The sequence below is a fragment of the Lepidochelys kempii genome, chromosome 2 (assembly GCF_965140285.1).
Source record: "Lepidochelys kempii isolate rLepKem1 chromosome 2, rLepKem1.hap1, whole genome shotgun sequence".
Taxonomy (NCBI): domain Eukaryota; kingdom Metazoa; phylum Chordata; order Testudines; family Cheloniidae; genus Lepidochelys; species Lepidochelys kempii.
This window is the reverse complement of record NC_136381.1, coordinates 184,219,236-184,795,951: the sequence shown is the minus strand read 5'-3', so window position 1 is coordinate 184,795,951 and position 576,716 is coordinate 184,219,236. Positions and strand designations below refer to the sequence as shown.

Below are 576,716 nucleotides of genomic sequence, written 5' to 3'. Positions count from 1 at the left end.
TGGGGCAGGAAGAATAAATTGTTATTACCCTGATTATGGGAACTGTACATGGCCTTTTGTTATGATGGAGGGATTCACCATCAACTAAGTAGCACTCGCTAGGCAAGGGCCATGGGTTCCAAAACTGTGTGAATGGAGAGAGGCTGGGGACAAGTATTAATACTTGGTGGCATGGGCCCCTTGGTGAGGGCCTTACATGCTGATTGCACTTCCTCCTCTCTCCACTGTGGAATATCAGAGCTAATTTTGATTTCATTAGAAGTCTAGTTATAGGCTGCTGAGCTCACTTTGGGCTGACAGTGCACCAGCACTGGGGCTCCCCTACTATAAGCTGAATTCACCTAAGAGCTGAAATCACTGAGTGTTGTGTTAAGTAGTGGGGGAGCCTGAAGATATATTGTGGAGCAGTTTGCGGGACGGCTGGTGAAGCAGTTCGACGCGGAGCAGTGTGTGGATGGCAGGAGCTGCTTGTGGGCCATGGAGCTGAGCGAAGGAGTTCGTGGGGCGGCTGGCGGAGCGGAGCGCAGCTGAGCGGAGGAGTTCGTGGGGCGGCTGGCGGAGCGGAGCGCCGCTGAGCGGAGGAGTTCGTGGGGCGGCTGGCGGAGCGGAGCGCCGCTGAGCGGAGGAGTTCGTGGGGCGGCTGGCGGAGCGGAGCGCCGCTGAGCGGAGGAGTTCGTGGGGCGGCTGGCGGAGCGGAGCGCAGCTGAGCGAAGGAGTTTTGTGGGGCGGCTGGCGGAGCGGAGCGCCGCTATGGAGCGGTCAGCTTCAGATCACGTAAGGTGCCTCTTACCCCCGTCCCATTTCCACCCAGGTTGGGAGGTAAAGCTCTGCAGATAAACTTTCGAACTCTGGGGCTGCCCTGACCAGGGACAGAGACTTTTGGGGCATTGGACTTTTGGGACTTTGGGTGATTTGGGGTTGCTGGACTCAAGAACCAAAGGGAAAAGGGCATGCCCCAATTTGCCTGGGGTGGGGTTGTTTTGCTCATGGGTTGTGTTATGAATCCTGTTGGTGGTGTTTCCCCAACATAATGCCACATTGTTTCTCTCTGTTATTAAAAGACTTTTTGCTACACTCAGACTATGTGCTTGCGAGAGGGGAAGTATTGCCTCTTGGAGGCGCCCAGCGGGGGTGGTATATATTTGTCCCAGGTCACTGGGTGGGGGCTCGTGCCGGTTTGCATTGTGTTATTGGAATGGAACCCCTAGATATTGAACCCGGCCCTTGTTGCTGCCAACTCTGACGGGCAGAAGGGTTACACTTACATATGAAATCACTGGTCCTACGAAAGCTACAGTTGGTTCATGACTCAGCCGCCTATCTGCTCCGTTCATACAAAGCACTGAGAACACATCAGTCCAGTGCTCCATTCTCTTCACTAGTCCCCTATCAAATACTGGGTTAAATTCAAGACTTCAGGCCTGATTTTCAAAGCTCACCATTGGACTTACCTAAGGGACTCCCACACCTTCCAGGTTAGTGACATCCAGTGAAGACCTTGGTCGTATTCCTGCCTCTGCCACTGACTCACTTTGAGTCATTCACTTAAACCAGGGGTCTCAAACACATGGCCCGTGGGCCAGTTATTTTCTGTGGCCCACCAGCTCCCCAGGGCCCCCCCACATTTACCTAGAGTGGCTCCGGCCCGGCGCGCACCGGGGGCAGGGTAGACTCCCTGCCTGCCTGCCCTGCCCCCACGCCGTTCCGGGAAGCAGCTGGGACCTGGGAGGGTGAGGCACAGAGGTCTGTGTGTTGGCCTGGCCGCTCTTCCAGATACCTCCCCCAAAGCTCCCATTGGCCAGAAAAATGTGGCCCTCGTGGTCATTTGAGTTTGAGACCCCTGACTTAAACCATGCCTCAGTTTTCTCATCTCTAATATGGGAACAATGATGGCACCTTTGTAACACACTATATAAAAGATAAAGTGCTGCAGAAGAGCTGTATTTCCATAATTTTTGACTTAGGGTTTTTTAAAGTTAGTTACTGAGCAATTCTGATTTTCAAACATAACTTATAGCCTTAACTTTGAATTTCACTTCTTTCAAGTGTTTTCTCTTACAATGATGTAGAATGTTAAATGTTGCTTACAGTTAATAGATCTCTATTTATAAAGTTAGCTCTGCTTTAAGTGTGTGTGTTAATTCTGTTATTCTATACACACGCATACATATATCCTGCACATATATCAGTGTATGTGTATGAATAATTGATTTTTCCCCAAATATATTGTCTTTCAATAGTATACTGAAAAGGTGGATATTAAAAAGTAGTGGATGGTCTGAATTTAAATTCATAGAAGAAAAGGGCTTGATAATGGAGTTTCAGAACACAGAAATCGCACAGATATCCTTTCAGAAGAACAAGGTTTGCTAATCTGGTCTTACTTCTCTTTTAATCAAGTACAGCATTACTCTTTTTACACCAAAATAGCCACCAGGGAACAAACAAGCCTTCCGACACACAATAATGCAACCAAAAAATGGATTAAAATATACTGCTTTCCATTCATGTGTTTTCTTAGCTATGCAGGCGACATGCAGAGAAGCATTTCTGTTCTACCATGCCAGAGCCTTTGTTTCCCCAAGGTCAAAGCTAAGTTACTGAATTGCGTCTCAGAAATGACCTGAAGAATTTGTGTGCCTACGAAAGGCACTTTTGTATTGGCCCACCTCCGCCTCCTCCCACTTGGTACATAGCGTTCATTAAAGCAGAACCACATCAAAGCTGAGCATAAAGGCCACTGCTTTATTTATACAGACTTAAACAGAACCCAGGCATTGATCACCAACATCACCAATGAAACAGATGGGAACATAACAATACTGGCAGGAGGTTGTTTGCTCAGGATATACTGCAAAATTTCAACTAAATATATATATACACACAAACAAATAAGATTCAACATTTTATGAATTATTTCCCCAATTATGCAATTAGCTGCACATGGACAGAGTCCGAATGAAATCAGTGGAGCTCTGTGGGGGCAGAGGGGTCCTCCTACACAGAGCTTACTGGAGGGTCAGGGCCTTGCTGTATAGGCCCTGATCCAGCTCTAGTTAAAATCAATTGAAAAGTTCCCATTGTGAAGAGAATCAGGCCTACAATACATGGAGTCAATAAAACAGAGTCCAAAAAAAGAATTAAGGAAAGGGCAAAGCAACATGAATTAGGAAGAAAGAAAGGATGGGGTGGAAGAGAGATTGAACTGAACGGAAGAGAATCTGACAACATCTGGAGACTTATGGGAGAAATTCCTGGACAGAAACCATTTAAAGTTAGGGGAAAATTTTAAAATTTAGTGCCTATATGAATAGTACAAAAGAAAGAACTATATCACAGGAACACTGACATTTCTACTAGCATCTTTCTTGACTTCAATCTATAGCAGCAGTAAGATTTGGCCCATGACCTCCCCAACCACAACTATTTCCAAGCCTACTCCAGTAGATACTTTGCTGATAGGATGAGGATGGAGATATTGTAGTAAAGTAATCATCCAGGGCTTAACTGGGTGACTTGGAGTATTATGGGTTGGAGCCATTCTCCACCCATCCCTAACTCAATGTTTACTTAGTGGGGGGTTCCCCCACTCTGTTATGTAGTTGAATAAAACACCATGTTCCCTGCCTGCTGTACAGTAACAAGAGTGTTCTTGTGAACGGACCAGTCCCTTTACAAATGATGCATGGCCTGGGAGTGGTGGAAGGGAGCTGAATTTGAGAAGTGGAGGGCAGATGAGATGGAGAATGATGGGCATAAAGGGCCTAATCTGAAGATCATCAATATCAATGGGCTCTGGAGCAGACCTTAGCTGCTTGTTTCCTTGCTTTTTACAATTTGTGTTGAGTGAAAGCTGCATTCTAGGAGCGTTATGTCGAAGACAAAGTTATTTAGGAGTTTTAAACACACACACACTTATACATTTTCTTTCCTCAGCAAGTTATTCAAGGCTCTTCCCCAGCCCAGTTACTCAAATAAAAGATCCAAAATGATAAAGGCTACGGGGCGTCCTTCTGAGTACCCTTCACATATGAAAGTTAAACCCTTACTGAAAATCATTGCTATTAACTTGAAAAATAAAAATCATTGAAAACTCTTTGGGCAACCTCTCATTACAAGTACCTATGTACTAACGTTACTGAGCATACAGACAAACAAAAGGGAACAATTGTGCTATCCAGGAACAAGGGGCGGAAATGTTTCCTAGCTACAGAAGCGGCATTTATTTTTTTGAAAAAACAAAGCCAGAGTGTTTGCAGTGTTAGTTATGGTTTTCAATTGTCTAAACAAAGTTAAACCTAACCTTGAAACCCATTATTGGTCAGCCAGAGTAGGGGGGCCAGATTCTGAGCTCACGGTGATGTAAATCATGAGTCACTCCTCTAAAATCAGTGGAATTCCCCTGAGACACCAGGTCATCCTGTGCCGCTGACACATCGGGCCGTCCAGTTCCCCCATTGATTATGGTCACTTGCTCGTTCTGCTACTTCTTCCCACATGATGCAGCACATTCAAAATCCTGTGCAGCTGGCTGCTATCAGTTCTTCTTTGGCCTTCCTTACTTTCTCTTTCCCTTCTCATGTACCCAATTTGATGTTTGCTTAGCATGTCTGCCATCTTCCATACAGGGTACATGTCCCAACCAGCTGAGCCTTCTTGCTTTTATAATATTTTCTAACACATGCTGTTCTCTCAGTGCCCTCCCTCTTGCGTTTATTATTTCGTCTTTTCATAGTATCTTCCTAAGCCATTTTTGAGGGCAGCCTCCAGTTTCTTTTTGTTAGCCACAGTTCCTGGCCAAAGTAGAATTACACTAGTGTAAAAAGCCTGCAAAAGCAGAATCAGCCCCCTGGGAATCAAACCAGTGTCAATGTGCCGGGCAGAAAAGGAAAGCTTGTGGGAAAACATAATCCCATGGAAATTTTGGATCAAAAATGAGATGGGGGGGATGACTGTGCATCAGCCTACGCAAAGGGATGCTCAGCAGCACACTTAGAGATTTTGCACACCAGCAAGGGTGTATGAAATCAGAAAGAAAGGTGTGGCTGCCAGGGGGTAACAAATCCTGCCACTGTCTGTGTCCCTGAGCAACCTCAGTTTTCATCTTTGCCCAAAAGGGAAGAACTGGTGTGATGTGGGAGAAAACAGCTGTGAACATGAGCAAACTTCCTGATATCGAATCCTGGGGCTAAACTCTGATCCACAGCCACCATTTTCATAAAAAAACAAAACATTATGTATGCATGATGACAAGGGTAGCTGTTAATATGGACCTGAGGTAACACATGCCAAGCAGGATGGGGAGTAAAAATTACACTAATTATCATAGGTGTCTCTCCTACTCCCATTCTTTGGGGACTTCAGGATTAGGCCCTGGATGGCTATGACAGACAGGGAGAATGGCACAATATTGTCAATTTATTTCCCTCATAATTTTCTCTCATTGAAAATGAAGGAAGTTTTTTTTAAAATAGTGCCTGTAACTGTATAATTCAAAAGAAAGTGTATACAGGGCCACCAACACTCCTATTAGCACCTTCAATGACTTTGATTCATTTCCCTCATAATTTTCCTCTTCCTTCTGGGGAACTGCAGCACTAACCACCTAGCCCAGATGGGGGGCTGAGCTATATACTACTAAGGCAGCTATTGACATGTCTCAAGTGAGTGCATCATAGAAGGCACCTTTGTTGTCTGCTGGAAATGATCCATAACTTTCCAGATCAGTGTCTAATGAATGGTGTTTCCACTTCCCTAGGTAACTATATCATCTTCTACAGTTATCCTGCAAATTGCTTTTTTCTAGCACCCCCTTGACTTCATTGTTGATGTAATGGAAAAAACCTTTTCCGTTGTTTACAAAAGCATTCTTTTGTTTAGAGCTTACCATTTCTTATCAGATATGGGTCTGAATAATTATGCCAAATTAATACCAAAGTCAGTCAACTAATAGGGCACAGGCGCCAAACAAATAATAGGATGGAAGATCAAAGGATGGGCAGGGGCAGGCTGTTTGCCTTTGCAAGGGCTGGAAAATTATAGAACTGGCCAGGCTTCAAAACCATGAAATCATAAGAACATGCTAGGTCTCTGGCACGCAGAGCTTTTACATGGGTGAGCTCTGTTGACTCTAGAGGTATTAGTCCCGATCTACTACACTGGCACATGCAAGAGGGAATCAGGCCCTGTATATTTTATAGATTTTTATTTTAAAGGCTATACTTTGAATTTTCCTGGTTCATTGTAACCTCCATGTATTCTTGCCGTCATGATCCTACCTTGTTAAAGATATTGAAAAGAAAGCTCTTTACTTTAAACCCCATCTTATTGCACAGTGCCTCTGAAAAGTGACTGACAATTTCAGCAGGGGCTTCCATAATTATTGCTTCTCCAAGACTCCAGATCAGATTTCAATTAAAAAATGTAGCAGGGCTAATTTTCCACTGTCTTGCAGTATACGTTTTCATTTACACCTGTGCTAATGGGTTATACATCATTGTCCTTCTGATGTGGTGGCATTTTACAGCCTCTTATAACTGATGTAAAGCATGATACACACGGAAGAAGCCCTGGAGAACCAGCCCCACTTCTCCTACCATCATCACTGCATAGTCAACCTAGATGTTGAAAGTTAAATTGCATCTTTTCTAAATTGCATCATCATCAGTAGTAAAGAGTCTATAAACCAGATTATGCTCTCAGTCACCCTGATGTAAATCAGGTGTAGCTTCATTTAAGCCAGTGGAGTCTCTGTGGCAACAAACAGAACCTCTGAAAACCAGAAAAATGGCCTGAGTTTGTGCTCACACAACTATAAATGTGCAAATCATTTGTGTGCAGTGTCACTTGTGCATGCAAAAACTTGAGGACAAATTGGTTTTGCACAGGTATGTTCTATTATTTATATGCACGAATATAACACCTTTAGGGTTTATTGAGCATGTCCTCTTTCAATTTTTTTTTTTTTTTTAGGGGGAGGGGAGAGCAGTGAGAGAAAGGAGGGAAACTCCTTTGTGTGTCTTTGGAGCTCAGGGGGAGAGACGGGCTGCAGCCTGCAGGCCCTGACAAAGCGAAGCAGTAGAGAACCTGCCTGAAGCCTGGGAAGGCCAGAGCGACCTATCGGGGACACCCCAGGACAGGAGCCAGGAGGAGCACCATGCCAGGGAAGAATTGCCCAAGAAGGACAGGCCGGAACTGGACCCAGGATCACTGCTGCCCAGAGCTGCATGGGGCTGTGAGTACTGGGGCTTGTGACTTTGCACTGAGAATAAGGAGGGAGGCTATTAGCTAGTTAAATGGGGAGGTGATTGCTCTGTGTGGCTTTGCAGAGAGCGGCAGAAGAGGGCACCAGAGGGGTTTGTTGGGAAAAGTTTACTGCGGCTGAAGACGACCAGGAGGAGCACCCAAGACTTACCACTGGACTGGAACTTTGATTAGGACTCCTAAATTTTGTGTGCAGATACATTGCTTGGTGTCTGCCCTGTCAGACTGTGCTACCACTGGGCCTGTGGGGCCTTGGTTTGGATGCAACCCTGTTCTACTGCTCCCCCTATATTTCCCCTTCTTGTTGGGGTTATTTTTTATTCCTTTGCAAATAAATATTTTTTTAACTGAGATGAAAGTCACTGCGGAGTTTCTTTGCTCTGTGAAGGAGAGCCCAGGGTACGTAACGTACGGGTGCGCGAGTGTGTACTGCAAAGTCCCCATACGAGCCACCGAGTGTAACTTTAGCGCCCTTGTGGCCAAGATGGAGTCTGCTCTGCAGGCAGCTCTGGTCAAGAGACAGCGCGTGCAGGAATACAGCAGGAAAAATTCCTTCCACCCCAGGAACACCTGTTCCAAACCCAAAGTAAACACACACACCCACAAAAAAGTACAATGAATATAACAAAGGAAAATATTTATTTACAAAGAAATAAAAGAAAAAAACAAGGGGAAAATATAGGTTGCGCAGTAGAACAGGGTTGCATCCAAACCAAGGCCCCACAGGCCCAGTGGTAGCACAGTCTGACAGGGCAGACACCAAGCAATGTATCTGCACACAAAGTTCAGGAGTCCTAAGCAAAGTTCCAGTCCAGTGGTAAGTCTTGGGTGCTCCTCCTGGTCGTCTTCAGCCCCAGGAAACTTTTCCCAACAAACCCCTCAGGTGCCCTCTTCTGCTGCTCTCTGCAAAGCCACACAGAGCGACCACCTCCCCACTTAACTAGCTAACAACCTTGCTCCTTATTCCCAATGTAAAGTCACGAGCCCCCATACTTACAGCCCCATGCAGCAGTGATACTGGGTCCAGCTCCGGACTGTCCTTCTCGGGCGATTCCTCCCTGGCACAGTGCTCCTCCTGGCTCCTGTCCTGGGGTGTCCCAGATAGGTTGCTCTGTCCTTCCCAGGCTTCAGGCAGGATCTCTGCTGCTTCACTTTGTCAGGGCCTGCAGGCTGCAGCCCTTCTCTTCCCCAAAGCTCCAAAGCCACACTCCTGAGTTTCCCTCCTTTCTCTCACTGCTCCCCCTTCCCACTAGAAAAAAAACTGAAAGGTGCCATGCTCTCTAAACCCCAAAGGGGTTACATGAACATAACATATACAAATGATTTGCATGCAGGAAAATGGTGGCTCGATGTTGAAAATATGGCCTTAAATATAAAGAGCATTTTTATGACCTTGTTTATGCTGATGGTTAAATTTTCAGTTTTAGAAAACATTTGTGCCTCCCATCGACTCCTAAAATGCACTTGAGTTTTCCACATACTCATAGGACAACATAGCAAGATCTCCTCACCGCTCCAGCACTGTGTATTCTCAATGCCCCGTTTCCCATTCTCACTGACCTACCATGAGTAAACACTGCCTTTTGTTCCCCGAAGTCTCATATTCAAACACCTGTCATTGTGATCCACAGCACAGCACTAAAGAAATGGAAGCTGAACACAGCCCTTTTTCATTGTGATAAGCAATTGCAGCCCTGAATGTTTAAGTGTCTTGGCAGCCTCAAATAATAATCAGAGCTACAGCCTATTGAAATTCATAAACGAAACCATCCAAGGGTTAAGGTCATGTGAAATACAAGACATTCCTTGATTTGAAAACTTAATTTTCATCTTTCAGCAGTAAACAGAATGCAAGTATACAGTATGCATCTGTTCTGAAAATAAAGATTATTAGCAACATGACATCTTGGTACGTACTCATGATAGCAAGCCAGGCATGACAGAAATCGGTCATTTCAGATTCAGCTATTGAAAAGCAAGGATATCTTCCCCCTTTTCTAATTTTCAAATATTTCCAAACAGAATGGTCAATTAGTAGAAGTCTTTTGTTGCTTTGTCACTAATCCAATCCACCTCATGGAAAACATGAGTCAGGCCTTTTTGTGACCTTTTCTTTGGGCTCCTTTATGCAAAAGAAAGAGAAAGAGATACAGAGGGAAATGAAAAATTAATGCAGCTAAAATGAGATCTCAAATGACCAAAATATCCACAACATTCAAAGCCAGCAACTCAGTTGAAAGTCCCAAGTGTCTGAGTCAGTGGATCCTTTTGGAGAACCAAACTCAAGTTTCTTATTATTTAGTACAACAATATTGTCTTCTACTGCTTAGTGGCAAGATTCATACTGTGAAGCACATTTTCAATTGTTTCAAATTATGATGGAGGCATAAATATTTGATCTTGACACACAAGATCTCAGGGAAGAAACGCTCTAGGGCTGGCGATTTTTAGGCATTTTGCACAAACATTGAATAGTTTTAATTGATCATTTTAAATCATTCAACTATAATCGAGCTATAAAGCACATTAAGTGCTTGCACCCTTTAAAATCTTTGAAGTGAATGGGATTGCAGAGTAAATCAGTGCAGAATTGGTTTGTGTATACACACACAAGAAGAGAAAAGAGAATTTGGCCTATATATACATATATATCTATCTGTATGCAGTATATAGGCCAAATTCTCTTTCCAGTTATGCGAGTACAGATCTATTGAAATCAATGGGTGTAACTGAGCAAAAAAATGGTTTTATATAAAATGTATTTGCTACATCATATTTTATGTACAATTCTACATAGAATTCTATGCAATATAATTGACTTCAATTGAGTTGCACAGGCATAACTGCATTGTTAGTACACATACATCGCACACATTTATGATTTAAAATACATTCTCAACCTGTGTCATTCAAAAATATTTTTGATTAAAAAGCAATCTTTGGCATAGGATGAATCCATCCTAGAGTGTAACTGCTGCTAATAACTGTCATTAACTATCACTCCTATCTGTAATTGCCATAGACTCTATCAATTACCTGGTCTCTTTTGGTTTCCATTGGTCATTTTTGAGTCCCCATTCTCCCCTACTACAAGATAAAAGTAACTCCCCTTCGCTTTGACAGAAATTACTCATAACCTGATGCAGGAGAGTAAGTTACTTGGCTTCTATTGATCTTTCTTAGTTTCTGTTGGCTTCCAATTAAGGCCCAGTGGCTCCTGGGACATGCAGACCAATAGACCCATGCAATGTTCTAAATCTAGTAAACAGGAATTAAATGAAAAAATTGACCTGGAATTTCCACACAGCCAGAGAAGCCAAGATCTGAATGAGATGAAGACAGAACTCACCCACTAAAATTCATCTTTCTAGGTCAGTATGGTACATCAGGAGGGCAAGTTTATACTGCCACTGCCCATACTGAACCCATCCGATAGATAAATTAAGAATGTCAGTCTGCAGGGCTGTCCGGTTCATATTTTTCACCAGCAGTAGATTTCTTTAAATGGTGTTTAAAATAATAATATCTAAAATGGAAAATTTCCCCACTGCTACTTTTCACAAGGATTTGCCCCTTTATTGGATAAATAACAGGGCAAAATAACCCTTACTGAAATTAGTGGAATTACACCAGGTATGAGTTTGGTCCAGCACGACTTGAAATATTTGAGAACCATCTTTTTATGAAAAACTGAAGAAGCTGTTCTTCAGGGCCTGATTCAGCAGCCTATCACTGTTTGCTTCCAAAAGAATTTGGCCCAAGAAAGGGACTGCAGAATTGGACTCCATACCAAAAAGGCTCTGTGACATTAAAGGCGATGCTGGCAACTTGTCAGGGCCCGGAGGTCAGCACCCTATTTGCATATATATTTACAGATTTTTAAACATCAAAAGTAAATGCACAATATCATACAAGATGCTTGTAGTTGTACCATACCTTCTATGTCAGAATAATCTAAATTGCTTGTAGGCACAGGATAGCTGAACAGCTGGGAGAGGAGGGTTGCAGGATATATTTTAGGACCACCTGACTTCATGAGATCCCTGACTAATTGTTTTAAATAGTATCAATTGGATGACTATCCAGCATTCTCTCTTCACTATCTTCTCCAAATTCACCTTGCTTACTAAAACTGAATGTTGTCATAATTTAGGTTCACTACCCTGTACATTAAGGCCCAATTCTGAAATGCTTCTAAGAGAAATCCTCTCTCACATGAGTTCCCCTTATTGGCTTCAATGGGACTGTTTGTATGTGTATTATGAACATAATTTATGGTTGCTTTACAGGATTGGGAGCTTACTTAGCGATATATTCTGCATATTTATTAAAAAATTAATGTGTGTATATATACACAACAGCCCTCGCTACTTCACTGCCTTGGAATAAATATTAAGAGAAAGCATATCACTACATTTCTAGAAGTTAATACAACCACAAGAATGTGTTTATAAAGAAAATTCCTTGCCAGACAAACATGGGGTGGGGGTAAATAGAATTTAAAAATGGGTGGACAAAGTGGGGGGGGGAGAGTAACTCTAATATAGTAGGATTTCGTAAAGCATTTATTACCACATCACAAAGTCTTACTCTCAAAGTTGATTCCAATTGCTTTGGATGTGAACACTGTCACATAGACTAAAACCTGGTCGGTGAGCCATCAACAAAGGGTAATGACAAAAGGCAGTATATGAAGTTGGGACGGGAAGAGTCTAGGAAGGTACCACAGTGATCCATGTTGGGTGAAGTGTTAGGAACTCAGATACTGGGCTGTACCAATGGGAGCCATGTAAGTAGATTGAAAAGTTTGGTTGGACAAGTAGATAGTTATTGATTTAGGAGGGAGTAAATGACATACGATAGCAAATGATGCTAAATCAGGAGGAGTTGCAGAAACCAGCCAGGACAGAAAAAGAATACCAAGAAACCACTTCACAATACCCAGTTACATACATAAACCGGGGCACATCCTAGCATTGCATCAGGATCTGTCAATGGTCCCCAGACAGAAGAACGGATGCAATTCCACTTTACAAGGAGAATGTGGAACTGGGGGTGTGCACCGAGTGAGGTGTCTGCATAACAACTCACAGGGGGCAGTGCAGGGCACAGGATCAGCTGCTGTGCTAATCCTCTGGTCCTCTTATACAGGAGGTGCAGAGCTATTCCTGCTATTGGACAACAAGTAGCCTCCACACACAAGCTATCTGATAGCTTGGTGGGAGGATTCCTTTCCTGTCTCATAATTGCCCAGTCAGTGCCTGGCTACTTGAGGTGGGCACCAACCAAGCTCAGGATATGTTCCACTGAGCACAAATAGGTTTTAGGCACATAGAACTTGAGTCTTCTCATTTAGACCTGTGTAAACCAGGAGTAACTCCACTGAAATCAACCGTACTGGTGTAAAACTGGTGTAAGTGAGGAAAATCAGACCCATTGGTACTGTCTGTTCATTTTGGTCATTCACTAAAATGGCAGACAAGCAATTTGAGCAGTCATAAATGGGGGCTAGAGGTTAGGGGATTTTTGAAAATTTGACCCATCAAGTTCAAGAAAGTGGCCACCAGTCAGGCCATTTAAGATAGACAGTTTGCATATATCTGCTGTTTTATAGCCCTGATTTAACTGAAATCCAAGACACGGGTGTAAAAAGCAAAAATCTCTCATGAAAGTGACAGCTTTTGGGCATAACCCACAACACTCACACACAGCCAGAATACATTTCCTGGTGGGAATTTTTCCTAATTTGGAGAGGAATAATCCATTCATACACAGTACTGTTCATATGCACCAGACATTACATACACACCACATTTTGTAAAATACTGGAAAAAAATTCAGGATCCATATGTGGTTGAGTCCCTTAGTATGGTCCTCTCTGAAAGTTACAGGTTACATAAAGAGGTGCATCCCTCACCTCTTATCTTCCTAGAATTCTCCTGCAGGTGGTTGCCATTTTGCATTCAGTTTCAGTGTAGCCTGCAAGAGAAGACACACACACAGTGCTCTCACCTAGAGCCTTTACTTCTGTTCTCCCATATTTTGTTGATTTCCACTAAATCAAAAGACAAGTAATTCATCCTGAGAGGATATGACTGCTCTTTGTCTACAGCCATGCATAATAAATAGAAAGAAACATTATGGCTCTTCTCAAACTGATCAAAGAGAGAATGTGGCAGTGTGGGAGAGAAAACTATAACAGGAATTCTGCTTTTAGCAATGTTAATAATTTAATAGGTTTATTTTAAAAATGTCTCAAGCTAGCTGGAGTTTGCACTAAACACGAGACTGCAGCTTTGTCATCTGTGACCTTTAACATTTGTTACCAGAGTCATAATTCAGGTGGTATCCAGACCCGACAATGTCACAGCATGACAAGTTGTCTCCTTTCCTTCCCATCTTCCCTATTAATGTGCTCGTCAACTAAGGAGTGATGTCATAGACTCAAGCCCACTTATACTAATGGGTTTGGATTGCTATTGCGGCTTTGAGCATGCATGGACCACCTCTGATTCAAAACACTATCCTAGAGCTGCTGCTCCCTCCACAGTCCAGCCTGTAGAGGTGGTTTGGCTGCAACCTTTTGCTTACTGAGATGACAGCAGGTAATGCACAGCAGGAAATAATCTCTCCCAAGTGCGCTTTCATTTGTGAAAAAAAAAATGAAAATTACTTTTCAGGGACACTCTCCCAGGCATTCTGATCAATTTGACTTCAATGCACTTGCTTACCACACTTCACGCCTGCCAAGTAAAATACTCCATGGTAACAAGAACAAGCAAGTTGATGAATGAGAAAACCCTGTTTTCACAGACTGCAACTGTGGGCACAAAGGACTGAAAGCCCAACCAAGGGGGAGTCTCGCACAAAGTCGGATGCAGGAGATATGGCTCAAAGGAGAATAGAGCCGCACGGCTCATTTGCAACTCCAGATAAGAATGTAAGATGCACAGTTATGCCGTGGGAAGCAAGTCTACTGCCTTCACAGTCTCCCCCGGCCCCGAGCAACAGCAAAAAAACAAAGCTAAAGCAGACAAAAATGCAAAATCAGAGTAACATTCAAGGACTCAAAAGTCTCCATGTTTTGATATCAGTGAGCTGGCACGATGGTATTTCCACTACCTGGCCCCAAAATCCTGCCTTTGTTAGTGCTAGACCCTTGTTGCAGGAACCTTTGGGGTAAAATTAAAATGACTGCACAGTGAAGTGGCTCTCTTGATTTACCGAGCATGAAAATACAATGTTCCTCTAACAGGAAGGTGAATGTATATTCCCCATACAAATGTGTACTTCTTTTTCCTACTGCTAGCTTCTGACTCAACAGTAACACATGCAAATTTCTCAGAAGAGAGGATTTTTTGTTTCCAGGAAAATACAATTACATGGACTAACAATCCTTATAATCAGAACATAAATTGACCTCCATCCATGGATCAGAAAGGAACTTTCCCTGTCTATAATATATTTAAAGTTCACATCAATTAAATCCTCGTGAGGTTTTATACCTTCCTCTGATGCATGCAGCAGTGGTCACTTCCAGAGCCAGGAAACTGGATTATGTGGACCATTGGTCTGTTCTGGGATGCAAATTCCTAATTGAGTTAAAATTATCTTCCTTCCCTGGTGAGAAATGAAATTGCAGAAAGTTTTCGATTGGAGCGGGGGGAGGGAGGATTATTATAAGCAAACAGTGGGAGGCTGCAACCATAGAAATTGACTTGACACAATCTTTTTCTGTTAATGAATGTGATTACATAGACATAAAATGACAGTTTTGTTTCAGGGCATTTACAAAAAAGTTAAAACTATGAATCTATAACAACTTCAAGCAGGTCAGAGGAATCAGTGACAAGAGGGTTACAAGTTATTAATTATTATGATTATTTATTTGTTTTGCAATAGCATCTGGGGATCTCAGTCATAGACCAGGTCCCCTGAGAATCAAAATCTTATACAGTTTGGAGGTTGTTTCTCATTTTGTACACCACTTCTTCATTGACTTAATATCACAAGGCCTCCATAATGCATTCTTGTATTGTTCCTCAAGTGATCTCCAGCATGCATTTATGAAAGCTTTGGCAACTGAGAAGGGTTCTTGCACATGTGCCAACATTGAGCCTCTCTCTGGTGGAAAGCCTAAAAGACTCAGGAGGACACAACCAGTCTTCTACAGACCTTGTAATGGTCACCTATGTAACTTCCAGGCTTTACTATTGCAATATGTTCTGCTTTAAGGCTGCATCTGGAGCCTACTCAAACACCTCCACTCTCTGCGAAATCCAACTCCTGCATTGTGCCAGCCACTGTGAGCATATAACACCTATGCTCAGATCTCTAGACTAATTGTCCAAGCATTCAAGGTGTTTAAGACCTGAATAGCCTGAGACCTAGTTATGTGAAAGACCACATCTAGTTCTGTTCCTTAGGATAGTAGTTAAGAGCAGCTGTGAAGCTCAGTCTGCTAATACCTAGGGCTGGATGTTCCATTAATGGCAGCAGGCATTCAGTTGAGGGCCCTGAGCTTTAGAATTCAAACAATTTAGTTAGTAATATTGCACTTTAGACTATAAGATCCGGGACAGAGTCTCTACATTCACATTTTTAAAAGATACCTAGCGCAATGTTGATGCTACATAAAATCATAATTTCCCCTTATTAAGGCACAATGTAGGAATCATTTATTTTGCTTGTGCTTATTTTTAGTTTTTGTTTTTGAGTGACACCGAAAATTCGTGCTTTAATCTTTGTATCTAAAGCACCAAAATGACAGGCACCATAGAAATGAGCATCATAAATAAATACAAGATAAAAAGAGCATGTGATCAAGGAAATTTCTCTGTTGCCTGCATGCAAATAGATGGGGGGGGGAGTTCTCTGTGTAGAAGGGGCTCACGACTGTATACAGATGCCATCATACCTGACTACTAATTTGCCCAGTGAAAACTTCAGAGGCAGGTTTATCAAGAGAGACTACAAAATTGACAAAGCAACAGAAGAAAGGACAATAAAACATAATGAATAATACTCCAATTTTACGCATCATCACGTGCAAGAACACCCTTATTCTTCATACTACTAAATGAATTAAATGTCTGCCTCATAGTTCACATCAAGAAAACACATTGCAGGTTTTCCTCCCACTCCACGAGCACACACCACCCTATCCAGCATCTGAGTGTCCAATTGAGATGCCAGGCAGAAGAGAGGCAGGAGTGAGCTGTCAGCAGTGACAATGTTTCTCTCTTTCCCTTGCTTCGTTAGTGACCTTTGCAGAACCGCAGCTAACAAATTGGAAAGTAAATATCTGCCAGAGGACTGGTGGCATCAGCACAGCACAGCTGTGAGGCTGCTGAGCAGCAGACAGAAATGCAACTTGATGAATGAGAGATGGGGTCAAAGGAACAGCTTAGCAGCTGGCAGCTCAACCTGCTCCTGGAATGGGGAAAGAAGAGAAAACTCAGGGCCAGTGTAGCACATTACACATATAGACTTTGCCAGGCTGTTGCCACCATGGAGATAAGCACCAGTATAAAGACAAGACAGATGGATGTGAAGTAGATGCCATCAATCCATGGCTGGGAAAAGAAGGAAAGCAGCAAAAGAACTATTTTTAATATGGAGAGAATTACATGTGACCTTAGGAAGAAGTTGCTTCTTCTTATTGCTACTGTAGTAATATCATTTGTTAACTCATGTGCTTTGCTTGCAAGATTTAGGCCACAAACCTATTCCAGTCAATGGAAAGACTCCTTCCCCAAAGATTGATTCTCTGCTGCCTTGCACAAGTGACACCCATGCAAAGTGGGCGCACAACACTGCTACTTTGCACAGGCCCAAGTGATTACCTGCATGCAAGGCAGCAGAAACTCAAGCCCTCAGTCTCACCCAGGAGCAGCTGATCCTTCCTTTTGTTTCACTACCAATTGTTAGATCTCCTCAGCTGCATGTCTACAGTACTGTGACTACAGCATGAGTTCATATCCAAACTCCCACCCCTACCCTCCTCCCCCCACACACACCCCCCCCTACACCTCTTCCTGGGGTTTGGCTCTGTACGTAACTCAAACACAGCACTCAGTGCAAGCTTCCTCCCCAAGCTTAACTGTCCCCCTAGGGTTTCCCTCCTCTGTCCTAACTTCCTAGTATCCTTTCTCTATGGAGAATCTAACTCCCAGGTGGAGTTAGTCATCCATGCCTGACATAAGAGGGCGGCATAAATCAGCTTTCTGCAGGGTTCTAATCCCTGTTGACAGGGTGGACCAGAAGAACAGCACTTCTACCCTGTCATAGCCACCAAGGTTCAGGTGCATGTGTGTTTCTCTGCTTCTATAAGCATTCACTGAGATATCTTTAATTCTTCATTTCACAGCAATATCCATCAGGGAGCTCAGTTTTGACCACAACTCTGTGTCACATCTTCATGCCTGGTATCTCAAATTGAACAGCCCCTCAAATGGCCAGTATAGGTCATATGAGAAACTTTGAGGCCACAGACCTTAGTGGTATGCAGTAACCCTTTCATAAACACTATTGGCCTGATCATTACAGGTGGTCAGCACTTCTGTAAGAAGTCAGCACTCCTGAAAGTGAAGCCATGCGCTCCCAAGATCTTTGGATACTCAGGTCTCTGCTGGATAGATTAAGCATTTTGCAAACATTTTAAGGTGGCTGTGTCCTTCTGCTTAGGAACTGTACAATGTAATCCCAAAAAATGACAAGTAGATTACATTAGCAGTGGGTGGGAGACATCACACAGCTACAGAAAGAACATGTTTTCTGTGTGAGCCACCAAAACAAATGAAGCTGTACAAAAAATATGCCCTAAATTTAGTAACTGTCAGCCCACTGCCTGAGGCAACATCCAGCTGATGGACTGATGACAGACCAATTCTCATTGCCACTCTGAATCCTGTCTACTGAACAAACCACTAAATATCATCAGCATCGTCCGTGCACTCACCTCCTGCAGCCGCGGCACCATGGCCGATCCTCTGCTCTGTTTATGGCAAAGCCAAGTTTCAGCATCAGCAGCTGACTGGAGGAGGTAAGAGATACAGTAGACCCTCAGAGTTACGAGCGCCTCCGGAATGGAGGTTGACTGTAACTCTGAAATGTTTGCAACTCTGAACAAAGCACAGTTTGGGCTCCAGATCCAGCAGTTGACACTGCAGGCCAGGCTTCAGCAACATCCTGCTGTAAGTGGCTGCTCTACACTTGAGGATGGGCATGGGGACAGGCAGCCCAGATGTGCCTACCTTTAAGATGCAATACAGGTGCAGTACAGTATTTGCTTCTTTTTTCTTTTTTGGGGGGTCCCTGCTGCTGTCTGATTTGTTACTTCTGGTTTCACTTGGTGTCCCGTTGACCAGTCAGTCAATCTGTAACTGGTGTTCATATCTTTGAGGTTCTACTCTAGTGAAAACTGATGGCCCTATTGCCTGAAGCCAGAACTCAAATCTCACATAAGCCTGAGAGGATCCAAAGACTGCAAACAGGTTGTGAAAGGAAATACAGTCTGCTCTGCACCTGCTTTATTTTTCCTTCTTTTAGATCTCCCAATCCAAAGCCTGTTGCAGTCAGTGAAACTATGCCCATTGACTTCATTGGGGTTACATCAGGGCACAACACAGGAAATGCTGAGAGCTTTCTTACTTCCTCATCTTTTATTCCCCCACTCTTCCTTTGCCTGCCAGTCTTGTTGACCTCTTGGGGCACATCTACACTGCACCTGGGAGCAAGCCTCCCGTTCTGGGTCCACAGCTTTGTGCTAGTGGGGCTCATGCTAGCGCTGTAATGATAACGGTGTAGGAAGAAGAAATGCTAGAAGCAATAACAAGTATGGAAAGTGTTAAAACTCTGGGGCCTGATGGCTTTTGAGATTAATTTTACAAAGTATTTAAGACGGTATTAGTAGGTCTGTTGAGAGGTACTTTCAATGCATCCTAGCTAGGGGAGGAACTTCCACAACCTATGAAACCTAAGTTACTGTGGTTGTTCTCTCTAAGAATGGATGAGACCTGACCTTATGCAGTTCCTATAGGCCCATATCACTGTGGAATCATGACAAAGATTTTAGCAAAACTACTAGCTAGCCGATTATAACCAATGCTCTCAGCTTATACAAATTCAGATCAATCTGAATTCATTAAATACCGACAAATGTCAGACAATATTCAAAGAATACTTGGAATCATCCATAATGCCAGATCAAAAATAAAGATCCGTTTATCCTGGTATCACTAGATGCAGAGAAAGCCTTTGATAGTATCGAGTGGAACTTCCTGTTTCAAGTCCAGTCTCATATGGACTTGGGTCCCCAGTTCCTTAGATGGAAAACTGATTTCTGCACCAGCCCAAAAGCAGCTGTGCAAGTTAATGGGGTAAAAATCTCCACTGTTTGAATTACACAGAGGGACTAGGCAGGAATGTCCATAGTCTCCTTGACTTTATGCACTGGCCATGGACCCATCTGCAGAGAGGATAAGGAACAAAAGACCCATGAGAAGAATAAATCCTGCGGGAACACATCAGAAAATAGCATTGCATACAGATAATGTAATATTATTTTCATCTAAACCAAATATTTCCCTAAAATTAGTTTCTCAAGAAATCCAGAATTTTGGGAAAGCATCTGGATTTAAAGTAAATGATGCCAAATCCTAGAATATCAGGGTTGGAAGGGACCTCAGGAGGTCATCTAGTCCAACCCCCTGCTCAAAGCAGGACCAATCCCCAACTAAATCATCCCATAAATAAATCTGAAATGCTACCTATAAATTTGACAGACTTTGAAAAGTCACTCTTTCGGAAAACATTTGGGTACAAGTGGGCAACAAATTCTACAAGATACCTGGAAATTCTAATCTCAAACAACCTAGAAGAGCTCTATGATTTAAAAGTCAAACCACTACTTCAGCAAATGAAAAAAAGACCTGGAATGCTGGGGGAAGCGTGCGAAGTATTGGCTGGGAAGAATAGGCACAGTCAAAATGAATATTCTGCCAAGGTTATCTTTCTTGTTTCAAAATCTTTCTGTCAGCATCCCAGATAAAGCCCTAGCAGGAATACAGAGGATGTTAGAATGTTAGAGAAGACCAAAAGTGAGAGCAGATACCCTGTAAAGGCCCATTAAACAGGTGAATTAGCTGTTCCAAATATTCTATGGTACTCTCAAGCCAGCTCAAAGCAGTAATGGATTGGCCGTGCTCTAACCCAGGCACAAACCCTGGGTCTTTATTGAACAAAAAAATCTGTTTTATACAGAAAGCTAACTTTAATAGAAGTGATGGCATCTTCTCAATTAGGAAACAAAACATTTATAACGAATTTTTATCAATCTTTGCTAACAAAAAATTGTCCATATAGGACATGCTGGGAAAAAGAAGTGGATAGACCAGTTACCCCAGAACAATGGGGCTTGATCTGGAAAAGAGGACCCTCAGTCAGTAGCACAATAAAAGGACATTTCTTTAAGATACTGTTTCAATGGTACCTCATACAAGTCAGGTTAAAGCGTTTAAGGAGACTGAATGGGGATAAATGTTGGAGAAATTGTGGCAAAAAAGGAGATTTTGTGTGTATATAATGGACATGTCCAGCTATTAGAGAGTGTTAGGATTTAATCTGTAATCAAATATCATAAATTGTTGGATATTTATTTCCAAATGATCCTTTGGTAATCCTCCTGGGACTTCCTAGTGGACATGATCCCACAAAAGGAAATGAAAAATTAATCTGTCATAGGCGAGTAGCTACTCAGCTACTGGTAGCCTTTTACTGGAAAAATAAAAATAGCCCAAGCCCAGAGAAGTGGTTAAAAAAATATGGGAGGTTGTGGTTATGGAAAAATTAACACACCAATTACATACTGTGGCAGGGTCGGGCCAGATGGCTGTAGGAGAGTGGTAGAGGGCAGATGTATTGGCCGCAGGCTGGGTAGGTTCCTTTTCCCTGGGTGGGGTGACAAGGAGGGTTCCAGGGCAGTCGGGAACTTTCTGGAGACAATTAAGGTGGGCTGATTGGAGCACCTGCAGTCGGTTGGGAGGCTGCTGGAGTCGGTTGGGCGAGCTGGTCAGGGCACCTGGGTTTTAAAAAAGAGCTCCCGTCAGTTTGTGGAGTGCGTGTGAGTGAGGAGCTGGGAGCAAGAGGCACTAGGAGCTGAGAGGGAGAATGCGGACTGCTGGAGGACTGAAGAGTACAAGCATCATCAGACACCAGGAGGAAGGTCCTACGGCGAGGATAAAGACGGTGTTGGGAGGAGGCCATGGGGAAGTAGCCCAGGGAGTTGTAGCTGTTGCACAGCTGTTCCAGGAGGCACTCTAGACAGCTAGAGTTACAACTTGTCAAAGCTGCAAGACCAGACAATACAAAACCAGACAAGACTACACAGACATGTTAGGCTGTGGGTAACTAATAAAGCAGACATGAAGCAATAGGGAAGGAGGGGCTGGGGTATAGAGGGATGGAAGCAGAAGAGAGGTAGGTGAATGGAGGTCGGTCATTCTTTGAGTCATCTTGACATTTTTATCAATGTCTAAACCGCCCTTATGCGGAGAAGTTCCATTGAAGACACGGGGGTTACAAGCCACAGTAAGGATTATTCCTGTAAGGGTTGGCAGAAGCAGTCATTGTCTGCCTCTCTGTTTAGAATTGTCCATCTCTGTTTTCATATTACATAATTGTTTTCCTGCCTGCAAACTGACTTTCATATTCATTGAAGTTTTTTTTTCCCTGCCTCTCCCTAGGAGGCCAGCCCATCTAAGATATTAATACAAAACATTTTTAATATCTTCACCTATGATCCTCTATTTTCCCCCATACCTATTATGACCGGTTCCCCTTGGGGTGCCATCTGGAACTGGAGTACCACTGAGCCCACCAGCCTGCACTCCCTTTACACTGTACTGCTGTGACAGGCCCATAAGCCCCCAGCAGCACACACACAGGTAGGGACACACCCAACTGCACACACACACTCTGAGATCAGCTCTGCATGGAAGGGTCAGCGAAGGCACCTCCCAGTTCCTAAGGCACACACCCCCCTCTGGAGTGTAAACGCAACATTATATGTTCTTGCACTGCATAGAGAACTGTACAGTGTAAGCACATGAAATTTGCCCCCTTCCTCACGTGAAGAGGAATATACACAGCTTTCTGCTCCAAGTTATGATTTCAACACACTGGTTTTAAACTACAAAAGAGATTTTTTTTAAGTGACAGCAAACAGATCAAAGCAGATTACTTAGCAAATAAAATCGCAAACTGAGCTTAACACATGAAATAGGATATTGTAGCAAGGCATCTCTTTGCTCTTGCCAGCCTTAGCGCTTCCCCAACAGGCGATGGTGGGCCGGAGGTAATGAGCCCCATTCAGGTAGGGTTTGCCTTTCCTCTTTTGTGCTCCCTTGGTTGTATTTTCAGGGTCGGCCTAATGGTGATCCTCCACCAAACAAACAAGCAAAAAAAGGAAACAGTCTCAAACAAAAACTCAGGGGTACCTTTCCCTGCCTTCTCACTGGGACAAGGTGTCATCCTGTTAGTTGCCCTGGGGTGTCAGTCCTTCCCCTAGCAGGCACTCAGTTTTGGCTGTCTCCCCTATGGGAAGGGACACAGCTTCTCACCCTAGAGCAGCTTGTCTGTCTCTCTCTCTCTCTCTTCCCAGAGGAGGGGTTTTTAAAGATCTCAGGCAGCTCTTAATTGGATTCAGGTGTCCGTAATTGACCTGAGGTAATCACTTCTCAGCTTGTAGGAAAAAGGGTCTTTAACATTCTAGGGCTAATATGTCGGCCTTCTAGGACCATCTTGCAGCCGTCCGGCCTGACTTGTCACAATATGAATTAGCAAATTCTCACCCTGAGTGATAAACAGGTTGGTAGATTTTTAAGGCACAAGTTGCCTTGGCTTTTCAGCTTGGGTTTCCCAGGTTTTCATACACAGAAATCCCTTTAGCCTGGGACCATCACTTCCCACACTTCAGTCTTTGTTCCTCAGGTGTTTCCAGGTGTGTTATTAAAGGGGGAGTGAGGTTCCATCATGATGTCATTTCCCCCCTTTTATATCTTCTTTCCACTTGCTGGAAAGCTCTTTTGCTGTGACCTGGATCAAACAGTTCCCATTGTGTAGAGCTATCTGAGAGGTTTCTATTGTACACAGTTCCTGGGCTAATCCTGGTGCTTGTGTGCATTTCCTCAATTAGCCATTAACATTTTGGCCTTTTTACTGTTATACCTGAAAGGCTGCTTGCGGGTGGTTTTCAACCATGCAACATGTTGCAGTAACACATACATAGCCAAACTTTACATACTATGATAGCACATACAATCCAATGGGAAATAATGTCTAGCAGATCAAGACTTTTAGAATGATACCTCACAAGGCATACTTTGTACAAAACATATCCTACTTGCATGATGGTGAACACTGGGGTGCCAGGGTGTCACACCTATGATCCTATGTATCACTCAAACCAAGGTCTCAGCATGATGGGTAATTTTTTCTTGTCTTTATCAGGCATACTTTCCTGTTAAGATCATTTCTCAACGCCCACTACTGTGCTGTTTTCAGTCAGAATGGCAAGAGACCACCACAATGCCACTTAAGCTTGTGAATGATGTTTTGACAAAGCTTGCAATTTCTGCTCTACTTCAGCATACTAGTGTGGGTGAAATCCACCTCTATGGACAGGGCCTTTATAAAACTTATTTGATGCATCTGGTAAGCAGCAGACTATAATTCCCATCAGCCCCTGTAGCACATCTCTTTCCTCCTGACCAGGTAAGGGGAAAGTTCCTGAACCATGAAGTGACTGGGCTCTGTTTGGGAAGTAGCAGCTGCATGGCAAGCCAGGAGCTGCAGGGGAACTGAAGCAGCAGCTGCATGGCAAGCAGGGAGCTGGAGAGAAGCTGAATTCAGAGTGGATTCCGCAGCAGCCGTATGCAGAGACACTATAGCCAGGTGCTAGTCTATGTGGGACTTCAGCATGGCTGGTCGGGGATCCAGTGCAGTGGGGCCCCAATGAGGGACACCAACTGAGCCTGGCCTGGAAACCTGCAAGCACCTATTTTGGTTGGAATAGAGACTGGATTGGAAAGGGTACCCCAGGCACTAGGCCTGAAGAGCCCTGACTCTCAATTGGACCACACTGGAGACATAGGCGCCGACTTCCCCACTTTTCCCCTAGATGCTCTGCCCCTGGCCCTACCCCTGCCCCGCCCCCATTCCAACCCCTTCCCCAAAGTCCCCACCCCAGCTCCGCCCCCTCCCTGTTGCTATTCCAACCCCTTCCCCAAACCCCCACCTCCTCCCCTGAGTGTGCCACATTCCCACTCCTCCCCCTCCTTCCCAGCACACCACCAAACAGCTGTTTGGTGGCAGCCAGGGGGGAAGAGATGGGAGGTAGGCAGAGGAGTGGGGATGCAGCATGCTGGGCGGGGGGGAAGGAGAAGGAGGAGGAGGAGGAGCGGTGGGGGAAGCTTGGCTGCCAGTGGATGCAGAGCACCTACTAGTTTTTCCCCATGGGTGCTGCACCCACAGAGTCGGCACCTATGACTGGAGATGCAAACAAGAACTGCTGTTGCTCACATTGAAATGTAACCATTTAAGCCTCTGTACCTAGGATATCTGCAACCTTTTTCTTCCCTGCTGCCCCAGTAAAATACCCTTTTACTGAGCCATGTGTCTGATTATTGGTACCCATCAGGGCTAGTGCCTGCAAGGCCTAACTGATGAAGCAACCTACAGTGCTTGCCTCCAAGCCGTGGTATACCTGGCTCAGTAGTGGCACCTTAAGAGGTTGGCATATACTGGTCAGCCTCATTAATTACACTAAGGTAGTCCCTTACCAGAATGTTTAAATGGGAGTTAAATGGTGCACAGGGCCTCGTGCAGGCTTTGCACAGGAGATAAGTTTCACCCTCCGGAAATGAAACAAAAGAAAAAGCTGCATACACGTCAATGGAAATGTCACTGTATTGGCTCTGACTGACAGGCTGAACTACTGCCACAGCTGGTCCCTGAAGGGGCTCGGGAATATTTCATCATCATAAAACTTCAACCGTTGTTTAAATGTACTCCTGGGAGCTTGTTGTTTGAAATAGAGAGGCTCTAGAGCAGGGGTAGGCAACCTATGGCATGAGTGCCAAAGGCGGCACGCGAGCTGATTTTCAGTGGCACTCACTGCCCGGGTCCTGGCCACCGGTCCGGGGGGCTCTGCATTTTAATTTAATTTTAAATGAAGCTTCTTAAACATTTTAAAAACCTTATTTACTTTAAATACAACAATCATTTAGTTCTATATTATAGACTTATAGAAAGAGACCTTCTAAAAACATTAAAATGTAGTACTGGCAAGCGAAACCTTACATTAGAGTGAATAAATGAAGACTCGGCACACCACTTCTGAAAGGTTGCCGACCCCTGCTCTAGAGTATGTGCTGTCTTAGGCAAATTGGAAAATATTTGCCCCTACAGTCACTTTTTTGCATTAAATAGCCTCTGAGCATCTTGATGCCCTTTCCTGGTGCTAGGTAATAGCTACTTCTTCCTAAATGGAGGAGCCAGCCCTGGTTTGAGAACGGTGCTATGTGGATGTAATTGACTTAAGGCTGGTGTAGGATAAGATGCTCAAATTATGGTTACAACCAATGCAAGTTTGAGAGCACCCCATATAAGAACCTCCTGCACAAAGTAAGTATGACTGTTGCCAAGAGATTTAAACACATACAACAAAGCTATATCTCTGTAGATTCAAAGAACTTGTATGCCCTGCAATGAACGTCGCTGAGAGATCAATATTGTTTATTACACTTTGGGAAATTGCTTGGGCTAATTTATGTTGGTAGATTTGCTAGCTGAATAAACATGGCCCTGTCACTTGCAGGAAGCCTCAGATTGTTCACATGGGAAAAAAAAAAGCATGAATGGACTGCTTCATCAGCCTTGACAAAGCACCCTTTCAAACGCCTGGGCAGTTAAACCAAATATCCCTCTTTCTGATGTGCATTACCCATTTGCTCTTCTGTGACTTGGGTTTTTAGCAGCATGTAGGTGACAGCTGAGATCCAGGAATCAGGAGGGAATATTGATAATGTCCAGCACATATTATTTCAGAAGGATGAAAAGCATTGCTTAGCCACAAGCTGGAGACAGACCAATAAATAATGGGAGGCCTCCTTGTCTGTTGTGTGTGAGGGGGAGAACCTCCAGCCCAAGTCTGATAAAAAGAGAAGGTACCAACTTTGACTCTGTTTTGGTTTTTTATTTATTCCTGACAAAGTTGATTTGAGCACTTTTTTCCCCATTATAGAAAGGATCTATCTGCTCCATGCCCTGCCACAATGATTTGCTCCTAAGCTGTTCTGTCTACTGTTATAGATTTCCTAGCCACATTTCTATACCAACTTGTCAGTTCCATAAATCATTACAAATAAGTAAATTCTTCTCTTAACCTTTTGGAATGGTAGTGTCACTAATATTTTCTGAACATAACACTCCCAGCCTTACCTGACGAGAGGGATGTGTTAGGTCCAACTACTGCATTGGTGTATAACAGAATAAAATACAAGACCAGAGGCTTGCTCATTTTATCAGTCTCCACTCTAGAACTTTAACCCTCTCCTTTGCTTATGCGGAAGCTCTGGATTTTTGAAGTGCAGCTGTCATTCTTGTTCTCGGTATTTAGTCACTAAATATGAGTTCTGCAAAGCTTCTTATCCATTTCACCTAATGTAAAATACTGTTAGCATTTGTACCTCTGCTGAGCTTGCCTTTACGAGCAAAGTCTGATAGACCATTTGAGTCCCATGCTGCTGTTTATGTCATAGGCATGTCCTTTTTCCATATTCAAGAGGAGCTACAACTGCCCATCACAGATCAATGGAGTAAATGTTGGGTTCAGAATAAGAAAGTGATGACTGTTCTCCTTAATAATAATATATGTGTGTGTGTGTGTATATATATATATATATATATATATATATGCATATATATACACATAATATAGTTAATATAATATCTAGCTTTTATATAGTGCTGTCCGTCAGTAGATATCAAAACATTTTACAAAAGAGTTCTGTATCATTTCCATATTATGGGGAAACTGAGGCACAGAGCTGAAGTGACTTCCCTGAGGTAAGAGAGCCAGGAATAGAACTCAGGTCTCCTGAGTCCCAGTGCTCTGGGCACTAGGCAATACTGCCTCCCTCAATTCACTTCTCAAGATCCACTTCTTCTGTAATGCCTACAAATAGCCAGCCAATTACACTCCTAGTAGCTCATAGTTTATGTGCATTTGTTCATGAATGGAAAACAAACATGGATAGAAATCTGGGTATAACATATATAAAGCTACTAGGGCTGTCAAACAATTCAAAAATAATCACAATCATAAGATAAAAAAAAGTCACAATTAATCGCAGTTTTAATCGCACCTTTAAATAATAGAATATCAATTTAAATTAATATTTTGGATGTTTTCTATATTTTCAATTATACTGACTTCAGTTACAACATAGAATAAAAAGTGTACAGTGCTCACTATCTCTTTTACAATGAAAATATTTGTAACCAAAATAATATAAACAAAAGAAATAGTATTTTTCAATTCACTTCATACAAGTCCTATAGTGCATTCTCATTATCATGAAAGTGCAATTTACAAATGTAGAATTTTTTTGTGTAACTACACTCAAATACAAAATAATGTAAAACTTTAGAGCCTGTAAGTCCACTCAGTCCTATTTCTTGTTCAGCCAATTGCTAAGAAAAATAAGTTTGTTTACATTCACGGGAGACAATGATGCTCGCTTATTTACAATGTCACCTGAAAGTGAGAACAGGTGTTCATATGGCACTGTTATAGCCGCATTGGAAGTTGTGACACTGGCAGACCAGCCAACCTGTGATTTACCCATAACAACTTAAGAACAACAAGGAGTCTGATGGCACCTTAAAGACTAACAGATTTATTTGGGCATAAGCTTTCATGGGTAAAAAAACCACTTCTTATGCCCAAATAAATTTATTAGTCTTTAAGGTGCCACCAGACTCCTTGTTGTTCTTGTGGATACAGACTAACATAGCTACCTCCTGAAACTTAACAAGAGGCATTTCAATTTTATAAAGACAATTCACTTGTATGTGAATTTCAAAGAGATGTACTAGTCTAGCAATCCACTTATTCACTGGGAGTAATAGAAATCAAGTGTATTTGTCTGTGTTTACCTATATCTTGTTAGAAGTTTAACAATGTAACCAGATTAATTTGTAGATGTTAATTTCCTTTCATATCTTAATTGCCTTACATTATGTAATCAAATGGTTCAAAGATGTGAGATACTGCAGGAACGAATAATATTGATCTACCATTGTCTTCAACTTAACTATCTCTGTTATAATGAATGACCGGCTGTTATAGGGTAACTGGATTACCAGTGTGTGCTTAGTAAATAGGATGTTAACTTTAAATTGATGAGACAGTGTGTGCTTATAGTGAGGTCAAGAATCACCAGCACAGTACCTCCTGCTGGTTGTCTCGGGAATTAGCTCTTCCAGCCTGGAGTGCTCTCTGCATGCCGGTGTCTCACCTGCCGCTACCCCCTTGCAGTGCCCCCACACTCTGGGTCTCCCCACCTGGGGGAACCCCCAACCCTCTCTCCCCACCTTGCCTCAGTGGCTACTGCCAGTCACTATCTAGCCCTCGCTCACTGAGGCAGACTGCAGTCTGTAAACCACTCATCATTGGCAAAGGGGGTTTGGACCTGCTGCCTTTGCCTAACGCTGGGCTGCACCTCTGCAACCCCAGTACCTTTCCCGGCCTTCCCCAGCCCTACTCCGCTCTAGGTACCCTGCTCACTCCCAGGCAGCAAGGTCCTTCTCTCACTACAGCTAGTTCCTGGCTCACAGCCCTTTTATAGGGCCAGCTGTAGCCTGATTGGGGCATGGCCCCAGCTGCGGCTGCTTCTCCAATCAGCCTAGCCTATTGGCTCCCAGGGGCAGCCCTTTCCCAGGGCTGTTTTAACCCCGTCAGGGCTGGAGTGGGTGACCACCCGCCCCACTGCTCAACAAAGAAGAATTCTCAATCACATGCTGTGCTCAAAACACTCAACAGCCCACTTCAGCTATAAAAGTGAAACCTTGGGCCGCATCCTTTCATCTCAAGTCTGCTGAACTTTGAACAGGGAAAGTTTATGCTGTGGGACTGAGATCTTCCACACAGAATATTTGGAATACCCTGGAAAATACATGGAAAGACTATCAGATTTTACATCTAAGCTGAATTTGATTTCTGACCCGTTGTCATGATACCAGAGAGACTTTTACAAGCCAGCATATTATTCCATCACTGATCCTGAACTATGAACACTGAAAATCACTTGTATGTGTACAATCTTTTAACTATTTGATAACTCTCTTCCTTTCTTTCTTTTTTATATTATTAAACCTTTAGTTTTTGTTACTAAAGCATTGGCATCAGTGTGATTATTGGGTAAGAGCTGAGACTCTCATACACCTGGGGCTAATCCTTTGGGATTGGTGAACCTCACATACGGTGACTTGGGTTTTCAGTAGCCTCTCACTATATTAGACCTGTTTGCCTAGATAGGAGCCAAGGGCTGGAGTGCTTAAAGGGAACTGTATTTGGGTCCTTGTTACCCAGTGTTGTACTACAGAAGCTATTTTATTACTGGCCTGGTGAATTTACTTATAGAATAAACCACCAGTTTGGGGGATTGTTAACCCTATTTCTTGCAGTCTTCCATGAGTGTGGCATTCTCAGTGTGGCCCATCCAGACACCTGGTCACACAAGGTATTTATGGGCCAGATATGCTAAACATTTTTATGCCCCTTCATGCTTCAACTTGTAGGCTCTAAAGTTTTACATTGTTTTGTTTTTGAGTGCCGTTATGTAACAAAAAGGAAAGAATTCTACATTTGTAAATTGTACTGTCCTGATAAAGAGAATGCAGTACAGTACTTGTATGAGGTGAATTGAAAAATACAATTTATTTTGTCTTTTTACAGTGCAAATATTTGTAACCAAAAATAATAATATAAAGTGAGCACTGTACACTTTGTAGTCTGTGTTTTAATTGAAATCAAAATGTTTGAAAATGTAGAAAAACATCCAAAATATTTATACTAAATTTAAATTGGTATTCTACTGTTTAATAGTGTGATTTAAAACTTCAATTCATTGTGACTATTGTTTTGATCCAGTTAATTGTTTTGCGTTAATCACTTGCGCGAAATGTAATTAATTGACATCCCTAAAAATGACACATCTTTTGATTGTTTCTCCCAATTTATGATGAGTGTCCTTAGATGCACAACAAGTTTTAGGATTGGGGCAAGGCCGCAGTAGTCTGCTTATGCACAGCTGTGTTGAAATCATACAGCCCTTATGCTCTCAGTAGTAGTAGTGGGGCCTTAACTCTTTGGCCCATGTCTTAATTATATGTGCAGTTAAAAAGGGCCAGATTCTGCTTCCCTGACAGTAAGCGGTACCTTATGCCATGACTAGTTTAATTACCCCTGTGGGAATTCTGAGCCAAAAATGAAAAAATTCTGCACACAATATTTCAAAATTCTGCATATTTTATTTGACAAAATAACCTAATATAGTCACATCAGTTTCAATTATTTTGGTAATTAATTTCAAAATACCCATCAACAATACAGACAACAAAAAAGATTCAGAAAATATTTTTGACAAATAGATTTCTTACTAGGCATATTAATACTGAACATTGAGTAATTCATTTAAACAGAAATGTATTTCCTGCACCCCTCAGAAACAGTGTAAAGGCTTGAGGGAGTCAGGGGTAAGGGAGGAGCTGAGGGAGAGGCAAGTAATTGCTGGGAAGGAGCCTGGGAGTGAACCTGGAGGGTTTTTGGGTGTGGGTGGGAGAAGTATGGAACATATTTGGGGAGGGGGAGGGATTGTTAGGGAGTTGGGCAGACTCCCCCATGCAGACCCTGGCTGACCCCTAGCCTCTCCCATTCAGTTAGACGCATCTACCTCTCTCCACATGTGTCCCTACACTCCCACTCAGCCATCCCACCTCCCCCTATCCCCATGTGTCCCTGCATCACCCACCCCATCCCCATGTGTCCCTGCACCCCACACTCAGCCATCCCCCACCCCCATCCTTATGTGGCCCTGCACCCACCAACCCTCCAGTATCCCTGCACTGCCATTCCCACTCAGCCCCAGCCCGTCCCCCCACTAGCCCTTCTGAACCCCACTCTATGTGATTTCTGCAGCTGCTCTGTGTGCCCTGTTCTGTCCACCTCCCCCAACATCCCATCTGCCATCCCCCCTCACTTGGCCCCACAGTTAGAAAAGCAGCCTCTGCTCTCATCCCACTGGCTGTTTTGGTGAGTCAGCTGCCATCTGTTCAGGCACCACAGCAGCCCCTGGAGGATGAAAGGCATAACTGCAGCACCTCACCAGCAGAATGTATTTTCTGCGGAGGAAAAAAAATCTGTGGGTGTATGCAGTGGCACAGAATTCCCCCAGGAATATTTAATTCCTTTCAATGGGACTGCTTGAGGAATAGGTGCTATTTGTTGTGAATAAGGGTAGCTCTTAACTATAGCAGTTGCCTTTAAGAGATTGCTATAATTAGTGGTATTATTTTGAAATGGCAGGAACTTAAAAAAAGCACTCCGATTATTATTATTATATTACTATTATTTTTAAAATTCTTTCTGGGGCTTGCAGGTCTTGCCACAAATCTGTCAAAGGACTGTCAAACTGTATTTTGTAAGGACTTCTACTGTACTGTGCTATATCTTCTTTTATAACTGTAAATCTTTTAACCTAGTGTGTTTATAGCATAACTCATGGTCTGTATGTTCTCTTCCATAATACTGGATCTATATTTACATTTCCCTCATAGTTTCAATTGGATGCAATTTCTTCTCCACTTTCTGGCCCAAAGAGTTGTCAACAGCTACAGTTGCTCTGCACTATTATACAGCTTCCACGTGCTTTTCAGTGGTGAGGCCTTTCCTATATCTAGGGACAAATCCTGCCCTAGCTAGGGCACTCTAGAAGGAGCAGGGATGCTGGTAGATACATCCTCTGCTCCATTAATCTTGCTGGTCAGGGTTGAACGATGCAGGATGGAATGTGTTGGAGTTGTCCTTTGCAGATAATTTTGAGAAGGATATACTCTTGGTTAGCATATGTGATGCACTATAGCACCTGTGCCAGTCAGCTGGGGGGCTTATCACACTTCCTAACATGCAGACCAGTGATATGTGGCTCTTCTTTCTCCCTCCCTTCCTCCTCCATGCATGTAACAGGTGTGGGAGCTGCTGAACTGTCATAGAACAACTCTAGACTGCAGCCCACAGAGCAACAGCATGGGGGAGAATTCCTATTCTGGAGCTACCCAGCGCTCAGGCTCTAAGTTGCCATGATAGATTTAGTCCTGAGGCTGGATATTGCAGATCCATGTCCATCAGATAAGGCCTAACTGGAACAATGAAGATATCTGGCTATAAGAAGAATGCCCTTGAACAATATCTGTAGATTTTACTTCATGTTTATAGAATCATATAGTCATAGACTTTAAGGTCAGAAGGGACAATTATGCACAACACAGGCCACAGAATCTCACCCACTCGCTCCTGTAACAAACTCCTAAACTATGTCTAAGCTATTGAAGTCCTCAAATCATGGTTTAAAGACTATGAGGTTCAGCGAATCCTCCAGCAAGTGACCCGTGCCACACACTGCAGAGGAAGGCGAAAAATGTCCAGGCCCTCTGCCACTCTGCCCTGGAGGAAAATTCCTTCCTAACCCCAAATATGGTGATCAGCTAAACCCTGAGCATGTGGGCAAGACTCACCAGCCAGACACCCAGGAAAGAATTCTCTGTAGTAACTCAGATCCCACCCCATCTAACATCCCATCACAGGCCATTGGGCGTATCTACCGCAAATAGTTGAAAACTGATTAATTGCCAAAATTAGGCTATCCCATCATATCATCCCTTCCATAAACTTATCAAGCTTAGTCTTGAAGCCAGATATGTCTTTTGCCCCCACTGCTTCCCTTGGAAGGCTGTTCCAGAACTTCAGTCCTCTGATGGTTAGAAACCTTCATCTAATTTCAAGTCTAAACTTCCTGATGGCTAGTTTATAATTAATGAGATTCAAGTTGATTTGAAAATATAAATATTGCTCATCTAAATAAACTGCATACGATAAAAGGCTGAATACAGCACAAGATGAGCTATCCAGTGGGAACAATAATCACACCAAATCTTTAGGTCTCTAGGAGTTAAATTAAGTTCCCACCTGTACCTCATTTGTAATGCATGTGCAGCATAATCATATCTATCAACAATGGTGCAGTCTGGACATGAGAAAACTACACTCCTAGCAGAAGAGAAGAGTTTATTACCTTGAAAGTAGAGCGTAGCTGATGAGTGTTACTCAACTTGTCAAACTTCTTGGTGTCTGCAGGGGCCTCTGTTAGAGCAAAGGTATTTGCTCTGATTGGTTACTGCTCACGTGGCTGCATGACCATTGTCATTCCAAGGACTGTACCATCCCTGAGGATACTGCTTTCTAGAACTTCCCAAGTAATGCTGAAGAAGAATGGTTGCCCTCCAGCGTCCAGCATGTCAATGGGCAATGTGTTTTTTGGGAAATACCATTGTAGGCTGGTGGGCATCTCTGATATTTTAGTGTCAGTTTTCTTATAAAATGCTGCATCAAGACTCCAAGGGAACCATTCATGCATAAGTGTTTACATGAGCAGACCCTATGGTGCTTCTTTTCATTTTTAACTTTAACAAGAATTCACGTGGAACATAACAGATAAAGAATGCACAAAGTTTTGTGAATAACCGATCTGTTGAACTAAATATATGATAAAGATGAATATTTCCATTATTATTGTTCTTTTCTTATTCTCATGTTGAACAAAATAACTAACACTAATAGACATATAAGTGGTGAGTCTATTACAGTGTTAGTATTATGCTATTAGTAGTATAATAGTTAAATACAGGCATTATATTATTTGTATTTGATTAGTTTGTACACACTCAGTATAAGGATTATGATGACGACACAGGTAGCTGCAAGTATAGGCACAAAATTCTTAAAGCTACTGAGTTCTAATAATGAAGTTAAAGAATATTTATGTCACTCTCCTTAGATATTTTGTACACATAACAGAAGAATTTCCTGATGAGGTATGAAGGCTTCTGCTAAACACAGCATGATGTTCATAGTTCTGACATAGTTCTTAAACTCCTTGCTCCCCAGACTAGATATCACATTGTATTAAAGACATTTCTGTAATCTGTATAGCATTTGTAGTGACTAATACTGTAGCAGGAAAGTTTTTGCATTCTCTAGTGTTCTCCTAAGAGAGCCTTCCAGTGCTTCTGTCACCTTGTTTCATATTTCTTTCTTTCACAAATTTTTGTTGAGTGAATGTATTGGGCATTAACAGTACCTGACTGAGACTTCAGTGTCCAGGACTGAGCATTGTACATCAGAAGACATATGACCATGCAATCTGCTCAGGCTATTCTACCCATCTGCCTTAGCCCTGTACTGGAGTGACTTAGCAAGGAGTGTTCACGCTCCCTGCTCATTCGTTCAGTTCTGTCGCTGTTGAGACAGACAACAGGGCTGCTTGTTAGAGCCAATTCTGAGGGTGATTTTATTCAAGTTGTCTGGCAGTGTCAGCACATTTTATACAGCTCCCTTTTGGACTCCGTATTCTCAATTTCTTCCCAGCTCGGATCCAAATCCAGCTACATTTTGTCCTACAAAGAACTATGGGACTTTGATCATAGCAAGGAACTATTTCTGCTGCTAAATGGGGTGTGGGGGTTCTGGGTTGAGGTAGATGGGGTTGCTTGTGTAAACATCAGAGAAACTTCTTATGTTTTCTTCTAATGGGTGATAGATGTGGGCTCATGGAAACACAACATCAATCGTCTCATTTAAATGCTCCTCTCCCCAGTCCTTTAAGGCCCTTGTATCAAAATGAGTATCCAGTCCTGCTGCTGGTTGACTGGCGAGTGATACAGACCCCTAATAGTCAGCACAGTGTGCCTGACTTGTCAAAAGAAGCTCTCACTCAGTAAAGTTGCCCTGGGAGCTGAGTTCCAAATCCATTACTTTGCAGGCAAGGGATCAAAAGACAGAATTGAATTCATGAGGGCAGATGGCCTACGTGGTATCACATTTTTGTGCCGTCACTTAAACTGCGCTGATGCTGCCAGTGCATAGGAATGATGCATTCTATAGCAGCCATGAATGGAAACAGGTTGATCTGATTTCAGAGTAACAGCCGTGTTAGTCTGTATTCGCAAAAAGAAAAGGAGTACTTGTGGCACCTTAGAGACTAACCAATTTATTTGAGCATGCTCAAATAAATTGGTTAGTCTCTAAGGTTGATCTGAGTTCATGATGCTGCAAAAACTGGAACGGAATTGCACCATGGAATCAACAGTGTTCCTTGTCTCAAACAGAGACAGGCTAGAGGAAGGGGGCCGGAGAGGGAAGACGTCATGCGGATGTTGGGAGTTAAGTAAAGAATTACTGATTTTTGCCACAAATAACGGAAACGAGCCAAGTTGTGTGTTTTAAAATGATATGAACTGATTTTCAGGAGGTCTTACCCGACAGGATAAAATACTTTTATTGTAGGGTGGAGAGGAGAGGAAGAAAGACCAAGGGCACGTCTATGCTGCTTCTGGGAGAGAGCCTCCCAGCTCAGGTCCCCAGACCGGCATTGGTGCGACTTGCACTAGTGCTCTAAAAATAGCTGTGCAGACATTGCGGCTCAGGCTCTGAAGTCTGGGGAAGTGGGGAGGCTTGAGAGCTGAGCTGCAATGTCTACATAGCTCATGGTGGTTGGGTTTTTTTTTTTAAAAAAAAGCTATGTATTTATTTATTAATTGAGGAAGCGTTTACAAGTGGAAAATCCTTGCCATGTAAATATCAGAAACAAAACAATCATGACAAGTTAGCGTTTGTTTACAGAGACATTCTACAGGAATGGCCTCATCAGATCTTCCTGTTTAACAGGGCATTACCGTATTACAGAGTGAGCATCTCTATGTTATTTCCAGTGACTTTATTAAATTGAGTAAAATCTCATACACATATTTAACAGACAGGGCATGTTTCTATCAAATATTGATATTCCAAAAAATTGGACAGGTGTACTTTCTTATTTTTTGCAAGTGAATATACTTTGAGTATTGAATAAAAGGTAACCAAATATTTAAGCGTCTAAGTCCTCTCTATTTTTCTGGGTATTGTGAGAAAGTTCCTGCTCTACATTGGTGGGTCTTGCGCTTATTGGCAGATTTGCTCGCCTTGGAGCTTCACAGCAGCCCTCAGTTTGGCCATTTTCATGAATCCACAGTCCGGACAACTCCTCCTGTGTCTGACCAGGAGTTGGGAGGTTTGTGGGGAACCTAGGCCCGCCCTCTACTCCGGGTTCCAGCCCAGGGCCCTTTATGTCTGCTTTATTAGTTATCCACAGCCTAACATGTTATGTCTGTGTAGTCTTCTCTGGTTTTGTATTGTCTGGTCTTGCAGCTTTGACAAGTTGTAAAACTACATAATTCTACCAGAGATCCCATTAAGCATGTGGTATTTGGAGACCTACACAAGCTGTAAGGCTTTTACTTTTTCTACTTCTCATTTTGTTGCTTTATGAATTTTTTTAAAGCGGTAAGGGCTGCTTAGGAGAGGAAAGTTTGCAGGATTGGGCCGATAATTCATATATCCTTGCCTAAGAAAAAATAGATAAGGGACACTTGGGACCTGACCACAGCCCACTGAAGTCAGTGGAAAAACTATTCTTGACTTCCCTTGAGCTTTGGATGAGGTCCATGATTGGAGTCCAGACCATAACCTGAGCAATCCATTTTCTGCCTTAGATTTAGCATGGGCTCAGTGTTCTATTGAAGGGCTGGCTTTGCACAGTGCATGAATTTGGAAAGCAAGGGCACATGGCTTATTGGAAGCCAGATATAGCAGCAAAACAGGATGAATGGACTGAGGACTGGCACTTTTACAGGTCAGTCATTGCCAGACTGAAGAGAAGGATTCTCTCTCCATGAAGGTGGTAGCATCCTTTTCACCTAGGGAAAGGACCATTTCAGTGGTTCTTCACAAATAAAAAGTCTGTCTGCATGCTGTTAGTTTGCTTTTTTAGCAAGGGGTAGCTCACAGTTCAGACCCCCTTGTGATGTTGACAATGGATGATTTACTGGGCTGTTGGCATAGTATACCAAAACTCACATTAGACTTGTCACTGTGGAACAAGAGGAGTCCTAATCTAAGGCAAGATCTAACATCCTTGTGCCTGGCACAGAGCCTGTATTAAATGTCTGTGATGAGCAAATGCTGAAAGCAGAGCCCTCATTCCTACTTTTTCTGAAAAGCCATCCGTAAATATGTAGTTAGCAAAGTATATGAACAATGACAAGCACTAATGCTGGGGAAGCTGAAGTGCTTTTAGTAGACAGTGTGCTGGGATATTTATACAGAGTCCTGTCACACAAGTGTCACTTTTGCTTTTTTTTCCAGCTGAAAGCTAATGAGCTGAAACTTTTCAACCATTCTAATAAACTTTCCTTTTCCCAGATTGACAGACCACACACAGATCTACATTATGCATCACTCATTTGCTTTCCACTGATCACAGCTCTTACTCTAAAGAGTAGAGGCCAGATCCTCAGCTCATGTAAGACCGTATTATGCTCAGCTGATTTATACCAGCTGAGGATCTGGCCCCAGGTGAAAAATTGCCATGGCAGCTGTGAATTTACTTTGCATTTCAGTGCAAACTCTAAGTTGCTTTGAAAAATAAAGTGTTGCGAATCCCTGAGTACAATGTCAACTATTTGAGTTTAGGTACTCTAGCTTGAAAAACAGTTCTTTGCACAGCTATAACACCTCGCTTCTGAGAACCTCAAACTGCCAAGCAAACATTAATGATTTAACCCCAGACTTTACTGTGAAAGAAATACCATTCTTTCCCTATTTTAAAGACGGAGGAACTTGAGGCACAAAGAGGTCAAATTAGTTCTCCCAAATTTACACCAGAAGTTTATGGCAGAGCTGGAAATAGAATTGGGTTCTTCTGAGTCCTAGACTGTAACTACTAAACAATACTACTTATTGAGAGACTAGTTTAAACACATTCGATTCATTAATCAGGCCAGATTGCGACTAGAACTTACAGGTATGCATGGAGGCTGCAGCAAGAAGAATCTGTCTCCACATCTTACTTAAGCATATAAGGGACAGACCTAATTATAGTCTCTGGTATCAGGAAAGTATGGATTCACCAGCGTGCAGCGTACTCCGAAAGGGACAGGGAAGAGGTACCGGTCAGGTCAAAAATACTGTGCAAATGGCCAGTCACTATATTTATCTAACTTCCTTCACATCCAAAAGCAGAAAAAGGAAGAAGCATGAACAAAAGTTAAACAAAACAATTAACACTTTTTGAACCTTAAACTAGAGACTTAAAAAAAATTTAGTTCCGGTTTACAGTTAGGGTTGCCACCTTTCTAATTGCTGGTAACCAGACCACCATCCCCCCATCCCACCACCCCGAGGGCGCATCCCCATCCCGCCTCTCTTCCCCTGAGGCCCTGCCCCATCACTTGCTCCTCTTCCCCTCCCCCCACCCATGTCGCTCGCTGGATTGTCTCTACCTCCCTCTCCGCCAGCTAGACTTCTGGGAACTGCTGCAGCCTGACAAGGAGCCTGCCTGCAGGTAGGAGGTGGCCTGGCCTGAGCTGAGCAGGGGCAGGCATGGGTTAACGACCTGGTGCCTCCTCTCATCCTTTGGTAACGGGTTTTGGTGTCCAGTCAGTACATCTGACCAGACACTGCCAGGTCCCCCTTTTGACAAGCATTCCAGTCAAAAACCAGGCACCTGGCAACCCTAAATGACACCTGGACACAGAAGCCAAAAACCAGACTGTCCAGGTAAACCCCGACAGGTGGCAACCCTATTCACAGTTTAAATTGGCTCTTACTTTATGCCAAGAGGTTCACCCATTCCTAATCACCTCACCCACATCAGCTAGCAGCTGAATTAGATGGGTTTCCATTAACTAAGAGGCAGGGTTGCAAATAGTAATAGATTTACAACTTAATGCATGTCTAAAACTACACAAAGCACAAAAATAAATAATTGCAAGCCTGTGTTACAGGATTTTAGTCAGTTTCTGTACATAAGCATCTTGGCCAAAGCAAGTGTAGTCCTAACAACAGACAAACCTTGTCCTTTTTTGTCATTAACTTTGTAACTCTGCACTTCCTTATCCTTGCACATAAAGTCATGTCCTGTTAAGCTGGATCTCATCAAGTTATGGAGAGGCACAACGACAATTAGCACTTTTCTGGTGAGCTACATGTTAAAGTTTGTCTTTTTAATCAGGTACCTGCTGCTAGCCTAATCAGACGCAATGCAGGGGCATGCTTCCATTAGATTCGGTACTGCAAACCAAAGCAGATCGTGCCAAAACCACAAAGAATGCAAATGACTCTCAAGCGTTTGAAACTAGATGAAGGACTTCACTTCCCTTGCAGTGCTTTTGACAGGGGGAATGGGCATGTTTCAGGATTCAGAGCCTGATTTGCAGTGGTGCCTTAACCCAGATTCAGCTACTGGTACAGGTCAATGCTTGCATGTACTTTTTCCAGTGTACTGTGTATTCCACAGCCTCAGAAATTGGCACAGAGATTTCCACCTTGCAACAGAATTTTGCTCCAAAATCTTAGCTTACTTTTTTTAAAGTTACATTCTAGCCCTATGGCTGTGCCCAAAAAAAGCCTCAAAAATATGAACAATGTGTCGTGGATACAGTCTGTGCCCCCAGAAAGACCAGTACAATAGTTCTGGGAGGAGCAATTTGCGCTGTTCACCTCAATCAGAGCCCCATGCTCTCTGCAACTGCGTAATTTGGCATTTCTGCAAGATGTCAGGGAATTCTGCATTTCTGCAATGGAATTTACCATTTTGCTACAGCCAGGTGCCTGGCCTTTTGATCTTGCTCTCCCTGCCCTACTAGGACTTACCTGCAGCTGTGTCTTTCTCTGCAGATTTTCTCACAGGGGGAATTAATTGGATTACCAGGCTTGCTCCCCGCACTATTCCATGGAGCTAGGCAGCAGGAGGTTGGGGACTGAGAACTGGAATCCAGTTTGTAGCCAGGAAACAAAAGACACAGACAGGCTGGCAAACTAGGCCCTCTGGAGAACAGAGCAGCAGCTGAGGACTAGAGAGACTCTGGCCCTAACATCCATGTTCATAAGTGATAGGATTTGAAAAGGCACAAAACATCTGGAGTCCATCACCTGGAAGTGCAGGTGTCAGTAGGGCACAAAAATCGCTCTCTTTAAAAACTGAATCAATCACATTCTGAAGGACAGGCTACAATAAAGCCTAATTTTTTCAATCGCCTGTTGAGCAATGTTAAGCCTCTCTTGTGAGAGCTCACTGGATGATATATCTATTGTAAAAGTTCAAAACATAATTTAAAAAGACCTTCTACTTAATTTAGGGGTAGACTGGGCAGTAGTCAAATAAGCTGTACCTTTAAAATAAAAGTTGGAGGGATTTTCATTCAGTGAATAGATAGGGCCAGATTATGTCTGGCCACTGCACATGTGGCCACAAGGAGGGAGTCCCAATTATCCACTACACCTGCCTGTCCCCATGGACAGGGCTTTGGAGCAGAGCCCAGAGCAGCTCCGAAGCAGTGGAGCTGCAGGTTTTTGCCTGAAGCTGGAGCACAGCTCCAAAGCCCTGCCCATGGACACATGGAAGTAGAGGCTAATTGTGCCAGAACAATTGCGGTCTATTGTGTTAGGCAGAAGTTAATATAGAACGAGATTAATGCATTTTTGCCCCTAAGAAACTACAGTAATGGTGGTGATGACTGTAATCCAAATAAGGAAACAGTCCTAGGTAATGGCTTCTGTACTCTCCTCAAGGTGCATAGTGTTTTTTAGAGTTCTATCACTAAGAAAACATTCCTCTGAAAACACAACTTTCAATGGGAGTTGGCCGTCTACATGCCCTCTGTCCCTTTGAAAATCTCCCTGAATAGTCCTGGAGCCTACACTACTGCCTCACTCCTCAAGTTGGTCTAGCACACTGGTGGGGTAGCATGGGAAAGGTTACACTGCAGCTGTTGCCACCTGCTATACCATTTCTGGTGCTATCATGAAGACAACATTCTCCAGGTTGTGAATCTTCACCTCTTAAATTCACTTTAAGAAGCACCCTGGCATTAGATAAATAAACAATACATGAATTTGCCTTACATTTTCCTGTGTTAAATAAATTTCCTTCCTACCCCATTTCAGACATGTCTTCCTCTTCTCCTAGCTTGTTTGGGAAGAATGTCAAAGAAATAGAAAGGAAAAGAGCACATTAAAAAAACCAGGGTTTGAACTAAATTTTCCAAACAGTATTATTCTGCTTATTATTGTATATGTATTATAATGCACATTATTCCCAGAGCTGATCCAGGAGCTCAGCCCTGCAGAACAGAAAGCATGGCTGAACCTGAGCAGAAGGAAGATTAAACACACCATGCTCAGAGGAATGCAAATGTCTTGAACATGGAGAAAAATACAGCTACCTTGGACAGCTGCCCTGGAACACGAGCGGCAACAAAAAGAAAATCCATTTGGTCTGAGGATCATGAAAGGAAATAAAATTATAATGATGGGCAATCTCCCACAGTCAGATGAGGGATGTCTGTCCCTCACTGTCTAGTCTCATTTAGCCAATGGCTATGAATAATTATCTAGCACTGGTCATCAATATTCCTAAGCTGAGTGAAATGTTGTGGGCTGATTCAAGCATAGTGTCTGGCGATTGTGCATAGATCATTAATTCCCTAAAAGTTTCTTCTTACATACCAAATTGAACTGCAATACCTATATAAAAATGCATACCTGTGTCAGGGATTGTTTGCCATCTTCATCTTATTATAGAAATAGGCATGGTGGGGTTCTGGGATCTCGTTAGTTATTGGTATTATTGGCTGCAATTCAGGCCACCAACTCCTCCTACCTAGCCAATAAAGTGCCTTAATCTTTCTTGTTTAAGGAGAAGTACTGTGCTTTTAATCCATTGACTACTTAGGGAGCTCCAGATCAGAAGAGGCTATTCATCAGCAGCTACAGCTTTTTGGAATTTTTTTCTTGCAAAAAAAGTTGTCAAAGAAAAAAATAGTTTTCAAAGCTTTTTCCAAAGAAAAGTTATAGGTTTTGATAAAAAAAATTGAAGACTGAAATTTCAGCCAAAATTTATATTTTTTTCAGTTCTGACATGCCACCAAGGTACTGCATGGGCGTTGTAGTTTTGGTGCCTCGTGCCCCTCTGCTTCCCTATAGGCTGGGTTCCCTGGTCAAACTACAGCTCCCTTGTTGCACTACAATCTCCATTCTTGGTGAGGAGTGGCTTGGTATCATGGCAGTTACATGGCCATAATGCTTCATGGGAGAAACTAGCCCACAGAGGGCAATGGGAGTATGACTTTGACAAAGTTTTCAACCAGCCCAACCAGCAGCCTCTCTCTCAGAGGCACTGAGCCAGAGTCAGGAGCAAGCCACTGGGGTTGCTGGAGGTTACGGGTCTGAGCAGCTTTGCTACAGAGTGCAGTAGGCCCTCCCACCTGCAGTGGCACAGCACTGCTGGTCAAGTGGAAGGGTTTGGCTCTACTCCTTCCCACTCTCCCTAGAGAATCAACAGCCACTCTTGGGGATTGGAATCTCTCAGCTCTTGTGCACCAGATGCTGAAGAGTTAGGACTGGGTCCAGCCCCTTCAGGTGCACAAAGGTGGAAGGAAACGTTTTTTATATCTTCCTCCCCCTTGCATACCCGCAACATCCAGTGCCTAACATATGGTGCTTCCCATAACACCATAGCTAGCAGTGTGCATCGTGTAAGTGCAACAATAACTTGCCAGTACCTTAACCACTTAAGTCCCTACAGACATTCAGGAGAACAGTGTCTGAATGTCCTGCTTGACAGATGATGCAATAGGTCCCCCTTCCCTCCCCTTCACTAATTTCTACTGTATAGTACGAAGATTCTACTAGGATTTCCTGTGGGGCACTACCAAATGGCACTTGAGCGAGCGCTGAATCTAGTTTTCCCAGGAAACGTTACTCTCAGCTATGAAATTTTGCATTGGAAAGACATCAAAAGTTCTTCAAAATTCTGTTTACGTTTTGGGTCTTTATTGATGCTGGTTAGCAGATCCAGTCCAGATTCAGCAGGTAGCCCCTCACACCACTGGAATCAATGGTATCCTAGAAGTAAGTTATTACTCAACTTGAGTAAGGGTGGCAACATTGGGACTATAACCATTACTGATACATCGAGTGAGCACCTAGTTTAAAGTCCCACAGCGAATCATCGGCAGAGCTGGGATTAAAACCCAGGAGCCCTGATGCTTGGTCGCCAGTCATGTGCAGTAACCACACATTCCCTGATAGAAAAATAAACTATTAAAATGTAGCAAAATTCTTTTTATAACTTTAATGTTATGCAGTTTATGAGACTAGGGTCACACTTTATATTAAGGTTCCATTTATAAATAATTAGTAGATGATATAAACATGTTACAGCAATAACTAGTTTATTTTAGAGACGGCTTTAAGCACATCAGTAGAAGGTGTTTTGTATTTGTTACAAGAAGAAAAAGACACTCCTGCCTGCATGGACATCCTCAAGATCAAATTGTTAAAATTAAGAAACAACTGCTGAGATAGTTTGGCAAAGATCCACCATTTATAGGAAAACCGTGGGGGTTTCTTGATGCTGAAATACTCTAAAAGAATATTCTCGTGGAATAAATCATTTAAACTGAGGTCAGATAGATTATCTAATGAATCCTTTTGGCCTGAAAATCTATGAATAAAAAAAAAGCCAGTGAATCTGAACTGATGTTAAATAAATAGTGCATTAGAACTCAAGAGGAAACAATATAAATGAATGGAATTGTACAGTGGATTAGAAAGAGTATTCTCAATTAAGGTTTTGAACAGTGATGCTGTCATCTCATATTTTTCTAAAAGGCTAAGATGTTAACATTTCAATTCATTTCTAACAGTATACAATAGCACCAATTAAAAATGAACTGGCAGATAATACTCAGGATGCTGGAGGTAACATTCTGTGTGAACTCAGTGGTTGCATTGACTCATTACATGGATTCCTGTGAAAAAGCAGAAGCCATCAGACAAAACAAGGACTAGAAATAAAAGATCTAACTTAAATTAAACACACAAAAGAAGGTTATTTTCTGTTGAACTCAGGCAGTCCATTCAGCGCATAAGGCCATCCCTTTAGAGTAACATGGTCTCTCACTTTCTAATCCACAACTATGATAATTGCAGTGTTGTTGTAGCCATGTTGGTCCCAAGATATGAGAGACAAGGTGGATCAGGTACTATCATTTATTGGACCAATTTCTGTTGGTGGAAGGGACAAATATTCAAGCTTCACAGAGCTCTTCCTCAGGTCTGGGAAAGGCAATCAGGTAACAAATTTTGCCATCTGAACTGGAAACTCCATAACATGAAAAAAAAGGAAGCCAGACTTAACAGCAACCGCTATTCTAGGCCCACATGCTCCGGGTCTAACTGACTGCTGTATTTGGGGTTGGGAAGGAATTTTCCCCCACAGAAGGCTGGCAGGGGCCCTGGGAGGTTTCACCTTTCTCTGTAGCATGGGACATAGGACACTTGCTGGTTTGAACTAGAGTAAATGGTGGATTCTCTGTAACATGAAATCTTTAAATCAAGATGCAAGCACTTCAGTCACACAGCCAGAGGTTATGGGGCTATTACAGAAGTGGCTGAGTGAGGTTCTGTGAACTGCAATGTGCAGAAGGTCAGACTAGATCATGGTGGTCCCTTCTGGCCTTAAGTTTATGAATTTATAAATCTACTTCCTGAGCAAATGCAAGAAACAAAGCATTATCCCCAAAGGACTTGCCATATACAACCCTCTGACCACTACCTACAACTCTAAATATTCTGAACAGCTCTGCAGAAGGACTTCAGAAAAACCGAGGAACCGCCTCCTGCACCATAACTCTGTAAGACACTAAAAATCATGGACTCAACCGAAATACTGGTTTTATGGCTCATTACAACAATATGTAACCTTCTAGCCCTCCTTTGTCTTAGGACTGAAAAGAGGTTAATTGCCCACTTCATTTTAAGTGGTAGCCTGCAACATGTCTGAACCCTTTATGCGTAACAATCTGTTCCACCTTGTATTTAATTATGATAATATCATTTCACATCACGTATGTATAAGTGCCTTGCACCGTAAAGGGCTTTGGAACCACATACACTGCACTATGGAAATGCAGCCACCTTTCTGGTGGAGGCAATTTGCACCATTGAGACAGAGTGTGTGAAAGGAAAGTTAGGGCAAACTATTACTCTTGTGAAAAGCACCATAGGACCGAGGACCTTACTTTCTCAAAACCCAAACCCAGGCATTCACTTTAGCTGCCTCAGGAGAATGAAGGGCTGAAGCAACTCTGCCAAGGTTTAAAGCTCTAAATCCAGTTGTAGTTATTCATTCAGTCTTTCATCTCCTCCCCATCTAGTGCCCATCCCTCGTTCTTTCATCTGACTCAGTCTGAGCTACCAGGAGCTTTAGACTTGAGGGGGAAATCCCAACATCTTCCCTCCTTCACCTTTGGGTCCACCCCTGCTTCATCACTCCCTCCCACAGGCCTGAAGGGAGGAATTTGCACCAAAATCTTCACTCTGATCTCGCAGCCCTTTGGTCTGGGCTCCCCCACGCTCCCTGCACTGTTGCCAACTTTCAATTTCTTTTTGCAAGTGACATGAATTTGGCTGGGCTGGAGACAGTCTGGTGAGGACATGACAAGCTCCAGCTGTAGTTATTTGAGCCCTCTGATAAGCTTCCTGCTCCATTTGCTTGCCTTCTGGGGCAGAATGACTAAGCAGGGCTGCCACAGGCAGAGCTCTCCCATCTCTGCAACCCAAAGCCATTCTTACAGGGGAGGGAGGGGACTACAGATCTCAGTAGCTCAGAGCGGCTCTATTCCCTCATCCCCTCCTGTGAGCAACAGGAAGAGGCTGGTGCCTCTGCTCCTCCTACCCACCATTGCCACTGCAGTACCCAGCCTGGGAAGGGGCAGAGAAGGGTGAAGAGCCCCTGGAGCCCCATAATCCCTTTCCCATTAAATCTGGGCGAATGGGCAACACTAGCTGTCACACTGACAGGGGATTGGGCAGAGAGCATTCAAAAGCAAACCAAAAATACCCACGATTTTTTTTAATACCATGTTTTTGGGACAATATCATGAGTTTTGGGGGAATCAGCCTTGTGGTTTGTTTGTTTGTTTTAACTTCTTGACAATACTGCGACACCGCAGGGAGCAGAGCAAGGCACACACCTTAGAGGAAACCCTGGGGGATAAATGCTGACTTTTTAAAGCACAAGAATGGCAGTGTGTGTAAACTACCCTAGCCACCCCACCATTAATTTTCTAGTCCAACATGGTCTCTACCGAGCAGAGACCAAAGTGGAATTATTAGTTATGGAAAAACAAGAGCTGACTAAGCACTAGCTAGGAAACAATGACTAAAGAACTTTTCTTGTTAACAAAGTATGCAATGAGCTTTAAGATAGACATTTTAAGGAGACTTTGTTGCTACAAGTACAGCGTTAGTGTTTCAAATACATGATTGCTTGCCAAGTACAGTATGTCCTTTGTTAGGCATGAATTGGGTCCTTTTATATTTTTGCTTTGTATTTTTTCTGTTTGTTCAGATAATGAACAAGGTTATAGTCCTTATAATAATCTCAAACAGAAACACTGAATCATTCCCCAAATGAAAGAGATTAAGTATTATATACAAAGCTTTTGCAAACTTGCCGTCATTCCAATAATTTAGCAGCTGCCTCGTCTACACACAAACACACACACAGAGAGAGAGAGAGAGAGAGAGAGAGAGAAATTACAACAACAGAGTAATCTGTCTTAAAGTTATTAAGACTGAAGGTCATAGAGAAAAATTTTCAGAACAGACAAAGGGTACATCTACACAGCAAGCAGAAACTTGCAGCTGCAAGTCTCAGTCTGGGTATTGTGACAGGGCAAGGCCAGATAGCTATAGAAAAATAGTGGGAGATAGATATATTAGGTCCAGGCTAAACAAATCCCTGGTACCAGGATAAGTGAAATGGCAGCTGCTCCTGGTCAATTAAGACACCTGGGGCCAATTAAGAACTTTCCAGAAGGCAGGGAGAATGCTAGGTTGATTGGGACACCTGAAGCCAATCAGGGGCTGGCTGAAACTAGTTAAAGCCTCCCAGTTAGTCAGGTGGGTGTGCGTGTCAGGAGCTGTGGGAGGAAGTTGTGCTGTTGGAGAGACTGAGTAGTACACACCATATCAGGCACCAGGAAGGAGACCCTGAGGTAAGGGTGAAGTGGAGCTTGAGGAAGTGAGGGCTGCTGTGGGGGAAGTAGCCCAGGGAATTGTACATGTCATGTTTCTAAAAGGTCAGCTACCATAGCTGATACTATTAGGGTCCCTGGGCTGGAGTCTGGAGTAGAGGATGGGCCCAGGCTCCCCCTCCCCTGCCACCTTTGGCCCCTGATTAATCACTGAGACAGGGAGACAGAGACTGTGCAAGAAAGGATAACTTCTCCTCACCTCCCTCGCTGGCTTATTATGAAAATGGCTCAGTAGACTATGACCCTTGTCTCTAGAGAGAGAAGGGTTATGTGGAGGGTCACAGTGAGCCTCTGAGGCTAGTGAAATCCACCAGGAAACGTGGGACCCTCGGAGGCAAGGACAGAGCTTTGTCACAGTATACATGCCTTAGCAGTATAGATGTTCAGGCTCTGAAGCCCGGGCTCTGAAGCCCGGGCTCTGAAGCCTGGGCTCTGAAGCCCACCCGACTCTCCAGGTTTCAGACCCTGAGCTCAGAGCCCAAACATCTACACAGCTATTCTGAGCACTGTAGCACAAGCCCAAGTCTGTAGATCCAGGCTCTGAGACTTGCTGATGCAGATTTTTGCCTACTGTTCAGATGTACCCTAAATGATGTAGAAGCCTACAGCCCATTTTCAAGTCTCCCAAGAGTCTACGTTTCACTAACTTTCAATGAGACCTAGGGACCTAAGTCACTTAGGCACTTTTGAAAACGTTACCCATAGGCTCTAGATCCTGCAGCTCATAACAACTAGTGTTCTATTTCCATTGCTGCTTCAATGCAGCCACATTCCTACCTAAGAACTCAACAGCAGGGCACAAATGTTTGTGCTGGGACTTAAGCAGTGTTGTGTTCCTTCATTACTCAGCTGGAGAAGAGCATGTTCCAGTGGTAGCGAATGACTGAAAGGCAGGGGACCAGAAAACAGCAAAGAGGAAGGTCTGAGCTGAAAGTAACCCCATTTACTTAAAAGGTTATGTCAGCAACGCTTGTGTCATCCCTCTGCCCCTCCAATCTTCTGCTATATGGAACTTCAGCACCTATTTCAACACCGGTCATCCAGACAAAGTCCTGCAGTTACGTGTCTGTCCCATGTCAGATGCTGGAAATCTGCCTGTAAAATACGTTGACTTCCAGGAATTAACCTGAGCTTTTATAATGCTGTCTTGGACTAAGTCATTCCTAACCCAGGTCTGAGCCTTGGTATGCACAGATACTGTATGTGCAGCCCTGCCTAACCTGCACAATGCTGCTTTGAAAAAATGTATTTTTTTTAAACTACCCTTTCAATTATTTGGAACCATCAGGCTGTACAGCAGCTAACCTACAACATGGAATCACTTGAACTTGTTGCTCCTCCCCCTCCTTCAAACCCTTTGCTGGTCACACACCTCTTGTTTTACATCAGTGTGTAAGCTCTTCAGAGCAGGGACCCTATCTACTTATCTGTTTGTGTAGCACCCAGCACAATGGAGGTCCTGATCTTGACCATGGCCTTTGGGCACTACCACAATACGAATAATAGGCTCACCCTTAGCATCTTCTTTAAAGCTAGGTACCACATTTGTCACCCTTCAGTATAGTACCTTCAACCTGAGTTTCCATTCAAAACAAACCTGGGGAATAATGTCAACCCAGACCGAGCAACTCTTTGGGAAAGGCCTTTCTCCCAGGCACAGCCTCTTAAAGAGCACACCTGCTAACCTGTAGCACGTTATTTTGATGGGACATACCACAGTGCTGGGCTGCCAATTTTTTAAACAAGGGGTCCTACTAAAGTTTCTCTCTTCAGCAAGTTACCTGCGTTCCTCGCTAAGAGGAGGGGAAGGACACAGGGGTTCAATTCACAAAACTCCACAACCATTGAGGGAGGAGAAAACAGCAGCTGGCAAACAAGCAGACATCAAGTTTTACTTTTAATAAAAAGTATTTAGGGCCAAATTTGCAAAGGAAGATGCAAATAGGTGCCTGGTGGGATTTACAATCATGCCCAAACATGTTCAATGCCTAACTCACCAAGGCACTTTTGAAAATCCCACTAGGCACCTAGTTGCATCTTTAGGTGCCTAAATACCTTTGAACCCACAGCAAAGTCAATACACTTCAATAGAAATTTCAGTACCCTGTGCAAGGGCAAAGCAGTTCTTTCAAGCAGCCTTCATGGGCCTCTGTTCTTGAAAAATATGCTGAACATGGGGATAGACCAGCGCAGTGGTCAGCCTGCATCACTTGAAATGAGCGGAGGGGGCCTTTGGGCCTAATCCACCATTGCCTTGAACAAATGCGACCATTCTGACCCAAGTGCATTTTGCACCCACTGTGCAGTGATTTAGATTATCCTAGGTGCAGGACAGTGGTGAATCGGGCCCTTAAAAATGCTTGTGCCATTGACTAAGTACCTGACATCCGATACATGCCAGTGGCAAAACCAATTGCTTGAAAATACTTTTATGAGCCCTAAGGTAGGCCATCTCTGGCCAGGAGGATTTAACAGTATCTGCCGATGAGCCATAAGAGACTCTATCAGGCTCCTTCTTGCCAGAGCTGACAAGTGCCATATGAAGGAGAATTTCAGATTTCATATATTTAAAAACATTTTTCTTGTACTTATCCTTGCAAAAAAAAAAAAGTCAGCTTTGAAAATGTAAGCCGAACACTAAGGACCAAGAGGCTAGACAGGCTCCAATTCTGACTCCGGAAGCTTAATGATCAACACATGGGTCTTTTTTTTTGTATAAAATGGGTCCGTTAAGTGTAGGGTGTACCTCAAAGAAATCATCTCCCAGCCATCCCCAAAATCCTAAGGCCTGACCTCAGCACAGCAGTGTAATAACAATGGTCAGGAAACTGTAATGTGGTAGCAGGGAATTGCTTGATAGGTCTGCCCAAAAGTTCTGAGGTTACCACTGCTTGTTAAAAGTTTCCACCCCCTCTGAGGCTGGCACTCAGCCATGGCTGCTGGCTCAGGCAGATGCTGCACTGTGGGTGTTCTCACTATTACTACAGCTGGTCAAGAAATCATTTTGATGGAAAATGATGTTTAGTTGGGAAGTGTTGACAAAAAATAAAACAACCCCCCCACACACACACACACACAACTCAAACCAAACCAAATCCAGAAACATCATTTTTTTCAAAGATTCCCATGAAAAATAATCGGTATTTTCTGTCCAGCTCTAGCTTCACCACATTTATACTCACTGCTGTGAGGAGCACTCACCTCCTGCATCACCCACCAGCTCTCGTAGGGGGATCCACCACATAAATCCCCCAACTACACACAGTATCAGAGGGGTAGCTGTGTTAGTCTGTATCCACAAAAACAACAAAGAGTCCAGTGGCACCTTAAAGACTTACCAATTTATTTGGGCATAAGCTTTCATGGGTAAAAAACCCACTTCTTCAGATGCGTGGAGTGAAAATTACAGATGCAGGCATAAATATACTGACACATGAAGAGAAGAGAGTTACCTCACAAGTGGAGAACCAGTGTTGACAGGGCCAATTCGATCAGGGTGGATGTGGTCCACTCCCAATAATTGATGAGGAGGTGTCAATACCAAGAGAGGGAAAGTTGCTTTCGTAGTGAGCCAGCCACTCCCAGTCCCCATTCAAGCCCAAATTAATGGTGTTAAATTTGCAAATGAATTGTAGCTCTGCAGTTTCTTTTTGAAGTCTGTTTTTGAAGTTTTTTTTGTTGAAGGATGGCTACTTTCAAATCTGTTATAGAATGTCCAGGGAGATTGAAGTGTTCTCCTACTGGCTTTTGTATGTTACCATTCCTGATGTTGGATTTGTGTCCATTTATTCTTTTACATAGAGACTGTCCACTTTGGCCAATGTACATGGCAGAGGGGCGTTGCTGGCACATGATGGCATATATCACATTAGTAGACGTGCAGGTGAATGAGCCCCTGGTGGTGTGGCTCATGTGGTTGGGCCCTCTGATAGCGTTGCTAGAGTAGATATGGGGACAGAGTAGGCAACTAGGTTTGTTACAGGGATTGGTTCCTGAGTTAGTGTTTCTGTGGTGTGGGGGCTGTCTGTAAGCAAGGACTGGCCTGTCTCCCGAGGTCTGTGAGAGTGAGGGATCGTTTTCCAGGATAAGTTGTAGATCATTGATGATGTGCTGGAGAAGTTTTAGCTCGGGGCTGTACATGATGGCCAGTGATGTTCTGTTATTTTCCTTGTTGAGTCTGTCCTGTAGTAGGCTTCTGGATACGCATCTCGCTCTGTAAGTCTGTTTCCTCACTTCCCCAGGTGGGTATTTTAAGAATACTCGTTAAAGATCATGTGGGTGTTTCTCTTTGTCTGAGGGATTGGAGCAAATTCGGTTGTATCTTAGGGCTTGGCTGTAGGCAATGGATTGTGTGATGTGTCTTGGATGGAAGCTGGAGGCATGCAGGTAAGTATAGCAGTCAGTAGGTTTTATTATTGGGAATGGACCACATCCACCCTGATTGAATTGGCCCTGTCAACATTGGTTCTCCACTTGTGAGGTAACTCCCTTCTCTTCGTGTGCCATTATCTATATACCTGCATCTGAAGAAGTGGGTTTTTTACCCATGAAAGCTTATGCCCAAATAAATTGGTTAGTTTTTAAGGTGCCACAAGATTCCTCATTGTTTTTGCCACTACACACAGCCTCCCACCTCCAGCAGCTCATGAGGAGACTAAGCCAAACTGGCGTTACACTGAGTGAAAAAGTCCTGCACGTTCTGGAGCTCACTGCTCACCCTGCCAGTCCCTGTCCAGCTCCAGCCTGCAGTCTGAAGAGTTGGTAGTGAGAGGAATCCCCAAAATCTATGCTAATCCCACAGCCAGGAGAGACCCATTCACTAAACCAATGCCTACATCCATCTTGAGGAAACCCACTCCCCCATGCTAGCTAGAGGAGACTGCCAGAAGTTAAGGTGGGAATGGATCCCCTAGGAACCTCAATGAACCTATTCCCATACCCTGCTTCCCATCACATAGCCAGAGACAACAGGGGAATCTGCTTGCTACCGCTGCTGCTGCGAGAAAAGGTAAGGTGAGGTACATTGCAGAGGAGGGATGGGTGATGGTTTGAGAGGTATGTGGTGGCCGGGTGTGGAGGCATTGATCAATTTAGTGTCGAGGGGATGATTATGGAATTGATAGATTCTCTGAGGTGGGAAGGAAAAGGGAGTTTTCCTCTGAGAATATCACACTGATCGATCACCAGCTGAGGCAAGAAAGTTGAGAAATCTCCTTAACATTTTTTCAGCACATTAAGGACAGTATCAGAAAGGGGACAAGCCACACCAGAGGCAGAGATGTCAGCCCAACCCTCCCTTCCTTCAACTTGGGGCAAAAGTATAAGGGGCCCACATAAGACCCCAACCCTATACCCTGGTGTCTCTGTAGCAGAGCGCTGGCTCACACTGCTTCAGTAGACTCTCCCTGGTAGCACCATCTTAAGAATCCAAGCAGCACAGCTTTAGAAAGTCTAATAATCCAAGTATATACTTTATAGGTACTACAATAAACTGACCCCCACCAAAAACAGAGGGAAATGGCCCAAAGGACATCAAACATGCCTCAGGTAGTCAGTTCTGCAAAGGAGATGGTACACACAGGACCAGTCATGGTTTCCAAATGGTTCTAGGAGCCACTACACTAAGATGCACATTACAAGAGCAGGGATCAGCAGTGAAGACAATCCTTGAAGGAGGAAATGAGCCTTGCTAGAACAACAAGACTCCTGTCTAAGTTATACAGCTTCTCCTATCAGAGTGAGAGGGGTTTCTTTGGCAAACTCTTCAGATGCACTGAAGTTGAAGTGCTCCTCCTGCCACAGGGCTAAACCTGTCCACTTGTACAATCTCTCATCTGCCTCACTATGGCATGCACTTTACCTTCAGCTGCAGAGACAGATGTCACTAGTGGCTTTGGGGACTACTCCTTTTTTCCCCCTAAGCAGGCTGGGATGTTTTTTAATAAACAGACAAGCCAGACTCTATGAAAGGCCAGATTTTGTTACAACTTAGAGGGAACAACTTTTACCTCTCACCCTTCAACCCACTCCACACCACATAAATGTGTTTGGCTTCTGGTAACACAAGGCAAACTGGCAGCTCCCAAAGGAGTATCCCAAGGGTGTACTATGAAATAATTCCAGATTCAACCACTTGTGGCGGGGAACATTCCAAACAAAGGGATAAAGGTGATGGCTAGTCACCCCCTAGTGGCATAGTGCCCACTCTCACTATACAGTGAGATCTCAAAGTTAGTCTGGCCCATTGAAAGTAACAAAGGAGGATCTTTCAAGGTAAATTAACTATCCCTTTCCTGGAGGTCTCATGCTAAATGTAGCCTCTACCCAGAATGAGACTCCCTCATTTCTTGTTTTTCTAACAGTTGTGCTGAGGAAGGCCAGTTGCCTCACTGCCTGCTAATTTAGGAACTACTGCATTGTTTACATGAATCATTATACTACTGCAGACCTCTCCCTCCCATCCGACTGAAGTATTTGTCATCCATGTTTTTACTAACTGAATTTAGTTTTTCTGACATCCCTGAAACAGAGTCACAGGCAGTAACAATGTTTCACCTATGTGCCTCTGCTTTGAACTGGATAGCATACCTCATTGATGAAGAGGTTAACTCAAGCCTGGTTTATATCAGAAAAGTTGCACACTGATAAGACAAAAATGATTTTAAATCTGGTCCAGTCACACTAGCACAATCTCATAATGTAATCACACTTAAATCACCTTCAGAGCAGTTTAAGTTAGTTATGTAATCTAAACCAAAATAAGTGCTTCTTGAAATAATTTAAGTGAGTCTGCATTAGGGATTTGCACCTGTGTAACTAAACATATTTAAAATCAATTTTAGTCACAGTAGTGCATCCTTCCTAAAATAGACCATCCTTCAGTTTCCACTCCCTCTGGTGGTGGGTTTTGTGTTCTACTCGAGGCCTGATTCTCCACTGCCCTGCACCTATACCTAGGCAAAGTGGGTATGAAATGCTACAACCTGAGAAAAGCAATGTCTTATACCCAGGTGTAAATAACTACAGAAAAATGCAATGCTAAGAATTAAAGCCTAGAAATCCGTTCAAGGCCACAAGCTCAGTTCAGATACATAACTGAAGAGCCATCTGATGATAATCACTTTTGATGGCTACAGTACTGGATGGATTTGTACTGGTGACCTAGAGGTGAAAAACTCCATAGATCATCAGCAATTTCCAAACCACCCAGTCACACCTGTCAGGGTTATTATTAAATGATTTCCTCCAGACACTTGTTTAAACACCACATTGTGTGACACTTAGAGGTTTTTCATCTCCACAGCCCATTTTCTCCTGCTGCTTGAACCTATATTTAAATAATAAAGGTGAGTTTATGACATCAGAATCATTTCCTGGGCAAGTGTGACCGTACAAGCAAAGTCCATGGCCTGACTGCAGGACTAAGCAGAAAGATTAAATAAATAATAATAATAATACAGTAGTGCCCAAGATGCTAGCATGGGCACAGAGGTAAAAAAGGCCTTATTCTATTTACACACATTTGTAATACCTAAAGAAACCCCCACAACATGACTTGTTACGTCTAAAAGCTCCTCTCCACCCCACACTTAGCTTCTTTGAGAGACTTTCATACTGAGAAAATCTCTTTTTTCTGACTGCCGCTGCCTATAAAACATAGGCCAGATCAGCAGCTGGTATAAAATGACATAGCTCCATTACAGAGCTATATTGATTTATACCAGGTAATGATTTGGCTCATAATATGTAATGTTTTAGTATTTTTGTATTAGTACTTAGATTTTTATAATAGGGTCATCCAGAATTATCTCTATGCGTGTGATCTACCACATTAGAGGCAGATTTCACAATGGAAACAGAAAATAACCGCAAATTCATTCCCTTTCACAAAATTCAATGATAAGACATTCTTTTTTTTCCTTGTGGCAATGCAAAAAACAGACGCACTTTGCAAAATACCTCTAAACGTTTCCATGAGGTCACTGAGGGTCAGATCCTACAAACACTTACACACCCAAGTAACCTTGGCCAGGAATATGCTCCATTTGAAGTCAGTGAGTCTACTCATCTAGTAAAGTTACTCATGTGAGCAAGTGTTTACTGGTTCTGGCCAAAATGAGGATGTTCCAATCAGCCATAAAGAGCTTTTTGCCCAACTTTTTCCTTACTTGGCTTTAGCAAACCTTTTGCCTCAATCACGAAAGAATTAGCAATTTCAAAATAAATCATAAGTCAACACACACAACTCATGTCATTACTGAACAATGACTACAAACTCAGAGAGATTAGAAAGGGGCACAATGCAATTATGTAGAGATCACACCACTGAACTGAACCCTATCTGTCATTAAGTCCTTAAGTTCTGTCAGTCACTGCTAATGAGATGCTCATCTGCTGTTGATGACTCACTCATGAGAGTCCCTGACTGGAATTGTAGAGTCTCACTAGATGTGCATGGTAATACACTTTGGCTTCTAACCTAATTATCCCAAATCTGAAGCAATGCCAACTGCAGAATTAGAGCCTATTAAACCTTCCTGCTCTTTTATTTTACTTTTTTTTTTATTTCCCCCCTTCCTTTCACCATTTCGCCACCTGGGTGATTTTATTTATTTAGAATCTGATCTGATGATTCTGCAAATATCTCAACTGTTCTAAGTTTTAATATTTCACCTCTAATTGGATACAGAGATATTCAAAGCAGTGGAGTTACTTGAACCTACTGGGGTGGCAAACTGTTTCTCTGGAGAACTGAAGAATTTCACCAGTCACTCCCCTTGCTGACTAGTGAGAGTTCTGAAATAGCTACAAGACATCACTTTTAGTTATTTCTTACCATTATATTCTTAATCACTATACTCTAGATAGCAGCTAATTGGCCAATTCAGGAAAGCATCCCTGTTCAGAAAAGCACTTAAGCAAATTCTGAAGTCAGTGGAACTTGACTGCATAACTGGGCAATGTTATGCAGACATGTGGCAACAGAAGTTCCAGGTGAGCATAAACTGACTTTGATTCACATTTAATAATTTACTGGCTTCTCCAGAAGAGATAGTTAATGCATATTTCGCAGCAGCCTGTCTCTTCCGAGACAGACAGTGTTATTCTTCATCTAACTGTGCAGGTTATATAGAACTTAAGGCAGTAAATGCCCAAAACTGTGGGAGGCAAGTACTGTCAACTCCCATTCACAGCAATGGGAGCTGAGGGTGCTCAGCATCTTCCCGGATTGGGCTTCAAGGGCCCGATCCAAAGCATATTGCCGTCACTGAGAGCCTTTCCATTGACTTCAGTGGGTTTTGGATCATGCCCCAAACAAGTTATTGTGGATCTAATACTGCAAGGTTCAGAGATGGCCTCAATTATTATTAATGTCAAATGGGAATTGAGGGCACTGAGAACCTTGCAAGATTATACCCAGTATGAGCATAGATATAGTCATGAAGATGGGCAACCTAGAAATTCCATCAGCTCGACAAACTAGTTTAGAGACTGTAGACAGATAAATAAGAGACAACAGACAAACAGTGCAATTCCTACTATACTGTCATTTTCATGTTAAGAATCCTAAAATGAGTGTAGTGATGTCAGACAATGAGCTACCGCAACTTGATCCTGCAGATTTATTGGAGGAAGGGGTTGAGAGGGCCTTCACATCTCTTTAGGTAACTCCTTGTGAACAAAGTTACTAGTATTTACAAATCTATCTAGTTATTTCCCTGAAATGAAATGAGAGCCCTGAACAATGGTTTAGCTGCTATAGGGAAAGTTCTTACTATTAGAAACCCAGTTAAGAGTATTACATACCTGCACTGCAGAAGTCCCCCTGAAAACAACCGCAGGAGAAAAAGCAATTCAGGTGACAGGATATACAAAGAGATACAAGATGCTGTTCTGCAGATGACAATTGGTTAGAGACATCATCCTGGCCTTCAAAACCTTCAGCAACTTCCCCAAAAGAGATCTGATGTTTTTAAATGATTCTCACACTAGAAAGTGTGTAGTTCATATAATTCACAAAGACATATCATTGCATTCATGTTGAGATCCAAACCGCCAGCTGGGGGGCCCTTTTATCATTGTTTCTGGGTTAAATGATTAGGTAAACACATTGGCTGTCTCATTTCTGAGATGAGGCTAAATTACAAACCTTAGTAATTAATCACCTCAATAGTATATTGACTTCAATATAAAACATGCTGAAGATCCCGCTAGCCATCAGGGGGATTTTGTTTAGTGGACTTCAGAGCACTCCCCTCCTTGATGCTGCATGATTAGAATATAATATATCAAGGGACACACTAATGAATTGGAATTTATAGCAAGGTCAAAATTCAACCAGTTGTATAAACTGTGAGCATTTACTTTAACTGATGAAACAAACTACCCACAAAATAGAGATGTTTCTGATTGTAAAGTCCCTCTTACCTACCAGTACAAAGCTACCCTCCCAACAGGCAGGAGTGCTCACTAATAACTAGCAATGGGTGGATGTAGGAGGGCTCCCTTGGCTTCTGCTTGGCTCAGAAAGTCATTCTGAGACCCATGGTTTTGTAAGCCCTGGCACACTTTATTCTCAGGCTTGTTCCCACAACCGTTTCACCACATACAAGTAATCCTTCACTGTCTGCAAGCAGGAGGGAGGGGAGAACTAACTCCCTGCTTTCATTCCCTGCCTCTTCCCTTTCCTCCTGCTCTCTTCTGAGGCTTTTATGCAGCCCCAGGCTAATTAGGTAGCAGCTGTCTCTGCCTCCCCAATTAGGGCCAGGTTACCCCAAGCCCACTCTAATTTGTTCCCCTAATGATGAGCAGATGTGACAGAGGGCTGAATCTGAAACCCTTTGCCCAGCACCCTGTCACAGTGGACCTCAAGAGTCAGAGATTCAGCCAGGCTTAGCAAATCATCCCAGAATTATAGATGTTTAGCTGAACTAGTTGCCTCAATTCACCACGGGGAGTCAAGAACTCCTTGGTTTTAGCACAGGTTCTGTCACTGACTTCATTGGTGACCTTGGTCAAATCACTCAACCTCTCTGTGCTTTGGTTTTTCCCCAGGTAAGACAAGGTTCATATGGCACTCGCCTACCTACATCACAGGACTGTTGTAAGGCATAATTAGTTGAAGAGCTAAACTCATCTCTACTGCCACCTTAGACTCATAAAAGATTAGGGTTGGAAGAGTCCTCAGGAGGTCATCTAGTCCAACCCCCTCTTCAAAGCAGGACCAACACCAACTAAATCATTCCAGCCAGGGCTTTGTCAAGCTAGGCCTTAAAAACTGTTAAGGATGGAGATTCCACAACCTCCCTAGGTAATGCATTCCAGTGCTTCACTACCCTCCTAGTGAAATAGTTTTTCCTAATATCCAACCTAGATCTCCCCCACTGCAACTTGAGACCATTGCTCCTTGTTCTGTTATCTGCCACCACTGAGAAGAGTTGAGCTCCATCCTTTTTGGAACTCCCCTTCAGGTAGTTGAAGGCTGCTATCAAATCCCCCCTCACTCTTCTCTTCTGCAGATGAAACAAGCCCAGTTACCTCAGCCTCTCCTCATAAGTCATGTGCCCCAGCCCCCTGATCATTTTCGTTGCCTTCCGCTGGACTATCTCCAATTTGTCCACATCCTTTCTGTTGTGGGGGGCCCAAAACTGGACGCAATACTCCAGATGTGGTCTCACCAGTGCCGAATATAGGGGAATAATCACTTCCCTCAATCTGCTGGCAATGCTCCTACTAATGTAGCCCAATATGCCACTAGCCTTCTTGGCAATAAGTGCACACTGTTGACTCATATCCAGCTTCTCGTCCACTGTAATCCCCAGGTCCTTTTCTACAGAACTGATGCTTAGCCAGTCAGTCCCCAGCCTGTAGCAGTGCATGGGATTCTTCCGTCCTAAGTGCAGGACTCTGCACTTGTCCTTGTTGAACCTCATCAGATTTCTTTTGGCCCAATCCTCCAATTTGTCTAGGTCACTCTGGACCCTATCCCTATACTCCAGTGTATCTACTCCTCCTGCCACCTTAGTGTCATCTGCGAACTTGCTGAGGGTGCAATTCATCCCATCGTCCAGATCATTAATAAAGATGTTGAACAAAACCAGCCCCAGGACTGACCCCTGGGGCACTTCATTTGATACCGGCTGCCAACTAGACATCGAGCCATTGATCACTACCCATTGAGCCCGACAATCTAGCCAGCTTTCTATCCACCTTATAGTCCATTCATCCAATCCATACTTTTTTAACTTGCTGGCAAGAATACTGTGAAAGACCATATCAAAAGCTTTGCTAAAGTCAAGATATATCACATCCACTACTTTCCACATATCCACAGAGCCAGTTATCTCATCATAGAAGGCAGTCAGGTTGGTCAGGCATGACTTGCCCTTGGTGAATCCATGTTGACTTTTCCTGATCACCTTCCTCTCCTCCAAGTGCTTCAAAATGGTTTCCTTGAGGACCTGCTCCATGATTTTTCCGGGGACTGAGGTGAGGCTGACCGGTCTGTAGTTCCCTGCATTCTCCTCCTTCCCTTTTTTAAATATGGGCACTATATTTGCCTTTTTCCAGTCATCCAGAACCTCCCCCAACCACCATGAGTTTTCAAATATAACGGCCAATGGCTCTGCAATCACATCAGCCAATTCCCTCAGCACCCATGGGTACATTAGATCTGGACCCATGGACCTTAAGAATAAATGTGCTTGCTTAGAAAAGCTTTGTGGTAACTTATTTGTAGCACTCAGACTGTGTGCTGTCTCTGAGAAGAGAAGCAAACCAGGCCTGCTTAGGCAGAATGTCTTGTTCTAAGGATATCACAGTGCAGGCAGTGAACTGTGCATATTTCAACCTGGAAATATGCCGGTCGGAAGGGAGAGAGATGTGGGTCTTTGCCCAAGAGAGGTGACAGCTGAGGAGCCATGAGTCTAGTGTGAGTGCCCTTGCTGGACCATAGGGGGGAATACAGATGCCATTGCCCTGAATTGTGACAAATAACGCTTCCCTTGTTACAGGAGTGTTGTGGGGAGTAATACATTAAAGACTGTGAGGTGCTCCGATACACCAGTGATGGGGCCATAGGAATATCCAAGATAAATGTGCAGTCTATAAATTGTCTACTTAACACAAACTTAAAAACAGACAAAATTTCTTTAGAAGATTTTTTTTTAATTTACAAGTTATGGCTCATGTCACCCATTCTTCAGTGCTATACATATTAATTGCTGCCATGTTTTCTCTTTGGAAGAGATTTCTGCAATAGGAATAGCAGTTATGGAAGAGGAACAACACTGATAGATGCCTTATATTATATTTCTTCCCTAAACCCATATTTAATTTTAGCATGGACCACTAACAACTGTCTACAGTTAGCAGTTCAGCTAATGTTACTTAGCAGTTCAGCATTATTACAGTATCGAACTTCAATTGGGCAGATCAGCTCTCTGGTGGAAACCCAGAGAGATTATTCCATTTCCAGGAAGTCCTAGTACGTACCCAGGTTTTCTTCCCTGCCTCAATTGTTTTAAGCCACCAAGGAGCATAATAAGCACTTGCCCAATTTGTTCTCTTCTTCCTTCTCTTCTGGGTCCTATTCCTAGCTCTGCCACTGACTCGGTCTGCAGTCTTGGACAAATCACTTAACACTGTGCCTCAGTTTTCACAACTGTAACAGAATACTCCTACTCCCCTACTTTTGGAAAGAGCTTTGAGATCTACAGCTGAGAAGTACTACATAAATTTTAAGTATTATGTTAACACTCTTCCATGGTAGACAGACCATGGCACAAAATTACCTAAGTTCTCCCCCCTACACCTTCAGATTTGACCCAGTGTGATCACTACTACAGTGGATACAGTTAGACACAGATCCAGCAGTGTGCTGATTGAGCACCAAATGTTGCACAAGACACAACTGCCTTTGCCCATGGAAGCATGTTATTACAAGCAGGAGGAAGATTGCACACCATAGTGTCTGTATGCCTACATCCACGGAGGCACCAGTGCTTCTTGGTTTCCCAAATCTTAGCCTGTGCAATAACGAATCAGTACGGAAAAGGAAAGCCGCACCAGCCACAAGGGAGCACCACAAAATAAGGACTGGTCAAAGAGAACTGTGGGATTTTAGAGGTTCTTCCATTCACTCCAAGTTCTGTTAAAGTTCTGAACTAACATTGTGAGAAGTCATCATTTGACAGCGCTTTACCTTTCATAACCATTGAATAGTTATTAAAATCAGCCTGTTGAGGATAAATATGCCTTTGTTACACAGCTGTCTAGGGATTTGTGGGAGACCAGGGGAGATAATGATAATAAGGAAGCACATCACTATCTCAAAAGCACTGAATTTCAATGAAGGATTCGCTCAGATGGACAAAAATCCAAGAGAGGCTCCCCATGTAAAACAATTTAGAAAAACTTGCCTTTAGTGCAGTAATTAAACATCTGGATGCATACTTATTCCTGGAGCATGTGCTCCTGTGAGCACAGGCTGCAATTGGGTTGTTAAATGAGCGCCTGTGTCTAAAGGTTTCAGAGTAGCAGCCGTGTTAGTCTGTATTCGCAAAAAGAAAAGGAGTACTTGTGGCACCTTAGAGACTAACCAATTTATTTGAGCGTAAGCTTTCGTGAGCTACAGCTCACTTCATCGGATGCATCAAGTACTCCTTTTCTTTTTGTGTCTAAAGAGTATGGTTATGTTAATAATGTATGTGTTTAATAAGTATCCCTTTATGAACTTTCTAGACCTGAAACATTTAGACTTCCAGGTGCACACTAAAGAAAATCAGATATACACAGGCAACAATTTTGTATTGCTAGCTGATGTGCCCTACAATTTGCATTTGAAAGGAAATTGGGTCTTTTACTATGTTCATTTTGTTTATTTTCATATTCCTCTGAAGTCAAAAACTAAAATACCTTCACAGTAAGATCTCCTGCAGCTTTTAGAAAGAGGGGTTCCCAGAATCTCACTTAAATCCACACACAAGAGTGGTTTGCTTAAGTGTTAACTCCTCTTTTTAAAGCACACTAGAAGTGGGAAATTATACAGGGAGCCACTTTACTAAATCTGTCTCCATGGTTCAGTAATGTCAATGTGCTTAAGGCATGTGGTTTCTTGAGGAAGCTATCCAACTAGCACATCCTCAGCTGCATCAGAGTCAATGTGAGGAATCTATCCCGTCTGGGAATTTAACCAAGAACCCTCATGTCCAAAAGCAGCAGCTATTCCACTTGAAATGAGAGAAGAATATCCATTAGCTGTCACTTGTAGTAATACAATATCCTCTTTCCAATTCTCCAACTCCATAGTGGTGTGTGTGTGTGTATATGTATATGTATATATATAGACACCACAGTTGTTTGCTAGCCACGGACATGTTTCACTGGGAATAGAACACCTGACCTTTGGCTGCAGAAACACTAGCTACTGCCCAGCAATAAAAGGAATGGCTCCATTAGATCATTTCCTTCTGCTGGATGAGCAGCAACCAGAAGGGATGGTTTGGGAGATTTAAACATTAGGTTTGAAGTAACTTCAGTGACTAAAGCCAGAGGTTTGTGTCCTGGCTGGCCTCACTCCTGAGCCAAATAGAGTTCCTTGCATTGACCTGCATGGGGGTGTTTCAGATAAAGCCAGGATTGTGTCTGCTCCCTGTGTACATTGAAATTCTCATGGCACTTTTCATTAGAGCTTTTGCCCTGGTGTCTTAGGAAAAATATCTCCTCTCCCTGTAGTGTTGCTCAGACTACTAGTTGGTTGCTCTCCTCAACCCCATAAGTGGACATATTGCAGTACTGTAATAAGTATTTGAGTAAAATTTTCTAAAGCACCCAAGTGATTGAGGTGCCAAAGTCCCATTTCAAAGTGACAGCCATTGACTTTTACCATGTACCTAAGTCACATGGGAGCTTTTGAAATGGTTACTTCTTGCTCTGCTCTCCTTCGTATCTATATAAATCTGCTCATGAATTATTAGGTTGAAGTCAGTGGAGTTTCTGATGTAAATGAGAGGAAAATCTGGCCCATAGGTCCAAATTCTGAAGCCCTTACTCACCCAAGTGTCAGAGCATTGGTTCCATGATTTGCTGAACATTTGAGAGTAAAGATGCTACGTAAAACTATTTTATGTTTCACACTTCAGCAGGTGTGACATTCCATCTGGTAGAGGATAATTAGAGTTATACACAGAATAGCACATTACAACTGTGTCTTACTGAGTCAGCCACAAAGAGGTCGAGTCCTTATCCAGCAAGTCAGACAGACAGAAGAAAAACAGATAGCAGCCAAAGGATTTTTAAATGTTATATTTGACTCTTTTAAACTTTTTTTTAATAGAACAACAAAAAATAAAAGAAACCAGATGAGGGGTTTAACTTCAGGTGCTTTTCCAAACAGGAACAAATAACCTCAGAGCTCAGCATTTAAAATCTACATAAACCTCAGGGGGTTTTATAACTTCAAGGTGAACCAAACTGTCACTTTTTTGTTCCATTCAAGGCAAGATGGATGCAAGCCTGAATCCAAATAGGTAGATAATAAAGATTGCTGTAGCCAAGTGTTTTCTGAACCAGTGCAATAGGTTGATTTACTGGTAGCACTGAGGTGTCCTACCAACCTTTTTCAAGCCAGTTTATAAATACAAATTAAAGTCTTAATCCTGCAGTCCTTACTGAGTAGTCCTTATTTCTGTGAGCACTGTCTTCTCAACCTGTGTCCCCAAATGCTCTTCTGATATTTGTATTTCATCTTTGTAGAGGGAAATTATTTACCTACTGGCCAAAGAGTAAAGATATATTTTCAGCAGAGACCTGAAATGAGATAGGAGTTCTCCATGTAGAAAGCACAACACGGAGAAGACAGTGCTCAGACTGTATGGATGGCCAGAGATGAAGCCAGTGTTAGATGAGCAGAAGGTTTGGTATTATGTTTGCCAAGGCTTCTTTATGTACTATAGAATGTAATGCAACCATAGTAAAGAAGCTCGGAAAGATTTATTTTCTTCTAGCAGAGCACTTTATTACAACTGTTTTTATTACATCGGCCTTGTGCCAATGTTGCCACATAGAGCAGAAACTCATCCCTTCATTCCTCTCCATCATTTGCTGCTTAAGGTTTCTTCTGGGCACCCTCCTTTCCTCACACTACTTAACAGTTGCACGTGGGAGTCTGTATGTTGGCATCCAGAGTACATGCCCCAAATATGTCCAGCGCCTTCTTCCGATTCTGGTGGGAAACAAGCTGCTGGTTGTTAATTTCTCGGACCTCTTCGTTGGTGATGAAGTCTTTCCAACCAATGACTGGAATCTTTCATAAGTGCCTAGTTTTCTGGCTAATGTTTCAGTAGCTCTCCAGCCCTCACAGCCCTATGTTAGCACTGAGAGTATGTTTGAGTTGAAAATTCTGTTATGTTCTCTTTTTGACTTCCACATATGCTATAGTAAGGAAAGCAGTATTATCCCTAAAGTTCCTCTGCCCTCTCTTCACTGCAGAGCTTATGCCTGCCTTCCCACCTATGGGGTTTCCTGTTATGGTTTAAAGGAACCGTGCATATATCTTCACAGAAGATGCAGTCGGAGAGCTGCTCAATGTTTTGAACTCCTAACAGAACTAACTGCCCACTTCCTGTCTCTAGGAAACTGCCTGCTCAGCCCTCTTAAACAGACTTGTCTAAATACTGTCAACTATCAACTAATTTTCAGGTACTGCAATGACCTTTTTCTCCGTTACTTTTCTGAAAGGTCTCCTAATCTAATCCTGGCCATTATCAAGGCCTATGAGAATATACATGCCAGGTGGAAATGGCCTGCAGCTGAGAACTCAAGCATTTTCTTCATGATTTTAAAGAGTTCTGGCCACCTTCTCCCTTAGGCTTGCAAAGTGAATTAAATTTCACACATTGCTTCTTTCCCTATTATGTATTTGAGCAGGCTTCTGTTAAACTCTCAAATGCATTCACAGGGATATTGCCTTGCATAGATACTGTAGTCTAGATGGAACATTCATTTTAAAGTCAACTACTTTCCAACAATCTAACTCAGCCCATTGGTTTCCAAGATATACAGGTAATAGGCTACACTGGAATACTTGAATACAACCCTCTTTTAAAAATATTTACCTCCACAACTAGTTCAAAAGGTTTCTTAAGAAAAGAAACTTCCTAGTTCTTTCCCCTCTCAACTCCATTCAAAAACAGACATTTTTCCCCTCTCAACTCCAGTCTCAACTCAACTTTTCCCTCTCAACTCCATTCAAAAACAGACCTTTTTTTTAAGTATCTGAAAGAATTTGTATATGGGCCAAGACTTTATAAGTGAAAGGAGAATCAGGCCCTTATACCAGTTTTATGCAGGCATATCTCCCTTGATTCCACCCGCCTACCCCATCTCCAATATAGTGTCCCACCACAAAACTCCTCAGGAGCTAACCAGGCCCCAGCATATTAAACAGCTAGGCCCAAAGCCTGCAATTCTTACTTAATAGTAGCCAGTCGTTCCACTGACAAAACTCCCACAGATGGGGATCTGAGACACAGAGAAACTGAAGGCTTGATCCTAAACTCATTGAAGTCAATGGCAAACAAAACAAAAGTCAGAGATATATAGCAGAATGAATTTCTCAGAACGAATGAGAATTTTCAACTCAGACTTACCTTCAGTGCTAGTGTGCGGCTGCGAGAGCTGAAAATCTATTGAAACGTTAGACAGTGGCTTCAAGGCAATGCATGATTTAGTTATGATCAGTTTACACCAGTGCAATTTCACCAAAGAGCAAAATTATGGAGCCAAAACAGGAGTTTAGAATAGAAATGGAAACAGACACTTACCTGCTGTCGTACAAATACAGTCAAGCAACAAAAAATGCTTCATCTATCTTAGGTAGCTTTATAGGCCCTACTACCATAGTATCCGACCTCCTCACTGTTTGTGAGGTAGGAAGTACTGCCATCCCCATTTTATAGATGGGGATCTGAGGGACATAGAAACTAAAGGCTTGATCCTATGTTGATTGAAGGCAATGGCAAAGCTCCCTTTTACTTAATGGTGCAAGGGATGAGGGCCTAAGTGACTTGTCTATACAGAAAGTTTGAGGCGGAGAAGGAAAATGAACACAGGTCTCCTGAAAGTGCCAAGCTAGCACCCTAGCCATGGACTATCCCGGACAGTTCCTGAGTGTCTTCAACTACTATGGACTTCAATGAGCAAAACAGTTAGCAGTAGGTGACCAGCCCCTCTCACAATTTCAGACCTATTGGCAGCAATGGGTGTCTGGTTGTCAAATCATCAAGTTCTGAGTTTGGACTCAACCAGTTGTGTTCTCAGACCAGTGATTTTTAACCTATGGCTTTGGAGTTGTATGTGACTCTTCAGAGGATCAATGTGAGACTTGCCTTGGTTTCATACATCATTCCACATTCCACTTGAGGAGAAAGTGAAAAATAGGTAGGAAAAGGAGAGGGAATAAATCTGTCATCTGCTCTGAGAGGAATGGGGTTCCTGGTAGATAGTTAAACAGGACTCATTCTAAGCAAAAATCCTGCCCTGCTGCTTTTACTAAACATTTGTAGGTATCACCACAGATGTTAAGGGCACTTTCTATACAGTAGATATGTGAAGAAATAGCCCCATCTTGAAGAGTTTACAATCTAAATTGAGAACAAAGACAGGATTGGGGAAATAACATCTGGCAAGAGGACGGGTACTGATTCCCAGGAGCCAGGAATACATTCTCCTTTCAGCATAGTGCTAGTCTCCAGTATGTGATACACTTAAGCCCAACTCCTGCAGTTCTTACGTTGCTCTGGGAAAGCGTCCATAGACTTCAGAAAACTGTATGATTTAATCCCTAAGGATGAGCCAGTGCCTGAAGGATTGAAAAACTGCCAATCCCTAATGGGCAGTTTTAAAAAAAATACCCTATTTTACTTACAGTAGTAATAGCATTTTCACCACCGCCACCACTTGCTCTCTCCCCTTCCTTGTGCCATTTTGCTCAAAACATTTGCTTAAGAACAGGATCTTAGTTTGCGTAGAGGTCATCAGCTCCTGTAGCTTGTTGCCCACTTGACAGCATAATCCTCTGCCTGTGATAATCACTTCCACAGCAACCCAGTGTGATGCTTGTCACCACAATGAAGGGGCCAACTGATTGTTCAGAGACAAAGATCCTGTTTTCATGCAAGTGTCCTTAGTAGCAAAGAATTAAAAAAGACAAATACAGAAAATATTAGGCCTATAAGCAAAATTGTTTACAAATAGAATTAGGCTGTGTCTACACTATGGGGATTATACCAGCGTAGCTATGCTGGCATAGCCATGGATGCATAACCCCATAGTTTAGACACACCCTACACCAATGAAAGGGGTTTTTCCATCTGTGTAGTAACACCATGTCCCCAAACTACAGTAGCTATATCGATGGAAGCATTCTTTCGTTGCCATAGCTCCATCTACATTGAGGGATAGGTCAACATAGTTATGTTGGTATGAGGTGTTTTTTCACATCCCTGACTGATGTAGCTACATTGACCTAACCTTTAAATGTACACCAGGGCTTAGTTTCACCACTTCAGAGAGGCCAGCAGCATTCTGACTCAGGTTTCTGTCCTGTCTAAGACAGAGTGTTATTGCTAAATTCTTCAGTTGCAAGTCAACCCTTCATGCAATCACAGAAACTAGAAAAGACTGTATAGATCACATTGTCCATTCCCTGGCAATATAGGATTATTCTCTACTTTACACATTTTAGTCCATTGTCCAGTCTACTTTCAAACCTTAGAATCCTAAAGACAAATATATTTATCCTGAGATTTCTTGGATGAGGGGCAGGTGTTGTCATGATGTATAGAATCACAGCCCATCTTAAATTGGAGGTATTTTTATTAACTATAAACACAAACTAACAGGCTTCCACATAACCAGAGTTCAGGTTTGTCTCCCTTCTTTACTAGGAACTACAGCCTGACTGGAACCCTATACAGCACACACAGACATCTAATAAATGAGTAATTTACTCCAAGTAAACATAACAATTACAGGAGCCAGTCTGGAGAGTGCTGAGTTGAAGGACTCTTCTCCTTGACTCTTTCCCTTTCTGTCCACCCAGATTTTTCCACCTCCTTTAACTCTCCCTCCAAGCCACAAAAGCTCCCCTTTCCTGTTCCTTACCCACCTCTCCTCAGCCACTGGAGCAGTGGTGACAAGGAGGCATTGAGAGTCCCAGAGCTAATGGACAGGACTTCCACACAGATGACCTTGTGCCTTTGGGACATCCCTGACGTTTGGGGGGCCTTACCCATGGGCTTCTTCTATAGGAGGTCCCATCTTGCTCAACTGACAGACAAATCTGAAGAAAGCACTGCAAGAGGAATCTCAGTTGTCCTTCCCTAGTCCCCTCCTGTAACATATCTCATGGGAGGAAACAATCTGAATCAACAACAACAAATACTTGGAGCCTGGTTCCAAAGCCCATTGGAGTCAAAGGAAAGACTCCCATTAACTTCAAATATTTACTAATTAATTGTTTTTGTGAGTGCACTGAATTTCTTCCCACAACAAATGTCCATGGAGGAAGAGAATGAAAGAACACAGAAGTAGGGGACTGAGAGGTAAAGATAAAATAGACTGACAAAGAAACACCCAGCAAAAGACAGAAGAAAAATATACACTGATACAAAGCAGAAGGAAATAAATGTGGGGGCAAGAAACAGAACATGGAAAGAGATGCAAGAACAAAAAAGAAGGCCATTCTATATAATTGAACCACTGTACTGTAAACACTTAAGTATGTATTTAACATTTCTCATGCTAGCAGCTTCTTTGTACACTTTGCGTGAGTAAAGTGATGCACATTGATTTTGTGTCTGCACAATCAGGGCCACAATCGGTTTATGTTTTTTATAATATTGTACATTCTGGCATTATTGAAGGTTGATTTTATGGACAAGCAATAACTTTTGACCAGCTCTAAAAAAAAGTCTAACTCCTCTCAGAGATACATATACAAGTGATTCTGGTAAATTGAGTGACATGGTAGAGTTAGGTGAGCTGTCTAAACAATATCACCCATGCTCCTTACACACACTAGCCCAGCACTCATTATTACTTCAGAGTAATCAGTCCCTTATTCAGAAGAAAGTGTTTCTGTACAACATAGGACCAGTTTCAGAAATTCTGCAAAAAGGGGCAATTCCTTTGAGTTCAGTGATGCTATGCCCGTTTACATAGTTCAAAAATTCAGCCCCTTAAATTCAGCAACAGGTTTGGACCAGGCATCCTAAAATTCTTGGGATAGATTCTCTTCTGCTGTGCACTTTGTGACATCATTTATACCTGAGTGAAGGTGGATTTTAAACATTTCCAGAACAGAATTCTCCACTCGCACCAGTTGTAGCGTTTTATACCCACTTTGCACAGGCAACAGACGATGTAAGGCAGGGAGAATCAGGCCCCTAGTTTCATATGAACTTCTTAATACTGGCTGTAATCCATACAAAACAAGAGAAGGTTGCTGCCATGAAAAATGGGGATTAGCAACACAAGTTCTTTGTGAGAAAGAAAGCCAATAATCTATTTAAATTGGTGCAATTATCCAGTCAGGTCAAGACAACAGAAAATTTCTTATCTAGGAGAATAGTGGTGGGTACTCCAAGCTACACATTTTAAGGGGCCATCTAGACAAAGAAATATTATTTTGGGGGTGATTATACCCCTCTTGCCATAATTATATTCATAATTTAGATCAGGTACATCCAATCAGTGCCTAGATATTGACCTAATGCATTCAGCATCAGAGAGACATGACTGTGTTCTAACTGAGGCAGCAGGACAGCGTAAGTCCACGGCTTAGAAATCAATTGTAGAAGCTTGGGACAATTAGTCAGCAAAGTACCCAACAGATAATTGCAGAAGCTACATGCAGGATGTGGGGCACAATTATTTCATTAGTCATTAAAATGAAAATAAAAATAGCAGAAGTCCTAGTATTAACCTGCAAGGAGAATTGATCAGCATTCAAGCACTGATTGCTATGCCATGCAGCTGAAGAAGTGGGCTTTTTACCCCCGAAAGCTTATGCCCAGATAAATTTGTTAGGTGCCACCGGACTCTTCGTTGTGATTGCTATAGTGGCTAAAAAGAATAAAGAGTGATTTAAAGGCTAATTCTGTAGGATAGTGTATGTGCAGGGGTTGTTTTGTTTTGGAGTTTTGGGGCAGGGGTTAAAGTGTAATGGGTTAGTTCAGTGCTTCTCAACCTCTTCTCAACCTGTGACCACCCTTATTTAGTAACATGGAAAGGGCAGGGTGGTCACAACCCCAACACCCCTTTATGACCCTGGATTGAGAACTCATGAGCTCTTTAGGTTGCATTGTACCACTGCCCTTCACAGGGTAGAGTCAGAACTGTTCAGCTGTGTGTCATAGACCTGTCAGTGGTAGGAGCTAACGAAGAGTCTCTTCTTGCTGAAGTGGTAGAGGCCAGTGCTTTCAGAGCAGGGGGCGGTGAGTTCTGTTCCTTCTGCTACAGTGAAGTTCTGATTATGCTGCACATCATAGCCAAGGACAGCTGTGACACTCCTAGGGAGCCACCGATTTGTTACAACAGGAAATAGTGTAATGTTCATAGATGCTTTTTTCTATGCTGTAGTACAGTTGTTCTGAAAGCTACAGTAGGTGTGATCCAGAAGTCGAAATGATCCTAGTTACTTACCATGCTTTCCTCCCTGCTTGATTTGCTTGGCATACTGTGCTTCTCACTCCACAGCTCTTTATATGCCCTGAATTGTAGCATTTTTTCCATGCTCAAACAAAGCAGTGCTGTAGCCCAGCAATGGGAAAGTCCAGTTTGAAGTAAAAGCACAGAGGCTGGGATCCTCAACGGCCCTTAGCGCCCATTGATTTCTGGGCCAAAGAGACCCCCTTCCCACACACACACACGTGATTGTCTATGTAGCAGGTAGCAAGCTAAAATAAGCAAAAACATCTAACATTGTAACATGTATTTAGTTATTTTGAATGCTTAACTTTTATGTTGCAATTCATTTGTTGCAGGCGTTGTCGTGAGCCAAACAAGTTTCCATTCACTTACGGCTTTCTGCAGATCCATCCAATGACAAAGCAGCTCTTCTATGTAACTCCTCTACAGGTGCAATTGAGACTTTACATTCCTGCCTCTGAAGGAAAGCAGCATCCATCACCTGGGAACATTTGCGCATTGTCTGATGTCAAATTATCCACCTTGGTTTCCTCAAATATTTAGCATCTCAAACTATGGCCACAATTCTCAGAAGCTTACGCAGCCAGCATGGGAAACTTGGGTGACTACAAATAGGCACTTATGGAGTGTTTTACAGGTTCCCTTCTGTGCCCAATTTCAGAGGATATGAATCTGTTAGCAAATGATACATTTAGATCTTCTGGGTGAAAATATTTTTAAAAGGGAGGGGAGGGTGTAAATGCCCAGATGGGAGTAGATGAAAGAGGGGTGTTGTTCAGGGTATAGCTACTCAGCTGGGATTCTCGTAAGCCCCACCAGGGCTCTCATGGACTCATTTTAGACATGTTCAAGCACGACTAACTCAGCATGCACCAGCTAATAATCTGAACTCCCAAGCACTCATTGGCTGAGGCAAATGCGGTACGCTGTTGGTCCTAGTGCTCAGGATTAAAAGACTGCCAAACACACAGCACAGATTAGAGAGGCAGAGCATACTAGAATCTAGTCTTTGTTTGTGGGTTTGGCCTTGGCAGAAGGAGGCTGGCAGAAAGAGAAGTGAAGAGAGGCAGGCATGGGGATCTATCTAATTGAAGGCTGCTGCCCAGCTATACATGCTGTTGTCAGTAGCTAGCAGTGAGGTGCTCTGCTCTGTTTCGACGATGATAACAGTCGACTGCGTGCGTGTTCCCTCTGTGTGCTGCCTCAGCTCTGCGCAGATAGCTGACACAGCAGACCCCAAGAGACCCCCCAAAGACCACAGACTCTAGTAAGGTACAAAGGCACCCGACCAAGTTTATTGTCAAACAAAGCACAGTAATAGTTCCCTATAGACTCTACAGGACATACTACGAATGTGTGCCCCCTGGCAATGGGCTCAGCTCAGTCAGTAGCGGGACACTCCACTGCCCCCTAGGCTGGACAAAGGTATGCGCTCCGGGACCTATTTTTACACAGTTGCAGGACAGATCACTCATCCCTACTGAAGTATTGAGGTACAGCCCCTTGACTCATTAGGGTACTGTCTCCCCCTTTGATCATGTTGGTTCAAACAAACACATCTGTCCATCGTGCTGTCCTTTTGACCCTGTCTTTGGGATGCACCTGGCTGTTCCTTGTTATCTCTGTGAAGTGTCCTCGTATCGGGATGTCCAGGTGCCATCTTGCCACCCGTTCCTCTTATTACTACTTATGTCATTAGCGCGTGCTTTCTAGGAGCCCTTTTCTTGCCAAGTTCTGCAGTTAGGGCCTGCCTCTGGCTCACAGCCCAGCTTTACTTAGCAATGCCTGGAAGTACTTTGGTTCAGGCTTTAGGCCTCAGACCAGGCCTCTGATACGAGGGTTTATGCTTCAGGGCCTCTTACTACATGTGGTTCCAGATACAATTCCTTTCTACATTCAGAGACAGGTGAGGGAGAGGGGGGAGACCAGGCTGGCACAGCCATGGAGGAGGCAGTAGTAGCAACACTATCTGGATAATCAAGTGTTTGAGCACTGCAGAATCTTCTTCAACCTCATGGAGACATGTCATCTGGCGGTACTCCTGAAGCCATCATCAGAGGTGACCTGGACAGGCAGACACAGAGGAGACCGATTGGAGGTGGGTTTTAGCCTTCATTTGAGAAGCCAGGCTTGCTACCACTCAAAACAGGAAAACAGTAACATGTTCTACTGAAACTGCCGGGTTACGCAAAATACAATTGCCTGATTTGGCACTGGGCTGGGACAGCAGGTTTAATGCACCCTTAACTCTTCCAAAATCACTAGAAAAGTTCACTTGGTCACCCCCCAGAAGCCAGCAACAGTGCTGGCATGAAGTACTGAGTCAGTTCTTACTCAGAGGAAAGTGTGCCACCTACTGATTCACAGTAGGGAACAGAAATGGGGACCATAGTTAAATCCATACATATTTTAGCAGCAGAATCTCTATCAACTCAAATTATTTGTTTTATACAAACATGACTTACAAGAACCTGAGCTGCTTACCTCTGATGTGGACCCACTATCCTTAGTGTCTGAAGGCTCCTGCTGGCAAATTGCTAACAACTGTGCTGTTTACCTTTGTAAGCAAGACAGATCTTTTAGTTTTCCTCTGAACTAGACAACATTCTAGCAAGCTAAAAGCAAAACAAGACCAAAAAAATGCTAAAGCCTTTTCAATGCAAAAAGAGTGGTACTATTTTATATGAATCATTTATGTGGCTTGGGTTCTGTTATAGGTTCCAGGTGTGCTCCTGCACCCCAGGAGAAGGAATTTAAAGAATATGCACTTGATCTGGTCACATTTAAACCAATGGGAATTTTGCTCTTGATTTCTATGGGAGCAGAATCAGAGACGAAATCTACAACTAAGTTCAAGCACTAGCTGTTGTTGTTGAATCTCTAAAGACCAGATACATTGGTGACATAGGTATGTACAACTCCATTGACATCAGTTTTGATTGGAATGGAACTGTGCTCAATTTCACCAATGGAAGAACGCTACTCTGATCTAACAAGAGGAAAAAATAAACTCCCCTTTGCAGTCTATCTGGAGTAAGTAGAAGAAAAGAAAATACCCCTAGTAGAAGAGGACAGAGAGAAGATATATTTGACATTTCTTCCCCCATGAAAATCCAGAAACAAGCCATTACTTTTATTTTATTTTTTTTAACTCCTTCACTCTGTTAGTGTTTTTAAAGCAATGATATCACCATCCAAGGGTCGGTATGGGTCAAGTATGGACACTGCCATGATAGTCCTATATACCAATCATGCTCTAAACCTGAGGTCAGCAATAGTTCTATGTAAAACTGCTCTATTTCCTGTGGAAGCACTTTAAATAGAGAAATTTTGTATAACTGCTTCATCTGGATTAGTTTCAAAGCAAAGGGACTTTTATGCATTCTGAATAAAAATAACTGTTTGTGGCAGACTCCATCTAAAAATTAATGTTGTTCCAGTAAAAACAAAAACTTTAAACAAAACAGAGGAAGTACATACTGTGATCGTCAAGATTTTACTATCATTTCTGTGCCAAGATCACCATCTGGTGGTCATTACTTGAAAATGATGTTTTCCCAGTGCATTAGAAAGTCAAGGGATGAAAATATTTTAAGGAGAGGACAAGTCAGAAACTCGGGCTCTGTGAGAATTGGGTTGGCGTTAAGACTTTATTGGATTGGCTTCATTTAGAGCAATTATTATTAAGTTAGAAGTGAATGAAAGCCATTGTTGTGTGACAACAGTTCAGTGCCCATATGAAAGGAGCTGGTAATCTCTATACTTCACTGGTTTTTGTTTTGATCTACTAAATGCTCAGTAAAATGTTACTGCAGTGGCTGCTTGAAGCAGCATCACCCATGAAAAGGAGTAACAATCATCCTCCCTTCTCCTTGACAATTGTTCTCAGATAAGGAAATTATTGGTGTTCCAGAATCTTTAGGTTTTCCAGAGTAACATTGTCATTCATCAGATTTCAGCACTTACCATCTTAAAGATTAACCAATTTATTTAAGCATAAGCTTTCGTGAGCTACAGCTGACTTCATTGGATGCATACTGTGGAAAGTGTATATAAAAAGATCTTCCGCACTTTCCACAGTATGCATCCGATGAAGTGAGCTGTAGCTCACGAAAGCTTATGCTCAAATAAATTGGTTAGTCTCTAAGGTGCCACAAGTCCTCCTTTTCTTTTTGCGAATACAGACTAACACAGCTGTTACTCTGAAACCCATCTTAAAGATAACACAGGAGAAGTGGCTTGTTTGTTTAATCTCATATGATAGAGTTATGCTCCTTCATAAGTCATCAAGTTTCAGGAATTCTTATTGGTTTCTGCGCAGTGAAGCAGCTTTCTGTGGTGTAACTCCCGAGGTGCACACACTGCCAAGCCACTTAGTGCGCAGAAACTGCGCAGTTGCAGCGCTGTAAAAAAACCACCCCGACGAGAGGCGTACGGCTTTCTGCGCCGGGGCTTCAGCGCCACGGTGCCAGTGTAGACACCCTGGTCGATTACAGTGCTGTGATTGGCCTCCAGAAGGTGTCCCACAATGCCTGTTCTCACCTCTCTGGTCATCAGTTTGAACTCTATTGCTCTGCCCTCAGGTAACCAACCATGAACCCCACCCCTTAGATTCCTTGGGAATTTTGAAAGTCCCCTTCCTGTTTGCTCGGTGACGCATGCAGTGGTCTCAGCGCATCTTTCCAGGTGGCCATGCCTGTTCCACGCACCAGGCGATCCCCCTCTTGGAGCAATGTCAAGCTGCTGGACCTCATCAGCATTTGGGGAGAGGAGGCTGTCCAGTCCCAGCTGCGCCTCAGCCATAGAACTGATGATACCTATGGACTGATTTCACGGTGCATGACAGAAAGGGGCTGTGACCAGGACACACTGCAGTGCAGGGTTAAAGTGAAGGGGCTGCAGAATGCCTACCACAAGGCAGGAGAGGCAAACTGCCACTCCGGTGCTGCACACACGAGCTGCCGGTTCTACAAAGAGCTGGATGCGATACTCAGTGGCGACCCCACCTCCACTGTGGAGGCCACTGTGGATACTTCGGTGGCTCACATGCCAGTCGAGAATGGACTGAGCCAGGAGGAGGAAATCTTGGACAAGGATGTGGAGGGAGAGGGGGACCCAGAGGCAGAGGACAACTTGGAGACCAGAGATGCATGCAGCCAGGAGCTCCTCTCTGCCCCGGAGGAGCCTAGCTAGTCACAGCTGTCAGAACTTGGCGAAGCGCAAACAGGAGAGGAGGCCCCTGGTAAGTGGCTTTGATTTTGGGAATCACTGAAGCGAGTTGTTGGGGGCAGGAGGGTTGCAGAAAGCAGGCAGAGGATGATGCACGTACCACCATATGCCTACTTTGAGTGGCAGAACAGAGTGTTGATTGACTCCCTCACTTCACGGGAATCTGCCTCAGAGATCTCCACAAAACTCTCATGGAGATACTGAGCAATCTGCTGCCACAGGTTCTTTGGCAGAGCTGCTTTGTTTCTTGCCCCATTAAGGGTAACTTTCCCACGCCACTCTGCCGTCACTGGGATGGGCGGAGGGGAAGACCAATGCTGCACACAGACGAGCCGCATAAGGGCCAGGGCAGAAGCTGCAGTCTTGGAGAAGACCCTTCCTCGAGTCCCTGCTCACCCTCAGCAGCAAGATATCTTCCATAACGAACACAGCCTGTGGAAAATGTGGAGACAGGAATGATTATAAGACCCCACCCTACAGTGCTGGTTCTCCCCAAAAGCAACGTCCCCAGCGTAGAGTTCGGTCCTGGAACTCTGATTTCCCCTGCCCCTGCAGTTACTCACCATTTTGGGGGTCTTGTGGCTCATGTGTGTTTGCCTGGGGTCAGCCAGTTAATGACAGGTATGTGAATAGTGACTGTGTTTTAAATCAGTGGTCTGTGTGTAGCAAACAATACTGCTTCTGTAAAATGTTGCGTTTTGGCTTCACAGAGATGACCTTGGGAGCCCAGCCTCCCTCTTTGTTATCGCCGGCTGAATGGCTGCGTAGAATTAGAAAGTGTCTAAGAAGAACTAAGGAGGACTCTCTCAGTGAGATTATGATGCACTCCGTAGCCGAAAAACAAGAATCGAGGGAGAGGCGTGACAGAGAGAAGAGGGACCGAAAGGAGAACGCGGCACGCCAGAATGAAGCCACGGAGCGGCTCTTAAAGGTTATGGCACGCCAAGCGGACATGCTCCAGGTGCTACTAGCACTGCAAACCGAGCACCCATCCCTCTGCGGTCTGGCCCTACTGAAGTACAGTACCCACTGCATTGTACTCCAAAGGACAAGGTTGCATATGATACACAATTCTTTAGCCGTCCCGGGACCCCACCTTCTCCTGGGACCCTCCCTTCCCCCATCCCCCACAGTGCTGATGTGTTTTTTTGTTTTCTCTCTCCTCCGGTTGTTGTTTTTTAATAAAAGAATTGTGTTGGTTTGCAAGAAATCTTTATTCCATTAATTGAAAGCAAACAGAGCCCTGCAAAGCAACAGGCAATTTTCTTACACCTTCATAGTGCATCCTCTTTGCCAGTCACAATCACCTCCTAGCATTACAAGCACTGCGCTCCTGAGCATAGCAACAAATAATAGTGGCTTTCAGATTGCTGCCTCAAGGCATCCCTGATCCTTATGGCCCCATACTGCACCCCACTAATAGCCCTGGTCTCTGGCTGTTCAAATTCAGCCTCCAGGCACTGCACCTCAGCGGTCCAGCCCTGAGTGAAGCTTTCACCCTTCCCTTCATAAATATGGAGTGTACAGCACGTGGCTATAAGCATAGGAATATTGTCATCGGCCAGGTCCAGTCTCCCATAGAGGCAGTGCCAGCAGGCCTTTAAATGGTCAAAAGCACACTCAAAAGTCATTCTGCACTTGCTCAGCCTGTTCATAGAATATCAGGGTTGGAAAGGACCTCAGGAGGTCATGTAGTCCAGCCTGCTGCTCAAAGCAGGACCAGATCCTTGAATGGCTCCCTTCAAGGATTGAACTCACAACCCTCAGTTTAGCAGGCCAATGCACAAACCACTGAGCTATCCTTCCCCCACATTGCTGAACCACTCCTTCCTGCTGTCAAGGTTCCCTGTGTATGGCTTCATAAGCCAAGGCATTAAGGGGTAGGCAAGGTCTCCCAGGATGATAATGGGCATTTCAACTTCCCCTATGGTGATCTTCTGGTCCGTGAAGAAAGTCCCTGCTTGCAGCTTCCTGAACAGGCCAGTGTTCCGAAAGATTCATGCGTCATGCACCTTTCAGGACCAGCCTGCGTTAATGTCCATGAAATGCCCACGGTGATCCACAAGCTCCTGGAGAAATACCCCTTCTGATTAATGTACTCGGTGGCTAGGTGGTCTGGTGCCAGAATCAGAATACGCGTGCGATCTGTTGCCCCTTCGCAGTTAGGGAAGCCCATTTGTGCAAAGCCATTCACAATGTCACGCACGTTGCCCAGAGTTAGTCTTTCGGAGGAGGATGCAATTAACAGTCCTGCACGCTTCCATCAACATGCATCCAGTGGTTGACTTTCCCACTCCGAACTGGTTAGCGACTGATCGGTAGCAGTCTGAAGTAGCTAACTCCCACAGTGCAATCGCCACGTGCTTCTCCAGCGACAGGACAGCTCTTATTCTCGTGTCCTTGCACCACAGGGCTGGGGTGAGCTCATCACACAGTCCCATGAATGTGGCTTTCCTCATCCAAAAATTCTGCAGCCACTGCTCACCATCCCAGATGTGCATGATGATGTGATCCCACCACTCAGTGCTTGTTTCCCGAGCCCACAAGCAGCGTTCCACTGTGGTCAGCACCTCCGTGAATGACAAGCTATCTCGGGTCGTAGCTACTACACATGGCAAGATCAATGTCGAACTCCTCTTGCCTTTGTAGTTTAAGGAATAACTCCACTGCCCCTTATGACGTGTTAGTCAGAGCGAGCAGCATACTGGTCAACAGTGTGGGATCCATTCCTGCAGACCAAAGAGGCAGAATGCACAGTACATAAACTGTTGAAAGATGACGCCAAATGCAGATGGAAGCACAGGGATTGTTGGGATGAGAAACAGTGCATCACGGGGCATTGGGACAGGACCCATGATGTCCCGCGACCCCCTCTGCCTTCCCACAACTCTTAGTGGCGGAAGAGATGCTCTGTGGGATAGCTACCCAGAGTGCACTGCTCCAAATACCTCTACAAGTGCTGCAAGTATGAACACGCTATTGTGCAGGCAGCTGACAGTGTAAACACACAACAGAGGTTTCCCTTCAGCGCTCTCCGAGTGGCGATGTAACTGCTGGCGATGTAACTCTGCCAGTGTAGCCATACCCTGAGTCACAGCTATATTGCAGCACTGCCTACAGGACCTATGTTGGGCTAGGTATTGTATAAACCCATTAAAGTCAATGGTCCCCTGCCCCCAAAGAGCTCACATCTAAAATCCCAATCCTGCAACCAGATCTACACCCACAGAACCCTCTGGAATCCCACTGAAGACCTCCTGTGGATCTAATTGCAGGATCGGGCCTAACAGACAAAAACAAAGGGGAGGGGAGAAAGAAGGGTTAAAACATTCCAAGCCAGTCACCAGCGTGATGACTGATAGATGCACATCTTATTTACCACATTCTTAAAGAAATCTTAAATACAATTTTTTACTCCAAACTTTCTTTTTAAGTTTACATATTTACCCTTATCCCCACTCAATGTTTTATTTAACCCTGGCCTTATACAGTGTTAAAGTTTTAAAACACTGTATATTTAACTCTTTTTCCTCCTTCTTTCAGTGACAATCAATCTTTACCTGCTTTAAAGTATTTTTCATTTATTTTAACCTTGGGAACCATAGTTCGGCTGCAATGTTACTTCCCTTTTTCACTCTTTTCCCCCAGAGGCCAGCTCTTCCCATTCTCCACCTGATCAGTGTTAGTGTTAACACGCACCCTTCACTTTGCAACAGGGATCATTCCATTGATGGCATCAACATCCTGCACCTACCTGCTTCTCCCAGCATAGCAGGGAGGAAGAACTCCCTGGAGCTCCTGTTGCACCTATCTGGGAAATTGAGGGAAGGTGTGCCAGTCTCTGCTCCCTCCTGGTTTCTAGGGAGTGCAGCAGGTGAAAGAAGCTTGGAATACTCAGTTGCTACCCTGCCTTTGAGCTTCTCTTTTACTCCTCTCAAGGGGAAGGAGCATTTAAAGTTCATTGTGGGAGGAGGAAGTTATCATCATTCATTGTGGACATTACCGTAGTGGTTAGAGATACTAACTGAGACTGGGCCTCTGCAGTGCTAGCATTGTACATACACGCTGTCCCTGCCACAACGTTCATCATCTCAATGGACCAGCCAGACTAAGGGTGGGAAGGAAAACAGAAGCACAGAGAATTGACTTAACTAGGGTCACACAGCAGGTCTGTAGCAGAGCCAGGAATAGAACTGCAGTCTCTTTCTTCTACAGTGCTATCTTAGCTACTAGACCACACTACTCCTCTGAGGCCCTATGCTTCCTGCTCACTGTGACCAGGGACTCGTGCCTTCCTCTTCATTTGCAATTATTTGTGTGCTGCACTCAGGCTTCAGCCAGTGTTTCACAGTCATCCGTCTCCCTTGGATACAATAAATAAAGAACTTGGTCCTGTAGGGTCTATCTGTGTGTTCTTAAGCTATCTGCTGCAGAAATACATTAAATAATTCAAAGTGAGCTAAGGGAGACATCCTTATGGGAAATCATTTATCTAAGTATATGACTGTTTAATGGAAATCTTAACAGGGAAAAATGTCTATAAAAAAAAGAATATGTCTCTAACAGAAAACTCCCACTGGCTCTGCCTGGTAGACTGATAAGCAAAGAAAACGAAAACTGTGCCGTGTTTAATATAAAACACAACTTTGGGATATTTCCTAGAAATTGAATGAGTCTGAAGGGGAATCCCAATCGCTGTATGAAAGGCTGCTCCACTGAGTGGTGTGATCACGGTCGGAGAGGAAGACCTGGAAAAAAAATTCAAACAGAAGTCCTGTGGGGAGCCAGAAATCTCCCAGGAACCTGGTCCACCCTGTCCTTTAAACCCTTTTCCATCTCGGAAGCCAGAAAACTCACTCCTCCGCAGGCTCAGGGCCTCTTTTAGCTGGTAAGTTACCCTCAATGGAGCAAATCCAGAAACATAATCATTAAAGAGAAAAATCCAGAAACAACCATTAAAGAGAAAAAAGCCCACACAGAGATAATTTGGGAGCAAATTACCTACATTTAATTTCCTCAGAGATCCAAGAAACAATCACAGATCACTGGGACCAGCACATGCAGACTGACAATACAATATAACCCTAGGTGAGCAGCATAGGGTCGTATGATGCTTTGGTATGTAATGCTGGATTCACAGATTGGTAGAAACATAACATCAGAGGTCAAATAGCCCCTTTAATTCTCCTTCTCTCTTCCTCATCTCCATTCTCATTTTCTTCCCTTAGGGCTTGTATCCTCTGTAAATGGAATAACTGGCAGGATGTGCAATCATAAGCATAATATATTATGTGGATGTGTGATAAACACATGTATCACATACCAGTGCAGTTTATCACATGCCTATCCAGTTTATCACCTGGCTATCACCTTTATGTAAATACATTGCAATCTTTTAGCTAAGAGGAACATAATGTTAAGGTTCCAGAGAGAGGATCTTTTTCATTTATAACATTAACACTTGCTGAAAGAGCCTTAAATTGAAGAAATGATGTTTACTGGTGGTATGGGCTGACCCTTTGAATTATATGGATCTTTGACAGATCAGACATCAAGTTTCAGCCACAGTTATCAAGCGGGACTGAATCTGGGCATTTTCGCCTCAAAAGCCTCCACCATTTGAGCTAAAGGATAATGCCTTCACATATGAATTAAATTGCAGGCTGCATAGTTGCTGGGACCAGCCACTAGAGGAACATACACCTATACAGTGTATATTATATTCACATTCATGTCAGTATCTCGTTGCAATCTCATGTTTTCATTTCCAAAAACACTTCAAAAGCCCAATTTTACACAATGCAATTAAAAAGATAAACACATTCCATTTCAATGGTTACATCACTATTATTCCAACAGATGTTTTTTCCAGCTGTCAACCACAATAGAGCCTGTCTTACAAATTTTACCAGGTAGATGCAAAATGAGGGAGACCCTAAAGCAGGGGTAGGCAACCTATGGCACACATGCCAAAGGCAGCACGCGAGCTGATTTTCAGTGGAACTCACACTGCCTGGGTCCTGGCCACCAGTCCGGGGGGCTCTGCATTTTAATTTAATTTTAAATGAAGTTTCTTAAACATTTTAAAAACCTTATTTACTTTACATACAACAATCGTTTAGTTCTATATTATAGACTTATAGAAAGAGACCTTCTAAAAACATTAAAATGTAGTACTGGCAAGCGAAACCTTACATTAGAGTGAATAAATGAAGACTCGGCACACCACTTCTGAAAGGTTGCCGACCCCTGCCCTAAAACTATCTATCTCATTTTAAAGTTCTTCTGAGAAGTTGATTGGTTTGTTTAGAAATCCTGTGTGCGTCATTTATATGAGTATAAGAAATTAGTCATCTCTAAAGTGATATGTGTTTTAAAAACATGATACTATTACTTGTCTTTTTGTTGACATAAATTATATTAATATCACAATATATAAGCAGTAATTTTCTTTTATGCTACCATGGCTTTCCTAATAGCAGTCCTTCCTAAACATATTCTTTCATTATGTCATGTTTTCAAGATGCACTTGGCAATGTGAAACTTGTCAGATTGAATGTACAGCCCTATCTATTTTTAATGGCATGTTTACAGGTTCTAGCATGAAAAAACAGTTTACCTGTAGCAACAGAATGGATATCATATGCTGCTCACTTTCAGTATGAATTTTCAAATCATAAACATGCCTTGCAATTTTCAGTACTTATGTCTCTGGAGAAGAAATTAGTAGTCTTCAGTTTGTAAGATGTCATTTACTATGTTTGTATACCTGCAAGCAATCGGAGTCCAATCTGACTGGCATCTAGGTGCTATCATAGTATTAACACTGAATAAATAATAATGTTCATTTTTTTAAAAGACCTGACAACCAATTTCCCTGACTTTTTCCTGCACTATTAGACTAGGAGCTAGGGACCAGGCTTCAACTCCCAGCTCTAGCACAGACTTGCTTTGGAATTTGGGCAAGTCACTTAATCTCTCTATGCCTCATTTTCCCAGTCTCTAGCATTAGAATTATCACACTTATTCACCTAAGAAAAGCACTCCTCAGATAACATTGCCATAAAAGCACTAATACCAGAGAGCATTATTCCCCAATACAGATGCCTCAAGCCGCTTTTTAGAATGCCCCATGCTGCTTCACAGTGTGACGTAGGATAGGAGCGGCACAAAGAAAAGATCCATTCAGGTCAGACAATAAGCTTCAACCTGGAAATTACATCCACCTTAACTCTGGTGATGTAACAGGAAACATATTTGGGCACAAATGTCAATCCTGTTGCGCGGCTGATTCCATAATGCCCTGGAAAACTCCCATAATCCCCTGGTGCTTGCTTACCCATCTGAGGAAGTAACCAGGACACCTGATTGCAGTGTAGCTGTAGCCATGTCAGGCTCAGGATATTAGAGACAAGGTGGATGAGGTAATCCATGGTCCAATAAAAGATTGTCATTTGTAATACTGTAGTGTACAGAGTTCAGCCGACCATGGATCTCCACATCTCCCCAGATGGCCACCAGTGCCTGCATATTGTTAAGAGCTGTGGCAAAGCACAACACTACATACTCTGAGTGCTATCTACTGGCCCTTTAGCTATTAACTAATGATTTACATCTATAGAGAGCTCTCAGCCTCAAGCCAGCTGATAGTACACTTGTATGATGGCATTCTTCTGTGATACATAAATGTAAGCATCTATTTTTTTCTTATAATGTAGGCCCAAATGACCAGTACAGAATCTCTGGGCCTTCACTTTCAGACAGTGCACCCTCTCGCCATCCCTTTCCCTTGGTAACAGCTCTCTCTAGCTCTCCTTGCTACAGGCAAGTGTAAAAGTATAATTAGCCAGGCCAAAAAAGAATGTGAAGACCAACTAGTAAAAGACACAAAAACTAACAGCAAACAAAAAAAAAAAATTAAATCATCAGAAGCCAGACAACCAGTGCGGCCACTAGATGATCAAGGTGCTAAAGGAGCATTCAAGGCAGAGAAGATCATTGCTACTCCTGGGGGAATTCTGCACCGAAAATTAAAAATTCTGCACACTATTGTAAAATTCTGCAAAATTCTGCATATTTTATTAGTCAAAATAACACAATATAATCATGCCAGTGTCAATTATATTGGTAATTTATTGTCAACAAGTATGACTGTAACAATACAGAGAATAAAAAAGATTCAGGAAATGTTTTTTGACAAATAGGTTCCTTACTAGGCATATTAATATAGAACTTTGAGTAATAATTTATTTAAACTACAATACAGAAATGTATTTCCTCCACTCCTCAGAAGCAGTGCAAACGCTTGGGGGAGTCAGGGTAACGGAGAAGCTGAGGGAGAGGGAAGCAATTACTAGGAAGAAGCATGGGAGTGAACCTGGAGGGTTAGTGGGGAAAGTATGAAACAGATTTTTTTGGGGGGAAGGGATTGTTAGGGAGTTGGGGAGCCTCACCCATGCAGACCCTGGCTGATCCCTAGCCTCTTTCATTCAGTCAGTCACATCTGCCCCGTCCCCATGTGTGCCTGAACATCCATTCTCCATTCAACCAAGCACATCTGTACATGTTGCCATGTGGCCTTGCACCTCCACTCTCCCCTGTCCCTCATGTGCCCCTGTATCCTCACTCAGCCAGGCATAGCAGCCCCTGTCTCCATGTATCTGTGCACCCTCCTCCCCCATCCCTATGTATCCCTACACCCCCATTCTCCCCATGTGGCCCTGCACCCCTATTCCCATTCAGCCCCTGGCTCAATACTATCACCCCACTAGCTCCTGTGCCCCCATCCCAATCTGTTCCCCCCACTAGCCCTTCTGAACCCCAGCCTGTGTGACCCCCCCCCAGCAGCCCTGTGTGCCCCACTCTGTTTATCCCCTGCCCCTCCCATAGCCTGTACCTCCTCACCTGTCCCTGCAGACATGGGGCTGTGAGAAAAATAACCTCTCCCTCTCCGCTGTTGGCTGCTCCAGGCCATGATGCCACTGCCCTCTCTTCTGACACAACCTGGTGGGCGAAAAGTGTAATTACACTTCCCTTTGCCTCCCCATCAGAAGCAATTATGCTGGAGGGAGAGGCCGAGCGAATCTGTGAGGACCATTAATGCTGTGCTTGTGCACGTGCAGAATTCCCACAGGAATACACTGTGGAGAAGCTAAATGAATTCTCTGCATCAGTCTTCACTGCTGAAGATGTAAAGGAGATTCCCACACCTGAGCCGTTCTTTTTATGTGACAAATCTGAGGAACTGTCCCAGACTGAGTGTCAAGGTTCCTTCCCCTCTCTGAACTCTAGGTAGGGTACAGATGTAGGGACCTGCATGAAAGACCTCCAAAGCTTATTCTGACCAGCTTAGGTTAAAAACTTCCTCAAGGTACAAACTTTGCCTTGTCCTTGAACCCTATGCTGCCACCACCAAGCATGTTAAACAAAAGAACAGGGAAAGAGCCCACTTGGAGACGTCTTCCCCCAAATATCCCCCCAAGCCCTACACCCCCTTTCCTGGGGAAGGCTTGATAAAAATCCTCACCAATTTGCATAGGTGAACACAGACCCAAACCCTTGGATCTTAAGAACAATGAAAAAGAAATCAGGTTTTTAAAAGAAGCATTTAAATTAAAGAAAAAGTAAAAGAATTGCCTCTGTAAAATCAGGGTGGTAAATACCTTACAGGGTAATCAGATTCAAAACACAGAGAATCCCTCTAGGCAAAACCTTAAGTTACAAAAAACACAAAAACAGGAATATACATTCCATTCAGCACAGCTTACTTACCAGCCATTTAAACAAAAGAAAATCTAATGCATTTCTAGCTAGATAGCTTACTAACTTTTTACAGGAGTTCTGAAGAGCATTCCTGATCTGGTCCCGGCAAAAGCATCACACAGAGAGACAGACCCTTTGTTTCTCCCCCCGGCGCCCCCACCCCTGCCCTCCAGCTTTTAAAGTATCTTGTATCCTCATTCGTCATTTTGGTCAGGTGCCAGTGAGGTTATCTTAGCTTCTTAATCTTTTACAGGTGAAGGGGTTTTGCCTCTGGCCAGGAGGGATTTTATAGTTCTGTATACAGAAAGGTGGTTACCCTTCCCTTTATATTTATGACACTGAGGTTTTGGAACAAACTGATAAATTAAGCAGTAATAAGTCTCCAGGACCAGATGGCATTCACCCAATAATACTGAAGGAACTCCAATATGAAACTGCAGAACTACTTAACTGTGGCATGTAACCTATTGCTTACATCGTCCTCTGTACCAGATGACTGCAGGATAGCGAATATAACACCAATTTTTTAAAAAAGCTCCAGAGAAGATCCTGGCAATTACAGGCCCTTAACTCTAACATCAGTACCAGGCAAATTGGTTGAAACTATAGTAAAGAACAGAACTATCAGACATATAGACGAACACGATATGTTGGAGAAGAGTCAACATGACTTTTGTAAAGGGAAATCCTCACAGACCTATTATAATTCTTTGAGGGTGTCATCAAGCATGTGGACAAGGGTGATCCAGTTGGTATAATGTATTTGGACTTTCAGAAAGTCTTTGACAAGGTCCAACACCAAAGGCTCTTAAACAAAGTAAGCAGTCATGGAAGAGGAGGGAAGGTCCTCTCATTGATCAGTATATGGTTAAAACATAGGAAACAAAGTGTAGGAATAAATGGTCTGTTTTCACCATGGAAAGCAGTAAATAGCAGGGTCCCCCCAAGGATATGAACCAGGACCAGTGCTGTTCAATATATTCATAAATGACATGGAAAAGGGGATAAATACGAGGTGACCCAGTTTGTAGCTGATAATAAAGTATTAAGATAGTTAAGACTAGAGCAGACTGTGAAGAGTTACAAAGGAATTTCATAACACTGGGTGACCAGGCAACAAAATGGCAATTGAAATTCAATGTTGATAAATGCAAAGTAATGCATATTGGGAAGCATAATCCAAACTATACATACAAAATGATGGGTTCTAAATTAGCTCTTACTACTCAAGAAAGAGATCTTGGCGGCATCGTGAATAGTTCTCTGAAAACATTTGCTCAGTGTGCAGCGGCAGTCAAAAAAGCTAACAGACTGTTCTGAACCATTAAGAAAGGGACAGATAATAAGACAGAAAATATTGTAATGCCACTATATAAATCATGTGTGTGCCCACACCTTGAATATTACATGCAGTTCTGGTCACCCCATCTCTATAAAGATAAACTAGAACTGGAAAAGGCACAGAGAAGGGCAACAAAAATGAATAGGGGCATGGAACAGCTTCCATAAGAGAGATTAAAAGACTAGGACTGTTCATCTTAGAGAAGAGATGACTAAGGGGAGATATGATAGAGGACTATAAAATCATGAATGGTGAGGAGAAAGGGAGTAAGTGTTATTTAGCCCTTCACATAACACAAGAATCTGGGTCACCCATTCAAATTAATAGGCAGCAGGTTTAAAACAAACATAAGGAAGTACTTGAGTGATCCATCCTATCGTCCAGTCCCAGCTTCTGGCGGTCAGAGATTGCGGAACACCCAGAACATGAGGTTGCATCGAAGGTTCCTCTAAGGTGCGTGCCTGTGCGGCCATGCAGAAGGCCACCAAGAACTGTGCACTTAATGAGCAGAGCCACGCAGGTGTTCACACTGCACTCAGGGGTGTGGCCACAGGTGGGCCTGGAAGATGAGGTGAGGTGAGGAATAGGGAGGAGGTGGGTGCAGTGGGGTGAGGTGGGGATGTTGATGGGGGAGCTTGGAGCATGCAGGGCTGCGGCAACTCCCCCAGCCCCAGGGCTGTAGCAGGGTGAGATGCCTCTCCCTCCCAACCCTGGAGCTGCTGTGGGGAGAGACACCTCTTCTCCAACCCCAGCCCCAGAGCTGCTGTGGAAGGGAGGGATGCTTTTCCCCCTGGCCCCAGCCCCAGAGCTGCTGCAGTGGGAAGAGATGCTCTCCCCCAGCCCAGGTGCTGCTACAGGGAGAGAGGGCTGAGGGGAGTTCTCTATCCTCACCGCAGCCCTAGGGCAGCCTGCACCCCAAACCCTTCATCCCTGGCCCCACCCCAGAGCCCGCACCCCCAGCCGGGGCCCTCACCCCCTGCAGACCAACCCTGACACCACTCCCACACTCCAAATTCCTCAGCCCCACCCCCACCACACATCACCTTCATATTGGTTCACATAACAAAATTAATTTTGCACATGGATGGGAAAAATTAGAGGGAACATTGGTTACATCCCTGACCATTTTGGTTTAAACCACTGATGGGCCTATCCTCCAGAAAGTTATTTAATCCTTTTTTGAATCCAATTATACTTTTGGTTTTCATAACATCCCATGGCAATGAGTTCCATGGGTTGACTGTACATTGTGTGAAGCACTTCCTTTTGTTTGTTTCAAAACTTTGCCACCTCACCGTGTACCCCTCTTTCCAGACATTTTTGAATATGTTGAACACCACTGGTTGCAGTACAGATCCTTGGCATGCAAACTCCTCAGCTGACCTAAAAGATGCCATCCTAAATGTTTAAGGAGCGTCATTGCATAAAACTAGGGTCAGCTATATAGCGGTGTGACCATTAAAAAAATAATTAGAAATCTCAGATTCATTCTCCTGCCTTCAGTGGTTTTGTGTGTAGAGCTTTGTTCACCATTTCCTGCATCCCTTCTAAAGTTCAGCATGGTATCTGGACGCAAGGTTCAGCACATTTTTGTTTAACAACCTTCCCACCCCTTTTCCATAAACTTGTGTTTTTTTGTCTTTTTAAGGGGTTGTTATTACATTTTAGTATCCTTGAGTATTGCCTGAGAGAGTTATGAAGCCATTTAAAATTAAATTCCAATGAAATCCTTACTTGGTTGAATCATTATTCAGACTTATTTACATGGTGGAGAGGTTTCAGCTTTATTTCTTTCTTTAGGACTCCCTCCAACCCCCAATTCTGTTGTCCGGGAGTGATGACCCAGATGGGAGAACATTAGGGTTGCTATGGTACATACTCAAAACCACTTTTCCACAGACACATGTAGAAATAACTGGGGAACAAACACTGGAAAGTTACACACAAGGAAACACATTTTTTATTTTACTCATTAAAGATTCGTTCGCCTCCTTTACAGCATTGATTTACTTCAAGAAAATAAAGACATCTTGGAAAAAGTAAAGAGTTTCTTTGCATTTTCATCCCCTGTGCTTGCCTGTCTTCATGTTCTCCTTTTCTTTTGTTTAGCTGTTACTTCACAAGGGCCACCATTTTAAAAATAGGTGTAAGGTGCACACCAACAGAGTTACTGCATATTTGGTGAGTTTCTATATGTGCAACATGCATGCATGTGTTTTTGCAGGCTACCACTGGTTCTGTGTTTGAAAGTTGGCCCACAATGTATCCTACACTTATGAGTATGTAGACATTAGCATATCCTATTTGGTTCTGCTTCCAATATTGGCCAATATCAGATGATAGGGAAGACAATAAACAAAAACAACGAACCTGGCCAGTTCAGTGCCGTACATAAAGTGGGTGCAAGGGTGGATTTTATCTAAGCCCAGCAGGTGATAAACTTATGCTCTGTAGTTAAAGTTGTCAACATCTCAACCCCTATATCTACAAACGTTTACGGTCACAAAATTATACCTTCCTTTTAACAATTCAGTAACAGAATTTGCTTGGTAATGGGCTGCTGTAATGAATTCCACAGACTGCTGATCCACTCTGTAATTACAAGTCTCTCTAGAAAAACTGTCTTCATTACTGAAACCTTTGAGATTAAATATTTTTCAGAAAGTTTTGTGCTGAAATCTTTCCAGAGACAGGCCTTCTGAAGGGACACCAACAATCGTATTCTAAGAGGCATCATTGCCTCACAGCAATAATAAAAGGACCATCTTTCATTTAAGACATGACACTCCTCCAGCAATCAAACCTAGCATCCAATAAACCTTATTCAGTACAGCTATCCACAAAGGACTTAGGAAATAGTTTGTAATAGATCCTAAACGTTTCTCCCAATCAATATAGTCCGGTTGAATTTTTCCATTGGGCAGATATTCCCACTACTTTACTGCAGAAGCCCTTTTTTTTCTAAATTAAGCTGCACTGATCTAATTTAGTACTTAGAGATAACCTTAATGCTCCAGAAATTAGTTCTTTACTTACATCCCTATTTATCACAATCAGCCCCGACGGCAGCACACAATGTCCTTTTTTTCCTGTTCTGAACCATTTCCTTTTTAATGATTAACACTAACTTTCTGCACTACCCAAGCAGTTTCTGAAGTGCGAGTGCAGGTTTTATTTGCATGTAAATAAAATCTCTGTTTTGGAATGCAAGGCTGACACAATGAACCAGTAGACAGAATGTTACACAGAATCACCTCTTCCCATCCCAACGAATAGCATCTGGTTGTGACCACTTTAAAAGCCTACTTCAGTAAAATATTGCCAGACTGGGACTTTATTAGCAACGCAGGAAACATCACTATATTCAGCTGTTAAGATCAAAGCATTAAGCCACAGTTGTAATTAGCCCTCTGTAGACACCACTAAAATGCAATACTGCACTGTTATAAATTAGAGTGATTGCTATAAAAAGGCCACTGTTTGATAACAGATACCACACAGCTATTCCTAGTTGAATAGTAGGGAAGCTGTGGTATCGCAGGTATCATGTTACAGTAAATGTGGACACATGCTGATTTTAAATGGCAACCACTTTATCACAGGCATTCACTGGCTATAGGGAAAGCCTTCGACTTCTGTAACTTCTTAATATACCATCAATATATTATATACATTTCTATTTATGCTGTTTCAGGTACAGGAGTACTGATGCTGAAGACCTGTAGGAAAACAGTACTTTTCAATGTCAGAATTGAAATATACATGAACGGCTGAAAAAATGAGTCCTTTTAGAATCATAGAATATCAGGGTTGGAAGGGACCTCAGGAGGTCATCTAGTCCAACCCCCTGCTCAAAAGCAGGACCAATCCCCAATTAAATCATCCCAGCCAGGGCTTTGTCAAGCCTGACCTTAAAAACTTCTAAGGAAGGAGATTCCACCACCTCCCTAGGCAACGCATTCCAGCGTTTCACCACCCTCCTAGTGAAAAAGTTTTTCCTAATATCCAACCTAAACCTCCCCCACTGCAACTTGAGACCATTACTCCTTGTCCTGTCCTCTTCCACCACTGAGAATAGTCTAGAACCATCCTCTCTGGAACCACCTCTCAGATAGAGGAGATGGTATGATGGGATAACATGGTTTTGGTAATTAAATATTCATGGTAAATAGGCCCAATGGCCTGTGATGGGTTTTTAGATGGGGTAAGATCCAAGTTACCCGGGAAAGAATTTTCTGTAGTATCTGGCTGATGAATCTTGCCCATATGCTCAGGGTTTAGCTGATCGCCATATTTGGGGTCGGGAAGGAATTTTCCTCCAGGGCAGATTGGAAGGCCCTGGAGGTTTTTCGCCTTCCTCTGTAGCATGGGGCACGGGTCACTTGCTGGAGGATTCTCTGCTCCTTGAGGTCTTCAAACTACAATTTGAGGACTTCAATAGCACAGATATAGGTGTGAGGTCTTTTTTAGGAGTGGTGGGTGAAATTCTGTGGCCTGCATTGTGCAGGAGGTCAGACTAGATGATCATAATGGTCCCTTCTGACCTAAATATCTATGAATCTATAGTTGAAAGCAGCTATCAAACCCCCCCTCATTCTTCTCTTCTGCAGACTAAACAATCCCAGTTCCCTCAGTCTCTCCTCATAAGTTATGTGTTCCAGACCCCTAATCATTTTTGTTGCCCTTCGCTGGACTCTTTCCAATTTATCCACATCCTTCTTGTAGTGTGGGGCCCAAAACTGGACACAATACTCCAGATGAGGCCTCACCAATGTTGAATAGAGGGGGACGATCACGTCCCTCGATCTGCTCGCTATGCCCCTACTTATACATCCCAAAATGCCATTGGCCTTCTTGGCAACAAGTGCACACTGCTGACTCATATCCAGCTTCTCGTCCACTGTCACCCCTAGGTCCTTTTCCGCAGAACTGCTGCCTAGCCATTCGGTCCCTAGTCTGTAGCTGTGCATTGGGTTCTTCCGTCCTAAGTGCAGGACCCTGCACTTATCCTTACTGAAGCTCATCAGATTTCTTTTGGCCCAATCCTCCAATTTGTCTAGGTCCCTCTGTATCCTATCCCTGCCCTCCAGCGTATCTACCACTCCTCCCAGTTTAGTATCATCCGCAAATTTGCTGAGAGTGCAATCCACACCATCCTCCAGATCATTTATGAAGATATTGAACAAAACCGGCCCCAGGACCGACCCCTGGGGCACTCCACTTGACACCGGCTGCCAACTAGACATGGAGCCATTGATCACTACCCGTTGAGCCAGACAATCTAGCCAACTTTCTACCCACCTTATAGTGCATTCATCCAGCCAGTACTTCTTTAACTTGCTGACAAGAATACTGTGGGAGACCGTGTCAAAAGCTTTGCTAAAGTCAAGAAACAATACATCCACTGCTTTCCCTTCATCCACAGAACCAGTAATCTCATCATAGAAAGCGATTAGATTAGTCTGGCATGACCTTCCCTTGGTGAATCCATGCTGACTGTTCCTGATCACTTTCCTCTCATGTAAGTGCTTCAGGATTGATTCTTTGAGGACCTGCTCCATGATTTTTCCAGGGACTGAAGTGAGGCTGACTGGCCTGTAGTTCCCAGGATCCTCCTTCTTCCCTTTTTTAAAGATTGGCACTACATTAGCCTTTTTCCAGTCATCCGGGACTTCCCCCGTTCACCACGAGTTTTCAAAGATAATGGCCAATGGCTCTGCAATCACAGCCGCCAGTTCCTTTAGCACTCTCCTTTCCTTTAACAGTTCCTTTAACACTCTTTTGAAGAAGTAGTTTCTGTAATAATTGTCAATCTTACTTATAATTGCTTGTTTCCTGAAGCAAAGTAAATACATTTTTAAATAAATAAATTAGAATTTTAAGAAATGAATATATGACATTTCAGTGAATTGCTATGTACATGCGGTTTTAATGGAAATAGCTTCAGTTGTCATGCTTGCTTGCAGGAACAAAATGTTCAATGGACATGATTAGTTGTGGCACTGAAATAAGGACACTATTGGAACTAATTTATGCCCCTATACTGAAAATATGTACATATCTGCTTTGCTTTACTACTGTGAGTAGCCTCCATTGAAATCAATGAAGTGATTGTAGTTTGAAGTTAGGCATGTGTGTGTTTGTATGACCAGGGCCTTAGAATGGGTCTTTCCCAGTAAAAATGAAGACACACATTACACCTGGACAGTGCCAGCATCAGACTTTTTAAACATATGTTTCCAAAACTGATAAAAAAAATATTGTTAGAAAACCCATACACTTACAGCCAGCACTCGTAATATAGTAAATTAGAAAACGTGATATACAGTGTTCTCATGCTAAAGTTTATATCCCAATGTCAGTTGGAATAATGGTACAATTTCATCCTACCTGTAAATTGGTCTTATTATAGGACCAACAGTACTGATACAGATGCCAAAACATTGTAATAGCCCACACTCCTCTGAGAAGCCCATGACACAACCCTGTAGAATTCTACTGCTGGATTTGCATAGGACAGAAAATTGACACCAAAAGAAGTTTCAGGAGAAATCTAGGAGGCAAGAGAAAGGAAATCTAGGAAGGAAGGATGTACACTGGTGGATTCATGCCTTTGAGAAGATCAATTTACAGACAGAAAAAACTTGTCACATTCCCAGGCAGACTGCATCTACCAATCTGAATTCTGGACACTGGGGAAAGGCAAGCAGTAGGCAATTTTTCCTTCTCAGTGGAACCACCAGTCAGACCGGAGTTTGAGGGTGATTCTCCATAAGTCCTTACATTACCTTGCAACCAAGGCTACCTCAGTAGAGGGGTGGAAAACCTACCTCATAATGTCTGATGAAGGAGTATACCAAAGACCAGCTGGTGGCTTTCAAGGTTTCTGATTATGACTCTGTTCTGAGGCACCCATAAAGTAGCTATATAACAAATAGCACTCACATGAGGAAAGATAACCCAGTGGTGAAGGCATTAGCCTAGGATTTAGGAAAGCTAGGTTCAAGTCCCTGTTGTGCTGCAGACTTCCGGTGGGGCCTTGTACAAACCAGTTAGGATTAGATTTTAAAGTTATGTAGGTGCCTAACTCCCTTGATTTCAAGGAAGTTAGGTGCCTAAGCACGTTCCTGATAGGTTCCTATCTGCATCTTTAGTCTCTCTGGGCCTCAGTTACCCATCTGTAAATACAGATAACAATACTTCCCTACCTCAGAAGGTTGTTGTGAGGATAAATACATTAAAGATTGTGAGATAATGAGATAGTACAGTAATGGAGACATGTAAATATCTAAGGTAGATAAATGAGAGACTTAGGACCCAAGTAAGGCAATGCTATGTTTTTGTTCAGGTGGAAGTGGGACTTGCCCTTTGTGGACAAAAAGAGGAGGTTTTCTGGGGAAAACTTAATTAAGTAAGAATTTAATCAGCAAAGAGAATTGTACCAATGGAAAGAGTTGCAAGCTCACTGCGTCTATGAGTCATGGTAACTGCCACCAAAAGTAAAGTTTGGATTTAGCCTTCAACATTATAGCATATGAGGTGAGAAAAATGCAATATTAACCACATCAGCTTAAAGGAAAGAAACATACTTTTGCTTGTCACCCTCCTGAATTTGATAAAAGTATCTAGCAAACCCCATTACTAGAATTCTTCCCCACCCCCACCCCTTTTTCGGGAGATGCCATTGATTTCCACAGCATCTGGAATACAGAATCCTATTTCATCCTTAACTTTTCTTTTTAAAAGGGTCTTTCCTGGATTTTTCCTGTTCAGTATTCAGAATCATAAGGACACTGGTAATTAATTTTAATATTTATTCTAATAGAATAGTCTGGCAGTATGAGCAGATGAAGACAAGGAGGAAAGAGAAATTTCACTCTCTCAGGAGGATGAAGAGGAAAAGTGAGAACGAGATCTCAATGCGGGCTTTAGTCTTCTATTGCTTTTGGCTATTTTCCAGTGTGGTTTGGGGTTTGCTTGTTTTTTGTTTGGTTGGTTTAGGTTTTTTTGCTTTGCTTTGCTGAGGCAAAGAAACTGGCTCACGATGGGCCAAATCTAAGGGAAAGGTGACTCAATCTCAGGGAACCAAAGGAGCGAGAAGGGGTGATCAGAGGAGATTGCTGAATGGTGGGAGGGAAAGGTAAAAAAAAAAAAAAAAAAAAAGACATGCAAGTGGGGAAAAGCTCCCTCCAATGAACATATCCATATAGAAGAACATTTGGGTTCTATGCACCATAAAGACTGGGTCTGGATTGGAAGGTCTTGGAATAGGAAGGGGAATGCTTGAGAAGAGATAGTATTAGATGGGGGGAGGGTTGCAAGCCCTCAAGACTGAGGGGCTTTCACAGATTGCCTGCCTTTGCTAGCTTTCTTTGCTAGCTGAATCCTCCTCCACTTGTTAAATGTCAGCATGAGCAGGGGATCCTTGGTGGTACTGGGCAAGTGAAACACTCTGGCCCCCTGCAGAGTCATTGCTTCAAGCTCTTGGATTAGACCACTCTAGGCCTCTGAATCCACAGAACTGGCGATTGTAGAGCTGCAGAGACTGGGCCCTGGAAGCAGGGGAAGAAAAGAAAAGAAAAGAAAACAAAAAAAGAGAATAGCTAAAAGGGAAGGGAAAGGACAAGGTGAAATCCCCGAGGAGCACCAAAATGCTTCCTAAACATCTCAATTGAGGCAGACGATTGGAATCCATGGCCGAGCGTCTCCTTTGGTCCTGTGCAAGACCAATGGTAAAACTCTTCAGTGCTTCCTTCATAGTGTTGTGTATTAGCATTCCCTTCCATAACTGCATAGTCCAGAGCCAGGACTGAAGGAGACCTTGCAATGACATTAGGCAGTACAGGCTGTGTTTAGTCAGTCTGGTATCTAGAGAGCCAGAGAGAATGACAAGAACCTGTCCTTGTAGCAGCAGAAATAAGAATCTCTTTTATATTAATCACTAGTGCGTCCTGCCTCTTCAGTACCATAAAGCTGTTACACACAATTTCTTAAAGGTGATCAGACAACCCGGTAGTCTGAAATCCAGACTGGTAGATTCACTGCACCTAAAAAGGTCACTTCAAGCTTATTCTTATATTAAAATATCAAGTAAATTAAGAGAATTGCAATATTTGATATTGCAAGTTAAAAGTTGTGTTTTCCAATAGCTTCCTGTCAAAGAATTAATAAGTTTACAGAGGGAAAATTATTACTTACACACAATTACCACACAAGGCCTCCGGAATACCGGGGCTCTTTATGGGCCTGACTCAGGAAGGCACTTACACACATGCTTAAATCCATCCGTGTTCAGGAAAGCACTTGAGCCCATGCTTTACTTCTTTCCCAAAAAGAGATGCTTTCCTTAATCAGAGCCTAGACACAAATGTACAGCATATCAATTAAATATAATTACTGGCATAGTTTAAAGGTCTGAGAGTTCTGATTAGTAGTTGAATTCCACAGAAACCTTTAATTCAGTAAGTATTAAACATAAGCCAGTTCAACTTGATCGTAAGTACTGAAGGTGCAATTCTTCTCTCTGGCCACTTACCAGATCTCAACTCTGACATCTTGCTGCAGAATGCTTTGTTAGAATGGACACGTGATGCAACACCTTTCATTTTCCTGGCAGTCCCATCAGTTTAAACTTTCAGCTTAAAAAAATATTCTAGTCCTTATGGTTACTAAAATATCCTTCTGATTAATAAACAATACAACATTGTTTTACTGTATCTACAGACAAAAATAGTGAAACAATAGCTCCGAGGGTGTGCCCCCTTCATCTCAATGAGCTATTAACTCAAAGCTAATATTAATAAACATTTTAAATGTCAATATTGTTAACTGTGAGCTGTTGGACAATTTTACCAGAAACAGACAACAAATGTGCTTGTTGATTTTGGTTGGATAACAAATAACTCAGGAATACAAAAGATATATTAGGTCAGACTCACTCCATGGACCAGATTTTTCCTGACAGAATTTTTTTTTCCACTTTGTCCAGTCTTAAATAACTCATGAAATGAAGATTTTTCCACTTCCCTTGGGAGACATTCCCATAGAATAATAGCAACTATTTTCCTGAGTTTAGTTTTTATTTAATTTCATCCCATTATTCATACTTATAGACTAGCCGAGTAAAACACCAAGGAAGGGGGGCATAAGCCACCAGGGGAAGGTGGCAAGAGGAAGGAGGGCAGCAACAGACACCAGAAAAGTCAAAAGACAATTAAGCAGCCACCAAGTTGAGAGGAGGGAAATGATCAGGGAAGGGGCTAAGGAGAGTTTAAAAGAGTCCCACAACTTTTTCCCCTCTTTAAGCACATGAGAATACTGGAATCCACCAGCGTGGATCTGAGAGGAGAAATCTGATCTTGAAAAAATACTGAGTAACTGTTCTCCACACTCCACCTCATAAAAGAGAGCCAGAGTTCCCACAGAAATTGCTCATGTTCCTGGACTTTTTGTTCCCAGAGAAGGAAAAAAGAGACTCCTCAGCAGCATATAGCAAAATGTTACAACAGTCTTGCAAAGCTGCCATGAAAAATTACCAGCCATGACATCCTTCCTCTCTCTCAAGAGCCAATGTAGAAACATAGGAATTGCATACCATAACAGACCAATGGTCCACTACTTCTCTGTCTCTGAGAATGACCAAGGAAGGATGTTTCCTAATACCTAATACAATAAAATAGCTAATTGGGTAACTAATTTTGTAAGACTGCAAGGATTTTTATTCCCTTATACATACTTAGGTGTTCACACGATAAGACAAATCACAGAGGTTTGAGTTGACCTCATAATATAGCACCCCACTGCTGAAAGAAGAGGGGTTCAAATTTTTCTCTACCTGGATCAACTCACCACTATTTATACTGAATACAAGTAGCTTGCATCATATTTAATGTAACCTATAGCGAAAGGATATATTCCTTTATATTTTGTTTACTTATCATTTGTGTCACTAGCAGTAACTGGTATAAAGGCTCAGTCTAGAAGTTAAGTGCAGGGTGTGTACATACACATACATATTACCATAACAAGATGCCATAAACACAAAACTTTTGGCAGCTTCCATACAAAATGAGTACAGAAAACACTCTGTAATCATTACTGATGTTAACTGCAAAAGCAAATACTTTTAATCTATAAAAGAGAAACAGTTTGTAACATAAAGGCCCAGTTCAGTGTTTTAAAAAAAGGACACCTGTAGACCTATCCAGTGCCCACTGAAGTCAGTGGAAAGACTCAGTCACTTCAGTGGGAGCTGGACCAGGCCCTGGAAATCCAGTACTTCCCCAGATTCTCAAAATCTAAAAAAGGTCAAGTAACAATAACAACAAGCTATGGGCCCAATTCATTTAGGAAAGGAAAAAACAAAGAGGACTAAATTAACAAGAAAGGGTTTCATGTATTGTCATCTACAACTCCCTTCCTGCGCTGGCTCCGAAAGTGGCGCTCGATATTTATTGTCACTTCCCTCTGCAGGTTTCTGCTGTTGGTTTTTCCAGCTGTTCTGATCCAGGGATGCTGAAGAACTTGTTGAGCCGTGTAACGCTTTAGAGGATCTATCACCAATAGCCTGGTTATCAGATCTTTCGCTGCTATTTCATGCCAAAAAAAATAGGAGAAGGGGGAAAAAAGTACAGTGTGATTATGTGGATGGCCTGATGTCCAGTTACAACCAAATAAAACATTATCTTCATTTTCTTACTACTTTTGTCATAACAATATGTATGACTATCACTGAGTCAGTGCAGTGACTGGAATCAGAATTTAATGCCATGAGGTGACATATCCCTAATATGACTTTTGGCATCACCACTGTCCCCCAGGAGAAGCCAGGAGGGCAGAGACAAAGGGCAAATTTCCAAACTAGGGGATTTAATCTGCAAGGCACTAGAAGAGGACAAGCGACTGAGGGAGCTTCTGGCTGCTGGGTCTGGTTACTTGGTGCCGGGCCTGTAGAAGAACAGAGTTCTATGTGCATGCTTAAGACTAAAGGCACTGCTGAACAAAGGTTTTCAAAAGAGATACTGCAGACAGATAAAGTATTAAACTGGATAAGGAATCCCATTGACTTCAATGGGGCCATGGTGTCACCCTTGGACATTATCCTTGTGTGTCTTCTTGCACAGACCTTCAGACTCTAACATCACCAAATGCACTGCTTTGATGCCTTATTTGTGGACACATTTATAGCCAAACTGCAGAAAAACCCCTTGCTCTTCAGAAAGGGAAGTATATCCAATTTAAATGTATCAGATCTGATTTTCATACACACAGCTGTTGATATGAACTGAGGACTAAAGTCATGTTTTAAAAAATACTGCGACAGAGTCCGTAAGATCCTGAAGTAGGTTATAAGTAATGAATCTTACCACCCGAAATACTGTCCCAATACGGTGAAAGGAATTCATAATGACCCAGCTGTATGATTTGAAACAGTTCTTCCTGATCTCGCTCCTGACTTCGGAAAGGAGGGAAGCCACACAGCAGAATATAGAGTATCACACCAGTAGCCCACATATCTACTTCCAGTCCATAGCCTAGGGAAAAGAAAGGAAAATACCATTTTTCATACCACAGGTTAAATGCCTCTTAACAAAAATACCTTTTAGAGATGAAACTCATACTTGCAAGAAACTGCCGGCTTCATATTACATTCTTTAAGAAACACAGCTTTGCCCGCTGTTCAGAAAGCCAATTTACTGATCAAGAGTGGTGAACGGAAGAAGAAGTGACCAAGGCACCTCTTGATAAACTGTGTACTACACTACACTATCCTTTTATAATAATAGTCCTTCCATAGCATCTTTCCTCTTCAAACATTGTCAGTGTCACGAGTGTCATTTATAGCTTAAATGAAAAAATGCAGCATACATTTAAAAATACCCTTGTAAACTAGTTCTTTTTAGATTCACATTCCCTTCCACAAGCAGTAAACGGATCCCAAATTTCCTTTGTAATTCTGTATGATTAGAGATGCGTGAGTCTGCTCTACAAAAACAAGAACCATAAAAGGCACACTCATGCCCTGAGCAAAATTGAACCCCAAACCTTTTCCAGGTTTGAATCTATTTGGATAAGAAACTCATCAAATCTTCCTTCTCTCTCTTGATCTTCCAATATGTTGGGTTGTTGCTTAGTGTGACCATTCAGGTTCACTGCCTTCTCTTGCACTGATGGGACTGAAAGGTTGTAGGGGCTTCGACCATGGGGTAGAAGAAAACAGGAATCTTCAGTGAGTAACACCAAAACAATTCTTCTTTCTTTATATAATTTTAACAAACATAATCTATGCTAGTTTGACTCTTGTCAACTGAGAAGAATATACATTTTAGTATTAATACATTAATAATAGAAAGGTTAGTGAGGTTTCTTTAGTGACAAGCAATGCACAGAAATATTTTATGAATAGAAAAGGCAGAGTAATTGTTTGATTTTTTAAAAACAGATATTATATTCACCCTTCTCAGCAAGTATTTCAGGGGCAACATATGTTGGTGTTCCACACACAGTAAATATGGGTTTTGTAACCTTCTTTGCAAGGCCAAAATCTGCTAGTTTCAACGTAGTAGATTTATCTGCATTATGCTGAACCTGTACCAAAACAAAACCAAAACAGATCTTTAATCCAATGGCGTTTGAGGGACAGAAGCAAATGAACAGATTAAATTCAGAATGGGGATAAACAGAGAGGATAAAATCTTTAGCCCAACAGTAACAAATTCAAGTTAGCCACAATGAAGTAAAATCAACATACCAATAAACAAGAGCAGTCTGTACATTCAGAAAGTCAAAAAGACAATGAACATTTTCAGAAGGAAAGGCTATAAATGAAACAGAAAACTCACTCTTCTATAAATTGTGTTACTCAGCAATTTCCAAGGAAAAAACAGGTGGTGTGGCAGGTATGAATAAAGATGAAATTTTTCTTGTTCCAGACAGAGATTTCAATGTTAATTTATCCACCATCACCACCTTTGGAAACTAAATGCTTCACAAAGAAAAAAAACTGCGGGGTTATTTCACACTTGTAACACTTCTGGTCACATCAATGTTGCACAGGTATTTCAGATAAGATATCAACTTTGTCGTAGCACTGCAAACTGATTCCCCTCAACTTGATTCATTTATATGGCACTATTAAGGGTTTTCAAAACCCTGAAATTTGCACATTATTCTGCCCAAATCTGTACTCTACATCCTGTTATGCAAATGGGTATTGGTGAGGTTGAACACAGGAATAATATAGAAAGGATAGAAGGGAAGGACCCTGATTCTGGAGCATTCTTCTCATCGCTATAGATCATTGGCAGATTACATCTCTGATATCCCTCTGGAAAATATTCAAAATGTACCTTCCATTCTAGTTTTGTTAGTACAGATATTTAATATTAATTTTTTTAAAACCATAATTAAAGAAATATTACATTTGAGAAACCAAAGTACTAGAAAGTCCAGCAACAGAAAAATGCTATTGAGTATATAAATATTCTTAATATTAGTACTTAGTATTCATATTAAATTTTTAAAAGAAAACTAATCATGTCTTTGCTTTGAAAGAGAAAATGTTAGCCTCTATCAAAATAGGAAACAAAGAAATGTGGCTAACTTTTCTGCAAAAAATCCAGCAAAATCTGGACTTCACAGGTTTTAAAGGGATAAGTTAGAATGTGAGATGCCAAGCACACCTCACACCCCGTAATCACAGCTTGAGATGGCCAAAAATTTAAGATGGTCCTTGTAACAAAGCAACTGAGGGCACAGATGGGATGAGGTCGGCTATCCCAGACGCACTACCCAGTCAAAGTACATTTGTATTCATTGCAAAAATTATAAACATAACAATGCTCCCGGAATCCATTAAAGCAAAACTTTTTTTAGAAAAAGACATTTTCAATTCAAAAAAGAAAATAAGGTCTGTATTAATAATATAGTTAAGAAAAAAGCCATAGTACTCTTTAGTAATGCATATTCAAACCTGCTGGGATTTTTTAAGAATTAGTCAACTTCCCTGATGACATTTTGTATTCTAATTTCTCAGCAGCACAGCTGACAAAATGCAAAAAACATTATTATTTATACAAAGGTAGCAACCACAGTTTTCTAGAGCATTGTCTATACATAGAACAGTGGTGGGCAACCTGCAGCCTGCATCCACTGGTGGGCCACCAGACTGTTTGTTTATATTTTCACGGCTGCCCGCAGCTCCCAGGGGCCGCAGTTCACCGTTCCCGGCCAACGGGAGCTGCAGGAAGCGGCACGAGCCTGGCCACCACTTCCTGCAGCTCCTGTTGGCCGGGAACAGCGAACCGCAGCCACTGGGAGCTGCAGGCAGCCACACAAATGTAAACAAACGGTCTGGCAGCCTGCCAGCAGATTACCCTGATGGGCGGAAGGTTGCCCACCACTGACATAGAGGGAAACTCAGTCCAGGTTACCTAACAGAGCTCACACTCTAAGAATACAAGCAACACATCAAGATGGATACAAGGATACAATAGAAATACATAAAGTCTTTATGTACACTGTGTATGTATGTGTCACCTGTATCTGGATATCTATCTATACCTATGTACATATACGCAGAACATTTTGCAAATATTTAATAAATGCATATCAAATATACCCAACTACCACTCAAACCCTGCAAATTATCTTATTAAGAAATAAATAAAAGTGAAATTCTCACATCCTCATTTACAAACTTGGGGACATTGGCCCCAGTCTGCAATGAGTTCCATGCAGGCAGACTGCCGCTCCTGTGCAGAACCCCACTCAACTCAATGAGGAGTGCATGGGTACCACTCATGCTGAATGCGATACTGTATTTTCTCTTTTATCAACCAATCTTCAACTCTACTCTCTCATTACAACACAAGGTGGCGATGGTGCACCACCTGTTATTTCAGAACACCACCAATTTGTTTTCCTTTCACATAGCAGCGAAATAAGTAGGAATACTAAACATCTTTGACATATTTTATGGCTGTGTAACAAACACACCTTTCAAAGAAAGTGCTGTAAATTGTTGGGCTGCTTGGAGGCCCCAACCACATAGTGATATACTAGCTCATTGTGCCTAGAAACAATTTAAAAGCCAGCCCAGGTGGGGTGGCTACCATTGCTCCACACAGTCCTTTTATCCCTGTCCTTATCATCTCTCTCTCTCTCTGCTATAGAGCCTTTCATCAGGCAGCAGAAAAGCAAGTAGACTTCCCCTACACAAATGTTTATGCACTCCGGTAGAATAAATTACTTGTCCATCTCTTTTTCCTTCTGAGGTCAAAGTATATTTAGTGATGTGACAGAGATCCACAGCCTACTTGAGCTGAAAACCGACTGCCTCTCCCAAACCGACAGCGTATGTTCCACAGAACAGAGTACAATCTTGCCAACAAAACAAGGTGGTTAGTGCTGCCACCATCATAGTTAGGGGTTTCTAATGCATCCATCACTGTGCACCCATATGCTTTCTATTATCAAGCCACTATTTGACTTGGAAGGAACATTGCAGCAGCAGATCCTCTTTTCCCCCTCTCCATTACCCTGACCACGGCTACTCCTGCTCCTTTTCTCTGGCCATGTCTACACTATGAAGCTGAGCCATGTTTAACAGGAGGTGTCAAATACTGCTCCTCCTACACCCCTTCAACTGGAATTAAACAGGTGTCCTGTTTTTGTGGGACAGAGTCAACCACACTCAACAATCCATGGTAGTGAAGTTTGCTTGCTCAACATCGAAGTTTAGCTCAGCTGACTGAGTTAGTTGCTCAGAGAGAGACAGAGCAGCTGCATTCACCTGTTGTTGAGCATATTTGGTTTCTGTAGTGCAGCCACAGCCCTTACGCCTCCCAGTGCTGCTGCACTGAGTGTGGAAGGAGCTGGCAGACAGAGGAGTAAAAAAACCAAAAAGAATGAGAGCAAATGACTGCTGTAAAATTTGCCACTGGTAGGTGGAGGGCAACACTAAATGGGGAAAAAAATAGTTTTCCTCATCATAGAATCATAGAAGATTAGAGGTGGAAGAGACCTCGGGAGGTCATCTAGTCCAACCCCCTTCTCAAAACAGGACCAACTCCAACTAAGTCATCCCAGCCAGGGCTTTGTCAAGCCAGGCCTTAAAAACCTCTAAGGATGGAGATTCCACCCCCTCCCTAGGTAACCCATTCCAGTGCTTCACTATGCTCCTAGTGAAATAGTTTTTCCTAATATCCAACCTAGACCTCCCCCACTGCAACTTGCAACCATTGCTCCTTGTTCTGTCATCTGCCACCACTGAGAACAGTCTTGCTCCATCCTCTTTGGAACCCCCTTCAGATAGCTGAAGGCTGCTATCAAATCCCCCCTCACTCTTCTCTTCTGCAGACTAAATAAACCCAGTTCCCTCAGCCTCTCCTCATAAGTCATGTGCCCCAGCCCCCTAATCATTTTCGTTGCCCTCCGGTGGATTCTCTCTAATTTGTCCATATCCTTTCTGTAGTGGTGGGCCCAAAACTAGATGCAATACTCCACATGTGGCCTCACCAGTGCCAAATAAAGGGGAATAATCACTTCCCTCCATGTGCTGGCAATGCTCCTACTAATGCAGCCCAATATGCCCTTAGCCTTCTTGGCAATAAGGGCACACTGTTGACTCATATCCAGCTTCTCGTCCACTGTAATCCCCAGGTCCTTTTCTGCAGAACTGCCGCTTAGCCAGTCAGTCCCCAAACTATAGCAGTGCATGGGATTCTTCTGTTCTAAGTGCACTTGTCCTTGTTAAACCTCATCAGATTTCTTTTGGCCCAATCCTCCGATTTGTCTAGGTCACTCTGGATCCTATCCCTACCCTCCAGCATATCTACCTCTCCCCCAAACTTAGTGTCATCCACAAACTTGCTGAGGGTACAATCCATCCCGTCATCCAGATCATTAATGAAGATGTTGAACAAAAACGGACCCAGGACCGACCCCTGGGGCACTCCGCTTGGTACCGGCTGCCAACTAGACATCGAGCCGTTGATCACTACCCGTTGAGCCCGACAACCTAGTGAGCTTTCTATCCATCTTATAGTCCATTCATCCAACCCATACTTTTTCAACTTGCTGGCAAAAATACCGTGGGAGACCGTATCAAAACCTTTGCTAAAGTATATCACGTCCACCACTTTCCCCATATCCACAGAACCAGTTATCTCATCATAGAAGGCAATCAGGTTGGTCAGGCATGACTTGCCCTTGGTGAATCCGTGTTGACTCTTCCTGATCACCTTCCTCTCCTCCAAGTGCTTCAAAATGGTTTCCTTGAGGACCTGCTCCATGGGGACTGAGGTGAGGCTGACTGGTCTGTAGTTCCCCAGATTCTCCTTCTTCCCTTTTTAAAAGATGGACACTATATTTGCCTTTTTTCCAATCATCCAGGATCTCCCCAGAGCACCACAAGTTTTCAAAGATAATGGCCAATCGCTCTGCAATCGCATCAGCGGAGTCCCTCAGCACCCTCGGATGCATTATATCCGGCCCCATGGACTTGTGCATGTCCAGCTTTTCTAAATAGTTCTTAACCTGTTCTTTCACCACTGAGGGCTGCTCACCTCCTCCCCATACTGTGCTGCCCAGTGCAGCTGTCTGGGAGCTGACCTTGTCTGTGAAGACTGAGGCAAAAAATGTGTTGAGTACTTCAGCTTTTTCCACATCATCAGTCACTAGGTTGCCTCCCCCATTCAGTAAGGGTCCCACACTTTCCCTGACCTTCTTCTTGTTGCTCACGTGCCTGTAGAAACCCTTCTTGTTACCCTTCACATCCCTTGCTAGCTGCAACTCCAATTGTGCTTTGGCCTTCCTGATTACACCCCTGCATGCTCAAACAATATTTTTATACTCCTCCCTAGTCATCTGTCCAAGTTTCCACTTCTTGTAGGCTTCTTTTGTGTGTTTAAGCTCACTGAAGATTTCCCTGTTAAGCCAAGCTGGTCATCTGCCATATTTGATATTCTTTCTGTACATTGGGATGGTTTGTTCCTGTGCACTCAATAAGGCTTTTTTAAAATACTGCCAGGTCTCCTGGATGCCTTTCCCCTTCATATTAGCCTCCCAGGGGATCCTGCCCATCCCTGAGGGAATCAAAGTCTGCTTTTCTGAGGTCTAGGGTCTGTATTCTGCTGCTCTCCTTTCTTCCTTTTGTCAGGATCCTGAACTCGACCATCTCATGGTCACTGCTGCCCAGGTTGCCACCCACTTCTACTTCCCCTACAAATTATTCCCTGTTTGCAAGCAGCAGGTCAAGAGGAGCACAGTCCCTAGTTAATTCCTCCAACACTTGCACCAGGAAGTTGTTCCCAACACGCTACAAAAACTTCCTGGATTGTCCGTGCACTGCTGTACTGCTCTCCCAGCAGATGTCAGGGTGATTGAAGTCCCCCATGAGAACCAGGGCCTATGATCTGGAAACTTCTGTTAGTGGTCCAAAGAAAGCCTCATCTAGAAAGAAGAAAGCCTCCTGGTCTGGTGGTCTATAGCAGATGCCCACCACGACATCACCCTTGTTGCTCTCGCCTCTAAACTTAACCCGAAGACTCTCAACAGGCTTCTTCTCCAGCTTCATACTGGAGCTCTGAGCAATCATACTGCTCTCTTACGTACAGTGCAACTCCTCCACCTTTTCTCTCCCGCCTGTCCTTCCTGAACAGTTTATACCCATCCACGACAGTGATCCAGTCACGTGAGTTACCCCACCAAGTCTCTGTTATTCCAATCACATCATCGTTCCTTGACTGTACCAGGACTTCCAATTCTTCCTGCTTCTTTCCCAGGCTTCTTGCGTTCCTGTACAGGCACCTAAGATAACTAGCCGATTGCCCTACTTTCTCAGTATGAATCAGGAGGCCTCCCCTCTTGCACTCTCCTCCTTGAGATTCCTCCCGGTATCTCACTGCCCCGCTTACCTCAGGGCTTAGGTCTCCATCCCCCAGCAAACCTAGTTTAAAGCCCTCCTCACTAGGTTAGCAAGCCTGCCTGTGAAGATGCTCTTCCCTCTCTTTGTTAGCTGGATCCCATCTCTTCCTAGCAATCCTTCTTCCTGGAACAACATCCCATGGTCAAAGAATCTCTGACACCACCTGTGCAACCATACGTTTACTTCCACAATTCGATGGTCCCTACCTGGACTTTTTCCTTCAGCCGGGAGGATGGATGAAAACACGACTTACACCTCAAACTCCTTTATCCTTCTTCTCAGAGCCACATACTCTGCAGTGACCTGCTCAAGGTCATTCTTGGCAGTATCATTCATGCCCACATGGAGAAGTAGGAAGGGGTAGCAGTCCGAGGGTATGATCAGTCTTGGCAAAAAGGCACTCCATCACATCCTGAATTCTAGCTCCAAGCAAACAGCACACTTCTCAAGTTTCCTAGTCTGGACAGCAGATGGATAACTCTGTCCCTCCGCTTGGGAGCGGTGGTCATGGAACCCCCATCCCTAGGACAATGCATCGCATTCCAGTCGATGGGGTCTCCCCTTCTGATCCCTTCCCTTAGATGACTCTTCCAAACCATTCTCCGTCATAGTACCTGTGCAGACAGCCTGAAAACAGTTTCTTACTTCTATCTGCACTGGGGGTTCATGGGTTCTCCTCTTTCTTCTTCTGGAGGTCACATGCTGCCAATTTTCTTCCCCGGGCTGCACTGCCCTCTCGGATTCTTCAGCATGCCGTGCCTGCAGTACCAAACGCTGACTTCTACCCAGAAAGTCTTCCTTTTCTCTGCAACGCAGGGTTGATACTTGGGTCTCTCGTCCTTTAATCTTCTCTTCCAATATGGAGACCAGCTTGCACTTTGTACAGATGAAGTAACTTCTATCCTCTGGGAGAAAGACAAACATGACACATCCTATGCAGGTTCCAAAAGCTGATTGCTCATTATCCATATTGTCTTCCTTCTAAGAGCCTCTTCAGATATTATATTTACTGCTCATAGAAGCCTGAAAAGGCAAAAACTCTGTGGGAACTCCCCTAGGCAAACTCCCTCTCTTTGCTTCTCCTCGGTTCACAGCTCACTCCGTTTGTAGTTGGCTCGTTTTGTATAAGGCTGCTGGCTCGAAGCAGTTGCCCCGGCTCAAAGCCTTCCCTCCAATCAACGACTCAAGGCCCACCTGGAAAAAAGCACTCCCAATTCACACTTTTCAAACAAACAACCACATGGTCAAACAATCACACTTTTCAAACAAACAACCACACCTCCCATTCCCCAAGTCCTGGAAGTTGTCAGGGAATCCAGTATGAGGACAGGCTCTGATAGTCAAGGAGAAAACAGAAACACTGTAGGGTTCCAACACCCGCAGCAGCACTCTTTGTTTAAACTGAAGAGACTCCCCTCCCCAGGACCCATTCCACACCCCATTACCTGCCAAATGCATATGACAATGGGATGAGACCATTAGCATGGGTTTGACATCTGTCATTGCTAGTCTTCAATTAACAGCACTTTAAGATTACTGGGAGCAGTCCCTCCTATGCCATTTTTTCAGTCTGTCTGAACACTCAGGGAAACAGTACTACAATTGGTCACATTAAAAGGTCAGAAAGTTAAAAACTATTTCTTGAATGTATTGTGTTTATAAAGGTGCTTATTGGACAGCACATAAGTGCCTTACAAAAACCACCCCCACAAAGCATTATAATTAGAAATAAAGATCAATCGGCCCAAATAGCATATCAATCAAAAACTAAGGTTCTACCATAAGGACAAATGCAAGACCCAAGAGACAAGCAAGTTCCTGGTTAACATGAAGAATGGGAAAAGAAAAGGGCTTGGCAACTACAGAAAAAGGAAAGCAAAAACACCAAATGACAACTGACATTCTGCAGAACCTGACAAATTAATAACAAAAGTTTAAGCTCAACAATAGCACAGTTCAAGACATTTATGCATGAAAGGACAGGTCAGCCTCTATGCTTCATTCAGACTTTGTCCTCTCTGCCAAGACTGCCAAGGGAACTAATTAGTGCCAGTTGTGGTTGCAGTTTTTGAGATGTGGAGCATAAATTCATTTCCTACAGACTGACAAGCAACCATCACTGTAACTGTAAAAGTTTAAGAACTATATATTTAAAAAATAGCCATGACCTCAATTTCAGCTCCTTCCATAATACCCCTATATGTAATACTTCTTTTAACATTGAGTTTTAAAATATTGTGGCCACTATGGATTGATTTGTTTGTTTAAAAGGAATTTTTCCTTTTTCCTTGCAAGGCTCTCATAAATATGAGAATTTCAAACAGCCTTTTACAGCAGTATCTACAAATACACAAAACAATATTGGAGGTTCCTAAACTCATTTGTATTAATAGCCCATTCAACCTCTTGAATGTGATATGATTGATATACCCAGTTACAACCAGCTGAGGTGGTTTTCCATCTGTGGTTTTCCATCTGGTCAGAATTTTGGAATATTGGTGAGTTCCAATTGGTGAAGAGTACAAAATGCATGACCAGCAAGACAGTATCTATTATAGGTATTCAGCCACATAACAGTAGAAGGCCTCTAAAACACAATTTTGTAAACAGCTATTTCTCATTAGCTTTAAATATCCATGCTCTAATCCGAACAAATATCTGCCGAACATTAGGCAAGTTTCTCTTCATAAAATCTTCTGTATTCCATTGTACCTTATCTGTATGCAACAGGGTGGCCAACATGAACATGTTAATCCTGTAAATGTTCACTAGGAGACAGATTCTCCATTACTTTGCACCTTGTGTAGTAATTTATACCAGTACAAAGTGGGTGTAAAGTGCCAGAAAATCTTTGCACTGGGATAAGTACCTACACACACGCAGGGAAATGAAGTATCAAGCCCCAAGTATTTTACCAGCATTGATGTAATTCTGGTAAAGTTTGGAGGAAGGGTCAAAACCTGGTTCATAATGGAAAACTAGCTTCAGAAAGAGTGCACTTGAATTCTGTAAGTGAAAAGAGAGGGCATTTCATGATGCGACACATTTCATGATGTGACGGGTTGGATCACAGAAACCCCCTTGGGGCTGCCAACTGATGTGCCAACACTACTTCTGCCCATGCTTTCCCTGCCAGCTTGGGACTCCAGCACCCTGTCTTGCTGAGCCAGACACACCAGTCTGCTCCAACACAGACCCAGGGTCTGAACCACATGCTCCAAAGCTGCAGACTTAGCTGAAAACAATTTAAGAAGTGTTCCCGTCTTTAACACTCAGATGCCCAACTCCCAATGGGGTCCAAACCTCAAATAAATCCATTTTACCCTGTATAAAGCTTATACAGGGTAAACTCATAAATTGTTCACCCTCTATAACACTGATAGAGAGATATGCACAGCTGTCTTCCCCCCCCCCAGGTACTAATACATACTCTGGGTTAATTAATAAGTAAAAAGTGATTTTATTAAATACACAAAGTAGGATTTAAGTGGTTCCAGTAGTAACAGACAGAACAAAGTGAATTACCAAGCAAAATAAAATAGAACACGCAAGTCTATGTCTAATACAATAAGAACTCTGAATGCAGATAAAAACCTCACCCTTAGAGGAATTCCAGTAAGCTTCCTTTTACAGACTACTCTTTCTAGTCTGGATCCAGCAATCACTCACACCCCCTGTAGTTACTGTTCTTTGTTCCAGTTTCTTTCAGGTTTCCTTGGCGGTGAGAGGCTATCTCCTTAGCCAGCTGAAGATAAAATGGAGGGGTCTCCCAGGGGTTTAAATACACTTTCTCTTGTGGGTGGATACCTCTCCCTCCCCCTGTGTAGAAGTCCAGCTACAAGATGGAGTTTTGGAGTCACATGGGCAAGTCACATGTCCAGGCCTGACTCAGAACTTACAGGTAGCAGCCATGGTTCATATGCTTCCTTGAACGTCCTCAGGTAGACTTCTTATGTGCATTGGAGCCTTACAAGATTCATTGTAATCTTGTAATTTAAGTGTTTCTTGATTGGGCACCTAATTTGCACATTCCTTTCTCAAGGAACTGACCAACTGCTCTACTAAGGTTACTTGGAAATCAAGCCAGTACACAGCCAATATTCATAACTTTGAATACAAAAATGATACATGCATACAAATAGGATGAATAGATTCAGTAGATCATAACCTTTACAGAGATATGCTACATGGCATAGGTAGCATAGAACATATTCCAGTTATGTCATATATATATATATATATATATATATATATACACACATACACACACACACACAAACATTTTTCCATAAAGCCTTATGGGGTGCACCATCACACATGCCAAAATAATAGGGTGTGCAGGCCCTGCTCAAGGCAGAGCATAGAAATACACTTCTCCACACACCCAGCTGCTTCAATCCACATCATGTCCTCCATCTTTTCTCATGCAGACCAGATCCCAAGACTGAGACTGACCAGTACTCCTGAGACTGACCAGTACTCACCAGAAGCCAGTCCCCACATTGTCAGACACATCCATCTGGGTTCCAAAGCAAGCCCTTCATATCTATCCCATTCTGTCTGCCCACAGGCTACTTCCTTCTTTGTCACACTGGACATACTTTCATGAGACGCATATGTTCCTTTAGGGATTTGGCTTGTAAGGAGTCCAGTTTTTTTCCTATGTTCCTTTTCTACCAGATAGAATTAGAGTTGTTCAAGACATGCAAATACAGCCATCTGTGGTTTTCCATCTGGTCAGAATTTTGGAATATTGGTGAAGAGTACAAAATGCATGACCAGCAAGACAGAATAACTCACTTTTACCACCTTGTACAGGGCATAACCCAAAGCTCCAGTCATGCAAACACTTACGCACGTGCGTACATGTAATCACGAGTCATCCCATCGACTTCAGTGGGACTGCTCACATGCTTGAAGTTAAGAACGTGTGTAAATGTTTTTGGCTTTGGGTGCCAAGTTAGAATTTTGCTCTTTGGGAGGAGCTTAATACTTCAGCTGACTTCAGTACCATACTTCACAGGACATATATGTTTTCATTTCAGGAGACTTGTCAATCAGTGAGTAAATTCCAGGTGCATGAAGTAAACAATTGCATCATGCACTTATCAATAACAGGCATAATCCTTACAACGTTAGAAATAACCATACAATTTCCAATAGAGGACTGGAGTGCTGGACTGAATGATATAGCTGCAATGGAGAAAGTGACCTTCAATGGTTGAATGGGCATTATTTAATAATTTTTGGTTCACATGTGAAATGTTTTATGATTCAGAGTACACTTCAGGCAAAATGTTTGAGCTTCTGTGCCTAAAAATATGTCCCTAAATAAGAGGCCTGATTTTCAGAAAAACTGCAAACATTCAGCATCCCTGAAAGTCAGGGCACAATTAGTTAGGTGCACAATTGCAGGCATCTACACTATACGGTAGGCCTCTCTGTATTTGTGCTAAGGAAACTATAATACTGATTGCTCTTCACCTTTGTACATGTATTTCTTTGAAAATGATAACAGTACAGTGTGTATCTTTTCCTTACTACTAGATTTTTTTCTGTACTGTACTTGTTTAAAAGTTAAAAAAAATTACATATCTACAACTCTCCACCCACACACAAAAAAAACAACAACAAAAAACAAAAAAAAAACCCACAATAATTTCTGGACAGATGCAACATACTAAACTTCAGTACTTACCAGAAGATTTTCTGGTTTCAGATCTCTGTGGACAATGTTCTTGCCATGAATATAAACTAGAGCCTCACACAGATCAGTTATCATGAGAGCAGCATCGTGCTCAGTGAACTTTATGCTCTCTATGATTGCATCAAATAGGTCCCCTCCTGGGACATACTCCAGGATTAGGTAGATCTCAGCCTCAGTTTCATACACCTCAATCAAGCTCACTATGTTGGGATGAGAAAGGCTCTTAATGATCAAAATCTCATTTTCCATCATGTCCTCCTTCCCCTTCAGCTTGGACTTATCAACAATTTTCATGGCATAGTTCTCATTGGTGTTGCAGCACCGGCACTCTTTCACAATAGCAAAGTTCCCATCCCCAATGGTTCTGCCTATCTCATAATAGCTCTCCACATCAGCTCTAGTATGGACATTTCGCCTCAGCCTCGTGCTTTCAAATGCTTGTGGCTTTTTTTCATCTTTGTTAGCTTTATGTTCTCCCATCTTTTTCATCCTTGTCAATTCATTCTCTCCATGCACTACATTCTCTTCCCCTCCAGCACCTTCCTCTTTTGCCTTCCGCATCTCTTTGCCCTCTCCCTTTGCTTTTATAGGCTTCCCTGCATCTCCTTGACAGTCCTTCATTAACCAACAACTTTGATTACTTCTGGAACTGCTTCTATTCTCTTTCTTTGCTTCAGGAGCCACCTGCAGAGCTTCCATAGTATTTTTCTTTATCTTTACTAACTCTTTGTCATGATTCTCATGCCTTTCTGGATTCCTTTCCTTCTCCAAACTCCTTTTTTGGTTTTCTAGCTCTTCATTAACACTCCTTTGTAAGGGTTTCCAGCTTTTTCTACAGCCAGTATCCTTCCGTTCAACTTCCTCACCTTCTAAGGAGTTTTCTGAAGACTTCCTACAATTCCTTATTTTTACATTCCTTTCTAAATTATATCTCTGACACATTCCCACATTCAGGTCTCTGCTCTCAAATGAAACATCAGCCTGCCTTTCCCTTTGTAGTTTTTGCCTGAGCTGTCTCTCTCTGTGACACTTCTCACATCTCATTATCTCATCTGAACTCTTTTCTGTTTCATTCTCAAGACTTTTCTCTTGATTAAAGTACCTTTCTCCTTCTCTGGCTTGTCTAGATGGCTTCACATCTTGCTCTCTGCCCCAACTCTCTCTGCCCCATTTTTTTTTGGCCCTCACCTTTTCTTCTTGCCTGGTCTTAGGTTGAATTTCTCCTTCATGCCTGGCTACTAGTTGGGAAGATATGGCATCATTGCCATTCTTGGCAATCTCTGTCTCAAAGCCACTATCCACAGCTTTGTCACACAGCCTGCTCTTAAGTTTTTGGGACTGTTCCAAGTTTTGTTGAATTATACCAAGAGCATATGGGCTACTGGGATAAAGTTCTTGCATTACCACTTCAAGGTTCTTCAAAGTCAGCTGTTCCCTTCCCATAGCAATGAATGCATCACCGTCTCTGAAGAAATCAGAAACACTTCTTATTTCTCTGCCTTTCAGGTTGTAAAGTTTTCTCACACGATCGTTTTTCCAACGTGGAAATCCCAGAGCTTCTGAAATATCAGCCATCAGCTGTTCAAAAGTCTGGACAGATCGCCTGTTCAGAAGCAATGTGATCTTCCTGAGTGTGTGTCCACTTGGTTTCACCACTGTAACAATCCTCGGCTTTACAGGGCTATTCTCTGAATGGATAGTGTGAAAACCATTCCGGGGGTTTAAAAATGGGGAACTATAACTGTTTGCACCAAAGAAAGGTTTTCCAAAATTTCCACGACCGATGGGTGGACAAGTCCCTTGTAGTCTCCTTTGTGTTATCCTTGAGCTTATGCTGTTTAAAGTGTGGTCAAACAAGCCTCGGTGTCCTGCAACAAATATAGAGAATGCAGATTATTCATTTTCCATCAGAGGAAATTTCCAGTTAACAATTTTCTACACATCAGTATATATAACTTCTGGAAGTAAAGCTAAATTCATTAAATATTGTTGAAGTGCTTTGAAATCCTTTGATAGAAGGCAGTATATACTTGCATCTCCAACAGTATTTTCATTTTTGTGGTAAGGGTTTCACCACAAACACACACTCTCTCACACTTCATTCTAACAAGAATGGCAAACTGGAATTTTCCTATGTAATATATTGAAACAAATGAAATTTGCATTCTACTCTTCTATAAACAGAGTTTTGCACTAATTGCTTGTAAAACTACAGTAGTATAAAATTATTACTTTGTGGTTCTAAATAACATCAAATGATAATAAAAATAGTTACATTTTATCATTTGAAGCAACATACCATTTAACATGTATACTCCATCATGATATATCGCTGAGAAATATATCAAAATTCATAAAAATATATCTTTAAGAACTCAGAATAATCACTTACAACCTGGTATTTGGTATGGTTCTGAAGGCCTCTTCCAGACAAGGGTATACTCACTCTGTACTGAAATCCTACGTGGAAACCTTTCAAGTGTGGTCGCAGTGTTTTCAGTAAACAAGATCTTTCATGAATTTGAGAGAGAAAAAAACCTCCCAAACCAAATATTAGAAACCAAGGAAATAGTGAGTTATGGTTGCTTGTCTTTTAAAAAAAGATCATTTTCTGAAATGTTTGTCTGTGTTTCATATTTGTCTGTCTCAACTGGAATGTAAACTTTTCAGAGCAAAGATCTTATTTTTATGTGGTTGTAAAGTGCTACGTACACTCATTCAGATACCATAGTAGTGGCGACCCTATAAATACCTACATAGGTTCGGTGTAGGGGACTCCATAAAAAATAAAATCCCCATAACAAGCCCCTTTAAGGGCTGAGGCCTAGATGTGGATGGAGAACAAAAGATTCCTGGCATAGGGTCAGAAACGGGCACCTCTACCACCCTGACAGAGAGAGGCCAGAAGCTGGGTGCGCCACCCAGCCCTCTGAGCACCCTATCGCATGGCCTATTCAACATATTTGTAGCCAAAAGGATCAGACGTTAAATGGGAGCTATAACAATTACTGGACAGTGAAGATAGAAAGTCCAGTATCCAATCTTTTCAGTCGTCCAGATGGTTCCATCCTTTAGACACAATGTTTCAAACATCCTTCTTTACCTTTCTCTCAAATCTCCGTTTTTTTCTGCAGCATTCAGGGCTCCAGTCTTCAAGTGCTGAGCATTGTGACCCCAGCCAGCAAGGCACTTCAACCTTTGTCTAACTGCAGAGGAATAGTCCCATTGACTTCAATGGGTCAAGGTCAGAGTGTTTAGCACCTTGCAGGTTTCAAACCTATAGTACAGGGGTGGCCAAACTGTGGCTGGCGAGCCACATGCAGCTCTTTTACCATTAAAGTGCGGCTCGTGGAGCCCCCCCGCACACACACACATTCTCCACCTACCAGACTCGGGGGGAAGCTCAAAACCTCTGCCTTGAAGTGGGGTGGGGTGATAGGGGCTTCTGCCCAGTGGGGAGGGGGGCCTCAGGGCTTCAGTCCTGCAGGGAACACCTGCCAGGGGTCGGGACTTCTGCTATAGTGTTTTGCTTTTCATCTTTGGGACCATCATCTTCAATGTGTTAAACTATGTATCTTTATTTGTTCCTTGCATTAACTCAGAGTAAGTGAAGGAGAACATGACCCCTTTCCTAAACCTTGGGTAAAAGGGAGAGCCATTCTTAAATGGACAGTATTTCAGCATCCTCCGTTTTCCCTAAAACGGCCCACCCGAGAGGCAATGTGAAAAGAAAAGAAAAAAAGAAGTTTCTCAGCTGTAATTGTGGCTCAGCAATGATGGTTTCAGCAAGTCACTTAGCTTTCTGTCTCATCATCTTCTCCATCTGTAAAATGAGAGGCTATTTCTCCTCGGCAGGAGTGTTGTGAAGAAGTATTAATGTCTTTCAGGCTGCTGTAAAGCGTTATGTAAGTGCTATGCACTACTAATGCCCAATGGTGTACTGGAGAGAGTTATTTTTGTCTTCATTTTATAAGCATGATGATGTCCTGGTTATTGAAAGGTCAATGTGCTCTACAAACTCTTCAGCCGTATGTATTTATATTTTATCCAGAACGGAAGCCTACTATGAATGTATGTAACTCAGATAATATATTAGTTCTCTGAAATAAGAGACAGAAAAAGAACTGATGCTCTCCTATAAATGAAGTCTAAACCATGCTGGTTTCTAGGAAGTGATAAAGTTCTGAATTTCATGCACATCTGTATGTCCACACTTCCTGTGCGCACAGGCATCTGCCACTGTCAAATTGTTACCTCACTATATGGAAACAATGCAAGACAAAGTGATACAGCACATTATCCTCTTGCAGTATGAACACAATGCTGCAGTGAGAATTAACTTCTCTACAGATCATCATTCTCTGGCTTCCCACCTGTACTGCTATAAGTGTCTGCAAAAATACCCATTTATTAAAATCCCTTGGTTAGGTTGTTGACTGATTGTTATTTTAACAAAGACTTTCCAGTTTGAACTCCCACCAAGCTGAAGCCAGGCATTTAGGAGATAATTAGATATGATATTTTTAAATGGAAGTTTCCAAGTTATGCCAAATATATTTGCTAACATTAATGTTACATATCAACATCAGGACAACTCCATAGAGGGCTCTTATCCTCTTCCTCCGTCTCTGTTGGTAACTCCACCATCTTTACTTGTCCCTCAGACTGCAACTTCAGTGCTGGTTTTTACTCCTCTCTTCCTCTTCAATTGATATTATTCCTAAATCCTGCTGTTTTTTCCCTTTGCAACATCCATCCATTCATTATGGCAAAACTCTTGTGCAGACCTGGTTCCACCTCCCTTGACTACTGTAAACTCCCCTTTTTTGGCCTCCCTGATTCTTTTCTTCCTCCCCCACATTCCAACCAGAATGCAGCTGTGAAGCTTTTCTAACATCCCCACCGCTGGGATGATGCCCAGCCCCTCTTCAGATACTTTCATTGTCTTCTGCTCACATTCTATATCAAATTCAACTCCTTGTTCTCACTTGCAAGGCCCTGCACAAATCAGCTCTCTCCTACCCTTTTTTTCCCCCACTACCTCCCTCACCACCCTTCATTCCTTCCCTGCAGCTTGCCTGACCACAACCACCCCTTTATCTTTTCCCACTCTCTAGACCTTCTTCGAGGCAATCACCCATGTCTGTAACCCTCTTCTTGACTCTGCCTAGCATGCTTCCACCCTGTCCTCCATTATGTCTCTCCTTCAAGCATGCTTCTTACCCTAATCTTCCCTCAAAGTCAATGTATTTAAAATAATAACAATAAAACCTTCAAGCATGCATCACTAACCTAAAATACCCATAAGGTGTGTTCCCTCATCCCTCTACCCTCCCGCCATATATTCTTGCAAGTTCCTCAAGTCAAGGACACTGAAATTTTGTCTGTAGAGTGCTATGCACATTTATGGCATCGTATAAATAATACTAATGATAGGGCTGGAATGAATGGTTCATCTGTGCTGGGAATTCTGTCAAACAAAACCATCAAAAGCTGAAGAGTCTACATGTGCTATTCCAGTTTGTGATTAAAACAACAAATAAAAGCATGTAACTAGGAAAATAAAAAATGTAAGCAGCTTCCAGCTTGGAAGTTCCTGAAACTGGTAACACTAAAAGAAATGTTCTGAGCAACGTCATAGCATAGTATATATGCACTCTAGTGTGAATGTGCAGAAGAGAACAGAGAGCCAAACAATATGCAAAGTGCAAAAATCATGAAATCCAGAATTTAAACTCATTCTTGTCCCTATACTTGTACTAGATGCAAAGAAATAAAGTATGGATTAATCACCCAAACCGTTTTTGTGGGAGATATGTTGAAGTCATGGAAAGCCAACGGAGAGAAAATGCATTTCTTCTTTCCATATTTATTGTGACCCATAAGTGGGTTGGGGGGGGGGGGGCGGCGGGAGCTACAAGGTCCTTAGAATCATAGAACATCAGGGTTGGAAGGGACCTCAGGAGGTCATCTAGTCCAACCCCCTGCTCAAAGCAGGACCGATCCCCAACTAAATCATCCCAGCCAGGGCTTTGTCAAGCCTGACCTTAAAAACCTCAAAGGAAGGAGATTCCACCACGGCCCTAGGTAACGCATTCCAGTGCTTCACCACCCTCCTAGTGAAAATTTTTTTCCTAATATCCAACCTAAACCTCCCCCACTACAACTTGAGACCATTACTCCTTGTAAATGCTGATATGAATCTATCTTTATATGTATCACCATGGACATATACAAATGTCAATACATATCCACATGTAAAATCTGAATGTGACAGAAGGATGTTGAGGATTGATGCTGTTGGCAAACATGGGAAGGGAGCAAAGCTGGGGAGAATCAGTATTGGGGTAAGCCAAGCTGAGCACAGGGGGCCATGAAGTTCTGCAAAAAGACATGTAAAAGGTATGCAGTTCGGGGGGGTTGGGAGATGTAGACACATGTAGGAAGAAAAATATATATAAACAGTGGTGACTATCCAAATAAATAAATAACTATCTACAAGGAGACAGGATGGATGGATTGATTAAAATCGAAGTGATTTAAATCACCAATTTTAATCATGATTTAAATTAGCAAACAGGAAACCTTAATTTATATTTTGGTTTCCATTTGTACTTTTTAGTTATTTTCTTAAAGAAAAGTTTATTCTTATAGGTTGGTAATCATTAAACCATGTTGATTTGCAACTAAATATAGGATTTACACTGTATTTGGTACTACTTTTTGCTAAGCAGGAGGCCACTATATCTGTTCACATGTATTTAAGCAATTATATAACTTAACATACAGATTTTTAATTTTTTACATTTTTAGGTTAGAAAATGGTGTTTTTCTTGTTTACAAGATGGCTAATTTTTTACTTAAGATTTGTGTTGAATTCTATTTGGATGGAAATTGACATTCAAGTGAAAAAGCACAAAAATATTGTTTCAGTATTCCCCCCCTCAGCCAACTGATTCCCAGTCTCCTCACCAGTTTTCCCCACCAGCCCCTTGTCCCAGTCACCATGCCCAACTAGTTCCTGCCCCCTAGCTGCCAGTGTCAGCCTCCCCACCAAATCCACCCGCAGCCGCCACCCAGCTCCCCCTCTCTTCCAGTCCCAACCTGTAATCAATATCTGGCTTTTAAGAATAATCTTTGCAACGGACATGCTATACATTTGAACAAAACTTTTCCAAGACGAATAGGCTAGTGTTTCCAGTTGTAGTGACTGCGTAAACAATACCTATGTAAAATTTACTTACTGTAAAAGGATGCCTGTGATCACATTGTATTTACATCTGACTAATTTAATACGTTCAGGAAACTTGTTATATTGTGCCTTCCCTCTTTGTGCCCCTTTCCTACTCTCTCGTACACACACTCTCTCGTATATATTAGCCTTGCAAGTTGCAAGAGTTAATAATTTACAATAAGGAACAGGAGATCAAGGCAGTATAGTTCTGCAAGATTCAGATTACATCCTACAGATAACAGCTGATGCACATTGGTAACCTGTGTGAATTACCTAAGGAAACCATGACATTTAAAGGACTGCTCTGAACTGAGTGCAGATCAAGTATGCATACTTAAGAGATAATCTCTGCCATCAGTTGCTTTCAGATAACCATATATGCAGTGATCTGTGTCATCCCTGGAACAATGTAGCTCTTCAAATACTATAGTTCTAGTACTGTTGGGACCATTGATCTACTATCTTTAGAAATAAAAGAATTGAAGTCATTTATTTTTAGAGTCCTCTTCGGATATATAAACTGACCATAAATCTCTCATCTGACCATGTAGCGGGGCCACTGATCATTTGCATTCAGATATCATTTTGTAGCTCTGCTTTAAATAAGAGTTGAACAACAACATAATCTTTCTCCTTGTTGAGATTCAGTCAGTAAAGGAAGTGGATACTCAAATTCCTAGCTCCTTTATTTGATCCAGCAGGAAAAAGCTTACATTCTGATGCCACCGTCCCCATCACCAGAAACTGAAAGGACAAAGAATGTTGAGAACGAGTGGATTTCACTCTTTTTAAAACTTATTTGATTAAATGTTTTGGATTCAAGTTAAGATTATTTTTACCCTAATGTTCTCCATTGTTTCACCTGCTTTGAAATAGGAATTGTGGGTGCTTAGATAAATGAAGCAAAAGATTGCCGAGCTTTAGCTTGCCTCCACAGGTCCCTCGCTATCCTTTGCTGAAGAGATTTTATTATCTAACAGGAATGCTCTTTGTATGAGATACTTCTTCTGCTCCTACAATAAAATTGTTGTGTTTGTGCTGTGACGAAAGCAAATCAATATCTCATAAAATGCCAGTTCCGCAAAGGCTTAAGCACGTGTGTAACTTTACTTTGTGCGAGTAGTTCGACTAACTTTAAGGAGACTTCTTGTATGCATGTGTGTGTGTGTGTAGGATCAGGGCCTTAGATTGTACTATGTTATGACTATTCTTCTTTATAATTATTCCAAGGGGTTCTGTACTTAAAGTGTCGACCTAATAAAAATGATATTCACAGTGAAGCCACGGCTAACTATTATATGGCTTCTTACTATTTAAAGTCGCTTTGTAATTCTGCTTTTAAAATATTCATCCCAGTGAAACTGTGACATGATACCTCATTTCGCTGCAGGGAAAAGCACTGCAAAGGCATAAATACTGAAACCACGATCTTGCAAGGAAGAGCCAAGAAGGAATGCAAGACATTGAGCGGAAGCATTTTTGCATTGTTTTTGACAACCCCCTCTGCACTTGCTCAGCTAAGGTGGCCCTGCGAAAACTCTGACAAGTCGCCTCCTATGTCATCCACTTCAGGCCATACTCATCGACAACAGACCGCATGAGCAATGTTAAGAAAGGAAGGGGTCCGTGCCACATCCCAGGCAATACTTGCTCCCTGGCCCAGTCCCAGAGCCTATGCAACTCAGTGCAGCCCACTGCCATGTGACTCCCAAGGAAAGAGAATGCCATCACTGCCACGATTTTTGTTCCTACTGTGGGGAACTGGCCACACAGTTAGTTGCCAGTTACCTGTCAAGGACCACAGTCAGGCAAAATTCAGGGAACGACCAAACCCTGGCCCACTAAAGGGGGCTGGTCTGCATGGGCCCCGAGCCACTCATCCCCTTACTGAAACATGCCCAAGGCACGTCAAGCCCTCATTACACCTCCAAGTTCAGATCCGCTTCTACATCCCAAGCAGGTCTCAATAAGTTCCCCTGCAATGGGTACTCACAGACTCCAGGATTGTGGACAACTTCATAGATGCCAGTGCAGCCAATGGCAATGCCCAACCTTGTAGACAGAACAGATGGCTCACTCCTGACCTTGGGCCCAGTGACATAGGACACTGTGCCATTGGAAGTTGTTATCCAGAACCACTGAGACACCATAAGGTCTGCTTATCACACTTTCCCATAATCCTCAGCATCTCATGTTTGTTGATCCATGATCCACATATCCTGTGGCAGGAAAGGAAAAATCAGCTTCCACTCTGAATTCTGCCAGCAAGGCTGCCTGCGTGCACTGCCTGATGGAGCCCGGCCAGAGACCAGATCACTGCTGAGGAATCCCCAGATCCGGGATCAGCAATCTCTGGCATGCGGCCCACCAGGGTAAGCCCCTTGGCGGGCTGGGCCAGTTTGTTTACCTGCCGCGTCTGCAGGTTCAGTCGACAACAGCTCCCACTAGCCGCAGTTCGCCGCTCCAGGCCAATGGGTTTTGCATGACCTCACAGTCTCTTAATTGTAGCATTTATTGGTGGGTTAGCACAAGCAGGTATGCTCCCCAAAATGATGACACAGGCGAGAGTTCAACAAACAAAAGAACATCTCTTTATTACTAGAAGGGGTTACAGAGAAATCTCCTCTCCTGCTGCTGGCGCTGCAGTCTCAAAAGCATGCACACCTTCTACTTCTCGAAACATGGGTCCTTTCCGTCTGGGAGGGGCACACCCTCGAGGGGCTGTGATATGTTACACATGTTTGAGGCTCAGCCAGCACAGTAACTGCAAAGGTACCATAACCCCATTTATTAGTCAGGCTTTTGCCCCAATGGTGCTGAGACAATTGGTGGGAGGGAGTCTCTTTAGTTTCACAGTGTTTGGTTTCCTGTTTTGTTTTTTGAACTCAAGGTTTTTATTGAGTTTAGGTAGGTAGAGAATTATTCAAACAGTCCATTAGGCAACTCCACTCCCCACTTATTTAAAAAAAACAATGAACAATGCCAGACCACAGATGCACTTAGAGCTTGCCAGGCAACTGCATCATTATGAGTAAAATATACAAGCTACCATTTAAAATAAAAACACAAAAATAAGTGAGCAGTTGCAGAATTTTCTTTTTAATTTTTTATGCAAAGTCATAACTTAATAGCTTTGAACTACACTCCAAATGACTGTTTTATTTATGTGTACAGTGCATCACATCTTTACAAAATGTAAGTCAGTAAAATGTTTAAAGAGATTTCCTAATGCCTCTTTTTTAAGTTACTACACCTCAAAATGTCAAAAATAAATTAAAGTTCTACACCAAAACAAGGTTTAAAGAATGGCACTTCTGACTCATCAGATCTGCTCCCCAAATGTATTTTTCTGGATTCCATTTCATCCACACAGAGAATGATTCAGTTACTCTTGAGCAAATTCAGTGAAAACAAAGAGTATGCACAGGTGTCAACTAAGGGCATAATCAGGCCTGCAGAACCTTTATTACTTGTGATGATGTTGCATAAGGAAATAAAGGCCCCACTTGACTGTCAGATGCCATGTTTAGTTTGCAGAATTGGCAATTAGATAAACGATCATTTTACTTGTAAACTAAGCAAACCTGATACAGAGTCACTCAGAGCTAATGTATACTACACAGGCTTTGCTGATACAGCTATACCAGTATAGTAACACCAGCAGAGCCACCTAGTGTAGATGCAACATATGCCAACAAAAGCAATTTTTTTGCGGACATTAGCTAAGTCAGTAAAAGCACTCTTCTGACAGCATAGTTGCACCTACACAGAATAGTTATCTTGGTGAGGATGGGTGGTTTTTTTCAAACCCTGACCAATATAGCTATGCCAACAAAGTTCTGTGGTGGATACCTGGCCTCAGACACAAACATGGGATGCCCTTAAAGTCAGTATTACACAATCTCTTTTTAAGAGTAGAACCACACCAATAGCGACATGACCATTTAAAAAATAGACAGTTGCTTTGGAACAGTTGTGAAAGAACGTGTCTTCTGCAAAGCGAACTGTCAGCCAGTGCTAATTATATTTAAAAGTATAACGACAGCCATTAATTGCTAAACATTTCTATTAACTTCATTGTTTAGAATGGGACAAAAATGACAAATTTCAATTTTTTTTCAAGCAGGCAAATACTAATTGAGTGGGAGATCGTGTTTTCAACATGATTACTGGAAGCTTCCTCTAGGACTACTTAACACAGGTAATTGTTTTGCATTCTTGTAATAATTAGACTGAGTAAATTACATTAGGAATGGAGAGAAGCAGGGAAATGTATCTGATTTTCATTTGCAATGAAAGCAAATTACTTCTAGGTAACTTAACAACTTCCAAGTGTTATGGAAACTTCAAGTGCATACTAGAATCAATTAAGAAAATATAAAAAAGGAAAATTACTTATTCAAGTGTGTATAGCATATTTTCCAGCCCACCCATCTATTTTTCTGGGAGCAATACACTTTGAAGAGCAGCAGTGGCAGACTTGCATCTTGCCCTCGCTAAATCTTCAGCTCTTCAATAGGCTGATCCAACTCACTTTGCCTACAGAAGGAGCACAATAATATCCTAAATGAGATGCTAATTTCACAGTAGTGCCCAGACGCTACATACATTTTTGAGAATATAAAAATAGACGTCAAAAGTTGTCAAATATTTTAGTTACAATCAAGGCAAAGCCTGAGGGTGGTAACAGTAGTAGAATCCCATCTGATTACACCTAAAACTGCTGGAAGATAAGGAAAGGGAACCACTGAAATATCATTATTCACCTTTTTCCATATGTATGCTTGTCCCTGTGGCAAGCCAGACAGCAAGGGCTCACAGTGTTGGACTAATCAGAATGAGGACAGAACCAGGGAATTTGCCCATCAGCCTTGCCTAACAATCAAATGTGGAAATTCCCAAGGATTCCTTGGAGCAGATGAAGAAGCAGTGGTAGAACACAGCTCAAGGAAGCAATACTGAAGGAAAGGAACAGTCCCCTGACGACACAGGGAGACTGCAAGAATATCCTAACCCTCCATACCGTTTTTTTCCCTCAGGAAACCTATGCCTCTTACCCCATCAGCAGATCCAAACACTGCCCCACCCAGTCTACTACAAGGGACATCAGTCAGGAATTTGTCAGAGTTTTCTGTCAAGAAAAGGAAAAGACAGCTTCAACTGATAAGAAATGCAGGGGTTGAGAAGGGAATGATGGAACAGCTGTTGAGTAGATGACAGATGCATCCGACAAGTTAGACCAGGAAGATTTCGTGCGCATTTTACATCACTTGAAGGCTATTCTTATATATTCTCATAAGTGTATTGCTCCCAATATTTCAAGGAATTAAACTGCATTCTGAGTGGGAGAGAAGGGAAATAACTGAAAAATGGAAAGGAGGCCTAGAGGAACTGCGGGGGGTAGGGTGGGGGGGACATTGTACTTTGATGTCCAGGTCATTGACTTCAGAAAGGGAATATTACCCTAATATTTTAAATTTGTTCTAGGAAATTCACTGTTCATGTTTAAATTTTTTCCAACTGAGCCTTCCTTTTTTTCCCCTCGCCCCTTTCCTTTGCTGCCAGGAAGTATTTCCTTGGAAACCATCAAACCAAAGGAATTTTTTAATTTGTAAATGCTTCTCCCTGGTTCCCACTTTTTCAGCTCCAGAAATATTTTAGGTTTTTCTCTGACTTACCTGCTTCTCAATTCCTTCGTTTTTATTTATTTTATGAATAATTTAATTCCTTTGATTTTTTTCCAGACTAGTCTCCATGGAAAAAGAATGCATGAAACATACAATCAAAAATTGCAGCCAGGCAGACAGAAAAGCAAGTCAGAGCAGAAGCTGTAGTACAGCAAAACAGTCATGAATTGGACAAACTTCTAAGTAGGTTTTTAAAATATTTTATATGTTAGTGGCAAAAATACTCCAAATAAACAATTAGTTTATGATTCTAAACCATATTGCAAACTCTGAGATAACCCACAATATAGTTTACGCATTAGAAAGAAAAGATCTTTTCCTAAGAGAAGGTTTTATTGTTTTGGTTTTTAAGAAACTTTTTAGTATATTATGTGGCAAAAATATCATTAGCATCTGGGGAGTCTTCCATGTGTTGTGACCAGAGAAGCAGAAAATTGCCCTACCAGAACAGACCAATGATCCATCTATTCTCTCTCTCTCAGTGGTTATTGCCACGTTTTCTTGAGGAAATCTCAAGAAACCCCATAATGGAAAATTACGGAATACCTTATCCATAAATATCTATTCCATTTGTTTATAATATACAAATTTAACTCCTGTTTTCTAAAGCTGAAATAATCGGTGAAGTCAGAGGGTTCAATGCTAGAGTAGAATCTTGAACTCTGTCCACGTGTTTACTCATGTAGCTCCACTCCCTATGCCCAAGAATCTGCTTTTGACATGCAAGGCATGTGACAATCTTCCCCACCCTTTGAAATGAGGATACGCATGTACAACTACAAGTTGCAGTTTTAGTTACTTCCAAGACAACTTAAAACTGAAGGCTAATACACAATCCTTAAACTTTTAACACACAGTTGTGCAATACCTAAATCTCTGTACAACAAGAGCTATTAATTTCACAAAGCTTGTTTGCTCTTTATCGGTCCACTGGATTGCATTCATCTTATGTATATAGTGCAAATACTACAAGAGGTTGAATGTTTCCAGAACCGCAAGTAACTTCTACTCTTTGGCTCTTATTGTAATATAAAGGAACCCTGCCCATGCCTGTTTGAACAATAAACCATGAATTTTACTTTGTGAATTTAAAACCATGATTTATTACTTCTATTAAATGGTCTTACAGCCTGGGAAAAGGTAAATTTACCTGACCTCTAATACTTCTGCAAGAAACAGCAAAAAATTACTCAAGTTTTAGTAGCCTTTTTCACCATTTTCCCACAGGCCTTGCAGTTAAACCCCTCACTGGCTTTTACTGTTTATCACATCACATGAGGGCACTTCTCCTTCCTTAAAAAAATGAATAAAAAAATCCCATGTTCAAGATACTTCAGTAATGAGCATAGTATAAATGGGAAGATGAAAAGAGATACCAACTTCAGACAACCTGCAAATGTTTTAAAAAAAACAAACTATAATCATAGTTTGATCAGCTGGGTATATATAGGTTTACCTCAATGTGAGAAGTCATTTATCTTTAATATAATTTGCTATTACATAGTTCCAAGTTTAAAATGTAACGAATATTTCTCTTCTTTCCCCCTTGACACACCAAAAGTGAATACCATACCCCCACCCCAAGTTTGTACTAGGAGAACAATACTGTAACTGTTCTTGTAAAACATGATGTATCGAGCTGCTTACCTCACCATACATGGTACAACTGCTACCTTAATAGCATACAACAAAACTTTCATGAGCAACAACACTGGCTTTACAGCTACTCTGAGACATCATCCAGTTATAAATCTGAGACACACTTTTTTTATCCCAACCCTCACAACCATAAGAGAGACTCATAGAGAAAGTACTATGTGTATTAAGGGGAAAGCATCCATAAAATATTTTTCAAGATTCGGGGAGCGGGAAGCAGCTACAGAAATAACTAGGACAATAGTCATGGAGTGTGGGGAGGGGACGAACATAAGAATGGCCATAATGGGCCAGACAACCGTCCATCTAGCCCAGTGACCAATGCAAGGTGCTTCAGAGGAAATGAACAGAACAGGTTGATTATCAAGTGATCCATCCCCTGTCGCCCATTCCCAGCTTCTGGCAGTCAGAGGCTTAGGGACACCTAGAGCCTGGGTTGTGTCCCTGACCAAACTAAATACAATTACATCCTCTCCAAGGCAGACTCTCCCCAGAAACTGCCCTGCAGGGCTTGGCTTCCCTGTCATAGCAGGGCAGGCATCAGGCTCAACATGCATTTTCACAAAGCAACATAGGAACTGCTGCCCATAAACTGCTCCGTGGTTCATCCAGTCCAGTAGCCTTTCTCTGAAGGTGGAGAGTCCCAACTGTTTCAGAGGAGAAAACTCTGCCATAGGCACTGATGGCTGGGGAAAGTTTCCTCCTAAAGCCCCAATAATCAGAGCTTGGCTTCTGCCCCAAATCTGGGGGGGGGGGTTGTTTACATCCCTTCCAAAGCTCTTATTTCACTGTAATATTTACTCTGATATGGATAACAAAAATATCCAGTTATCAAAGTCCAATCTCTTTTGAAACCTGGCTAACTAAAGCCCTGGGCCTCAATGCTACACACCTGCCACCACCACACCCACTCACCCCCTTCCCCCAATGCAGTCACACTGATAAACATCAAAGCTTCCCCCACGTGGGCTGGGGCAGATGCAAATGGCTCGACAGCCTGGTGGTCAGCGCCCTGAGCCAGGATGGGGGTGATCCAGGACCCAGTCCCCCGGTTCCAATGGGCGGGGGGGGGGGAGGAATGATATTTTGTTCCGCTTTTGCGAAACAGAAGCCCACAGATCCCGAAGGACCAGCTGGGGGCTGCTGCACCAGAGAGGGGGCAAGGGGGCAGCGATGGGGGGCAGGACCCCGGGCCCCAGAGCCGGCAGGGCGGGAGGCGTGGGGAGGTCACTGCCCGGGGGCTGGAAGGGGAATGGCGCTGGCGGGGTCACTTACCCGGGTGGTGGGCGCAGGGGCAGCAGGAGCCCGCGGGCCCCGCTGGGGGGTGCAGCGGGGGAGGCGCCGCGGCGGGCATCGTCCCGCGGGTCGCTCCGGCAGCTGCTGCGGCCGCGGCAGCTCTCGCTGTCCGGGCGCTCGGCAGCAGCGGCGGCGGCGCCGCCCCCTGCTCGGGGCGGGGCCGGGGCTGGCCCCGGGGGAGGCGGCGCGAGAGGCGCAGCCCCTGAGCCCGGGCGGGAGGGGCGCGGGCGAGGCCCCACTCCCGGGGCGCTGCCCCCGCCCCTCTCCCCCCACTACCCTCCGCCCCCTAAGCTTCTGCCTCTTCCCCAGCTCGGCATCCCCTAGTCACCTCTCGCATCCCGCCTTCGTCCCTCCCCAGCCCGGCCAGTTTATCAGAGTGGATTCCTCGGATTCTTAACCAGCGCCCAGCACATAAACCTGCAGGGGGTCTCATCAAATCCTTTTACTCCCCGACTTCCCCCAGTCTCCCCACCTCAGCCCAGGCCCTACCCCACTTACCACCCCCCCGCCCCCAGACGCACACACACACCCCCCTCATCCTGGAACACACTAGCGAGAGAAATGGGAGGTACTCCATCACTTGATGTCTTCAAATCAAGACTGCATAGCCCCTATGCCTTAGCCAAACTCAAGTTATCTGGTCTCAGTACGGGGTAAAGGGATGAAACTTAATTGTGTTTGATATACAGGAGGTCAGACTAGATGATCTAATCGTTCCTTCTGGTGTTAAACCGTCTTTAAATCTATGGATCAAAGCAAGGGGTTAAAATGTGCTAGATTGATGCTCCACCAGCCTAACATTAACATCAAAAACTTTCAATTACATAAATTGTGTTCTTCAAACACTTTCTCACCCACCTATGGCTGACATAGGAGTTAAAAATAGGGGAAGAACTTAGAAAAAATTATTACGTTGGTTGAGCCTCTTAAATTAAAAACCCATTCTTTTTCATAACGTCACCCCAAATCTTCTAACCCTTTCCTCCTCCCTCTTCAAACCCGTTAAGTCCACTTCTCAAACCATCATCCTTTTCTCTCTTTATCCTTCCCGCCTAATCTGTTTTGCAAGGGCTGGGATTTCGTACCACACCACCATTTGAATTTAAGGACCCACTGATTCTTCTCATAAAGCATTCTATTTAGATATCATTGGGTGTGATACTGCATTTTCTTAATTTCTCATCTCACATTGTTATTGCTTAGGGACGGCTGCATGAAAATAAAATCTACATTTTAACTTTTAACCATTCCTGCTCCACTCCTGTTGCTATAATCCTTTGTTTGTGATATTACAATTGATTGTTGGGAAAAATTATTTCAGAACAGGTTTATTACTGCAGACCAGGAATAAGTAACAGGAGCAGATGAAGTCCTAAATCAAATGTAGTTACCCCCATTTGTCTTTATGTACTTTGCTTAAAATATTCTACAACTGTCCATTGATACAAAATGCTGCTTTAAAGTTAATCTATTTATTTCCAGCATCTGCTGGGAATTGCCATCTGTCTTCCTGATGCCCAGAAATCTGGCCCATAGCACTGTACAAATAAAGCTAGGAATGGGGGTTCCATAACATGACAGTGTTAAAATTAAACTCATCTGAGAAAGTATTGGTTACTTGATTTGTATACATGTAGTAGTATTATTCATGCAAGGCTATTTCACAACTTGCTAGTAGCCCTTGTTATGTCACATTAGGTTTCATGTTTTAACACTAGTGCTATAATACAGTCTAAGGCCCTGAGGGAAAATTTGCCAATATTTTTATTACTATTAGTTCATCACCAATAGTGGGAGTCCTAGTGCAAATAAGCTACTGGTTGCCACAGACATTTTAAGAATAATGTCATATAAGCCTGTTCGGAGCAGATATAATCAATGTGATCCTTAAAACATAGGCATCTATATTAAGGATAGGTTTCAGAATAGCAGTCGTGTTAGTCTGTATCCGCAAAAAGAAAAGGAGGACTTGTGGCACCCTAGAGACTAACCAATTTATTTGAGCATAAGCTTTTGTGAGCTACATCTCACTTCATCAGATACTATACTGCTATCACTGGATCTGTGGTAGCAACTGTGGGAAATGTTTCCAAACTATCCCTCTTGTAGATAGAACTGCATTTAATATAGCATGGCTCAAAAAAAGTATCTCAAAACACTTTACATAAAATAACCAAAAGCCAGAAAGTTAACCTTTACTGAAGGCTAAAAAAAAGAGACTAAAATAACAAATCTTAACTGAATCCCCCAAATCCACATATTTAAAGTTCAGTGAAAGTGTACTCTACAGCTTCATTGCAATTGCTATAAAGCTGAAGAATTGTAATCTGACTGAAGCTTTTAGAACTCAGAGGCAAAATCTTAAAGCCTGTACAGTAAGATACCAACAGCCTGTGTTAAAGTCTCCAAGATTACACATATTGCTCAGATCTGACTTATAGAGGAAGCCATATTAATGTATTGAGTAGATTACATTAAATTTGAAGTTTCTGAATAGATTTTAACACAAATAATGAAAGGAGGAGCATTTAATAATATCATAGAGCCAAATACACACATCTTGCAACAGATTAAGTTTAACATTAGAAAATTCTTTGTCATCCCTTTATTTATGTCAGAGAAGGATTTCGGTTGCAAATCATAGGTGCTGAGTCAATGAAAAGGCAAAACAGACGTGGTTATCTTATACAGAACAGAGGTAACACAAATTGTAACAAACACGCATCAAACCAAATGGGAGCAACAGAGATTGTCAAAATCGAGGTACCAACAAATTCAGATACAGTGAATGGAACAATTTCCAAAGGGAACGAAGTGGGCATGCTGAGTGTACTCTGACCTGAACTAAGCAAAAGTAGTTTTGTCCCAGAATAACCCTAATACAATCCTGTAGGTAACAATATTGAGTAAATTAAAAAGATCAAAGAAAAAACAGTAAAGGAAACTACCATGACCATAGTCAGCAATATGACTCAAATTGAGAGGCAAGCTTTTAAAAAATCATTACCACCCAGGGAGTAATAATGATATCATTCTGTACCTCTTGCCAGCACTAACTTGTATTTCAAGTATGTGTTTGAAAAAACATATACATTGTTTCTTTTTTAAATAGATTTTTAAAATCTAAAATTTTTGATACCAGGATAAAAAGGGTTTATATTATTACAGAGGGCCAGGGAGGCCATGTTCAGGTCTGGATCCAGATACCTGCACTTGTAGGGTTGAGTTGGACTTCTGTTTTATACTGAACCAGAGCTATAGCTTCTGTATCAACAGTGCCAAAAACTCATGAGCACATAGTCTCCTCAGATTTCAGCACCCACTGGCAGAAATCTTGAGAGATCATCTGTTCTGCATTCTCCTCCCCTTAAATCCTGGCTGCTGGGAGGATGGGAGTTGTTTTTATTCATTCTTCCTAGAGCAAGATTAGCCCCCATGAAACCTGTGGACTCCTAGGAAATCAGAAAAAAAAAAGCCAAAGAAGTCCTAATGTAGACAGGGCTCCAGCAGCTTCCTGAATTGTCAACTCTATATTTATAAACCTAGTAGGGTTCCTACTGGCACTAACAACAATTCAGCTGAACAAGTGGGAATATTTTGATAATATTCCCCAGTAACAACAATGCTTATGGGTGCCATACCTACAGTCCTGCAAAGCTGCATGAGGCTCCAGAATCACAGGTTGAGTTTCAGTTTAAAGTAATTGTTAAATTTCAACTATTATTATAATGTGTGGAGAAACTTGTAGTGTGTAGATATACTGTAAAGTTTCTGAACCTACAACTCTGGCTGCTTCCATTTTTGTTCTGGAATGGCAAGTCGTTGCATTAGCAATGTCATTCACCTGGAATTTTTATTTATGGGGAGGAAATACAAAGCACTGATGTTTGGAAAAAATAAGTAATGTTAGTTTCAAGTATCTTCCTCTTAACAAATTGCCTTGTTTCAGTTTTTCAGTATCTGAGATAATTAATCAATGTCAAATCAGGATAATTAGAAGTTAAAATGTAGTGGGGCTCTTGATCATAGGAATATTATAAATGGCAACATTTTGATGAGGCTGGAGAATTCTCTATAATTAAGCTTTTAGAAATGACTAATACATGATTTTAGCAAAGCCTCGTCAGAATAAAATGAACAGAAATTGTGACCGCTTGACATTCTCTGCTCTTCCAGATTGTGCCTTGCATCATGTGGCTTGTGTGTTGTACTGAAACATACTGGTTTAGGACTGCTATCTCCCTGGGAAACTCACAGAATGGGACATCTCCCTCAGGACAGATATCTCAGTGAGCAACATTTTATAATAAAATAATAATAAATTTCATGCAGTAATACCTTCCATTCAAGGATGTCAAAACTCATTATAAACATTCATTATTTAAGCCACACAACAACTCTGAGATGCTCAGATAACTCAGTGATGGGTGACCTTAAAAAAAAAACTCTAGATAAATATTATCTCAGTTTTACAAACAATAAACTGAAGCATGAAGGGATTAAATAACTCAATCAAGGTCACACAGCAAGTTACTGGCAGAATTGGGACTAGAACTCAGGATTTCGACTCTCAGTCTCTTTTAGCTGTGAGACTCTACTTTGTTCCTAAGAGAAAGGTGTAATCCAATAAGCCATGCACAGGCTTGGCACTCAGGAAGCCTTGAGTTCTAATCCTAGCTCTGAGAGAAGCTTTGACTATGATTTGGAACAAGTAGCCCAATTGCTCTGTCTCTGTTTCCCCAGCTTTAAGAAGTGGGGGATGATGATACCTACCATCACAGTGCTGTTGGGCGACTACTTCTTAGCGTATGCACAGCACACCTCAGGTGGCACGTGACCAGCCTTCATTACCAAATTTGGTCCACTGTTTGGATCATGAGCTTCCCTGGCTTGGGCCGGGGAGTGCGACGTGAACGCTGATCCATGCCCCCGTGTTGGGACACTTGATATTGTCAAAGCATTTGAAGATGAAAAGTGCTATATCAGTGCTTTTATTACATAAATCAAGACAAATTCTCAGCAGCATATATTGCCTTTATTTATAGGGCAATCATGCACAGGTTCAGGGCTCTAGGCAACCATATATGACAACGTAGTCAGTGGCCAACAACGTTTTCCGATATCAGAGAAACTGATGCTGGATACGTTTCCAAAAGTGTTGGGCTAGATTTTTAAAGGTGTGTGAAAATTTTACCTGCTGTGCCTTCATCTAATTTTGCTTTGTTTACTTCATGTGCTGATGTAAATTATAAAGGCGCCTTCGGGGAACTCCTTATGGGAGACAATGTTTTTCATTGGTACTAATGGCCATGGCAATAGAAAATTTACTTGCGATGAGCACAGAAGTGATGTTGGCAGGATCACAGTTTTTAAAATGGCCATTTGTAGCATGTGCAGGAAGCCAGTCTGGAGTTACTGATCGCACGTAGGGTTTCTTGTTGTGGACCCAGAGTATGATTTAAAAAAAACAAGAGAGAGAGGGATGAAAATTGCAATGGAAGAGCTACAGAGCCTTTCATCTCTACATCATTTAATCGATTGCAGTTCAATACTGATGAAGGGCTCCGGCTCCTGCCAGCTGGTGCCTGAGGAGGTAGTTAGGTACCAGCAACAGGCTGGGGTTGGGGGGGGGAACACTTTCCTGGTTTCCGGGGCGTCTCTTCAGCAGCAGCTTTTTTCTATTGCCTCAGGTCTGCCTTGTAGCTGCCATTGTCCTTCCCATCCCCCGTTACATAAGGTGTTCTCACTTGCCTCATGCACAGAAGTCAGACACTGTGGGAAATCCAATTCCCTGTCTCCCCCAAAGTAGGCTCCCGAAGGGAAGGAGTAGGGGTATGGAGTGCGTTTTTATTTATATAGGCAAGTGGGCTGCGATCCTACTTGCCAACCCTCTGATGTTGCTCTGACTACGTCTGCCACAGATTGTGATCAGAATAATGCCTCCAGCCACATCTCCAACCAGGAAGTAGAGATAGGACTACAAAGTTGCAGATTTGATCCCAGAAACACTCCAACTATTAAAATCATTTTTATTGTAACAAATAAGCCCTGGTTGGGTATTTTCTATACCTTCTCTATCAACATTTGAATTGTGTGTTCTGGGGCAAGATCTACTCTCATTAATACTACTTATGTCATATTTAGTGTCTTTTATCTGTAGATCTCAAAGCACTTTATAAAAGATGGGTAAGCAACACTATCCTCATTTTCCTCCCCTCTCCTGACACCCCTTGCCCCATCGTCCACCCCTTTACCACCAAAATCTTGGAACTAATGTGACATTTGCCGCCATCACATTGTTCATTCTCGGTGTTATCTTCTTTTGTCTTGTTTGCTTAGATCACAAGCTGTTCATAGAATCATAGAATATCAGGGTTGGAAGGGACCTCAGGAGGTTATCTAGTCCAACCCCCTGCTGAAAGCAGGACCAATCCCCAGTTTTTGCCCCATATCCCTAAATGGCCCCCTCAAGGATTGAACTCACAACCCTGTGTTTAGCAGCCAAAGCTCAGACCACTGAGCTATCCCTCTCTGTTCAGGGCAGAGACTATTATTCTATGTTTGTATAATGCCTAGCACAAGTAGGGCCCCATTTTTTGTAGGCCTACTAATTACTAACATAATAAATGTGACTAATAATTTTACACATAGGGAAGCTGAGGAACACAGAGATTGTGGGTCTAATTGCCCCTCCCACAGGAAAATCTACGGGATATGACAAAGGGGGTAGAATTTCCCTGGATGCAAGCCTTGCAGAGTTTTCTCCCAGTCACAATAAAAGGCAAGTGCAACACAAAGAGCAAGCTTTGCCCCTATAAACATTTAGAGTTTGTTTAGGTTAGAAAAAGAGGTTGAGGTTAGGCCAGGGTTATCTCATACGTGTTAGCTAACCTGGACCTTTACCTTAATGTAGACCCAAATTACTGCTTAGATTCCATATGGACCAGCTAAACCAAGGTAACTTGCATCTACACTACAGAAAAGACTGTGGTTAGGTCAGTGTTTAGCTAACCCCAGCCTAACATGGACCTCTTTCCCTAATTTAGACAAACCCTTAGGAACCCCTTTGATAAATGTATATTATATTATTTTTTCTATGTGCTATACTGTGTTATCTAAGGCCTGGTCTACACTGGGGCAGGAGGGAATCGATCTAAGATACTCAATTTCAGCTTTGAGAATAGCATAGCTGAAGTCGACGTATCTTAGATCGACTTAGAATCACTTACTTCACGTCCTCGCGGTGCTCCCCCGTCGACTCCGGAACTCCACCATGGTGAGAGGCGGAAGCGGAGTGGACGGCAGAGTGATCTGGGATCGATTTATCGTGTCTACACTAGACGCAATAAATCGATCCCCGATTGATCTATCACTACCCGCCGATCCAGCGGGTAGTGTAGACGTGACCTAAGAAAATATACTGTAGGCTTTTGCCTTTGTCTCAGCCTCAGGCATGTGAACTGGAAATATGTGGGCTGTTTCTGTTTGAATCCATTACAGTATGGAAGATTAGGTTTCATTTCATTGCTGTGTGGAGGAGAAAAAGCTGCTTTTAAAAACAGATCTTCTCTAACAAATTACAATTAGCACAAAGGGAAAGTTTTTTTTTTTTTGATTGTGTCATTGACAGCATCATTCCATAGCCAAAGTAACTTGTACTCAGCTGTATACTTAGGAAGAAATTGGGTGTGGAGGGGGCGGGTATGAATTTGCAATTTATATCATATGACAAAGAAAGACAAGTCCTCCAATAAAGAAAATTACAGTGTAGTGAAGAATGTGACAGAATCAAAGATATTTGTACTATACTGACCAGGGCCAGAAACCCAGAATTTGCATATCATTAAGTGTTGTAATATTTTTTTTAAAAGATAACTGGAGTATAATTCTTTAGAGAGGTCATATTAGCAAGATAACTCATGAGAGCTTAAGAAGAATCATGTGATGACATAGACTACTTGAGAAGTAACTACATTTTTCTTTTTTGCCTTGACAAAGATTTAAACTCACACACACACACAAAATTGGACAAATGCTGCCCTCAGTTATACCCTGGGGTACACTATATTTAGAATATTTCAGATTTTTTTATATTTCAGATATATATTACCTCTGAAATGCTACATCAATAACATTTTATTCATTAAAGAAACCAAATCATTCCAGTCTGTGGTGAGAGGCAGCAGGGCCGGGGGGAAGGGGTTCTGGATTCAGAAAGTATGTCTACACTTATGGTAGGGTGTGGAGTACATAGTTTGCATGTCCTAGCATGGGTATAAATAGCAGTGTAACTAGTGAGGCACTGCTTAGGCAGGTATAATACATACATGCCAGAACCCTAGGGCGTACACCCTCCTTGGCTCTCTTAGTGCCCAAGCAGTGTAATGTCCTGCTGCCAGAGCCTTTCCCAGCTGCCTCCCCCCCACCAGAGCCTTTCACCGATGCATGTAGCTACACACCACAGTATGGACACAGCCTGCTTTTCAGTGTGGCATGTAGCTACACATACCCTACAGGCATCCACAAGTGTAGACAAGGCCCCAGTCAGGAGCGGAGACTATGTTCTATTCCTGGCTCAGGCACTGATCTGTTACGTAACGACGCAGAAGTCACTTCTTCGCTCTGCATCTCCACATCACCTTCCACACTTGGTCTGTCTTGTCTCATTCGACAGTAAAATCTTGGAGGGAGGGACTGTCTCCTGGCATGCGTATCTACAAAGCCTCGCACAATAGGGCCTCTCTCTCTCCATGGGGATTATATTATATGACAAAGTTCCTCCAAGTGTTACAGGGAAGATGGAGCCACACATCCACCAGCAGTTGTTTTTCTACAGGATTCAGATGATGCTGCCATTCCATGACTGTTAAAGAACACTGCTACAGTGGACCATTAAGGTTGAATATTTATACTATACTGTGATGAATACTGTCGTGGGTTGGGTTAAACCTTATTTGTACTCTTGGGTGTGATGCCAACCCTCATTTCAGGTAGCTGTAGGAGACCTTTAAGCAGCTCCCATCTAAAACAAAGGCATATGTGAGTCCCCCTAGGAATTTGAACCAAGCGGGCAAAGTGCTTTTGCTAGGAATTTTTTGGGTAGCAGTGTGTGCATGAGTGAGAAGCAGGAGAGAAAGAGAAGCAGCCAGAAAGTCAAACAGACCGTAATACCTGGGCTGGTAACACAGCCTTGAGAGAAAGTTAAGGGAAGACGCTCTTTTTGGCATTGAGTGCTAACTGGAAATTCAGGTTTGAAACAGCAAGCAAAGATGCTGCTTCCTGCTTTCCTGCTATATTCAGAGAAACAGGACTTTAAATATAATCTTTGGAACTAAACAAGAAAATACCTCACTGTATAATTAATTTCTCCTCCTAACTGGAACAACCCAAAACACCCCAAACTTGGCTAAATGCTCACGTCCAAATACTTAATAAGGGACAAGCCATCCTGTCAGTCTTTTTTTTCCAAAATGAGATGACCCAATTTTACCAACTCTCTCACGTCGATCATGAATCTTGTGATATTTGGTGCTTTTCTTGAAGTCTCAGCTCCTGGAGTCTTGTGATTACATAAGAATCTCAGTTTTCATTGAAAAAATAAAGTTTTTAGCCCTCTTGGTTATGGCGAATAGCTGAAAAATAGGAAGCCCAAGGGCTCAAAAATAAAAATAAAAGGAATCCAACATTTATTGTTTTTTAAAATCTCATGATTGTTAAGCTAATGTCATGGCATTTGACGGCCTGACTGAAGCTTTTTGAATGCTTGGGGCAGGCAATACTGGAAGTATATACACTGTGGAAAGTATACTGCACATGTTACATTTGGCATTAATTTTGACCCCTCAGAAAAACATTTTACAAATATCTTGCTACTTCCTTTTTCTTGATAGTATTAGCACTTTCCTTTGCTTCTGGTGCTGATCTAGTGTGTTTACAATTTTATATTATTTATAGGCGTTTTTTTTAAAACTCTTTGTGCATTAACCTCTTTACTCCCCAATCTTTTCACTCTTCATCTTGCACAGCATGAATACTGGGTTGCACACAACACCACAAGGTGAAAAGTGGTGAGGAAATAGGGCCTGATGCAAAGCCCATGGAAATCACTGGCGGTCTTTCCATTGACTCCAGTGAGTTTGGATCAGGTCTGGAGAGCAGAGGGGGCCCTGGAGTAATGAAAGCACTGCTGTATGGCTGCCAAGTTACGCACACCTAGTTGAAGGAGAAAAGCCTAAGAGGACAGCATGTAGCTAGGTACTTCATTAATTTGATTGGGGTTGTGCTTTAACAGGTGGCTCCTCAAATATGCCTATTTATCTGTTCATGCTAGGCCCCGTTTTTACCCAGAGTGATTGCAAGTAAGAGAACCTGTACACTTAGGTAGGGTTGGGGGGGAAAAGTCTGGGGACTGTGACAAATATGACTTTCAATGGGAAGAAATATGCTTAGAATGGAACCATGCGTGTGCCTACTTGTGTCCTCCACAAACATCACACTGGAGCATGCAAGGTCAAACGCTTGTTACTCTGTCAATTTCCTTCTCCCCCTGCTCCTCCATCTCACCAGTGCAAGTGTGTTCTCCACAGCATATTCTCCAAAGCTCTGTCTAGTCTAATTTTAAGTTTAGGCACAAACTCACATGCCTGCTTTATATGCACACTTTCAGGGGTGAATTAGCTATTCTCCTGCAGTGGATGTGCAATTTCCCTGCACATGATCTTTATTCATGCTTCTTTCCCACACTGGCAGCATTTTAATCTTCTTTTGGGCATTCCAGATTTGGTCAAGAACTGTACTCAGTTACCCCTCTGCGAAATGGGAATAATAATACTTACCGTCTTCATATGTTAAGTGGTGAGCCTTGACTTGACATGTATAAAGTTCTTCAATATCCTTAGATGCCAATACTTGATACTTCATCACACCTTGCATTACAAACCTGTGCTTTTATTGCTATGGTTTCAGTAGCCTCCAGAGGGCTACAAACTTTTGCTTCTGATGTTTGTCCCATTTTCCTGTACCCCTCTCTGTTTCCTCCATCAATAGAACCAGCCAAGACTAGACTTGACACTTCTACGGTTAAAAAAAAAGAAAAAAGACAAATTTCCTTCCCTTATAAAAGTTCAGACCTTCTCTTTAAATCATAGAGGAGCAGTAAAAGGGCACAATTCCAGCCGTTTCTTTTAAATCCACTGCAGGTCACCTTAAAAAAATTCCATGGACCTCTACATTATGTAAAGGAACCAAAAGATGCTGGGTCAGATCTTTGGCTAGAGTTGATTGGCCTTTCTCCACTGATATTTTCTTTGAAAAAATGTACTCGCTTTCCATGCCAACTCTCACCAAAGTTTCAGATCACTTCATAGTTTTCCAGTGTAACAAAGCAACAATTTCCACTCCCTTACAGGGAGAGGAGGGACCGACAAAACCCTCTTGAATAAGGACACATTAGTGAAACTGTGAAAAAAATGTTTTGCCAAACTGAGTAAGCAAACAGCTTCTAATCCCTCTTCACTTGTTAGGAATAGGCCTACCCCGGAGTATTTGCCTTTAGACTGGGAGCCTGGGGACTATGTTTTGCTACCCAGGCAACTTATCTGCATCATCCGTAAAGAAGTAAGGATAGCCCCGGAGACCTAAGCTGAATGAAAAAGACTGGGTCCGTACCTTCAAGTCATGTCATGTGGTATTTGTCGTCTTATAACAGAATGTGAATACATTCTGTATTTGACTTTTAAGAAAAGGAGGGGAGGGGTTTAAAATGAAAGAAGAATGACTGAACACATTACTGCCTGTAACTAACTTTATAGAAATCACAGCTGGAAAAAACATGATTAGATCAGTCAATCCAGGGTTGTCTCCTACAGAATATTTTGGAAAAATCCAAAGCAAGGGGTTCCCATCATTTTCCTTGGAAACTTTAAAGAGGGATGCTTCACCTATTTCGCTCTCCACAGCAGTATCACTATGGGGTGAATGTGAGCTTTACCTGAAAATCATGTTTGGAGCTAAAATTGGCTTCTCTGATAACTTGACATTCATGAGAGCAACCCTATGGGAATCAGAGCTCACACATCAATTTCCAGCCTGCTGTTTGAAGAGTCAACAAAAACAAATGGTTTATTTTAAAATATCTTGAAGCCAAATTTCTCTGTAGCAACATTCAGGACACCCTAATTGTAAGGGCTTTCTCAATATTTAGAGAGAAACTTACAGCTTCTGCAGTTCCCTTATACCGTATGTCTAAGTCTGTGTAGTCTACATTAGGCATAAGGCTTTGAAATTATTACTACTCTGAGTTCCTTTCGGTTTTCAATAAGTGCTTTTATGGAGGACAATTTAGAGAGATTTTGCTGCTGCAAATTACTAAAAGCTTCCAGTAAGAAAAGAGCTTTATCCTGATTGGATTGCCATTTGAGCTTGGGCATTCCTACCCCCAATTTTAGGGCAAGAATTAGAGGGAAAAATCAGAATGGCTTATTTGAAAGACAATGGGTGGCTGCATATATAGTCAGTCTTTTTGTGGCATCAAGGTTAAAGACAAGAATCCAAGTATGTTGTGGCTGATTGCACTCTAATTGCAACCCCCTTTAAACTGCCCTCTACACACTTTCAAAGTGACACTTCATAAATCCAAAAGGAAATAAGTATCATAAATGCTCTGACAAACAAAGTAGTAACACAGCCCTTTCAGCTCTAGGTTCCATTGGAATGGCTAAATCCCTACCACGTGTCTTCTTTGAATAGAAAATATGAGAAAAACTGGTTCAAGGCTACAAGGAGTCGCCTATTCGCTTTTAATTATCAGAAATCAACCCAGGCAGCTAAATTCAACAATACTGATATCAGACAATGCACACAAAGATGAGCCAAGATAGAGAGTAAACCATGGCAAATGAGCAATTTAGCAAGACCAAGCAATCCTACCACAATGGCATTAGTATCCAGGTCATGACCTGTAACCCCACCTTGCAGGAAATATTAATAAGCCAAAAAGTGGTCCAGGCTCTGACCTACTAAAGGCAACAATGTTTTGTTTACTTTCCTCCACTGAGATTTGGGGAGGAGGGGCTAAGTAGCATGAAATTTATGCCAATAATTTACTTAATGTATTAATCCGCTCCTTCACTCTGGCAGCGAAGCATGTCAGGCTCTGACTAACACTTTTCTACAGCTTGGTTTGATGTAGCAGAGCACATGTCTTTCCGTCCTTTAAAAAGGGCCCAAAACCTTCTGTCTTTGCTTAGAAAACTATTTTCGCTCAAGGCTCTTCAAGTCTTCCTGTCAATCAGTTAAGACTCAAATGTGGGATAGAAAGTAGGTCACAGAGATCCCCAAAGAGGAATTAAAAAAAAAAAATTACATCGGAAGCCTGAGTATATAGGGGCATCTTCCTTTTAGCATAAATGCTTTTGGCATAAGAACTCTCTTTTATGAGTCAGCATTCAGGACGTAAATAATTTACAACAATAAAAAGTGAGATAAAGCCCAGCACTTTATAGAACATCTTTTAGTTACAGCTACCTCTTTTTACAGTGAAGAGAAATGGGCATAGAGAGGTGAAATGATTTTCCCTTGGTCACAAAACCAATCAATGAACGAACAAGGAATAGAACACACAAAAGTTTCCTGACTCCCGATCAGAGTCCTAGCCAGTGGATCACGCTACCTTTCTGTAGCATCATGTTTGTGTGGTGCAGGTATATGTGGGTCCAAACTGAGCAACAAAGAGAGACAGCTAAGAGGTATATAATTCCAGTAACACATACAACTAAGAGAGACCCCCACCACATTCCACTCTTTTCACCTAAAGAAATAAGCACTTCTTAGAATGTCACAAAGGAAGAAACAGGCTCGTTGGCCCAAACTTCTCAACAGCATGGGCATTTTCACTGAAGTCAACAGAGCTGAGGTTTGCAGTATCCAGGGAACCTCTTTCAGATCCCTGACCAAGACTTTGGGACAACCAAAGAAAAGACTGCTTCCAGAAAATCCATCTCATGGTATGTACAGCAACCAGTATGTGCTAGGTCAGGACTTAAGAGCCAAATTCTGTTCTTGTCTGCCCTGCTTTTATTCTACATAACTCCATTGATTTCAGTGGATTTCCTTTGCTTTTACACTAGTGTGAGCTCAGAACCTAGCCTAGGAAGTTTATAAGGTGTGTGTCTTTGTGTAGCTCATAGCATTTGAGTCTCAGTGTTTTAATTTAAGGATTTCCAAAAGGTCTGGAACATGAACAACTGTGTAATGTCAGTAGGGAAGTTGGCCCCAGGTCTTTAAAATAGTAGCTCTTTGTGAAGGAAGTGTGGAAAATTACTTAATCTGCACTGCAATAAATGATCAGAGACATTTTTTGTCCCTGAAGGCAAGTGCTGAGGGGGGAGAATCATCATTTTAGACATGCACCCACTCAGTTTCATTTTGGATTGAAAAGTTAAATAGCAGCCTGATCTGAACTGTGCCCTGTGCTGATGTGAATAGTATTTTCCATCGCTCGGTGAATCTCCCACTGAAAACTAAGCCCCAGTCTTCCCCTATCCCGAGGCAGGAATTTCTATAGTTTCACTTTCAGGAATACTTTAAAGTAGGGCTGTCAATTAATCGCAGTTAACTCACAAAAATTAATCACAATTTTAATCGCACTGTTAAAAAATAGAATACCAGTTGAAATTTATTAAATATTTTGGATGTTCTTCTACATTTTCATATATATTGTGTTCTGTGTTGTAACTGAAATCAAAGTGTATATTATTTCTTATTACAAATATTTGCACTGTAAAAATGATAAAAGAAATAGTATTTTTCAATTCACCTCGTACAAGTACTGTAGTGCAATCTCTTTGTTGTGAACGTGCAATTTACAAATGTAGATTTTTTTTGTTACGTAACTGCACTCAAAAACAAAACAATGTAAAATTTCAGAGCCTACAAGTCCAATCAGTCCTACTTCTTGTTCAGCCAATCACGAAGACAAACAAGTTTGTTTACATTTACAGGAGATAATGCTGCCCTTTTCTTGTTTACAATGTCACCTGAAAATGAGAACAGGCATTTGCATGTCACTTTTGTAGCTGACATTGCAAAGTATTTACGTGCCAGATATGCTAAACATTTGTATGCCCCTTCATGCTTTGGCCACCATTCAAGAGGACATGCTTCCATGCTGATGACGCTCATTAAAAAACAATATGTCAATTAAATTTGTGACTGAACTCCTTGGGGAAGAATTGTATGTCCCCTGCTCTGTTTCACCCACATTCTGCCATATATTTCATGTTGTAGCAGTCTCGGATGATGACCCAGCACATGTTCATTTTAACAACACTTTCACTGCAGGGTTGACAAAACACAAAGAAGGTACCAATGTGAAATATCTAAAGATACCTACAGCACTCGAGCCAAAGTTTAAGAATCTGAAGTGCCTTTCAAAATCTGAGAGGGACAAGGTGTGGAGCATGCTTTCAGAAGTTTTAAAAGAGCAACACTACAGAACCCGAGCCACCAAAACGAAAATGAACCTTCTGCTGGTGACATCTGGACTCAGATGATGAAAATGAACATGCTTCAGTCTGCACTGCTTTGGATCATTATCAAGCAGAGCCCATCAGCAGCATGGACGCATGTCCCCAGGAATGGTGGTTGAAGCAGGAAGGGACATATGAATCTTTAGCGCATCTGGCACGTAAATATCTTGCGATGCTGGCTACAATGGTGCCATGCAAATGCCAGTTCTCACTTTCAGGTGACATGGTAAACAAGATGTGGGCAGCATTAGCTCCTGCAAAAGTAAACAAACTTGTTTGTCTGAGCAATTGCCTGAACAAGAAGTGGAACTGAGTGGACTTGCAGGTTCTAAAATTTTACATTGTTTTATTTTTGAATGAGGGTTTTTTTACATAATTCTACATTTGTAAGTTCAACTTTCACAATAAAGAGATTTCACTACAGTACTTGTATTAGGGGAATTGAAAAATACTATTTCTTTTGTTTTTTTACAGTGCAAATACTTGTAATCAGAAGTAAATATAAAGTGAGCACTGTACACTTTGTATTCTGTGCTGTAATTGAAATCAATATTTGAAAATGTAGAAAACATCCAAAAATATTTATATAAATGGTATTCTAACAGCGTGATTAATCGTGCGATTAGTTTTTTTTAACCATTTGACAATCCTACTTTAAAGCCTTCATTTGTAATAAAAGGGCCAAGTGATCTGCTCACAAACTGGAAATTTTAGAGACTGCTCCTGCCAGAGAAGTCTAACTAAGGAGCATAAAGATTAATTGATGTTAAGAATAGGGAGCCAATTTGAGTGTGAGCAATCACACAGGTGGAGTATGGTCCAGTAGTTAGAGAACTTACAATAGGGCCTTGGGCTCTATTCCTTGGTTTGTCATTGAATAGCCCTGTGTGATCCTAGAGCATATCGCAGTCTTTCTGTTCCTGAGTTTCTCCATCTGTAAATTGGGGATAATCAACACCTTCCCACTTTTAGTTGACTACTGTTTGCAGAGCACTTTGAGATCCATGGAGGAAAGCCTCTATGTAAGTATGGAGAGTTACATTTCCGTTCTTGACCTGGTTGGACTGAAACTCACTGTTATTGACTATATCATAAACCCTCTCTTGCAGCAGAAGGCATGAACAAAGAGAAGTTATGAGCTATACATTTCAACTCATCCACCCACCCACCCCCACCTCTCCTCCATCTGTTGAAGACAGAGGTTTTATTTCCTGCAAAAATGTTGTCTGGCAAAAAATGAGAGTGCTCTTTACGGGAGGATCCTACTCCCTCCTCCACGCACACCCACTTTCCAAGTGCCTAATTTAAAATCATAAAATGCGACATCACATTTGCTTCTTGGTTAATACACATGTAAGACAAAGGGGCCTACCATAGATTCTATTAGATGATGAGTAAGGTCTGCTGGAAAATCCAGATGGCATTCATTACCAGTCACCCTCCTTCCTTAGAGAGATGGAGGAGAGCAGGGGACAGCCCATAGCTCAGAATTTTTTTTCTCCCCTTTTCCTCACCTCTTACAAGTAGTCCAGAATAGACAGGCTAAATGTTGCCAAATTTCGAGGTTTAATCACAAGTCTTGCAATACCTGGTGGGTGTTTTTCTTTTTAAGTAAAACGGAAATTCTCAAGCAATTGCATGTCTTCAGGAGCTGAGCCTAAAAAAAAAAAAAAAGTTTCATTCCAACCCTAATGGCTGTGCAGAAAAGTTTAGAAAAATGTGACCAAAGTGTATCCCTAAAAACTCAAACAAGAAGGAAAATAAAAAGACCTAACACTTCTTTTTTTTAAACTCATGATTTTTAATCCAAGGTTATGATTTTGGGGACCCTCACTCAGCTCATGGTTTTTGAACCCTTAGGTTGACATTACTAGGCCCAGGGAAACTTGCAGCCAGAAATGACTAAAACAGAACCACAAGAGTCTGACTCCAACCACTGTTCAGATCCACATCTGAAGGTTGTATTTCAGAATCATCTTTAAAGGGAAAGGGAAGGCACAAAGCTAGTCAGAATAAAAGGAGAGAAGATGAAGGAGTTCTATTGCTGAAAAAAATTTCTAACTTCTCCCTCCCCTCTGAATATTGAGTGGAGAGATCTTCCAAAACACTGGAAGTTTTGTAAAATTTGGAGTTGTATCAATTTGACTAGTCCCTCATCTACTAGTCCCTCTTATCTCCCATTGTGGCTGTATTTATAATGCAGCAAAGACTCATGTTAGAAGAAACATTAATTAATAACAGATCTTTACCTAGAGAATCGCATTTTATTGGTCTGTGTAGGAAGAAAAAAGTGGGAAACAAAACTCTAGCTCTGATTAATGGACAAGGGAAGTGGTGTTTTTCCCCCAGGAAAACCGTTGTGTGTTATTGTTAACTTGTATTTAATTCAAACTCTTGACAAACAACTGGGAGAATGTACTCCCCCGACTGATCTCTCTTCAACCTAGATTAAATGGGCTCTGCTTGTCTCTCTGCTGTTGTGCCAGGACTGTGGGGATTGGCATTCCTTTTCCTCCACCAGTCAGAAGGTACAACTTATGTTATATACCAAAGCTTACTACTACTAGGAATTCAGTATGTTCTACAGCTTTGGAAGTGTTTTCTGGTGGGCAAGTGGAAGGCCAGCTCTGGAGCTAGGGTCAAGTCTGAGCTGGCTCTGATATTTGTACAGAGAGGCACAATCCGACTAGTCTGTATGGTGAGCAAATGTCAGGATGCAGAAAAGCCCTTTTCGTTAAAGAATAAACTCCCACCCTTTCAGGCTGAGGGCTAAGAGTTCCCAACCCATGTCTCTGGGTTCTCCAAGGGGGCTCCCCTGCAAAACAGGAAAGAGTTAATATTTCTAAGCTAACACACACACACACACACACACACACACACACACCACCTCTCTCCACCCCCAAAAAAGAACTTACAAAAAATAAAAAGCAACTTTTGACAAAAGCAGCAAAAGGGGGGTGGGCACAAAAAAAAATCTTTTTTTACTCTCTTCGTATCACCTTCAAGAACATGTAACTGTTTTTAGTTCCCAAAGCTAAGAATATCTCACATAAAGAACATACAATATCTTCTTCCCCATTACAGCAAGACTCCTACAGAACACAATTTATGAATTGCTGTTACAGCTTTCCTGCATTTGTGGGGATGATGCCCGTTATGTAATCTTGTCATCACACCACACTTTTATTCTGGTTTTTAAATGTAAAACACTTCCTGTACGCAAGCTAGCAACAAGGCGCTAGCAATCTGGGGACCCAGCATACTGGGAAATTCCTTCCTATTGTCCTGTATTTAATCTTGTGGCTATCATCTTGAACAGCAGAGACAGATCCAGAGTGACAGGGTCAAAATAAACTAATAAGATTTGCCAAGGGAAGTTATTTACAGAAACAGGCCGAATGGATGAAAGGCTAAGTCTTTTTTTTCCACTTATGAATTCACTTCTGCTTTGTTCCCTCAGTTCCTTATGCAGGCTTCCAGCCAAGGGATTCTGGTAATTACTCAGAGTGGATCTTTCTGAAATGTCACTATGTTTAATCCTGGAACCATGGAAGACAGATTCCATTCTGAATGAATCACTAACACAAGCAGTTAAATGTTTTGTCTTTGCATGGTAAACACAATACAAGTCAATACAACCTTGCAGCTAACATATTATATTGATTTATACACAAATGCTTTAGTTTTTACTTGCATGGCACCAATCATCCTGGAATTTCAACATCTTCGAAAAAATTGAGTTGCACCCTCTCCTCTGAAGTCAGTATTTATATCTTCCTTTTATGGAAAGGAAAAGTAAGCTACAGGCAGGCATGGTAGTAAGATCTAGTAGCTAGAGCACTGGACTGGGAGTTAGTAGAGCTGGGTTCTATTCCTGGCTCTGCGAGTAACTTATGGGCAAGTAGCTTCACCCCTCCATGTCTCATGCACTGGCTTTCTTGTCTGTTTAGATTCTAAACTCTTTGGGACAATGTGTGTTTGAACGGGACCTGACACTGGCTGGGCCTTCTAGGCACTGTTATTAATATGTTAAACAATTACCTAAACTGACAAAGTGAATCAGGAATAAAACTCCCCCTCTTCCTCTGAAGTCCTCCTGCCTAGACCCCAGCTCTAACCACATGACCACAATCCCACCCACATAAAAGCATAGAGATGTGTTATAGTCTAACAACATTTAGAACAACATTTCTCAAATGTGGCCATCAGAGGCTTTTCGTGCAGCCACAGCAGTCTCCTAGGCGGTGATAAGGGAAAAAGCATCGGCCCCTCCTCGTCCCTCCTTGTTGCTCTTAGATGCACCGCCCTGCACCGCTTCTGGAGAGAGGTGGGGCACAATGCTGCAGGAGCAAGGTGAGTTTTTCCCTTAGGGGGAGGGGTTTGGGCAGCAGGCTCCAGGGACGGGACTTCAGGAGACCGGTCATGTGCCAAAGAATAACCAAATTAAGCTAAACCAATTAAATCATTGCTACTTTGTGGACATGCTTTAACGAAATCATTTTAACCTTTAGTTAAACCAGTGCAACTGTGTGTGTAGACCAAGTTTAAGATTGTTAGTAGTGTGGCTTGGAGCTAGTCACTTTTGCTTTTAGATTCTCCCCCCAACTTAGTCTGTTACTGCTTCAGAGATAAAGAAATCACAAGATATAGATATACAGATATTTAAGTCCCATCATTTCAAACACGGGTGCCTAAAGTCAGGCACCCAAGTTAATGGCATGACTATTAAAGGGGCTGAGTATTTCTTTGTAATCAGAGATGCAGGTGCTCAGCCTGTCTGAAAAATCAGGCCAGTTGTATTGGGCCATGCCTTACTTTAGACACCCACTTTTGACAATGTTGGCCTGAGTATAGTTACAGAGTAAAAGCAAACCAGACTTTCAAAAGTAAATAGAATAGCATATCGAAGAAACAGTCCTTGGAAATAAATACAGGGAAGGCTTTAAATGAAGTGTAGAAAAGGCAGAACAATTTAATTTCTAGCAAGTTAATGCCTACTTCCCTAACTAGTGTCCTAATTTAAGTGTCTTTAAGGTCTTATATTCAACTATTCTTGCAGTCTGCAACAGGACAGACATGGATCCTTTGTGTCTTACCCTCAGAGTTAAGATAAACAGATCTACTATCCTTACATCCAGCTAATCAACCCTGAGATCTAGGAGCAGGACATTTCCTTTCAAGGGTTGCTGAATTTGAGACTCGTTAAACCTGAGCAAACCACCTCTCTGCTGCTGATCCAAGCCACCCATGCTCACCTCACCAAAGAGTGCATTCTGTATCTGCCATCCTTATTTATGTGAAGCCAGCCAAATATTCAGTAGTACTTGCTGGAGTTAACCTCAAAAGCTAGCACTTCTGGAAGATCTTTCAGCCACTCATATTGTCCCTTAGCTGGCATGTGGAAGATGCTTAAACTGTATTTCTCAAGCCCATAAGAAAAATAGATAAACCCTCCCCCCCCCACAAGTGAAAGATGTAAATCCCATTTTTTTATTTGCAAATCCATGTTGATCACAGGGGTACTATTTATCCAGCCTCAAATGCAGTATCCACGAGGATCCATGGTACCAAAAACAATCAACCAAGTAGAGACGTGTAGGTGCTGTGCAACATTGTATTAAGGGATTTTCCAAAAATTTTATAAATGAAATTAAAGCCTGAACATATGAGATGCTGTAGATCCATTACAGTGCCAGACAGTGATGTATTTTGTGAAGTCCAAGTGCAGATGTGTAGGTACTAACGGAAAAGGTAAGGGGTCAGATTATACCTCAGGTTCCACGTACACAGAGAGTGTCTTTGCAGGAGAGCTTTGTAGTGCTCTTCCTTAAGAAAAATGTGCTTCAAAATGCTTTTGAATAAGTAACATCAAAGATCAAAGGGAGGAGTGGTAGATACGCTGGAGGGGAGGGATAGGATACAGAAGGACCTAGACCAATTGGAAGATTGGGCCAAAAGGAATCTGATGAGGTTCAATAAGGATAAGTGCAGGGTCCTGCACTTAGGACGGAAGAACCCAATGCACAGCTACAGACTAGGGACCGAATGGCTAGGCAGCAGTTCTGCGGAAAAGGACCTAGGGGTGACAGTGGACGAGAAGCTGGATATGAGTCAGCAGTGTGCCCTTGTTGCCAAGAAGGCCAATGGCATTTTGGGATGTATAAGTAGGGGCATAGCGAGCAGATCGAGGGACGTGATCGTTCCCCTCTATTCGACATTGGTGAGGCCTCATCTGGAGTACTGTGTCCAGTTTTGGGCCCCACACTTCAAGAAGGATGTGAATAAATTGGAGAGAGTCCAGCGAAGGGCAACAAAAATGATTAGGGGACTGGAACACATGAGTTATGAGGAGAGGCTGAGGGAGCTGGGATTGTTTAGCCTGCAGAAGAGAAGAATGAGGGGGGATTTGATAGCTGCTTTCAACTACCTGAAAGGGGGTTCCAAAGAGGATGGCTCTAGACTGTTCTCAATGGTAGCAGATGACAGAACGAGGAGTAATGGTCTCAAGTTGCAGTGGGGGAGGTTTAGATTGGATATTAGGAAAAACTTTTTCACTAAGAGGGTGGTGAAACACTGGAATGCGTTACCTAGGGAGGTGGTAGAATCTCCTTCCTTAGAGGTTTTTAAGGTCAGGCTTGACAAAGCCCTGGCTGGGATGATTTAACTGGGAATTGGTCCTGCTTTGAGCAGGGGGTTGGACTAGATGACCTTCTGGGGTCCCTTCCAACCCTGATATTCTATGATTCTATGATTTACTAGTAGGGGGGAATCTTTTATGATATATGGAAATAAAATCTGTTTTATTGCCATTTCCTCCCACTGACATTTTCAGTGAGAAGTAAAAAAAAACCCTTCTTTTCACCTTGATAATGATGCAGTCAGATATTACAACATAGGCTTCTGTTGGATACAGTCTGTTTTTCTGAGTGTAGCTAAAGCATTCATCTCTTAGATGGAGAATTAGATCTTTGAAAAAGCGTGAACTTGAGAGATCCATTAGTAGCTCTCCCACAGAATCACTGTGACCTTGGGCAAGCCACTTAACTTCTTGTGGCCTCAGTTCTTCATAATATGGAGATAATATTTGATGAAAATGAAAAGCACTGAATAAGACAACTCAAATGCTTAAAATTAAGCACCTGCTGAAACTTTATGCTAGTTTAGGGCCTATAAAAGCAAATTAGTAGTAGTAATATAGTTTTGAACAGAACCCGAGGGCTTGTCCACATGGAGACTTTGTGTGCGGCAAGCCAAGGTATTAATGTAGCCTGCTGCGTGCATCCTGCTACCATGCACTGAAAGTTTCACAGTGCGCTTCGAAGCACTGCTTTTTGAAACTGCAGTAGCAGGGTCCACAAGGCGACTTATTGCGTGGCAGCACTGCAGATTTATACCCCAGCTTGCTGTGCACTAACTAACCCGTAGACAAGCCCTTACAAAATATTTTAAAAGATATTTTCCAGAGAGGAGGGTAGAAGACCAGAATAAAGTGAAAAAGGATGGGAAGGATGGGCACAACCTGCACCCAGACGTATGGAACTGCTGTAAGAGGATAAGGTTTTCTTCTCTCTTTGGGGAGCTTGAATTTTGGAGAGGCAGTTACTTTACATCTTTCATATAGTTGGACCAGGGATCTTTCTTCCAACAGCAGGAATTGTCTCTTCTTCCTTTTCAGTCAGATGTAGCTTTATATCACTAAGGAGATGAAGTCAAGTTTGGGGGTTTTGGGAAGTCTTTTAAGGCAGAGGTGAGTGGATCAGTGTGACAGCTTGTATCCAGTATTGAGGCACAATATATATAACTGAAGAGACGGTCTTTGAGACATGTTACTTGTGTATAGCAAAGCCCTCGTTTTACAGTTTACTCATTCCTTTGAGTCAAAGGCATTACTCAACACCATAAGCACTGTAGATTTCTAATGTAATGCAGCACAGTGGCCGCATTCCAGCACAGAGCAGGTTAAACTCACCCTGTTGGGCTCAGCTAATCCAACTCCTTCCCCCTGGCAGGAAGGGTGGGGGCAGAGCAGGGCAAGAAGCATAAGCACAGGGCCCCGCAGCTCAGTTGGAGCCAGATCAGGGAAGGAGTTAGTCGTCCTTCTTAGGGAGCCAAACTACCAGAAGAGCCCACGAGCAGCTATGGAGGGTGACAACCCCATCCTCCTGTCAACCTGGTGATGAGATAACCTGTCATTTCTAGGGCCCTGGATTGGGACCCAGTAGAGCAGGATGGACCCAAGTCCCCATACCCGCACTCAGGGCTGGATGAGCGCTAACCCTTAACCCAGAAGGCCTGAACCACTGACTGTTGATTTGCTCAGCCAGGCCTGAGCTACAGATGGTTGATCTGCTCAGTTGTACAGCCTCAAGCCAGAACCTCCGAGAAACTAACCAGCCGTGAGGCTGATTCTCCACTGCCAAAGGGGACGCCCCGGGCCCTGAGATGCAGGAACATTACACTAAATAATCAAATAAATCGAGAGAGATTTGGATGAACTGTAACTTCAATGCATTAATCACACATTAGGATAGGGTTCATGAACAGAGGGTTTTTTTATTCAAAGAGAATGGCGGTGGGAGGGGAAGAATTTATGCACACCAAACATAGGCTCAAGCCAAGCACCGAGATTTGATCTTCGGACCCAGATTTCCTGTCTCTATTTGAGTGGAGCCAAACTCTGGATCCAGACACTCCTGAATTTGTAGGCAGGGTTGTGTGGGAGTGTGAGTGGGGGTTTTGAAATCTGAATGTGTACTTCAGAGACTTTAAGGAGCGGTTTGAATTCAGCTCACTGCGGAGACAGGTTCCATCCAGCAACTCTGACCCAAAACTGGAGTCAGACTTTTTGTGTGGATTCATTAGCATTTACTGGTAATTTCTTTTGCATAGATGGATCTACACAAGGAATCTGAAGTCCCTGCACAAGGGGACTATGGATGAAGTTCTAAATTTGGCTTTGAAGCTTAAGTTTTTGCTTTTGTTATATTTGTGTCAACTTTTTGGTCTCTTACAGTAATTTCACTTGTTTTTCAATGCTTTTTATGGGAAAAAACACCTAAATGAATGACTTTTTCACTAAAGTGAAGGCCACTATATATGTAATAACTTAATATCAATGTGAAGGGCTTTTCAAATATGAAATGTAACTAAAATACAAAAAAACTGTTTAGCTAACATTAAAGTCAAGAATTTAAACACAAGTCAAGAAATTCAACAGTTAAGGTTCTTGGAGTAATGTTTGCATGACCCTCCTGTATATTTATAGTTTACAATTAACAACAAAAACCAAAATCTTAAAGTACACATTTCAAAAAAATTCACTGACTGAAATTTCAACATGCAGTATGTGCAAAATAGCCAAGAAAGGCTGAGAATTTACTGAGTATTTTACCTTTTTTATTCTTTGACTCAAGAGTATTTAAACACTTGACTTCAATGTTTCAGGAATATAGGCTTTAAAATGTTAATATTCCTGTTTGTTTGGCAGGGATGGGGGAGCGAAGAAGAAAACAAAACACCCTTTAAGGTTACTAGCTGTGCACTTGCACTAACCAGATTTACAGCCCTGGAAGCTAAAGAAGGAGCACGCAGGGTACAGGCAATGACAGATTTTCTCCCAACTCCACCACTACGGCACCTTCACCTGGATGTACCACGCTTAGAACAGAGCGAGTAGATCAGTTTTCATGACCATACCCAAGTTGCCAACTATGATACTGTCTGATGGGATGTGGACACCACCTGGGAAAAATCAAAATGAGACCGATCCACTCATTTAATAGAGCACGTTGAAAATGCCATTGGATAATCATTTTTTCTTCTTGTGATGGATGGGTGGTTGGTACTTGACAGATGGATATTATTGCTGCCCATACTGCACAGGTCCACACTGATGTTTTGCTTTTAGCAATGCAGTGCATCCAATTTCCAAAACAATGGGACCAGGGGCCCAGAGAAAAATGTGTGGGTAGCTACCAGGGTGGGTGATGGGAAAAAACAGAGGGACAACTGTATCAGGGCCCCCAAGGTCAGTGCCCACCCTGCAAAAAACTCTAATGTCTCTGTAAACAAAGTGGAATGGGAGAGGGTTCATGAACACTGTGCATCAGGGCCCCAAATTTCTCTTGACGGGTCTGGTAATGACTAAAACAATTTGATATGTGAAAACAAAATAGCTACCTTTTCAAAACTAAGTATCTCAGCCACATAGTAACACATTCATTAAAAATACAAAAACATCCTAAAATAATATAATGGAGATGTGACCTGCCAGAAACTGCAGTGGTGGTGAGCAGCACTACACATTCTGCATGTCGGCCCAAATCCTGCAGCTCTTTTGCATGTGAGCAGTCCTATATGGCCCTTGCACAGCAATTTAAAAAAATGAGACATCAGGCTACAACATCAATCTTGTTGGTTTTATAAAATGTACTACACGTAAAGATTTTTTTTTGGCAAGTCAAGCCTATAAAATAAGTAAAATGTATAAACAATCTTTAACTTTAAAGAATCATCATATGTTTTTATATGTACAGAGCATAATCAAACCAAGAACAAATAGAAAAAAGACTTCTTGTCCATATCTAATTAGAGATGTATACAATGGTGACAGAATACACACACACACACAAATGTGTTTAGAACTCTCTGTACTTACCATTCCTGACTCTGGAATTAAGTAGAAGAGATATTGCAAGTTCCCCCAAGAAGATTTAAGTTCCTCCAAACATGGGAGCGCTCAGTGGCTGGCTAGTTCACAATGGCTGTTTGAAACCATGTCCTCCAGGGACAAGTGGTCTTTGACAGTCCAAAAAAAGATATTAAAATCCTCCGCAGGGTGGGGGTGGGGGGGAGAGGACAAAAAAGGAGCTTAGCAGGATGGTAAAGATGCAAATTAAAAGCAGGAAAAGGAATAAGTGGGGAAATACCCCTGCGTAGAGGCAGAAAAGTGCTATTCTTTCCACTGGCTCATTTCTAATTCATAAGGCTATGTCTACACTAGCACTTTTGTCGGTTTAACTTATGTCACTCAGGAATGTAAAAAACCCATCCCTCTGAGCAACGTAAGTTACACTGACAAACACCGGTACAGACAGCTGTATGTCGGTGGGAGACACTTTCCCGCCAACATAGCTGCTGCTGATCGGCAGTGGTTCAATTATGCTGACAGGAGAGCTCTAGCCCATCGGCATAAAGCAGCCACACGAGCGATTTTACAGCTGCATCGGTGCCACTGTAAGCTTGCTAGTGTAGACATGACCTAAGTTACATGCTGGCGTTTGTCACTTTTGAGTTGCCCATTTGGTTCTGCCTAAAGTTTGTCCTGTCACAGTTTAATTTTTAAAACAGTACATAAATATATAAAATAACTACAAGCAGATAGGTCACTGTTCCCCCACAAAGGATTAAAAACAATCAGAAGTAAAAATCTTTGCTGGTATTTTTCACATTTTCCCCCTTGCTGTCCCTATCCCGTTATATTTTATCTTTTAAAGCCTTTAACAATTTTATTCCGAAATTACAGTGGTTCAGGGTGAAAAGCTATCTGCATACTTTAAAAATTATTATTTTCTACGTTTTCCCTTTTTTCTTGAAGACTTCTTAGGGAATAGTTCTTCAAAGGCTGCCATTTCATCCTGTCCTTCATTTTCAAAGTCTTTATCATCTGCAAAACCTATTTTAAAAGAAAAAACAATAAATTGTTCAAAAGGATATAAGATTGAAACTTTCTTTTCCTAAAGGCATGACAAAAAAACACACTATGGCCATTTCCTATTCAGGCCCCAATTCAACAAAGCACTTAAGCACAAGGTGGTATGGAACTTGTACTTAAGACCAACTGACTTCAATAAGACATAAGTATGTGCTAAAGTGTGTTGCTAAATAAGGATGAACTGGTGAACCAATCTTATGTAATAAAAACATTTACAACCAAATAAATAAAATCAAGTTAATGAAATACCACTATTAAAGCTAAACATGGGGGGAGAGGCAAAGTTTCTCTGAAAACTCTCCTAGCAGCAATAGTTTCTTAGCAGGTTCCTCTTGCATATTTACATTTATGATAGCAAAATTAAGAACAAAAGCATCGTAACCTAAGCGTTAAAATAATCACCTTTCTTGAGTAGACTCATAGCTTCAACCAATGAACCAGTCACAAGTCTTTTTTTTGTATGAACATTACAGTCTCTGTTGCTTTGATATACCTCTTGCACTGAAGACTTAATTTTATTACTGATCATGACTTCTTTTTAATAAAGTATTTTTCCTCTTAAGTTTTTACGTGAACAGAAGATCATGTCTTAATGGCTAATCTGTGTGTCAGAGTACTTATTTCTCCCTTGGATTCCTCCTGTTAATGGTGGACATTCAGGACCCGATTCTGCTACTCCTGCAGTCAGTAAGCCTTTCCCCACTGACTTCAAAAGAGAGCAAGAATAAGGCTTTAATGCTGTTTGTAGAACTAAGAGCTCACTCATACTATGTTTTAATTATCTCTTTCTTTGTATTGTCAGAGGATAATATGATATGCAATTGTGACCAAAATCAATGGTCTAAAACCACAGCTTTAGACTAGAAAAACATGAGATTCAAGAAGCTTTATTACTGGATATTGCCTTCTTTCTCGACATAATTATTATTGCTCTAATCCAACACTTAGGTACATGCTTAATTTTAAGCACCAAAGTACTCCCAAGGAAGTTAGTAGAACTACTTCCATGATTAACATTAAGCTTATGCTTAAGTGTTGTGATGGATTAAGGTACATGTGCAAATCATGATGTCTTATAGAAAGAATATTTTACATGTAGGGGTCTTTTTGTTTTCCTTTGACTTGTCTTTCTTCTGTCCTGTACCCAGATGAAAACAGAACATGTAAAAAAAAAAATGGTTAATCAGTCCTATTAGAAACCACTGACCTAAGAACTTGGGGTTATACAGATACCAGTCCAAAAAACATACTGATGCTGTAAAGTTCTGAGAAACAAATGTCCTAGTCTTTGGTGAAGAAGGTTCCATTTCCCTTCCCTTTTCCACAGTTATTTGTTATATTCTGAACAGTGCACCTGAACCACCACTACCTGCATACACAGCCTACTCAGTCCTCTTTGGCTATGCAATAATGGTTGTGGCCTTGATAAAACCTAGAAGGTGAGTATCTTCAAATTAAAATATAACCACACATTTTCTGTGGATATGGAGACTTGTATAATTTGATGACATACCTTCCTCCTTTACCATATGTGACTCAGTGTTCTTCAGCCACTTACGAGCATCACCAAGATTAACGGATAAACTGCTGACAGGCTTGGTCATTATTTCTTCAGCTGAAATAGATAAATTGTTAAAAGATCATGCTTATTATCTGAGGGCTGGACAGTGACTTGGAGAGGTGGATAGTGACTAAAGGAAAGGTGTTATAGGACTATCCAACCCTGATATTCTATGATTCTATGACTACGTTGCACTGAAAACTCTAGGAAGGATTTTGTCTGAATCAACAAGAATTCTTCCTGGGGACTTCCAGAAGTACATGATGTAGGGGAGAGATACCACCATGGAAGAGGATAGAGCATGCACTCCTCTCCCCATCAATCAATTCTGCCAGACAGAGGGGGAGGGTCACAGCCACACCCTCTCCCTGTCCCTTTTAGAAAGGCCATGCAGAGCCTGAACTCCCCATCAACATTATGGCTAGCTCTGCGCAGAGGGCAAACGAGAAGATTCCTTGAATTCCCTCCTCAATCCCCTAAAACTCTACAGGTTCAGGCACAATACACTACAAATGTATTGTTGCACTTGTTTAATGAACTGTAATATTACAGACTTAACAAGAACACCTTCAAAGAAAAAACAAAACTTCAGACGCAAAATATAAACTTGTTTGTAAAGTTTCCTCCAGGATGGAAAAACAGATAACAGGTACCGAGATCATGCAGCTAAATCTACCATTAACAATTAGGTATGTGAATAATTAGCATAATAATAATAATAATAATCAGGATTTTCACTGAACAGAAGTACTCTAGTTGGCAGATGACTTTAGACAAATAATCGATGACAGCTGTTTCTTTGGGAACAGTAGCAAACCTGTGTTGACTTCAGTGGAGCTATGCTTACTTATGCTAGCTGACGATGTGGCCTACTACTTAATTATGTTAAAACAGAAGTCAAAACATGTCAGGGTCCATTAACTAACCAAGACTTGAAATAAAGGACTCCCAAATTAAAGTGAAATCTTCAGCTTTTCTCTGGTTCTGTATGATGCTTTCCCACAGAGGAAAAATGTTGACATTGGTCAGCCAAAATCTGCAGCAATAAGAGATGTTTGTATTTCCAGTGCACATAGCAATACATCTCTCTGCTACTGCAAAGATTGTGTATATTAATTTTATATTTGTTTATTTTATTATCTAGTAAGTGTAAAAAAGCTCAGTGAAATTTGAGTATGGTTTGTTCTAAATAAAAATCAGCAACTTTCTCCAATGTAAGGTGACAGAGAGGCAAGCCCACAGCATGTGTAATAAACTGACTTTATGCACTTTATATCTTTGTATGTGTTGTCGGTAGCTACCAGTGAGGTGCTCTGCTCTGGTTCGACGATGACAACAGTCGGCTGCGTGCATGTTCCCTCTGTGTGCTGCCCCAGTTCTGCGCAGATAGCTGACACAGCAGACCCCAAGAGACCCCCCAAAGACCACAGACTAGTAAGGTACGAAGGCACCCGACCAGGTTTATTGTCAAACGAAGCACAGTAATAGTTCCCTGTAGACTCTACAGGACATACTACGAATGTGTGCCCCCTGGCAATGGGCTCAGCTCAGTCAGTAGCGGGACACTCCACTGCCTCCTAGGCTGGACAAAGATATGCGCTCCGGGACCTATTTTTACACAGTTGCAGGACAGATCACTCATCCCTACTGACATATTGAGGTACAGCCCCTTGACTCATTAGGGTGCTGTCTCCCCCTTTGATCATGTTGGTTCAAATAAACACATCTGTCCATCATGCTGTCCTTTTGACTCTGTCTTTGGGATGCACCTGGCTGTTCCTTGTTATCTTTGTGAAGTGTCCTCATATCGGGATGTCCAGGTGCCATCTTGCCACCCGTTCCTCTTATTACTACTTATATTATTAGCGTGTGCTTTCTAGGAGCCTTTTTCTTGCCAAGTTCTGCAGTTAGGGCCTGCCTCTGGCTCATAGCCCAGCTTTGCTTAGCAATGCCTGGAAGTACTTTGGTTCAGGCTTTAGGCCTCAGACCAGGCCTCTGATACAGGGGTTTATGTTTCAGGGCCTCTTACTACAGTCTGTATATAGAAATTTTCCAAACTGTATAACATTCCCATGAGAGGAGTAACATAAGACTTACGTAACACACTGGTGAACACAGGCTTATGACAGCCTTGCAAAATTCTATTCATCACAGCAAGTAGGGTTTTTTTGATGGGTGAGTGAAATATCGTTTGTTTTTTCATTATAAGTCACCTTAGACAAGTGGATGTTATGCCATGGTTGATGAACTGTCATGACACTTTTGAAGGCTGGTCTAGAGTTAATGGCACAGTTTTGGTTTAAGGTGCTAGTTTTTTCCTAGGAGCAATTAGTCCATTCTATTCTGTTCCTAGATCATCCACCCACTCATTACTAATTTTATTTTTCCTTGCCAGAAACAGTGCAAAACATCAAATATATGGTAAACAAATGTGAAATAATATTTGTAACATATTTATTTCCTAAGACATAAAACTTAATGCAACTCCTGTTCAGTCACTGTTAGCATTACTTTTTTGCCTTGTCCACACTGAGGATCTTTAGTAATGCTCCCAACATCGGTCTAGCATCAGTGTAGCTAGCACTCTGGGGGTGCAAGTGTAGACTAACTGCAGGTGTTCTTACTCAAAGCACAGTCTAACCTGGACACTACCCTAACACCAGTGCTCCCATCTTGCTAGCACCAGTAGAGCTGCTATACCAAGAGCTGAAGAGTTCCTAAAACTTCTCAGTATAGACATAACCTTAGAGGTGTTTCTAGGAGTACACTTCAGACAAGTTAGAAACTGCCACAGAAGCATGACAGCAGCACCTGATCATGTATCTAAACTATAAAAAAAGACTTTAACAAAGAGCTGAACTTGAGACCCTATTAGACTACTCATTTTATGTGCTGATTGTACTATTTAAATACTCTCTGTTCATTAAATATAAAATTTAAATAAATAAAATATGAATGTCAATAGCATCCTTAATTTTAACTCGCTTTGTTTGGCAAAAACTGAGAGGCACTGTAGATCTTTCTTTACAAGCAGACTAACAATATGGGCCTGATTCTCCATTCACTTGCACTAGAATAAATCAGGAGTACTTCCACTGAAAATCAGAATAAGTAAAAGAAGAAATCAGGGCCTATATTACTGCTGCACAAAAATATGTATAGATACTCGCATACTTAGCTCATATTGTTGAGCAACACATTTTCCTCAGTTATGTGTCACATCATTCAAGTGTTGGAGGAACCTAAAATACAAGACCATTCAAGCTACAAGCAATGATGAGATGGCATCATAGGCAACACAACAAAAAGAAGTCTTACCATCAGCCCAAGCCTTTCTCTTATAGATGTCCTCTACTATATCAGAAATCTTCTTTATGTTCTCTTGAATTTTTCTTTGCACCACATTGGAATGTTCTTTAAATATCAAGTGACTTGTGATCCAGGTATTTTGTTCAATTGTGTCCACTATATCTAACCCTTCACGTAATTTTGGATCCACATTTCTTTTGAAAAATTCAAAATAATTCTGGTAGGCAGTGTATTTATTTCTGTGCTCATCCAGGTGTCTGTGCTTTACATAAGTCTCACTCGCCACAACAGTTTCACTCCTTTCTATGCTCTCCTTTTCTCCTGGATCAGTCTCTGTTGGTGTCACAGCTTCAGAAGTTTCTCTCTCTAAGTCTTCTTTCTGGATAAAGTAGTTTTCAGGACCCTGAATAAATTTGACTCCACAGAGGTCACATTGTGTTCGGTCGATATCTGCTTTTTTAAAGATTCCTGACACCAATTCTTTCATTTCCATCCCAATGGGATCTGTTTTTGAACACGAGTTCCTCCTCCATTTTATGCAATAATAGGCTAAAAGAAACAAACGCCACAATTTCCGCTTAGCATGAGCTTTCTGCTGTTGTTTCTGTTGCTTTATGGATGCTATGGCTGTTAGTGGATCCTCTCTCTCTTCCACATAGAGATCCCTTTCAAGTTCCGTTTCTGGCTCCTCAAAATATTCCAAAGGATCCAAATGTGATTCAATTCTGTCTAGGTTAACTTGCTCATAAAAGATGCCCCGTATACTTGCTCCTTTGGCATACATAGTGTCCCACTTCCAGTGGCAGTCAGCTAAGTACTCCTCATCTCGTTCAATCAGCAGCTCCTGCAGGCCTTCTGCTATTTTCCTCACATCTACAGCGTCATTCACGCGTTCCACAATCTTAACCAATCTTTCAGGCACTTTGGATGGACAATCTTTTTTCATATTTATTAACTTTGACTTGATTTCAGGAAAGTGTTCATGTAAAAGGGATTTACATCTAGGACTAAGCACTTGATCAGCATTCACTAACATCACTAAGCATAACACCATTGTACGCTCTGCTTCCCCTGACGTAATGCAATCAGGATCCCTGAAAGCATCAAGAAGAACATTGAAATTACTGTTTTTAGCGCCGCACAAAACTTTTGCAACATAAAGGAGATGAAATTTGAACTCCTTCACAGCCTCATTTGTGTCCTTTGGTTTGTACTCCTGTATAATGGAAAACATGTCTCTAATCTCTTTCTTCTGGTCTTTTTTTCTGAACAAAAACTCCCAGTAATGAAAGAGAGCGATGTAACTTTTTGGAAGACACAGAGTAATGTTCTTGCAGAGGCGCATCAGGACAGCACAACAGAGAATATACTGGAATTCCAGCAACATCACTGTATTTCCTATGCTAGGAATCAGAGGTTCAATGCATTTCTTCACCAGGACATTCATAAAACGGAAAAACATCCATTTACAGTCTTCTGGGTTTCTGTAAACATAGAGCTGCTCTAGCGAATTTTCAAGAAGTCGAATGAAACATAAGTGTGTGTTTTCTGCATTTCCAGAATATTTATCAGGTATCAACATGCCATATCTGCCATCTACCCCTTTGGGTCTTCCTCCTCTGCCTCTTTCCTCCTTTTTATATTTTTTAGCTTCTAATAACTTCAGTTCTTTATTATAATCATCTTCCTCCTTAGCAAGGAGCTTCTCAAATTCTTCAGGATAACTGGAAGACAAGATGAAAACTTGCATTGCCCTGAGCCACAAGTCGGTTGATTCTCTTCTGTTTATGGCATTTTCACTTTTAAACTGAAATATGATGTACTCCTTCAACACCATCCTACAGGGTTTAGAAAACTGATGGAGTCCCAAGATATCTTTGCATGCCTTTGGGTTTTCAGACACCACTCTCAGATGGAAATGTTTCGGGAAAACAAAATCTAATAGGGATTTGCATAATATATATTTATCCGCAGTCAAAATTTCATCAATGTCATTAAATTCATGCAACAGCTCTTTTGGGAATACTCTCTTGGCCTGTAACAACAGTCCATTTATTGCTGCCAGATGCATTTTACACTGAAGTATAGACTTTGCCTCATGACGCAACAAAGGTCTATGGAAATCTTTGCAGGTTTTATCCTCACACTTCAAGCCAGCAATGAACTTCATGCAAATATCAGGGTAACTCTGCTCAAGTATACTGCATGTAATTGAACACAGCCTGCTTAAGAAGTGCTTATTCAGTGCAGACTTTACCTCTTCCATGCCTACAATGAAGTGATCTTTAGTTTTCTTCTCTTTCAGAATAGGATTATCTGGCAAGAACTGAAGAATATGTCCAGCTTCATTTTGAGACACCTGGCAAACATTGCCATCTATGGGCAAAATCCCAAAATAATCAAAACATGACTTGACCATTTCTTTCTCAGCATTGGTGGCTGCTTTTTGGAGAGCTCTGAACAGATTTAGAAGGGCCTCTAAACCACAAGGTGCCAGAAAAAAGATGCCCTGGCTTTTTGGTTCACAGTGGGTTGATTCAAAGAGGGCTTCCACCACACCAGCACAATGATTCAAAGGCAAGAACTTGTAGAAGGCCTCTTCAAGCTTTCTAAAATCTTTCTTTAGAACTCCCTGCAGAAAAGTTGCCTCAGCAATGCTGGATTTTTGATTTGTTTGCTTACAAAGCTCTAAGGCTTCTTCCAGGATGGTGTCTCTGTTCTCCAATTCTGAACAGCCAGTTATGCTGAAACGGACTGCAGCAAGCAGACATGATGCTCGAAATTCCTTTTTGGTAGTGAGCTTGGCTGCTTCCAGCACAAACCCATGCTGTTTCATCAGCATAGCAGCCTCTTCCTGTCGACCCTCCCTCCTCAACAAGTCTGCTGCTTGGGCCAAGCACTTGCGTGATTTCAAGAATACAAGCTGGTCCTCGGTGTCAAGTCTGGAGAGGACTGCCATCATTTCCTTGGTTTTGTTTTCACGCAAGTATTTTGCAGATGCTTCCAAATAAAACTGGTTTGCAGAGTATGAGAGTTTGGAAACTGGTTGTCTTTTCGCCCTTAGTATTTCTTCATATCTGGAATAAAGATACATCAATGTCACATTACTACCATATATAAATAAATCAGACAGACACAATCTAGCATTTTTTAAAAAGATCACACAATGTCGAGCAAGGTAATAACTCTGTGCTAGTCAGGTCCTCTCCAGGGGCACTTCAAATATTGTGCATAATGATGAGAGGTCTCAAAGATATGAAAAATTATCACAGTACTTTAAAAAAAAAATCTACAGATCATTTCATTACCAATTTAAAGCTGTCTGAATTAAGACCACTAAAATTTCAATCAGGAATCAGATTAGAAGCTCAGAATGTCAGTGGGTCTTGCTACATACTACTTTAAAATGATGATGAAAGTAAGATTAAAGTCATTCAAAACACAGCGGGTATGAACTCCTATTAAGATACATATGATAATTATGAATCTGCTACATGAACAGTCAGAATTTTGAGACTAAGACCCTCACATTATCAAATATTCTTCAGGGGTCAAACTTGGTAAATCCAAACAAAAGCTTACATCAATCACTGATCACTTTATGATTAACAGAATACATGTGCGCCATAGTACGGTACATAAATCTCTCCCCCATTTCTTGCTTCTGAGTGGCAGATCAAGGTACCTTTTTCAAAATTAGTTCTGACATTCAGCTAATGGTCAATTACTGTTATATGATGTCAATAAATTAATAAACTTGTTTCATAGCCAAACTTCAACCTTGCAATAGTCTTTTCAAGCCCACTCACCGAGGGCAAAGTAATGTTTTTTGACAGGTGAGTAAGTCATCATTAGCTTTTCATTATCATTTTTTTCATGGTAAGAGTGGAGGAGTAGATTTTGTGCCTGGGATGGTAAATTTGCATAAATGATTTTGCAAGGTTGATTTCAAATAAAGCATTAGATATTAAAAATAATTTTAAGAATTCCAATTTTGAATCAAACTATTTCTATACATTTGGTAAATGCTATTCTTTAAAAAAAAAAAAAAAACTTCCCACGTACAGTGGTAATAAGAGTTATTTTCCAAATTACCACATTATATAAACATAAGATTTCATGCTGTGTCATACAGAATATGACCATTTACTATGCTGTTTGAGGAACATATATACTTTACTCTGAAGTTTTAAATTGTTGAATTAAACTGTGGAAGCTCCTTCACTGGAGGATTTCAAAAGGAGGCTGGATAGCCATCTTGGATGGTTTAGACAACAAATCCTGCATCTTGGTAGGGGGCTAAATTAGATGACCCTGAGGTCCCTTCTAACCCTATGGTTCTAGGTGGAGCTAGTTCTAGGCAGCACTGCCTATTAAGGTCCATCACTAGCACATTTTAGATGGGATTTTCTTCTAAAAGATATGCTCTAATAACTATTTTGGGGGAGTTCTATGGTCTGTGTTATATAAGAGGTCAGATTAAATAATCTCAATAGTACCTTCTGGCCTTGCTATCTACGTATCCATGAAGGTTGCCCAATACTTCCCATCGTAAGACCCTGTTTTCAGTTGCTCATAATTCTGCCAAACTTTAAGCATTTGGGCTGAAATTTTTCATGCTGGGTATCTGATTCAGGTTGAATTTTATTTGAAAATTTCAGCCAAAAAGGTTCAATCATTTCCAAGAGCAAAGCTGGGGAAAAATATGTTTTGTCCATGCTAAAACATCCCGGAAAACCTTTTATTTTGAAAAGGTCTAGTGTCCCCACCATCAGTGTTCCCTCTAATTTTTTACATCCATATGCGGAATTAATTTTGTTATGTGCACCAATATGGAGATGATGTGTGGCGGGGGTGGGACTGAGGGGTTCAGAGCGTGGGAGGAAGCTCGGGGCTGGGGTGGATGAGGGCTCTGGCTGAAGGTGAAGGCTCTTGGGTAGGGCTGGGGATGAGAGGTTTGGGGTACAGGAAGGGGCTCAAACTGGGGCATAGTTCCGAGAGGACAGTTATAAACCAAGTTATGAAAAATTGCAGTTCAGACATGCATAGAGGATTTCATCAAGTTTAGCTGCTAAATTCCCCAAAGATTCTGTCCACATTGGGCATGCTCCTGCCCAGGGCTGAGCAGGACTTTCCCTGCAATTGCAGTTAGGGGCCTGGGCACCTAAACTGACAGCAGATAACCCATCTTCCCTGAGCTCTCAGTAACTCTTCCATGTTGTCTGAGCCCAGCAGGAGGAGAAAACTGCCTTACTCAGATGCACCGGAAAGAAGAACTGGACCTGCCGAGGAGTGGGTGGTAGGGACAAGGTCCCTGGTAAAGGGGAGAGACTAGTCTAGAGGTTGGGAGGTGAGGGGAGAGGAATATTGGGACTGGGAGTCCCAATATATGAGGTGGGAGGAGGGGCTGTGACAGGTTGGGCAAAGAGACTGGGACTGGGAGCTGGGAAGAGAAATGGTAAAAAAGGACTCTGAGATAGCAGATGTGTGTGGGGTGGGGGTGGGAGGAAAGACTGGTCAAATAAGGAGCCCGGGGGAGTGAGGGAGAACACTGGGACTGGCTGAGGAAAGAGACTGGGAATGAGAACCAGTGGGGTGAGGAGAGGTGAAGGGGAGTCATATCTGTTGAGGAGCCAGGGAAAGAGGTGGAATCTGAGATAACAAGGAGACCACGGAGAGAGTTTGGGAGTGGGAGACAGTGGGGATGGGTAAGTAGAGGCCAAGGTGGTGGAGAGAGACAGACTGGATGAGGAGCCAAGAGAAGGGGGAACTGGATGGGCAAGGAGACGGGGAGTTGTGGGAAGCTGGGACTGGTAATATGAAGGGGTAAGACTAGAAGTTGCTTGGCAAGGAGGTGGGGACCGGGATGAGAAGCCTGAGTGGCGGCGACTGGGCATGGCTAGATGAGAAAAATGGACTGTGACGAAAGGCAGGCTGGGGAAAAGACAGGACTATGACAAGGGCAGGTTAGAGGGATGGGACAGGAAGGTCTGTGCCAAGTAGAGCATACTCCCCTCCAGAGCCTTCATACATCTCACCATTCCTCTGCTATCAGCAAATATCTGTGAAACCCATCAGCAAAGTGCTCCCTTTCTCTCTAGTCTTTATAGAGGATAACAATCTCCTATTGCTATCAGTTACTCTGTTAGCTTAACAGACAGAAGTCTGTGTGGTGGATCTAAAGATTCTATGTGGTATCAATATGATGCCACATGATAGAATTTGTTTTTTCGGTTTGCTTTTAAAAAAAAAAGCTAGAAATTTTAACATAGGTTTTTGTGTTCAATTTATGTCATCAATGTTGCAAAGTCAATCACTAAAAGTAAGGAAAAGCAAGAATTAAGCTTACCTGTGCAAGCTTAATTTGGCACTCAATAACATGACTGTATATTGTGTTTTCCACAAGACCCCTATGTCATTCAGTGCACAGTCCTGCTCTGGGAATTAATCAGGGTTGTATAGTGAAGGAGGTTGTTGTCTTTAGGACCCCTGATTCATAACTTGCAAAGCTGGAATGTGTGTAGTGAATGACGCAAGAGATTGCAGGAAGAGAAAGGATGATCCCACAGTTGAATCTACCCTGGAGAATTGGATTTTTTCCCTGCCTCAGCTAAACCGTTTCTACATGATGCTAGCAAGTCACTTAAACCAAACTTCAGAGGTGGTAGCTATGTACTCCTCATTTTCTGGGTGCCTGACTTGAGACCCTGGTGTCTGACTCGCAGAAGTGCTAAGAGAACTCACAGCAGCAATTGAAGTCTTTGGGAGTTGAGCTTTGAACATATGAAGTGCTACAGAATGATAAATACTCTGAAAAATAAAGGTCCAAATCATCTCAGATTTGGAACTCAAAACGAATGGATGCTTTTGACCGTAATCTCCATGCCTCAGTTTCCCATCTGTAAAAATGGGAAAAATACCACTTCCTGGTCTTACAGGAATGTTGTGACGATAAATTCCCTAATATTTCTGAAGCACTCAGACATTTATAGAGATGAGCAGCATAAAAAAATCCCATGAAGAAATTAATTCTGTCTTCAGAGCAGAGTTTGAATTGTGTGCCGTAAAAAAGGCCTGGACATTGAGGAGAAAACAAAACATTGAATTTTCTCATTAAGGCTATGTCTACACAGGGATAAGAAACCTGCAACTGACCTGGTCAGCTGACTTGGACTCACAGGGCTCGCTGTCTCCGGGGCTGAAAAATTGCTGTGTAGAAATTCAGGCTCAGGCTGCAGCCCAAATTCTGGGACCCTGCAAGAGTGGAGGGTCTTTTATCCCTGTTTAGACATACCCGTTGTGAGCAATCTATCATAATGTATGCTCACAAGGGGACCACATTAAGGTTAATGAATCTGTTGTTTTCTTGAATCTTTGGGATATCGGCCTTAGGGATCTAGTTGAGGAGACCAGTCCAGATGGAGAACTGAAGACTTGACATGGCTGACGTTAAGGGAGTGAACTAAGTCCTGGGAAAAAATCAAGTTCTCTCTCACAGTTCAAGCTGGTGGGAGTTCTCATAAACCAAATGAATTTAATCTTGATGCAAAAGTAATGTCACCAATTAAAAACCTTGTCAAAATCTGTGGAGAACCTACTTTAATATGCTCAAGCAGCACAAGGAAGAAAGGAGACTTTTTCCTCTGCAGCATCCTCTTTACAAACATACCTTTCCACCAAAATAGCTGCTTCCTCATACAGTTCCTCATGGCAACACATCTTAAGCGCAAGATCAAACTCCTGGATTTGTTCATAACATCTGGATGCATCTCGGTAGCATTGGCTTCTCTTATAGAAATACGCAGCATCTTTTATCTGCACCATAATAACTCTTATTAATATTGCAGTCTAAATATATGAACAATTCCAACAGAAAAAAACATGGTATTTTTATCCATACAAGGGAGAGAGAAATGGATGCAGCCAGTTCCTATGATCTTCTATGAATAACCATTCCCATCCAGATAATAATTGTTAAAGTAGATTTATGTTTGTAAATATAAATGTATTAATTTAAAACCATAATTAGAATGGTGAATTGTTTTAAAAACTCAAAACATTTTAAAGTCAAGAAATTGGAAATTAAGGTAAAAAAATATATACTGGGACTGGATTTTCAAAAGTGCTCTACACTGGCAGAACTTAGTGGTGGGCAACCTGCAGCCCATCAGGGTAATCTGATTGCGAGCTGATACATTTTGCTGATGTTGACCGTCCACAGGCACGGCCCCCTGCAGCTCCCAGTGGCTGTGGTTCGCCATTCCCAGCCAACGGGAGCTGCGGGAAGCAGCAGCCAGCGCGTCCCTGCGGCCTAACGCTTCCCCCAGCTCCCACTGGCCGCGAACAGTGAACTGGAGCTACTGGGAGCTGTGGGGAGCCGTGCCTGCGGACGGTCAACGTCAGCGAAACATCTCACGGCTCAGAGATTAATTACCCTGATAGGTCAGTGGTGGGCAACCTGCGGCCTAACTGCTCCTACAGAAGTCAATGGGAATTTTATCATTGACTGCAATGAGAGCAAAGTTAGGCTAATGCTAAGTGTGTTTGAAAACTCTTATTTTGAACCACAATTTTTTTTTTTTTTAAATTACTGAGATATCGGAGTTGCAATCTGGTTTATATTTGGGGTGCATTACTCCATCACACAATTTGAGTTGTTTCTGCATTTTTTTAGCAAATGGATGATTATAGAGTTCAGAGGCAATGGTTTAAACCGTAAAGTTATAATCATTTGTATAACTCTGCGTTATAGATTGTTATTCATGTTAGACCAGTTCAGGCAGAAATTGTCCACTTGGCACATACACTGCTGAAGCCAGCATCACCTGAATAGTTCTATCGAGTAATAATTTCAGTCTTAGTCAATTATCAAACAAAAATAATTTTTCCTCCTTTCCCCACCCACTTGACTGTATGGAGATAAAGGTTTCCAAGTTAGAAACACCAACAAAGGCAAAGCAAGAATGACTACTGTTTGGCGTTGTGGGAAACGGTAAAGAAACCTAATCTATTAATGCAGAGTCCCTGCTATCGCCTCTTCGCTCTTATTTCTCTTCTGTGATGCATGTTGCTCTTGGACATACAATCCACCTGAAAAACACAGTATTTTACGTATGACTCTACCAGTATGTGGTGGAAGAACATTTATCTAATCTCACCAATACTAAAATGAGGTAAAGAACACAAATTTTAAAGTGTCCTGTCTAGGACCATGATGTTTAAAAATCCCTAAATAGATCTAAAAACCCCATAAGAAGACAGACTCTGTTAAACATTGGGTTGGGGAGCGGGAAGAGGATTTTTGTACCTTGCCTAATTTTTCATATAGTTCTGCACAAAGCTGAAATTCTTTTGCGTAAATCAGACATTTCAGGGATAGTTTTGGCTCTCCACATTCCAAATAGGTCTTAGCCAGGTACATATAGTCCATCTGTTTTTCCCTATTTAAAACAAAAAAGGTCACATATGCACAACCAATTCAATTTTACATTATTTTTCACAATTCTGGTATATCAGCAGTTCCATCAACAAGAACACTTTGTTCCCTATATTTTCCAAGAAACACTACTAACAAATACAGTTGTATTTCAGCACTTACTTGGGGCTGCTTTTCTTTGACTGCACATTAAGTACAGCATCATGCGCTAAAGCCAGTTTTTCCTTCTCAATTGCTCCTCCTTTTTGGTAACATTTGGCTGCCACCTGAAATTAGATAAATTACATGCACATATATGTATGCATGCTTGCATGCATGCGTCCCTTAAAGCTTATCACACATTCATACAATTTTCTTGGTGAAACAACCTGTTTCCCTAAAAAAGTGTCACATTTCATTTTACAGTGACATCAAGGGAAACATTAAGAACAGCAAAGCACCTGGAGGAAGGGGAGGGACAGCATTTGAGTACATTTTTAATATAAAGAGAAGCTTCAAAATAAGTTCACGCACAATTTTAACTAGGAATGTTTTTACAATTAACCTGAAAGCAGGGAAAGAAGCATTTCTGGTGGATTAGCAACACAAACAATACATTCCTATTATATCAGACTCTAAAAAGTTAATTGATGTGTCACAGGGAACTAGCCCCATTAGTGGAAGTCAGTAAATCCTTCCTTGCATATTTCCCTGCATCATCATGGGCCCCGGGCTAAACTCAGATGTTCCGTATTCACTACCATATAGTTAAAAAATATTCAACACATGAAGTAATGGATTTTTCAAAACATACATGGGCAATATGCACTGCCTGAGATTAGAAGCTGATTCTCCAACGTTTAAACTGTGCACAAAGCAATTCACACAAAGTTAGGGAGGTATTGCCTAAAAAGCACTTATTCAGTTAGATCACTGTAGGATGAAAAAAGATCTGTTCAACCTAGAGCAAAAATCACAGAACAGGGACTATTTGTTTACATACACTGTTAATATACCAGTACTGTCCTATGACAACAACAGGGGACTTTGAGAGGGAGAGCCCCTGCTGAAGAAGCAGCGAGCACTAGTTCTTGGCATGAGTGGGCAAGCTTGTCTGGTTTTTTTTCAGTTTGCTTAAAATTTACAGTGGTGGTCTGTTGGTGACTATCTGTTCGGGATTGTGAGAGAGTGTGGGCCAGAGGCCTGCTAGTTGAATGACCACTAGCAAGGCACTAACCTTCTGCCCTTTGAACTTTGATCATCCTTGTGATCACCATTCCAGTTTGTTAACAAGGAGGAAAGGCTGACTTAGGAGGGAAGGGCTTAATTGCCAGATGCTAAGTGACCAAGGGGAGCTAGCCAACAGAAGAGTTTGAGAGGGAGCTTGTAGGAGGGAGAAAAATCAAATCAGCACGTCTTGGAAAGGCTGCATCACCAATGCTTCTGGCTCCTCCACCTGCACCTGTGTCCAGACAGAGAACCCAACCATGGATGTCTCTACCCAGGTCTTGGTATGGATTTGCAGAGACTGTGACCTGCATTTCCTCCTCACAGACAGCCAGGCTGGGAAGACCATCCAATGTGAAAAGGTGTCTACTGGCAGAACCTCCCAGGAAGCATATGGGAAAGCCACAGGAGGAGGTGGCTAGGCTGAGGAGCATGTGTGCACAGGCGGAAGAAGACCTCTACGATGAAGGAAGCAACGGGCTGGAGAGGACTGCAGTACTATCACAAGGAAAGGAGGAAATGGCTCCTTCACTGGGAGGAACCTGGCTGCTGGTTACTTCGGCAACAGGCAGTGCTCCAGCCCTGCTCCCAACCTTCTATTCATAGAGATTTAAACAAATGGTATGCTGCCCTGGCAACAAGGGATGAGGAATCTCCCCCAGACCATTGGGGGAGGAGGAGAAGCCATGAATTTCCAAGGCTGGGAGGATCATGGCCACCACTCCCAAGAGGAAACGGAGGGTGATGATGGTTGGTGACTTGCTTCTAAGAAGGATGGAGGCATCAGACTACCTGTACCTGTCAATAATCGGGGGACAGAGTGAGGGCACTAGTTTCAGCAGATGTTACTGAGCATGCTCACTACAAGCCAAGCAGCAACCTGGGGGAGATGTGACCCTGCGTGCCCCTGCATGCATCGCCTCTAGGAGGCATCCACCTGTTGGCCTGACCTGGCATCCTGGGAGGTGTCAGAGTGCCTCAGCTGGAGATGCTTGTCAAAAGGGGGAAGAGGATTATAAAAAGTAAAAGATAATCAACCCAAGGCACCCCGCCTCCTCACGCTCTCTGTCCATCAATTCACTGCACCAGAGGGAACAAAGGAAGCAGCCATTCAGTAGAAGAAATTTGGCCAGTAAGACCGCTGAGAGCATATGGTGAGAAAAAACTTACACTACGTTAATATTCAGTGTAAAGTTAAGCATAAGTTCCATTTTATCTTCATTTTTCTTGTAACTATTTCTGACTTTTATGTCTCAATACCTGTATTCACTTAAAATCTCTCCCTTTGTAGTTAATAATCCTGTTTTGTTGTTTTATCTCATTCAGTTTGTTTGAACTGAAGTGTTTGGGAAACTCCATTTGGGATAACAAGGTTTGGTGCATATCATTTCTATTAATGAAATGATGGACTTTATATAAGCTTGTATTGTCCAGGAGAGGGCTGGGCAGTACAGAACACACCTTTCAGGAGGAAAAAAATCTGTGACTGGGACTGTGGTGGGGCTGCTAAGAGCCTAGGTGTGACTGGCAGGCCGCAGGTGCACACAGACATAGCTGGGAGTGACTTGCATGCTAGAGGGTGTTTGTGAGCAGTCCAAACTGGAAGCTACAGCAGCAAAGCAGCGTAAAGAGCACCCGAGATTAAAGGGCAGGCGTGACAGCTACTCACTAGTCTGGACTGTGCCCTGAGTATGTTACAGTGATTAGCTCAACTTTTGTAAGGCTTTTGATACAGTCTCACATGACCTTCTCAAACAACCTGGAAAAATGTGGCCTAGATGAACCTACTAAAAGGTGGGTGCACAACTACATTCTGAGTACACTTTTCCAACCAATTATCAGTGGTTCACAACTGAGTTGGAAGGGTGTATTTAGTGGGGTCCTGCAGGAATCTGTCCCGGGGCCAGTTCTATTCAACATGTTCATAAATGATTTGGAGAACGGCATAGAGAGTTCACTAATAAAGTTTGAGGATGATACCAAGCTAGGAGGGATAGCAAGTGCTTTGGAGGACAAGATCATTTTGAAATTTAATCCTGACAACCTGGAGAAATGGTCTGAAATAAACAGGAGGAAATTCAATAAAGATAAATGCAAAGTATTACACTTCGGAAGGAATAATCAGTCGCACAAATACCAAATGGGAATACTGCAGAATAGGGCCTGGAGGGTTACAGTGGACCACAAACCAAATGAGTCAACAATGTAATACTGATGCGAAAAAGTAAACGTCATTGGGGGATGTATTAGCAGGAGTGTTGTGAGCAAGACAGGAGAAGTAATTCTTCCACTCTACTCAGCACTGATAAGTAAGGCTGTGATTCTCTCATGGGTATTTTTAGTAAAAATCATGGACAGGTCATGGGCAATAAACAAAAATTCATGGAAGCCTGCAACCTGTCCGTGACCTTTACTAAAAATACCCAGGGAGACGGGACACAAAGAGCATTGCCAGGGCTTGCAGCTGCTCCAGCCCTGCTGCTGCTCCTGCAGGAGCTGACTAGTGCTACTCTAGGCCCAGGGGAGCTGACCCAACCCCAGCTACTGCTCCCGCCCTGGGAATGGCTGACTGGTGGCCCCCCGGGCTGGCTTCCAGTCAGCTATTCCGCAGCCCCCGAGCTGGCCGCTGGTCAGCTGTTCTGACAGCCACTGCTTCAGTAGCCCCTGGGCTGAGAGCTGCTCCAGCCCTGCCCCAGAAGTACTCATGGAGGTCCCAGAAAGTCAGGGACTCCGTGACCTCTGTGATAGAATTGTAGCCTTACTGATAAGGCCTCAACTAGAGTTACTGTGTCCAGTTCTGGGCACCACTTCAAGAAGGATATGGAGAAAGTCCAGAGGAGAGCTACAAAAATTATTAAAGGTCTATGACCTATGAAGAAAGACTGAAAAAACCCTGTTTATTTCATCTGGAGAAAAACTATGGGGGCACATGATAAAAGATTGTCATAAAGAGGAAGGTGATAAATTGTTCTCCTTAACCACTAAGGACAGAACAAGTAGTAATGGACTTAAACTGAAGCAAGAATGATCGGAAGTTTTTCCTAATATCTAACCTAAGTGTAAGGGCAGTTGTGCACTAGAAAAAATTACCTAGGGAGGCTGTGGAATCTCCGTCATTGAAGGTGTTTAAGAACAGGTTAGACAAACACCAGTCTGGGATGGTCTAGAGATAATACCTAGTCCTGCCTCAGTGCAGGCAACTGAACTAGATGACCTATTGAGTCACTTCCAGGCCTACATTTCTATGATTCTATCATACTCTAGTGTCAGAGCGACAGAGAAAAAAAAACAGGCTTTACCAGGATTTTAGTGAGATTTACTTTATAGTCACTCTGCAATAGTGTGTCTGTCTTATCCCACCAATGCCTTTGTTGTTTATCATGTTCCATTCTGAGATACAACGTCACTTATAGCACAAAGCAAACCACTCTTGGCATTTGAAAATCCTTTACAGGATTTTTTAACAAAGATTAGCAGAGAACAGACTTATAAAGAAAGGAGTATAGCAGCTAAAAACACATGGGTACATATACATGCTTGTAGTGTTTTGTTATAGGTTACAAAACTACATATTACTGATCCAAATACTTCTCAAATATGCACTATACTAAAACATGCATTATTTTTGTTTCCAGCAGTTTACTGTAGATTAAAATAATAATTCATTGCCCAAAGATTAGTGAAAGAGACACGTTAAGAGTACAGCCAAAAATATGAAGGGAGTATGGTGTATTAAAAAACTAAATTTGTTTCATGTTCAAAAATTGAATTTGATTTCTGTTTTTCTTGTGACAGGAAAAGGCAGAGTTGAAGACATTTTCTGTTAGTTAATCCTAGTTACTATTTGGATAAGTCCTACACATGCTTGTGGGAGCTCCAAGGATCTCTGTAACGTGGTTGGCACCCAGGTCTTGCGGGTGCCCCCTTTCTGGTTGGCTGTGAGCCTGCTTTTCTGTTTGTTCTGACAATGGGGTGGCACCCACCTCTTGCAGGCTTGCTTCCCTCCCTCCCTCTCGGCCAACGGTTGTTCAGCGGGTCTTCAGTGACTCAGCCCTTTGGCTGAGTCACACACACTGTCCCCCATCCAGGATATAGAGTCTCTAGTTCTTTTTCACGGCCCTGTTATGGAGCCATAGCACCAAGGCTTCCTTCCCGGAGGCACTGTCTTCTTTAACAGTCCAATAGGGGCCCACCTTGGTACCCTCAGTTGGTGTCCTTTTTGGCAGCCCTCCCTGTCCTCTGTCTTCAACCAAACCCAGCAGGGCTCATCACGGTACCCTCGCCTGGTCTGGCTAGGCCCTGAGCTCAGTTCTCCCTGCAGTGAGCTGTCCACGGTCCTGCCGCTCTTTCAGCTGGCCAGGCACCCTGCCTTCCCTGAGCTCAATCCTTCCTGCAGTGAGCTCTCCACGGTCCTGGTGCTCTTCTATACAGCCAGGCACTGGTTCTACCTCTTCAAGCTCCAGACAGCAACTGACTGCTCTGTGTCTGCTGCTTTCTTTTATATGGCTCTTCTGGCCCGATTGGTCACTCCAGCAACTCATCTGATTGGCTGCTCCCCTTCAGCCACTCTAGGCTGCGTAGAGGTCTTATCCTGCTCTTGTCTGGGGCAGGGTGAGGCAGGGCTGTGAGGCCTGCAGCAGGAGACCTCCGGACCTAGTCCACCCTATCACAGTCTCCCACATTTTCCTTTGCTTTAAGTCAATCCCCTTTGTTACAGCCCACCATAGTAGCCAGAGATATGGATGGACCTTCACACTAACGTCCTCACTGGTCTAAGGAATCACTGTTGGATACAGATAATCCCATTTCTTCCAGAACACTCAGTCTATCAGATTAGGAAGCCCTTTTTTTTGGGGCCTGTATGACAGGAGAATTGAACACAGTCTGTGCTTCCATAGAATTTTTTTTACCTGAGAAATAGTCAGAACATTTCCACACTATCAACGGACCAGACACACACAATTTGGATGATATTAGCTAGTAATCTCGCAAATAATAGACTTTAAAAGTCAAGAGTTCTAACAAGCCTCTTTAATAATACTGTGCACACTTTAAAATGATGGTTTCATTTTTTATTACTTAATATTTTATATGGACTTTTGTATTGCAGCAAAATCCTTTGGTTCTCAGATATTACTGCTAGAAAGAGATTAATTAGATACAGACATAAATCACACTGTGACCTTAAAAGGCTCTGGGCTCATCACCCAGATCATTATGCTTCCAAGAAATTGAGTGACTTGCCTATAAGAATGTTTACTGAAATAGAATTTTAAATGGTTCAAAGTCACAACTTCCAACTGACTCATATTTTTGTTACTGTAAAACAGCCAAACGATTCTAAAGTGACTTTTATAGGTACAACGAAAACAGGGTCTCAGAACTGAGATAACATAACTTATCTCAGACAAACATATGCCTTTACCTTCCAACACTGATGCTTAGCATAGTATTCTCCTTGTGCAATCCATTCTTCTGGGGTTGAAGTTTTAACAAACATACTATCATCAAGATCTGGGTAGTGGAGAAGAGCGAAGATAGTTATTTTATGTTAGTGGTGTGGTATAAGAGAAGACACTTAATATATGTCAAAGCTAAGGATTATCATAATTTTACAGTATTCCAAAATCCCCATGATTTATGCTCAAATAAACTGATCATGCCCAGGGGGTAAAAGTAGATTTTTCCTTTTTTTTAAACTTACATTTAAAATGGACAATTCAAGTTTTATTTTAAAAGGCCTCCTCTAAAAATTTTAAATTACTACACAGGCAACGAAGATTAGAATCACCTTATTGTCCCTTAATAATAAATAGGTTCTTTCATTTGCTAAGAACAACAAGATTGATTTAACTGAGACGGTTTTTCATAATCAATATTCATAGTGTTTATGGGTTGGTTGCATACCTTCCTCACTTGTACAGGAAAGATGATAACAATGAGATGTCTCACAAACATTGTAGATCTTTTAGAGCACTAAAAGATCTACAATGTTTGTGAGACATCTCATTGTCTCAGTTTAGCAAGCAAAACTCTCACTAAAATCAAATGGAATTTGCTTGAGCAAGGACTGAGTAAAAAATATAGTATTTTACTCTTCAATGTACAACAGCAGAGACAAGCAAACACACACTCACACCCCATTCTTCATATTATTTGAATATTATGATAATTCAAAAGCTAGAAATATTTGCTAAAACAACAAACATTTAGTGGATTATCTTGTTTTCAGAGTTTTTATAGGAAGTTTTGATGTAGCTTTTACCTTTGTTTTCATCTATTTTGACAACCTGAACAAATTCCCTTTTGATGAAATATTTAAAAGCCGGGGCCCGCTTGTCACTGTTTTCATCAAAGATCCAAAGATTGACCCTGGCTCTTGTAATGGCAGTGTACAGTTGCTTCAGCTCTCCATTGAGCATCTAGGATAGAGTGATTAAAAAGACAAATGACATATGCGCAGGAAATTATATGAGTGCATGGTAAAAGAAATGCTATGAGTACATACAGAATTAACTATTTAAAGTAAAGTTCTTAAAATAAGCCACTTTAAATATTAAGGGCCTGATTTTGAAGTATGCCTGCAAAAATGCTTGTGCAATTTTGAATCTAATTTGTGTGCAATTACTTGTATTGCAAATTAGATATTTCCATATATAAAGAGTCAGTTTTATTTCTAAAAAACATTTACAAATGAAGTCATTTATTTTTTGCACACAATTATGACATTTCAAGTACAAACTAAACATGCAATTTCGAAAAATCTGGTATTAAAGAGTCTGGTTCACTACTGCATTCCTCATGTAACTTGTTTGCTTTTTTAATAGTTACAACAGTATAAGACTGGAACAACACAGAGGTCAATTAGTCCCTAATTCTTAATTCATTTTTTAACCATAACTACAACTAAGAGCTAACTATATAAAAAGATCTTTGCTGTCCCACCTGCTATATGTTCAAAAACATATGAACTTCTAAATCATCCCAAGAACAAAGCAAATCAAAATCACGTGTTCAGTAAAAGCCAGAAAAAAAGAAAAAATATTGATAGATCAGGGATTAATTAATTACAATATGTAATATTGCTATATTGACTGGAAGAACTGTTATACATGAAAATGCTAAATAAGATTTACTAGGAGTCTTCCTTGAATTTTGAGATTTTTCTTATATAGTTTAATGTGGGCTTGCTGTTTCTAAGCAATGTGTTATTAAAAAAACCAGACAGTGTATCACCTTGTACATTTCTGGATTAAGCACAGGAGATCTGCTTTGAGTAGCAATATTTTTCTCTAAAGGTGTTTCAATCACCAGCTTGCTTTCTCCTAGTGAATCAGAGGAAGAGGTAAAAGAAGAAATGATCTTCCACTCTTTGTAAGCCTGTAATTTGAGAAACATACAAAGATTTCAGGTTAGCCGAATCTACTGCATACCAGTGCCTACATATACGTACAGACGTAATATATATTTTAAAAACACATGCACACACACAAGATTTTGCATGCGGCAATCTACCTATATCCTAAAAGTTGTGGATTGGGGCCTTAATTTGTAGAAATACCATACATCATTCTCAATTAAAAGGTTAGATCTTTACTAACTATCTTTTCTGCGGCTTTTAAATTATTGCATCTTTTATTTATTATTATTGCATCTTTTCTATTTTTCTGCTGCTTTATTAAATGAAACACTTCCAATAATGTCAAATTTGTGGCACAAAACTGAAAAAGTCAAGAAAACAAAAGTTAAGACTGGTGTAGTCATGAACTCATGCTTGTTGCAATCACAACCTTGAGTAATCAAATTAAAAAGTCTTTATGAAAAAAAGATAGGTATTATTGCATCTCTTGCTAATTGTAATTTTTTAAGTCAAAATCATTTTATGTTCGAGTGCAAAAAAAAAATGATAGAACAATTAACTTTTAAGATTTTTTTTATATTCATACCTCAAAACATGAGGCCTACATGGCAAAGTCAATTAACAAAATAGTTTCTCACTCTGAAGACTTGTATCCAAATTCTGCCTCATTAAAGAGGACTCATCCTAACTTTTTACCAGACTTCTGTGAACAGTGCAAAACCATCATACAGATGGCTCTCTCTTTAAGAGAAACCAGAGATTTGACTTATGGATGCTAAAGATTCAGGGGCTGATTCTCCTCTCACTTATGCTGTTTTAACTGCTAGTCAATGGCATTACTCCTGATTCAAAACAGCATAAAAATGACAGGAGGATCACTCTTCAGGAGGGAGGTATATTAGCAGAGCTATGTTAAAAAGCTCAAGAAGTGCAGAGTATACCTAGCACTAGCCCAGTGGTTCGCAACCTTTTCAGACTACTGTATCCCTTTCAGGAGCCTGATTTGTCTTCTGTACCCCAAGTTACATCTCACTTAAAAACTACTTGCTTACAAAATCAGATATAAATACAAATACAATACAAAAATGTCACAGCATACTATTACTGAAAAATTGTTTATTTTCTCATTTTTACCATATAATTATGAAATTAATCAATTTTTTACTTGATACAAATATTTTACTTACATTTCAGTGTATAGTCTATAAAGCAGTATAAACAAGGCATTGTATGTATGAAATTTTCATTTGTACTGATCTGGCTAGTGCTTTTTATGTAGCCTATTGTAAAACTAGGCAAATCTTTAGATGAGTTGATGTACCCTCTGGAAGACCTTTTTGTACCCCCTGGGGTATGTGTACTCCTAGTTAAGAACCAGGAGTTCTAGCCTATACTGCTCTGGCCTATACTGCTCTGGCCTATACTGCTGGTCCGTCACTTTCCTGAACCCAGCTCATATCACAGAAAACTTTTAAAATTAGAAAAATAAATACCAGAAATAAGCCAGGATAACAGAAGATGCAGCAACCCATGTAGGGATGGGCGAGCAGCAGCTCAATTTGCTTACCAGTGAGCCCTGAGTCCTATTCTGTAGTGGAACTGACTGTCTCTAGAGAGAACTGTATATTTCCTCAGCTAGGACAGTTAGACCAACTTTAGACCAACAGGGAAGAAGAAAAAGTGGAAAATAAAGTGCAATTAAATACCTCAGAATCTGTGAAAAAGTTGTAAAGGAGGACATCATCAAATTCCAAGCCCTTTGCTTCATAAATTGTTAGCACAAGTGCTAAACTAAGTTCCTCAGGAATCTTATCCTTCACCATTTCATTCGCTACTAATATCACCTGCCAAAACATAAATGCATTAGTGACACATGAATCAAAATGACAACATATTTCATTTAGAGGGTGGAGAATGAGCAATTAGTTATTGCAATGCAAAGTCATCTAAGAAGTAGACTACAGTTGGTATCAATGTAGTATTAAAACTCTGTTAACTCTGTGGATACTTCAGCACGTTCCAGAAAAGGGGATGCTAAGCTGCTTTCTAGCTGCCAGAACAGTGACACACTACCTATTATTATGAGACAGATGGAGAATTGATGGAAGAGAAAAATCTGAAAAGTGGGTCAGGATTTTGCAGAAATTACAATGAAAGAAAGTCAAATATACTGTTTAAAAAGGTTCTGAAGCAGAAATGAGAAAGGTAAGTCTTGAATTTGTACATTATAATTTATCAGGGAGCAATATGGACACCAAAAGAATGTTGCAAGCAGTCAGGGGATTGGTCCTTAAGAAAAAAGTGGATTGTGCCATTACATTTGGCCACAAACCAAAAAACTCTACATAAAACACCATATAAAAAAGTAAAACAAACCTGATGTGCTCCAAATTCAATTGGTTGTGTTTTTCTTTTGTTGCCTCTCAGTAAAATTGCCAAGTCACTAACACTGCAAGACTCTAAGACAGTAGGTTTAGGTCCGTCAAAGAGGCCAGTATCCCTAGGAAGACGATCAAAAGATTCTGGGAAATAGTGCTGAAGTAAATCAACCACCCCCGAGGCCAGATGTAGAATTCCTGTGATGATCAAAAATACATATTACAAACGTAATATATATCTCACACAAACTATAATAAAAATGAACATTATTCAGATTGCACAGAATCTGGAAAAGCCAGAATTAAGATTGTGATTAGGAGGAGACAGCAGCTGTAGGATACAATTTGAGCATCTCTGATTTGCAGGGCCACCACAAATCAAAACACAGGCTACGAGACTAAGCAAAGACTTATGTAAGAAGCGAAAGTTAGAAATGTGAAAAAAAAAAACGTCAAGAGCAGAAGTAGACCACTTGTCCTCAAAATTGTGAATTTCGGGAGGTGTGGAAACAGCAATTTAAGACAAAAACATTTTTAAAAAATTCATCCTAAATGGGTCATATACGAACAAAACATTCAGGGAGGGAAAGACTTTCAAGAGTGACTGGTGATTTTAGGAGACTCCATTTTTGGGTGCCCAACTCAGGATACCTTAAAGGGATCTGATTTTCCGAAAGCGCTGAGCACCTGCCGTCTGAAAATCAGTTCCCTTTAAAAAGTATCTCATGGTTGAGCACCGAAATATTAAGACATCCACAATCACGACTGCCTTTTGAAGATCTTGTCCCCAAAACATAATATGGTAATTTCTCTACCTGAATGAGATCTGTAGTTCTGATACAGCTGATATATCCTTTTAGGTTTTCTAACAACACATTGCTTCTTGTCAACTGAGTTCTTGCTGGCATAGTGGAACAGTGACCTCAAATCACTAAAACGAAAAGCAACTCCCTTCATTATGCTTTGTGCAGTGTCACCAGTAAGGAACATTGCGTTAGGGTCATTGATGCATTTCATTAACAGCGCTAGCTCAGCTTGAGTGAAGTCTTGAATCTCATCACCATAAAGCTCATGGACAGACCATGGTAGATCCTCAAGCTTAGAGAGTCTTTGAGATAAATTGTATAGGACATCTTCTTCATCAAAGTAACCTCTTTGTGACCTTATTTGCTGATAAAGACAAAAGAGACGATAGATTTCACTCCGGTCTTCCTTGAAGTTTGGTGATCTCTTCCGCCCTAGTTTTTTGTACTCTTCTTCTGTAAGTTTACCCTGGGGACAACTTAGCGCTTCAAAAGACCCTTTCAAAAAAGATTTTATTTCTTTCCAAACCAATGCAGGGTTATAGGAGTTTTTGCCTTTCATCATTTTTGGCCACATTTCATTAGCAAACACATCATAAGTCACGAAAACTCGAGGATCATTTTCTCTTGAGTGAGCTTCGGCAGCCTTTTCATCCTCACCATATTCTACTTCAGCGTTACTTTCTTCCTCCTCCTCTTGCCAATTTGGTATGACCAAATCTTCTTGAGTGGACCAACCAACAATGGTTCTTTTAAGACTTCCATCTTCATTCCTAAGAAAAAATGGATCAGGCATGGATGCATCAAGTAAAAGTAACAACTGTTTTGAGGTGACATACAATGGGAAATTTTCATCTTTAACATCTTGTAGCTTGTAAACATTTGACTCAAGTGGCTGGAAATGACTTGTTGACTTAGAAGACTTACTGAGCTCGATAAAATTCCTCTGAACCTCTTGGCACAGAACATGATTTTTAGTAACGAAGATTTGATGCAAGTGTTCCAAGTTGTCCGATTCTTCTGTGCTATGCTCTTCCTCCTCTTCACAGTCACCTAATAAATTCAATTCAGTGTCATCTGCACTTGAATATTGTTCACCTTCATCATCTTGTTCATCATCTATGCTTTCCAACTCAATTGACTCACTGGAGTCATTGTTGTGTTGCTTTTCATTATCTTCTTCCTCCCCTGCACTTTTTTCAGATTCAATTTCAAACTTTCTTCTCTGCCACATTTGTCTAACCAGCAAAGGGGCTCCTGCCAGCTGTGCTTTCTCCCAGTAAGAATGGAATTTCTTCCATAGTCTATATAAGCAACAAGTAGTCTTTCCTGTTCCACTCCGTCCAATTAAGATTATTGGCTCCATGGGTTTGGGACTGAGGTCAATCACTGCATACTCTAACTCACCAACTCTGAAGGGGTATTCAACAGCAGAATTCATATCATTTATGATGTTAAGTGCCATGTTAGTACTGAAGCTGTGAAATTTCATTACATTATATTCCGTTTCCACTGCACTGGCTGGAGGGAAGTATTCAGGTATGATGTGTTCTTTTGTTTTTTCTGCCTCTGTGTCTTCAACATAACAACGAGGAATGCGCTTTTGCGTTTTCAAGTTAGAAGATTGCTTGATTTTACTTATACCCTTGAGTTTTTTCCTCAAGATGCACGACAAGCCACGGTTGTATGCAGTACATATAGTGCTGATAGCACGGTCGAGTTTGCAATGATCAAGAACAATGTCCCATATTCTAATGATTTCAGTGTAAACTCTCCCAGATTTCTCTAGAGGATGTATAGACTGTTCTGTCTCTATAATCTTTTCTGCAGCCTCACTGCAACGGGGAGAAAAGTCTATTGCAAGCTCCCATAACATCCTTGCTCCTTTGTCCAGCTTAGCTTCATACAGCTGAATATCAGCTTTCAAATGTTTTAGCCGCTTTTGGAGGCCCTGGGTCCATTCTCCATTTCCAAGCTGCTGAATTGCCAGTATAATTTTCTTTTTCATATAATGAGGTACAGCTTTGCTGCCTAGCTTCTTCAGCATTTCAGAAGTGCACTCTATTTCCCATGTCATGTTATCAAAGTCCTGAATATATGCCTCAATGTCCTGAATCTGCCCATTAACTTCCACTGTTTCTTCACCTATGCCATTAGGCATAGGCATGTCAGATTCATCACACTCCTTCTCAGTATCCTCCACTTTCTCAGAGTCAGCACCCTCTCCTTTACTGTGAGCCAAACTCTCATATCCACAGGTTTGCTGGGGCTCGCTCTTTTTACCTTCAACACTGGTTAGTGCTGAAGATGGGTTTGGTACCTGAGAATTATCCTCTATCGGGTTGTCACCCAACTGAAGATGCTGGATTAAATCTGTGATTGCTTTCACTAGGCTTTCCCGCAAAGTTAAGGGCTTATTTACTTCTCCAGTTTCTTGCTTTGTCAACTGAGCATCGTCTGCTTCTTCCCAGGTATCAGGAACTGGATCTGTATTAGCAGGTGCTGAGTTGCCAGGTGATGCTCTCCAGACAGATGCAGATGATGAATGAGCTGTGCTTTTTGGCTGTGATGTGTTACAGACTGGAATGGATTTAGGCAGCTTAACTAGTTGCCCTACTGTATCTTGCCGGTACTTCCTTTTCTCTGACACAGCTGTATTCCAGGTGAGTAGCCGAGGGTCATTTTTTTTTATTCTGTGCCTCACATCTTTTCCTAATTTATTTTTCAAGTTAAAGTTAATGTCAAACTTTGCTAACAAATCCATTATTTTCTTAACCTGCTTTGTCTGTGCTTTCTGAAATATAATATGCATCACTGTATTTCCATTCTTATCTTGGCTGTTTGGATTAAGGTGTGGGAAAACGGATGGGTTTGAACCATAGAGATCCAGTAGATAGTTCAGAAAGCGTAAACCAATGTCATCTGAAAGAAATATAACAACAAATCACAAACTTAAATATACTTTCTCCTGAGAACCAGAAAAATCTATATTACTAATCTCTTTGCTGCTATTAACTGAAAATAAGTGTCCTTTCAAATAATAAAGTGAATTTACTGCTTCTAAAACACCTCGTTTTGATAGAAAACATCGTTTTTTAGGGCTATTTCAGAAAAAGAGACAATAGCAGCAAAGGCAACAGAAGATTTGCCACATTCCCCCCACCATTGTGCTGAATTTCTCTTTTAATCTTCTCGGGTGAAAGACTTGTTTAGTCTCCATGTCTGCTCAATTAACAGCTTCTCCCCATGCAACTGCCAACAAAAGTGCCAGCTCTTTTGATGTTTCTGACGTTGGACATTTGTCAGCTTGGTAAGGAACTATGTTCGTTTCAATAGGTCACCCAACAACATCTGATGTTGGTAGCATTTGGTCACTATAAACCGGGTCCAACTTCAAACCACATTCACAAAGCTGAACTTTCCTGAGCCATCTATATGCCCTCCAGAAGATTAGAGACATCAGATATTCTACAGCGTTTTTAGTCTTAGTCATGTGGCAATTTGAGTATACATGAAAAAAAAAATTCTACATTGTAAACCCTGGCTATAGCATGACAGCCAAATTATTGATAATTTTCATCTTAAAAAAATGTACACAATTGTAAGAAAAACTTCAATAAAGACATTGCTTTAATCCTTTGGATTTACAAAACCATTTTTATACAAAACCTGAATTTTGAACCCAACTTGACAGTTTATCTGAACATAAGAAGGGCCATACTGGGTCAGACCAATGGTCCATCTAGCCCAGTATCCTGCCTTCCAACAATGGCCAATGCCAAATGCTTCAGAGGGAATGAACAGAACAGGGCAATTTATTGAGTGGTCGATCCCTGGTCATCCAGTCCCATCTTCTGGCAGTCAAAGATTTAGGGACGCCTAGAGCATGGTGTTGTGTCCCTGAGCATCTTGGCTAATAGCTACTGATAGACTTATCCTCCATGAACTTATTTAGTTCTTTTTTGAACCCTGTTATAGTTTTGGCCTTCACACACACACACACAGTGGAACTTGTTGTCAGGGAATGGTGTGAAGTAATATTTCCTTTTGTTCATTTTAAACCTGCTGCCTATTATTTCAGTGGGTGACCCCTGGTTCTTGCATTATGTGAAGGAGTAAACAACAACACTTCCTTATTCACTTTCTCCACACCAACCAAGATTTTATAGACCTCTATCATATCCCATCGTAGTTGTCTCTTTTCCAAGCTGAAAAGTCCCCGTCTTTTTAATTTCTTCTCATTTGGAAGCTGTTCCATACCCCTAATAATTTTTGTTGCCCTTCTCTGTACCTTTTCCCAATCCTAATATATCTTTATAGAGATGGGGTGACCAGAACCGCATGCAGTATTCAAGGTGTGGGCGCATGGATTTATATAGTGACATTATGATATTTTCTGTTTTATTATCTATCCTTTTCCTAATGATTCCTAACACTCTGCTAGGGTGTCTTTTGTTTTGGGGTTTTTTTTGTTTTGTTTTGGTTTTTTTGGACAGCCGCTACACACTGATCAGATGTTTTCAGAGAACTATTCACAATGACTCCAAGATCTCCTTCTTGAATAGCAGCTAATTTAGACACCATCATTTTGTATGTATAACAGGGATATTTTCTAATGCACGTTACTTTGCATTTTCATCTGCCCTTTTGTTGCCCCATCACCCAGTTTTGTGAGATCTCTGTAACTCTTTTTGGACTTAACTATCTTCAGTAACTTTGCATCGTCTGCAAATTTTGCCACCTCACTGTTTACCCCTTTTTCCCCAGATCATTTATGAATATGTTGAACAGCACTGGTCCCAGTACAGATCCTTGGGGAACAGCATTATTTACCTCTCTCCATTTGAGAATGACCAGTTATTCGTACCCTTTGTTTTCTGTCTTTTAACCAGTTACCGATCCACGAGAGGACCTTCCCTCTTATCCACTGACAGTTTACTTTGCTTAAAAGCCTTTGGTGAGGAACCCTGTCAAAGGCTTTCTGAAAATCAATATATAAACACAATATAAAATAATATTAAATAATCTGTATTATTTAATTTATACTAATTTCTTTTGGACCAAGCTCTAAAGTGTTTTACTCAGTTTTTATTCTGTCCCTATTCAGGCAAAGCTCCCACTGAAGTCAATGAATGCTTAGCTTGGGTAAGGACTGAATAAAAATAGAGTAAAGAACTTAAGGAAATTATGGGGCAAATTCTGGAGACTCAACAGTTGTAACTCAGTTTTCAACATTTCTCTTCCTTCTCTGACCCTTCACTTTTTTTGGTTCCTATACAATATTACTCATTATGCAGGTGTAGAAGTAGAAATAATAAAGCTTCCTTCCTAAAAATAAATCAGAATAAAATAAACGTTTAGGTGGACCTGCGCACCAAAAGAAAGACTCACCACTTTTATCTAAGCAGATGGAGACTGCAGCATGCAAAGGAGTATCACCTTCAACAATAGAAACACTCCGAGTATCTGCACCATGGCTCAGCAGCAAATAAGCCAATTCAAAATCATTATTTTTCAAGCATATCTGCAGTGGTTTTTCAGGGATGTCTCCAGTCCCCTCAGGTGAAGCTAGTGAAATAGATTAGAATACTTAAGATTAAATTTGATACACTAGATCTGTAAACTCAAAGAGAGCATCAAATGTAAGACTTCAGTTTCAGTCGTTGAGAAAGTAGATGTTAAAAAAGAATATATGCATTGTTTAACCAGCTGATCACATTTATACATTTAACAGAATATTAAGGAAATTCAAATATTAAGCCAACCTCATATGAGCGCTCCCAAAACTGAATCAAGTTAAAAACAATTTTTCTCTTTAAATATGAAGGCCAGGATTTCCCTCAACATACCCGTTTCAATAAATCAGTGTAGAAGTCACATACTAAAAGAAAAGAATGTGAGTTCTTCTGGCTTCAGACCTACACAAAGCTATAGTGCTGCTTGTACACATTAGTGGCACACTTTAAGACTACTTCCCCCCACCACTTTTAAAAATATTAATTTATCCCCATTGCATTGGTCGAGGGGGGAAAAAAACGTGTCAGAGTAGTCCTGATTGCCAGACCTAGCAGGGGCAAAGGACTAAAACAGAACAGACACAGTCACAACTAGTAACTGCTCCTCTTCTCCAAAAGCCGTCATATATGGTGAGCCACAATGGCTATTTCATTTTTTTTCTCTCTCCCTCTCTTTTTAAAACTTCAGCTACTTGCACTGAACACCCTTTGGAGGATGGAGCTTGTCTTCATGCTTATTGTAAAGCACCTAGAATACTATATAGAAAGAGGTGTGTGTGTGTGTGTGTGTGTGTGTGTGTGTGAATACATTTTTGCCATGAAAAACCTTAAGGAAAATAATATGGGGGTCCTAAGTGAGGCTAACAGTGCCTACTTACATTCAGAACAAAGAACACAAGCTTTTTACAGTTCTCCTCACCCAAAATGAGAACCTGTAATTTCCCATTCAGATTTAAAGTGGAAACTTCAAAATGGATAAGCATGGTAGTCTCTTTACGAAGAGTCTCCCAAGAAGCGAATAGCTAAAGCAACTGTGACACACCAAGGCAATGATGTCAATTCTGCTCTTTTAACCAGGAAGAAATTGAGGAAAGGGAATGAGGAAGTAAAATAAACAAAACGAACAAACTAACTACAATTAAAAAAAATCAAGCAAAGCTTAAGGCAAAAATAATGCTTGACCATTTCCTCCTCAAATACAATCCTATATCCATTTCAGATCAGATTCTGCCACACTTACTCAAGATGAGTAGTAGCTTACTCCACAATCAATATAGGGGACAGAATCAAGCCTTTAATAAAACAGCTATTGCATTTACACTGGGCCAAAAGAGTCAGGTTGTGATATTTCTAAAATAATCTGTTTCAGTCAGCAAACAGAAGTTCAAAATCTTCTAGGACATTTTAATATCTGAGTTTTCACCTCCTCTTTCTAGCAAGCATCTTACGAGATGCACCCGTCGCTTATCCCGTCTGTCAACCTGTTTGATAACACTGCCAATGTTGAGGTCTGAAAGTCTGCAGTTTCTGATGAGTCCACCACATGATGGCATTTCCCCGTTCGCTTTCCGTGTTAGCAATAGCAAAACTTCATGCCACATTTGCTTCTCCAACAAAAGCTTTATGAAGCTGCTAGCACAGGTATCATAAATGTCACAAACCATTTCTTCAGGAATTTCTGCAAGGAAGCAAAGCAAAAGATAATTAAATAGAAGCAGAATAGCAATAAAATAATGACCAATGCAAACTGATTCCAGAATCACTGACTGGAAAAAAAAATACAAATCCCCATTAAAATACAGTATATGTAATATGTATAAGGTACAATATGTAAAATACAGTATATGTAACTGGCAGTCTTGCATTAGTACTCTATATCCAGCATCATGGGGGGAAAAACAAACAAACAAAATCAATGCTACCTTAGGCAAGCAAGAAGGTTCTGTTCCGAGATCTGCTTAGGAGGCTTAGATTCATAGATTTTAAGGCCAGAAGGGGCTATTATGAACATCTGGTCTGAGGTCCTGATAACAAAGGCCACCAACTACATAATAAAGCTGCAGTTTGACCATACTTTTTCAAGACAGAAGATTTAGGACTCCATAAAGGACTTCACAAACTAGTGGTAAATGAGTTGCTACTTTAGTACCTCAAGGAAACAAGAAATCACTGGATAACTCAAAAAGTATTCAATCAGACACTTCCCATTCTTGGAAAATGGCAAAGCAATAACTCGGGTTGTTATACCCTGAATGGGAGGTGAGTTGTAAACCACAATGACGCTCCAGATACCTCAAACCTTCTCACAAAGAATGAGAGGACTGACTGGATGTGGTACAGACAGAGAATGCAAAATCAGACAGCACTGCATCTAATTGCCCCAATAGTGCAAGTTCTTAACACCTGAAGAAAAAACCTTCAGTTTCAGAACAACTCCCAGTGTCAGGAAAGGAATCTTTATCAGGCACCAAATACGCAACTGTGAAATCTTGACCGTTAAATATTAATTAGTTAATGCAGGAGCCTTTGGAGGAGAATCCAAAGGGTTAAGAGTAAAGCACCTTTGCTATTAAAGACAGGTTTCAGAGTAGCAGCCGTGTTAGTCTGTATTCGCAAAAAGAAAAGGAGCACTTGTGGCACCTTAGAGGCTAACAAATTTATTTGAGCATAAGCTTTCGTGAAGTGACCTGTAGCTCACAAAAGCTTATGCTCAAATAAATTTGTTAGTCTCTAAAGTGCCACAAGTACTCCTTTTCTTTTGGCTATTAAACTGTCTCAAGCTAAATACAACAGTACTGAATATAGAGGAGGCCTCCTATATGGAGATCAGATAACAAGTAAAGCCAGATAGAATTGGACAAATTAGACTGGATTTAAATAACCCTCCAAAAAGGGAGGGAGACCTGAACACTGATCAACATAACAATCAAGAAAAACAAAAAAACACAAACAAAAACTGAAAGCAGACACGGACTTTCTGTTTCCAGGTCAGAAGAGCGTTCTAATTATTGCTTTACAGAAAGAATTCTACTTTGCTTAACAACATGTATCACCAGAAGCTGCTTGGTTCCCTATGAGAAGCGAGTTGGCCTCTGTCCACTTCTTAATAGACAGGGGTGTGCACATGACAAAATATATCACCACACCACACTAACTCACAACCAGCAGAGGCCAAGGATTCATAAGGCGTGAAAAGTGAACTACACTTTTAGTCCTAAAGGTGATGGTCTCCTGGAAAGGGCTTAGGCACTTAGGTGAGGCTGTACTGAGAAATTTGCAGTGCTGCTGCCTCTGCTGTATCTGTTAAAGGACCTCCACCTCTGGGGCTCTCAGTCTGGCACCTTTATCAAAAGGACTAAATTCATGGGAATTAAAAAAAAAAAAAAAAGAGCTTTATTCTCCTGCTCTCATCCCTCATTTTCTGAAACGAACCTCAACTGCTGCACTCTTCTGGACCCTTTTTATCCCCTCCTGTCGTTAAGGCATCATTTCTCTTCCTGGCTTCTAAGCTTCTCCCAGCAGAAAGTGTGACTATGCTAATAAACTTCAACTTTTCTTAGGCAGGCTCAGCACACCTATGGCTAGAGGGACTACCTTTGTCTCTGAAGCCTGGTCTACACTGCGGGGTTAGGTGGAATTAGCCGCATTAGGTCAATTTAAAAATGACTGCGTCCACACAACCAACTCCATTCCGTCGACCCAAAGGGCTCTTAAAATAGACTTCTGTACTCCTCTCCGATGAGGGGAGTAGCGCTAAAATCGACCATGCTGGGTAAAATTTGGGGTAGTGTGGACCAAATCAACGGTATTGGCCTCCAGGAGCTATCCCAGAATGCTCCATTGTGACCACTCTGAACAGCGCTTTGAACTCCGATGCACTAGCCAGGTACAAAGGAAAAGCCCTGGGAACTTTTGAATTTCATTTCCTGTTTGGTCAGCGTGGTGAACTCAGCAGCACAGGTGACCATGCAGTCCCCCCAGAATTGTAGAGCGTAGAATGTTTCTACGCTCCCCCTATCATCTCCGTCTCTGAAGTTATTACAGATTAGAAGGCGAAAAAAAACGCACTCACGATGACGTTTGCTGAGCTCATGCGGTCCTCCTGCACTGATAGGGCACAGCTTAATGCATGAAGGCATTCAGTGGCAGAGGCCACGAAAGAATTAAGTGAGAGCAAAGAGCAGAGGCAGGACGCAATGCTGAGGCTAATGGGGAGCAAACAGACTTGATGAAACGTCTGTTGGAGCTGCAGGAAAGCCAACAAGGACACAGACTCCCCACTGCATCCACTGTATAACCACATGCCCTCCCTTCCCATGTCCCATAGCCTCCTCACCCAGATGCCCAAGAATGCGGAGGAGGCGGCTCCAGGCACCCAGCCACTCCACTCCAGATGATGGCCCAGGCAACAGAAGGCAGTTTGATTTTTAGTGTGGCTACAATAAGTAATGTAGCCTTGTCCTTCCCTCCTCCCCCACCCCACCCGGGCTACCTTGTCAGTCATCTCATTTTTTTTTTATTAATAAAGAAAGAGTGCATGGTTACAAAACAATAGTTACTTTATTTCGAAGGGGGGAGTGTGGTTGACTTACAGGGAATTAAAAATCAACAAAAAACGGGGCGGGTTTGCATCAAGGAGAAACACACACAACTGTCACACCGTAGCCTGGCCAGTCGTGAAACTGGTTTTCAAAGCCTCTCCGATGCACAGCGCGCCTTGGTGTGCTCTTCTAATCGCCCTGGTGTCTGGCTGCTCAAAATCAGCCGCCAGGCGATTTGCCTCAACCTCCCACCCCGCCATAAACGTCTCCCCCTTACTCTCACAGATATTATGGAGCACACAGCAAGCAGCAATATCAATGGGAATGTTGGTTGCGCTGAGGTCTGACCTAGTCAGCAAACAGCGCTGGCGAGCTTTTAAATGTCCAAAGGCACATTCTACCACCAGCCCTCTGTGGAGAAAGAAGTGGTTTGGGACTATTTAGAAAAGCTGGACGAGCACAAGTCCATGGGGCTGGATGCGCTGCATCTGAGAGTGCTAAAGGAGTTGGCGGATGTGATTGCAGAGCCACTGGCCATTATCTTTGAAAACTCATGGCGATCGGGGGGGCCGGATGACTGGAAAAAGGCTAATGTAGTGCCCATCTTTCAAAAAGGGAAGGATGATCCTGGGAACTACAGGCCAGTCAGCCTCACCTCAGTCCCTGGAAAAATCATGGAGCAGGTCCTCAAGGAATCAATTCTGAAGCACTTAGAGGAGAGGAAAGTGATCAGGAACAGTCAGCTGACTAATCTAATTGCCTTCTATGATGAGATAACTGGCTCTGTGGATGAGGGGAAAGCAGTGGACATGTTGTTCCTTGACTTTAGCAAAACTTTTGACACTGTTTCCCACAGTATTCTTGCCAGCAAGTTAAGGATGGTGTGGATTGCACTCTCAGCAAGTTTGCAGATGACATTAAACTGGGAGGAAAGGTAGATACGCTGGAGGGTAGGGATAGGATACAGAGGGACCTAGACAAATTGGAGGATTCGGCCAAAAGAAATCTGATGAGGTTCACAAGGACAAGTGCAGAGTCCTGCACTTAGGACGGAAGAAGCCCATGCACCGCTACAGACTAGGGACGGACTGGCTAGGCAGCAGTTCTGCAGAAAAGGACCTAGGGGTGACAGTGGATGAGAAGCTGGATATGAGTCAACAGCGTGCCCTTGTTGCCAAGAGGGCCAATGGCATTTTGGGATTATACGTAGGGGTATTGCCAGCAGATCCAGGGACATGATCGTTCCCCTATATTCGACATTGGTGAGGCGTCCTCTCGAGTACTGTGTCCAGTTTCAGGCCCCACAAGAAGGATGTGGAAGAATTGGAAAACGTCCAGCAGAGAGCAACAAAAATTATTAGGGGACTGGAACGTATGACTTATGAGGAGAGGCTGAAGGAACTGGGATTGTTTAGTCTGCAGAAGAGAAGAATGAGGGGGGCGATTTGATAGCTGCTTTCAACTACCTGAAAGGGAGTTCCAAAGAGGATGATCTAGACTGTTCTCAGTGGTAGCAGATGACAGAACGAGGAGTAATGGTCTCAAGTTGCAGTGGGGGAGGTTTAGATTGGATATTAGGAAAAAAACTTTTTCACTAGGAGGGTGGTGAAACACTGGAATGCGTTACCTTGGGAGGTGATGGAATCTCCTTCCTTAGAAGTTTTTAAGGTCAGGCTTGACAAAGCCCTGGCTGGGATGATTTAGTTGGGGATTGGTCCTGCTTTGAGCAGGGGGTTGGACTAGATGATCTCCTGAGGTCCCTTCCAACCCTGATATTCTATGATTCTGCACTTGCTCCGCCTACAGTTGAACTGCTCCTTACTACTGTCCAGGCTTCATGAGCCATGGGAGCAAGGGGTAGGCTGGGGTAGGTGCGACCACACGGTGCTGCCAGCTGGGAGAGCAGCCTGAGGCAGAAGCCTCCAACTCGCATGATATTCCAGGCAAGACTGAATCTCCATGAGACGAAACTTAAAGAAGAGAATGACCTGGAGTGTCTGGCTCCCATTCGGTGCTCTAAGAGGAGAATAGACCTCACTGAGGTCTGCCAGGAGCACCCAGGAGACATACGATGGCTATCAGTCCTACTGCACCGTCTGCCGCGAAGGCAAGGAGCTGCTGCTGTGTAGCAATGCAGTACTGCATCTGCCAGCAGCACCCAGGAGCCGTACGGTGATGGTGAGCTGAGCGGGCTCCATGCTTGCTGTGCTAAGGCGTCTGCATGGGTAACCCAGGAAAAAAGGTATGAAACGATTGTCTGCCATTGCTTTCATGGAGGGAGGGAGGGGGGCCTGAAGACATGTACCCAAAACCACCCGCGACAATGTTTTTGCCCCATCAGGCATTGGGAGCTTAACCCAGAATTCCAATGGGCAGCGGAGACTGCGGGAACTGTGGGATAGCCATGGTAGTAAGGACGCACTCTGCCAACTTAATGAGCTTAGAGCGCACATACCCAATTGACTGTATAAAATCGATTTCTAAAAATCAACTTCTATAAAATCGACCTAATTTCGTAGTGTAGACATACCCTAACAGAGAGATCAATTTACTAGAGTCCAGACAGACACAGACACTTAGGGCAAAACCCAGTCCCTTAGCAGTGGAACTGGTGTGGTTCTGCTGTACAGAGGATGTGACACACATGGTACGCACTCCAAAGCAAGACAAAGCCCCAAACCACACAAACTCCCTGTGCAGCAATGAGCAAACAAAGGGCACAGGTGAGTCAGGAAGCAAGGCTGCTGCAGCAAACACGTTCCTGTCCTCTCTATTCCCATAGGGGCCAGGAAGGCTGCTTCATCCCCCTCTTCCATATCTCTGTCAGCCCAGGACCCAAACTCTGGGTTTGGATCTTAACACAGTTCTATTTGAAGAGTGACTCTAAGCAAAACAGTAACATGGGATTCCGTGTTTGCCATCTACTAATTATTTCCAGATCAAAAAATTTGCTCAGTTTATACAAGTACATATATGAGTTTTCTGACTGCCAGCTCAGAAAGATCTGAATAAAAGATTCTGCAGACTAAATTCTGCTCTCAGTTTCAACTGTGCAACTCAGTTGTCTTCAAGTTCTTTCATTGAATTGCTCTGGTGTAATGGAGGGCAAAATCTGTCCCTATGCTAGGAACTAATTTAAATAGTTCTGCTGTAAGCCAGAACAAAACACAGTTTCTTTTCGCTCTGTTGGCTTTACAATTCTAACATTTATTTTTGTCACTAAAGGCAGCATACAGAACTCTGACACAGGGTGCAGCTCTGTTGAATAAGAAAATGCCATCATTTTTATGCTCCCTCTTTTCTGAGAAAAATTTCACTTGAACATGTTCACAGATCTTGAAAGCCTTGGACTCTTTGGAATTTAGGAAAAAAGGGGGGGGAGGGTTGGGAAAGAACCTACTCAGAAAGAGACTAGGCACAATGGAAAGAATCTATTTAATAGCTATAAAAATGAAAGGGTTAGTATCCTGAAAATCTGGGTGAAGAAGAGTAGAGTAGAGACTCAGTGGCATGGTCATGAGTGAAGCATAAAAGGCTAGAGGGATAGAATAGACCAGGGATTACTCACCTTTCTCTGATTACAACGGATTACCTTTTTTAAATGCCCATTTAATCACAACTCCCTTACAGGCTTTCATATTTGTAACAGTACATTTCAAAACATGCTGGGGGTTACACAGTTAGGGATTTGCAGAGCCTTTGTAGCGTTTCCCATCACCAAAATCCCTTTCTGGTCTGACCGACTGCTTGCCAAGCGGTGTTCTCTCTCTCTCACACATCCAGCATGCAACCATAGCATGTGCACAGCTTTCTAAGATCAAGATAGAAAACGGTTTCATCAAATGTTAAGTTTTAGTTTTTGTAAAGATGAAACATTTCCCATTTTTAAATTCCAATATCCTCATGCTGAAAAACTACCATGATCCACCACCTCTCACTCCTATGGTATCCCAGCATACCACCTCCCCGGCCCAGAGTTCCAAAGTTTGGGAAATGCTGCAGAAGGGAAGAAAAATTAAAAATGTTTTTTTTATCTTTTAGAAAGCAGCTGTTAGCCAAGTGTTGAGTTTTAGGGGGACATGTGATAGCCCTTCCAGGAACAACAGATCTGTATTTTGCTTTGCCCCTCAACGGGCATTCAGAGACAGGTGGCAAGAAGCTATTGGCAGCATCAGAAATAAACTTGGTACCTACCATCTTAGAGCTGGGCTAAAAGGTACCTCGAAGCCTGCCATAAAGCTATTACTTTGGGGACCCGTAAAACAGGGGTCTGTCAAGGATGCCTCAGGGAACCTTGAGTGGTTTGTGAACCCAACCTCTGCCAGGATAGACATAGCTGATGCAGAGGCACTGCAGTGAAGACAGCATGCAGAGACTAGCACTTGTTGCAAGCCCAGAACTATGTGGGCTGAGCTACCAGCCGTGGTCAGTCCAACTCTTGAGCCATGCCTCAGGGTTGGTCTGATCTGGTACCATGACCTTGCAGGGGGCTGAGGCCTGGCAGGCTGTGAACTCCCCACATCCAGGGGGTCAGCAGACAACAAAGCCGTGAGAAACTCAAGTTCAACTAGAACATCTGTCTGCCTGTGAGCTGAAGTGCTGGCTCCCCTTAGCAGCTGTGGTGGAAGGGGACTGAGGAGAAAAGTCCCTCAGAGCACACACTTCCACTCATCCCTTCTAGACCCAGCATGTGGTTTATAGCAACCTAGGCTGCCTGGAGAGGGCCAACAGGAGCTGCAAGAGCTAAAAGGAAGCACACCACCATTCAGACAACAACACTGTTTGATAAGCAGGTGACACAGCCAACACTCTGTTCTATTCAAAGCAGGAGCCCAGCCAGAACTCTCTAGCATGAATAATCCAGATTTCTAAAAGCAGAATCCAGGGTATTTCTCTTAAGTGTCACTGGGGAGGAAAGGTGAGGTAGGGCAGCACCTGAGAGCAAGTCAGCAGCTTCTGAGGACAGAGGGTTGTTGGTCCTGAGGAAAGTCCGGCAGTTGCATGTGTGGTGGGGTAGAGCTCATATAACTGGGGCAGATGGAAAAAGGAGACCATACGGAAGGGGTGCCTTGCTGCCCCCCATCCACCACCACATGAAAGACAAGATGGGGGAGGTGCACTGAGCCAGCAGGGGAGAAGAGCAACTCTATGTTCCCTGCCATGAGGATAGTGACAGGTTTTGCTCGCTTTTAGGAGAGCAGCTAACAGTGGAAGCTCCATCTCCTGTCAGCCCTCACCAACTTTTGTGATCCTCCCTGGCACCTTTGGCCCTCTCTGCTATGGCTAAGCAGGTGGAGATGAGCAGAAAGTGGCTTCCTAGCACCATGACACCTTCCCCCCCCTTAAGCCTTCAAACTGCATCCTAGGCTCACTCTCCTCCACAGGTTTCAGAGTAGCAGCAGTGTTAGTCTGTATTCGCAAAAAGAAAAGGAGGACTTGTGGCACCTTAGAGACTAACAAATTTATTTGAGCATAAGCTTTCGTGAGCTACAGCTCACTTCATCGGATGCATTCTGTGGAAAATACAGTGGGGAGATTTATATACATAGAGAACATGAAACAATGGGTGTTACCATACACACTGTAACGAGAGGGATCACTTAAGGTGAGCTTTTACCAGCAGGAGGGGAAAAAACCTTTTGCCGTGATCCAATCAAGGTGGACCATTTCCAGCAGTTGACAAGAACATCTGAGGAACAGTGAGGGTTGGGGGGGGGGGGAATAAACAAGGGGAAATTGTTTTACTTTGTGTAATGACCCATTCACTCCCAGTCTCTATTCAAGCCTAAGTTAATTGTATCCAGTTTGCAAATTAATTCCAATTCAGCAGTCTCTCATTGGAGTCTGTTTTTGAAGTTTTTTTTGTTGAAGAATTGCAACTTTTAGGTTTGCAATCGAATGACCAAAGAGATTGAAGTGTTCTCCAACTGGTTTTTGAATGTTATAATTCTTGACGTCTGATTTGTGTCCATTTATTCTTTTACGTAGAGATTGTCCAGTTTGACCAATGTACATGGTAGAGGGGCATTGCTGGCACATAATGGCATATATCACATTGGTAGATGTGCAGGTGAACGAGCCTCTGATGGTGTGGCTGACGTGATTAGGCCCTATGATGGTGTCCCCTGAATAGATATGTGGACACAGTTGGCAACGGGCTTTGTTGCAAGGATATGTTCCTGGGTTAGGGGTTCTGTTGTGTGGTGTTTGGTTGCTGGGGAGTATTTGCTTCAGGTTGCTACAGGCTGTCTGTAAGCAAGGACTGGCTGTCTCCCAAGATCTGTCCTTGCCCAAAATATGTCTTCTCTATTCCACTGCTTTATTCTCAAGAGTCCCCGCTACCTCCCTTAAATCCTAGTAATTTTGGGCTTGATCCAAAGTCCACTGAAATCAATGGGAGTCTTTCCATTGACTTCAATGTGCTTTGGGTCAGGTACTTGGAGAAAGGGAGTCAATGCAACTCCCCTTCTGTTCCAGACATAATCAACAAGGCTTGGCCACCGCTCCCATTGCATTGTTTTTTATGTTTCAGTAGGAAAATACTCAAGCTCTAAGTTCGGTCTTCACAGTGGTAATGCTGAAAAGCATGCAAATTTTACCTGTAGATAGGTTTCAATATGTATGCAAAATACTTTCTGTGGGTAAATGATCTTTGGGTTTACAGCTCTGAGACTTCATCTGCACGCCAGATAAACAAAAGCAAGTTCATTTAAACCAGACTGATAATATGTACCTCACTCAAACATCCATGGGGAAAGCTTTTATCATTCTTCAGGGGAGGGTGTTAAGACAGGTTTCCCTCCACAAAGAGCTTCTCTTTCTTTACCCTAAACGAAGTTAACAGTTTTCTCAAGCAAGGAAGCACCCTGAAAATATGATAACTTGTATTCAAAATTATGTAGGAATCCTAAGTTTTTTTCAGTTCTTCTCTCTGCTCAAGAAATCCCTTTTACAGCAATGGCTAGCCACATAAAATGACTGTTGACCTGTATCTCAACTGGTAGAAAAGATTTTGTAATACTATCAAACCAGCTTTCCAGGATCAGGCATTGCAACGGAGTTATTTCTCCTTAGAGGCTGCTACTTCTGACGCTCATATCGACACTCTAAGGGTATACATCTACACTTTGAGCTGGGGGGTGTAAATCCCAGCTCAAGGAGATATACCCATGTCAGCTCCGATCAAGCTGGCGTACCTCAAGTACATTATGCACTAGGCACATACTTGGGCAGCTAGCCCCTCCTGCTGTGGCTACCATACTATTTTTAGCGCACTAGTTCAATCAGAGTAGTGTGGGTATGCCCCCTTGAGCTGGTAATCGCACATCCAGCTCAAAGTGTGGACATTTTCTCAGTGTCACAACAAAATGCCAAAGGGCACACACTTCTTCCTTATTGAGGTTGAGAAATTTATAAATGTTTAAAGAAAAAAGAAAAAAAAAGATGCGCCTCTTAAACAGGGCTCATACCAGAATGTCGAACATTACGCAAGTTTAGTTAAACCACAGAAAATGCTGGAGATGCTACCAACCATCAGCTAACTTGTCCTATGTAATTTTTTCTTGCCAGAAACTGCCATAAAAAGCAGAATATATGCATAAGTCTTTGTGCAGTTCTGAATACAAAGATCTGCCCCCTCTCCAAACTCGGTATATTGAAATTAGTAGAATAAAATTAAATCTCCCGGCAAACACCATGGAATAGGTACTAACAGGTCATTAATAGCACAATGTTTAATCGGCAGAAAATGGAACACTAACACACCTCTAGTTTATTCAGTAGGATTGAAAAAATTGTTAAATGCAGCTTTGATTAAGGTAATTTACATTGGTGACAAAGTGGTGGAAAATATAGTAATATTCGTTGCACATAGATGCATTAATGCAGTTATGATGTAACATGGCACAGACATGACAATTATTTAAACACCACCTTTTAGATCAGAGGTTGGTAAACGACGGCCCATGGACCACATCCGCCCTGCGGGACCGTCCTGGCCAGCCCTTGAGCTCCTGGCCCCGGAGGCTACCCCTGGCCCCTCCCCTCCTGCCTCAGCATGCCGCCAGTGCTCTGCTGCTCCTGCTGGGCAGCGCGGGCGGCAGGGCTGCGAGCTCCTGCTGCTCTGAGCAGCATGGTAAGGGGGCAGGGGGTTGGATAAGGGATGGGGGTCCTGGGTGGCAGTCACGGGACCGGGGGGCAGGGGACCTGAGGCCAGGCTGTTTGGGGAGGCACAGCCTTCCCTACCAGGCCCTCCATACAGTTTCACAACCCCGATGTGGCCCTCAGGCCAAAAAGTTTGCCCGCCCCCGTTTTAGATTATATTTGAAACTAGTATACACAGGTTCATGCACTGGTCCTTTCCCCATGTCAAAATTAAAAAACAAAACAACCACCACCACAGGAGTTAAAAGCATAAAAGAACAGACTTGGTATGTTTACAGTCTTTTGCTATGGCGTTAATAATTACTGTATAAATTTAAGTATTTTTTCATTGTAGTGACTTTTTTTGTTTCTGTATTCTTCTTCAAAAAGTTTAAATCAAAAAAATGCAAAACCCACCAACAAGAATAGGAAGTAATATTTTTTCTGCAACTATTTCTGTTACAGATACTTGTGGAAAACATGCTACATGTTAACATCAAATCTATTGTACTATTAAGTTTGTGAAGGGGAGAGATGGGAATTCACTTTACCTTTTACAGTAGACAAAAGCTTCAGAAATCTCTGAACCGTCTCGTGCATCAACAAATTTTTATGCTGTGCTTGGTTTTCAGGACTGCAAAACATCAAGAACTGCTCAAAAGCATCCACAAAAGAGTTGGTTTCATCAACTGAGGCTTTGCTTTTGCTCTTTCCTGAAAAAAAAAAAAAAAAAAGGGTGGGGGGTGTTGGTTAAAAATATAATTATATATACACATTTTATCGGCAGCTTATATGGATAAAGACACATTTTTAAAATAAAAACATAGTAATGTAATATCTCCCAATTTGTCCCATACTCAGGATAATGTACAATGACAGTGTGGTTTACATTAGTTAACAAATGCCCTAAAAACAAGAAGTCCAGCCTCAGCATGAGTTTGCCAGCAGCTTTGCGGAATGTAACTTTATCCAAGTGACAGACCACATAAGAATGACAACTGGAGACAGCCCAAGTAGTTTTGCAACTATTTATGCACCTGTGTAACTTTAAGCAGATGAGTAGTCTCACTGATACTTAAAGCTAAGCACATAAGCAAGCGTTTACAGGACTGGGGTCTGTTTCTTGCACAGAAAGCAATGGGAGGGGCTGACGAACGTTAGAGAGGGGAAGGAAAGTGAAAGGACAACAATTGCAGCAATAATTCAGTTTGGACGTGAACAACTTGGTGGTAGATTTTTATTTTTTTTTTTTTAATTAAAAACAATTATGTTAGGATTCATCACAGAAGCAGCAAGACTTCAGGAGGAATCTATACACAGCCAAAGTAGTAATTCAGCAGGTCAAGGCTAAGAGGGCATTCTGTGCATCAAAGGCAGTTTGAAAAAAACCAGAGGTGGCTATGGGAGAAGCAGACAACAGGGCATTGAAAAGGCATCACTGGCAGAGCAGAGAGGCTTCAGGACGGTGCAGTACGAAGTTAGAAATGTCAGCGGGGTGTTATGTAGGCCTTTGGAGACAAGGGGAGGTAGGGTGGCAACAATAGCACACTTTGATACACTTCTCATAGGCTGTAGTAGGTAAGTTTTTATAGCGTTCTTCTCTAGTGGAAGTGTAACATTTCTGTACATGAAGAATGTCATTTAAAACAGGAAAAGCAATCAGTACCTGGTGATTCCTTAGAGGAAGGAGCATGTCTTGCTAAGTGATTGTTGATTATATCTACTGCCTTGAAGTTTTTGGTTTTTTTCAAGATATCTGCGGCACACCTTGCTTGTGCGTCTGGAATAGTGGGGTCCACCCCAGTATTTAGGAGCATCTGCACATTTTCTGTCTGACCTGAAACATAAAATAAATACAGTAGAGAGTTAGCACAATCTTCTTGTCCAGAATGAAAGAAAAATCACTGCCATGGTTTCAAATGCTTTTTTAATCAAAAAAAGAACAGCTCAATTTTATAGACGCTGTTACAGGAAACAAGGCATTTTATCAATTTGTTTTGGAGATTTTGTGTGTTGGGAGGGCGGGAGAGGAGAGGTTGATTTTTGTTTTTGTTTTGGTTAGTGGGTTGGTTGGTGAAAGAGGAAAGCATGTTCAAAAGTATCGAAGATTAGCGTGAAACCATAGCTGGTCACTAGGTTTTTTTCATATCAGGACTGGCATAAAAATATGATTACCTAATAAGTCTTGTTGCATATGTTATCTCCATTTTGATAAATGACATTACTACCATTCTCTTCAAAGGAAGCTAGTATCCGAATATAACTGCCTCTAAAACATTGCAGAACAAACATTATAGGCCAAACCCCAAAATATAAATTCTGATTCAAAGCTTGACACAATATCTTTAATATACCACAAGAATCTATACTCCTGTCACACTTTGACACATTCCATGATGATGGGCATTGTGTACCCTGAGAGAAGGAGATGTACTCGCTGCCTCAAACAGCTGAACATGTGCTATAAATCACAGCCAAAGCACAGCAAAGAGCAGCATCAGAGAATCAAAGGATCAGCCAGGCAAGTGAAAGGAGCATAAATGATTGCTAGGAAAACTGCATCAGATTATTTCCACTTTCCTCAGACACAACTGCAAGGTTAACAACTTCAATCACTGTATGTGTCCCACTTACTAGAATACCAGGCAAAACTTGGAGAAGAAAAGATTGGGAAGAAGTGAGACACCTTTGCACACTAACACAGTTCTCTTGCTTTTGTACATGTATGCCTTGCCATTCATGTTATTTTAACTAAGTTTTGTCAACAAGATGGCTCTGAAATTTCTTCCATTATCTGTTTTGCAGGAACTGCACTCGCTGTGCAATCAATGGGATAGCTGTGAGAGAAGAAATGCGACTCCTCTACAGCAAACTAAATTAAAGAGTATGAATGAGACTCACACAGATGATCAAAGGGAGGCACCAGAATGCCATTGTGTTTAATGAACAAAGAGCCTAGGGTAACTTCAGGACTGATGCTTACTTCCTGTTGCCACCCAGTGGATTTATTAAGAAATGCAAATAAAAAGCAAAATTAGGTTTCTATAGTTATAAGATAAAAGCATCCACAGAGATGGCGGGGCTATTTGATCCCCAAAAGACAGCTAAAGAAAAGCAGCTCTCAAAGTTTACACGTTTAAGCCAAGACACACTACAAATGACATCAAGAGAAGTTTTTATTTGGTTCTCCCCTACAAGTGGAAAAAATAAAACACAGACTAGTTTGAGGCCTAAATTTTCTTTTAAATTTCTGAGAGCATCAATACAGAAATGGACCAAGAAAGATGTAAATAAATTGCAGCAAGCTGTGGCTAAATCTTAATCAACCAACCAACCAAAATAAAAGACCTTACACAGAATAACTATGCAAAATGACAAAGAAATTGGCCACCAAAGCAGTGCCCTATAATTTTTTAAGTTCTGCTATATTTGCTAGAGTTATAAATGTACACTGAGCCTGCAAGCCTTTTGTCATTCTCCTTGGCATGAAATCAAGAATATCAATGTCTGGAGTTTTTTTCTTTTGCCATAACAAACAAAAGCCTGAGCTAATGAAAAAGTCCATTTTTAATTACATACGTTTCATAGGATATCCACTGGAATGAGAGGCCACGACATGCAAGACTGTGCAACCATCTTGGTCTTGCTGGTTGATACTACCCTTCAAGTCTGGTATCTCATCCAGTAGCCATCTGAAAAGATGGTTCCCTTCTGAAATGATTATAAATTAAAACCACATGTTATTAAACAGCATACTTTGTCCTGTTAGGACAGGATATGGGAAAGTATTATTGCTCCCCTCCCCCTGAGGTGGGCAGACAAGCTATCAAAGACTCTCTTTAAAAGGTAAGGGTGACAGAGAGGGAATTATAGTGTAAAATACCAAGCAACAAATGGTGTCAAGTTGCTTTGTTGGAGATAAAAAAACACACAATTTTTTCCCCTAACATGTGCAACTCTGAATTTGGTCCTGCAAATTTTAAACGTACCCTGATCCTCAGACAAGTTTTTCAGAGTTAACACATTCAGGGTCTGAGATGGTCACATCAGTTACACTTCAGGTTTGAATCAGAGAAGAGAGGGTCACTATTAGGCTCCCAGGACTCCCAGGTACACATGAACTGGACACGTAGTTCAAGTAATTTTTTTTTTTAAAAGAGTAATGACTAGAGCTATGGAAGATTGAATATTTTGGATTTGAGCTTACTATAGATTATAAAATATGAACTTTATCTGCAAATTCTCTGTAGGTTGACTATGGTTGCTTTTGTTTTATACTGACATGGGATGTCACTCACTTGCTTTGATACAGAGGTTGATGATTGCATGAAGTGGGTATGCTCCAATGCTCCCAACATTTGCTCCAATGGTGATCAACCACTCCACCAATTCTGGTACCCTTTCCATTCTCTCATAATGGCCAAACAGGACATATTTCTGATAAAGAAATAGGGAGATATATTACAGTTATATTATTTTACATATGTGAAAGAAATCATCTTTTTAGTCCTGTTTCCTTTTCAGCCCAGGCAAAGTTTGACTACTTAGGAATTCAGTGTTACAAAGGCAAAGCAAATGAATAAATATTGGCCACTTGCCTTATCCAATATTAAATTTAATTACATATATGTATTATTTATAATAGCAACTAGAGCCCCAGACCAGGTTCAGGGATCTGTTCTGTTCCATCCCTGCCCCCAAAGAGCTCTCAATCCAAAGGGTTTATTTTATTTTATTTTTATAGATCTCTCTCTCTCTCACGCACGCACACACAGAATCTCTCTGAGAATTCGGATTTGCAAAAGTTACTGTTTGTGCACAATCCAAAGTGAAAATACTATATACACCCACAAAAACAAAAGCAGCACTGAAAACTCCGCAGAAAGGCATTTTTTCTCTTATTTCCTCAAAAGGGGGAACAACATTTGGGAATTTTCCCTCTTGAATTTTTTACACTCTTCCACATATACAAAAATTCCATGGGAAAAATTTCAGGAGCAAAAACTGGTAGTATTAGAGTTAGATTAACCTAAACACTGTGTACTATTCTGTCCTCTGGTGTACGTGCCTTGTCATGGTGGGACAGCTTGCGTGCTCTAAAGATCCCCAGAGTCTGTGTTGGCAGGGGATTTTTGTTCCTGGTAGGTTCAGCCATGCTGGATTGGTCTGTGGGGGAGGGACCAGACAAAACAGACACCCTGGTCCTCCTGGTTGAGGATTAGGCACAGGGCTAACAACCCTGTCCCGTAAAAAACAAAATATGTTATGGAAACAGTGACAGAAAAATCGACAATTACTGTGTGAGACGGTCTTCAGGAGTCAATGACCCATATGACTGCCAGTGGTGAAAGCTGAAAGAAAGCAACTGGCATGAAGACTGAAGTGCTCAACACCAAGACGAAAATCAAATTTGGTTTTTGGAAGGTACGGACAATGTACGAAGCAGGGAAGCTAGCTCAGGTCACAGCAGAGATTAGACGCTACAGCTTACGCATCGTGGGTGTCAGTAAGAGCAGATGGACGGGATCAGGAAGATTAACAGCAGCCTTGGGAGAAACTTTGCTGTTTTCTACACAGGGTGATGGACAACACCATGAGGGTGTTGCCATCCTTTTGAAGAAGGGAGTGGAGCATTCCCTGCTTGAATGGAAATCCATCAGCAGCAGATTTAGGAGAGCCAGACTGAAAGGGAAACATAATAATATCACCCTGATTCAGTGTTATGCTCCAACAAACGACAGTGATGAAGAAGTAAAGGACAAATTCTACCTTGCACTACAGGTGTAGTTAGAGAGAGTACCACATCACGGCCTAACTATCATCATGGGAGACCTGAATGCCAAGGTCGGTAAGGACAACACAAACAACAACAGAGTAATGGGAAGACATGGGCGTGGCACTATGAATGAAAACGGAGAAAGGTTTGTTGATTTCTGTAATATGAATGACTTAGTCATCGGCGTAACCCTATCTGAACATCGTGAAATTCACAAGCTGACATGGTGTTCTCCAAATAGCAGCGATAAGAACCAGATTGACGATATCAGGATCAATGGCAAATGGTGACGCTCACTGACAGATGTGAAAGTGAAAAGGGGTGCAGATGTAGGCAGTGACCACCATCAGGTGACAGCCTCCATCAAGTAAAACTGAGAAGCGTGGGTCCACCAAACGTTATGATAGTGACAAGCTAAAGTCCCTTGAAATACAGAAAGCCTTCATTCTGCAGTTAAATAACAGGTTTCAAGCACTTGCAGACCTTGATGAAGAGGAGAGGAATGCAGATGAGGAGATCAACAAGAAATGGGACAAAGTAACAGCAATTTATAAACACAGCAGTGAAGCCTGTCTACGCTACAGGCAGAAGAGAAGGAAGGAAGTAGATTACACCCAGCACATGGAATGCCATAGAAACAGATGAGCCCTGAAGAAAAAAAGTTTTAGACATTAAATCCCAGAAGCTAAAGGACAAATACCACAAGCAGTATAGCAAGGCACAGCGGGAGGTCAAATGCCTTGTGAGAGCGGACTAACGGCATATTATTGATAATCTGGCAACACAAGCAGAGGATACAGCTGCTCGTGGTGAACAAGGAACTGTCTACAAAATGACACAGCTTATCAGTGGTAAACAGCAGACACTAACAAACGCTCTAATCAGGAACAAACGAGGATACTTACTAACAGCCGAAAGAGAACAAGAAATGCATTAGACAGAGCATTTCAAAGAATTGCTGAACAGGGAGCCACCTAAAGAGGAAGAAAACATCCAGGAGGCAAAAGAAGATCTTGATATCAACACAGACACCCCAACTAAGGAAGAGCTCATTCAAGCCATCAAATCCTTAAAAAATGGGAAAGCTCCTGGCACGGATAATTTGAATGCAGAATTGTCCAAGGTAAATCCTAAATTAGCAGCATCTATCCTGGACCCTCTATTTACATCAGTCTGGGAAAAGGAAAAAGTGCCGGATGAGTGGACCAATGGGGTTATAGTGAAGATACCAAAGAAAGGAATTCTTAGTGATTGTAATAACTGGTGTGACACCACACTTTCATCTGTGCCAAGCAAGGTACTGTGTAAGATTATGGTCCATCGTGTACCAGAGGCAGTTGATAGCATTCCCAGAAAAGAGCAAACTGGTTTTCGGAAAGGACGTGGATGCACAGACCAGATAGTCACTCTACGAAACATAACAGAACAGTGCTTAGAATGGCAATGGCAACTCTACATAAATTTCACAGATTTTGAGAAGGCTTTGGATAGCATTCACAGGACCAGCCCTACGGCACACTCTGCGGGAATATGGAATTCCTCTCCATGTAATCAATGTCATCAAAAGCTTCTATTTCAACTTTACATGCAGTGTTAATCACAGTGAGCTCAGTTTTGAAGTCAAACCAGGAGTATGTCAGGGGTGTGTCAGGTCTGCAATCCTCTTCAACGTTGCCATCGACTAGGTAATGCGGCGTACAACAGAACACATGCCAAGAGGCATTAAATGGACACTCTTCTCATCCCTTGAAGACCTGGACTTCGCAGATGATGTCGCTCTCCTATCACATACCCAACACCATATACCCAAAAAAACAACTTGACTCAACCCATTCAGCCAGCAAATTGGACTGAAAATCAACCGCAATAAGACAGATATCATGATCTTTAATATTGTCTCACCATCATCAGTACAGATAGAGGATTATGTTCTCACCAGTGTGGAAACATTCACACACTTGGGCAGCACCATCAGCCAGGATGGTGGAACAAGCCAGGACGGTGGAACAAGCCAGGACATCCGGAACAAAATCAATAAAGCCAAGAACACCTTCAGGAGCTTAAATACAGTCTGGAAATCATCAAAACACAACACCAAAATCAAACGCAAGATTTATCAGAACTGTGTATTTTCAACACTACTTTATAGTGCAGAATGCTGGGGAATGAGAAAGTATGACATGTCCAAACTGTCTTCATTTCATACAACCTGCCTCAGAAAAATCTTTTGGCCCACAACAATCTCAAACCAAGATCTATTGACACAATGTAGCCCAGAGGATCTGAGCACCATCATTGCCAAGAGGCGTTGGAGATGGATTTGCCATGTGCTTCAGATGGAAACTGATTCCATCACCAGACTAGCAATAGTAAGATGGACACCTGAAGGCAAGCGAAAACAAGGCCGCCCGAAAACAACATGGTGCAGAGCTGTCGAAGCTGAGCTGAAAAACCTGGGGCACAGCTGGGGAATCATTGAAAGACTTGTCAGAAACAGACAGGAGTGGAGGAGCTTCGTCATTGCCCTAAACGCCAGAGGCTTAATAGGAACGATGATGATGATGTGTACTATTATTGCATAATGGCAATCATGCTAGTAAGGAACACAGTCTTATAAGGTTTACCAGCATCTCTCTCTATCTCTAGGCTTCAGTTCGGCCATCTGAGAAGTATGGCTCCTAGATCGTGGGCCTTTTATAAAAGCCCTCTACACTATGCACATTAATTAAATATAGACAAATTTTTCTGTGGCAATTAGAAGCTATGATCAGCTAATGTGGTTAAATGTCTTTACATTTCGTTTTGCCTTCCCTTCCTTCTCAGGGCTTCTCCTCTTCCCTGCACCATCCATGGAACAGTTTTCCACCAATATGAGTAAAAAACCGCCCCAGTTTCAAAGATGTACAGTAAAAATACTAATTGTGCTGCAACCCACCACATCCCATCATATATGCCCTAGTACAGTGTTAAACTTTTAGCCAGTAAATGTAGCTGTACAGAGCTTACTTTATAGTCCCCTAATTTATATATTTTCTTATACTTTCCAATATCTGATTTCAAACCACTGAAGATGAGGCATTTAACAGCAGTACAAAGAGAACCTTAAGCATAAGCTCACTGTAAAGACTCACATCAACAGCAGGTTCAGTACAATTCCACAACAGAAGGTTTTTAATCCTTTCTGTTAACATATTGCACAATTTGCACACAACAGCAATATGAGACATAAAAGTATCGGATTTAGGTTAAAAAAAACAAACAAACAGAAAGCCTATGGATGGCTAGTTTCATAATTCAAAACAGATTCTGTAGCCCCTGCTTTGACGTTGGAATTGCAACTCATTGATTAGTACCTGTCATATGACAGGGGATGTTAAATTATGCCCTCCTGTGGGAATATTATGGGTTAAATTGTGAGTTAAATTATGCCCTCTTTGAATCTGAGATAACCTATTGACAGGGCTTGATCCTGCACTGCTGAAGACCATGGGAAAGTTGTCATTAAAATCAATGAAAGCAGGATCAGGATTGCAGTGTTTATATAGGCAGAAATGCTCCCTGCTGAGATAAAGCTTTGAAAGGCCCCAAATGCAGCAGAAGCTGTGGGATTTCACAAGAAAAGAAAGAGCAAGTCTATGGAGATGTCATATGAGGGTGAAGGCTTCAAACCCACTGACTGGCACAGAGCAGTTATCTCAGATGAAGGGATTAGGGTTCATGGCCAGTGGATCTATAAATATACCGATCCAGCTTGCCAAATCCCCTTCACACAGGGACCAACAGCCATGGCTGCATCTTATTAGCTATAGCAGTTGCTGTGGAATAGCCATGCTGGTGTTCAGCACCCTACCACTAGATGGGGGAAGAGAAGGGAGTATTCTATCCCCAAATCCTACATATATCCCTCGAGTAAGGCCCTTTACTTGGATTTTGTAGAGCGGGCCAGGAATTACCCACCCACAGTGCATAAAAATGCACTCTGTCTAAGCATGGCAGAATTCGATTTCTATTTGTTTATAACTTTGCCAGATAATATCCATGTTTCTTTTTAGGCATATTTTTCATTTTTATTTATTTAAATTTTCACGGCCGTGGGAAAGGAGGTCAGACAACTATTTAATTAGAGTGGATTTTGCGATTCAAAAAGTTAAAGCTTCAGAACCATTAAAAACACAAATTGTCAACATCACATTTCAAAATATGTAAAGAAAACATCCTTAAATCAAACTCCAATAAGCTCTCAAACAACATTTTTCTTACTTTGCGTATCTGTAAATTTTGATTATCCGCAGAAATATTTTTTCATTCGTTTGTGTGTGTGTATAGTGAAATCAGCATTTACCAATAAAAATCTAATCCTTCTAAACCTATGTCCAATGCAGATTATAAGTAACCTCAGGCATGAAATGCTGTCAATTTAACACAGCTGCCACACTCTCACAATTGATTTATCAACTTGATTTTATAGTGCTGGTTACCAAAGCTGACACAAACAAGCTGCCTATTTTTTGTTACAGAATTAGTGTATTATACAGCTCATTGAAAAATTTCTAAAATTTTTGACAAAAAAGGGGACAATTTCAGACAAAATGTTTTGACCAGCACTAATGACATATGTTTTTCAAACTGATGTTTGTTTAATCTGTGCTCACTCTTATTCACAGAATATTAAGTTATTTAGTAAAACAACTGTGGAAAAAAAAAGAAAAAAGACAGTCAGTCATCTTGTTAAATAAAATACATGCGACAGCACTGTACCTCAAAAAGATCCTTCAGTGATAAATGAGTGACTCTCAGATTTCTCGGCAACGTGTCTCTCTCAGTGGCCACCAACATCAAGGACTAGGAAAAACAAATATTTATGAGCCTACAAGCATTCAGAAATTAATTTTAAAGTTTGTTTAAATGCATCAACAAATGTTAAAGGGAAAAATCTGACCGGTCCTCTCTACAGATATAAATGTTTATTACTGCCTATCGTTTGTAATAACCTATCAGATTCTCAAAACACTAAAGCTTCCTTTTCCTTCTAACTCATTAAATCCTTTAATTTGGCAAACACATTTTCCCCACCTGAGCTTCTCATCAGGCTAAGTCACTACAGCGCTGCAGCATTTGCCATCGTGTTTATGCTCCAGCATCATCAGTGACAAAAGCATCTCTCTGGCAACATGTGTTTGCTTAAGATTCAACTGGTGCTCTGAAGCAGGAAACACTATAGACCAGTGCTACAGATCTCAGTGGTTCAGAAGCCAAATTAGCGATCAACATTACCCAAAAGAGCCACTGTAGTGTGACTTCATTGTTTCATTTACTATAGTGTTATATATTCATATTTAAGCAGTATGACAGGGGAAATATTTAGTTTATATAGATCATTCTCACAGAAAAATGACTGATCAAGTATTACTCTTTCATCAACTACAAATGGTTAACATCATGGCAAGAGCATCCTGATTGGTTAATAATTAAATCACACAGTGTTTTAATATTATGCTGCCAAGAGCCACAGGACACACATTAAAGAGCCACTTGCAGCTCACGAGCTTCAGTCCAAGTATCACTGCATTACATGATCTGTCTAGATGGTTACTACATCATTCAGAATTTAAAGAAGTACCATCAACTTCAAATCTGGTCTGTAAAAAAAAAAAGTGAGAATTAAATTAAATTGCAGACACTATACCCACTAGTGAGTTTTCTAGCTAGTTTTTGTGGTTTAGCAATCATATATTCCTATTTTTGTTCTCCACTTCTCTGTTGCTGTGTTAAAGACCCATACTAATCAGAAGACTGACTGGTCATACCAAAGAAACAGTAAAACAGACCATAAATGCAAATTAAGACAAATATTTTTTTCTCTAACCTCTTTCAGTTACAATCATTTGAAGTGTCTTGTAACCACAATAAACAAAAAGAAACACAAATAAGTTTTTGAAGTTGACTGTGTCCCTTTAAAAAGGGAAAGAGAATTTTAGAAACCATTTTCTACTCAAACTCTAAAAATCAAGACATTTGCACAGGGGAACAATAATTTTAGATTTAAAAAGCAATTAAAGAAAATTAAAGCTTATTTTTGAAAAAAATAAAATAATAAACAAAACAGATTTACTAATATTCCTGGCAAAGAGATAAACTTACCTGCCACATTCCTTTCTTGGCTAGTTTTTCTATTACCACCTGCCAAACTAATGGATCGAATCTTTCATTCAAAATGTTCTTAAAAATGGGAAGAAAATATGGTGCTATATATTTTTCATCTAAGAAAATAAGAAAAGAAGCTTAAGTGTTTAGCATATGCAACTTTTACAAGCTGTGCTCTCCAAGTACATCAATTCATTTCAGATCGTCAATTCTTCAGTAGTGATTAACCCATTGAAACATTTCAAATTAGAACATACAATTCACATAACTAATACTGGTGAGATGTCTGCTCAATAATTAGTAAGTGTGCATTATTTTCAGAGGCCACAGATTTAATTAACAATGTGAAATTAACCATTTGCTTTTGAAAAATCTCTGAAGCCCATGAAAAATCTAAAACCTTCCACCAGTTTTTCTATTTATTGTGTATGAACAGAGAAGTTGATGTAAGTAACCAAAAACTCATTTAAAACAGGAATGAGAGTGCATGAAGCAATTGAGAGAGAGGCATTGTTGGAAGCCAGATGGCATGTCCTTGGGCTCTCTCTGGCAAAGCTTGTAAACCAGACCATTGAGCAACAATGGAGGAGGGAACATAGGAGCTTAGGAGAGAAGGGTCTGACTCTGCCACAGAAATAAGTAGTTGGTGGGATGGGAAAAGCCAAGTATCCTTTCGCATGTGTTCTTTTCCCTCTTCCCACTGCTACCATCACAGGCCTTTCTATAATTTGCTCTGGGAGAATATTCCACAACTTAATACATCTCACTGTAAGTTTTTCCTGATGTTAAGCCTAAAATTTTCCTCTTTCTTCATTACTCTTAGCTATTCCCTGATCTGCCTCACTGACAAGGAAAGCTGCGTGGGCTGGAAGAAACCAGTACAGCAGTGTGATTCAGCCCATCCTTAGTTCTAGTCTTGGCTCTTCCCTGACTCTTTGTGGCCTTGGGCAAGTCACTTCACCTTTCTGTCTCACCTTCCCCATCTGTAAAATCCTGGGGGGATAGGGATGTTGTGTAAATTAATCAGTTGATGTATGGTGCTTTGAAAATACCAGAAAAATGCTAAGGATTATTAACTGACTACTCGGCTTCTCTGGTGCTTACATCATTCATATATGTGGAGAACTTATATCCCCACAAGTCTTGCTTGACCAAGATATACATGTTCACTTCTTTTTATTGTTCTGTTATACCTCCATGTCACCTCCGCTTCATAATCATTTGTAATGTTCATTTCTAAATTCTCTTCAGTTTGTCACAATTTGTTTGTGCTTGTCACACCAGTACTGTAGAGGACTATTCTCCGGTTCTGTGGTATGACTTGGAGTATGCAGCCCAAAATGGCACCGGTGCTTTGCTACCACATAACATTGCAAACTCAAGTCTAATTGGCCGCTCACTCCCACTGCAGGTCTCTTTCAGCATTAATGCTTCCCACCAAGTGAGCATTTCTGATTATCTTTCCCTGGACGTGTTGACTTACATGTATTCTAGATTAATCTCATTTTGAGATTTTCTGCTCATATTTCCTTTATTTTACAGGTCCACTTTCTCTGTCCTAACTGTATTTGCAACTCAGCCCATTTTTGTATCAACTGCACATTTCACTGACTTGCTGTCATTCCTTCCCCCAGACACTAATAGAGATGTTAGCTAAGACTGTACCACACAACAATCCCCATTATAACTGTTGAGCATCCATAACTCCAGCTGATGTCAGTGGGAGCTGTGGGTACTCACAACCTCAGAAAAATTAGGCCCTAAACCTCCAGACTGCACTCAGTTAAATTCATTGCATTATTGTTAAGCCCTAAGGTCCGTTAAATTAATGGAAAGATTCCCTTTCAATGGGCTTTGGATCTAGGTCTTTTGGTCAGTTTTTAATAAACACGGCAGTATTTCTTTCCAAGTCATTCTGAATTAAACTTACTGCATTCTTTACATCCACCAATTTTGTCCAAAAGAGCAAGCAAGTTTGCCTGGGAAGATTCATACTGCTCTTGGTTTGGTTTCCTTTTTAAAATTTTTGTGATTGTTCATCTTGATATCTGTTCTATTGTTTTACTAGGGATGGTAGTTAAAGTTAAAAAGTGGCAATTGCCAAGATCAATCTTCTTTCTTTTATTGCAAAATCAGTACTACATTTGCTTTTTCTCCAGCCTTGTGCTGTCTCCCAGGTTATCCACGTTTTCTGAGGCCCAGACAAACCATATTATAATTAGCGCTAACTAAAACTCACTACTGCTTCTCCTCCTTTACCCTCCCACTAATATAATGGGAATTTCAAACCATTTGTAAACATTTTCCTTCCAATAGTGTTCTAAATGGACTGATTTAAAAAAAAAAATCTGCAGAATTATTTTCAGCAAATGATTTTTCCATTTTTTTAATCTAACTTTTTTTAAAAGGAAGTTTTTATATTTTGAATAAATCCCTCAACATGGCTAAGGTGACCAATCAAGATCCGCAACAAACTAAAAAAAAACAAAAAACAAACAATTGACTAAACTTGGCAAAGGAACAAATTGAACTGTTTTTGTATACATTTTCAGTCAAAATTTTTCAATTAGCAGGAATTTTTAAAAAAATGTAAAATGGTTTCATGAAATTTTTCCTCTTCCACACAACTTTATTTTTTAATGAAAAATTTCAACCAGTTCTAACTGTAACACAACTGGGGCACTTGTGTGTGACAACTTATTCATCTACGTGGCAGTGGTGGTGTTTTGGGAATGTGGCTACTCCTCATCTATAAACAGAATTACGACTATCCACCCCATTTACAGTGGCCACTGTACAGCTATCAGATGTTAATAATCTTCAAATCTGATCCTAGTCAGGAGTGAGCAAATTAACTATTCCAGGAAGAATGGCTCCAAATCCCATACACAAGCCCCTCAGCAGTCTGGTCCCTTCTAAATAAAATACAAGCCTCCATTCCAATTTACCGTTAACACTTGTGAAGATTCCAACTATAAAATCAGCAATTTGAGATTGATCGACAGAACCACACAGAAGAGTCAAACCACGAGAAAACATAATAACTGCATCATGAGTTCTCGACAACCGCAGCAGCGAGTAGCCAGATCTATAGTAGCCCTAGTGGGGAAGAAAAAAAAAACAAAAACTAACAACAAAGATTGTCATCAAATCTTGTTATTTCTAATTTTGGGCAATTAGGAGCCCATTTCTGAAAGCCCTACAGAAAACTATTAGTAACTTTACAATGGGTAAAGGCCATTTTTCCTGAACAAGACGTACAGGATGTCTAACTACATACAAAGTTATCAACATTTTAAATAGTTGAGAGAATTACTTATGTATCAACAGAACAAAGCTGTGAAATATTGTGGGCATCTGAATACGACAATGTTTTAGTCTCCTGAAGACGCAATATCTTTGGGAAATTAATTTAAATATTTTTGTAAACAAAAATATTCAGAGATCCTCGTTATTAAGCTAAACATCATTTTCTAGTCCCAAATTACTAATCACGCCCCAAAATGTACCTCACGTGTGGTTTGTAACACTACTCTCTTGTTAAACTCAAACTCAAAGAATTCTGTAAGAATAAATATGGATGTTGGCACTCACTGGTAGGGCCCTGAGAAAAATCACAGATTTTTTTTTTTTTTAAATAAAATTCACAGCAGCGTCATAGGCAAAGTAGTTGAATTTCACAAAATATGCATGGGATGCAGTCAGCGAAAGATCACTGTTGCATTCCTTCGCATAAAAATCGGCTGCCAAGTTCACATATTTTCAATGTCATTAAAGTGTCTAGAAAGAAAGCAGACAACCCTCAAATCAAAACTTTGAAAAATAACCAAAGAACAAACTATTAAATATATTTTAACTCTCATAGTGCAGAAAAACACTTGAACACGTGTTATGTCAAAAATCTAATACCACTTTTCATTATTTGTTGCAGTATTTATATGGCTTAGACAATAGGGCTTTAAGCATAAATTTAACTGCTTCACTGAATCGGGGTCACAGTGAAACCACTTTTCACAAGACAGCTTGCATAGTGCAATGAAACAACACGGGAATTTCATTCTACAACACTTAATTATGGTTTCATTATACCTGGATTCACAGTAAGCTAGTTCCGTGTCATTCAAAATACAATTGCAATTGTAATTTTTTTATGTCAAAACATATATTCAGCTCTGATTAGGGACCCTGAAGTTACTATTCTCTTATTCTTCTTATAAGGCATTGTATTTGTGTACAAATCTTTTTAAAACTAATTTTGAATCTTGTTTAGAATAATAAAGCTGGCAAGCATTGCTGATCTGTTGGATTAAATGTGCAGTACCTTAACATACGACAAATCCCACTGGAGGCTCTCCTTGGCACAGTGATATGCTTCTTCCCACTTACCAAGGCTGTAAAAGGCATTTGATTTGTTGCACAATAACACAGCCACGTCCCTATGAGAAACCCTATGACATTAACAATATTAATGTTTAAATCAGTTTTAAAAAGATAAATGGTACTTCACAGTGAACAAAAATTTGACAAAACTCAATTTATTCCACCAAACAGAATTATGGTACAAAAAGATATCCTCTAGAAAGAAAATAAAGATCCTGCAAATTCAGTTAACATAATTCCAATCACTTATAGCAATATTACATAGGAAAAAACCCTACTTTAATACAACATTCATGTTACAAGGTGAAGTCAAGAAATACAGTTATGATCATGCATGCCACCTAAATTCTACCCCACCCTTTTCAGGATATGCGTTAAATACAGTCTATTTCATCTCTGAAGGAAAATATTAAAAGTACAATGGTTCAATTAAACAATTTGGATGGGTTCATGATCAGGTCCAAGGCCTGAGTGAAACACTGGGCCTTGGACCTGCAGGTGGTAAGGAGGAAGTGTGCTTCAGCAACCATGAAACACTAACTAAAAATACATGGTTAAATCTTTGGCTGATGTGAGCTAGCATAACACCAGGGAAGCCAAATTTATACCAGTGAGGCTCTGGAAGAACATTAATCTAATTCTTACTTGGTTATTGAATATTGATCATTTGAATGCTGGGGATCTGTCGCAACCCCACAAACCAGTGGATCCAAGCAGTGTCTTGAAAAATTTATACTAAAGATCCTGAACCTAGACACCAAGGCATTGGATTGGGACTGAGGAGGAGCCCATTGGACTGAGATACAATCCTGGCTTTGTCACAAAATCTCCATGCCTCCATTCTTTACCTCAGAGTGATAGTGTGATGATAAATTCATTAGTTTGTGTGAAGGGCTGAGATACGACAGCATTTGGGGGCTGAGATGAGCGTAAGTATATCAGATAGACTCATAGACTTTAAGAAAGAAGGGACCATCATGATCATCTAGTCTGACCTCCTGCACATGGCAAGCCACAGAACCTCCTCCACCCACTCCTATAGTAACTTCTGCTTTAAATCAAGATTTAAGGACTTTAGTAACTCAGCCAGGAGTTCCCAAAGTGGGTCACGACACCATTGTAACACCAGGGTGGGTGTTGACTTGCTGAGGCACGGGGCTGAAGCTGAAGCCCAAGCCCAACTGCCTGGGGCTGAAGTCGAAACCCGAGGGCTTCAGCTCTAGGTGATGGGGCTCAAGTTACAGGCCCCTACCGGGAGGAGTAAAGCCCTTGGGCTTTGGCCATCCTGCCCAGGACAGCGGGGCTCAGGTGGGCTCAGGCTTCAGTTCCCCCCCTAGAGTAGAGTAGTCATTCTTATCAGAAGGGGGTCACAGTGTGATGAAGTTCGAGAACTGCTGGTCTAGCCCAAAGCCAGCAGAAAGAGTCAGAGCGAAAGAAAAAAAGAAAAACAAGTCAGTCACAGTAAATAGTTTAATTCAAGCTTGAATTAAGCTTATTTTAATTTATAATCATTCTCACTTATTTTGGGCTGTTCAAGTAATTTGATTAGTATCATGCCCATTTTACAGATGGAGAAAACAATGAATCAGGGATGTTAAGTGGCTTCCCAAAAAACAAAGTCAAGTCAGTATCAGGGCTTGAAAATAGAACTCAGGGGTTCCTGATTCCTGCTATCCACAGATAGCTGGACCACTTATCTTTAAAATTCTCTTATCATTTACTCTGTCATACATTAGATGAATACTTACATCCCCCACTGGAATAACTGAAAGAGCACACGTATGGCTTCATCGTAGTTTCTGATGGCCATGAAATAATTTCCATTTTTAAAATTCTCATTTCCAGCTTTTTTCATAAACTCTGCATAATTCATGAGATCCATGCTAGTTGAGAGGGAAAAAAACAAACAAACAAATGAAAATGCTATGCTATGGTGCTCCTCCTTCCCCAAAATCACAAGAATAAACCTGTTTCCTTCATAAAGGACCTAATCCTGAGACGTGATAACCAGCTTGTAAGGACTTCAGTGAAAATTATGGATGTTCTTTGGATCAGACTCAAATTCTCTTTTGCAACAGTAATTCACTTTGGTTCTGAAGCCAATTCAATCTTCAGCTCAAATTTGAAGTGGCAACTTCTCCTTCCACCAGATATTAGGAGCAGGCCAGATAAAAACCATCTTTCCTATTCCAGCAGCTGAAGATGGTGAGCTGAACTTGGACCACAGCACTGACCTGAAATTTACCCTCTCATATTTTTTCGTCTCAACCCTTGGCTGGTAGGTGCTTAGTACATTTCTCAAATCTTGTTGGAATCTTATTTTTAAAAATGGCATTTAATCTAAGTATTTAAATGGACACACATCTATATACACTGGAAAAAAACAGAATTGGTTAAAAAAATTAAAATTAAAATTTTAATTTTAGTTGGTTGAAAAAACAGGAAACATTGGAGGGGGGACACAGGACTTTTAGTTGTCCTGGGGTTTGACCAGCTTTTCTGATTATACAGTTAGACAGACAATTACAAAGCAAAACTGCATTACGGTTGGATTACAGCCTGAATCATACAACGTTGTCATCCAAACAGAAGAGATATACCGAGCCCAGAAGAGCTCAAAATCTAATTTAAGACAAGATACAAGAAAAGGGTGTAACAAACACTCCAAGGGAACATAAAGGGGACAATGACAGGAACCAGAATCATTTTTGCAATTTAAATAGCAAAACAAAAATTACTGACACAAAGAAATGAAAGTAGTCACAACATCCAACATGTTTGGGGAGAAGGGATTCAAATACATTAAAACCAAAAACATGTACTTAGAGAAATGTTACTTCAACAAAACAAAAAAATCTCAAAAGCAAGTTTTGAAGCTTCAAGTAAAATACTTTTCAAGAATGAACTACCAATAAACAAAAGTGTTGCTAAACATTCCCATCAATTTGGAAATCTTGCATTAGACTCAAAAATTTGAGTACTGACAGAACAAGACTTAGACCTGGTCTACACAGGAGTTAGGCTGACGTAGCTACGATGCTCAGGAGTGTGAAAAATCTACACCCCTTTGTGCTGTAGCTATGTCAACCTAGCCCCCAGCATAGACACAGCTAGGTTTACAGAAGAATGCTTCTGTTGACCTAGCTACCATCACTCAAGGAGGTGGTGTTCCTACCGCAATGAAAAAACCTCTTCCATTGGTGTAGATTGTCTATACGAAGGGGTTATGCTCAGTACTTGTCTTTACCATGGATGCTACAGCGGCACAGCTACGCAGCTGTAGCTCCTCTGCACAGGTGCTTCCTACGGTGATGGAAGGCATTTTGCTATCATTGTAGGTAATCCACCTCCCTGAGCAGCGATAGCAACAGAAGCTTTCTTCCATCAGCCTAGCCACATCTACACTGGGCATTAGGTTGGCACAGCTACAGCGTGCAGGGATGTTAATTGTAAGGCCTGGTCGACACTTAAAACTTAGGTCGACCTAGCTACATCTCTCAGGGCCGTCACCCTAGCTACCACCTGTCAGAGAAATGGATTTACTGTAGGTCTTGTAGTATAGATCAGGCCTCGGACTGGGTAGCACCTTGCTACAGGAGAAATCCCACAGATTTAAACAGGAGTACTTGAGAAGCATGCTACTGCTCAGCCTGAGTAAAGATATTAACAAGTGTTTAAGTCTAGGTTGCTCCATACTGTCTGTGTACAGAGAAGCAATGATGCAGGACAATCCCACATTGGAGGGAGCTCATAGGAACAGTTATGTTTTATTCGTTTAAATAAACATTCTCTGATGCTGTTTACAACCCAAACTTTACATCATCCTGCTAGTGCCAGAGAACAATAGAGGAGAATTGATCAGAAATTGGCTATAATGAAAAACTGGCTAATATTATGTTCTAGCTACACTAGAAAGCTTTAGGAGATGCAGTAAATAACTTACAACACGGTCACCCCAAAACAGTTAAAGCATAATTTTATTTTTCAGTCTGGATAGGACCTAACCAAGTTTTTAGAATTATGCTAAAGCCTTAGACACAAATCAGAGAGAAAGCTACATTCATAGTGAAGATGGAACCTTCATTTCATTCCCCAAACTGAAAGGGGGGGGGAGCAAACTGTATAAATAATAAAAACTAGTAATATTTTAAAAAACAAATTCTTACCTACGTTACAAAAAAGAAACCTTAGATTTTTTCAATTCTTTCTGTTTTAATCTATGATTTTTAATTCACGTGTCCCTTTAACGTCAGGAGCAAGTAAAAAATGATTACAGGAAGAAAAAAAAATATCCTGAAACAGGTTCATCTAGCGAGATGTTTTCTTAATATGCATTGTGCATGTGTGTTTGCTTCTGTGTAGATCAGAGTACATATAATCCTTGATATAACTCATCTTATCAAGGGTGAACTTTGACTGTTTTTTCAAAAATTAAGGTGGAGAATGTAGTGAGGGTGGGGTCTCTGGCTTTTGCCCAGAATTACATTTGTTTATTGTAATATTAAGCATTATTTTTTGGTCCATTTAAAATAAAAATCAACATTACAAAGATATTTGACAGACATGTTATAGAACAATATAGTGAGAGAGCTTTGGTTACAACATTTGTTTGCTTTTTGTTACTGATTTTCTAATAAAATACAAATAGAAAGAAGGGGGGGGGGAAGAGAGGGGCGGAGGGGTAGGGAGAAAAACAAAAAACAACCAAACATGAGTATAATGGTTACAGCAGTTGTCACAAGATCAAATTTAGAGACCTCCAGAAATTTTAATCTCTTCTCACAAGACAAGAAAATGAAAGAGAAAGTATGCTGGTCCATAGGACCCAATTCTGATCTCACTTGCACCATTTTACACTAGTGTAAATTACTCCTAACTGACCCCAGCGTAAGCAAAATAAGATGAATTCATGTCTTCCCCCAGAAAGAAAAACAATAAATGTAAGGAATGGGAGACTGACCAGTTAAAGTCAAGAGACTGAGAGGAACACAACTGTCCTTCCTGTGCAAAAAGCAAAGTGAGACTTCTCCTACTGGACTGGTGAGAGTGATCAAAGCTCGGCCTCTGGTTTCAATCTACCCGGTAGAGCTGACCCAGAACATATTCCCCAACATTAACCAAACCTTGTTTAGCATTTGCAAAAATTTGACCAACTTCTTCTGGCCAGTTTTTAATTTTTGTCATCTCCTTCATTTCTTGATTCTGTCCAGAAGCAGTAGTGAGGAAATACAGAAAAAGAGTCTCTTTATGCAGTACTCTAGCACAACCAGAAGCAGAACTAAAAATCTTGTGGTAAAGCCTATTCTTTTGAGCTTGCCAGCCAAGGGCCTAGAACAGACACTAATGAAGTCCATGGGATGATTGCTGTTGACTTCATTGGGAGCAAGGCTGGGCACAAGAGCCAAGGTTTGGATATCCAAATAACTTCCTCCAAAATCCAGGCAGCCAGGCTACAAGTTGTTGGGTTTTTTTTGTTTTTGTTTTTTTTAAATGAAAGATGGGGTGGGGGGAGGAGGAGTTGCGTTATTAACATCTGGATGGTAATGTTATCAGCAATGGTGTGAAATGAGAAGCCTCTCTCCCGGCCTGAGGAAATTCATCCTCTGGAAGTTTTTGTGGTCACCCTTCCTGTCATGCAAAAAGAATGCAACTTCTTACCCCGTCCTCAAAGACAGACATTGCCAAGTCAGCAGAAAACACAATCAACCAAGCTGTAGAAGAGTGACTGCCAAACACCCCCAGTAGCATTCAGAGAGAAAGCAAACAAACACATTCCAACAGGCAACAAGAACATTTGCCAAAGAAGCAGCCTCTCTTACTTCCTTCTGAAAGCAAACACCGCAGCTGTCAGGCAGAAAGATGGAGTCCTCTCCCAGCCTCTAACCACCACAGACAGATGGAATGCACTCACGAGGCCCACTGAATGTTATTGTTGCACTGAAAGGTCCCAAAAGCCACACAAAGGAGGCTGCAACACTTTACACTTTGTTCCCTTGATGCTGCACAAAAGTTTTCAGCCTGCATTGAAATAGTTGTTGTGTGCAAAGAGTAGGGAAACAAAATAGAATTTTTTAAAAAATGTGATTTGGCTCTCCATCAAATGGTAAAGATGGCACAAATCTTAAAATTGCAGAATATGCTGTTAGTTTTGCACCTGTGATGTTCCAACATTTTGGCTCATAATGTTGGCACTTAGGCCTGGTCTACACTTAAAAATTAAGCCGCCCTACCTGTGTCGCTCAGGGTTGTGGAAAATTCCATGCCCTGAGTGCTATGGTTAGGTCGCCCTTACCCCAAGGGTAGGCACAGCAAGATCAACAGAAGAATTCTTCGGTTGACCCAGCTACTGTCCCTCAGAGAGATGCATTAACTACATCAATATAGGAAGCGTCTGCACTGCAGTGGCGTAGCTGCAATGCTCTAGCTATGCTATTGTAGTGCCTGTAACGTTTAATGTAGACATAGTCTAAGTGTGACTATCTAGTTGTGGCTTAAACAAATAAAAATTTCAGGCACAGGAAAAATAGACTTGTCAAGTTTGGACAGGGCCTTCTAGCCTGTTTAGGCTAGGAAAAAATTTTAGGGAGCACATTTTAATTGCTATTTAAAGTTCTGTTAGCACCTAGCTTAGACACGTTTTAATACCTTTAAAAATGTGTTAGCTGGTGTTTATCATCCCAAAACTCACCCATAATCGAGACAAGGTCTAAATTTTGCCAGATTCTGTGCAAAGTAACATGCAGGGCCCCTGGGTGGCTTCTGGAAGTCCTTGACTATTCTTTGACTGGCTTTGCCTGCCCAGCCTCCCACTTCCACATCACACAATACAGTAGAACCTCAAAGTTATAAACACCAGAGGTCAACCACACACCTCATTTGGAACCAGAAGTATGCAATCAGGCAACAGCAGAGACAAAAATAAATAAATAAATAAAGCAAATACAAGACAGTTCTGTGTCAAATGTAATCTACTAAAAAAGGGCAAGTTTTAATAAAAAGATTTGACAAGGTAAGGAAACTTTCTGTGCTTGTTTCATTTAAATTTAAGATAATTAAAAGCAGCATTTTCTTCTGCATAGTAAAGTTTCAAGGCTGTATTAAGTCAATGTTCAGTTGTAAACTTTTGAAAGACCCATAATATTTTGTTCAGAGTTACAAACAACCTCCATTCCCCTGAGGCGATACGGTAATTCAAAAATCAACCCAGACATCGAAGCTAAAATGTAAAGGAATATCAAGACCTGGGGGTAGGAGGAAAGCATGTGCCTGCAGGGAAACTGTGTTATCCCATGTGTGTTGACAGAGCTATCCACCTGAAAAAAGTGTTAGGCCACGGGCAGCCCAATCCCAAATACATAGTCCCTGATCCTGTGCATGACAGCGAGTGGGGCTTTGCCCATGCACGACAGTCCACGCTCACACTATTAACTGCAGTATCAGACAATACGTTAGTGCTCATTTTCAAGTGGATGTACAGACACCGCAACTTAAGTGCCAAGTATTATTTTTCCTCTGTCTAGGGATGACTGTGACTTTAGGATCCTACAACAATAACGAAGCTAACTTTTTTTGCCCTGAAAAGGAAGCAACAATTCTAGTCCTTTCACAGCTAAATTAACTATCTACATCCAGTTCAGCATCGTGTTGCATTCTTTAAGGTGACTTGCAAAGATTCTATTAAAAATTAGGCTTGTGCTCTTTTGTTTTATCGTGTATGAAAGTGCATGACCCACAAGACTCTGGTCTCTCCAACTCTAGACATACCTCTTCTCCCAGCCAAAATAATAATAATCAAGTTAATTTCTGCTTGTTTATTATCTTAGAAATATCAAGATTATCCAGTCTGATCTTCCCCAGTATTGTGGGAAGAACTGCTGTATGTCTCAAAGCATGCATCTCACTAGTTCATATTTTAATCAAAAGAATAAGGGTACTGAATCTTTATTAAAGGCATACTCTATCCAAAGTCTTAGCCATTTACTAAGTTATTTAATCTGTTAAATAAGTGGGCTTTTTCAATAAGTGGTTGAGATTTTTTTAAATAAAAATAAAAATTAAGGCTGTCAATCGCAGTTAACTCACGCAATTAACTCAAAAAAATTAACTGATTAAAAAAATTAATCGTGATTAATCGCACTGTAAAACCAACTGAAATTTATTAAATATTTTTGGATATTTTCTACATTTTCAAATATATGGATTTCTAATGCAACACAGAATACAAAGTGTACAGTGATCGCTTTATATTATTTATTACCAATATTTGCACTGTAAAAATGATAAAAATAGTATTTTCAATTCACCTCATACAAGTACTGTACTGCAATCTCTATCATGAAAGTGAAACTTACAAATGTAGAATTTTTTTTTTGTTACATAACTGCACCAAAACAATGTAAAACTTTAGAGCCAACAAGTCCACTCAGTGTGCTAAGACACACAGCTAAGCTGCTAAGCACACTTACGCTTCAAGTCCACTCAGTCCTACGTCTTGTGTTTCAAGTGGACTTGAAAGTGAGAACAGGCATTCGGCATGGCACTGTTGTAGCCAGCATCACAAGATATTTAAGCGCCAGATGCATTAAAGATTCATATGCCCCTTCATGCTTTGACCACCATTCCAGAGGATATGCTTCCATGCTGATGATGCTTGTTAAAAAAATGTGTTTATTAAATTTGTGACTGAACTCCTTGGGGGAGAACTGTATGTCTCCTGTTCGTTTTACCCACATTCTGCCATATATTTCATGTTATAGCAGTCTCGGGTGATCAACCAGCACATTGTTCATTTTAAGAACACTTTCAGAGCAGATTTGACAAAATGCAAAGGTACCAATGTGAGATATCCAAAAATAGCTACAGCACTCAACCCAGGCTTTAAGTATCTGAAGTGTCTTCCAAAATCTGAGAGGGACGATGCGGAGCATGCTTTCAGAAGTCTTAAAAGAGCAACACTACAATGCAGAAACTACAGAACCCGAACCACCAAAAAAGAAAATCAACCTTCGGTTGGTGGCATCTGACTCAGATGATGAAAAGGAACATCGTCGGTCTGCTCTGCTTTGGATCGTTATTGAGCAGAACTTATCATCAATATGGACGCATGTCCTCTGGAACGGTGGTTTACAGTGCAATTAATCGCACGATTAATTTTTTTTAATCGCTAGACAGCCCTACTAAAAATCCTTTCCCCGCTCAACTATTCAGCATTTAGACTCCTGCAATATCATTTTACTAGTTCTCCAGTCACCATAGATTCTTCCAAGTCAGACAAAACTTGAATTCCTAATGTAAAAAAAAAAATAAAAAAAAAAGATCAGAAATTGTTTAAAAAGCACAAAAAAGCAAGCCTTCTTTCTACAACATAGAAAAAGAAAAATAGCAGCATAACTATAGGTGCTGGAACTAGGGGTGCTACCGCACCCCCTGGCTTGAAGTGGATTCTAGCATATACAGGGTTTACAGTTTGGTTCAATGGCTCTCAGCACCCCCACTATACAAATGGTTCCAGTACCCTGAGCATAATCCTACTTTTTGCCCCGCCCATTTTCTTTCCAGATCAATCTTTGTTTAAAGCTGAACTGCAAAGAGATATATCATTTGGACATTTCTCATACCACAATACAACCTATTAGCTGTCCTTACTTAATGACTCTGAACTTGCAATAAGCTCTGCATGCAGAGACCTTGGTACCCACATGGAGTCCATTGCAGGATCACTCTCTTTAAAGGTATGAGTACACTGCAGCGGGGAGCATGACTCCCAGATGAGGTAGACAGACTCAAGCTAGCATGCTAAGAATAGCAATGTGGACATTGCAGTATGGACGGCAGCTCAGGCTAGCCACCTAAGAGCAGACCCAAGGGGTCAGGCATGCTTGAACTCTCCCAGCTGCAGTGTAGACATACACTAAGTATTCATAGCAGCATCTGGGCCTAAGATACTTTAAGTGTCCTCATATAGGCTAGGTTCTTTTGCTCATGTTCTGAAATGCACACAAGGTTATACCCCAACTAAGGTTGCCAATTTTGGTTGGGTGCATTCCTGGAGGTTTCCTCACGACAATCCTAAAGGGTTGGCAACCTTAACTCCAACCCATGATAACTTTTTGTTTTGGGATATGGTTATCAGCAATTTTAAATAACCCTCACAATTATCACCCATTGGCATCTGCAAATATGTGAAAGGATTAAAAAAAAAGTTGCAAGGTTTAATACATTAAGATACATGATAAATGACATTTTAGAGATTGTCTCTTCAGGGCTTGAAGAGAGAGAGCAAAGTATGAGGAGGAAGTACAATTGCCTTACATGCACAGCTCCTAAAGGTGGGGCTGGGAAAGGAAGGAGAAAGGAGATTTCTGATAATACCAGCAGTTGATGTTGGAAAATTTTTGCCACTCTCTGGTACAGATAGTAATCCTTGGTCAGTGGTGGGCAACCTGTGGCCCATCAGGGTATCATAGAATCATAGAATATCAGGGTTGGAAAGGACCTCAGGAGGTCATCTAGTCCAACCCCCTGCTCACAAGCAGGACCCATCCCCAATTAAATCATCCCAGCCAGGGCTTTGTCAAGCCTGACCTTAAAAACTTCTAAGGAAGGAGATTCCACCACCTCCCTAGGCAACGCCTAGGGTAATGTGATTGCAGGCCATGAGACATTTTGCTGACATTGACCGTCGGCACGGCCCCCCGCAGCTCCCAGTGGCTGCGGTTCACTGTTCCCGGGCAACGGGGTGGCCCACCACTTCCTGCAGCTCCCATTGGCCGGGAACAGTGAACCACGGCCACAGCGGGGGGCTGTGCCTGTGGACCGTCAACGTCAGCAAAATGTCTCCCTGCCCACAATCAGATTATCCTAATGGGCCGCATGTGGCCTGCAGGCCTCAGGTTGCCCACCACTGTCCTAGGAGATATCTGGAAAATTAACAATGGGAGGGATAGTTGGGTCACAGAAATCAGAGTGATGGGGGCATAAGGGATTTTGAGATGAAAAACGGCCTGGAGGTTAAGGCACTGGACTGGGACTCAAGAACATCTGGGCTCAATGTCCAGCTTTGACACAGCCATCATGTGTGACTCTGGGCAAATCACCTAGTCTCTCTTTTCCATTTTTACAACTGGGATAATAATTCTTCCTGTCTCCCACCTTTTATCTGTTGTGTCTGTTTAGATTGCCAGCTCTTCAGTGCAGGTCACGTCTCTTACTCTGTGTATTTACAGTGCTTACTGCAACCGGGCCTCAATCTCTGGCAGGGCTCCAGGCACAACTAAAATGCAAAAAATAAATAAGATAGGTATTTAGTTGATTTTCAGGCAGGGAAGCCAATGGGTGATGTGGAAGCAAAACAATAAGGAAAGATGAAAGAAAAAGTAGTTAGTGGCAGACAGATGTCCTCAGATCCCCTGTTAAAACACAAATCATCTTTGTTACTAGTTCTCAAAGGAAGGGTAGGATGGTTTAGTGATTAGGGCTATAGCATAGAATTTGGGAGACCCAGATTAAATTCCCTGCTTCGCCACTGACTTTCTGTGTGACCTTGGGCAAATCACTTACCTCTGTGTCTTAGGTCCCCATCTGTAACATAGGGATAACAGCACTTCCCAGTCTCACAGGGGTTTTGGGAATTGCGGAGAGATCTACTGATGAAAAACTAGCTTGTGATATCTCTATATATGCTAAGTAGCACCTATGACTGATTTGGAGCTGCTCTGCAGTAAATTAGGAATACTGTGTGTTGACCTGCTTATTGGGATGTTTACTGCATAAATACCGGTTTAATTCAATATGGGTGCTGTAAGGAAAACAAGCAGGAAGGACTCAAAATGGCTGAAGATAAGCCACTTCTCAGTAAACACTTAAGAGCTGTTAAAAGAAGACAATGCCCCAACTATTAATTCAATTCAACCTCCTAACTGCAGCCAATTTACAAAACCGGTTTTATTGAGTAGAGCCAAGGCCTGGAAACCTGAAGATCAAAAAGCACTATAACAGCTGAAAAATGGACTCCCTCGAGAGAGACAGCTATTCAGAGTAACCCTCAGGACCTGCTGGGGCGTCTACTGAAGTTAGGTCTGTAAGATACCATGGGGGGTGGTAAGTCTTTAGGTAAGATAAACGTTTATGTAGACTGTTTCAAAATTCTTCTCCTCTAAATGCTTTGTTCCTACTGTTAAACAACAGTTTGGTTTTCAGAGTGCTGTCTGGCGACTGTACGTACACACACACACTCCTGAAGGGAAGCACTGCAGGTGCTGGACCTGTCATACCTGCTGTGTAAGCACAGTCAATACACAGCGTACTGTAGCTCAGAGCCTGGTGCACGAATGGGAGAAATGTGGAATTCCACCCCGTGATAGAGAAGTAAAGGCTTGACACTTGCCAGGTTGCACTCAGAGAGACAGCAAAGGAACAGAGGTGCAGGTAACATTGAAACCGTGCCAGGACCTCACACCACGTAAGAACCTGTCAAAAATCACAGATTTATTTTTTAAATTCCAAGGCAGCAGCACAAGTAAAGTATCCATGTTCACAGAATACGCACAGCCACCAAGCCCCTCCTGAACGGCTAAGATTTTTCCTACAGCAGGGAAGTGGAAGCGGGTATCCGTGCACATTGATCTTATGCTGGGTACAGCTTGTAGTGCACAGCAGCGTTAGTTGGAGCAGTAGTTTGGGGCGGGGGAGAGAAGAACTGGGAGCTGGGCACAGTAACCAGTGCCGCAGCTGCCGCTTGGAACGCAAGCTACAAGCTGCATGGAGTTTGAGACCAACGAGCACAGATGCCCACTTCCAACTCCCACAATTTTGCCAACAGCACGTCTTGGGCTAAGTTCACTATTTCCACACAGTCCGTGAAACTGTGATTTTCACAGGGCTCTAACTGTGAAATCAAGGAAACTAGTCACAGAGTAAGATACTACTCAGTATGAGTGAAGTGATCACATCTGTCTCTTTGAGATCGATCACTGGATAAATGTGGCTTTAGATGTGGGAATCCCTGATCCACCACAGATCAGTTACGACTCTATGCTCCTACCCTGTCTTTTAATTATTTAAGTTATATTCATCCCATTTAGACTGTAAACTCCACAGGGCAAGTACTTGTCTAACAACTTGTCTTGTGAAGCCCCATTAAAATTTATAGCACTTTACAACTAAAAGATAATACTAGTAAAATGCACAGTATTGCAGCTCCACCACTTAAATACAAGAATTAAATGTGAATCTGATTAATTTAATGGTGTAGTTCTTTCTCACAGAACAAGCCAAGAGCCATTGTGGGTTTATTTAAAAAGATATCTCTATGCTTGACGTTCTTCCTCCTCCCCTTCCGAGCCAAACTTACCACTAGCATATGTGGCATGGACCTCCCTGAAGTTAATAATTACTCTGTTTACACCTGTGGTGAATTTGGTCCTATTATTCAAAGTAGTGTTATCCTATCATTGTAACAGAATAGGATTTTGTGTTTTAATTTCCAAGTTATTGCCTCTTGCTCCCTGTAAGAAGGGCAATAGCATGTCTTATCTCCAGGAGGTTAGCTGTTTACATAAACCAGAGTTACACTCTCATAAGCAATTTTGTATGTATCTAGCATTTCCATTCTCCATTAGGGAAATAGAGCAAATTGTTAACTCTGGTTTACATCCAGGAGGGGAGAGGGAAGGGGGACAGCAACTTTGAGAATCCTAGTGTAGATCAGCCACCACTCCCCATCACACTTTGAGCAACACAAGATGTGATCCAGCCCAGAAAAGATCTAGTCAACAGGGTACTTGAAACTCGGGTAGCTGTTTATACAAGGTTTCCCAGTACTGCTGATGGAGATGAACCAGTATAAGCGACAGTGAGAAATCTCTGCAAGATTTCCCTGGTGTAGACAAGACCAGTGAGTCAATATCTGAGCTAGGAATAAAACGCTACAAATCCTGGCTCCCTCGCCTATGCTTAGACTATATTCAGCTCTGAAGAGCCCAATAGATCTATTTTCACAGATGCATGGGAAAACCACTGGACTCCTACTAACATATTTTCCAGGAGATTTGGAATCTTTTTACCGCTAGCAATAAACCTCAATTATCTATTTTTGCAATATTTCAAAACTGCTGGTTTGTTTTGGAACAAACAGCTAAAAAAAGGATTAAAAGAAAAACAAACATTACAAGGATAAGCTATTACCAAAGTGCAGAGACCATTCACCCTGCTTTTTAACCAGAAAACTTTTTTAGTTTGCAGAGAGATCAAAAAGCAGCTTTGTGGTACAACAGTACAAGACTTAATCCCAGTGGGGAAAGGGTCCAACTCCATTAGAAAATGTGCTCATTACCATCTGCACAAAACAAGTCCCCCCACTTTGAAACACAGATCCACACATCCACTCCCTCTTTTTTAAAGTACGCTGTACCTGAGCGCACCACAAACCACACAGTCCGCCCCGCAGGTGAAAGAGCAAAGATGGCCTCATAATTCACCCACATACAGGCAAGCCTCTAAAATATTTATGTAGTCGTTATTTTGCACATGTAGAATATAACACCTCTTCCCTGAAAAGAGATATGGGCCCTCTCCTGCATTCCTTGAGCACGCCCACTAGCTTCCTGGGGGTTTTGGGTGCCCAAGGAAGTGGGATTGGGGGCCCCTAACGAAACACATCCTCCAATGCGACGCAGCCCTGCCGAATGCGGGAGCGGCTATGGGAAGGCGGTCTCTGGGCTCTCGCTCTCTACCTTTTAGTCTTCGGGAATAAGTGGGGGGCGGGAAGGCGGTGGGTTCATGCATTAGTCCTGAGTGCCCCCTGCCTAAAGCAGAGGTGCAAGCTGTTTTCCTCCATGGGAAGTTCCCCGGCTTGCTGCACTGCCTAAGGATACAATGGCGACACGCTCCCACCTACCGGAATCCTGAAGGGGCGGCAGGACGCCAGCACACAGAGACATTTGCCGCTGCGGCTGCTCTGTGCTCCTCCATCGCGCGCAGCTCTACCCAGCGGCCTGGCGCGGCTCAGCTGCTGGCCCGAGACAAAACCCAGCCTCGCGGGCGCGCTCGGCTCGCTCCGCACCCCAGGCCCGGGCGGGCCACGTTCTAACCCCTCCCTCCCGTCGACGTCATTTCAGGGAAACGGGCGGCTCGCGCCGGGGATGGAACCTTGAGCCGCTGAGGCTTCGAAAACCGAAACCGGCCTGTTCTGAAAGCCGCCGCCGCCCGGAGCTGAAGGCGGGGCGGGGCGGGGCGGGGGGAGAGCAGGGTCTTGTCGCCCACCCGCGCCGCTTGCACGTTGGGAGGCATCCCCTGGACCGCTCACTAGGGATTTCGCCCCCCGTGTTAACCTACCTGTAAGGTGCTTAATGATGTCTTTATTAGGTGCTAGGAAGGGCAACGTGAGGAGTGACAGCCCAAGCCTTGGGTGACCAATCTGAACTTCCCCCCTCAGTTTTGGAATCCAGATCCTAGGGGTTGTTTCTGACCATGAAGATGCTTACAGGGCCGCTGCAACGTTTAAAATTGTGATTTCAAACTTCCCCAAACTTTGGGTCCTGTGTTTTAGTCCTCGCTCTGAAAACCTTTGGGTGCAAAAGGGATTTCGCTGTAGGGTTCCCTGGGACATTTACCTTTCATATCATTTTAAAGTGAAAACGAAAAACGAAACACAAAAGCTTATGCCCAAATAAATCTGTTAGTCTTTAAGGTGCCACCGGACTCCTTGTTTTTGTGGATACAGACTCACACACGGCTACCCCCGCTACTTGATTTTAAAGTGCATGATTCAAAATTATGCTTCTGAACAATACATTATTAGTAGGGCTGTTGATTAATCGCAGTTAACTCATGCGATTAACTCAAAAAAATTGATTGTGATTGATCGCACTGTAAAATAATAGAATGCCAACTGAAATTTATTGAATATTTTGTATGTTTTTCTACATTTTCAAATATATTGATTTCAATTACAACACAGAATACGAAGTGTACAGTGCTCACTTTATATTATTTTTATTACAAATATTTGCACTATAAAAATGAAAAACAAAAGAAATAGTATTTTTCAATTCACGTCATACAATCTCTTTATCGTGAAAGTTTGTAGTGGAATCTCTTTATCATGAAAGTTTAACATACAAATGTCGAATTTTTTTTTGTAAATTAACTTTGCACTCGGAAACAAAACAATGTAAAACCTAAAAGTCCACTCAGTCCTACGTCCTGTTCAGCCAATTGCTAAGACCAACAAGTTTGTTTTATATTTACAGGAGATACTGCTGACTGCTGCTTATTTACAATGTCACCTGAAAGTAAGAACAGGCGTTCACATGGCCCTTTTGTAACCAGCATTGCAAGGTATTTATGTGCCAGATATGCTAAATGTTCATGTGCCCCTTCATGCTTCAGCCACCATTCCAGAGGATATATTTCCATGCTGATGATTCTCGTAAAAAAATAATGCATTAATTCAATTTGTGACTGAACTTCTTTGGGAGAATTGTATGTCTCCTGTTCTGTTTTACCTGCATATATTTCATGTTATAGTAGTCTTGAATGATGACCCAGCACATGTTGTTCATTTTAAGAACACTTTCACGGCAGATCTGACAAAATGCAAAGAAGGTACCAATGTGAGATTTCTAAGGATAGATTCAGCACTCGAGCCAAGGTTTAAGAATCTGAAGTGCCTTCCAAAATCTGAGAGTGATGAGGTATGGAGAATGCTTTCAGAAGTCTTAAAAGAGCAACGCTCAGATACAGAAACTACAGATCCCAAACCACCAAAAAAGAAAATCAACCTTCTGCTGGTGGCATCTGATTCAGATGATGAAAATGAACGTGTGTTGGTTGGCTCTGTTCTGGATCCTTATCGAGCAGAACCTGTCATCAGCATGGACACGTGTTCTGGAATGGTGGTTGAAGATGAAGGGCTATATGAATCTTTACCGCATCTGGCATGTAAATATCTTGCGATGCCAGCTACAACAGTGCCATGCAAAAAACTCCTGTTCTGACTTTCAGGTGACATTGTAAACAAGACGTGGCAGCACTATCTCTTGCAAATTGTAACCAAAGATTTTTGTCTGAGTGATTGGCTAAAGTAGGACTGAGTAGACTTGTAGGTTCTAAAGTCTGACATTGTTTTATTTTTGAATACAGTTATTTTTTGTACATAGTTCTACATTTGTAAGCTAAACTTTCATTATAAAGAGATTGCACTACAGTATTTGTATGAGGCGAATTGAAATATACTATTTTTTTCTCCAGTGCAAATATTTGTAATAAAAATAAATATTAAGTGAGCACTGTACACTTTGTATTCTGTGTTGTAATTGAAATCAATATATTTGAAAATGTAGAAAACACCCAAAAATATTTTAAAAAATGGTATTCTATTATTAACAGTTAAACACACGATTAATCGCAATTAATTTTTTAATCACGAGATTAATCGTGATTATTTTTTTTAATTGCTTGACAGCTCTAATTATTACTAATTATTGGGAGACAGCACGGGGTCAGTGAATAAAGAAAAAGACTGAAACAGCAGAGATTCTGTCTTAGCTTTAAGGACCAAGTTAAGGACCATTAACTTGCTGCGTGACCGGGTGTAAGTCTGTTAAGACCTAGTGTTCAGTGGTAGGTGTGAACGGTCAACGTGTATGCAAATCATGCTTTCTGTTTTCCCATCTATTACGTAGGGATGATATTATGTACCCCATCTTCAGAAAGTACTGTCGGATTCTTGGATAATGTGTTCTAGAAGTATTATTATTAGTACTTCGCAAAGTATTGCTAATTGGAGGATTTTAAAAAAAAGGTGTAATATTTTCAATGCCTCAGTGACTTACTTAACATATAAGTATGTAGAGTATTCATATATATTAAGTTTCAGTAGCATCTTTCATCACAAAACACTTTACAATAATTAATTAACGATGCCTCACAACACCTCAGTGAGGTAGGTAATTATTTCTGAACTCATTTTAGTGTGAGACAACCCTTGTGTATAAAGAAACCTCACATTTTTAAGCAATTTGAAACTTTCACATGCCACTTTCTACCTTTTTTTTAATTAAAGAAAGCAAATTGATAGCCTACAGCAAAGATGAATAACTTGCCAATGTATCTTTCAGTAACTGTTTTTGTTCTAAACAAAACTTTTAAAATGAGGCATTTCAATAGAGTGAAAGCTGCTACAATCAACTGATCTCTTAATATACACAAGGTCTTACAGGCTGACAAGTCTGTCTTCTACACAGAACATTTTCAGAATTTCTACTGCTGTCGCACCACATGTGCGGTACTAGCAACTGTGCTGTCACGAGAGATTTTTACAACCACATAATGTAACTTTGATCAGAGAAAGTCTAGACAACACATTGGCAAAAACACCTTATGCATGGTCCACACTAGTGCTCCCGCAGTTGCTAGGATCCGTGCAGCTGTATCAGTGCTAGAACAAGAGGAGAACTTTAGAAACTGTGTAATTTTATTTATATATATTAAGTGAGCTGAAGAAGACAAAGTCCCTGGGTGAGATGCAGCAGTTCTTACTCCAGCAAAACTCGCACTAACTGGACAAAACGTATATAAGCCTGTTGCCGGGGCTGAGTAATGGAAGGCTGGCTCATAGAGGTGAAGGCCGGCTCATAGAGGTGAAGGCCAGTTCACCTGAAGTTCGGTGCAAACTTGAAACTAGACATCCATTCTGGGTCATCACACTTAAATGCGGGCACACAGTTTCACTTTACCCGTCCCACATTAATTCTGATAAAACTTCTTGCAAAATTCTGCTACAGAATTCAGCAGGAACTATGACCTGAAACACTCTCACAGCAAACATGCATTATGGTATCTCCAAGAGAACAGTCATACATTTGAAATGAGTCACAATATAGCAACTGAAACTTTGTTTGTTTCTTTTTCTTCTGCACCCAGCTTTACAAATGAAACTTGGCAGTAAGCAGAACAATAGCCCATGTGAAATCTTTCCCTCCCATCGAAAGTGAAAGCAACAATGCCAAATGCTGCAGCCCTACTCCACACAAGTATGCGAGGCTTCTGGGAACTGCTAAGTTTCACCTTTAAAGTTGAGTGTGGAAGAAATAGAAACTGAATGGAGATGGACCCTTTTATGGAGCAGTACTGAGTGGCCAGAGGAACAAGCATGCTTGCTAGCAAGAATGGTGGTAGTAGTGGCAATATTTTGCCAATATAGCTTATGCCAGCTTCCCTGAGCAAAATGAACTATACCAGCAAAAGCATAATTTCGCCAATATAACTGTCTGCACTAGGGGTTTTTGCCAGTACAGCTATGTCAGTCACAGATAATACCTCATCACACCCCTAACCAACATAGTTATGTCAGCAAAAATTTGTCATGTAAACCTGGCTACAAGGCACCTAAATACCCATATAAATGCATCCACAATAGAAGTTATACCAGCATAACTATTTCAATAAAAAAAATCATAACCCCAACTGAAATAGTACAAAAACTATGTGTAAACCAGACCTACGTGCCTTTATAATTTGCACCCTTTGCTGAGGAGGGGGCTTTCACTTCTGATGGGGCTTCCCTTAGCTTCCCTAAAACCAGTCACACTTCCCTCCCCAGCAGTGCAGGCAGGTCAGTTTGGGCACCCGGAGCAGCCAGTAGAGACATAAATCACTACCGGGACAGGAGGGCTGGCAGTCATGCGTGTGAGAGAGAGACATTCAGTCCCTCTCGCTCACTATTACAGCATGCTTGGAGAGGCAGGGTTTTTGGGTGTGTCTGAGGAGGTAGGCATGGGGCAGGCTCTGTCCCCTCAGGCAGAACATAATGTAACAGCCTCCCTGCTTAGTGAATTGTTCCCATTGTTCTTAGTGAATTCCCCCAGGAGTATAAAACAGGTGTAAACATTTTAAGGCTCCCTTGAATTTCCAGAGTGGTGTAAAAGAGCCTTATTGTAAAGGACAGTGTGCCTTATAAATGCTTACCGTGCTTTAGTCATTAGAACTGGTCTAAATTTTTAGACTGAAAAACTGAACTCCTGTAAAGAGTTAATAAGTAATCTAGTTAGACATGCGTTAGATTCTGGTTTTGTTTAAACTGCTAATAAAATAAGTTGTGCGAATGGAATGTATATTCCTGTTTTTGTGTCTTTTTGTAACTTAAGGTTTAGCCTAGAGGGATTCTCTATGTTTTGAATCTGACTACCCTGTAAGGTATTTACGATCCTGATTTTACAGAGGTGATTCTTTTACTTTTTCTTTAATTAAAATTCTTCTTTTAAGAACCTGATTGCTTTTTCATTGTTCTTAAAATCCAAGGGTTTGGGTCTGTGTTCACCTACGCAAATTGATGAGGATTTTTATCAAGCCTTCCCCAGGAAAGGGGGTGTAGAGCTTGGAGGGGAAAGACGTTTCCAAGTGGGCTCTTTCCCTGTTATATTTGTTAGATGCTTGGCGGCGGCAGCATCTAGGTCCAGGGACAAAAGGTAAAATAGTTTGTACCTTGTGGAAGTTTTAACCTAAGCTGGTAAAAATAAGCTTAGGGTTTTTTTCATGCAGGTCCCCACATCTGTACCCTAGAGTTCAGAGTGGGGAAGGAACCTTGACAAGCCCTAAGGATGCATTGTGCACCAGGGCCCAGGGAACCTGACTGTAGGGGCTTCAATCAACCCGGCCAGAGCGGTGGCTCAGCAGGGAAGAGTGACTAGGGGATGAAGCAGCCCTGGGCTCCCTGGGGGTAGGGCGCAGGGGTGGGAGGTGAAGAGGGTGCTAAGCACTTGCCCCAGGAGCTGCTGTGGAGCCTGCAGGTTTGGGGCATGAATAGGCTGGAAATCGCTCCCCCCCAGTCCCCTCTCCAGAGCATAGCTGAGGGGAAGAGAGCCTTCCCCGTGCCAGTGCTGTGTGAGACTTTGACACATGCAGGGCTCAGCTCCTCCTGGCCAGCATCCCAGGTTGGAGGGTCTTGGGCTTTCCCAGGGCACTAGCCCAGCCAGAGGCAGTGGGTGAAGGAAGGAGCCTGCCGGTCAGGCTGCTGGTGAGCTGAGCACTCTGACCAGGGCAGGGGTTCTCTGCACAGTGCTGGGAACGGGACATGCCCCACCCGTGGGAATATGGAGGAGCAGCAGGGCTAGAGGGGGAGTGAAGAGGCAAAGCAGGGAGAGGACAGCAAGATGGGGAGCACATAAAGGGCCAATGGGTGGGCAACAGAGGTGACACATAACTGGCTGCCACCTGGCACCTGCCTGCACTCACCAGCCACCGCAGTTCACAGCACACAACGAGTGCCAGCCTGAAGCAGGACAGGGTGGGGGTAGGCCGCAGTAGGGACTGTGCTAATGGACCAGCAGGGGGAGCGGCTGGCCCTGCACACTGCATCTTCATCCCACCACAAGCCTTGCACACCCACCCCCATCGTCGGCCACTGGACTCTCCCCCCCTACTCACCGCTGGTGGGACTGTCGCTAGTGAGCGAGTATCTGGCCAGTACTGATGTGAGGGAGACAGAAAATATGGGACAATATGGGACAAAGTCAGGACACCTGCAGGAGGGCTTAAATACAGGACTGTTCCTTTAAAAATGGGACAACTGGTCACCCTAATCTGAGGGCTTGTGAGCGAGGAGGTGAATTTAAAGTGCACTAGCTACTATGAACCAACTCCCCTTATGAACACTCTTACTGCACACTAATAGTGCCCTCAGGTGGTTTAGCTTAATACAGTTCCAAGGTGAGTGCACAGTAAGAGTGTCCACATGGGGAGTTTGGGCAGAGAACTAGTGCACACCAGCTACTGTAGGCTTCTTCCCCTGCAAAGACAAGCCCTGAGTTTCTATTTAGATAGAATCCTGTTCAAGATTAATGCAAGGCAGTTTTGGTGTGTGTAGAACCTTCATTTTCATGCACTGTCTGTGGAAGTGACTTGAACTGGGAAGAGTTGGTATAAACACGTGGCCTTCTATAACTGGTGTTACTATTTGTAACGTTACACTCCATATGCTTATGATAAACTTTTTGCAAGATGGCTCATGTAAGATATCATTGGAAAGGTTATGATTTATTGAATGTGATTATCCAATTTGTATGCCTGTATCATTTCTGGTTTCAGAGTAGCAGCCCTGTTAGTCTGTATCCGCAAAAAGAAAAGGAGTACTTGTAGCACATTAGAGACTAACAAATTTATTTGAGCATAAGCTTTCTGTATCTGAAGTTAGGAATATTAATCATGTATCTGTATTTCAAATGTGCTACTTTGGGTGTCACCCACAACTCATCCTTCAGATACAACAATGAAAAAGCCAGACAGGGCTGATGGCCCATTAGCAAAGACAATGGACTGTGAAAGAGCTTAGTCTTCCTGTGGATGCCCAAGACAGCCTATGAGTAATGGCTGCTAAAACCCTGCAGAGACATGGGTCTGAGTCACCTGGTTTTGGGCCTCCCCCCTGTTGGGATGCCAGTGTTTTTCCACTGGAAGACAAAGGGTTCCCTTCATACACAAAAGCTATATAAGGCAGGGGAGTGATATCATCGTGGTTCTCCTCTGCTTCCCCACCCAAAGAGACACTGAAAAACACTTTGAAGCAAGAACTGAAGTGAGGGGAGAAGGGTTGAGCCCAGGCTGGAAGGGCGTCCAGTCTGAGTGGAAATACCTGAAGTTTCAAGCTGCAGGCCACTGCTGTTGGCTTTCAAGACTCTCTGTAATCTGCCTGTGACAATATTTAGGGGAGAAATTACTATTTGTAGCCAATTTCTTTAGTGAATCAAGCTTAGTTTGCATGTTTTGTTTTATTTGCTTAGTAATCTGCTTTGTTCGGTTTGCTATCCCTTTAACCACTTAAAATCTGCCTTTCATAGTTAATAAAATTTGTTTTGGGTATTATTAAACCCAGCTTATGCAATTTCTAATTGGGGCGGGGCAAGGAGCTGTGCATCTCTCTCTTCACACTGAGGAACAGGGCGAATTTTTATGAGCTTGTGTGTGCAGATTTTTCTATACAGTGCAAGACAGTATTATTTTGGGTTTATCTCCCAAAAGGGGCGGGCACATGACTGCTGGGTGAGTCATCTCATACAGAGCTGACTTCAGTCTGTCTGCAGCTGTGTGTGGCCCTACCTCTGTGTGTGTGTGCTGCAAGAAGCTGGAGAGCCTAATTCAGCAAAACAGGGAGACGGAATCCAGGCTGGTGGAGCAGGAGAGGCTCAGTGAAACCCCAGTACATCAGGTGGCATCCTGGACAGGGGGGGTCCAACCCGTCACACTATGGATATGTAATGGGCTCTGAAGACTAACAAAAAGTTAATGATCCTGCATACCAAGTAAAACTGGAAGTGCTAAAAGCAGATATGCCAAACCCTATACCAAAGTAACTGACTGGAGATGAGTTATTGACAATCCTCAGCAGGCAATAGAAGTGGGGAGCAATAGTAAATGCCCCAAATAGAATGGAAGAAGAAAAACTAAGTGATGTGTAATTCTATAACTTTCAACCCTCTGGAGACTGGCCAAGCTTACCAGAGGGAGAGAACAAAGAAACCTGGTTGCTATAAGAAACACAGTGCATATCTACATAGGGAAATTTACCAGCCTGATTATACAGGTATAATTTTACCACTATAATTATACTGGTATAACTCTTTGTTTGGAAACTCTTATTCCAGAATAAGGAGTCTTTTTCCACTTTAGTTTATACCGTTTTGGTATCTCTCGGCTTTTGGACTCACACACTTCTGTGGGTCCAGGGCATAAGGACCATACGGATGGTCCAGCCATACCATCCCTGGTACCGCCAGTTGCATCACAACCACCACTCATTGTCCTGCTTTGCCAGTACCAATTAGATTTCTTTTGCAAGAGGATCTTTGAGTGTTGGAAGAACTTGAATCCCCTCTACTAAATATCAAGAGGGATCTTCTGCAGATACTGCCATACCTCCCAGGTGCTACCGCACCCACAGGTGAAGGCATGGCAGCCAGTACCAACACAACTTCTGGTACGAACACAGCCACCGGTGCAGACATCTTTAGCCCCCACAACTCCTCCTGCCTCTATAGGAACAGGAGAAGATACCTCCTCAGACTCAGATGTCCATCCAAAATTTCTCTACCTCCCTGCCTGAGATGTCTCCCAAGGAAGAGACCCCATGAACCAGACAATGACCGATTTAACCACCTCTCTGGCAGGAGCACTCTTGGGGTCCCTCCCCCTTCCCTTATGCCTTTCTGGAATCCTTGGATCCTACACAGAGGCCAGTTCTATAGGATACCCTCATGCAAAAGGATCCACCAACGGGCAACCCCTGGTACCACAGGACTCACTCCCCTCCTCAAGAAGACCCTCTAGAACAGTGGTTCTTAACTTGGGGTGCTCGCACCCCCTGGGGTGTAAGACGCCCTTTCTGGGGGTGCAAGACATGCCAGATTTTTTTAGAAAGTAAATCATCAAAAATACAAATTAGGCACAGGCACATAAGTACAACTACTTTGTTTCATCAAACCTATGTATTTATTAACATTATACATTTAACAATTACTGTAATATACAAACAAAATATATCTAGGTTTAAAGAACTGACCTACTTCAATGATTTTTGATAAGGGGTACGAGAACATATTTTGAGAGCCAAAAGGGGTGCAGGCTGCAGTAAAGGTTAAGAACCACTGCTCTAGAAGAACAAGAGCTGAGAGTTGAGGAAGTAGCAGTGCCATCTAACAAGTTGTCCTCCTCACCAAATGAGGCTGTTATGCCTCTTCTCCCTCCCTACGCGGATAACTTCAAAGTCTTCCAAGAGGATAGCTAAGTCGTTGCAGGTCCCCTTGGAAGAAGTGCAGGAACCACAGCATGCCCTAGTAGATATCCTACATACCTCTCTGCATGGCAAAATAGCCTAACCTAAATATGTCACCAGCTTGAACAGTATGGCAAACACCAGTCACTATCTCATCTATTTGCAAGAGGGTGGACAAAAAAAATACTGCATACCTGCAACAAGCTTGGAATACCTCTTCTCCCAGCCCACCACAAATTCACTGGGGCTCAATGCCATAAAGGAAAGAAACAGAAAACATCACTCCAGATCTGCTCCTCAGGACAAGGAGCTTAAGCATCTGGTCCTTCTTGGCCACATTACAGTTCAGGATAGTTAACTACCATGGCCAAGTATGACTACACAAATTATCTCATTTTATTATGTGCCACAAGACCAGAAGGACCAGTTCCAGGCCTTCATCACTGAAGGTCAGAGGATTTCCAAAGCCTCTTTGCAGGGCTCACTGGATGCAGTGAACACAACTTTTTGCTCTATGGCAGCTGCCATAATTATGAACCGCACTTCCTGGCTGCAGTTCTCTGGACTCCTAAAGGAGGTCCAGAATACAATGGAGGATCTTTGAGGGCCCCAAGCTCTTCAGCAGGGCCACAGATGAATTCCTTCACTTATTAAAGGATTCTAGAGAGATCCTCCAATCCCTAGGCATCTACATCTCTGCAACCAAGAGAAAATTCGGACAGTCACAGACAGCACAATGGTGTCATCCTGTCCAGCACCAAACCTTCCAAAGAATCATGCAAGAAGAGGCCCAGATTCCTCAAGAAGGGCCCATCGTGCACTGTCACCTCCCAGTCAGCAACTTCTTCTAACCAGCCATTTTGACCCTTCAGTCAAGGGTCATTCTGCAATCTGCCTCTTATGCTCCACCACCCTCTCACCTTCCCCTCCATCAGACAGGGATCATCTTTCTCATTTCAAACCTTCGAGAGTACATCACATCAGACAGCTAGATACTAGAAGTCATTACATCAGGCTATGCCATTCACTTCAGCTCCATCCCTTCCACGCCCCCTTCCCCTTTCAGGGGTTCTTCTCATGAGGGTCTCTCAAGGCAGGTCATACAATCCCTCCTGCTCCTGGCGGTGATTGAACCAGTTCTCCTCTCTTTCATTGGGAAACAGTTCTACTGCAGGTACTTCTCGATACCCAAGACGAAAGGAAGATAGAGACCAATCATGAACCTAAGGAATCAGAACACATTCAGGATGGGAACCTTAGTAGCAATAATATTGTCATTTGATTCAGGTGACTGGTTTGTGGTCCTCAACCTTCAGGATGCATATTCTCATATAGCAATGCATCCAGCTCACAGATGCTTCCTGCAGTTTGTCATTGACAATGGCCATGGTTAGCACTGGGTTCTTCCCTTTTGCCTTTCCATTACAGAGGTCCTCTTTGTTGTTGCGGCCTACCTGTGGCTGTAATAGAGAGAGAGAGCCTAGAGCACTGGGCCTGCTGCAAGACTTGAGGCCCGAACCACAGTCAGAAAAGCCAGGCTGTGCTATGAGCCAAAGTCAGGCTCTGTCATAAAGCAGACGCTTGCTTACAAGTTCACTGTCTGGTACATGAACTTGGCAAAGGTACAACAAGCCTTGCTAAAACACAGGCACTCCTAAGTACAGGACATTTATGTAAACACATTCCTGGGAGATGGTACAGGAACACACTGACCCTGAGTAAGAGAAGGATGGGAGGACAGAATAATGAATGAATAATGAATGTTTTGTTCAAACCAGGAGGTACAAGGTGTAGAGTTGGTAACTAACCATATCAGGAGTATAATACGTAACTTGTTCATATCCATGTATCAAAGAGAAATAATGAGAGGGGTACCTTTGTCCAGCCTAGAGGGCAGCATATATTCCTGCTGTTGACTCAGCTGGTCCATTGTCGTGAGCATACATGTGTTAGTGTACTTTTAACCATGGAGCCAGGGCACTAGGATCGTGCTTCATCAATAATAAACCTGGCCAAGTGCCTTCACCACCGAACCGAGTCTGTGGTCTTTCTGAGTAGTGCTATCAAGGTCTGCTGAACCAGTTATCTGTGCGGGGCTGGGACTGTATACCGAGAGAACACACACACACACCCACCCACCCAACAGACAACATTGGTGACCCCAACTGTTGATTTGGTAAGTGGCGAGCTGTCTGCTGTAGGGGTTGCAACCTAACATGACAGAAAACTCCGAGCTAGGGAACCACCTAATTCCCTCCCTAGATATCTTCACAGATTTTAATAAGGTTTGGACACACTGGGTAACAAAAAAAAAAAAAAGCAGTCCATATGAGTTTAAAAAACAAAGTGGGGAAGAAACATGGAATAGAATCTGTAAGGCTAGGGCAGAGACTGTAGCCCTGAAAAATAATAATAAGAGTAAGAAATGTATAATATTGCAAACTATGAACAGGACTGTTAAATGGTTAAGACAACACACCACAAAATTGATGGGGCAAGTAACAGAAACAAAGAAAAAGTGAGAAGAAACAACAGAAGCAAAAAAACACTGGAAAGCACAGGAACAGAATAGAAAATTAGAAACAGCTGTAGAGAATCTGCAAAGAAGAGAAGTGCCATCCCCCATTATAAATCTTGTTGGGCAACAACAGACTTTGGGTACTTATATAGTGCCTAAAGAATAGGGATGGAAATGGAAAAAGATGGCCCTAGCAAAATTAAAACATGGAACATGGGATGATTGGAATGGGTGTTGCAATGGGGACATGTGGAATGACCTAGACCAGCCACCTAACAACCCATTGGCAGGGACCACCACACTGCAACCACCACTGTAGGATAAGAGCCAGGTTCTGGTAAATCCTAAACTGAGATCTAGACTGGGTCCTGTTAGAACAGGAGAAATAAGTGCACAGGAGCGAGAAGAAGCAAACAATACTGTCACTGGATTGGTAAATCATATGAAGGACAAAACGGAACAGTTCACAGAGCATATTAGGAGACAGGAGGTGCAACATGATTGCAGGGGAGTGGATAAAAAAGAATTTCAAAGTGAAAAATCAAGAGAGTGAGCAGTTTAACACCTAGAATTGATGCAGTATCACACAGAGTTACCCAGAAACAGTTAACTGCAGCAGGCAAGGACACTCCTGCAATCCATTTGGCATACAGACAAAAACAACAGACACAAGGGGAACAAATTCAGGTTTTGGAAGAGCTGATAATCACCCCCCACTCTCCTCTCAGAGCCAGGATAAAAACCAGGGGTTATGGATTCCCAACTGCTTTAGCCCATGGAGCCCCACTCCTCCCGCAGAGCTAATAATATAACCTTCTTACTCAAATATTTATACATACCAGTTAAGTTTTCCTTTATATCTTCTCTCAGTTTGCTAAACTTGCTGCTGCTGCCTGTCCTTTAAGATAACTTGATAAAGGTAAAAACAATCTCTCTTGGCTGAGGTCTCCCTCCCCATCCTAGATTGCTCTTCCTTCCCCTCCCCCCCCCACTTCTGCCCTCTCTTTGTTTTAAAAACTAAATGTAAAATTGTTACAGTTATTACAGAAATCTCCACTGCTAAAAAAAGTGAACCAACTGAAGACAAAGCAACACAACAAACAGAGAAAACAAGGTAAAAACTTCACTTTAATTAAGTCAGGCGAATTAATTATTTTAAGCCTTCAGGAATGCAACAGCTGAAAATACTCCTAACTTTCTTGAAGATATGGTTGCCAAGCAACAGAAATTCAGGTTTCTAATCCTAACCACTGACTAATATTTGAAACATGAGTTTTCCTTGTTTCCATATAGCAGTTTTTAAAATAAAGTAATGGAAAATTCCTTCAGTTACTAAATTAATATAGCAAAGTGGGCACTTAATTTTTATTAATTCTTATTAAAAAGAATTAAATGAAAAGGTAAATACTTGCTTATTTACATGTTTAACTTTTTTGTTTACCTGTCTGTTTTCTAAATAATAATAATTTTGAGCTCTTAATGCCTTATCTTGTATAGTTATGAATACAATTCTGACACCATTCATCTTTAATTGTAAGCTGTCACGTATGTTGTCCTGTGTCCTTGTATTGTGTGTGTGTGTGTCACGAGTTGTTTGTTTGTTTTAATTCTGTTGCAACAAAAATCTATTTTATACTTTTTTTTAAATGTAAGTGGTACCACATTATTTTAATATTACAGTTGGGGTATAACCATCATACTATTATTAATAACCAACTAATTTTTGCAAACCTCAAAAATGCCTCATTTATAAATACATACGTATACATATATTTTTGCCTCAACAAATAATGCAACTGCAAACAAAAACAATTTCCCTTTTATTAATCATGGCTTTTTATTCAAAGAGAAAATTGTAAGGGGAAACTTCAACATTAATGCAAAGGTAACATTAACAAAGTGAAAAGGAGTACTTGTGGCACCTTAGAGACTAACCAATTTATTTGAGCATGAGCTTTCGTGAGCTACAGCTCACTTCATCGGATGCATGCCGTGGAAACTGCAGCAGACTTTATTTATACACAGAGAATATGAAAAAATACCTCTTCCCACCCCACTGTCCTGCTGGTAATAGCTTAAGTGTCAATTTCTTGTTTGGGTTCTTATAAAAGTTGTTTATGCATTAAATAATAAGATATAGTTATTAGAATGTTATAACAAAAATGGTTTAAAATATATTACAATATATACTATGTCTGGTTATGTTGCAAAATGTTAAAGCTAACCAAACAATTTCAACAGGTTTCCAGCTTTGCCTCCCAAATACAACCAAGTGTCATAAAAGTTTAATACTCTCAATGTGTTTATATAGACCTGCATTTAAAATTAAGTTTGGTTTACTTTTTATACTCTTTTCTTTTATGTTATGTTAAAAGGACATACTGGTTGTTAAAGTTTGTGCTTCTAAACAGTTAAAAGTGGAATTGGTATCACAAGCAAATTAACTCTGAAAAACTTGGATAAAAATTCTGTTACTAACTCTTTTGCTAAAACAGAGTGCTCAGCAGGAGAGAGCAGTACACTTCTCAGAAGATTGTGAGCACCTATTTTAGCAGTCAAGAAGTATATTTATTATGAAAAATTAGTAATGCACATGTTAAGTGAAAAGGAACATCTATGCAACAACTGCAAAAGTATCTAAAACAGGTTTATTTGTGCTAAAGAATTGGGAAAATCAGAACAAAAGTATAGCTTGTGTTATAAAAGACTTGGTCCCTATTACACTGTAAACAAACTAAATTAAATTAATCTGTATATTAAATTTGGGTTACCAAAGAAATGTAAAACAAACAAGCAAAAATCTTTATTATGTGAACCAAGATAAGTTGTTTAAGGATGCATCCCACAGACCGAAGACAGAAGAAGTTATCAGTGCACAGTGAAGAAACGCCTGGGCATCGAGAAAAGAAAAATGAAGTTCTTTATAACTAACAGACTGGTCAACTACACCTCAGTCTACCATATATGGACAATTAAGTAGGCAATCAGCTAGAAACCACTGGACTAGGCCTAACTGTCATTTAAACTGTATATTATTGAGCAAGTGAATTCACGTGCCTGTGGTTTTAAATCCTTATCACTGAAGTATGGATGAATTTGGCTACTATGTAAAAAGCAACTGTATTATTGCTGTATACTTGTTAATTAATATACTAGCATCTTATCAGGAATGTGCACAAGACTCGAGGGCTGGGCAAAAGACTATTTGCAGTTTGGTATTTCTCAAAATAGGAGACTCCAAAATCTAAGCAGAATTATGGGTTACATTTCAAGATTATCTGAATCTGGAATATCCATTTGGAATGAGGGTAATATGAAATATATAGATATAGATATATATAACTATTTCGACCACCAGGCAACGGAACTGTCTCTGAACCTGTACTTCATGGTATGAAGAGCCTGGCTACCGAAGACAGTATCTCACTGATATTGTGCATGACATTGCTGAACTGTTTAACCAAATACAAGTACAATATCAAGGAACTAACTGCAGCAAACAATATGAAGGCAAGGAAAAAACAAATTGGTCAAGAAATTATTTGTAATGCTTACGCATAAGCCTCTACGCAGGGACCCCCTGGCCTGCAGCGTCAGATGGAACAACCCAGGCCCCCCCGCGTGCAGTTGTTCGGGGCCCCCGGCAGCTCCCACAACTCTATGCGCCACGCAGAACCACTTGCAGAGCGGCCTGCCGGCCCCCTAAATGTCAAGTCGTGACAGGGGGATCAGCCAATAGGAACGAGCGCGTTCGCGAACACAAGTAACCACCTCCCTACCCCCCCACCATTCCCCGCCCCCAGGGTGCGGGCAGGGAACGATGGGAGTTGTAGTTCTGCGCCACACAGCTGCCGGACCAGCCCCGCCGATTGACACCCGCGCCTTCCAATCGGCAGCTGCCAAGGCTCTCGCCCGCAACGGTTTGGCGCGAGTCTGCTGGGTTCGCGACCCTACTTTGCCGCGCGCCCGCAGGAGCGAGGAGGGGAAGGGCGGGGATCGTAGCGCGAGCCCCTCCTCGCTCCTCCCACTTGGGTCTGGTGGTCTCCCTTTCCCCGCTCAGAGATCCCGGCCCCTCAGCATCTCCCGCCCGGGCGCGCCTCATGGCGCTGATGGCTGGCGTGATCCGGCGGCTGGACGAGGTCGTGGTGAACCGCATCGCGGCCGGCGAGGTCATCCAGAGGCCGGCCAACGCCATCAAGGAGATGCTGGAGAACTGGTAACGCGGCCGGGGGGGAGGGCACCTGCCCGATACACCCCCGGGCCGCGCACGCGGGCAGGGGGGCTGGGCGGTTGGTGCGCGTGGCGGGGGCAAGCGGCAGTTACGCTCAACGCAGCCCGACCGGCTTCGGTCCTGGCGCCCGCCGGCGGCGCTCCGGTGCCCCCGGGCGCATCGCTGGGCTGCCCCCATCTCGCCACGGAAGCTGGGGGTGGCTGGAAGTGGCCGCGAACGTGCCCTGCGGCTGCCCTGAAGGCGAAGGGCAAAGGCCGCTCCTGGGGGCGGGAAACGCCACCCTTGGGGTTCTCCTTGGCGGGCGCTGCCCTTTAGTTAGGCGAGGGTTGCCAACCTCCTACTCACACAAACCCCAGCACCGAGGCCCCGCCCCTTCCCCGAGGCCCCGCCTCTTGCTCACTCCACCCCCCCCCCCCGGTCCACCCTCACTCGCTCATTTTCACCGGCCTGGGCGCGGGGTTGGGGTGCAGGAGGGGGCTCTGGGATGGGGGGGGCTGAGGGATTCGGAGTGGGCTGCGGGTTGGGATATGGGCTCTGGGCTGGAGGTGTGGGCTCTGGGTGGGGCTGGGGAGGAGAGGTTCAGGATCCGCTGGTGGGAATACAGGCTGGGGAAGGGGATTGGGCTGGGAGGGGTTGCAGGCTCCGGGCTGCGGGGGTGGAGCTGAGGGGTTTGGAGTGTGGGAGGGGATATGGGCTCTGGGCTCCGGGTGTGAGGTTTCAGGTGTGAAGCCAGAAATGAGGGGTTCATGGTGTGGGAGGAGGCTCTGGGCTGGGGTAGGGAATGGGAGGGAGCTATGAGGGCTCCAGCTGGGGGGTGTGGGGTCTGGTGGCGGTCTGGGGATCAGGGATTTGGGGTGCACAAGGGTGCTCCAGGCTGGAACTGAGGGGTTTGGAGGGTGGGAGGGGGATCAGCGCTGGGGTAGGAGATGGGGGTGTGGGGTGGATGAGGGCTCTGGCTGGGGGTGCAAGTTCTGGAGTGGGGCTGGGGATGAGGGGTTCAGGGTGGGGGAGGGTGCTCTGGGCTCTTTTGTAGGGCAGGGGGTTGGGGCATGGGAGGGGGTTGGGTGCCGGCTCTGGGCAGAGCTTACCTCAAACAGCTCCCAGAAGCAGCAGCATATCCCCCCTCTGGCTCCTACACAATGGCATGGCCAGGCAGCTCTGTGCACTGCCCTGTCTGCTGGTGCTGCCCCTGCAGCTCCAATTGGCTGAGGTTCCCGGCCAGTGGGAGCTGCAGAGCCAGTGCTTGGGGTGGGGGCAATGTGCAGAGGCCCCTGGCTGCCCCTGTGTGTAGGAGCCAGAGGGAGGACATGCTGCTGCTTCTGGGAGCCGTGTGGAGCCAGGGTAGGCAGGGAGCCTACATTAACCCCGCTGTGCCGCCAACCAGACTCTTAACGGCTTGGTCAGTAGTGCTGACCGGAGCTGCCAGGGTCCCTTTTCGACAGGGCAAACTGGACCCCTGGCAACCCTAATTTAACCCCTTGGTGCCTGTAGGCATCACACCCCCAGTGTGCTGCTGGGATTGGAGAAAATGGGCTAACAGTCCTTGACAGCATTAAACTGCATAACTCTTTCCCCCCCTTACTGGCAGCTTTGGGCTACAAGGTTTATTGCATGATGATATCAGTCAGAAAAGAAGGGACTGGCTCCCGGTGTCTTTGCCTTTTGGTGGCCTGGCTCCAGAATGGGGGGCGGGGAGAGGAACATAGGGGAGACTGATGCCATGACCCCAAAAACCCTCACAGCAGCCATGCTGAAAGGTTAGACTCATTGCTGTTAGCTGTTTAGTAATTGTTATGAGAAGAGGGAGGGAGGGGGCATAATATAAATTGCAGTATAATTGCAGACTAGATTTCTTTGAAAGAAAATGTCACTTAACTGGACACTGAGAGATGCTTTGCTTTTTGCAGTTTGGATGCCAAATCTACCAGCATCCAGGTGATCGTTAAGGAAGGAGGTCTGAAACTCATTCAAATCCAAGATAATGGGTGTGGAATCAGGGTAGGTAAACCTACTGGACAGGTACAGGTTGGTGTAGTGCTTACTTGTGGACTTCGTTTTCACACATTCATCAGAAATTTTTCCCTGCCTTAAGAAATTGTGGAAATAGAAATGAAATGTTAATGCGTGTCTGTCTGTCTTATATAGAAAGAAGATTTGAATATTGTGTGTGAGAGATTCACTACAAGCAAATTGCAAAAATTTGAAGATCTGGCTAGTATTTCTACATATGGGTTTAGGGGAGAGGTAAGTTTATGATTAACAGCTTTTTCATTGCTACTATGTGTTGTAAAGGGATGTAGTTGGTTTCTGATTCCTGAAGTCATTTTTAAAAGATCGAGTTTCTTATGAGACTCCATCTTGGCGCTGAGTATGGTTGGTGTGCATGTGGGGGAGTGTTTAGGGTGGAGGTAGAGTGCAAGGAAAAGATGAGTGATGTGGAAGCCAGGAAGTGTGTGTTAACTGCGGGGGATGGGTAGACAAATCTATTTAAGTGATCTGGCGAAGATTAGTTTTTGGGGTCACTTTGGTCCTCTTCCCCCATTGATATTTGAGCACTAGGGAGCATGTTGGTTCTCCCCCAGAAGAGATGGAGCAGTTTGGGTTGGGGAGAGTAAAGAGGAGGAGATTGTTGGAATAAGACCCAAGCTGTGGAGCCTCTAGAACTGCTGACTGAGATCCCAGGGTTGGCGGTAGTGAAACTGACTGGTTTGCAGAGGTGTTTGGCCTCCTGGCAGAAGATTACAGTGCCACCAGCAGGATAATTGTGTCTGGGGTGGAAGAATTTTACATGTGGATCTGTAGGGGGACCAAGTTGGAGATAGAAGGATTAAGTACTGTCAACTCAGAATCACCTCCCCTCCCCTTTTGTGCCTATGAACCTATAAGTTCCCCTGCCACTTTTGTGAAGGATGTGCTGTGGCAATGTGCCTTTAGAAAGAACAAGAAGTAGTTACATCCTTAAAAATTGCCATCATAGGATCTGTAGTGTGTATTTTATACTCAGTATAAGACTAAAACAAAACTGAGGAAATATGCAAAATAAAAGCAGGTTATACAGAAAATGCATTAATAAAAAGAGGTACTATGATTTTGTTAATGCAGCTAAAAGCTTCTATGCAAAGGAAGGAATAATAATTACAGTTTATACCCTGTTATGTCTGAGATCTTAGAGCTCTGATTGCTGTGCAAACTGGGAGGGAAGGAGACAGCCTCATGCCCTGCTTTTTCTATCCATTGACCCACACTGTGAAGTTGCAAGCAAGTTAGGCTTCTCCTGTTGGCTTAATTTAAAACTGGCTCCCTTTGAGATCCACTCCCCTGAGCAGTGTGTGTTTAAATGGATTCACAGGGAGTTCTTCCCCTTTGACGACTGGCTGCAAAACTTAATAGTTATCTCTTTAACAAAAGTGATAGCCCTTCTTATCACCACTTAATTTTAATTAGCTCTTCCTAGTTCCTTGATCATCCCAGTTCTTTGGAAGATCTAGGGTTTAGCCTTGTCTTTCAATCTCACACAAAATAATAAAATAAAATTAGAAGTTTTGAAAGCAATAAAAGAAAAAGCATATTGTGTCATAATGCAAATATATAAATATGTTGTAAATATATTTGTTTCAAAACACATTCCTTGGTAATTTTCAACCTGAAAAGGGAGAGGGATGGGAATGAATTTATGCCCTTTTTGCTTTATGATGTATTGAGAAGACTAGAAATAACTTTTAAAATTTTAAATAATGTGAATTTTTAGGCCTGTCTTTTCTTTTTGGGTGGAGATCTCCTGTCAAGAACCCAGAGATGTAGGCTGGGAGCTCTTCAGCCCTTAATTTTTGTTTTTTTTTTTTAAATATTTCAGTTTCTATTTAAAAAGGAAATCAAGAAGGTAAAAAGCTACTTCTGAGTAGAATCCTTTAAAGGAAAATAGTGCATTGATTAAGAACTGTCAAGCCTTTAATTATACCAGTGTCACTGGTTCTGTGTTAATACTTAGTCTATCCTGTATTTGCTATTAAAATGTTGACATATACCACTTACAAGTAATTAACAAATAGGGAATATCGCAGTAACATGAATTACTTGCAAATGGTAAATGTCTACATTTTAATCGCTACCACTGTAGAAGTATTAATTCCAAAATTAATATTTTCTTGAGTGAGGTTTGTAAAAGTTCATTTTTTCCCCCTATAGGCATTGGCTAGCATAAGTCATGTTGCCCATGTTACTGTCACAACTAAAACTGCTGATGCAAAGTGTGCATACAGGTATGCTGTGTATTCACTCTCTTAAAAAGTTTATGTTGTGTGTAATAAACATTTATTCTCTTTTCAAAGTTGTTAATAATATGGATGGTATCTTGGATACAAATAAAGTCATGGAAGGGATGATTTTAAGAGGAGGGCATGGTCATTCAGGACAGAGGAAAAGGGGAGTTTCAGGCATATGGGTGGCTACAAAAACAATGCAAATATCAAATGGAAGAAGAATAAAATGGAGCATTGTGGAGGAAGCTTGTAATAGGACTAGAGATGACAAGCACGGGGGTGGTAGAAGGAAGTGAGAGCAAAGATATAGGCAGAAGCACAGTTGTGGATTGAGTGCTCTTTATTCAGACCAGAGGCTCTCAAACTGGGAGGCGAGAGAAGTTTTAGAGGGGCGGGGGGAAATATGCTGCGCACATTTTACCCACAGCAATGAATAATGAGCAAAGCTGATTCCTCCAAACATATCAGGTCCTCAGATGGCGCTGTGCATTTGTCTCTAGATGGCGCTATGCATTTTTACAGATTTCTCTTAAGCTTGCATCGCATTACACAAAGTCATTGCCATCCATACGTTAATCCGTTTGCTATGATGCAGTGTGCACATTTAATGATAAGCATTGATCACAGTTTTGCTTTTGCTCTTATTGCAATGGATTGTTGGTTCTGTTTGTATCGTTACTGTTTCTAATATTTAGTGAGTTGTGTGTCGATTTTTTTTTTTAATCGGTAAAAAATTGTGTGGTGAGGCAGGGGCGTAACCTACTACAGACAACAGAGGGTTGCAGTCAAATAAGTTTGAGAACCACTGGTTCAAACTATAGAGGTAAGTAACGTTGCTGGGTTTAGCTAATTTAACGTAATTTTAAACCTTCATATAAGATGAACAATTCCTTTAAAGTAGGGCTGTGAAGCGATTAAAAAAATTAATCGCGCAATTGATCGCGCTGTTAAACAACAATAGAATACCATTTATTTTAAATATTTTTATATGTTTTCTACATTTTTAAATATATTAATTTCAATTACAACACAGACTACAAAGTGTACAGTGCTCATTTTATATTTATTTTTGATGACAAATATATGCTCTGTAAAAAACAAAAAAATTGTATTTTTCAATTAACCTCATACAAGTACGTTAGTGCAATCTCTTTATCATAAAAGTTGAACTTACAAATGTAGAATTACGTACAAAAAACCCTGCATTCAAAAATAAAATGTACACCTTCAGAGCCTACAAGTCCACTCAGTCCTCCTCCTTGGTCCGTCAATCACTCAGACAAACAAGGTTGATCACAATTTGCAGGAGATACTGTTCCCTGCTTCTTGTTTACAATGTCACCTGAAAGTGAGAACAGGTATTCGCATGGCACTGTTGTAACTGGCATTGCAAAATATTTACGTGCCAGATGCGCCAAACATTCATATGTCCCTTCGTGCTTTAACCACCATTCCAGAGGACATGTGTCCATGCTGATGATGGGTTCTACCTGATAACGATCCAAAGCGATGAGGACTGCCGCATGTTCATTTTCATCATCTGAGTCAGATGCCACCAGCAGACGGTTGATTTTCTTTTTTGGTGGTTTGGGTTCTATAGTTTCTGCATCAGAGTGTTGCTCTTTTAAGACTTCTGAAAGCATGCGCCACACCTCGTCCATGTCAGATTTTGGACGGCACTTCAGATTCTTAAAGCTTGGGTCAAGTGCTATATTTTTACAAATCTCACATCGGTACCTTCTTTGCGTTTTGGCAAATCTGCAGTGAGAATGTTTTTAAAACGAACACGTGCTGGGTCATCATCAAAGACTGCTATGAAATATATGCAGTATGCAGGTAAAACAGAGCAGGAGACATACAATTGTCCCTCCACGGAGTTCAGTCACAAATTTAATTGAAGCATTATTTTTTTAATGAGCATCATCAGCATGGAAGCATGTCCTTTGGAATGGTGTCCAAAGCATGAAGGGGCATACGAATGTTTAGCATATCTGGCACGTAAATACTTTGCAGCGCCGGCTACAACAGTGCCATGTGGACACCTGTTCTCAATTTCAGGTGACGTAAGTAAGAAGCAGGCAGCAGTATCTCCCGTCAATGTAAACAAACTTATATGTTTTAGTGATTGGCAGAATAAGAAGTAGGACTGTGTGAATTTGTAGGCTCTAAAGTTTTACACTGTTTTGTTTTTGAGTGCAGTTATGTAACAAAAAAAAAACTACATTTGTAAGTTACACTTTCATGATAGAGATTGCACTTCAGTACTTTTATGAGATAAACTGAAAAATACTATTTCTTTTGTTTATCGTTTTTACAGTACATATATTTGTAATAAAAAATAATAATATAAAGTGAGCACTGTGCACTTTGTATTTTAAGTCAATATTGAAAATGTAGAAAAACATCCAAAATATTTGTCAATGGGTATTCTGTTGTTATAAGTGCAATTAATCGCGATTAATTTTTTTGAGTTAATCATGTGAGTTAACTGTGATTAATTGATAGCCCTACTTTAAAGGAATTCTATTTTAGAGACCAATCTAGTGCAAACTTTCTTGTCCATTTTTCACTTTCAGATAAAATTATATAGGTAGAACTGGTTACTTGATATTTCCCATTATAAGACCATGTTTTCAGTTGCTTATGATTTTGCCAAACTCTTAACCACTGAAAATTTTCTTTGCTGGGTATATACCTCAGACTAAATTACTTGGGGAAATTTTACCCAAATTGGTTCAGCTGTTCCGAGAATGAGGCTAGGAAAAAATACATTGTTTTGTCCATGTTAAAAAAAAATTCTGGCAACCTTTTCTTTGATGAGCTTTAGTGACCCCATGCTTTGGAGCAGGGAGTTAAAATTTGGCAAGGAAGTGGCCTTTGTGATGAGCCTTTTGCCATTCTGATGAAAACCTACCCAAATTTGGCCAAGTTATAAGCCTTTGAAAATTTACAGTTTGCATATGCTCACTAGAGAGTTCTTAGATTTTTGTCAGATAAATTTCCTGAAGATTCTGTCCACATTGGGCATGTTCCCCTTGGGCATATCAGTTATGATGCAATCTCTAATTACAACATTATATTTGAGGATACTCAGAGAACCTCATGGCTTAAGACACTCCAAATACGGGTGGTTTTTTGTTCAGATTTGTTTTTTTTCCCCTTTCTAGGTTATGTCTTGCTTTATCTTATACAAACTGACTTACCTTGTCTCTCTAAGAAAAGGGTAGGTGAGATAATATCTTTTATTGGGCCAACTTCTGTTGGTGAGAGACAAGCTTTCCAGTTTACACAAAGCTCTTCAAGTTTGGAAAACTAGAAGACCTGAAGAAAAGCTCTATGTAAGATCGAAAGCTAGTCTCTCACCAACAACAGAAGTTGGTCCAATAAAATATATTACATCATCCGCCTTGTCTCTCTAATATCATGGGATAAACATGGTTATAACATTGCAGCATTAAACCCTTTTGTTAACGTATTTGTTTTTAATGATTATGACATCTTCAAATAGCTAACTGTTCTCTTTCTAATTTATTTTGTCTTCAACTAAAAAAAAAAAGTCCTATAGGTATCCATCCGGTACTTTGACCCACTGCCCCATAAATTAAAAACCAAAGGACTGTCCATAAATATGTACACCTTAGCCCCCACCATCCTCAGCAACCTTAATCAAGAGGGGAAAAAGATGGGCTTTGCAACACATTTGGGAGGTTCATAAATCTGGTTTCTGGCAAACCAAAAGGGAGCAGACTCTACAACTGAGGACTCCTTACAGAGAATGCCCTGCCACCAGTCCCCTTTTGTTTATGTTGAAAGAGCTTCTGCTCAAATCTCTTACCTGGTCTTAACTGTGGGGCTGGGGACGCAGGAAGAGGTGAATTCTCAGGTAACCTGGTCCCAAGCCATTTAGGATACCTTGAATTCCACCCTGAAGCTTATTGGAAGCCAGTGTATGTCACAGAGCACTGGTCTGATGTTGTACCCAAGTTGAATGCCATTTAATAAGAATGCTGCAATATTTTGCATTGGGCTGAGCCTCCAAGGTGTAGATTACAGTAATGTAATTTCAAGTTAACAAAGGCATTTTTACATGCAAAATGTTTAGAATTAGGTAGTTTTTAAATAAAGTGATAATAGTTATCTAAATTCTGTACCTGGAAAGAGATGTATATTGGCTGTCCCCGGTATCTTAAAGTTTGTTAAAATTTATGTGAATTTTGAAGAAAAATATTTGGCCACTAGAGGGCAGTCATGGTTTTTTAAAAAATGTTCTGTTTTACAGTAATGAAAATGTAGCAGTTTTTCATCTTTTTTGTTTTTGCAAACAGTGTTGTGAATATTGTTCCAGAAATACAAAAATGGGACAGTTAAGGAAAACCAGTTAGCTTAAGTGAGAATCTCTCCTTCCATTAGAGATAAAGTTTTTGTTATAACTTAGAACTACTGTATTTCCTCTTAACAGGAAATAACTTTGTCTTATACTAACTATACAATACATAGGTAGGGACTAGAAACGTGTACTACATAAACTGATTAACCTGTATAACTCACTAAAGCAATTACATCCTTCAAAGATCCTAACTATAATACTCCAATAGTGAAAATAATAAAGTGCACGTGTAGGTTTGTAAGATACTATATTTACAAGGCAGGTCTGCTAATCTAACTTGTCCCTTGCTGAAGCACTGTCCTATGGTCCTTAACAAGGAAATAGCTGAACCTCAAACAAAAAAGAAAGAGTTATAACCCCATCCTACAGCAGAGGATATTGTAAGATTCTGTTTTATTACCTGAGCAGGTGGGAGTGATTGCAAATAGATAAGAGAATAGAATACAATTGTGGCTCTTACTTGTCCACAAGACAAGGGAAAAAAATTGCAACCAGTAAAAATAAAAATAAATTAAATCACATATAAGCTTGATTAATCATGAAGATTAGTAATTCCTTTCACATTGTCCATTTTATTTCCTCTTCAAGCTTTAAGAATACTTAAAGTTCTCACTCAGACTGATATTAGAGCCCAATGTTTCTTGTATCAAAAAAATCTCAAATATTTGTTTTATATTCCTGTAAATATGTTAGTGACATAGAAGTTCAAAAAATGAAAAGTAAAACTTGGATAAACCTGGAAAAAAACAAAAACCCCAACACTGACTGGAATGGCTTATTTCCTGAAACCCCCTCGCCCCTACCTGATTTTTCACAATATTCATGTCTGATCCCCCCTCCCCCCCAGCTACTTCAGTGTCTGACAACTATTTTTTTTTTTTTTTTTCTGATTAGAGCTAGCTATTGTGATGGAAAACTGAAAGCGCCTCCCAAACCTTGTGCTGGAAACCAGGGGACTCAGATCACGGTAGGTGGTGGTGGTGGTGATTTGTTTCTTGTATTACCATAGTCCTAGCCCAGTTCATGGATCAGTACCCTACTGTGCTAGGTAAACACAGAACAAGATGATGATCCATGCCCCCAAAGGATTTAGGTTATTGTCTGTCTTTCTGGCCTGCACATCTACAGCCTCATCAACTAAAAACGTATTTTATAATTGCCATGTAGTTTTTGTGACCTTGTAGAGGATTTTACAACAACATAAGTGCTTTGTGAAATCTGTCCAAAGACTGTAGGGCAAATTGCACAGGCTTCTCTTCCTCTCTAGATGGTGGCAGTGTATAGTGACATGGGAGAAATATTTAATTTTGTTATGTTTGGACTTGACATGTTAGCATTGGGAGAGTTAGGTGTACATCATATTTAAAACCATGCAATATTGAATTGCATCATAAACTTAATGGGACACTGGCTTCCAAATCCAGTGTTAGGTCTAGTGTGTTAGTTGACCTAGTCACCTAAATAAAGAATCGGTACATAAAACACAGATTAATATTGTGCAGTAGATATAGCCGTATGGGAAGAGAAGAGTTAGTGTTTTTTCCCATGCTGCTCACACTTGGGAGGAGCTCTCCATGAACATATGTAAAGCTACCTTATTATCTTCCTCCAAAACCCACTTCAGAGCTCTTTTTCTGTGATGCCTACAAAATACTTTACAACAATTAAAGTGCTAGTGTGCTGAGACCACTGCCTATCATGCTGACTAATAATGTCTCATTTTTAACTTGTACTCCGCCAACTGTCTATCCATCTTTTGTCTCTTGTTTTACACTTAGATTTTAAATTCTTTGAGGCAGAGGGAGTATGTTCTGTGTTTGTAAAGTGCCTTGTGCAAAGGTGTCTGGTCCATGACAAGGGCTCGGAAGTGCTATGTTAATACAAATAATTAATAACAATAATAGTGGTAGCAACTCTTATAACAAAAACAGGAAACTGAACTTCCCCTAATATTTATGCCTCTAGGAGTCCAACAATATGTTTAATGTTAATTTGCTAATTTCATTATTTCAGTTGGTCCTAAATTCACAGAAGGGACTGTAGCGATGGATCTTGTTACTTAATTTGTATTGCACTAAAATACACTGAGGGGGAGTACTGTGTCTATAATTATCAACTGCAATGTACAATGTACTGCAATGTAGGGATTTTTACCTCAGAACTCTTCTTTGAGTGTTGTTTGATCTGAGGACCAAACACTGGTGAAATTTGTGCCTTCTTGTGAAACATACAGTTATCAAAAATTTTGTGATACTTCACTATCTTTCTCTAGAATGGCATTTTGTTAGGTGAAACTAAGCAGCTAGAGTACAGCTAGAACATAGAATTTGAGTGTTGTTCATAAATTAAAAGATGCCCAGACCATTTAGGTGATTTTATATCAAGAAGATTGGTTCAAATCAAATATGTTTTTTAAGTCTTGTTTCAAATATGTGAATTTTTTTTTTTTTTTTTTTTTTTTTTTAAAATAGTGACACTTCTTTTTAATGCAGGTTGAGGATCTTTTTTACAATGTAACTACAAGGAGGAAAGCCTTAAAAAATCCAAGTGAAGAGTATGCAAAAATATTAGAAGTCGTTGGCAGGTAAAGTACTGAAATAAATAGCTCCAACTTATTTTATCTGTTGGGTTGCCTTTTTGTGTTGGTTAATGTAAGACAATCCCAGTTTATATCCAAATATTTGTTTGATAACTTAGAAACCCAAAATAACAATAGAAACCGTGGACATTACTTCCATGGTGGTGTCAGGCTGTCATTAGATTGACAAAAATGCCACTGGATCAAATTGTGAAATCCTTACAAGAGTAAACTCCCATTAAAGCCAGATCAGAGTGAAAACTAAGCAAGGACCTTATGATTTGGTCAATTTTGAATGAATGCGTTGGGATTCTCACCTTCCCAGGGATAACTGAACAAGTCGGCCAATTTCCTTCTCCCTTTCCCAAAAACTGAGAGTTTATTCCATTTTATTGAAAAAATCACTAAGGGTGAGATGGAAATTTTGCTGTTCCTCGTAATGCTGGTCTGTCTGACATTGGAATGCTTTAGCTTTTGCCTAGAAGTGGTAAACTGATGGGTTCTTTTTAGAAATTATCATAATTTCCTATACTTGGAGTAAACTAGGTTGATCTTTAAATTTCATGTGGTTTGAGTGGGTCAGCAAACTGTTATACTCTCATGTGGCAGCTCGTTTGAACTGAATTTCTTTTAAACTAAAGAAACTGTTGCTGTATCACAAGAAATGTAGTTATTTGTTCACATGGACTTGCTTGTTAACTACTTTAGTAGAGTATGGAGGGACAGCTTGTCATTTATTCTTTCATGTACTGCAGTTTTGTTTTGTACTTGTTTTTCAGGTATGCCATCCACAACTCAGGTACCAGTTTTTCAGTTAAAAAGGTATGTAGAACCTTTGTAACTTCACATACTTACATCAATTAAATAAAGGGCCTGGTCTTTTGCCATGGATTTTGTAATGGGAATAGTCTGTGAGGTCGTTTTCTTTGCATGTAAAATAATTTGTTTTTCTGTAATCTGGATAAACTAAACATCAGTTTAAAATAATAAATCCAAATAAAAACTGAGCATCAACAGTTCAGATTTTTCCTTGAGCTCACAAAGCTAACTCTTAACCATTTTGTTTTCTGAGGTGCTTCAGGATGTAAACCAATCTCTAAGGAGTTAGGATGAAACATGAGGTGGGGATAGGTTGTCCCACATCTGCCTACTACGGGGTCTCTTGAATCTCCCTGTGGAATGGTGTTGGCCTCTTTAGGAGACAGGATACTGGACTAAGTGGACTGTGGGTCTGATCCAGTCTTGCAGTTCTATGTCACCCCCTTGTTTGACTGCTTTCCCTATTCCTGGGATTTGCATCGTTTTTTTGCAGTTATTTCTTTAGGAATTTTCATATGTTGTTACAAATCCCTAAAACAAGAAGTCTTAAATCTTACCGCTTCTGAAATTTAGAATAAGAGAGTATCATATAACTGCTAGAAACTAGGTGTCTTTTTATCCAAATTGGAGTCAGGTTTGGTAGCGAACTTTTCCCAAACAAGCATTGTTTATACTATGAAACTTACTTTTTGCTGAAAGTTGTTATCAGTAACTGGTACAGCTGAACTGATGCTGACTGTGGTTTAGCTAGAAGTGTAGTCAAAGACAAACCATGTTGATATGATGGTGAAAGTAGCTGCCATTTATAGTAGAGCTTCCAACATTGCTACCACTGGTGGTGGTGTAAATTTTTTGTTTAAAAAATAAAAATCTCTACTGTAGATAAGATCCTTTTCTTTCAAATAGTGATGCAAAGGAGAAAGGCAGCCTATTATGTGACTTGGAAAATCAGTCTATAATGAACACTAACAGAAATTTTATAACATTGAGGTCCTGCCCAATACTTCTTTATTAACAAATTCTTAATTTTCAATTGACAAACACTTACTAGCTGCTTCTAAAATATCTTTGTTCTTGCATGATTTTTAATGATCAGCCAGCAGATTTCTCAGGATTTACTTACAAATATAGCTTTCCTTTGGCTTATTTTTATTTCATTATATTTAAATAATGAAAAAGACCCTTGAATAAAGACTGTAGTTACCCTGACCATTAATGTTACAACATAGCATCAACAGTGTTTAAAAAGCAAACATTCAGATAAGAGCAAAACTCATTTTGGTTAGCCTAACTTAGTTAGTTAGCCAGCCAATGACAAAAAAGCTCCTTTCTAGATCTGCGTTGTTTTGGAAACATGTTCTCGCTTTTCTCTAAAAATCCTGTCAAATAGATGACTTTTATAGCATGCTCAGAGGGTCATCGAATTCAGGCTATTTTGGACCAAGAACTTATGCTTCTCTCTCTATCATTTTAAAACAAAATAAAAGGTAACCAAAAGCACCTAAGTGACTTAAGAGCCCCAAACCCTTTTTTAAAAAGTCACATAGGCACTTAGGAGCCTAACTCCCATCACTTTCAATAAGGCTTGACTTTTGGTGGAATTTAAGCAAGTACCTAGGTCACTTTTCAAAGTAGAACTTTGGTTCTTAAGTCACTTAGGTGCTTTTGAAAATGTTCCCTATTTGAAAATGTTACCTAAAGACTTTAATGGTATTAAAATATTGTTTATTTGGCAAATGAATAAACCACATTTCTTGCATTCAATAGAAGTTTTCTCATGAATAGACCACTCATGTCACTCTTCAAACTTGCACCTGGAGCAGTTGCCCACTGTCCCCATATCTTGCCATAATGCATTCAAGCACTTAAATGTTGCTGTTACAGCTATACCTGCAATACTCTCCTAGTATAGATGCAGTTTATACTGACAAAGTGCTTTTGTACTGGTTAGGCAAGTGAAATAAGCTATGCTCACAAAGCACTTTCTTGCTGGTATATCTGTGTATACCCTAAGGGTTTTCCCAGCATATCCCTATCCAGTAGTGCTAAGCCAGCAAAAGTTTCTACTGTACACCTGACTTAATCTCCTCTTTGCATAAATATCTACAGACTTTTAGAAAAAGCAAAAAATCACACACACACACACACACACACACACACACACACACACACACACACACACACACACACAAAACCTTCAGGCAAAACAAAAATTGAGTTTGTGTCCCATATGTTTTTGCAAACTCAGTAGAAAATGTCTTGCAGTTATTGAATAGATTTCTAAAACTTCAATAATAATTGTATTTGTAAACATAGTAACACTAATTTCTTTTCTCTTTAGCAAGGTGATACGGTGGCAGATGTTAGAACCCTATCAAATGCCACAACAGTGGACAATATTAGGTCCATTTTTGGAAATGCTGTTAGCCGGTATGTTGACCATAAAGTTGTTTTTAAATGAAATCTTATTTTTTAGCTCTACTTAAAATAAATAATTAAAAAGACCCAAAATCTCTGTGATGATCAGAGTATTTCATAGTAGTATGGTGCAAATGAATGTAGCTATTGAGTTAGCATACTACACTATTTAAGTTAAGATAAAATAACATAGGGTATTACTACCCAGCAGAGGAAGAAGCTGCAGCTGGCCTGTGACAGCTGACTCGGGTTCATGGGGCTCTGGCTGTGGGGCTGTTTCATTGCTGTGTAGGCCACTGGCCTCGGGCTGGGGCCCGGGCTCTGGGACCCTGAAAGGTGGGAGGATCCTAGAGTCCAGACTCCAGCCTGAGCCCGGTAATCTAGACAGCAATGAAGCAGCCCTGCAGCCCAAGATCCGCTAGCCTGAGTTGCCTGCAGGGCCAGCTCCAGGTACCAGTTTTCCAAGCAGGTGCTTGGAGCGGCACTGAGAATGGAGTGGCAGTCCGTGTCCCGCAGCTGCAATTCGGCGGCAATAAAGTAATAATATTCAGTTATGGACCCAGTGACAATTTAAAACTCTCTCTTGGTCTCTCAATGCTAGTAACATGTGCCTTAAACCTTGCAAGTACTAAACTTCATGCTTGCCAGTGATAATGTAACAGTCATTCCTGTTCCTAGGTAGCCACAGGATATTGGACAATGTGGCATGTTAATTTATTGAAAAGCTATGAAAATCTAGATAATTTATAGAGGCTTTTGAAATTTTTCTTTCTAATTTTACTATCAATTTGAAGGTACATGGTAAATAAGACTACTTGGCTTCATTATTTGTGTGAGTAACAATTTTATGTACCAACAAAGAATGTTAAGACTCCCTAAAAGGATTCTGATATTGGGTAACTATCACATAAACAAAACATCTGCACTGTTGTCATAGCAGTGTTGTTGTAGCCATGTTGGTCCTAGGATATTAGACAAGGTGAGTGAGGTAACATCTGTTATTGGACCAACTTCTGTTGGTGTGAGACAAGCTTTTGAGCTTACACATAGCTCTTCTTCAGGCCTTTGAAAGGCACTCAGAGGGTCACAGCTAAATACAAGTTGGAACAGATTGATTAGTTTAAGGAGTTAACACGTATTTCAAAGGACCATTCAAGGTCAGGGCACTGGCTCATGGGAGCTCTGCTTTCGCCACTGCGGTTCCTGGTAGAGCTCTGCAGATACTGATTTATATCCACATGGATGTAAATTTTGTATCCGCGAGGGGCTCTAGCTATCGGGGCATTTAGTGCATTGGATGAGATACCACATGCTGCGATAGGAATGTGCAGGACCCATGGATCTTGAAAGGTATATCGTGGAAGGTGTTGATCATTACAGCATTGGATATATGTCTACAGGTTTTGCATCTATTGTTCTGGCAGGATCTGGTGCTGCTTTGAGTTTGTGTGTCATGGTCTGTGTGGAACTTGCTTCTGATGATGAGGTTGAGGAGTTGTTCGAAGGCCAGAAGAGGGATTTCAGGAAAGATTTACGTGGTCCCCATAGAATATGGGTTGTGATTGTTTGATACCCTGTATGGGTTCCAGAGTGAGGTGACAACTAGGGATGTGCAGTCAGAGTGGGGTTTATTTCTGTAATGAAGCAGGTTCTCTTGGGCTATTTGGCCCATTCCGTGATGCAATTTATTTCTCTGTTGGAGTGTCCTTGTTTGGTGAAGGCGGTTTTAAGTGTGTCAAGGTGTATATTTTGTGGTATCTGAGTGCCTGGCTGCAGATAACAACAGATTTTTGGTGTGTTTGGAGTGCTTACTGGATCTGTGAAGGTGGGTGTGGTGATCTGTGTGTTTCTTCTAGATATTTTTCTGTAGTGTTCCATTGTTGAAGTGGATCATGGTTTCCACGAAATTGATGCCAGTGTGAGAGTTTAATGGATGGGTAGTAGTTGTGGTGGAAATCTATGAGGGAGTTTAGGTCATCTGTCCTGATGATGAAAATATCATCAATGTATCTCAGATGTATCATTAGATTCATGGTGCATTTGTCCAGAAATTTTTCTTAAGGTGGTCCATGAAGAGGTTAGCATATTAGGTAGACATCCTAGTACCTGTGGCTGTTCCCATGGTTTGGACAAAGTGTATGGTGTTGAATGTAATATTGTTATGGGTGGGGATAAAATGGAGCAAGAGTTTGGTGGTGTGTTGGGGTAGCTATCTGACTGCATTTCCTAAACAATCTGCACCGCCTTATACTTAGCTTTGACACTCAGAGTACACTTCCCGGACTTGAAGAGCTCTGTGTAAGCTCAAAAGGTCTCTCTCACCAAGAGAAGTTGATCCAATAAAAGATCTTACCTCACCACCTTGTCTCTCTGTATAACCAAATTCATAATGGTGTATTTCTACTTGCTAGTAATGTAACTATCTTAAACTCATGTCAATAAAACCTTTGCACAGCACCGCATATTTTCATGTATTCTTTTTCAAAATAAAAACTGTCTACAGAGAACTGATAGAAGTGGGCTGTGAAGATGGAAAGCTGGCCTTTAAAATGAAAGGTTACATAACAAATGCAAATTATTCAGTGAAGAAATGCATGTTTTTACTCTTCATAAATCGTAAGTGTAAAGAAATTTGTACAGTTTGTAAATACTTTGTTTCTTTTTGCATAATTTTGAGCAGAGTGTACATCCATTTCTTTCTAAAGAACAGCAGCATCAAGGCTTTGAACGTGCACCTTTTTGAAAATCACATTAAGGGCTAAATTCTGCCATTGGTGAGATCTTGTAGTAAGCAGGGATGTCGAAAGTCAAACCAAATGTTTACCTGTCTGCAGTGTTTTGTGGTCTGGAGAGTTATAGAGTGGCTGGAGCCAGGTTCAGCCTACAGCAATCCATGCGTACCATGACACAGAGTTCTCTGTGGCTCTCCCTACCCCCACTTGCCATAGCCTTCTCCACCCAAACAGGTAGAGGCATGGGGCCACCTCCTTATCCCAGGAGTGGGAGCAGGGGCCTTCCTTCCTTAGGGGTCTCTTGTGCCCCCCATCCCCTCGCCCCCCACAGCAGCAGGGAGGTTTCCCCAAATACTTACTCCTGAACTGGAGTTTATCCGCTGGAGTGGGCGGGCAGATTGGTCTGCTGCACTTTTTTCTCCTGTCATACATAGAATCCTCTTCTGGGATAATGTTGGCAGGGCCACCTAGGGTAATGGGATTGTGGAGTTAACACTGCATTAAGATGCATGGGGCAGTTCTGAATTATTGTTTCTATCATTGCGTCAGTTGCTCAAATCATGTTTTCAGGCTTTACTTCTAGCCATAAATTTACTTAAAAAAAAAAAAAGAGAGAGAGAGATTCTGACATAATCGTGTGACTCTAGGAACAGGTGCCTTAAACACAGACCTTCAGTGCCTATATCATAATCCAGCCCTTGCCAGAGCAGGGGGATAGGTTTTATTCCTGTCTCACACAAGGATTTAAACTGTTCCCTGTTCTGGTCACTAAGGGAAGACAGCTTTCTTATCTCCTTCCACCTGAATATGCACAGAATGTCATCCAGGCTAAGTGACAACTGCTTTATCGGAGTACCCTCTTTGTGCTGCAGGCTAGAGACACAGCTTAAAAGATAGTTGCACAAAAGATTAGCTCTGGCAGTGTTCTCCAAAAACATCACATTGCAAAAAGGTCAGAACACTTGTAACTCTTGTGTTGATCCTCTCATAAAGTCATGTGTATGGTCACCAAGAAAATTGCTTTCCGAGGAAAGCTTTAGGGACCTCGTAGCATTCGATGGCCTGCTGCATGAAGGTCACTGAAGTGAAAAGTATGTCATGTGTTTGCCTTTAACTTGTGGGATCCCATTTAGGCTCTCCCAGCACACAGTTGAATATGCTACTGCATGAGAATTGGAAAGTGAAACTTAAACCCTGACTACATTGAATGACAAAAAGGAAGTCTGATTATTAAAACTGAAATAATTTTGAAAATTTTACTGTTGTTTGTAACGCAAGTTAAAAAAAATTATATGAAGGGGGAAAAAAAAAAGAAAAGAAAGGGAAACTGACCATATCCTAAGAGGACTAGGGAAGAGCAAGGATGGAATAGTAAATGGAAAGTGAGCAAAATACCTTATGGAGCAATTTTTAACTACCATAGATTTATATCAGTGCTTAGACACTATGGAATAGATGCTACTGGAAAAAAAAAACTCAGACTCTTGTACAGCATGAAGTTTTGGGTATAAGGGGGTACTTACGCACTATGTAGTGTGTTTAAATGTGCTGTTTGGACAAGGTGTCACAGAATGCTTTCCCATGATTTTCCCCCTTTTATTATTCATTCCAGATCGACTGGTGGAGTCAACTGCTTTGCGGAAAGCCATAGAAACTGTATATGCTGCTTATTTGCCGAAAAGTACACATCCATTCCTGTACTTAAGGTAAAGTAATAAAAAGTCTTAGGGCTTGTCTTTATTCTCCTGCTACACTGGCAATGCGGGATGTCTGGTGAAGATGTGCTATGTCGACAGGACAGCGTCTCCCGCTGACCAAGCACAATATAGACAGTGCTTTAAGTCTGTTTAACTTACATCACTCGGGGATGTGTGTTTTTCACACTCCTGAGCGACGTAAGTTACATTGACTTAAGCAGTAGTGTAGACAAGCTCTTAACCTCTAATGCCTGTCTTTGTAGAGCTAGCCAGAGTCCGTCATCAATAGCTAGATAAAGGTAAGGTGGGCTTCAAGCTACAGCATGGGGCAGTTTATTCCCAAGCATGTGGTAACTGAAAGTGTGTTTCTTTCATCTTTTATAGACTAGCAAGTCCAAAACACTAAAGAAAAGGCTTGATTTTTCCAGAAGTGTTGAGCACACACAACTCCAGCTGCAGTCTGTTGGATTTGTGGGTTTTCAGCACTAAAAATCAGGCTCCCTGATCTTTTTCACAGCAAGAACAAAACTCCATCTGTCTGCCTCTCTTCTTGCTAAGAGATAGCAGGGAGCAAGAAGGCTCTTGCAGGGCTCTTAGTAAGCAGTGAGGAAAGCTCTCCAAGAAGGCAGGCCTGGGAGAGACTTTGGAGAACCAAAGACTGATTGAAGAGTTGCAGAGAGGGTGGAAATTTTTTGTTGTTGTTGAAAGATAGTTTTGAACTTTAGTTGGGACAAGTGTGACCCTGGAAGGGATGGACTAAGGACTGTGATCTGGGTAGCTGAGTTACCCGACAGAGAAACCACCAAAGTGCTGGAATGACCTTCAGCAACGGCGCTAGCCCAGTGCGGGGTTTCTATATACTATGCCTTGTGACAAAGGGGTGGCTAGTGGTGAGTAGACTGTGTTACATGTGTTCACTGAAAAGGTGACAGTTAGCTTCAAAACAGCTTTTAGAAATATCATATAACAAAATTAGTTCATTAATGGGCTGATCCAAAGTAAATGGAAAGAAACGGGTTTTGAATCAAGCCTCTTAGTATTTAGTAGATATCTAAGTATCAAAACAAGTAAGACTCCACTGCAATATCATTAGTTTTGCAGGCCCATTTTAGCTGCCTGTGGTAGGCTTATAGCCTCAATTGACATATCTTGTGCTGAGCATATTCACACACACTCTTCCATCAGTGGGATATTTTTCGGTCAGTTTTCCTTTAAAATGTTTTGCAGCCTGGAAATAGCCCCTCAGAATGTAGATGTGAATGTGCATCCTACAAAGCACGAAGTCCATTTTCTTCATGAAGACAGTATCCTAGAGTGTGTGCAGCAACATATAGAGAGCAAATTACTGGGCTCTAACTCTTCAAGGATGTACTTCACCCAGGTGAGAATATAACTATTAAGAGATGACACGTCTTCACTGTGTTAATAGCCTGTAGTAGCTAGTATTCTAAATTCAAGATTAGAATCTAGTCTGGGCCAGATACTCGTGTTGTACTGTGGATAGTCTCCTGAGAGCTGTGCTGTCCATTTATGAAGTGTGTTTGCCAACATTTATATTTTAAAGTGACACTGTCAACTTCAAATCTACAGAAATAAGACAGAGAAAAAAACAGTGGCAAGGAGACTTAAAGTCAGTGTACCTGAAATTACTTCCTCCCCCAAACTGATTAGATTTGAAGTTGACAGTATCACTTTAAATATAAATGTTCTTATTTATATAGGACTTTAAGTCTCCTTGCCATTGTTTTTTCTCTGTCTTGTTTCTGCGTGAAAGACCTATATAAACAATGGAAATGATTATACACAAAGTGCTGTCAAATGCACAATGAAAACAGACTGAAAAAAATATAAGGAAAAACATTTTTCTTTATCTTTCAGTCAGTCATCTTGGGTTTTCAAATAACGAGAAGATATTTTCAGACAGAAGGGTGAATTTTAAATGGACTCTTATTAATGTTTAATCTTTTACAGTGTATTAAATTAATAGATTTACTGTTATACATTTATTGAATTTAATATTTAGGTTTATACTTAAATACTAACTTACTTACTTAAGTAGAATCATGTATTTATTTAACACTACCAATTTTTGTTTTTGCATAATTTTGTTAATTTCAAAATATTGTATTTTACATACATACAAAGTAACTATCTAACCTAATAAACACACACATATAGGTTAGGTTTTTTTACACTTCTGACACTAGGCAGGACGAATACCAAATATAGTATAGCATTGCTAGGGATAAAACTCTTGTTTATTATAATAAACAAGCACATAAAAACGTGTTTAAAAAGTGATTGGATTATATTTCTAAGATTAGAATTCTTTTGTAAGTAGACTATTGTAAAATAGTATCTAAAGAATAATAATTTTAATTAAATCTCTTTTAAAACAATTTTTAATGTGCTTATTTGTTAGGGGATTGCATCTTCAGAACATTTAAAGATTAACAATTTCTTAACAATAAAGATGATTTCATTCGGGTGAAATTCACCCTGGGCAGAGGGCCCGCAAGCACTTAAATTGGTCTTAAATGAGATTTAAGGGGCCAATCATACAAGGGTAAATGTCACCTTTAGAGAGATACATAGGCATGTACAGTCTCCTGATGACGCTGAATTTCTCCTCTCCTCTCCCCTCCCTTATTTTTGCAATGAAGACTTTGATCCCAGGAGCTGAATGCTCTTCCACTGAGGTTGTTAAATCAGTAGCAAGCTCCTCTTTCACAGCTAAAGGAACAGGTGATAAAGTCTATGCCCACCAGATGGTCCGCACCGATTCCCGAGACCAGAAGCTGGATGCTTTCCTTCAGCCTACAAACAAACCCTTGAGTACAGGGCATACAGCGGTGACCCTAGATGATGGTATAGGACTTTCTGATGGCAGATCCAGACAGCGGGATACGGAAATGGAAGATCTCAATGACTTTGATACAATAGTTGCTGCACAGGGGGATTCAGTGATGGCACCAGAGGGGCAGAAGGAAAGTGGAAGGCTGACTCCTGAAACAGTCCCTACTAGGTAAAAATCTATGCTGGATAGTTGTATTGTTGTCTTTATATCAGAGTGGATAAAAATTGATGTTTTTAAATTTAAAAAAATATTTTTAATTTAAATCAGATATTTTAAATTTATATTAAATATGTTTTAATTTTAAGAAGTAAACCCATTGAAAATTAAATTTTAAATTGACAATGTATGTTAAGGCCTAAAATTATAATGTTTAAATTTTTAAATAAAAAAAATATTTAGCAGTACCTACTTGCTGCCAAGTTTTTAAAGAAAGTCAGACCACTTAACTGGTAGTAGTCACTTGCTAAGCACCTGTAATCAGAGTTGTTGAAGTGCTAAACCAGCTTTTGACAACAGTAAACTTTTCTGCAGGTGTAAACAATATTTTCTCAATCTTGGTTTATTCAACTAGTAGAGCTCAATGAGTAGTTCATTCAAAGCTAAGAAACTAGTTGCATTTGAAAAATCAGGAAAGCTCTTTTCCCCCTTCCAATCTATGAATAAAAACTAGATGTGGGAGGATGAGATCTGCTAGTTCTAAAATCTTGATGGATATGGTGATGAGAAGCAGTCGGTTCAGTTCACTGGCTATAGTTGATACTTCTTTTGTTTAGTAAATCTATTAATTTTAAATGCAAAATATGTTTTTATAAGAAACAAACTTTTTTATCCAGAACATTTAAGAAAAATTAAATGCTGTTTTTGTGCATTTTATAATTGAATTTCCATCCAAATAGAGTTTGATACAAATGGCAAGTAAAGCAAATTAATATCTAGTAAATAAGAGTAGTATCACTCATTATAAAAAATAATAAAATTTAGAATCTGAATAAATGTAAGTTAAGTTTTATAGTTGCTTAAATAAATGTAATAGGTATAGTGCATCCTTCTGGTTAGCAAAAAGAAGCACCAAATTTAGTGTAATTAGTTGGATATCAACATGTTTTAATAGTTACCAACCAATGAGAATCAGCTTTTCTTTGTGACAATAACTAAAATGTACAAATACAAAACAATTAATATTGATTATTCAAATCAGGGTTTTCTGGTTGTTGATTTGAATCATGGTTAAAATAGGTGATTTAAATCAGTTCACCCTGCTGTTTATGCAGGTGTGCAGTCAAGTTTGGGTGCTTTTTTAAGAAAAAGGGATCAGGAAAGCTATAAAACAAAATATGAACAAATATTGTCTTGAACTTTCATGAGGAATTAAACTCTTTTTTAAACCATAACACACAAGCCTTGAGCTGCTGCTGGAGAATCAGAAAGTGAAAATGACCATTTTCCAAGGTGAGAGATGAATATAAAGGAAACAAACAGCATAAATGGTGAAAAGTAAATAGGGTATGTTTTATTTAAGGTGATCATGTATGAATCACAATCCCTTATGTTCATGTAGGGAGGATTAAGTACAGGAGGAAACTCAATGTGCAGGGAGGTTACACAGTGTTCCTTCTCCAGTCTTGCAGATATTCTCTATAAAAGATAATCTGACCTGGGGCTATTTAACTATATGCAAAACTCTTAAAAGAGGATTCCCAGAGCAGCCAGTCAGGGGAGGCCCTGGTAATAGGCCTTGTCCACTAGAGCTGCTCTTACAGTTTGTCCAGAGCTATCAGGGAGAGAGCTTATTTTTCATTATACTGAAGAAAATCAAATGTAGTTAAGGAACACACAGGAGCTTTTGTGGTATCTTCTTTAGGGACTGGTCTAACTCCTGTTGAATTTGATGGGTGTTGAGTTGGGCCTTTAAACGGTTAATTTGTCCAATGTGATTAGTAAGATGGATCCCTAAATAGCCTTGACAGTTGCCCTGTTTTGTCAAATAGTGCCTTGGAAATTAACCAAAACAATCTTTCTTTCTTTGAAAGCTAGATGGGTTTCCTGATTGCGGTTTAATGTAGGGTTACCACACTTCACTGCTGCGTATATACTTGTATATCATCCTAATGAGCTTTGTCTCTGTATTGCAGAAAGAGACAGTGGACAGGCTCGGATGTGGAAATGGAGGAAGATGATACCAGAAAGGGAATGACTGCTGCCTGCACCCCTAAGAGAAGGATTATTAACCTAACCAGTGTGTTGACTCTGCAAGAGGAAATTAGTAGCCAAGCACATGCAAGTATGCAAGTCAATTGTTCCTCAAGATGGTTATTTTTCTGACAGTTAAACACATGATTGCTTGGACTACTTAAGATAATTCTATAGAAGTGGTACAAGAAGTCTGTTTGTTACAAAAGAAAGCTTGCTGGGGCTTTTGTACATGTTTCTTTAGCTTGCAGATTGACCTGCTAAACCGGAACCGTGTTCAATTAATCCAACTGTCAGAGCAAAATTTGTATTAAGTTTTTTAAACCATGATGATCTGCTTCTGCACGGACATTTTCCACGTAGAAAGGGAGAGGTGCACACTTTGTCTAAGGGCTGGTTTACCCTTTAGTGAGCCTGCATATTAAACCACATTACTAAACAAAATGCGCTAATTTAATGTAAGGCTTTTTTCCATTCCAGATACAGGTATTAACTCACCCCATAGATGAACAGCCTGCAAAATTGCAGGCTAAATGGCAAGGTTCTGTGTTTATTTGCTCTGGATACAGGGACAAAGTGAGATTTCTTAAACAATGGAACTTTTGTAAAACAAAAAGATACATTTTTTTTTTCTTTTTTGTTCTCTAATTTGCATGCAGAGATGTTCAAGGGTAAGCCATGTTCACAGGAATTTTTTATTGCCTAGTTGCAAGTCTCTGAAAATAGATTTATAGTGGAAACAATGATGGGACAGATTAATTAAACTGCTGTAGTTTGTGCATGCCATTTTTACTTGAATGAGGAAAAGGGAACCACTTTCATTGTGACAGGTAAAATACTATTCCCATCTTGCAGATGCTTAGGGCAGTTTCCTCTCAGGTGGTGTTTCACTTTACATCTGCTGCACAGCACAATCCTTGTTTGTTAGTGAGATTTAAATGCAATAGGAGTGGCATCCATTCAAACATTCCAGCCCTATTAAGCTGGTCTAGGTATTGGAAATCATATGGCATGACAGTTTTTGTCTAGTTAATTTTAATTGGTTGGTAACAAGGTTCAGGGAAATTCCACAGCTAAGAAGGCCAGCATCTGTAGATAACTGCGTTAGCTGCTAAGGCTAAGAAATCTTGACTCCTAGCAATCAAAGGGTTTAATAATCATCTCCTGAAACTCCTCAATGCTGGCTGCTAGTACTGAGTGCAAAATGTCATATCCTGGTGTATCTAGTTCACCCATTCAGTGCTTAAATATTAAGGCATTGTAGTTGCAGCTATTTTGTAGCCACCAAAAAACTTCCCAGAATGATAGCAGTCAGAATTTGAGTAACTGTTCCATTTTGTGTTACCTCCATTAAGTCTCTGAAATACATACCAGAAAGGCTTGTAAAAGTGAAATACATCGGTGTTACTTTCACCCCTGATGAGTTATAAAAGTGTCAGAAGACTTACCGGTACGGGGGCTGGCTCCAGCCCCTGAAGCGACAGGGCTGGGAGCGGGGGTCAGCGTCTCCCCAGCCAGCCCCTCTACACTGCCTGGCCTGTGCTGCCCAGGGCTCCAGTGGCGATTTAAAGGGCCCGGGGCTCCGGTAGCGGCCCTTTTAAATCCCCGGACTTGAGGCAGCTACTCCTTTTGCGGCCCCCCCCCTCGCCCCCCGTTGGCCAGGGGTGGGGCAAAAGAGGCAGCGGCGTTAAAGTGGAACAGAGCTTCATTTGAAGAGTCTCACTTTTTATTATAAGCTCACTTTTTCTAAACAATGAGGACAGAAATTTCTTCTGGGAAAGCAAATAAAAAGCTAAGAACCCTGATCTGCGTATATACTTGGTATCAGTGGTGAGTATAGCCCGAGTAGGCACAACAGCAGGGTCAATTTTTAAATTGGATTTTATTGTGGAGGGGTTTTTTGCATTACCAGCTTTCTTTTAGGCATGTTTGGTATTTATTATTCTTTTCCAACCAGGAACTTCTCCAGTAAAATGTGATAAAATTCAAGTAAAATATTCAAGATTTTAATTTAATTTCGAATTTAATAGAACCTTTCTCATTCATACATTGTGTTTATCTATTTTAGGATTAAACTATTGGAGTGTTTAGAATTTCCTTGGTAGTTTTTAGTTTATTATTTATTTTGGACTGAAGTGTATAGTAGTATTCAAGTAGTAGTTTGAGATTTTCACAACTTGAATAATCAAGATACTTTGCAGACTATAGCAGATCTGGGCTGGGGGGAATTTATACGACCTCATGTTGTTAGATGTATTATTCCAGGTCTTCAGGAGATGCTACGTGATCACTCGTTTGTTGGTTGTGTTAGCCCACAGTGGGCACTGGCACAATACCAGACAAAGCTGTATCTTCTCAATACCACCCAACTCAGGTAAACGTACTGATTCATGCTGTTAGATGTGTTAACAACTGAAATAACTGGTGAACACAACTGAGTAGTAAAAATAAGAAAGAGGTACAAAGGTACTGTGAATGCTGCCTTTGAAATCTAGCCAAATTGTGATTTGATGAACACTCAAGTGTGAAAGACCTCAAATTTTTAATCATCTTATTTTTTTGTATTGATCCTGCAAAATGTATGGGCTACTGCTACATCATTAAAATGCACTTTACTGTGTTGTGTCCCACTGACTAAAAACCCAGAGGATGAAAGGAATTTGATTGTACATCACACTTACCGATACCGTTCATTTGAATAGCTATGTTATTGAAACATCAAGAAACCTAATTCTTTTAAAATCAGTTCTGTGCCTGATTACAGAGCCTGCAGAATATAAGGACAATGCAAATTGTATGTGTAAACCTACAAAAAAAAACCCTGCCAAACCTAGGCCCTGCTGCCTTGAGGTATCAAGTTATGTACGGTCTTTTATCAGCACAGAATCGGAGTCCTTTTCTCCCAGGCTAACACCACACAGTTCGGAGATTAAGGGTTTGTCTCCACAAACATTTAGTTCTCGGCAAGATAGGCTGTGAATCTACCCTGCAGTATGCAGATCTGATGATATGTGTTGGTTGTTACAGTGCTTTGGTCTACCCCTCTTTGAAATGGGATTAATCAGAGTGCATTAATGAACTGTTAACCTGCACCAGCAAGATCCACACAGGTAGTTAGAGCACCACAGGCTTGAACTAAATGTTTTTATAGACAGGCCATGAGATCCTAACACATCAGTATATAGAGCTCTAACAGGCTGTAATAAGGTTCATTCTGTAGCTAAGGCCTTGTCTACACTGGCAAGTTTCTGCACAGTAAAGCAGCTTTCTGCGGTTTAACTCCCAAGGTGCACACACTGCCAGGCCATTTAGTGGTTTGTTAGGTGTATTGCTTTTTTCTACGATTCTGCCATTGCAAAGGAGAGAATATGCATATGACAAAAAATTAGACAGAAATGGTTGTTTCAATAACAAATTAACTCTTTTCCTCCAATTCAGCCAAGAACTCTTCTACCAGATTCTTCTTTATGACTTTGCAAACTTTGGAGTTCTGAGGTTGTCAGTAAGTGTAACTTCCCTTCAAATCTTATATGCAGGTTTTGGAGAGAATGATCTGATACAAAAGTTTTAACCTCACATATATGGGTCTGGTAGCTCACATAATTAATGACCACCTGTAAAAAACTGGTCTAAGTGAATTGTCTAGCATCACATAAGAACTCTTGGGCAGAGACAGAGCTGGAATTCTCTTGGTCAGGATTCAGCTACCTTAATCATCCTTTCTCTTCCTGCAACCCTCTGCCTTATTCTGGTAGTGGTTGCTTTATTATTAGAGTCAGATTCTGTTCCTTAAACAGCGTCAGTGTTTGTTAATGTACTAGATTGTGTAAAAACATTCCTTCTGTTTTGCTCTAGCTTCATCAGAAATGTATTAGGAAGTGTTAACATTTGGCGTTTAATATGCCACTGTATTTTGCAGTGGTCTTTAGAGAAGGGAGTGTTTGTAAAGATACTTCTGTATTCTCCGGGGGAAAAAATAATTGACTGCTTCATGAGGAACATCTGGATTTTGAAGGGGTGAAGTGTATGGGTGGTAGTGATGATTGTATCGTACCTCATGGTCACTTACAGGAGCCAGCTCCGCTGTATGATCTGGCTATGCTAGCCTTGGAGAACACTGAAAGTGGCTGGACAGAAGAAGATGGCCCAAAGGAAGGACTTGCTGAATACATTGTCGAGTTTCTAAAAAAGAAGACTGAAATGCTGAAAGACTATTTCTCTTTTGAAATTGATGAGGTGACTACTGCTATTGCTTTTATGTCATAAGGTTATTTGTCTAACTCTTAGGTGTTGGTAATGCACAATAGGAATCTATATTTAATATTTTTGATTTGCTTTAAGGCTAGTACCCACCTGATAAATACAATCACTTACTGTCCAGCAAACAGCAGTGTGTTGATATGGCTAGCAGGTAAATCATAGATATTTCAACATGTAAAGGAAATGTTATGCTTACAGGATGGAAACCTTACTGGATTACCCCTCCTGATAGACAACTATGTTCCACCATTGGAGGGACTACCTATGTTTATCCTTCGCTTAGCCACAGAGGTATGGTGCTGTTCAGCAGTTAGTTAATGGGGAAGCTAACGAGTCTGCAAATGTTACCTTTTTTCTTCGTCGTTTTTAGATGTTCTCTAAAATGAAATTACTAATAGGCAGGCATGCAATAATTCAACCACTAAGAAATTCACCAGAAATTGATGTGGGGAGAAGAGTTCATACAGAATGGCATAGGCCCAGTTCTGACAGAAGCAGTTGGTGCAAAAGTACAACTGCCAACATTCCTGCCTCAAATGACCATACACAGCATTTTTAAATATCTGCCAAAGTCGTAATTATCATAATGGTAATACAGATGCTGACATAGGGGCTATGCTCTAAACTTTCTCTTCTAAAAGGAAAACTGCACTGATTGCTTAAGTCCATTCATTGCTAAATACTCACTATATAAGAATACATTAAAATGAATGTTCAGAAACTTTAAAAAAGATTTTACTTTCAAAGATAGGCAGACTTTTAGGCTATGCTTTGCTTTCTCTGTATCCTAACCTTACACCACCAAATGGCCAAGACAGTAGCCTATTTTGACTTTTAATTAACCAGGCATTAAGTTGACTGACTAGTAATTAGCAGTAATGTTCCTTCAAAATTATTTCAGATTCTGAAACAAAATGTCTGCTCTTATCAAATTTCTGCTTTGACAGGTAAACTGGGATGAAGAAAAAGAATGTTTTGAAAGCCTCAGTAAAGAATGTGCCATGTTTTACTCCATTAGAAAGCAGTATATAGTGGAGGAATCTGACTTGACTAACCAGCAGGTACAGTAACTGCATATGCTGCTGCAGTCACCTGGGTAAATCACTTGTGTTGAATTGTAAAAACAGCTTTCATGACTAGTCTCCCACTCTGTGGAATCGGGTGAACTGAATAACAGTGCAACAGGGTTCTGAAAGAATACACAGGCTTATCCTTTGAAGAGGGCTGCTTTTACAGGGCAAAAAGAACGTGTATTTAGAAAAGTCATTAAATAAGGAATTCCCATGTGCTTAGAAAGAAAACACTGAGAATAAGCTCTAAAAACATTGCCCCACAGCTTCGATACAGGGTAACTTCTCCCAAAGACTAACTGGTTCATGTACCTCCAAAAAGTGTATGTTTGGGCTGAATCTCTTAAATGCCTAATTACTCTTTCAGGGTGCCCAAATCAGTATCAACTAAGCACTTTCCAAAAATTGATTAGTCATGTTGTGTGGAATTTGAGTTTCTTCTTAATAATGCAAAAGCAATAATACTACTACCTGTAATTTCACAGTTTCTCAAACCAGAAAACTAAGGCATCTCCCCCTGTTAGGACATTGAGCTGAGCTACAAGAGATCCTAATCCAATTTGAGCCAAGAATTTGTGGAAAAACTGATGCACATTCTTGCTCCTCTTCTCCCCCCTGCCCTCTGTGTATTTTTTTTATAGCATTACAATGTCATTCTAGGGTGTATTAACAAGTGTTTTATATAAAACAGGATATAATTGTTCTGTTCCACTTGGCAGTGGGGAGGCATCAGCTGGAGTATTGTATCCAGTTTTGGTTCCATACTTAAGGATGTGGACTAATTGGAGCATCCAGAGGCGAGAAACCCAGAAAAGCTTAGAAAACATGCCCTATGAGGAAAGGTTAAATTGGACTTGTTTAAACTAGAAGAGAAGGCTGAGTTGGGGACGATAAATCTTCAAGCATGTGAAGGACTATTATAAGGATGGGGATGAGTCCTCCATGTGCAGGGCGGGTAGGACAAGTAGTAATGCGCTTAGGTTTGATATTAGGAAAAACATTCTAAGGCAAGGTTAAGCAGTGAAACAGGTTACGTGAGGTGGCTGTCAAATCCCACTTTTTAGAACAGGGTAGGCAAACACCTCTCTACTTCTCCTCAATCCTGTCTCAGCAGAGGGGTGGACTAAATCAGTGTTTCTCAAGCTATCTGATGTGGGGGACTGGCAATTTTCTTTTTTTCCAGTGTGTGCGCAGACCAGCAGCTTGTGGACTGGCACTGGACTAGATGACCGCTTGAGGTCCCTTCTAGCCCATTTCTAAGATTGTTTCAGTAAAATCTCCACAAAAATTAGACCCTTTAAGTGATTAAAATGGCAGAAGATGACTCAATGGTGGCAGTTGTGTTTGCTGATTGTAGGGGAAAATATTTTCTACCTACAATCCCCTGCAAACTCAGCTTGAGCTGAAAAGGTATATCTCACGAACAATCCACAGCCCAAATTATGCTGACATTTGTCAACCCAGTCCCTTGCAAGTGAGTTGCATGACTGGACTTGCATAAACTATTGTTGTGCCAGAAAACAGTCCAGTTCATAGTTATTTTTTGTGTGTTAGCTATGCAAAGCTAAGTACTTCTACTACTAGCCTAAGCAGAACATTTGCAGAAGGAGCCGCTGTTCTCCTTTCAAGAGGAGCACTTCATATAAAGTGCTAGACTAGTTTGATTTTTACACCCAAACTCTGCACTGGAAATGTTTGAAAGGTATTTTGACTCAAACCTTTTCTCTAGCTTAATTTAGAGCTAGCACAGTTTGCTTTATGGTAGTGAGGGGCTGTGGTTATCTGGAGGCTGACAAGTGGCTTCTTTTATTTATCAAGATAGTGAACTAATCCGCAAACACTAAAGTAAATGATTTAGCACTTCCAGCTGTAGCTGTTTTAGTAGGGAAAAAGTCAAGGTTTTGAAAAATGTATCAAATCTAAATTTCTATAAAATTAAAAGAGCTACATTTCTATAAAACTAGAGTAGTTGTGTTTTAAAACCAAACTTTTGTTTCAGAGTGAAGAGCTTGGATCTGGTTCAACATCTTGGAAATGGACTGTGGAACATGTTATTTACAAAGCTTTTAGGACCCACCTTTTGCCTCCTAAACACTTCACAGAAGATGGCAACATTTTGCAGCTTGCTAATCTGCCAGACCTGTATAAAGTTTTTGAGAGGTGTTGAATACTTCAGTTGGATGGACTCACTGGTGTATCCCATTGTTTCATACAAGGGGGATAAAACTGGATGACTAATGGAAGAAAGGAGTTTGTCATACTGCCTTTCAGGAAAGAGTATTTCAGAAGTAAAACTGTCTATATTCAACTACTGTAACTTATAGTGAAATACAGCAGCAAAGAGCTACATTAGAGACTGATGTACTGAAATGTTCCAGCCATGTTAAAAGCATCCCTCTCTCAGGATGCAGCTGAGGTGCCTCAAAAGGGAGCAGATTTCCTGATAGAGAGCTGTGAAGATCTGTATGCAAGACTTTACTTCAGAAATTTTTTTTTGATAAACATCCACTTTAGCTCTGATCTCTAAAAGTTAAACCCACCTTTTATCTGTACTTATAACTCAAATAGCAAATGTAAGAACATTTAATGCCCTCCCAAATGTTTACTAGAGCACCTTACAGAATGTCACAGGTAAAGCGAGCAGTTTGGTTTAAATGTCTATATAGATTATAGCTCTGTAAGATTGTATATAAAAAAGCCACTCATTTCTAGCCAGTACAGTGTCCATTTAATGAACTCCTCAGACATTTCCTCACCTCTCCTTCCACCCTAAAGTTTCATTCCACACATAAGCAGCAGTTGCTATACAAGTTTACAAAGTACAATAAACCATCTTCTGTGATTAAAGTCCCTGTTTTTATATTAAGAGTAGCTGAGCTAGTACTTCCTTGGCAAAATAAGCTAGAACTCAGATGTGCTATCACCCATGCAAAAAAGCAAGTTTTATAATAGTCCCTATTTTTTATTTTTATATAAATTTAAATATTACAAAAATGCACCTTTCCATCAAAATTTATAAACTTTAATGAACATAGACCCCAAAACTGTATCTTAAAATAAATGTTATCTGCTTTCAAAGGTTAGTTCTAACATATTTGAAGTCTAAATTGCACCATATAGAAGGCACTTGTGCTGTGTGATGTCTTGAGCAAGTACATTTGTTATTTTTTAAAAGACTGTGTCCTCTTGAACTCATGCAGTTGTCTTCAAGCATCATTAAAGCAGCTGAAAAAAAGTTTAAGTAAACCTGATTCCACAGTTGTGAAAACAAATGTTTTCTAGTAATAAGTCAATCATACAGCATGGTGCTTCAGCTCTGACTCTACAATTAAACTGCTAAATAAAAATCACCATCATTCACATAGGAATTCAAATTTTTCATTCTCTCATAAGTTACAAAAGGTATGCCATTTAATTCTGCAACTAAAATATTACTGAACAGCTCAGTGTTCAAATAGTTTGTGCCAATTAAAGTCTGTATTAAAACAAGCTAAGGGCTAGTTATTTCAAGGAGCAGTGCACAACTTGTTCCATTTTCTAATACTTTCTTCTATTGTTGAGCTAGAAGCGCAGTCCTGTTTGCCTTCATCTTCTCCAGCCTTTTCATCAAGTGGCTGTTGGTCATCTCCATCTCTTCTATCCTGTCCAATGCTGTTCTTAACTAAAATGAAAACAAAAAGTTATTCAATTTCAGAATAATTGCAACTGGGTTTCTGTTTTTTTTAATGTCCTGGTGTGAGTAGCACAAATTAAAACTCTACAATGAGCTTTATGGTTAGGATCACAACCCAATTTTCTCTGTGGAAAGTCTTGATTATGTTCTTTATAAGACTGTCAGGTCAAGAAAAATGGAACTTGACTGACTGCTACTCATGCAGTTATTATATGGTATCCAAAGGAAGCAGAACTCACTCAATTGCTGACATTAGCATAATCTAGAAACAATTTAAAAATAAAGGCATATACTCATTTCTGAGTAGTTGGGTACCCAGAGCTTCATATTACAATTACTCCCTTGGGGCAAAGTCTTCGGTCATCCTCTATAACTGAGCCAGCTGACAGGCAGATGTCTGAGATGGCAGAGGTAGGAATCCTCATGCCTTGTACAGCAGCTCCCATTCCAGCCCCTTGGCTAGCATAGTTTAAAGCAATTCCTTATTTGGCTCCCTAGGCAGTAGGCATTGGAGATTTGCATAGTGGTACATCTCTACACTCTGTACTGGCATGTAGGAGCCCCCACACCCTTGAACACTACACAGTGAGAGTTTGCTCCCCTGAAATTTTGACAGAACGATCAGCTCAGTACGGTAGAACTCTGTACTCCCTCCTGACAAAGAAAGCTTTGCACTGAGTAGTAATTAGCAGGACTCCCACTGCCTACAGTCGTCTGTTTGGGAGGAGATTGGATTTAGGGTAGTTTATCTTGAACACTAAAGGTTCTACCATACCCATGTTGGCACAGACTGAATCTTTGATTCCTGGCAGAGCACAGTTCTTGATCACCCAACTGGTCCAAGTTAAGTGAACACTTCCACTTTATGTAAAAATTTCTGGAATATATGCAGTGCAGACATCAGAATAAAAGCAATACCCAAAATTTGTCTCTGTCATCTTCCTCTTAAAACTCAGATAAAGCACAGGATAGTTCTCAGTCTCCCCATGGGTATACAGTAGGTAATTGTCAGGTCAGAGCATGTAGCCAGACACTTTGAAAGAGGCATGATTCCTAGAGACACCGTTCCTAACTCTGAAAACACACATTGAGAAATTTGACATCTAACAGGAGGGCTCAAACCCATGCATTTTAAACATAATGAAATACCTGAATACAGTCCTCCTATCACTTTTCTTTTGTAGCTGGGAGGGGGGTTTGGATTTCCTGTAACATTTCTTTCTGGTGGTATTAGATTCATGGGCATTCTGAGTTGCAGTCCTGCTGAGGAACCGTGTGTCTGAGGGAACCCAGGGTGTTAGGAGTAAAAAGTCTTCCTCGCATTGGAACATCCTTCAAGGATGAGATTGGCAGGCTGACTACAGGCTCAGGCGCTTCTAAAAAATTTGGAGGTTTTCATTGCTCATGGTAAGTAAGTCGAAGATGACAAAGCACTCTGACTATAAAATGTCCACACTTGAACACATTAGTTCTATAACACATTGGATTCTTAGAAGGTACTCATCAGTTCCTCCCTCTGTCATAGCGATAAGAAGAAGAAGGTGGGATTAAAGACAGAGCCAAAGACCTGAGGAAACTAACGATAGTTTTAGTTTCTTTGGCATTCATTAGATTTGCCTCTGCTTTCAGCGGATAGAAATTAAGGATCTATATCTTTGTATGAAGGCCTGATGATCAGAGCCATACATATCTATGAATATCAATGCCAGATTCAGCCGCTCTTGCTCATTCCACATGTGGAGATACAGCCAACATCAAAGGAAACCTATTCCTGAAGTCTGTTCAAATCCTCACAAAAGAGGTGTTTAAATTACTCACTTTTCTCCTAGAGAAAAGAATCAATACAGGTGCAAAGTTACAACCTCATGTCTTGCATGTATAAGATGGGTAGTTTTTGTAATGGGAGGGGCCGCCATACAAGATTGATAAATCCTTCTTCCCCCCCGCCCCACAGAATGGGATAGCCAAGCATCTTGCATCATCAGCTGGGGTGTCATGTTGTGAGGTAAATCAGCTTTAGTCTGGACTATACCAGCCTTTAGTGCAGAAAGAGGGAGCCACAGCCAACCCCAGGTAGGAACAGCCTTTTGGTTCTGAGTTTCTACAGCACCGAGCTCAACAGGGTCCCGGTTCATTATTAGGGCCCCTAAGTGTTATAAGAGTACACAAATGATAAATGACTATGCCAAGCCCAGCACTGCAGATAGTGCCAAGTAAATCATGTGCTCGTTGCACAGGAGGCAGTGTAACAGGCTGGAGCCCCATCAACTATCCATCTGAAACTATGACCCATCCCAGCATCTTGAAAGTGTTGCGAGGTTATTGCAGAAGCTCGGGTCACCCCTGAAGAAAATGAAATGGTTACTTACTGTAACAAATTCTTAAGATGTGGTGCAAATGTGTATTCCATTTAGGTGTGTGCGGGCCTACCACAACGGAGCCGGAGCATTTTGCCTTACAGGGGTAGTGCTCACACCCCTAGCCCCTCCTCCCCTGGTTATATGAGGTGGCACGGCTACAACCCCCTTGATTCCTTCACGCTGAATACCCAGGAGATGAGACATCAAAGCACGTCTGCATAACATCTCAAAGAACCAATTACAGTAAGTAACCATTTCTTCTTTGAATAGATGCAATCATGTATTTCACTTAGGTGACTCACAAGCAGTACCCCTTCCAGGAGGCAGGGCTCAGAGTCTACCTAAATAAGGAATAACCCTTCTGAAGGTTGCATCCACCCTCGAAGATGAAGTAATGGCATACTGGTTCACAAATGTATATATGGACAAGCACGTAGTAGCCCTGCAAAGTCCAATATGGAAATGTCACTGAAGAATGCTATTGACATTGCTTGTGCTCTCACGTTGATATGCAGAGAGGACTCCTGCTTCAACCACAGACCTTTGACTTTCAGTGACTGCAGACGTGCTCCCCAGCCCATCAGGGAGGTGTCGGTGACAACAGTCCTGGGTGGTAAGGGCTGGATGAAAGGAATAACTTGACAAATACTCTCAAGGAGCATCCACCACAGTAAGGAGTCCAGGACCAATTTGTCCAAAGAGCAAGGAGTCGGACAGTAAACTGTTCTGAGTCATATGTGAAAGAGGTGAAGGTGCAACCGTGCAAACTGGATCACCTGCACGCAAAACATATGACACAAGAGCTTCAGGGACATCTGAACTGTCGTGGAAGGCTGAGACTGAGGCAGAGCTGCTGAATCTCCTGAAAACAGTCAGCGGAAACACAAACTCAGACTGTATTAGGACCCCAATGAATTCTATTTACTGAGTCGGAACCCAAGTTGACTTCCCAGTATTTCGGATTAGACCCATATGGTCGAGCAAATGCAGTGTAGTGTTGAAGTGAGAAAGGACTTCTTCTCTGGATCTGCCCCTAAGTAACCAGTCATGTAGATGTGGATCCCTTTCTGAGATATCCTGTGATAATGGCCATGTATCTGGTAAAAACCCAAGGGGCAGAAGAGATTCCGAAGGGAAGCACTGTATACTAGAAAAGGCCCTCTGCTACGATGAATCAAAGGAATTTTCTGTGGCTCTGCAAAATGGTCACATGAAAGTCGGCATCCTGAAGGTCCCATGGAGCAAACCAGTCTTTCTGAGACAACGCGGGGAGAGTAGTCAATAGAGTGACTATGCAGAATCTCATGTACCTGATGTATTTGTTGAGGCCATAAAGTTTGAGAATGGGCTTTTCACCTCCTTTGGATTTGGGCACCAGAAAGTACTGGTAATAGCAACCCTGACTTCGGTGATCCTGTGGAACCTCCTCCATCGCCAGCAGAGCACAAACCTACTCAAGGAGCAATATATCATGAGTGGGGTCCTTGAAGAGGGACAGCGAGGCGGAATGGAAAAGAACTGGTAGCACAGCCCAATCCCATAGCTACCAGAAGCCTGCATCCCAAGAAAGGGGAAAAAAATCATAGGCAGGAGTTGTAGACCAAGCTGAATGAGCAAGCATCTCAGAGAGGTGATTAAGAAAAGCAGAAAGCATACAGGGAGTGGAAGATGGGAGGGATCAGCAAGGAAAGCTACTTTATTTAGGTCAGAACATATAGGAATAAAGTGAGAAAGGCTAAAAGTCAAGTAGAGTTGGACCTTGCAAAGGGAATTAAAACCAATAGTAAAAGGTTCTATAGCCAGACAAATAAGAAAACAAAGAAAGAAGAAGTGGGACCGCTAATCACTGAGGATGGAGTGGAGGTTAAGGATAATCTAGGCATGGCCCAATATCTAAACAAATACTTTGCCTCAGTCTTTAATGAGGCTAATGAGGATCTTAGGGATAATGGTAGCGTGACAAATGGGAATGAAGATACGGAGGTAGATATTACCATATCTGAGGTAGAAGAGAAACTCAAACAGCTTAATGGGACTAAATCGGGGGACCCAGATAATCTTCATCCAAGAATACTAAAGGAATTGGCACATGAAATTGCAAGCCCATTAGCAAGAATTTTTAATGAATCTGTAAACTCAGGGGTTGTACCGTATGACTGGAGAATTGCTAACATAGTTCCTATTTTTAAGAAAGGAAAAAAAAGTGATCCAGGTAACTACAGGCCTGTTAGTTTGACATCTGTAGTATGCAAGGTCTTGGAAAAAATTTTGAAGGAGAAAGTAGTTAAGGACATTGAGGTCAATGGTAAATGGGACAAAATACAACATGGTTTTACAAAAGGCAGATCGTGCCAAGCCAACCTGATCTCCTTCTTTGAGAAAGTAACAGATTTTTTAGACAAAGGAAATACAGTGGATCTAATTTACCTAGATTTCAGTAAGGTGTTTGATACGGTGCCACATGGGGAATTAGTTAAATTGGAGAAGTTGGGGATCAATATGAAAATTGAAAGGTGGATAAGGAATTGGTTAAAGGGGAGACTACAGCAGGTCATACTGAAAGGTGAACTGTCAGGCTGGAGGGAGGTTACCAGTGGAATTCCTCAGGGATTGGGTTTGGAACCGATCTTATTTAATCTTTTTATTACTGACCTCAGTACAAAAAGTGGGTGTGTGCTAATGAAGTCTGCAGATGATACAAAGCTGGGAGGTATTGCCAATTTAGAGAAGGACCAGGATATCATACAGGAGGATCTGGATGACCTTGTAAACTGGAGTAATAGTAATAGGATGAAATTTAATAGTGAGAAGTGTAAGGTCATGCATTTAGGGATTAATAACAAGAATTTTAGTTATAAGCTGGGGACGCATCAATTAGAAGTAACGGAGAAGGAAAAGGACCTTGGAGTATTGGTTGACCACAGGATGACTATGAGCCGCCAATGTGATATGGCTGTGAAAAAAACTAATGCGGTCTTTGGATGCATCAGGCGAGGTATTTCCACTAGAGATAAGGAGGTGTTAGTACCATTATACAAGGCACTGGTGAGACCTCATCTGGAATAGTGTGTTCAGTTCTGGTCTCCCATGTTTAAGAAGGATGAATTCAAACTGGAACAGATACAGAGAAGGGCTACTAGGATGATCCGAGGAATGGAAAACCTGTCTTATGAAAGGAGACTCAAGGAGCTTGGCTTGGTTAGCCTAACCAAAAGAAGGCCGAGGGGAGATATGATTGCTCTCTATAAATATATCAGAGGGCTAAATACCAGAGAGGGAGAGGAATTATTTAAGCTCGGTACCAATGAGACACAAGAACAAATGGATATAAACTGGCCATCAGGAAGTTTAGACTTGAAATTAGATGAAGGTTTCTAACCATCAGAGGAGTGAAGTTCTGGAACAGCCTTCCAAAGGAAGCAGTGGGGGCAAAAGAACTATCTGGCTTCAAGATTAAACTCGGTAAGTTTATGGAGGAGATGGTATGATGGGATAAAGATCAATTAATTGCCAAAATCATGTTAACTATTCATGGTAAATAGGCCCAATGGCCTGTGATAGAATGTTAGATGGGGTGGGATCTGAGTTACTACAGAGAATTCTTTCCTAGGTATCTGGCTGGTGAATCTTGCCCACATGCTCAGGGTTCAGCTGATCGCCATATTTGGGGTTGGGAAAGAATTTTCCTCCAGGGCAGATTGGAAGAGGCCCTAGGGGGTTTTCGCCTTCCTCTGCAGCATGGGGCACGGGTCACTTGCTGGAGGATTCTCTGCACCTTGAAGTCTTTAAACCATGATTTGAGGACTTCAATAGCTCAGACATAGGTGAGAGGTTTATTGCAGGAGTGGGTGGTTGAGATTCAGTGGCCTGCATCGTGCAGGAGGTCAGACTAGATGATCATAATGGTCCCTTCTGACCTTAATATCTATGAGTCTATGATGGTGCTTAGGACCCAGCTGTTGGTGGGGATCGAGCCCCAAGCATTGTGAAAGCAAATGGAGGAGAAGAAAATGACAACTGGAACATTGCCTTGGAGGAAGAAGTCAAAATGGGTGCTTTGGAGAAGAACATGTGGACTGTCTGAACCCCAAACATGACTGCTTCTTTCTGAGGGATCTATGCCCTTTCTGGGGTAGTCCCGCTGTCTTGGGAGAGGGAATGGCTGGTCTGCAAATTTGGACATAGCCCTCCAGTTGACAAATTTGTACTTGGACAGCAATGCTTGCTGATTAGCAATTTGCATCTGCAAGAAAGAGGAGCAGCAAATCTTCCTGCCCATTAGATTCATGCTCTTAGAGTCCTTCTCCTTGCGAGTGGACTTAAACCTGCCCTGTTGGGCTCTATCGTTCACAACTGTTACCACTAAGGAGCTTGGGCTATAAAAACCTGCAAATCCCTGCACAGGAACAAAGCAGCACTTTTCCATGTGCTTAGCTACAGGTGGTACTAAAGCCAGTGTGCTCCAGAGGACCTTAGTAGGCTCATAGAGCTCAATGTTAATAGGGAGAAATGACTCTCCCAGGAGCAGACAGCTGCAGGATATCCACTAACTTGTGGGTGTTCACCTACGGGAATTCTGCCTGAATACCCAGGGAGGCAGCCACCACAACAGGTCCCAATATGCCTTAAAATTCTCCAATACTGAAGGGAAGGAAGAGCATGGCACCACAGAATCGTCCAAGGATGAGGATAAAGCAGTTAAGTGTGCCCAAGACGGATCCTGCACCAGGACTGACGGCCTGGGTGAAACAATTTGGGAGGCTCTGAGGGAAAGTCTCACCAGTGCCTGGATCTGTGGTGGATTGATGGTCACCACCACAGACTTGGCTGGTGATCTCAGCCTCAGGAAGGCTGAGAAGCAGGACTTCCGTGACTGAGGAGAGTCCCATGGATTCCATGGAGGCCACTGGTATAAATAGGGCATTGGTGGTCAGTAGGCGCTAGGCCAGGGGCCTCCATCCTGACCACGAGATGAATGCTAGTCCTGGTACCAACAGCGCTCCATGAAGGGCCCCCATCCAGGGAACGGGAAGAGAAAGATCTCAACTTGGACACCAAGGGATCCCGGGCTTCGGGGGATAGCTGTGAGGCCAGTCCTGAGGGTGCAAGCGGCTGGACTGACTCGTCCATAGCCCAGAATGACAAGAGGGCTGGTGCTAATAGTGGAAATGGAACTTCCAGCAAAGTGTACATCTCTGTCACTTCCAGTGCTTGGAGTAGCGTACACCACTGGTGTACACCCTACAGCCCATTAGGGTAATTTGATTGCGGGCCATGAGACATTTTGCTGATGTTGACCATCCGCAGCCATGGCCCCCCCGCAGCTCCCAGTGGCCTTTTCCACAGCACACTCAACAGGGAACGACTCCTCTGTTTCTTCGGAGAGGCACCAGCTCCAGGACACAAAGCAGCAGCACTTCCCACACCTGAGGGCGATCTCCAATCTGAGGAGGGCCTTGGTGCCAAAGTAGGCCATGACGTGTTCGAGCAGGTGCTGCTTCAGATGAAGATCTCTTGCCACTTGAGTCTGTTTCATGAGTAATCTGCAAAACGAACACTGCTCCTTGACGTGGGCTTTGCCTAGACACAGCAAGCACTGTGTGGGGATCGCTCCCATACACGATGGACAAAGTTTAAATACTGGCGAGGACATCACCAGGGAAAACTTAAATAACTAACGAACGATCAGTACTAATTAATGATATACAATCAGAGAACAGTCACTAAATAGAAGAATGTGAAATAAAAACCACACAGAGCTCTAACTCCAGCCACAGGTGCTAAGAAGGAACTGGGGGAGGTTGGGGTGGTGCCACCTCATATAGCCAAAGGAGGGACTACAGCCACGACCATCGCCCCTCTACAGGTACTGCTAAGCAAAACTCTCTGGTGCCGGTGCACGGGGCACCCACACATCTGAATGGAATATATGGCTGTATCTACTCAAAGAACAACTTCATGTTAAGAGGTAAATAGGTCACATCTACAAATAGATGGACTCTCTCCTATCTAAGCACTATACAAACACTAATGGATTTACTCTCACAATTATCTCCAATTTACAGATACGGAACAAATGCACTGAGTGTTTAAATGACTTTCAAGTTACATAGGAAGTTTGAGACAGAGCTGGAAATAGTTGAGACTCTGGAGGAGTCTAAGTGCCTTAAAGTAAACTGAAGAGTATCCTCCTCTCCTGCTGCTACATCTTAGAATCTATTGGCTCAGTTACCCACACAGACAACTCCGAGGTAAACTGAACTGGCTGATTTCTACTGGGTGCTTTGCAGGACATAATCCTCCCACGAGGAGGAGCTGTGGCAGAGCATATAAAGGCGTGAAGCAGTCAGGCAAAGGTTGAAGTTTAGCTTAGAGAGACACTCTGGTCTTTGCTCTGAAATCAAGCCTTTAACACTTCAATCAGATCTCCCAGGAACAGGCTGATGTTCCAGAGAAACTTCCTGAAAGTCCTCTGATCACTAGATCCCAAAAAGTATGTCTACACTGTAGCTAGGAGCAAGACTCCCAGCGCAGGTAGACAGACTCTTGCTAGCTTCACATAAGAGTAGCGTGCTAAAAAGAGTAGTGTGGATGTGGCAGGGGTGGCAGCTTCGGCTAGGCATCCAGGTCCAAGCCTTCCCAACTCGTTGGGTCCAAGCTTGGGTGACATGAGGCACGTTCCCAGGTAGATATACTCTGAGACATCTCTCCCCCTGGTCATTGCCAGATAATGCAGTAATAGTGCCCGCTGCTGAGTAACAGGGCTCAATTACAGTCCAGAAGCTTTTTGAAGTTATTAGGAGGCCTTCTTTCTAAGATACCTTAAAAAGTAGTAACAAAAGAACAAAAAATTACTTTGGTAATTTTAGTCTGGAACTGTATCTCAAAAAGTCAAGGTCTGGAACTGGAAGAAGATAGTACTTAGTGAGTCAGAGAGAGCGCAATGATGTTCACAATGTAACATGCTCCAGACTGGGAACAAAGTGCAAACAAAGGTGGAGTAAGTCAAGGCCTCAATGAAGACAAGGACTTCAGAAGCTCAGGAGGTCAAATATCTTGTTGCTTCAACTGCAGGGAAAAAACAATAAAAAAACAGGCTGTCAATGCATGGATAAGAAATAATTTACCAATGCTCTCAGGTTGGCTCCAATTTGACAGCAAAGATAAAAAGGTGGCAACAATGGAAGTCATTCAAGGAACCAATGCAATGAGGATGATAAAAAAAAAAAGTATAAGAAACATGTCCAAGAATTAGAGACAAGGGTTCCGAGGAGAGGCTGCTGCAGAACAGGAGAAAGTTGCTGTAAGCCAAGACAATTGCCAATGAAATGCTTGCAGATCCTGCAGAACTCCTCTGCCAGCTACAGTCAGAAAAGAAATGATTTTGAAATACATTGGGCCAGCCTCAGGTGCATGAGACATCATACTGAAGAAAAAGACCTCTATATATGACCATTTGTAGTTCTTACCCCCTTGTTGGAAGCCAACAGACTGCTCACAGAATTACTCCCGTAACAGCTACAAAGATTAAATGTTCATAGGCATTTGGTTTTATTAATGAAACTCCATCATGTTTACTCTGAAAGGAAAATGGAGTTGATTACCTCTCGCTGAAGTTTCCTCTTCTCTGCTTTGAGTTCATCTTCCACTTTTTCTGCATTCTCTGCTGCAGATTTATATCTTATCACCTGTCCTTCAAGTCTTCCAATCTGCAAACAAAGTCAACCACCAAAAAAAATGACTGCTGACTGCTTTATAATGGGATGGGCTACCCACCTGTCTGTCCTTCTCCCCTCTCCTATGTGGCACTCCACAGCACTGTTCCCTGCATTATCTGTGGCACCCTCAGCAGGAGAGAAGGTGGTGAGTGTCAATGTGCAGAAGCAGCTGAGATTGCAGAGAAAGGGAAACATCAGGGTTTAAAGAACAGGGAAACTGCAAGAAGGGAGACTCATGGAGAGTAGAAACACCAGAGAAGAACCCACTGTCGGTCACTCTTCATGGTGAGACAGCAGGGAGTGGATCGAGGGGAATGGAAGAGCACTGGAGGCAGGGAGAGTGGGAAAACTGGGAGGGGAAAGTGAGAACCAAGGGAAAGTGAACTGGGAAACAGAGGCAGTGGAAACAAGAAAGGTGAGACATGGCAATGGGTCAGAGTATGATGTGAGAGGTCATGAGTCGAAGCCCAGCTCTGTAACAAGGGGATGGAGCGCCAAGCAAAAAATGAATAGGAACCACTAGCTTTAAAGCTCACTCACCACTCTCTAGTTAGAATGCAAGAGTTATGACCTGTTACTGTTCTACTACAGTTCACAGAGTAATGAAATCAAATATGTGGCATAGTGATAAAAAGCACTGTGTAACTCTGATTTGCCAAGTGCTAAAGTAATCCCCATTTATTGAAGCATACTCTAATTCGCTCTCAGAGTATTCTATTATTTTGCTATTTATAAACTATGGAAACCCAGAAGAGTTTCTCAAATACATTACTGTCTTGTTTACAGAAAATTAGATAATCTTATGTAGTATCTCCCTAAGTCAAGGGTACCTTTTTCACAGATAGTAATTTAAGAAAGCAATCCAGTTTACACAGTAAAAAACTTACTTCCATTCCTTTTTATTTTGTACAGTATGATGGAGGTCTTGGTCAATTAACCCCAGAATATGAATCTCTACATTTTCTTTTTATGGTGAGGTTATGAAAAAGTATTGATTTGTAAGAAAATGGTAACACAAGTATGAATTTAGTGCTGCTGGTAAAGCCATTATGGTGAATCACAGAACAGATAAGAATCAATTTTGGAATCTACATCTGAGAAAAATGATCTTATAACTCGAGTATACTATGCATAAAAATCTCTGTGACTTACTTAAATTTACTAAAAATTTACTAAAAAAATTCTAAAGAAAGATACTTACATTTTGTTCCATGGTAGTTATATCTTGTTCAGCTTTTGAAAGCTTAAATTTGTATTCACTTATTTGTCTGTTGGCATCTCCTAAATAAAATCAGACATTAATGGATTTCTTAAAGTGTCACTAATAAGCAATTCCTATTTTAATTCAAATGAATTTTAAATATGACTCCATTGAGAAATAGAGGTTATTTACCTGTAACTGGAGGTTCTTTGAGATGTGTGGTCCCATATTCCACATGTGGGTACATATATACACACCATGCACCTGAGTTTGGAATTTTTTTAGTAAGCAGTGCCCCACTGGCCCACACATGCTGTAGCTCTCCTCGTGCTCCAAATCCAGATAATCCATGACAGAGGACAGATAATGGAAAACAGATAGGGATCACACAACTCAAAGACCCTCCAGTTACAGGTAAGTAACCTCTGTTTCTTCTTCGAGTGATGGTCCCTACCTATATTCCACATGTGGGAGATTAACAAGCAGTGTTCAAACAAGAAATGGTTACAAGGACGCAGATGTGATAGCTAATACTGCTGTCCCCATAGCTGTATCTGTAACGGCAGACTGGACCAAAGTGTAACGTTTTGTGAAGGAGTACAAGGAGCTCCAGGTAGCTGCCCTACGTATCTTTACCCATGGCATAGGGTACCACCTATCCCTTGGCAAATCATGCCTGGCCAGAAGATGTAACCCTGATGTTCTAGGGCTTCTGTGCAGGGCCATCTTTGCTTGGTACCACAGAGACTCCTGAGGAGTTTCCAAATCATTGTAAGAAAACACCAGATCACCAGCAGTACATACAGTACCAATGATTTTGTACACAGACTTGCAGGTGGGAGAGAAGGAATAACCTCCTCTTCTGAAGTAATGTCTCTGAATAGAGATGGTGCATGAGTGAGAGAGAGAGAATGAGTGAATATGAGGATAGGGAGACATAGGTCTCAGACCACCTGGGGGTGGATGGTGAGTACATTGGTGCTGCCATCGGATCTGGAGCTTCCTTGCTCACAGAAGAAGTCAGATCCTTCTGGGGCTGCGTCAGTATAGGCACTGCATCGGCTCTGGAGAATGTCTGTCCTGTGCTTTGGACACCGGAATCAGTACCTGAACAGACGGATCCATACCCTTATGTGCCACTTTCTCTTGCCAAGAAGATTTACTCAGGCTTAAGTCTTTAGCGTCTGTGCGCACAGGCTCTCCTGACTTTGGTGGGGTCGGGGAGTGATGCTCTCTCTTCGGAGCAGTTTTGGATTAAGACAATTTATCCCTATACTTATGACTGTGCATCTTACTCTCATCGGAAGCCTTCTCTTCAGGCTTAGAATTCTTCGTTTCAACTCCCAACCTTGTGCTCAGAGGGATGCTTCCTGTCTGATGAGGCTGCTGTACAGGGGGATCTTCCCAGCCTGGATCTGATTGGGGTCTCATCACCTTCTCTTTTCCTTACCCTCATGAGTTCTCGGGGGAAGGAGCAGCAACTACTGTACGTGGCTGAGATATGATACTCGCCCAGACAGGAGAGGCAACACTGATGTTGACTGGTCACAGAAAAAGAGCAAGGGCAGGAAACACAAGTTTTGAACCCTGGGACTCAGGACAATCTCAGCCTTCCTGGGCAGAACAGAGGGGAAAATTCTGCGGAATGGGTAAAAGGGGAACAACTATCTAACTATTATACTGGAGTCTAAAAAGGAGAAGAATACTAAAAATGAACTAATTACAGTATATTGTTACAGTATACAATACTAATTACAGTATATTGTTACTAATTACAGTATACAGAAATGACATAGTAGCAGAAGGAGCTGAGAGGACAGAAGACTCCCTCAGACTTCATGGCAACAAGAAGGAATGGGAGGTGTGTCTGTCTGCACCGTTCCTTATACTTTTGGTTCAGAGCACAACAAACGCTATGGATGGACACTGCTTACTAAAAAATTCCAGACTCAGGCACATAGTGCACATGCATAGCCCAGGTGTGAAACACAGAGAGGGACCACTGCTCAAAGAAGACTACTATATTCAGGACTCTTGTGGTATAAATATTCTTTATTGATTCTCTTCTCTTGGAGACTAAAGAAGCTAGAATAATGATCCTATCTTTTACATGTGACACCTAACAGACCCATTATAAGAGACTGAAGACACCAAGCCTGCATTAATCACTTGGTAACCCCAAGATATAGACACTTTAAAATGTGCACTTCGGACAGAGCATGGACAACCAAAATAAATGGTATCAACAACAAACCATCTCATCACCAACCGATTATCTCCTTGAAAAGCAGGATCACTATATTAAGACTGGTTTGAGGACAAGAATCCCAACATAAATATAAATTCTGGAGGTTGAGCAGAGATCTGAAAAAGCATTTGACCAAAAAGCAGAATAAAGCTTGAATTTGCTTGACAATACAAATCTAAGAAAAAAGAAAAGAATTTCTTGCAGGTTTGCAAATCATTTTTGGTGGTACTGCTCAGAAAATTACCAATTGGCACAGCCACACCTCTGCTTGAGATAGCTTTGGCACATCTCTCAAATGACTGTCCTGTCAGTGACTTGCAGCTCCATATGGCTGCTGACAGCTAGGGAGTTCGCTTGCTCAGACTCAAGCTAGCCTGGTCAGTTTGTGTGAAATGAAACTGAACGTTGGGCAGGATTTTAATACGTTTTGTTTGCTCCAGATAGTGACAGGGAGTCTTTCAGACTGCGTTAGTGGATCAAGCTTCAACATGATAGGAAACCAGGGGAAAATACTAGCAAAATAATTCAGGTGAAATTCTATCATCTAATAATGAAATTGGCAAATATTTATATCAAAGTGAGGCAACGTTGTCAACTAAGAAAAATTAACTTGCCAGAAATTTTATTAAGCTCCAAAAGCAAACAGAGACCTTTTATTAACTATTGTATACTGAGGAATGCACTGAGAGGAAGTTTGCCAACAAAAAATAATTTTAAAATCCTGTACTCTGTTGATACTACTACAATTGATAATAATTAAACCTACACAAGAAAGAAAATAGCTATGAGGAAAGCCCCTATGAAAACCACAGATAAAGTTTTCAACAAGATTAGATAAGTAGGTCTCACAACCAAAGAAGGGCACTCATCCTTCATACATCGGGGGAAGAAGAGAACTAGGTTTCTTTTCACTATGAATATCTATATATATTTAAGGTATGCTTACTCTGCATTTCAATTAACTGCAAATCAGAACCATTCTCTAATCCTGTTATATCTGGATTTGTGCCATCATTTTTAGAGTATTTCTGTCGTTCCTCTTCCAGTTGCAGCTTCAGTTTCCTAATCTGAAATTAAAATGTCATATTGTGAAGAGTAATCTACTAGAAATTATACTGTGACCACAAAACATTTTTCCCTTCATCGTGATTCTCAGCATGAGGTGCCAATTGAGCTCTGTGTATGGAATTTTTCATGTATATTTTACATTTTTAAAGTTTACAAAATCTATGGCTCAGATCCCAGGATGTGCAAAGGCATACCAGAGCAAATCCAGCATTATGATGTACCTCTTCCCTCATTCCCAGAAGTGATGGCTGCCAAGCTGGTCACCTGTGCAGAGTTAGAGTAGTCTCAAAAGTAGCTTAACTTTGTGTTACATGTCAGCAGTTCCTACAGGTTTTTCCGGCAGTCAGGGCTCATCAGTATGTAAGAAATCCCCAGCCATGACCCCTGATGGAGGTCTGATGAAGAAGGTAGGAGCTCTCATCTTTGCTCTATACTATTGGAAAATTCCTCCCACAGTTGAGTGGAATGGTGTAGGGAGTTTGAATCTCACAAACAGGAGTTTACATAAGCCACCTCAAAATAGAATGATTTTTACAACTACCACACTCTAATAAGTGATTGTATTTTTATGGTCTAGCCAGTATTTGGCTTCTATTTTGGCTTGAACCCAAAACACCTAGTTATTTGACATTCATCTGAATATTAAAAATAAGGTATCTGGTACACTCTCAGTGAAAACAAAGGCTGATAAGAATGGCTAGATCTGTGTCCTGTGCAGCTATACTCCATGCCTTCCCCTAGACCACAAGTTCACAAATTGTGGTCTGTAGATTAGTAGTCTGTGGAACACCTGCTGGTGGTCCACTGGTCACTTGCAGGTCACCAACCACCTCCTCTTTTCTAGTTGCTAAACTGCATTAAAAGTTAATATTCATAATATTTTTCCTTTTAACTAACTGTAGTTATCACAAGAATATTGTGATGATGAATTGGAAGAATCACAACATGGGAGGACAGATTATCCATGAGACACTCTACGGTACGGAAAAAGTTTGAGTACTCTTGTCCTGGACAGATCTCTCAGAACACATAACGACCCTGGCTTCTGCTTTCTCTTGAGTCAGCCATACTGGTATTGTTCAAAAATGACTCCCAAACCTTGTTAGATTTTAGTAACTTCCAACTTCTTGTTTTTATAAAAAGAAATAAGAGAAAGAATGAATAAATAGCTACTTCATTTCATATAACCATCACTGATCAATGATGATCTGTAATTGTAAGATGCAAATGAGTCAATCATACAGCACAATGTTAGTATAAAAACGGAGAGGCAGGACGCACCCTCACAAAGATCCATATATACTTCCAATTAGGACCACTCAGAACAACCATAAGGGAAACAGCTTGAAGACCAACTTAGCTATTGCGTAAGACCAAGTTCATGCTGTTCAGGGCACCACAGAGAGGAATTTAGTAGTTTCTGGCCGACCAAAGTTGGAAGTTTCATTAAAGCTAATATTTTCGTTTAGTTTGTTTTACCTACAGGTTTAGTAGCTTTTTATTTTTTATTAATGTACTAACTTTTTTTTGGGGGGGGGCGGGGGAGAGACACACTTTTTTAAATCTAACTTATCTATCCCTTTACACAATATTTATGGGAAAAAAAACACTTCTCTACCTGTGACAATAATTCCTCTTTCTCCCCAGCCAGTTTTCGTAGCCGAACATCTAAAAGAACCAAAGAAGAAGATCTCAAAATCCAGACGGATTTAAAACCAAAAATTTAATGTTTTATTTTCATTAAGCTTAAAAATAAAAATATTTTTCAAATTTAGCAAAAGTTGTGAATTTAATGATGTGCTGAAAATGACCATTTGAGTTCCTATGGTTTATTGTACTTGCCTAAATGGTTGCAAACATCAATACTTCAAACACATCACTATATTCACAGCAACATGCAGTTCAAATATATCTTTGTAACATATAAAAAGCTAAGTATTTTCTTTACTTTTTAATATATAAAAAGTTTAGCAGCAATAAAGACATCTGAGTAAGGCAATTCCTAGTAGTTAATGAATGGTTGAGGGACTACTGGGGATAATTTATACATTTAACAAAACAAAACCATCTCCCACTTCCTAAAAATACTCACTTTAGTAAAAATACTCAAGACATGGCCAGTTACTGCTATAACCATTTTACCTGTATGTAAACATCCTTTTCCCAACCCTTTATTTCTGTCTTATCTTTCAGATTGCAAGCTCTTCAGGGAAGGGACTGTGCCTCCCTATGTTTGTAGAGTACCTATCATGTTGTGTTACTAGAATACAGACAGTAGCTGGGCTAATAGCCTAAACTGCAGCTAAAATAAATTAACTCATCCAGAAAAGATCATTAACCCCTTGAACATACCCTCCCACTCAGTCAGTAGTAAAATCAGAATAGGTCTGACAAGTTCTCAGTTTCTTAGAGAATTATTTTTAAAAATAATGTAAACAAACCAATAGTGCATCAGAACCACCAAATATGAGTATTAACAATTCTTTCTGTCCATTTCAACATGACTGGGCAATATCAGGACTATTTATTAAATAAATGGTTTAAAACAAAAAACATGCAGTCTTCCATTTAAATTCGTATACTATGTGTACCAACATACAAGGATGTTTCCTTGTGTACTAAGTAATGAAAAAAAAAAACAATAATTTGTGCAGTTTAGCTAGGAAAACAAAATTAACCAGGAGCCTGGGAACAGAACCCTAATTTTGTCCACATAGTAGTTTGACTGTGCTAACTGGAACTAAAGCAAACCTTTCTATTCTAAGCAATTAAGAGATACCATCAATTTGCATGAATACAAAAAGTATTTCAAAGGAAATGAGAAGACACAATATACACTCCTATTTCTTGTATACAGGACTTTTCACAAATGGGCTCTTTAAATAGTTCATGTTTTTAAAGAAACATTTATTTCTTAACAAAGAAAATAAGTGTTAATCAAAACACTTTACTAATTCTGCATTTTTATCCAACTATTTCCTAGTTTTCTTAGCTCACTCTAAAGTTACCTCAAAAACAATAAAATGGAGACTGGACCATGAGAATTAACCAACTGCAGATGCCCTCATCGCACCAACAAACAAATATGCTGTTAGGTTAGAGACAAGCATTCAGCTTGGCAATGGCACATTTCATAAGTAACGGAAATATCTTTGTGTAGCTCTGAAGTCACAATTTTGGATGTGAACACTGGGGGAAAACAAAAAATCCAGTAAAATCTTTGAAAGACAACATGTATTTAGTATATTTTTACCTAGTGGTCCTTCTCCTGCAGATTCCAAGACTTGAGCAGCTTCCTGCGATACAACTGCTATTGTACCAACCACTGGTTCATGGTTTACATCACCATTTGGAGTACCATCTGGGATTATAACTAACCCGTGTCTCTGAAAAAATAAAAGGAATTTCACTCATACAAAAGAAACCTTTTCTATCCAATTACATTTTACATTTTCAGAAGGTTTTCAACTTGACTGAAACAGTTACACCAAATGGAAATGTTCCATTTAACTTATGTGAGGATTGGGGGTTTTGGTCCATATTTGGACCAAGCAGCATTACTTATATCATTACCAGAATCAAACCTTTCTTGGGATGTACTGGAGTAGTAACATACTGCTTTCTGTTTTGTGTTGACTATGGTTGATCCCCCATTTCTGTATTTGTATTACTGTATACTACTGCTACTGACATACCTGTCCTGTCTTCATTGCTTCCTTCAGGTCAGCCAACTCATCTCTGAGCTCATCTCGCTCATGCTTAATGGAGTCAAAGTACTCTTTCTGTCTTTCTAGAGCCTGGGTACAGGCAGATAGCAAGAAAAAGAATGGCACAGAGAGAGAGCAATATGATAGGCAGCAGAGAGATTTTATACAATAAGGCAAGCAGCTGAATAAAAGTAAAGAAAGGAGAAGGGGAAATATTATGTGCAACTTCAATAGCTAACTTTTGCAGTCATATGTTTGCCTCAGTGCCGCATGCTGGTCTTGAAACAATCTTTACCTACAGTAGGCTTGGCAGACTCTATACAATCCAACCATTTGATTCATTACATTGTTTACCAAAATTAATACAGTCCTTCCAAATGTGTCCATTTTAAGGCAATCTCTGCATGGACTTTTCTGCATAGTATTTGTGTCTAGCTGAACTATCCTAGAAAACCCTCATAGTGGGAACAGCTTTGTGATGAGGTATTTTGACAAACGCTTTGGTTAAGTTTAATAAATACCTGCCTCTGGCTTTAAGAGAAACATCTATTTCAGTCCAAATATATATTTACTAACAATTGCATCCAGCCACTCAACAAGCCACCGCACTACTACTGAACAGTCAAGACTCCACATCCTTCTCACAGGCCAAAATGCTCGGGGATTTAATTAGTAGAGACTGTAGAATACCACATCCATTACACTAACTACTCTGACTTCTACAGGAGCACAGAGTAGAAATCTTACAATCAAAGTCTGTATATTTTAGTTCCTTTTATTAATTTCTTCTTATCTGCTTCTCTGTTACTTGCATAAATATTTTAGCCATTTGGTTACCAACAAACGTTTTTAGAAACACAAAACTAAGAAAAACTGGCACTAACGACACTACATTAACACAAAAGGGGTCACAACAGAAAACACAACAATCTCATACAGCTATGTGGCAACTATGTTACCCAGAGTTAACACAGACATTTTAGGCCAATTAGGCAGCACTCCAATATTCCATTTAAATTAATTACTACATGCACTATGAATAATCTTGACTATGCGACAACTGCATTATAAATAATCCCAAATAAGAGAGAACTGCACAAATGTAAACACACATTTGCCAAGAAAACTCATCTAACAAATGTTATGTCATGCATGAATCTTTAGGAATAGACTGATATAAAGGAAGAAATGAAGGTAAATAGCTTCACATTGTATTTTCTTCACTTCTCAAATTTACTACAATAGAACCTCAAAGTTACAAGCACCTCAGGAATGGAGGTTGTTCACAACTCTGAAATGTTCATAACTCTGACGAAAACATTACGGTGGTTCTTTCAAAAGTTTACAACTCAACATTGACTTAATACAGCTTTGAAACTTTACTATCTAGAAGAAAAATGCTGCCTTCCCTTTATTTTTTTAGTAGTTTACGTTTAACACAGTTCTGTATTACTGTAGGAGATCTTCGCTGCTGCCTGATCTGTGTACTTCCAGTTCCAAATGAGGTGTGGTTGACTGGTCAGTTTAACTCTGGTGTTCGTAACTCTGATGTTCTATTGGATGTTTTACTTTAAATTATTATTGATAGTTTCTAGGGAAAGCAATATTTTTCAATGCACTATGCTGTTCATTTATTTATTTCAACAGGAATAAATGAAACATGCAGCTGAACTGGATTTCATAGATGGAAAAATTAATTTTAAGCACTGCATACTAAAAATATAGGAGTAGTCTAGCAGCTACCCTCTGATGGATATAGAATATTTTAAGAAAATTCATTTTATTACTTATCTACTGTTTCCTCAGACACACTAGATTTCTACAACTAAAATTATAAACTTAAAGTCAAGCCCCTTATTTTTTAAACTCCATAAATGCTTTAATTAGGGCTTGAAAAGTTTACCTGATGCCTACTAGCTAGAGTGCCAAGTGCCACCCATGCACTCAAAGCTACAATCCTTGCATTTTAAAGGAATAAACAACGTTTATTGTGTATGCTATTAAACTGTAAAATTATCAAATTGCTATTTAATATATATTTTTAAACATATCTTGTTACATATCTCAATTTAGTTATTCACATGTAAAAGAGTCCCTCAACATGGAGTTAGGGTTGTAGGCACTCTGCACTTTCCAGGACTCCTTGTAGCTTACAGAACATGAGAGTTTAATTCCCAAAACCCAAATAACTGACAAAAACAGGAAATGCAGAGTTAAGGTTTCCTTGCACACATGGTATAAGAAGGTTATCATTGCAAGAAAAAAAGCCAAACACACAAATGTTGAAAGAGAGTTGTTACACTGCTCACACAACACAGGCACACAACCATAACTCTGCTTCCCTGCTACCCCGTGGGGTTGGCAATAAAAACTGGGAATATTCACTACCAAAACCTTTAGTAACAGAGGTAGGGTTGGTTGTATTTCACCTCACCCCCTGACCATATAACACCAAATTTGCAAAACTACTATTTCCAGTCCCTCTTACTGTCAAAATGTTTTTCAGGACAACTGAGCTCTGCAAGTGCATTGTAGAGCAATTTATTAAGTAAAAGTAGGTCACTTGGGAGGAGGAAACTTTGACTCAGAATTCCTTTGACCAAATATCCCAAAATTTGCCCCACAAAGTCTATCCCAGACCCTGATTTGGCATAGCTATTTTCAAGGCAATCTGTCTATGCAGGTACACTTTGAAGCGCTCTGAAAAGTAAAAGCAATTTATTGGGGGGAGCAGGGAGGGCAGGGAGGAGACTTATCTCAGGAGACCCTGAATAAATGACTAGATAAATAGTACCTCAGCCCTCAAACTGACATATTGAGTTTCAATTCTATCTGAATGTGTCTGAGAATTTGAGAGAACTTTGAAAAATAGACTTGAAACTGACATGCTGTTTCTATCCTGCTTGTGAACCAGATTTCTGGTTTGCATCATCTTTGCAAACAACTTCTTAGAACCAGAATAAAATTCTAATAACTTACAAAATATAGTGTATTGTACAGCTGCTCAAAGGAGTCCTTAAGATGGGATACAGTGAAAATTGACCAGTCTTGACAAATCCACTGGAGCTTATCATCAGGGAAGATGACAAAAAATAAAAGCTGAGACAAAGATGAAGCCATGGAAAATAAAGGGCTACAGGATCATAGGGGAGGCAAACAGAGAGGAAGAATGTTCGTTCTCCTTTACAAGTGGTAGGGTGGGGTTGGACTTCAATTTTATGAGACACAAAGGCTAAAAACTCTGTTTTTAAAAAAGTTACGGTTTAGATTCTGTAGAAGTTGATGTCACTGGTCTCTACCTCCATGTAGGCAAGTTTCATATTTGCCATGAATTGGTAGCTTTTTCAAGCCCTGGCTACAGGTAAAAAAAATATTCTTAAAAGTTAAGGGACTGTATGCATGACAAACTGAAGTCTTCTATTTAATAAGTTTAATTAATACAGTTCTATTTTATATAATGCCAATCACCATATTATTTAGGCCCTTCAAGCTACTCAGTCTTCTTTCCTCTTTTGTTTGTAATAAGCTTTACAGCATTTAAGCTATAGTATATTTTGTTTAATCTTTTATTCTTCACAGTGCTTTCAAAGTGAAAACCCTGGACTGCTTAAGTGAATGACAGACACATGGTATGTAATCACATTAAACACCTGCATGCTTCTGATGTATTGTGAGGCACATGGCCACAAAACCAATCCTGAGATGTGGGTATGACATATAGCTAGACTTCTTGAAAAAAATATGATTTTATAAGAGTCATTTTATTTAAAAATCAAATAAAACACTACTTTTTGGAATAGATGGCTAACACGTCGAAGTATTATGAGCGCTTAGATTTCTCCTTGCTTAATATAAAATGTATAACAAGTTGCTTCATGCATATATAATGCAGTAAATTCAGCATCCAAAATGAGTGTAGTAAGCCATTTTCAGAACTGAATAGGTGGTTATGTATTTTTCATTTTCTGCTTGAAGTATTAGGCACTGGCTCCTGCTAGATGTATGACAACTGACTAGATGGATCCTACGTTTTTATCTTAGTATGGCCAAGCCTACGCTCTTAACCAATTTCTTGGAAGGATAAAATTGTAATTTATCCCTTTCACCCACTGTATATGTAAGTGAAATTCAGTAATATGAAGTGAAGCTCATTTCTTTGTTCCAGTGGGGAAGCTTATGTTACAAATATCAGATTGCAACTGTGTTTAAATGGCTAAAATGTACATGGCCTTCATTTCTTTGGACTGTCCAGAATCCTCTAACAATACCAGTCTATTTCTAAATCAATGATCCCTTTTCCCCCCATATTAGTTTCATACCCCAATTTTTTTATCTTTCCAATTAATTGTCTCCTGGAGGTCAAACACCTCTCTGGTTATGGAGTCTATTTTCTGCTGCATGCGTTGATTCTCCTGCAGTAAATGGGAGGAGGGAAAGAATAAAAGAGGAAAAAGACAGACTAGTAAAGGAAACAAACGGATAAAGGAAACTAAATAGTATAAAATCAATCAAAGAGTCTGTAAGGATGAGAATTTAAAAACATAGATGGCATCTTAGGCTAATATGACACCTTCCTTTTTCAATCACACAAGGATATTGTAATGTAACTAACTTTTTTTATACACTAATGTTATATGGAGTAGGCACTATATAAAATAACTTTTTGATAATGTATCAGCTGTATCTGTGCATTTCCATGATAGTTTCCACATAATTTGGAAGTAATATCCTTTCTAGAGAAAAAAATACCTTCATGATAGCTCTTCAGCAGAGTGGGTCAAGTATCACATGGATGTGACCTTTTTTAAAAGTTCCTTTCACTATGGACTGAAAAGTTATTCAGCTATTAAAGACGAGACTGGAACCACAGGCCTAGGCATAAATTAATGTAACCCCTTTTTATGTTAATTCTTATAAATTATGACAAATGCAATACGCTAAAGTTCAATGCCACAAAATTAAATTTAATTAAAATATAGCATTGATGCAAGATATTAGAAAAAAGTTAAAACACTGACTTTTACATTTCCTAGCCACTGACTTACCCTGGCAACCTCATTTACTGTAACAGAAAAAGGTATAAACGTTACAATTGTCCGATATCAAAATGTTTGCAATGTATTGGATGCTAGCTATAGAAAGTTGAGAACAACATCTGTACCAGTGCAAAACAAGTGTATTTTGGTTGTAATATATTTGGGAAAATGTAATTCATCCCAAGTCGGTGGTCGGGTATGCAGCAAACAGAATACAAACAGGATGATCAGGAAGAAAGAGCACGTTCCTTTGAAAAGGTGCATTATTTATGTATTCTGCTTTCAAAACATGGAAACTCTAGGACATAGTATCTCAGACTATGGATAAGTGTACTGAATCTTTTTTAGCACAGTCACACTGCAATATTTAGGGGTTATTTTTGGCCCAGTAAACTTAGAAAGTTAACCAAAACGCTGAAGTGTTGAAGGCAATACATGAACTCGTGTAAACATTTCAATTTCAGCTCGAGGTATTTGTATTACAACGGTGGTTTTCAACCTTTTTTCATTTGTGGACCCCTAAAATATTTCAAATGGAGATGTGGACCACTTTGGAAATCTTAGACAGTCTGCAGACCCCCAGGGTTCTGTGGACCACAGGTTGAAAACCATTATATTACAAAATATGTAGTAACACAGTAAACATATTAGACATTAATGCCCAAGAAAACAAAACCACAATTTCTAAAGTGATCTGTAAGAAATGTTGCAAAAAGTACTTCTGTAACTCAAAGAACCTTTTCTAACTTTTACACTTGTGTGTGTTGACAGAGTATTAGGTTTATCACCTCCTGTTATAAAATGGAAAACAAATAGAAAGAAGGAAAGGAAGAAAGAAAGAAGGAATTGTGTATTTAGACAAAATAAAGCATCCAGCAATGAAATGCTTGTCAACCAATTCTACGTAATGCACTACTGTGGTCAGAGGTGGCCTTAGCATTTTTGGTGGGTCTACTAAAATTTTTCTTAGGCCCTCAAAATATAACTGATCCCAATCTGTTAAAATCATGCCCCTCTATATGGGGCTAGCCTGAGGATTTTGGGGATGATTAGAGAGAATTCTTTGGTATCCCAACAAATCAACTCATTTTGCATCTGTGAATGGAGGAGGCGTCTGTGCCAAAACCAACTTCCTTCTGATCAAGAGAACCCCACTGGTGGTGTTGGGTTATGTGCATAATGCCAACATTTAGAAAAGTATTGAATGAATGCAATATTATTAATATGAAAGCAATGAATAACTGTCTAAATAAGCTGCAAGTGGAGGTGCCCTTTGGCCCCCATTTTGTGAAGTGTCCATGTGGATCTGATGAATATAAGCATTTATATGCTGTTGCACTTTACAAAAGTAATAATCCATACCCTGTGAGGCAGTTAAGTATTCCAGATAAAAAACCTCTACCAGAAAGGTTCAGTGACCCAGCTAAGGCCACAGAGGGAGTAAGTGTCAGAATCAGGATTAGAATATGCAGGAGATCCTTGCTCTCGGTGCTTAGTCTACTACATGTTGAGAAAAGTCAGTTACAGTGTTCTTCGAGAGGTGTTGCTCATGTCCATTCCATTGTAGGTGTGTGTGCTCGCCACATGCACCGGTGACAGAAGTTTTTCCCTCAGTGGTATGCATAGGGGACCGGCTTTGGTGCCCTTTGGAGTGGCGCACATATGCTGTGGTATAAGGGGCACTGCCAGCAGAGTAGGCCTTTGCGGTGGGTGACCAGGGTGGCTGCCGTGGAATATTGATATGTGAAAGTAGGCATCCTTCAAATCCAGGACGACATACCAATCTCCTGGATCCAGAGAAGGAATGATGGAGGCCTGGGAGACCATGCGAAACTTCAACTTCTTAAGATACTTGTTGAGGCCTTGCAGGTCCAAAAGAGGGCAGAGACCACCCTGGGCCTTTGGAATGAGAAAATACCAGGAATAAAACCCTTTCCCTTTCTGAAGTGTGGGGACTTCCTCTATGGTCCCGACTTGCAGGAGAGCTTGTACCTCTTGGGCAAGAAGTCACTCCTGAGAAGGGTCCATGAAGAGGGATGGGGAAGAGGGGGTGGGAGGGAGGGATTTTCAATAAACTGTAGGATGTACCCCACTGCCACAGTCCTGAGGACCCAGCGGTCCATTGTTATTGCAGCTCAAGCGGGGAGGGAGGAAGGAAGGAAGGTGGTTGAAAAACAAAAGGAGGTTAGGATCTGTCTGTAGACTGGGATATCATCCTTGAGCGCACCTTCAAAACACCCGCTTGTTACCCTGGGGGTAGCAGGAAGAGCCCAACTGGGAGGCAGAGCTGAATTGTTGGCCTTGCCCTTCTTGTGATAGGGCTCTGGTCTGGCTCGACTGCTTGGTCTATGATGTTGTTGAGGTTTGAACCTCCTTCTAGCGGGGGCCGGTGTGTAGAGGCCTAGGAAGTATAGGGTAGCCCTAGAGTCCTTAAGCCCATGTAATTTTGTGTCTGTCTGTTCCACGAATAGGGCCAGGCCGCCAAAAGGGAGGTCTTGGAGCGAAAGCTGGGCCTCTGTCACCAACCCAGAGGACATCAGTCACGATGCCCACCTCATTGCTGCGGCCGAATCCGCCACATCAGAGGCGGCCTGGAGGGAAGCCCTTGCCACCATTTTCCCCTCACCAAGGATGGCAAGGGGCTCTAGTTTGGACTCCTCAGGCAATGAGCCTGCAAATTTGAAGATTGACTGCCAAACATTAAAATCATACCTCCAGAGTAGAGCCTGATGGTTTGCCACCCAGAGTTGGAGGCTGGCAGACGAGTAAACCTTTCTCCCAAATAGGTAAAGCCTCTTGCTGTCCTTATTTTTGGGAGCTGGGCCTGGTTGCCCTTATCAATCTTTTTCATTGGCCGCCAAGACCACTAGGGAGTTCGGGGCTGGGTTAGAGTACAATATTTGAACCGCTTCCTGGGGACATATTACTTCCTGTCCACCCGCTTGGAGATGGGTGGGAGGGAAGATAGGATTTGCCACCAAGCTTTTACAAGCTTTACCACTCCATCATACAAAGGGAGTGCCACTCTGGACAGGGCCACCACAGCCAAGATGTCAAACAGGCCATCAGTGGGTTCTGCCAACTCCTCTGCCTCTAACCCCAGGCTCACTGCCACCTTCTTTAGCAGCTCCTGGTGTGCCCTGGCATTGTCCTGTGGCACTATCTGTGATAGTCCCACCACTGCCTCATCTGGCGAGGATGGCGAGGGTGGGAGGAGAGGTGACCTCCACTGTGGCTGTGGGAGGCCCGGGGGCACCTTGCTCGGACCCTGCATCCAAATCCAGGAGCAGGCAGGAAACGGTAGCTGACCTTCTCTCTGACACCCCTGATAGAGAGCGTTGCATGAGGGTCCCTGGGAAAACCCCCATGGATTCCAGAATTGCCATGGGGTGGGGCACATTGGCCCTGGGCCATGCATCAGCTGGCGGCCCTGGGGGAACCTCCCCAGGCTTGGCTGAGGATATCTGGCCCGAGGGACCCAGTACCTCCAAAGAGGAGGAGAAGAAACAGTCTTGTCTCGGGGACCACCGCAGTGCCGACGTGGCCTCAAAGTCCTCTTCCTGCCTGCTTCCGTGATGCTTGTGGCAGGGGGATTGGTACTGAAGCTCTGGGTCCGAGCTGTCTGCTCGGGGCCTGGTGGCGGAGCTCAGTGGATCGGCAACAGGCATCCAGCAATTGACACCTAGAGATCTGTGTCAGTACTGAGTCAGATGATCAAGAGCAGGATGATGAGGAGTGCTGAGTCGACCCAGGTGATTGGTGCCGCGTGGTTTGGTGATCTATGCCTCAGCACCAGGGATCGGCCACACCGTAACTCCAATGGGGTCCTTTGCCCCAGAGAGTGATATTTCCTGTCCAGAGACCAGTGTCATTCTGAGAACCAGTGGTGCATTGTGGCCCTGTATCTGCCATTGGTGCCATCCCATGGGGAACTATTGCTTAGAGTCCTGCGAATAGGGCCAGGAACTTCAGTTGGTCTGGGCAGGTCAGAAGCGCCTTGCTGGGAATCGTCGCTTTGACGTCGACCGTCGCGGTTCTAGGGACCAATGCCGCACCGACAGGAACTGTGGTTCAGCTCCCAGTGCTGGCTTCCCCCTGGAGATGGCCACGTCTTGGCAAGGCATCAGGGACACCAGTAAAGACAAATGTCTTTTGCAGCCTGGAAGGCCTCCAGTGTGGACAGGACTTCCAGGTGCAGGGGATCTCTGCCATTACCAGGGGTGGGCAGTTGGTCCCTAGGAGGGCTCGTTGGTCTAGCTGGCAATGTCAGTGCCTGGCTGGGCTCTAGAGACTTACTGCCTCGCAAGGGCCTATCCTCTCCAGACTTTCCCTTTGCCATACAGAAGGTCAGGGAACGCCTCTCCCCAGGCGCTTCTTTTGCTTCTAAGCTGGTACAGGGGACTGGGACCGGCACCAGGAGGCCGGTGCACTATGCACCAATGCTGCCGTACTTGGTGCAGAGTCGGAGTTTGGCAGCTCAACTAGCCCAGTATCCCATCTTCCAGGTGCCCCAGAGGGAATGGACGGAATAGGTAATCATCCAGTGATCCACTCTCTGTCACCCATTCCCAGTTTCTGGCAAACAGAGGCTCAGGACACCATCCCTGCCCATCCTGGCTAATAGCCATTGATGGACCTAGCCTCCATGAATTTTTCTAGTTCTTTTTTGAACCCTGTTATAGTCTTGGCCTTCAGAGCATCCTCTGGCAAAGAGTTCCACAGGTTGACCGTGCGTGGTGTGAAGAAATACTTCCTTTTGTTTGTTTTAAATATGCTACCTATTAATTTCATTTGGTGACCCCTAGTTCTTGTGTTATGAGAAGGCGTAAACAACACTTCCTTATTTACTTTCTCCCTCACATATTTCCGTTAGTACAGCCATATGACTGACGTTGAATGTGTACAAACCTCTATTAGTTCATCTCTCTGACGAAGGCCCTCTTTAAGTTCATCCATCTTATGCTGTAGAATACTGCACGTGTGTTTCTGCCTTTCCAATTCCTATATTAAACAAATATCAGTTAAGCAGCACATGCTTTGTTGAGGGTTGGACACATACATTTTCAATATAAATTAAAATAAACATGAACATCAGTAAATAATAGTCTTAGCAATGATTTCCTGCCGCAGTTCAGACTCCTTAACAGTTAGAATATACAGGTTCAGGGTTTGAATAGTTTTCCAGACACTAAGTAGCTAAACCACTAAACCTACTAGCTGGGAATGTGGGCAACCCACCAACAAGGTGTAAGTGCAATGAGCTGGTGAGAAGCTCACCAGATTATTGAATCTGCACAATGCTCTTTTTGTATTATATTTTCTAGCTGGTGTTGAAAAATTTGGGGCCTGGACCTTTGTGAAAAGGAGAAATCTAAGTGACTGACAAAATCATGATTCCCTCCCAACACAGACACACACACTCTTACACTTACTTCAACAGAACATTCCGGGTCTTAATAATTTTCAATCATGATACGGCTTCTCTGTCATATCTGATTAAAATATAACCTCGCTATTCAAGGTAGCTACTGACCATAAGGCTCTATTTTCATTAAAAATTCAGTCTTGTATAATACAGTTTAATACACAAAATATCAGTACCTTTGACTTCTCTTCATTTTCCCTATAGAACTCTGCCATCTGCTCTTCCCTCTCCTCAATGACATCCTTTAGCGTATCCACTTGATAAATCAAATTGTTTTTCTCATTATCTAGCTGAGCATTGGAAACCATAGCTTTCTTATACTTCTCTTCAACTTCAGATAGAGAATCCTGCACAGATGTTAGAAACGTTAGCATTACTTTAACTGTTTGATGCTTCAGAATAAATGCTACATGTGAACATAATACTCAAGAGCTTACATTTGTTTTGAACTAAAATCATACCAACATTTTAATTTACTAAGTACTGTTTGAGGTCTTTCTTTAGAAATATAAATTAAATTATAGTAAGTTTCTATTATTTAGTTTATAGTGTTAATTGCACTGCAAAATTGTTGCAAAATGTATGCAACAAATTAAATAACTGTTCACCTGCATTTTTTCCTGCACCACCCCTGGAACTTAGAATCTTACTATTATGTCTAACTTTGGAAGATGTAGGAGCTATTTCCCCCTTAACTATACATTTTCTTTTTTCTGTCAGTTTGTGTCACAGCCACAACATTTGTTCAGTGTTTGCATGTGTAAATGTTTTTAGGAATTCAGTAAAATTACAAAGATGATAAGAGCTAATATGATTAACCAAATAAATCACCTAAAAGTATGAAAGAAAATCTCCCAATGATTAAGAGTGATTTTAACTAATAAGTTTATTTTGGCAGGTTAAAAAACCAGATACTTTAACACATCAACACCACCACAATCACTAAAATGTGCTTACTGTTTTATAGCTCAGAACTTAAGTTTTAATATGGCCACAGACATTTTAGTAATCATTCCATGTGGTTTTGGAGAAATCAGTGTTTAAAGAGAAGTTTTTGTGCCTCTAGCTGCTTAGCTCTTTTACCAGTTGTGGCATATGCATCTCATTTACTTTTTGGAGAACTCCACAGTTTTGATTCATATACTTGGTACTAATCTGTCTAAATAAGGTCTTTGGCTGAAGAGAAGGTGCATGTGCACAGTCTGCTATATACCTAGTCAACCACTCTTACCCAATTCTTCTCTGTCCTGAGGGTCAAATTGATCATGTAAACTCAATTTTCAAGCACTGTAGCAAAATGTCAACTATTCACATAATAGAGAAACTATTAGCCTACTTGTATCCTTGAAATATGCAGTGATCTCAATACAAGATAATTTTAAAGTGCAAAATCTCCGTATCATAGAATCATATACATTAGAGGTGGAAAAGACCTGTTAGATCATCAAATCCATCTTCTTGCCAGTGTAGGACTGTTCCCGTACTATACATTCTCTAGCGTTCTGTTGTCTATTTTTCAAAGTTGGAACTGATGGCATTTCCACCAATTCCACTTTCTGAAGGAGACTATTCCATAATCTAACACATTTTAATTATTGGGAAGCTGTTCCTTCTAGCCCAAATCTTCCTTTTCACAATTTCATCTAATTATGTCTACTCATACCTCCTCTTCCAACTTCTAGGATCCAGAAGCCCTGTGCTGGAGAAACACCATATCTCAAGCACCCTTCTCAGAACAAAAACTTCCAAATGCCATTCTGAATTAGAATGACAGTATTCGGAAGAAATTGGTATCTAGGGTCCCAGAATAATCGTGCATGGATAAATTCATAGATTAAATTTGCAGAACATGATGGTTTATGAGCATGATGAAAAAGCATTCATTTGTTCTATGTTTCACCAGAAAATAAAGGATATCTTCAAAGTGGAAGTCATACATATCAGAAAATGGAAAACCATAACAAATAAAAATTACAGGTAAGGAAATGTTTCATGCGTCTCCATACTCTGGAAAGTAGCAAACAGTAACCAGAGATTAAAGTCAGGGTGGGACAAAGAAAAACCAATTAAAATATAGATAAAAGCTTTATACAACTATATACAAAGGAATTTCTAATTTTAGATTAAGAGTAGCATAAACACTTCTGTTGAGGTCACTAGGACAATTCTGCAATGAATGGTGAAAGCATTAATTGTTGAAAACTAAGTGTCTGCCTTGCAGATCTCATCAACAGTAGCTCTTATTTCTTCTGCTTATGAAGTGGTTGTTTTTCTAGTTGAGCGTGCATTGAGTCCCTGACAGATACATTTATAAGCCTTAAAGTGTTTTTGTGCCCATGAAAAGAACATTAGTTTTATGTCATTCCTTAGTAAGATCAAATAAAGTTTTATGGCCCTTAGTATTTCCAAAGGATATATAGATGGGGGGTGGGGAGGAGGAAGAGAAGCTTAAATGGAAGTTAAAAGGAACAGACAGGAGTGACATACCTGCAAGCTGCAAGGAAACTTCTGAAAAACACAATAATAGAGGCTCACACAATATGTTTGCCCACCCCCCCACGGCAAAAGAAAAACACAGTAAGACGACCAACAACAAAAAAAAAGTACAAGAGGTGGCTAGAGATAAAGACATTTTAAAAAACTGGAAGTCAGATCCTACTGAGGAAAATACAAAGGATCGAACTCTGGCAAGTCAAGTGTAAAAATATAATTAGGCAGGTAAGAGTATGAAGACCAACTAGCAAAAGACAAAAACTAAGAGCAAAAGTGGTTAAGTGCATCAGAAGCAAGAAGCCCACCAAACTACCAGTGGAATCACAGGATAATTGAGATGCTAAAGGAGCACTCAAGGAAAACAGGTTGAGGAGAAGCAAAATGATTTCTTTGCATCAGTCTTCACTGCAGAGGATGTGAGGAAGGTTCCCACACCTGAGACCTTTTTTTAGGTGACAAATCTGAGGAACTGTCCAAGATTGAGGTATCAATAAAGATGATTTTGGAATAAACTGATAAATTAAACAGTAATAAGTCACCAGGACCAGATGTTATTTACAAAAGAGTTCTGAGTAACTCAAATATGAAATCACAGAACTACTAACTGTGGTATGTTACTTATTGCTTAAATCAGATGACTGATGATTAGTCAACATAATGCCGATTTTTAACAAAGGCTTCGAAGGTGATCCTGGCAACTACAGGCCAGGAAGCCTAAACTTCAGTACCCAGGCAAATTGTTTGAAATTATAGTAAAGAATGATCAGAAACAGATTAACACAGTATACTGGGGAAGAGTCAACACGTAAAGGGAAATCATGCCTTGCCAAATCTATTAGAATTCTCTGAGGGTGTCAAATGTGGGGACCAGGGTGATATAATAAATACAGTATACTTGGTCTTTCAAAAAGCCTTTGACAAGGTCCCTCACCAAAGGCTCTTAGCAAAGTAGGCAGTCATGGGATAAGAGGGAAGGCCCTCTAATGGATCAACAACAGGTTAAAAGATAGGAAACAAAGGGTAGGAACAAATGGTCAGTTTTCACCGTGGAGAGAACTAAATAGCAGGGTCCCCAAAGGATTCGTACTGGGACAAGTGCTGTTCAACATTCATAAATCACCTGGAAAAAGGGGTAAACAGTGAGGTAGCAACATTTCCAGATGACACTAAATTACTCAAGGTAGTTAAAATCCAAATCTGATTACAAAGAGTTACAAAGCGATCTCACAAAATTGGGTGACGGGGCAACAAAATGGCAGATGAAGTTAATTGGTGATAAATGCAAAAGTAATGCACATTGGAAAACATAATCCCAACTATAAATACAAAATGAAGGGATCTAAATTAGCTGTTACCACTCAAGATAGATAAGAGTGATTGCCAACAGTTCTCTGAAAACATCTGCTCAGTGTGCAGCAGCAGTCAAAAAAAGTAACAGAATATGAAGAATAAGAAAGAAAAATATCAAGGTCACTAAATAAATAAATGCTACGCCCATACCTTGAATAATGCATGCTCTTTGGTCACTCCATCTCAAAAGATGGACATTAAAATTGGAAAATAGTACTGAGAAGGGCAACAAAAATGATTAGGGGTACGGAACAGCTTCCATATGAGAAAAGATTCAAAAGACTGGGACTGTTCAGTTTTGAAAAGAAATGCCTAAGAGGGGATATCATAGAGGTCTATAAAATCATGAATGGTGTGGAGAAAGTGAATAGGGAAGCAGAATTTAACCCTTCACATAATACAAGAACCGGGAGTCACACCCATAGAAATTAACAGGCATAAAAGAAACATAAGTACTTCTCCACAAAACAAAGCCAATCTGTGGAACTCGCAATGAGGGGACGTTGCAAAGGCCAAAAGTATAACTGGCTTCAAAAAAGAATTGGATAAATTCATGGAGGAAAGGTCTATCAGTGGCTATTAGCCAAGATGATTAGGGACGCAATCCCATGCTTTGGGTGTCCCTAAACGTCTGACTGCCAGAAGATGGGACTGGATGACCAGGGATGGATCCCCTGATAATTGCTCTGTTCTGTTCATTCCCTCTGAACATCTCGCAGGACCACTGTCAGAAAACAGGATACCAGACTAGCTGGACCATTGGTCTGAACCAGTATGTTCTCATGTTAAAGTAGAAAGATATTCTATTGGGGACAAAAAACCACAAATATCTCTGGCAAAACCTGCAAGTACAGGTCTTTAATAAAAGGGATCCCTTTGTTCACGTATTTTTCTAGTTGAAGTGACTGCTGAAAAAAAGGGAAATTTTCTCATCATGAGGAAAAGGCAGGTGTCCAACAGAAAAAGACTTGGTGAGAGCTTGGAGGACAAAATTCAAATTCCACTGCGCAACAGGTTAATTTTTAGTTTCTGATGCCTTAGCCCTGGTCTACAGTAGGAGCTGAGGTCGAATTTAGCAGCGTTAAATCAATTTAACCCTGCACCCGTCCACACGACAAAGCCCTTTTTTCGACTTAAAGGGCTCTTAAAACCGATTTCCTTACTTCACCCCTGACAAGGGGATTAGCACTGAAATCGGCCTTGCGGGGTTGAATTTGGGGTACTGTGGACACAATTAGATGGTATTGGCCTCCAGAAGCTATCCCAGAGTGCTCCATTGTGACCGCTCTGGACAGCACTCTCAACTCAGATGCACTGGCCACGTAGACAGGAAAAGGTCTGCGAACTTTTGAATTTCCATTTCCTCTTTTGCCAGCATGGGAAGCTGCAGGTGAGTGAAGAGCTCATCAGCAGAGGTGACCATGATGGAGTCCCAGAATTGCAAAAGAGCTCCAGCATGGACTGAACGGGAGGTATGGGATCTGATCACTGTATGGGGAGAGGAATCCGTCCGATCAGAACTCCGTTCCAGTTTTCGAAATGCCAAAACATTCCTCAAAATCTCCCAGGACATGAAGGACAGAGGCCATAACAGGGACCCGAAGCAGTGCCGTGTGGAGCTGAGGCAAGCCTACCAGAAAACCAGAGAGGCGAACGGCCGCTCTGGGTCAGAGCCCCAAACATGCCGCTTCTATGATGAGCTGCATGCCATTTTAGGGGGTTCAGCCACCACTACCCTAGTTGTGTTGTTTGACTCCTTCAATGGAGATGGAGGCAACGCGGAACCAGATTTTGGGGACGAGGAAGATGAGGAGGAGGAGGTTGTAGATAGCTCACAGCAAGCAAGCGGAGAAACCGATTTTCCCGACAGCCAGGAACTGTTTCTCACCCTGGACCTGGAGCCAGTACCCCCTGAACCCACCCAAGGCTGCCTCCCGGACCCGCCAGGTGGAGAAGGGACCTCTGGTGAGTGTAACTTTTAAAATACTATACATGGTTTAAAAGCAAGCATGTTTAATAATTAATTTGCCCTGGCATTTGCGCCTCTCCTGGATGTGCTCCCAAAGCCTTTGCAAAAGGTTTCTGGGGAGGGCAGCCTTATTCCATCCACCATGGTAGGACACTTTACCACTCCAGGCCAGTAGCACGTACTCGGGAATTATTGTAGAACAAAGCATTGCAGTGTATGTTTGCTGGCGTTCAAACATCCATTCTTTATCTCTCTGTGTCATCCTCAGGAGAGTGATATCATTCATGGTCACCTGGTTGAAACAGGGTGCTTTTCTTAAGGGGACATACAGAGGTGCCTGTTCCTGCTGGGCTGTTTGCCTGTGGCTGAACAGAAATGTTCCTCGCTGTTAACCACGGAGATGGGGGGAGGCAAAATGCGACCTTGGTACGAAAGCACATGTACTATGTGTGTAATGTTAACACCACAGTTTACCGTGAAAGAATGTACCCATTGTTCTATAAAATGTGTATTTTTAAATACCACTGTCCCTTTTGTTTTCTCTACCATCTGCATGTGTTTCGAGGATCACAGGATCTTCTCCTTCCCAGAGGCTAGTGAAGATTAGAAGGCAAAAAAAACGCACTCGCGATGAAATGTTCTCTGAGCTCAATCGGCTGTTGATTTCACGGAGGGAGCAAGGGAGCAAATGAATACAAAGCACATTTTGTCTATTTCTTGTTTTGATCCACTCCATCTATCTTTTACATCTTTGGCTGGCAGCAGATGGTGCAGTAGGACTGCAAGCCATCCACATCTCCTGGCTGCCCCGCAGAAGATGGTGCAATACGACTGCTAGCCATCCTCATCTCCTGCCTGTTCATGCTGTCCTCCCACACTGACAGAGCACAGACGAATGCATGGAGGCAGACAACGTCAGAGTGCAGGAAAGCACAAAATGACCGGGAGGAGAGTAAGTGGCGGGCTGAGGAGAGGGCTGAAGCTGAAAGGTGGCGGCAGCGTGATGAGAGGAGGAAGGATTCAATGCTGAGGCTGCTGGAGGATCAAACTGATGTGCTCCAGCATATGGTTGAGCTGCAGGAAAGGCAGCTAGACCACAGACCGCTGCTACAGCCCCTGTGTAACCAACCGCCCTCCTCCCCAAGTTCCATGGCCTCCTCACCCAGATGCCCAAGAACACGAGGGGGGGCAGGGGGGCCCTCCGGCCACCCAGCCACTCCACCCCAGAGGATTGCCCAAGCAACAGAAGGCTGGCATTCAATAAGTTTTAAACTTTTAAAGTGCTGTGTGGCCTTGTCCTTCCCTCCTCCAGCACCCCTCCTGGTGCTTCTCTCCTCCACCACCCCTCCTGGGCTACGTTGGTAGTTATCCCCCTATTTGTGTGATGAATTGATAAAGAATGCATGAATGTGAAGCAACAATGACTTTATTGCCTCTGCAAGCGGTGATCAAAGGGAGGAGAGGAGGGTGGTTAGCTTACAGGGAAGTAGAGTGAACAAAGGTGTGGGGGGTTTCATCAAGTAGAAACAAAACCTTCCACACCGTAGCCTGGCCAATCATGAAATTGGTTTTCAAAGCTTCTCTGATGCGCACCGCGCTCTTCTGTGCTCTTCTAACCGCCCTGGTGTCTGGCTGCACGTAACCAGCGGCCAGGCGATTTGCCTCAACTGCCCACCCCACCATAAACGTCTCCCCCTTACTCTCACAGATATTGTGGAGCGCACAGCAAACCGTAATAACAGTGGGAATATCACTGAGGTCTAACCGAGTCAGTAAACTGCGCCAGCATGCTTTTAAACGTCCAAATGCACATTTTACCACCATTCTGCACTTGCTCAGCCTGTAGTTGAACAGCTCCTGACTACTGTCCAAGCTGCCTGTGTACAGCTTCATGAGACACGGCATTAAGGGGTAGGCTGGGTCCCCAAGGATAACTATAGGCATTTCAACATCCCCAACAGTTATTTTCTGTTCTGGGAATAAAGTTCCTTCCTGCAGCTTTTGAAACAGACCAGAGTTCCTGAAGATGTGAGCGTCATGTTCCTTTCCCGGCCATCCCATGTTGATGTTGGTGAAATATCCCTTGTGATCCACCAGTGCTTGCAGCACCATTGAAAAGTACCCCTTGCGGTTTATTTACTCGCCGGCTTGGTGCTCCGGTGCCAAGATAGGGATATGGATTCCGTCTGTGGCCCCACCACAGTTAGGAAATCCCACTGGAGCAAAGCCATCCACTGTGACTTGCACATTTCCCAGGGTCACTACCCTTGATATCAGCAGATCTTTGATTGCGTTGGCTACTTGCATCACAGCAGCCCCCACAGCAAATTTGCCCACTCCAAATTGATTCCCAACTGACCGGTAGATGTCTGGCATTGCAAGCTTCCATAGGGCTATTGCCACTCGCTTCTCAACTGTGAGGGCTGCTCTCATCTTGGTATTCTTGTGCCTCAGGGTAGGGGAAAGCAAGTCACAAAGTTCCATGAAAGTGCCCTTATGCATGCGAAAGTTTCGCAGCCACTGGGAATCGTCCCAGACCTGGAACACTATGTGTCCCACCCGTCTGTGCTTGTTTCCCGGGCCCAGAATCAGTATTCCATGGCATGAACCTGCCCCATTAGCACCATGATGCGCACATTGCCAGGGTCCGTGCTTTGAGAGAAGTCTGTGTCCATGTCCTCATCACTCTTGTCACCGCGCTGATGTCGCCTACTCGCCCAGTTTTGCTTTGCCAGGTTCTTGTGCTGCATATACTGCTGGATAATATGCGTGGTGTTTAATGTGCTCCTAATTGCCAAAGTGATCTGAGCGGGCTCCATGCTTGCCGTGGTATGGCGTCTGCACAGAAAAAAGGCGCGGAACGATTGTCTGCCGTTGCCCTGACGGAGGGAGGGGTGACTGACGACATGGCTTACAGGGTTGGCTTACAGGGAATTAAAATCAACGAAGGGGGTGGCTTTACATCAAGGAGAAACAAAAACAACTGTCACACAGAATGGCCCCCTCACGGATTGAACTCAAAACCCTGGGTTTAGCAGGCCAATGGTCAACCCACTAAGCTATCCCTCCCTCTGTTATTTCAGGCAGGACTGAATCTCCATTAAAGTTTTCAAGGTGCCCTTGACAGACATCACCAAAACGATTGTCAGCTGTTGATTTCACGGAGGGAGCAAGGGAGCAAATTAATACAAAGCACATTTTGTCTATTTCTTGTTTTGATCCACTCCATCTATCTTTTACATCTTTGGCTGGCAGCAGATGGTGCAGTAGGACTGCAAGCCATCCACATCTCCTGGCTGCCCCGCAGAAGATAGTGCAATACGACTGCTAGCCATCCTCATCTCCTGCCTGTTCACCATAAGATGGTTCAATAGGACTGCCTGCAGGATTAAAGAGAATGACCTGGTCGAGTCACTCCTAATTTAGTCCCTGCGCCCATATCTGCCCCGGCACTCCTGACCGACACCTCGGACACGATGAGGATGGTTTTCAGGCCTATTGCACCGTCTGCTGCCACAGGGCAATGGGTTGCTGCTGCTGTGTAGCAATGCAGTACCGCGTCTGCCAGCACCCAGGAGACATACGGTGACAGTGAGCTGAGCGGGCTCCATGCTTGCCATGGTATGGCATCTGCACAGGTAACTCAGGAAAAAAGGCGCGAAACAATTGTCTGCTGTTGCTTTCACAGAGGGAGGGAGGGAGGGCCTGATGACGTGTACCCAGAACCACCCGCAACAATGTTTTTTGCCCCATCAGGCATTGGGATCTCAACCCAGAATTCCAATGGGCAGCGGACACTGCGGGAACTGTGGGATAGCTAGCCACAGTGCAACACTCCAGAAGTCGACGCTAGCCTCGGTACTGTGGAAGCACTCTGCCGAGTTAATGCATTTAATGCACTTACAGCATTTTGTGTGAGGGGACACACAATCGGCTACATAAAAACGATTTCTAAAAAACCGACTTCTATAAATTTGACCTAATTTCGTAGTGTAGACATACCCTTACAGACTGAGAAAATCTGCAGATAAGAGCTTGAAGAAGTGACTTTTCAGACGAGAGAAAATGGATTGTTTTTGAACAGACACCTGGCTTAAAATAACTGAGGCACGGGCCACTCTGAAAACTGGACAACTGAGAATTAGTATTCCTTCCCTAGTGGCCTAAAAGGCATTTATTGTCCTTTGATCATACCAGGAAAACCATATATTTCACATTCTTTTATATATTCTGAATATGCATAGCTTTCTTGATATAATGAGGAAATCTACTAGTTCTCTGGAGTAATCAGGTGAGACAAGGCTTTAGTTTTGAGGTTCCAACTAGCAAGAGCAGTCTCCATGAGGACTTTGATGAATTAAGTCCTTCATAAGTGGCAGCTCCCAATGGTCTGATTTCAAGACTTACTAAGGCACAGTCCTCCCAAATATTTTAAATTGTACTTTCTCTGTTGGCAACGGTAAAGTTGAAGACACATCCAATGGAAAGAAAAAAAATACACCCATCTTTGAAGGTGGTTGATGCCAATGTCTGGAGTAAGATAAAAGGACCTGTTTGTTGAGTTGATTTGAAAACAATCAAAAAAAGTGTCTGTTTAATTAACCATTTCTGGATGAGCAGCTGACAAAATGTTAATTCAGTTTCTATTCTCACGGGAACTGAAGGACTTCTTAAGGCTTATTATTATATATATTTTTTGCAAGTAGTGCCTCCCTGCCTGCTGCAATAAGTGAGGGTGGAACCATTGTTTTTTCTGTATGTAGAGACATTTTGGAGATGGCAGCATTTTTGGAAGGAGACATTACAATATCCCTCTGCACTCTCAGTTTCAAAAGGTGAAATTGAATGAGTTCATATTAGAGATCACGGGACTAAGTGATTTCCCATCTCAGCACAGTAGCCAGCTTGCCTATACCGTTATGCACAAGGAAGGAAACTTGCCACTTGAGTGAGCTATGAAAAGGATAGGATAGCCCAATCAACTTGTTCATACTCTTGTATCGCTAGTTTCATTTGCCAGGAGGAAGTGCAAAAGAACTCAATGTTATATTATGGCTCAATGGACTATGTCTGCACAGAAGATCATCAGAAGTTGCAGGAACTAGAGCGCTGATACTGAATGGGCTTGGAACACTGGAAAAATCAGACTTGATCTTCTGAAATAGATTCTGGGGTGGCAAGACCTCTATTTCAAGTTGATCACAGACTCATGTTCTTGAGTTAGTCTGGTGGTCTGAAGAGAGTCCCAGGCTATTTCCCTTGTTGGGGAAATATATCAGTACATCATCCAAATTATGAGAGATCTGAAATACTTTGGGAGCTGATGATAATCTGAAAGACATGACTACAAATGGGAAGCAGACCTTGAGATTAACTAAAAACACACAGCCCCCTCCCGAGTCAGTGCTATGGGTTCCATCCAGAAGTTCACCTTCAAGTCCTTGACTGGACAAAACCCACCCTCTTTGGAGGCCACAAAACATCTTAAGAAGAAACTGTTCCCCTTTCTCCAGAGAAGAAACACAGATGATGGCTTCTACAGGCAGCAGGTTCTGTAGAGATATCAGTATCATAGATCTGTTGGTCAGGTTCAGAGATAATACCGACTTGGAAGACTTTTGGAAGGAGACATTGAGAAGTCTAGGGGGAAATGGGCTGGAAAATGGAAATAAAAATCTACAGGCAACTCAAAAGAGCTACTGGGGAATAAAGTCACCTCAAATTTTAGCTGGGAATCTAAAGTGAAGAAGCTATGTAAATTAGTCAGGCTGACCTGAGGAGGTCGATGGAGGCAGACTGCACACTTGTAGAGCTAAGTCCAAGAATCAGAAAGCCTGAAAAAGATGGAAGGATTCCTTCAGACTGAGTTGAGGGCAGATGCCACTGGTGGCAGAAGACACACACAACTGAGTTAGACTGGGTGGAACCACAATCTGGACATTTTCTATCCCTTGCACAATTTTTAAAATCTGTATATTTCTCAGCTATCCTAGAAATCTTGAACGATGACCACCACCAGCCTTAGGAACAGGAAAGTGGTGGGCTGGCAGATCATTGCTTCTCCACTACTGGAAAAGCACTTGTGGGAATTGCAAAGCTGGTATGGTCCCCAGACAGCCCTGAAAGGTGCCCAACAGAAAACTGCTAGGCAGAGATCAAGAAGAAGAAGAAAAAAGATATTTTCCCTGTTAGGAGGAGGAAGACAGCTACAGAGAACTATTACCTTACAACTGGAGGCAGAGTAAACAGAGAATATGGTGCAGTAGAGAACTTCTCAAGACATTTCCTGAGTCTTGAAAGGGGAAAAAAATGTAGTGCCACTGAGCCAATGCTGGAAGAAGGGCCAAGTAGTAATAGCATATGTCAGGGGATGGGCATTCATAAGAAATAGGCTCAAACTTAAAAAGTTTTTGACTATAGACGCAAAGATTTCCAAATACTTATGAAAATATACTGACTTCATGTTTTGGTTTTCTGAAACTCAGGTCAGCTCTGAGTATGATCATGTCACTGAAAAAAATCCATTATAAAACTATAATCTTGGACTGGTGCTTAACTATCTTAAAATTAGATTCCTTAAGGATTCTTTTAAAATTACAATAGTAATAACAGCAATCCACTTTTTAAATCTAATGTCAGCCAAGCAAAGCATCTAGAAGGTTAATTTCTACTGATAGCTTCTGCTTTATGGTAACTGAAAAGCAATCATCATATTATCTGCAAATAAAACATTCCTAATAATTCATATCACCACTTATGAGATGGGCACAAGCATGCACAAAGAACTGTATGTTTATTCGCGTTAAACCCATTTTGAAAATATTCTTTTGGGTGTAATGCACAGTTAACAAAAAAGGTATCCTTTTCAAATTGTTAAATGATTAAGGCCTGTGGATGCAAAGTATTTTGCCAAGATCAAGAAAAATAGGGGACTTGTAAAATAATAGATATTTTGACAATTAAATAAGAACTCCATATTTATATTTGAACCTGTAGTTATAGAATTTTTGACATCTACATCTACAGTAACACAAGTTCTTAAAGACACACATCCTCCAGCTCTGCCACCATTAAGGAACTTCATAAGACTGCATCAAGGATTCAATAGGCTACAGGGAAAAAAAAAAAAAAAAAGTATTTTGACCATTTTACTATGAGGCCCATTAATACACTAACATCAAGGAGATACAAATTATGTACTTCATAACCTCACACCAGCTGTTCTGATCGCTTATGCACTCATTCTCTGAAAGGGAGATGAGCTAGTGTAGAATAATGAAATGCTGACTTTAAGATGTGTGACTTCCCTTTTATCAGAATATATTACATATTCTCTTTAAATCTCTCCTCAAGAAGGCTACTAAACAAAACAAAATCTCTGTAAAATGCGATTTAGGTAAGGTTAGAATTCCACTTGATCATTAATGAATCAAGATGAAGAGCATCTTCAATGGGTGTACGTGTGTGTGTACAACAGAAATCATTACATTTAAGAGCTCTTCATATTTGAATATTACTAGTCACAAGAAATTTGAATACAGGCATCTGGATAAGAATATGCTGAAAAAGACTATCAAATTCTCCTCTGCATCCAGTTTCTTCTGGGCACAGTAAATGGGAAAGTAATTGTACTTTAAATATTAAGCAACATATTGTAAACTATGACAACGGACTATGACAATGAGAACCTTGTGTATATGAAGGAAAAAGATAGCCAGAGTGCAAACTAAATACTAAAAAAAATCCACCTCTCTCACTTGATGCTAGTCTATCAATGGGCCATAAGAGCCTCATCTACTCCTGAATCCAATACACACAACAGTGTATTTTTTAAAAATAGTTTTGGATTTTTAACTAACATTAACTAACATTTTCTGAAATTTATAAGTTTAATGCTTCACAATTTTCTTGGTTAAATTATTTTGTTTGTCAGAACTACTACCCATTTCTGTCTTTTTTCACACACTGTATGAATTTTTAATGTGTATTTATTTTCTATTAAAATATTAAACCATATATAAGGCTTCAATTAGTTTTCATCTTATTGGCACTTGATATGAAAACTGTAAACGTTTAATGCTATTTTAATTGAGTAATAAATAACTTTGAATCTACAGGGAAATAGTATATTGTAGTAATTTACACATACAAAAAACTGATCCATCCTATGCATTGCAGGTTAAGCACATGCTTCAGATAAATATTTTTAAAAAATCTAGTTAGTAAAGCTATGTGCAGTTAGTGGAACTGATAAAATCTCCATTATCAACATATGTCCACACAGAATGCATGCTTTGGATGGTGAGCCCTTATACCTTTAGTTCTTTAAGTCCCTGTATGTATCTCCCCTCTACATCTTGTATCTGGTCCTTAAGATCATAGATATCCTGCAGGACATAGGAATGAACCATTGCATAAAAGAGGGAAAATAGTTTACAGTTGAAAATTTTGTGAAGAAAACAGCACTTTATCTTTGCATATTTTTCAATCAAATGTCAAAGAGTGCAAAATAAAGTATACAAAACATATTAAACACACAGAAATTGAAAACAACCCTCAAATCAGTGAAAAATTCTGACTATTTTGTTATGCAACCATTGTTTGAAAACTACTAGTATTAAAAATTACTCAGTCCCATTTCTTAAATCTAATGATTTCTAATGTTTTTAAAATAAAATTTGTTTCAGTACTCAGCTTTCAGTGCCACAAACATTTACATATGTAAGTAGTAACATTGCTATAATATGCACCTATTTTCCCTCACCATCATTAAAATACGTCACATTTTATTTTTCTATGTCAAATAAGCAGAAATCCCATCTCCCTCTCTACCGCCCCATCATATTAAATATAAATCCTCCTGCTTTTTCAAATCAGTAACAGAGTTTACCCGTAATTCACTTAATGAAACATCAGGATCCACCCAACTGCTTGTATCCCCACTTCCTCTTCTGGATGAATTCCCACTCAGAGGAGTTGTACTTGCTGAATTGCGAGATGCCGGCTTAAAAAAAAAGAATAAACTGTATCAGGATTCATACTGTGATATCTTCTGAGGTGATATATCCACTTTGTCCACAAAAGCCTGCAACTCTGTGATATATCTCACATTTCTCATAATAAATTACCTGACAATTAAAACAACACTGAAAACATACATTTTAAAAATCCTGTTTTATACCTGACTTAAAATTCGGGTTCTATAATATCATACTTTTGACCAAGGTTAATTTCCAGAATCTAGTTTATATCTTGGTCTGCTGGCTCCATATGCTTGCTATGATATACGATCTGTCTTGTTGATGAGATGTTTACAAAACACTTTGGTTGAGGTGATGCGACAGTGAAGAAAAAAACTAGAATAAGTAGCTTATCAATCATCATATTTTTACTTATATCCTACAGAAATTTGAAGTTCTATACTTAAGTACATCTGGAACCATGTCAAAGTTTCCACACTTTTGTAGTCATTTTAATTCCTCTCACACAAGGACTTGGAGCAATGTCTGCAACAGCAGTTAAAAAAATCTGAGTTTTTCCAGTCCTGTCCTCTTCAAATTCAATCTCTCTGCTCAACATTTCCTGACATGTGGGGGTGAACTGTATAAAAAAAAATACCTCCTTTAGGAAACATTCCCTTCCTATAGGAAATAAAGGGACAGGAACAGGAATGTTATCTAGGCTTTACACAGAGCCTTACAAGTGTCATTTTGCAATTAACACTGTCAAAGTATTAGGATACAAACACTACTAAAACATATGGCATATACACTTTAGAGATATTTCAAAAATTGACTATAATTAAAGCAAGAAAATTGACTTTCAATCTTTTAATAAACAAACATACCCTTGTGTAAATTTCAGGATACGGTTTGTCACACTTCTCTTCCAGCTGGAGAGAGAAAAAAGTGATTATAATTATTCATTTTGTGACTGAACAGCTGTAACACCTTTGTGTTCACCAAGCATAATGAGATGTATGTAATCCACAGGATTACAAAGAATGGTTAACAACCCTCCAAAATTTAAGTGTTTGGCCTAAAATAAAAGTTATTTTAACGGTAGCACTTACAAATAAATTCATGCTTATAATTAAAAATAAAACTTCAGACATTTTAGATAACCTTTCAGGTAAAAGCCTTTGTTAATATTAGAGAACTGAGAACAGAAATTATTTTCAGTATTATAAATCTCAGCACAGCAGTGACTGCTGCGATGGTAAGCAGAATAGCACACACTAACCTTTTTGGAAATCTGGTTTAGATCACAAGTGAAATCAGTTTGCGTGTCTTAATCTAGTCACTAGAAAACACATGTTCATGTCACAATACACCACACTATTTGGTAGAACTGGCAGTCACATCAAGACAAAATAACTTAGGTTGAAGAAGGCATGATTGAAGAGGGATAACTATTTCCAATAGCTTAGTATTTATTTCAGACAATATTTTAATTAATCGAGCTTGACCAGAAACACACACATCTGCTATAGAAAGTCTAGATGTACTAAACTTGTGTGTGAACCTGTTAATTTTATTACTCAGAGACTTATTTCAACATTTTCTTCAGTCAAAAATCCAAATGAAATGTAAGCCTAAAACATTACAAATCCATACATTTTTAATAAGTATAAGTAGCTTCTCCAGAGTAACTTATCCAATAATGGTCTTCAACACAAATATGTAATTATTTTTGCCCTAAACTAATGGAGAAGCAGTTAAGAGGATTTGGCATCACCTCACAAGCAAAGTTCATACAATTTTGAAGACATCAGTTCTCAATGTCCCACGTTCTTTCCTGGTTTCATCTTTAGAGCTGCCACTGCAGCATATGTTACTACCTGAAGCAGATAGCTATGATTAAGACAGTCTACTTATCAAATATCTGACAAGGACTGTCTCAAAGAGTTGTAACTTACAACTTCCTTTTACCAAGATCAACTGTGGACCTGCACTACATTGTTTGAACCCAATCTTCCCTACAGAGTATCAATTAGAAAATTTTAATTGTGTAATTTTTATTGCGACCATAAAAACAAGAATTAAGAATCCATTCACACAACAGCAATTCTAGAAAACGAAAAAATAATGCTATTAACCACTCTCAACACACTGTCACATCCTTGTACCAGAGAATGCTAGTATCAGTAAAAGTAACTTTATTAGAAAAATTACTAGCTTAAATTTTAATTTGAAACAGAACGCACACTGCAACTGACATCTATCCATGCTCTGAACATACAGCTGCATACAGTGATGGTAAATAACATACATGGTGGTGACAATAGTAATACTGCACTACTGTTTTTCATCTGAACAGAAAAAAATATTTTGCTAGCTTGAAGTGTGGTTTTACTCTTACAAGTTATTGTAAAATTAGTATTGGGGGGACTAGATGTTTATTGTGTCTGAATGATTGGGACAGTCTACTAGAAAAAGGAGGAATTTTTGGAACCAAATTCTTCGTTCAGTTAAATAGGAGTAACTGATGGTAGAATGTGGCCCTGCAACTGGAATTAAGATAATACTGTCAATACATGAAAAGGAATAGATTCCAGTTTACACTCCCATAACTGTGTGTCCATGGGATGGCTACCAGCACCTCAAACTTTTTTGTTTCTTTTTTGGGGTCACTAAAGCAAGCAGATACTCTTTGAAAACACTCAGCAAATAAGATCTGTGGAACAAGAGGGTGCCAGTTTTGCATAGTAACCTGTTATTTCAGACTAAAACCACAGCTTGCTCTCAAAGGTGTTTAGGCTTATTATATAAAGGACACTCAGACATTGTACATTCCTTACGTATTTTATTGCATGCAGTGTTGCTGTAGCCATGTTGGTCCCAGGATATTAGTGACACAAGATGGATGAGATGTCTTTTACTGGACCAACTTCTATTGGTGAGAGAGGAGTTTTCAAGCTTACACAAAGCTCTTTTTCATGTATGCATAGCACTCATACAAATGGATGCATAAAGTGGTAATGATTCCAGTACATGATTATACATTATACACAATACAATTAGATTGTTATAAATTCACGTATATCTCAGGCAAAGGGCAAAATAATTCTCTGAACCATGTTAAAAAAAATAGCATTCCAAGACATAAAAGATTTGGTTTTTATTCAGTGCGCATTCTGTTATTTTCTAATAAGAAAACTGGCAGTTAGTTTAAAAAACAAGTATAAAACTCATTCACTACTGAGTAAATTCTACTGTTCTGAGGGTTTTTTTTGTTTTTTTTTGTTTTTACTTTTTCAGGCAGTTATTCTTTTTTTCAGTAAAGAAAGAAAACTCATAATTAGTAGCCCATTGTATTCATTACAATATCATAATATGCATTACACTCACACTATTTAAATCTGGGATATTGACATCGTCCACATCAGAAACAATGCTCCCCCTGCGATTGGAACGACTAAAATAATCAGCTGCAGTTTCACTTTGATCAGAAAAATCAGTTGACTTCAAAGCCAAATTAGAAAAGAAAAAGAAAAAGAAAAAAAGATGAATAAAGGGTAGAATGGAAGACATTTTCACTGAATGAAGATAACAAAAGTCCTTTCCACTATAAGGCACAATTATATTTCAATATAAATCAAATTAAAAATATCAACTACTGCAATTTACTCTTGGCATTTCTAAAGTTTAATAATGATACAACAATGACTGAATTCCTCTTCTTACTGTTTTTGGTAATTTAAATGTTCCTATTTAAAGATTTACACATGTATATTAGTTTTAAGTGCACAATACCAATATATTTGTTTTTGTCAAGAAAGAATGAGTCTCATATCTACTACTTGTTTCCCTGCGACTATTCAACAGTTTGATTGTATTCTTAAATTATGATTTACAGCATTTCTAAGGCTACTGATGACTTCCACTGAAACAATTAACGTTTATGAATTTTACCTTCCCGTTCCAATTAATTTAAAATGGGTTTTGGCACCAACAGTGTGCAGATACAATGGATAAACAATGACAATTGCAGTTTAACACTATTTGAGATCCTTTTCCCAATCACAATAAAAAAAGAGCTTTATAACAGTAAAAAGTAAGCTCTCTCATCACAAGAACAGCTCAGAAAACTGATCATTAAGTACAAAATTCACACCAAAGTATCTGCAAAAATAACACAAACAGAGCCTGGTAACAGAACAATCTGTGTATTAGAACAAGTTATAATTATCCACATAATCTGGTGGACAGAGCCCTGCACGGATACAAAATCTATATCCGCAGATGAAGATATCTGTGGATATAAATCCGTATCTGCAAAGCTGCAGGGCTCTACCAGGAACTGCAGTGGAAAAAGCAGCAGCATGTTGGGCCACCACACCCAAAAGCCAGCGCCTTGTGCCAGTAGCTGCTTCAGCATGGCTATACCACCCCCAGCCCCACCCACTGGAGGGCACCAGGCTCACCAGCAGCTGTCCCTGGCAGTACAGCCATGCAGGAGTGCTACCGGAACGGGGCGCTGGCTCCAGGTAGTGGCGGCCCAACGTGCTGCTGCTTTTGCTGCTGTGGTTCCCGGTAGAGCCCTGCAGCTCCACAGATACCGATTTATATCTGCTCAGGGCTCTACTGGTGGATACTGTCCTAACCCAACTGAAATATTCCTTTAAACTGATAGTATTCATATTAAATGTAGTATGCTCAATGGAAAGTATCCCTTTATTAGGGTGACTAGATAGCAAGTATGAAAAATCGTGACAGTCTGGGGGGTAAATAGGCACCTATATAAGATCCCCAAATATCAGGACTGTCCATATAAAATCGGGACATCTGGCCACCGGACCCTTTATCAAGCGTTCTCTGATGTTTCGTCTCAGAGCTGCAGATGTGATTAGAGCTATGAATGTTACACGTGTATAAAAAGTGCTGATATGACCGAAGGTATCTAAATTAAAAAAGAGGTATAAAATACTATTTGATCCAACACGCTTGTTCTCTCTTGGTTTGTCTTCATCCTATTTTCACAATTTTTAAAAATAACCCTTAATAAACAAGTGACCGATATAATCTGACTTCCTTTGTAGTCTGTCTCATTTGCTTTTCTCATTTTATGTTTATGGCCCTTCACATAAAATATTTCTGTCTGAACCCCTATGTAGTCAGTTATTTGTGCTTTGGATATCAGAAGCTGCATTTTAGTCATTGCTACATGGAGGCCTTGATTTTCATGGATTTTAAAAATCCATGTTACTTTTAAAGTTACTTTTAGAATCCATGGCTTCATATCCATGACTTAAACTGTTGGAATTCAATTTGTGAGTAAGTGGGTAGATGATATAACAGTGAACTAATTTCACTGAAATCTGTAAAGTTGAAATCTGGACTGTACAAGAGCTTGAGAAAATAGGAGCTCAGCATTAATATGATCAGAAGGACCAGATAAGTTAACTTTCTGTGAAAAATTTAATGATGATTAAATGTGGTGCTAATTGATGGTCCAAATCAATGCCTGACTGCACACACACAGTGGAAGACCATGCACTGGCTCCAAAAAGTTAGCAATCTAAATATCACAAGAATAGACAAATGGCATGTAATTTCCTAGGTTTTTAAAAAAGCAAACCTTGAAAAAACAAACTATGACATCATACTGACACCCACATTGGTCATCAGCAGGGTTGGAACATTTAGATAAACCGCACAGACCTCTGATAATTCAACTAACAGAGTAAGTGATAGTACTAATAAGTTGTTATCCTCTAGGTGGACCAGCACTAGAGGGGGATGAAGAACACACTTTACCAGTGAGTTTCAAAGACCATCCAATACCTTCACCCATCCAGTCTCAGTCTCTCAACCTTGGGCTCCTTATCCAATCTCAGTCTCACCCTCAGATTCCCAATCTCCTTTTCCAGCCAGTCCCAGTCTCCCCATTGGGGCTCATCCAAAAGTCCCAGTCTTCCCCATATCTCAGCTCCTTGCCCAATCTGTCTCCACAGCACCCAGCTCTGTCTTGTCCCACTCTGAGGCTCATTACCACAATCTACTTTATCTCCTCTGGTGTGGCTCTCATTCATGTCCCTTCGCCATATTCAAGTTGGCTCACTTCTTCCTTCATGCTGCCCGGGTTTAGCAGCATGAGCATTGAGAGTACAGGAGAGACAGTCTCCCTGCTTTCTCTTCCTGTGTCCAGCATCACACCAAAACAGCGAGAGCAACAGTGGCACTGAAAGTCCTGCTCATTCCCTGCAGCCCTGTGCTGTAGCATGCTCAGTACAGATGGACTCTTCTGAGAATTTAGCTGCCTCATTGTAACAAGTCTCTACTGAGCACGTGTGAACTGAGATTTTTTCCAAAGGATTGTAACTTGGCCAAATTTTGGTGGCTATTCATAGGAACAGAAAGACACTTTTCTGTTACAAAAGCCATCCCCTGCCAAATTTCAAATCCCTACTCCAAACCATGGAGGTTCTAGAGCAGGGGTGGGCAATAATTTTTGCAGGGGGGCCACTCCACGAATTTTGGTAAGTCGTCACAAGCCGCATATTTCTACTATATTAATGGAGGGGGTGTGGACTCTGGGCAGGAGTTTGGTGCAGGAGGGGGCTCTGGGCTGGTGCAGTGTTAGGGTGCAGGGTCTGGGAGGAAGTCTGGGTGCAGCAGGAGGTTCTAACCTGGGGCAGGGGATTGGGGTGTGGGAGGAGGTGCGAGATGCAGGCTCTGGCAGGGAGGCGCTTACCACAGGTGGCTCCTGTCTGGTGGCGCAGCAGGGTTCAGGCAAGCTGCTTGCATGCTGTGGCCCGACGCCACTCCCGGAAGTGGCTGCTGTTGGCACGTCTCTGCATGCCCCTTGAGGGGAGGGGAGCAGCGGGTCTCTGTGCACTGCCTGTGCCCACAAGCACCACTCCCGTAGCTCCCATTGGTCAGTTTCCTGCCTATGAGGAGGAAATGCTAGGGGGTGGGGGCAGCACGCAGAGGTGTGCCAGCAACAACCAGTCGCCTCCAGGAGCAGTGTAGGGTCACAACAGGCAGGCAGCCTTCCTGAGTGCCCTGCTGCGCTGCAGGACTTTTAGTGGCCTGGACTCAGAGCTTGTGAGACAGCAGAGGAGACCAGACAGAAATGTTAGTTATGGTGGGCCGGACAGAAATGTTAGATGGGCCGGATCCGGCCCACAGACCGTATTTTGCCAGCCCCTGTTCTAGAGCTTCTCAAGAAAATGTTTTTTGTTTTTTTTTTTAAATCTGGTAAAACCATGCGTTTTTCCTTAATCATTCTCTGAAACAACTGAGCCAGTTTTGCTGAAATTTTCAAAAAAATATTCAGCCAGATGCAGATATCTGGCATGGAAAATTTCAGCCAGAAAAGTTAAAATTTGGCAAAGTTATAAGCAACTGAAAACAGGGTCTTATAATGGGAAGTAATGTTTGGCAACCTCAAGTATAAGTGGCTCTACCAGTTCTGCCTATAACTGTATTTCCTTAAAAATTGAATTAGCTCAAAAAGTAATTCAAAAAAACATTCACCCAGTACAAATAAGGTCAACTGTCTTATCTGAGCTGCATTATAAGACATATATAGAGATATCATACAACTCTGCCTAAGTAATATAATGGATTTCAAGAAAACGCAACTCAGGCCAATGGGTGCACACAAGTTGTAAGTGAATAGGGGTGTCTACTTTCCCTCTCTCACAAGCAGCCCTTCATATCTGTGGAACAGTATGTGCTAATAGTAAATAAAGCAATTAGGGATCTTAAAAAAAGTTAAGATACCACCAATAGCATCAGACAATTGCATGCAACCCGGCTCACCATGCTATCACTCCGCCCTCGGATGGCACGATTAGAGGATGTGGTACTCCCTGTTTCATTGTCTGTAAACTACAAAGATTAAAATGCATGTATTTACAGCTGATTGACTGCAGTCCAAACAATTTCCATCTTGAAATAAGTAATTCATAGAATGTTAGTGAATGAGGCACACTCTACATAAAAACACACATTTAAAGAAAAAACAGTTACTCACATTCTCGTAACTGTTGTTCTTCAAGATGTGTTGTTCATGTCCATTCTAATCAGGTGTGTGCGTGTGCAAAGCAGCCGAAACATTTTTTTCCCCTAGCAGTATCCATTGGGTTGGTCCAGGCGCCCCCTGGAGTGGTGCCATCATGGCACTCAACATAGGACCCTACTGACACGCCACCCCTCAGTTCCTTCTTGCTGGGTATGTCGACAGAGAGGTAGGAGGGAGGGTATGGGAATGGACATGAACAACACATCTCGAAGAACAGTTATGAGAAGGTGAGTAACCATTTTTTCTTCTTCAGGCACTTGTTCATGACAATTCCAATCAGGTGACTCCCAAGGCTAAGTTCAGGAGGCGGGGTCGGTGTTGTCCGCTGACTGGAGCACAACTCTAGCAAAGGCCGCATCATCTCTGGCCAATTGGGTAAATTGCATAATGCGCAGTGAAATATGTATGGAGGACTACGTCATCACACTGCATATTCCGTGAGTCGGAACTTGCGCCAGGAACACTGCTGAAGAAGCCTACACCTTAGTGGAGTGCATTGTGAGCAGAGGGGCAGGCACCTCTGCCAGGTTATACCATTCACGGATGTAGGACATGATCCACAAGGAAGCTCGTTGGGAGGAGACTGGAAGACCCTTCGTCCTGTCTGCCACGGCCACAAACAGTTGAATGGACTTCCTAAACAGCTTCTTTCTTTCAATGTAAAAGGCTAGTGCTCTGTGGACATTCAATGAGTGAAGCCTCTGCTCCCTGCTGCTTAAGTGCAGCTGAGGATAGTGTCATAACCTCAGGGGTTCCCCGGGGGAAGGCAGATCAGCACTGCAGGTTGCTAATGCTGTTGCAAGCATCGCAAGGCATTTTGGGGAGGGTCAAAGGCATGAGTGGAGTGTGGGAGATTCTTTTGCAGGCTGCAAGAGGCCAAAGGGGGAAGGAGAAAGAGCTGAGAAAGGATTAACTCAACAATGCAGCTAGCAAGCTCAGTCCGACAATAAGACGCTGGCTCCAGTCCAAGGTCATGGACTGGAAGTTTGACATAGACGAGAAGTTTGTCTCTCACCCAGCCACAGCCAGCCATGAGAAAACCAGGACTGCAGAGATGCAAAACACAGACGAGATGACGACGGGGGCGGGGGGGAGGGGGCAGAGCTTCATGTCCCTGGAGCCGCTGTGTTTTGGGAAAGCAAAGATGACCACAGAAAGCCGGTTAGGACTGGCACAAAGAGCACCAGGAACAGAGGTCACAGAATGGAACACTCCCAAAAGGAACCCAAAGCTTAAAACCCTCCTGAGAGCTGGAGTAATTCAGAGATCACAGCGGACCCTGACAACCCGAGCACGGGACAAGAACTCCCATCCACCCCACACCCCCTCTTCTTCTTACGTTACACCCAGGCTTGGCCAGCCTCGGGTAGTGCAGATGTGAATATGAAAGTGGGTTAGGGCTTGGGACACTAACGCTTTCTTCCTTCCTCTGAGTGACGTGGGGAACCCCTCCCACCCCAGCACTCTCTGCTGTTATTTCATTATTTTATCAATAAAGCTTTAAAACTTAGATACTTGGTGTGTTTCGTCATCTCACGCCCAAATGATCCTGTGGCCTCAGCCTGATCACCTGACGCCTCAGGCAGATTGGTAACAGAAATCTGTCACAATAGAACACTGGGAGAAAGATGTCCTGCATGATATGAAATTGGGAGACAACCTTCAGGAGGAAAGCTGAATGTGGCCTGAGCTTGTCCTTATAGAACTCGGTGTAAGGGGGCTCTGATATTAGGGTGTTGAGCTCAGACACCCTCCTGGCTGAGGTTATCACTACCAGAAACACTACCATGTATGACAGATAGAGCAGAGAACAAGTTGCCAGTCCAAATTGATGGGTCTGTCCTTCGAACCAAAGGACTAGAGTGAGGTCTCAGGTTGGGGCCAGATATATCGAACACGTGGATATAACCTGCTGAGACCTTTCAGAAAATGGCTGACCATAGGGCTGGCAAAGACTGACCGGCCCTCTGCGCCTGGATGGAAGGCAGAGATGGCCGCCAAGTGAACCCTTATTGATGACATGGACAGTTCCTGCTGCTTGAGATGGAGAAGGTAGTCCAGTATGAGTGATATAAAGGTGAGCGTCGGGGATAAATGATGCTGTGCCGACCAGATTGAGAATCTCTTCCACTTGGCAAAGTAGGTAGCCCTGATGGAGGGTTTCCTACTGCCATGGAGGACTTGTCTAACGAGGTCCAAACAGAAGAGCTCCAGGGGGTTCAGCCATGGAGCTTCCATGCCATGAGGTGTAACGACTCGAGGTTCGGGTGCTGGAGACAGCAGTGATCCCGAGATATTAAGTCTGGGAGGAGTGGCAAGGTGACTGGGGCTTCCACAGACATTTCCACAAGAGATGTGTACCATTGTTGGTGGGGCCAGGCTGGAGCTGTCAATATACTGAAGCCTCTTCCCTTCGTATCTTGAGAAGCACCTTGTGAATGAGAGGAATGGGTGAGAACGCGTAGAGGAGATGGCCTCTCCATAGGAGGATGAACGCATCAACGATAGAGGCTGGGCTGTGATTCAGGAAGGAGCAAAACCGCTGGAACTTCCTGTTACATCGTGTGGCGAACAGATACATCTAGGGAAAACCCCACCGTTGAAAGATGGAGTTGGCGACATCCAGGCATAGGGACCACTTGTGGCCATGAAATAACCTGCTGAGACCGTCTGCCAACTTGTTCTGTACTCTCAGGAGGTATGATGCTTTCAGGTGTATCAAATGAGCTACACAGAAGTCCCACAGCATGAGGGCTTCCTGGCACAGTGGAGAAGAGCATACACCCTCCTGTTTGTTGATATAGAACATCGCCGTGGTGTTGTCTGGCATAACTGATACACATCTCCCTGTCACGTGGTCTCGGAAAGTCTGGCATGCCAGGCGCACCGCTCTCAGCTCTCTGACATTGATGTGGAGAGCGAGTTCCACCTAAAACCAGAGGCCTTATGTCCTGAGGTCTCCCAGATGTGCTCCCCAGCCCAAGGCTGATGCGTCCATCACTAGCAAGTGGGATGTCTGAGGACCGGTGAAGGGGACCCCTGTACACACTACCTGCTGGTCCAGCTACCACTGGAGGGAGTCGAGGACTGGGTGAGGCAGAGTCACGACCCTGTCCAAACTGTCCCGAGTCGGCAAATAAACTGAGGCTCGCCACGATTGGAGAGGACGGAGTCTGAGCGTGGTGTGCTGCATCACATAAGTACAAGAGGCCATCCTGTCCTAGAAGTTTCAGGCAATTCCTTGCTGTGATGGTAAGAAACTGCCTGAGACTTTGAATGATGTCACCCAGGGCCAGAAACCTCGCTTCTGGGAGATGTGCCCTGGCCTGTGTAGAGTCTAGTACCTCCCCTATGAACTCTATCCGCTATACAGGAGACAGAGTCGATTTCCCCATGTTCAGGAGAAGGCCCAGTTAGTTGAACGTCGTTCTTATGAAGTTGACTTGTGCCTCTACTTGAGCCCTGGACCAGCCCTTGATCAGCCAGTTGTCAAGGTAACAAAACACTTGTACCTGGCGCCTACATAGGAATGTAGCCACGACTGCCATACACTTGGTAAACACACGAGGCACTGCTGATAGGCCAAAAGGGAGGACTGAACCGGTAGTGTTTGTTGCTCACCTTCTGGACCTCGTATGGCAGACCTGAGACCTGGAGACAGGAGCCCCTTCTCATGGCAACCCTGGTAGCCATCACCCAAGTGACTGCATCAGCCCCATACAGAGTGGCCTAGAGTGAAACTCGAGAAATGAGCTTGTCCTCCTCAACCAGGGCCAAGAATTCGGCATGGGAGTCCTGCGGCAGCAGCTCTACGAACTTTGCCATTGCCCCGCATGTATTGTAGCAGTAGCTACTGACAATGGCCTGCTGATTAGAAATGCGGAGCTGCAAGCCACCAGTGGAGTAGACTTTTCTCCCAAAACAGCTGAGTCGTTTCACCTCCCAATTCTTTGGGGAGGGAACTTGGTAGCCCTGGCGTTCACGTTGGTTAGCAGCGTCCATGACCAGGGAATCTGGTGAAGGATGGGTATACAAGTGCTCGTAGCCCCTGGATGGCACAAAATAGTGTCTTTCATTGCGCTTAGCCATAGGGGGCAATGAAGCTGGGGTCTGCCACAAGGTTTTTATGGTGTCAACAATCGTCTTTATGAAGGATAGGGCAATACGTGTCGGTCTGGAGGAGGTGAGGATATCCACCATTGGATCTGCGTCCTTCACTACCTCCTCTGCCTGAATGCCCAGGCTCTGGGTATCCCTCTTCAGCAATTGCTGTAGGACCCTGTTGTCCTGCAGGACTGGGGCTCCCGAAGTGCCTGCCAGCGCTTCATCTGAAGAGGGAAAGGAAGAGACCCCCACAAGGAGTGGCTGCTCTCTTCCCTCTGCACCCAAGGGGTCCCATGGCACTTGGGGATCCTGGACTGGAGCAAAAACATACTGTACAGAGCCCCTCAGTGCTGGAGCTGTATACGTCAGTGCTGAGGCTGTCGGTGCCGAAGTTGTCAAAGCCAGAACCGATGGTGTCGGGGCTGTCGGTGCCGAGGTCGTCAGCGCTGATACCAGTGGGGCTGCTGAAGAGGTTGGGATGGTGGCATCAAGGAGCGACGGAACTACCCCCGACCCTATCGATGCTGACTGTGCCGGAGGGAGTACGAAAGTGGCCGAGGCACTGCCATGCCCTGGAATGTGACCCTTGGCCTTGGTGAAAGGCACAGGGACGCCAAAAGGGCCACTGTGCCAAGGGCTGCCACTGCACGGGCCATGATGCTGGGTAAGGGTGCCGGTCTCGTGATGACCTGGACCATCTACTTCTGCTCCTGTGAGATCGATAGGAGTCCAACTCTGACTCCGAGGTCTCTGAAAAGGAGGACCATGGAGGAGTGGTATTTTGAGGCACAGAGGGTCCACACCAAGGGCTCGGGACCAGCAAGGCTGCTAACCCTGTTCTGGCGCCGGGGAGCGGTGCACCAGGACTGGAGACCACCGGGACATCATTGCAGGTTTTCCCCTTGGCAGTGCCAGGGGAGCAACCGGTGCTGGTGACCTATCTCGTCTCGGCGGGAAGAATGGTGCCATGAGCTGGAGCAGGTCCCAGGCTGCCTCAAACACCTCCAGGGTCAACGGGAGATGTCATTGTCAGCTCAGCCTTGGCAAGCAAGAAGGGCTCCACCTAACGAAGAGAGGGAAGAGCATCCTCACAAGCAGGCTGGCTAACCTAGTGAGGAGGGCTTTAAACTAGGTTCACCGGGGGAAGGAGACCAAAGCCCTGAGGTAAGCAGGTAAGTGGGATACTGGGAGGAAGCACGAGCAGGAGAGTGCGAGAGGGGAGGGCTCCTGCCTCATACATAGAAAGAGGGACGATCAGCGAGTTATCTCAAGTGCCTATACACAAATGCAAAAAGCCTGGGAAACAAGCAGGGAGAACTGGAAGTCCTGGCACAGTCAAGGATTATGATGTGATTGGAATAAAAGAGACTTGGTGGGATAAGTCACATGACTGGAGTACTGTCATAGATGGATATAAACTGTTCAGGAAGGACAGGCAGGACACAAAAGGTTGGGGAGTTGCATTGTATGTTAGACAGCAGTATGACTGCTCAGAGCTCCAATATGAAACTGTAGAAAAACCAGAGAGTCTCCAGATTAAGTTTAGAAGTTTGAGCAACAAGGGTGATCTCATGGTGGGAGTCTGCGATAGACCACCGAACCAGGGGGATGAGGTGGACGAGGCTTTCTTCCGGCAACTAACCGAAGTTACGAGATTGCAGGCCCTGGTTCTCATGGGAGACTTCAATCACCCTGATATCTGCTGGGAGAGCAATACAGCGGTGCACAGACAATCCAGGAAGTTTTTGGAAACTGTAGGGGAAAATTTCTTGGTGCAAATGCTGGAGGAACCAACTAGGGACAGAGCTCTTCTTGACCTGCTGATCACAAACTGGGAAGAATTAGTAGGGGAAGCAAAAGTGGATGGGAACCCGGGAGGCAGTGACCATGAAATGGTCACATTCAAGAACCTGACAAAAGGAAGAAAGGAGAGCAGCAGAATACGGACCCTGGACTTCAGAAAAACAGACTTTGACTCCCTCAGGGAACTGATGAAGGACCCTGGGAGAATAACATGAGGGGGAAAGGAGTCCAGGAGAGCTGGCTGTATTTTAAAGAATCCTTATTGAGGTTACAGAGACAAACCATCCCGATATGTAGAAAGAATAGTAAATATGGCAGGCGAAATCCTTAACAGTGAAATCTTTGCTGATTTTACACACAAAAAAGAAGCTTACAAGTGGAAGATTGGATAAATGACCAGGGATGAGTATAAAAATATTGCTCAGGCATGCAGGAGTGAAATCAGGAAGGCCAAATCACACCTGGAGTTGCAGCTACCAAGAGATGTTAAGAGTAACAAGAAGGGTTTCTTCAGGTACGTTAGCAACAAGAAGAAAGGCAAGGAAAGTGTGGGCCCCTAACTGAATGAGGGAGGCAACCTAGTGACAGAGGATGTGGAAAAAGCTAATGTACTCAATGCTTTTTTTGCCTCTGTCTTCACGAACAAGGTCAGCTCCCAGACTACTGCATTAGGCAGCACAGCATGGGGAGGAGGTGACCAGCCCTCTGTGGAGAAAGAAGTGGTTTGAGACTATTTAGAAAAGCTGGATGAGCACAAGTCCATGGGGCCGGATGCGCTGCATCCAAGAGTGCTAAAGAAGTTGGCGGATGCGATTGCAGAGCCATTGGCCATTATCTTTGAAAACTCATGGTGATCGGGGGAGGTCCCAAATGACTGGAAAAAGGCTAATTTAGTGCCCATCTTTAAAAAAAGGGGATTTTTTTTAAAAAGGAGAAGGAAGATTTGGGGAACTACAGGCCAGTCAGCCTCACCTCAGTCCCTGGAAAAATCATGGAGCAGGTCCTCGAGGAATCAATTCTGAAGCACTTAGAGGAGAGGAAAGTGATCAGGAACAGTCAGCATGGATTCACCAAGGGCAAGTCATGCCTGACTAATCTAATTGCCTTCTATAACGAGATAACTGGCTCTGTGGATGACGGGGAAAAGCAGTGGACGTGTTACTCCTTGACTTTAGCAAAGCTTTTGACAGTCTCCCACAATATTCTTGCAAGCAAGTTAAAGTAGTATGGGCTGGATGAATGGACTATAAGGTGGACAGAAAGCTGGCTAGATTGTCGGGCTCAACGGGTAGTGATCAATGGCTCCATATCTAGTTGGCAGCCGGTATCAAGTGCAACGCCCTAAGGATCAGTCCTCAGGCCGGTTTTGTTCAATATCTTCATTAATGATCTGGAGGATGGTGTGGATTGCACCCTCAGCAAGTTTGCAGATGACACTGAACTGGGAGGAGAGATAGATACGCTGGAGGGTAGGGATAGGATACAGAGGGACCTAGACAAATTGGAGGATTGGGCCAAAAGAAATCCTATGAGGTTCAACAAAGACAAGTGCAGAGTCCTGCACTTAGGACGGAAGAATCCCATGTACCGCTAAAGACTAGGGACCGAATGGCTATGCAGCAGTTCTGCAGAAAAGGACCGAGGGGTTACGGTGGACGAGAAGCTGGATATGAGTCAACAGTGTGCCCTTGTTGCCAAGAGGGCCAATGGTATTTTGGGATGTATTAAGTAGGGGCATTGCCAACAGATCGAGGGACATGATCATTCCCCTCTATTCGACATTGGTGAGGCCTCCTCTGGAGTACTGTGTCCAGTTTTGGGCCCCACACTACAAGAAGGATGTGGAAAAATTGGAATGAGTCCAGCAGAGGGCAACAAAAATGATTAGGGGACTGGAACGCATGACTTATGAGGAGAGGCTGAGGGAACTGGGATTGTTAAGTCTGTGGAAGAGAAGAATGAGGTGGGATTTGATAGGTGCTTTCAACTACCTGAAAGGGGGTTCCAAAGAGGATGGATCTCGACTGTTCTCAGTGGTAGCAGATGACAGAACGAGGAGTATTGGTCTCAAGTTGTAATGGGGGAGGTTTAGGTTGGATATTAGGAAAAGCTTTTTCACTAGGAGGGTGGTGAAACACTGGAATGCATTCCCTAGGAAGGTGGTGGAATCTCCTGAGGTTTGAGGTTTTTTTGGAATGAGGTTTTTAAGGTCAGGCTTGACAAAGCCCTGGCTGGGATAATTTAGTTGGGGATTGGTCCTGCTTTGAGGACGGGGTTGGATTAGATGACCTCCTGAGGTCCCTTCCAACCCTGATATTCTATGATTCTATGGTCCGGACTTGCCCGCTCCTCCACGGGGGCAGGAGTTGACGTGACCATCTCTGGCAGTGGGGCCGAAGTAGTGTGACCTGACTTGAGTCTCACAATGGCCGGTACCTTGGGTCTAGTTGTGGGGAAGGGGAAAAACAACCCCTCTCTGGCCTCCTCTTCTTCTGCGGCATCGGCAATTGAGACCTGTGCCTGTCTGTGGTATGTGAGCCACAAGTGGAGCCATGACGGTGCCGAGACTCCTTGTCTTTACTTGGCACCGATCTCTGTACTGATGGTGCAGCGGCACTGCGTATTGAGGAGAAGGTACTCGGCACCAGGTTGGTTGGACTGGGGCTGGAGTGCCGCTTCCATTAGTATGATCTTCAGGCGCTGATCTCTGTCTTTCAGTGTCCTGGGGAAAAACCCCCCGTGCAGATCCTACAGCTATCCTTCTGATGGCTCTCCCCTAGACACTTCAAACATGAAGTGTGAGGATCGTTTCTAGGCATACACTTGCTGCAGACTTCACAGGCTTTGAAACCAGGAGACCACAGCATGCCCTAGTGCCGGGACAGTGCTGGAGGGGAAACCCCTCAAAAGAAAACTTAAGAACTAAGTAAAGTACCTACTAACTACTTAAACACTAAGTACAAAAACTAATGAATAACTATATACAGACTGGCACCTTAGAGAATTGGTTAGTCTCTAAGGTGCCACAAGTACTCCTTTTCTTTTTGCGAATACAGATTAACACGGCTGTTACTCTGAAACCTATATACAGATTGCCAAATGCGCTTGTCATGACAAGAGCAAGGGGAAGTTCCAGCTAACTGTCACTGGCGGTAAGAAGGAACTGAGGAGGTGGTGTGTGGGCAGGGCGCTATATTGAGCACCTTGATGGTGCCACTCCAGGGGGCGCTGGGACCAACCCGATAGATACTGTTAGGGGAAAAATCTTCCGGCTGCCGTGCAGGCATGCACACGTACACACACCTGACTGCAACTGACATGAACAACCCTTCAAAGAGGAAATTAGATTTGTAACCATTAAATTCTAAAGGACAGCAAAATCTGAAAATAAGAAAATGGAAGTTTCATACTGGCTTGAAAAGTGAAAGACTTGTAGGTAGGCAAATAAAACTGCAAAACATAAAACTGGTTTTTGAAAAGGAGTACAATTAAGTCAAAAGGCTGGACTATTAGATATGTACTCTACATTCACCTACCAGATAATTCTCAAAAAGAACAAAATCAATGGATGCAAAAAAATCACTTTTATGGATTTAATAAACACATTATTCTCCCAACAACCTCAAACAAAATGGGTACAGTACATGAAGCAGACAATGAGAGCTAAAGTGGGTGTTCCAATCTTTATGGTGACCTTCAAGAAAAAAAAAATTCAGCTTACTGCCTTTTTTTGCTTCTCTGTGATGTATAAACAGGGTCCAAATTTTTTTTGTTTTCCTTATTTTAAAATTAGAAATGTAGGTGTTGTCTACCCTGGAAGCGTCAATGATGACTGGTAAGAGCATCACACAAACATGCTGAAAACAGCAGCAGGTCCTCCAACAAAATCAGAGAAGATGTCAGACTTGAAATTAAATATTTCTAACTTTAAAAGTAATCAGAAAAAACACTTTTTAAAAAGCCAAAACAAACCTACTCGACTTCTGGCTTTATATATTGTAGAACAACACAAGGATATAAATCCTTTTCTGTCTCCCAAATCCTTTGCATGTCACTTTTGACTTTCACCATGAGAGTTGTTTTGCCAGGAATTGGAAGTCTTGCTAGCCAGAGACATACTTGTGGGGTTTTTTGGTTGTTGTGGTTGTTGTAAGTGGACAATTTTGGGGGGTGCATGGGCAAGTAAAATAGAACAGACTAACACTTAGAAAAACTCTCCAAGAAAATCAAATTGATAGGCACCCAGCCTGCATGCCATAAACATTAACCAAATTCTGCTTTTGGTTTTGCTCTTGAAAGTCCACTGAGCAGAATTTTGCACTATTGTTCTAAGAATTCAACATGCCTTAGGTAACTTATTTTTATAAAAGTTTATCACAACGTAAAAAGAAAAGGAGTACTTGTGGCACCTTAGAGACTAACCAATTTATTTGAGCATAAGCTTTCGGGAGCTACAGCTCACTTCATCAGAGCTTATGGTCAAATAAATTGGTTAGTCTCTAAAGTGCCACAAGTACTCCTTTTCTTTTTGCAAATACAGACTAACAAGGCTGTTACTCTGAAACCTATCACAATGTAGTAAACTTGAAATTAAAATATAGATTTACTTGATCTATATTTTCCAGCCTTCTAGACACTATTGAAGATGGTTTTTATTTCAAACAAAATCTGTCTCCTCCTAATCCCATCTTTTCTCTAGCTAGAAACTACAGTGAAACTTCAATCCTCCATAGAGAAGGCTGACACTAAAACAAGTGTCATGTCATCAGTTTCAGAACTACATCTTCACTGCTGGACCAAAAAGGTACATAGTACAAAGCTGCAAAGTCTCACTTAATGATAAAAAGGCAACAATATTTCTTACATATTTTAATCCAACAACCATTTGTCTGGTTATTTATATGGCCCTCACCCCCCACAATATCTGAGTACCTACCAAAGAAACAAAGAACACGATTCTCTCCACCCTTCCCCTTGGTTCTACTTCCTTTAGTAGTACTTTTTCCAGTGGCTCTGTTTTAAACCTGATTTAATCTGAAGCTCTTCTCCAACCCCCAATTATGGAAGAAATCCTTAGTGTTAAATATTAGATGTAATTTTTGTAAAGGCCAAGGGATTTGTTTATATTAACAACTGTGATCTACAAAAGGCAACAGATAATACACACTGTAGCTTCCTGCACCAAGCCCAATCTCATTCCAATCTGTACTAAATTATGTCAGATTATGTTCTGGCACATCAAGCTGTAACATATCAAATACACCACTGAAAGTCGTAATGGTTCACAGAGAAATATTTATGTTCTCACTGGAAATAAACTCTTCCATTTTTCCTCTGAGAAGACAGCTACCAGTTTACCTGCAACTGTCAGGTGTCACCAGCCTATTTCCTTTCTGATGCATAGGAACTCTCTCTCAATCTCTAATATGGGTAAACCAGAGAATTGAGATACTTACTTCATACAATATGCAGGCACCAAGCCACGCCACACTTCTCTTCCTTATGAAACGTCCCTTTCAATACAAATGTAATGACGCCGTCACTGCCCTGCTCCAGCTAGTATACTAATGTTTATATTTGGCAACACTGTCTTCATGCTTCTAGCTGAACTTTTTGAAGTAACACCTGGTAACAATGACGGAGTTCTCTATATGTACTCTTTTTCAAGATTTTTTAAAAAAAAAAAAGTGTCATCCATTTTCAACTTTAAACCTTTTTTTAAAAAGGAAAACCTTATACAGCAACTTCTACAGTTGAACTGTTTGATAAAATATTCTCATTTTTGTTAATTTTCTTACAGCTGATTTAATTTTTCTGAAGCAGAACAAAAAACTATAGTTCATGTATTTATCACTAGAGTGACTTACACTGCAAATGCTCACGATGATTATTGTGAATTAGTCAAGAAAAAAATACCACAAAATCATGCAAAGGGCTCACCACAGGACTACTTCGAGCTGAACTTGCTCTCGAAGAATAACTGTATTCAGATGGCTATAGACAAAAGTTATGAGGAAGAAAGATTTTATAATTTTTAATCTTTACATTAGTAAAAGTTTTCAGAAAATAAGCTAATTAGACTTACAGTGTGAGAGTTATAGGAGCTATATAATCCATTACCACACAATGATGCCTGGGAAACAAAGGGAATGGATCATTGTTTATAACTAGTGTCAAAATAATTAAAATGTGACAACTTCGAGTCATGCAAGATAATAATTCTACTACTGTGCAATCAAACTTCACCCTTATGATATTCAGTTTCCATGCATTTTCCACCAAAGGCTGTACTTTTTGAAAGGGGGTAGGGCCAAACTTGTATTTCCTTTTTGTCACCACTTCCTCCCGTCATACAGGGAATTCTCTAAGAGGAAATCAGACTATTCTGTTAAAAGGGTCAGATTTTTTTTAAAAAAACAAAACTATTTTTAAATAGTATTTTAAACCTTAACTATGTTTAACCAAAAGGTTAACATTTAAATTACACTTTACATTTTCAGTTTTATTTATGCTGTTTATCTTTTTGAATTTCACTCAGCTTGAACAAAAACTAGATGAGCGTTTCAGTGAAGATGCTACCTATGCCTACAAGAAGGCTTCTCCCATTGGCGTAGATAATCCACCTCCACAAGAGGTGGCAGCTATGTTGACAAAAGAAGCCCTCCCACAGTAATGACAACTTCAAGAGATCAAAAATCATGAGCCAGACGCCCAAAAATCACGAGATTTTTAAAGATGATTACATCGTGTTTCTTAGGTCAGTCTCTTGATTTTTGAACTCCTCCTGCCCATCCCCAGAGTGTGTGCATGTTACAATTAGTATTGCTCACTACATATACTAGAGAAGCTGATTTTGGCCCTTGCTGCAGGGGCTCTCACCCCCACATCTGCCCATCTCCTGCCCAGCAATTAATCCTGTCCTCTAGTCACTCATCAGTTCTGTCTCCCCTCAACGCCCCCTCAATTCAGCTCCCCATCAGTTCAGTTCCCTCACCCCCAGCACCACCATCCCATCAGTTCAGGCACTGACCCCATCAATCCCCACTGCCATCAGTTCAGCACTCACCCCATCTGCTCAGAACCCACAATCAATAAAAAAAACCCCCCTTCCCCCCCCCCCCTCATGTCAGCATGCAGGCCATAGCTCCAGCCACTACAGCGATTTCTAACTAAAAGTAATCCTGACTCATGATCTGTGAATAGAATTCGCAAATGTCAGGATTTTTTTTTCTTAGAAATCATGACTCTCATGATTAATTCACGAGAATTTTGTGAATTCTCACATTTTTTTTGTCTGCTCCCGTTAAGAGCGCTGTCTGGATGGGGGGTTAGGTCGATATAACTATGTTGTTCAGGGTACTACATCACTCAGACGTAGTTATATTGACCTATCCTCCTGTGCAGACCATGCTACGTCAATGGGAGGGCTTCTCCTATCAACATAGCCACCTCTCATGGAGGTGAAATACCTGTGGATTTTTCACACCCTTGAACAGTGTAGTTATATTGATGTAAATTTATAGGGTAGACCCAGCCTAAGTGCCCATGTAGGCAGAACTAGGCTGATGAAAGAATTCTTCCATTGATTTAGCTACTGCCTCTCAGGGAGGTGGTTTATCTACAGTGCCAGGAGAACCCCTCCTCTCACTGCAGTGAATGTCTACACTGAAGCACTGCTGCAGCAATTTAAGTACAGACAAAGCCGGGGTGGGAGGGGGGGCTCAGTATGTCGTCAACCAATTAATAATAATGCAGAGCTAAGATTCTTTAATATCATATTGATATTCAGGGTTTAATACTTACCCCTAAAAGAACTCAGCATGTGAGTTATTACCAAAATATAGAAAATTATTTAAAGGGAAGCTATCAAAGTTGAGATTCTTCAAATATTAATTGAATCCACCCAAAAATGTGTCAGGCTTACCTTACAAAAAAAAGCAAATAAAACTTAACATAAATCAATACATACACACATACCACCTAACCAAACATGCCAAACCCATGCAGGGGAGGAGGGAGAAAGAAATTGGGCTTGTTTTTGGCTCAATTGGCTTGTGAGAGTTGCTTGTTGGCTAGTTTTTGGCTTGTAGCTTGCTGCTTGTTTGGCTTACAGCTTGTTGTAACTTGTTGCTTCTTTTTTTTGATCGGCTCCCAGCAAGCAGGGGCAAGGAGGGCAGAGAGTGAGGGGTGCACAGTGGGCCCACCACACTCCCAGACTGCACGCTAGTCAGTCACACAGAGTGTTGGGGTTCTTAGGGATTGGCTTGTTTTAGCCTTGTTTTGAAATGGGATTAGCTTGATTTTTGGCTTATTGTGAAAGTTGGCGTGCTTATTTACCACATGAAAGTTGGCAACTGTGCGCCTAACTCTCTAAACAACTTTTACAGGATTCTGATCCTCAGATGATCTGCGAGGTTATATCACAAAAGGAAAATTTCAGAGTTCTGGTCATATACTGCTTACATTATGCTGAAGAGGAGCTTTTCTCTTAAGATGTGTGCTGACATTTAAAAGATCTTGATAGTACAGGAGACAAAGTTTTAAAGCAAACTAATTTTTAGGTTGTGTGGTAGTAACAAGGGAAATAGTGAAGGAAGAGTGACTTTCATCTTTGGGACTTGTCATCTTTTATTGTGTGCCATTAAGTCATTAAAATGACTGAAGAAAAAATAATTTGATGCACAGCAATTTTGTTTTCCTTTATCTTAAAATTATGTCTTTGGAATTTCATAGTGTTTTGCAAGCTAATAATTAGTCTATATTATCAATTATTAATATTTTGGCCAGAGGAGGAATGGGGAGAAAGATTAAGGTGATGTTTAAAAGTGACTCATTTTGTTCTGAACTCAATGGTATAATAATCTGATTAAATGTACACCAGCTGCATTAACACACAGTCAAATCATCATGTTAGTATTTTTTGCAAGGTGATGGTTGGAAGAGGTAAATGTGCATCCAAAATCAGGACAAGATCTCACGTATCATAAGCAGAGCAAGTGGCTTAGGGAACAAATTAAAGACTTTTAGTTATTCTTTTTATTGTCCCAAATTCTCAAAGAAGCTTATGGCCCGCTTGTCCTAGGTGTTGTATAAATAATTGAAAAGCCAAATAAAAAAGTTACCAGAAGGTAGAGCAGTTTCAAGTTGTCTCACCAATGTAACATTACTTAGACACTTTTTTGGTGTGTGTTATTTAAAGGTGGCCAGCAAAGGAAACAAAATTAGAGGCCTGAGGGGGTTTTCTTAAAGTAAAAAAAAAGAAAAAACAAACAAAAAAAAAACCAAAAACAACAAAAAAAACCCCACAGGGGTTGTGTGTCACTTTTAAAACTGGAATTTCATTCTTTGTATAGGCAAGAAGATGAAAAAAAAATCACTAGAGAACTAAGGAAATGTGACATCAAAAGAGCAAAAACAAAATTAACCTACTGGGAAAAAAAAGATCATCAGGGTTTAAATTTTCTTTTTTTTACCAATATCTTAACTGCAATGACTAATTAACATTTTGGATAAAGAAAGCTTTTGTTAAAAAAGCAACAGCGTTGCTCCTTAAATTAAGAGGGTAGAGTTGGCAATTAACATCCCTAACAAAACCAGAACAGATGACATTTGATATCCCTGATATTTCTAAAGTAAAAAACAAGTAGAAAAAAGCATCCTGCATTCCACCCTCTCTTTATAAAGAAATGAGCCACAATTTTAAAAAATCCTGTGGAAGTCACCTTTCAGAACATCTTCTATATTCCTGTACATTTCACATTATCTGAGTCATGCAAGCTTTAGCTTTATTTTAAAATGCAGCAGGAATGCATACGCAGTACTCTCAAACCACAGACATTTGAATGCAGGTTTAGGGCAACCATGCAAATGGACTCATACGAACCAAACTAGCACTTCTTATCAAACCCGTGTTTACGCTAGGAGACACCTATAAAGAAAAGAGTAATTATTTAAAGAAACAAAAAACTATTAAGTTATCAAAAGTTAGCCAAAGCTTTTTCACACCGTACTAACCCTATAGGTCTTAGTAGTTGCCGAAGGATCACTGTAGAGAGAAGAGGACTGTGATGGGGGAAAAAAAAATTTTTGGCTGCAGTACAAAGGAAGGTTTAAATCCATTGTTTTATATTTGCAATGAAGCTCTCGGAATTTAATGAAACACATAAAACTTAGATCTAGTACGATAACATATTTTAAAGGAACCATACATCTTGAAGAACAGAAGTCTATAATATGCTAATTAAAAAGAGTTAGTATTTTTATGGTAAAAACGTGGCATGAAAAAAGCATGAAACATAGGACTCGATGGCTCGGTCATGCAATTTCTCTCCTTGGTTATGAATATAAATCTAACCAAAGTCTACAATAGACAGAAATTGTTACCCTCTGATGACCAGAAGTTTATTATTTGCACTATGATAGCACTTACAGTCCCCCATCGTTGACCTGGGCCCTAACATACTATACTCTGTACAGTGCATAAAAGTTAAAGTGTCAAAAGTTTCTGGTTTCAGAGTTCTGCTACTAAAGAAAAGACAGCTACCGTATAGTAGCTGTTTGAGATGTGGGTGCAGACACTTATTCCACTCAGGTGTGTGCACACCCAGTGCACAAAAGCTAAAGAACTCATCCTAACAGTACCCATAGGGATGGTACTCATGGTCTCTGGTCCCTAAACCCCTCTCCTGGTTATTTAAAGGGCAGCGTCACCCCAATCCCACTCAGTTCCTTCGCATCAAACATCAAGAGATGCGACTCTTATGCAGAAGGCACCATGGGTGAGAAGTGGAATACACATCTGCACCCATCTTTCAAACAGTTATCGTCCAGGTAGGTAACCATTTTTTCATCGTTGATTGGTTCAGTCGTGTATTCCACTCAGGTGATTCACAAGCTGTATCAGTAGGAAGTAGGCTCAAAATCTACTTAAAGAACAACTGCAGAACTGCCTTCCCAAAGTTTGCATCTGATGTAGATGCAACCATAATAGCATAGCATTTGGTAAAATTATATACACAGGAGACTAGGTGCAAATGTCCAGTATCAAAACATCATTGATAAATGCAATTGATGTCACTTGAGCTCTCGTTGAATGAGCCCACAGTCTTTGTGAAGGTGTTGCCTGAACTACTCGTTATGCTGTCATAATACAGGAAGTTATCTGGAAATAGTCTGTGTGGTGACCACGTGATCCTTCATCCTGTCTGCATAGGAAACAGAAAGAAGTTGAACTACTAAATGGTTTAGGCCTCGCCAAATAAAAAGACACACATCATTTCACATCCAACAAATGAAGGTGCTGCTCTTCTGTGCTTGAATGTGGCTTAGGAAAGAATACAGTAAGCATATTATTTGGTTAATGTGAAACCACTTTATACAAAATTTTAGAATGCAGTCCTTGAGCTAGTCTTTGAAAAACTGAGTAAATGGTGGCTCTGCCATTAAAGCCTGCAGCTCACTTACTCTTCCTGCAGATGTGAAAACATGACAGGTGCAAGAGAGAGGGAGAACAAGTTGCCAGGGACTCAAACGGAGAATCCACGAGGGCAGCCAGCACAATATTAAGGTCCCACAAAGGAACTGCTTCTTTCACCGGTGGGGAAAAACACAAATGATTGCTTAGATACCTTACTACCGTGGGGTATGAGAAAATTGACTTTCTTTGGATCATAATATGGAACGTCGAGATCACTGCTAAGTGGATCCTCACTGAGCTGAGAGACAGACCAGAAGACTGAAGGTGTAACAGATATTCTGAAATGCCCTGAACGTGGGCTAGCATCAGTTGATTCCCCTAGGCCAATGACCAATCTAAAAACCGCTTCCACTTGGCCAAATAGGTAGCGCTAAAGGAGGGACTTCTACTATTGAGTAGCACTTGTTTAACAGCTTCCAAACAGCATTGTTCCTCTTCATCTAACCATGCCACGAGCTGCAGATTACTTAATGTTGGAAATCAAACTTGACCCTGGTGCAGAGTTAGTAGGTTGGGATAAAGAGGAAGAGATATGGGATATCAAACAGGTAGACTGAGGCGGCTGGATAAACAGCTTTGTCTTGGCCAACTTCAGGCAGCTTCAGTTTGAGAATAAGCCGAGATCGGGAGAAAGGAATACATCAGTGCCAATCCCCAATTCAGGTGGCAGCACCAGTTAAGGAACCTGGACTGAGATGCACTTGAAAGAAAAACTGATAGCACTTGTTATCTCATTACAAACAGGTCAATAGCCAAGATGCCCTATTCTGCGAAGATGGTCCTCAGTGAACTGATCTTCAGAGACTAGTCACGATTCTTGGAGAAATTCCTGCTGACGTGATCGGCCAAATGATTCTGGACCCTTGGTAAAGGAGATTCCATGTCTTCGCCTCCATATTTAAGCATCTCAGGATGAATGCCGTCCAAATAAGGTGCCTTGTTGTTTTGCCATCTTCTGCAATGCTTTTTTTACTCCTTCGATTTTTACCTCAGATAGATCTATATCTAGGACTAATGGTTTATCATGGTTAAATTCCAGTCTTGTAATTGGTTCTGGTTGGTTTAGCACTTCTCTGAAGTGTTCCACCCATCTAATTTCTTGTTCCTCCTGTGTGTTCAAAATTTCTCCTTCTTTCTCTTTCACTGGGACACTTCTGAATTTTGATCTATATCCTGTTAACTGTTTCAGGATCATGTAGACTGTTCTTGTACTGTTTCTTCACCCTGATCCTTCAGCTTCACTAGCCTTACTTTCTACCAAATTCGCTTATCTTTTTTGCACTGCTTCTTTACTGCTTTGTCAAGGTTCCTGTAGGTTTGTTTTGTTTCGTCAGTTGCATGTTTTAGTACTAGAGCCTTTAGTTTTATTTATAATTTTTCATGCTTCTTCTGAGATCCACTGTTCTTTACTGCTTCCTCTCTTTCTACCAATTATCTTTCCAGCTGCTTCTCGCATAGCTGTTTTGAAAAGATCCCACTATATTTCCACTTTGTTTTCTTCAAGATCGTTAAGGGCCTCAAACCTATTCTTGACCTCTATCTGGTACACTTTTTGGATCCTGAAATCTTGTTTCTGTGTATTGAATAATCTGAGTCTGTTCTCTCTTTTTAAGTGTTTTAAACTTCAATTTGATGTTTGCTTTCAGCAAATAGTGATTGCTTCCTATATCTGCTCCTCTGAATACTCATCTCTAATGATGTTTTCTATCTCTGACTAACACAAATATAGTCAATCTCATTTTGTGTACTGCCATCTGATGAAATCAGTGTCTTTTTGTGCATGTTTTATGTTGGAAGAAAGAACTGCAGATGCTAAGATTGTTTTCAGCACAAAATTCAAGAAGTTTTATGCCATTGTCTGATGTTGTTCCAGTTATATGTGGGCTGATGACTGTTTCCCAACCTCTTCTTTTGTTTCTGATCTGGGCATTAAGTAAAAAAAGCATTGCAGAAGCTGAAAAACAACAAGGCACCTGGTTTGGATGGCATTCACCCTGAGATGCTTAAATATGGAGATGAAGACGTGGAATCAGTCATCTGTTCGCTGTGCAACAAAATATGGATGGAGGCGAAAGTGCCGGAAGAATGAATTCTTAGTATCATAAGCAAGTTACCAACGAAAGGTGATCTAAAGTTCCAATTGTTCAAATTGGAGGGGAGTAACACTTCTATCTGTCACAGGAAAAGTATTACATTTACATTTACATTTCTTTGCATTGTATCTCAAACTTATCTTTTCCATTACTTCTTTTACTTGTTTTGTCCATTTTTGTAATCTGTTGGCATCTTCACTGATAAGAACGATGTCGTCAGCAAAGTCTAGATCAAATAGCCCTGAATTCTTCCATTTTAGGCCATACATATCACTGTTGCATTGTTTTAATCCATAGTCTATGACTAGCATAAACAAAAAAGGAGACAGGATGCACCCCTGCCTTACACCTGTCAAGATTGCGCCTTTGACCTCAAAAGGTCATCTTGTCCAGTCCCCTGCACTCATGGAAGTGCTGCATGAAGGAGAGCAACATTCCCACAGACACTCATTTACTGCCAAAATGTTATTGCTTCCTAACAAAGCTGGTTGGACTGTGCTTCTCCCTGCTTGTCCACATAATACACCGTGACGTTATTGGTAACTATATGAAACAGTGTCCTTGATCTGTGACCAAAAAGTTCTGCATGCATTGTAAATGGCTCAAAACTCCAGGATGTTAATACAAAGGGAAGCTTCCTGTTCTGTGGACACTGAAGATTCAAGGTTTGTGGAGAGGTGCACTCCCCTACCTAGCATGGAGGCATCAATAACTATGGTCCTGACCAGAGGAGGATGGGCAAAGGAATCACCCTCACCGATACTGATCTGATCTGTCCACCACTGTAGCAACTTGAGGATGGCAGTGGCACCTGCAGTAGGCCACCTAAATAATACTTAGTCCTACCATGAGTGCAGGGGAGTGGACAAGATGACCTCTCGAGGTCAAAGGCGCAATCTTGCGAGCTGGACCACATAAGTTCATGCCATGTTATAGCCTAGCAATCTCAGATGTACATGTATCATAGTTGAAAGATGAGAGCAGAGACACATGCATAAGTGACAAACTTCTTAAAATTGTTCATTAGGCAGAAACGCCCTCAGAGTCTAGTAGGGCCCAATTAATTTGATTTTTTGCGTTGGTATTAACGTTGACGTCTCTTTGCTCAAAATCAGATCCAGATTATCAAAGAGATGCAACGTGAACTGGACATGACAGAGGACTTGATCTCTGGACTTGCCCCCCACTAAACAATCATCCAGGTATAGAAAAACATGAATTCCTCTTTTGCTGAGATATACTGCTACAACAGTCACACATTTGGTAAATCCTTGTGGAGCCAAGGAAAAAGGGAAACAGTGTACTAATAATGCAGACCGGTTACTACAAATCTGAGAAACCTCCTGTGGCTTGGGAAAATAGCCACATGGAAGTAAGCATCCTGAAGATCGAGGGTGGCAAAACAGTTATTGTGATTCAAAGCAGGAGGAGTAGTAGCTACGATAACCATGAAAAGCTTATGCTCCAATACGTCTGTTGGTCTATAAAGTGCCACAGGACTCTTTGCTGCTTTTACAGATCCAGACTAACACAGCTACCCCTCTGATACTTGTTAACCGTGAAGTATCTCATGTAGTTGATGTACTTGTTGAGATCAAGGATAGGTTGCACCCTTACCTTGGACTTGGATCAGGAAGGATCATGAATAAAATCCCTTTCCCCGATTCTGAAGGGGAACCTCCTCTTTAACCCCTGAAGCCTGGAGAGTCTGCACCTGCTGAAGGAGCAGAGACTCATGAGGGGGTCCCCAAAAGGGACAAGGTAGGAGCATGGGAAGAAGGAATGGACAGGAATTGAATGGCATAACCCAGTCCCAGAGTGCCTAAGACTCACTTGTCCACAGTTATTGACTCACAAGCCTTGTAGACATGTGATAGCCTGCCTCAAGATGGTAAAGAAGCTTGGTAACTGGATTGTAAACCTTGAAGAGTCAAATTGACGGTTTTCCTGAAACTGATTAAAGACAGGCTGAATGGTTGAAATTGAGGCAATAAGACCTTCACCTTCCTGTATAGTGGGGATAATTCAACCTAAAGAACCACTGAGGTCAATATTGCTGCTGTTGCCCTGGGAAGCAAAACCTCTTTATTGACAGAATAAAAATCCCCAAAGAATGCAATGCATCTCAAAAGTACTCAATCATCTATTGAACCTCAGAAGCTATACCAGAGTTCTGCAATCATGATGCCCTTCTCATTGTTACAGCAGAGGCCATAACTCTAGAGGAAGCATCTGTCATGTCCAAAGCTGACTGTAGTGATGTCTTCGCCACTAGATGGCCTTCCACCATGAAAACCTTAAAACTCCTTTCTGGAGGAGTCTGGCAACTTATCTGTACATTTTGCTATCACTTCCCAATTATAAAGTCACACTTCAATAAAAGTGCTTGCTGATTGGCAACACATATTTCTAAGGATGAAGTAGAATAAATTTTCCTCCCTAAATAGCCCAGTCTTTTACAGCCCTTGTCCTTTGGTGTTGACTTGCATCTCTCCATCTTAACCTCTCATTAGCAGCCCTTACCACAAGAAAGTTAAGTGCTGGATTCGAACAGAAACAATCATTCACAGGCATTCAGTACATTTTGCTGTGGGTGGCAACACCCCAGTGTTCCACAGAGTCTTGGCAGGTTCCATGATCAGTTCATTTATTGGGAGAGCATGCATCCGATGAAGTGAGCTGTAGCTCACGAAAGCTTATGCTCAAATAAATTTGTTAGTCTCTAAGGTGCCACAAGTACTCCTTTTCTTTTTGCGGATACAGACTAACACGGCTACTACTCAAACAGTGCCATCTCAGTACTGATAGTGATGCTCAATGACCATCAAGAGCAATATCAAGAAGGTGAGGGCAAGGAGGAAGAGGTCTCTGAGCCCAACCCTGAATAACTTTCTAAGTAGTCCACAGGTATTGGAGAAGCCACTCCCAGAGGGGCCTGTAAACGTCCAGACTCATCCACAGTTTGGAATGTAGGATGCATCATTACCAACAAGGATTAAGCTTTAAGGAATTATGGGGCCTCGCACTCACACTTGGTACAGGAGCAGACGTCAGTACTGAAGTTCAAGCTAACACCAGTCCCACTGGTGCAGTGTGTGCTGGAGTAGTCATTGGCACCAAAGACAGTACCCTGTGCTGACAAGCCCCTGGGTACCAAAAAGGCGGGCAACCTCAACTCTACACCCTGAATTGGAGGAGGCACAGAAGACGGTGCCGACAATAATGACAAGTCTGCAACCACCAATCCAGATGGGGCCAACGACACCAAAGGAGCCATCACAGCTGAACATTCCTGAATTAGTGGAGAGTCAGGAACAGACAGGCTAATCAAGTCCAGTGCTGCCAGATACACCACAGGAGTTGAAAGACTCAGTGCAGATACTGACCCCATCCGTACCAGACTCAATGGATGCCCCATGGATGATATCAGAGTCAATGGTATGGAGTCCACTTGCTTTTGTCTCAGTATCTGTGAGCAGCCCTGCTCTCTCACATACTGGATAAATCATGGTGCCAGTCTGCAATCCTCTTAGAAGGGGAGGAACCTCTCCTAGCTCTGAAACAGCCCCGGTCTGTTTTCATAGAATCATAGAATATCAGGGTTGGAAGGGACCTCAGGAGGTCATCTAGTCCAACCCCCTGCTCAAAGCAGGACCAATCCCCAATTTTTGGCCCACATCCCTAAATGGCCCCCTCAAGGATTGAACTCACAACCCTGGGTTTAGCAGGCCAATGCTCAAACCACTGAGCTATACAGACCTGAGACTGTTCTTTAGAAATACCAGAGGGAGAACAACAGTCTCTCTTCCTCCTGGGGGAGGAATCCAAATGTGGCCAAAAACCCATGTCAGTTCAGATGCCCTTGGGCGTGGGAGCCGACATTGTGGAGGTCCCCAATGCTGAAAGCCTCAGGACCTGCTCCAGGAGGTACTACTTCAAGCAAAAGTCTCTGGCCACATGCTTTCTCTCGAACTAACAGATGGAACAACTTTCTTTAACGTGCCCTTCCTCAAGGCACAAATGATAGAGTATGGGGGTTGCTACTGGGGACAGTTACCCCACATTACAGGGCAGTGGTTAATCCCTGGAGAGGGCATCACAATGGGCAAAATCCTATTTATTAATAAACTAAACCTAAGGGTACTACTAAACCAAATACAAGTAATAACTACATACGGGGCGGGGGAAAAAATCACATACAGCACTGTGAAACAAAGCGTGAGGTAAAAACCGCATTGAGCACTCTGATTCAAGCCGAAAGAAAGGCCGGATTAACTCTCCTTTGGGCACGGGACTGTTAGATTTTGAGGGGCCACTGTATACAAGTCTTTTTCCTAATTTAAAACAAAATCACCACAATTATGGCATTGAGGCTATTAACACTATACTAAACTTGCCTTTTAATTAACATAAGGCCATTCTATGGTTATATTTCAGTCTTAAAACATGTACAATATAGCTAGGTTAATTCAAAATAGCCTACTTCTTACCTTAGAACAGCTGTTATATTAGTTTCTTTCTAGGAGGGAGTTTGCGTGCAGGAGAGGGCTCCAGCCTGGGGCAGAGTGTTTGGGTACAGGAGGGGGTGCAAGGTGCAGGCTCCATCCGTGAGGCGCTTACCACAGGCGGCTCCCAGGGGGCAGCGCAGCAGCCCCACACTGCTCCTGGAAGCAGCTGGCTGCTGGCATGTCTCTGTGCGCACCTGGGGGACGGGAGACAGCATGTCTCTGTACACTACCCATGCCCACAAGTGCCACCTCTGCAGCTCCCATTGGCTGAGCTGGAGGGACGGTGCTGGCAGCAGGGGCAGTGCAAGGAGCTGCCTCCCCCAAACAAGGGGCCGCAGAGACGTGCCAGCAGCCAGCTGCTTCCAGGAGCGGCATGGGGCCACAGCATACAGGGCGCCTGCCTGACCCCTGCTGCGCTGCTGGCCTTTTAGCAGCCAGGAGATCGCGATCGACTGGCAGAGGCACCACAATCGATGGGTTGGTGACCACTGAATTGTATACAACTATGGATCTATTTTTGTGGGACCTCGCTTAGCCAGAGGTCCTGGGCTGCAGCCCCTAAAGCTTCTGCATTAATCTGGCCCTGGCCGGAAGCAGTAAGAAAGAACTGAGAGGGGTCAGAGTGGTGCTGCCCTCAAATAGCTAAGGGGCCAGAGGCAAAAGTTCCACCCCTACGGGTATTGCTAGGCAAAGTTCTCTGGCTTTGTTGTGTACATACTTGAGTGGAATTCACGTCTGCAACCACTCAAAGCAGCACAAGAAATGTCACATCTTGGGAAAGTCTGTTGGGCTAGTTACGAACTTGAGGACTAATGATTTTCCAAGATAAGGAAAGATGAGCAGAAAAGTTTTATTTTTAGTACCAATTTATATTTATAAAGCTGTAAAGAAGTTGGATCAAGTAAAATAGACTAATCATAATGGCTTAAGATAATATAAAAGTTATTTAATTTAGGCACATTTCACAAATCAAAATAAATAATTATTTTACAGAAAACTGTAAAAATTGAACTTTTGGCCTTGCTTATTATTCTGAATGATTTCCCTAGTTTGCCTGGGCAATTCAGTTAAAGATGGCCTTGAAAAGCATATAAGTAAACTTAAAACTCAATTTAAAATCAAACATATAGTAATAATTCATAACCTAAACCACTTAAAATGTATCTCAAAACATGCAGGAAACAAAACTGCTTCTATGTTATTTATCAACAGTGACAGAGAACAGTCCCTCAAATTCATCTGAGCAGCAATGTTAAAAATTAAGCAAGCATTTGGAGTCATGCTTATATTAGTTTTAATACTCCAGAATCTTAAGAGGAAAAAACCGTGCATAATAATTAAGCAGAAACCAAAGTACAGACAGACCCGAGTATGGTAGGTAGAGATTGGTTTGTTATGTCTAAGGCTGCTATAATTTCTTTGGTCATGGTAAAATCCACTCTGTAAAAAACAAAAAATTGTTCATAAAGTTATTGTGAACAAGAATTAAACCACAATAATGCCCAGACATCCCCAAACTTGTAAACAGACATTAAAAGTTATCCCTCATTTTTTTAGGCCAGGGCTCAAAATTGGTGCAATCTTCTGAAGGAAAAATGGTCGTTTCTTTAAAAAAAAAAAAAAGTACTCTTTAAAAAAATACGGAAAATGCTGACATTTTAAAAAACGCCTCATCCAGCCAGGAGAAGAAAATATGGGTTTGTTTTTTGCCCCATGCAAAACTAAGGAATGTCCCTGAAAAACCTGACAAGTAAATAATTATTACTTCAAAAATTTGACATCAAATAATAATAAATCAGAACACACTTATCCTTATTTGTTTAATCTGTTTCCATTAGATAATTTGTTGAATCAGAATTTGAAAGTAGAGAGAATTCATAAGTATGTAACAGTCTGTATCTTCACTACATTTTCAAAACACCAGTGAAAATATTTAATAAACCAGGCACCAAGCCGGCAAACACATTAAGCATATGCTTAGCTTTACATATGCTTAACTTTACAACTGTGAATAGTCCCACTGATGCTCACTAGTGGAGTTAAACATGTGCTAAGTGTGTGCAGGATCGGGGCCTGACTATCTTTCTTATACCACTGTTCTCAGAGAAAAACACATTCAAAGCTTATTGATTACATTTCTGATCATCTACATTGTGGAATTTAGCCCCCTACTTTCTTAACTATAAAAGTGTGTGTGTTTAAAGGGATCAAAAAGCACTGATCCATATTTCCATTGGAATCAGTGCAACTCAATGGGGAGTAAAGAACAATATATGCACATCCATTTTCCAAATTGGCTATATTTGTGTTCATGCATGCACAAGAGAGACAGCATGCAAGAACAAGTGTATTGGGATGTAGCAAATTATGGTTCTTTGGCAAGAGTGGCATTTTTAAAAATGTGGCAAACTATACAGTGCTGTGAAAATAAGGAAGTATTTCAGTAGTGAGAGAAAAGTATAGATTCAAGGTGGGATTTTTCCAAAGGTGGCCTAACTCTGTGCCCATTTAATCAATGACTCATTTATCAGGGCTGGGACCTTTTGAAAATACCATCCTAAATATATGTATTTTTTTAATTAAAGATTTCCTGTCAATATCTTATTTGTTTAAATTGAATAGTTGGACATTCTACAACCACTTTCTGGAGATCACGATAATCCCAACATCTTTTTCAACAAATTCACTGAAATGGTGTCAAATGTTTTTGGCAAACCTAACCTGCACAGCAGAATTTAAGATACTCATAACTGATAGAGTCAGGGGGGTAGATATGAAGTAAGTTTCTCTGTCCCCACAGAGCAAATTAAATGAAATCAAATGAAAAAGCTGAAAATAAATTTTCATCCACAGAAGTATTACTATTGCAAATATTTCCAAAAGCTTAGCAAAGACCTCTTTGTATAGGATTTAAATTCTGCTCCGAGTAGTACACACATAATTCTGCTGATACAACTGGAGTTGCAATTAATTCAGATTTGGTAAGGGCCAAATTCAAAGCAGAATTTGGCTACCATCACATAGGTCCCCTAGATTTCTTTTACTATAAACCAAGACATGAATAGCCCCAGTATAGTAAACATATATAGAATTTACTTGTAAAGAACCCTCTGTACTTATTTGGTATATTCATAACAAATATTGCATAAGAACACTAACCAACAGATCTTTATGGGAACTAGAAGACTTCTTTATACTGTGAGAGTCACTGTAAGCATGATTCTAGAAATAAAAATTTAGAAAGTCAACACTAATCAATAACAGCATCAACATCAGAGCATAATAAAAGAAGCAACATGTAATTCTTCACAAAACGCTTACCATTCTAGATGAGCATGGCCATAGAAAACACTGACCTACCTCGTAAGAGGAATGGGGATTGGGCCAAAATACCAGATGCAGGTTGCTCATATCACTAAACCCAAAAGAAGGGTCAGATGAGTGGGACTGCAACTTTACCTGTCTTGAGTTATCCAGTAAAGACAACCGGTGTTCAATATTCACAGTAGTTCTCAAAAAAGTAAAGTGTGCAAAATTGAAAAAATAAGCTTAAAAGATAAAAGTTTATGAAATTTTTATTCCTTTCACCTACTTAATCTATTTCATGGTTTATTGAAAAAGTTTATGGGTGTTAATCATCACTGTTTAAGAAAATTTAGTTTCTGGTTTGTTTACAGGTTCATGTTAGTAACAAAAATGTTTGATTCCTGTCTCTGCTTAAAGGGATCTGCACAAACCCAGCTTAACTTACTTCCAAGCAGGAATGGTAAATGGGAATAATTTTTTAAATTAACGGATCAGATACCCTGATCCCTGTGTTTGAGAATTTAAGCTTTTTTGTGGTTGTTGTATCTAGCCCTTATGATTTTGTGACCCAAATGTAACAGGCACAAGCTTTTCTTTCTGCACTTACAGAGTCTGAATCAAGAGACGTAAATTACTTACAGACCAAGTCTCAGACACAGTGCAAAATCTCAGCAGGCTCTGCAATGAGAAGCAGAAGAAATTCTTCCTGGACAGGTCTCTGAACTGGCTCCAGCCTAAAAGCTGATGTGGCCTCTGTAATGCTTGTGCTAATGTGGCTGCGGGGTAGGTGGTGAACCATTTAGATTGCATGTAGCAGATCAACTAGTCTTGGCCACAAATCCTTGCTGCACAATGGCAAACCCTGACAGGCAGGGCTCTGTCGTGTGTGAACCTCCTCTGTATTATCTGCCTCAGTAGTATTTGCCCCAACTGATATTGGAAGTGCCTTCCAGCCATCAGAACACCTCTCCTTCTGTGTATATTCTATGTATTTTTAAAGAAAAAAAAAAAAACAGATTTCCCACCATTCCAAATACTATTTCTGTCTCACAGATATAAGCAACTTTGCGAGTCCTAGTGTAGATGAGCTGGCAGCTCACCCCACTATTTTAGGACCATGGCAGCAGCCAGTACGGGTGCAGGGTTGTGCCTAGGTAGAACAAGTTGCAAGATCAGGGCATTAGCAGTTATCATAAATTAGTATATTTTGATGCACAATAATAATATATTAGTTTTTGAAAATGTATGTTTCCTCAGTCTAATCTGTATGCCAAGTTAAATGGAGGTAATATTTTTAAATGGCAGAGGTAAGTAGAAAAGGCTTTAAAGGAACCCCATGCCAATACCATGCTCTTCAGAACAGTAATTATAATGCTACTATAATATTACCTTAAAATAGAAATTTAACAATGAGTGACACATACAGATGGCTATTTAGATTTAAAATTCTATATTCTATAACTTTATTTTTTGTCAGAAAAGTAGTTATATATGCACCCTTCCAAAATAGTTACATTTGTAATCATTTCCTAACTAAGAACACAGTAGGTAAGGTGTGAATTTAGTGATAATTTTTAAGAGCTCACAATCATTCAAAATTAATGTGATCAGGTCTTTTGAAAGTAGCCATTATTCATATAAAGACATGCAAATTATCCACATACTGAGAGAGAATGTCTTGTAGATCTATCCTTCCCACCATCACGCTAAAGGTATGGTAAACCAACGGAGAAGAAAGAAGAATTTCAGAATGCCAAGACAACAGGAAATCAGGATAGAAAAAAATAAAAATTTAAAAATGTTAATATCAATAAAGTAGTAGTCAAAAATTAAGAGGATTAAAAGAATCCCAGATATACTGAGTACAAGTCAAAATTCACACTATGGAATATTATGCATCACAAACTGGTATTTCTGAGGGAAAATAGATTTTTTAAAATTAGAATGCCTATTTCATAGCACACTGCTAAAATTGTGCAAATTTCTGAAAAGCAGGCCTGTCGATTAATCGAAGTTAACTCACGTGATTAACTCAAAAAAATTAATTGCAATTAAAAAAATAATTGATTAATTGCACTGTTAAACAATAGAATATCAATTGCAATTTATTAAATATTTTAGGATTTTTTCTACATTTTCAAATATATTTCTATTACAACACAGAATACAAAGTGTACAGTGCTCACTTTATATTATTACAAATATTTGCCCTGTAAAAACGATAAACAAAAGAAATAGGATTTTTCAATTCACGTCATACAAGTACTGTAATGCAATCTCTTTATCGTGAAAGTGTAACTTACAAATGTAGATTTTTTGTGTGTTACATAACTGCACTCAAAAAGAAAACAATGCAAAAAACTTTAGCGCCTACAAGTCTACTCAGTCCTACTTCTTGTTCAGCCAATTGGTAAGACAAACAAGTTTGTTTACATTAATGGAAGATACTGCTGACCGCTTCTTATTTACATGGTCATCTACAAGTGAGAACAGGCATTCGCATGGCCCTTTTGTAGTCAGCATTGCAAGGTATTTATATGCCAATATGCTAAAGATTCATATGCCCCTTCATGCTTCAGCCACCATTCCAGAGGACATGCTTCTATGCTGATGATGCTCGTTAAAAGAAGTATGCATTAATTAAATTTGTTACTGAACTCCTTGGGGGAGAATTGTATGTTTCCTGTTCTGTTTCACACACATTCTGCTGTATATTTCATATTATAGCAGTCTCGGATGATGACCCAGCACACGTTCATTTTAAGAACACTTTCACTGCAGATTTGACAAAATGCAAAGAAGGTACAATGTGAGATTTCTAAAGACAGATACAGCACTCGACCCAAGAATTAAGAATCTGAAGTGCCTTCCAAAATCTGAGAGGGACGAGGTGTGGAGCATGCTTTAAGAAGTCTTAGAAGAGCAACATCTGACGCAGAAACTACAGAACCCGAACCACCAAAAAGGAAAAGTAACCTTCTGCTGGTGGTATCCGACTCAGATGATGAAAACGAACATGTGTCAGTCCCCTTTGCTTTGGATCATTATCAAGCACAACCCGTTATAGGCATGGACGCATGTCTTCTGGAATGGTGGTTGAAGCATGAAGGGACATAGGAATCTTTAGTGCATCTGGCACATAAGTGTCTTGTGATGTTGGCTGCAACAGTGCCATGCAAACGCCTGTTCCCACTTTCAGGTAACATTGTAAACAAGATGTGGGCAGCATTATCTACTGCAAATTGTAACCAAACTTCTTTATCTGAGCGATTGGCTGAGGTAGGACTGAGTGGACTTGTAGATTCTAAAGTTTTACATTGTTTTATTTTTGAATGCAGGTTTTTTTTGTACATAACTCTACATTTGTAAGTTCAACTTTCATTATAAAAAGAGATTGCACTACAGTACTTGTATTAGGTGAATTGAAATATACTATTTCTTTTATTACCTATTAGCTATTACCAGCAGGAGAGTGAGTTTGTGTGTGTGGTTTTTGGAGGGCGGTGGGGGGGGGTGAGAAAACCTGGATTTGTGCTGGAAATGGCCCACCTTGATTATCATACACATTTTTTCGACATAAAGTGCTCTTAAAACCAATTTCTGTACTCCTCCCAACAAGGGGATTAGTGCTGAAATCAACATCGCCGTTTCGAATTAGGGTTAGTGTGAACACAATTTGAAGGTATTGGCCTCCGGGAGCTATCCCACAGTGCACCTTTGTGACCACTCTGGACAGCACTCTGAACTCGGATGCACTGGCCACGTGTACAGGAAAAGCCCTGGGAACTTTTGAATCTCATTTCCTGTTTGGCTAGGCGAGCTCAGCAGCACAGGTGACCATGCAGTCCCAGAATCGAAAAAGAGCTCCAGCATGGACCTAATGGGAGGTGCTGGATCTGATCGCTGTATGGGGAGAGGAATCCGTGCTATCAGAACTGCGTTCCAAAAGACGAAATGCCAAAACATTTCAAAAAAATCTCCGAGGTCATGAGGGACAGAGGTTACATCAGGGACACAACACAGTGCCGCGTAAAACTTAAGGAGCTCAGACAAGCGTACCAGAAAACCAAAGAATCAAACGGATGCTCTGGGACAGAGCCCCAGACATGCCGCTTCTATGCTGAGCTGCATGCAATTTTAGGGGGGGGCCGCCACCACTACCCCACCGCTGTCCTTGGACTCCGAGGATGGGATACTCTCCGCCATGGCTGAGGATTTTGCAGATGGGGAAGATTAGGAGGACGACAACGAGCTTGGGGAGAGCACACAGCACACCGTTCTCCCCAACAACCAGGATCTTTTTATCACCCTGACTGAAATACCCTCCCAAACCAGTGATGCCAGAGAAGGGACCTCTTGTGAGTGTACCTTTTTTAGTATAATACATGTTACAAAACAAGCGTTTAATGATTAAGTAGCCCTGAGGACTTGGGATGCATTCATGGCCAGTACTGCTACTGGAAAAGTCTATTAACGTGTCTGGGGATGGAGCAGAAATCCTCCAAGGACATCTCCATGAAGCTCTCCTGGAGGTACTCTAAAAGCCTTTGCAGAAGGTTCCTGGGGAGAGCAGCCTTATTCTGTCCTCCATAGTAGGACACTTGATCACGCCATGCTAATAGCAAGTAATCTGGTATCATTGAATGACAAAGCCTGGCAGCGTATGGTCCTAGTGCTTGCTGGCATTCAAGCAACATCCGTTCTTTATCTCTCTGTGTTATCCTCAGGAAAGTGATATCGTTCGTGGTAATCTGGTTGAAATAGGTGAATTTAATTAAGGGGACATTTCGAGGTGCCCGTTCCTAATGGGCTGTTTGCCTGTGGCTGAAAAGAAATCCTCCCTGCAGTTAGACACACGGTGGGAGGGGGGGCCACTGGCGTGGAGCTGTTCGCGTTTGGCTAGCAGGGATCTTCCCTGATACCAGCCAGGGGGGAGGGGAAAAGCGATCATCCCAGATAATTGGATGTGGGGAGGGCGTTAGTTTGTTTTCTGCTGCTGCACGTTAACAGGAAAACTGCAGCAGTAAATGGCCAACTCAACGGGCTTTACTTGGTATGGGAAAGGAGGGGGCTGCTGTTATGAAGGCTGCAGAAGCCAAAAGACCTTACTTACAAAAGGCTTACCATGGCCGCCTGTGAGCTGAATTCTGTTGCCTGGCCCTGTGTGTGTGATCTCTAACACCAAAGCCGCAGGCACTCAATACAAGATGCAAAATGCAACCTTGTACCAAAATCACATATGCTATGTAATGTGAATAATGGTGTTCACCGTGAAAGAGTATAGCCATTGTTCTGTAAAATGTATCTTTTTAAATACTTCACTCCCTTTTTTCTTCCAGCAGCTGCAAATGTTTCAAGCCTCCCTCCTCCGTCCCAGAGGCTCTCTCAGATAAGGCAGTGAAAAACACACATGCGCGATGAAATGATCAATGAGCTCATGCAGTTGTGCAGCACTGACAGAGCTGTGTGGAGGGACACAACAGCAGAGTACCGGACAGTGGCCGATGAACGTGAAGAGAGGTGACGGCAGGAAGCTCAGAGGAGGCATGAGGAAACGCTGGGAATACTGCGGGATCAAACGGACATGCTCTGACGTCTGGTGGAGGTTCATGAACAGCAGCAGGATCACAGACTGTCGCTGCAGTCCCTGCTTAACCGCCCTCCCTCCTCACCCAGACGCCCAAGAACGCAGGGTGGGAGGCTCCGGGCACCCAACCACTCCACCCTAGTGGACAGCCCAAGCAACAGAAGGCTGGCATTCAACAAGTTTTAAAGTGGCCTTTTCCTTCCCCCCATCCTCCTCCCACACCAGAGCCGGGCTACCTTGTGAGTTATGTCCCTATTTTTATGATCAATTTATAAAGAATACATGTTTTTTAAATGATAGTGACTTTATTTCCTTTGCAAGCAAGCTGTGATCGAAGGCGGGAGGGCAGGTGGCTTACAGGGAATTAGAGTCAACCAAGCGGGAGGGTTTTCATCAAGGAGAAACAAACAGAAGTGTCAGTACCCTGGCCAGTCATGAAACTGGTTTTCAAAGCTTCTCTGTTGCGCACTGCACCCTCCTGTGCTCTTCTAACTGCCCTGGTGTCTGGCTACGCATATTCAGCGACCAGGCGATTCACATCAACCTCCCAACCCCGCCATAAACGTCTCCCCCTTACTCTCACAGAGATTGTGGAGCACACAACAAGCAGCAATAACAATGGCAATATTGGTTTCGTGAGGTCTGAGCGAGTTAGTAAACTGCACCAGCAACCCTTTAAACATCCAAATGCACACACTACCACCATTCTGCACTTGTTCAGCTTATAGTTGAACAGCTCCTGACTACTGTCCAGGCTGCCTGTGTATGGCTTCATGAGCCAGGGCATTAAGGGGTAGGCTGGGACCCCAAGGATAACTATAGGCATTTCAACATCCCCAACGGTTATTTTATGGTCTGGGAAGTAAATCCCTTCCTGCAGCCGTTTAAACAAACCAGAGTTCCTGAAGACGCGAGCGTCATGAATCTGTCCCGGCCATCCCACATTGATGTTGGTGAAACGTCCCTTGTGATCCACCTGTGCTTGCAGCACCATTGAAAAGTACCCCTTGCGGTTTATGTACTGGCTGCCCTGGTGGTCCGGTCTCAAGATAGGGATATGCGTTCCGTCTATAGCCCCACCACAGTTAGGGAATCCCATTGCAGCAAAGCCATCCACTATGACCTGCACATTTCCCAGGGTCACTACCTTTGATAGCAGCAGCTGAGTGATTGTGCTGGCTACTTGCATCACAGCAACCCTCACAGGAGATTTGCCCACTCCAAATTGATTCCCAACTGGCCGATAGCTGTCTGGCGTTGCAAGCTTCCACAGGGCTATTGCCACTCGCTTGTGAACTGTGAGGGCTGCTCTCATCTTGGTATTCTTGCACTTCAGGGCAGGGGAAAGCAAGTCACAAAGTTCCATGAAAGTGCGCTTACGCATGCGAAAGTTTCGCAGCCACTGGGAATCGTCCAAGACCTGCAACACGATGCGGTCCCACCACTCTGTGCCTGTTTCCCGGGCCCAGAATTGGTGTTCCATGGCATGAGCCTGCCCCATTAACATGTTCTCCAAATTACAGGGGAACGCGGTTTTAGAGAAAAGTGTGTTCATGTCCTCATCACCGCGCTGCCGTCGCCTCCTTGCCTGGTTTTTCAGGTGCTGGTTCTGCATACACTGCACGATAATGCGTGAGGTGTTTACAATCATCATAACTGCTGTGGTGAGCTGAACGGGCTCCATGCTTGCTGTGCTATGGCGTCTGCTCCTGCTCGGGAAATCCAGTGAAAAGGGTGCAAAATGATTGTTTGCCCTTGCTCTGGCAGAGGGAGGGGCGACTGCCAACATGGCTTACAGGGTTGGCTTGCAGGGAATTAAAATCAACAAAGGGGGTGGCTTTGCGAGAAACAGATGGCTCCCTCAAGGATAGAACTCAAAACCTCAAGGATAGAACTCAAAACTGGGTTTAGCAGGCCGTTAATTTCACAGAGGGAGGGAGGAGAAAATGAATACAAAACAAATCTGGTCTATTTTTGTTTTGATCCATTTCATCTATCTTTATACATCTTGCTGGCAGCAGACTGTGCAGTACGACCGCTAGCCATCGTCATCTCCTGGGTGCTCGGCAGAAGACGGTGCAGTATGACTGCTGACCATCGTCTTCTGCTGGCTGCAGATTAAAAGACAGTACACTGCCGGTAGGACTGAACCGCCATGAGACAAAATTTAAAAGGAAAATGACCTGGCTGAGTCACTCCCATGTTTGCCCAGGCGCCCCGACCTCATCAAGGTCTGTTAAAAGAGCACCCTGGACTACGTCGACGATGGCTACCAGTCATACTGCACTGTCTGCTGCCAAAAGGCCATAAACTGCTGCTGTGTAGCAATGCAGTACTGCATCTGCCAACACGCAGGAGACATACGGTGACGGTTAGCTGAGCGGGCTCCATGCTTGCCATGGTATGGCGTCTGCACAGGTAACTCAAGAAAAAAGGCGGAAAACGATTGTCTGCTCTTGCTTTCATGGAGGGGGGGATGGAAGGAGGGCCTGACGATATGTACCCAGAGCCACCAGCGACAATGTTTTAGCTCCATTAGGCACCGGGATTTCTACCCAGAATTCAAATGGGCGGTGGAGACTGCAGGAACTGTGGGATAGCTACCCACAGTGCAATGCTCCGGAAGTCGACGGTTGCCTCGGTACTGTGGACACACTCCGGTGACTACATTCACTTAGAGCATCTGTGTGAGGGGGGGACACAATCGACTGTATAAAAACGCTTTCTACAAAGCCGACTTCTATAAATTCGACCTAATTTCATAGTGTAGACAAGGCCTTAGTTAACCAATCTGTTGGTGATGCATAAGCCACAAAAGCATCCAGGTCCCCTCTTCTATTGATATTGGCTTTGCAATGCTGTCAGAATAAAATTTTATTCTTGCTAGTGAAGCAAGCAGATACAGATTTTTAGTACTCATAGGAAGCAGAACTGTTGAGAATGCTGGTGTTATTTCAGTGTCACTTTTCTGACTGTAACAGGAAAGAAAAGAAAATGGAAACTGGTTTCAGAATCTTTCTATACCCTATTAATGCTACAACTGAAGCCAAAACTGGTGGGTTTTTTTTTTATTAAGACATTTATGCTATTAAAAGGAGACTTATAAGGATAACCTCTTTGTTGTTAATTTGATTCTCTGAATATTTGTTTTCCCACTCAGATCTGGTTTACTTTTTAACCTGCACCATTTTAACTAAAAAAGGGTTATTTTAAATGCAACACATGGAGATAGGTCAGACTGAAGAGTGCTGTTGCCATCAAAACCCCATATATAGGATCATAATTAAGGCTAGGATTTAATCACGGGTATTTTTAGTAAAAGTCATGGACAGGTCGGGGCAAGAAACAAACAAAAAAAATCACTGCCGGTGACCGTTTTTATGGGGACAGTCCCATTTTTTGGGACTTTATCTTATATAGGCGCCTATTACCCTCCACCCCTGTCCCGCTTTTTCACAATTGCTATCTGGTCAACCTACTGTGACCTGTCCATGACTTATATCATAAATATCTATGATTGAATGTTGGAGTGGGTGCAGGTAGAGGAGGTGGGGGGTAGGAGCATGTGGCACCAGCCGCTGGGAAGAGTAGAGTCCCAGGGGCTTGCTGCTGCTCCAGCTGCCACCATGGGGGAAGCCCCAGGGGGCAAGCCGCTGCTCCGGCCACCCCAGGACCACTGCTGGGAGCTGCCTAGCTGCATCGAGTCCCATCGGCCCCAGGACTGCTGTGCAGGCAGTCCCGGGGCCAGCCGCATCAGCCCTTGCTTGGGCAGTCCTCGGAGCCAGCTACCCGGGGCTGCCAGAGCAGCGGCCCATGCAGCTGGCCCCAAGGCCAATGCCACTCCGGCAGCGGCTGGTGTGGCTGGCTGCGGGGCCGCCCGAGCGGCTGACTGCAGAGCCACTGCAGCAGCAGCTGGTGTGGCTGTCCCCAGGGCTGCCTGAGCAGCTGTCCTCGGGGCTAGCTGCTTGGACGGACCAGGGCTCAGCCACACTAGCTGCTGCAGAAGTCACAGAAAGTCACGGAATCCATCACTACCGCGATCTCTGACGCACACAGAACCCTAATAATAATTCATTAACAATTCAACAACTTCAGAAAACATTAAAATCTGCATATAAATAATACAGATCAAATTGTCTAAGCTAGAATAATAGTTATCCTTTATTTTCTTATTTCAGTCCGGATCATGGGACTAAAAGTACAGTATCTACCCCAAAAAAAGATATGGCTGGAGCAATCTACAAATTGAAGCTTGAAGCTGTCTCCTGCCAAAAGCTGAGCAGAGAATCTACATTTAATTTAATGCAGAGGTTTTCAAGATTTCTCATCTCAACACATTTCTCTTATTTGAGGAACTGGAAGACTACCTCTTCCCACAACACTGTTCCCACCTTGGTTTGCTCAGCCAAAACAAAATTTAAGCCACAGATTTCTTAGAGCCTTCAAATACATTTTTGCTGGAAGAAAGCTGTATTATACAAGTAATAACATACTTCAGTATGCATCCGATGAAGTGAGCTGTAGCTCACGAAAGCTCATGCTCAAATAAATTGGTTAGTCTCTAAGGTGCCACAAGTACTCCTTTTCTTTATACTTCAGTAACTACTTTGTTTTCCATTAAAATAATGTGTGCAGTATTTTATTACTATTTCTGATCAGTAGGCAAACAAAATGTTACATTACATGAACACAGCCAAATATGCTCATTTCCAGGTTACACACCACAAGATCTCTCCTTCTGGAGGTGCTTGTTCTGCTGCTATGAGACCCACTGACATCCAAAGATGAACTCGTAGGAATGAAATTGTAGAAGATTATGAATTTCAAATATATAAACAGTAAACAAATTCAAAATAAAAAACTGCTTTCAGCATAGAGATATATATAAATCTGTACTCAATGCATGGCAAGCAGTGTAATAAAGCTAATTTTATGCACTAGGAATGACAGTATAACTTAAGAGCGAGTTGTGTGGTCACCACTGACAAGTACTATGGATGACCATCTCATGTGCTATTTCTAACTATACTAGTTTGTGCTTTCTTTAATTGAGTTTTATTTCTTAAAGAATGAGAAACAACATGACTGCTTTCAGCAAATTGTTTTCTCTTTGGAAAAGATGAAGAAAGGCTAATGTTTATCTACCAAATTAGTTTCTCTAGTTTCTGGTGTGGGTAGGCGCATTTATTAATGCTTTTTACCATGGAATACATTCCTATACACTTTTCAAAAAAAGTAATCATAAGACCTGCATACATATTATACGTGCACGTTTTATCTTTTATATTAATTTAAGATCTAGCACTTCTGTTTTCTCATTAAGTACCTCAATTTCTTTGCTTCACTTATAATCTATAAATTCAGTTTTACGGCAATTTCATTCAAAGAAGTCCGTGACATTTTATACCATAAGGTAAGTTATTCCACACCAGATATTAACTTTAAAACATGACCAGACATTTAAAGGTAACTAACATTCTCTATGGTTTTGAATGTACAATATGCCATTATTCATCTAATTTAGGGCACAATTTAGCAAAGCACTTAAATAGCATGGTAGCCCTAGACCCATGAGCCCAAGTATGTAGAGCCAGGCTCTGAGACTCGCTGCCATTGGCTGTGTAGACTACATGGGCACTATCATAATATAAATAATAAATGCAACTAAGACTTGTTCTTATTTTCTGACATTTGGTAGCTAGTCATCTTCGAGCTTTTAATGACCACAACAAGATTTAAGTTTGTATTCCAAAAAGAAGGGTCAGAGATGGTCTGCTTTAGAGAAAAGCATATTGAATATTAACCTCAACACTGAAGTGTTGTTTCCATTAACTGAGGAATGAAGCTTGACTATTCTTAAGCCTGGAGGGGATTAGATTTTTATCGGTACATGTCACTAAACATTTATTTCAATGCATATACACAAATAGACAAAAATATTTCCATCAATATTAATAAAAATGTAATGATAGGCAAAGTAAGAAAAATGCTGCTTGGGAACTTATTAGATTTTGATTTAGGGATATTTATTTTGTATATTTTGACACGTGATATTGGGTATTTGAGTTTTAATAGTTAGAAACCTTTAGTTTTTAAGTCTCAACATCTACTGTCGTTAAATAATTATTGTCTGACCTCCCCCAGTACTCTGACCCACTCCCATAATTTCCTGCAACTATGAAAATTAAAATAAAATACAAAATATGGTTAAAACGCATAAGTATGCAAGTGTGAACACTGAAATGGATAAAACTAGAAAAACAGTTTTAAAATAGTTATCTATTGAAATTATGAAAAGTAAAAATCAAATTCTGCCAAGCGTCTTTTGTACAGAATTTCTGTAATTACATTTACACACACACACACACACACACGTAGAGATAGATAGATAGATCTATTATGAGTAATAGATGGAAAACAGGCGTATCAATGTATACTGCACCAATACTTTATCAAATGGTTGACTAAAATCCATTTACCACAGAGCACACAGTTATCACTTTCTCATTAGTAAACTTTTAGTCATTTTTGAAAAACGTCAACTTTCTTGGACAAGATCTGTTCTTTGTAAACTCACATTGACAATTTCTTATGTTCCAGTTCTGTCCACACAGTAAGTTGCTTTAAAAAAAAAAAGTTTCCTGAGATTGAAGTTAACCATTAGTCCGTAATTAGCCATTTCACTCCCTTAATATTGACATTACAATGTTCCTCTTTCAGTTTTCTAGAACTCTTCTCTCTTATGGAGTGATGGAAACAGAAAAGCAAATAGATAAATTATTTAATGTTACTACTGAGGTGAATCATACTTAAGGATCTTCACAGTATTACTAGAAATAAGAAAAGCTCAACATTTATTTACTTTAAGATACAAAATGCTCTGGTGGAGAACTGATTTTCAGCTCTAAACATTGCCCGTCCTGCTTTTGTCTGAGCCTGCGGGGGAAGTCTATCATAAGACTGGGAGGGTGCAGGGGGAGGATGGTCAAGGAAAGGGAAACAGATTGAAGGAAAGGAGCTGTAGATGTTGGTGAACTGCCACACTCACACCATCATTACAAAATTGTACTCTATGGGGATGAAGCCAGTGAACAGAGAGCTTGCAAGTCTCTTTTGGGTGGGCTGCTGCTAAAACGGAATAATGAAGTAACTTAAGACTGCATATTCTCAACTTCTGCAAGAGTGGAAAAAACAGAACATAGGAATCACACAGATCTCTCTCTTAAGTATGAAAGAAAAGCCACCATAGGAAAGGAGGAGAGAGAAATGCAAGAGTAAAGAAGTAGATTTGAGCGGTAAGAAGTGAGTAGAGATAGAAGAGAGGGAAGCAACTCTTAGGGTAGAGGAAGAGAAGGTGAGAGGGAAGTGGAAGGGAAATGGAAGGGAAACAATGAACAAGAAAGGAAGAGGGGGGGAACTGGGAGAAAAAGAAAGTAGAAAAGCAGCAAAGAGAAGAGAAAATTTGAGAAGGAAGAGGCAAGGGAACAAGGAGAAACATTTTTAGATCCACTTTTCTTTCAAAAGCACTACCAACCTAAACAAAGCATTCTAAGCAATTATCAAGAGCCAGCTTCCAATCTGACCTCAGTGCACAGGTGATGAGTCCTAGCAGCTACAGACAGCTTGAAATATCTTAATGTGCAGGTAACATGCATGTACATGACTATGCAATCTTATTCTCAGCACTTGTTTGGTAGAAGAACAAGTGACGCAAGTACAATGACTTGACCTAAGTTTTAAATACAGTCTATTTAAAAGTTGTACTGTACATGTACTAACACTAAGTATGTGATTTTTTTTTTTTTTAAGTTTGCTTCCAATGGAAGTAAAATTATTCCATGTAATCAAAATCTGAACTACTTATGTTTTAGGGCTTATTTCCAAACTCACATGAAGTTAATTATTTTAAGCAACTAAATTATAGTACAAACAAAAAAGTGTTTAGGGGGAAAAAAATCAAGGTATCTCATAGTACAAACACCACGAGATTTTAAAGATTTATTAAGAGATTCAGATAAACTGATATAAAATACAATTAAAACGTTGATGTGAACACACTGCCCCATTTATATTGATTAAAATAGATAAGTTGCATGTAGTATCAAAGTTCACACAAACTATGTACTAACCCTATGACTGCCAATATTTCGAGCACACACCAAGTCATCCGCTCCCTGATAACAAAAATGAAAGCAAAATGAAGTTAAATGTTTGTTTGTTAAAGTAAGGCCTAGCAGGGAGAAGGGAGAGTTTATAGATTAGCACAAACCAGATAGGAACGATGACTAGAACGGAGAGAATACCTGGCCCTCTCTGAATCTTCCTGAGAAAGAAGAAATGTAGAAAGTTATTTAATGAAAAAAAAAAGATGAACAAAATAAAAGTAAGCAAACGGAAGAGCATGCAGTACTTATTTTGCACACAGGTAAGTGTTTGGGAAATCAACTGAAGCAAGTGAATGCATTCACATCAGATGAACATTGCTTTCATTTCATTTTGACTCGAAGGCAGGTGTCTACCACACTATGTTGTTAAGAAAATGCAGCTGAGGTGACGTATTATTTAATTAAAAGTAAAAAATGGACAATCTTTTGCTGGTTGGGCAGAAAAAAAATGATATATCTAGAACAAATGTAGAAGAATCTCATTAAAGACTAAAAACGAAAGAAACCCAAGAATTATACTCCAGAGAAGTTTGTCAAAACAAGAATCTGAAAGTTGATTCCAAAGTTACTTTAGCCCAGATAAAGATACCTCTGTCCCACTGTCACCAAGATTAACTTTCTGCTAGGGGTAGCAACCAAAATTAAAGTGTGATTATACCCTGTAAGCTATACATTTTTCATTTGGGAGCTCCTGATCCTTTAATTCCCCTGGCCTTGCCTGACTTTGGAGAAGTCTGCAGCTGAGATACCCCAAGATACTTTCTTCAATTGAAGGATTGGGGAGGGTTTACTATAACCTAGAAATAAGGGAAGCTTTGTGAGAAAACTGGGAACAAAAATAGAGGGGAAAAAACTATTGTTTTAATTGCCAGAAGCATCTTAAACATAAAAAATATTTAGTTACAGGGAATAAATACACTACGAAATTCTGTCTCAATTTAAACCATTCAATATAAACTTCACATTTGAACTGGACCCACTTGTTGTCAAAAAAAATTGTTGTCCTCCCCAGTCTTCCACCTCTCAAAAGGTCACAAAGTGCTAGCAGTCAGACCTCACCTATCAACAGGGTAAAGAAAGGGTCCACTGCAGCAACACCTTTTAGACTGTACATAGAGGTGATATTAGTTTGGGACTTAGGGTCCCTCAGTCATACTACACTTTTAGCCAAGTTTTCAACCACTTTCAACCACGTGGTTGACTCCAAAAATGATTTGTGCCCACATTCAAAATGGATAATACATAATAAGTAACCTTTGTGGCTAAAAGTGGCCTGCCCTTGGAAGCAGCCAAGATTGGCAAATGGTTGCATTCCTTAAGGATTCACAACACTTATTTTGGTGAATACAGAAAACTCCCCCAACTATGCTTGTGCAACTGTTGACTAACATTCCTTTTCCTGGAGCACTGCAGTAATATATTCCAGAGGGCATTAACCCACATGTTCTTGGGCATTGTGTGGCAATTTTTACCTCTATATAACCCATCACAAAAGGCTATCCTGCCTACATAACCAAGAAATGTCAAGCAACTGTAAAGCAGTCAGCACTCTCAATCACAGGACTTAGTGAACACTGCAGTGTCTACTGCAGGCAGATTGTTGAAGCTGGTGATCATTTCTGCTAGTTACCATAAATGATTCTCCATTTTAAAAGGGTAGGTGTTTAGGATGTATGCTTCGTCTAACAGCCTGGCTTATGATCGAAAGCAAGGAAGGCATTTAGGCAGATCTGAATTCTACTTAAAGGCAACAGAAAGTTAAGCAGATGGCTAAGAATCGAAGGGAGAATGAAATCCACTCAAACGCCTGTCAATGCAGAGACCAAAAAAAAATCAAGACACTGAAGGTCCCGTATCACTGGGCAAGAGACACCAACCAGGTGTCCAGCAACCAACTAACAACCTGATCCTCCTTTGAGGGACTAGACCAGGGGTTCTCAAACTGGGGGTACTGACCCCCAGTTTGTCGCAAGTTTATTACATGGGGGGGTCATGAGCTGTCAGCCTCCACCCCAGACCCAGCTTTGCCTCCAGCATTTATAACGGTGTTAAATATATTTAAAAGTGTTTTTAATTTATAGGGGGGGGGTCGCACTCAGAGGCTTGCTATGTGAAAGGGGTGACCAGTACAAAAGCTTGAGAACCACTGGACTAGACCAAATTCTCAGGATAAGGCAGGCCATCACACAGTGGAACAAAAATGGAAATCTACACACACTCACCCTAGCGTGAGACCGGAGATGACAAAGAGTTGGTATGGCATCACAAGTACACTGTTGGTGTTTAAGGCTATGTCATCACTGCAGTTAACTTTGATTATCTACACTTGAGCTAGGTTAACTAGAGAGGCATTAACTCAAGTGAGTGGCCACACTGCAAAAACAACACTTGAGCTGCACAGAGTGATTGTATTAGCAGTTGGTGAGGTGTACTAACTCTAAATGAAGTCTTATACCCCTGGATAGGCTAGGCAACTCTCATTAATAGCAGCACCACACTCAATTTAAGGATTTGTGTGTGTAGAGATGGGGTTGCACTGGAGTTATACCTCAAGTTAACTCTCCAGTGAAGACAAACCCTAACAAATAAATTGAACAATAATGAATAATAAGCACTTGGACCCTGAGATAACTGCTTTTTAAATAAACAGTTTGTGGAGGAATTGACAAGATAAAAGTAAAAGTAAAATTAGGTAGGCTGATTCAGTTGCAATTTCAGCAGGCTATGAAGTCAGTGTGATATTTAGTTTGTAAATCAACTTTGGAATTACAATGCATAGAAGCCAAATGATATGGTTACAATATGCCAACAATCAAATAGAGCAAATCCCTAGCTACAAAATTGTTTGACCTTTGGAAGCTAATCAAAGTTTTAAAAAAATATTTCTTCTGACTTGATAAAGGTAACTTCCTTTTCCTCCCCAAAACCCATCCCATGCATTATTTCAGTATTAAGCATGTAACAAACTGGGGGGGGGGGGGGAAATCAACATGGCATTTGGAGAAGTATGTTTTGAACATTAATAGGATAGCAATTTTTATTAATAGGTTACAATCAATCCAAAAATAAAAAACAATGTTCATGCTCTTAGACCTTTACGTTCCGCAGGGTTTTTTTTTTTTTTATTCTAGAGAAATATATTAAAAACTTAAATGCCTGAACACGTTTCAGTTTTCCTTGTTAAATGGATTAAATGCAATTTGGAGTGTTTAAAAAAAATTCATTCCTTCTAACTATAGGCTCAATTTGTAAGTGTTAGCATAAAAATGTGAAGATTTAACCCTCTGAAAACTAGAAGACATTTCTATAGAATTGACTTCTCTATAGAATCATATCTGAATTTTGCTTTTAGAAAAGCAAAGATAGGCCTACAAATTTGTGAAAACAGCTCTCTAATTATACAGCTGAATAAACGTAAACAGACTGAGGGGCACTGTGCTCTAATTTCAACTCTGTTATCTCCATGCCATCCCACGTAGAGGAACCAGTCTTGCATTTGTTTTCACCCCAAAGTTCCGCTGGAATCAACTGGAAGTTTGGAATCCAGAATGCAAGAGTAAGCTGCCACTGCCTGCCCCCGCCTCATATTTTTAAAGACAAAAAGAAAAGTTGGAGGTTATAGTATATCAATTTTAAACTGACTTTTTGTTTTGTTTAAAGAAAGTATTAGCCACTGAAAGATAGCCTGGATCATCTGTGGAAGACAACACCTGCCAGTCTAATCAAAGAAGAATATAGAATAAGGCAGGCTGTGGAAGTAAGTTAACATAGAAACATTTACAATTTTAAAAATAAGCCTTTGCCAACATAAAGCTACTTTAATTCCATTCTGAATGCAAACTCACTGTGAAAGAGAAAATGGCACACTTCCAATGTTTTTTGCCTCTGTACCATGTCCTATATGTGACCTTATGTAATGATTTCCCCCCCCATTAGTCATAAAATGTGTTCACACTTTGCAAACCATTAGTAATTTATTCCCTCCAAGTCTATGTTAATTCTGCAAGCGTAAACATGCACAACAGGCAGTCCTGGCCTACCATCCACTTTTGGATACGTCCCCATTTTCTATCATATGAGCGATGAGAAAGCTACAAAATGTTTAAAAAAAATTAATACAGAACAGGCATCATAGAGATTACATCATCTTGTACAATTTACAATTCACAGTCGCATGTAATTGTCCACAGAATATCAGATCTTAAATTTATTTTAGGTAACACAATTAGAATAATTAAAGCCAAATATTAAAAAAGTTCATTAAGACATTCTGCCTTGATTTCTAATTCACTCCATACCATCACACCAAATTGTCAAATTTTCACAACACTATGGAAGAATTTAAGAGAGACTGCCATTTTTTAATTCATATTTCAAGTGAATGTCATTTTTATTATTATAAATGCAAGAATATCAGAATAGTCTACAGAACTGGCTCGTGTGTTTATTGTTTAACAGAGAGGGAGGGATGAAATCCTGGTTTCGTTGCAGTCAAAGGGAAAACTCCAATTCACTTCACTAGGGCCAAGAGGCATACTATCCCACAAGTATGTTAAGTGAAAAGACTATTTCACCACAGTCTATGTATCAGTTTTAATTAATGTTCCCATGATACCCATTAAGGTTTTTCATCCTAAACATGGAGTCCTGTTAAAAAAAACTTTTCAATTAACTGTTTATCTTATGTCCAAATGCTCTTGTACAGATTACTCAGACGAGTACCATGGTTGCAGATTTGTTCTTTTCATGTTTAACAGAACACCATCAACTTGGAAAAAAATTCAGACAGAAGTGTGACTTATTTTTACAGGTAATCACCAGGATTATTATAAATAAGATTAGAGAAAAAAATATTTTCTCTGCTATTTCAGTTTGTTTACTTTGAGCAATTGACAGCATTTTCGGTGCAATCTCTCAGATACCCCTGCTTACCTAGTGGGTTTTCCACAGCAACAGTAGAGACAGAAAACATCTTAAAAACGTAAAACAACATGAACTGTCAGCTGACACAGGGGTAGGTTTGGTATTTTAAATTATTTTTAAATTCATTTTATAAAACTGTCTGGATTTCAAATTAAAGATGTTCCTTTAATTAAAGCATTAAAATAGCCTTCTTGTCTACTCAAAATTAGTTACATGGGCACTGGCTTTTGCGCTATGTACTGTTTACTGAAAATAAATTATAAAGTTAAAAGGACAACAGTCCATTTTCAAAGCAAAACATTTAGGTGAGTCTATGTCTTTGAGCAGTTTTGTTTTTAAGCAATTTATTGCATTTGTTAAAGTTATATTATATAAAACTGCTGTTTATTACAAAAACATTCCAACGACTGGAGTCCCAGGCCAAATTAGAAAAGACATAAGCTGTAGCTCACGAAAGCTCATGCTCAAATAAATTGGTTAGTCTCTAAGGTGCCACAAGTACTCCTTTTCTTTTTGCGAATACAGACTAACACGGCTGTTACTCTGAAACCTGTCAATAAGTTTCAAAAGGTATTTTTGTAGTCGTATGGTAAGCAGAAGTGTTACAGTCATATTTAAATAGCTGATGCCCTTTTTGATTTAGTGTCGTTTGTTATTAATGAAGTTTAAAATTAACATTTTAATATGACTATATACATGCAGTGCTATCCACACATGTGCAGAGATAGGAATGGAGCAAATTACTCATTTGAATTCCAACACTATACTGGAAAAAGCTATAGTAATGGCTACCCTATGCAGGAAATGCTGATATATGGCTGTACTATACTGAGAAATATAAATAACTTTTCTTAAGAAACATAATACAAAGCAGTTTGTTAAGAAGTTTAGTACCAAATAATAAAGCATAGCAAAATCAACATTACCTCTTTCTGTTGTCGTTCCAGTTCTCTCATACGTATATCTCTTGCTTCTGCTCGAGCAGCCCGTTTGGCTGCAAGCCTTGCTTCTGCCTATAAATTAATTGAAAGTAATAAAAAAGTGAGGCAGCTTTTTAACCACTTAGCTTTGTAAAATGTATTTGAATACCTGATTCAATACTTTCTCCACAAAAACAGATCCTGATTCTAATGAACAGCTTGTACATATTTTAAAAAAAAATCAATTTGACAGCAAGCAGCAGTTGTAAGGGCAAGAACAAAACCACAAAAATGAGTACATATTGGAATTTTTAAAGATGCCATTACCAGGCAAAAGAGTTACAACTGAAAGCAAGTGTTGATAAAGGCCTAAGCCTACAAACACTAACAGATTTTAGTTTTATACACATGAATAGTTCTATTGCCTTCAATAAGACTTTTCACATGCATAGCATTAAGCACAAATGTGTTTGCCAAACCAAAGGCCCAAGTTAGCAATGTTTTGAGTTAAAACATAAGCAGTAACAAACACAATTTAAAGACCTTACAACAGATGCATACCATAGGCCAAAGCCCAAATCTCATTTGGAAGGATTTATAAAAACAAAGCTTAATATTTAGGGGGAAATTACCAAAGTCAACTATTATTGAAAAATGGAAAATTCTTGGACGAAAAAGGCACAAGATGAGTGTCCCTGCTGGAGCCCTAAATTAAATCCTCATTTTTCTCTATTTTATTCCTTACCCTTATGGACAATACACTGTAGCATGATTCCAGAGGAGGAATGGGGTCTTTTTCAGACACTTAATGCCACTTCTGATTTAGCCAGAAGGATCAATGAATGAAGTATTGATCTTCAGGAAGCTAGAGGCTTAGGAGCAGAAATCAAAGTTCAAATTTCTCACATTGTTGGACAGTAACATGAAAAAAATTATTCTTAATTTTTTAAATAATTAAGCCACTTATTGTATGCCAGGTTTATCACCACTAGAAATCCCAGCCATATCATTAATTGTTTAATGTACAGTTAATTACTTATTAGGAAATGAAAATAGGTAATTAATTGTATCAGACAACTAATGATATGGCTGGGATTTCTAGTAATAAAAATTAAGTTCTTTCATATATCAAAATGTAGCATTTAAGAAATAACTAACAATTTAAAGCTGAATAATAAAAGCTATCATTCATTCCATGAAGGGAATGAAGTAAATATGAAATGCCTCAAACCAAATTAATCTGTTGTTAACATTTTATTCCCACTCTAATTTTACTGTCTCTCCAGCCCCCCACCTCTTCCACACCACTTAACATTAAACTTGCTCTTTAAAATTAAAAAAACCTCCGAAGTTTCCAAGGGATTTTATAGAAAAACAGTTAGCTCTTTCCCCTGTAAATGGCATAAAAATACCAGTAGTTACCATGCAGTAGTCACTATTTTGCTTACAAGACACCCTATTTGTAACATCAATCAGATGCAGGACAATCTCATTTCACACTAATATGTGTGGTTTTAACATTAATATAAATTAATACGAGTTTTGGGTTCATTAAACATTTTGTCTTAAATGTCAGATCTTCAAGTTCTTCTAAATGTAGGCAAGTGTAAAAACAAGATGTAAATTATTATTGGATAAACCTTTACAGAGTCACAGCAAGCTGGAAAATTATATATACTTGTAAATAAAGAGGTGACTTGTACACGTTTTAATAAAGATTAAAGACAATGTATGCAAGTTAAGGGCTCAAAATGTAATTTTTCAGAATGCTGAAGGGGAAAAAAAATGGTGCACCTCTCTTTTTGGGTGGGTTATAAACACCAGAAAAGTGATTTATAAAGGAAACACCAATAGAGAATGTTGCTGAGTGCAGCTATATGATCTGAGCAGGACAGGGTTATTTTTGGGAAATGGTGTTTAGGTGACCTTTACTCCATATGGGTTCAGCTGTGCAAAGTTATTTGTTCACAGGGGTATACATGAAAGTATCCATCAAATTTCCCCTTGCCCTCAACTCCAAGCTTCCTTCTACATCTGAAGCTGACATCTTCCAGAAATCAAGTGACAGCACTACCACCCAACACATCTCAAATCTTATGGACTATTATTGAATCAACTAGTCTGAAAGTTGTAGACACCAGATATTTTATGTTCATGCAACTTATTCTCAGAGCCTCTTAATGCTGTAAATCCATTTGGCAAATTCAGAAGATGGATTCTCCAAGACACAGATCTCTCTGGGTGAAGTTGGTAACTGGTTCTTCAAGACAACTACCTATATGGAAACCCATTTTTAGAAGACATAGTTCCCTAGAGCACTAATTTATAAATTTTAGCTGAGAAAGTCACATGCGCAAACATCCTCATGTGACTTGCCAAAATCTGAAGACTGAAAAAGGGGCAAGGCCACAAACGTCACTGAGTTCCTTCCACTAATTCAAGAATCAATATCAAGATTCTGAAGAAATTGAGAAGGTGGGTGAGGAGTATGAACTATAATCTGAAGAATTACAATTGCCTGAAGAATAATGCTGTATCAGATTGTGTATAGGTAAATCCTGAATTAACAGACTACAAAATGACAGTGATGGAAACATTACTAAGGCATGCAATCAATCAACTTAGTTTCCCAACTAAGGCATGCAACCAAGGCACCTCTGGACTTGGTGGCGTGTGTTCTGATATTTTCAGATGGCTGAACACCCACCAAGGCATAACAAATTAGTATGTTTACTTAAATCCATTCAGACAAACTTCTGAAGGACAGACTAACCCCTGGATTTACCCCACATGCCAGAAATTCTTAAGGAGACTTACAAATTGATAATATTTAAATAATTAAAGGGCCTTTTCTTCAATTCTAGAGCGCGTCACCTGACATCAGGATGTGAATGAGGTCAGAGAAAAATACAAATTTATAGCCTGAGATGGAAGTTAGATCACTCTAATAAGGAGTTTAGGATTGGGACATAGGACCACTTTATCCTTATGAAACTGTGAAAGGGAACACTGTGGTGAGGGTAAGGGTCAGCCATCAAGGCTTGGATTTCACTAACCCTCCATGCAGATGTTACAGTTGGGAAGAACACCATTTTCACAAAGTGACAGTTCAAAGAAAAGTCAGACAGGAGTTCAGATGAAGGCTCCATAAGCTTCATTAGTGGAAGATCAAATCCCATGACAGAAGAGGATGTGGCTCATGTGTCAGAGGAACTATATGGACAATGCCTTTCAGAAACCCGATGACTCTAGGATCAACAAAGATAAGTCCTATACCGGAGAAAGAAATACCAAGATGGCAGCCGGATGGAATGAGACAGCTCAATGAAAGTTCAAACTGTTTAAGGGACAGTAAAGAGACCAAAACTGAACAGATGGAAGACTTTTCATGGTTCCTTTTCAGGAAGGTCAAATAGAGAATCTCTTCCATTTCATCATGCAGATTTTCCTGGTGATATTTCCTGCATCTAAGAGGGTTTTTAGACATAAATGCTCCATTTGTTAAACATTCACGGCCACTTTTGTTGAGTGGGTAAGAGCCCGTTAGTACTAAACCCCCAAACCAGTATTAGTGAAATGGGTATTAAGAACCAACTCAATCATAAAAGAGTTTAAAGCTGACCTCCCAATCCTTTCAGGTTTTAGTAGTTAAGGCAAACATTTGTCAGAATTATTATTTTAATTCAATCACTGACATCACTGAATATTGTCAGTGATCAACATGGTGATATTGCAAGGAAATCAAGTTTAAAAGCCTATACTCTCAAAGGTCTTGATCATGTCTCTACAAGAATCCACAAACTCAAAAGCCATTGTGAAAAAGAAAGCATGGAACAGTCTAATGGGGCTGACAGCAAGTGAACTGATAAACACAACAGAGCTATGTTCACAATGGTTCAGGCAATGAAAAAACAAGGTTTTTTTGTTTTGCAAACTATTTATTATAAAATTACTAAACACTAAAGCTGAGTGTATGCTCAATGAGCTTTTACTTTAGTCTACTGGCTGCACCTTGTGATCCAAAATCTTAGGATTTATCCACATGAACATTTAGTTTACGGCAAGCCAGGATGTGAATCTACACTGCACTAGACGGCTGCAGACTAACTGTCCCTGTGGACCCTGCTGATGTGCATTAACAGTTTTAACGAACTGTTAATGCACGCCAGCAGGGTTCACACGGTCAGTCCACAGCAGGCTACATTCACACCTCAGCTTACCACAAACGCAAGATTTCATGTAGACAAGGCGTAAGCTTTTTTATAAAAAAAGAAGTCTCTAGCCCTTATGGTTATAAAATTGAAGTCTGCCTTGGTCTGCTAGCAGCCTCAAAACAACAGCTCTAACTTAAGTATGAACTACCCCTATGCTAAGGGTGTGACCATTCTGAAGCCAAATTTTAATGCCAACATTGTAACTATTTAAATTGCTGATAAAAGCCTGCAAGAAAGGACTGGAGCAATCCTATTATTAAGATCAGAACAATCTAATGTCTCATCTTATTTTGTCAGAATGAAAAACACAGTTTGAAAGAATACCATCAATCTCATCACTGTTTGTAGATGACTTTTACCAGGTGGTAAATAAACAGATTAAAACCAACGAAGACACAGTGGAGTCTTGTTTTAGTATAATACACATACACACAAAAAAACAAAAGCCAAGATGTTACGCAACACAGAAACAGAGAGTCTACTGTATAGAATGGTTTCCCAAATAAAACCAATGAAAGATTACTCTATGGCAACTTCTTTTCAATGTCTAATTCCTCTGTACCAATTTTCTAAAAGTTGAAAACAATTGAAAACAACATGTTTACTTTTGGTATTCCAGTCAAGCTATCTGCAGCCACTTCAACAATTTTCTTAACATAAGGATTATTTTGTTCTGCATTTTTATTATTTGTTCCTTTAATTCATCAGTAAGGTAAAGATTTTGTCACCGTTATTTTTAGAAACGGACAGGTTGCGGGCAACAGACAAAAATTCATGGATGCCCATGACCTGGGTTTTTACTAAAAATAAATGGGGGGGCCTAACAACCAGGGGAGGAACTAAACAGCTTAGGGGTCCCTGACAGCTTCAGCCTGGCTGCCCCAAGGCTGAAGCAGAAAATGTTACGGAGGGTCTCTGAAAGTCACGGAATCTGTGACTTCCGTGACAAAATCTTATCCTTACTTATCAGCATCAGGAATCCACTGAGGAAACTGGATGAATCACAAATCATACAAATAATTAGATTAATTAAGAAATTCTTATTCTTGCCTTAAAATGTGATCCACAAACATGCTTTTATACCCTATAACCACATAGGCCCAAACAAGATTATGGTAATCCAGAAACATTATTAAGACAGGTTTCAGAGTAACAGCCGTGTTAGTCTGTATTCGCAAAAAGAAAAGGAGTACTTGTGGCACCTTAGAGACTAACCAATTTATTTGAGCATGAGCTTTCGTGAGCTACAGCTCATGCTCAAATAAATTGGTTAGTCTCTAAGGTGCCACAAGTACTCCTATTATTAAGACAGACAGTTAAAGGATTAATGTTCTACCAAAGTGAGTCTGTGGTGCAGAAGGGTAAGCAAATGTGTAAGGCTTTCTTTTTAACATCTGAAAGCTAATATAAGAAATCATCTGCAAAGGAAAATGGGTATATGTCCTTTTTCAAAAAGTATTTTTCATATCTTGTATTTGGCTATGTGACTGATGTTCTTTCTAAGAATACACATTCATCTGCATGGATCTAAGCAGAAAGGATTGGAATATCACATGAACTTGAAATGCTCTGATTTTTCTAGTGTAATTTGAAATCAAAAAAGGGACATTGCCTACTGTAAATCACATCATCTTAAAAAAGTGTTAAAAGTAGTTCCAGGTATTTCGCTTGCCTTTGAATCCGCCTGCCAATTTTGTGTTTTTACATGCAACCATTTCCCATCTTCCTTTTGAAAGGCTCCTATTACTGTGTGGAAAAAATAATACAAACAAGAGAAACTGACTATACACCGTGTGCTATCAAATGCATAAAGTAAAAAATGGAGAAAAACAGGGAATACAATTTTGTCTATTCAATTATAAAAGTCACTGTTACAGGTATCAGTAAATAAAAAAAAATTAGGTTGAAGTCTCATTTTTAAATTGACCTTTAAATGTCCCTTTTAAGTACAAGTAACCCTTTGGTCCTTTGCATTTTTGCACATTTTAATGGCCCACAAGAGTTAACACCTAATCTAAGTTTTGCTCAAATAAATGTTGTAGTTTAATTTCCAAAACTTGTTCTAAAATTTATGAGACTCTGTTCGAATTTTCTAATACACACCGTGCTTTGGAAGGGGCTTATCGGTAACAGAACATAAGAGAAACTGCAGCTATGCCAGGCAGCTGCTGGTGACAAACTCCCAGCTTGGTGTAGTAAAGAGAATCCACCCTCTCCCCTCCTTCAAGAGCTTCAAGTATCCAGCAAAAAGTGCCTCCACCCCTTTCTCCATCAGAGTCCCAGCAGTTAAAGAGCCAATCATAACTAGTCTCAGCAGGAGTGGACAGGAAACAGCAGATGCCAACAAGCTGCTAGCTCCTATGATGGAAGCTTGACAGAGTAAAGAAAAACCCTCTAGTCTACTCCAATAAATCAGCTAGCTGATACTAAACTGGATCTCATCCAGTCTGAGTAAACCACACTAGGGACCCTTCAATCTACCAAAAGCACAGCTCTTTTGCACCTGCTGAGCCAATAGTTGTATCTTTCTTTGCTACTATCAAGGTGGCCAATGTATGGTTTCATGAGCCAGGGGAGCAAGGAGTAGGCTGGGTCCCCAGAGCCACTACTGGCATTTCAACATTGCTAAAGGTAATGCACCAGGTGAGGAAGAATATTCCTGCATGCAGCTCTTTGAAAAGCCGTGTGTTCTTAAAAAGGCAAGCATCACGCCCCTTCCCTAACTAGCCCACATTAATATCAGTGAAGCATCCTTAGTGAACTACTATTGCTTGCATAACTATGCAAAAAAAATCCCTTTGTTGATGTATTGAATAGCAAGGTGGGCTGGTGCCAGAATAGGGATGTGTGCGCCATCTATTGCTCCATCATGGTTTGGGAACCTCAATGCTGCAGATCTATCCACTATTCTCTGTACATTACCAAGAGTCATAGCCCTGTGTAGCAGGAGACACTTAATGGCCCTACACGCTTGGATGACACTGGCCCCTACTGTGGATCTACCAACTCCAAACTGATTCCCCCACTGACCGATAGCAATTTGGTATTACAAACTTCCAGAGCGTGATTGCCACTCATTTCTCCAATATCAGTGCAGCTCAGTTTGGTGTGCCTGAGCTTAAGGTCGGAGATAAGCTTGGTGCACAGATCCAGAAAATGGGCTTTTGCATCTGAAAGTTTTGCAGCTGTATTCTCAAATATGCATTATGATGCAATCCCACCAATCAGTGCTCATTTCTCGGGCCCAGAAGCAGCAATCCACCAACTGGAGCTGCTCCATGAATGCCCAAAGGAACTGAATCTTCCTCATCACACTCCCTGTTGTAGTAGTACTCCTTCAAGTTCTTCAAACACAGAAGAAGCGTATGTCCTGTATTAGGAATGCTCATGATAATTGCACTGAGCTCTACTGGGCCCATGTTTCTGCCAAAGAAACAGAGACTGAAAAAAGGTGCATGGGACTGTCGGAGTGTTAAAAAAAAATGGTGAATGCATTACATTATGGGATAGAGAAAGTGGTATCATGGGAACTTGATCCCTAGCTTTCAGAAATTCCTGGACAAATAGCTAGAGCCCTGCAAATCCATGGATATCCGCTTTATATCCACGGATGCAGTTGTATTGTTCACCTGGTTTGCAGATCGTGGATTGGATGCGAATATAATGAAATTCCTGCGTGTACTTTCAAGAGACACAAAATCCGCCTCCCCCAAAAAGAGAGAAGTGTGATATAGACCAAAACACACGGCCAAGTCTGCCTCCTTATAGAGACTAAATATTTGCTCTGACCCCACCCCCATATACAGAGAAAGGAGAGGTGATAGATCAAGACAACCTGCAAAAATCCCCATGCTCCTATCGCTGTAGTTTAAGCAGCCAAGCAGTTTAGGAAACTTCACCTGACTTTAGTATTGCCATATCAGGTCAGTTGGAAAGGGAAGCAGCTGCTTCTGCAAAGTAAGTCAGTATGGCTTTCTCAATCAGCACACATTATAATACCATATTGAGCACATTACCAAACCGGGAAACCAGAAAGAGGAAGCAGTAAAGCAACTGATACACACAAGCCAAAACCTCATTACTTACTTCAGGAGATCTGGACTTCAAAGCAGACTACAAAAGTCTCTGAAAGGAGATGTAGAGACATGATGGAACAGCAAGCTACTCATACTTAAGACAATCGAGGAGCAGTGGGACAGAATATAGGGCGTTTTTACAGAAAAGTGGAATACTAAGCTCATTGATAGCATTGACCACAAGACTTTGAACATCTTAATAGAGTTCCTGCAGAATCATCAGCTATAGTTACCTCTTTATCAGCAACTCACACTGGATGACGTATAGAATACCCTAGTCTAGAGGGCTCTCTGATCAATTAAAAAACCCAAGTAGCTCACTAGTACTCATGGCATTTTTTTCCCCTCAACATCACTGGTAACATATTGCACCACATGCAGCAAACAGCTTTACTGATTGAGACCTCAGTGAGGCATCAATGGAATACTGCAGACCACAGCAAGAAGTGTTGAGCAGGAAGCCTGGAGACTGACAGTTACATGACAAGGAGGCTAAGATTCTCTTCTCAGCCCCTGACATCCCTGCTGTTGGGAAAATTCTGCTAAACCTAAGTGATAAGGCCAGGAATCTGGATAGAAATCTGATTTCCTCAACACATGAAATGCTACAGGAGGAAAACCACCCTAAGCTAAAGAGCTGGTGGCTGGTGCAAGGAAACTGCTGAGCTCTTAAGTGGGATGACTTTATAACTCACAAGCTAAATAGGCAGATACCCTTGGTTGAAGAGTTCAAATATGTATGGGTCTTGTTCATGAGTGATGGCAAGAGAGAGAGCGAGATCAACTGGCGGATTGGTGCAGTGGCGGCAGTGATGTGGGCGCTGTACCAATCCGTGCTGGTGAAGCAGGAGCTGAGTTCTCTGATGAAGATCTCTGTTTACAAGTTGCTCTGTGTCCCCATCCTCACCTATGTTCATAAACTTGGGTAATGACCAAAAGGACGAGATCGTGGATACAAAAGGCAGAAATGAAGTTTCTCTGCAGGGTGGTTGAGACCAGGTGAAGAGCTCGGCTATTTGGGTGGGCCTTGGAGTAAAGCCGCTACCCCTCTGGATCGAGAGGAGCCAGTTGCGGTGGTTTGGGCACCTGATAAGGATGCCCCCAGGGAGGCTTCTGTTGGCACTCTACTGGGCACATCCGACTGGGTGGAGGCCCCAAAGCCAACCCAGGACATGCTGGAGGGATTGTATCTCCCAGCTGGCCTGGGAAGACTGGTGAATCCCTCAGGGGGAGCTGGAACACGCTGTAGAGAAAAAGGATGTCTGGTCCTCCCTACTTTCCATATTGCCGCCACAACCCTCACCAGGAAAAGCAGCATAAAGGAAAAAGAAGAAGAAGAAAAAAAACAAAACTATTTTATAGTTCAGTTTGTGATTGAGTATTACTGACTTGAGACATTTATTACATTATTTTTAATATGAAAGGCTATTTGTTCTGATGTCTGTTGAGTAATAAGATAGATGTTTATGTAACAATAGCGTACACATTTACTAAGCCATGTAGCTTTCTTACACAGTATATACGCATGCACACAGATGCTTGTCCTGAAAGGCACTGTGAGATAGCACGCTGCTGTGGGAGCGGTGTGCAGACTGGATGCAGATCCAAATTTTTGCATTCGCGCATGCCTCTACGAACATCGTTCCCGGCCAATGGGAGCTGCAGGAAGAAGCAGCGGCCAGCATGTCCCTGCGGCCCATGCCACTTCCCATACCTCCTATTGGCCGGGAACAGCGAAACGCAGCCACTGGGAGCTGCAGGCAGCCGTGCCTGCAGACGGTCAATGTAAACACTGTCTTGCGACGCACCAGCGGATTACCCTGATGGGCTGCATGAGGCCCATGGGCTGCAGGTTGCCCACCACTGTTTTAGATCATCTTGTGCCTTTGCAGACTAGATTAAAAGTGCCCGAAAATCAGATATCTTGTCCCTGTAGGTACTTCTAGACTGTGATCAAATCACCTCTTTAATAAGCTAAATAGACTGAGCTCCCTAAGTTTCTATATGACGCTATAGGTCATAACTATATGACACTTTTTCCAGCCCTCAAATCATTCTTGTGATTCTTCTCTTTAGAGATGGTTATGAACAAGAGACTACATGTGCAGTCACTCAACAATGCACTGTGATTTCCAAGCCGTCCTAATTTGGTCAAAATTAAATTACAACCATTTTTTAATGGGGCACATCAAAATCTGCCCTGCCTAAGGATTATCTTTTTGACAAGTTTCACTGCAAGATATGGAGACACAAAAATCACCTGTCTATGCTAGCACCTCCATGGTTGCTACCACTGAAAGACTACAGCAGTGGTAGTGTAACAGTGGCGATTTCCCTCCCGAAAAAGGCTAAAGTAACAACACCCCTGGAGGGCCGTATTCAGGAAAGCCATATGTCCATATGAGCCATATGTCCTTTCATAATAGTATATCAGAGGAAGGATGATCCTTAAGGCTAAAGCAATGGAGTTAAAGTTTGGCAATCTAGATTTAATTCCCACCAACTTTCTGTGAGACTTTGTGGCTCTGTGTCCTGGATATAGGTATAGAAAGCATAATGATCAAGTTTACAGGTGACACAAATCTGGGGGGTGGGAGGGACAACAATACTTTGAAGGATAGAGCTAAAATTCAGAGGGATCCTGATAAATTGGAGAACTGGCCTATAGATAACAAAATGAAATTCAACAAAGGCAAATGTAAGGTTCTATACTTAGGGAAGAAAAACTAAATGCCCAAACACAGAATGGGGAAAACTGGCTTGGCAGCATAACTGCTGAGAAGGATCTTGGAGTTGTGGTGGATCACAACCACAACATGAGTCAGCAATGCGACACTGCTTCAAAAAAAAAAAGTAAATGCAATTTTAGGTTGTATTAACAAAGGCATAGCATGCAAGTCACAGGAGGTGATAGTACTGCTCTATTTGGTGCTGCTTAGGCCTCAGCTGGAATACGGTGTCCAATTTTGGTCACCAATGCATAGGAAGGACGTAGAGAAACTGAAAAGGATCCAGAGGCGAGTGATAAAGATGATCAAAGGGATGGAATGCAAACCAATAAGCTCCCAGTGGCCGCAGTTCGCCATTCTTGGCCAATGGGAGCTGCGGGAAGCGGCAGGTGAACCATGGCCACTGGAGGCCATGTCTCAGCAAAATTTCTCATGGCCCACAATCAGATTACACTGATGGGCAGCATGTGGCCCACCACCGGTTTAGACACAACAAATCCTGCATCTTGGCAGGGGGTTAAACTACATGACCTCTGTGGTCCCTTCTAACCCTATGGTTCTATGATATTAGCTAGAGTGAATTTGCAGTAAATTTTCACCATATATAAAAAGGTTGTATGTCCCATTATTTCACATATGACCACAGCAATCTGTTTTTATTAATCATGTTTATTATGGCTGTCCATAAATATTGCTTATCCACCATTTTCTTTTTGCATTTTTCTATTGTTTTCTTATAATAAAATCCAAAAGAGATGTAGCACAGGTTGTGGCGCACTAATATGGTACATTTAGCTAAGGAGATAGGCAGCTGTGTTGTGCATTAGTTGCAGCTTCTTCAAGTTTCTTATCTAGACCAAAGGAGAAAAAGTTGCAATAGTCCAGCCAACAGGGAATGAATTCTAACTACTATGGCTGTTTTTATTTTGTCTCACAGGCATGTACTGAGCCTTCTTGTTTGCTGGAGGTAAAGAGAGGCACTTCCAGCGATGGCTGCTTTCTCTATAGTCCTTAACAAATCCAGCATAACTCCCAACAGACATTTGTTCTTGATTGAGGAGAGTGGTAGCATAGTACACCATATTGGTGCAGATCTTTCATCCAGCAAATAGTACAAAAGAGTTTTTATAGAACAGGAAAAGATGACTGAAAAACCACAATCGCCAGCAAAGCCATTGGCAGCTATAGCTAAAACTACTTTTCTTTTCTTTTTTTTAAGGTTGACTAGGTTTTAAGTTGACAGTCTCTAACTTAATACTGAAATGTGTTCTAAAATTAAGTTTCACCAATTTTGGAAAAAATTCTGAAAATGATAGTTACATATTCATTCTAGTACTTCCTGTTCACATGCACTAATATGATCTAGTTGCATCAAAAGTCATGGTAAGAAAGCATTTAGGTGGCCAAGTCAAGCACTCAAAAGTTAAGATATACCAGAATTTAGGTTGCCCATGCAACCTTAATCCTTCCCCCTTGTGTGTACACAATATGATAGCCTTTAACTGCATCATCATATTTTACTCTTCCCACCAGACCTCTCACCCTTTCAGCACACAGGATAGATGGTGGTTCAGAAAATGAAGCAGCTGCTCAATATTTTTAACCTCACCTTTAGTTGGTATCCCGTCTTATTTACGGCACACTATCCAAAACCTACAGTAAACACAGGATTTTTCATTTCCTCATGTTCTTTTCTACACTCACCACCATAGTATCTGAGCGTCTCACACATGCTTTCCACATCTTTACAATGATGTAAGAGCATTATTTCCCCCATTTACAGGTGGAGAAAGGACAAGCTTGTCCGAGACCGTACAGTCGACTACTGGCAGAGCCAGGATTAGAATTTCCCCAACCCTGTGATCATTACGCTAGATTCTGCTGACTTACTGGTAGAGGTGCTGAGCTTCCAGAATCCCAGACTTCAGCTGCAGTTGAATGCTCAGTATTCCTCCATGTTATTCTGCGTTTCAAATTGTATACCCTGGAAATGAGGTACACACAACTAGGGCACCTGTCAACATTTTGGTTAATGTCACTTGCTCAGCCCTTCAGAAAAAGATGGCAGAGATGGGGATAAAACTGAGTTCTCTATGGCATTCACCTGCACAAGAGCATCATTTTTCTTCCTGCTGTCCTATGCCTTGTTCTCCACACAGCTTCCAAGTTCTAGAACAAATGAGGCAAGGATCCTGCAAATAGCCTCATTCAGTACACAACCCTGATTCATTCCCTAAGCATGTCTTATTGGTCATCTAGAAAAAAATAGAATGTGATTATGTAATTAAAAAATATCAAAATTAATGCATACAAGAAGTCAGAATTAAGATACATGGGCAACCTAAAAACTGACATTTCCTAATTTGAGTGTTTGACTTCGCAAACAGAACAATTTTCTTTATAACTAAATGTTCAACTTAAAGTACATTCTACACAGTATATTTTGTATGTAATTGGCTAGATTTTTTTTTTAAAGGAACAAGGTAAAAATATATTCCATCATATGCAACTTTAACAACCCTCTCATCATCCATAGTATCTGAACCCTTAACCTTTAGCACTGCAGCACAGCTTGAGCTCCAGGACTAACTACATTAGCTCTTAGCAGAAGACTGTTATATTAAAGAGGTTAGGGAGTGGGCCACTGGACCCATGTGCTGGGTCTGGTGAATTTTTTGGTTCAAACAGAATTTTGCTAAAGGTAGTCACAGAAATTTTGGGTGTGTTTCGAAAGACATCTTATCTGGACAGAAGACCATGCAAGGAAGGTTGGACATCAATGTTTGGATCTCTCCAACCCTTCTCACTGAGACTTTTGTACAATGGAGTCTCACAAGAAGGGTTCCTGAAAAGGAACAGAGATAGTGGGTTGGGCGTAGGCTCATTGTGAAACAGAATAATATCCTGTTATCTTATCCATTACACATTGGTCCAGCAATTGAGGACCATAAGTGCCTGAAAAGCGTTAGACAGCTCCCAAAAGAAAGGGTTGGCGGCTCTAAATCCATAGAAGTAAATTTGTATCTCCTGACAATTCAAGGAAAATGAAAGATTTGCTGACAATACAGGCTGCACAGAGTGACCTGCAAATTTAGTCTCTCCCCTTTTGTGGAAACTTTGCCTCTTCTTGAAGACAGTCATTCTCTGATGAAGACAGGTGAAGGATGTGGCCTTTGTGGGGCACATGACTGCTGTCTGATGTGTTTCCTTTTATGGGCTAGTCTGTAGACCCCAGGAGATCTAAGTGTTGCACTTAGATCCTTCAGAGGGTGAAGGGCTCCATCTGTTTTAGAGCCGAGTAACTCCAGTCCTTCAAAAAGGCGTACACTGTAGACTGCACCTCCTGAGAAAAGTCCAATGATCCTTGCAGCCATAAGACCTGTTATATAACTACTGATGTAGTTACTGAATGATATATAGCATCAGTTACTCCAGTGAGGCCGGGAAGCTGGTTTCGGTGACTAGTTAACCCTTGTTATCCAGAGTGGCACATTCCTCCTTTGTATGAGGCAGCTCTTGTTAACAAAGATGTGAACTTTTCATAATTAAGGAAGTCATACCTGGCCATCATGACCTTGTAATTAACACCACATAACTGCAAGCTAGCAGAGGAGTACGACTTATGGTCAATAAATCAAATCTGTTAGGTTCCCTGTGTTTTGGAGTGTTTTTTTCCTGACAACTTTTGATTAGCATCTGCCACTGTTGATGATGATGATACTGGCTGCATATAAGAGAACTCAGCCCCTGAAGATGGAACTTGATACTTTTCATCCACTTTGCAGGATGTGGGAAGCACTATAGGCAAGATCACTCGTGTAAGGTCCATAATGGCCTTGTTCATAAGAAGGACCATCTTCCCTGAAGAAACAGACTATAAGCTATTGATGAGTTTATGGATAGATTCCTAGACCTCCTCCATTGGGATTTGTAAGGAGTTAGAGACGGTCTTCTGGAGGTCCTGAAATCACCTAAAATTGTTCAAGATGTACTCAGGTGAACCACAGCACCACTGGTGGTTTAGGAAATTATAATGGGCCCAAACAGATTAACCAGAGGAACTGTGACATCACCTAAATGGGAGGACATGCCAGAGAAAGTCTGAGCAGGTAGAGGCTCAGGTGCAACCTGACATCACCATGGGTGTAGAAGGAGAAGCCTTAGAGTAACAAGTCCTGTCTGGGTAGTTCTATCTTCCCTGAGTAGTCCAAGGCACCTCAGTATGGGCATTAAAGGGTCAGAGCCTGGTGGCCATGGTGTCAGGAACCACGGCCGCATGTCCTGTCTAGTGAGCATTCCAGTATCTGTCTTGAGAGAAATTCCTAGATTCTCTAAGCGAGGCTGAGGAAGGTGGAGATGACCTTCTGGGAGAGTACGTATGGGAATGTTCCATTCCCTAGCCATCATGTGAAGCCATCCAAGAGGACAATGAAAAAGGAGCATGCCAACTCCATAGATGGTGCCATACATGCGGGCATTGTTGGTAACACCAAAGCGATACTCTTCACTATAGACAGAGTGTGTCCTGGTGCCACCAGCAATACAGATGTGGACAGCAAGGGAGATTCTGGTTCGTACAGCACTATGAGGACTGTCATTGCTCTATGGCACAAGGGAACAACAACAGAGACTGTGCCATGACATCACGGTGAAGATCTAGAGATTACTACGGCTGTCTGCAGTGTTGGAAAAGCCTTTGTTGATGCCAATGTTAAAGAGCTGGAGGTTAACGGAGTTAAGTTGTTCAATTAAAGTTTTCAGCAGTGCCACTTTGGATAACTCATTTGACTGCTATCTCTGAGCTAAAGCCATGGCAGCACAGCAAGATTCAGCATTGGCAGGAACCACATGGGACCACAAAGTCTTGAAAGTAGAGCGGTACAGAGAAGAAATTCTTTTTGAGAAGATTTTCAAAAAAAAGAGGATCAACCGCTAGATGTCCTCTTAGCCTGTACTTTCTCTGATTATCTTTTATTGTGTTTGGCCACTCTAGAAGCCAGAGCTGAAGATAAAGCCCTGTGAGTCCACGAGCTAGCACTTGATCACTTCAGCACTGGGAGGTCATGGACAGTGGTGTCCTGAGATCTAGGCACTGATGCCAGCTTCATGGACTTGCCTGTGAGATATATCTGCAGTCGAGCCTTCGTCTGAGTCCTGCAGATAGCAAATTTTCCAGGATTTACAACTCCCATAAGCAGGGCAGGCATTTAGTTGCCCATCATTTTAATAAAGCATGGCACCCTCAAAAAAGAAACAGTATTTGAATCTGGGGAACCTGGAAGAATTAAGAGGTAGTGAAAGGAACTGAGTGGTGGTTGTTGCGCTTTGCCCTTTTACGCCCTTGACATGAAGCAGGAAGGGCTACATGCATCCTGGAGAAGAATTCACAGCTGGTGTGATAGCAGGGTTCTGCTTCCTCAACTAAGGGCTCCTGTTCTGGAAAGAAGAGGTTTGCTGGAAACAGATGGGGTCCACCTGACCAAGAAGGGGAAGAGCATCTTCGCACACCAAAGGGGAAAGGTGACAAAAGTCCACAGATAAGCATAAAAAAGTGGTCTTAACAGAGGGATAGATGTTTGGAGTGACATTGAAAATTACAATACAGTCTAAGGAGCAATAAAAAGGAAATCAGTGGGGGAACTACTTAACATCTTAGATGTATATACACATATGCAAGGAGTATGGGGAACAAACAAGAACTGGAACATTCGTCTGTAAAATAAATCGTAATTTAATTATCACCACAGAGACTTGGTGGGATAAGTTCTATGACTCGAATACTGGCATAGAAGGGTATGGCTTGTTCAGGAAGGACAGGCAGATAAAAAGTGATGTGGTGTTGCATTTTAGATCAAGAATATATACACTTGTTCGGAGGTCCAGAAGGAAGTGAGAGACAGACCAGTTGAAAGTCTCTGGGTAAAAATAAAAGGGGTAAAAATATTATATTATATATATATATAAATAATGGCATGGTTGGGATCTACTCCAGAGCACAGAACAAGGAAGGTGGAGGAGGCGGCAGCATTTCAAAGACAAACAGAAATATTCAAAACACAACACCTGGTAACAACAACAAAACACAAATTTTCCAAAAAGTTCTTGGACTGTATTGGGGACAACTTTTTTGTTTCAGAAAGTGGAGGAAGTAACCAAGGGGACTGCCATTTCAGACTCAATTGTGACCAACAAGGAGGAATTGGTAGCAAATCTGAAGGTAGAAGGCAATTTGCGTGAAAGTGACCATGAAATGATAGATGTCCATGATTCTAAGAAAAGGAAGGAGTAAGAGCAGCAGAATGAGGATAATGGACTTCAAACAGGCAGACTGACAGACACAAAGAACTGGTAGATAGGGTCCCATGGAAAGAAAAATCTAAGGAAAAAAGGCGTTCAGGTGAGCTGGCAGTTTCTCATGGCAAGAATATTGAAGACACAACTGCAAACTATTCCGATGCAAAGGAAAGACAGGAAGACTAGGAAGAGGTTAATATGGCTCCAACAGGAGCTCTTAATGACCTGAAAATCAAAAGGAATTCTAAAAATGTATAAACACGAACAAAATGCTAACGAAGAGTATAAAAGAATAGCACAAGAATGTATGGACAAAATCAGAAAGGCTAAGGAACGAAATGGGTTACCCTAAGCAAGAGAAAGAAAAGGCAATAAGAGGAGGTTTTTTAAATACATTAGGAGCAAGAAAAAGACAAAGGAAAGCATAGGCCCTCTACTTAGCAGGGAAAGAGTTAATAATGTGGGCAGTCAAGTGATTAAAAAAAATTAATCCTGATTAAAGTTTTAAATCACAGTGTTAAACAATAATAAAATACCATTTATTTAAATATTTAGGATGTTTTCTATATTTTAAAATATAGGCTGGGGCTTCTCTCCAGCTGAGCTGCTAGCTGGGGCTTCGCGCCTCTTCCCTCTGCTGCCTGCTGGGGCTTCGTGTACCCCCACCCCTTTCAATGGAGCTAGTCTCCACACCGATGCCTCCCTCCCCGCACCCAAACGCTGACCTCCCCCCAACCTGAAGCCTCCTCCTGCACCCCAAACTCCTCTTCCCTGGCTCCACCCCAGAGCCTGCACCCCCCTTCACCCCAACCCCAACAGGCGTTAACTGTGATTGACAGCCCTACTTATAACAACTGATGACTAAGGCTACTATTTTGTCATGGAGATCACTCAAGTAATGGAATCCACCCGGGGGGGGACCCCCGCCCCCAGATCTCCCAGCTGCTGTGAGCAACGGGAGCCCCTGGAGCTGCGAGCCACAGGGGGACCCCACAGCTCCGAGCTGCTGGTGGCGTGGGACCCTGGAGCTCTGAGCCCCCAGGAGCTCTGAGCTGGGGCCCCTGCAGCTGCCAGGGCTGTGTGGAGACCCTGAAGCTCCTCATTTTGTCATGGATACTTTTAGTAATAGTCAGGGACAGGCATGGGCTTCCGTGAATTTTCTTTATTGCCCATGACCTGTCCGTGACTTTTACTAAAAAAAAAAAAAATCTGTGATAAAATCTTAGCCTTACTGATGACATCAAGAAGGGCGAGGTGTTTAATGCCTATTTTGCTTCAGTTTTCAATCAAAAGCTTAATAGTGACCAGATACTCAATTAATATTAACAAGAGGGAAGGAACACAAGCCAAAAGAGGAAAAATATGTTAAAGAATATTTAGATTATTTGGACATATTCAAGACAACAGGGCTTGATGAAATGCATGCTAGGACACTTAAGGAATTAGCTGAAGCAATCTCAATTGTCAGCAATTATTTTTGAGAAAGCATAGAGGGCAGGTGAGGTCACAGAGGACTGGAGAAGGGCAAACATATCTTTAAAAAGAGGAACAAAGAAGGACCCAAGGAATTGCAGACCAGTCCACCTAACTTTGATACTTGGAAAGATGTTGGCATAAATTATTAAACATCTTGTAAACAAATACAGAGTTATAGGGAACGTTCAGCGTGGATTTGTCAAAAACATATCATGCCAAATCAACCTAATTTCTTTCTTTGACTGTTACTTGCCGAGTGAATAGGGGAAGCAGTCGACTTATATCCCTGCAAGCCTAACGTTTTTCAACTGAATTGAAAAGGTGTGCACTTAGTCTTCTTTCTAAATGCCCCTGCTTATAGACACTGATATTGGCAGGTACATGTAAACCATTTTCATGACCACAGACTGTAATGTCACAAAAACAGAATGATGTCTTCAGTACAGCATCCACAAGACAAAAATTGGACTGTAAGAGTGGAAGTTCCAGAACAATCCAAAATATCTGAATTAATATTCTGTCAAATTCAGGGCCCCATAGAACTTGGCAGTTAATCTGCCATACACCGAGCATGCTCACAACTTCAAGTTGACAGTGGGGAGAGAGAGTGCAGAACCTCATCTCCAAAACAGAACAGCTTAAGAGAAAGGAAGATCTTCTTTAGTTGTTTCCAAAGTGGGACCAGTTTTTCACATTTGGGGCCAGATCTCTAAAAGAAGTCAGCTCTTATTTAAGCACCTAAAGAAGATTAAGTATATCTTGATTTTAGTGCAGTTCCACATGACATTCTCCTAAGCAAACTAGGGAAATGCAATCTAGATAAAATTCATATGGCGAGTGCTCAGCTGGATGAAAGACCATACTCAAAACAGTAATTATCAATGATATACTGTCAAACTGGGAAGGTGTAAGCAATGGGGTCCCACACGGGTTAGTTTTGGGTTTGGTACTAGTCAATATTTTCATAAATGACTTGGACAATGCAGTGGAGTGTGTGCTTATAATATCTGTAGAGGACACCAAGCTGGGAGGAGTTGCAAAAGAACAAAAAACAATACCTGGACACATTTAGTCTTGAGAAAAGACGACTGAGGGGGGACCTGACAACAGTCTTTAAACATGTTAAGGGCTGTTATAAAGAGGATGGGAATCCCTTGCTCCTCATATCCACTGAAGGTAGAATAAGAAGTAATGAGCTTAATCTGCAGCATGGGATATTTAGGTTATATATTAGGAAAAGCTTCTTAAGGGTAGTTGAGCTGTGGAACAGGCTTCCAAGAGAGTTGGCAGAGTCCACATCGTTGGACGTTTTTAAGAACGGGTTGGACAAACACCTGTCAACCATGGTCTAGGTTTACTGGTCCTGTTTCAGCAAAGGGAACTGGACATAATCCTTTCAAATCCTTCATTTCTATGACTCTATGAATCTGAGGTAGCACACGCACCACATGGAAACTGTTGGCCAAAAGACTGCAAACTCAAGCACTTGCACACCATTAGTGGAATGTTTATATGAACAATCATTCAAAAGAGAAGCCCCTGATCTCAAAGATGTGTTTGGGGGTGCGTGTGTGTGTGTGGAATCCTTCCCGACATGATGCCCCCACAGACGGGGTAACGGCTAGCCAGGGCTCTGCACTAGGTTCAAGGAGCCAGCCAGGCTCAGCTTTTTTTACCTCTCCTCCCAGAAAGGTTGCCTTCTCCTGGTATTCCTAGTCAGTTTCTTGCTGCTGCTTTGATGAATGCTCATGTTCAGTTATTTTAACATGATGACAACATTTTGCTGACAACAAGTGACAAAGGGGAAACGGCAATTTTAAAAAGTCTCTCTCAAACCTGAGTGGCATTTCATGAGGCCAAGAAAAGGCATTTTTCTGATCCCAAAGCTTCATCTCTGCCAAATTTCAAAGGCCTGCTGTAAACAATGAAGGCATCACAACTTTTCTTAACAAGGTCCCCAGAAACTTTTGTAGTGGAAAGTGTTGGAAAACCTAAATATAGGGATCACTGTGAGCTCCCCCTATTATGCTCATTCACTACCCTACAACTCTAGGAGCATTATTTTACTTCAGCTCTTTCATGGCTCAATATTTGATAGTGAGGAACTGCTGCTATATTGCCAAAGATGTGATTATGTAACTATTTTATCTTATGAAATGTGATTAAATATAGATGTTCTCTGTTTACCATGGTTTCACAGTATAAAGATGATCAAATTCTGCCCTCAGATTGCCTCTGCAAACCCACTGAAGTCAACAGGATTGCATGGGTGCAACTAAGTGCAGAACTTGGCTCAATCTTTCTCTATTCCCTTCTGTACTATGGGTCCTTGCCTTCCAGTAAATCCCAGTTCTTTTCATACTAGAACCATTCCCAGTAAGTAAATCATCATCTACTGTTTATACATCTCCAATACCTGACGCTTAGTAGGACCAATTTCCTCCCTGCATCAACTTCTTCTTAAGACTCCTACCAACTTCCAGTTGCTCGCCTCTGATGAATATTCACCTGCCAGTCACCTACAAATTAAGGTGAGCTAACAATTGTGCTCCAGAAAATTTTAAACCCAACCTATATTCCTGAATAATTTTTTGAAAATTATGAACTTCCCCTGAAAGTTATAACACAGAATTTCATGTGTAATATCCACTAGAATTCAACATAAACAACCCAAAGCATGGTATAAATCACAGCAGAGATAAATATAGATTTTCAAAAAAAATTTGGACTAAGCCATTTCTTTAGAAAACAAGTAACCAATTACTTTAGAATAAATGAGTAACAGCAACAATACACTTTAAAATGTTACAATAATATATTTTTAGCTTAGTTTGATTTAAGCTACTACGTATTTAAATACTTCAATTTTTATAACAATTGTTAAATACGGCAACTAGTTATTGTTGCCACCTTAAGAACTATGCATTAAACAGTTTTAATTTTTATGGCTGCATTCTGGGTTTTTCATTTGTTCTTTATATGTTAGATAATTTAATATTTACAGACCTCTCTGGCAATGTGACTCAAGGCTTCATCTTCTGCAGAGAATCTATCTTTTACTGGAGTTCTTTTCCTCCCCGATCCAGGAGTCCCCATTTTTATTCTCTAGTTTCTGGATTTCTTTTGCAAGAATGAACTGGTCAAAACTCAACTTTCAGATCTGAAATAAAATGCATAAATATAATCAGGTTTTTTTTTCTTTATATGTAACACACTAAGCACTTAAGAAGTCTACTTACATAGTAAGATTTCTCTGGCATTTTTTCTGAGGGAGGAGAGAAACAGGGGAATTTCAGAATCTCAGCTTTCATTTTAGAAGAATGTCTTGCCCTTACGGCCATAGACCAGGGGTAGGCAACCTATAGCACTTGTGCCAAAGGTGGTACGCGAGCTGATTTTCAGTGGCACTCACGCTGCCTGGGTCCTGGCCACCGGTCCAGGGGGCTCTGCATTTTAATTTAATTTTAAATGAAGCTTCTTAAACATTTTAAAAACCTTATTTACTTTAATATATAACTAAACTATTGTTGTATGTAAAGACTTATAGAAAGAGACCTTCTAAAAATGTTAGTGTATTACTGGCACGCGAAACCTTAAATTAGAGTGAATAAATGAAGACTCAGCACACCACTTCTGAAAGGTTGCCGACCCCTGCCATAGACACTACATTCTATTTGCATTCAATAGAATTCTTAAGTCTGCAGGAAGCTCTAATACCTTTGCTGATGCACAGAGTTTTGCCAAGCAGCAACTTGTCATTGTCAGTATCTTGTCACTTTTCACTACTACTATTCAGAACCCCATAGGCAGTATTTAAGCTCTCACAAATATTCATTTCATTCTACTGCTGCTAGTAAGAGTCACAAGCAACAGTAGATCCAAATTCTGAAGCTATTCGCTGAGGTGGGACTCCTCCCAAAATGGAGGTGAAAAAGGGTTAGGGGCTAAAGTAGAAAAAACTGCCCCCTTCACAACAGGCTAGAAGTAGGCTAGTAGACATACATATACCCTTGCAGCCAGAAGGCCAGATGAGAAAATACATCATCACAGTAGCCATGATGTCTAAGAGAAAGAGAACACTGCTTTGTTTCAAGCAGCCAGAGAGACGGGGTTGGGGGGGGATTAAAGGGAGGAAAGCTCAGAGACCTACTACTTATGATATACTTAAACTTAAGATTTTTTGGTCAAAAAGTTTGCTCTGGAGCAGGATAAAATTGTACATGCCAAGTAACGGCTCACAACATGTTTAACTGTAAGTTCCCTTTAGTAAATGGTTCTTATTGGAACTGCTAAGATGACCTTAAGTTAAATGTTAAAGCTATCATAAAATTATTGTAATAGGGAAATATAACACAACATGAACTTTGTTCAAGAGGGTGGAGCATTACATTTCTTAGCTGCTTTTCTTCTGTGAGTTGCAGGATTAGATAAGGAACTTACTTTTAATTGTATGGTACTGTACACAGTATAAATAGTATCCTACAGTATACACCGGGGTAGGCAACCTACGGCACATGTGCCAAAGGCGGCATGCGAGCTGATTTTCAGTGGCACTCACTGCCCGGGTCCTGGCCACCGGTCAGGGGGCTTTGCATTTTAATTTAATTTTAAATGAAGCTTCTTAAACATTTTAAAAACCTTATTTACTTTACATACAATAGTTTAGTTATATATTAAAGACTTACAGAAAGAGACCTTCTAAAACGATTAAAATGTATTACTGGCATGCAAAAATCTTAAATTAGAGTGAATAAATGAAGACTCGGCACACCACTTCTGAAAGTGACGCACTATAGAACTTGGCACAGAATATTAATCTTGTTTTAAAACAATTCCTGTTATTCAGATTTACTGAAATTATATTAAAGATGTAATGAAGTTTCCCTTTAGCATTTAAAATTCAGTACACCTGAATGTTTATTTTATATATACAGCATTTATTATAAGCATTATTATGCAGACTGGCAAAGCTGCATTCCACCTTCAAACCTCATATATTCAGGTTTTAAATAGGGTGACCTGGGTGGGGTCACTCTGTCAAAATAAAGATTGAAAGTGCCAGAAAAGCAAATACAGCAAGCTGCTCCTCTCAACCAACAGAACCCTTATCTATAATGGCCTAACATGCTTTACTTTTCTGCCTCATTTATTCCGTGCCCTGAAATGCTTCTGCAGTTTTAACAAAAACAGAAAGAAAAATCTCTATCTATTAAATGTTAATACTCTCCCATACAGACATTTTAAATTCTGCAATGCTTTCATAAAACCTTGCGGGGCGTAGCACAACAACAGAACTTTTGGTGCTACAATAGCAACATTCACACTCAAGGTTTCTCAAAACAGCCCTACAAAATAGATACTAGTAGCACAGTGATTATACAGATAGAGGCGGTAGCACCATTCAATAACTAACACACAAAGCCTTTAACATTAGAACATAATTTACTAAGAGAGTTTGCCAAGACACCATGGCATTTTCCTATTCCAGTAACAGAAAGTCTATCATCAAGTGCCCCCTCAAAGATAACTAGCTTGGCATGTAAAAGGGGAACACAAATATCAACTTTGCCCCACAACTAATTCAGGTTATCACTTTGTTCATTTCTTTTTCTATTCCTTTACATTCTCTCCTGATACATCTACATGTATACACAACCTAAAAACACCTTTCCCCCCACTTCCCTGGGAAAGAATCTTACTCTCAGTCCCACATACTATGATCTTCAGATTCAAGACTATACTGCAAAAGTTCTCTTCATAGTGTTCCCTCAGGTTACAAACATTATATTTTAGGCCACACAACCAATCACCTCCCATGGTGCCACCCGTTCTGATGCCTGGATCTATGCCTACAGAATTGGTACCACATACATGCAAAGCATTTAGACAGTAAGAGCATTCTATAAACAGACAAACCATCACTTGCCTTACCTCTTTTCAAAGAGTGTCATGGGGTCTTTAAATGCCATCTGAACAGAGTGATTTTTATTTAATGTCTCATCCAAATGTGAGTGCTAAAAGATCAACAGAAAACCCACTATATAGCACTGGATTGTCAAGATACCATATGACATGAGTGGGCAAACTTTTTGGTCTGAGGGCCACATCTCAGTATGGAGGGCCGGCTGTGGCAGGGGATTGGGGCACACGGAGGGTGGTGGTGGGGATGAGGGCTCCGGCTGGGAGTGCAAACTGTGGGGTGGGGTTGGGACGGAGGAGTTCAGGGTGCAGGAGGGGGCTCCGGCCTGGGACGGAGGATTGGGGCGCACGGGGATGAGGCTCCAGCTGGGGGTGCAGACTCTGGGGTGGGGCTGGGGATGAGGGTTTGCGGTGCAGGAGGGTGCTCCGGGCTAGGATCAAAGGGTTTGGAGGGCCATCAGGGCTGGGGCAGGGGATTGGGATGCAGAGAGGGCTCAGGGGTGCAAGATCCAGGTGGCACTTACCTGAAGTGGCTCCTGGAAACAGTGGCCCATCCCTCCTCCGGCTCCCACATGAAGGTGGGGCCATGCTGCTCTGCGCACTGCTCCATCTGCAGGCAGTGCCCCCACAGCTCCCATTGGCCATGGTTCCCAGCCAATGGGAGCTACAGAGCCGATGCCTGGGGTGGGGACAGCATGCAGAGCCCCCGGCTGCACCAGCTTCCAGGAGCCAAGCAGAGCTGCTGCACACATGGAGTGGAGCAAGGCAAGACCCCGCTCCTGCTCCCCAGCTGGAGCTTGAGGGCCAGATTAAAAGATCCAACGGGCCAGATGCAGCCCGCAGGCCGCAGTTTTCCCACCCCTGCCATGAGTACAGCTTTTGCTTTGGGATAACAACAACCACTAACAATATGGAACTCAAGTCCCAAGCAGCAGATACTAAAAAGTAATTTGTATCTTGAAGTCCATCTATTCATTCTTGGAGAGCAGAGCTGTGCTATGGTACGAGGCTTCCAGCACACACCTAGCAGTTGAAGTGTTTGAACTGCTAACCTCTCCACACAACAGCAAGCAGAACATTTGAACCACAGGGTGTGCATGATCTGTACAGCCTGCTGATGCTTTCACCTATCTACGTTTGGCTGTGGTATTGATTTTATTTATTTTTTTTGAGAAAGACATGTTCATATGTAACCTACATTGACATGTTAGTTTTAAATGTATTGAGAGAGAGTCTGTATAACCAAGCACCTCTGTGGATAAACAAGAAATAAAATTATATACATAGATTCATACATTTTAGGACCAGAGGGAACCACTATGAACATCTCCTTTATAACAGCAATGACAGAATTTCACCAGGTTATTCCTGCTTTAGGCCTATAACTTTTGGCTGCACTAAAGCATGCCTTTTTGACATTCAGTCTTGATTTAAAAACTCCAAAGAGAACCCACCACATCCCTAAGTGGTTTCAATAGTTAATTACCCTCACTATTAGAAATGTAGGCCTTATTCCTCATCTGAATTTATCTAGCTTCATCTTCCTGCCACAGAATCTTGTTATGCCTTTGTCTACTAAACTGAAGAGTCCTCTATCATCAGAAATCTTCCCTCCATATACTTAGACTATGATCAAGTCCCCTTTCTCTTGGTTCAACTGAATAGACTGGCATTCTTTAGTCTATTACTGCAGCACAGGTTTTCCAGAACTCAAATTGTTCTTGTAGGTCTTTTCTGAACTCTTTCCAATTGTCAACATCATTTTTAAAGTGTCAATACCAGAAATGTGCACACTATGGCAGCAGTGGTCTCACCAATGCCATATTTAGTGGTAAGAGCATCTCCCTACTTCTGTGATACTCCCCTCACTTATAAATCCAAGGATCACATTTGCTTTCTTCGCCACCCACCACACAGGGAGCTCATGTTCAGTTGATTATCCACCATGACCCATAAAATTTCTTTCAGAGTCACTACTTTCAAATACATAGTCCCCTGATCCTATAAGTGTGACCTACATTCTTTGCTCCTCTGTGTAGGACCTCACCTTTAGCTGTGTATGACCTCACCTTTAGCTTCAGGGAGAATAAAAATCAATGATTTAAAAAAAAAAATCTGATTTATTTAAGTTGGATTTTTTTGATAAAATTTTTGAGGGAAACACCTATCTAAAGATGTTCTTAATTAAAACTATTATAGCTCAAAGATATCATCATGGAATAGGGAGTATAAATTCTAATTCTATAATATAAGACAATATATTCATGTAAAGTTTAAAAAACTTTTCTTAAATGAGTTCCAATAGTTCATGAATTAGGGACCCAATCTTATGGGATTCCAGGGGTTTCTATATAGATTGTTTAGGTTAATCTATCTACCTACCAATGGGACTCTGTGCTCAGTCTAGAAGATACCATCAGAGATACTTAGTTTTGCAGTTCTCAAACTGTGGATTTGTGTCCCCAGAGAGAACATGCTTGTTAACAACAAAAAAAGGTTTTAAAAAATAAATAAATAGAGAGGTGAGAAACAACAGACCTCAACCCGATTGTCCCTCTGCAAATTTGTGTACACAGAGTCAATCCCTTACCTCTCTTAAAAGTGCAAAGTTGCAAAAAGTTCAATGAATAGAAGATTGATAAATTAATAGATCTGGACAAGGAGAAGAAGTCTGGAGATAAATGCGAGAAGGCAGTAGAAACAAAAGTGACACTTTACCACGCCAAGCCAGTTGCAAGTATTCTGGAATCATTACAGCACAAAGCATGGAAGCAAATGGTCCTGAGTTTTGGTCACATTCAAGCAAAATTCGGTCTATATCTTTATGTGTTAGCCTCAGTATAGTGACATCATTCATCGTCACCTGGTTGAAATAGGAGAATTTTTGTAAGGGAACAGTAAGAGGACCCCGATCATGCTGGGCTGTTAGCACTTGGCTAAACGGGATCATCCCAGAGAATAGCCATGCGGCCGTGGGGAGGGGTGAAGGGATCATCCCGGAGAACAGCCAGGTAGCCGGGGGAGGAGAGAAGGAATCATCCCAGAGAACAGGCATGCAGCAGGGTGGGGGGGTGGTCTGTGCTGTACATTACTCTCCCTTCTTATCTCCCCCAGGTGTAAATGTTTCTACGCTCCCCCTATCATCTCCGTCCCTGAGGTTATCGCAGATTAGAAAGCGAAAAAAATGCACTCACGACTGTTTGCAGAGCTCATGCAGTCGTCCTGCACTGACAGGGCACAGCTTAATGCATGGAGGCATTCAGTGTCAGAGACCAGGAAAGAATTGAGTGAGTGCAAAGAGTGGAGGTAGAACGCAATCCTGAGGCTAATAGGGGAGCAAATGGACATGATGAAGCATCCATTGGGGGAGCAAACATCTGTTGGAACTGCAGGAAAGCCAACAAGAGCACAGTCCCCCGCTGCATCCACTGTATAACCGCATGCCCTCCTCCCCAAGTTCCATATCTGCCTCACCCAGATGCCCAAGAACGCGGGGATTGCGGGGGAGGGGGAAGGCTCCGGGCACCCAGCCACTCCACTCCAGAGGATGGCCCAAGCAACAGAAGGCTGTCATTCAAAAACAGTTTGATTATTAGTGTGGCAACAACAAGCAATGTGACCTTGTCCTTCCCTCCTCCCCCACCCCACCCGGGCTACCTTGTCCGTTATCTCTCTTTTTTTTTTTTAAATTAATACAGAAAGAATGCATGGTTTCAAAACAGTAGTTACTTTATTTCGAAGGGGGGGGACGGTGGTTGGCTTACAGGGAATTAAAATCAACAAAAGGGGCGAGTTTGCATCAAGGAGACACAAACACATACACCTGTCAGTCTCTAAGGTACCACAAGTACTCCTTTTCTTTTTGCGAATACAGATTAACATGGCTGTTACTCTGAAAACTGTCACACCGTAGCCTGGCCAGTCATGAAACTGGTTTTCAAAGCTTCTCTGATGCGCAGCACACCTAGCTGTGCTCTTCTAATCGCCTTGGTGTTTGGCTGCTCAAAATCGGATGCCAGGCGATTTGCCTCAACTTCCCACCCCTCCATAAATGTCTCCCCCTTACTCTCAGATATTATAACGCACACAGCAAGCAGCAATAACAATGGGAATGTTGGTTGCGCTGAGGTCTGACCTAGTCAGCAAACAGCGCCAGCGAGCTTTTAAACATCCAAAGGCACATTCTACCACCATTCTGCACTTGCTCAGACTATAGTTGAACTGCTCCTTACTATTGTCCAGGCTGCCTGTGTACAGCTTCATGAGCCATGAGAGCAAGGGGTAGGCTGCGTCCCCAAGGATAACTATTGGCATTTCAACATCCTCAAGGTTAATTTTCTGGTCTGGGAAGTAAGACTCTTCTTGCAGCTGCTTGAACAGTCCGGAGTTCCTAAATATGCGAGCGTCATGCACCTTTCCCAGCCATCCCACATTGATGTCAGTGAAACGTCCCTTGTGATCCACCAGTGCTTGCAGCATCATTGTGAAGTACCCCTTGCCATTTATGTACTGGTTGGCACGGTGGTCCAGTGCCAAGATGGGAATATGAGTTCTGTCTATTGCCCCACCACAGTTCGGGAACCCCATTGCAGCAAAGCCATCCAGTATGACCTGCACATTTCCCAGAATCACTACCCTTGATAACAGAACGTCAATGACTACATTGGCTACTTGGATCATAGCAACCCCCACAGTAGACCTGCCCACTCCAAATTGATTCCCGACTGACCGGTATCAGTCAGGCATTGCAAGCTTCCACAGCGCTATTGCCACTCGCTTCTCAACTGTCAGGGCTGCTCTCATCTTGGTATTCCTGCATTTCAGCGCGGGGGAAAGCAACTCACAGAGTTCCAGGAAAGTGGCCTTATGCATGCGAAAGTTTTGCAGCCACTGTGAATCAGCCCATACCTGCAACACTATGCAGTCCCACTAGTTTGTTTGCCTGGCCCAGAATCGGCGTTCCACTGTATCAACCAGCCCCACTGCCGCCACGATGTCCCAATTGCCACAGCCCGTGCTTTCAGGAACATCTGTGTCCATGTCCTCATCAAAATCCTCCTCGTGCTGGAGTCTCTTAGCCCGGCTCTGCATATAATCCAGGATAATGAGCGAGGTGTTTACATTGCGCACAACAGCAGCGGTGACGGTGAGCTGAGCGGGCTCCATGATTGCCGTGGTATGGCATCTGCATGGGTAATCCAGAAAAAAAGATGCGAAACGATTGTCTGCCATTGCTTTCACAGAGGGAAGGGCGATTGATGACATGTACCTGAAACCACCCACAACAATGTTTTTGCCCCATCAGGCATTGGGCGCTTAACCCAGAATTCCAATGGGCAGCGGAGACTGCGGGAACTGTGGGATAGCTACTCACAGTGCACTGCTCTGTAAGTCGATGCTAGCCATGGTAGTGATGACGCACTCCGCCGACTTAATGTGCTTAGTGGGAACATACGCAATTGACTGTATAAAATCGACTTCTAAAAAGGACTTCTATAAAATCGACCTAATTTTCTAGCATAGACATACCCAAAGAAATGCAAGGCCTGGTTACCCAAATAGAACATTTCTCATGATGTTGTTTCTTCTCAGGAGGAAGTTGTGTTGAAGATGATCTGGTGATGTTCTCCTCCTAATACAGCATGCCAAGAAAATCCTCCAAATATTAATGAATAACCTGTTGAATTGGACTTCATAAATATCTGCTTCAATTATCTTTGGTAAATGAAATAACCAAACAATCATTCATTTTCTGATATAGCTGTAAAACTAATCTGAAAAGTTTTCAAAATAAATCACTTAAAAAATGTATAGTGTGTACCTTCTAAAAAATGAAACCTACATCTATCTCTGAGTTGTGAATTATATGTATTAAGGTTATAACAACCAAAAAGAATGCACTTTTATGTAAAAATCCATGATTAAATTGAGTCTTCCTGACTACTGATTTAAATCAATTTGATTTCAATCAAATCCACCCTGGTTGTATTACACATAAAAGTAAAAGCACATTACCTCATAAGAAGATGCCTATACTATGATGGGAGGAAGGTGAGTAAGACTCCTGTGATATCTTTAAAGAAGCAGAATTACAAGGCAAGCAATTTTTCTCTCTACAGATACCATTTGCACCAGCTTTCCACTCTTGCAGAACAACTAGTGTGTGGGATGTTCTAAACTAGTGTGACAACAAACAGAGCAACAAGTAAATTAAGCAAGACAGGGTGGATACATTTAAATCAAGCAAATTAAATCACCAAGTGGAAAGCCTTGATTTAAATCAATTTTTATCAACTTTTCCATTTGTACTTCAGTTATTTTCTAAAGAAAGGTGCATTCTTATTGGTTGATACAATCATTAAAACATGAATAGAGCCTTTACACTAGAGTTGGTAAATCTTTTTGCTACCTAGGAGGGACACTATGATAATATGTTTATTTAAGCAATTGTATAGCTTAATATTTTCAGATTCTTATTAGTTGTACACTTTTAGTATGTTAGAAAATGCTGAATGATACATTGTCCCATTACTAGAAAACTGACTTTTTGCTCATTTGTGTCAAGCTGCATTAGGATTTAACTGGAATTAAACAAAATGTTAAATGTTTTGGATACAAATTTCTCTGATCAAAATGTGTTTCCTATTTATAACAATGATACAGTTAACCCATCTGTTTACTAAAAGTGAATTAAACTGATTATTTCAGGTCAGCCTAGGAACATTGTCAAATATGCTTAAGTGAAAGTGACTGGAGCTTAAGTTCCTACTCTTTGAAAATGAGAGCCTCTTAAATTATTTAGACTGACCTATTGTGCCATATTTATAAGGCTTAACCTCAAAAGTTAAAGAAAGAATTGGGGAAAATTTATATAGAAAAGTAACCTTTAACTCAAAGTTTTTGAAAGAGGCTCACGGTTTCAGCATATTTATTTTTATTTAAATGTTTTGAGAGTATAAAAAAGTTTATCTATAATATTTTCTATTAAATTCAGATGTCATTTTAAACAGTTTTTAAAAAGTAAAAATAAGTAAAACAAAACAAAAATTGTTTTTGTTTTTTTGATAAAAGAAAAAAAATTAAAAAAATGTATCAACCCTGTTGAATACAGTTTAAGCACAGTGTGGGAGCCAGGACTGGTGGAGTTCTGTTCCCAACTCTGACACTGACTCTCTGGCCTTATCTACACCATGGAAATCTTGCAAAGATTTCTCACCACTGCTTATACTAATCCAGCTCCACCAGTGACAACAATGTTGGGAAACCTTGTGTAGGCAGCTACCGGCATTTCAAGACTAGATGTTCTCTGGGCTGGGTTAAATCTTTTGGTGCTTAAAATGTGATGTTAATTGGTGGCTGATCTACACTAGGATTCTCAAAGTTGCTACCCTCAGGGGAGGTAACCCAGAGTTAACAATTTGCAGTATTTCCCTAATGGAGATGGGAAATGCTATATAGATACAAAGTTGCTTATTAGAGCGCAACTCTGGTTTATGTACACAGCCATCCTCCTCGAGATAAGACATGCTATTGCCATTGTTGCAGGGAAAAGGGGATAACTTGGAAATTAAAAGGAAAAATCCTATTCTGTTACTATGACAGGTAATAGGGCCAAATTCACCACTGGTGTAAACTGTGTAATTATTGACTTCAGTTAGGTCCAAGCCACATATGCTAACAGTGAGTTTGGCTTGAGAGGGGGAGGAAGAATGTCAAGCATAGAGAATCTTTTTAAATAAACCAACAGTGGCTCTTGTTCTGTGACAAAGAACTACACCATTAAATTAATCAGATTCACATTTAATTCTTGAATTTAAGTGGTGGAGCTTCAATACTGTGCATTTTACTAGTATTGTATTTTACTTGTAGAGTGCTATACGTTTTCATGGCGGCCTCTGAAGGCCTGTCAAACAAGTAACTGTTCTGTGGAGTTTACAATCTAAACGGGATTAATACAATTTAAATAATTAAAAGACAGGGTAGGAGCAGAGAGTCATAACTGATCTGTGGTGGACCAGGGTTTCCCATGTCTAAAGTGCCATTCATCCAGCAATCTCAAAAGGAACAGATGTGGTATCTTCACTCAGAGTAGTACCTTACTCTTACTAGTTTCCTTGATTTTAATGGAACATGGTTGGAATTTGGAATTGTGATTTGTCACATGGTTAGAGCCCTGGGGGGAGGGGGAGGGGATCACAATTCCAAATAATACATGGAAATAATGAAAACAGTAAAGTATCTGCTGTTAGAGAAATTGTGAGAGGTAGAAGCTGGCGTCCATGCACACTGGTCTTGTGCTCAGTGCTAGCAGTTCATGTTCCAAATGGCAATGGCGGCTACTATGCCTTGCAAAAGACAAAAAGAAGAGATGGATTCAGGCAACTTTAGAATGGGGTACAGAAAGAGGTCCCTGAGGGCTGTTTGCACCACACTGCAACTTTTCCTGCTACTTGAAGCCACATGTCCTTCTGCTAGATAGCTTTCATGCAGCCAGGACTCAAGCCACCTGGATATGCCATACCTAATCATTTCAACCCTGTCAATAATCAAACTGCTACTGAGAGGGCTCCTGCACTGGGATGGAATGAGGTACACTTTGGGGATGATCCAAAGCCAGATTCTCAGCATGATGATATAAGCATGAGTAGCTATAAACACAAAACACACAAAACAGATTTATATTTTTATGGTCTAGCATTGGGCTATGAGGATCATTTGACATGCCTGAGCTTTGCCAGGACTTAGCTACCAGAGGTATCTGTAAAAAGCCCACCGGAGCTTCTTTCCACAAAGGATGAAGACAACATCTCCCATTAAAACTTTCTTTTCTTATTACAAAGTGCGGAAGACCACTCAGCCTCTTGTTCAAGTCAACGGCTAAGAAATTCATTTTCAATGTGTCCCACTGGAAGAAGTTCTAATATATCACTCCCACTGGTCTTGAGACCACTTGTCCTAAATCATGTTCCCTACCACAAGACTCTGTGCTCAGTTCTATGTACCAGCGCTTTCTTGTGCTATACACGTCTCTGAGAAACAAGGCTGGCCTTTGGACAGATGATCATGAACCCATGGATACTTGGTACGTGCTGGATAACACAATAAATGATAAGATGCAACATGCCCAAGGCGGAAGATTTGTTGCCTTAGTAAAACCTGATGTACACCAATTAAAGCTTGCCCAGTGCCTTGTGTCTAAATAAGGGTATGAGAGTTACAATGCCTTAATTTGTGCTGGAAATGGCCCACCTTAATTATGCACATTGTAGGGAGAATGGTCACTTTGGATGAGCTATTACCAGCAGGATAGTGAGTTTGTGTGTGTGGTTTTCGGGAGGGGGGTCAGGGGGTGAGAGAACCTGGATTTGTGCAGGAAATGGCCCAACTTGATTATCATGCACATTGTGTAAAGAGTTGTCACTTTGGATGGGCTATCACCAGCAGGAGAGTGAATTTGTGTGGGGGGGTGGAGGGTGAGAAAACCTGGATTTGTGCTGGAAATGGCCCACCTGATGATCACTTTAGATAAGCTATTACCAGCAGGACAGTGGGGTGGGAGGAGGTATTTTTTCATATTCTCTGTGTATAAATAAAGTCTGCTGCAGTTTCCACGGCATGCATCCGATGAAGTGAGCTGTAGCTCACGAAAGCTCATGCTCAAATAAATTGGTTAGTCTCTAAGGTGCCACAAGTACTCCTTTTCTTTTTGCGAATGCCTTAACAATATTGGTCAGTAGGTGTTGAGATTACAAAGGTGTTTAAGACAGGGAGCTTTTGGCTGAATAAGGTTGAATCTACCATTAAACAAAAACAAACAAAAATCAACCTGGAAAACTGGCTTAAAAATATTCATGGCCCACACATGAAACTCCAGCTCCTATTGGTGCTGTCTGCTGAATTCTAAATTGTAGTTACTGACTAGCTAGTACTCTGACACCCTCAGCTGACAGCAACAACTGCACTAGCAAACCTGATGTGCCAGTTATCTTACAGCTCCACAAGGGAATGAATATGCTGGCATAGCTACAGCCGCAGTGACGTATTCTTGGGCTGAGAGGTGTATGGTAATTGATGTCTTAAAAGTACTGGTACCTGGGCGGCCACTATCATGCCAGGCAAGGTGCAGAGGCTCACTTCACACAGTGAAATCCTTTACAGAAGATGATGTGATTACAAAGCACAAATACTTTGAGAGAGGCTTGCTGAGTTACACTTTATGGGCACTGATACTCTTTAAGGTGCTAACATAGCAGCAGATCAGAGTTTATATTTTACTTCAGGCTCTTAGATTTATTCCTGGAGCTCTTAAACTGTTCGTGCCACTCAAGACAAAACATACCATGGCACTATCTAAGGTATCTGTAGTTTGAGGAAAAAGAAAAGGAGTACTTGTGGCACCTTAGAGACTAACCAATTTATTTGAGCATGAGCTTTCGTGAGCTACAGCTCACTTCATCGGATGCATACTGTGGAAACTGCAGAAGACATTATATACACAGAGACCACGAAACAATACCTCCTCCCATCCCACTCTCCTGCTGGTAATTGCTTATCTAAAGTGATCATCAAGTTTGAGGGGAGATGCAGGGGAAGAAAATAGCTAGGCTTTCAAAAATCAATACCCAAAGTAGGTAAACATGCTGGAGATACAGAAGAACAGAATTGCCAAGTCCTAAAAATGCTCTGGAACTCTAAATGCAACTCTAAATGCTAGACTTAGTCCAAGGCAAAAGGTTTCTGTATTAAATTATGGACATGCTCTACAACTTGGGATAGGCACCAGGAAAACTGAAAGAAATGCATAAAACCAAACCAAAAATAAAATTATTCTATAGAATTACATTATTATCGCAAAGTGAGATTTAATATGAGATCAGATTTTTATTTCACAACTAAGTGAACAACATTATAACATCACCACCATCTTTTCAGACCCACATTTTAAAAATAATTATCTTCTCACCAAATTTCATAAGGGACAGATTAATTCACTGAAGATACATATTGCTATTACAGACCAATGTTCTATTTTCTAATTAATTAAAAAAGCAAAAACCAAAACCCCACAAACAAAAACCATGGTAAACAGGTCACATTCTGAAACACAGTATGTACTAGAAACAAACACTAAGAGCCTCAACATTTGGTAACTGAAGTACTTAACAAGCGCATAAAGTAGTTAATGCTGTAAAATGACACTTAAATTAACAAATATTTTTAAAATAGTATAACTTTAATTTGTCAGCATTCTTTTAATACAGAGAACGTTAGATCTTGGGTTTGGCATGTATAGTACACCCTCACACTTCCCTACTATTTCATTAATTATACAATATATGCCTAATACACAAGAGCGAAAACTAAAGTTATTTCAAATATGCCTATCACTCTATTACTTAGGCACCACTACTATGAAATATTTTCATCATATTGAATGCACATGATTATCTATATTTTTAAAGAACTTATAAAGAGACTAACTATCCATTACATACATTTACACAAATCTGTTATCTAGTTTCAAGAGATTTTCTACGTTGCAGTAAATACTGTACAACGGAGGGATGAATTCCTTTCTTTAGGAGTCATTAAATGTAATTTTGTAACCACTAAAAACACAACTCTTCAAATTAATCAACTAGATTACTTCCCCTCAATATTTCCTGCTCTTGGCAACAGAAACCAGAGCTTGAATTGTGACACACTATTATGAACGCATTGCACCATATCACAAACATTTACTAAAAGTATCAACCACTATATCAAACCTCCTTTTTGTTTCTCTCCTCCTCCATAAGCTCTACTTATAATAAATACCTGTTCAGCAATGTGTCCTATCAAATTACAAGTTTCTCAAGAGGCTGTATCTAGTAATGTTCAGACAACAAGTTGCACATTAATTGTGAGTTATGCTTTTGCTGTTTATTTTTAAGACCTTTGTCATACCCAAAACTCAGTGACTTCGCTTCCTATCTGAATCACACTTTCCAAACTTCACGTTAAAACACTATGTCATCTTCTATATATTGGCTAAAGAGAGAATCATGATGAAAATGAATTCTTTCCTTTGAAGCAATTCCATGGATTGATCTAGAATGGACACCACCACTATTTTGCCTGATGCCCCTTTCACAGAACTTTCCTCAGTCCTCATACTTAACTACTCCCAGATCCAGCTCAAGAACATTGTCAGACCTTGCACTGTCAGTGAGCTTCTCTCAATTCCTGTTAATTCTGCACTCTCTTTCTGAAAGAGAATTATACGATCCCCAAGTGATACCTTGTATTTCTATAGCACCTTAAATCAGTTCTGACATCATGCAACTAGCCAGTGACGCATTAGGGAGACAATACTGTTACCGATGTATCCGATGAAGTGAGCTGTAGCTCACAAAAGCTTACGCTCAAATAAATTTGTTAGTCTCTAAGGTGCCACAAATACTCCTTTTCTTTTTGAGGATACAGACTAACACAGCTGCTACTCTTCAACTGTTAGCTCAAAAGACATTTTAATTTTTTATGTATTTACAGGCACAGTAGACAGTAAAAAATAAAAATAGCAGCTAGGAAGTGATTTAACTTACCTCCTCACAGGAGAGTTAGAGATTTAAGACAGTCTCCCAAAATGCTGGAAACTAAGCCCTGCTCCCTTAGGAAAATGAAGCCAATCATATTCATCTCTTCAACCCAACCATGTGTTGTTAAAGGTGTACCCAAAATAATTCCTCAATCAGATTAGATTGAAGATATCAAAAGATCTATACTTCTCCTCTCAAACTTTGAGAATCAGTGAAATACTGGAAATGTCAACAATGCTAACTACCATCATTTAAATGAATGGGGTACCCATACATCAGACCTTTCATTCCAGGCTCTCTGCAAATACAGGCAGACACTATTGCGTCAATTACACTGTGGTCACATTTTTAAGGTTTTCCATAACAGCTAAACAGCACTCCTTTTCAAATGAAAGCAGAGACCCCAAAGAACAACAGAGAAGCCTGTCTGAACCCCTGCAATAGCCCTTTTTGCCCACCCTACGGGGGCAAAGTCAGCACTTTGGAAAACCATGAACCCTGCAGGGTGTGTTGGTAAAGTGCATTGAAATACTCATCTCAGAGGTGCTGCATAGAAGGATTCCGTACTCAGTTTATTAGAGAAAGCAATAAATTTCAACAGTGGTAGTAATTTAATCCCAGCACGGTCAACACTGAGGACAGTATCTCTTGGACAGGGCATTGCCTCCTTCTCACCGCACCTGTGAAACCATCAGTGGGCATGGGGCAACTGAATAGCACGTGGGGAATCCCACACAATAAATATACATGAGATATATGCAGTATACATACATACCAACACCCCATATATAAATCCACATACCATATACATCTACAATACATAAATACTCAAATTTATTGCAGGCTGCAGTGGGGGTATTTGAATATTTGCCCTCTTTTTCCTCTCAGGTTTTCAATTACCACCCCGCTTCCGTCGCAGGATCGGGGTCCCTCCCAACCCTTCGCCTCCCCCACAGGAGCGGGGTCCCTCTCTCCCCCCCCCCGTCCCCATTTCTCCTCGTGACCTGCAGGGTCACGAGCTGCGGGTCCCTTACCGAGGACAATCCACTGCAGGTCTCCAGCGCCGGGAGACGCCTGACACCCACCCCGTGAGCCGAGCACCTCGCTGGTCCCGGCTCCAGGCTATTGCCCACAGGAGCCCAGGGGAAGCGGGAGGTCCGGAACCCACAGCGAGGAGCCGCCCTGGGTGAGCGCGGTGCTGCCGGGCGGGGCACCCCGGGCCCCTGGCAAGGAGCTGCTCTTTCCGAGCAGGAGACAAGAGAGAGAGCGGCGATGCCCAGGCCCCCGCGCCGGCAGCTACAGCCACATCGCCAGGCCACGAGAACAGCGGTTATTTTCAAATCGGTCTCAGGGTTCCATGGGCGGGGGGAGCGCGCGGCGGCGGCGGCGGCGGCGGCTACGGGGCTGCGCCGGCGGCAAAACAGCAGCGCCGCGGCTGTAGCGGCTGAAGAGGCTCTGTACGTCCCACCGCGCGCGCGCACATGCGCGCCGAGCTCCACTCACGACTGGCCCCAGGGGCGGGGCGGCGCGGCGCCGCTCCCGGCTACAGGGCGCGGACGCATGCGCACAAGCAGCCGGGCGAGGGGCAGGCTTTCATAGGCGGAGCTGCGCCCTCGGCTCGGCTTCTCGGGAGGGAGCCTGGGCCGAGCCTGCTTGCCCCTGCGGAGCAGGGTGCAGCTTCTGACTCGGACTCTGCTCCCGCCGGCTGCGCTGAGTGCACTAGGAGCCGGCTGAGGTGTGGTTGCTCAGCCGTGGAGGAGACGATTGGCAGCGTGAATCGCTGTGGCCTCTTTGACAAAAGTCAGTCACTTGTCGTTAAATGCAGTGGTGTGGGGCTAAGCGGTTTTCTCTCCTTTTCCACGTGACCGGCCCGCGCTGGAAGAACTGGGCGCTGGGCGGAGACCGGCGTTTTTAGGAGGAGGCACACCTAGCTTGGGGCCACCTTCGTGTGTTTTCCCTCCGCCCCGTCCCAGGGTACCGAAGGAGAGTGACGCTCTTGGCAGCCGCCTGTCAAAACGTCCTTGTCACCGCCACTCGGCCAGCTGCTCCTTGAAAGGGGCAGCAGGATCCGCCAGCCCGGGAGGGCTCTGTTACACTCCCGCTGACCCGGGAGATGCGGGGACAGGCGGCGCCAGCCCCCCCCCCCCATTAGTCATTAGTATCCGCACTCGACGAGGTGAGTCAAAACTGTGGCAGGCAGAGGGAGGTTCGTAAGTTTTTTCTGCCCTGCGAGGTTGAACAAAGTGATCTGGATTGTCATAATCTTTCCCCCCAGGGAACAACGTACCCCCAGCCTCAATCAAGGCTTTATCCTCTCACCTCGCCCTGCAAAATTGATTCAGCCTTGGTGTTCTCACTTCCAACTTCCCTTTATTTCACTGCCCAAACCGTGAATTCTTTTTCTTTTAAATAGCACCCCTTCACAAGAGCACTGACAGTTTTGGGGATGTTTGTGACATTTCTTGGGGCACCCAGGGCTGAGAGTCACCTTGTTACTACCTGCCTCCAGCATGAGGGAATCTTGATTGTCTTAGCTGAGTGTTAGCTCCCTACCACAACCAGACTGTCAAGCACTCTCCTATGGACCAGGCCCTCCTTTTGCCTTGCGGGTGGACAAAAGGTACACCCCAGCCCTGAGTCCCTTCAACGTAGCTCCCTGTAGTATATAGCTCCTGATCACTTGATACCCACAAAAATCCCAAATCCTCTATTCTCTAAGGAACAGTGTATAACAGTTTACACTCCTGCTCCTGTACTAGGCACAGCACTTGAGTTTAACTATAAAACAAAAATAATTTTTTTAAAAGCATGAGAGATGGGAACAAATTGTTACATATAAATCATCATCATAACAGGTCTTCTAAAACCTAAGCTTAACTAACAAGTTGTCCTCCTGTTTATAGAAGCTTGTCTCACCCAAAGTTCATGCCAGCATTTTCAGCCAAGCCTGGTTGAGATCCCTTTCTTGTAAAGCAAGCCCATTGTCAGTTTACTTCCTAGGTGAAGGATGCTAGTGCCTCTTTTTGCACCCCCAAATATATCAGAACAGATCTTTGATGTTCACCTCAAGATAGGGTCTCCCTCCCTGCCCCGCCTGCTGTTTATGTCATTCTATTAGTTTCTTTAGCTCTTCATTAGCATTTGACTTAGCATGCTAATAGCCTCTTGTTGTATATTATACAGTACATATTGGTCCCCCAGCCTTTATCTGGAGGAGTTTGGCTCAAGCCACTCTACTGTTTTGACCTACACACCTAGAGAACATAATCTGCAGTATATAAACATAAGTCCTCACATGTTCTCCATAATACTTCTCACAATGGTTATGTGACACAGGCTTGCAGCAGAGACCATACATGACATTATTTTGGTGAACCCAGGGGATTCCTGTACAGTTAGACACCCTCATTGCCCTCTGCCAGTTGGCATTCAGAGGTTCTTGGGTCACAGTGCTGATGTATGGGTAAAGGTCCCTCATTTGTATTTACATCATATAACAGTTTGCAGAGGCCCCAGACAAGAGTGGAGTGGAGCTCCATTGTGCTAGGTACTATACAAACATATATACAAAGATATGTGCCAAAGAGTTTACTTATCTAATATGACATCTAGGTGGTGGGAGGAAAAGGAACAGAATCAAATATATACCATTTTTATATATGCATAGGGCCTGATCCAACACCCATTGAAGTTAATGGGAATCTTTCTGTCCATTTTAATGGGCTTTGGAGGAGGTCCATACACACTTACAGGCTGTTTTCGTTCCTGTAAATAGGTAAAGTATCTACTGTCCTCATCTGCACTTCAGCTTATCAATAACTGGCCAATTTCTCATAGGCATCAGACAGATCTGAGGAGAGATCTGGAGAAAGGATAGTGGAATCTAATGGATCAGTTCAGTGAGGGCATGCCATGTGTAAGGGCCAGTGTGGAAAAAAGGCATGGGTGAAAACGTGAGGAATGAGTAAGTAAATTAAGTGGCCGTCCTAATGATAAGGCCTCGGTTACAAATACCTCCAAAGCCCTCAGTAGAAACATAATCCTGTACCACTGGGGGAAAAAACAAACAAAACCAAGAGTAGAATGAGGAAGGGGACAGAGTGAAAGAACTTTGGCAGTGACAAAGTCAATATTTGCCAACCCTTAAATCTGCCCTCAGCTGTTACGATCCTAATTCAGAAAGTGAGACTTTGTTATAGAGGAGACAACTTTCACACATACTTAAAGAGTAACCTCCTTAGAAGTTTTGCTAGTGTTTCATACTTTTTCTTTGATAATTAAAGATATTCAGGTTTAAGGAAAAAATGGCCTGATCCTGTCCCACCCTCATTCCTCACTTGATCATGTAGTGCAATCATCATGCTTTACTTGTAATATGTTAATTTTTGTGGTAATAGATGGTGATCTCACTGCAGGGTGAAGCAGAAATGTTGATGCACGGTCAAAAAGGCACTCTCAAACACGAAGTAAAAGCAAGAGAGAAAGTGACTGATCTTGCAAATGATAAGTAATCTCTTGTTTGGAGTTGATTCCTATAAAAAAATTCACCTACTGATTTTGTGGAATTTATGATTGTTTAGTGGGAGTCTTCATAAAAAAATATTAGGAGCATTTTGGTTTGGTTTAGCTGGTGACAGCAACCTTCTAACTTCTATAATATCCTTTTTAATACGAGTTCTTCCTAGCTCTGTTTGGGCTGGCGATGTGGAATCTTCTGAAATGTTCTAGCTTTGTGTGGGATGGCTTCTCTGGCGACATACTGCTAGATGTAGGAAAAAAGTTTTCATTTGTGTTTGTACATTTTTTTATGATGAAGTATTGGGATTTGCGTAATGTTGTTCTCTTCATATCATAGGCAGCACATTTTTCTTTAATGATGCAGTCAAGAGACTCCCCACTTGAGAGCAGACATGAATTTTTGTGGTTTAAAAGGGGCATTTGTTTACTTTTCTGAGAAGCAATACACTGTATCGTATGCAAACATTCTGCAGCGGTATGACATGCAACAATACCAATTCATAATACAATCTCACTGATAGGTGGCTCAATAGCCACCTTTCTAACAAACATTTAATTAGAAGCATGCAAATGAAAAGATCATGTTTGACTCTCTGTTTTGAAAGGACTGAAATAACTGTACAGAGAATGGTCAGTCTGTAAAGCCTTTCAAATTGCCACTTAAGTAGCTTCCAATATTACTGAATTATCAATTTTTCCCCACTAAAAACTGCTGGATGCTCATGCTTAATTGTATGCGGTGTTTAATGTTGCCTGTCATTCTTGTGGTAATTTGAAAGGTGGCTCTCTAGAGAAATAGGTACAAGAAGCTGTATGACCCCCTGGGAGAAATGGGGTTCAGCAAAATTCTGAACACTTTCTAAAATATGTTGACTTTTTCACAGAAAGAATTCCAGACACTGGAAGGATTTTTTGAGAGAGTGTGTCATATTCTAAGTTTCTTTTGTCATCTCATTTAGTAAAAAACTCAAGACAGACAGACAATAAACTCGCAGGTCAAACAGCATATCAATTTCTCTCTCTCCCCCTCCCCTTTTTTTTTAATTAGAGATTTTCAAAGTGAACACATGTCCAATTAAGGCCTTGTCTACACTAAACATTTTTTCTTGAAATTTCCTACTGTATATACTATTGTTTCATCTCCACTGGTGAGAATTTGAATGTAGACCAATTGCCAGCCGCTGCTGGTGTTTTGAACTATCACATCATCTAGACCTGTGCTGAACAGCACTAGATAACACAGTGGTGGCTCATCTACACTAGCACTCTCATTTTTGCTACTGCCAGTCGAAACATTTTAAGTTAAAATAAAACTAATGTACAAACAGCTAAAAAATACATTTGGAACAAAAACATCCATATGCAATTCTACCACTACATGTATGTGAAGGGCCTAGCTGTGACCCTAAGAACTGCCTGTGGGAGGAAGCTATACTGAACTGCTTTGTTCTGTTTAAGCATTTAAAGGGTGAAATCTGCATTCTGCTTAAACAGAAGATCACACTGGGAAACATATCCTGTAGGAATCTTGTAATTTGATTAGTGGGAACAGTTTCAGTTATGGCTTGGTGTCTGCTTCCTGCAATAAAGTTCTGATCTGATGTGTACCATTTTAAAAAAAGACTTTCACAGTGAAGCAATTTTGAATAGAGAGTGCATACAAAGAAATATATTTGCCTGGGGTTTGTTTGCTATTAATCAAAATACTTGATTTTGGATGAGGGTTCTCTGTCCCCCTCACTTTGGCAGTTCTCTTCTTGCAGTGACGCTTTAGCTCGGAGTTCTGATGCTATAATTTATTGATGAGAAAGTTATTGTGACATCACACATTCACTATTATTGGCTAAATTCATCCTTCATGTAACTGCATTCCTTTCCCCCTTTTGTGTCCTCCCACTCTTGTCTCTGCCTTCTTCTTCCCCTATGCATGAAACAAACTTACAATCCAGTCTGTCAGGCCTCCTTTTCTCTTCATTTTAACTCTTCTAAACACTTCTTCAGTCAGACCCACCCACAAACAGTAAACCACATCAAATGCCTTCTGAAACAACATTACACGAGTAAAACAAGGGAAGCAGTAAGGAAGGGGGAATAGGAGAATACAGAGATTGCTTTCTCCCCTGGGTCTCCCAGCACATTTTATCTATATCACCTTTTACATTGGAAATTCCTCAGGGCTGAGATTATCTTAATAAAAATATGATCTGGTATAGCATAGCAGTCACACTTACTATCATGGAGGGGTGTGTTGAAAATCTCTTATTATCATAGTGACTAGGAGGCCTAGTTATAGACCAAGACCATATTGTGCTATGTGCTGTACAAACACAGAGAAAAAGACAGTCCTTCCCCCAAAGAGCTTATATCTAAGACAAGAAACAACAGATGGCTGCAGACAGGAGAGTACATTCTTACTGAAGCCTTCTGGATAGATCATTGGTAGGGCCCTACCAAATTCACAGCCAAGAAAAACACATCACGGACTGTGAAATCTGGTCTTTTGTGTACTTTTATCCTATATTATACAGATTTCACGGGGGAGACCAACATTTCTCCAGTTGGGGATTCGGACCAAAACGGGAGTTGCAGGGTGGTCGCAAGTTATTTTAGGTGTGTGGGTGGGTCCCAGTATTGCTACCCTTACTTCTGCGGTGCCTTCACAGCTGGGCAGCTGGAGAGTGGCGGCTGCTTACTGAGAGCCCAGCTCTGCAGGCAGCAGCGCAGAAGTAAGGGAGGCAATACCACACCATGCCATCCTTATCTCTGTGCTGCTGCTGGCTGCAGCTCTGACTTCAGAGGTGGGATCCCAGCCAGCAGCTGCCACTCTCCAGCTGCCGAGGTCTGAAGGCAGTGCCAATGCCAGCAGCAGCACAGAAGTAAGGTTAGCAATACCGCAACTCTCCCTACAATAACCTTGCGACCCCCCCCCCACCACTCCTTTTTGAGTCAGGACCCCTACAATTACAACACCGTGACATTTCAGATTTAAATAGCTAAAATCATGAAATTTTCTATTTTTAAAACCCTGTGACCTTGAAATTGAACAAAATGGACTGTGAATGTGGTAGGGCCCTAATCACTGAAGAGTATGAAGTGACTGTTGGAGGCGATTACATACAAGGTGAAAAGTTGTGATCAAGATATTATAGCTGTAAAATAAAATGATAGACCAAATACTGGAAGAGGCATGCAGCCTGGTATCTGAAAGTCAAAAGCTGTTCTTTCTAGCTTGTGTGTCAACAGTAAGAGATTTTGTAATTGCTACTTAGTTAACAATTTTATTGATGACACATGAGTCAAAATAGAATCCAATTTACTGTTCCATAACAAATCTCTAAGGAATAAGTCTCAAATGAGTCTGCAGGACTAGCAGGAGTGAAAAGCAGTAACAGCTTATTTTTTTCTCAGAATGAAGCAGACTTGTCTAAACACACAGATCTTTTGAGTATGTACATGATTTTTATTTCATACTTACTTTTCAGACCATAATCACACTTATGTAGGAATTTTATTACAACACAGTTTAACCTGGCTTCTCAGTACAAGTGGGTTTTAGAATTTATTGCAAGTCTAGTGGATCTTGTTATTAGAGATAGCCTAGCCCCATAAATGAATGTAAGCCCAGTGTAATATGACTATATTTTAGTCTTATAATATTATATAAGCCCAAATAATATAAATTACTTCCACCCAGTGATGGTGTACCCACAGAGCACTCGTAAGTAAACTAATAATCGGCACACATGTAAGATATAGTTACTGTTTCTTTGAATCCCTCCTTTTTGTATCTTACAAATCGACTACTGCTGTACAATTCTCCTCAAGAAATAAGTCAGAAATGCACACACTGTTTGCTTAACAAAATACTCTCAACCAACTTAATTTACTGCCTTTTGATTTCAGTGGAGCCTCCCTCACATACTCCAGCAGTGAATCTGGTTGTCTCATGTATTTCATTTTATAAACAAAATAAATCAAATAGCTTTTAAAGGTGTAAAATTCACCTTAGACAAGACGATATGTTGGTTTCCCATTAAATATATTGTCCAGATTACTCAACCTGACTGCTGCATGTTGTTTCTTGCCACTCATCTGTGCTTTGTCTCCTTCTCACATTGCATACATCTGACATTAATTTACAGCAGATTCCCTGGAGGTAAGGTAGATACTTCATTTATACATTTGGTGTTAAATTATAGGAGCAAAGCTACAGTAAAATATTTTAAATTTATCAGGGATTGAAATGCATTTCCCTTGTGAGAAATATTAAACCTGAAAACTCCCAGAGTCCAAATTGGTTGCATCTTCCTAACACGCTTGGCCATTCTTCATGCCATAACCATTAGCACAGGTTCAGATGCTTATGGGACTGATTTTCACATTATCAGTAAAGCCAACTTAAACTGTGAAAACTCAGCACACCTGAAAAATCTAATTTAATGCCCCACTCCTACTAAGAGGTATGTAGGAGTTTGAGCATATGAGTAATTCTGTTGATTTCAACTAAACTATGCACATGTTAGAAGTTAAGCATATGTCAAAGTCCTTGCAGGTCAGGGGCTTTAGAAGGTAACATTTACTAATAGGGTACATAGGCCAAGGTCTAAGACAACAGCAGTATTGTCAACCCATTATTTTAATACATGCCTTGCAACATTTGGTATTATCTGACAGCCCCAGCTGTTGAAATTATGTGAAGATAAGAATTGTAACTTTTTTTTTACTTAGGATGTTTCTATCCTTCATGCTTTCAGAGAATTGCTGGAAAACATGACCCGAAAGACTGAAACACCAGAAGTCAAATAAAAAGGCCCCAAAATAGTTATAAATAGATCTCACTATTTTTTATCCAGTCTCTTGATTTTGGGAGCCTGAACCATGATTTTTGAATGCTAGGGATTGTCACTATTTTAATAGCAAACAAATGTCAACTTTTAGAGGTCAAGAGGAAAAAAAAGTGATACACATGATTTTTCCTAACACTTTTCCCTGTTCCATTTATATTTAAAGGGACTTTCAACTTAAGATAAATTTCTCTGTAAAATTTTACCTACTGAAGTTAATATGATATGTTAACCTATAATGGTAAACAAAAAGAGAAAACATTTATTTTTTTCAGTTTGCTTACAGTGTTGTGAAATATGCATAGTCATTTTCACTGTTTATTGAGGGGCTTACCCCAACTACAGGGAAGAGAAGAATTTTTAGAAAACTAGGAAAGTATAAAAATACAAGAAGTTTTGGTAGAGGGACTCGAAACCGTGTCTAGTACGTGAAAATACTTTAAGCAATTTTTATTGACTAGCTTTCAAGTTGACAGTTTCCCTTTAACTCAACTGAGTATTGAATTATAGTGCCGCAGTAACAGCTTACTTGGACTTTTGTATCCAATGAATTTGTGTATATATTTCAAGTTGTATCTGTTTGTGAAATTCTCCACCCCTAAACTGGAAAGTATAAAAAATGTGAGGGCAAGTTTTTACATTCCTCTGCTTAAAGTGTAGCTGTACTCTAAAGAATGACTTATTTAAATTGCATGTGGGGTTGCATGTCTATCTTCTCAATTATTCATGTATCAAATGTTTTGTCTTTAAGATGTTTTTTCTACGTGCCAGCCATGTAAACAGAGTCTGGGTTTTGAGCGGTAAAGTGCATTTTTTTCTATCTCATGCATCAGCATTAATAAGAGGCCAAATTATGTCCTAAATTACATACATGCATTACCATTGTTTTAAAATCTATGGTCTCACTGACACCTATGCCATTCCATTGAAGTTGTATATGTGTAACTGGTTGAAACTTCTAGAAAAAAAGTCTGATGGTGCAAGAAAAAGGAGCTTAGGGTTTTTTGTAGTTGTGTGACAATATTTTTGCGGATTTTTATTCTTAAAGCCAACACAAGTCAGCAGATCTGACTCAGCATATACAGTGAGGTTTTACTATGTTTAGTATGATTCTGCTCTGAAAAGTGGCGATGCAAAAATGACACTCTTATTCAAACTTGCTTTCTTTTTCAAAGATCTTCTAACTTTAGTGATACATTTTTAATGCTTTTTACTCTGGTTAGCACTGCAGAACCAGCACAATTAAGCCTTGGTCTACACTAGGAGTTGAGGTCAAATTTAGCAGCGTTAAATCGATTTAACCCTGCACCCATCCACAGGACGAAGCCCTTTTTTCCGACTTAAAGGGCTCTTAAAATTGATTTCCTTACTCCACCCCCAACTAAGGGTTAGCGTTGAAATCAGCCTTGCCGGGTCGAATTTGGGGTACTGAGGACACAATTAGACAGTATTGGCCTCCGGAAGCTATCCCAGAGTGCTCCATTGTGACCGCTCTGGACAGCACTCTCAACTCAGATGCACTGGCCACGTAGACAGGAAAAGGCCCGCGAACTTTTGAATTTCAATTTCCTGTTTGGCCAGCATGGCAAGCTGCAGGTGACCGTGCAGAGTTCATCAGCAGAGGTGACCATGCAGAGCTCATCAGCAGAGGTGACCATGATGGAGTCCCAGGATTGCAAAAGAGCTCCAGCGTGGACCGAACGGGAGGTACGGGATTTGATCGCTGTATGGGGAGAAGAATCCGTCCGATCAGAACTCCGTTCCAGTTTTCGAAATGCCAAAATATTTCTCAAAATCTCCCAGGGCATGAAGGACAGAGGCCATAACAGGGACCCGAAGCAGTGCCGTGTGAAACTTAAGGAGCTGCGGCAAGCCTACCAGAAAACCAGAGAGGCAAACGGCCGCTTCGGGTCAGAGCCCCAAACATGCCACTTCTATGATGAGCTGCATGCCATTTTAGGGGGTTCAGCCACCACTACCCCAGCCGTGTTGTTTGACTCCTTCAATGGAGATGGAGGCAACATAGAAGCAGGTTTTGAGGACGAGGAAGATAGCTCACAGCAAGAAAGCGGAGAAACCATTTTTCCCATCAGCCAGGAACTGTTTCTCACCCTGGACCTGGAGCCAGTACCCCCCGAACCCACCCAAGGCTGCCTCCCAGACCCGCCAGGCCGAGAAGGGACCTCTGGTGAGTGTACCTTTTAAAATACTATAAATGGTTTAAAAGCAAGCATGTTTAATAATTAATTTGCCCTGGCATTTGCACCTCTCCTGGATGTGCTCCCAAAGCCTTTGCAAAAGGTTTCTGGGGAGGGCAGCCTTTTCTGTCCACCATGATAGGACACTTTACCACTCCAGGCCAGTAGCACGTACTTGGGAATCATTGTAGAACAAATTCCCCTATTTCCCCTTGTTTTTTTCTGCCCCCACCCCCCCGACGTTCTGGTTAAACTTGGATTTATGCTGGAAATGGCCCACCTTGATTATCATGCACATTGTAAGGAGAGTGGTCAGTTTGGATGAGCTATTGCCAGCAGGAGAGTGAGTTTGTGTGTGTATGGGGGTGGGGGGGTGAGAAAACCTGTATTTGTGCTGGAAATGGCCCACCTTGATTATCATGCACATTGTAGGGAGAGTGGTTGCTTTGGATGAGCTATTACCAGCAGGAGAGTGAGTTTGTGGGGAGGGGGCGGGGCGGCGGAGGGTGAGAAAACCTGGATTTGTGCTGGAAATGGCCCAACTTGATGATCACTTTAGATAAGCTATTACCAGTAGGAGAGTGGGGTGGGAGGAGGTATTGTTTCATGGTCTCTGTGTATATAATGTCTTCTGCCGTTTCCACAGTATGCATCCGATGAAGTGAGCTGTAGCTCACGAAAGCTCATGCTCAGATAAATTGGTTAGTCTCTAAGGTGCCACAAGTACTCCTTTTCTTTTTGCGAATACAGACTAACACGGCTGTTACTCTGAAACCTGTCGTAGAACAAAGCATTGCAGTGTATATTTGCTGGCGTTCAAACAACATCCGTTCTTTATCTCTCTGTGTCATCCTCAGGAGAGTGATATCATTCATGGTTACCTGGTTGAAATAGGGTGCTTTTCTTAAGGGGACATTCAGAGGTGCCCGTTCCTGCTGGGCTGTTTGTCTGTGGCTGAACAGAAATGTTCCCCGCTGTTAGCCACGGGGAGGGGGAAGGTATGAGGAGCTAGCCACGCAGTCGGGGGGGGGAGGCAAAATGCAACCTTGGCACGAAAGCACATGTGCTATGTATGTAATGTTAACAGCAAGGTTTACCATGAAAGAGTGTACCCATTGTTTTATAAAATGTGTCTTTTTAAATACCACTGTCCCTTTTTTTCCTCCACCAGCTGCATGTGTTTCAAGGATCACAGGATCTTCTCCTTCCCAGAGGCTAGCGAAGATTAGAAGGCGAAAAAAATGCACTCATGAAGAAATGTTCTCTGAGCTCAAAGGATTCAATGCTGAGGCTGCTGGAGGATCAAACTAATATGCTCCAGCATATGGCTGAGCTGCAGAAAAGGCAGCTAGAGCACAGACCGCCGCTACAACCCCTGTGTAACTAACCGCCCTCCTCTCCAAGTTCCTTAGCCTCCTCACCCAGACGCCCAAGAATGTGGTGTGGGGGCCTCCGGCCACCCAGCTACTCCACCTCAGAGGATTGCCCAAGCAACAGAAGGCTGGCATTCAATAAGTTTTAAACTTTTAAAGTGTTGTGTGGCCTTGTCCTTCCCTCCTCCAGCTCCCCTCTTCCACCTCCCCTCCTGGGCTACACTGGTAGTTATCCCCCTATTTGTGTGATGAATTAATAAAGAATGCATGAATGTGAAGCAACAATGACTTTATTGCCTCTGCAAGCGGTGATCGAAGGGAGGAGGGGAGGGTGGTTAGCTTACAGGGAAGTAGAGTGAACCAAGGGGTGGGCGGTATCATCAAGGAGAAACAAACAGAACTTTCACACCGTAGCCTGGCCAGTCATGAAACTGGTTTTCAAAGCTTCTCTGATGTGCATTGCGCCCTCCTGTGCTCTTTTAACCGCTCTGGTGTCTGGCTGTGCGTAACCAGCTGCCAGGCGATTTGCCTCAACCTCCCACCCTGCCATAAACGTCTCCCCCTTACTCTCACAGAGATTGTGGAGCACACAACAAGCAGCAATAACAATGGGAATATTGGTTTCGCTGAGGTCTAACCGAGTCAGTAAACTGCGCCAGCGTGCTTTTAAACGTCCAAATGCACATTCTGCCACCATTCTGCACTTGGTCAGACTGTAGTTGAACAGCTCCTGACTACTGTCCAGGCTGCCTGTATATGGCTTCATGAGCCATGGCATTAAAGGGTAGGCTGGGTCCCCAAGGATAACTATAGGCATTTCAACATCCCCAACGGTTATTTTCTGGTCTGGGAATAACGTCCCTTCCTGCAGCTTTTGAAACAGACCAGAGTTCCTGAAGATGCGAGCGTCATGTACCTTTCCCGGCCATCCCACGTTGATGTTGGTGAAATGTTCCTTGTGATCCACCAGTGCTTGCAGCACTGTTGAAAAGTACCCCTTGAGGTTTATGTACTCACCAGCTTGGTGCTCCAGTGCCAAGATAGGGAAATGGGTTCCGTCTATGGTCCCACCACAGTTAGGGAATCCCATTGCAGCAAAGCCGTCCACTATGACCTGCACATTTCCCAGGGTCACTACCCTTGATATCAGCAGATCTTTGATTGCGTTGGCTACTTGCATCACAGCAGCCCCCACAGTAGATTTGCCCACTCCAAATTGATTCCCGACTGACCGGTAGATGTCTGGCGTTGCAAGCTTCCACAGGGCTATTGCCACTCGCTTCTCAACTGTGAGGGCTGCTCTCATCTTGGTATTCTTGCTCCTCAGGGCAGGGGAAAGCAAGTCACAAAGTTCCATGAAAGTGCCCTTATGCATGCGAAAGTTTTGCAGCCACTGGGAATCGTCCCAGACCCGCAACACTGTGCGGTCCCACCAGTCTGTGCTGGTTTCCCGGTCCCAGAATCGGTATTCCACGCCATGAACTTGCCCCATTAGCACCATGATGCGCACATTACCAGGGTCCGTGCTTGGACACAGACTTCTCTCAATGTCCTCATCACTCTTGTCACTGCGCTGATGTCGCATACTCGCCCGGTTTTGCTTTGCCAGGTTCTGGTGCTGCATATACTGCTGGATAATGCGCGTGGTGTTTAATGTGCTCCTAATTGCCAAAGTGATCTGAGCGGGTTCCATGCTTGCTGTATGGTATGGCGTCTGCACAGAAAAAAGGCACGGAACAATTGTCTGCCATTGCTCTGACGGAGGGAGGGGCGACTGATGACATGGCTTACAGGGTTGGCATACAGGGAATTAAAATCAACAAAGGGGGTGGCTTTGCAAGAAACAGAATGGCTCCCTCAAGGATAGAACTCAAAACTGGGTTTAGCAGGCCGTTGATTTCACGGAGGGAGGGAGGAGAAAATGAATACAAAACAAATCTGGTCTATTTCATGTTTTATCCACTTCATCTCTCTTTATACATCTTGCTGGCAGCAGACTATGCAGTGTGACCGCTAGCCATCATCATCTCCTGGGTGCTCGGCAGAAGACAGTACAGTACGACTGCTGGCCATCGTCTTCTGCTGGCTGCAGATTAAAAGACAGTACACTGCCGGTAGGACTGAATCACCATGAAACGAAACTTAAAAGGGAAATGACCTGGCTGAGTCACTCCCATGTTTGCCTAGGCGCCCCTGACCTCATCGAGGTCAGTTAAAAAAGCACCCTGGACTACGTCGACAACAGCTACTCGTCATACTGCACTGTCTGCTGCCAAAAGGCAATAAACTGCTGCTGTGTAGCAATTCAGTATCACATCTGCCAGCACCCAGGAGATGTACGGTGATGGTTAGCTGAGCGGGCTCCATGCTTGCTGTGGTATGGCGTCTGCACAGGTAACTCAAGAAAAAAGGCGCAAAACGATTGTCTGCCCTTGCTTTCATGGAGGGAGGGAGGGAGGGAAGGGGGACCTGACAATATGTACCCAGAACCACCAGCGACAATGTTTTAGCCCCATCAGGCACTGGGATTTCTACCCAGAATTCAAATGGGCAGCAGAGACTGCGGGAACAGTGGGATAGCTATCCACAATGCAATGCTCCGGAAGTAGATGGTTGCCTCTTGTAGTATGGACACACTCCGCCTACTACGTGCACTTAGAGCATTTGTGTGGGGACACACACAATGGGCTGTATAAAAACGCTTTCTACAAAACCAACTTCTATAAATTTGACCTAATTTCGTAGTGTAGACATACCCTAAAAGAGAGTGAGTATTATATTTCTGGTGTAGACTTGTTTATCAACTTCCAATTATAAGCCTATTTGGTTACTTACGCAACTCTGTTGATGGCAATGGAGTTGCACATCTGTCATTGAAGCAATAATTTTTAAACAAAGAGAATACACAGGTGTAATTAGGACATATTTTGGTCTGCAGAACCTTTATTACAGGTGATGATGCATTAAAAGGAAAGAACCCTGCTTGACTCAAAGCGCAGTCTGATTTTTAAAAGGGCTGGCAGCTGTAAAAATAGTTTTTTACTTGTATAGAGAACACACCTGATATAAAAATGATTGAGAACACTAAACATAGAGCCCTACAATGCTATTTTTACAGTCAGTTTTCAGAGTGGAACTACACTTTGAGCCAGATCCTCATTTGTCATATATCAGCATAGCTTTACTATTTTGAATTTTGCTATGTTGATTTACACCAGCTGCGAATCTGAACGTTAAGTAGCATTGAGAGCAACATTTTTAGTCTTTCCTTCAGATCAACCGAAAAAAGTTAAACCATCACTGATTTAAGGCATCTTTCAAAGTAGCAAAAATAATCCCGAAGTATTTAAATAAACAGAGCATCTAAATCTTAAGTACTAAAAACATTTTAAAAAGAAGCTTAATGTCTCGTGACAAAGAATGTTTTAAGCAATTATGCGTACACTCTCTGTGGTTACTCCCTTTTTGAAGATGTGACAGTATTCCATTGACTACCCATTACTGCTTTCCTTGATTCAAAATCTGCTATAAATAGTTTGAATGGTCAGCATATCAACATAAGTAAGATGAAGGCTGCCTGTTCAAATTGTTGCCTGATTTCCTGGAGGTAATGACAGAGTTGCCAACTCCTGCGAACAAGAGATATCTAGGTTCATTTTTAGAACAACCAAGCCTGCTGTTGTATGTTTCTCACTTTTGTAAATTGTGGAGAGGATATTTGGCTAGATTGCTTCTAAAATATGATCCCAACATAGCAACTTAAAAAACAGGCAGTAATTCCTGCTTTAAATATGAGAGCTCTGGAGACAGATTGACTTAAGATGGCTATTAAGTATGTGCATGTTACAGTATGGCTGCCATAACTGTTAACTGTGCTCTCTTCATTTCTATTACTCTACTCCAATATACTTATGATCATAAATATCCATATTTTCAACATTTGAACTGAGATTAGGGACACTCTGTGTAGGACAGGGATAGGGTGACCAGATAGGAAATGTAAAAAATCAGGATGGGGGTGGGGGGTAATAGGTGCCTATATAAGAAAAAGCCCCCAAAATCAGGACTGTCCCTGTAAAATCAGGCCATCTGGTCATCCTAGAACAGGGTGGATGGAGAGAATCAATGGTTCACCAACCTTGATAGATTTTCAGTGCTATGAGAATGTGATATCTCCTCAGAAATACAAAAAGGAAAACATAATTAGAGTTAAAAATACCAGTTGAAAGAAAGGGGAAATGCAGTAAGGAGCAGCTAGTTGCAAAATAGCCACTTTAGGGATGCAGCTGCTTGTGTCTGCCAGCTTTAAAGGACCAATCCCCAGAAAGGCATGCTGGGAGAAAGTTCCTATAAGAAGGACCACCCTGAAGTTGAGAGGATTAATAGGGATCAAATAACTACAAAGGAAGATCCTTTTTCTAAATTATTAATCAGCTGATGATATATTATTAGATGACATAAATAGCTTTAGATACAGTTCAGCTTTTCTTATATACATTTATTCTACTTGCTTCTGTATTCTTTTGGAAAATATTGCCACATTAAATAAATGTTTGAGGGAAGATGTCGTTGCTGATATCCATCTTGTGGGCCAAAGCCACAAAAATATTTAGGTACGTACCCTCCAGACTTTGGCACCTAAGTCCCAGTATAAGGCTACGCTTTGATCCACAAATTTTTTGTCAGTTTGCCTACATCAGTGGCTTCAGGTGAACACACCTTCAGTGTGTTGAAGCAGGTAAAGAACTATCACCGTTCAACTATGGGTCAAGAGCGTTTGAATGGGCTCGCCATGTTTAATATCAACAGTGACATAGCATGAAAGCTAGATTTTTTCCTCAATAACTAGTGCATTTGCACAGAAAAAGGCTCGTAAAGCATTTGTTAAATAAAAAAATATTCAAATTATGTCTCACTCTTTTTTGGTCCCTTATTTTGTTTTAACATTTTAAATGTTTATTATGGCTAGGGGCTTCAAAATCTAGAAGTGGACCAGCCTCTCTGGACCTCTGAGAGGGCCTGTATACAATTAAGTATCGATTTCTGAATAATAAAAGGAATGAATACAAAAAGGGCCAAATTTTGCTCAGTGAGACCACTCATAGGGAAGGCAAGCAGGAAAAGAAAAATACTACATGAAACATTTTCAGTATAGAAAGTTAGACTGTTCAAAATACATTCTTAAAATCAAGAATTTGAGTTCTTGTGTAGCAGTGTGACAGCGGAGAGCTTATATATTCAAACTAACAGAGAAGCATTTTCTGTTCATATATCTGAGTTTAGCCAAAAGGAAGTTGTGCTCTCCTTTCAAGTGATAAGGCATATTTATAGTACTGTAATTATGAAAATATTGACTAGTTGCAGCATTTTTCTCTGGCTTTCATTATTTTTTCTGCACTCACTATGCTAGTAACTAATGAGAAATGAAATGGGAACTGAATTGTAAGACTAGCTTGATACTGTGCCTCATGCCAGTTTTAAATTGATGCATTAGAGATCCCCGGAAGCATACAAAATTATAACCATTACAACTGGTGTAAAATGTTTTGAGATTTATAGTTGTTTTAATGGGGGTATAGGTGCTAACCTAAGGTGCTACCCTAAATGTAACTGAAAATAAAAACAACCAACATTTCCTCTTGGTCTTGTGGCCGGGAGGGGGGGTGAGGGTAGACGGTGAGTAAGGGGGGGGCGGGAAATCAACATATTCAAAATGAGGATTGCAACAGAAGATTTAAAATCCATCTACTTAGGTGGGCTACTCACCAACAAACCCAAGTGCTAGGTGTGTTTGTAGGGTACATGTGTGGCTACTGTACTATTCCTCCACTTTGTCACTGTGATTAGAATAAGCAGAGAACCGCTTATGCAGTCAGTCCATGATAAATGAAAAGATACAGAGGTAGTAGTTCTGAAATGATCTGATAGGACATCCCTTCTCTCTGGTATCTCTAGAACCCATATCACCTCCCCTTCACCAAGTCCATACTAAATAGGGCTGCTAAGATCATTTAGGGAGCTGAGTGTGACAGATGAGGCAATTTTTTGCAATATCCTTGAAAGACCCTAATGTATTAAGTTTATGTGTTATGTAAGCTCTAGTGGGGGGAGGTGACAGATGTGAAACCTGGGAGTTTAAAAGACTATATTGAAAATTTACCAGACAAGTATGGACTTTTAGGCCAATAAATGTTAAGTGGATTTCCTGGGGAATCCCTAGCCGGAGGTTAATGCAAATTCCCGAACTCTAGTTATGCAAAACCCCAGCCTTTTAAGGCTATTCCCTGAGGAGAGGGTCATTGTCTGCTGTTTACCTGATACAGAAGGCCAAGATCAAAGGCCCAAGCTTATAAGAAACAGCTGATCTGCTTGCAATCTGTTCTGGAGCTAAAATGGATGAATTTGTAACCTAGGGGAAAACCTAGTTGTGGGTTTTGAAGGAGTGACAACCACCAGAGCCTGAGACTAGAGTTGTAAGGACATCTGGTAAGCGTTCTAGCTTACTAGAGCGTAGGTTCTTTTATTGTTTTAATGTGTTTTTTCTTAAATGCTTTTACTTTAAGAATAAATATGCTTGCTTAGAAAGGGTTGTGTGGTAACTTATAACTGCAGGCAATACATTGCTTTCTCTCTGAGGGCAATGACCAAAGTGCAGATGCTGGTCTTTTTAGGCAGTCTGGCTTGCTAGGGATATCACAGTGTAAGGCAGGAGCTGTGCACCCTAGGAAAACCTTGGTCAGGAGTGAGTGAGATGTGGCTCTTGATCCAGGACAGATGATGGCTGTGAGCCAAAAGTGGTTGAGGAGGGACATCCTATCAGATCATTTCAGGACTACTACCTCTGTATCTTTTCATTTATCATGGACTGACCATATAAACGGTTCTCTGTGTATTCTAATCAGAATGACAAAGTGAAGGAATAGTACCGTAGCCACATATAAACACACCTAGCACTTGGGTTTGTGGGTGAGTAGCCCACCTAAGTAGATGGATTTTAAATCTTCTGTTGCAATCTTCATTTTGAATATGTTGATTTTTCCCCTCTGGTTAGACCATGGAGAGGGACTACAGGTACAGTTACCCAGCATCACAGTTTCAGTGTATCCATTATTTATTTGCTTATTAATAATATTTTATGCTTTTAATAACACCTACCATCTCAAAGCAAACTACAGACATTAGTGAATTATGTCCCAGTACTGTAGTGAGCTTCACATCAGTGGCTCCAAGCATCTGCCAGGGAGCTTTGCATCTGCCACAGTTCTCATACTTGGAGCTTAGTGCAGGATCGATGCCCTTATTGTTGTAGGATCCCTACTAGTTAAGTATTTTACAGATGGGTAAATATGAGAGATGTGCAGAGTTAAAGGGCCAGATTGTAAACCCTTTAGTGAGCAGTGACTAAGTGACTTGCACAATTATTTCCTTTGACTTCAGTGGCACTACTTACATAAGTAGCTGCTCACTAGTGGAAGTAAGGGTCTCAGAATCTGGCCCCTTGTTTCACAGGAAGCCTTGGCAGAGCTGGCAATAGTATCAAGCTGCCTGAAACCTCAGTTGTGTGTTTTAGCCGTATATAGTATAAATAAAGCAAAAATTCATTTGCTTTTTAATGCCAAGTTAGTTTACAGTATGTAGCCCTAAATTGAAACTGATGAAATTGTCAATATAATTCTAAGAAGGTATTTCACAGTCTGGATTTTCAGATCCTGGCCTCTGCATGTTTGTATGCGGTGCATGCACAGACTTAGAGAGAATGATTCTGTTGCGGTCATTAAGGTACCTTTCTGGGAGGTGGGAGATCCTGGTCCTGTCCCCCTGCACCAATCATGCTTTCATTATTTATCCACGGGGGAAAAGCTTCAACAGGGAAGACTGAGGGCACCCTTCACCAGAATGTCCCGCAGCTCAGTGTTTTGAGCATGTTCCTGAGAGGTGGGAGACTAGCTGTTCAAATCTTTTCTCCCCCTCTATCAGAAAGAGGGGAAATGAACCTGCATCTTGCACATTCCAGGTGAGTGCTCTATCCGGGGGCTAAAAAAGTTACAAGATGAACACCTCCTCCAGTGAGATTCTGAATGGGACCCAGTCTGGTAAGTGGCCTCCAAGCACACTACTGGACTGAGCACACACGACTTAGGCAGCTGAATGCCTATCTTCCTGACATTCATGGATCACTCTGGAGCTTAGGTGGGACATAGGCATCCAAACGCCTAGAGGGAAGCAACAGTGCACATGCCCAGAGGTAGAAACATAGGTGTCTAGGAAACTTGTACCCTGAAAACTTAGGCACTGAGAGAGTTTGGGTGCCTACCAGGTCCAGCAGGAGTTTTGTGGATTGCAGTGGAGCCAAAACTGGGCCTTGGGTACCTAACTCTGGGGTTTAGGCACCTAAGTACCTTGATCTGAGCCTTAAACTCTGTGGTCGGTTTATCCATCTGTAAAATGGGTGTACTATTTGTTTCACAGAAGTGTTATGAGCCCTAATTAACTTGTGTTTATCAAGAATTTTAAGATGATCAGATAATAACCACAATTTTAATTCATTATTTTTACAATACTGCTTCTGTAACAGGTCAGCAGAAGCCATACAATATAAACCAGGGGCTCTAAAGAGACATTTAAAGAGTGGGAGATAGATTTACCCCATGCACCTGACCCTCCTCTTCCCTCTGAACCCCCACCCCTCCACCAGGAGCCTGCCTGTCCTGGCCTAGGACCCGTATACTCACCTCCTCCAAATTTGAAGGAGTGGCATTGTGACCTGGCACATGGGGTTGTAGCATTATTCAGATTTGGCCCAGCTCTCCCTCTGTCATGACAGAGGCACGACCAGTCCAACTTGAGTGAGTGGTGTTTAGACTTGGTGTGCAGGATTGCAACACCACTGAGGTTTTGCCCAGCCCATCTGCCATGACAGAGGGGCAGCTGGGCCAAATTTGAGTGAGTGGCATTGCAACCTGGCATGTGGGATGGCAGCACTGCTCAGGTTTGGCCTGACCAAAAAGCGGTTGGGCCATGGCTCCTTATCTTACAGTGGCTCTACAGCATATAATATAAACTGTCTTGCAGGAGTATCCTGTGGACCTGTCACCCAGGAATAGATCATAAACAAAAGGAATTTCAGCCTTAAAACTTTGGGCATATTCAGCTAGATATTTCACCCCACCCAGGAGATGGTAATGATAGTGGACAAACTTATAGTAAATACCTGAAGCCAGCAAGAGGGATGACAGAGGATAAAACAATAATAAGAGTCTCCAGTCAAAAACACATTTTTTAAATTAAGAGTACCAAGGAATTTGCATGATAGGTAATTTCCAGACTGCAATATCAGATAATCAAGATATATTGAATGCTATCGGGGTAGCCCTGTTCATCTGTATCCACAAAAACAACAAGGAGTCCGGTGGCACCTTAAAGACTAACATTTATTTGAGCATAAGCTTTCATGGTTAAAATCCCCACTTCTTCAGATGCAACTAACATCTGAAGAAGTGCGGTTTTTACCCACAAAAGCTTATGCTCAAATAAATCTGTTAGTCTTTAAGGTGCCACTGGACTCCTTGATATTGAATGCTAACAGCTTCCTAATCTGAAATTCCCCAAACAATATGCCAGACTCCATTACAGTCATAGCCTTCTGACATCCTGCCTTAAAGTACTAGTTAAAAGATTTAGGAACATGAGCTTTCATATATTTGTGCTTGTATGGTTTCAGTATACCTACAGAACAAGATGTTTTTTCTTCAAAAAAAGAAACGAAACGAAAAGAAAAGTTTCTTTTGTTTTCTATGGCAACAATAGATTCTGTACATTGCAACATATAGGAAAATAGGGTTATATCACTAAATCATTCATCTAGTCTGCATCGATCACTGTCCCATACTTGATGCTTCAAAGGAAGGTGAAAATCCTCCTTAATGCACCTTCCTAATTGTACAAAGATGTAAGGGGGGGAAATACTTCATGCCCCTCCCATGATAATTTTATACCCTGAAATGTAAAGTTTGATTACTCATATTTTAGCTAAATAGTTACATATGTTGTTGTCATAAAAATATGCATCTTTTTAAAATCCAGCCATAGTATGACTCTGACTTTCTGCAGCAGTGAATTCTGCTCAGACTGGCATTTTCTCTGATGTGGTTTTAAATGTACTATCCTTTAATTTAGTTTGTACAATTCCTTTGGCTAAGATAGTTTCTTAGCTCCTCCCAAATGTACCGACCTCACTATCTCTAGCAGTTGGTATATTTTTGTAGCTTCACCAATTGGGATGTTTAAATGGTTGGAATAAGTCACCATGGAATAACTTAATAGAAAAAAGGTCACAGTCAGTAAGGTCTTCTTTTAAAGAGATAGTATTTATAGCAAGGAATAAAAAGAAGTCACACAATCAGAAACTAACAAGAATAACTCCCAGCTTGGGGTTCTATCTGATGCTGTGACCCTACATGGAAACCCAACCTTCCCAAAGGTATTCTCCCAAGCATCCATTCTTGTGTCTATTCCCTAAACACCTGTGCAAGAAGATAGGGAAGCTGAGTTAAAAGTGCATGTCTTGTTTGCTAAGAGTCGGGTAGTGCCCTGGTCCTCTCTAAGTGCTAATGGCATTTTAAGTGAATTGCTCCTTTAGTTACATTGAGTAACCCCGTGGGCTCACTTAATGTCTCCTAGCTCATCCCAACAGGAAAAGCCTACTATCTCTGTGTACAAAGCTCATTATCTCTAGGCATTGGTGTAGCTCCACCTATTCTATCCCCACTGGCTGTACCCCCTCAACAAGTTCTTTGTTCTTTTGGACTCAGGTCCCTTGCTTACCCCTTTAGACTACCTAACTATTAAATATTGACCATTAAAGTTGCTCAAGAGACCCTCACTATTAGCTAAGGTAGAATCTAATTACTAGCTAACTTCATTGCAGAAGTAAAGGATGTGTGCGCCTTATGGCACCATATGCTTTGTTCTTTATGGTGGTGGCCTAAGGTCAAAGAAAGTGCCGGGGAGACAATGCGGTGTGAGGCATCACAGGCCTCCAACCCACCCCCACAGTCAGTATTCTGACCACAGCTGCCACCCATCAGCATACCTGTATGACTGGAGTCGAAGGGCAGCAAAGCTCTAGCTTGTAAAGGGGCTGCCCAGGAAGTTCCCGAGTGGGTGAGACATCCAGCCCTACTGGTTGGCTGAGAAGCTTTACTTAAACCAAAAAGAGGCACATGAAGTAGTTTGAGCAACTAGAGGAAACCCTGGCTTGCTGCTCTTATGGACCCTGAGCCCTGCCTGCCAGCTTGTTCCTGTCCTCCTTTTCCCTATCTGTTCCCAGTTCCTGCTTTCCTGCCTCACTCCAGGTCCTTGCTCCTACACCCTATCCCTGATGCTGATTCTGGTTTGGCACCTGACTGTTTCTAGCTCTGACCTTTGGCTTGGCATCTGACCTTGACCATGGTTCCAGGCTCCCCTGGCTGTAATGATTAGGCCTGACCATCTACACCTCAGTTCCTACATGCAGCTCCAGTGATTAAAGTAGATTGAAACAGGAGGGGAAGTCCTAACTGCACTAATCAAGGAGGAGGGGGTATACTATTTATCCAAGTTAGAAAAATGTGAGGGAGTTGTAAGTTGCTTTTAGCTTTGCTACACACTCTTACTTAAACTTGCACACAGTTCCCCTGCCTCTCCAGTTTGGGGGAGCAATACTCCCTGACAGTTCTGTTTCAATCTACTTCGCAACCAGTGATGATGCCTATATTCTTGCAGTTCTTAGGATAATCTTCAGCATGCTTAGCAACTTCCACTCTTCTTTTTAGATCTTGGTTTTCTTTGAACACCTTCACAAATACAACCCTCTTTTTTCCTCACAAGTCCCTTAATGACCTTTATTTAAATGACAATTAATTAAGCCTTTTGATTCTTTGTTTCTTCCTTTTTTTAAAAAAGGGAATTTACTGCAAATCCGCCCTCCCCTTTCCCAAGTCTATGTTAATTCAACACTGTGGGTGAGAATTGAAATATACATTATGAAATTGTAAAGGTGTGGTTTCCCTAGCAAACATTGTCAGCCATATTGTACACGTTGTGTAATGCTGCACGTTATTGCTAAATATTATATGGTAGCAGTGCACACTATATACACTCACAAGGGAGCTGAGTTACTATATTTTTACAGTTCATGCCATTAGTATATTTAAATTCTTTCCTGTGTTGTCATTGACATAATTTTGCCTTTATAATAGTGACAAGGTAAAACAATTACATTCTTCTGAAACACCGCCACCAGTGGTAGTTTACAGTCACAACACCTAGATATAATATTAAAAGTTGAAAGTATACCAAATAAAACACAAATGCTGTCTTCTTTTAGCTTTGATGATAAAAGTCCCTTTTGTTTTGAAGTAGTAAAGCTCTTTCAACCACCACTAGGTGTTGGCATCCTTTCGTCTGTGAGAGACAGTGGGAATTGCAGCCTATGATGTAGCTAGTTTGCAATGTCTCATGTGACTGAATTGCAAATATGTGGGTCTTGATTGGGAGCTGCTTGCTTCCTACGGGATCTTTTCTCTTCAGGTTGTAGGAGCCAGCTCCTATCATGGACTTTGATGCCTGGATGGAGAAAATGGCACCACTTGTTACGAACACTTGCCAAAATTTCCCACTGGTCAGGATCGATTCCAAATTCCTTTATATCTGGCTTGCATGTATCTTTGAGCCACAGTATTATATAAAAGAAATTCCCCAGTTTCTCCCATCAGAACCACAATTTCCTTGCTATTATTTCTCATTTTGTGTGCTTCCTGTACAATTAGTGCCATAACTTTTAATTTTAGTGTTAGAATTCATTTTACCATACATAGAACTAAAAACCAAATTACTTTCAAACGGCTGGAACACAGAGGGTCTGATTTTCCGTGGCCTTGCAGCTTGCATGGTCATTTATACCCATTTTTCAGAGGAGTTAAATACCGCCAAGTCAGAAGTGTAGTGTTCTGTGTTCACTTTGTACACACTTACAGAGATGTAAAGGACTACACGAACTGCAAAGTGGTGAAGATTCAGGACCAGAGGATCCACAATCTGTCTACTCAGAAAGAAAATGTTCTATTTAACCAAACTGTCTTTTTCCTAAATACCACCTAATATAAGATTCAAAATCCTTCCCTCATTCTCAAATTAGTCACTTTTGTTTACTAATTGCTTGGTGTAACAAGTCACACTTGTAAACACAGAGTTTTGCTATTGACCTAATTGTCATCTGCAAGCTGATGAAGCCCTGTAAATATGCAGGTTTTCCTTGTTTCTACATAGAAATTCTATTTTATAATAGCAATAAGACATTCTAGGCAGTTGTTTCTGATGTACGCCACCACATCAAAGTATATTACTTAGCAGGAAGTGCTCCTATAAATTAACAGAAAGTAGCTGACTCCTGTCTACATATACATATGGTATACTGTAACCCAGTTTTAATAGCTACATGACACTGTCTGATTGTACATAGCAGGAGTTAGAACTGTGAGTATAGAATAAGTATAACATTCCATGAACTGTATTTATCAAATTGTGAAAAGAATATTGATTGCAATCAAACCTAGGTGTCAACAGTCTGTCTTATTTGGTCAATGTTTGTTTTTTGTTAGGATAGTCTACTATAGTATTCAGTTTCTGTTTTTGTTTTCTTGGACTGTCATTTTTTCCCTCTTTTCTGGAGTAATTGCTTCAATTTTTAATATTATCTAGCAAGAAAACTAGAGATACTTTGTAAGAGATGAAGTTATTTTGACAACACTCAGAATAAGACATATGAAAATTAAAATATTATGGATGGTAAATCTTCTCCAGAAATTTTCATAACATAAAAAAGATCCAAAATACTGCATATGCTGTGTTGCTTTTTCTTATGTCACATCATATTTGCAACAGATGATTGGTTTGAAAGATCTAGCCTTCAGCAAACTCATACATTTTTCACAAAGTAATTGGAGTTGTGGGTTTGGAAAGCAGTGCTGAAAGCCATATTAATAATTTATATCAATCTCCCAATGATTGGCTTTCTTGTGACTTCCCGAAAGTTGTTTCAAGTTCAAGATAGTGTTTTTAAAATCAAATTAGACTGGCAGGAAGCCACATGTATGAATACTTTGCCTACATTAGTTGCCAAGGTAGTAATTGAAATTGTAATTCTTTCAGTATTCAGCTATAGAAAGGCAAGTGTAGCTTGAGACTAACTTTAGCACATGCCTAAATTTAAGCACAGGAGTATCCCAAAATAGGATTACTGTGTTTAAAGTTTGGCAAATACTTAAGTACATTTCTGAACTAGGACCATACTTTCCAGTGTAGCCCACAGTAAGAGAGTCATTTCTACATTAGTGGTCCACTGAAGTACATGGCAAATTGTGACTGATTTAAATGGGACCAGAATTGTACCCTTAATTAGCTGACATGAGCAGTACTGCTTGCAGAGATTTTTCAATTTATCCTTCACAGATGAAGCAATAAATGTAAAAGTTGTATTTGCCTTTAGTAGAGCTATTTTAAGGCAAATATAAATGCTGCAGTAATGGCCTATGTTAGCTGTTAAATACTGTAGATGAGAGAGATATAAACCTATTGTGAACTCCTTGCCCACATTCAATAGTGTAATTTCAGTGGAGCTCTTTGTGAAGTGAGGTAAGGAACTCACAATCTAACTCCTAGAAAAGCATGAAAATACTGAATTTGGCCTTAACTAACTCCCTATTGACTTCAGTAGGAGTTGGATCAAGTCCCTTATTAGTGCATAGTACAGTATCCTTTAACTAAGTCAGGGACTGCAGAATGTACTGCCTTTTACATGAAAGGCTATTGACATGACAGTATGTATCATTTCCCACAAATGTAGAATATTTTTAGATATTTTATACATCATTGCTTAATGTGGGATTACTTTATATTGCTCAGGTAACACACTAAACATGTTGCTGTGTATAAGATGACATTTTATACTAACTTCAGAGTACAGTAATTATAATATTGATGGCATTTATGTAGTATCTTTAATCCAAGGTAGTGTACAGGGATTACTTCACCCTTCACTCAAACACAACCTCTCCGTCATGGAAGCTGGCAGCTCTTCAGCTGTGTACAGGAACACTCCAATTAAGAACAGAAAATGGTGGCTACCCTATCCAGGTGAAAGAATAGGCTATAATTATCCAAACTGGAATATGGCCAGATAATATACTTAATCTTGTGAAAAGTGCTATAGAATATATTTTAGTAACCACTCTATCACAATACTGGGGCAGCAGGATAACACTGACTCCGAAACAGTTTCTTTCAATGAATCACCCTGCTACTTTTTGCAGCAACAAGTTTCTCAATACAGGAAATAACTTCTAGTTCTCCATTTGCTCTTAGTATCTCATTCTTCTTGCTCTCTGTTCTGTAACCTTCAGTCCTACTAAATCCACCCTCTACCTCCAAAATCCTCTAATCATTTAGGACATCTTGTACAGGAGAGAGCAAGTAACTCATGATTCTGCCAGTAGTGCCAGGAGTATTCATAATGCTGCTTCAAAGACACTAGGTCAGCTTTTGTTGTCCTCCTTGTAACTGATATTCTATTCCCTGCTCTCCATGTTCTATATAGCAGTGTAGAGACAGAAATGCCAATATAAAGGAACTGGCCCCATGGCATTGGAGAAAAATGAAGAGCATTACGTACTTATGGGGAGATTTGAAGCACTATTTTCCCCCAGACCCTCTAGCTCCAACACACCCAAGCACATGCAGACGAACCAGCGGAGCACCAGTCTGGACTGTTTCAGCCTATGTTAAAATATATTGCAACATAAGCTATACTGTATACAGGCTACACTTAATATAGACTGCAGTATAATTTACACCTAAAATATGTAGGTTGCAGTATGCATACTCAACAGCACACTTTAAAGGTCAACTAATATCTTTGACTGTGAATTTCTCTAATTTGTAAGCACAAGTCACATTCTTAATGAGTTACAAGTGAATAGGGGTCTCATTTCCCTCTCCTAAGAAAAAGAGACCGAGACCTCTTTTATCTCCCTGATATGTCCTTCCCTAACTTGTACGTGTCAGCCTCATGCTCTGTACTCACCTCCCTGATTTGTCCTTCCCTAATTTGTACGTGTCAACCTCATGCTCTCTACTCACCTCCCTGATTTGTCCTTCCCTAACTTGTACGTGTCAGCCTCATGCTCTCTACTCACCTTACCCTGCTGCTGGCTCCCATCCCAGTTCTTTAACCTATCCCCACCCCGAGTTTCCAACACAACCTACACATTTCCAAGGCAAGGATGGGTACTCAGTAGCCAGTGGAGATGGGCTGCAATTGGAACAAAAGCCAAGGAGGGAGCAGGGCTGTTCCTACCCATGCACAAAGTAGGCAGCTGCATAGAGCACCAGGAAATTTGGTGCCTTACGCAGCTGCATGTTACTCCAGCCCCTGCTCCACCTCTTCCCCATAGCCCCTGCCCCTGCTCCACCCCAGCTCCCCTGAGGACTGCAGCAGGGGCTGAGGGCCCTGCATTCACCAGGTGGTGGTAAGTGGAGTGACCTGGCCCCCAGCCATGTTGCCGGTGAGTGCTGGGGGGTGGTTTCCCCTTGTCCCCCAAGCCTCAAGGCTGGGAGCCAGGGGAGCAGAGCAGAGCGGGCTGAGGCCGGGTCGCTCCACTTCCCAGGGAGTGTGGGGTTGGGGCTGTCTTGCACTCGCTGGGCGGCAGGAAGTGGAGCGACCCAGCCCCAGCCCGCTCCGCCCCGCTGGATTGTGCTGAGGGACGGTTTCCCTTCTGTTCCTCCAAGCCATCCCCGCCGTGGTGGCCTGGGGCCAGCCCCCCCTTTCCCCGTGGAGGCTGCGTAAGGCACCAAAATGGCTAGGGATGGCCCTGGAGGTTATGATTCTAGAAGCAGGAAGATAAGCCAAGTAGGAATGTCCTCTACTGGAATTAGGAAACCTTCCTGCCACCCTACACCCACAAACCTAGACATTTACTTTTTCCCAGGTTTTTACTTGTTCCTCAGTTAGGGTGTGGGAGTGGCTGGCTCACTACAAAAGCAACTTTCCCTCTCCTGGAATTGGCACCTCCTCATCAATTATTGGAAGTGGACTATATCCACCTGATTGAATTGGCCCTGTGAACACTGGTTCTCCACTTGTGAGGTAACTCCCTTCTCTTCATGTGTCAATATATAATGCCTGCATCAGTAATTTTCACTCCATACATCTGAAGAAGTGGGTTTTTTACCCAGGAAAGCTTATGCCCAAATAAATCTGTTCGTCTTTAAGGTGCCACCAGACTCCTTGTTGTTCATGTTTATAAGCAGGGCTTTGGACCAGAGCCTGGAGCTGGAGCGCGGAGCAGCTCCGGAGCAGTGGAGCAGCAGGTTTTTGCCTGGAACTGGAGCGGAGCCGGAGCACAGCTCCAAAGCCCTGTTTATAAGAGTCTTTTCAGTGAGAAATTGACAGACGATGAGGGGAAACAGTGAAACTGACTGTACACAAAATGCTGACAAATGCACAAAATAAATAAACTGGAAGGCAAAGGTTTTTTTTTGTTGTTATTCAGTTTTAATAATTATGTTACTTGTAACTGTAGTAGGTATAAAATTTTCTGTAGAAACTTTTAAGTTTACTTTTGCATTTGTCCTGCTCTGTGCTTGAGGAATAAGGCTCTGATCATGTTATACATTTATGCACATGCAGAAATTTTACTCACATGAGTAGTCCCACGGGCATGCATGAGACACCTCACGGGCTTAAAGTTAACCATGTCCATAAATGTCAATGGAATTATGGTGGTATGGGAGTTACCACCTTATATTACTGACTTGTGCATTTTAGTTTTGATGCTGCCTTTGTCAGCCTGTCTATAAGGAAACCAAAGGTGGTGGAGGCACCACTAGCTGTCAGTCAAACAAAAGGTGATCTAAAAAAAAGTGATTTTTACCAGTTTTCCTTACTTTTTACACTATGTAAAATACCAGCCATCTTTGTACTGCTACTATACTCTGTATACTATACTAATACTCTGTATATATTTACCAAACACTGGAAGCTAATAAAAATGTGTGCTGCAGAGTGGAACCCCAGGCCTTGTGTAAATTAGAAAATTTCACTGGTTTAACTAAATTAATTATGAAATGGATCTAGTGAAACCACTGCAAACCCCTGGTATAGATACACTTATATCAGTTTAAAATTTGCTTATGTCAATTTAGTTTTTGGTTTGAATTGGTTTAACCAGATTGGTTTTAATTCACCTGGTGCAATTTTCTAGTTTAGGTTAAAGCCTCAATACAATTGGTAAACAATTAGGGGCAGGCATTGTCATTTTGCTCTGTGTTTGCACAGAGCTTACCAAAGTGGGGTCCTAGTCCATGTCTGGGGCTCCTAGGGGCTAACACAATACAAATAGACAATAAAAATGGATATCATGAAAACTGTCTGAACACAGTACTCCTATTGAGTTCAGCTGGACAGCCATGTACACTGAGAGCTTGTAGATTGGACCTTTAAGTTGTGTCAGTATGACATTCCCCAGGGTACAATCTGGACTGATGGACAACTGTGTCACCTCAGTTCTCCAACCCGGGGTGCCTTTTACACTGCTTTGCTGTGAGAGCAACTACTCCTGGTCTGCTCACACACAGCCTCCAGCATGTAAATCACCCCCAGCTATATTATATAAGTACTATAGCCAGGCAACCAGCAATCCATGAATGATGCTGTGGGCAACACCAGCAGACTCCCAGTCCCAGACTTTCCTCTAGAAATGTGCATCTTGTACTACCCAGCACTCTCATGGACAGTACAAGCTCATATGATGTCTGTCATTTCATTAATAGAAAATTATATGCACAAACCTTGATATCTCCAATGGAGTTCCCCAAACAAACACACACTGGTGTAGATAAAACAAGATTATTAGCCACAGAAAGATCGGCTTTAAGTGATTATCAATAATGAGGCATCAAAGTCAGAATTGGTTACAATGTAAACAAAAGCTAAAACACATCTAAAACCTAACTTAACAAGTTAAGTGAATTTAAAGCAAAGGTTCTCTCACCGTGTGCTTTAGCAGTCTTACTGGCTGGAATCCTTTCAACCAGGCTCTCTCCCCGAGTTCAGTGTTAATTTCCTTGTCCTTCAGGTGTTGTTGATATCGTGAGTAGAGATGAAGGGACAGATCTTTTGGGGCCTCTGTTCTCCTTTCTTGTAGCTCTCTTTTTCTTTGAAAATAATCTGTAGCTGAGGTTTAGTAGACAGCCAGTCTATGGAGATAGGAACCTCCAGCTATTCATTGCCAAGATGTAAATTTCTTGCTCACGTTCTTTTTCCTGCCAAAGAGTGGCCGCTTAACCAGGTGATAGTCCATTTAATTTTGTTGACACTTGGCTGAGGCATCAGTTTGCCTTTTGTCTCTGAGGAATTGATTTGTGGCTGTTTCCCCTGATTTAGAATATGTGTTAATAACATCATATAGTAGAATCTTGTAAGTTTACATACAATATTTACACACATATTTTAACAGGACAATAATGATCGGCAAATTGTGAGTTTTCAAATGACCCTCACATGGTATACTTTGAATAAGATCCACTATAGTTTTGTAAAAAAGGTGAGCATAGGGATATAGACTGTCACAGTTAGCGGAAAAAAGTGTGTAAGTGATAAGCAGTAGCAAAGTAGGTGTGGTTAAGAAGATCACATACAGTCCATGAGAGATCTAGCCATTTGGAGTGATAGGGGAATGGCACTCTTTCCCTATTTGAATGAGAGTCAGCTCTCATTTTTGAATGGCACATACCACTATAGTACATACTTTGTACTACTAGCAGAAATGTGGTGATGATGATTACAACTGCAGTTATGTTTGGTTGACCCAGAGCACCACAGGAGAATTACTATTATAGTAAAGGTGATAGAGAAATACATATAATTGGACTATAAAATATTACTATACAAGACCTTGATAGGAAATTCCCCATAGTAAAGATTTAAATGGAGAACTTTGTCCAAAGGTAAATGCAGTTGCAATCAGATAATTATTAATGGAATTTTGTGGGTTAGGCACTCTCTTTTGTCTCAATAAAGAATAGCAGAGAAGCCAGCTTCAGGGGAAACGGAGTAAGCAAAAATATCTGAGGAGTATCTGTGTGTTGCAGAGGAACTAGGCAAAAAAGGGCCAACACCTACGTCCACCTGAAATAACCCATGTACAGTAAAGAGAATGAGGACCATGTGATTTTGGGCTGAGTGGTTTTTAGGGTAACAGATCAGAGGACAGGTTTGACAGGAACAGGTAGTATGTTGAAAGCAAGAGACAGTGATAGAAAACACTGCTTTCTGACTATAGTGCTAGAAATAGTAATGACTTACTTTGGTTTTCTGTAAGTGGAACTCCCAGTGTGCAGTTCTTTGGGGTTTGTTTGTTTTTTGAAAACACAAATGAAGGTAACTAGGTGTTGTGTGTATGTATGTGTGTGTGTATATATATATATAAAACAGACGGTGAAAAATACCATGAATTTGTGTCACCAAAGGGTACCTGACCCACTGAAAATCTCCAAAAACTGCTCTCTCTCAGTAAAGGGTGATACTCTTTTTGCTGTATACTACTTGTACAGGATTTGACAGATACCATCTTATGACTTGGCTGAAATGGTAACCTCTCTGTGGAGCATGCAGTGAGAAGAGTCTAGCTACAACCTGGTAGGTTTACAAAAAAATGGGGAAAAAGAAAAAGGAAATTAAGAGGCATATGGTGAAATACTGTCTATTTTGTCAGGAACAATCAGAGCACAGAGACTACCTCGAGTCTCTAGCTTCAATTTTTCCAAAGAAAGAAACATGACATATTATGCCGGGGTGAGCAAAATTCCAAACTTGATAAGAAGGGGGCAGGGGAAATGAGGAGGAGGGAGAAGATACAAAAGAAACATAAAGAGAAGGATTTTACTGACATCTTGACAGAAAATCCACCAGGACAATGCTCTGAAAGAGAGGAGACAGCTGCAAACTCCACACTTTCATTTGATACCTCTGGGATCTGTATTCCTTTCAGTTCATGTCTAAATATCAAACCTACATACTGCATTTAATAGTTAGATTATATATTGGAATGTATGCAGATTCTTGAGGATACATGAGAATTTGAGATTGAGGAAAGATACTGATTTCCCGGGGAGTAAGAAAGTCCACCAGAATGTTCCATGTGCTACCACAAGACTTTTCTTGTTCACCAAAAGTTACTTTGAATTGTATACCTTGCTTGTGTTTATAAGATTCATAGGGAAGAGAGACTATCTGGCTGAAGTAAATAATTGGGTACTTGCTATGGTCTGCAGCAGGCAACGCTGGGCATTGTAAACCAGCTTCCTGGCTCCCCACCTCCCTGAGGTCCTATACTCTATTTCTTGCCTTCCTCAGTTCCAGAGACTCTTTCTCCTCCACCCCCCAATTCCTTGCATTTACCCAAACCCCCACATCTCCTTTGCCCTGCATGTCTATAGAAAGGAGAGCATGGGAATCTTCATGATAAGCACCTAACTATTCTGGCTCTCGCTGTCCTTGTCCCTGGGCTGAAGTTAGCTTTTTTGGGAATGGTGACAAGAGCAGAGGACCAGTTAAAAGTGAGGCTAGATGACAGGCTGTGACTTATTAGTCATTCAGGGACTGCACAGTGGTACAGTAGTGCTTGTTTCTCACAATACTAAATAGTTTACTCAAATAATGCTATGGTTGAAGTTATTAACCTGCCATGTCAGACTGGGCCATCCGATCTTTCCTCCCCCACCTCTCATCTTTCACCATTATACTCAAAGGAGTACAATAATAAGGTCAGTGATAACAATGAGTGTGGCCTCTAAATTGTGGTGTCCCAGGAATCCTCTGGGCTGACTTGTGCCTAAAGCCTTGTCCACACTACAGAGCTTTGTTGATGCAAGTTACGCTGACGTACAGCCACTGCTGTAATTAAATAACTCTTGCATGTCCACACTGTGCTTCTTGTGTCGGCAAAGCGCATCCACAATAGCTGATCTTGCATCGACACAGAGAGCAACGCACTATGGGTAGCTATCTCACTGTGAAACTGGCTGCAGGGTGCTTTGGGAAGGGTGTGCAGTGCCTCACATGTACAGCATCACATGATGAAGGATTTCTCAATCCCATCATTCTGTGAGCATCCTACTAGGTTGCCAGCTGCTTTTTAACTGCCTGCATAACCTGCAACCCAGCCACCTGTCAGAAAGCATGGATCCTGCATTGCTCTTCTGTATTGTGCTCTGCATTATGAATACACAGCTATAATAGGAGCCCAATGGCGGCTATTTGGCTTGAAGGTGTAGAACTGATCAATTAAATTGTTTTTAATTGTTCATTTTATTAATATAACTTCATAAGCAAAATTTTATGAATGAAACAACATTCATTCATAAAACTGGTTACCCCAATAACTGGCTAATTGAGTTTCACTTTCAGTCTAATTGCTTCTTAAATCACTGAAACTTACACTGTTTCAACATTGTAACTTCTGCTCACTGTTTGTCATTTATTATTCTTGTCTGTATTGGAACTTCTGTTCCCTGTTTGCCATTCCTTACACTTGTCCATATTGTAACTTAAACTCCATTTTAACTTGTCCCAAACTGCATTTTAAAATGCTCACTCCATTTTGTAAAGGTTGCTGCAACCTTCATTTTTGCAAAATCCTGCTGTAATCTTATTGGTTTAGTTTAGATGTCTGAATGATATATGTATGGATGATGGAATCAACCTCCAGCCCCAGCCTGTCCTGATGAAGTAAACACCAACGGTTGAAGTTGCAGACAACAGCCCTGACAAAGCAAGAAGAGTCCACCCTAAAAGAAAAGAACAAAAGTACAATTGAAGAAACATCAAAGCCAGGTCCTAGGCTGAAAGTCATGTCTGCAATTGATGGGTGATCAATCACACAGGAACCCAGAGGCAGTGTGACACAGCAAGACCTATAGACTCTGGATTCAAACTAAAGCCTACAAAAAGGATGGGTGAGATGGAAGACTTTGGAGGGTAACATTCTGCTGCCAACATGGAAGGGCATCGGTGCATGCCCAACAGAGACCCAGCCCTTCCTTGTGCCCGGCTTTCCTGGCCAGTTAGCCGCCACAAGCTACAAACCCAAGCCACGAACTCAAGCTGCATTCAGGACTGGTAACTATCTAGCAGCTGCAGAACATTTGTGTGTGTGTGTGTGTACATAGGTATTAGATATCAGTTATTGGTCTTAAATCAAATTGTGTTATTATAATAAACGTGACATCTTGTCTTGTCCCTGAAATGATCCTGTGTAGTTGTATCTGTATAACAAAGGTGCCTGTTGACACTGAGCCACAGTAATGTGTGTTGCTGTACTGTGCTGAGCCTGGCATTGTTTGTTTGCACCATGCTATGAACCTTGTAATGATTGCTGTGTGCGTCTGAAAAGTAACACATTTTAAATCACTTTTTAAAGTAGCACTCAGTAATATGACCACTAACACAAGCCCAGAAAAGTAGGGGGCGGGCACAGAGTGTGTGACAGAGTGTGTGGGTGGGTGAGAGAGAGAGACTGGGACAGAGTGTCTTGGGGAAGTGTGTGTAGGGGGAGTGGGTATGTGAGAGAGAGACAGTGTCTGTTGGGGGAGAGTGAGTGTGTCAGAACACTGTCTCTTTAAGTTCAGACAGCAGCTAGAAACACATCCTGAGGCAGAAGCTGATGGACAGACAGGTGGTGTCCCCCGGTTCCTCCACCCCCAGCTCATCAGAGACCGGTACACTGGCAGGGAGAGGAGGACACCCCAACATCAGCCCCCACATCCTTCCCTGGCTCTGCACAGCAGTCTCTCTCCCCCCACCAGCAGCAGCCTGCCCTGCATGCTGCTGTGGTCCTAGTGACCCAGGAGAGCAGGATTCTGCATTAATGTTTTGATTCTGTGATTCCCTCACAGTTCTCCTACAGCCTCCTCTCCCCACAGACCCAGGAGATCCACCCCCTCCCCTGTCGTCCAGGCAGGAGTGCGTTTGCTGCTGGGAACCAGCATGCTCAGCTGGGCAGTAGCTAGCTATGTGAGCTCTCCACCAGAGAAATTTCAACAACTTCCTGGGACTCTGAAAGAGGAGGGATTCATGCCTGTGTAGCTGCCGAGCAGTGGAGTTTAAAACAGTGAGCAAAAGGGTCATGATGGGCATTGTGGGATATCTCCTGGAGGCCAGTTACGGCGACCTAACGAACGCAGTGTCTACACTTGCAGTGTGCATGATAAACACCCATTTTTTCATGTTGTGTGCATATAAATCTCCTCACTGTATTTTCCACTGAATGCATCCGATGAAGTGAGCTGTAGCTCACGAAAGCTCATGCTCACATAAATTGGTTCGTCTCTAAGGTGCCACAAGTCCTCCTTTTCTTTTTGCGAATACCGACTAACAGGGCTGCTACTCTGAAAAGTGTCTACGCTGATGCTTTGTCGATCTAACTTTTCTACAAAAAGCTCTGCGCCTCCCATGGAGGTGGTTTTATTTTGTCAGCAAAGCAGGCAGGGTTTGTCCGCAGGAGGAGCACTGTAGTGTGTACATCTCCACTGTTTTGTCAGTAAAAGCTGCCTTCTCGTTTTCAACCATAAAACGGAGGGCACACCACCACCACGTGCGCGTGGAATGCAGGGCCCGTGTGGGCTGAAGGGGCGGTCAGCTGTCGAGAAGGGTGGGGCTGCTCTGCTATCTAGGCGGGTAGACTGGAGGCGTCCGCGAGGCGGGTGTTGCCCATTGTCCTAGAAACTGAAGGTGCAAAAAAAAAAAAAAAAAAAAGCCGCTTAAATCGCATCTAGTCCAGATTCTCTTCTCCAAGGGGCTCAGGTAGAATCGTTCCCGAAAGGGCATTTCCTAGGGCGTTGCTCAGGGCAGAGGGAAGTGGGGACTGAGCTGCGGAGCGGCTCCCTCTGCCCTTCCCCCGGTCATTGCTGGACGCAGCGCGCCCGCCCCTTTGGGAACGGCACGAGCAGGGCGCGGGCGCGGGCGCGGGGAATGCCCCCAGGCGGTTTGTCCCTCGCTCCTCGCCGTAGCGTCCCGTCCTCTCAGCTCCACGTTGGCCGCGCACGCGCAGCGGCTCTTCTGTTCACCTGCTGGGGAGGGGGGATCCCGGAAGGAGCGGAGGTGAAGCGGCGGCGGCTGATCCGGGGAGCGGAGTCACCAGCGCTCGCGGGAGGAGCTCGTCTCCCAACCCCCCCCCCGAGCCCTCGGGAGAGGGGACGGGGCGCGGGAAGGAGGGAGAGTGACGCCCCGTCCCGGAGCCAGAGCGGGGACCGGCAGCGGGGGCGGCTCCCCGCGTTCCCCTGGCCGCCCCCTCCTCCCCGGGGGGCCGCCGCCATGTTCAAGAAACTGAGGCAGAAAATCGTCGAGGAGCAAACGCAGCCGCGGAGCCCAGGGGGGCGGGCGCCGCAGCAGCCGCAGGTAGCGCGCTCCGGGGCCCTGCGCCCCCTCCGCTCCCCTCCCTTCGGGCCCTGGCGGCTCGGAAGGGGGTAGAGCAGCGGGGCTCGGTGATAACCCCGCTGCTGTCCGGGGTGTCGCTCGTCACCTGCAGGCAGAGGGGCGGGGTGCTCGGATCCGAGTTTCTCTGCAACCTTTAGCATCCCGCTGTGGGTCTGTCAGAGCTGCGTGCTCACGGCTGACTCCTTTTACATCAGTGACCCCCTCTCCCCCAATTAGTTCCTTTTCCTGGTTGGAAGCTCACATTTATTATTCACAAATACGTGTTATAACTTCCTGCAGCGCTTCAGGAGACAGGGCACTTCTTCTCTAACTTTATTTCTTACTCTCTCTGTCCCGGCTTTAATATAGGACCTAAAGTACCCAGTTCTCTACTTCTTGGTATGATTTTGTATCTTGGATTAAAAGAGAAAAAAAGATAAAGCACAAAGTCTTAATACAAGTTGTGCTTTGGCAGTCAGAAACAGAACCTTGTTCTTATTCAGGCAGGACTCCTATTGAAGTCTTGAGAAATTATATAGAGCTCTATATATAGCACATTAACTTTTGTGCTCTGTTTTTTTCCTCTTAGAAGTGAGCAAACTGCTGCCCCCAGACAAATCAGTTATTTCACAGGAAAGATGTGCTGTGTGCTTTAAAAACAAAACTTTATGAACTTGGTGCTTTTGAAAGTGAGACACCAACATCTTTACTTGGGCACGGTGCAAGGTAGGCCCGTGAAAAATCCCTCCCCCCACTCCTAACATACAACATCTGCTGTTGTCACAGCCTTAAATAGGGAGTACCAGTCAAGCTGAATTGTGCAATGCTTTTCAAGTCTTCTCAAGGCTGCTGAGAACTGATTTTCATGTTAACTCAGTTTCCAGAAGTAATCTTCTCGTTCAGTATTCATACAGAATCTTTTTAGTTGTCAGGTTAGCTAGAATACTGTGGGTGATGAAGCTATTGAATTTTTAGAGTTTAAAGAATTTAATATGATAACACTGTAGTTTACATCAGATCTCACAGTTCAGCATTGTGGTCATTGGTTATCTTTGTCACACCATCCTGTAATAGTATATTCTGTCAGTAAACATCTTTAGAGGTGATTAAATTTCAATATACGCTTCTAATGACATCTAAACTGTACAGTGAATTACTTTTGTTTGACTGCATCTGAATGTTGAACAGTATTTGATAAATGAAGGAGTCATTATTTAGAAATTAATGATTTTCTACCAAACCTTGAACTTCAGACTTTGTAGTCTGCTTTTTTTTCCCCCTGTCCTCTATGTATTTAATTCCTGGAAGTCTCTCTTCTCCTATGCTGCTTTTAATTTTAAAGAAATTAAGAAAAAACTCACAAAAAACCACCTGCACTTCAGAGACCATTTGGTTACTTAATCTTAGAAATTGGTGGTACTTGGTTATTTAAGTTGTTGCTAATATTACCAAAATTTTAAAATATTCTTGATTATGCTTGAATTCTTACATATCGAATATCTTGAATCCGTGGAAATGTGTTACATTTTTGTTGCAGATTAAACAACTTGAAATTTTTTTTGTCCAATATGTATTTCAGTAAAGGTAAAGTTATTACTGGATTTTAGAGATTGCATGCAACAGCAATTTGTAAGTTTTAATAATATAAAATGTATACTTGTCACAGAAGGCAGTAACTCAAAGGGCAAAACTAAACAAAATCATTAAGTAAATGATAGGCTGTGCAGAATGAGCAACTTCTAGGAAGTATTTTGGGTATGTATATTTACACTATATTTCATCCAAGATGCTGACTCTTCAGGTAGGAGTGATCTCTTTGTTGAGAGTTGTAAACAAGATCTTTATAACATTGTATAGTGAATTAGAATTTAAAATGAAATATGATTTCATATGCCATTAATTATGGGTCTCTTTGCAGTTTTGTAGTGGTAAAGGATTGCTTTCATCGGGATAGATCTGAGGCAATATATTTGTATGCATGTTTTCAGTAAATTATAGAGTGATTTAGCTATATGACTTCAGATTAATTTTAAGGAGACATTTCAGCTAAATCATTGTGCATCACTGAAAATTTTACCTCATTTAGTTTGGGACAGTCAGTATGTACTGAAGAATCAGTAGTTATTTTGAATCAATGTTGTGGAAAAATTTGTGCCTGAGAGTGGTGATTTTTTTTTTCACTAGAATAATGTACAGTATGGCTTTATTTCTCTGTTGAAATATTCATTGGCAAATTTTGTGAAACTGAATGAAACAGTTTAAAGTAAGTTAAATAACACTTTTATTTGTTCCACCATGTCAGTTTCTGATCTGTCAGTGATCTGATATACTATATTGTCACTTTGAAATGAATTAAAAACCGCACAATGAAAACAGATGTGTTTAGTTTTAAACATTCTCCTGCAACACTGACAACTCCAAAATTATACCACTGTGTTAGCATGTGAAATTTGACTTTGAATAAAACTTGAATTGACTAATCTGCTAACTCTACATTTCATACAGCTTGGACTATGAAAGCAAATGACATAAATCAAAAGAAATGGCATCAGTCCTCAAAAAATTTACACAAGATCTCCCAGTCAGGGTGAAAAGTATTCCCCCCCCCCACTCTCCTTGTAATTTAAAGGAATAAAATAACTGCAAGCAGTTAATTGGATTATATTATAATGTCAATCAATTTTATATTCAAGACAATTTAAAAAAGAAAAAAAGAAACTTACAACATGTGTTGCTTTAGATTTTTTTTCCCTTCATGGTTTCACTCACTTTCTCTCTTTTTTTATATCCTCTCATGGTGCATCTTTTCCTGGGCTGTCTTCACTGTCTACCCTTTCTTTTTTGGTATAGTGTTTTTGCCTCTTACACTATGTAATCTTTTTCCAGTCTGTCTCTACTCCATTTACTCTCCCACTGCACACACATCTTCTCACCTTGCAGATAAGGCTTGATGATTTTACCAGTCACTAGAAGCTAGAGGACTAAATGTTCTGGCCCAAGATTGATTGATAGGCTGGTGCCACTTATTCAGGTACAATGATTAGGTAAGAACCTATTACTGTTCCTGGGCCTTGCTTTGCAACTTCATCTTTTGTAAGAGCTGGTAGCTAGTAAGTGTCAAGTGTCTCAACTTGGAGACCCCCAATTTCCTCTGCTCCCCAAGTCCCCCCCACCCCCAAACTCTCTGGCTGCAGAAAGGGAGAAGGAACGTGCCCTTGCTGTTCCTCTTCCTTTTCCAGACCCCACTGCTTGTCTCCATATTCTGTTCCTTCCCAAGTCTCAGGATCCTCCTGTCCAGTGACTAGCTTCAGTACCTTCTGCTGCTGCTGCACCTTCTAGTTTTCAAGAGCAACAGTATAATGAAACTGACCATGGTTCTGAACACAGCAGCAAAAACTGACCAGACTTCAGTTAATTACAGTCTTCTGAAACTTGAGAAACTTATTAGAAGCAATGGGGACACTGGAGTATTGTCTATAGACGAAGAAGATGGCACTGCATCAGATAATACTTGGTTCCTGTTTGAAAGATTATTTTTGCATTCATAAGGACCAGAAACCTTTTTTTTTTAATTTTTTTTTTTTTGCACTAGCTTGGGGAAACTTTATATTTGCAAGGGGTGAGTAGATTTTTCATTCTCTGAAAAGTAAATGCCTTAAAGTATTTGGAGCTCAATTTCTCAGCAACCTATATTGCCTCCATGGTTGCATGGTACTAAATGAGATGTTTGACTTTCTAGCAGTTTTTATTTTGAGATGGGAATTGCCTACTTATTTGGTAATGGCGGTCCTCATGGCTGTGCCAGAAATTAGAATAATCCATTGTATTTGGTTTGATATTTCACATGTTGGCTATTATCTATCAGCTCTTCTATATTGGCTGTTCTCAGGAAACTGGTGGGAAAAGTACAATTAGTTATTGCTCTTTCCCATCATACTACAGGGTTAGGCTAGAATTGTGCCAGGTCTTTATACATACAAAACATTAAACTCCTTCTGCTTTCTAAAAATGATTGATTTTACTGGGAACATAACTGTTCCTTTTCGGTGGGTGAATAGGCTACTATCCATGTCATAGAACATCTAATACTCAATGCCTGATTCTTTTGAGCTATCCATTTGGAAGGTATAGAGAGGTATTTAAAGCAAGATGTTGCTACTATCATCACATATTTCTGGAAGTCAAACAGTAAATTTGTGACAGAAGTAATTGTACATTCTTGGTATATTGTCAACAGTAGTTAGACATGTATGATGAGATCTTGTTTGTTAGTTTTATCTATAGCATAGAACTTTTGGTATTTTAATATTTAGTTCATAGTGATGATTTTATATTTGAGCATGATGAGACTAATAAACTACATCTGAGTTGGTTATGGTGTTTTCAGTCTGATTCAGCAAAAGTTGTGAAATTTGTCTGTTGATGATAGCCATACAGTACAGTAAGTTTGTTTGCTTTGTTGACTTCATATAAACTGTCTTAAATTCTTCTGCTCACTTTTCCTTGTACAGCTTCTATTTTTCTCTTGCTTTTTGTAAATGTTCTTGTTTAATTATTTCCTTGTCATCCCCATCCCCAGCCTTGAAATTTCCTTTTGAGCCAGTCATTTTTGACTGTGTTGGCAAAAGTTAATAATTGCCTAAAACAAAAAGTCTGTTTAATTTACACATGAAATTTAAGATTTCTTTGCTATGTAGAATTAGTGTACATTTCAGTAATTTTACAGCACTTGCAGCTCTCTGGAGTCGTTAGCCACACGATAAGATACTTTTCTGACTTTTGCATATATTTACACATGAAGAACATTAAACATATAATGTGACGGGTTACTCAGCTAACAAAATTATCTCAATCTGCAGAAAATTAAAAATGCATCCCAATAAAAACCTCCAAAAATGATAAATATCTCATATCACAGCCTTAATTAACGTTAATGGGAAAAAATGTACCTTGAGAGGACAATAGACTTTTTTATATTTCTTAAAAGATAAATCCTGCAAAATCCAGAAAAAGTATGAGTTGCCTTTAAAAACTCTGTGTTCATTCAAGTTTAAAGCAAGTTTCTGTGCCACTTGTGTTTGTGACCCTTTAAAAGCATAAGTTAAGGGAACCAGAAGGCATTACCCATCAAAATGATTGAATGAATAAATGTGTGTGTGTATGTATCAATTTGCAAATTTTTAAACCTAAAACTACTTTGTAATGACACTAAAATCTCATCTCTATTTGTCAGGCCTCAGATCTGTACTAAGAGTGAAGCATGGTTATAAATTATTAAAATAGCTAATGTAGCCTCACTGTAAGGTCTTGAGACTGACTGGAGAAGGGTGAACTTGAGTGCCTGGTATTCAGTGTGGATATTGATATAGGCATCTCAGAAACTCGGTAATATGATGATGATCAATGGGATACTATAATACCAGGGTACAAAATATATAGGAATGACAGAATAGGTTGTGCTGGTGGGGGTGAGGGAGGGGGAGGTGGCACTATATGTGAAAGAATGCATAGAGTCAAATATTATAAAAGTCTTAAATGACTCAAACTGTACCATAGAATCTCTATGGATAGAAATTCCATGCTAAGAGTATATCAGTAAGAATATACTACTGACAACCTGAATAGAATGGCGACGGTGTGAAATGCTCCAGGAGATTAGGGAGGCTATAAGAATAGAAAACTCAATAATTATGGGGGATTTCCACTATTCCCATATTGACTGGGTACGTGTCATCTCAGGACAGGATGCTGAGATAAGGTTTCTAGACACCATTAATGACTGTTTTGTGGATCAGCTAATCCTGAAACCCACAGAGAGAGAGGCAATTTTTGATCCTAAGTGGAGCACATGATCTGGTCCCAGAGGTGAATATAGCTGAACTGCTTGATAATCGTGACCATAATATAATTAAATTTAACATCCTTGTGGGAAGGAAAATATTAAAGAAGTCCATCACAGTAACATTTAACTTCAGAAGGGGAACTACCCAAAAATTAGGATACTAATTAAACGGAAGAGAGAGGGTACAGTCACAAGAATGAAATGCCTGCAAGCTGCATAAAAACATTTTTAAAAACACCATCATAGAGACTCAAATATATACCCCAAATTAAAAAACATAGTAAGAGGACCAAAATGGTACCACCATAACTAAACAACAGAATAAAAGAAGTGGTTAGAGGCAAAAAGGCATCCTTGAAAAACTGGAAGCCAAATCCTACTGAGGAAAATAGAAAGGAGCATAAACTCTGGCAAGTCAAGTGTCAAAGTATAATTAGGCAGGCCAAAAAAAGAATTTAAAGAGCAACTAGGCAAAGACTCAAAAACTAGCAGCAATTTTTTTTAAGTACTTCAGAAGCGGGAAACTTGCCAAACAATCAATGGGGCCCCTGGACAATTGAGGTGCTAAAGAAGCACTCAAGGAAGACCAGGCCGTTGTGGAGAATCTAAATGAATTCTTTGCATCTGTCTTCACGATAGAGGATGTGAGAGAGATTTTGACACACAAGCTATTCTTTTAAGGTGACAAATCTGAGGAACTGTCTCATATTGAAGTGTCAATAAAGGTGGTTTTGAAACAAACTGATAAATTTAACAGTTATAAGTCACCAGGACCCCAAGAGTTCTGAAGGAACTCCAGTATGAAATTGCACAGCTACTTAACTGTGGTATGTAATCTATCACTTAAATCAACTTCTATATTAGATGACTGGACAATAGCTAATGTCATGCCAATTTTTAAAAAAGTTTCAAAGGCGATCCTGGCAATTACAGGCCAGTAAGCCTAACTTAAGTATCAGGCAAATTGGTTGAAACTGTATTAAAGAACAGAATTATCGGACTCATAGATTAAAATGATTTGTTGGGGAAGAGTCAACATGGCTTTTGTAAAGGGCAATCATGCCTCCTCAACCTATTAGAATTCTTTGAGAAGGTCAACAAACGTGGAAAAAGTGATATAGTGTATCTGGACTTTCAGAAAGACTTTGTCAGGGTCCCTTACTAAAGGCAAATAAGCGAAGTAAGCAGTCATGGGATAAGAAGGGAAGGCCATTGCATGGATCAGTATCTGGTGAAAAGACAGGAAATAAAGGGTAGGAATAAATGCTCAGTTTTCAGAATGGAGAGAGATAAATAGTGGTGTTTCCTAGGGAGCTGTACTGGGACCAGGGCTGTTCAAAATATTCATAAATGATCTGGAAAAGGGGATGGTAAAATTTGCAGATGATACAAAATTACTTAAGACAGTGAAGTCCAAAGCAGACTGCAGAGTTACAAAGGGATCTCACAAAACAGGGTGACTGGGCAACAAAATAGCAGATGAAATTCAGTGTTGATTAATGTACATTGGGAAACATAATCCCAACAATACATACAAAATGATAGGGTCAAATTTAGTTGTTGCCACTCAAGAAAGAAATCTTGGAGTCATTGTGGATAGTGCTCTGAAAACATCTGCTCAGCATGCAGCAGCTGTCAAAAAAGGTAAGAAAGTTAGGAATCATTAGGAAAGAGAGAGATAATAAGACAGTAAATATAATGCCACTATATAAATCCATGGCACACCCACACCTTGAATACTGTGTGCTGTTTTGCTCACCCTATCTCAAAAAAGATATATTAGAATTGGAAAAGGTACAGAGAAGAGCAGCAAAAATGATTAGGGGTATGGAATGGTTTACATATGAGGGGGAGATTAAAAAGATGGGGATTGTGGAACTTGAAAAAGAGAGAACTAAGCGGGGGCTTATTATAGAGGTCTATAAAATTATGAATGGTATGGAGAAAGTGAATAGCACTTATTTACTCCGTCACATTGCACAGGAAACTAGGGGTCACCCAATGAAATTATTGGGCATCATGTTTAAAATAAACAGTAGGAAGTACTAATTCACACAGTGCATAGACAACCTGTGGAATTTGTTTCCAGGGGATGATGTGAAGGCCAAAACTATAACTAGGTTAAAAAAAGAACTAGATAAATTCATGGCGTATAGGTCCATCAATGGCTGTTAACCAAGATAATCAGGGATGCAACCCTATGTTCTGGGTGTCCTAAGCATCTAGCTGCCAGACGCTGGGTGTGATTGGATGACTGGGGATGAATCACTTGATAATTGCTCTGCTCTGTTCGTTTCCTCTGAAGCAGCTGGCATTGGCCACTGTTGGAAGACTGGATTCTGGGCTAGATGGACCATTGGCCTTACTCAGTATGGCTGTTCCTGTGAATTGTGGCCTTTTCTGTGGTATAGGCTTTGAGTCAAGATAAGACCTGTCATGTAGGTGCTTGGGAGAGTTGTTTTCTTCCTTTTAAGAAAATCGTATGGAATGCTTTAGCAAAGCTATATTGAGCACAGCATTTAATAGTTGTCATTTGAAACATTACAACACTGGAGAATTGTGTGTAAAATTAGTTCAGACTACTTGTTGACTTGTGCACTTTCTCCATGCAGACCCACTCCAAATCTTCACCACCAGGCAACAGGAGCAGAACATCTTCACTTACAGAACAACCTGATGAAGGCACTTTAACACCAGACAGGGAGGTCAGTTCAGAGCTCTGTTTTTCTTTTTGTAAACTTTTTATCTGTAGTATATTACAAAATATCTAAAGTGTATAATCATATTTATCACTTTACACAATACCTTTTCATCTAATAACTCTTTATCAGTATTCTCAACACCTCATCTGTATATACAAATTAAACTCTGCATTTTTAATATCAGTAAAGCAGGGCTTCCTAAACTTTTCAAGCTGGTAACACTTCCAGGCTGAGAAATATTTTGTGACCTTCTCCATGATTTTTAACCATAAGCAGGTGAAGTTTTGTAACTATAACTGAAGTAACTGAAGTTTCAAAAACTGAGCTGTAATTGTAAAGGAGATACATTTTTATATACACTCATCCATCACCCTGAATTGAGCTGGTCTTGCTGATGAGGTTGAACTGGGGAAATAATCTGTTAGTTTTGATCAGTGGACAATTTCAATATTTCATTTTTATCACAACCATCAAAGAGAAATCTGGCTTAATGGTACATGGAGGAAAATGGCCTGGTCAGTACTGCTGAGTCAATAGGTTCTTGGGTTGGGGGGTTGTTGCCACTTTATTTGCGTCATTAGATCATCAAGAAAATAGTCCCACAGCTAGATCTTATGCTTCCCTAAAAGATGCTGACTTACAAGTTCCTGATGGTTCTTGCGTGGTTCCTTGGTTCCCTCAAAGAAGCCTGAAACAAGAGGAAATTACTACAAGTTTCCTTTGTGCTTTGAAAGACTCATTTCAAAGTTTTCCGATTAGTTTGTTTACCTTGCTGAATATAGACAGAACAATCCCCTGCTGCCCCGGGAGCGGATTTCAGTTCATATGTGCTCGAAAATGTCAGCAACCGGTGCCATCCAAGCTAAATTATTAAAGAGATTAAGGGGAGTTTTGTAATCATTCAGGAAAAACTGTACTTCTGCTCTTAATGTAAAAGTGTTGAGGTAGCACATTACGTCGTGAGGGCCAGCTCACTCCTACGTCAAAGAGGAATTGTTGGCAACTGGAACCCATGTAATCAATGACCAGTGCAAAAAGTAGAGAATCCGCTGGGTGACTTTTTTTTTTAATGAAATTCATTACTCAACAGCTTTGAATGACTGACACCTGTTTTCAGGCATTTTCTTAATAGGAGTTTGACAGTATATGTGTATAAAACAGTGAAAGCATAGGGCATTAGATGTGGTGATGTTATTTATCTGTGTGACCAGTTTACTAATTTTGCAGTTTTTCACAACTTTATATGCGTTCTAGTAATATCTCTAATGTTCTTGTTTAGTTATGGCACAGCTTTATAAACAAGTAAGCCCTCTTTAGGAGAACTGTCAGAAATCTATTAATGATGGGGGAGCCAAAGTAGGGCTGTTGGGCATCCAAAGATAGGGATAATCCCTAGGATATATTATGTATTCTAAACTTAAAATAAAGACTTTCAAGGAGCACCTTGTGCCCTGTAATTTTTCAACACCTTGAAGTTACTTCCCTGATGTCATTTATCCTGTAGCACTGCTGTAATTCTTGTTCCCCTTTCTTCTAACGTCTCTGTACAGTGGAGAGAAGAATGTGGATGAAAGTTGAATAACCTTCCTAAGAAATAACACCTTGTTGCGTTACTGAAGTTAGAAATTAAGTTAAAAAATCAACAAAAATTGAAGATTATTCAAAGTTAATCCCTTTACTGGCTTGAACCCTCTTCCTATCTCAAATTCATGCTCTTCATCCCTCACTCTTTCGGCTCTGCACAACTATTTCTCTGCCTCCATCTGTACCCATCTCCTACACCACCTTCTCTACTAAACATCAGTCTCATCCAAAGAAGCTTATGTCTACACTGCAGTTAAACACCCCCAGCTGGCTCGTGTCATTAGACTAGGGATTGCAGGGCTGTAAAATTGCAGTGTAGACGTTTTGGACTTCTTAAGGAGGAAAAGTCCCAGAGCTTGGGATCCGGCCCAAGCCCTTAAGTATACACTGCAATTTTACTGCCCCGCAGCCTGAGTCCCGCAAGCCCAAATTGACTGATACGGGCCAGCTGTGGGTATTTAATTACAGTATACACATACCTTCAGTTAACTGCTATCTTGTCTTTTTTGCCCCCCTTTGACTTCATGCCTTCTGTTATGCTGCTCTTTATGCTTGGAACAGCAACCAGTTAATGTTCACAAGCCCTCCTGCCTTTCCTTTAGAAAATTTCTTAAGACTCATTTCTTCCTTGAATGAACCTAGCTTATAAAAACCTGTAGCTCACTTTGGGTCTAATCTGTTTTGTGTTCTGTGTTGTTACATATCTGTACGTTTTTTTTATACAGCAATTCTCTGGAGCCTGGGACTCACTTATTTGACACATTCTGCATATTGTACAGTGCCATGACAATTTAAAGATGGGCCTAAACCAAAACTTAGAACTGATGTTCAGGTATATGTCCAAATTTTGCATCTTGAGCCCATCTCTTAAAAATGAAAGCCTCCTTATAGAAAAGTTATTTTTCAAAAATATACCTACACTGTCTGGCTTGTAATGTGTTCTCTAATTCATTTCCATGCTACTTGCAGCATTGAGATTGTTGTTAGTTCTTTTCATTGCCATAGAGTCCATCTTGCTGTACTTCATTTAATCGATGTTGCCTTTGACCTATATTTTCCTCCAGTCTGCACAGTAACGCACACACTCTACAGACAAATAAGAGAATCAAAGGTAGCCCACAGGATGTGACAAGTTGCATTGGAAGAACATGCTCTAAGTACAGTGGTTAAGGCTGGGAAGAGGCACAGAAGCAAGTTTTGCTATTTTTCTGTGTTTGTTTAGGCAGGGAGGGGGAGAAGGGGAAATAGGACAAAGAGATGGGAAACAAAGAAGACCATAAGGGGGCTCAGGTATATGATTGTCTCTCAGCCTAGAAATTCTCATAGCAATTCTGTTGTGAAGCATATTCTGTCATTAGAAATGCAGAAAGTAGTACAGTTGAAAAGCAATAGTAAATCTCCCAGATTTATTTAGAACCATTCTTCTTAATATTACATGAAAATAAGTTTCTCTATAATAATGTACATTAAAGAAGTTATCTCAATCAAGACATTAAAATTCCTCTCTCAAAATATTCTTCATTTGTATTAAACATGATTATTAACAACAAAACAAGCTTGTATAGTTATTTTCATTTTAAGTCTAATTGGACCAGATTTTCATAGAATACAGTTTAAGTGTACTAGCTTTTATTCTTAATCACATGACTGAAGAATTAGACCAAATTGTACAATTCGTTTTTGAAAACACATGCCTTCCTTGGCATGTTTTTCAAGCATCATTTTAGTTTGGCCAAATTAGGTGCTTCTCTTTAGAAAAGAATTGTCAGTGGAGTATTATTGTAGCTAAATAGGTCAAAATACAGATAGTAGCATTTGGGGGTTACTTTAAAAGAACATTGTCAGCTAAAAAAATCTCTTTGTAAGACATGGGTCTGAAAATATATTACTAATATCTTAGATTATTGGGAATTGTCTAAATTTGAAAGAATAATTGTTCACTGTTTAGACTCCTTCTTTGTTTTGCATTTCTCTGATTTAAAAATGAAAATCATTGAATTAAGTGTCAATATTATTTCACCCACCTTGTTTCTCTGATATACTGGGACCAGCACAGCTACAACACTGCAAACAGTTCTAGTCAGTTTAACTTACAGGTTCTCCATGCTGCAGTGTCCAACTTGCAAACAGTGTATAGGAATGTTTTATTTAAAACTTAAAATTTTTGGAATCATGGAAATATTTCCACTGTTCATAGGTTTTGTGACAGCTTGTTTTGAAGAAATATCTTAAAAGTTGAGAGAATTGTAGATAGACCCGTTGTAACAAATGGTACATTTATATAAAGCATTCTTTAATATTTTACTCCTACATTCCACTTAGTTTGAAGGGATTTTAAGTCTGAGATAATGTTTTGAAATTTTGAAAGACTTGCATACTTGACCAACCACACATTTTTGGAGAGATTTTTACCTTCTGATGATTAGTTTCCCTTTCCTTTTCAGCCTCCCATTTGGTTAGAATAGTGGTTTTCAACCTGTGGTCCACAGACCCCTGAGGGTCTGCAGACTATGTCTAAGATTTTTTCAAGGGGATTCACCCTGCCATTCAAAATTTTTTGGGGTCCACAAATGAAAAAGATTGAAAACAACTAGGTTAGAGGGAAGAACTGTCTCACTATGGATACAGTCATCATTGCAGAGCACTTTATGATGCTGCTTCCCCCTACCCCCAAGAATAGAATTTGCTACCTCCTTGCTACCCTGGCCTTTGCCAGTTCTGAATTGTGCTTGGATCTAACTCCAAGCTCATTGCTGCTGCCCCACATGATGATTCTAAAGAGAAATGGATCTGCCAAACAATACACTTTTATAAAAGTTTAGTTTTCTTTCTCTCTTTAAGAATTTTATATAGCTCACAATTATATATAGCTGCCCATTTGCAGAAGGCAACAAATGGAATTCTGGACCGTCATCTGAGAGCCTTTGTGAAAGGGCTACTGCTCAAGCTCAGCCTGGCTTTCAGGATGTGTTTTGGAAGTAAGACTGATGTCCCTTTTTCACCCAGCCAAGTAATCTTGCAAGTTTCTTGTAGAGTGTAGAAGTAAAGTTAAGCCACCACTCCTGTTCTTGTGCATTTTATTTTAGAGTTACAAGATGTTTGTGTTGGCATATACATTTTTAATATTATAATAAGTTTTTGATTAACTGCAGTCTTTCCCAGGGTGGTCTAATAAAAAAGTAAGATAAATGAAACTGGCCTTTCCAATCTAACAAAAACACTTGCTTAATACCCTTGCTAATGCTGCTACTTCAATTCATTCATGCTCTGCTTCATCTGAAATGCTTCTAAAAGACATTGTCATGCATGGATACTAGGTGCTCATATATAACTGGTTTTCCTGTCTAATATATCTGAAAATGTAAATATCTGAAAATGTTGAAGGATTTGGAGTTTGTTGGTTTGAAACTGAGCAATGTATACTTTTGGCAGTTATGTATACTTATACAGGCATGCTTAGATTGCACGTTATAGCAGAAACAACAAACCAGAAAAAAGCTGTTCTTGATACAGACATTTATCCTTTCTGAAAAAGGATGCAAGACAAATATACACCCTTCTGTTTTATTTCAGGAGAAACCCTTGATGTATAGATCTTGACTTGCTTGACAGCTTGCTTTTTATATTTCCAACAAGCTCAAGAGTTGTCTCTGTATATGTTAGCTGGAGGGCACTTATGTCTTGAAGATAGGTCTCAATGAGAAAATGTGTGTGGTAGGAAGCAGTTCTTACTAAGTATGTCATTTGTTCTCCCTTTTGTGGCTTGCCTTTAAAAGGTATTATCTGTAATGTTATTGCTTCATTTGAAGGTATATCAGATCAATCCCTACCCTACAGTGAGGCCATAAATATGACAATCAAACTTGATGTCCTATTGTTAACGTTAGATCTTTACATTTAAGTCCACTGCTAATATTTCAAAATATTATTTTTGATGTTCATTGTTAGCGGTTAGCCTGTCACTCTTATGATCTGCTCTTTAGTTATTTTAATTTTTAAATTTGTACCCATTGGAGGTTTTCCTTCAGAAAGTGGTTTGTAATTTAGTTTTTTGAAATTTTTTAGTCCCTACAGATATACTACATATAATTAGAAATTGAACATTTTTCCTTTGAGCTGTACTTCAAACATGACTTTTACCTGATTTATATAGAAAGCAAACAAAGCTATTGTCACTAACAGTGGTTTTCAAAAGTATCTATCATAATAGTAATGTCTAATTATTTTCTTAAAAATCAGTGCTGAAGAAAAAATTATTACAATATTTTAAATACTAAACTACAGTGAATTTCCAGTGTAAGGCTTAATGGTGTGATTGTGACTAATATGAAGAAAGGGTTTGTATTAATTTGTACAGTAGATTACATACAAAAACTGAATCAAGAACATTAGAATTAAGAACATTGAGGTTGCTAAGTTAAACATCAGAAAGTTAGAAAATGCTGGAATTAAGGCTGCCCATGCAAAACTTAATTTGGTTCGTGTTTGTGTTATGATAGTTTATCTGCATTTCATACACATCTGTGGTAGAGCCAGGAACAGAACCTAGCTATTCTGGGTTCTAGTCCAGTGCCTTAAACACAAGTGAACATTGTTATAACCCTGAATGAGCACCATCTAATGATCACTAACCAGGTTGCTGAATGTGGATCCACCTGCTGTGGATCCCATGTGCTCTTAAGCTTTCTGTGCACAATTTAGGTACTTGCTCTGGACACACGCTCCAAGTGCAGAGTCACCGTCTGACACTCTCCTTGGACATGTGGACTCCTCAGACCAACTACCTAGGCCCAGAAACTAGAGCCAGCTTTCTCAAGCCTTCCTGTAGTCCTTGCGTGCTCCCAGAGTTCCACCAAAGCTGTGGCGCTTCCAGTATATTGTTTTCTGCCTTTAGGGACTATGTGACAGTGAAAGCAAGTAACACACCGACTGTACAATGGAATTTCCTAAACTGATCACACTTTGCTCTCGTGCAAAAAACAAGAGAGATACATAGGGTCATCATATTTCCCTATGCTGAATATGGGAAGCCTAGTAAAATTACTCGTATTGAAGCAAGTTCAATGGCAATCAATCAGAACTATGCAGTACAAACATTCAAATTAACATCAAGTTGACTGAGCCTCTGTTAAAAAGAAATACTGCATAGTTAGATTCTTTTTATTTACCTTCTTATTTTTAAGGCTTTGGGGTTCATATGGGGAGACGTCACACACACATACATACATTCACTCTTGTACACTTCTCTCACATGGGGGGGGAAGGGGAAGAGGAGGGCTGACCAGCTAACGCAGCGTTCTCTGCCCTCCAGGCTTGGCTGGGTCCCCAGGATGGACCCACCTCTCCTGGTACTTATTTCCCGAGGCAACACCGGGGAGGGGAGGCATGCCAGGGTCACATGCCTTCCCTCCTCAGATTTCTGGCAGGGTTCACACCAGAATGTGGCTAGCGGCAGCCTTTTGTCACTCTGCGGGAGGGAAGGGATGGCAGCCACTTCCAGTCACTGGAAGGGCGGAAGGGAATGACCTGGCTCTCTTTTCCCCCGCTCTGTGGCTGGAAGCAGCTTATCCCTTCCTGCCTGCACACTGTTGAAAGGCAGCTAACACCTCCAGCCTGCTGTTACCCACCAACATAGCCCAGCCACCTCCTGTCCCCCAGCTACAGTGTGGGCAGGAAGGGGTTATGCCCTAAGGATGCATTGTGCACCAGGGCCTAGAGAACCTGAGTGCAGGGGCTTCAGCGAACCCAGCCAGAGAGGTGACTCAGCAGGGGAGGGTGTCTAGGGGACGGAGCAGCCCTGTGCTCCCTGGGGGCAGGCAGGGGTGGGCAAGAGGGTGTGAAGCCCCTGCCCGAGGAGCTGTTGTGAAGCCTGTAGGTCAGGGTGTGAACAGGCTGGAGATTGATTTCCCCACTACCGCCCCAGAGCTTAGCTGAGGGGCAAAGAGGCTTCCCTGTGCCAGCACTGTGTGGGGCACTGGCACATGAAGGGCTTGGTTCCTCCTGGCCAGTGCCCTGGGCCAGAGGGTCTTGGGCTTTCCCGGGGCTCCAGTCCAGCCAGAGGCAGTGGGGGAAGGAAGGAGCTTGCTGGCCAGGCTGTTGGTGAGCTGAGCACTCTGACTGGGGGCTGGTTCTCCGCACAGAGCAGGCAGCGGGATGCGCCCTGCCAGGTAGGGGTGGCGGGGGGGGGAGGGGGAATCAGGGAGAGGACAGTGAGAGAGGGACCACGTAAAGGGCCAGTGGGTGGGCACCAGAAGGGACATGTAACTGGCCGCTGGCTGTTGCCTGCCTGCACTCACCAGCTACCACAGTTCACAGCCCACAGCTAGTGCTAGCTGGAAATGGGACAGGGGTCGGGGTCCTGCTGGCTGAGAGCCAGCACACATTGTGTGCTGCGCTGATGGACCAGCAGGGGGAGCGGCCGGCCGCGTGGGATGTAGCTTTGCCCCAGTCCCCGCCTTGCAAACCCACCCCTATCGTCAACCACTGGCCCCCCCGCCTCCGCTCACCACTGGTGTGCAGGTAGCTGGCTAGCAGGGATCTGGCCAGCAGCAGGACCCGCTGTTACCGATGCGGGGAGAGACAGAAAATACGGGACAATTTGCCCGTTTTTGAGAAGAAGTCAGGACACCTGTAGGAGGGCTTAAATATGTGACTGTGCCTTTAAAAACGGGACGTCTGGTCACTGTAGAGATACAGGTCCAAGGAAAACAACAAAACCTATATGCAAATCCCTGCCTCCATTTCCTCACTTGTCTGAGAGCCACTTAGGATTTAGTCAGTGTCCTTGCAGGATCCCAGGACTCTCCTCACTTCCTCCTCCTTCTCCAGCACAGCCTTGTCTTCTGGTTCTCGTCTGCGTCTCTCAAAAAAAAAACAACCGCATCCTCCCAGTGAGAGCCAGTCTCTCTCTCTCTTTCTCTTCCCCAAGGTCAGGTGGTCTCCCTGACTGACATCAAGTCCCTTGTCAGGTGGCCCATTGCTTGGGTACCAGCTTACCTGAGGGAATTAGTTCGCCTACGCTGCAGTCAGCTCATTCTCCAAGCCTGTTTCCATTTAAATGGAGGATTATCTAAATTAACACCCTTGTTTGCTCTGCATTGTTAGTCCTCTGCCAATACTTCCTCTAATTCTAGTCCACGATGGGGGTAAAAAGACAACAATGAATGTATAGTGCAGGTTTAGAATCAAAATGGTACTCTCGAAACAAAATGGAGTTTTGTAGTTTGATATAGAAACATACAGACATGCACTCATCTGTCACATTTGTCCCTTTTCTTGCAAACCTCTTTTTCAATATCCATACTATGTACTAAATAGCAGAGATCTGGTGGGAAAAAATAATACACAATTGTGTAATTAAAGACTTTTTCACAATACATATGCACATAGTGACTGAATTATGGTTCACCTGGGCAGCCTTATTTCTGGCATTTCCTAACTTTTGAGTTCCCAGTTCCCGGCCAATGGGAGGGCAGAACTGGTGCTTGGGGGAGGAGCAGTGCTCAGAGCCTCGTGGCTCCCCCGCCTAGGAGCTGGACCTGCTGGTGGCCACTTCCGGGGCACAGTGTGATGTCAGAACAGGTAGGAACTAGCCTCCCTTAACTGGGCAGCACCACCAACGGGACTTTTAATGGCTTGGTCGGCAGCGTTGACCAGAGCCACCGCGACCCAGTGCGTTATGTTCTGTGACCCAGTACTGCATCGTGACCCGCAGTTTGAAAACCACTGCTACAGATGACAAAATAAAATTCAACAAAGGCAAATGTGTAAGGTGCTATGCTTAGGGAAGTAAAACCAAATGCACAAATACAGAATGGGGGATAACCGGGTTGGCAGCAGCACTGCTGGAAGGGTCTGGGAGTAATGGTGGCTCACAACCACAACGTGAGTCAACAATACGATACTGTTGCAAAAAAATCTAAAGGCATTTTTGGGTTGCAGTAACAGGCATAGTATGCAAGTCACTGGAGGTAATAGTACTGCTCAACTCAGCGTTGGTTAAGCCTCTGCTGGAGTACTGTGTCCAGTTTTGATTACCACTGTATAGAAAAGATGTAGAGAAACTGTAAAGAATCCACTGGTAAGGGACAAAGATGATCAAAGGGATGGATTGCAAGCCATATGAGCACAAGCTGAAGGAACTGGGTATGTTTAATATGGAAAAGAGGAGATTAAGGTGGGACATGATAGCAGTCTTCAAATACTTGAAAAGTTGCCATAAAAAAGACAGAAAAATTGTTCTTTCTTATCACAGGGGGCAGTACAAGAGGCAGTGGGTTCAAACTACAGCATACCAGATTTAGATTAAATCTCAGAAAAAATTTCCTAACTGTAAGAACAGTAAAATCAAACTGTCTAGGGAAGTCATGGAAGCTCCTTCATTGGAGGTTTTCAAAAAGGCTGGGTAACTATCTGTCTTGAATGATTGACTCAACAAATCCTGCATCTTAGCAGGGAGTTAGATTTGATGATCCTTGTGGTCCTTTCTAACCCTACGGTTCTTGGATTATGTGGAAATAGATTACTCAAATCATGCCATGGTTGAATTTAACTATTTAGCATTGTGAGAAACAAACACCTAATATACCACTACTGTGCAGTCATTACTCAGAACTATCTGATTCCTGAAATTCTTGACAATGTAAGATCAAACTAGTCCCATTTTAAAATATACTGAATCAACTGACATACAAATAATACACATTTCATTTTGGAAACCTTCATAAATCTTTAATTATTGGCAGTCATTGCATTCTACTCACAAGTTTTAAAATTTGCATTTCATTGTTTTAGCTGATCTTGTATAAGAACAAAAGAGAATTAGTGTAAAGTCACTTTTCTCTTTGATAGTTTTAGCTCTGCTGCTTATTTATAAAAATAAATAAAAAAAACTGTTAGTGAAACATTGATGGTTGAGATTTTACACACCCCAAAGTCGTGAAACTGTGAAACTCAAAGTTATGGTTCCCACAGCTATTGTAAGTTGGCCACTTCTGCATATGTAATGTTTGCCATTGTTCTTTTTGCACATATATGTTAAGCCAGAAGAATTATCACCAATGTGACCAAGTTATGAGGGCTGTGGGAACTGTAACTTAAAATTTTATGTTTTTTGCTTGTGTAAAATCTCACTCATGAACATTGTTTTCATTTAATCTCCCCTTTTCTCCTCTCCTAGAAAAGGAAGATTGGATTTTTCACACTTGAATAAGTTTACATTTGAAAGTGTCCTCTGGCAACTCTCTCAAATGCAAAAGTATATTTCGCTGAATGAATGGGTATTAGACTGTGCTTACAATTGTTTGTGTCCTTCTGGCCCTGCTGCTGTAAATACTGTGCCCTTTGAGTGTGTTTGCCCTGTAATTTACTGTTTTCAGGATGTGAACTTTGAAATGAGGGTTTCTCATGTCCTAGTCAGCCCTTGATAAATCATCCAGTAGGTTACTAGAGATAATATTTATCTTATATTCTACAGTGCTTGAATTACATCTCAAGCGTGGCCAACATAGGGACAGTTGAAGCCTTTACTGAAGTTAAACATTTATGGCATAGTTCTGAGAAGTGAAACTAAGCAACGTAGTGGTTTCAGAATGAAACCCCACTGAGGCATTGGTCATAGCAGCGATTCACAATTTTCTAAGTGCTGAATCTTCGTCTCCCCTCCCTGGCTGCAGAAGATCTTCTTGTAGTAGAACCAGTGAGGCTCTACTACATAGAGGGTGGTATAATGAACTATATGTGTGATTTAAAAAAAATATATTTTTTGCTCTCTATTGGCTGATGTACGAGAGGGTAGTGCATCTACTGGATGGGAGGAATCTTCTTTAGCTTTAGGGGTTTTTGGAGGACCAGCATTCAAGGCTCAGCTCCTCAGATTTGTGTGTGATTTCTGTCTCCAAAACATGGATACATTACAAGAGAAGATTTGAGGAACTAATAAAGCAGATGGGCACGTGTTGCAGATTCCAGCTTCGCTGAAGCAGATCCATTGGCTATTCCTCTTGCTTAATGGGAGCTATGAGAGCATGGAGGCTACTCCAACAAAGAGATTTAGGTAGTGGTTCTGGTGTCGAAGAGTGGCCTTCGGGGCAGGGTTAAGGATTCTTCTCTCCCTGCCTCAATTTCTGGAGGAAGTCTCCAGCAAATAGTCTGGCTGCTGATCTTTATGATGAAATAGTCATGTATTTCTATTTCTACTCAGACATGCACGTACTGGAATCTGTTGAGGCTCTCGTTTATATTTCTGTTGCAAAGATTTGCCTTAAATAACAGAGCCAAGGGATGGAAAGGAATGAGAACTAAGCCTCTTGAAATTATTATTTTCCTAGCCCTGACTCATGTTGTAATATCCAGAGACCACTAGGTGTACTTATTAATACAATACTAAGCACATCATCCATTTTCTCTAAGTGCTGTAATAAACACTAATTATAAATCATTGTTTGTGTGTCTTATTCTAAATCTTCCCATAGATCAAATTGTGTCCTAATCTCAATTATAATCATAGTAACAGGGAGCTTTATGTATCCATTTAAGAAAAGATCAGGAACCTAATCATTTTGCAGTGGTGTCTCTCCCTAGAGATAATACTTAGGACCTTGAAATTGAGAAATTGTTTCCTTCTGAACCCGTCGCAAATGAAAAGCCCTTTAAGTGATTCACTCAGCAGATTACTCGAGTCTAGAATTTCTGAATTGATCAACATGTTCGGCAGTAAGATAGCCCAGCCTTTGGTTTCTGAGTGTCAGCAAAAGCTTGAAATATATTGAAATATGTCAACACATATATATTCATATATATTAATTATAGTAATATATTGAAACGTTACACCATTCTAACAATGTTAAACGATAAAATACACCTGAATACATAATGAATTTGAATTGTTATTCCACAGTCTCTCTTCATGGACGCTTTTACTTTCTGTGAGTTTACAAACTTGTCTCCTAAACTGATTCAAATACTTTAAATGTAAACACTACCAGTTGAGTTAGCAATTTCTTGTATCATTCTGTAACTCCTAACGATTCCAGTCATTATGTATGGGGATGATAGCTAAAGTATAGTTTTGAGCACATCCTACATATGTTAGCATCCCATTGTTTAAGGACTTTTTACAATATAATTAATGAATCTTAGTGGAATGATAAACCTTCAGAAGTACATAGTTTATATTAATAGTTGTATTAGAGTAGACGTAAAAGTACTGATGTTACTTTTCAATATAAATATATTATGTCATAAGCAATTTAACATATCAGGACAACATACCTGTTCTGAAGATGTTTATAAATAAAACTATAATGTCAATGCAAAATAGTACTTGCTCATGCAAGGCTAAATTAGGGCACACTTTTGCTACCACTTTCTTTCCTCTCCAAATAATCAGTATAATAGATCTTGGCTGTTATGACAATGAATGATCCAATATATTTCTGTTCTTGCTTTGCATTCCTTGGTGGGTTACGTATACCATGTTGTATCTTATTGTAGACCCTTTTAGCACTGTGCAGAAATTGAGGTGGTGAGATAAACGTTTGCAACCTTCTTTGATTTTTTTCCTTTCTCATTACTTGTGTTTTTCATCTTCCTGCTTTTTGCATTGAATGACACAGCTGCTAGCCGGGATGATAGCAGAGCCTGCTTTTCTCTCTGAGTATACTATCTTTGCTTTGGATCCCAAACAACCTAAACCACAGAGTGACAGTGTGGTGAGTCCTCCTGCCCTTTTCAGTGATGCCTTTAGCGGGGGAGGAGAATACTGTTAATTCTAGAAGGCAAAATTAGTACTGCTTATGGCTTATAGTCTCACAAAGGTATCTTGACTACCCTCTTGCTAACCCTGCACTAAAATTCAGGGGTAATACCCAATAGCTCATGGCTGGTGTGCTGTATGATGTGAACTTATTTTAACACAGAAAATTAACATTGTTTTGTTACACAGGAAAATGCATTCTTCCCAAACTTTCAACAAACAGTTGCCACATAGATTTGTAGGTTTCTTGCCTACAATCCATAAATGCTGCTGTAAGTCATTCTGCTAGTTTTTAATATCTGTCTTTGGATATTTTGAAGGAAAATGGGAATGATAAACATTGATGATAGTGCTTTTTCTGAAAAAACTTTAAAAAGTATGCTATTTCAGCATATATTGCTATATATAATGGTAGCAGAAAACTGTTTTCTTACATACATACTGAAATTCAACCATGCCTAGCTGATGGCATGGTTGTTAGTGCAATAGTGTGCTATCGCTCAGACAAATACACTTTTTCAAATGTATATTCCCTTGTCTTGTGCATTGTAAAAGCAATGTTTCCAGTCTTGGAGCTGGGTGAGAAGCAAGAACAAGAAGAGAGGAGGAGGAAGAACAAACACACCAAGGGAATGCTATTTCCGACCTGAACCAAGGTTTCCTTTTAAACATCCCTCTTCTTTTGACTGTTTCACTTCTATTCCCTCAAAATCAGAAGAATTGCTGCCTTCTATGCTCCAGTGTTATGACATTTCTGGGTGCATAGTGACTGGAAAATATAACATTTTCAAGGGGCTCTGGTCTCCCCATTCTTCACTGTTTACGCTTGGCACCCACTGAAGTGACTGCTTTTTGCTCCACATATAGAGGAGAAAAGAAATATGAGAAGTCACAGAAAGTGTTAAGGGTCAATAAAGTATAGGAAAAGAATTGGGATGTGATCTGCAGCCATACTACTTTTGCTTTTGATCCTGTCTTGCAAATTAAACAGGACTGGACTGGAGGTGGTCCTTTGAAGTTTAACAGATATTTGAGTGCTATGTTGATTTAGTATGTGGGGTAGTTCCCTCAGTGTTAGTACTGAATCCGTCCTTTACTATGGTGCTAAGAGGGACAGTCAGATGCTGGAGGGGTCCCCTGTTTCTGCTGAGATATAAATCAGAGGTGCTAACCAACTAACATTAGAGCTCTGGGCTCTGAAGTTCTGAATCAAGAGCCCATGTTCAGCTCTGGGCCATGTTCCAGTTTAGATACTTTCTGCATACCTAAACTCTCCCTGCAGTTATAATTAGGTTCTGTATTCATTTGTGCTTCCAGCCGTAGACTGTTGTGCACTGAAAAACAGCACACTATGTAGTATCCTGGTTGTGGCTTCATTTTGGAGCAAACATTTCTGTGCATGCTGAAGTGATGGCTGTGCATGCCCTTCCTGGGACCACTAGCTGCACAAATACTCCCCTCTCCCCCTCAAAAAAAATCATGTGAGGTTTAGCATTAATGGGTATTGCCAGTGTTTTTAATCAAGATTCGTCAGTGGCTCTGCCACTTTTTGCTTAATCCTTTTCTAAAAAGACAGTGTGCCTGTGGGGGGCAAGAATGAGAGGGAGAGGAGGTGATCACGAGAACAGCTTTTCTTCACTCCCCTGATATAGGGAAAGCTAGGGACAAAATAAACAGGTTTAAATAAGAAACGTTTTTTTGATGAGTGCAGAATACTGGAAATTAAATTAAAGCTCAACTTCTTCGGTTAAATTAAAAATGAAAGAAGAGTGTTGTCTGGAATTTTTAAGGCTATGTAAAGGGTGCATATGATCTAGAAGACCGGAGCATAGTGGGGAAGCTGTGAAAGTCTGGCAGCTCTGAATTGGAGAGAAGCTCTTTTATTCCTTGTGTTAGTTGATTCTGAGAAGGCTGTTCAAGGTGAAATGTTATTCTCAGGTGGAATTCTTGTGTGTATAAGAAGTCAGATTGTGTGTGCGGGGGAGGGGGGAATGTACGCTAAGTGCTTCCTATCCTATTCCCTCAAATTCAAAATTTACACACAATCCCAAAATAGCTAGATTTTTCTGAAAAATGATTGGTAATAAAATAGTTAACAATTTAGACACTTAAACTACTGAAACTTTCAGATTTACCACGCTACTGAGGTATATGGATCAGTTCACACCTCTCAGTCTACAGACAGCCTGAAAATATAGCTCTCAGGCAGGCTGCGGTGCATCAGTTCATGCTCAGGACATTATCTTTGTAAACATAAAGGATAGAAACTTAGAGAGAAACAGCAAATTTATTTTGGGGGGGGAGGGGAAGCCTGATTGGGTTGGGGGCACCAGAGAAGGATATATCCAATCAGTCTGACCCCTCATTTATATACAGTGGAACCTGATTAATCTGCACTAATAAAGATGACCTCATTTGTGGGTTAATGAGGTTTCCACACAGAGCTGCGTTTGGTGATGTCATGCTTGCTATGGATCAGTGGGAGAGAGCCTTGGCATATTAAGTGCTGAGATGGGCTACTTGCATTATTACTGCTGCTTATAGGCTCCTTGTATTCTCTTCTGCTGGTGTTGCTTGGACTGAAGATTCATGGGCCAGGGTTTCTTTGCTCCTGACTGATTGTGTTTGAGTCCCCATAGGAGTGAAGATCAAAATGTGAGGGGAGCTGGGGTTATTTGTTATCAAAGGCTGAAGCAGCAGGAGCAGTAATCAAAGTAATCTTGATTCAGAACTTCAGTCAGTGCTAGAAGTCCAGGGAGTGGTGTGGTGCTTCTCCAGTGGCCTGCAGAAAGCCTGACCTCACCTGCACTAAGTTCAAGCCTATAGAAATGTCAGCAGAGCCTCCTTGATTCTAGTTTTAATAAACATAAAGTGTTGAAATCCACTAACATTAAAGAATTTTAAGCTTGTGACTTACCAAAGAGTGAAGTTTTGACATAGCGCCTTCCTTCCAAGGATCGCAATGCACTTTACAGATATTAAGATATGACCCTCAGAACATACATTATGTTCTGAGGTACATACATTATTTAAATTACTGTAACATGGCACTGTGTGTAGTGGTCCTTTTTTAGTCCTTAGGTGGTACATAAAATTAAACAGTGTTATTTCCATTCACTACTACAAAATAATAATTTAGTGTATATTCTTTGAGGGGTGTATGTGTACATTAGGACAACCTACAAAAAGAGTAACATAATTAAGATTAAATTGTTAATTATATACTGTGATGGGGGATAGCCGGTTGTGACGCTTCCGGGGTTCACCTAACTGCTTCCTACCGGGGATGTTTCTGTGCTCGACAGCTTTGGCTCAGCCCTGGCACCAGCAGCCTGCTTACAGCACAGTAACCTCATCCTGGCTTCTTCTTGCAGGGTGACACCAACAGCCCTTGCAGTCCCGTATCTTCCCAAAACCATATCCTATGCAATGCTCCACCCCTCTCACTGTAGCAATCACAAAACCTTATCAAGTTCACTACTTCTTTAAAAAGACAGTACACAGCCCCAGCCTGTTGGTTTGGCTGAGGATTTTATACTTCAGTTTGAAACACTGCACTGAGATGGTTTTGTAATAAAACAAGATTAAGTTTATTAACAAAGAACAGATAATTAAGTGATACCAAATAGAAGAAATTGGGATAGAAATGGTTACAAATAAAAATATGCATCAAAGACTAAAAACAGTCATTCTTCCAGCATGGCTGGCCAGTCCTTAGCAAGGCTCCACCACAGAGCCCAAAGCACATGGTTTCTTTGTCTCCTCAGGTGAAGGACGCCAGAATGGATTTCTCTGTTTATATTTTAAAAATTTCTTTGGTTTCAAAGTCAGAAAGACCTCCTGAGGACTCAGCTTGCTGCCCACCAGAGAGCTGATGCCATGTTACATTTTGTAGTCTACCTGTTGTGATAATTAAGTGACTATCTCCCCCACTTGCTAGTTTGATGGCTTTGTTTACCTATTAAGTACTTTTATTGTCTCTCCTTGCCCAATTTACATTGGAGACACATTCAAGTGGGTAGAACCACATTCCTTTGTTTAGGGAGAAGTGACTTAAGCGCCACCTGCCAAGCACACTTTAAGAATGTATTTCCAGTATATAGTTATCTTTCATATCACGTGTATATACACCACTCAATAATATTAACGACTAGTGTGTTACAAGTTTGCATGTGATCCCTTACCTTTTAGATACAGATTATGACAGCCGTGAGTTGGGGTATGCTGAACTAGTCAGGCCAGCTGAGCCTTTGCTAGATCGCAATGAGCCCTTTCCCCTCTGGCATTGGGGTGCTCCTAGGGTCACAGTGGTGGTGTATTTCGGTTTCAACTTTGAAACTACATTTCACAATAATCTTTATAGATGCTGTTCTCGTGTCAGTTCATATTTTTTTTATAAATATAAATACCTGATTGGAACTAGTAAATACTGTTGCTTCAGTCTTTCAGTCTAAAATATGTTAACATATTTGTTTACGAAACAGACATATAAAACCTCCACAGCTCTGTGCTAAATCCATGATATGACCACCAGGTGCATTTTGTAGCTGATGTGTGTTGTTTACTTGGGCCACGTCTACACTTGGAACTTAACCTAGCTATGTTGATCATGGGAAAATTCTTCCGTCAACCTAGCTACTGCCTGTTGGGGAGATGGTTTAACTATGTCAACAGGAGAACCCCTCCCATCTCTGTAGTGTCTACACTGAAGCAATACAGCACCATGGCTGCAGCTGTGCCATTTTAATGTGTCAAATGCAGACAAGCCCGAAGCCTGTAAACTCATTGCAGCGGGGAACGTCTTCCCTTTATGTGCAGTACAGAACTGAGCATAGTATTGGTACTGCACAAATGATGAATCAGAAGTTTATATTTTTATTTAGGTCTCCCTAATTACTAGCTTTCTAAGATAGAAAGTGAAAATTGAGAGCCAGGGTAGTTGTGAGTAAAACCTATTGAAAGCTATGACAGCCCCATAAGTAGAATACACAGGGATTGTAGGAAGCAATAGTTGTCCCAAGAAACTTAGTATTTCCTTTAGCGGTGCAGTCCTCTTAAGGAGTACACAGATTTTGTGCTCAGTGTAGACAGAATAATACAACTTCCAAAACTAAACAGACTTTTTATATGGTTTATGTTATTGCTCATTTCACTTAGTGTCAGTTTGGATGTACAATGTGTGTCCCTCTCAGGCTTCCTTGTCTGTTCTAGACTTTGTCCTTGGCACCCTGAGTCCATCCATCCCTTATGAATCCATTGGAAGTCCTTTTTATCTTATAGGAGTACTCGTCCTCTTTCCCGTTTTTACAGTAAATATATGCAATGTAATTTCATTGTAGACATACTGTGTTTAAACCTGACATTTGCAATTGTAGTAATAACTGAATACTTTAACTGCACTTCTATTGCATGTGATGGCTTACGTACAAATGCTTGTGTTAAATTCATTTGACGTACCTTGATTTAAAAACCCCTTTTATACAATTTTAATGTTTCCATTATAATGTAATCCTTATTTTTTGGCTCAGTTTAGATACTTTGCAGTTCTTAGCCTGAAAGATTCTCGCTTTCAGGTTTTAGCATTTTTACCACTTCAGCCTGCATTGGTTTGAATACCAATAAAGTATTTGAATTTATGCAGGTCAAGAAGCTGCTGAACTGATGTAAACAGAGGGGGAAGAAAAGGAAATCATCTCTAAATTCTTTAATAAAAATAAAAAAAATTATTGCTTTCTGTTGACTTTTCATTTGGGAGTGGAGGAGAAATGTTTATTTTAAAAAGTTTTGCATATCATAACTTTTCTGAAAGTGTCATTTCTTTCTCTGTACTTTGTCATAAACTTCTGAGTGTACTGATATAAGGAAGGTAATATGGGTAATTGCTTACAACCCATGTGGTAGTAGTGTAATACTTGTTACCAATCAATCACACTTTTCCTGCTATCATTTCCATTTGTTTTTAGTACCTTTCTTAATGAATAAATATTTCAAATGCAAGCCCTATGAGTAATTTAAGAAGAGATGTTGACATTTGAAGTTCTCAGTGTATTAATCAATCCACACACAGCAGCTTTGTAGTTCTGTATATTACAGCAATTTGTGTTTTCAAAACTTAACATACTAGTTGCAGTTTGCATGAACGCATTTTAAAAAAGGAAAAGTACTAATTATGTTTACTAAAAACATTTACAAAGCCACAGAACTGGGATGCTGTTTGTAACAAGTGGGTTTCTTTGTGCTTTATATTGTGTTCCTTTTCTTGTAATATTTTTATTTTCTTGCATCACAGAATGTATCTAAACAGACAGCCCCCAAATCCACAGACAGCAATGGAAGTGAACCACCTTCTCCTCAGGTACTTTTTTCTGTAGCATTTTCATTTCATTAAAAATGCTGTTGACTGCTTTAGCCTGTATTGATACGTTCGTGTGACTCAGTATTAGAGTAGTGGTGGCCAAATACTTTGATATATAAGTTGCACAGCTCAGTGATTGCCCGTTAAGACTGGGCAGCTTAATCTGTTGGATTGCTATTAATAAATGGTAGTTTTGTGGGAAATGAAGATTTAGATGTGAAGTTGCATAAGCCTCTCTTTCCTTTCCAGTGGGCTATTTTAACAAAATTTGGTGACATGTAGGTAGGCCCCCAGTCTTACCCCAAATAACATGGCTAATTCAGTGTGGATGGGTATTACTTTCAGGCTTTTGTCAAACAGATTGTGTTGCATGGATGCAAAGTGAGTTTCTACTGGAAAAAAATTTTTTTGGTAGGGTTAAAAAGAATTGTGGTAGAGTACTGACTAGTGTGCAGGATATCATTAGAGAACTTCATTTGTATAATTCAGTAAGAGTACTCTTTTTGCTGTGAAAAGTTCTATATTAGAACTAAGTATTTGAAGTGAGTATAAAGAAATAAGACTATCAGAGAGTAAACCCCCAGTTTGAGAAACCCTGAAGTAGACACTACGCTTTTTTACCATACAAGTACTTGTATAATAAACTTACTATGTGGGTCATAGGAAACATACTTCAATATCTTTGAGATATGTTTAATGACTTTATAAAGCTGTTGTAAAATATTGGCTTCTGTTTAACGGTATCTATTTGACTTCTTTTGTAACTTAGGAGCAAATATGATATTTATGCAACTATTAGGTTTTTGATGATCATTTAAAAACTTGTTTAAATTATTGCTAGGATGCTATTAATTTAAATTCTTTGCCATACAGTTCAGTACAAAGGCTAATTTCAAACTATGTTTCACTAGATAAGTAGTTTTGTTTCAAAGAAAAAGAAAAATCACTATGAAGATTGTATTTTAGTGTGTATATGTACCTATATTTTTAATTGATCTGATTTATTGAAGTGCCAAAGTAATCCATTTCCTATATTTTTGCAGTTAAGTGACACTCAGACTTTTGCACAGAAACTCCAACTCCGGGTTCCTTCAATGGAATCTTTGTTTCGAAGTCCAGTAAAAGAATCCCTGTTCCGCTCTTCTTCTAAAGAGTCCCTGGTACGAACTTCTTCGAGAGAGTCATTAAATCGACTGGACTTTGACACACCTGGTCCCACATTTGATCCACCATCTGATGTTGAAAGCGAGGCAGAAGAGTCACTGGGAAACATGGACAGCCTCAGCAAAGAACAGCTTTTACAACGATTGCGTAGAATGGAACGTAGTTTAGGCAACTACAGAGGAAAATATTCTGAGGTAAGAAAATGTTTATTGACTTTCCTAAATGTGGGAGGGAAGAAAAGACAGTGATGAGGAGGCAGGAGTGACGGGCTGAAAAAGTGGAAGAAATTTATCAGTTCACTAGCTGTGTATTTGTATATGTATTCAGTAGCTGTGTATTTGGGACAAGGGTATTAATTAGTGGCTAGTAACTTGAAAGTTACCGTATATACTCAATCATAAGCCGGTTCGTTTATCAGCCGATCCCCCCCAAGATGGATAAGTAAAAATGGAAAATTTTTATGACCCATTCATGAGCCGACCATATAATTCATAAGACGACCCTATAATTCCCACCTTATCTGGGGAGGGCCAGGGGAGGATGTCTCTGGCCTGGCTGGAGCTGCGCCGGCAGGCTGAGCAGTGCGGCTGCAGCCTGCTCCGGTGGGCCAGACCTGCCAGCGTGGCCGCAGCATGTTCCAGCGGGCTGGGCCGGGTAGCACGGGCGCAGCCCGCTCTGGTGGGCGGGACCAAGCAGCCACAGCCTGCTCTTGGGGGTGGGGCTGAGCGGCACGGCTGCAGCCTGCCAACCCCAGAGCTGCAGCTGCTTCAGAGACTGGGGGGAGAGCAGCGTGGCTAGAAGTGGAGAGAGTCTGGCCCTGCCTCTTCCCTTCTGGATCTGCTGGCTGTGCTGCCTCTCCTTGCTCCCTCTTTTGGGGGGCTGAATCCCACCTCTCCCTCTCTATACCTGTTCATAAGCCAACCCCCCTTCTCTGATGCCTCCCTTTTTTGCTAAAAAAATTCGGCTTATGAACGCGTATATACAGTAGATTTTTTTTTAGTTCTAGATGAATTTGTATTTCTAGATGATTTTTTTTTTTATTTTGGTAATCTGTAGAACATTGCAATATTTAACTTCTCTTGTTTATATACAAAACCATATTACCACCAACTGAGCTGGATCAGTTGGGATCTCTTGAGTTATATGGAAAATATACTTGTGAAAGGTTTCCTGAGCTAAAGATTTATTTGAATATAATTGAAATATTGGTCAGATCTTCAATTCCAGTAGTGTTTCACAGTGAGTTTAGCATGGGATACGGTTGCATGGCAGTTGATTGTATTTCTCAAGGATAGCATTCAGAGGCAAAGTACAAAAACGTATATTTACATGTTCTGATTGATGTATTCCATGTACAACATACAAATGTTTTTCCATTTTGCCTCCATTGGTCTTTCATTTTAAATCACACCCCACAGATTTCTACTTAAAAGCAAACAAAATGTTCTTTGTTTATGTTCAAGGACCATAAATTTCACAGTTTTCAATGAAAATTGATCACCTTCATTTTCTAATGTTGATCTGAAAAGCCATCCTTCTCTTCTTTAAATGCATTTGTTCATTCAGAATTGAACATTGGAAAAGTCTTTGATTCTCTGAATATACTCTGCCTGTGAATATAGAAATTCCTATGCAAATCTGGCTCCTGATGTGACAATGAAAGGAGTAAAATATGTGCATTTCTTTATTTTTATTGTTTCATGTGTGTGTGCAGGGAGACATCCTCGTCTCTCAACCTTATTGACAAAATAGATTACAATTAGAATGAACAAAACAAATCTGACAAATTCATTTTTTCTTCTTTCACTAAGAATCTGAAGGCACAGTTATATACTTTTCAGTGTTTTCTAACTGATCACTGCATTATTCACTGTTAGTACACAATAAACGAACCTTACCTGTGTAAACCCAGTGATCTTTGTATAACTCTAAAGAAAGTGTTACTAAAGAGAGAGTTTTCTTCAGTGTCCTGATTTTGAGTATGGTCTATTAATTAGTTCCTAATTTGCTCTAGAAATCTGTTCGTTTATTCTATGGAACAGATTTCCTTTTCTTCCAGAAACTGTTTTGTTGTTCAGACATGTACATTGGGATTTCCATGCACCTACAATCATTATTTTTGTGCCTCTAATAATAAATAATTTAAAAGGGAAGTTGGCTTCATGGGCTATGTATTCCCACAAAATCCTTGAATGGCTGTTGTCATAACTAAATGTGCTTTTCAAATATTATTGATTATTCTCTTCTGTCCCAAGAGTTCCCTCCCGCCCCCCCAGACAGGACTATCACTTGTGCTTAAAATTGCTAATTGCCCCACATTTTCTCCAGCATAGTATATTAGGATTTTATGTGGCATCTCAGATCTCTGGATGCACACAAAGTTTTGGCTGAACAGAGTACTGCTTAACCAGTTTCAAAAGTTTACACTCTAGCACCTGAGTGCCGTTACGATATTGTAGGCCTGCCAGCTTTGCAAATGGTAGGGGAACATCCCCAAAGTTTAATTAAACTGAGTTGCACTATTATTCATTAAGTCTTTGTCAATTTACCATGAGAAACTTGGTCAATTTACAATCTTTCTTTGTCCACCAGTTCTGCTGGGTGTATGTGAGGCGGATGGGAAAAAGTTCTGTGCTTCAGAAGCCTCTCTTTATAAGGGTTATATACATTCTGTCTTGTACATCCTCATATTATAAAATGAAGTTGAGTCTGTCTGGGATTTAGAGGAGTACATAGAAGCACAGGGTAGTTTTTCAGGTGTGTAGCTTTTCAGCCATAATCCTTATTCTCTGGACTGCCTGCATGAAACTTATTTTGTCACCTGTGCTTAAAGGCTTTTCTGCAAGGGGACAAATGGTACATGGCATGCTGAGTAACCTTCCTCTTTTGTTTTTGCCATTCAGACTTCGAAACCTAAACACATTTGGTATTGGGAAAATATTTTATTAGAAAACATTCCCCTGCTGAGCTTTGGTATGTACTACCCAAAGGAGGAATGTTCATGAAAAAGTTACCTGTAGGGCCTACCTGGTGAAATGAGGAGTTTGAAAATTTAGTTAACTTGCATAAACCATCAAGTTTTAACTTCAAATTAGATAATTCTGGATGGAGCTGGACTTAATTAACCAATATGCTTGCTTTGTATATTTTTAGCTGGTCACTGCCTATCAGACTGTCCAGAGAGAGAAGAAAAAGCTACAGGTAAGAAGAGGTACAATTTTTCCTGTTTTGTCTGAGCATATTTCTGAATTTTAAAATGTTCTTCTCTCGCATCGTAAAATATGTAAGTGATGTACTAGTAATTAAAGAAAAAGAAGCCAAGCAGATGAGTCTCTTTATTTTAAAGGTAACTTTCCTTTTTCTTTTGCCATCTTAAAAATAAGTTACACTAGCACTAAAATATTTTTTCTATTAAGGTTTCAGATTAGGGATTTTTTTGCAGTTCAGTCTTTTATTCTGTAATAGTTTGAAATGTATTCTTTTTTTAAAAAAAAAGGCAAAATATAGCTCATGCTAAATAAATTGAACAGTCTGTACAAAATTTCCTACATAAGGTGGTAGTTGTGTGTATCTTATATGCAGTATGGATTCCAGAATTACTTAATTTTGTAGTTTTCCTTTTACTATCCCATATACCACCACCACCACCTTTTCTTTAAAGTGTTGTTGGCAGAGTGCTTGTGTACTATGGGCTACATTGATCTAAAGTCTCTCATATCCCCCTGATTTCTGCAATGTCCCATTGCAAAATTTGTGCTACTGTTAATAAAATTGCAAAATGTTTCCAGAATGATTTCAATGAAATCCAAAAAATTATATCCATTTAATTACTCTAATTTAGTTTTGCCATAATTTTCTGTGTGAAGGGACACAGTAATCATTTCACACACTTATATTTGCTAAAGCAAAGGAATACCAGGTATATGAGTTCTAAAAGCCCCCTTTGTTGCTTACATATGAAGTTTCAAAAAGCTGTGAATGCTACCCGTATAGCAGGTACAAGAAAAGCAGGGGGGAAATGAAAAGCCATTGTGTTCTATAGGGAAAAATACTCTTACGAAAGTGTAGGGGGCTAAACACATGGAACAGTAATTTGAAAAACAAAAAAACCCAACTTAGACAAAAAGTAAACTTTGAATCTTTCCCCAAGAGATTTCTTTGAGGATGTAAAAAAGGGTAAGAAAAAATACAAACAGTGGAAAAATGAGAGGCCAGTGTTCCCCAGGGGAAATAAAGTAAGTGAGCATTCTGAACAGCTAGGGAATCAAATGAGAAAATTTCATAATACAAGTTTAAAATTTAAATTCAAGTAATAATAATTAAAAAATAGAAACCACAGGTTATAGGGGAATAAAAAGAGGCTGTGTATTTTCAATTGTGACTCTTCAGTTGGGGATGCTTGCTACACTTCTGTGTGATTTGTTTGTTTTTTTGTTTTTTTAGTAGCAGCAGCCAGGATCAGGACATATGGATTTTAATGCTCTGTTTTATAATTTGCAAGTAACCCCTTTTGTACTAATACTTTGACAAGGCAAGGTAATCAGGCAGCTTGATTTGGAAAAGAGATGCAGAACATAAGTCCTCTACACTAAAGTAAAGTATCTGCTTATTCTTTTTTATTAAGGGTATATTGAGCCAGAGCCAGGATAAAGCACTTCGGAGAATTGGAGAACTACGAGAGGTAACTTCAATTGATGGTTGAATATTTTTAAATTCATACAAAGTACACTTTGTAGTAGTGTTTTATCCTTTGATGTGCAGTTTTTTTAGTTTGTAGTAATTAACAAATTCTGTAATACCAGTGCCAAAAACCTGGAATTCCCTTCACCATTTCTGTCCACTTTTTTTTTTTTTTGTATTATGTTCTTTCCTATCTTGCTTATTTCCACGTCAACCACTGCTATCTTGATCTAGGATAAAGCACAGTTCCATAACATTGTGATAGAACCATGTTTGCCTGTTTACACTATTCCTCTTGTCCCCGACCCAATGGGTTATGAGTACCCCTAACTGTGACAGAGAACTGAGGCTAGCATGTGGTTTTTCTTGCAGCTTAGATGAGGCCCAACAGTGGATGAGGATATGAAATTTGTGACTGCTTCAGTGGTTGGAAATGGGGTTGCACATCATTTTAATATACATTTTCCAAAGATGATCTGCTAATAATGTCAGAGAATTTTGTGACAAGATTTGCAGACCCCTATCTGTTTTAGACTTACTGTGCTTAGGTACTACAGACATAAGCACTACAGAAATACCTGAAATCACATTTAAGTAGATGGTAGAAAAGTACTAAGTTATTGTAAAAAAAAAACTGAGTTGAATTTCATAACTTTCTCATACAGTCTTTTTCCCGCTGTGGTGATTGTTGAAAAGTCATTTACTTTAACGTGTACTCATTTATTATCCTGCCTTTGGTATTGAGCAAAACCAAACAATGTGCAGAACCCAGTTCATGAAGAGGCATTATCTTGCTTTAATTTCTACCATATATGACTCTATTATTTAAATCCATGCCAGGGTTTTGAATTATTCCTTATTTACAAAAATATTTTTATCATGTAACATACAATATAATTAAAGTCTGGATGAGTGGACATAAATATGATAAACTGATCAAATTAAAACAGTCCTGTTCATTTGAAATCATGAACCTATACTGTATGTATAAGTAGCATGTTAGGTAAATTCTTTGGCAAGTATGCTTCCTTTTAATTTAACTTACATGATATTTACAAAGTGTATAGGAATCATGTCACAAGTTTAACAAATATCTGCAACCTGTTAGAGAGAGAGAGCAAGTTATACTGACTGTTTTACAAAATCAAGTTAAAGATCCCTAATGAAATGCAATCAGAAATTGAAGCAACTTACCACACAGGTGTTGGGTACCAGAATGAGATGTCAGCTCTGCTTTCACACAGCGACATTAGTCTTCAATTCACACATGTTCCTAACTCTTTGTAACAAGCTCCCCCAGAAATCTAGCCCCCCCACTCATTCGAAACCATACACCTTCTCCTTAACTGCCACTCTGATGTAACTGGGTTCTACACACTGCCTTCATCATATTCTCGCTTGTTGCTACAGCTTTCAACACTGTTGCTAAGATCCTTGGAATGTCATTGTATCAATCATTCTGATTTAGGAGAATTTAGGTGGTTTAAATGCCTATATTTTTTGCCAAACAAATGATTTAGAAGATTATTTAATAAAGATAAAAGGAATTTCTTAGGCATAATCACACTAAAATAAAGTGGTCGTATTTCACATTTATTGGCAAGAAGGGGCTCACAGATTTCCTTGCATGCCAACTTTCTTTTAAACTATTTTTTGGTCTGTAATCACAAAGTGCTGTTCCTCATCCATGTGGGGTCTAATTCAGGTGAGCAGAGTTTGTAGAATTTTAATTGTAACTTACAGTAATTTTCACTCATGCTCACATTCTGTCTTGTATAGAAAATCTGTAATGTTTTTACAAAAGATAAAGGGAGGTGACAAATTAGCTACCCCCTTCCTTTATTAAAAATTTAAGTAAAATTTCCATGGCAGTCATCTATAACTATCTAAAATGAAACATCCTGATTTGGGCATGACCCTTTTCCCATGGAAGTAACAAAACTCCCAGTGCAATGGTTCAGGAGTTGGGTCTCTACTGAGAAATTTAGACAGATCTTTCCTTAAAAGATGCTTTGGTTCTTATTGTGCTTTTTGTAAAGATAATTTACTTTAAATCTGAGTACATCTTTACTGAAAACCATAGTCCTATGCATAACTTAAGACTGATGATAACTCTATAGAAGGGTTACTAATTATGTAAGATTGAATTTATTCAGGCTTTCCCTAATCTGCATCAAATTACATTTGCACCTCTGGAAAAGACTGTCTAAAACCAGATCTTGAAAAAGTCAAAAATGAATAGGAAGCTCTGTGTTGGTCTAAGCCAGTGATGGTCAGTTATTTTTTAGTTGAGGTCCCAATTTCTTGGTCAAGGTATAATCCAAGTCCAGACTCCAGAGATGATGATGATAATAATAAAAAAAGCAATAATGATAATGAGTAAATAAAAAGATTTTGAAGTCTGTTCAAAAACGTCTGGCGGTCTGTATTTGGCTTACAGTCTGCCTATTGATCACCCCTGCTCTGAGCCATCAACTTCTCTAGAGTTTGATTCCTAACTTTCCAAAAAATAATCAAAGGTGTTACTAGTATTCTAGAAATATTTCTTGTAAACAAAATTTGTTCTAAATAAGTGTCCTTTCTTAGAAAGAGTTGCCCCTTTTTGTGTAAAAATAGAGGTCAAATTGAGTCTCCTCTGAGGATAAATCCACAACATAACAGTGCCCTGTAAATGAACACTTCCCTGTCTGCCTTTTCTGTTCTTTACCAATAATACTTTCAGAGCTTTCTGATACAACAGAAGAACATTTTATCATCTGTAACTTGCACCTGTAGCAGTAGACTTCTTTGGCATTTGTTGTCACCCTGAGCTCTCCTGCTTTTTGTCTTTGCCAGCTTAAAGTATTGCAGGTGAGGCTCTCAAATGCAGGAAACCAGGTAATCAATAGATAGTGAGAAATGTAAAGCAAAGCAAGGCTAAAAAAGTGAACTCAGTTGAATGGGAAGAGAAAGGAGCAGTCTGTGTCTTGGAACTCTCGTCTTAAACACAGTCCTCCTGTCTCTGTATGGCTCGTATAGTAAGCTCACAAAGATGCTATTCTTTATAGGCAGTTGCTGTTCTCAAAGCTGACATCAGGGAGGGAGGGTTCAGTTATGACATCTGGAACTCATCTGTGAAGGTAAGGGGTAAGCAGTAAGACTTAGAGCATAAAAGTGAGGTTAACAGTGTCAAATGGGAATAAAGAGGAGACTGAGCAGTCAGTGACCCAGGTCTTGCCCAAGCTGTCTTGCTTTGTCTCCTTCTGTCTCTCTGCATGGCTTGCACAAACCCAGACTTACAGGTGCAGTTCTCTTAAAGGTAAATGCTTTTCTCAAAATAGGCACCTGTGAAATGGTAGTAATTAGATTTGGTTCACCAGCTCTACCGGTAAACTGACTGTGAAAATGTCTATATATCATTGGGGGCATGTTTGTTGATAAAAGTGACTTTTTAAAAACTGAAATCCTAGGAAATGATTTTCAATGGATGCATGAGTAAATGCATACATTTCTTACAGTCAACAGAAAACCTATTAGAACTGTTTAGCAATTGACCACTTAAAGAGATTTACAGATGTACCCTTTCCTGCTTAGAGCACTGTTGTACTGTACTTGCTGCTCTGTAATATAGATCTTATTGTAGCATTTAGGAACATTTACTCCTTTCAGAGGAGTAGAAAAAGAAACCAAGAGAGACATGGTGGCTCAGGGAATGGTAGTGATGTACATAACTCTTTGGTGCAAGATCACTGATTAACATTTAGTCTAGATTAGTAGTCCATTATCTAATGTCAATTCAGGGGAGTGAATAGGTAGTACCAATATATAGATTTTAGTGGCCAAATGTTGTGGACAAAGGCACTGTCATCATTAAAATTAGTTGGTATTCTGTTAGCCTTCTCATTAGGGAGTCATAGGAGTGGAGTCTGACTACTATCTGCATTAGAAGCAGTAGCTCTCCGGTCAGAGTAGAAGCAAATTGTTTGAGCAGTGAGGGAAACTTGATTTACTCTATGGATAAGTTAAGGATTTCAGTCTCACAAGGCCTAGTCTTGTGAGGGCCATGTGTTCTCAACTCCAAAGGAATTGAAAGTGTGTGGCAGCTTTCAGGAGTGGCCCTGAAGTGATCCCATCACATGCATTAACTCACTTAACTTTAAAGAGAGGGAAAAACCCTGCTCTTACATCAGATCTTCTCTCTTTTTTCCTAATTTTGAAGGGTGGTACTGTATGTGCAATCAGATGTACTGAATGTTTTACATACATGCTGTACTGTAATAACTGTGTTAACTTTGGTTCATACTCTGGACACAAACTTGCAGTCAAATTTAAATAATCAGAAACCTTAGTACATCTTTAAACATTGTTTTGAGATTATTTCGTTATAACATTTTAATTTAACTTTTGAACAAACTTTTCATTTTGCATTGAAAACTTTTCTCTGTGTTCCTTAGGAGCTCCAAATGGATCAACAAGCTAAGAAACATCTCCAGGAAGAATATGATGCATCTTTAGAAGAAAAGGATCAACTTATTAGTGTCCTGCAGACTCAGGTAACATCACTGATCTAAGAAAGAGACTCTTGAATCAGTTGAAGGAACAAAAGAGAAATGATCGCCCTTTTTCCAAATACTGTAGTATACAAGGTTTTATAAAGAAATGGCGTGGTTTCATTTCTTTAATGGTAGCGTTTAGCTCCACATGTCTGTGTCTTTTATAACAATTAATGTTTGTGGTCTGTAAAGCTTCTTGTATACATGTGGTGTTGAAGAAATAATACTTAAGGATGTATACTACAGGTGATAAAGAGCAGCTTTGCAAAATCATTCACACAAGAAATGCATTTGTTTTCTAATGGCAAGTAAAATATCAGATCCATCATTATGGGCCTGATGTGAGCAGATGTTAGGGCTGGTAAGTTTTCACAACTTATGCAAAGATGATATTGGAAAAATGTCCCATTTTGCTTCACCACCTATAAGAATGATAGTGTTTTTATGAGTGGAGAAAAAACAATGCTTATTGTGAAATCTTATCAAAGAGAATTTGCCTTTCTGTGGTACTGAGATACCAATTTGATTAAAGCTTCTTTCCATTTTGAAAGAAAAACATGTAAGAATGTACATGTATCGTAATATTGCTTCATTTTTAACAAAATGGATATTTTGTTTAGGTATCTTTGCTGAAACAGCGATTACAGAATGGCCAAATAAGCACTGAATTACCCGAAACAAATACTGAAACTGAACCACAAGTTCAAAGTCCAGCAAAAGAAATCAGTGCAGAAAATGTTTTGGAGCCAGGAGGTACTGGTAGGTGTTTTTCAGAGAAATTTTGGAGACAGTGGGGCCAAAAGGATGGCGCAATTATGACAGCGTATCAGCAGTTGCAACCTAGGCTAATGTAATAAAAATGCTTTCCAAAGGGAGACAGTCTGCCTCAAAATATGGCAGCTAAGAAGCTTGAGGGAGTACAGAGGAGTAAAGACTCAAGTTCAGACGCGTTACTTGTCAGTCATAGAAACTTTGAGAACCTGTACCACTGAAGTCATGTGTAGCCGGATTAATCCAAACTGCCTCATACCATAGTAGAAACTACCTCATACCATAGTAGTTCATCCATTTGGTTTCCTGTGATTTTTATGGTATTGTTCTTTTGTAAGTTTGGCCCCAGGCTTTTCTTTCTTGGCCTTTTGACTTCAGAAGGGACCGCGTCCCCTGGGTTGCATTTGACCTGCTTTTGAGGAGTATGTCAATGGTTGTACAGGTTTCTTAAGTTTCTGATCCATCTTGGCTTCTTAAAACATTATTGGCAGGCCATTGTTAGCAAGTGGAGAGTGCTGCCCATCCTTATTGTGTTGAGGTCTTCTTTCTGGAATCCATCAAGGAATCCTTTCTGGGATTCTGGAATGGTTGCCAGTTACTACCCTGTCTCATTTCTCTGCTTCCCGAGGAAGGTGAAAAATGATACTTGATTTACCTTGCTGCCTAGGTTCATGGATGATCTCCTGATTTGGTTTTTCTGAACGTCTCATCTGCTTTTGAAATGATTGCCCCTGGCTTGTAACTTTTGTGACCAAAAGACTTCACTGCTGTTTTGGTTTTTATTTTCTTTAAAAATTCCTTTGAGCAATACTGCCAGCTAGTTACCTTTTTGAGCTACATCGTACTCCACCTTGGGAAAACAGGAGTCTGGTTGGTTGGAGCTAGAGAGAAGTCCACCACATGAAGTGGTTTGCTTCTCATTTATATCTCTGCGTGTTGAGGATATTCTACTTGAGGCAACAGGCCAGATTAAGAATTTTGGTGTCATTCAATCACATCATTTGCATGGAAAATCTTGTTGGATGTGGCGCAAATATTTTTTGAATTGTGCAACTTGTGTAAGGTTTGCACCCTTAAAAATCAAAATGTGACAGGTTCTCTTGTGACCAGTAAAATGAGCCTTTTGGTCTCAAGAGCATTAATGTTCCTTTATCCTCCATTTTTGGTGAATCATACCTCTCTAATTAATTAATTGTTTCAAAACATCTTGTTAAAAGGTAATTATTTCATATGATTTTAAAAAATATTTTTATTATGTTAAGGTCTCAGGAGCCTTTGTGGAGGGCTGCTTTAAAAATTAATATGTGGTTTCAATATGAATGCGGTGCATTGATGGCTCACTCTGTGTAATGAAGGTGCATTCAGCTTGACTCTGTGCGCTTATTACAATCAATAAAAGAATCTTCACATTTATTTGATCCAGAATTAGTCCTCATTGTCAAGTGGAAAACTGAAAGAGAGCTTTGAGGAAAAGACTATTTGCCATTTTGTGTATATATGCACATTTATGGTTGGCTCTTGAAAGCATTCAGGTTTTGTAGATGGCTACAAGTAACTCTAAATTCAGTTGTAACGTTGCTGTTTGGGGTTTGTTTGTTTTTTTTAAAATGTTCTCTCCTCTGACACTCCCAGAGGAGTAAACCGTTTAATTTCTATTTATAGTTAAAAATCACTGTTGCCGCTTTTAGGTGCTTTCCCTGTTGTCTGTTTGTATCCAGAACTTCTATCTAGGTAGTCAGTCATGTTAGTATTATTACAAGGAGTCTTGATAAAAGATCTGTATTTTGGAAAAGTAGTGCTTGTAGTAATGGGGTTATGTTGTCTGTAGAGGGTGATGGAGATTCTGCAAAAACACTAGAAACTCTGATTAAGAGAGTGAAACGTCAAGAGAACTTGCTTCAGCGATGTAAAGAGATGATCCGATCGCACAAGGAACGCTCTGCACAGCTAACCAATGAGAAAGAAGCACTGCAGGAACAACTAGAAGAGAGACTTCAGGAATTAGAGAAAACGAAGGTATGGTAAAATCCCTAACCCTTGATAGGTATCAGCTAATGTAGTGCAAGAGTTCTGATATCATTTAATTAATTTACACAGCTGTTCTGATATGGCATGGGTCATGAAACTGATTAATACCAAATACTGTGTGGCTGCTGTGCCAAGCTGCCATGGGAAACAAAGATGTAACTGCACAATATTGCTTGCAACACTACTAATGTAGTATATGCCAATGATATTTCTATAACATTTTTCATCTGTTATCAAGCACTTTACAAAATAAATAAGTCTTACAGGACTCCTTTAAGGAAAATCAATCTGCAGCCAGTATTTGAAGGATCCCAAGCTTGCAGCCCAGGCTCCTGTTGTTCCCTTCTGGTGGCTGCTTCTGGCATCGACCCCTGCACTTCTGCCCCCTCCCTGTAGAAGGCTCATCTCCCATCTAGGTGTGTGTTGCTCAGCCAACCATGCATTCACTCACCATCTGCCTCCATCTTTAGATGTTCATGGGGAGGCAGGAAGCCATAATGGGCCTGGGTGATCATTGTCTTAGCAGGAGGAAAATTAGGGCAAGAAGTTTCCTTATAGCTATATCATAGGCCTCTGTGAGGGTGAGTAGTAGGGGACAGCAGAAGTCAGGAGGTCATTGCAGATGCTGGGGCAGAGGAGGAGGGATCCCAGAAAAGGTCAGAGGATTCGTAGTTGGCTGTAGAGGAAGAAGTGCAGACTCTCTGAACCAGCAGTTAAGCAAGGAGTATTTTCACTTATAGTCAGATGTGAAAAGTAAATATCTAATACTTAGACCAATATTCCCTATAATTGGGTTGGTGACAGGCATATGGATTCAGAGGTTAGGTTGTTTGGAGAAACTTCACTTCAAATTTCCTGACTTTCAAACATTTGGTATCTTAAAACTGCGAAGTTCTAATAGTGTTTTCAGTTGATGTTTTCACTATTAACTCTACCTTAACTAAATTTTTTAAAAGTTTCATTTTAGTGTTTTGTCACAACTATATTATATCACCCAGACTCAGAAATTTTCCTTGTAAGTCAGAAGTTTAATCACTGTAATATTTTAATATTTAAACAATTGTGTCACTGGAAAAGCTAGACATCTATGGTAGTTGGAATAGAATACTGCACAAAAATGAAAAAATAAAAAGCTACTGATACATGTCTGAAAGAACATATCAAGATATAAAACAAGTTTTTTTTGCAGTTCACTAACAGCAAAAACACAGTGAAGTATTAAGAAATATTTTGAGGCTTAGTATAATGAAGGGAACGTCTTACCTAAAGATAGCTTGTATGAAGGAAGAAGTGGATAGATATAAAGTTCCTGCTTTCAGATTTTTTTTTAACATATCAAAATAGACATGGGATTTCTTAGTAAGTGCAGAATGTATTTATAATAGTTTGCCTATTTTGTTTTAGGGCGATGAGCATTTGAATCTTGTTTCCATTTCTTGGGTGAGATTCTTATCCTCACCCTGGCTTATACCAAGTAAAAGGGCTGGATCAACATAAACTGGCTTTTGGGCATAGGAAAGGATTCTTCCAGCACAAGAACTGTGGAAGGCAGCTGTAATGTTGCCTTCTTCAGACCCATTTTCGAGCCTTGGGATGGGGGTGGGGGTGGTATGTCTGGGATGGGTTTGCATCATGTGGCTCTGCAGATATTCTGGGTAACACTGCCAGCCACAGGATAGCCTCGGGAGGCTGCCAAAATTTAGACCACCCCTCAGAGATGTTTAAACTACAACAGGGACTGGCAAGTACCTTGCCCTGGCTTGTGAGTTGTGTGATAGGCTGCTTAGAAACAGCACAAAATCTAGTTTCTTCTCTGTCTCACAATTAGGGACTTTTGCTTGCATTATCCGGACTTGAAAAAGAGGAAACTTTTTCTTAATGGTGGGAATGCTGAACTCTTTTTCATCTCTTGTGGTTTTTCAGGAGCTTCACATGGCTGAGAAAACTAAACTGATTACTCAATTGCGCGATGCAAAGAATTTGATTGAGCAGCTAGAACAAGATAAGGTAAATAAGGCAGCGTTTTTTCTTTAAACTTTCAGCTTTGGGATAAAATTTATACAAGCTCAAACTGTCTGACCTCTAGTTCTATTACAACTGCTCTTAGTAGTGGTTTGGTTTTATTTTACATTTCAGATTAATAATGTTTTGTTAGCTTGTTAAAAGTTAAACTGGTGTTAGCAGGCAGTATTTTGTAAATGCTTTGGTATGGTTGACTAGTAGTTCAGATTTGATGTTGGAAGAATGTTTAGAGCTGATTGGGACATGTTTTTAAAAGACACAGCACAGTGATTAGTAGTCTAGGTGAATTTCTAACTGATAGTTATAATGCTAGGTTATGCAAAAAATAGTATCTAAAATGTGATTTGGAAATGTACATATATGGTAAAAAGTGATCAGTGAAGTAATAATACCCATCATGTGTTTGAGATAGGAAGAGTTTTAATGGCTTCTATTTTATATGGGTTCTTATATGTACTGCACTCATCACCCCAGTATATGAGTGCCTTCCAGTAGTGTATTAAGCATTGTGACTTAATGACTGTCACATTTTTGTTTTCTCATCTTTTCCCTAGAGAAAGATGTATGCAGTGGAGTGCTTTGGGTTTTTATTTTTATATATATAAATACACACATGCACATACACACACACACGCTCTGCTATATGTTGATTAGAGAATACAAGGTCTAAGAACAGAAGGTGGTGAGGTTTGTGATGATCCTTATGGATTGGCACATGCTATGTATTTATGTATTAGTCTCACCTGAAGCATTTCTTACCTAGGGCATGGTAATAGCAGAGACAAAACGACAAATGCATGAAACTATGGAAATGAAGGAAGAGGAAATTGCTCAGCTGCGTGCTCATATCAAGCAGATAACTACCCAAGGCGAGGAGTTACGAGAACAGAAAGAAAAATCTGAAAAAGCTGGTAAGAAATTCTGGAGGTTATTGGCTTTTATGTTTGAATGGGAAAAAGCTTCAGCATGGTCTGTCTGCACTCTCTCATCAGTCATCTCATCTTTGTATTAAAACAATTCCCTGTCCTGCTAAAGTTCTTCTACCCCTTCCTACTAATATCACTGCTATGTAGGGGAAGCAAGTTCAGTTTGGTCTCTGCCTCCCAATATAACTAGAGGTTGAGAACATTTTATATTGTTTTCTTTGACATCCACATTCACTAATCCAATGATGAAATATTGTTGAACGACAACCATACCTATCCCTTTTTGCACGAGGAAAGATTGCTGTGATTTGGTGGGTTTGTATAGTTTTCAGCAGAGAAAATTGGAGGGGAAAAATATTAGTGCATTTTTGTCAGAAGTGTAGTACATATTTTCCGTAACCTCAACCGTAGGAGAGAATGTACATATGAGAGTGGAGTGGGGAAGAAGATGAAACAAGTGAGGCTTTTACATTTTAGGGGAGAACCTATGACCATGCCTCAAAGTATTAGTATCAGAAACATCCCCTAATTTATTTCTAGCTGAACATAAACACAAAGCATAATTTATTTGTTCCAGGCTTTAAACTGTTTTGTTATATAAATACACATATCAGTTTTCTTTACAAGAAAATGGGTAACATATTAAATGTGCATGCTAATTTAGCACTAATTTAACAGCCAAACTATATTCCTTGGAAATGTATTCCTTGGAAAATAAAATGAGACCTTGTACCGCACAGCTTATAGAAGGTTTAGTTTTATTTGCATTCAGTTTGCTTTCATAATCATTTTGAGAAACTTCATCTGAAAGTTGCATTTAATGCAGCTAATAAAAATGAGTAGTTTAATCTGCATAAACTGCACATTACAAATGTATTCTGTTGCTACGATCTAATGAGAAGTTCAGATTCAGAAATTTTATTGCAGTTCACTTTATATTTCGGTAAAATTAGAACAGAACTTTATAAAGAAGGATTTACAACATGAGTAAATCATGTACGTTCTGAGTGATGCAAAGAAACTGACTGAGCATCTAAAGCCAAAAAAGGTAAACAGAAAATAAATATAATTCCATAGATGGTCTATTAGCAAACCTTTGGAAAACTTGTGAAAACACCAAACATCTGGCTTAGAAAACCCACTTTTCCAGTTGTTAGATTTTTTTTTATTTATTTTTAGCTTTATAAGAACCAGATTTCAAAACTAAGCAAATATTAGCATCAGGGTTTTATAAAATTGGGGTTTGATAATGTTTTTCAGAGATTGTAAAGTGTAATTTGTAGTATTTGCTTTTAATAATGTTTCTTTCAAAATAAGTGCATACAGGTTAGTTGGTAGTATTTTAACTTCTCTTAGCAGGAAAAATGTGCTTTAATTAGTACACCTGTAGGAATGAAGTATTTTACCGTAGCTATCTGAAATAGAACATTGAAAAAATTGAAACCAGTTGTATGTCTTGTAGTATGGAGACTAGTCCGTAAATAGCTTCTTCTTTTGGTTTACTTAGAGCTTCAAAATAGGATAGGGATGATTCCCTTGGTACTTCGCAAAATTAACTGTTGTGGTGATGCACACAATTTGACCTACAGGGGGTGTTATGCTGAGCACCGCATTTTGGGAAAGTGAGATTTCCACCCCAAATCTATTTTTAACCAAAACAGCAGCAACAACCAAAAAACCCCCCCCGACCAACAGCACACCCACAAACCACTTTGATGTATCAGTCCTGTTAGCATGTAAGCACTTGCATTCGCTGTATTGATCTTTCTATGGGTTTGAGGGCACAGTGTTCTACACTGTTGAACACGCTATGAAAATAAGAATGGTTTTGGCTTCTGGATCATTTGCTGTGTCATATTGGATCCTAGTTTTCAAGTGATAGAAAGCTAGTAATCAAATTAGAGTACAGAAAATTTCTGTTAATAGTAGCTCTGAGAGATGTTTCTGTGCTTTTCCCCTTTATTCGGTTTTCCTTGCTTTGTGCGTTCTAGAAAATCATTCAGGATGAAGACTAAAATCAGTCATGTCGAGGTTCAGTTTAAGATGAAAGTGTCACACACTATTTAAAATACAGTTTGATTCAGCAGCATTAAATTACTATAATTGTAAGTTGTAAAACTACTTCATTACTAATTGTAATAGAGCAATTGATGTGGCTTTTAGGCCACAGCCTTCTTCTGTAATGACTGTAATATTACTATTACATGCATTTATGACAGGCCTGTACATTTTGTTTAGCACACTAAGTCCTTGAAGTTCCATACTCTTTTCACCATGTTGCCAATTTTGGTGAATGTCTGTATTCCTAGACTTGTTTATCTTCACAAAGTATTGTTACTTAACCAGAAGGGAACGTGAAAGTGAATATTTGTGGAAAGAAAATTTGTTTTATGTTAAGTAAGATATGGCTAAGATAGGTGCAAACTTACTTTCATTACACTTGTATAGCTACTGTATCATTCATAGTGACGATTTATCTGTTTAAATACAGCATGTTATAATATGTCAGGCTGTATTTTTAACTTACCTGGAATCATAAATCTGTTCACTTTCTTTCCTTTGTAGCTTTTCCTTTATAGTTAAACCATCATTTTAATTAGGTGACCTTGATGAAATGGACCATTATTTCATTTGATACAAATAACTTAAACTGGTGAATATTCACTATTATGTATGATTATGTTGCAACATGATATATAAGCTTATTTTGTAAATAAATATTACATAAAATCACAAGTATGTAAATCTCCCTATTTGATAATTACAGTTCAACTTCTTGTAGTCAGGGTGCATTATATACTGAAATCTCACAGAGCATCTTATTTTTGTGCATCCACACATGCCAATAAGTGAATTGTGGTGCCTTTCCCAAGCCTTGTATGAACAGGACTGGGGTAAGGGCTCTCTTTTTCTTACATCACACAATGGGTGCTTGAATCAGGCTCTACAAAGTAAATTCTGTGCTTCTCAGGCAATGTCAAACTTCAGTCCTTTTACCTAAACAAATTGTAACTAACTTTCTAAATCCCTGCAATATTTGGCTGTCAAGTTACAATTTATCAAAAGTAGCCAGGGTGTTTGTAAACTTGCACTTGAAAACCTCAGTCTCTTACATATTATTAAATAGTTGGCATAAGTCCTCACTATTCAACATTTTGAACACTCTAGATATCCATTTAATGTTAAAGACAATAATCTATTTTAGTACCAAGTAGAATCATGCAATTATTTCTGCCTTTATTAGGCAAATTATATAGTGTTTTGTTTTTCCATCTCTTTGTAGGTCATACTGGTATTCATTTTGACAATTTAAATAATTCTCCTTTAATTTACCCTTCATGGTATACAGAGAACAAGAGCATGCTTAATAAGAATTCTAGTATATGCATTTCTTAATATTAGGTTAAATGCACAAAACAACCACTATAAGTATATTGAGTGTAACTGTCATATTGCTTATTTGAGTTGCTCTTCTCTGCAGTTGTGAGTTGGTTGAAACAGATGAAATTTATATTTCCTCAGTCTCTTTCATATCCATGCTCAGTGCAGTATTCTCTAGTTTTCGCCACTTGGCGGTATTTTAGTTGAAGATTACCGCATCAGTACTCTTGAAGTATTGGTTATCAGGAACCCTTGATAATACAGACTGACATTAAATGAAATTTTAAAAAATTAGATATTTTCACCATGTGTACTTACTGTTGTAGAGCAGTGTTTAAAAAATTGTCAAGAACTTGCCAGTGCAAGGGCTGGTGGTGGTGGTAAAAATAATAAAAGTTACCCTACTTTTCCTCTAACACAGACTTTTTTTTAAAAAAAATGAAAGCTTAGATTCTGCAGCATTGATGGCTTTAGTCACAATGGACACAAAAGATGCCTATTTGACGAGGGTGAGCTGGTGAATGGGATTTTGCAAGGCTAGACTGTAGTATTGTTTGCTATATTTCTTAAATTTTTGTTTTGCTGAGATACGTTACAGAGGATTAACTTTAATGTTGTTCCAAACGTTTGTATTTTAACATGTCTGTTTTAGTAGTCCCTGTGCTAGTGGAGAGAAGGACAAAGATAACTTTGCTTTCTGGGTTCAGCCTAGAGATGTTTTAATGAACAAACAAGGCTTATTATTACAGTTTTATAGCCTCAGTAGGGAAAAAACAAGTCCTGATAGGTGCAAAATTAGTCAGTTTTGTTTAACTGGAAGGAGGCTAGTTTAACCTCCTGCTGGTTTGAAATGATCACTTGAGTGTCATATTACACTAGAATTAACTACCTTGAATAAAAATATTAGGTTCTTGCTTATATACCAGAAGTGCCTGAGATGCATAGAATTTCACTTTTAGAGAACAGAATGTCTTCCTGTGAAGTGTTGCTTCCTTGTGCTGTCATGTACCCTTCACCTTTTATCCACCAGCTTATCTAACTTTCCCCTCAGCATTGTGCTTCTGCTTATGGTGACGGAGCTGGCCTGCTGCATGTTGCTAAACTGCTACATTTTAGTAGTCAGTCCTAGTGTGAACTTGAAATCTTTTATCTGATGGATCTGCAGGCTATGGCAAATGCACTCCCCCCAGTAATTAACAAATGGCTTACATGACATTGCAGCGTATATTACTCAGCCCAAGTGTTGAAAGTGTGAGATGCTCTTATGAATAAAAAGTTAAATAAATTTGAAATTTTTAATGGCAGTTTTTATTTCTGAATCTACTTCTGGTAAAAACTGTTACTTTTTAAAAAAAAGTAATTTGTGACACTGGCATTGTGGATACTCTTTGTAAAGGACTTACGGACAAACTATAGCCGGCTATACATAGGTTTGCAGGAGAAAGTAAGGGAGATCACTCTAGCCCCTGCAAGTGCACCAGTGCAGGCTGTATCCATAGTAGGGTTCGCCAGGTGCCCGATTTTTGACCAGAAAGTCTAGTCGAAAAGAGGACCTGGCAGTCTGGGTCAGATGTACAGATCAGACACCAAAAGTAGGTTACCATGGGGCAGAGGTAAGCGCTGGGTCATTAGCCTGCACCAGCCCCTGCTCAGCCAGGGCTGTCTCCTACCTGCAGGCAGACTCCTTGTCAGGCTGCAGCAGCTCCTGTCCCAGCCCTGGAGCAGAGGGAGCCTAGCGGGTGAGGAGGGAGGTAGAGATGATCCAAGAAGCGACAACGAGGGATGGGGGGAAGGAGCACTCGATGGGGGCAAAGAGCATGCAATGGGGTTTTGGGGGAAGAGGTGGAAAAGGGGACAGGGTCTGGGGAAGAGGCGAAGAAGGGCCATGGCCTCAAGGGAAGAGATGAAGCAAGGGAAGGGCTTTGGGGGAAGAGACTGGGTAGAGGACAGGGCCTCGGGGGTCCAGTTACCAGCAGCTAGAAAGGTCACAACCCTAGTCCATATTTGATTTATATGCACTGGCGAAAGTGGAATAGGGGATATGGACTATTGCTGACCCCAGAAGGTGCATGCCTGGTTGGGCTGCAGGGTTGTGCACTAGCAGAGCTGTTTGTCTTAGAGCTCTGTGCACTTCTTTTTAGCAGCGCTGACTGAGCAGAGTGTACATTTCCACCCTGTTTTATATTGGTTTACTATATATAAAAACGCGCAGAAAAGAATCTCCAGTGGTTTTAATGTTTATAATGTATTTAAACACTTCAGTTCTTCTGATCATTAAAGCAGGAGGGAGGTTTTAAAAAAAATCTGAGTCAGTGTTTTGCTACTGTCAGAAAAAATATCACTTTCTAGTTCCCATTATGAGGACTCACAAAAAAGCTTTCTCAAGAAATTAACTCCAAAAAGTCATAATTTGGGTGAACATAATTATTTTAAGAAAATAAGTCTCTTGGAAATGCAGGAGTAGGCTCAGAAATGAAGATTATAGTTAAAAGCTTTATTTTTAAATGTAATTCAAACACCATAAATGCAAAGTGTCTTTCACCTTTCAAACTCATGGGCAAGTAAAATATCTGGATGTTTTTTAATACATAATAAAAATATGTAACGATAAGTGGATATACATTCCAGTCCTGGCTTTCTACTTATTCTACCAATAATTCTAGTGGAAGATTTCTTTAAAATAAACTGGTGATAAGTTACCTTTTCTTCATGGCGCATTCTTCAGTCCTTTTCAGTTAGTCAGGATATGAAGCTAGAGGAAGAGCTGTGGTTTAATATGTTTATAGTTGGCGCACTTCATTCTGATTCTGGGTGAGCAAAATATATAGTAACCTAAATGCAGTAGTGGTCTAGGAATTCGCAACTACTGTTCTGTTCTCTTCCCCTTCCTGATTAATGAGCCCATGTTAGCATACGGTGGATTGTTAGGGTCAGATTCTTCTGTCTGGTGTGTAACTTATAGTCAGTAGGAGCCCTGCGCACATGTCAAGGAAAATAATTATTTCTGGAATATGAAATATCTTTGTTTTCTTTCTTGCAGCATTTGAAGAGCTTGAGAAGGCTCTGAGTACAGCCCAAAAGGTAGAGGAAGCACGGAAAAAGCTGCAAGCAGAGATGGATGAAAAAATTAAAGCAATAGAAAAAACAAGTGAGGAAGAACGTGTAAACCTTCAACAAGAGTTAACCAGGGTGAAGCAGGAGGTGGTTGAGATTATGAAGGTAAAAGTTAAGGCTGAGTATGTATCATTTGTTTTTAAATTAATGCTTTAAATTAAAATGTGTTAACGTATCCGGGCTTGTTTTCAAACTCCTCGCTGTTTAATAGAAAAAAAATAAATTCTAAGGAAAAATGTGTTCAGTAATAAAATACTGCAGTAGTTTAAACCTTCCCAAATTAATCTGTCCCTTTCTCTGGCAGCCTGTGAAACCTCAACATTAGGATGTGAAAGGAAATGCACACAAACGGCTCAGAACTGACCTCTTGGTTGCACGCTGTTTAATCAGTGTCTCTGGCAGCGCACCTGAAATAGTCACGATAGACACCGCTTTTCTACTGGCTTCTTAAAATATTCCAGTGCTGTTTGTTACAAAGGAAAGCGGAGTATGGTTAACATATCAGGGTTTTTTTCGTCTCTATTATGGTTATGATTTTTAAACTAGAGTACTTTTTATTGAGCATTTTTAGTCTAACAAGTCTAAAGATTTTAAAAGCCTGCCACAGTGTGTGCTTTTGTAGAATGTGCTCTCATTCCATCCACTGTATTTGGATATAAATCTGTGTTCCTCCATCTTATTTTTCTAATAATTTTCAATTTGAATAGCAATTTCTTGTGTTTATTTATTATGTTATTAACTTTTCTATGGTAATAGATTGCCACACTATAGTTCTAATATGGTGTTTTAGGTGAATGTGGTTTGTAGCTGGGGGAGGATTTATAAACTTGTTTACATAAATAATTTACCTACCTGTGTAGGCCTTCAAATCTGACTAAACGGTATCTCTGGTTATGATTTCACCAGCTGAGCTTTGTCCTGAATGTTGGCTTATGAAACTGACTTACTGAGCATAGAAAGGGAGCTACAGACAGTAGCTTATATCCTAAAGCTGTGAGAGAATTTTCTCCAATTTAAAAAAAATTAAAACCATAAATGGATTTGGGAGCATGGTTGGGAAAGACCTCAGAGTTTGGTTATTCTGTCACTAGCACTATGCATGAGGTGACAGAGCATGGAAAAGCATTTCAGAAACTTTAAAATAACTTCTTCTTTGGGATTATTCTTTTAATATGTAATTTTAATGTCTTTTACTTATGCATGTTGAGTAACATGTTGCCTATTAAAGGGAAGCAATTAGACAATTCCCTTTGTTACTCACAGTGGCATTGTTCCTCCACTATATGAGAAATAATGCAAGGGACGTTTGTTTATTGATTTACAGAAGTCTTCAGAAGAGCGTGTTGCTGAGCTAGAGAAATTGCATAAAAGAGATCTGGCTACCAAAGAGCAGGAGCTAAATGAGAGATTACAGGCTCAAGAAAAGGAGTTCCAGGAGAAGATGAGGGCAGCTCTTGTAAGCATCCCTACAATGTACAAGGTTACTTCTGGCAGAGCTGGGTGGGAATAGAAGTCTGTCTGTATGGTAAACCCTTATCTCACCCCTAAATCTCACTGTCTTTCAGTAATCTCTATTGGACCCTGGTAAGTGTATCCCAGACAATCCAGGAGTCCGAGACATTCAGTATGGATACTGCAGCTGGTTTTTATATGCCTTGCTGCTTAATTGAGATAATGAGTCACTTGAATCGGCCAGCACCTGCAGTTGTGTTAACACTCAGAGAGAGAAGATGGGTGAGGTAATATCTTTTATTGGACCAATTTCTGTTGGTGAGAGAGACAAGTTGTTATCACTCCAGAAAGAGATCTTGGAGTCACTGTGGATAGTTCTCTGAAAACATCCACTCAGTGCACAGTGGCAGTCAAAAAAGTGAACAGAATATTGGGAATCATTAAGAAAGGGATAGATAATAAGACAAAAAATATCATATTGCCTCTATATAAATCCATGGTATGCCCACATCTTGAATACTGGATGCAGATTTGGTCGCCCCATCTCCAAAAAGATTATATTGGAATTGGAAAAGGTTCAGAAAAGGGCAACAAAAATTATTAGAGGTATGGAACAGTTTCCATATGAGGAGCGATTAAGACGGGGACTTTTCAGCTTGGAAAGAGACAACTGAAGGGGAATATGATAGAGGTCTATAAAATCATGACGGGTGTGAAGAAAGTAAATAAGGAAGTGTTGTTTACTCCTTCTCATAACACAAGAACTAGGAGTCACCAAATGAAATTAATAGCCAGCAGTTTAAAACAAACAAAAGGAAATATTTTTTCACTTAATCTGTGGAACTCCTTGCCAGAGGATGTTAGGAAGGCCAAGACTATAACAGGGTTCAAAAAAGAACTAGGTAAGTTCATGGAGGATAGATTCATCAATGGCTACTAGCCAGGATGGGCAGGGATGGTGTCCCTAGCCTCTGTTTGCCAGAAGCTGGGAATGGGCGATTAGATGGATCACTTGATGATTACCTATTTGGTTCATTCCTTCTGGGGCACCTGGCATTGGCCACTGTCAGAAGACAGGATACTGGGCTAGATGGACCTTTGGTCTGACCCAGTATGGCCGTTCTTATGTTCTAAGCTTTTGAGCCACACAGAGCCCTTTTTCAGGTCAGAAGTTGGTCCAACAAAAGATATTACCTCACCCACCATGTCTCTCTAATATTCTGGGACCAACACGGTTACAATTAGGCTGCATTAACACTCAGTTCACATTTTTATGATTGTTTTCTCAATCATGAAGATTAGAAGCTTAATTTTTATTTGAAAGTATAGATTCTGCAGAAGATGGTGGATTATAAGTATGTTAGCTTGTGCCTATTTACCTGACAAAACTTTCTATTTACTGCTGGTGTGGGGATTTTGCAAATTTTATGTTTATGTTGATATGAAAAACAAAGTTGATTGTGGTAGAAAATGTAGTTATATAGTCCTTTGAAATGAGATTTCCTTTTCTTTTGATAATTGCTTTTTAGAACCATATCATGGTGTAAAAAGAGTTACTTACTGGAGGTTGCTTTTGTGCAATATTGTTTTATTCATAATTTTTGACACAGGAAAAAAGTCAAAGCGAGTGTTTACAGACAGTACAAGAAAAAGAGCAACAGGAATCCCTGGCATTAGAAGAATTAGAACTGCAGAAAAAAGCAATACAATCAGAGTATGAGAAGAAACTTCAGGACATGCAGCAAGAAATACAGACATCTAGAACTGTGAGTAAAATAGTCAAAATTTTAACTAACCACTTTTCTGCATATTAAGTTTCATGCTAGTAGATATGGTAGACTTATGTGAATTGGCTATGATGAAAGACTGTCATACTTAAAACATATATTTTTGCAGCACCAGAAATTAAACTGTTACCATGATGTGCTGCAGTTTATAATTTTGTGGAGCGTTAAATGGCAGAACATGGAAATATGCTTGTTTCATATTCATGCCTAGGGCATGAACTTGTATTCCCCAGGCAGAATTTTTGTATAGCTTGCCTCGCTCAAAGAGGTCAATCTTTTTGGCCTCTTGGTGGTACCATGATATAAATGTTAATAATAAATAATGATCAAGTGAATAAGACTTTGCTTGAGTGAGAGTTTGAAGGATCTGACCCTTTAGGTCACAAGTAAAACAATTTTATCTACTTGTTACCTAACGGATGTTTTATACATTACTAAACCACTACAGAATTATTCTAAATTGGCAGTTTGTGCTCAAAAGAGGTCAAGGATTACAATATCAACAGTGTAAAGGCCAGAAATAAGGTACGTTAGCAGATGTGTGCGACTGCTACTGAGTACCTGCTGACACTCAAACTACTGGAACCAGAGCCATCAGCCTCTCAAGCTCAGAGCAGTTCTGATGAATTACCTCATGTATTTATTAAACTATTTAAAAACCTTTCAAAGAAGTTATCACATTTAAATTTTTAATATAAGTGAAATAGAAGGACTTCTTTTATTTTATTATTACCATATAACTTAGTGGAAACAAAATTAATAACAACTGACAATACAATAAATGGCTTACATAAAACAAATTGATTCTGTTTGTTTTAGTGTATTGTTGATGATGATTATTTTAAGTGGGTGACAGTTGGAATTTGTAGAATTTGAATCTGGTAAATAATTAAGCAGGCATTACAATTCTTTATATTAAACATTGTTTATTCATACCACCTTTTAAAATCTTCTTTCAACAGAGAATTCTTGAATTGGAAAGTTCCCTTGCAAAGTATTCACAAGATGACAAAAGACAATTGGAGGAACTAACTACTTTGATAGAGTCTGAAAAAAACAAGCACAATAAAGAAATTACTGTAATGGTTGAAAAGCACAAGGAAGAGCTAGAAAACATGAAGCAGCAGGAGGAAGAACTTTGGACAGAAAAACTGCAAATCTTAAAGCAACAGCAACAGTCCACAATAGAAAAATTGAGAGAGAAACATAAACAAGAAATGGATATAATGTTGAAAGAAAAAGAGTCAGTTTTCCGTGCACACATAGAAGAGATGAATGCAAAAACATTAGAAAAGCTTGATGTGAAACAAACAGAGCTAGAAGCATTATCTTTCGAGTTATCAGAAACACTAAAAATACGTCATGACCTAGAACAAGAGCACTTTGTATTGAAAGATGATGTAGATAAAACAAAGCAGGAGTCTGAGGCAAAACTGGAACAACAGAGAAACCACTACCAGGAAAAAATTGACATGATGGTTAAAGAGCATGACGTATCTGTCCAAGGAATTGAGAAGGCACACATAGAAGAAACTAACCAACTCAAGGTACAGTTGGAAGAAAAAGAAAAACATCTGGAGGAATTAAAAGCACAAGAACATAAACTAAAAGAATCGCTTGAAATATCTGAAGCTGAACTTAAGCAAGTGTCTGCTAAACTAGGAGACCTCTGCCAGTCACACGAAAATATCTCCAGTGAGCAGGCAAAGGTTTATGAAGGACAGTTAACAGAGCTGCAACAAAAGTTGACAAATATGGAAGCTGAAAAATCACATCTTAAAGAACAGATTGTAAGAGCTGAAGCACAGCTGAATGAAGTTAGGACTGAATTAGACTCTTACATATCCCAGGTACATGACTTGAGGCAGCAGCTGGAAGACCAGAGGAGTGAAAACACGCAGAAAATAACCTCTCTAAAGCAACAGTATGACTCTCAACTGAAAGATCTCAGTACAGAAATTGATCAGGCAAAGAGAGATTTGGTTGAGAAGGAAAATCAACTTGAACAACTAAAAAAGCAGCAGAGTCAACAGGTGGAAGAGCTCAAACAGAAGATATCAGCCAAAGAGGAGAGAATTAGTGCTTTACAAGTTGAATATGAAAATAGTTTTAAACAACAAGGAACCAAGATGGAAAAAATCAAACAAAAAGCAAAAGAGATGCAAGAAACGTTCAAGAAGAAACTTTCAGAACAAGAAGCTAAACTGAAAAAAGAATTTGAAAACAAGCAGTTGGAATTCAGTCAGAAAGAGAAACATTTCAGTGCAAAAATGCTGGAAATGGCACATGCCAGCTCAGCTGGAATAAATGATGCTGTGTCAAAACTGGAAATGAATCAGAAGGAGCAACTAGAAAGTCTTGCAGAAGCTCATAGGCAGGAACTAGAAGAAGTTGCTCAAACATGGGGAAAAAAACTCAATCAGCATGTGGAAGAGCTCAAGGAAAAGCACGAAACTGAACTACATAAAAAACAGAAGGAAGTTGGAGACCTGAAACAGAAGCTTGCCACCTTCAGTGCTGAGAAAGAGGGGACTAACATCGAGATCACCCGGCTGAAGGAAGAACAAGTGAAGAGAGACGAATCTTGGAATGAATTGCAAAAACAACTAAAGCAGTTGTTGGCACAGGTGAACACCTTGTCACAAAGTGAAACTGATCTCAAAGCACAACTTGAAAAACTAGAAGATGACCTCAGTCACTCTCTGAAGGACAGGGCTGTATTACAGGAACAGCTCAGGGAGCAGAAAACAATGGAAGAAAAACACAAGATCAAAGTTACAGAACTGACAGATATGCTGAAAACATCTGATGAAAAACTCCAAATTCTGGAATCCTCATACTGTAAAGAACGTGAGGATTATGAGAAAAAACTAGAGGATAAACATTTGGCGAGTCAGCAAAAACAAATTGAATTTGAGAGGTTGTCAAGCGAACTATCAGCACAGCTAGATATTTACTGGAAGGAAGCTGACGCTTTATTGCAAACTAAAACCAATGAAGTAATTGAAAAATGTACTGAAAAAATTAATTTAGTAATTTCCAGAATTGCACATTGTCAGCATCAAACTACAAAAATTAAAAAAGCAATATTAATTAAAAACTGTAAAATTCCTGAACTAGAAACACAACTTAGACAAATAACAGAACATCATACTGCAGTAAATAGCTCTTTGCAGGAGTCCACACAACAGTTACAAGATAAGGAAAATGTAATTATACTCATGAAAGCTGACATTGAAAGACTTGTAACAGAAAAGGAGCTGTTGCAAAAAGAAGGAGGGCATCAGCAACAGGCTGCAACAGAGAAGGAAACTTGTATCACACAGTTAAGGAAAGAATTATCTGAAAATATTAATGGTGTCACTTCAATGAGAGAGGAGCTTAAGGAAAAAGAATCTGAGATCTGTGCTCTCAACAAGCTTGTGACTGAACTAAATGTCAAACTTGAAAACAGCGTAGGTTTAACAGAAAAAGAAGCAGCCATATCTTTGTTAAGCAAGCAACACCAAGAGGATCAACTGCAATTATTGAATCAGGTGCAGGAATTATCTTCCAGGGTTGAGTCACTGAGTCAAGAAAAAGCATCAGCTTTGGAGCAGGTAGACCACTGGATGAACAAACTGTCAGAATGGAAGAAAAAAGCACAGTTAAGGTTTACCCAGAATCACAATACTATTAAAGAATTACAAAGTAAGCTTGAATTAAATAATATCCAAGCTGGTGGAAAGGATGAAGAAATAAATCAACTGAAGGAAGAGCTGGATAAGCAAAGCAGGAATTTAGATAGTTTGAAAGCTGTAATGGAACAAAAGCAGAGGAGAAGGGAAAAGCAAGAAGGAGAATTAACTGCAGAGTTAAAAATCCAAACGGCAAGAACTGCTGAGCTGGAGGAACACATTGCTCGGAAAACAGCGGAAAATGATTCTTTAATGGAAGAACTTAAAAGGCACAACGAGCGAAGAGACAGTGAGCAAAAAGAGCTTGTTCAGCAACTTCAACAGGCTGAGGTTGTAGTTGTTGAAAAGGACAACAGGTTCAAGGAGGCTGAAGAAAAAGTGCTAAGTCTTGAAAAGCAAATGGATTCAGTGAAAGCTGAACTCGATACAAAGCAGAGAGAATTTGAACAAATGAAAACTGCAATGATGAAAAGCAAAGAAGAAGAGTTGAAGATGCTGGAAGATAGGATGAATGCAGAAAACACTATCAAATTAGCAGACCTGAAAAAAAAGGCGGAACAAAAAATAGCTTCTGTTAAAAAGCAGTTGACCTCTCAAATGGAAGAAAAGGAACAACAGTTAAAGCTATCTATGGAAAATCAGTTAAAAGATTTAGAACAAAAAATGCAGGAAAGAGAGGCCAAAATTATGGATTTAGAAGAAAAAAATAGATTAATAAGAGATTCAGCAGACTTGGAAAGAGAAATAATACAAAAAGTAGAAAATGTAAAAACTTCCTTAGAGCAAGAAAAAGCCAGTATGCTAGAGAATGTACGACAGATGTATGAAGAGAAAATAAGTGTAATACAAAAAGACTTAACAGATAAGGATGGATTATTACAGAAGTATGAGAACGAGCAACAAGAAAGTAATGACTCTAAGCTAAAAATGAAAAGCCAACAGGAGGAACTCTTTAAAAAATTGGAATGTACTGAGAAAAAGCTACAAGAAGAACAAAGTGTGATCAAAAGGCTCCAGAAAGAAATAGAGGAAAAAAATAAGAAATATTCTTTGTTACTGGATCAACACACACAAGGTGGTGATGACTTAGCAAGCATCAGAGAAGAATTAAAAGCCCAAGTACAAAAACATCATAGTATGGAAAATGTGATTGGAAACTTACAGAAACAGCTTCAAGAAAAAGATGAAGTCAGTCAGTCTTTGGATCAGAAGATAAGAGAGTTGGAGGATGATATAATAAAGAATAAAGAAGCATGGAAGGTTGAGATGGAAGAAGTAACTTTTAAATATGAAGAAAAATTGCAAGGTCTCCAGCAGCAGTTGGATGAAAGAAATAGCCAGCTGAAAATTTTTGAAGAAAATGTAAAAGAAGAGACTAAGTCTGATTTGGAGCTGCAGAAATTACTTGGTGATATGCAGACTCAGCAAAAGGAGTTGCAAGCTAAACTGGAGGAAGCTGACAGAGAGAAGCAAAAACTGCGCAAAGAAATAAGCAAGGTACAGAAGGATTTGCGTATGTTGCGGAAGGAGCATCAGCAGGAACTAGATATAATGAAGAAGGAATCTTTAGAAGAAATGGAACAGAAAATCAGGTATCGTCTATATTCCTTAGTCCATTAAACTTTTTTTTTTAAAGTGATCGTTAGTCACTTTAACCTGAAGATAAATACATATATTTTTAAGCTTATTTGATACCAGTAAAATAGAGATTAATATTTTACTAAGGATTTATTTTTAAAAAAATAAAGCACTTGAAAGTAATGTTTCACAAACAAGTGAAAAAATAAGCTTTAGTTTCATAAACCAAGGAAAAGTACAGTATTTTGCAAAAAAATATATATCACTCTTGGTTTGGGCTCAGTGATGTTTTTGCAGCTTTCCTGTACAACTTAATCCTGGTGGAATTTTGCACCAAAAATTAAAAATTCTGCACACAATATTTAAAAATTCTGCATATTTTATTTGTCAAAATAACACAGTATAATCACACCAGTTTCAATTATTTTTGGTCATTTATTTCAAAATACCTGTCAGCAAGTATGTCTGTAACAATACAGACAACAAAAAAGATTTAGGAAATATTTTTTGACAAATAGATTCCTTACTAGGCATATTAATACAGAACTCTGAGAAATAATTAAGTTAAACTACAATACAGAACTGTATTTTCCGCACCACTCAGAAGCAGTGCAAAGGCTTGGGAGAGTCCGGGGTAATGGAGGAGCTGAGTTAGAGGGAAGTAAATTGCTGGGAAGGAGCCTAGGTGTGAACTTGGAGGGTTGTTGGGTGTGGGTGGGAAAAGTATGGAACAGTTTTTTGGGGGAGTCGGGGGGGATTGTTAGGGATCTTCCCCCATGCAGACCCTGGCTGACCCCTAGCCTCTCCCATTCAGTCAGACACATCTGCCCCCGTCTCCATGTGCCCTCACCCAGCCACTCCCCTGTCTCTATGTAGCTCTGCATCCCCTTCCCCATCACCATGTGTCCCTGTGCTCCCCCCAAGCCACTCCCCTGTCCCTGTGTCTCCCTGTATTCCCTGCCCATCCCCGTGTCCCCTCTCCCCCGCCCCATGTGTCTGTGTCCCCACCCAGTCACCCTCTATTCTTTTTCCCCGTCCTCATGTGTGTCTGTGCCCCCCAGCTACTCCCCTGTCCATATGTCTCTGTGCCCCCACCAGCCACCCCCTTCACTATGTAGCTCTGCATCCCCATCCCCATGTGTCTCTGCACCTCCCTCCCCCCTGTGGCCCTGTGCCTCCACTCCCATTCAGCCCCTGCCCCAGTCTGTCCTCCCCGACTAGCCTTTATGAGCCCCTGTCTGACCCTCTCAGCAGCCCCACTCTGTCTGTCTCTCCATAACCCCTGTCTCCTGCAAAGGCAGCTCTCTCTCTTCCCTCACTGTCGCGGAGCTGCAGTTTTACTCTATCACCACATCGCCCTCTGGTGGGGAAAAAGGCAGAACTGCAGCAACATTTTGGCAGAAGCTTTTTTCTGCACACAAAATAAGAAATCTCCAGAGCTCATTAATTATGCATGTGTGCTGTAGCGCAGAATTCCCCCAGGAGTAACAAGTGCCTCTCAATACACATCTTAAAATATACACACAGTTTTCATGTCCTCAGAATGGAGAATGGGGAAAGGAGGTTAAGAAAACATGATACTTAAGAAGATTTAGGCCGAGTACAACTATGGGCCTAAATTTGCAAAAGTAATGTGATTTTTGAATGCTTCCCCTACCTTCTAAAAGGTTGCCCACCTTTAAGGTGCCTTAGGTTGTACCCAAAATCGAGTTGAAAATTCAGGCAGTGAACTTCAAAGAAGGAGGTACAAGCTGATTTTTAAAAAAACCAAAACCTCTGTGTGTGTGTGTGTGCTTGTGTGTCAGAAAAACATGGTATACTGTTGAGAGCCCTAACAGTTTCTCAACCCAGGTTTTGTCTAATAACGCTGTCTACATACAGAACATTAGTATGTTGATCTTCCCTGAGCAAAAGTTCCATGACTCATTTTTATTGGTCTCTTCCATCTTGGCAGAACACCTGGGTCTTCCAGGTGCATCCCATAGGAAAGGAGCAAATAGCCTCCCTGGGCCCCAGGGAATTAATCCCAGAGCCAACCTTCCCCTCAATGCAAAACCATGCTTAAGTAAGAGTCTTGGAGAGACTACTAAACTACCTTTGGTCTTTCCTTCATACGCTTCAGATCAGTAATGAATTTCTTGACTATTTTTGTTCTGTTGTACAGAATTGAACAGGAAGATAATGAACTAAAGCACAACTCCACCTTAAAGCAGTTGATGAGGGAGTTTAATACTCAGCTGGCTCAAAAGGAGAGGGAATTGGAAACAGCTGTACGTGAAACTATCAGTAAGTGAAATGTTGTTGTTATCTGTATGGATTTGTTGTTTTGTTGTCTGTTACAAATACATTTGTCAATTTCAGGTTAACTTTTGTGGGGTCAGTTTCATATGGGTATCATAGAGGAGGAAGAGTCACAGATCTGGGTAGTAGCCATTGTTGTATGAAGTTAGCCCTGCCTAGAGGGCTACCAGGTCAGGAAAACCAGGTCAGGGGAAAAAAAACTTCTTCCGCAGTAGGGAATATTATTCTTGCCTAGGGAGCAATTGTAAAGCTTGTAAGATGCACACTGGAAACTTTGTACTTTTGCATCTGTTCTTTCTTATACCCAGAGACTGGGTTCCCTAGCTGTTGCTGTGGATTTCTGCACCTGCCAGTGTGTAAGACACCTAACTTTTTAGGAATGTCTACAGGTAAATTGTAGGTACGTGAGATGATTTGTAACCTGTTACATGAGAGGAAAGTCAAAGTACAGTAAATGTATTTGGTTGGTGAGTTTGCATTTTAAAATTTGTGTTTTCAGCACAACACACTTATAACAAGCATTAGACAAGGGTGTCTGACTGTAGTCTTTGATGGCAATTGTTTAAGAAAATGTATATTTGATTATGAATTGGAAATACATTCCCTGAGCTGCACCCTGCAGCTTTTAGCCCTGAGAGTCAGTCTAACTTGTGCCAGCTGAAAATGGTCCCAAAAGGATCATATGTCAGCTGGGAATAGCTGAAGCACAACATGCTTCTTCATCTACACTTTGCCTGCCCCTGTGCCTAAAACTGTGAGGGGAAGGGGGAGGCATAGGAATTGGTTATTTTGGCTCTGTGCTTGCTAGAGATGCCCCTGTACCTGGGGAATTGAGACAGGGAATTGCAGATGTTTTCTGCTCCCTCATCCTGGCAGAATAGGGCTCTAGATTCAGGCCAAGACATGGAACTAAAACTGCTACAGGGGCACTCATGGATGATCTCCTGTCAATGGATAGAGGTTAGACATCTGTTCTTATCCTCTTGTACCTCTCTCTAGCATTCAGCACTTCAGTGAGATACTGGTGTCCTATCCAAGAGAGGTGACAAGGGTCCAGGGTAATATGCTAAAATGGTTGGGTGTATCCCTAGAGGGAGACACCCAATGAGTAGTGATGGGAAACTCCACCTCCACTAGACCATTCACTTGTGGAGTCTCAGAGGGATCAGTTGTCTCTCTAGTTCTTTTCAACATTTACATGCACCCACAAGTTGAACTGGTCTTACAAAATGGACTCAAATGCCAGCACGAGGTAGGTGAGTCATGCAGCTCTGCTGATTCTTCTCCAGTACCACCGAGATAATCCAGTGTTCGGACAAGATAGCTCATGAATATAGAACAACTGGCTGAACAAGCAAGACATCAGTGAGGCGGTGGGCAGAGGAAAGTATTTTGAAGAGTTTGCAGCTATGGTGCAGTCTCCTTTGGTTGAAGGTACACACTCAAAATTGGTCAACCAAGTCTTTAGTTTAGGAATGCTTCTGGATTCTTTCCTGATGGTAAGGTCTTGTATAGCAACATTCGGGGTAACACTTTTGACCGTCTCTGGTTGGCTAGGAAAATCTGTTCCATCCTGGTGGATAAAGACCTGGCCTCACTTATTCTTGCCTTCATCACCTCTTGGCTGGACTAGAACAATCAGATATACCTGGGCACAAAGACTGCTGTGCTTAGGAAACTCCCAACTAGTACATAATACTGCAGTGCTTCTCAGCAATACAGGCTGCTGCGAGCACAACAAACCTATCCTCTGCTCTATATGCTGACTTCACATAGAATATCAAGTCAAGTTCAAGGTCTCAGTCCTTATCTTCAAGGCTCTCCATGGCCTAGGTCCAGGATAGCTTTAAGACCACCTAAAGTCCTGAGATAAAGAGCATGTCAACAACTTCATTCCCTGGAACAGAGGAACTCTTCAACAAAGGTAAATTTCATCTTTGTGAGACAACTTTCTCGGGGCCAGTCCTGGACTGTGGAATGAACTTCCTGAGGACCATCACAAACCTCGCTGCCTTTTGATTCAAATGCAAAGCACACTTCTTTGACTTTGCCGTCTCTAACATAAATACATGTATATTTTAAAAAAAAAATCCCTTATCAAAACAAAGACACTCCAAGGATGAGAGAACAAACATGCAACAGATAGTCACGTTGCTTAATGCACAGCTGGATGACACTCAGTTACTATGATCATGTGTATGGTATAAAAACCTACATAGTATAGTAGCATTGAATCTGCTGCTAAGTATTATGACCTTTCACCTTCTTGAAATCTGTTCGGCACTCAGGCTGGAAAAAAGAGACACCCTACTTTTAGACCATATATAGCATGAATTGTTTGACTTCCTTGATTTTTGCCTCTTGAAAGATTTTTTTCCTTCTCATACACCTTTACAGAAGTGACTTCAAATCTTACTTTTTAATCTTGGTCATAATGTGATGTTGTTTTTTATTTGTTAAAATATAGCTACCTACTCAGTTGTGATATTTCTTGACTTTTTTAAAAAACAGGTAAAGCCCAGGATGTGGAAACTGAACTGATAGAAACCCATCATGCAGAGACAACACAGTTGCATAGAAAAATTGCTGAAAAAGATGACGATCTAAAAAGAACTGTAAAAAAGTATGAAGAAATCCTTGAGGTATCTTTCTTGAGAGTGATGTGATTCACTACATTTCAGTATAATTCTGTTTTTTAAACTTCCCAATGGGTTCTTTTAGGCAAAAATTTTAATCTTTATAGGAGATTTTTAAAAACACATTATTATATAAATGCTTCTTATGGGTTTAATAATTCAGATTAAATTTTTTTGTTTAGATCTAAATATTCCCCTGCAGCAGGGGTGGTCAACCTGAGCCTGAGAAGGAGCCAGAATTTACCAATGTACATTGCCAAAGAGCCACATTAATACATCAGCGGACCCCCATCAGCTCCCCACTCTCCTCCACTCCCAGCGCCTCTGACCCACCGGCAGCCCCACTGATCAGCGCCTTCCCCCTCCTTCCCCTCACCTCCTGATCAGCTGTTTCGTGGCGTGCAGGAGGCTCTGGGGGCGGAGGAGAGAGGAGCGAGGGCACGGCAGGCTCAGGGGAGGGGGCGGAAAGGGGTGGAGTGGGGGCAGGGCCTGTGGCAGAGCCAGGGGTTGAGCAGTGAGCACTTCCCAGCACACTGGAAAGTTGGTGCCTGTAGCTCCAGCCCCAGAGTCGGTGCCTATACAAGGAGCCGCATATTCACTTCTGAAGAGCCGCATGTGGCTCCAAAGCCACAGGTTGGCCACCTCTGCCCTGCAGTGTTTGCACTTAAAATGCTTCTGCATTTTGCTAGTCCGAGAGAATCCCAAAATGAAGCTGGCTATACACACAAATAAGGCTAGTTTGCTTTTAGTGCTCAACTGAGATCTTGATCCGGCAGCGAAGTCCATAAAATCCGGAGCCCAAGTAAGTTAATCAGGGCTCTGCTTAGTGTTGGGGTGGTTTCTGACAGCTTATCCACTCAATAGCCTCCAAGACCTTATCCACTCAGCTCAACTCCAAACTTGTCACTGAGGTTTCTTTATTGGTATACAATCAACCTACTTTTGAGATGAACAGGCTCAAGCATAGTAGGTGGGTACCAGACATAATACACATCCAAGGCTACACAGAAATCCCCTTAGTTTATATACACATCACACTCACATTCACTATACATTGCATTACTTGTTTTGAGACTGGTTTGGTTATTTTACAGGAACCAATCCCTGTACAACATACTCTGTCCACTGCTGTCTGTGTTCTTGGACTTAGTAAATGGTTCCCTCGGTGTGTCCCGTGTCCACCCCCCCTCCCCCACACACCCTTATCTTAGCTAGCTCAGACATTGTCTTTTAGCTTAGTGACCTATTTACTTATCTTGGCACAAACTTTCTGTTTTCAGCCTGCTGATCTAGTCCCCTCTCTAATCCTGTCATCCAAAAAATGAGGCCTACCTGTGTTTACTTATTCATGTCAAGCCAGGCCTACACTTTTTAGATGTAAAGATCTGCACACGCATCTGAATGTAAGAGCAGTTTCCAAAATGAAATGCAGAAAGTAAACAAATAGCATGAAGTAGCCTGAGGTTTTAAAAGGATTCAAGTTTAATAATCAAAGATGGTGTTGGTTGCATAGTAGCAATTAAAAAAAGTAAATGGTTTTGTCCCTTCAGTGTTCCTTCAGTGACCAATGTGAAGGACTGCATATCAGACAAAGTTAAGAGGGCTATGTTCTATTTTAAAAATAGAAAGGAATCTAAGGGCAGAAGACCGTATTCTGGTTTTATACCTCATACATCCTGAAGAGTTCAGTGGATGGGCCAAGTGTGTAAGGCAGGGTAGAATTTGGCCCAGAATCACTTTCCCTGATTTAATTTCCTAATTTATAACAATAAAGTTAACCCCTTTTTGTCATAATTCTAATTTCTGTGTTTTGGGCGTATTCCCACCTTTTTTTTTCATCCACTCTCTTGTATGGTTTAGACACAACAAATCCTGCATCTTGTCAGGGGGTTAGACTAGATGACCCTTGCAGTCCCTTCTAACCCTAAGTTTTTGTATAACTTTTTGTGACTAGGGCTCTACCTTTCAAAGTCTGCGTAGAGCTTCCTCAATGTTTTTAAAATTCCTTTTGTTAAAATTTCAGGTTTCTGATATGCCTTGTTCCTATCATGTTTTGGTATTTACACTATTTTGATTGCTGTGCAATTGAAATAAATGAAATATATGAAGAGCTTTGTGTAGCTCGAAAGCTTGTCTCTTTCACCAACCGAAGTTGGTCCAGTAAAAGATAGTAACTCTCCCATCTTGTCTCTCTAATATTCTGGGACCAACACGGCTACAACACTGCAAACATGAATTTTACATACCCATCTCTTCTTTTTCATGAATTTTATAGTCTGATAAGTAATGATGAGTACCTCTAGTGTATACAACAGAGCAGATGTTAGAGAAAATTACAGAAAACTGTTTGTCTCTACATGTTCCAGATCTTAACACCCTCACTTCCAGGCAGCATGGTTTTGTTGTATTTAGCACTGTGAAGTTAGCTTCCATTACTTTATTAGAAGCAAGTAATAAAGTGTTTGCTATCTTGCTTCTTAGATTACTTTTTAAAAAGCAATCATAGCTCAGCAAAATATTAGGTGGGGAATGTGTCGACTCTTAAGATCTCTTCTCGGAATAGGAAATATAGCTATCAACATTAACTTTAATAGGGAGAAAATGGCTATCCATTATTGCCCCTTCAAGTACCCCTTTATGGTTTGAGCAACAAATTTCATATCAAGTTTCTTGCAGTATAAAAATGTGCAGTGTTCTTTAACAGCTATACATGTTATGGTATAAAGACTAAATAAGTTATATTGTTTACTGCTTATGAACTATATACTGTAAAACTATTATGTGTGCTTCTGCCTATATAAATCTGTGATTACCTTTTTAAAACTAGTTAGAGAAATTTAGTAATCTCAGTAAAGATTGTAATTTGACATCTGGACATTATAGAAGACAAAGAAATAGATCAGTCTACTAAACTTTATATGATTTTATTTACTTTTTATTCTGGCATTTTTTATCAGGTGTCTCCTTATCTTTAATGAGAAATACTGTGTGATAAAGGGTTTATGAAAGTCGCCCAATTGAGAGGATTTACAAGTCAATGGTAATCTATAATTTGTGTTCTGTGATCTTCAAAACACAAACTAAAATATCTCATTAGAGGAAAAATTGAATGTTGCACTAGAGTTAGGTTAATCTAGATTTATGTATGAGTTAAAAATGAAGGATCTCGTTTAAAGTGTGTAATCTTTCATTTGTCATAATTCCCCCCATGTGCATGCAGTGCAGGCTTTGTGGTTAAGATTTGGGAAATTACAATTTTATTGATATCTTCATATTTCATCATTATGAAATCAGAATAGAATTTGGTTTATATATTGCCAAAGTACAGCCAGTGCTCTACAGAACGGTGAGACTATAGTGCAGGTGCTGTGGCATGCATTAGAACCAAAGTCCCCCTCTTGGTAGTACTGACTGGGCCCAAAGGTTTGGAACTCCAAGACATTTGAGGAGACGCCAGAGACAAAGCTAAATTGCAGTGCCAACTTCCTGCTGCTTTCTCTGCAGCAGATTTGGTCAGGATTTTCTTAGCCGTTGGTCAACCAAGAACTGGGGGGGAGGCACAACATTGGAGTTTTAAGCCGAGTTTTGTGAAGTAGATGTTCTTAAAACCTGCCGTGTCATAAAATACTCCCTAAACTATATTGTACAGGGAAAATGCCATTGATTGACTGAATATGAGGAAATAATGCTATCTTCGTTTCGTCACGTGATATTCTACAGAGGTCTGAGGCCCACATCCCTGCTCTAGTCCTCCATTTTCTTCTTCATTGCTTATCCCTCATCTTTTTTCACTCTTCCTCATTGTGTACCTTTGTCCTCCACTCTTCTTTGGTTTGTCTACATGTAGAAACTGACCAGCTGTTGTAGAATAATTATTCCATTATAGCTATTCTCGTTTAACTCTCCTGTGTGGACGCTATCTATTGTGGAATAAAAGTGACTTTATTCTGGAATAATTACTCCGTTAATTTTTCTGGAATAAAATCGTTTTTATTCTGGAATAGTGTCCGCATGGGGGAGTTATACTGGGACAGGTATAGCTGAATACATTATTCCACTTTAGCTGTGCTGGTCAGTTTCCCTCTGAAGACAAATGCTCAGTCTGTTGCCAAAGAAACTCCAGCTTTAGCATCTCTTCAATGCTACTTTATTAGGTACAGCTGGGGATGGATACAATTTCATAATTTACAGGTATACTATTCCAGCCAATTTTTCAGAGTTTATTAAGATGTGGTGTAGTATGTTTTCTGTAAATTTGGCTTCAGGACCCTTAGTATTGCTTCATGTACTGTTTGTATGAATACAAATTCAGTATGAAACAAAGACTATATCAGTTAATGTAGCTGGATCTATGGTGAATCCAGTGAGTTGAGATTAATCAGTAAAAGCACAGCTCAGAGTTGGAGGGTGCGGCATTGACTTTGTTCTACCTCTGCTGTGTTATTAGGCAGTACTGAGGAAAAAATATTGTAAGCGTATGCATAAGCAGTAGCTATTCAGTGAGATGTGTGTTTTATAACTTTCAGCAGCAGAAGGCTAGTTTATATCGGTATTTTTTGGGGGGACGGGAGGGTGGGGGGTGGTTGTTTTTTGTTTTTTAAGTCTGGTGCACAGACCCCAGAGATTATAGCTATGTGAGAGTAGATAAAATTGGAGCTGTAAACTTGATCGTTGCCCTTTATTAAATAAAATAGGCTTAAATATTTGCAGCATCTTCTTTTCCCTTCCAGAAATTTCTGATCACTGCTGCTAGCTTAATTTTAGAATTAAGATAGCCCCAGTGTGCTCTATTTTATCTCTTGTTGAAAGAGCAAAGATACTTTGAAAACGTTTAGCCATTCGAAAGAGCCACCATCACTCCACTTCAACCTCAGTTTCTTTCAGCCATACAATTTCTCTGACCCTAAGACCGTTTTTTTTCTTGCCTTTGCTCCCAGTTGTATGCTGCTTGGCGCAACTCTGCACTTTCCATTGCCATACTGTTAATTGCTTTAAATATGGAGATGCTCCTCTCATCAGAGAAGACAAGTTGCTTTGGAGTGTGAGGGAAAAAATGGAGGGTGCAGGGCTGGGGCAAAATTTATTTACTGGCATACAGAGACATAACCACAAAGTGTACATCACAGTTTATGATTTGCAATCTTGCCTAGAGTTTAGTCTTGGTAAATTGTTATCATTGAAGATTTGCTCTCATTTTTCTCCCGTATACAAACTGTTGCCAGATCCTGTCCATTGTTATTGTTTTTTTGTTTGTTGGTAACCTCTCTAAAATATATTCTTTCCTTTCCATCTCTGCAGCTAATGCTTAGTCCATTCCTTGGTTATCTCTGGTCTAGATTACTGTAACCTGTCTCTCTCTGGCTTCCAGTTTGTCACCGTGCCCCACTGCATTCTGTTCACAATGCTGCTACCAAAAAAAAAGAAAATGCTTTTGTTGTGTGTGACAGGGTGGGTGAGGTCATATCTTTTATTGGACCAACTTCTGTTGGTGAGAGAGACAAGCTTTCAAGCCACACAGAGCTCTTGTTCAGGCCTGGGAAAGGTACTCTGAGCGTCACACCTAAGTGCACGGTGGAACAGATAGATTAACATAAGTACAGTAAAATCTGTTTTATCTGACATGTTGGGGGAATGTAAGCCAGTAAGTGAAAAATGCTGGTTAACTAAGAGGGAGGGAGTTTGGGTGTGGAACTGGGGGTTGAGGCACGGGTTCTGGGAGGGAGTTTAGGTGCGGGAGGGGACTCGGGACAGCGGATTGCGATGTGGGAGGGCGTGCTGGATGGGGAGAGGTACTCACTTCAGGCGGCTCACCGCAAGTGGTGACCTGTCCTGGCTGCTCCATGGTCAAAACACGGTTAAGCAGCAGCTAAGCAGCTGTGCCCGCTGCTGCCCCCTCAGCTCCCATTGGCTGCAGTTCCCAGCCAATCATAGAATCATAGGACTGGAAGGGACCTCAAGAGATCATCTAGTCCAGTCCCCTGCACTTATGGCAGTACTAAGTATTATCTAGACCATTCTTGACAGGTGTTTGTCTAACCTGTTGTTAAAAATCCCCAGTGATGGAGGTTCCACCACCTACCTAGACAACTTATTCCAGTGCTTAACCACTCTGACAGTTAGGAATTTTTTCCTAATGTCCAACCTAAACCTTCCTTGCTGCAATTTAAGCCCATTGCTTCTTGTTTTATCCTCAGAGGTTAAGAAAAACAATTTTTCTCCCTCCTTGTAACAACTTTTTATGTACTTGAAAACCGTTATCATGGCCACTCTGAGTCTTCTCTTTTCCAGACTGAACAAACCCAGTTTTTTCAATCTTCCCTCATAGGTCATGTTTTCTAGACCATTAATCATTTTTTGTCGCTCTTCTCTGGACTTTCTCCAGTTTGTCCACATCTTTCTTGAAATGTGGCGTCCAGCGCTGGACACAATATTCCAGTTCAGGCCTAATCAGCGCGGAAGAATTTTCTTGTGTCTTATTTTCAACACTCCTGCTAACACATACCAGAATGATGTCTGCTTTTTTTGCAATGGCATTACACTGTTGACTCATATTTAGCTTATGGTCCACTATGACCCCCAGATCCCTTTCCAGTACTCCTTCCTAGGCAGTCATTTCCCATTTTGTTTGTGTGCAACTGATTGTTCCTTCCTAAATGGAGCACTTTGCATTTGTCCTTATTGAATTTCATCCTTTTTACTTCAGACCCTTTCTCCAGTTTGTCCAGATCATTTTGAATTTTAATCCTATCTTCCAAAGCACTTGCAACCCTCCGAACTTGGTATCATCCACAAACTTTATAACTGTACTCTCTATACCATTATCTAAATCATTGATGAAGATATTGAACAGAACTGGACCCAGAACTGATCCCTGCAGGACCCCACTTATTATGCCCTTCCAGCATGACTGTGAACCACTGATAACTACTCCCTGGGAACGGTTTTCCAACCCGTTTTGCACCGACCTTATTGTAGCTCCATCTAGATTGCATTTCCCTAGTTTGTTTATGAGATGGTCATGTGAGACAGTATAAAAAACTTTACTAAAATCAAGATATAACTAGCACATGGGGTGGGGTCAGCACGCAGAGCTGCCTGCCGTGCCTCCACCTAGGAGTAGCCGGGACAGGTCGCCGCTTGCAGGGAGCCGCTCAAGGTGAGTGGCCCTCAAATTCGGCACCCCCACCCTCTTCCATGCCCCAATCCCCTGTCCCGAGCTCCCTCCCGCACCCAAACTCCCTCCCAGAGCCTATGCCCCACACCCTGTTCCACACCACACCCCTCTGCCAGCCCCGCATCAACCAGACTATAAACCGGAATTTCAGTGAAGATCAGAAATGCCGGTTTATGGAGCTTTCCAGTTGCTGAAGTGCCAGATAGCACAGCTTTTACTGTAGTTAGTGCATGGTCTGAGGGACCATTCAAGGTGGAGTGGCCCATTAACACTTCTGCAGTCATAGAAGAAAAAGGGGTGGCGGGTTAGTGGGTTACATATTGTAATACAGATTGTTCTGTGTGTCAGGCTTTGTCTACACTGGACTTTCGTCGGTAAAACTTTTGTCATTCAGGGTGTGGAAAAGCACGCATATCCCCCGAATAGCGAGAGTTTTACCGACGAAAAGCGCTGGTATGAACTGCGCTTTGTCGGCAAGAGAGCTCGTTGGGGGTGGAAGTTTTTTGTTGGTGGGAGAGCTCTCTCCTGCCAACAAAGAGCTGGTACATTGCGCACCTTTTAGCAGCACGGCTGTAGCGGCACAGCTGTGTCGCTAAAAGGTACATAGTGTAGACATAGCCTCAGTCTATTCTTGGAATCCTTTCATGGGTTTTCTCTTGTCTTTTATACCAATTTCAGGCTTCAAGTTCTGCACACTCTGTCCCTGACTACATAGGACTGGAAGGGACCTCCTGGTCCCCTACTGTTGCAGCCAACACCATCATATAATCCCATTCTTAACTCTTTTTTTTTTTTTTTTTTTTTTTTCTTATTCCTGAACCCAGCCAACCTCACTTCCTTTGCATGGACAGTTCCTTTCCTCCCTCTTAACTGCTTCTGTTTTATTCCTCTGAATCAAGTATCCATGCATTTTTCCCTGCTGCCCCTTACACCTGGGGCGTCCTCGTACTGTGCACAAGTCAGCTAAACTGTATTTATTGAAATCTCTCCTTAAAACATCTTTGTGAAGCCACTAAGTAGTAATCTTCTGTACTTTGTCAGCATTATAGTACAACAAACACACACACATGCCATACCACTCTGAGATGTTAACCTCCATCTGGCCTAGGGTTGCCAACTGTCCAGGAGTGTCCTGGAGTCCCCAGGAATTAAAGGTTAAGCTTTAATTGAAGATTATCATGTGATAAAACCTCCAGGAATACATCCAACCAAAATTGGCAACCCTGATCTGGCCATCCAACGTGGTTTGTGTATGAAGTAGTCTCTCTTATATTGCACATCCACATGGTAGAGACGATTTTCAAAAGTATATAAATGACTTAAGCCAGGTCTATACTACAGACCTACACTGGTATAAATACGTCGCTCAGAGGTGTGAAATATCCACACCCCTAGGCGTTGCAGTTATACCATCTTAATTTCCACCTCCACCCCGTGTAGACAGTTCTGTGTCGACAGGAGAGCTTCTTCCCTTGATATAGCTATCACCTCTCAGGGAGGTGGATTAACTAGCCAATGGGAGAAGCTCTCAGGTGATGTCTTCACTGCAGTGTTAAATCAAGCATAGATAACTTGATTTAACTCCTCTCAGTAAGCCTAGTTCAGCCACACTGCAAATTACCACGAAGTACACAGACTCATTGGATTGCAGAGTGATTGTGTTAGCAGCTGATATGTGTTTTACCAACCCTAGCTGTAGACTGTGTCCCCTTACAAGTTAGTCAGCTTGAATTAAAAGCACCACCACACTCAAGCTAAGGGGGTTTTGTGTGTAGACAGAACTTAAGTTATAACGTGAGTTAATGCTGCAGTGAAGACAAGCCCTTACAAGTATAAGTGCGTTTTCAAAAGTGACTCAAGCTGTTAGGAGCTTAAATCTTATTGAAAGTCAATGGGACTTAGGCTTCTAAGTCACTTAAGTGCTTTTTAAAATTTCACCCCATGTCTCTGTTTTGTAAAGTACTAAGCATATTGGTTAGAGCTGGGTGGGAATTTTCCATCAGAATGGCTTCCTGAAGGAAAATGCCCTTTTTGCAAAATCAGAATTTTCTCTAGAAAAATTTCAGGTTTTTTGAAAATCCATTTTTATTTGGAAAAATCAAAACGATAACACATCAGCTGCCTGCCTGGAAGGCTCTTGTCAACTTTATTTTCTGTCTTCCAGGCAGGAAGCTCGCAAGCCAAATGGAATCTTTTTATTTAAAAAAAATTTCTATCCTGTGGATAACTTTGAGGTTTTTACTTTTTGTTTGGAAATGGGACAGCTTTTTTCTGATCCTTAAATTTTCAGTGGGACAAAAATTCCATTTTCCAGTCAGATCTAATATTGATAGTACTCAATACTGTTAAACTATACACTCCTGGTTCTACCATATTGATAAAATGCTTTGTATTTACTGACCATCTTTATTGGAGGCAGATTAATAGTTTGTAACATTTTGAATGCTGCTGAGATGTAAATAAGTGATTTATGGGCATGACCGTTAATTAAGATGACAAGCTAAAATCATCAAGAAGTTCTGGAACAGAAGATTCCCAATCTTTTTTTCTAAGCGAGAGATGTTCCTTTAATGAAATGGAAATAGTTTTACTTAATGTATAGTCTGATTCATACTGCACTGTCCTATAACTGCATCTTTATTGACATCTTAATGTTGGAATTGTAATATGTATGACAAGACAATTTTAGACTTCCAGGATACTCACTCTGGCGCAAAGCATGGGATTTACTGCTGTGTACATCTTGCCCCCCCCCCCCAAAAATTAGGGCTAGTAGCTAAGGGTGTGCACTACTACACAAAGGACCTTGAGACTTTTATTCTGCTTTTCAAGCCAGGAAAAGTATTTTGAAACTCATAATAAGGATGATCTGTTTCACTGCTACGCAGTGATATTGCTTATCTTTTCAGTCTTTGGCAAATACGATGACAACAGTTGCTACTGTAGATATACTTAATCCTTTCTCAGCACAAAAGTTTCTCAAACTTTGTTGCATGACCCCGGGGGGGGGGGGGGGCAAAGCCGAAGCCTGAGCGTGTCCACCTGGGGCAGGCGGACCAAAGCCCGAGGGCTTCAGCCGCAGGCAAGGGGCCTGTAGCCTGAGTCCTGCTGCCGAGTGTTGAAGCCCACGCCCTACTGCCCGGGGCAGTGGGGCTGGGGCTTGGGCTTCAGCCTTGGGCAGTGGGGCTCAGGCTTTGGCTTTGGCCCTGGGTTCCAACAAGTCTAACGCCAGTCCTGAGGACCCCATTAAAACAGGGTCATGACCCATGCTGGGGTTCCGACCCACAGTTTGAGTACTGCTGAACTAGATACCTCTTGAGGTCTCTTCCATCCCTAGACTTCTATGATTTTATTGGGCAGAAATTTGAGGAGCCCTGTGGAGTGCCCAGAATGAAAGGGTATAAAATCTTTAGGAATTTCATTCGCACCAAGACACCCAACTATGATGTGGTCACCACTTTGGAGGGGGAAGGGTTATTTTTATGTCCCTTCTGGATTTAATGGAGAAAAGGGGAGATTGATTTAGACCTTTTTTGAGCTAAAAATTAAGGTGACTTTGCTTGGGGTCCCAATACATTTATCTTTGAAAAGTAGGAGTCACTATGTGTTCTGGGGCTGGAGAGTACTGGTAGTCATAAAGTAGAATGTATTTTTATATGTTTTCCTACATAGAACTGTAAAACACTTTACAGTTAAAACCACTTCCATATAAAGGTTTGATTACTCTCAAGAGGATGAACTACATACAAAGATGGGGTGCAGCAAAAGCGCTCAGTTTCAAATTCAGTAAAGATTTAAGTAGATATTATTCTTATGCTTATCTGCAAAGTGCTCAGCACACATTTAGTGATGCATAAATAAAAAGACTATTACAATAGGAAAGGAAAGAAATGCAGTAATGGGGCAAGGGAAAGATACAGAGGTTTAGTGTCAATTGTATACTGGAACAAACAGATTTGATTGCATGGCTTGATGGGTAATACTTCAATAATTCGTAGACAAAGTCTGGAGCTTTGTAAGTGGTGCAGAAAAGGAAAACCCCTTTCCCGTCAGGAAAAAGTCATTGGGATGGAATAGAAGAGACTGATACTGGAGGAGCAGAATGCGCAAGTGGAGAAATGGGCTATATGGTCAGAAAGGCAAGGGAAAGGAAAGAGAGAGAGCACTGAAAATGAAGATGGCAATTTTAAATTAAATTCAGTGGATAGGGAGTCACGCAGTCTGAAAGGAGGTCAGATGGTCTCACTTCCTGAATCAAAAATTGCTTGACCACACCATTAGAACCTCAGTGAAGTTCCAAGAACAGAGATTTAGTACAACCTTAGAGAGAATTAAAATATTGGAGACAAGACGTGATTAAGCCCCGGTCATTGCCAATAAATTGAAGATAGAAAATTTTGTTTGCATGACATGTCTCTTTCACAAAATCTCTATTTGCTTAAATTGATCTACCTACTGTACACCTTCTGGAAGTATTGAATATCATTTGAATGCCTTTTTTCTACTCATTAAAAATGTATAATCCTTACTAAAAATTTTCAAAAAGCTAACTAATTGTTTTTGTGTTTGACAATTGAAGTTTTGCCCGCATTAGCTGATAAGTCCCTAATGTCATTCCTCATTTTCAAGGTAATATAAATTGAGTAGTCCTAAACTTTCAGTGAGAGCCTTTGCATTTCAAGTTGATTATTTTCCTCTCTATATGAAGCTGAGCTATTTTTTAAGTGCTTTTTGTATAATCCGGTGAGAAGGTTTTAAGAGTTTAGACATTAACTGTGTAGTATGTAAATTAATGCAATTATTTTTCATTCTGAAGGCTCGTGAAGAAGAAATGACAGCAAAAGTAAATGAGCTGCAAACACAGCTGGAGGAATTGCAGAAGGAATACAAACAAAAGCTGGCCGATGAGGAGAATAGGCACAGGGAAGAAGTGAGCTGACATTAATATTTATACTTGTAACTTTAGGCATTAGTGTCACAGTTTTCATGAGACCTTGTAGTAGCTGTTAATTGGCCTGGGTTCTGTTTATATATCAGGTTTTGGCTTTCTTGTGCAATTCTGAATTCTTTGACCAATCTGTTTTGCTGCAAGTTGTGCAATATTTAATTTGATCTTGTTTTAATAGTTTGCTTTTTGGTTGTGTTTTCCCCTCTGCTCCTTTTTTTTTTATACATTGACTTTACACTGGAAGCACTTGTAACTTGTTCAAGAGGATGCAAAATTTTCCCATTTTAATTATATGAAATTTGGAATTGTAATGCCTCCATAGGAGCAATAGTCTGGTTCTGTTTCAAAGTGCCTGTGTAAATACAATCATTGTATCCAAGTTATAAATACTTGCAGAATAAGGATAGGATTTTTAAAGGAACCTGAGGTAGTTAAGGGTCCTAATGCCATTGAAGTTCAATAGAGTCTGGGCACCTAACTCCCTTAGGCTCTTTTGAAAATCCCTGCTGAATTCTTTTCTGATAATATGTATACAAACTTCATGTTCATCTCTCCAATCTGATGTCACATGAACTTTTTATTTACACACACATTGATACATATTTGTTCATTCATAAGTTATTTGCTGATGCATTGAGAATGAACCTTCATTGCATAGTTGTTGTCTTGATGGAGAAATGCTACAATTGTTTGTACAGATGACACTTGATAATGATCTATTCCCATTCAGATGACGACATTTTAAGGTCACTGATGATTATTTTTGTTTTCATGTGTCGGATTAATATTTATAATGCCTTCCTTTTGATCTTGTGTAAAGGGAGCTCCATTTATTTTGCAGATGTTTAGTTATTAGGACACCATTCTCACACTCCCTGACCCAAAGAATTGTGTGGCTGTCAGGTGTATGTGGTGGGAGTGGTTTTCCCCTATTTGGTTTAAAAGTTGTTTGGCTGTTTGCCTTTGTTTTTCTTCCCAGCTCTTTTCACTTTGGAATTGCTTTCCTAGGACACTAGCTTTGCAGTTTACCTAATGCAATGGTGCACCTTTGCAACATTGAGGGGTTGGGTAAGCAAACTGTGCAGTGCCAGTGGGCCACATATATTTACATAAATTCACATGAATTGTGTACACATTTGCATAAATTTAAGTGGACATTTTGTTAGCTTTATACTCCCCAGGATGCATTTAGAATAAATGGAACCTGTATAAGTAAAATATTTTATGACCCTTACTACCCTTCATTTTCTCTTGCTCTTTCTGTCCTTATCCATATTCTTATTCCATTTTTCCTTTTTGCTGTTTTTTTCTGCTAAGTTAACAAAACTGTTCAATCTTCAGGTTCAAGTAAGTTAAAGCTACTCCTTTTTAGGAATTGATATTTGTTCGCTGTTGTTTCTTCACATCCTTCTAATTTATAAATGGCTTTCTTGTAACACTTCCCACACTACGTAAATGTAGATCTAAACCAAAGCTTGCACATAGTATAATTAGTTTTAAAGTAAGTATAATATTTTTGCCATAGCATTTGTTTTTATTCCATGACATGACAGATAAAATAATTATTCACCAATAGCCAACATCTAAAATTTTCAACTGGGGTGTTTGAATCTTTAGAAATGAACTCTAACAGCAATGAGAAGGTGCCTGTTCAAGCAAACTCCTGCTCCTGTTGAATTTGAGCTCCATACGGAACACAGAAGTACATTTTTTATGGCATGCAGAAGGGGAACTTCTCACCTGCAATCTGAATGTTAAGGAATCTTGTCTTGCTGAGGGACCCATGAAAGCAGCTGTTTCCCTTCTGCGCTCCATCCGAGGGCACGACAGAAAACCTTAGGTAGTTAGTACGTAAAGGTCATCTAGTGTCCTCTGTATATTTCCAGTCTTGGGGATGTACTGATAAGTGGAGATGAGACATGGAAACCTTCTGGTAGAAGTTCCTTTTAGGGCTAGTCTACACTGGTAATGCTAAAGTGCTGCCACGGCAGCGCTTTACTGTGGCTTGTGTAGTCACAGCAGAGCGCTGGGAAAGAGCTCTCCCAGCACTCTTAAAAAACCCACCTCCACGAGAGGCGTGGCTCCCAGCGCTGGTGCACCGTTTACACTGGCGTTTTACAGCGCTGAAACTTGCTGCGCTCAGGGGGGTGTTTTTTCACACCCTCAAGTGAGAAAATTGCAGTGCTGTGAAGTGCCAGAGCGCTCATGCGCCTCTCCCACCCTCACCCTTAGTGTATGCACACATTCTGACAGCATGGCTATAAAAGAGGATGTGGTGCCTATTGCTGCCTTAGTTCCTTTCACTTGCAGCAGTGAAAGAGCATGAATCTCTCCAGACCTTGCAGATCCGTAGTAATATAAGTGCCTTTTTAGATTAGTTATTGTTAAAAAGTTTTATAGTTAGGATAGTTTTAGATTAGGGTTTTATTTTGGAGTAGGAATACTTACTCGTTCCTTTTGGTAGATCCCAGTGCAAAGCAGCATGTTTTTAAGAGGTGTCTGGTGGGCATGTTTGGTGCCTGAAATGACTAGATGAAAGTCATTCCACGGCACACTGTGCTATCTGCAGCACATTTACTCCTTCGGCCAAAAGGAAAGACAAAGTTGACTTCAGGCCCTTCCGTTACAAGAGGCTTTGTTGGTCAAGCCAGTGGGATCCAAAATAATTCCAAGGGATCTGAAAGGAAGGATAGGAGAGCTGAAAAAATACAATTTTAAGTGGAAAAGATTGGTTATGTGGCTGTCTGAATATTGACCCTTGTTCAGCCCCCATGCAACTTATTTTAGAATATTTACTATGCTTGAAAGCACTGGGTTTGTCTGTCTCCTCCATTAAGATCCACTTAGCAACAATAGCAGAGTTTGTCACACTCAGTAATGGAAAATCCATTTTTCGCATATGTTGCTGAAAAACTTGTTAAAAAGCTTATTGAATTTGGATCTGCAAGTATGGGACACTGCACTTCCGTGAAATTTGAACTTCCAATTTTAATGCAACTTACGTTTCCCCTGTTTGAATCTCTAGTGAGCTGCTCTTTGTTGCATCTTCTGTGAAGACAGCTCTTATGATAGCAATCACTTGTGCTAGAAGGGTTAGTGATCTACATACCTTAATGGCAGACCCACATTATTCTGCTTTTTATAAGGACATGATGATTCTTAGACTGCATCCCAGATTCTGTCCTAAAGTGATATTGGAGTTTCATGTAAATCAAAGTATTCATTTACCAGTATTCTTTCCAAAACCTCATACCCCTGTAGGTTACGTTCCTTAGATACAGAGAGAGCACTCTTACATTATCTGGCTACAACTAAAAACTTCAGTTCCTCTCCTGAGTTATATATCTCATATGTGGGTAACTCTGAAGTTCAAGCCCTTTCAGCACAGTCTTTGTCTGGATGGGTTAGACAAGTATATTGAAGAGTGTTATAGAGAGACTTCACTCTCTCTTCTTGTTCATCTTAGAGCCCATTCTGTTAGAGCAATTGCTGCATCTGTAGCATGCATTAAACATATTTCCTTTACTGAAACATGCAAAGCTACTATGTGGATTTTGGTTCACGCTTTTATGAAGCATTATGCATTGGATTTGGCAGCCAGATCTGGCACACGGTTTGGCAGTGGTGCTCCCGTCATTCTTTAATTAGGACTGATGCTCCCTGCATCCGTCTGATGTACTGCTTGCCAAACTTCCTAAGAGTGGGAATATGCAGAGGGGGCCTTTGGAGAAGAAACCAAGGTTACTTATTTGTATGAGTATTTGTACTCCCTGCCTGCCTTCCCCACTCTTGCGGAGTCCTTATTTCAGTATTACTTGGAATTCCACTTTAGCAGTGGAAGGTAACTGAGATAGCAGTGGGTGCCACATCCCCTATTAGAACCAGGCCCTCAGAACGTGCTCGAACAGTGGGGGTGGATGGTCGGAGGGGCACCGGGGTGCTCTGATGGGTATGGCTACCAAAAGGTTTCATCCTCTCAGCTGCACAGGCTGGCGCATCCCCCGAGACTGTGAATATGCATCTTGAAGAACTACAGTTACAAGTAACCAACCTTCAGTTTCATATATTGCCCTGATTTACCCTTTCAAGATCTGTACTTTAAAAATTACAATACATTTCACACAAATGTGTTGACACCCAGTTAAGGTTGCTGACATTTAATATAACCCAATATGGAAAATGTATAACTAATACAGCATTATCAATTGAAAAAAACCTAAGCATTTAAAAAGATTGGAAGTAACCACCTCAGATAATTTGCATATCTACATAAATTTACAACTTTCAAAGGTAACAATATTTTGGATAAGGAAGCTATTGTCATATGAAAATTTACTTTGCATGATTCCAGTAACACCCTGAGTAACTCTAAGCCAAAAGACCTAATTTAATTTACATAATTAGATATAAATATATCAATAGCATGTGTGTATACAGTATTCTCAGTAAGGTTAACTGTATTCTATGAGCATTCAGTTACCATTATTACACAGTATCTGTTTTGTAGAGATTGGACATATTAGCTTATTAACTTAATTTTCATGTAAAGGTGAATTGGTCATAGCTGAATGAATTGGTTATACGCTTTCCAATGTTATTCAAAGCATAACTTACATTACTCATTCTAGATACATGTAACAGTGATGAAGTACATTTACAGGACTTTATTTTAAAATTTGAGTATATACGTAATTTTGTTATTTTTATCCTAATTGCTCTCAGCAGTCACAAACACAGAGTCCTGATTAGGTGACCGATTAATCCTTAATCGACTGCTACTATCTCTTAACGTCTGTGTATTCTTGTCCAGTGTAATTCTCCATGCTGGCATGAATTCTTTTAGAAAGATATTGTTGTAGTTTTATATTTTATATCTAAAGATGCAAATGAAAAGCATTTTGTTTAATTGTATCTTTTTTGTTCTAGGTAACAATAACAGAGCTTCAGGTAAGGTTTGAATTTCATTGGTTCATTGTGCTATCTAGATGATTATACTGTGCTCCTCAGTGGCTTGTGATTAGAAATGCTGTTTTTAGGATTGCATATATTAACTGGTGAAAGGGGGAAAAAAAAGTTTAACAAGAAAAAAATGTACTTGCAATGCAAAAGTGTGCAGTGTATGTACAATGATTGATTGATTGAATCCCATATGTGGCTTTTCTTTCAGATACAGCTAGCACAGAAGACAACTCTTGTCAATGATTCAAAGTTGAAAGAGCAGGAGTTCATGGAGCAGGTAGGGGTCTTGTTTGAATAAGAAGAAATAGTGTTCATAAAGTCATAGAGTTGAAACCCAGAAGGGACCACCAGATTATCCAGTCTGACCTCCTGTACCTCACAGGCTACCACCAGTGCCACACACGCACTAAACCCACCAACCCAAATTAAACCAAAGTATTACAGCCTGCAGCAGGCTAAACTATTATGTGCCACAGGCAGACAGTAGTGGGGACTGCAATGCACCACTGCTTGAGGCCCCTGCAGTGGCAGGGAATTGATTAAATAAGAACTCAGATAGGTCTGGCAAGTGACCCACACACAGTGCATCAGAGAAAGGTGAACCCCCTACCCTTCCAAAGTCTCTGCCAATCTGACCTTGGGAAAATTCCTTCCTGACTCCACATATGGTGATCAGTTGGACCCTGAGCATGAACCAGTCAGATAAACATTTGAGAGGGAATGCTTGGAAGAACCTCAGAGTACTGGCCCACCCCATCTAGTGTCCCATCTGAAGCCATGGCAATTTATTCTTTTTTTCTCTCCCACAGTAGAGCTAAATGCTGTTTAACAGCTAGCCTTAAAATGTAATTTTCATAGTTTTGTACTCTTTAACCCCTGAATAGTCCAGTATGGAAACAGTTTTTAGTGTTTTCTTTTTATACAAACAAAAAAAGCATCTCACGTACATGAATGGTTGAGATGTTCATGTTGCAGATCTGAAAGTCATTTCAGTTATGTTTCATTTTAATTGTTTATATTCATCACTTGTTCTTTTGTGACTGTTTAGATTCATATACTGAAAGACAGGTTGAAAAGTTATGAGAAAAATGTGTATGTCACAGCTGTCGGATCACCATACAGAGGTAAGGAAAACATATTTCATCACGTAGTAAATAAAATAGCTCTTTAAAAGAAATGGTCACACTTCGCAAAGTTTGAAAAAGTGATATTAATCTTTTTTTCTAATGTGACATTTAGTAACTGCATAATGGCTGTGCAAGATCCTGTTAGATTCACTGTGGAATCTTGCTCGTATTTTGTCCTATTAGAGTTTACTAGAGCTGTCACATGATTCCATGAACATTTTGTGATAGTTATATTTATTTTGTCACCACTATAAGAGCTTTGTAACCTCTCTACCAGAGCTTTTGAGAGCTTTATGTCTCTCTATAGTCAGGAATAAACAGAACAAAAAAGCACAGCAATCAGTGAAACACAAAAAGTTGAAAGTATTTGATTGTAAATCTATAGTCTGATTATGGGGTGGCATTTTATTATTTAGCCCTATACACATGCATGATGCAGTGCAATCAGTAAACCATAGCTGTGTCTCAGGAATCTCGTAGGTTACTTCGGACAGATAAAATACTGTGGTTGTTTTGTTGTTTTGAATGAATATGGTGCATGCCTTTGTGTTTCTGGTGTTACTTACTATGGGATTGTTAGAGTAACCAAGCGGAAAAGGTAAAATAATGGTCTAGTTATGGAGCATCCCAACTAATGCTCACATGTAATAGCCAGGTTTATAGTGGTGAAGAGGTGAATGTTTGCCCGAGCCCGGGTGACAGCTGTTTTACCAAGGCTGAGAAGAGATATCAGAGGGAACACAAAAACGTTAGAGGTCCCTAGGTCTAGAAAAGGGTGGGGATTGGATAGCCAGAGTCTGCCAGGGAGTGTCAGTGAGGGCTGACAGTTGGGCAAGAAAACTTTAACAGAGAGACATGGAGACTATAGCAAGCAGACTGGGTTTCCCAAGAGAGAGCTGGGAGTAGGCTGGACCTACCTGAACTATGGATAGAGAGGTTAAGTTTAGGTAAGGCCATGAGTTAACCTGTTTTCCTAAATGCTGTGTTCCTTTTGCTAATTAAATGCTACTTTATTTTGAAGAAGCTGGCTCTGAGTCACTTTAATTAGCTGCTGTCACAGGTTTCTGGAGAAAAAGGATTATAGTTGCCAAACACAGTTGGGCCTGTCAGATTAACGCAGTTGGTTAAAGAGGGGAGCTGCAGCCCAGAGCTCTAGTAATAGAACCTTCATAAAGTGTAGGAAGCCAAGCCTGTCACCTGACGGATGCAATCAAGACTAATAGGGGTCTTAAAAACCTCAGTAACCATGACAAAGACAAAGAAAAGGTCAGAAGAGTGGGAGCAGACAAATAGGGGAACAGTACCTAAAGGCTAAACAATAGAAGAAAAGAAGAATTTTTAGAGGGGAGACTCTTCTGAAGAAATGAGGCTGGTATGAAAAAATTCAGTACCTAGCACTTTCTGGAGTGTGTAAGAAGTAATAGTCACATCCTGTTTGGGAATATTAGAGACAAAAAAGTGGGCAAAATTTAAGCCTTCTAAGGCCAAGTGCTGAAATATAGGTAGTAGGAGATCTTTGTCAAGCCTTGAGGGTAGAGGCAAGGAGTTTGAATTTCTTGCAGCAGGCAAGCCAGTAAAAAATACTTGCAGGGAGTGATATGATCAAAGTCAGAAGAAGAGGAGAACCACCGTTAGGTAATTTAATATGTTCTATCATTTTCCATAAAATATTTTCTTTCTTTAAAAAACATTGAGTATAATTCAAAGCATTGTCACACTCAGCTGTGATAACTAAAACTATATTGGTGACATAATGAGAAAAATACACTAAATTTTGTTTCATGTGGATGAGCTAATGAAGCCATGCTACAGCATGGCTCATACATTCTATTATCAAAAAAAGCATCCTTCAGATTAGATTTTAAATCGTTACAGTGATTTTGTGGTAATACAGTGGCCCTTTCTTGTATCAAAATTTAAGAACAGACACAAAGGGTAGAAGTATAAAGTTATATACTTCACCGTTCTTTTTCTTAATATGAGTAATGATTGTTGTGATAAACATCTTGTTCTTTGCATTGGCTGCTTCCTTTTGGGTTTTTTTTGTATTTGTTTAAAAAAAAAACAAAACTCCTTACAATTAAATTGGAAGTAATACTAAAAATACACACATTTTTTTATACATCTGAAGTAATTAGCTTTTTGGAAAGTTGTAAAATATATGTTCACATTCTGGGTAAATGCACAACTGTTTGTAGGTTTCCTGAGAGCTGCTCATTAGACTTGGATGTGTAACTCGACAAGAATGATTATTCTTCAAGAATATAGTTTTTTTCCTTTGTCCTAGATATGGAGATCAATGATTTCTAGTGGGTTTTGTGGAAATTGCTCCTTTCCTTGTGGATCTGTGAAGCTTATTTTTCTGAAATGTCCATTCTGTCGAGCATTTGGGAAACTCCTGAAAAAAGTTAAGAAACAATCTGAATAAGATTGACATTTCCAAAGAAAGACCTTGCTTGTGTCTAGAATTAGGTCTGGTCTAAGCACACCTTTGTTATTACTATATCGGATTAGAAAAGGATATAGTTAAAGCAGTAAAACAACCAAACTTGTATGCTCGTGTAATAGTGCTTATATTGGTATATCGTGGTTAGACTAATCCTCAGTCTACAATATATTGTAGTTTTATTTTCTAGTCTTTTATCTTTCTTGGTATAGATGTTTGTTGTTTCCCTTAAATCTTTTTATATCTAGTTTTTAAAGATTTACTGATTAGTAGGTAAAGTTTGTAACACAATGTGCACCCCAACATGGTGTAAAAATGTATTGTACTTTGAACATACTTGATTTTAATGATGATTATATCAGTATGGCATAAACACACATAACTGGTAATTGTGTTACTGTAATTGAATGGATTTTGCTGTTGTACATTTTGGATTCACTCCAAATGAAGTAATACTTTAAAAATGCTGAGTCAGATTTATACAGATGATGGTGCTTGAAATGGATCACAAGAGGCACAATCCAGACAATCTGGCACATATCTTTCCTTTCATTATAAGTAACTTGCTCTGTAATTGATTAAAGCCAGGAAACTATTACATTGGAGAAGAAAAGTACTCTAAGTAGAAAGCAAATTTTGAGTAGAAAAGGAATACGAAAATACTGCTAATGCATGTAACAACACTGAGATTGAGAACTTCTACCACTAATATATAAACGTAAACTTTCTTTGGGAAATATCTGAAAGCAAAGTGATTTATAGGTCTAGACAGAAATATTTTATATCTGTAATGAGAAGATGAAGATGCTGCCAACATATAAGGTCTGCAGTTGATTCTAAATACAGACCAATAGGATGTGGGTAAAGTGATCTCCCTGATTCTCCAGAAAAAGAACAAAGCCTATAGGTCTGGTGACACTTAAATAGTAGTTGAGCTGCTGGTCACTATACTATTTGTAATCAGGGGAGAAGCTTTAATCTCTTGGATAGAGAATTTTGACAGATCTACAGTGAAGGGAAACCACTGAACAGCTGTTTTAAATAAAGACTTCTTTTTAATTCTGATCAGTATTTTGAGTTGCTAAAGATGGTTTCCTTATTCTTTATGGATGGTGAGCATATAGAAAGTGAAAGTATTATAGTAGTCTTGTGGAGGAATTCATAGATGACCACGTGTACACAATTAATAAATTTGGACTAAGAAAGTTATCACCCATCTGCCACTCTCCAGTGGCTTTTGCCACACCCCTCTTCTGCGTCATAACATATGCCCTCATCTGCCCCGTGGCTCCATTTTCCCCTTCCTGGCTACCGTTGCAACCAGTTCCAACCAGCTCTACGTGCTCCTCTTCCCTTCTCCACCCAATCTTCCCCCTCCTTCCGTCAGCACAAATGTAGCTCCCACATCCATATCTTCCTCCTCACCTCTGGTGTCATGTGCCTCAGCCCTCACCTATCCCCACCTCTCCACCTCCCATCGCATCTGCCCTCTCTCACCACCATTCCTAATCTCATGCCCATCTCCTTCTCTGCCCCCCAGCACCTTCCCCTTCTTTTGCTGTCTCTGGAACACCTGCTCCATATCTAAAAAGATCTGTCATCTGTGATCCTCTTCATATCTTGCCTCTAGCTCCTAGCTCTCACGGATCCCTTCGTCTGACACTGCTTCTGCAGCTGCCTGGTCTTACAAAGGTGCTGCCCTGGATCAGAGCATGATTTGGGTTATTGGGCTTCTCTTTCATTCTTGCTGCTTTGACATCCCCCTCCCCCTTCTTTCAAACATCACTGCATCAGACTCTTCTCTCCTTTCGCCCTCCATGTTGCTTGACATCTACTGTTCATCCAACTCCTCCCCATCAGCCTTCCTCTGATTTCAACTTCAGGTTCTCTTCCTCTACTCTCAGTCTCCAGCGCTCATCCTCTGTGACTTCACCTTTCATGTGGAGGGCTCCTCTGACTCTTTAGCTGCACATTTGCTCACCCTCACCTCTTCAGCCAACCTGCAGCCTCGTTCAGCTCTTATTGTTCACCTAAAGACTTGGTCTTTACCAAGCATTGCTCTCTCTTTGATATCTGTTGCTGAGTTCTCCCTCTCCAGCCATCATCTGGTCTCTTTCAGCATTGCTCATCAGCCACCTTCCTCACGCTTTGTCACTTGGCCTTTCTGTCATTTTTTCAGTCTGTCAACACTGATGACTCCTTGTCTGTTCTCAGCCCTCTCTTCCCTTTCTTCCGTTGATATGGTTGTTAATACTCTCTATTCTTCATTCTCTCCACCCTTGAGTCTTTTGCCCAACTCTTTAATCACAAAGTTCACCCTTCCCTGGCTCCCCCTTCCCCCTCCTTCTCTCTCTTCTCCCCCCCCCCCCCCACCCCCAAGAGCAGTTTCCTTTGCTCCTGTGGTCACGCTGCAGAGCTTCTCTGATGGAAATTCTGTGACTAGGCTGATTTCCTCTGCTGCAGATTTGTTCTGTCCTCTTTCAATTCTGCCATCTTCCTAGCTAAACAATTCTACTTAATTGAATGCATGTCCTCAATCCCAGCTGCCTTTTTGGCACATTTGACTTGCTCCTCAACCCTTATTTCATCCTGCCTCTACTTCTTTCTCTGCACAAGATCTTGACTTCTTTTTTTTGTCAGGAGAAAGTTGACAAAATATGACATGATCTTACCGTCCCCCTTCTGTAATTTTCATGTCATCAGCTTCCCTCTCTCAGGTTCAGAAGTTTCTCAACTGCTCTCCTCCTTGAACTTCTCCACTTGCATCAGCGACCCATCCCATCTCCTTATCCCCTTCATGCCTACTCTCATGCCAACCTCTGTCTTCTCCTTCTGTCTCTTTCCCTCACAATACAAATATGCTTTAATCTCTCCCGTCATAAAAAACAAGTAAATCCACCCTTGACACCACTTGCCTTTCCAGCTAGCATCCCAGTTCCCTTCTCCCTTTCATCTCTAAGCTTGTTAAACATGCTGTCAGCAATCCCTGGCTGGAGTTCCTCTCTTCCAGTTCCACTCTAAACCCTCTGCAATCTGGCTTCTGCCTCCATTGAAACTGTTCTCTCCAAAGTGTCTAATGGCCTCCTCAAAGCCAAAGTTCAGAACCAGTACTCCATATTCATCCATGATCTTTCAGCTGCCTTTGACACAGTCCACGATGCTCTTCTTTGAAATCTTTACCTCCCTTGGCTTCTGTGACTTTGTCCTCTCTTGGTTCTCCCCTATATCTCGAATTGTTCCTTCAGTGTGTCCTTTGGAGGATCCTCCTCATCCGCCATCCAACTTTCTGTGGGGGTTTCAGAGAACACTGTCCTTGATCCTGTCTCTTTCTTTATTCCTTGTCTCTATGTAATCTTGTCCACAAATCCAAATTCAACTGCCATTTCTATGCAGATGATTCACGTATCTACCTCTCTACTCCAGTCCTGTCTCCTTCTGTGCAAACTAAAATCTCAGTCTGTCTGACATTTCCTCATGGATGTCTAGCTGTAAGTGCAAGCTCAACATGGTTAAAACAGAGCTCAGAATCTTCCTTCCCACACACTCTTTTCTTAGTCACTGTGGGCAGCACCCCATCTTGCTGTCACTCAGGCCCATAACCTGGGCATCCTCTTCACTTTGGGTCTCTCTCTAGGTCTTCACATCTGTTCTATGTCTAAATCTTGCAGATTCTTTTTGTTAAGATCTCTAAGATACAGCATTTCCAATCCATCCACACAGCTAAAATGTTATCCAGGCTCTCATTGTCTTGCATCTCAATTACTGCAACATCCTTTTCTCTGGTCTTGACAAATGCATTCTTTCCTCCACTCAATCTATTCAGAATGTTGCTGCAAAGATTATTCTCCTAGCCTGTATCTTTGAATCTCTCTGTTGGCTTCTCTTTCTCTATTGCATCAAATACAAAGTGCTTGTCTTCGTTTTCAAGGCCCTTCAGTACATATCCACTATCATTCACTGTTGAGATGTTGGTTCCCACCTCCATCAGTCAATGATATCAGCCTCCATCACCCACTTACTACATTTTCAAATGAGCACCATTATGCTCTCCTGCATGCCCCTCATGCTGGGGAGGTGCTCTTCATAAACATCCATAAAGCAAACTTGTTATCCTTCTCCAGATCCCTCCCTATAACTCTCCTTTGCCTTGATGCCTACAAAAAACTTGACAATGGTTAGGCTGCTGGCTTCCAGAGACCACTGTCTTTCACACTGACCAATATTGTCTCCTTGTTTCCTTGTATTCCCCTATTGATTTATCTGTATCCATCTGTTGTATCTTATCTTATACTTACGTTGTAAGCTCATTGGAGCAGGGACAATCTTTTTGATTTGTTTGTACAGCACCTAGCACAGTGGGATCCATGACTGAGGTGTGTAGGTACTCTGATAATATAAATAATATCGCACTATCAGAGAGGGAGATGTAATTGGAAAGAATATTAAAAACTGGAGATATATTCTGTCTGCCTCTCAACCATCCCATCATCTCCACTTCCTCAGCCTGTTTGCTTACCCTTTTAAATTACACAATTTTACTATATCATCTGTATAAAATAAAACTAGGGCTGTCAAGTGATTAAACAAAATTAATTGTAATTAATCGCACTGTTAAACAATAATAGAATACCATTTATTTAAATATTTTTGGGTGTTTTTCTACATTTTCAAATATATTGATTTCAGTTACAACACAGAATACAAAGTGTACAGTGCTTACTTTATATTATTATTTTTATTAGAAATATTTGCACTGTAAAAAACAAAAGAAATGGTATTTTTAATTCACCTAATAAAAGTACTGTAGTGCAATCTCATTATCATGAAAGTTGAATTTACAAATGTAGAATTATGTACCAAAAAAACTGCATTCAGAAATAAAACAGTGTAAAACTTTAGATCCTACTCAGTCCTACTTCTTGTTTAGCCAATCACTCAGACAAACAAGTTAGTTTACACTTGCAGGAGATAATGCTGCCTGCTTCTTGTTTACAATGTCACCTGAAAGTGAGAACAGGCATTTACATGGCACCGTTGTAGCAGGCATTGTAAGATATTTAAGTGCCAGATGTGCTAAAGATTCATATGTCTCTTCATGCTTCATCCAACATTCCAGAGGACATGCTGATGACAGGTTCAATAACAATCCAAAGCAGTGCGGACCAACTCATGTTCATTTTAATAATCTGAGTCAGATACCACCAATACAAGGTTGATTTTTTTTTTCCTTTGTGGTTCGGCTTCTGTCGTTTCTGCATCAGAGTGTTGCTCTTTTAAGACTTCTGAAAGCATGCTCCACACTTCATCCCTCTCAGATTTTGGAAGGCACTTCAGAGTCTTTAACCTTGGGTTGAGTGCTGTAGCTATCTTTAGAAATCTCACATTGGTACCTTCTTTGTATTTGTCAAATCTGCAGCGAAAGTGTTCTTAAAATGAACAACATGTGCTGGGTCATCATCCGAGACTACTATAACATGAAATGTATGGCAGAACGGGGTAAAACAGAGCCAGAGACATACCAGTGCTTCCCCAAGGAGTTCAGTCACAAATTTAATTAACACATTATTTTTTTAAAGAGCATCATCAGCATGGAAATGTGTCCTCTGGAATGGTGGCCGAAACATGAAGGGGCATAGGAATGTTTAGCATATGTGGCACGTAAATACCTTGCATGCTGGTTACAAAAGTCCCATGTGAACTCCTATTCTCACTTTCTGGTGACATTGCAAATAAGAAGTGGGTAGCATTATATCCTGTAAATGTAAACAAACTTATTTGTCTTAGTGATTGGCTGAATAAGAAGTAGGACTGAATGGACTTGTAGACTCTAAAGTTTTGCATTGTTTTGTTTTTGAGTGCAGTTATGTAAGAAAAAAAATCTACACTTGTAAGTTGCATTTACACGATAGAGATTGCACTACAGTACTTGTATGAGGTGAACTGAAAAGTACTATTTCTTTTGATTATCATTTTTACAGTGCAAATATTTGTAATAAAAAAATAAAGTGAGCAGTGTACACACACTTTGTATTCTGTGTTGTAATTGAAATCAATATATTTGAAAATGTAGAAAAACATCTAAACATATGTAATAAATTTCAATTGGTATTCTATTGTTTAACATTGCGATTAAAACTGCAATTAATCGCGATTAATTTTTAAATTCATGATTAATTTTTTGGAGTTAATTGCTTGAGTTAACTGCAATTAATTCACAGCCCTAAATAAAACCTTTGCATATAGAGTTCTGATCTTGTGAGGTACTGACTAACCCAACTCCCAGTAAGGTCAGAACTACAAAAGCTTGTTTGAGACCCTTAAGATTAAGAATCCTAATTAGACCAATTTACCCTGTGTATTTATTCAGATTTTTTAAGTAAGCAACTAAACTGGAGTAATTTCTTGATTCAGTTGAGCTGACACAAGCTTCTGAATTTAATTGGAAGGGAGGAAGGTAGCAGCTGCAATCAAGCAAACTCTGTTTTAAATGTATCTATTGCTGTATGTTGGTGTAGAAAAAAGATCAAGGAATGTATTCAAAAAAACTTGAGAAGTAATTGAATATCTTCTATATAGATGTTCTGTAATATTGTACATTCAGTTGCAATTAAATTTTAGGCATTTGACACAATTGTTCAGATTAATACAATGTTTCTCTACTTGATTATATTTTATTTCAGTCATTTTCTAAGTAAGAATAATTTTGGATTATATGAGGGACTGTCAGAATAAATATAGTCTTATTTTTGTTTACACAGATGGGAATCTCTGCCATGCTGATGTCTCTCTCTTTGGAGAGCCTACTGAGTTTGAATACTTGCGGAAGGTGCTGTTTGAATATATGATGGGCCGTGAGACTAAGGTATGGAATACTGTATGCTGTGATTTGACATGTGGTTTGGATTAGAATTGAATTTCTCACTCTTGCTGTGTAGGATTTGATCACCGTGTGTTTGCTATTAATGGAATGCTGTGACGGTAGCAGATAGTGTGTAAAGAACAGGGTTTCAGTCCTGTTCGGAGTTTGAATGATAGATCTTTGTTGTGTTTTGGTTTTTTTCTCTTGTGAACCTTATGATGTTGTTTTGACACCAAATTCCAGCAATAACTATTGTATTGAAGTATATCTTGTGACTAGTTCTGAAGTTTCAGAAGCATCTTCCCCAAAACCCCAAGTACCCTATTTCACAAGGGCATGAATCTTTTGTGGGTGGTGTTTTTGTTATTTTTTGAGGTATTTTGAGTAATAGAAGAGAGTGACTGAAAGCCAACTTTTTCAGTGTAGAATGTCAGCTGGTGAAATCCTCCTTCAGTTGGAATTCTGAATACCTAGTGTGAGTAGCTATATGTAGAAATTGGTTTCGTTTGAAAGAGATAATGTCATAAGTTTTATCATCTAAGCAAGATGTTTGTATTATTTAGATGAAAATCTTTCCTTCCTAGGGCTAAATACAGCTGTCTATAATACTTCCACTCTTCCAGTTACATCTTTCAGATGGGGATAATGTTAAGCACTACAGCTCTCAGTATTTCATTAGAATTCTAAATGAATCATATTTGTTCTAAAGTGTATTGTTGGATGTAATGGGTGTGGTTTGACATTTTACAAACAAGCACAGTAAGCCGCTAAAGCAACTTCAGCCTAGCTTTGAGACGGAACCAGACAAAAATCCTGCAATTTGATTAACGTGTCTGCATTCAATGAAGCCTAATTTGAAACATCTCTAGACTAATTTTAACGTTTAAACTATGTCTAGTAAGGCTTCAGTTACGTGTGTTACTGATTAAAACTGTTTCTTGTTAAGTGTCCAAAATATCACTGTACTTAAATTGGGACTTTGAAATTGCAAATGTGAGGAGTTTGGGAGTAGTAACACATTAAAGCTAAGCTTAAGGCTTGTCTACACTGGCAATTTACAGCGCTGCAACTTTCTCGCTCAGGGGGGTAAAAAACCACCCCCCGGAGCACAGCAAGTTTCAGCGCTGTAAAGCGCCAGTGTAGACAGTGCCCCAGCGCTGGGAGCCACGCCTCTCGTGGACGTGGTTTTTTAGAGCTCTGGGAGAGCTCTCTCCCAATGCTGCGCTGCGACCACACAAGCCACGTTAAAGCGCGGTAGCACTTTAGCGTTGCCAGTGTAGACTAGCCCTGAGTTTCAGCAATCTTTCTAGGAAGGGAAGAAACCACAGAAGTTGTGGGAGTAAAAGTGAATCGCCATATATATTGCTTGTGATCTGAAGTAAGAACAAAATTCTCATGGGCCGTGCAATCTGCATTACTATATAGACATTAAAGTAGATTGATTTTAGGGGTCTGGCTTCCATTCAGGGTGCAAGTTGCTTCATTTAAAAAAACAAACAAAACAAAAACAACCACCTTCTGAAAGTTGCGTCCTCTCACAACCGAAGACAGAGTTAGAAGCCATTCTTGGAGGTGGTTTTCTAAGATTGTATACATATCCAAAATGAAAATAAACTGCGCTGAAGTTCTGTCTAGCTCTTAGACTTGCTTAAGAAGGTATTATTTTTATTTTAATTGAGAGAGGCATTTTATTCAATACAAATAAATGAATGGAGAGAGACATTTTCAAAGGTTTTAAAAATTTGGTAGCTACTTTTAGATTTGATAGATGATGGAAAATTGTAATGCAACTTTTTGCAAGTGTCTGTGCTCTTTCTTTAGTATTCATAGTTATTTGGTTGTCTGTTAGCACCAAAGAATCAAGGTAGCAGGACTAACAGAGCATACACAAAATTTAAAGAAGTGATAAATTTCTGGGACAGCCCATGCTTTCCTCTCTAACAATTCAGATCACAGTAGTAATGGGGTTGATTTATATGTTTGAAAGCTAACCATGAAAATTAAACTGTTAATAGGGTAAAAATCGAATGAAACCTGACATTCTCATTAAACACAGCAATGTTCTAGTTGTCTCCTCACTTGTGCTTCAGAAAGTACATGTAGTTATACCCTTTTGCAAGGAAATCTCATCTATTCAGTTTGCGTTAACCATGAACTCTATGCTGATAAAAATCTCTCTCCCACTCCTGTGTGGCTTCCCTGCATCTAAACCCATGTCTCAGCCTGGTTTCTTTGACCGCAGCTTCTGGATGGCTTGCAAGCAATTTAATATGGCCAAGCATTTAATTTTTCTTTCTCTCCAAAATCCACACCTCACATTTTTTGTTAAGTTGATAACATCCTCCCTGTCACCCAGGCTTGCAACCCAGGAATCATCTTTGACTCATCTGCTCTTCATATCAGGCAGTATCCAATTCCTACCTCCCTTTCATCTGCAACATCTCTAAGATCTAATCTTTTATATGTACCCAGACAGCAAAATGTCATCCAGGCCCTAGACATCCCCTGTCTTTTTTACTGCAACCTCACCTTCCTCTTCCTTTGCCACTTCTATCACTCCCCCCCCGCCCCCAAGATAATGTAGCAGCTAAGATCTTCTTGGCCCTTTGATATGATCATGCTCACCCCTTCTTAGAATTTATGCACTGCTTCACATTCAAATTGTGCTTACTTTTATAACGCTACATAACACCCCCTGCCTACTTAATTAACCTAGTCTCATTTCCGCATTGCAACCTACCACCACTTTGCTAATGATACACAGTGTCCAAATTGCTCACCTTGCTCATAATCACCTATGCACTTTTTGCATATCATCCCTTTATGTGGAATGGCTTCCACTAAGTGGTTTGCCAAGCCATTAGTCAAATCCCACCTTGTGAATACCAACATAGAAATGGATCTTAAGTGAATTATCTAAGACATTTTATTTTATATAAATAAATGTATATATCATATATGTGCACTTAATAATGTATATTTCATATGTATAAGTACTTGTTCAAACTACAAAAATAAATTGTTCAGTCACACTACACACACCTTTGAGTAACCAATGTAATTTAACTGTCTTCCTACCCTACTTAATCTCGTGCCACTTTACTGTGTCATATGAAATTACAGTGTACATTTTTCTGGGAATGCACCTTGTTAAGTTTATCTGTACTGTGAGATGCATAGCACACTCTGTGGTGCAGTAAAATAATGTTCTTAACTACCATGTGAATAACTGAATTAACCAAATATAGTTATACTGCATCTTTAGGACATTGTGTTGAAGTTTTGTTTGTCAAGCACGGTAAAAGCCCAGTTCTTACAGAAATGTAGAGCATTGCTTTTACAGATGCTGAGACTCACAATTTCAGTATACAATTTGGAGTCTGTTCTAGAGTCAAAATGCCAATCTCTGTGTTGTTTGTCTGCCTCCGATGTGTGCAATTCATGTGTTGGTTACAGAGGCTGCTTTGCAAATATTGAAATGGAAGGGTGGTCTGTCATAATAATTCCAGATTTTGTTGATTTCCAGCCTGTATTTCTGAATTAGTTAGATGCATGCAGAGCTCTCGGGGAACCTAGACATATTTTTCACTGTTACTGGCTTGTACACTGAAGCATGGCAGGTGGATAGCCTTGGCAATAATACTGAATCGTGTAGCAACAAATAGGGAATTGTGTGACAGTATGGAACAGTTATATGCAGCTTTGTGGTGAAATTTGTGGGTTCTGCTTGTGAGGAGCAATATTGTTCAACTATAGAGTGCCTTGATATCTTTAAGAAATATCCATTCATGAAACTGTTTAAGATATTGTCTGTTCACAAGGACATTTGTAAATACTCTATGCTCCTTGAAAGAATTGGCAAGAAGTAGGAATGTAAACAATCAGCTATTTTATTAGAACTTTTTTCTGTGTATGTGGGTATGAAAGGTAGGGGTTATTATGATGCTTCACCTGGATTTTTCTAGAAAAATATAGTCAAGGTAATAAAGGCATAATCAGGTAAATACTTTGTAAAGCGTATAGTCTTAAATTCCAAAATGACTGTAAGTTTCAGTCACACTATTTGCAATCATATGGACCTGAACAAATTTTATTTCTAAATTTCCCTAGTGACTGCAAGAACTTGAAGAATTTCAAGGCAATGCTAGTGATAAATTACAAAACATACGTTTTCAAGAAAGAAGGCTTTAAGAACGTTTATTTGGCATGTACATATTAGTATTTTCATGTAGTATTTGCAGTGCATGTATATTTTTATCTTGTGCATACCATTGTGTCCTGTTGAAATTAATAGTGAGGGCTTCAGAGGTAGCTGTCCTGTAAGTGTGGGTGTACATTCCGAGTTCATTGCTTCGTGATCTTTCAGTCTTAAGCGGTGAATGAGGGGTTTGACAAGAGAAATTAAAAAAGTTTTTGGTGCTGATTTATGTTATCAGAGATGTTCCTCAATATCTTTCAGCAGTTCTCAAACTGGGTTGGGACCCCAAAGTGCGTCACAACCCTGTTTTAATGGGGTCGCCAAGACTGGCATTAGACTTGTTGGGGCCTGGGCCAAAGCTGAAGCCTGAACCCCAGGGCCAAAGCCCAAGGGCTTCAAATGTTAATGACAGGGCTCAGGTTACAAGCTCTCCGCCTGGGGCTGAAGCTCTTGGACTTTGGCTTTGGGCCCCCACCCAGGGCAGTGTAGCTCGGCTTTGGCCCCTCTGCCTGGGGTGGCGGGGCTGGGCGGGCTCAGGGTTCGGTCCCCCCTCCTGGGGTCATGTAGTAATTTTTGTTGTCAGAAGGGGGTCATGGTGCGATGAAGTCTGAGAACCTCTGAGTTTGAATCATGAACGGTAAATAGCTTAAATTAAGCTGATTGAACAGAACAGTTAGCAAGGGGAATTCTTTCAGCTTTATAGCTAGGTAGTAGCTATATGTAAATATACATGAGATGAATTAATCTGGACTACCCTTTCACCTTTATGATGGTTGTGGTCAATTATGTCCTCCAGTTGCTTCATTATTGTTACTGCTGTCTCCTCCTCTTCGCGCAGTGATCTGTGCGGAACCGGTGGGAAACAATAGCAGTAGATGGGCAGCAATCTTGTCACCACTGCATAGTGTGAGAGCTGCAAGTATGACTCTTATAGCACATTCTCCTAGAGCTGTACCTACAGCTGTTGCAGCATGTGGGAAAGCACCTGACATTTCCTGCAAAACCACCTGACCACCTATATTCACCCATTTTCCTACACCTCCTTCCCCCTTACCTTCTGTTGTTGCTGACCAAAATGACAATGGAAGCGTTGGTCCTGTTTCGGGTGGGAGTATGTTGGTGGCTAAAACATTCAAATGAGAGCTGTAATCCTGGCTCTGCCACCTAATGTGTAACTATTGATATGACCTTTTCTGTTTTGTTTTCCACGTACAAAATAGAGGTGATTCTTACCTATCTCATACAGGTGTGGTTATAAGCTGAATTAACATTAATGCTTTCTAGTTATGACTCCTTTCATAAGAGAACGTCAGAGCACTTTGCTGTATCGGTGCCACGTACTACACACCTGTCATTAATGTTTCCACAAATGAAGTTCTGCAGTTAATCTTGGAACCTGCTTGTGCACTAGCTTATTCGTCTGGATTTGTTTTACAAGATGCCAGGCTGATGTGAATGCAGTTGAGTTGTAGAGCATTATTTCATGTGACTACAAAAATGTATCTTGCAGTGACATACAGATTAGATTGTTTATAGGAAGAGATCTCCGGAATGGTTGAATCTTTTTCAGCAGTAGTCAGTCGTGCCATTTTGTAAAAGAGGTTAACGTGTTTGAGCTTTGTGCTTACTACTGAGCTTATATTGTTGTCTGGAAGCAGCAGTTTGTGATCATATAAACTGAAGATTCTTCCATAAAATTCACATAACATACCATCTGTCAAGCAAATGAGATGTGCATATCTGACTCTTTTTGCAATGGCTTCCATTGACATTACTAAAAACATACAGCACTTGGATAAATGAATAAATTTGTAACGGTTAAACAGCTGTTTAATCTTTTCTTATGTATGTTAAGTTACTTATCGACCATTCACTTTTTTTCTTTAGACAATGGCAAAGGTTATAACCACAGTGCTGAAGTTCCCAGCCGACCAAACTCAGAAGATCTTAGAACGAGAAGATGCTCGACCATTGGTAAGCCTTATAAGTAGACTGGATATATAAACTTGGGCTGCTAGACTTAGGTGGGTGAAACTTGGTTGTTTAACACCTCTCCCTTCCTCAGGGGAATTTCCCATTGTAGAAGAAGGCTTGAGTTTATGACAAAAGAAAAAATTAAGGGCCTTGTCTCCACTAATACGTCCTGCCATTGGTCTAGTACTGGAGCAGCTCCACTGGTGATAGTGACAATGGGAGCACTGTGTAGCCAGTGTGTCGGCATTTTTTCCACTGTGCCATCTGTCCTTACTAAAAGCAAAAATGGTAACAACTCCTGTGCTTACTCGGCTTTGCTTGGGGTACAATAGCAAAGTTCTGCTGATAGAGCTTTCCCCTAGAACAGCAGAGGGGAAAAGCAATGAATACAGCCGGTATAGATGCATCCTTGATGTAGAGTAGAATGCCTTTTTAAATTGACAACAAACATGAAAAGCCTGCTCAGCTCTCCCATTATGGGATATGTCACGTGAGCATAGAGAAGTCTAGATTTTGCTGGGGGACAAAATAGAACTCATACTATACTAGTGTCTTTAATAGCTCCTCAGGGCTAGATTTTCAGTTATTTAAGGAATTGAGGAGTGCTTTGCTTTACAAAAAGATTTCCAAGTAGATGAATTGCAAGACCAGGAGCAGAGTACTTTATGCTCTCAGGGAAGCAAGATCTAGTTCTAATCAGAAAAAGCACTCCTTGCACGATCATTATTTTAGAAGTATAAAAGGCATTTTATTAATGGAAAGGCTGTGAAAATATTTTCTCTACACAATATCTGAACTCAGTAGGATCATTCCTGTTTTTGTGGGCCAGTAAAATAAATAGTTAAGAATTTATTGTAGCTTGTACTTCCCCAGTTGGTCTTGTTTCTTCTCTCTCTACTGGTCTTGGCTATCTCTGATCATTTTAGAGACAGATAAGTTTATTATTTTAGGTAGTCGTATGTTTCACTTTACGAAATCACACAAACACATTGACCTCTTTGAAGCAAACTTTAAAAAAATCTTCAGTTACTGTTAACATAGAGTTGAACACAACAAGCAAAATTATAGATTTTTGTTAGAAGGGGTGTTAAAGGTGTTTTGTTTGAAGGAAACTATAATGTAAAAGCAACATTGGTATTGATAAGTATTCTAGTCCAGACATGGCTCTTGGCCAGTCCATCCCAATCTCCAAATATTTATTGAAACTCGTAAAACAAAAAGAGTGTAGCTTCCTCTCCCAGCTCAGCAGTCCTTGCACTGAAAGTGTCTGCACCCTGTTGTCTGAAATGATTAGCACCATGCTTGTCTTCAAAGGTAATTTAATCAAATATTAAAAGAAATAACTCTTACCTTTTTAACCACCTCCCAAGCCTTCAAAATTAAACATTTCTAACCAGTTTATTCTTTTTATTAGCTTATTACTCTGCCTGGAGTAGCACCTATTTAGATATTTACTCAACTTTTTGATGTACTTGTGTGTAAGAGATAAACAGATTTAGGCTGCTGGGATTAGACTAAACTATCCAAGCATATTATTATTAATAATCAGTTGATGTAGGGCTTCTCCCTGTTTCATAATAGAGTGGTGGTGGTATTTGAAAAACATTTATTAAACACTTAAATTTCCTTTCTAGTGGTATAAATTGTCTAAATTAGAGCATCAACGTACATTTTTAAAACAAGTCTGGAATCCTTTGATTCGTCTGATAAGGAAAAATCTGATCTTCCTATTAACTTTTGCCTGAAATATTTACAGATTATAAAAGTGTAAATTGTCAACTTGTTTTATTTCAGTAGCAAAACTCATTTACACTGTAGTAAGTTAAGGATGCTTCTCAGTTTTATTTACCATTTTAGTGCCTGATCTTTTCCTTACCTATACAATGGGCATATATCTTAGAGTTTCTCCTGAAACTTTTTATAAACAAATCACAGATAAATTGACTTGGGATATTGACCTTGGTACATTAGTATTTACTTCAGTGTTGTTTCTTTCTAATCCTCTCAGCCTCATATGTAAGCACAAGATGTCCACTGAGCTCAAATTTGTGCTATTAATAAAATATTCCAATAAGGTGTTTTTCTTCCTGGCTTTGTAGTTTACCTCACCTCGCAGTGGTATCTTCTGAATATTCCCATCAGTCTGTGCTTAGTTAGCATGTGGGTGAGTGAAGCCTAATATGTGTATTGTGTTTTATTTGAAGGTCAAATCTATAGCATGCGATTAATTATCCTTCTACTAGATTTTTATTTCTCTCCTCCCTGGTTTTGTTCATAATTATGGAATGCTCTTTGCATGACAAGCTCGTAATATACCCCTAAACTAACTGTTTATCTTATTTTGCTTTACAAAGTTAAGTTTGTAAGAAGTAAGCCTCAGTTTCAAGATTAATATATTTTCTGATCAGAGGATAGTTTGCATCTTTTCAGATACTGATTCAGAGCTGTACAAACCTCAGATATGTCAAAAGGGAGTAGAAAAAAGATTCTTAATCAAATAGCCTGTAATATAAAATATATTTAACTTGGCTTTATTCTATTTGTGCTTTTATCATTTTCTGGGCTTCTTACTTGAATAAGCAAATAGGTAAGTCAAATTACTGGAATATGCTCACTTACTTTGGTGCTTAAAATGGATCCATATGCCATATAAAATTCAAAAGGATTCCTAATTTAATAAAATACTTAAAATGAAATATTGCATACATATTGCCCTGATCCAGTAAGGCACTTAAGCTTGTGCTTAACTTCAAGTTGGCTTCAAATTAGACTTCAAACCTACTTAAAGTTCAGCACGTACTTTAGTATTTTGCTGCTTCAGAGCCATAGGTTGGTGGTAACGAGATGACAAAGCAAAGAGGGGGAGGAAAGACCTTTTTGATTGGGGATGTCACAATATTTGTTATTACAGAATTTGTTACAAATTAGTTTGGCTTCATTAATGAACCTGTGCGCAAATAGCTCTAGTGTTAGAGACCAAGTGGTTGGGTTGGTTTACAATGAAAAGGGGCATCAGACTACTCAAGGTAAAAATTAAAACAATAATGATCCACAGTAATAGGACATGGAGGTAAATAGTCACAACTTTCTACATAATCTAATCTGATTAGCACTCTGATTTAAAATGTATAATATTTCAAAACAAATTCTGTGGGACATGCTGAGCTTGCTTTAATTTTTTTTTCTCTCTTAAAACTTAAACCAGACACAACTTAAATGCAGAATATATCTTTGAGTTCTATAAAGAGGAAAATCTGTTCCTCTCTACCGGTCCTTAAAGTTTCTACTCTTATCCTTATTTCATCCTCTCTTAAATGTTGCATTCTACGCCCAGTTTTTTCTTCTGGTCCTTACTTTTCTGGGATATTAGCGTCAACTGACTTTTCCTTTGCCATGGCTGAAAATGGTTGAGGTGTCAGTATCGACAGGCTAAACCTACTTTCAACCCCATTATAGAAAGCGTGCTTGAGATGTAATCCCTTTACTCTTTTTGTTTTGTCCTTTCTATCAGTAAAACAGTTTTCAGCATCATTTAGGAGGAGCAAAGAAGGGGCTTGATGCTGACCATGGTGTCAGCAATAGGTCATTTTCCTAACGTAAATGAGGCCTGCACATGTAAATCTTATATAATCTCGTAAAATCTCATTGCAAGAGTAAATTGTGCAGTCCTCGTTTTTCAAAGCTTTAATGGATTCTGACAGTTTATTGCCCCCCAAATATGACATTCTTGCCGCTAGGCAACTTATGATCAAGGTGATGCTGACTGCATTGCAAATGTGAGGTGTACACTTCTTGATTAGGTAGAAGGGATTTATGTCCATGATTGGCCAAGGCAGGAATTGTTTTGAAGTGGGGTATTGTTACTTTCCTGTCATTTTAACTAGAGGTCTTGATAGGAAAGAAGGGGGAATAACATTTTGTCTCATTCTAAAACTCAGTTTTGTATTTTACTTAACTAGGCATGATGCTCAGATGCAGTATGTAGTTTCCAGTGGGTTCTTATCTTTTACTCATCTTCTCAGTTGTGTTGACTGAAATATACAGCAAGTGAATTACTTGCCCAAGATCACAGAATAAATCGAGTCATTCAGCCTGACCTCAAATCCAAGCTCCTTCTGTCTCCTGTTGCTTTTCTCCAGCAATCAGATTCAGTTGCTCTCCTGATTTATTTATTTTAATACCAAAAGTGCTTGTATTTTTCTCTTCACAATGTAACATTCATTTATTTGCCTTTACTTTTTTTTTTTTCTTCCCTAGTCATGGCTACGACCATCTTGAAGAAATGGTGATAGTAAGGTCTTATGACAATGCTGCTTAGAAATACATGCATATCTCTGTTCTCCGTTGAGAATGGACAAGAGGAAAAACTATTATTCAGGGTCCCAAATGGAGCAGTAAGACTGAGGAAATCAACACACACTTTGGACCGTGAATATCGTTAAAACTGCCTTGAGAAGAGATGCTAATCAGTGGTAATCTGGTGAGGAGTCTTTTTTTCCCCCTTGTATTGAATACTGTCTTCTATTTTGTGTTAAAGGTTATTTTTTTAAAAGGGAGAAAAAAAGACTGTAACCTAGAAAGACTTTGCCCCGCTCCTGTATCTCAGTACAGGTTTCACTGGGTGTTTTTAAGAGTTGAACTTAACAGGTTGTCTCTTCTATTTATTTCTGAGTTCTTGACTGACTGAATGAATTGTGCAATACATTTTTGGGTGGGTAGCAGTTAGTGGGTGATTCCTGGTGAATTAGGCCATTTGTTTGAATATTTTCTTCCAATTTGATCTTTTGATTGTTTGCTAAAGGCCATTTCTTTAAGCTTTTGCTTACAATAAATCCAAATTTTAGTACCTCATGTATTTACTCTTAGCTTTTGTACTTATATTTTCTGGAGAAGAAATACACTACTGTAAATTGTAAATAGTTAATACATAACTGTATCATATGCTGATCTGTGACTGGCAATGCTAATCTGGCAGGAGCTGAGATGAAATAAAGTTTTATTTACTATACAGTTTTGGAATTGCGTGTATTTTTTATACTATACATATTTTTGTAATGAGGAGCAACTCTGTTCTTGACCACCGACAAGACCCTAAGGCAACATTTGCTTGGAATGTTTACAACCTAAGGCCGTGATCCTTCAAAGACTCACTTAACTTCAGGCATGTAAGTAATTAATGGGGCCACTCCAATGCATAAGTCTTTGGAGGATCATAGCATCAATGACAGACATAGAAAACATGATGAACTGGAAAGCAAGAGAGTCACTTGGTATATTTTGTTATACCCACAGGGTTATTGGAATGCAAAAAGGAGCTTGATCCTCTAAACCCTCATCCAAGTATCCCCATATGGGTAAAGATCAATTGTTCTCTGTTTATAGGGGTATCAGGCACAGTACGGTAGATCCGGATGAAGGTAAAACTTAACACCCACACTTCCCCATCCCAAGTGCTTATAGTTGTGGGAATAATTCTCATCTGTAATCTGCCAATTAGTTTCTCTCTGCTAGTATTACCTCTAATGTTCCATGCACATAGATAACTTCAGATTTTTATTTGTTTATTAGTTAACTGCCACTATAAGATACATACCATTTTACTTGCCAAAGCACTATTTGCTCCATGGCCCAAGATGGGACAATCCTCAGTCCTGTACCAACAATGGGTAAGAGCTGATTGCTTGTGGTGCATCAAGACTACAAAAAAAGAGATTTAAACCATACTTGACAGCTGCCATGTAGAATGCCAGCAATACAAGATGCACATTGGAAGCCCTGTTAAACTGACATATCAGACCTTATATAAGGTAAAGTTATTTTCTAAAAACTTAGGTTTTTTTACTTTCCCTTCAAGACTTCTATAGCTGGACACACAATAATTAAAGAATTCTGATATTACACCTAGAGTAAACCAATAATTTTGTATACTGCCTAAAATATTTCTAAAACACATCATACAGCACCTACCACTGTGGGTCCTGCTCCCTGGCTGCAGCTCCTTGGCACTATCATAATAGAAATAACATACAGAATAAATGATGGCGTAGAAGGAGGATTTTAATGGCATCAGTTTGGGGTGGTCTCGTAGCTTCATCGTTCCTGAGTAATGCGGAAAACGTGTAATTCTCACGCTCACGGGTGGGACGCAGTGCACGCTTTCCAACATAAGCAACGTAGTGCAGTGGTTCAGGGCAGAAAATGAAAAGTGGCTTTTTTTCACATTGGGGGAATTTTTATAGGGCAGAATGTAACTACCCACAGTTGGAATTAAGCCCAAATCCTTTGAATATTAAATAATTCTGTGGGAAAATACTATGAGATCTTTAATGACCCCAACTGGTCAGAGGATCTGTTTTAATCTCATCTGAGAGTCTGACATTAGAAATGTAGATGCATACCTTACCTATGAAATAAAAACCTAGAATCCACTGACACATTTCCACATTACAAACAAATGAAGGGGAGAGAAGATCAGTACCTCATTGGTTTGGTTTTGACAAGTGACTTTTCAGGGTTAAACAAAACATTTAAATACATCCTTGCAATGTTTTCTGGAGTTGAGTAGTCCTTTTTAATAGCCTTGAAAGATATTACTGAGGATTCTTATTCAACTAAAGAAATCGGTGGCAAAATGTTTGCAGGTAGAAGGAGACCCTGTTATGGGGTGTTTAGTTGCAAGAAATGCTCTTTGCATTCAGTTCATCTTCAAAATTTTGTACCCTAGTGCAATTAAGGAAACAGCAGAGATCATTCCATAGAGTTCAGTATTGTAGTGCTCTTTAGATAGTTAGTGATGTCCAGAAGAGATCTTGAATCCTTCTCTTTTGATCCTGATCAATCAAACATGATATGAAGAGAAGAGAGCATTTCAATGTTGCTTGCTGTGATAAAGCTCTGGTACTCAAACACCCAATGGCAAATATCTCCAACTCTTCTGTTACCAATAGACTCTCTGACTACACTGCTGCTTCCCTTTGTTCTTTATGAGCTTTTTCTTCTTTGACTGTATCTGATACGCTTGATACTTTCTCACAGAAACTCTTTTAGTAGTTTCTCTCTTAAGAGTCTTTTTTGGCTTTCTCTACTGTATGTTCTGCATTGTGTATGGGAATCTTGTTCCACAGAATACTGGCTGATGTTCATCAGCAACCTTGAATAGATTTCAGATTTGTACGTGTGGATCTGTAGAATGTATGTTCTATTCTTTCTTGGCTGGCCTTCTAAGGGTTTGTATAATTTTGCTATCAATACCATTACAAAAAGTTTAAAATACACAATTCAAGCTTAGGTTTCCATATAAGGTATAAATGTTATGCCATGGGAAATTAAATGCATTAACAGCCTATTACCCTGACACTGAAGTTTATAACCACTTGTATTTTCCAGTGTCTTGTCTCATTCTTCACCATCTGGACATTTTTCATGAGGCTTTGATCACTTCCCCCCCTTCTCACAAGATACTACATTAGGGCTGTTATGACTCGAGTGCAGTAAACTGAACTGAAATTGATAGTCAATATACTATTGAAACAACATTACTACAGCTTGGAGTGAATAAATTAATTCTTTTTTTTTCTAACCTCTGTTGTCATCACATCTTAAGTGATCTTATTTTTTTAAAAGTGTATTATATGGTTACCATCCAGCTTTCTTAATTATTTACAGCGGAAACAAAAATGCTCCCAAAAGTCACTATTTTTGAAAAGCTTAAGAAAAGTGCTATAAATTCTTCACTCGTCATACAGATATTTCTTAACGTAATGGTGATAGAAATGGTGTTAAGCACAAGACTCTGATACAGTTTGAGTTTATAACAAAACTCAAGAAAATTACTTCCAGAACTTAATAAAAGAATGTATAAACATGGAATTATTTTAGAGTTTAAAAAAGAAAAATGTCTACGGAGCATGAGCGTGGAAAAAGAGTGTTTCACCTTAAATGTGGTGGCTTTTGTATTTCTTAGAGCATACTAAAATACTGCTACTAATTCCAATACAGATATAAACTACCTTGGAATAATGGATGATGGAGGAGAAGGGAGGAAAAGAGTGGTGGCTGTGGGAACCGGTAGAGTATGAAGACTTTCCTCTCTGGGTTATAGGTTCTAAACCAGACCTGGTCAGTGAGGACCAAAAATCACTGCCATCTGGCTGTGACGTATGAAATGAGTTGATTGTCTCTCTTCAATTCCTAGTCAGCTGATGTCCCCATCACAAAATCCACCACTACGCTTTACACTCATAACCAACGCGAGGGGGCAATGATCTCAGCAGAGAGACCAAGGCTTGAAGAGGCATGAAGACTGAGCTACCTCCATCTCTCTGGTCCTCCTCCTATAGGCTAGGGTTGAAGCATGTTGGCAGGGCTGTTTTGGAGAAGCCTTCACTGTTGGCGCAATATCTCTCTTTGTGGCTACATGACTTTATTCTCAAGTGCTTTTCACAAGCATTTAAATTCACTAAAATAAAACGGGCAAACAGGGTAGCATATACCCTATTTACCACTGGTTATATGTTGGCAGTTTTATAAGCACTAGAAAGGACTGTGTTATCACATCTAGAATGTCTACCCATTGTCTTCAAGAAAGATAGCTCTTGCATTGCCCAGCTTTGAATAGAAGCACTTAAAGGTGTTTTTTGTTTGTTTGTTTTTGACTAGGGCCAGGCAGTATATCTTTTACAGAGTAATCAAAACAGTCAAGCAAGAAGTATTTAGAAGCTTATAAAAGTCATTTTCTATGCACCAAAGTTAGCATACATTTGTGGTTTAAAACTTGCAGCTAATGACCTGAAGAAATTCTCTGCAGCTTTATATTGAACTTGCTGATCTTTCTCGCATTGATCTGCTGTTTCTGGAATGCAATAATTCATGGAGAAGCTCTGCTGAAATTTTAAAATTGAAAAATGAGCTTTTGAATGGGGAAGAAATGAGTTGGCTAAGTAGGAAGTATGTACAAAGGGAAATAGAAGTCAGTATAAAAGTTTCATATCATGGCTGATCTATAAAGGAACTATGCAGAAAAATTTCTTCCCACACAGACTGAAATTGCCATATTGTATTGCATCAGACCCGTGGTCTATCCATTCTAATAGCCTGACTCTGACAATGGCCTTTACCAGGTGCATCAGCAAGAAATCTTGCAGTGTGCAATTATAAAATAAGCAACCTCTTGGGGAAGTTTCCTCCCAATTCCTTCCAGTCTGGTTTATGCCCAGAAGTGAGTTATTAAAAATAGTATCCTATCTAATGTAATTGTTGGTACTTTGGTCTGTTTACATGTCTAATCCTCTTTTTGAATCCTACCAAATTCTTGCTGTCGGTGATGTCTTGTGACAAGTTGTTCCACAGATTAATTATAAGATTAAAAGCAAGGATTCTTTCTCCTACTACTTGACGTAAAATTCCTCTTTTCGCTTCAAATAGAACTATTCCTAGGATTGTGATGTCTTACTGAATTAGAGCAATTAAGTAGATGCAGATATTGTTCCTAAGCAAGCACAGGAGGAAGTATACCACCCAGGACAGTAAATACAATATCTGCAATAGAATATACTGTCATTGTAGGTGGTTAGTGCTTCACATGTGTAGTAACATACCCTTAAAATAATGGAAGGCATCGGCCCTCCCCATAGTGTAGGCTGGGATCAGAGACCAAAGGTGGCACTATATGGAGAGTGCGAGAGGGGAGTACATTGAAATTGCTATGTAGAAAGGTCTTCTCCGAGTAGTGTCCCTATGGGTGCTCCATGTTAGGATGTGAGTATGCCCAGGCAGTCTTGATGGGAGACTTTTGGCAGAAATGTCCATAGGTCCACACCTGCACCCTAGACACCGTCATGCTCCAGTACTAGGGCATACAGGGACAGGCAGAGCTGCCGCCACTCCAGTTCCTTCTCAGCTGAATCCCAGTGAATCTCAGTGAATCCCAGTCCGTGTGCACTCTCTCCTTGCAATTGCTTGAGAATAAAGACTGTCTCTGACTTGCTGCAACCAACCTAAGAGTGAAGGCTGTGTTTCTTCCACACTTTCCTCAAACTATAGGACACCAAGTAGGATTTCATGGCACTCCTTCTGGAGCCTTTTAAAGCTGTCCTTTTCCAGGCAGAGGATATACTTATCAATGGGAAGCTCACCTGCTGCAGTGCTAGTCCCTTTGGCCTTGTCTATACCGACTTTGGTCTTTAAGTATTCTTCTATTGCAGAGCCAATTGCTCAGCTCCACTGGAGGGGTAGCGTGACTGTAATCTCTACTATAGAGAAGGTTCCGGTGGCCACTAGTGTTCTACCGCTATATCATTTAGACTTTGAGCAGAGTTAAAGAACATGGTTGTCCTTGTCTTCTCTAGAACTCCTACCATTGTTACCACTGGTGGAGTCGCAAAGGTGAGAAACTTTAAGAAATACTCAGAATAGACACAGCCTTCCATTTCTGGGAGCAGGAAATTGGGAGCTAAAATTGAACTTAAACCTCCTGCGTGGTGGTGCAGAGTCTCTGTGGAACAAGTGGTCAGCCTAGAATTCTCCCTTGGGACCCAAATGGTCTCGTCTCAGTGAGGGCGCTGAAGCCCCAGGCATTCGACCATTGACTTTCCAAACTGCATGCATTTATAGATAACTGTGATGATGTGTGGGTTTTCCCTTGTTGTTTTGCTTGTGAGTCTTACTGTTGAGTATATGTGAGTTTTACTGGTTTGCATGAACACTGTGTGTGCCTCAGTTTCCTTGTGTGCTGCATCAATACCTTGGTGGTGGAAATATTAGGGTGACTTTGGCTGAGACCTTTGGGGCAGGTGAGGCTTTAGCTGCCTGCACATATGCTATGACCAGTGCCCTTCGTAACCTGAGAGCCAGGAGGGAGATGCAACCAGGTGGCTACCAGGTGACTCTTTGCCCAGGAAGCGAGACAGACGCGGAGGAGCAATGGGAATGTCTGAGGTAGGGTCACTGGAAGCTGGCAGTCTGTTTGGAGGGACTGGAAGGAGGAGAGTCCAGGGCTTCTGGGCCAGGACTCCCCAAGATGGACTTGGCTGAAAGTCACTGATTTCTGTGAGAGGCGCTGCATTCGTTTTTCAACTGGCCTTGGCTCACTAACTGAGCTGTCCACTGGGTGAAGATGGGAGCTGTTCCTCCCATCAGGTGTTCCCTATTCAGAGTAATTGGGAACACTGCCCAGGCCCTGGAGGGAGAGGTCAGATACATGCTGGCTTTAGGGGTATTCAGCCATCCACCAGCCTTGGGGCCTCTCCCCGTGGTGTTGGTTCCCAGGAAAGATGAGTAGATCCTATTCTGTGTAGCCTATCAGAAGCTCAATGCCATCACCATGTCTGGTGCCTCCCCCATGCCTAGGCCTGATGAGATCCCAGACAAGTTGGGGGGGACTCGGTATCTCATGACCAGGGATCTCACCAAAGGCTACTTACTGGCAGGTGCCTTTGGATCCAGATGCCAGATTGAAACCTGCTTTTGTCACCCCTTTGGGGCTGTACAGATTCCTGGTCCTACCTTTCTGCCTCAAGGAGCTGCTGGTCACCTGCCAGCGCCAGGTTGATCAGTTACTGAGGGGGATGGAGAATTTTACAGGTTGTTAGCCAGACTTGGGAGGACCATGTGTCCCAGGTGAAGAGGGGGCTGAGTCGCCTCCAGGCTTCAGGGCTGACTAAAAGCTGGGAAGTGCAAGGTGAGGATGGCAGAGGTATCATACTTGGGCCACAAGGTGGGGAGTGACTGCCTAAAGCCAGAGCTGGCTAAGGTGGAGGCGATCAAAGACTGGCCTGCTCCCCAAACTAAGAAACAGTCCCAGGCCTTTATTGGGATGGCAGGGCACTACCGGATTTTTGTGCCCCACTTTAGCCCTGTGTCAGCTCCCATCACTGAGCTATGCAAGAAGTGTAAGCCAGACAAGCTGGTCTGGACTGGGTAGTGCCAGAGGGCTCTCTGCACGCTGAAGGAGGATCTAGTCAAGGGCCCAGTTCTGGTAAACCCAGACTTTGACAAGCCCTTTATGATGTTCACCGATGCCTCAGACACAGGGCTGGGCGTGGTGCCGATGTGCACTGATGCAAAGCAGGAGAAACCCCCCATTATGTACCTGAGCAGGAAGCTGCTGCACTGGGAGCAGAGCTATGCGGCCAGAGAGAAGGAATGCTTGGCCCTGGGGTGGGCTCTCAAAAGGCTACAGCTGGATCCTTTTGAGTACCACTTCACTGTGTGCACTGACCACTCGCCCTGCCATGGCTGCACCAGATGCAAGGGCCCTGTATCAAGCTCCTGAGGTGGACTCTGTCCTCCAGGAGTATGAGATCCAAGTGGTCCATGTTAAGGGGAGTGCAAATGTTATAGCTGATGGTTTGTCCTGGAGAGGGGGGAGTAACCCCACTCAGTTTGGTCTCAAAGTGGGGAGAGATGTGACAAAGTGGGGATTTTCCCTTATGTTGTATGTGACCCTTACTGTTGAGCATATGTGAGTTTTACTGTCTTGCATGAATACTGTGTGTGCCTCAGTTTCCCTGTGTGCTGCACCAATACCTTGGTGGTAGGAATAGGGGTTTGTGACTTTGGCTGAGACCTCTGGGGCAGGTGAGGCTGCTCCAGCTGCCTGCACATATGTTATGACCGGGGTGCCCTTGTAACTTGAGACCCCTGAGGGAGATGCAACCAGGTGACTACCCAGGAAGTGAGATAAAGACAAGGAGGAGGAGCAACGGGGGTGTCTGAGGTTGAGTCGCTGGCAGTCTGCTTGGGGGGACTGGAAGAGTGGGAGTCCAGGGCTTCTGGCCCAGGACTCCCCAAGATGGACGTTGCTGAAAGTCACTGATTTCTGTGCTAACAAGTTCTGTCCTACGCTGTATTCCTGTTGACTAATAAACCTTCTTTTTTACCAGCTGGCTGAGAGTCACGTCTGACTGCGGAGTTCGGGTGCAAAGCCCTCTGGTTTCCCCAGGAGCCTGGGCGGACTCGCCGCAGGAAGCACACGGTGTGGAAGAGGATGCTGAATGGTCCAAGGTCAGGTCCAGGAAGGTTGAAGGTGTGTAAGCTTCTTGCCCTGGTGACTATGCTCAGAGAGAGGAGGCATGCTCCCCCAGAGTCCTGACTGGCTTCATGTGGAATAGTTCCAGAGCATCTCCCGGTGACTCCATGACAATAACATAGTCATTTCAGTTGGTGTTTTAAACACCATTTGAAATTCGGGTCTCTATTGTTTTATATTAAATGTTCTTTGCTCTTTCTCCTCTTTTGACTGTTCCCAGTGTTTGTGTCATTGTCGCACTAGAACAAACAGTTGCCCGAGGAGAGGATGGTATGCATAAAAGCCACAAAACACTGCTGCATGGCTGGATGCTTCATACAGTGGGGAGAGACTGCTAAAGAGGGGAAAAGCATTAAGACATTATTGACTGAGTTTTAGGTTTAATGTAAAGGTTTGAGAGAGATGCTGACTAGGAGGAAGCTGGAGTTGGTCTTTACTTTAGATAAGCTTTTCTATTGACTACAAGCAGAAGTAAGTCAATGTATATATTGTTATATACACCCTTCTGTGGGAGCTTGATGGTTTCCAGCCAGCCCCTGGCAGTTTCAGGAATGGAATTATAGTTAAGGAACTGAATAAACTTGGTAGACAAAAGGAGGTAAAAATAACTCCTGTTCGTGCTCTTTTGACAAGGTGAGAATTAACTCGTCATGTCAATGCTGTTACCAGCCAATCATGAACGCGGCAAAGTTTGTTTAATATCACATGTTGGGATGGACATGAGCCTAAACCAATTTTTCATTTTGCCAGTGAAGTAATTAAATGCAACCCCTGGAAAATAGCTTCATGGACGTTGTTACTAACTGTGGCCCTGATTGTATGAGCTATTCTATGCAGAGGGCCCCTCCCTTCCATGCTCTATGAATTCACTGAAGGTGGTAGTGTGAAGTGTGGCTACCGTGCCATGGTCTGGGATATGCAACTTTATTAACCACGCACAAGGGATTGATTGCAGGCATATCCTCATTTGTCTAAACTGCAAAGTTTCTGGTTTGCTATAGCGTCAGTGATTGGGCTGGCGTTTGAGTCACTTTTGGTTCCCTGCATCTTGGTGTGACAGTCAGTGGCTGCATTGTGAAACCTTTGCTTTAAAAAACCTACCATTGCAGCTGCCATTTGGGAAATCTTCACAGAAGCAAGTGGAGGGTCAGAGGAGGCTCAGCTCCGTCTGGAATAGAGATGCTAAAAACATGTCACCTGAAATGGGCTGACAGTACTGTTGATTTTCAGTTTGCACTTTTTGGCTGATTAGTGCACAATTCCATGTTCTATTATCTTTAGAAAACCCAGGCATTTTCTGAATTCATATTTCAAAATTTTGTTCAGACTTAAGACAAATTTCCCCAGCATAATGTAAAAATGCAGTTTTAATTTCTGTGTGAAACTGGACATTATATGAAAGTTTCACAGAAGGCAAAATGGCTGGGCACACAAAATTGCGACCTTTACTCAAAAATATTTGTAATTTTCTTACACCACTAAGCTAGTCGTTGTTGTTTCCTCCCAGAACATTGCTTGACTCTCTGGGTAACTGAATTAAAATTGGAGGTGAGCTGGGAAAATAGAGGCTACAATTGGATTATAATCAATGCAGTTCAGTAGTACCCCAGAGAAATTGCGAAATGGTTGGATCTCAGAATCGATCCTAGGATCTATATTTCACACTGCCAGCGGTGTGACAACATCCCTCTTAAATTATAGTTGATAATATGTTTTGCACTTTTCCTAGTTCCCCTCACACTCTTTGCCTATATGTATTTTATCATGGGTATGGTGAATAGGGTATTCTGTGCTGGCATAACCTCATTGACTTTAATGGATTTACACCACTAGAGAATTTGCCTTTGGAGGTTTTCTTAGTGCTGTCATCAGTGACAATCTTCTCATCATACAGACTCTCAAATTCCATCTCCTTAACGCTTCTTCCTAAGCCTGATAATAATGCCTCTCTTGGCAATACCTTTCCCACATGCTGGCAGTAATAAATCCTAGAGAGTCTTACAGTTTCTGAACTACAGTGTATGTGTAGCGTCCCACCAATTTAGACATAACATAGTAGGCAATTTAGGAGTAAATGGGTCACAACAGGATCCTATATGTTCCAAATTACTTAGTTAAGGAACCAAGCTTAGCATGCACATGCACAAAAACTGCAAAATGTATCATTTTTTGGTGGAGAACTGGCTTGACTGTTTCAGACTTGATAAATAGGTTATTGTTCATCTGAACTTTTCACACAAGTATTGTATGATAGTTAACATGTGAAATAATAAACATTGCGTGGCTAGCTAATAAAAAGCAGATGTGATACAAATTCCCTGCAAAATGTTTGAAAGCCGTGTTGTAAATTGGATCTTTGGACAAGTGGCCCAAACTTGTTATGTGATCACCACTGTCTCTGGGTAATTAAGTTAGAACTAGAAGGTAGCTGGGAAAATAGAGGCTCTGGTTGGATCATGAATCAATGAAGCTAGGTAGTATCCAGGGTGACTGCAAAATGGTAGGATAACAGGATCCACCATATAATCTGTATTCTATATATGAATCTGTAGAGTGATTGCCTTTTGCTGTGGTGTACTGGAATAAAATAAACAGGTTTGGAATCACTGAATGACTAAGGGCCTGAACAATCCAACTGCCACTGAAGTCTTGTGGAATCCTTATTTCAGCTTCAACAGAATTGGATCAGGCCTTTTAGAGTTAAATACTTCTTAGATTTCAGGATTTAAACTAGAAGGAACTTTAGAAGTCAACTTTTTCCTTTTAAAAACCTAAATCAACTAGCTTTTGTCTTAAGCTGAGCCCACATTTACTGTCCTAGAAAGCCATGTGATGTATCAGCTTAAAAGCTGTGTAAGAAGAATACAAGCAGTATGTGATGGGGTGTCCATACCACACAGGACTGAGTGGAGAAGGCCAATTAACTCCAGAGGCTGCACCTGGAGCAGGAGCCAGGGATCAGGAAATTGATTAGGAACAGGCTCAGGCTATAAAGCCAAGTAGGGGGCTACAGACTAGGGGCTGCTGAGAAAGGGCAATCACTTGCTGGGGAGAGAGAGGGGTGTATGGGGACTCCTTGGAAAGGCTGCCGTCACTAGTCACTCCTTGGGAAAAGGGAGGAGGGTTTTTGGAGCTGGTACTCTCAGGGAGAGAAGGGGAACCAGAGCGGTGGGAAGGAGCAGTGAGGGTAAAGAAAGGAAGCCCAGAACTACTAAACTGAGGGTCCTTACACTGTACTTCGGAGTAGAGAGTGGGTCTGGGTTCCCCTACCAACTGAGGGAGTGGCAATGGGGTCATGGGTGGCGTGTAATGGAGGTGAGGGGAGGCTAAGCCTCCCCAAATCTCATGCCACTGGGAGGGCAGTAGTGGATTTGGGGCCACTGAAAAAAAATCTCCCCCCAACACAGCCCCAGGGCTAGAGGAGATCTTGCTCCCTGCCGCGGCCCCGGAGCTGCCACAGGGGCACAGACCTTTTCTGGTGTCAGGGCCACAGTGGAGTGGGGCTGGAGCCTGGGGTGTGTGGGAAGAGGCGGAATGGAGGCAGGGCTGTGGGGCAAGGGGCGGGGCCATTTGCAGGGCGGCAGACAGAAGGGGTGGAAAAGGGGAGGGGCATGGAGCTCCAGCCAGCGCAGGGAGTTCTGCCACGTTCCCAGCTGAGGCGGAAAGCTTGACCCACCCTGTGGTCCTGACTGATTTATTTGCTTGAACAATTTGCCCATTTCTGGTGAAGAGGTAATGGGTTAAAGGTGCCTTCTGTGTATGCTGATGACATGCAGCTCTGTCTCCATCTCATGTGATACAGGTGATAAATTCAACAGACCTTACCCAGTGTCTGTTTAAAACTGAGACATGGATGAGAGCTAGCTAGTTATCTTACCAAATCGGTCAAGCAAGATTGAGATAGTGATAGCAAGTGAATTTGCTAAAGATTCAATCAGCCATTTTGAGTGTGTGTGTGTGTGTGTGAGAGAGAGAGAGATTTGTTACTTAAATTGGCAGTTTTGGGGGGTGGTTAGATTGCCGGTTGCTTTTCCACGATCATATAGTATCTGCGGGCGGTCACGATGGCTTTTTTTCGCCTGCACTGGATCAGAAGTTTGCTAGCTTTCTTCTTGGATACAGATTTTTGCTACCATGATCTATGCTTTTGTCACTTCCAGATTAAACAGCTATGACATGATCTTCATGGGACTGTACCTTAAGTCATTTTGGAAACCGAAACTGGTGCTGAGTGAGGCAATTTGCTTGTTGAGCCAAGTAGCTTTCTGGGATCACATGACACCAAATTCATCGGGATCTGCACTGGTTGCTTGTTGGTTTCCAGGCAGAGTTTTGAGGTCTTGGTTTTGACCTAACACGACCAGACTGATTTCAGACCTGCCTACTCGAGTTACAGCCTGTCTCCTTGTGCAGTACAACTGTAGTCATGATCAGTGGAGCTAGATTCCCCTTGTTCCCACTCTAGTTTAAAAAGAGATGGGTTTGCTGGCAGGTCATTGATTTGGGAATTAACTCTCTCCCACTTTGGTCTAATTGGAGATATATCCCAAAGCTGTTGACTTTCAGAGCATGCACTAAAAGCAGGCCCATTTGTTCGTGCCTCTGGGGAGGGCTGAGTTTAATGACAGATGGGGCAGGGGTGTCTCTGAGAAGGCAATGCTGAACTACAGGCTAGCTGATTTTTTTTTTAAAAACATGTATTTTTGGAATACATTGCTGGGTGGTTTGTTTTTTTTAATAGATTTTTATCTGTAGAGCCTGGGATAGGCACTTAAATAATATAAATCAAAAATAAAGGGTTCTATTACAGTATATGACCAAATAAAAAATGTCTACTCAGATTGTAATGATAAAAGCTTTTTGATCAATTGATCCATGTGCTGTGGTAATGAGATTCAGTCAGCTATGAGTGCCTAAGTATCCGATACCGCTGATGTCAATGTGAAATCAAAATGTGCTGTGCTAGTTAGCGTTGCTATTGAAACCACTGCAAGTAAACAGAAGAGCAATTCAAGATAGATAAATGTTTCTCCCTTTTTATTTTTATATTTATATTTATGACATTATACACATTTTGTATTTCCAATATGGTGTGTGAAAATGTACTCTGTGTTGTTTATACATAATATACACAGACCCAAGTTAGGAATCAATTTGAATTCCAGGAGTTATTTTCCATTCGCAAGCCAGGGAGTATACGCAGGTTCTATGGTTCCCAGTTCATTAAAGTATTTTAAGCACATGCTTATCTTTAGGCATGCCCTGAAGTCCTGCTAAAGTCAATGAGACTTAAGTATGTGCCCAAAGTTAAGTAGGTGCTTGATTAAGCACCTTGAGTAAGGATGGACTGCTGAATCAAGGTCTATTAAGTGAGTGCTGAAATGCAGGATCTGGATTCACTGAAGAAAGCTCTATTGAAGGAAAATAATATCTGACTGGGAGATCTTTTTTTACTTAATTCCAGCTGAGTTTTGGGTCTTACCGATGTGTAACAGACATTTTAGAAATAGAACAGTATGCTATAATGTGTAATATTGTAATTATACAGTTATGTAAGAGGGTGGCTGGCCTTTGGCTGAGCCAGCTCTGATTACAAGAGAAGCACCTTCCCTGAGGGGAAACAAGTGATTTAATATAAACAGCAGCAGGAAGAGGCAGGAGTGTGGCTGATTTGAGAGAACCAAGGCAGGACTAGAGGGCTGGGAACTCATGGCTTCAGGTAAAGAATATGGTTTGGGACTTTCTCAGGGCTTACTGCATCCCTTTCTAGGGCTGGTTTAATGCTAAATACAGTCAGAGTCCTCTGGAATGCTTACGAGGCCAGTAAGAGGGAGGCTACTAAAGGCAGGGCACTGCAGAGGCATCCCTGCCCACAAGGGGGGTGTTTGGATGGCAGCTACCCCTTTACAAGTTTCTTTTGGGCAGAAGTGGGCCCCAAGTCACAGTGTATCAAATTCACTCCTGTGCTGAAGGCCAGAGCAAGGCCTATCCACTACTTAAGTCCCACTTCAATTGTTCTTTAAAATTGTTTATTTAAGAATAATATACCTGGCTCATAAACTGGAGCTGATGTTGCAAAAGCAAGACTATTTAGAATAACAATTTTCAGATGCTTAAAAGGGGACAATTGATTTTCACCTATGAAAATTGCGGCTTTGAAAATATTGCCGAACGGTCAGATAAAAAAATAGAATTGTTTTTTATTGAAGGACTTTGAGGAAGAGTGGTTTGCTTAAATTACTGCCTCCTATGCTAGCTAAACGTTTATCTTGACCCTCTCTTGAACCTAGAAAAAGCTTTTTGGATTCGAAATCCACATGGGAAAATCTGTGGTAGAGCTATACAAGGAAGATAAAGGCAAGCAGTCAAAAGAGCGAACATCAGGAAGTAACAGTACCAATAATGTGATAGTTTCTTACTCTCCGTTTGCTCCAGAGAATTAGCTGCAGTCAAATGGAACAACCACAACACAGTTAATAATATTATGTATTTATTTCTGGCTCTAGAAAGGTTAATGCAGGCAGCCCATTAAATTTATGGTATTGAAACCAGAATTCCTTAATTATCTAAAACAATTGATTTTATACCCCTGCAATATGAAAAATGGGGAGGCCCCTGTAGACCGATGGGAACAATTTGTGAAGGTGTTAGTCACTTGGCTGCTGTGGTGCAGCGATTCTAGAGATCTCAATATCTCAGTTCGTGACAGAGCACCCCAAGGTGCTGCTGATGATTTTCTGCTTGGCGAGTAGGATGCTGGAGGGAAGACCATTATCAGAGTTTAAATGTGACTAGCACCCTAGCTCTCTGATTGACATGATCGGAATGACTCTGCAAACATAGTTGTCATCCCCACTCACCTTAGCATATGTCTACGCTGCGGCTGGGAGGTGTGATTCTCAGCCTGGGTGGACAGGCTTGTGCTAGCTCAGCTCGAGCTAGTGTGCGAAAAGTAGTAGTATGAGCAGGGCAGCATTTGATAGTGGCTTGGGCTAGTTACCCATGCTTGGGCCCAGGATGTCGGGTGGGTGTAGGCGTGGACAGCTAGCTTGAGCAACCACCAGTGCCATAACATCAAACCTCCTATTTTTAGCACACTGACCCTGGTCTGGAAAATGTGCCTTAGGCTAAAGGAGATCAATGTAAAGTGAAGGTTTTAAGGGGTGAATCAATCACAATGTATAATCACCCCTCTGAGGGAGTAGTAGATATCTGGTAGTAAGACATTCATTAATCTAGCAGAAATAGGCACAACAACTAATCTAGCAGACATAGACATAACCACTCGAATAAGGGAGACTTTAACTGGAAGTTGAAATTGGCCAAGTTCAAACTGAAAATAAAATTGCAAATGTTTAGGAGAGCTGAACAGAAGGGTATGACTAACCATTGAACAGACTGGTAAGGTAAATCTCCATATACTAAATTCTACCTCACTTTGCATGTTTAAATCAAGACTGGAGAAGATGCATCTAGCTCAATGACTTGTGGTAGAATTAAAGCAAAAGTGTCATACAGAGTAATAACGCTAGTTCTCTTTTTGTGGTTCATGGAATCACCACAAGGTTATAATTATAGCCTTGATTTACAGGTATGATTTACCTAATCTGCTTTTGTGTCTGTCCATATGTATATGGCAGTTAGGTAGGTACTTACAGATCTATAAACAAGAAAGTTTTCAGACAGAATAGGTCCAGATGAATGTAGATAAAGACAGAATCATAGAATATCAGGGTTGGAAGGGACCCCAGAAGGTCATCTAGTCCAACCCCCTACTCGAAGCAGGACCAATTCCCAGTTAAATCATCCCAGCCAGGGCTTTGTCAAGCCTGACCTTAAAAACCTTAAAAACCATTCGGCCCCTAGTCTGTAGCGGTGCATTGGATTCTTCCGTCCTAAGTGCAGGACCCTGCACTTATCCTTATTGAACCTCATCAGATTTCTTTTGGCCCAATCCTCCAATTTGTCTAGGTCCTTCTGTATCCTATCCCTCCCCTCCAGCGTATCTACCACTCCTCCCAGTTTAGTATCATCCGCAAATTTGCTGAGAGTGCAATCCACACCATCCTCCAGATCATTTATGAAGATATTGAACAAAACTGGTTAAACCCAGCTCTACTAGTTTTATGATAAAGGTTTGGTGCATGTGCTCAAGGTGTTAAAATATGTATACCTTTTTCTTAGTCCTCACTTTTAGCTTTATACTCATTCAGTGATCCTATATTAGGTGTGCCTGCAGTAGTTAACATTTTAATTCATGGCAGGGTTTTTTCAGACTTCAGGTACAAGATGAGTTTTCCTACCTCCTTTAAGAAAATGTCCTGACTTGGAGACACCGATTCTGATCATACTCCCACTGAAACCAATGGCAAAACTCCTGTCCACTTAGATGTTGCAGGATTAGGCCCAAGCCATGCAAGATCACAGCGCAAAAAAAGGGGTGGGGGCGGAGCAGGGGTGGCTGGAAGTCAAGTGTCTAGACCATGTTCTGAATAAGTTTCCTTACCATGCAATGGGAGCTGATCTCTTTTATGGACTGACACACCTCCAATCATACCATTTTTAGAAGCACAAGCTCTCCTGTGAGCACTCTACATGGGACAGGCCAATGTTTTATTCACCTAATCCAGCCATTTAGCTTTTCTCTTTCCCATGGAAATGGTTATGTCCAACATTCTCTCCACAGTATTAGTGTGTCAGCTCCCATTTCCTCTAATTTGATTGGAGAGCTGTTTAGCCTCCTTCAGTAATCGGATAATTAATTGAAAAGCCCTGTTGCTTTCCTGCTTCAAAATGCAAAGAATTTGGCTTGGTGTTATTAATGGGATTGCATGTCGTCTGTGGAATTTGCCTGATCAGTGTATATTGACTTTCCTCCTCAACCAGATTACTTTTATCCATACTGGTTGCACAGTTCTGAAAGTCCTTTGACAATCTTTTCATTAAGTGGTTTGAATATAGTTGTTAATATAATCTAAATGAGCATGCTTTTTACTGAAAAATAATTTTTTTTCCTCTAACATTTTTAATAAGCTTTTAAAAACAGGGGTTTGATCATATGCTAAAGACTAGAGGTGTGGAAAAGTGTTCTACCCACCCTATTTGTTAAGCATTATGCTACTCACAAACAATATTAGAAAACATTCATTGTCTGTCATATCTTTGTCTTCATATACATGGAATACAAAATGTTTGTATCTATGAACATAATGTATTAAATTGCCATACGTCATTAATGAGGGCCTGCTTGACCTGCCATTGAATGGGCAAGACTCTCATTCTATTCAGCGAGACTTGGATCAGGCTCCACAAAATGAAGCCTGCCTCTCACAATGCAGCTAGTGGCCCCCAATGAAGGGTGCAAAGAACAGTGGGGGAAGTTTAAAATGAGACAGGACTAATTTCTTAAAACATTTTTAGGCCCTCAGTTTTCTGACTCACTCTTTCTTTCTCATACCAATTCTTCACAGTTCTTCATGGGATCAGTCCAGCTGTGTGTGCGGGTGATTGATAGTTGTAAGCTTGAGTGTAAAATGAACAGTGGGAAAAGGTCTATGAATTGAAAAGAGGACACAGCTGAAGTGACTGACTTGAGCATGAAGAGGAAGTCGGGCAGATTGGCATGCAGGTGTAAGGATCTGGACAGAATTGATATAAACATGGTATAATACACCAGAAGTTTGCCAATCCAAATAACATAATATCTAGAGAAGAGGGCCACATTGTTGGGCGGAAAGCTATTAACATGTACAATCGGGGAGCTGATAGTGTAGAGGGAGGTGGTTTTTCCATGGCTGCTTTCTACAGATAAACTGCTGCAGAATGAATGCTGCTGCTACTGAAGTACCGCTGGCAGTGGGCTTGTCACAGGAATGGAAGCTAGGAATTCTGATTTT

The 576,716-nt window shown here is 41.2% G+C and overlaps 6 protein-coding genes across 35 annotated transcripts; 3 read left to right on the top strand and 3 right to left on the bottom strand.

Moving 5' to 3' along the window:
* Positions 1-74,017: 74,017 nt before the first annotated feature.
* DCLK3 (doublecortin like kinase 3) lies at positions 74,018-129,473 on the bottom strand. 2 transcript variants are annotated; one of them, XR_012157454.2, is made up of 6 exons: positions 129,334-129,473; positions 113,473-115,349; positions 101,302-101,434; positions 100,213-100,380; positions 97,046-99,435; positions 74,018-74,071 (listed from the first exon to the last, which is right to left on the bottom strand). XR_012157454.2 is itself a non-coding variant. In XM_073333011.2 (5 exons), the coding sequence occupies exons 1-5, from the start codon at positions 129,410-129,412 to the stop codon at positions 99,239-99,241; spliced, it is 2,454 nt and encodes an 817-aa protein (XP_073189112.2). In that variant the 5' UTR covers positions 129,413-129,473; the 3' UTR covers positions 96,061-99,238. The 2 variants fall into 2 exon arrangements, 1 of the variants encoding a protein (XP_073189112.2); XM_073333011.2 differs by lacking the exon at positions 74,018-74,071 and having other exon boundaries at positions 96,061-99,435.
* Positions 129,474-155,310: 25,837 nt separating this feature from the next.
* TRANK1 (tetratricopeptide repeat and ankyrin repeat containing 1) lies at positions 155,311-248,147 on the bottom strand. 10 transcript variants are annotated; one of them, XM_073332988.2, is made up of 26 exons: positions 247,986-248,146; positions 228,298-228,418; positions 226,397-226,431; positions 218,895-219,029; positions 217,088-217,214; positions 215,715-215,865; positions 212,764-212,882; positions 211,381-211,464; positions 205,145-205,283; positions 204,426-204,557; positions 202,513-202,683; positions 201,398-201,559; positions 189,587-189,841; positions 188,039-188,215; positions 182,660-185,569; positions 181,843-182,042; positions 181,173-181,310; positions 179,343-179,486; positions 178,372-178,528; positions 177,532-177,620; positions 171,063-171,166; positions 170,772-170,904; positions 169,134-169,279; positions 161,474-164,541; positions 158,108-158,209; positions 155,311-156,555 (listed from the first exon to the last, which is right to left on the bottom strand). In XM_073332988.2, the coding sequence occupies exons 4-26, from the start codon at positions 219,026-219,028 to the stop codon at positions 156,446-156,448; spliced, it is 8,952 nt and encodes a 2,983-aa protein (XP_073189089.1). In that variant the 5' UTR covers position 219,029; positions 226,397-226,431; positions 228,298-228,418; positions 247,986-248,146; the 3' UTR covers positions 155,311-156,445. The 10 variants fall into 10 exon arrangements, with proteins under 10 accessions (XP_073189089.1, XP_073189088.1, XP_078707845.1 ...); XM_073332987.2 differs by lacking the exon at positions 226,397-226,431; XM_078851719.1 differs by lacking the exons at positions 188,039-188,215; positions 226,397-226,431 and having other exon boundaries at positions 247,986-248,147.
* Positions 248,148-248,284: 137 nt separating this feature from the next.
* On the top strand, positions 248,285-280,448 carry MLH1 (mutL homolog 1). 4 transcript variants are annotated; one of them, XM_073332995.2, is made up of 19 exons: positions 248,288-248,646; positions 250,569-250,659; positions 250,807-250,905; positions 252,847-252,920; positions 258,202-258,274; positions 259,800-259,891; positions 260,665-260,707; positions 263,046-263,134; positions 265,626-265,738; positions 267,467-267,560; positions 268,779-268,932; positions 270,215-270,576; positions 272,541-272,689; positions 274,864-274,972; positions 276,037-276,100; positions 276,670-276,834; positions 277,057-277,149; positions 277,806-277,919; positions 279,928-280,448. In XM_073332995.2, the coding sequence occupies exons 1-19, from the start codon at positions 248,531-248,533 to the stop codon at positions 280,093-280,095; spliced, it is 2,262 nt and encodes a 753-aa protein (XP_073189096.1). In that variant the 5' UTR covers positions 248,288-248,530; the 3' UTR covers positions 280,096-280,448. The 4 variants fall into 4 exon arrangements, with proteins under 4 accessions (XP_073189098.1, XP_073189096.1, XP_073189099.1 ...); XM_073332997.2 differs by lacking the exon at positions 277,057-277,149 and having other exon boundaries at positions 248,285-248,646; XM_073332998.2 differs by lacking the exons at positions 248,288-248,646; positions 250,569-250,659; positions 252,847-252,920 and having other exon boundaries at positions 250,810-250,905.
* A 185-nt stretch (positions 280,449-280,633) lies between these two features.
* LRRFIP2 (LRR binding FLII interacting protein 2) lies at positions 280,634-418,902 on the bottom strand. 9 transcript variants are annotated; one of them, XM_073333006.1, is made up of 29 exons: positions 418,413-418,902; positions 401,888-402,041; positions 380,099-380,185; positions 378,290-378,340; positions 374,354-374,407; positions 374,214-374,258; positions 362,162-362,203; positions 360,351-360,413; positions 358,557-358,631; positions 356,599-356,601; positions 349,129-349,176; positions 348,998-349,042; positions 345,200-345,247; positions 345,055-345,108; positions 332,946-333,014; positions 328,527-328,640; positions 326,024-326,068; positions 325,067-325,180; positions 324,492-324,563; positions 310,541-310,711; positions 309,848-309,940; positions 304,223-304,315; positions 299,892-299,993; positions 299,450-299,582; positions 297,815-297,864; positions 296,075-296,195; positions 292,881-292,960; positions 291,566-291,670; positions 280,634-281,589 (listed from the first exon to the last, which is right to left on the bottom strand). In XM_073333006.1, exons 2-29 carry the CDS (start codon positions 401,975-401,977, stop codon positions 281,479-281,481), a joined length of 2,178 nt encoding a protein of 725 aa, XP_073189107.1. In that variant the 5' UTR covers positions 401,978-402,041; positions 418,413-418,902; the 3' UTR covers positions 280,634-281,478. The 9 variants fall into 9 exon arrangements, with proteins under 9 accessions (XP_073189107.1, XP_078707849.1, XP_078707848.1 ...); XM_078851723.1 differs by lacking the exons at positions 345,200-345,247; positions 349,129-349,176; positions 356,599-356,601; ... (4 more) ...; positions 374,354-374,407; positions 378,290-378,340 and adding an exon at positions 409,709-409,985 and having other exon boundaries at positions 418,413-418,900; XM_078851722.1 differs by lacking the exons at positions 345,200-345,247; positions 349,129-349,176; positions 356,599-356,601; ... (4 more) ...; positions 374,354-374,407; positions 378,290-378,340 and having other exon boundaries at positions 418,413-418,900.
* Positions 418,806-430,584, top strand: LOC140907330 (zinc finger and SCAN domain-containing protein 29-like). 3 transcript variants are annotated; one of them, XM_073333009.2, is made up of 3 exons: positions 418,806-419,554; positions 428,322-428,928; positions 430,110-430,584. In XM_073333009.2, the coding sequence occupies exons 2-3, from the start codon at positions 428,370-428,372 to the stop codon at positions 430,247-430,249; spliced, it is 699 nt and encodes a 232-aa protein (XP_073189110.1). In that variant the 5' UTR covers positions 418,806-419,554; positions 428,322-428,369; the 3' UTR covers positions 430,250-430,584. The 3 variants fall into 3 exon arrangements, with proteins under 3 accessions (XP_073189110.1, XP_073189109.1, XP_073189108.1); XM_073333008.2 differs by lacking the exon at positions 418,806-419,554 and having other exon boundaries at positions 424,634-428,447; positions 428,544-428,928; XM_073333007.2 differs by lacking the exon at positions 418,806-419,554 and having other exon boundaries at positions 424,634-428,928.
* A 24,778-nt stretch (positions 430,585-455,362) lies between these two features.
* GOLGA4 (golgin A4) lies at positions 455,363-566,791 on the top strand. 7 transcript variants are annotated; one of them, XR_012157450.2, is made up of 27 exons: positions 455,363-455,803; positions 459,414-459,440; positions 464,276-464,368; positions 483,994-484,059; positions 485,103-485,417; positions 488,377-488,424; positions 489,848-489,904; positions 494,337-494,435; positions 495,056-495,194; positions 497,035-497,222; positions 499,158-499,241; positions 500,020-500,167; positions 506,604-506,782; positions 508,002-508,133; positions 509,740-509,895; positions 510,879-515,185; positions 517,336-517,457; positions 519,984-520,114; positions 532,099-532,212; positions 537,157-537,177; positions 537,398-537,466; positions 538,238-538,313; positions 547,521-547,624; positions 553,707-553,793; positions 555,893-555,957; positions 558,051-558,273; positions 566,675-566,791. XR_012157450.2 is itself a non-coding variant. In XM_073332978.1 (26 exons), exons 1-25 carry the CDS (start codon positions 455,378-455,380, stop codon positions 555,920-555,922), a joined length of 7,218 nt encoding a protein of 2,405 aa, XP_073189079.1. In that variant the 5' UTR covers positions 455,363-455,377; the 3' UTR covers positions 555,923-555,957; positions 558,051-558,801. The 7 variants fall into 7 exon arrangements, 5 of the variants coding, with proteins under 5 accessions (XP_073189079.1, XP_073189081.1, XP_073189080.1 ...); XM_073332978.1 differs by lacking the exon at positions 566,675-566,791 and having other exon boundaries at positions 558,051-558,801; XM_073332980.1 differs by lacking the exons at positions 537,157-537,177; positions 566,675-566,791 and having other exon boundaries at positions 558,051-558,801.
* Positions 566,792-576,716: the final 9,925 nt, after the last annotated feature.

Bases quoted from the DNA above. Each gene is read 5' to 3' on its own strand.
- TRANK1 (XM_073332994.2), bottom strand. From the start codon at position 232,116: ATGGAGGAGCACAGAGCAGCCGCAGCGGCAAATGTCTCTGTGTGCTGG. The intron at 181,311-181,842 runs GTTTGTTTTACT...ATGTTTTGGCAG, and splicing joins TTGAATTTGGAGCACATCAG to GTGATATTAGTAGCGAATGA. The intron at 158,210-161,473 runs GTAAGACTTCTT...TATCTATTTCAG, and splicing joins GAGAAAGGCTTGGGCTGATG to CTGAAGAAATAATGACCAAG.
- LRRFIP2 (XM_073333006.1), bottom strand. From the start codon at position 401,977: ATGGGGACTCCTGGATCGGGGAGGAAAAGAACTCCAGTAAAAGATAGA. The intron at 297,865-299,449 runs GTAAAAATATAC...TGGTTCTTTTAG, and splicing joins TGCAGGAGAAGGACCACTAG to ATGTTCGGCTACGAAAACTG. The intron at 291,671-292,880 runs GTAAGTATCTTT...CTTTGTTTGCAG, and splicing joins TAACTACCATGGAACAAAAT to ATTGGAAGACTTGAAGGACA.
- DCLK3 (XM_073333011.2), bottom strand. From the start codon at position 129,412: ATGCCCGCCGCGGCGCCTCCCCCGCTGCACCCCCCAGCGGGGCCCGCG. The intron at 101,435-113,472 runs GTAAGTACTGAA...GTTTTGGTACAG, and splicing joins TGAAACCAGAAAATCTTCTG to GTTCAGCATAATGCAGATAA. The intron at 100,381-101,301 runs GTGAATATAATA...TCTTTTCCCTAG, and splicing joins TGAAATACTTGCTGAGAAGG to GCTATGGACTGGAAGTAGAT.
- LOC140907330 (XM_073333007.2), top strand. From the start codon at position 428,256: ATGCACTGGCCACGTAGACAGGAAAAGGCCCGCGAACTTTTGAATTTC. The intron at 428,929-430,109 runs GTGAGTGTACCT...TTCCTCCACCAG, and splicing joins AGGCCGAGAAGGGACCTCTG to CTGCATGTGTTTCAAGGATC.
- MLH1 (XM_073332995.2), top strand. From the start codon at position 248,531: ATGGCGCTGATGGCTGGCGTGATCCGGCGGCTGGACGAGGTCGTGGTG. The intron at 276,101-276,669 runs GTAAGTGTAACT...GGTCACTTACAG, and splicing joins TTGGAGTTCTGAGGTTGTCA to GAGCCAGCTCCGCTGTATGA. The intron at 277,150-277,805 runs GTATGGTGCTGT...CTGCTTTGACAG, and splicing joins TCCTTCGCTTAGCCACAGAG to GTAAACTGGGATGAAGAAAA.
- GOLGA4 (XM_073332978.1), top strand. From the start codon at position 455,378: ATGCCCCCAGGCGGTTTGTCCCTCGCTCCTCGCCGTAGCGTCCCGTCC. The intron at 495,195-497,034 runs GTAGGTGTTTTT...TGTTGTCTGTAG, and splicing joins TTTGGAGCCAGGAGGTACTG to AGGGTGATGGAGATTCTGCA. The intron at 506,783-508,001 runs GTAAAAGTTAAG...ATTGATTTACAG, and splicing joins AGGTGGTTGAGATTATGAAG to AAGTCTTCAGAAGAGCGTGT.